We start from the raw sequence: 466,916 nt of genomic DNA on the forward strand, positions 1-466,916 counted from the left end.
TGCCCTCAGGGGAGCCCTGTCACCCCGAGGACGCCACCGACATCAAGCTCCAAGAAAACTAGAAATTCTGCCTAAACACGAACACACGAGGGTCCCGGGGCCCCTCTCACACACCGACACTACGCGGGGACAACGCGAGGGGCAGCGTAGAAAAACTACATTCAGTTTGCGGCCGGGAGCCGACCGGGAGCCACGCGCTGGGGCAGCCGCGGCCTCGAGCCCACAAACTCGGTTACTTGAATGTACTTGTTAACAGTATAAAAAGCCCAAAGTAACTGTATATGCCACTGATATGCCGGGAGACGCCGGGCCCCGGCTGCTGCCGGCCGGGGTGGAGCTCCCGCCCAGCCCTGCCCCGGCCCGCGCCGCTCCCTCGCCTCCCCTCCGGCAGCCCGGCCCCTCCAAAGGCTCGTCCCGAGCTCTGCAAAGGCCTTTGCTGAGCATCCTGCCCGGGGCGAGCCGGCAGCGCCCGCCTGGCCCCGCTCAGCCCCTGCCCAGCCCAGAGCCCCCCAGCGCAGCCAAAGCCAAGACCCCCGGCGCCAGCTCAGGACAGGAACGTGTACATTCAACTTGCATCTCAGTCGGAGCACAACTCCTGTTCTTCCCGGGATTTGCTGCCTCCAGCCCTCAATGGAGCCAGCAGTGCCCGCAGGCCCTTCCCACGCGCGGCCCCCCAGCAGCGTTTAAGGTCTCAGCACTACCCAGCTCATCCCACCTCCCCAGACAGGAAACTAAAGTCATTCCCACCACACACGGCTCCTTCCCAGGCTAGCAATATGTACAGCCGCTTCCTCAAAATAAAGTTAAAAAAGAAATCCTTATTAAAACTGAAGCTGTCCTAGAAACACCACGGCAATCTAGTGTATCTGGATTTAGTTTGTCAGCTAAACACAGGCACAACAAGTGTTAGAGAAGTGGCACAGAAGCACAGGCCGGGGGCTCAGCTGGGCTGGGGTTTGGGCAGGGACAGGCCTGGGCACCGCATGCAGCCACCACGGCCCGGCCAGGGCCGCCCAGCGCTCGGGAAATCAGAAATCGGATAAAAGCAATGCAGGGAGAAGGTGACACCACTGTCCCTTTGCAGCGGGGCAGGGCTTGTTTGCTTTTTGCAATCTCAGAAGATAAAGTGCTATGTTGCCACTTGCCTTCCTCCTGCAGTCCCTGAACTGGGACCCGGCTGCCTCCCTTTGCCCGGGGCACCCCGGGAATCTCATCCCAGGGCACCCAGGGAATCTCATCCTGGGGCATTCCAGGCCACCACAGGCCTGGGGTGCCCCAGGGAAGGCAGCGAGAGTAACATGACATCTCAGCCTCCACCTCCTCTTTGGTTGCCCGCGAACATCTCCAGCTGCTGCCCATTGGCACAAACCCTGCTCCCAGCGCCCCTGCCTGGCCCGTGAGCCCGGAGCTCGGCTCCAGCCCGTGCCAAGACCCTGTGGCTGGTCACAGGCCCAGGAACCAGGCTCCAGGCAGGGAACCAGGCTCCATGCCGGGAACAAGGCTCCAGGCCAGGAACCAGGCTCCAGGCCAGGAACCAGGCTCCAGGCTGGGAACCAGGCTCCAGGCTGGGAACCAGGCTCCAGGCAGGGAACCAGGCTCCAAGAAAGGAACCAGGCTCCAGGCCAGGAACCAGGCTCCAGGCAGGGAACCAGGGTCCAGGCTGGGAACCAGGCTCCAGGCAGGGAACCAGGCTCCAGGCAGGGAACCAGGCTCCAAGAAGGGAACCAGGCTCCAGGCTGGGAACCAGGCTCCAGGCAGGGAACCAGGCTCCAAGAAGGGAACCAGGCTCCAAGAAGGGAACCAGGCTCCAGGCCCAGAACCAGGCTCCAGGGAGGGAACCAGGCCTCAGGCTCACCGTCCGGCTGAGGGGCTCATCCTGCTCCTCTCCTCTCCTTCAAATTTTCCCTCAATTCAAGTGTTAGAAAAATCAACCAGACCAAAGCCAAGGCTGCCAAGCTGAAGCTGGTGTGTAGAATTTAGCAGTAAAGAAAGAAGGAAGCGTCACGGGAGGGCAGTGATATATACCGGGATAGAGGGAATGAACAGGGGCTCTGGGGAATGGGCCCGGCTCCAGCTCCTCCCTCCGAGCGAGGGCCGGGTGGCGGTGGCTGCTCCAGGGAACGCCAGGGACACACAGGGACACACAGGGAGGGCAGGGAGCGACGGCACGGCCGCGCTCCCCGGCTGGGGTCACAGGGATGTGGAAGGGAGCGGAGAGGTGGGGAGGAGCAGGAGGAGGAGAAGGAGGAGGAGGAGGAGGAGGAGGAGGAGGAGGAGGAGGAGGAGGAAGAGGAGGAGGAGGAGGAGGAGGAGGAGGAGGAGGAAGAGGAGGAAGAAGAGGAAGGGAAGCACTGGGAGGTCTCTGGGTATATATAACCGCCCCTTTCAGGTGCAAATCTGCATCACTCGTTTAAATTTGTATTCAGATGAAAAAGCACTTATGAAACTACCAGACGACTTTGATGCAAACTAGTACATTTTAATGCCATTTTATTAGAAATCATGCAAACTTTAATATAAAAAATACAAGTGCAATAAGAATCTTTGTGTGTAAATACAGATTCCGGGTTATCGTGTCATTGTCGGCTTCCCAAAGAAATATTCCCACAAGCACGAGAAGCTGCAGGCTTCCCTCTGTCCCCTCCTGGAGCAGCCCCCCTTAGCACACGCCTGGTTCAGTTCTCTTTGATCCCAGTGTTTGTTACTCTGCTCTCTCTTTTTTTTTTTTTTTTTTGCTTTAAATTAGTTTGACCACCCAAGAACACTTTTCTTTTCTTTTAATTTATTTACATTTCGTTTCTTTAGTGTCATTTGAAACGAGGAACTCCAAGAGTGGTTAAATCTCCTTCCTAGTCAGAGCTGCAACTCCCTGGCACCAACCCCGCCCTGCTGCCCGGCCGAGGGCTCCCGGCCTCATCCCGGGATGAGCGCTCCCTTCCCTTCTCCCTGCTGCCTCCGCGGCCCTGCTCATCCCGACGGTCGGGTTCCCCATCCATCACCCCACTAAAACCACACACACCCCACACACCCCCCACGCACCCACGGACCTGCTGCAGCCTCGGAACTCCCGGCCTGCGCCCTCCTGCCCCGCCACGGCCGCCTCCTGCCTCCCTCAGCCTCGGCCCTGGAAAAACGGGAGAAATCCCAGGGCTCGGCCATGCTGTTAATAAATAAACCACCTTTGCAGAAGGCACCCCGGGGAGGGCTCACGAGCGTCAATTAACACATCTCGAGGTCAACACAGGCTCCACCTGAGCTCTCACAGCTCAAAGTTTGCCCTTTACACATTCCTGTGCCTTTCGTTCCAGACATGGCTTAATCCCATGAACTCGCTCCATCGTTTTAAAATATTAAAAAAAAAACCCCAAACAACAACAAAGAAGTTACAATGGCTGGATATGTCAGTAAGAAGCCAACACGGCAGCAGCGGTTAAATGTCCCTACTCTCCTACGGGTCAGAAAAGAAGGAAAGAGAAAAGGAAACTTAGCACGGGTTCATAACACCATAAATCATCAACACTTCGTCACAAAGAATAAAAGGTTCAAGTCAACAGTTAAAACAGCCTAACGAGTGTGGAGGGGATTTATCAGCATCCCACAGGCGGCAGAAACTGAAGCGGCGAGGAGGGAAGGGGTTCAAAAAAGAGACAGAAAGAAAGATCACAGCTTATCCCTGTTAACTCGGCCTGGCCTCAGCCCGCACCCCGCGGGGCTCTGCTCTGTCCCCGCCGCTGGCACAGCCCGGGAGCCGCGCGGGCCCGGCCCCGACGCGACACCAACACTCGAGAGTCACCCCAGGCCAACGGGACGGGCACGGAGAGGGAGGGGAGCCCCTTTCCAGCCGCCGAGGGACCCCCAGCCCGGGCGGGGCCGGGTCCCCGGGACGCTCCGAGCTCCAGAGAGGCCCAGCCCATGGAACACCGTCCCCTTCCCACCTAAAGCCAGAGCCGCGTTAAGAGAGCCAAGCTGGGGTCCCCGGGGCGCGTGGAGCGGGGCTGGGGGTCACAAGCCTTGCTGGGAGGGCGCGGCCAGGGGCGCCGGCAGCGGTGACGGGGAGGCGACGGAGCCCAGGCTGTCGCTGGCGGAGGTGCTACGCCGGGGGCAGGTGCTGCTGGAAAGGGTGGGGGGTTTGGAGACGACAATTTCTGCTCCGTGGTCTGTTCGAGCCTTGGCCTTCGCACGGAACGTCAGCTTGTGAGACTCAATCTGCAGCGACACAAGGGCAGGGGACAAGGGGACACGGGGAGAGGAGGAGACAAGGGACAGGAGGGGAATGGAAGACGATACCATAATGTCATCATTAGATGCCTGGAAGATAAAAGGCAATTTTCTGAATTAAAAGAAAGGCACCACAAGCCTGCAGACGTCGCTACCAGCGGTGGGGGCTGCGGTGGCAGCGACGCCGCCGTGCCCGGGGCTGCCGGGCTCCCTCCCCCCGGCTCGGGCGGGGCCCGCGGGCACTTACTTGTTTCTTGGATGTGAGTGTCGAGGCTCTGCATTTCCCTTTGGTCGGCGGTGCTGAGGGCGGCCAGGGCCGGCCCCACGCCGTTCTCCCGCAGCGCGGGGGCCGCGGGCACCGGGCCCGGCCCCGCTCCGTTCGCCGGCGGGAGCTGCGCCGGCTCCGCGCCGCCCTCGGCCTACAATGACAATCGTGGGCACGGGTCAATAGCGACGGGGACGGTGGGGAGGGTCGCAGGGACGGGAGGCGATGGGAGCGGGAATCTCCGCTCCTGGGAAAGCAGATCCTGCCCGGCCATGCGGGGTCTCACAGACCCCGGGGCCCTGGAGCTCAGCGCCTGCTCCCTCACACACAGCTGGACAGCCTGGAACACAGTCCAGGGAACGGCACAGGGGCCAGGGAACGGCACAGGGGCCAGGGAATGGCAAGGACAAAGCCCAGTGCTCCGAGGGCACCCAAGGGCTGGCGGGTGGGGTGGGGTCACTGCTGTGACAGTGGATCATGACCTGGGGACACCCAGAGCAGCTGCGGCTGCCCCTGGATCCCTGGCAGCGTCCAAGGCCAGGCTGGACATTGGGGCTTGGAGCAGCCTGGGATAGTGGGAGGTGGAATGGGGTGATTCTCAAGGTCCCTTCCATCCCAACCCACTCCAGCATTCTGTGCTTCTAACACATGGTGGGTCCCAAGCCAGGAAGGCCAGGTTCACACAAGGAGCTCATTTTCCCTTGATGCTGAGCCATGAACCAGGACTGTGACTTCAGAGAATCCCATCCTGGTCTGATCTCACACCAGAGCTGCTCATCCCACCTGGAGTCACTGCCTTTTACTGGCCCTGGCAGAGAGCTGAGCCCTCCTACCCTTGGAGAGGAGTCTGCTGCCCTGGGGGGATCCCACTGGGAGCGACGGATTCGCTTGGAAAGACACTGGGACACCACCAACAGTGCCAGGCAGTGTCACCACAGACACCCGCAGAGAGGGGGGAACACACTCCAAAATCAGACTAAATCTGAACAGGTGAGATTTTGGAACTTGGGTGAAAGCACCAGTCACCAGCAAACAGCACCAGTGTACAGACCAGACACTCCAGTTCACTGGAATTCTGTCAGAGAAAGTTCCAGACTCCTCCCAACCCAGCAGCAGCTTCTCCAGCTCCTTCCAGCTTTCCCTGAGCCATGATTTGCCAGGATGGAGTTTCCAGACAGGGCTGGAGACAGGAGAATCCTGATGCATCCCCAGTGGCCATCCCCTCTCCCCCCGCTTTACCAGGAATCACTGAGCACACGCTCAATCCACTCGGGAACGCCGCTGCCCCTCAGGACTGGCATCACTGATTTCCAGTGCACCCAGGGTTCAACACAACGGCTCCAGCCCAGCTCTGAGCCCTTCCACCACACACAGATCCTCAGACAAACCAAGGCTGGCACAACCAGGGAATCCAAGTGCTTGGAGGCGTTTCTCCTGGGTCTGCCTGTCCTGCTGGCAGCCCCCAGAGGGGTTTTCTCTGCTTCCAGAGCCAACGGCCCATTTCAGAAGCAGCATCTTCTCAGACCTCACATTTGGGAGAGGGACTTTTCCTGAAGGCATGGGGTGACAGGACATGGGGGAATGGCCTTAGGCTGAAGGAGAGCAGGGTTAGATGGGATATTGGGAAGGAATTCCTGGCTGGGAGGGTGGGCAGGCCCTGGCACAGGGTGCCCAGAGCAGCTGTGGCTGCCCCTGGATCCCTGGCGGTGTCCCAGGCCAGGTTGGATGAGGCTTGGAGCAGCCTGGGACAGTGGGAGGTGTCCCTGCCCATGGCAGGGGTGACACTGGATGGGCTTTAAGGTCCCTTCCAGCAACTCCCTAAGCACAATTCCCAGCTCCCTGGGATTGTGCCAGGCCTACATGTTCCTCAGGGAGGGAATGTCCCCTGCCTGAGCACAGATGTCCCATTGCTGCAGCCAGACCTGAATGTGCAGAGCCAAGGCTGGGGACAGTTTGTGTTCCTGCGGGAGAAGGGCTGAGTCACAGCCATGAGAGCTGGGATCTGTTCTCATCCTCACACCAACAGGCCTGAGGGACCGGGCTCGACGGATCCCTTCCAGCTCAGGATATCCCATGATTCTGCAAATGCTCTGCCAGGTGCTCTCTCCCAGCACAGAGCACATGGATCTCACCAGCTTTCACTGGGGGTGAAGGCCACTGCAGCCCCTCTGCTGGGCTCACAGCTTGGAGCAATCCCTGCTCCCACATTCCAAGAGGAAGGATGGAGATGGGCAGTGCCAGCCCTTGGGAACGCCCAGCAGGGTCAGGCACCCCGAGGTGGGTCCCAGCTCTCTCCTTTCCAACCATCCTCATCCCGGGCTCCAGCCTCACTCCCGGGGTGCAGAGCACAGGCCCCAGAAACAAGGAGGCTGGAACAGGCTGTGGTGGAGGAGCTGCACTTCAGGAACAGCAGGAGAAGGACAAGAACTGGATCAAAACCATTCCCTGGCTGTGCCAGACCCCTGCACTCACCTTGATGGCTCCTCCGGCCGGCGAGTGTCCCACGTTGTCCAGAGATCCCACTTTGGCCTGGGCCTTCTCCTTGAAGTTCAGCTTCTGGTTCTCGATTTTGACATCTCCTCCCCCTGCAGGGACAGGGAGCAGGGCTGAGTTTGGGGAGTCCCATCCAGGTGTTCCCTTCCCAGCCCCGCCCCAGAACCGCTGGGGACCCTTTGGAGCAGGGACAGGACAAGTTCCACATTCATTGGCTCAGCCTCTCCCCAGGAAAAGTTTGGTTTCAAACTGGAAGACCAAAGTTGGTGATTTCCAGCTGTGCCAGCAAACAGGGCCCTGGGGAATGCTGCACATGCAGGCAGGCTGGAGAGATCCTCCCTGGATCTGCTCCTGAGGCTGCCTCCTTCCCCAGAGCTGTGAAATCCCACCCCTCACTGGTGCCATTCCAAGGCTGACTCCTACTGTTCCTGTCCCTGTCCTGCCCAGGCCTCTCCAGCTCAGCCATCTGTGCACTCATTGGTGCCAGGACACCTCCTGCTCCTCTGTGTCACTGCCTTCCTGCCCTCCTTATCCCTTCCCGCTGCTGCTCCAGCCCTGGGATCCCCGGGCACCCCTGCCTGCCTGGCCAGCTCCTCCCTGGCACACACCCGACCTGTGGCTCCACAGGCAGGAAAAGCCTGGGGGGAACTGAAGGAACACTGCAGGTTCAGGAGAACGTGGAGGTCAGAAAGAAACCTGCAGAATTTTAGCAAGATTTTCCAGAACGGAATAGATTCGAGAATACTGCAGTTCCCATTAATCACAGAATACAGAATCCTGGAATGGGTTGGGTTGGGTTGGGTTGGAAGGGGCCTTAAAGCCCATCCAGTGCCACCCCTGCCATGGGCAGGGACACCTCCCACTGGCCCAGGCTGCTCCAAGCCCCAGTGTCCAGCCTGGCCTTGGGCACTGCCAGGGATCCAGGGGCAGCCCCAGCTGCTCTGGCAATTCCAGCCCAGCCCCTCCCCACCCTCCCAGCCAGCAATTCCCAATTCCCAATCTCCCATCCAGCCCTGCCCTCTGGCACTGGGAAGCCATTCCCTGTGTCCTGTCCCTCCAGGCCCTTGGAAATAGTCTCTCCCCATCTTTCTTGGCTCCTTGCAGGTCCTGGAAGGCCACAATGAGGTCACCCCAAAACCTTCTCTTCTCCAGGCTGAACAATGCCAACTCTCCCAGCCCTTCCTCCCAGGGGAAATGCTCCATCCCTCTGACCACAGTGGTGCTTCCTTTATTGATAAATCAGACTGTGCACACACCCACAGGTTGGAATCATGGATCTTAAGGATCATTCCCACCCCCCTGCGTGGCCAGGGCCACCTTGCACCGGCTGCAGTCCAGGTTCCAGCAGCCTCTCCAAAGCCCAGCTGAAGTCCTGCTCAGCACAGCTTTGCTTCCCAGTGACATCATTAAACCCTCAGCCCCCTCTGGAAGCCCGGCGTGGCCAACGGCAGAAACCAACGGATTTGGTCCAACAAAACCAGTTAAACCCAGTGGGAGCCGCTGGCAGGGTGGCTGTGCTTTCATCAGGCCGGGACAAGGGCACTGATTGTCACTCCCAGCTCGTTATTGCCGAGCGCTGAGCACGCAGAGGTCGCGGCCGTGGCAGCGCGTTCCCAACGCCGGAGCGCGCTCGGAGCCGCTGGAGCGAGGGCTCCTGCAGCAGGGTGAGCTGCCCGGACCTGGCAGGCTGGGGAGGGCGCAGGCGACTCCCAGAGGGGACAAAGACCAGCCTGTGGTGCTTGTTCCCAGCCCGTGGTGCTTGTTCCCAGCCCTGGGCAGTGAACTCTGTCCCTCGTGCGCGGGCTGTGCCGGCGGCAGCGTTCCCGGGCGGAGAAGTGTCCCCAGACACCACGGGGCCAGCCAAGGGCACTGAACTGACCATCCCTCAGGCCAAGCCAGGGGTCTCCAGCCCCAGGACCTTGGGCTGGGCACAGCTTGGGGAGAAACCTGAGATTCCCAGGAATTCACGCAGAGCAACCGCTGTGTTCTCAGGGGGAGCAGATAATTCCCGCACACTCATCCCAGAAAATTCATCAAAGGGCCAAAGGGTTTTCTGTGAGGCAGGAGCTGCCATGGACTCAAGGCTGAAAGGACCCTTGCATGTGCTCTGAAGAATTGGAGGGAATTTCCTTTATCCTTCCATGTTCCATGAACATCCTTGGATGTTCCGAGTGCCCCACCGCCCTCTGTGAGCATGGATGAAGCTTCCTGCTATGGTCACAGAAGCATCCACGTTTTCCTTCTCAAATGACCAGGAAAAGCAGAAATGAGTCGAAGCTGTAGATTATCTTCACAGGCAAGAGGACATCCCACATCTAATCCCCCTCTCTGCTCATGAAACCCCCAGGAATTGTGGAAGAAGCATTTTTAGGGATTTCCAGAAGCACTGAGGACACCCCCTGAAAGCAACAAACCCCTTAAACTATTTCAGTCACAATCCAGGACTGTGTTAAAGGGACAAAACTTACAGAGAAATGAGGAAATGGTGAAAATTCCTACCTGGCTTATGCTTGATGTTTGCTTTAGATCCACACTTGGAGGACACTTTGGAAAGGTCGACTTTCTTGTTCTGGATCTGCACCTGGAGAGACAAAAAGCAGCAGCTGAGCACAGAGAAACCTCTCCAGACTCTGGAGGCCAAAGCACCACGTTGTGCTTCGTGAGTGCCCCTGCTCTCCCACGTTATTCCTGCTGCTGATTCCCAGGAATCCTTCCTGAGCATTCCTGGCCACTGCCAACGCCGCCAGCAGTGCCGGGGTCACTCAGAGCCGGGGGGGTTAAAGTGAGGGACAGAGCTGAGACCAGAGAGCAGCACAGAGGGACAGAACCGGGAATGGGGTTGAGCTCAGGGCACAGCCATGGGGTACAGAAGCACTGGGCACAGGGACAATAAAAGCCAACCCCGCTGCCACGCTCCCCACACGGCTCCTGCCCAGCCTGGGGACACGGCCATGGCCTGGGGTCACCTCACAGACCTCCTGCTGCAGGGCCAGGGCCGTGCCACAGCTCCAGCCTCTGCTCTCCACCATCATGTCCAGCCTGGAGAAGGCTCCAGGGAGAGCTCAGAGCCCCTTGCAGGGCCTAAATGGGCTCCAGGAGAGCTGCAGAGGGACTGGGGACAAGGCATGGAGGGACAGGAGCCAGGGAATGGCTTCCCAGTGCCAGAGGGCAGCGATGGATGGGAGATTGGGAAGGAATTGTTCCCTGGGAGGGTGGGGACGGACTGGAATGAATTTCCCAGAGCAGCTGTGGCTGCCCCTGGATCCCTGGCAGTGCCCAAGGCCAGGTTGGACATTGGGGCTGGGAGCAGCCTGGGACAGTGGGAGGTGTCCCTGCCCATGGCAGGGGTGGCACTGGATGATCCTTGAGGTCCCTCCACTCAAACCAGTCTGGAATTCTCTGAGGGATCACAGTGCCCAGATGGAATGCACTGCTTCAGGAATCCATCCCTCTTGAAGACCAATGCCAGAGGTGAGAGCAGCCACCAGCTGGGACCAGCAGGCTCAGAAGTTCTGCTCCAGGTCAGTGCACAGAGAAAATCCACAGATTGCCTTTAGAATGTGACAAGAATTCCTCCACCCACCAGCCACTCGAGGAGTTTACTGAGAGTTCCCAGGATCGTTTGCCATAACTCTTCCTTGGGAAGAGTGGATCCTCCTGCTCTGTGTGCACAGGGAGGAGGCCCAGGAGGAGCAGCACAGCACAGCTCAGCCTCCTGCCATGGCCCCATGGCCCCAGCTCAGGGACAGCCTCAAAAGGTCAGTCACAGACCCTGATTTGGTTGTCTCAGGGGCTGAGTCAAGTTACTAAAGCTTTAATCACCAGTCCTTGCTTGCTTGGAGCTGGGATGAGACTGAATTTATTTCACAGAATGCACTTTGAAATCCTGCTGTTTGTCACCAGCTGTGGCTCCTGAGCTGAGATCCCAACTGTCCCACCTGCATGGAAGGGTGTGTTTGTAGGATTTCTAACAGGGGCTGGGTCTGCACCTTGGGATTGCACTGAGAGAGCCAAACACAGACTCTGGTGCCAGAAACAAACTGGAGCTTTGACAGAGGCTCAGGTGGGGAGTGTGAGCCTCAGCTCTTGTTGGCTTTTCTGTCTCTGACCACTTCCCAATCCATCTAAGCAGGCCAAGCCACAGGACAGAGAAACATGGACACTCCAAAGCCCCTTCAGACCTTCACCGACACAGACATCGCCACACTTTGTAAAATCTACCTCTGTACTGCTTTCTTTGAACAGAAAACTTGGTCAAAGGTTGGACTTGATGGTCTTGGAGATCTTCTCCAACCTCAGTGGTTCTGAGAGTGGGAAATACTAAACAAAAATACGACAACAGCTTTTCCCCAGGAAACTGAACTATGTTTGTGCTGAGGTATTTCTGGTGAGTGTAACGTGAGCAGGAACAACTTCTGCTTCTGGGCACAGCTTCTGGGGAATCTGGGCATGGAGAAGAAATTATGTCCTTGTATAGAGGGCAAAATGGGCACCTGAACAGAGACCCAGCCTGGAGCCTCTTGGGGGAGTAGCAGGACAATGCCCTTGGATCCCTGGGAGTGTCCCAGGCCAGGCTGGACAGGGCTTGGAGCAACCTGGGATAGTGGAAGATTTCCTGCCCATGGCAGGGGTGGCACTCAATGATCTGTAAGTCCTACCCAACCCAAACCATTCCATGCCCACCACTTCTACCAGAGCAACCCTAAAGCTCAATCAGAAATTGTTTCTAAACCACAAGTCTTGTCCACAGGATTCCTGAAAGCTTTAACTGAAGGCACAGACCAGAACAGACGTTCCAGACAGACCCACCAGGGAATTCAACACTGGGAATTCTATCAAAAGTGATCATTACAGCCACTTGAACAAGAAAACATCTGGGAAGAGGTCACTAAAGTCACAGTGCCCCAAAGGGAGCAAGAAGATATAAAAATGAATAAAAGAAAATTATTTACTGGGAAGACAGACTGGGCACTCACATCCACACTGCCTGTGCTGGAGGGCTGGGAATGCTTGCCTGGAGCTGCTCTGGGAGCATTTGGAACCTGGAAATGAGCTTTGGGCTCTGAAAATGCAGAATAAAGAGCTGCTCAAGTGGTTGAGCAAGGAGCAAAACTGCAGTGGTGAAAGGAGAGTGTGGGAGAGGAGAAGAGAAGAAAGCAGGGACACAGCTGTCCCTGGCTGGGAATGCCTGGCAGTGAAGAGGGAAGGACAGGATGGTGATCCATGAGCGGAAGGACGCTTCACTGGCGCAGTTCATTAGGCAAGAAAAGATCTCCCACATTTCAATCCCATTTCTGGTAGCCTGAAAAAACAGGACAGGCACCAGTGAGGCTCCTGAAAGGCTGAACAAGATGAAGGTGGCAAAATTGAAGTGGTTAATAAAATGCAGCTCCTTGGAGTGCACAGACAGGGAAATGCCACCAGCTGCTCCAGAAACTGTCACCAGTGTGGCCAAAGGCACTTCTGTCACTGACTCTGGAACAGCCTGGCCCAGGCTGGGGGACAGAACCAGGTGGAACAGCCAGCAGAAACAGAAACAGGGCTCAAAAACACCCTGAGGGCTCAGCACCAGCCTTCCCAGTTCTCCTGTGTGAGCACTTCCATGGGAAACACTCCCATGAACATGGTCTACATGATGGAAACAGCAAGGGAGAACCACAAACCCCAAATCCCAAATCCCCAGGCAGCAGGGGTGTGTGTCCAGCGACTGGGGGAGGCAGCCTGGGCTCAGCAGCACAGGTGTGGCCCCAGCATCTGTCTCTGGCCACTGTGGCAACCACCCTGGAGGGAACCAGTTGTTCAGAACACACATTTGGTTGCCACTTGCAAAGATTTGTGGAAAAATCAGTCATGTAGAGGTTCAGCCAGTTGGACATGGATGTCCCAGGAAAAGTGGCCCCCAGCTGGCTCCACAGCCAGGTCCTGAGCAGGGTTTGTGTCACTGGACCAGGCTCCAGCCAGACACCCATGGCACCTCACCAGATGTGACAGCTGGATGTCACTCCTCGGGAACCCAGGATATGTTAACACCTATGGAAAAAACTTCCTTGGGCTCAAGTCCTTCAGTGTCTCTAAAACCACCCAAACTTTGCCCTCCTGAGCCTGTCCTGTGCCAACAGCCCAGCCCAGGTTGGTCAGGGCAGCACAGATCTGCCCCCGAGGCCCCAGACCATGCTCATGCTCTCCCGAGCTTTAGGATCTGCACAGTTAAGCTGGGTTGCCTGGCAGACACTTTGAGCATCTAACACCCCAAACCAAGCTGCAGACACCACCAGATCACCTTTCTATTTTAATGAGCTCAGCCCTGCTGCCAGAGACACCAGCAGCCTTTACATTTAGAAACTAATCTCAGCTCAAAGATTAAGTCCCAGAGTCTTTGCCTGCTCCAAAGTCCTTTTTGTGAAACAAGAAGTGAAATGAGTGTGGCTGCAGCTGGCCCTGTGAGCCAGGGGAGAGTAACAGGCACTTCCAGGCCTTAATGCATGTGCTCTGGGAAATCCGAGTTCCACAGGAGGTCAGGGAGGGAGGAGGTGCCGAGGAGCTCCAGGCGAGTTCAGTCCCAGGCTCAGCCACGTCCCCACCCCGAGTTTGGCCACGGCCAGCCCAGAGAGCAGGAACAGCCGGGGGCAGCTGTGCACTGTGAAACGAACACACGAATTCAGCCTGGCAGCCCGAGGGAAATGCAATAATCCTCCAGCCTGAGCTGTCTCCAGGAGCCCTGGGGCTCTGCCTCAGCTTCTGCCTCCAGCAGAGCATTCCTGAGGCTGGCACACCCAACACGGCACGAGAGGAGTTAGTAGACAGACAGCTTGCCCAGACCCATACTTACATTCCCACCTCCAGGGACATGCTTAATATTGTCCTTGGAACCACACTTGGACTGAACATGGCTGTAGTTCGCTTTTTTGGAGACTATCTGGACCTGGAACGTCACAGAATGGAAAACAACACAAGGGAAGAGGACTGGTTAGAGTTGTCATACGGCAGGAGGGGGCTCTGGAGCAACAGGGACTGTGTGGAACTCGACCCAGTGCAGGGGGGAAGCCACCGAGGAGGAGAGTGAGAGAGAGAGTGAAGGACAGGAGGCTGCACAGACAGTGTTAGTGCCAGGCTGGGAGCACCGCGGGGAGAACGCTCCCATGGACCCTGCGGAGCCCCGGCGTGGGATGGGACTGCCCGTGGCTGGGGGAAACCTTCCTGGAGCAGGGAGAGCCAGCCCAGAGCCCTGGGACTGCCCGTGGCCCTGGGAAACCTTCCTGGAGCAGGGAGAGCCAGCCCAGAGCCCTGGCACTGCCCGTGGCTGGGGGAAACCTTCCTGGAGCAGGGAGAGCCAGCCCAGAGCCCTGGGACTGCCCGTGGCCCTGGGAAACCTTCCTGGAGCAGGGAGAGCCAGCCCAGAGCCCTGGGACTGCCCGTGGCTGGGGGAAACCTTCCTGGAGCAGGGAGAGCCAGCCCAGAGCCATGGGACTGCCCGTGGCCCTGGGAAACCTTCCTGGAGCAGGGAGAGCCAGCCCAGAGCCATGGGACTGCCCATGGCTGGGGGAAAGCTCCCTGGAGCAGGGAGAGCCAGCCCAGAGCCATGGACTGCCCGTGGCCCTGGGAAACCTTCCTGGAGCAGGGAGAGCCAGCCCAGAGCCCTGGCACTGCCCGTGGCTGGGGGAAACCTTCCTGGAGCAGGGAGAGCCAGCCCAGAGCCATGGGGGTGCCCGTGGCTGTGGGAAACCTTCCTGGAGCAGGGAGAGCCAGCCCAGAGCCCTGGGACTGCCCGTGGCTGGGGGAAACCTTCCTGGAGCAGGGAGAGCCAGCCCAGAGCCCTGGCACTGCCCGTGGCTGGGGGAAAGCTCCCTGGAGCAGGGAGAGCCAGCCCAGAGGGATGGGATGAGACTGTCCATGCCCCAGGAAGTCTCCTGGGAGGTTTCCAGTGACAGCTTCCCCAGAGCAGGGAGAGCCAGCCCTCGGAGCCACCGCTCCCAGCACGCTGTGAGCTGCTCCCTGCCCACACCTGGACTGGCTCCAGCCCTGGATAATGTCCCTCCAAACCCCTGGGCAGTAAAGCTGGGTCTGAGAAACATTTTTCCTGTTGAAGGTGGTGAAACCTTCGGTTGTATGATCTCAGATGAGTCCTGTGTTAATGAAATTGTTTCTCCTTTACACTGACTTGGATTTGAGGGCATGAGAATGTGGTTGGTGGTGGCTTGGCAGTGCTGGGGGTGGGGGTGCTTGGGCTCCATGATCTCAGAGAGCTTCTCCAGCCTCAATGATTCTGTGATTTTTAAATACAACAGGAGTAGCTGAGGTGAGCTTTACTCACAGCAGTAACTGGGTTAGGCACCGGTGCTTACAAAGGTTAGTTACAACACAGGTTTAGTCTGGAGTTTTTTACCACAGCACTAATGGGCCCAAGCTGGATCCTGATTTCTACAAAAGGTGATAAACTTGGAGCACAACAGGGATCACCCAACACTCTCACCTGGGCAGGTTCCCAGAGCTCCTCAGCCAGGTCAGAAGGGCTGGATTCAGGGAACAGCAGCTCTGGGAACATACCCGTGCCATGGAGCGTGGGGTGGTTCACTGACTCGCTCGAGGTACAAATCCTGTTCATTCCTGACCATTCCCACCTGATAACCTCAGAATTACACTGTGGCACTCCCCCCTCACCCCATCTACTGTACTTTGGAGTAGCCCATCCAATGGTGATGGGCTCATGCATGGAGTTACAGAGTTTTGGTACAACTGGGTCGGGAATATTACAGGAAAGATGTGAACTCCTTCATTTCTGCAGTCTTACAAGCAGCAGCTCTGAACTCAACCTCTCTGCCTCGTTACAAACTGGTTCTGTGTCAAGAACTGGGTTTAAGGAAACCTCTGATTCAAAGTGAAGCCTGCATTAACCTGCAAGTGAAACTGGAGGACCCTGCTCTGGAAACCTTTCCAGCAGGTGTGGAGACAGTCGCTCCCTGGAGGAGTTTCCCTGGGAACATCTCAGGGTGCACAGGAGAGGACGGGAAGTGCCTGTGCAAGGAACAGTGCCACTGACAGGAGAGAGCAGGACAGCTGGAGAGGAGGGACAGTGACTCAAAACGGAAACATTTTCCTTCATCTCCCCCAGAGAAAAGTGTGAAAGGAACTCACTTTCCCATTGGGCTGTTTGGGGACCCCCTCTTTTGCTGCGGCTGCTTTAGGAGCCACTTTAGTGCCCGCACTGGGTTCAGACCTGGGCGCGGCGGCGGCTGAGTCTGGCCTTTTCTCTATTTTCCCCTGGATGGAGACAAAGGGATGATTTCAACCAGCAAAAGCAGAAGTGTGGGCAGGAGCACGGGAACACGGATACGCCTGGTGCAGCAGAGGACCCAGGAGAACTCCTTGCATGCTCTAATTCCCAGGCCAAGGATAATCCCATGCCCAGGAAGGGTGACACTGAGGGTGGGAGGGCACAGCCCCGGGTGGAGCAGGCACCCTGGGGGCACAGAGCAAGGGTTCAGTGCTCCATGTCTCAAAAAGCTCCTGGTGCCCTTCCTCGGGATCCAAGGGACCCCAGGACACTGATCCTGCCAAAAAAATCCAACCAAATCCCTGGGGAACCCAGCAGCAGCGCAGGACCAGCTCTTGCACACAGAGGACGTGGTGCAGATCTGGGAGGCAGAGACAGCCAGGGCTGATCTGGGGCTCTGAGAGCTCTGCTGGACACACAGCCCGTGCTCCCAGCTCGGATTCCCACCCACACAACACTGCACTCAGGACTTGAGCTCAACACTTGGTTTGGTTTTTATCTAACAAAAGGCAGGTGCACCCAGACAGTCCAGCTGAGCAGAAAATTGAAGGAAAATTTACAGGTTTCATAAAAATTCAGCATCTACCTGAGAATATCCATTGTTTGGCTAATTTAGATGCAGGGAAGTGCAGCAGAACCTGCATTTTTTGAGGAGGGGCTCAGCATAAATCTTGTATTTCACTAACCTACAGACCAGTGAACAACCCCCCCCCCAAGATTACAACATTCTCAGACTCTAAAAACAGCCCAGTGTAAATAAGACTACAAAAAGGACAAATTGCTTAACAAGGCAATTGTTAGGATTTAATAACTGTGAAAATATTTAGAAAAATTCAGGACAGTGCAATTAAATGCCAGCTAAAGTCCCTTAAGCTGACACAATGAGGGCTGTGCTGTGCTGCTGCACAGCCAGGAGACTGCTGACTCTGAGGATAAATCCATGCTGTATCGATGCTGTCTGGGACACACAACACCCAGCCAGGAGTGCCCTTGACTTTAATGTGCCTGAGAGCAGATTAAGGCTCCCAGCATGGAATGTGCTCCCTTGGCAGCACATTAAAGTTCTGGGCCGGGTTATTCAGCACCACAGAGCTGCAGCAAAGAGAAGTGGAAAGATCTGTGTCCCACTGGGGGGGAATCACAGCCTCTGGCTGTTACTAACACACGAGGCCAGCCCAAGGCCGGGGTTATACAACAGCTGATCATGGTTCTGTGGTTCTGCACAGCCACATTGTTTAAAGCCCAGCAGAGGCTGCAGGTGCATCCCAACACCTTTATCCTTTCCATGGCAGATACTGATGGTGGAAATGCCATTTAAGAGCATTAAGAGGCAGTGAGAGCCCCAGGTTTTATCTCTGTTAATGGTTTTTCAGCACTATCCTCTCCTCGTGGCCACCACAGGTGATCCCAAAAGGCTCATTTCACGTCAGCTTTGGGCCTGACAAGTTGGACAGGGAAAGATGCTGTGGAACTTGCTCCTGAAGCCAGATTTCCCTCATCCTAGTGTACTATTCCACCTTCTGTACCATTCAGCAGACTCAGTTCCCCTACTCAAAGGCAAAGGTTTGGAATACAGCCAGGTTCCGAGCCTCCCACTCCGAGTCTCTGTGCCAGGCCCTACGACAGCAGAGCAGCAGCAGAGCTCTGAATTCCTGCAGGTATCCCAGGGAACAGGGGCTGGCTCTGGGGTGGATCCCGCCTTGTGCAGCAAGCAGGACCCCAGCGAGGAGCTCTGCAGAGCGTGCCCGAGGAGAGCAGTGAGGACAAAGGCACCCAGCCCAGCAGAGCCGCAGCCGAGCGCGGACGCTCGCGGCCGGAGGAGCTCACCTTCCCTCCCCCGGGCTGGTGCTTGATGTTGTCGGTGGAGCCGATCTTGGAGCGCACGTTCTTCAGGTCGGGGGCGGAGGCGCTGCTGGCCGGGCGGGGCGGTTTGGAGGCGCCGCTGGCTTTGCTGGCAGCCTTGGCCGTGGCTTTCTTGGCGTCCGCCGACACCGTGGAGGCCGTGGCGGCTTTGGGCGCGGCAGCTTTGGGCTTGGGCCGGCTGGAGGCCACCCCGGGCACGCTGGGAGCGCTGGAGGCCGTGGTGGAAGGAGTGGTGGCACTGCTCTTGGTGGCATTGCCAGTAGCGCTCTTGGGGCGGCTGGAATCTGCTGCGGGATCGCAGGGAATGTGGGAGGGAAGGGGGAGAACAGGGGTCAGAGCCTGCTACACAAATGTCCTCAGTCACACAATCCCAGTGTGGGCTGGGACCTTAGAGAGCACGGGCAGGGACATCTTCTGCCATCCCAGGGTGCTCCAGCCTGGCCTGGGACACCCCCGTTCCCAGAGATGTACAGGGACCCCCTTAACGACCCCAGCCCCAGACAAAGGGGATTTGACTCTGACTGAGGAAACAGCCTCAGGCTGTGCCAGGGGAGGCTCAGGGTGGATATTGGGAACATTCCTTCCCCAGAAGGGCTGTCTGGCCCTGGCACAGCTGCCCAGGGCAGGGGTGGAGTCCCCATTGCTGGAGGGATTTACCAGCCCTGTGGATGTGGGGAACATGGTCAGGGGTGGCCTTGGCAGTGCTGGGGGCTGGGTGGGCTCGATGGTCCTGCAGGGTTTTCCCACAAAGGATTTCCACAGTGAGATGGGAAGTGAGCAGTTACCTGAGGGAGACTTTGCAGAGGTTTTCTTGGCATCTGCCGGCTTCGCGTCCGTCTTGATCGCTGCCAACACAAACACAGCGGTCAGAACGTCAGGGGAGGATCCCTGCAGGAGTCCAGGCCTGGAATCAGCCCAAGGATTAACTGCTCTGGGTGAGCACCTGGCTGGGGTGCTCCTGCTGGCAGCAAAAGCCCCTCGTACTTTGCAGCCAAAGCACCAATTCACGTCACAGGATCCTCATTCGGTGACACCACACACCTGGGGATGGGCTGCGTTTCGTTTCTTCTCAAATTCAATCTGACAGCACTCGCTGGGAGTGTTTTAATCCTGCCCCACCTTCAGTTCTTAAAAAAACCCCAACCGAGCAAAAAACCACCCCAAAACATTTCCTTTCTTTAAAAAGCACCAAAAGCAACCCCATGTTCGTCCTTGCCCAACCTTGCTCTCATTGCCAGACCAGTCCTACCCTGTGCCAATTTTCTTGCACAGGAGTTATTGCACATATTTCGGCCCCTATTTTAATTGTATAAACCCAAAAATCAATCCCTAAACTGAGCTGCCTTTGGGCAAAGCCCAACGATCATGACCTGATTACACTGCACAGAGGACGTGCTAAACCAGGGATGCAGCCACACTTCTCCAAGCAGGAGATAACCAAACACCAAATTGACCAAGGCAAAAACCACAGACTGAAAAACAGACACAGAACTTTATTTTAAGGAGCTCTTTGCTCATGAAATTGGAGGGATTTTACTCTCAGTGGGGAGCAAGTTTGGGTAAAGTCTGCTTCATTTCAACAGCCAAAGGAAGGCAACATTGAAAAGAAATAATAAATGGAAAAGACCCAAGTTAGAAATTATGAAAACCCTTGTTTTTTAATATTTAATTTCCATTTAGTCTCAGATTTTTAGATAAACTCCAGCAGTTGTCAGGGTCCTTTATGGAATATCAATACCAAAAGGACCAAGGGGAAGAGGCAGATAACTACAGGCCAAGTTAGTCTGGATCATTCCACCCTGACTTTGCTAAAAGCATTCAATTAAACACCCCAGATAAGATTCCAGCTAATGAGGTGAAACTCATTTGGATAATTTAATAAGGCCTAAAGGACAGATACATAATTAATAGCAAACACTTCAAACAAGGGGCTGGCAAGCCAACCTCATTTCATTCCTCGAGACCACAACTTTAATTGGGGAAACTGCATGGACAGAACAGTCTTAGGTTTATGTAAAGGCAAAGGAATCTTATGTTACATTAATATACAGAGAGATGTTATTTCTGTTGCTGTCAGTGGGGAGCCAAATGCTGAACACTTCTGTCTGTGTTAACATGAGATGGTGAAAACCCAGATAAAGCCCCTGGGACGATGGTCTGTACTGACAGACTTTGATCTGTGCCTGATCTGAGGGGCTGAGCGTGGTCTTGTACAAATATTAAAGTAATTTCCACGTGGAGGGGAACAAAAACTAATAAAAAAAAAATTAAAATTTAAAATATTAAAAATCAAAATATCAATCCCTGCATAATCCGTGGCTCTCCTTTAGAGAGAGAGAAATGACTGACATTCAATACCTGAAAAAGTGGAACTATAGAATGTCAAACCCAGCCTTTACACACACACTTCATCTGAGACAATGACTGAAACTTGATGGCAGCTCAAGGCACCGAGTGCCTGACATGAGAAAAGCACCAGCAGCTGTCCTGAAGGAGGATCTTCAGCCCCAGACTTACTCTCTGTCTCAACACTGTGCAATGAGAAACTAAATTAATGGAATCACTGTAGTTGGAAAAGTCCTGCAAGGCCATCCAGTACAACTGTTCCCCACCACTGACCACTCCCCAGGTGCCACATCCACATGGGTGTCACATCCCTCCAGGAACAGGGACTCCTCCACTGCCCTGGGCAGCCCATTCCAGTGCCTGGCCACCCTTTCCATGAAGGAATGTTCCCAATGTCCACCCTGAGCTTGCCCCGGCCCAGCCTGAGGCCGTTCCCTCTCCTCCTGTCCCTGTTCTGGGAGCAGAGCCCAGCCCCACTGGCTGCCCCCTCCTCTGAAGGAGCTGGTCAAAGCTGTGACTCCAAGAGCTCCAGGTCTCCCCACCCACGTCTCACCCAAACCAAACCAAACCAAACCAAACCAAACCAAACCATGAGCATTGGGCTCGTTGTGGTTCCCTTGAGGCCCCAGGGCACCACCCACCCTCTGTCCCACCCCTGCTTTCCCCTCAGCCAGAACAGGACCCCCTTCCTCTTCCCATTCCTGCCTCCTCTGTGCATTTGCAGACCCAGACAGGGCGGCTGTGCCTCCCCATGGAGTCCCTCCAGCTGACCTCATCCTCCCTCACCCACAAGGCTCTGCCTGCACTTGGCAGAGTCCCACCACGTTCCCGGTGCCACAGCCTCTTCCTCTGCACATCCTGCCTCCTGGAACAGCCTCCCTGCAGCTCTGCATCGCTGACTCCGTCTCTTTTCAAATGTCAGCAGCGAACGCTCCTTTGTTTGTGGCTCGGTTTGGGCAGCAGGAACGAACCCAACTCATTAGAACAGATCCCACATTCCAGGGCTCCAGTTTGCCTCCAAGACCACACAAAATGAATTTTACCAGGATGTCCATGGGATCAGACAGGATACACAGCTCTTGGAATGTGCAGCACCTTCTCTACACTTGATGAATTAGATTTTCCCCCAGAGCACAAAGTCTGGGATGTCCATCAAGCCTAACACATCCCAACACAGCTGAAACATTACAATTCCTTTGGGAAAGCGGGGCTATGAATCCATGTTTTGGGATTCAAACCAATCCGTGTCGTTTTACACATTTATTGGCAAATTTTGCCACTGAGGCCCGGTCATTTGAAAAGACTTGAGAAGACTCAACTATGATTTTATCTGATGTTAAATCTCTTGAGCTCCATTAAAATGAGTGAGAACAGTGTTAGTTTATCTAAAACACTGCTCAGGTTTCCTGTTGAACTCATGGGAAGTCCCCTCTTTAGCAGCAGTATTAAAGAGTATTAAAGACTGGGACACAGTTTTTGGATGAAGCTGATGTGATTTCAGCTCCAAATTCTTCCTGCTCTACTAAAAACCCTCTGCTTCTGCTCAACCCTTTTTGGATTTCACACACCAGTTCAGGTGTTCCAAGTCCTCTTCCAAAGATTTGCTTTCCCAAGTTTTATTTAGTGTTTCATCTGTTCCTATGGCAAAATGCAGAGGGAATAGAATCCCTACTCTTAAATCAAGTGTGTCCAGTAACTGAATTAACCCTGGATCACACAGAGCTGATCCAGGTTGGCCCTGAAGGGAATTTGGAAGAGGAAGCCCTGGAGAGAAAAACCTTTGAGCTACTCTCAGAACCCAGACAATGATGGAGTGGCTTTTGAACACTTCATGGGGTGGGGACTCCACCCCTGCCCTGGGCAGCTGTGCCAGGGCTGGACAGCCCTTCTGGGGAAGGAATGTTCCCAATGTCCACCCTGAGCCTCCCCTGGCCCAGCCTGAGGCCGTTCCCTCTCCTCCTGTCCCTGTTCCCTGCGAGCAGAGCCCGACCCCCCCGGCTGCCCCCTCCTGTCAGGGAGTTGTGGGGAGCACCTGGTGCTGCTCAGACAGGACCTTGCTGCTGCTGAAGGACAGATTCCCAAGGGAAAGGAGGGAGCACTCACACGTCGGCCTCTTGGGAGGAGACGCCGCCGTGGTTTTGGCAGCAGCCGCTGCCGTCACCGGCGATGGTGCCGTGGTCCTGGGAGTAGCAGAGGAGCTCCTGGAAGGAGTTTTAGGAGTGGTGGAGGCTGGAGGCTTGGAGAGGGAGGTTCTCTTCTCCGTGGGCTTCGCATCTGCAACCTGGAACGGAGCAGGAAGCGTCAGAACAGCCGGAACGTCACCGGCAAAGCACCGCGCTCCAAGTCAATGGGAAGTGCCAAAAAAGGCTGAAATGAACAGAAATTGCTGAAATTCTTAAACACTTAATTAAGCCTGGCACTGCTGAAAGGCTATAATGCAATTAAAACATAGTGAGGACGTGCAGAAGCGAGTGATGGAGTGGAGGGCAGGACATGGAGCACGGACCCTGCGGAGGAGCAGGTCCCACCCAGGGCTGGCTCAGCTTTGATGTGTGGAGGCCTCTCCAGCTGCGAAGGAGGTTTTGATTTCTGGAGAAAATGGAACCATCAGTCCACCAGCAATGCTCCTGGGAGACATTCCCATCCTCCAGGAGCAGGAATGCTCCCTAAGGTGGAATCTGTTTCAACACTGGGGACATGAAATCGGGTATCCATTGGTCATCCCTCACTTGGAAAACTCTTTCCTGCTGTCCCTGGCAAGGCACTTGCTTGTCAACTGCCTGATCTCTGAAGTATGGAAATACTGAGTTAATGCACGGGGACAAATCTGGTTTTATCAAAAAGGGATTCAGAATGATCCAAAAACTTGAGCCAAACCAAAGTCACCAGCTCAGAGAAAAGCACAGATTTACACCTGGCCTCTCATTTGCCTTCTCTTATTTTTAGTTAGTCCTAAAAGACACTCAAATGCAGTAATTTGAGCTTAATACAGCAGGAATGGTGCTGTTTAGCCATCAGTGAAATAGATTTTGACAATCCCTTTTAAAATTGAATTCTTCTACTCTGTAAGATCACAGGTTAACACAGGGAACATTCAAGGGACACCTCCCGTTCTTCACACATGGGGATTCCCTGCTTATCTGGAACATGCAACACTGCCCATGAATACTCTCTTTAGGGGAATTACGAATCTCCAACATTTTCTAAGTGCTGTCAGTTCTCTCTGTGCAGTTCTGCAGTGACCAGACACCAAAAAATGACCATTGGTGGGAGATATGGAGCGTTCACATGGATTTGTTCTTCTTCAATATTAATATTAAAGGTCTCCAGTCAGGATTCCCATGTTCTTGCCTGGATTTAGGAGCTGTATACAGAAGGAATTGTTCCCTGGGAGGGTGGGCAGGCCCTGGCACAGGGTGCCCAGAGCAGCTGGGGCTGCCCCTGGATCCCTGGCAGTGCCCAAGGCCAGGCTGGGGCTTGGAGCAGCCTGGGACAGTGGGAGGTGTCCCTGCCATGGCAGGGGCTGGAATGGGATGGGCTTTGAGGTCCCTCCCAACCCAAGCCAATCTGGGATCCCTGATTCATCAGGACAATCTCAGCAACACACTCAGGTTTATTCTCCTCTGTGGTGACACAATTCAGTGCCAGGGACCCGATGCCATCCCTGGGTTAATGGAAGCTGCTCCCAAGAGCCCTGCAGCTCCCAGCACACTGAATCCCATTCCTGACCTCACCCCAGCACAGGAATGACGTTCTGCCTCGTGGCTGAGAGCTGGGAATCTCCCTGTGAGTGAGCCCTGGGCGCTCCCCCAGAGCCGGGCGGTTCTTACCTTTGGTTTAGTCTCTTTTGGAGTTAAGGTGGAGGGACGGGTGCTGCTGGTGCCGGGGCGTTTGGCAGCGCTGCCAGGAGCAGGACCTGCAGTTGGGCTCGTGGGCTTTTTGTTTGTGCCCGGGGTGGCCGAGCTCGGCCGCTTGGGGCTGGTGGTGGCCGAGGGCTTGGCTTTCGCTGCTGCCGGCTTTGGAGAGGAGGTGGATGCAGCAGGCTTTAGGGGTGGGCCAAAAAGCAAAATCCAGGATAAAACCAAAGAAATACAACAAAAAATAGCGCATTGTAAACCAAAACATTGAGCTGCAACAACAGAAAAGTGATATTTTAAAGGAAACAAATAATAATAATAATAATAATAATAATAATAATAATAATAATAATAATAATAACAACAACCTTTCTGTTTTCTGAGCGTAACAAAGACCGAAATGCAGCAGCCTCTGGGGCCAGGGGGTTCTGCCATTCAATTCCAAACCAACGGGATTTATTCCAGCAGCGCCGAAAGCAGCAGAAGGAATGGCTGCTAAAGCTGGATTAGTCCTTGGGTGCTCCTGGCATCCAGAGCTACGTGCAATCCACAGGCCGTGGCTTTCCAATTACGGGCACACGGGGATTGCGAGCTCCAAATCCTCATCGGATCAGCTCCCGCGGTCACACGGGCAGGGCCTCGAGGGGAGAGAGCCCCCGGCCCCCCCAGCCCTCCTGGGGACACTCGGGGGGAATCTGCTGCGTGCTGGGAGCTCCTGAAAGCAAAGCTCCCAAGCCAGAGGAGCCAGGCCGGAGCAGGGCTGTGCAGTGCACAGAAATGTGTTGTGAACACAGAGTATCGGTGAGCACGGGCGTTACTACACTCTTACTACACGTTTACTACACGTTTACTACTGCTACACCACCAACACCAACCGGGGAATTCAGTGAAATAAAGTTTCCACACTTTTCTCAAGGGTGCTTCCAGTCCCCCTGGCCACAGCTCCGGAACTGGATGGGTTTGCTCTGGGGAAAGGGCTCACGAGTAGCAGCTCAGAAAACAGAATTTGGGCTGGCACAGCTGGGGAAGCAGAAAAGCTGGCAAATAAAACCCATGGAAGCAGAGATGGCAGACAGGGAACAGCTCCTACCTTGGTCTTCTTCTCCGGGCTGGGAGGGAGCTCCTTGTTGGGAGGAGCTGTGATGTCGTTCCCAGTCACGGCCTCGGCTGCTTTGGGCTCCTCTGGTTTGGCTGGAGGGAAGGAAGGGAGACTTGTGAGTTTAAGCTTTTTTTTTTTAAATATCTATTTTTTAGTTTACTGTTATTCAACACAGCAGCAGCAGGAGACAGAACTGAGACAGCACAGGTTGGTATTAGTGGGAAATCCCCTAAACCCAGAATACCTGCAGGAAGAAAGATTTTCCCTGTAACAGGACAGGTTCATCCAGATGCTGTTAGATTCCAATTTCTCATTTTATCCCAGTGGGAAAAGCCAGACAGCAGATGAAGGTTTAATTTAAATAGTAAATCTTCCCATCTTTCAAGTTGTTAAAATAAATTGTTGGAATGTTAATGGTGAAGTTCTGACCTCTTCCAGGTTTTACACTTATCCTGGAGTGGGGTTCTCTTCCCAACTATCCCTATTGTTACAGCTGTTCCTGCTCAGCCTTTCTTCTGCCCACATCCCCAGCTGGAGCCCAGCATGAGCAGGGAGGATTCCAGCAGCCAGAGGGGGCAACGGGAAAGGTCACACAGGCCACAGGTCCCAGCCCCGGGGCCAACAGCACCAGGACCTGGAGCTGCTGGACAGAGTCCAGAGGAGGCCCCGGAGCTGCTCCAGGGCTGGAGCCCCTCTGCTCTGGAGCCAGGCTGGGACAGCTGGGAATGTTCCCCTGGAGAAGGGAAGGATCCAGGGAGAGCTCAGAGCCCCTTGCAGGGCCTAAAGGGGCTCCAGGAGAGCTGCAGAGGGACTGGGGACAAGGATGGAGGGACAGGACACAGGGAATGGCTTCCCAGTGCCAGAGGGCAGGGCTGGATGGGAGATTGGGAAGGAATTGTTCCCTGGGAGGGTGGGCAGGCCCTGGCACAGGGTGCCCAGAGCAGCTGGGGCTGCCCCTGGATCCCTGGAAGTGCCCAAGGCCAGGTTGGACACTGGGGCTGGGAGCAGCCTGGGACAGTGGGAGGTGTCCCTGCCCATGGCAGGGGTGGGATGGGATGGTCCTTAAAGCCTCTTTCCATCCAAACCATTCCAAGATTCCCACGAGGGCAGGAACACGGAGATCCCATTCTGGCAGTGGGATCACACCGACCCTCGCTGGAGCTGTGTCACAGCACAAAGCTCAGATTCAGTTGCAGGAAGTGCCAGTTCTCCCTGTGATTGTTCATTTTGGTCACTGCCACCGAGCTGTGACACTGGGTGGGGACACTGAACACACACAGGCTCCTCTCCAAAGGGCAGGAGAGCAGCACCACCTACTCACATCCTTTGAAACCCAGAGTCCAAAGCAGTGTCGAGCCACAGCAGCACCAGCACTGCCCTCCAACCCAACAAAATGTTCACTTAATAGCAGCTTTCCCACGTTTTCTCCCCAAATCCCTGAAATCCCACAGCACCCTCAGTGCTGCTCAGCATAATGGGACAAGCCAGGAGCAGCTTTTATCCCTATAAATCACTTCCAACCCCTCCTTCCCCACGGAGCAGCTGCACAACCGCAGGGCCCTGGGCTCCCTTCCGCTGCAATTCCTGTGGCATTCGGATTTCAGGCAGGATCTGGTGCCAGCAGCCCAGCACAAATTCCTGCATCTCCCCTGTCCTCTGGGGATTCAGATCCAGCATTATCCGTGTTGGACGCTGCTTTTCATAACCACGCAACAGATCGTGACAAGGCCAGGGTAACAACTCATGCAGCAAACAGCCTGTTCTCCACATCTTTTGGAAATCACTTTATATTCCCCATCTTCCTGCTTGTCAGACTTGACAGGAGCGTCTCAGAGGATGGTTCAGTCCTGGTACAAACCAGGAAAATCAAATGAACCCATGCCTCCCTCCCACCAGAGAATGGGGTTGTTGTTACTTATGTTCTGACTCCAGGATAAGTTCAGGATCAGCCTTTGTTTCCCTGCACTGGTTTAACCCCTTCCTACCCATCTGGCTTTCCAGTTTTGCAGCACTGGGCTGAGCATCCTGGGCACATAAAAGAGGCTTGTGAAGAAAAACAGCAAAATGTAGAGGTTGAACACCTGTTTTAATGCAAAATTCTTAGGAATTGGTCCTGTTCACCTGGAAAACCTATTTTTGTAGCAGCTGATCTGCACTGGCTCCTCTCTACCTGATTCCTCCCCCGCATCTCAATGAACCTGTATCTTCCCCCTCATTTCACCTGCCAGTTCCATCCACAGCAATGCCAGCAGGAGCAGTTCTTGTCAGCAGTCCCACTCCTGAATAACAACCTCCTGCCCATTCCCTTCCCTCTGCTCCCAGGAATGGCTTCATTTGGAATCCTACCAGTCTCAAATATCCCCGACATCAAGGTGACTTCCCATCTGGTGGAAGCTGCTGTCATTAATTACTTCAGCTAATTCAGCACCAACATTAAACCTCTGGCTGATGAGGGATTGCAGCATCCACAGCATGAATTCCCTACATCAGGGAATGCTCCTCAAATCCCTCAACTTCCAAAGGTTCAGGATTTGAACTCCAACAGCTTCCATGTTTCTGAACCAATGACAACATGAATGTGATGGTATTTCATGTTGCTTAATAGAAGGTGAATAAAAACCAGGACAGGACACAGGGAATGGCTTCCCAGTGCCAGAGGGCAGGGCTGGATGGGAGATTGGGAAGGAACTGTTCCCTGGGAGGGTGGGCAGGCCCTGGCACAGGGTGCCCAGAGCACCTGGGGCTGCCCCTGGATCCCTGGCAGTGCCCAAGGCCAGGCTGGACATTGGGGCTGGAGCAGCCTGGGACAGTGGGAGGTGTCCCTGCCCATGGCAGGGCTGGCACTGGATGATCCTTAAGGTCCCTTCCAACCCAAACCATTCCAGGATTTTATGAATTTAATGAATTTATATAATAACAATAATAATAATAATAATAATAATAGTAATAATGATGATGTCATCATCATCCAGAGGAGCTGAGTAGAGAACTTCCCTACTTGAGGGGCCGTAATTCAGGCTCCACCTCTCACAGCCTCTGACATTCCAGGATACACAACCCTGTACCATCCCCCAGGGATTACAGAAGGATAGGTTTGGGGTTTAATATTCATTTGTCCTGTGCTCCTCAGGACATTTGCTCTCATTCATGGTTTAATTACGAGGGTGTTCTGAGAGCGGAGAACTGGGACCATTTCCTAGTTACAAGGAATATCAGGAAAAGCTGCCAAACCTTAATCAAATTTGTTCATTAGGCTGCAAGAATTATTTAAGAGACTTTTCAGTTTGCTTGCTCCCCCAAGCACAGCAACAACCCCCTGAAAGATATTTCAAAGGCATTTTGTTGGAGCTGTGTCCGGGGCTGCTGTGCCCCGAGCGGCTCCTCCGGCTCCTCGTGCGGCTCATCCGGCCCAGCTGAGTCAGCACCAGAACGGAATCGCTCCCGAGGGAAAGGGGCTTCAAGGACACAGGGGAGGACATTCCCATCTGGCATCTTCCACTGATATCTCCAAGGCATAGCCCTGCCATCAGGAATGTTCTCTCCACTGCTCCTCGTTGCGATGGCAGCGCGCTGCTCAGTGCATCCATCCTCATCCCCTTTCCTCACCATTCCTGACTCACTAAACACCTTTTTAATGGTGAAAACCACACTTTTCGGGATGTCTCAACAATTTCCAAGAGCAACACTGCAAGAAATTATTCCTATCACTGGTGAGACACTGGCACAGGGTGCCCAGAGCAGCTGTGGCTGCCCCTGGATCCCTGGCAGTGTCCAAGGCCAGGCTGGACATTGGGGCTGGAGCAGCCTGGGACAGTGGGAGGTGTCCCTGCCCATGGCAGGGGTGGCACTGGATGGGCTTTAAGGCCCCTCCCAACCCAAACCAGCCTGGAATTCTGTATTTAAGTGCACCAGTGAGAACAAATGACTCCACAATAACCCCCAAACCCACAAACTCCAGGATTTTGTTTGGGGTTTTACAGGCACCAGTGAGGAAGGAGCAAACTCCTTCCTAAGTGGTCTTTGGTCTTCTGTAACAGCAGCACCAAGAGTCTTCCAGGGACGCTCCATGGGCTCAAACTCAGCAGCATTCCCTGGAAAAGCCCCACGCCAGTGTCTGACCCTCTTGCTGCTGGAGCCCCGCGCTGGCCGCGCTCCGTGGCCAGCTCCAAGCGCTTCCCAGGCCACATTCCCAGCCTACACCCAGCTCTCCCAGGCTGCTGTGAGGAGGGAGCTGAGCAGCCCAAGGCCCACACCAGCTGTAGGTGGCACACCCTGGATTTATCCCACGTGGATCCATCCGTGCCGGAGCGCTCGGTGCAGTGTGAGCTTGGCCAACCCAACCCTGAGCTGTAGAACACTCAGCCAGGACCACCCACAGAGCCCAAAGCACCAAATCTACGTTTGGCAAAGCCCCACTGAAGCCAACAAGTTAAAAAGCCCAATTTTAAAATAAATTTGCCACCAGAAACCGGGTACTTGCCATGGCTGGATGAAGGACCCAGCGAACAACAGCATGTGGGTTTTGGATGGAACTGGAGTCGGAGGGAACAAGACTCAGAATAAATCAGCAGTGGTGATTTTTCTGAATAATTAACGAGATCATCTGTGCCAGAACTACACCCAGGAAAGCAAGATTCAGCTCCTGTGCTAAAGGGAACAACAGTCTCCCTGCACATCTGAGACAGGATGGAAATGTAACTCATAGGTTTGCCTTGTTCCAGCAGAGTGAGCCACCAAACCCCACTAATGAGGGATCTGTGCCTCCCGGAGCCAAGCCTGGGTCGGTGACGCACACGGAGCGCGTGGGGCAGCCACGGAGCGGGGACGGCTCCTGCAGGGACCCGGGGTGTTGGCAGCCCCCTGGAATGGGAACTCTGGGGCCTGAGGAGACTCTTAACGTGTTTTATCCTTCAACTCTCACTTCTCTACTCGCTGCCACTCTCCTGGTGGCTCCTACCAGCAGCTGAGGGTACCTTTAGAAGAGATGGAACAACACAGTCCAAGTGGGTGAGGCAATGGCTTTAAGGGTCTTTTTTTCCCCAAAAAGAAGAGAGTAGAACAGCTCCTTTACCAGCTGTGTGAAGGCCAAAGGTGCCCCCAAGGCTCAACACTGAACAGTCTGTGCCTTATTTCCTTAAAACTTCCCTGCTTGGACACTGAGCCTCTCTCCAAAGGCCTCTGCACAGTTCTAACACAGCTCAGCAGAACAACATCCCCAGGAGCCTCTGAGCACATCCTGCAAGTCAGTCCAGGGACTGCTGAGGTTGGGAAAGCCCTCTCAGACCATGGAGTCCAACCATCCCCAGCACTGCCAAGGCCACCCCTGCCCCATGTCCCCACATCCACATCCACAATGGCTTTTAAATCCCTCCAGCAATGGGGACTCCACCCCTGCCCTGGGCAGCTGTGCCAGGGCTGGACAGCCCTTCTGGGGAAGAAGTGGGCATGGCTCCCCAGTGCCAGAGGGCAGGGCTGGATGGGATAGTGGGAAGGAATTCCTGGCTGGGAGGGTGGGCAGGCCCTGGCACAGGGTGCCCAGAGCAGCTGGGGCTGCCCCTGGATCCCTGGCAGTGTCCAAGGCCAGGCTGGACATTGGGGCTGGGAGCAGCCTGGGACAGTGGGAGGTGTCCCTGCCATGGCAGAGGGTTGGAATTGAATGATCCTCCAACCCAAGCCATTCTGGACCCCTGTGACCTCAGCAGCCCAGCTGCAGGGACATCCCTCAGGTGACACAGAACACTGAGCAGTCACAGGCAGGAGGGAGCCCAAAGAGACTCTGAAGTCTCCATGCACAGAGAGTCACACTTGGGAGGGACACACCTGGACGGCCCTGGAACAGCCCCCTCTGCCTCCACGAGGCTTTGGGCCAGGGTTAAACCAGTCCAGCCTAAGTGACTCCTGTCACAGCTGCAGAGAGGGGGTGCCCACCACACCCACCACTCCTCCACTGCTCTCCTGGAGCCAAATCCTGATTATGGGTAACTATAAATAGAATTCCTAACCAGAAGGAGAAAAAACCCATCCCACCCACTCCTCAAAAAAAACATCTCTCTGCCCATGTTGTGAATTCCAGTCTGGAAACCACCTGCCTGTCCAACAGCTCTGCAGCACATGCAGTCATTTCCCACTGGAATAACAGGACAACGCAGGGTGGAAGCGATGAGGGGAGGTCATTTACCCCAATCCCCCCCTCCAATTGCACCAGACTGCTCAGGGTGTATTCAATCTTATTCTGAGCATCTCCAGAGATGGAGATTCCACATCTGGGGGCTTCTCCTACAATATCTGATTACCCTCCTGGTAAAAAAAGGAAAAAGCTAAAATCTCACAGCTCCCAAATTCCTGGCAGAAGCTGTTTTACAGCTTTGCTGCAATCTCTCACAAGTCACCCAGCATGGTTTGCTTTCAGCTGCTGCTGCTATTTTCGTTTGCTGACCCATATTCTTATCCTGGAAAAACAGAACTGTCTCCTCTTGTTCACAACTCCCCTGTCACTGATGACTTTTCAGACAGCAACCACAACCACCTCCCTCTGCATGTTCCTTCTTCCAGGCTAAGGAGTCTCATTTGGCCACTGCTTGTACGAGCTCCTCCACTACGATGTTTTATTTATCACACCTCTCATTCTAGAGAGCCTTTGGAGGACGAGGTGTGGACTGACACACTGTACTCAAAGCCAAGCACATGGAATCACGGAGTCATGGAATCCCAGAATGGTTTGGGATGGAGAGACCTTAAGGATCATCAGCCTCCTGCCATGGGCAGGGGCACCTTCCACTGTCCCAGGCTGCTCCAAGCCCCAGTGTCCAGCCTGGCCTTGGGCACTGCCAGGGATCCAGGGGTACCCTCTGCCAGGGCCTCCCCACCCTCACAGCCAGGAATTTTTTCCACATATCTTAACCTGACCTTTCCCTCTTTCAAACATAAGGATTTACACATTGACAGTTCTTTCTATTTTTGTTCTCTCTCCGAGTTCCTACAACTCCACTTGCTGGAGGAAAGCCACATAAAAGCATCCTTATGCCATCTACACCCTACAAATCCAGTGCACCAGAGTCCCAGCTCGTCTGAGGTGATGCTGAGCTGAATGCAGGAGGGAGCAAACACAAACCTGTGGCCTCCCAGAGCCCTTCAGTTTTGTGTAACAGCTCTCACAAAAGCTGCAACTGTGTGTGAAAAACCCAAACAGGCATGAAATCTGAAAAGCTTTGCTGTTTGTGTTCCCTGAAGAAGTAAAATGAGGAAAAAGCACTTACAGAAGTGTACCCAGGAGGATCTTTTCAAAGTTAAACTGTGTTACTGCACTGTTCTTTTATAAACCACAGGACTCAGAAGCAAAGCCTCAAACACCAACCAGCAGCTTAGGCAAGAGCAAGCATTCCCAGAAACCCATCCTCCATGCCAAAAGGAAGACCCTGGCAGAACAGATCTTGGGAAGTGCTCCTGTTTTCTGGCACCGTGGTAGGCAAAGGAAGGATCTGTAACCCCGCACTGCTTTTTGGGACTGTTGCACCTTGTGTCCCATCCAGAGGGTGCTGGGCACTGCCCAGGCTCCCCAGGGAATGGGCACGGCCCCGAGGCTGCCAGAGCTGCAGGAGCGTTTGGACAGCGCTGCCAGGGGTGCCCAGGGTGGGGTTGTTGGGGGGTCTGGGCAGGGCCAGGGGTTTGATCGATGATCCCTGTGGGTCCCTCCCAGCTCAGGATATTCCATGACTTTATCATTCCTTTCTCCCTCTAAAAAACGAGCATTTCCACGGACACCTGAGCCTGTACCACCTAAATGCTGTCCCCTCCCAGCCGGTCCCTGTGTCACCTGCCTTGCCCCCGGCCGTGGCTCCGCAGGGAGCCGCAGCTGCATCCCAACGTGAACCAGGCCAGGCATCATCCCCAGATCCCCAGCAAGGGATATTTAGCAGGCTAAGCTGAACTAAAACATCATTCAATGAAACAGCTCCATAATTCTCATCGGGATTAGAGTCATCAGCTGAAAATCCATTAAGAAAATAGATTAAGCAATAAGGCAATGACCAGCCTCGCCTTGGCTCTCCCTCTCGAACGTAAACAACCCCTGGAACAAAACCTGCCCATGTGGAACCATGGAGAGGCACCAGCTCCTTCCTCATCCATCAGCACCCTGAAGGAGTGGCTGCATCCCCAAACCCACCCTCAAACAAAGCCTTTTTGTGTAAGGCTCTTATAAAAAAGTGTTTACAAATACAACAAATCTTCATTTGGGCAGAAATACAACCCTGAGCTGCTTCCTCCTCTCCAGAAAAGGCTAAATCAACATCTCCTGCTTGACCCAAATACAGAGGGCTCAGCATTTTATTTGGCACCAAATGCAACTCAATCATCGTGTACATTTTCCCTCATTATCAAGAACTGAGAAGAAACCAGATGTCCTCTTCGCCTGCATTTGTAAACCTAAGGCTCCAGGATTGTTAAGACTCTATTTTTACCCCAGCAAGGGAAATCCTAAATCAGAACTTGTTCTTCTAGAACAACCTAAAGCACTTCCCACGTTTATCCAACAGGGCATGAACTGGAACTAAGCAGCTGCTCCAAGTAACACCTCCCCTGTGCGATCAAAGTGATCCCACCAGAAAACCACAACTGAACTGGAGCTCCTTGGGCAGGATATCCAGTGAGGGGCAGGGAACAAACAGGGCCTGAATTCCTGTTTCAGCCTGGCCCTAAAGCTGAACGTTGGTGAAACCTCAGAGAATCTCCAGGTGGCCACTTGAGCTTGGGCAGTGCTTGGGCCAGGGGACACCCAGGGCATTTAATGGAATTCAGAGATTCCAAGGCTGGTTTGGGTTGGGAGGGGCCTTAAGGACCATCCAGTGCCACCCCTGCCATGGCCACCTCCCACTGTCCCAGGCTGCTCCCAGCCCCAATGTCCAGCCTGGCCTTGGGCACTGCCAGGGATCCAGGGGCAGCCACAGCTGCTCTGGGCACCCTGTGCCAGGGCCTGCCCACCCTCCCAGGGAACAATTCCCAATTCCCAATCTCCCATCCATCCCTGCCCTCTGGCAGTGGGAAGCCATTCCCTGTGTCCTGTACCTCCAGGCCTTTGTCCAAAGTCCCTTTCCAGCTTTTCAGTGTCTGAAGGCATAAAACTGCTGTTCCACACTGTTCAAAATGCAAAATACAGACAGTCCTGCCTCGGAACACTTAAGCACAAAGGTGTCACTAATGAGCCAACGACTCCCAGGTCAGGTTGCTCAGTCTCCCCCAATTCCAAGCAGGCACAGAGCAGCTGCAATCCATTCCTGTCTTTTCTTCCCTACTACAAACACGACTTCCTGTGGTGAGGACCTGTGAGCCCCCAGCACCAGCACTGCACTGCTGGTTCCTTACAGGGAGCTGGGGCTGACATTCCCAACCCCATCACCAACTTTAATCAGTGCAAGCCTGAGGCTGGGGCTCTCACACCCTCACTGCTGTCTTGGATTCTGTTCTCATCTAAACCACAGCGCTCTGCTGGAAAAAAAATCCTTCAGGAGAGCTGGAAGTTATGCTGGACTTTGCTTACGGATTATGAAGAAATCTGAGTTGGAAACCCAGGATGGTTTCCTGATGCAAACACTGAGCTGGTGTTGGGTGTGACAGACCCAGCCTGGAATTCCTGGTGCTTCAGAGCAGAGAACATTCCAGGGAGATGCCAAGGAAGCGAGAGAAGGAGGAAGGTGAAGGCAGCAGTGGTGAAGGACATCACTTATGGCAGTGACACCTCTGGAGGTGACACTGGGCACACACAAATGCCAGCAAATCACACAACACTCAACCATGAACGGGGTCAAACCTGTCCTTGGTGCTGGGAACAACACAACCACTTGTTCAGGGAGATCGGATTCCTGAGGAACTGAGGGAGCTGGGCAGGTCCTGGGACTCAGCTCTGATCAGGACTAATCTGCAGCCAGGATCTCCTGCCTTAAAATACCCAATGTGGGCACGCGAGGGGCTTGACCGGGAGCGCCTTCGGGGCGGTTGTTAAAGGAAATGAAACTAAAATTAAACTAAATGTGCCATCACCAGATGGGGTTTAAGGTCCCTTCCAGTCAAACCATCCTGGGATTCTGTGATCACACCAACACCCACCTGTCTGCAAGGAAGAAAGGGCTTATGTGCAATTCTACGTCGCCTTAAAAGAACGCCGGAGGAGCAGATATTTAGCAAAAAATCCCACAGCCCTGGGTGGGCAGAACCAAGGAAGTCTGCTTTAGGTGGAGATACCATACAAATGACTGGAATCAGGCTGCACAATTGTTTAAAGTATTTTTAGGATGAAAAAAGGTGTAAGTGACAAAATTTGTTACCCCAGATGTGAGCGCCGAGGTCAGTGTGAACAGACAGAACAGGCAGAAAAAAAGAGGGATTAACAAAAAGCAGGAAAAACCTTTCTGTCAGATAAAATGGATCCATTGGCCACTTTGCCTCATGACTGGATGGAGACCTGCAAGGTGAGTGCCAGGATGAGGCAGGGGAGGCTGACAAGGATCTCAGGATACGGGACTGGGCCATGAATGAAAGGCAAAGGATGGATTTAGCATCTGCTCCACCTTCCAGCCAGCACTGCCTGCTCGGGGGAGATATTTTTACTATAACCACCTCTCTGCTGGTTAACAGGGGAGAGGGAAAAGTCCTCAGCACAGAAAGTTTGAAAGCTTTTCAGGGACATCTGAGGAATTCCTGTCTGGTTTCTCTTGCATTCTGAAAATCCTCTAAACTGCACATATAGAAAACATTTAGTTGCATTTACTGCAGAAGAGGATAAATCCAGAGATTAAAAGAGTAAAAATTACAAAGAGTAGAAAATAAGTCAAAATTCTATGATATTCATGCCTGTGAGAGCTCTGCCAGCTCAGTTGTCTCTCTATCAGCTCACCCAGATCCGTGGTTATAAGGATGACAAACAAGCTTTTAAAATAAAGATTGTGAGAGAAATTTTAAACCAAATGCTAAAAAACCCTTGGCAATGTGAATAAACCATCTGCAAAACATAACCCAGCCAGAACACTCGGAGCAGTCCCATCTCAGTGACCTTTCCATCACTGATGCTCAGCCCCTCTGGGGAAAACATGTCAATCCACTTCAGATGAGGTTTTAAATGTTTGTCTGATTTAAAGATCCCACAGAGCTGTGCTTTCAAACAACTGCCCCTTGAGCTGGACAGAATTCACCAGCCAAGCCAAACTGGGCCTCCCAGTTGCCCAGAATATGAACCTTGTTGCTGATTTGTCTTGTTGTAGTTAAATCTCGGTGTCAGGGCAGGCGTCGGCAAATCCCACCACTCAAAAAAAACTGGGACATGGAAAGTGTCAGCAAACCCCTGAAACTCTGTGACATGAAAGGTGTCATCAAACCCCAAAATACCTGGGACAAGAACAGTGTCATCAGCCCCATACCACCACAAAACCCCTATGGCTATGAAAGATGTCAGCAAACCCCCAAAAATCTGTGACAGGAAAGGTGATGGCAAACCCCACCACCCCGAGAACGCCCTGACATGAAAGGTGTGCACAAATACAGTCATTCTGGGTTTTTTCTGTTCCACATCTGCTGCCAACATCTCTTTACTCCTGCCATGTTTCAGTTCCCATGACGACTGATGACCCTCTAATGTTTAGGTACAAAATCGAGCGCAGGTGAACACGGAACATGAGGGTCTGACCTGAGCCCAAGGGAACACCCCCAGGTGTCCTGTCCAACCCTGACTCCAGCCAGGACCTCCCTGTGACCACCACAGGGGAGCTGGTGGCCCCCACCTGCCTGCCAGGAGCTGACAGCTCTGCTCAGGCTCCGAGGAGCCAGGGCTGCACTCCTGACGTGCTGCCACCACTTCAGTCACGGCTGCCCAAGCTCCTCAAAATCTGTCCCTCGAGTCGACCATGAGGAACCAGGGAACACTGAGAGGATGGAAAGGGAAGAATCTCCCCATCCTCAACACCCCTGGATCCCTGGGAGTGTCCCAGGCCAGGCTGGACAGGGCTTGGAGCAACCTGGGATAGGAGAAAGTGTCCCTGCCCATGGCAGGAGGTGGAATGGGATGAGCTTTAAGGTTCCTCCAACCCAGCCCATCCTGGGATTCTGTGGTTCACTGAAAAGCTGAGACACATTGGCAGAGCACAGAGGCGAGTTTATACTGCCCAAACCTTGTTCCACAGCTACTCAAACACGAGACTGGAAACTGAAGAACCTTAGAGAAATAATTAGAGAAAGCAGAACTCTAATTAGGCACAGCAGTGATGAGTGACCGCTGGCTGAAGAAGGGCGATGACCAGAGCCCAGCGCGGGCAGCGAGAGCCACCCGAGTGACCAGGGGGTGTCACTCACACACCACAAACCCAGAGGAGAACAAATCCATGGCTCTGCGAGCACAGCCCCTCAGGGCTGCCCTGCCCCGCTCAGAGGGCTCAGCTCACCCCAAGTGTTTTGGGGCTCTAGCCAAGGAGCTCACCCCCCTGCACACCTGTGTCTTACCCCCACCTCCCATGACAACGTGACAGCTCCCGTTTTACATCAGTCCTCGGAAGGTCTGACAAACCAGCTGGCTACAAAAGGATGCAAAAATTCTCATGCAAATCTTTTGTCTTTATCCCCTGACACATTTTCTCTCCTCTCGTTAATGCGGGTGACAGACAAAGCACAAACACCGTCCTCGCATCCAAAATCTGGGCAAAAAAGCAGGTTTATTGCTGGCTGGGGCTGGCAAGGGGGACACAGAGATGTTGTTCCAGGCAGGAGAACAAAGATTAACTACTCTTCTCACAGATTTTAAATCCAGGAAGAGTGACCTCATACACCACAGCACTATTGAAACAACAAACCCCACAGAATACAACAAGCTGCTATTGACCCTTGGAATGGGAACGGCTCCATTCAAACGGGGGGTTTGGGAAAGAGCTTCCAGAAAATGACGGGGAAATTCCACTTTGAATTTCAGCACCGGGAAGAGCTTAACTCCATAAATCATTCCACCCATCACTCTAGTGCTGCCCCTCGAACAGAAACAGCAAAAGGTGCCAGAAGCTTATGGGAAAAGCACGATCCGCAGATTTTTCTGGCATGGGCTGAAAGGTTTTAACTTTGATATCACCCTGCTCTCACAATACAGCTCGTGATCAGGGGGTACCTCTGCTTGGGGGAGGTGTGGCAGGAGGGTACCCAGGGGGAGACCGGTGCAGACCCCTGTGGATGCCACTGCTCACGAGCAGCATCCCAACAAGCCATTAACAGCTGCCGCTGCACCAGATGCTGTGCAACCAGCCAGGCAATAAATTTTTCCCATTTCCCCTCCATTTTTATGTGTGTAAAAGCCCGTCCTTTGTTCTGACTGCCGAGTACGGCCGGTGCGGGTCTCCCAGGTGCACCCTCCGCCCGCCCTGCGCCTCCGGGCTCTATAAAGTCACTCGGCGCTTCCCGGCTCCTGTCCGCTCACTGCCCAGGGAGGTAAAAATTAGTAACATACCATCACGTGGTAAATCTCCTTGCTTGGGAGACGGAGAGCTCTGCACACTGCTGACCTCGATTTCTTTTCTTTCCAGAGCAGCCGTTTTGCCGGCTTCCAGCTCGGCGCCTTTGCTTTTGGGAGCACCGAGCCCCGCCGCTCCATCGGTGCCGTTCCTCTTGTCCCTCTTGCCCGCCGCCTCCTGCCGCTCTTTGTCCTGGCTGCCCGAGCTCGGGGATCTGCTCCAGCTTGCTGTGGAACGCGCTCGGGCTGCCCAGCTCTTTCTTGAGCGAGTTGCTGCCGTTCCACTCCTCTCGCTTCTTGGCCGCCGGCTCCTCGTGCGGCGGGGCCGGGGGCTGCGCGGCGGCGCCGGGCACGGCCGGGCTCGGCGGGGCTGCGGGGCCGGCCACGGCCGCCTGCTCCTCGGCCACCGTCAGTGACCTCTTCATCGGGGCGCTCGGCTTGCCGGCCGTGGGGCTGCGGCTCTGGGTCAGGCTGCTATTAGGAGAGAGCAGCCCAGTGGCGACGTCTTCTCTAAGCACCGGCTCAGGGTATTTATCGGCCAGGTTAAGGGTTAGGGGCACCGACAAGTGAGAGCACTCTGACATCGCACGCCTCATCGCCTTCCTCTGGTGGGCAGCCCTGGCCAGCAAACTGCCCTCACAGCCCAGCTGCTCTTCCATCTCCTCCTCCATCTCGGGGCTCTCGCTCAGGTCACTGCTTTTGGACTCATCCTGGGCCAGCTCCACGGTGGTGGTCGGAGGGGCTGCTTTGGGTGCGGGAGTGGGGGAAGAGAGCCCGCTCTGCCCGTAGTTGTCATTAACCACCCCGAGGACACAATAGCCGGGGGCTCCATCTTTTTTCACGGCCGCTTCTTTAGACCCCGAATCGTCCGGCAGGATAGGGTGGAAATTGGGGTTCCAGACACTGATTTCCTGCTCCTTCATATATTTGCTGGGATCGCTCTCCGACACAGATAGATGGGGCAGCTTTGGCTCTGCCTGGCATTTGGTCTCCATCCCAGCTTTACCCACGGCTTTCTCTTGGTCGGTGATGGCTTCATTTTTACCCAGACCAGGACTGGGTTTTTCGGCCGCTGCCTGTCCCACGAGAAAATCGGTCACTTTAGGGTTCGCGAAGTTCCCTTCTGCAGAAGGAAAGGTTTCCGAAATCAAGGACCAGCTCTCAAGGTGACCTGCAGCCGCCTGGTATTTCTTGCCCGGCACCTCAATTTCTCTTTTGTCTTTCTGAGCTATTTTTAGCTCTTTGTCTAGTTTTCCCTCAAAGAAGCAGAGCTTGTCCTCATCCGTGAAACCGGCGTTCTTAACGAGCCCGTCCTTAATCGGTCCCCCCGAGTTCACGTTCAAGCCAATCTCATTAAGCTTCCCCTCGGTCCTCTGCCACTCGAATTCGGTTTTGCCGAAGTCTTTCGGGGACTCCATGCGGTGGAAGGCTGCCGGGAAGCTCTCGGGGCTCTTGCCCTTGCCCAGCGGGCTGTACTCGGAGAGCGGGGCTGGCTGCTGGTTGGAGAGGGACATCGCGGCGGCTCGGCTGCCTCGGCGGCTGCAGCGCTCGGCGCGCCGGGCTCGCTGCCGTGACGACACAGCGTGCCCCCGGTATTCGTGACAAACCCCGTCCTCCCCACCCCCTGCGCCGTCGCCTTCACTTACTGCAGCCAGCCACTAGTTCAAAAGAAACCGGCAGGTTGCATCCTTTTGTGGAAAATCCTCAGGAATTCACTTGGGGAGTGCGAACGCCGGGCCCTGGGCTGAGGCTGGCGTGGGTTTAATCAGCTCAGGGGAAGGGTTTTGCTGTGAGCAGCCTTTGGGGGGTCCCGACACATTTGGGGGAATTTCGCCCTCTCCTTTTGCTCTGCCAAGCTCGGCTGTGATCGATGCTTTTATCAGTATCAATTCCTGCTGATGAGCCATTCCAAGAACACGAAGGAACCAAGGTCAGCAATTCCCCCCGCAAACAAAACCAAAACACGGCCCCCCCCAGCCCAGCCCTGAAAGCACACTGCAGAATGAGCTCTTTCAGCACAAGGGCTTTGTTTTCTGTGAATTTTAATATATTCTTCTGGAGTCAACAGTGATCACAAGTCCTGCTGTAATGAGGATTTCACAATTCACAAACCGGATCGCTCCCATAAGCAAGAGGACAAAGATGAAAAGGACGGGATGGGACATGTTTGGAAATGTCCTGGAGTCTCAAATACTGCAAGATCCATTTTAATTATATTTTTTTGAACATGAACATATCTTACAATATTTTTAGCTAATTTTTATCCCATATATCTATGTTTTGAAACAGCTGCCTCTTGGGGTCCACAGAATTCACCAGCCAAGCCAAACCTGTGCCCCAGTTGCCAAAAATATGAACTTCATTGCTTGTTTTCCCGGTTGCAGGTGGGTTTTTTCTGTCACACTTCATTCACACCAGCATTGCACACTTTGTGTTGATCCACCCCAACCCAGCCTCACCCACCTCTGACGTGCCCTACTCAGCCACCTCTGCTCCAAGACCCCCCCAGAGCTTCTCCAACTGGGAGTCCTGATTTGGACACCAATTCCCTGGTTAAACTGGGCTGGAGGTTGCTCAGAGGCTGCATTAGCACCAAACTGCAGATTCAGCTTTTATTCTTAAGTGTCTGGTGCAGCTTAATCCTTGACTGAGGCAGATTTTGCTCTCTGAACCAGGGTCGCAGCACACCGACCATCCCGGATAGCGACACACTCCACCCCGGAGAAAATGTCCTCAGAGCTCATGGAAAAGGCCTCCCCTGCTCGAGCTGAACTGAGAGAAATGTATTTTTATACCCAGAGCCTGCAAGTTCCACAACGCCCCCTGAATTGAACCTGCTGTGAGAAATGCTACAATCCACACATTTATCTGCTTGTATTTAAGCTTGGGATTTAAGGCACTGCTATATTTAAAAACAATGACTAAGGAACTGTAAGTTATATGAATCTTTCCTGACAGCCTCTAATTAACCAGAATAGTTCCACCCACAACCTTCACTTCTCAAAGAGCCTCAACAATTTTTCTCTGCTCTAAAATATTCCGAGGTGTCTTGCTGTGGGAAACGGGCTCTCAGCTCACGGCTCGTGCTCTCCCTCCTCACTGATGTAGGACTAATGTTTGCAAGCACTTGCTCACTCTGAAAGTACTGACTGTGCTCCCCAATCTGGCAGGCCTTGAGTTCCTCTAATCCTGTGTAATTACTGTTATTCCTCCATTGCTCACTCAATCCAAACCAAGATTTTTTTACAGGAAATCTCAATCCATCAGAGATGCCTTAAAGCACTTCCCTCGGAGTGAGGACAGCCCTGTAAAGCTCTCTGAAACCACCTAGGAGCCTTTTATTTGAATTTTTTTTTTAAAAAGCAAACATTTACCATTTCTAACAGAGGAGAAAACCCTCTTTGATTTCGGGGCTGGTACTTCAGAGCCCGGGATCATGGAAGGGATTTGCATCACTGGAAAGAAACGCCTGACTCCATGTCAGTGTACAGCCCCCGCTGCTGCTTTATTAAATAACATCTTCTAAGGCAGGAAATGAACCACAGTCAATACCTGGGATACTCAGAAGCAGGAGAATGCTTAGCTATGAAAAATCTCCAAAGTCATCCAGCATTTAATCTCTCAGGACATTAATGGAGGTAATGCAGAGTTCATACACTGAGAGCTTTCCAACAGCTTCCTCCTGCCCACAGCATGCTGCTCCCAGATCCCTTCCCAGTTCCAGTGCCCTGGCCTCTATCTTCTACCCAGTTCATTTCTTTTCATTTCCATTTATGAATATTCTGAAGCTGTGCCACAGTGGTTGTGCAAGGCCAGCAATGGTCCCTCGCAAGCCATGGCCAGCAGCTCTCCCACCAGAGCTTTGGTCCCTGTTGATCCTTTACATTCTTATAAACCTTCAATTCTCTGAAGAACTAAAAGGCAAACTGGTCAATGAAGATGAGCCAGAAAGGGTGGGAGGATGTTCAGAATACAGACTTGGGCAGACTTTGAGAGGTAACTCAGACAAGGGAGGGTCTCACTGGAGCGGAGCTGGGTTGGAAGGGGGAGTCAGACACTCTCAAAGGAGCCCCAACCACTACTTTCACCCTCAGTTCAACTTGGAGGAAGATTTCACACTCTTCAGGTACCAAATCTGGGGTTTCCCACTCCCTTGGGCTCTCCACCACCTTTCATGTCAGGCAGGAGCAGCAACAGCATTACAAGATCCTGTAATCAGGCCCCAGTCCAGCTTCTGGATGTGGAGCTTTCCCCACTGCCTGAAGCTCCCCACTCCCTCCCAAAGGTGAGAGCAGCCTGGTCATGAGGAGGAAGGGTCTATTTTGCCTGTTCACCTCCTTTCATCCTCATTTCATCCAGTCCTTCCCTGCAGGAAGAGCTGACAGAAATGAGCCAGTCCGGGATGCTGAGCACGCCCAGCACAGGTCTCAGTCCCAGCACCAACCACCTCTGCAGCCATTAGGATCTACTGGGATGCTTTTTTGATCCTTTTCCAAGGGCAGCCATCCCCAAGGGATGCCTGTGCCCTCCCTGGGCTGTTCCAGGTGCAACTGGGCTGCACCAGTCTCCGGAGTGGGTGGAGATCACTACATCCCACGTCAGCTCTGGTACCCAATCTGCAGCCTCCCAGCCTCAGCAGATGAATCAGCCTAGTGCTTCTATTTTTGCTTCACTCCCGAAGCTATTACTTATCCCTGTTAATGCTCTGGGTTTTTTTTTGCTTTAATCTAACACAATCATTTCTGTGCAGCCTCTTGCACTGGTTTCTAAGGCAACATCACTTTCCAGGATGATGAGCTCCTCCATGCCAGCGTTGTTGGTGTGGTCTCTAATTAAGAGTTATTACCAAGAACAGCTATCAGAGCAACCAGAGCCATGAGGACACGCTCTGTGTGTCCAGGAAACTGTGATTTACACAGCCCCTGCCCCGTGTGCTCACACACACACACACACACACACGGGCTGTGCTGCTCAGCCTGTGGAACCAGCCTGACACCCCTGCTCAACTCATGCTTCACTTCTTCCCACAGGCTGCAAGAAGCCAGGCCAAAGGATAAAACTGGAATATTTAGGATTCTGACCATCAGCTTAACATGGCAAAGGTGTGGAGTTGTACAAACCTTAAACACAGCCTCATGTTTTATAGGACGGGTCATTTACAGATCAAATCCTGCTTTAGAATTTACATCAAAAATCAGAGATCAGCCAAAACCAGAAATCAAACACAGAGTGTTTCCAACTTAGTATTTGCTTATTGTGGGGTTATTTGATAGTGGAAACCGAGAAGAGGCAACACAAAGTTCACTGAATGATGGACAAGCCACAGACTGGCAACATCAGCCAAGAAAAGAGGCTTGGAATTCAGATTTCCCCTGCAAGTTAAACAGCACCACCACGGAAATGTGGTCAGCAGTCTCAGCCTGGCAGAATCTGCAGCCAGAAGTGGATTTGTTTCGCTCCCAGCTTTTCTTGAAAATCCGAGTGTCAAGGATATATAAAATAAAGGAAGGAAATCAACCTCAGGAAGCCGTGGCCAAGGACGGTGGGTGCCAGCTCCAAGGGGGAGAGGGGATGGGCACGGCAGCGTCCAGCTGGAGAGGAGCTGGTGGAACGGGGTGGGAAACCAGCTGGGGAAAAACTGGGGCATCTGCACTGGGATACAGCTGGTTTGGGTAATCCTTGAAAGAACACAGAGCTACAGGATGGGACAGGACAAGGAGAGTGGATTTAGATGGGATCTTGGGAAGGAATTCCTGGCTGGGAGGGTGGGCAGGCCCTGGCACAGGGTGCCCAGAGCAGCTGTGGCTGCCCCTGGATCCCTGGCAGTGCCCAAGGCCAGGCTGGACACTGGGGCTGGGAGCAGCCTGGGACAGTGGGAGGTGTCCCTGCCATGGCAGGGCTGGCACTGGATGAGCATTCAGTTCCCTTCCAACCCAAACCACTCAGGGATTCTGTGATCCTGCTGGATCAGAGGCCCCTGAGCACCCAGCACTGCAGAGCTGCACCTCTGGAAAAACACCCTGTAAGCTCAGCTCAGCTCAGCTTTTAGCCAGGGACAGAACCAACACCTCCACAAAACCTTCTGTTCAAGCTGAACCAAACTCACACCAGGGCCAGAGGCAGGGAAAGCAGCTCATGGCCAAGGTCTCCTCACAAATCCATGTAACACTGACAGGAACTGGCTGGTGACACCGTGTGGGGTTCAGTTCCCTCACACACCCCACTGGGATAATTAACAGGTCTTTAATTAATGAGCAAGCTGCAATATGATGACACTGAGCATTTCAAAAGCATTATTAGAGCCCCTCTGTTATTATGAGTTCCTCCACCACGACTGCATCTGTGCTGATGATCTCAGGATGACTGGCTGCACTTGCACATCCTTCATCCTCTGCCCTGATTAACACAACGTTAATCAGCTGATGAACTCTTGTCAGACAAACCCAATTACAGTTTGGGGTCCCACAGGAGAACTACAAACATGATATGAATGAAAGGTTACTGTGCAAATGCTAGACCCACTTAGAATAATGGAAACCAGGCAGGAAAAGAGAATATTTACAGCAAGAGCTTCATTGTGGCTGTAAAAGCAAAGCAAATCCTGTCATTAAACAGGGATGGGCATTTCTTGCTTTTAAATGTATTTGGTTGGCACACAAACTGTTGAGAAATCTGCCCTGCATCCCACAGGGTGACTGTGGCAATGGGCAGCACGACAGCCTGGCACAGGCTGGGGACAGGAGGCAGCCACAGGGATGGGGATGGATGGGAGGGAAAGAGGGATCCAGGCATGAGATGACCACTCCAGCAGGCCCCCCAGCCCCCCATGTGGGGCAGTAATTCAGGAGCAGACTGTCTGCACCACAGGGTGGTTGTGCAATGAGCTCCCTGCCCGCAGCGTCAGGGATCTGAGCTGGCCCTGGGCTGAACAGCTTATGCAAATCAAATTCCGTAAGAGGATACAGCCCCCAAACACCGAAACAAATTAATTTCTTTTTTTTAAATTGACTATTCTTCAAGGACAGATTGAAGACAAAAATATCTTTTGCAAGTGTCCCTTTGAAACAGAGCCTGAGGAGCAGAGGGAAGGGGGACGCCGGCAGCACATTGGAATCCAGCAGCCCAACCCTGGCTGAGTGAAAACCTTCCATCTTTTCCCCCCTCACCCAGCCAAGGCACCCCCTTGGAAGTACAGAATTTAGGACCCTGCTTGTCATCTCTAATTCCCAGTTTGAGTTTTAATTCACGCAAGAGGCAACACAAAGGTTCAGTCACACTGTAAAGGCTGATAATGCCTGTTGTGTTTCTGTTATCAGCTCAGCTGCCTCCTGACATTAAAAGGTATAAAATAATTTTCCAGGAGACTCTGGGGCAGTTCTTCCAATGGCAACAACAACGAGAAGCTGAAATAAACCCGAAGGAGGGATAAGGGATTAAATTCAAATTGCATGATCAGCCTCATAGCCAACGTTCCTTAAGCTGCACAGTCAAAAATAGAAAAAAAATAAAATTACAGAAGTGTGCAAGGCCTAATTTACAGGAGATGGATCCAACTTCCGTCAGAGAGAGGAATCTGCAGCATCACAGTTGCCATGACTCCCGAGGGAGCTGTATCACAACGCTGGGACCTATTTAGCAGCACAGACAGGAGCTGATGTTTTTAGGGAAGCATCCTGTTATCCTGGAACACACAGTGTAGGACATGGGAGCCTGGCTAAAGAGATTTCATCACTGAACTTTAGCAGGAGATCCTCCAAAATGCCTTAATCTGGGAGTAAATCACTGCCTGCCCACCAGGGGAAGGAAACAAGAAAGATGGAGAGGGACTGGGGACAAGGCATGGAGGGACAGGACACGGGGAATGGCTTCCCACTGCCAGAGGGCAGCGATGGATGGGAGATTGGGAAGGAATTGTTCCCTGGGAGGGTGGGCAGGCCCTGGCACAGGGTGCCCAGAGCAGCTGTGGCTGCCCCTGGATCCCTGGCAGTGCCCAAGGCCAGGCTGGACATTGGGGCTGGGAGCAGCCTGGCACAGTGGGAGGTGTCCCTGCCCATGGCAGGGGTGGCACTGGGTCATCCTTAAGGTCCCTCCCAACCCAAGCCATTCCAGGATCCTGTTGGATATCGGGTGTGGGGTATGAGCCTCCCAGTCCTGCCTGACAGTCACGGGTGAGCTGCTGGCCAAGGTGTGGCAACAGCTAAAAATCCAAAACCCCTGAGCATCCAACTGTGACATAACAGGAGCACAAAGAGGCACATGGAGGGGACACACAGTCCATGTGACGTCTGGACTTCTACAGTGATCTCCTGGATCCCTGCAGCTCTGCCCAGGGACGTGCTGCAATCAGCAGCCCTGGAAATGGTCGAAGATTGTGTGGATGTGGCACTGGGGAACGTGGTTCAGTGGTGCCTTGGCAGTGCTGGGGTTAATGGCTGGACTTCTCCAAGCTGAACAATTCCCTCATTCCCTGTCAGTAAACAAGCACATTCACCACAGCCAGGGATCTCAGCACCTTTCCCTTCACCGATTCCTGGGCTCAGCTGGGTGCGACTGATGCGCGAATTCCCTGCTCCGGCCTCTGATCTGCCCCAGGCACTTCCACACCACTTGTGCCAACTGAGGGATTCAGCCAGGCTTTGTGGGTGTTTGCAGCTCGTGGAACAGCTGTTCCATGAAGGGCCAGGCACGGATGGAAAGGGATATAAAAGCCTTGGTCACGGATCTGGATGTCTGGGAAGGGGCTGCCCAGGGAGGTTTGGAGTCCCCAGCCCTGGAGGTGTCCCAGGAAGGCCTGGCCAGGCACTCAGTGCTCTGGGGACAAGGTGGAGATTGGGCACATGACTCCAACCTTAATGATCCTGGGATTCTGGGATGGCAAAGCACCTCAAACTGCTGTGGGAACACGGCACCAAGAGTTCCAAAACAAGTTCAGTCATGGAACCATGGAAGCTCCTGAGCTGGGAGGGACCCACAAGGATCCAAGCCCTGGCCCTGCACAGACACCCCAACAACCCCACCCTGTGCCTGAGAGCACTGTCCAAATGCTCCTGGAGCTCTGGCAGGGTTGGAGCTGTGCCCATTCCCTGGGGAGCCTGGGCAGTGAACAGCACGCTTGGGGGGATCAGAGCTGGTCCTGCTGAGCTCCTCTTAAAAACCCCAACAAACCAACTGTTGAATCTACCACAGTGTTGAAAGGGTGGAAGCAATGGAATGTTATCAAAGCCCTGAGAAAACTCAGGTCAGGACAACTTCCAGGTGTGAAGTATGTGCCAACTTACTCACAGGCTGCAGTGCTACTCTGAGCCAGGACTCCTCCAATCCGTGCACGGTTACCTGTGCAAGATATTCAGGAGGAGCTTTTCTTTCAAAAACTCCTGGCAGACAATGGAAAGGCTTTGAAGAAATGTTGGATTTGTAAAAGATGCTGCCTTCAGCTTTCCCTTTGTTCTGTTGCATCATGCACCAAAGAGCATCACTTCTGCAGGCACAAGTTCATGCAGAGAACACCACTTCCACTAAAATAGAACTACTTCAGGTTATGCAACACTCATTAAAATTACAAAACCTCTCAAAAACCTGAGCAGCATGTTAAGGCACTCTGGAGCTCGGGGTCTGGTGAGTTAGTGGCTGCATCATGCAAACTGGCAGCAAGAAACTCCGCAGAACAGGAACAAACTTTCATGCCTGATGACAAGGCAAAAATGGAGAGCACCTGAGGGCAGGGATAAACTTCCTGGCCCATCTCGGCAGAGTGGGGTTCACAGAGATGTCAGCTCTTTCTGAGGGAGCTTTAGAATGAGCACAAGTACAAGAATATTTGTAATTTCATCTCTAGGCATATTTCAAAATTTCTAAGAACTTGATTCAGTTCTATGGGATGAATTCCAGCTCATTTCCTATGAGCACAGGGACCTTGTTCCCTGGAGGACAGCCAGGGTGGCCCAGCCCTGGATGCTGACCAGCCCATCCAAAGTCTCCACAGAGGAATAACGTCTCAACATTTACATCAGTCCCACCATTGTTTTGTTAGAGCTGCTTTGGAAAAGGTTTTGATTCCAGAAGGAAACACATTTTGTGGAGGAAGTGGCTCCAGGAGGCTTAAGCCAAACCAACTGCAGGAGGAAAAGGGGATGCAGTTGGTGTGAGGTGGGATGAACCCAAACCCTGCAAACAACAGTGCCCCAGAACATTCCCTGCCGCTGGAATCCTCCATCCCTGAGCAGGGTCACGGGGACCACTGTCACAGCACAGGGCAAGGCTCAGGTGACAAGAAGCCAACGCAGCTTCACACCCAAAAGTCACTCCAATACCCCACAATATTTGTACAACTCAATCTGGATGGGTTCAAACCCAGTGCAGAGCTCTGGAACTCGGAGCGAGCTGCCAGCGCTCTGAACTTTGGCAATTAGCACCGTGAGCCAGGCAAGCAGCACCAGCAGCCCCGTCCGAGCAGCACACACCCCTCATGCCACGCTGGGATGACCACTCGGGCTCATGCCAAGGCAGGGACACTCAGCAGCCCGGGATTGCTGCCGGGCTCCCTGGGCACACTCACACACCTCGGTCCGGCCGGGGCCGCGCCGCTGCGGCCGCTCTCGGGCTGCCGGGGGACGGCTCTGGCCGGGGCAGGCCTGGCCGCCAGGGCTGGCACCCCTCGGGCCTTGGTGGGTCTCATGTAGCCCTTGAGCTGCTCTGCTGCCTTCACTCTGTCTTTCTTTGCCTCTTTCACAGCTTTTTGCTCACATTCCTCTTCTGTTTCTTTACTTGGGGCTTGGGATTCCTTTTCTTTAGTTATTTCTTGAGACTCCTTTTCTTTAGCTGTGTCCTGAGATTCCTCTTCTTTACTCGTGTCTTGGGATTCCTTTTCTTTGGCTGTGTCTTGAGATTCCTTTTCTTTAGTTATTTCTTGAGTTCCCTTTTCTTTAGTTGTTTCTTGAGTTTCTCTTTCTTTATTTGTGTCTTGAGAATCCTTTTCTTTGGTTTTGGCTTGAGAATCCTTTTCTTTGGCTGTGCCTTGAGGTTTATCTGCCTCAGACTTTGACACCGGAGCGTCCCTCAGCAGAGCCTCCCCACCATGAGGAGCATCCTTCAGGAGAGCCTCGCCAGCACAAGCAGGGCCCTCCTCTGCAGGCTGAGAGGGATCTTTTTTGTTCTCTTTGGGCCATTTTTGGGTAGTTTGGGCAGCTGTGCCATGTGACCCAGCAGCCTCAGGCTCAGTGCCCCCCTCTTGGGGTGAGCTCTGCTTGCTCCTCGTGCCGCCGCCCGGCTCAGCCTCTCCAGCTTTCCTGTCCATGCCAGCTCCTGGCACAGCCTGGCACACGGCTGCAGGGGCTGGGGAAATGCCCCCTGTGCCCTTCTGTGCACAGGACACGGTGGCCTCTGGTCCCCCCGTCCCTTCAGCAGCTCCAGAGGCTGCTCTGTGTTTTGGATCTGGCACCTCGTGAGGAAGCTCTGGGGGAGCCTTGGCCGTGTTGTGCTTTTTATCGGTGGGTTTTGTTTCTTTATCATCCACCTCTGCCACGGGGGAAAGGTGACTTTTGTCCTTGGACTGACCATCCTGGGAAGCAGCCTCTCTGCTTTTCCCATCTTTCTGTGAGACCTCTTTGCCAGGTTCTTTGTGTCCCAGATTGATGGGCTGCTCACGAGATTTCTGGGTCTGCATCTCCTTAGCACCAGGTCTAGGCTCTTTGCTGCTTTTCTCTGCCACTGCTTCCAGAGGAGGAGGAGGAGGAGGAGGAGGAGGAGGAGGAGGTGGTGGAAGGCCCCCAGTCCCTGCACCACCATCCCTCTGCTTTGGGAGGCTGCAGGGAGCATCACCCACGTCACCAGGGCCACCTGCTGTGGTCTGAGCCATGCATTTGAAGTCATTTCCTTTATTATTCCAAAACCTTTGAGGGCCAATGGGAAAGTTTTTAATATTTCTGTTTTCATCTACAAAATCTGTGTCTTCCAGCCCACATTCCAGCCCAGATCCCACAGGAGGCTGTGCTTCACTCCTGTCTGGTTTCGCCTCTAGAGGAACAGAATGCCTGGAGGCATTTTTAGCCTTTTTACTGCTTCCATCATAACCCCTCTTTTTAGATCTCTCAGTGACTGGGGCCAGGCTGGGATCTGACACTGCTGGATGCTCTGGAATAGGACTTTTATTCCTGCTGCAAGGACTGGCACCTCCTGCCTCAGGTTTGTCCCCGATCTCCAGGCCAGGAGGAGGGAACACCCCTGCTCCTGCTTTATGCTCCAGCAGAAAAAGCTGCTGTGGGTCAGGCTCTCCCTTTTTGTGCTTCTCTTCACCACCCATGTGTGATTTCCCTGGCTCCAGAGGCACAGCAGGAGCCTGTGCCTTGGCAGGATCAGGCAGGTGACCCAGCAGTGCTGCTGGAGTCCTGCAATTCTCTTTGCCCTTCTCAGACTGAGTTTGTTGGACTTGTCCCACTGCAGGGATGTCACCTGGCCCCAGCTCAGGATTGTGCTCAGCCTTTTTGCCCTTCCCATCTCTGCTTTTACTCTTGGGCTTGTCCACCCCCAGTTCCCTGGTGGGACTGTGCATCCCTGCCCTGTGCTCTGGGGGAGGTTGGCATTTATCTGCTTCCTTCCCTTTACTCATGGGCCAAGTTTCTTTAGCACTGCCTATTTCTGGCTCGGAAGTCTCTGTTTTATGGCCTGAAAGATTTGGCTGCTCAGAGAAGCTTCCAGTGCCACTCTGGATTTCGGGCTTCCCCAGCTCCTCTGCCAGACTCTCTCTCTGCAAACCAGACCCCTTCTCCTCATCCAAGCTCATTTCCTTCCTGCTTCCAGCCACCTGCTCCTGGCTGCTTTCCCGCCCAGCACCCAGGACAGCTGCCTGCCCGGAGGGACTTTTCTCAGGCTGTTTCCTTCTCCCATCACTGCTCCTCTTCCTGGGTTTCTCTGCCAGCGCTGTCACATCCGAGCTGAGCCCGGCAGATTCGCCGGCAGCACCTCCGGCCTCTCTGCCCTTCCCAGCCAAATCCCCCTGTTTTGTTGGTCCGATGGTGGCAGCCAGAGCAGGATTTTTGGCTTCCTCTCTGCTCTTCTCCAGCAGCAAAGCTTGGTCTAAAGCTCCCAAATCAGCTATTTCACCTTTCCCAATATTTTCTTTCGGTTTCTCCATTCCCAGCTCAATTGGCCTTTGCGCTTTAGCTGTGTTTTCCTGCAAGCCCCCAGCAGGGCCACAGCCCTCCTCTCTGCCCTTACCACTTCCCTCCTTCACCTTATCAACTACCTCAGGAAAACTCCCTGCATCCATCTTATTCTCAAGGAAAGGCTGCTGGAAAAAGCTTCTTTCCCCTTTTTTGCTCCTTCCATCGCTGCCTCTTTTTTTGGGCTTGTCTGCAGGCCAGGCCTGTGCAGTGCTGGCTGATGGGTGTCCTCTGGCAGCAACACCCTGGCCATTTTCGAGATAAGCTGCCTCTTTTCCAGCCTCATCCGTCCTCCCTCCATCAGTGAATTTGCCTCCATCCTCTGAGAGCATCATCTGCTCCGAGAAGCTTTTAATTCTTTTGCCTTTCCCTTCACTGCGCTTTTTTTTAGGCCTGTCCATCCCGGGTGTAAAGCTGGGATCTTTTCCAGCCTGCTGCTCTGAAGCAGTGAATCCTTTCCCTTTGTTTGGATCTGGGGAATCTGCTGCCATCCCCCTGCCCCCTGCCTCGCCAGGGGTGGGATGCTTGGGAGCATCGGGAACACCCTCGGCCCTTCTGTCCTGCACAGCTGGAACCTCCCCAGCTTTTGGTGGAACTAAGGCTGCAACAGGAGCTCCAGGAGCATCTGTTGGGGTCTTCAGTCCTCCCTCTGACCCTGTTTTAGTTTCTCCAGCTACCTTTGGCTCCACAGGGAGCTTGTCCTCCATGGCTGCAGCCTCCAGTTGAGGCTGTTTGGGGGATTCCTTTTCAAGCCCTTTGCTTTCTTCCCAGTTTTTCTTGGCTGCTGCTTCCAGGGAAGGCTGATGGACAGAGTCACTGGCTGCTTCCCATCCTGGAGATGGGGTTTTAGGCTCCTTATTTTTATGGGAAAGGGGCAATTCCAAAGGTTTGGTCTCTAAGGGAGTTTCTGTTTTGCTCAGATTGACCGTCAGGTCAGCACCTTTTGACTCCTTATCCTCCCTCTTCTCATTTTTATTGGGAAAATCTCTCTCTGTGGGCTTGGTGGGTCCCTTTGCTGTAGCAGATTCCCCCACCTGCTGCGAGGGAACCTCTTTGGTTTTGCCTTTAGATTCCAGCATCCAGCTGCCATCTCTCATTCCCTCTGCCTTCACTTCCTCCCTGCGTTTGGCATCCAACACACCGGATTTTGGGGCCTGCTGTCCTGGGGCTGGCACGGGGAAGGCATTTTGCTCATCCAGGATATGAGTCCCAGTTGTTATTTTAGCATCCTTTGGCACATCCAGAGCTCTGCCTCCTGGGGCCAGCTCCCCGCGAGCTGCGGGCGTTGCGGGGCACACATCGGGGCTCTGCCACTCCAGCCCAAAGGGAGCGCTCCTGGCAGCTCTGGAGGCTGTTCCCTTCTCATCCCAGAACTCCATCCCTCTCGGCAGCTGGTTTCTCCTCTGTTTTGGTTTCTTTTTCTTTTTCTTCACAATGGCACCTTCCAAATCCCAGTTCTCCTGGGAGGGATCTCTGCAGCTCTCCACAGGCTCCGTGGGGACACTGGTGGCCTTTCTGTGTGGAACCCTAAAGCGAGGGGATGTTCCAGCACCACAGCCAAGCTCCACTGTGGAACAGGGATCTGCTTTGGGCTCAGGACTCTTCTGCTGCGGGAGACCTACAGGATGCTCCTCTGGCACATCTGTGAGAGGCACTGGGGCAGGTTTTGCTCTGCCAAACCCGCGGTCCCTGGATTTGGGAGCTTGCCTGACTTGTGCAGTGGGAAGACCTGGAATACAGGAAGCCTGCTCAAACATCAAGGCCACTATTTGCTTGATAAAAGAAATAATAAATGTATCTCTATGTGATGGCAGCCCTCTCAAACAGGCCATGGTTAGATGCGCAGCATTTCCCAGCACTGGCACCACACCAGAGACACCCCAGGAGGGCTGGGGTAGGTATTTACCCCAACACCTGTATAATCTACCCCAAATGCACACATCAGTGCTACAGAAACACAAGTCTGACACAGGCTCTTACCCCACCAAAAAGCACCAGTTCTTGTAAGGACATGCCATTGCTTTTTAAAAATGCATTAAGGATCCATTTTGTCTCAGCAAGACAAGATCAGAGAGAGCCTTTTTATATCTCTAGCTGGCATCCTTCCAGAGTGGGAAAACAGAAGTTTAGTGGGAAGATGGGAAGAGAGATGGGGGCAGGAGAGCCAAGTTTCCCCAGCACCCAGGGTGGAAGCAGTGGGAGGCAGAACCTCTGTCCCAAGGTCACCTGCTGTGTCCCTGGGGATCCCTCAGCTGAGTTTGAGGAGAGGAGCAGCCATTTGTCACTTAGCCCTGGCCCACAAATCCTCCTCCACACCAAGTGTGAGCAGCACCAGCTCCTCTGGAGGCTGGGTCAGTGGAGCAGGAGGAAATCACATCTTCCTTTGGCAATTACACAGCTCGATTGGGAAGGAGAGCCTCACTGGGAATATCCTCGTAAGAATTAACGGTCCTTTTTAATACCAAAATAAAAGGCAGTGCTGATGGCAGAGAGAGGAGGAGCTCTGCAATCCTCCAGCACAGCTGTGAGCCAGTCCCAGGGATAAAGCACTCAGAGCACACGGATTTGGGCTTCTAGTTTGAATATGGAGAGAAAGGAGCCTTGGAGAGGGCAGGGATCCAGGGGAAGGCTGAGCCCAGCACCAGGAACTCTGAGAGCCACACAAAGACATTTCTGCTTGCCCAGGTGGCCCCACAGCCAGGAGCAGAAGGTCAAGAGTTCCCAGAGGAGATTTCCACGAGGAAATGGAGTTTTGTATAATGATTTATGTCCTACCTGTGGGCTCCTGTGCGGTCTTCCCTTCCTGAGGTTCCGCATGTGGGACGTGGTTGTGCTCAGCTTCCTCCTTTTGTGTCTCCCCATCCTCAGCAGGAGCAGATTTTTCTGGAAGGTCTTTATTTTCTAGTGCTCCTTTTGCTTCAGCTGGAACATGAAAGACAGGAACAGAAAGCTTCAGGTCTCAGGAGTACAGGCAGGCTGCAGGCAAACCCCAGCCCTTCGGAAGGGGTTAATTTTGTGTTTAACAGGAATGCAGTTTATGAGACATGGCTGTGTCATCTCCTCACAATCCCATTTCAGCAGCACTGTTATGTTTTGCACATGCCAAGGTGGGGTAGAACACGAAGCAGGGGCTGTTTCAGGGCTTAAGCACAGGGTGAGGGTTTGTTTGGGTTTTTTCCCTCTTTGTAATCAACCCAATTCAGACTATCCCAGCTTCCCACTGGGAATTCAAACCCAGAATGAACTCCATTATCAGCCTGGAGTCACTGGCTAATGCTGATCATCTTGTATTCATCTATACCTTACAATACATTCACACAGACACCAAAACATTCCTCACTCTGCATAATTATACCCAGTTTTAATTTGTAAGGCATAATTACATGGGAGAGCAGCTCTCTCTGTAATTAATTTTATTTAAATTTTAAATAGAAAGGAAAATGATGACAGACATTGGTACAACAACTGTGCATGAGGAAGAAAAGGACAAGTTCTGTGAATGACAGCCCCGTGTCAGCACACACTAAAAACCTGCTTGGGATTCCAATTTGGTGCCTCTCCTCTGCTGAGGGCAGCAGGGCAGTGCCTGTGTGGGGCAGGAGGAGCCCAGCTCTGCTCAGGGCTGCATCTCCCACCTGCTGGCTCCAGGTGGTGGTTGGTTTTCCCAGGAAGGTGCTCGTCCGGGGGGCTGGGGGGAGGTTTCCTGTCCTTCATCTTCTCTGAGTGATCCACACAAACTTCTGGGACTTTGGATTCTGCTTCCACCTTTGCTGTTGCTTCTGCAAATGCAATGTAAAGAGTAAAAATTCCTGGGTTTAAATTTAGATCAGATGAAATAAGATAAAAATCGCTCCCTTACCAGTTTTTATCTTCCGCACGGAACTAAAGGGTTTCCTCATTTTCAAAACCTGATTTTTAGGATCTTTCTACCTTCCTATATTGTCTTGCACTTCCTCCTTCATTCACCCACCTGGGCCTCTCAGTCACTACATTCTAGTGGGGTTTTTTTTGGTTAAAACTTCTCTCTTGAAATTTATCCCCATCATTAACCTAAAGAGTATTAGAAGAAAAAAAATCTCACTCCAACCCCATCCACAGCCAACCCATCCTGCCTCTGCCCGGGACTATTTGCTGCATTTTAGTAATAGAAATATAAAATGGATATAATTTTGGAGAGTAGTTTTCTCTCCGGAGGGATGGAGTCCCTGGAGAAATCCACACGGCACAGCAAACCTCCACATGGAAAACCAAACGCCCTTCCCAGCACTCCAACACCTACAGCCACCCCAAGGAAAGGTCCCAAAATCATCAACTAAGCCTTTCAGTCTCTTCAGAAATTGTTTTCAAGAACCTCTGTTGGCAAACTCCGTGTCCTACAGGATTTGGGAGGTTCCAGTGAGAGCTGAGGGTGGTGGTGACACAAAGCCGAGCACCAGCAGGGATGAGCCAACACATCTCCATGGCTGTCCTTAAACCACTCAGCACTGCTAAGAATGCCCAACGAAAATTTAAAAATCATGAAAAAACTCCAGTTTTATGTTCTGTAAATGAAGAATCCCCGTGAAGCATTTCCTGTGTGTCCTGAGAGCAGAGCTGAGCTCTCCTCAAGGTGCTTCACCCAAAGCCAATCAACGCTGGGCTCCCTGACCTCAGAGGCCTTTTCCAACCTGAATTATCCGTGAGTGGGATTCTGGGATTTGGGCACACTCACCTGCAGGGGACTTGTCTTGCTGAAGGGCAGCCTCGGATGTCAGCAGTTCCTCAGACACAGCAATCCTGGGGGCAGCTGCAGGGACAGGCTGAGCTTCCACTGACACATTCCCGGGATCCACAGCAGGGAGAGGCTTGGCTGGAGCCACAGGAGCAAACTCAGAATCCAGAGCATGGTGATGGTTGACTTCTGGTGCTGGGGCAAACTCTGCATCTGCTGCTGGGCCAAACTCAGAGCCCATAACGTGCTGAGCTTTGTCATCCACTGCTGGAGCAAATCCCAAATCCAAGGTGTGGTGAGGTTCTGCATCTGCTGCTGGGGCAAACCCCAAATCCATGGCATGGTGGGATTCCATATCTGCTGCTGGGGCAAACCCCAAACCCATGGCATGGTTGGATTCCATATCTGCTGCTGGGGCAAACCCCAAACCCATGGCATGGTTGGATTCCACACCTGCTGCTGGAGCAAACCCCAAATCCATGGTCTGGTGGGATTCCATATCTGCTGCTGGAGCAAACCCCAAATCCATGGTCTGGTGGGATTCCATATCTGCTGCTGGAGCAAACCCCAAGTCCATGGCATGGTGGGATTCCATATCTGCTGCTGGAGCAAACCCCAAATCCACCCCGTGGTGGGATCCAGCATCTGCTGCCGGGGCAAAGCCAAGCTCTGTCCCCGGGGCAGACACGTCATTGACACCTTTGGGAGGGCTGGCTTCAGGTGCAGGAGAAAACCCCACATCCGTGGCCTGGAAAGGGTTGGCTGCTGCTGAAGGAGCAACTCCAGCCTCTGGAGCTTGGGGAGGTTTGGTGTCTCCGGCGTGGACAGCCCCGGCCTTTTCTGTGGGAAGGGACGCGGCGTCGGGAGCGGGAACAGAGGCTGCACCTGCCCGGGAACACAGGCACACAAATCAGGGGAAAACGCAACAGAAACACCTGAGCTGCTGCTTTCTGGCTGGGGAGGACACAGGGTTCACTCCCTGTGTCTCCTCTTGTCTCTCAGCACCACTTCCTCCCCGCTGCCAGCAGTGCACTCCCGTTGTTCCAGCCCTTGGGTCACTCCTGGATGCATCCAAGAGCTTTTCCTCCTGCAGCCCCATGTGCCCTGTCTGCATCCCTCACTGCAGCAGGGCTCCCATCTGCTCCCAGCCCACAGCAGCCAAGCATGGATTGTTTCTGTCCAAAACCTCCCTGATGCCACACAGCTGGCAAAGGGCCAGAGCTGCTGGATCTGCTGCCAGGAGCACATTCCAGCAGAACCCAGACAGGAATCACAGCGAGCGGCTTTCACGGAGTCCCAGCATGGTTTGGGTTGGAAGGGACCTTAAAGATGTCCCAGTTCCAGCTGCACTCCCTTGTCAGGGGCAGGGACACCTCCCACTATCCCAGGTTGCTCCAACCTGGCCTGGGACACTTCCAGGGATGGGGCAGCCTCAGCTTCCCTGGGAAATCTGTTTTTCCCTCTACTGCAGGACACAGAAAATGCAGAATCACCTGTGCAAGCGAGCCCAGCAGGTTTTCCATGAGCAGGGAAAGTCCTGACACACTCCAAAGCCACACACTTCACTGTAAACATGGTTTGTGCTGGTGGGGGGCCTTTGGTGCTCGAGCTGGAGCTCTGGCACTCCTGACACAAAAATCCTCCCACAAATCCCAAATTCCCTCTATTCCTTCAAACTGGCCTCGTTCATTTTTCACACGTTATCTCCTAACACTGAGCTGGTAGTTCCAAACCAACATTTGTCACTTCACAGCACAATCAAACCTCTGCTTTTAAGCTCCTATTTGCCTAAAATCCCCTTCAAGGAGGTTTTATTCAGTCAGGTTTTGTTTAATGTTTCGGCTGTCCAGAGGCAAGCTTTTCCAAATTATCAGTGCCAGGAGCACTGGATTTCTCTTCTGCAGCTCCTCATCTCGACAGCCCCAAGCTCTGCCCACCCTGTGTGTCCTGCAGCTCAGTGCCCTGAACATCTCCCATCTATTGCTGATGACCAAAAAATAACATTTCTACTGATTTTTTGAGTCACATCTAAAAATATCCTCCCCAACCAATGGAAAATGTATTAAATCTAAATTAGGGACTTAAACTGAAGTCAGAAAGAAATAGGAAAATGGCAAAGGTCCCTTTTAAAATGGTACTTAAGGATCCATTTAGATAAATATTTTAGTGAACCTAAACCAAAAGGATCCATCATGCACCAGTCCTCATTTGGGTTTGACTTTGTTGTGGGTTTTTTAAGTGATGATTTCATGGTCTTCTCCAAAAGAAAACCTAAAGATTGTGATTTTACACATGAATAAGACTGTACATAAATAGATATTAAAAGCAGTATGGATGGTCCTTGGAGAATTATGGAAATGAGTGGGATAAAGCCTGAGGAAACTGGACAATGACTGGCACTAGGAGTCTGGGTATAAATATGTTAAAAATGTTTTTTTTTTAAATAGAGTCTTTCAAAATGACAGGTTTAAAGGTACTTGTGTATAGATCTGACACTTGGGGCCGTGGGTCAGGGGTGGCCTTGGCACTGCTGGGGAAGGGCCGGACTCAGTGATCTCAGAGGGCTTTTCCAGCCTAAACCCTTCCCTGGCTCTATGCTGTAACCACGTCCTCAGGATTTTCCTGGAGCTAAAACGTGGAGACAGCGAAGATTCATGGAATCAGCTCCTGGACTGGGACACACCCGAGCAGATTTGCTGCTTCTCCCTCAGGCGCCCCACACCTGCAGGCACAGCAGGATCTGCTGACACCTTGCTGTGCTTCCCTCAGGAGAGGCAATTCCGTGTTTCCCCACCACCCTTCAGGCCGCAGGGATTTACCTGGCGCTGCCCCCTTTGGTCCATCGGTGGCTGCAGCCTCTGCTGGCGACGCTGTGGCTGCAGCAGGAGCGTTGGCAGGCGCTGCTGCCGTCGGGCTCTCGGGCAGGCTCGTCCTTATGGCTTCTGCGGCTGCGGGGGGCACTGGAACACAGAGGGCTGGAATGAGCGCCTGGAAAGGCCTGGGCACACGGCTGCTCCCTGGAGCTGCTGGCATGTGGGGGACACTCCCGAGGTGGTGCCTCTGATGCCTGGGTTTTAACTTTTCTATTTGCCTGGTTCTGTAGTGCTTAGAGTGTGACTCTGGGGTTTCTTGTCGCTTGCTAATTTCTGCTCACTTCTGCTGGGCAGACATAACAAAGCCTCTCCGGGCCTGCTCTCCAAGGTCACCCAGACCACCCTAGGCCCAAAAAGTATAAACCCAAAGAGCCTCTAAGGGGGGCCATGGGAGGGGAAATGACATAATTCAACTGAGGCTTTAATTGGAAAAGTAACCCTGCTATGCAAATGAACCAAACCTATAAAGGTGTGAAGGACTCATGACCTGCTGTCCATCTTGGGGTCCATTTCTGGCAGTAGTCTGTGGCTCCCAGGGGGTACCTTTGAAGGCCTTTCAAATAAATACCTATTTTATTCTTTTACTCCTGTCCAGTCTCTGTGTCTAGGAGGCCTCTTAAGGCATCACCTCAGCCACCCTGGGGAGGGAACTCCCCCTTAGCTTCCCCAGCAGCTCAGAGAGAATCGGCTTTTATTGCCCACTCTCAGGAAAGTCATGTGTGCAGCACCCAGGAAAACTCCTGAATCCCGGGAGAAGTGGCAAAGTTGGGGAGTGTTGTTGTGTTACAAACCCTCCCAGTCCCACCCCCAGCTCCAGAAACATTTTCTACCCTGGAGCAGGGTTAAACTGTTCTCAGCTTCTTCATAGAAATAAAGATCCCATGTTTTATAATACACACAAATTCCCAATGGGATAACGTCCCAGTGGAGCTCCAAAGATTTAACTGTGACGAGAATCTAAAGATAATTGTAAAATCCCAGAAAGGTTTGGGTGGGAGGGACCTTAAGGATCACCCAGTGCCACCCCTGCCATGGGCAGGGACACCTCCCACTGTCCCAGGCTGCTCCAAGCCCCAATGTCCAGCCTGGCCTTGGGCACTGCCAGGGATCCAGGGGCAGCCACAGCTGCTCTGGGCACCCTGTGCTACAGGGAGGAATTCCTTCCCAATATCCCATCTAGCCCAACTCTTTTTCAGTTTGAAGCCATTCCCACCCCTCAAAGATTTCCATTCTGAACTGGTGTGAGCAGCAGAAACAGTGCTGTCCTTGCTCAGGTCCCAGTGGCTCTGTCACAGCCTCGTGTCCCTTGAGGAGGCAGACGAGGAGAGGAGCTGGTTCTGCTGCTCAGGAGCTCTCTACCAACACTTCCTGCAGATCAACCCAAAACTGTTTTTACCTGGTGGCTCAACAAAGAAGGAGGTATCTGGTCCCTTCATGTCCTGCTGAGCTCCCATCCAGTATTCTTCAGGTGCTGTGGGAAACAAACACACTGAGTCCAGCCTGACCCCACAGGGCTTTTACTTCCCCACTGGAAGGTCCTGACTCTGCTGGTTTGGGAGTTCATCCCAGGGAACTTTTCAGTTCCCTCTAAGAGGCCCCAGAACATCCTGGTCTTCCACAATTACTGGGAGTGAAAGCTCCCCTCAGACAAGAGTTATACCCTGCACTGACCCCAGGACCCAAAAGTGGAGTTTCTTTCCTCAGTTCTCCTGCGGCAAGTGGCTCTGGGTGGCCCTGCCTGAGCAGGGGGGTTGGGAAAGTTCCCTTCCAACCTCAACCATCCTGTGATCTCCTGATGTAATTCCAGACTTGTCTGGGTTGGAAGGGACCTTAAAGCTCATCTCATGGGCAGGGACATCTTCTGCTACCCCAGGCTGCTCCCAGCCCCTGTCCCGCCTTGGGCACTGCCAGGGATCCAGGGGCAGCCCCAGCTGCTCTGGGCACCCTGTGCCAGGGCCTCACACCAGAACATTCCCCCTGAACCAAGAGCTGTCAATGCCAACAGGAAACTTTCTAATCTTGACTCATTTTATGTATCAACTCCCCACCAAGATTCTTTAGGACTCATAAACTGGGATTTTCCAGCTGCAAACCCTCCAAACCCGGCCAGTAAGAGAAAACATTTGCTTCTCACCTGCTTTTCCTGGCAGGAATTCTGTGCCTGACTCCAGGCCAATGAAGGCTGATGGGTCCAGAGCCTCTGCAGGGGAATACAGGGACCCCAGGAAAGGCTGTTCAGGTCCCATCATGGATCCATGGGGAGCTAAGGAAATAAAAAACCTTTTGTTAATCACCAGCCCTAATGACTCCTCTCCTAAATTTCAAGTCCTACCACACTTGGACTGTTCTGCTCAGCAGCAGCTCAGATAAATCTGCATCAAATGTTAGCTCTGCCTCATAAAGCATTGATTCTGTATTTTACAGAACTTTCTGACAAGGTGTAAGAGAGTAAACACAGGCAAATCATTTCCTTTGGCTTTCTGTTTCTGCTCCCATGAATTCCTGCTGGTAATCCCTGAATAATCCAATATTAATACAATAATCCAAGAGTTCAAATCCTCAAGAGCACTTTGTGGAAACAGTTCCTGAGTATCCGGGTTTTAGCCACGACAACAAGAGCAGGAAAAAAGCCTTGTGAATGTACAACCTCAATTTTCAGTACATGAAAGGCAAGAGAGGAAACTCCCCAGCTGGCAGCTGGAGAGGGGTGTCCAGCAGGAGCTCACCAAGGATGTCCCTGGAAGCATCGGCGTGGCCCGGGAACAGTGGCACGTTCTTCATGTCCGTAGGGAAGGACAAATCCGGCAGGTTCTCCCCTCTGTGGATGCTGAAGGGGTCTGGCAGGGACACAACCAGGCAGTGTCAGCACACAGGGGACGAGAACGTTATTGAAACAAGAGGATGAAGATGCACCAGATCCCAACGCTGCACTTCCGAGGAAAAGCTGCTTTTGGGATCATTTACCAGGAGCAAACACCTTCCCAATGAGAATTTACACCCAAAGTAACACTCAGCTGCTCAGGCTGATTCCTGGGGAAAGGGCATCACGGCTGATCCTGGAGGAACTGTGCCCTCCCCTCCAGGAGGAATCAGCTGCTTCTGCCCTGATGGACACATCCCGGGAACCTGAGTCAGGACAAGGGCCCAGCTCAGCCCAGAGCAGGGAAATGTGTGGGACCTCTGAGCTCTCCCAGCCAGGAACTGCATCCCAGTATGAACCGGGGTGATGGACTGGTGTTTTAACCAAGTTACTGGGAAACTAAAACATTTCCCAGTGTCCCAAGCAGACTGTCCCATCCCTGGCAGTGTCCAAGGCCAGGCTGGATGGGGCTTGGAGCAATCTGGGATAGCAGAAGGTGTCCCTGCCCACGGCAGGGCTGGAATGGGATGAGCTTTAAGGTCCCTTCCACCCCTGCCCTCTGGCACTGGGAAGCCATTCCCTGTGTCCTGTCCCTCCATGCCTTGTCCCCAGTCCCTCTGCAGCTCTCCTGGAGCCCCTTTGGGCCCTGCAAGGGGCTCTGAGCTCTCCCTGTGTCCTTCCCTTCTCCAGGGGAACACCCTATTTCCAGACACTCGGATTTCCTCCAGTTAGACCCAGTTCAGAGGGATTTGATTGAGGGCTGTGGCTCATTTTCATGCCAGATGTGCTCCCTGCAGGGCTGACAGCCCAGCCTGAGGTGCTCCCATGTGTGCTGGGATGTCAAGATCAGGTGAGCTGAGTGAATTCCTTCATAAACCTGTCAGGTTATTTGAGATGCCAAGACAACATCTTGCCTCGGAGCAACGAGCAGAATACTTTGATTTCAAGCTGTTTAGAACAGTATTGCCAGGCCTGAACAACTGCCTTCTTCCCAATTAAAAAATCAACCCCAAAACCAAGGGAAAAAAGAAAAAAAGATCATGACTGAAACAAGTTTAAAACTAAAAGAGATCCTGCTGATGTTCCCTCCTTGCCCAGCAGTTGGATGATAGGGAAAAAATGGGCAACAGATCTCTGGGCAAACCCCATCTCTGCTCCAGAGGGAAAAGGGGATAAGTGGGAGGGCTGGAATTTCCCCTGTTTCTCCCCAAGGAACAAGGATTGTTACAGGGATGGTGGTCAGGAGATCCTTTACACCACTGGCCAGAGAATCCTCTCCTTGGGAGGGAAATCATCCTCCCATTTTCCAAAGAGTGGATGGAAATTATTTAAATATTGAATAAACCCACAGACTCCTCTGAGTCTGATGTTCCCATTTTTCTCCTTTTGACAAGTCCTTAAAGCTGCTCTGTGCCCTCTGATCCCTCTGCTCCATTATGGGAACTCTAAGCAATCTCATTTATATCAACACAGGGAACTCTTTGATCCTGTACTTTATGTGGAGCCTGTACAGGTGTGCAGGACACTCCAAGGACATGAAACCTAAAGAAATGTGGTTTCATGCAGCAAATAAACCAAAAAATTCACATTATTCAGGCCAAAAGAACATTGGGTGATGAGTCAGGTATGTAAATTGTTCCTAATTAATGAATTTGACATCTGGCTCTTGAGCATAATGAAATCAATGTCCCATTCCTGCACCCACATGGCAACAGGAGGAAAACCCAACAAACCTGTGGCTCTTCCAGTTCTTCCCTGAATCATTCCCTACCCTTGTAAAAATGTATCAGTTCTTCACAGAATCTCCTACAGAGATTCAGACAGTAAGAAAATCATGCACTAAGCAGGCCTACAGTACTCAAAAATATATTAAAAAGAGAAATTCCATCCTGTATCTTTCCAGGTTGATTGCCTGGGGTAAGCTGGGCAGGACACACATTTCCCAGGTGCTCCTGGAGCCAGCAAGCAATTTAATTTCAAAGAATGAGGGGAAAAAAGTGAGCAAATTGAGGGGAAGCTGCTGGGTGAAAGTGTATCAGTTTGTGGGGTCGGGTTTCACAAGGTCCAGCTCATTTTCAGGAGCATCAGCAGCTGCAGAGGCTGCGGGGACAGCCTGAGCTGCACTGCAGGGCAGGGTGTGACAGAGGGATGGGCACTGCCCGGAGCCTGGGGACGCTGCAGTCCAGAGGGATGGGTATGGGGAGGTTTGCACTGAAACCCACAGTTCTCACAGCAGCTCAGCTGTGGGAGTCCCTCAAAACTGCTCCTGGCGTAGAATCCCAGAATTATTGGGGTTGGAAAAGACCTCCAAGATCATCAGCTCCATTTTTTGACCAAATACCCCCAAAAGACATCACAAAATGCTGTGTCTGCTTGGGTTTTGGACACTTCCAGGGAGGGGACTCCACCCCTGCCCCTGGGCAGCCCCTTCCAACACTTAACCACTCTTTCAGTGAAGGAATGTTCCCAATATCCAACCTGAGCCTCCCCTGGCCCAGCCTGAGGCCGTTCCCTCTCCTCCTGTCCCTGTTCCCTGCGAGCAGAGCCCGACCCCCCCGGCTGCCCCCTCCTGTCAGGGACTTGTGCAGAGCCACAAGGTCCCCCCTGAGCCTCCTTTGCTCCAGGCTCAGCCCCTTTCCCAGCTCCCTCAGCCACTCCTGGGGCTCCAGCCCCTTCCCAGCTCCGTTCCCTGCCCTGGACACGCTCCAGCCCTCAAGGTCTCTCCTGTCAGGAGGGACCCAAAGCTGCCCCCAGGATTCCAGGGGGTCCCTCAGCAGGGCCAGCACAGGGGACAGTCCCTGCCCTGGGGCTCTGCCCACACTGGGGCTGGCACAGCCCAGGGGCCATCGGCCTCTTGCCCACCTGGGCACAGCTGGGCTCGTGTCCAGCCGCTGGCACAGCACCCCCAGGGCCTTTCCCAGGTTTCCAGCCCCTCTGCCCCAGCCTGGAGCGCTCCATGAGGTGACAGAGTGCTGAGGGCAGGACCTGGCTCTTGGCCTGGCTGACCCTCACCCTGCTGGCCTCAGCCCACGGATCCAGCCTGTCCAGATCCCCCTGTGGAGCCTTCCTGCCCTCCAGCAGATCCACATCCCACATCCCACATCCCACCCAGCTCAGTGCTGGCCATGGCTCACAGAGGGTTCACTGCACACCCCCACCCAGATCCCAAATGAAGCCACTGAGCAGGGCTGGGCCCGGCCCCGAGCCCGGGGAACCCAGGGGTGTCAAAGGCAGGGGAGCAGAAGCCCCCCCAGGGATGGAGCCAAGAATGGATGAGAATGAACTCCAGCCAGGAATCCACGAGGCCCCCCAGCTGCTAAGATCAGGGATGCTCCAGGCCCCTGAGCCATCCTACCAGCCATGTCCATGGGTTTGAAGCACAGGTCCCTCTCCTCTGCTGACCAGGAGTCGTTGCGATCCAGGAACTCTTTGTAGGACATCTCCTCATCCATGATTTCTCCTGGGAATACTGACACGGGAGAAGAAAACCACCCAGTCAAAAGCCAAACATTAAAATATTTTAAATGGATCGCTGCACCATGTGACACTGGGATGTGACATCCCCAGGTAAGAAGGACTGGCAGCCAAATCAGAGACCATAATATTCATTTTTTACTGTGGCTCTTCAAATACAAGCCACAGAATAATGGGGATTTCTGTGTCCTGATGCACACATAAGATCAAGAAAGGACGCACATGGAAGTGCTCCAGTTGTACAAAAGAAACAAAACCGTAAGTCCTGAAGCTTTAAACAGGACAAACTCAGTGGAAAGGCTCAAAAACAATACCCAGACTAATGACTTTTAGCTTTATTTTCATTTTAAGGAGGCCTGAATTTGTCAACTCTTCTGTAGACATTAGAGTTTTAAACTGGCTCCAGTTTCCTCTGGAAAGAAACGCAGAAATATTTACAGTGACTCCTTCTCTCACCCCCAGTACAACATTCTCTGCTCTCCTGCCAATACATCTCTTCATGCTTTCAGTATTTTTACCTTCACTTAGGCTGCAACACCTGCAAGCCTGGAGCTCAGGAGAGGAAATTCATCACAAAATACCCCTGACTACAACCCTTAATTCAGTGCAAAACTGCAGTTAATAAAAACAACCCCAATGGTAAGGCACAGAGGGAGCAGAAGGGAAGAATTCATTAAAAACATGACCCTGCTCTGTAAAAGCAACAGCCTGGAGGTGCCCGGCAGGCTGGGAGCTCACAGCAAGGCGGGCAGAGATCCAACTCCAAAAACTATAATAATAACAATAATAATAATAATAATAATAATAATAATAATAATAAAGTGATTGAGAAAGAATGAGATGAAAAATGGCTTTTGTGGGGTTTGGGGTTTGTTTTACATCATTAAACAAGGAACAGCCACCAGTACAAATCATCAGTGGGTTCAACAATCGCTCAGAGAGTTCGGGTTTAGAAGAGCAGGGGGGGATTCCTTGGAACTTGAAACATGTCCAAGCCTCTGACTAGGGGTGAATTTTAAATATTACTTCTAATTCATCATATCATTAATCATATTAATTTAATTATAATTTAAACAATAAGTGAAATGATAATACATTCCACAATAATATATTGCAAAATTTATATATGTTATAAATATATGTAATATATAAGTATATATATGCTATATATACATTATATAGCATATATACTATCTATATTATCTATACTTTATATTTTATGTTTTCATGCATGTTATATTATCTAATATATATTGCAATATATATTTTATACTGTATCGTTTATATATTTTCATGTGGTTTATATTATATTTTTATACATAATATAATTTTTATATATTTATAAATAGATGTAAGTTATAAATTATATATCATTCTATATATTTTTAATTTATAGACACACTGACATATGAATATGAATATAAATATATATGTATATAAACACATAAATACATATGAATAAAAATGAATATGAGTAATGATTAATATAACAAATCTGAATATTACTTCCAGACAGGCCCTGGAGCTCCAAACGCCGCTGTGGCCCCGGGGTGTGAGCTCAGGGCCGTGTGACACTGTGTGTGTGTGTGACACTGTGTGTGACAGTGTGACACTGTGTGTGTGTGTCACTCTGTGTGTGTGACACTGTGTGTGTGACACTGTGTGTGTGTGACACTGTGTGTGACACTCTTTGTGTGTGTGACACTGTGTGTGTGTGTGTGACGTGTGTGTGTGACATTGTGTGTGTGTGTGACATTGTGTGTGTGACAGTGTGTGTGTGTGTGACGTGTGTGTGTGACACTGTGTGTGTGTGTGACATTGTGTGTGTGTGTGACACTGTGTGTGTATGTGTGTGACACTGTGTGTGTGTGTGTGACGTGTGTGTGTGACACTGTGTGTGTGTGTGTGTGACACTGTGTGTGACAGTGTGTGTGTGTGTGTGACACTGTGTGTGTGTGACACTGTGTGTGTGTGACACTCTTTGTGTGTCACTGTGTGTGACACTGTGTGTGTGTGTGACACTGTGTGTGTGTGTGACGTGTGTGTGACATTGTGTGTGTGTGTGACACTGTGTGTGTGTGACATTGTGTGTGTGTGTGTGTGACACTGTGTGTGACAGTGTGTGTGTGTGTGACAGTGTGTGTGTGTGTGACACTGTGTGTGTGTGACATTGTGTGTGTGTGTGTCACTGTGTGTGTGACACTGTGTGTGTGTGTGACACTGTGTGTGTGTGTGACGTGTGTGTGTGACATTGTGTGTGTGTGACACTGTGTGTGTGTGACACTCTGTGTGTGACACTGTGTGTGTGACACTGTGTGTGTGTGTGACACTGTGTGTGACACTGTGTGTGTGACACTGTGTGTGTGACACTCTGTGTGTGACACTGTGTGTGACACTGTGTGTGTGTGTGACACTGTGTGTGACACTGTGTGTGACACTGTGTGTGTGACACTCTGTGTGTGACACTGTGTGTGACACTGTGTGTGTGACACTGTGTGTGTGACACTCTGTGTGTGTGTCACTCTGTGTGTGTGTGACACTGTGTGTGTGACACTGTGTGTGTGTGTGACACTGTGTGTGTGACACTGTGTGTGTGACACTCTGTGTGTGTGTCACTCTGTGTGTGTGTGACACTGTGTGTGTGACACTGTGTGTGTGTGTGACACTGTGTGTGTGACACTCTGTGTGTGACACTGTGTGTGTCACTCTGTGTGTGTGTGACACTGTGTGTGTGTGACACTCTGTGTGTGACACTGTGTGTGTCACTCTGTGTGTGTGACACTCTGTGTGTGACACTCTGTGTGTGACACTCTTTGTGTGTGTGACACTGTGTGTGTGTGTCACTCTGTGTGTGTGTGACACTCTGTGTGTGACACTGTGTGTGTGTGACACTCTGTGTGTGACACTCTTTGTGTGTGTGACACTGTGTGTGTGTGACACTCTGTGTGTGACACTGTGTGTGTGTGACACTCTGTGTGTGTGTGACACTCTGTGTGTGACACTGTGTGTGTGTGACACTCTGTGTGTGACACTCTTTGTGTGTGTGACACTGTGTGTGTGTGACACTGTGTGTGTGACACTCTGTGTGTGACACTCTTTGTGTGTGTGACACTCTGTGTGTGACCCTCCCTCCGTGTGTCCCCATTCCTGGCCGTTCCCAGAGCTCCCCTCAGCAGGCCCTTCCCAGCTCAGCCCGGGAAAGGCAGGAGCTTTCCGGGGTTTTTCAGGTCCCTGTGAGGGTCCCACGGAGGGAAGGGCCACGTGCTCGGGGCCACAGCGGTGCTGGCACCGCGTCCCCAGTGCCACCCTGGGCAGGAGCGGGCCACGGGCTCTGCCTGCCCCTGTCCCAGCGTCCAGACCTGGGTGTCCCACAGCAAGAACCCACCCAGTTCCACCAGAGCAGCGCTGGGCTCCAGCAGGAGCTCACAGGCGTCCAACAGAGCCTCTAAAGGTGCTGCTCCAAGGAAATCCACACCCAATGCATTTCTCACGCTTACACGCACTCGAAGACAGAGGCTGGGAATCAAAGGCTACTTCCAGTAAACACAAGATCCTCCACTCCTTGGCTCCCACGTAAACACGACCCAGAGCAGGCACTGCAGCCCTGCCCTTGAACACATCGAGCCCCGAGCACGTCTGGAGCTGCTCCCCCTCCTGAGCAGCCCTGCAGCTGCTGCAGCCCCCAAAGCAGCGGGGTTTGGCACGGGGACGCCGCTTTTCTGCCAGTGGCTTTTAGCTTTTATTCTGCTAAATGACTCCGTTTGCCATGGCTGACTTCAGCAGGAGCACACAGAGGTTCCCAGGCCAGGGTTACACCAGCTCTGCCTGCCCTGTGACAAAGGAAGGGGGACACCAACCCCCCATGTGTCCCGTGGAAAATCCAGCCTGGGCAACACTGCCTGAGCATGGAGCAGCTAAAAGGCTGAAAATTAAAGGAGAAAATGTTTTATTAATATTTTATTTGGTAATATAATGTAATTTTGGTAATATTTTATTTAGATTTGCAAAGTGCTTTGGAGATAAAGTGCCACTGCAATGTGTCAAGAGACATTATTATTATTTACCATTACTTGTGGTACAGAACAGCAAGAGATTTAATTAGATTCCATCCTAAATTCCTCTAGACAGGAGCCTGTCATTTGCGTGTCTATAAAACTATCTAAAGCAAAAAAAACCCAGAGGACACTAAAAGTCCTTGACAATGTGAGGAAGAGCCTGGGAGCAGTTAAAAACATTCAAGAACTTCTTCAAAGATGATACTATGATATTATGATATTATGACATTAACTGAGTGCTGGTTGGACCCACACTGAGGCTGATGGAGAGCTTGACCCACTGCTTGAACTCTAAATATTTGAAACACATCTATTTGTTAGCACTAAAAACACCTTGGCATATTGGCATGATTACAGATTTCACAAGAAAGGACATAAAATTAGGGTCAGAAAGGTAAACCAGAAGAACCCCCTCCACTTTGGGGGTTTTTCAGTAGCCAGGTTGTGTTCATGCCTTTAAGTACAGAGGGGAACCCCACCCGGGGCTGGAGAAGGAGGGAGCAGCAGAAGACAAAAGGAATTGTAATGGGAAATATTTCCATGTGACATCAGATGAAACCAAGTTGAGCAAAAACTCTGTTTGCAAGCGCTGAGCTCCAGCAAAGCCCCAGAGCTGGCTGGAAGCTGCATCAGGAGCAGTTGGGAGCTGCCTCTGCCAAATCCTTCGAAATCTAAACCCAAGACTGGAATATTCTTCACACAATATTTTCACAACAGATGCAAATTAAAAACCCAAACCAGCCACTGCTTCCCAGCAGGAATCCCAGTGCAAGGAGGGATCCAGGCAGCTCTGGAGCAGGGAGAGGCTGGAGCAGGGCCAAGCCTGGATCAGCCACCGCTCCCTGGGCCAGCCAGGACCGAGCTACCCCTGCCAGAGCCAGGACAACAAAGATTTCTGGATCCCAGTCACCATCAGCAAAAGCCCCTCTGCTATTCCCAAAGTGTTTTCCAAGTTGTTTGCCATAAAGTGGACACTAATTTGTCATCCCCACCCCATCCCAATACTCAGTTTCCCCTTATCAAGCCAGGAACACAAAATGTGATCTCAGAACAGGGTCCCAAGGACTGGGAAAAGAGGATGCTTCAGTTCCAAACCCAACCTCCCCAAACACATGTTCTGCCTCTGACCTACCAACCAAAGACACAAAAGCAGCAAAAAGGAGAAGCCAAACTCTTCCACGGCCCAATGCTGCCAGTGCCTGCGGATGTGCATCGGCAGCAGATAACGCACTGCACACAAAATGCAAATCTGACAGATCCCACAGACCTGTAAAGCAATTTTAGCAAGTATTAAAGCTGGCTGATAGCTGAAAATCCGGTTACGAGCCCTGATAATATAAACCAGTGTAGGATTAGAGCTTACAAAGTCTTGCTTAAAGGAAAAAAAGACCATTAACAACGTACTTACAACGCAAACTTGCTTCTGAAAGTAAAAATAAGGATCCCATGCAAGTAGCACCTTCCCTGCACTGATCCCAGGGCAGCACGAGGGTGGAACATTTAGCAGGGCTGCTGACGGTGTCGAATTGTTTGTTTGATCATCTCTCTGCAAAGGTCAGCACGGTCACATCAACCAGTTCACAGCTAATCCAGCCAAAAGTGCCCTTCTGGCCACCTCCCCACCGTGGGCGGCCTGCTGGGCTCGGACCTGGGGCAGGACAAGCTCCTGGAGCCGCTGTCACGCAGGACATCCCACGGGGAATGTCCAGGCAGGGCTCTCCGAGGAGAGGATTATGTGCTAAAGCCTTTTCGCTGCAGGAGATGCTAATCTTGGGAGGTCACTGGCCAGGACCTCCAGCTCGGGGTTAAGTATCTTCAAAATTAAGGAGTGAGCAGCCAGGAGAGGGCCCTGCCAGCTCCCAGCAGGGAAAATGGGGAAAGGGAGGCTTGGGAGCTCCATTCCTGCAGGGGATCTCACAGGGAATGTGCCCAGATCACCCCTGGGGTGGGTGCACCTCTCACGGAGGCAGAGTTGGCCTCGCTGGAATCACCACCACAAAGAGCAGAAGCTTTATCAGTCATGCCAGGAAACTCCCATCTGTCTCCAAGGGAATGGAAGTCCCCCACACACACATCCCCCTCTGCAGGGTGGGGTGTCTGCAGCCTTAAAAAGGAGCTTCAGAACCAGAGTCAGGGAATGGGTTGGGTGGGAAGGGACCTTAAGGATCATCCAGTGCCACCCCCTGGATGGGCAGGGACACCTCCCACTGTCCCAGGCTGCTCCCAGCCCCAATGTCCAGCCTGGCCTTGGGCACTGCCAGGGATCCAGGGGCAGCCACAGCTGCTCTGGCAATTCCAGCCCAGCCCCTCCCCACCCTCCCAGCCAGCAATTCCCAATTCCCAATCTCCCATCCAGCCCTGCCCTCTGGCACTGGGAAGCCATTCCCTGGCTCCTGTCCCTCCATCCTTGTCCCCAGTCCCTCTGCAGCTCTCCTGGAGCCCCTTTAGGCCCTGCAAGGGGCTCTGAGCTCTCCCTGGAGCCTTCTCTTCTCCAGACTGGACGCTTTAAGGATTCTACACGAGATTTAGACTTGTTTTGGGAGCTCTTGGTGCCTGTGTGAGGAACTGCCTGTGCTCAGGACAGTCACTACCAGGAGCAATTCTGATTCCCATCCGAGGGGTTCATGGGACCTTTGCCTGCATGTCCCATCTCATTTTCAGGCACACACTCCTTCAATCTGCTGCTCAGTGGTGTTGTACAGGATGAGACCTACCTGGAGCATCAGGTAAAAACCCTGACAGGCAGCCAAGACATTCCAGGGTCTCCTTCCCTTGCTCGGGACATTATTTCCAGACATTATTTAGGGTAAGGGAGGCAAAATCCTCACCTGAAAGGTCGCAGGGTACCTCCCCCAAGATGCTCAGGCTCCCTTTGTGCCTGCTGGCTTTGGAGCAAACAGGGAGTATCTTAAATATATCCCCTCAATATTTTATCATCAGTCTCATCATCTTGTAAAATGAAATATTGTCTAGTTCAGTTCAGAGTGAAGGGTCTGAAAATCCCTGTGAGTGAGTTTTGCAGACAAGCTTCACTAATCCCCAAATCTAAGGGATAAGCACAGACAGGAACTACATGGAAGAAGATGTCACCCAGCCACCCAAAGGGAGGTTGCACATTTTTATCCAAGAGGATAAGAGCTCAAGATTCCAAGAAGTTTTTGCATTTAAAGAGTATCTAAAGCACTAAGCTGGCAGCCCTGACGGAGGACAGTTCACCCAGAGCAGAGCTGTCAAAGCTGGTTACCCCCTCCCTTCCCTCTTGTCAAACTGAAATGCAGCAACTCCGTTTTATTGAAAACTGAAATCTGAGGGGACTGGACACTGGGCAGGTTGGCCAGAGAGGCTGTGGGGTGTCCAGCCCTGGGGATAGCTCCAAACCCAGCTGAGCAGAGCACGAGCAGAGTCTGCTTTCCCTGCTCTGGGCAAAGGTGTCATGCTTAGGATGTCAGAGGTTCCTTCCAGCCTCCTGAGCCTTCACAGGCCCTTCAGATTCAGTTTTGGAGAAGGAGATACCTCAGGGTTTGCAAAGTTTAACTCCCAGGGGCCAGTGCTGAGCCCAAAACTGGCTGAGGTTACACAAAATACTTCAACTTCATAGAATGTCAGAATGGTTTGGGCTGGAAGGGACCTTCAAGATCATTTCATTCCAACCTCCCACTGTCCCAGGCTGCTCCAAGCCCCACTGTCCAGTCTGGCCTTGGGCACTGCCAGGGATCCAGGGGCAGCCACAGCTGCTCTGGGCCTGCCCACCCTCCCAGGGAACAATTCCTTCCCAGTATCCCATCCATCCCTGCCCTCTGGCAGTGGGAAGCCATTCCCCTTGTCCCGGCACTCCAAAGTCCCTGCAATGAGAAGCAAGTTAAATTCCACCACTGAATTGGATGGGAAGAAGAAGATCAGGACTCTATTAAGAGCCCTCAAGAAACTGCAGGGCACTTCAGAGGGTGCTGACAGCTCCAGAAGGGTTTCACTGCTCTCCCTCTGAAATCCCATGCGGTTACATAATCCCGAATGCTAAAAGGGCTCTGTGCGTACGACTGTCAGAACCCGTATCTCCAAACTTCAGAGATGCAAAGTCAGTAACTTGAAAGTTCAACACAAGGTTCATCCTTTCCCTTGTAAAAAAAAAAATGCAGTTGCTACAGTTTCTTGTGCAGCATTTTCCCTTCCTTACTTCTCCTTCCCAGAGGGAATTTTCCGGCAGGCAGCGAGTGCTCTGTCATCAGCTGGGAGGCGGAACCACGGAGGTGCACAGAGCTCCCACCTCCCACCCTCTGCTCTAATTGCTCCATGTTTGCTCTGCTGCTCCTGCTTCCCGCTGGGAATGTCAGCTGCTCCGGAAGTGAGTAATCCTCAGCACAGCTCGGATTTATCCCTCAGCATCCCAGACCATGGGACAGCACAGCTCCCACCTCGCCAGACCCCCATCCAGAACCACCCTCGACAGACCCCTCATCTTTTAATAACAGAGGCACCTGAAGCTCTATTTTTAAACAGAAGACTCACTAAAGACTTATTTCCACAGCACTGGGAGCTGGAGAGGGACTGGGGACAAGGCATGGAGGAACAGGACACGGGGAATGGCTTCCCACTGCCAGAGGGCAGCGATGGATGGGAGATTGGGAAGGAATTGTTCCCTGGAAGGGCAGGGAGGTCCTGGCACAGGGTGCCCAGAGCAGCTGTGGCTGCCCCTGGATCCCTGGCAGTGCCCAAGGCCAGGCTGGACATTGGGGCTGGGAGCAGCCTGGGACAGTGGGAGGTGTCCCTGCTTGGGCTTTTTGCTTGGTTTTTCTCAGCCAAGTGGTACAACTAAGGCAGTTCTCCTGTTTCCTAAAGCCACAAGCCTTCTGCACATCCTTGGCAGGGAATATTTCAATCCACAGCCAGGCAAAACCCCCCAAACCTGTTCAGCAGGCCCAGCGTGAGGTGCAGGTGATACAGGAACATCTGTAGGGATGTCTCCCAGGCAGGGAAACCCCAGAGCAGCAACACCAGGACTGAGCCAGCTGAATCCCTCCCCACTCCCTGGCCTTACATCCCACCTCGGAACTGAGGAGAAGAACCCACAGGAAGGTCTGTGGACACCCTGCCCTGGCTGCCTTGCCTGATACGCATGAAGTCAAAATTAGATCAATTCTGAGGCAAAAGACTCAGAGTGAGGAGTGGGCACACGAGGCCTGTCCAAACCCCATTGTGCTGGCACAGGGGAGAGCCCCAGAGATCCCAAAATCTTGGAATCATCCAGGTTGGAAAAGCCCTCCAAGGCCATGGAGTCCAGGCTGTGCCCCATCCCCACCTTGTCCCCAGCTCAGAGCCCTGAGTGCCACCTCCAGGTGTTCCTTGGACACCTCCAGGGCTGGGAACTCCAAACCTTCCTGGGCAGCCCCTGCCAAGGCCTGAGCTCCCTTTCCACGGGGAAATTCCTGCTGCTGTCCACCCTGAGCCTGCCCTGGCCCAGCCTGAGGCCGTTCCCTCTCCTCCTGTCCCTGTTCCCTGCGAGCAGAGCCCGACCCCCCCGGCTGCCCCCTCCTGTCAGGGACTTGTGCAGAGCCACAAGGTCCCCCCGGAGCCTGCTTTGCTCCAGGCTGAGCTGTGAGCACCAGCTGGAGCCTCTCCTCCTCCCTGTCCAGCCTGGCCACAGCTCCTGAGCACGGAGATCTCACAGCCAGGAACACAAAGGGCTGGGAGTGACGTGACAGAGATCCCAAGAGACAAAACCTTTGTGTAAAATAAGGATCACCTGCACGTCCATGAAATCTCCCACCGAGCTGTGCTGCTTTAATGCCCTACAGAAGGCTCCTGACTCCCACAGCAGCCTGGAAGGAACTCCGAAGAGTTCTGGGGGGAATTACAGCCCCCCCATGCCCAGTGCCACCCCGGAGAGGGACAGTGTGTCCCCCTGTGCTGGCCCACAGTGACAGTGCAGTCTGCAGAGGCAGCTGTGACCCGCGGGGCTGGCAGCCCGCGTTCCGAGCTGGGAACGGCTATGTCCCCTGAAAGGGCTGCTGCCAAATTTAACCAGCTTTATCCTGATTCAGGGAATGCTCCAGTTCAAACGCTGCATTATGAGCTCCTCCGTGGGCCAGAGGCTGCAGCAGATCTCAGCCGCGGCACTCGCTCACGCTGAGGAGTCTGCCTGTGCTCCACTTTAATCCAGGGTCAGGAGAAGTGCAGGACACTGCAGAGCGGCAGCCCTGGAGAAGAGCAGAGGCAGCAGAAAGGAACCAGTGTAAGGGCTCGTTCAGCAAAGGTCACTGCTGAGCTTGGTGCTCAAACCCTTCAAACAGGGATACAGGGAGACAGGAATTGCCACCCTGGAGGGGTTTACAAGGAAGGCAGGTCTGGAAGTTCCTTTCCCCCAGGAAAATGGAAGTAGTCTCTGGAACAGGGACACAGATCTCCCCATAGCCTCTGGAGAGGGGGGAAGGATGAGCAAACATTACCTGACACACACCAGAGTCAGAGAAGGAACGCAAGAGTTTGGAAGGTGGGCAGGACCTGCATGAGCAGGAGCAGCTGTAATGGAGCTGTGAGCTGCAGAACGTGCTCTGGTACCTCCCAGGCGAGCGGTGACTCCCTGGGGATGAGGAGCAGAGGACTGGCACAGGTTGCTCAGACAGGTTGTGGATTCCAATCCCTGGAAGCGTGCAAGGCCAGGCTGGACAGGGCTTGGAGCAACCTGGGATAGTGGAAGGTGTCCCTGCCCATGGCAGGGGTGGAACCAGATGGATTTTAAGGTCCCTCCAACCCAAACCATGCTATGATTCTGTGATTCTACTCTTGCTCAGTAAGAGGCCCAGGAATAGCCTCCAGTTCAGCCAAGATTCTGGGCTGGTACCAGACACAGTTCAGGGAATCCTGAGCTGCAGCCTGGGGTGATGCCAACACCTGCAGAGGGTTCAGGACACCACAAACACAGAAGAGCAGCCAAACCACCATCTGCTGCCAGTCTGCACACAGGACTGGGACTTGCAAAGTGCCTCCTGCTCCCAGGAAATCCAAGAGCCACAGAGTGGATTAAAAAAAAATGCCTGAGGTATAAAAAGTCAGCAAAATTCCCAAATGAAAATATCCCCTACTTCCCACTGCTGATGATCTGCTACCTCCTGTTGAAGAACCCAAACCTTCCCTAAGCTTTATCCTTCTGAGACCCAACCACATGTACCCAAACTACCATAAAAAGTAAATCTGCAGATTTCTCTTCAGCTGAACACAAAGTGCTCCTTTATCTTCAGATCCTAAGGCAGCCCAGGATTTCTCCTCACACCGTGCCCACACCAGACAGACCAGCGCAGCTCTGCTCTCTCCACAGGCTGATATCTGAGCTGTCTTTCCAAGGGTCAGGAACATACCACATGTTCCCCACGTCCCCAGACTGTTTCCCTCATCCTGGCCCTCCCAGGAGCAGCTGGAGCAGCACCAGAGCCCAGCTCCCACAGCCATCACTCCGGCAGGACACGGCCGACGCTCCCCGCGCTGAGCCACGGCTGCTCCGAGCTGCTGCAGCCCCAAATCCTCCCCTGACAACATCCAAGAGCTGAATTCTTTTTTTTTTAATGCAATCAGGGCCAGAGAAGAAAACAGAAATACGTAAAAGCAGCACTTACAGTCTCTGCTGGGGATCACGAGCTCCAAGTGTGCTCCTTTGAGAGTCACTGTTTACAGAACCACGAAGGAGAACAAGGTCCACACACCAGCTCACTTGATCCACTAACAGCACTTCTCAAGAGCTATTTTCTCTGACTGAGGAGGGCACAAAACTCTTGACTCTTCTCAAAACTTATGGCAAATAAAATACATGAAGAAAACCTCCTCACTGCACCATGCTGTAGCTACACCTCGTCCGCTGCCTCCTCAGACTTTTATCACTCCAGCTGCTTCTTTCTGGTTGTGTCATTACTTGTTCTAGCATCTTTTAATGAAATGGGTTACAAATGAATAATGCTTCACTCCCCTAGCCCAGAGTGGTGCCTGCCCTCTCCATCACCTGGGAACACCCATCCCCATCCTGGAGCTCCCCTGGGTCCCAGGTGCTGATCCCTGGCCTGGATGGAGCCTGTGCTCCAGCCCTTATCAAATGATAAACACCAGAACTAAAGCAGGCAAGGGGCCGAACCCTGCAGCCTCTTGTGCACCATCTCCCCCTCCATTTCACAGTTTTCCTCCTTCTTCCAACCTTCTCTTATCTCCAGTAAATGAGAAATCCTTTTCTTTTGGCTCCTGCACTTCGGTGCTTGTAAATCACTGTGCACATAATCTGGGGAGCTCTTAAATCTCTCTGGCTCGAAGTCCTTGCTTCCATTTTTATTAATTTCTTCCTTTTCTTCCAGACTCCTAAAAGCATTGGACACAGCCTCCTTGGAAATGGTCTGTGAATGTCTTTCCTATCCACACAAATCACTTCCCTCCACTAGTTTTGTAGCACTTCACCTTCCCAACAGATTTAACTCCTGCCATCCCTGACTGCCAAGATGAATTTAAATTTATTGCCCTTTTCTCCCTCCTGCTCATATTTATTGCCTAAAAACAGCCAATTCTATCCTATTCCTTGTTTCCCCCCTTTCCTCACCCAGCTGTCCTAAGGGAAACCATGCAGCAGCTCCATGATTAACCCTTCTCTTTAGTTCAGAACATCCCAACTCCTCAGTTCAGCTTGGGAGCCAACACTTGCCCCAAGAGCTGTCAGTGAGGAAGCCCCTCTGAAGGAATTATAAATATGCAAGGAGTGTGGGAGCTCTGGATAACATCCCTGTAATCCTGCCCCACGTTCCGCCACACGGTATCGGCAATTCCAGCCCGGAATCCCAGCATTTGATTGCTGCTTGGATGCAAAATGCTTCATTTCTTTTGACCTGCACATTTTGGCACTTGCACTCTGCTTCACGTGAGAGGAGCCATTCAGAAGTGACAATATTTACTGTCACCCTTGAAACACACAAACACACACACATATATACATCTGTATATACTCATACGTATTTTTTCTCCTCCTTCCTGGATCCCACCTGTGGGTGCACAGCCACAAAGCCCCCCCCACGTGTTTGTTGTGCAGAATGAGATGGTGATAATGGAAATAAGGGCTTAAAATAGCAAATTTCCCTTCAGCACTCGAGTGCTGTTTGTTTGTGGCTGCGATTCCAGCAGCCCATGTTCACACACATCGCCCTGACCTACTTTCAGCTTTCCCAATCCCGTGGCAGAGGCAGCGAGGAGCTCGCAGGAGGAATCAGAAGCAGTCAGGAGAAATCTCTCTGCCACGTTTGTAATAGAGTTTTATGGCCATTAATTCCAGCTAGTGTCAAACTAATGACACAAGGGACATCAAAGCATGAAGGCATTTACATAATACCGGAAGAATCTACAATTCTATTACTGTTTATTCAGGCAGCTTCTGCTTGAGAAGGAGGAAGATGACACGCTGTCTGTGCTCTTTTGAAATCATTCTAATTTACAGCCCTGCAGAGAGGCAGCCAGTTTTCTAGGAATTCTTTAATTCCTCACTAAGGAGTTTCTGATGTTTTGAAATAAACCCTGCCAATTTGATTTTCCTCTGGAAATCTAACAAATAAAGTGCTTTTATTCCTGTGGTCGAGCCCTGAGACACCGAACCCGGCGTCTGAGGGAGCAGCTCACCCCAAAGCAGGGCTGCTCCGGGGGAGCTCCCACCCAGCCACCACGGACACGGGGGACAAGGCAAACAAACCAGGGGCTGTTCCTCAGATCCGTGCTCTGATGTTGAACTGTCTCACCCAGATGGAGCTGACAGAGCGGGGCCGGGGCCGGGAGCTGCGGCAGAGGCACGGCGGTGCCGCGGTTTGACGGTGACGCGAGCGGACGTTTCCAGGGTTCTGGGAGATGTTGCCGGCCTGTGCGGCCCCAGCACTGAACACCCTGCAGGGCACGGCTCAGCCAGCCCAGACGAGTCCCCTGGCTCGGGCTGGGGTTGGGAAAAGCACAGCAGAGCACACCAAGTGCGACCTTCAAAGCCAGCCAGACCCTGCCCTGCACCCCAGGCACGGATGAGAAGGTGCCACCGACAGCGCTGGGAGAGGGTCTGGTCACAGGTCAGCTGTGGGTGACTCCAAAGTACACCAGCAAGGGACAAAAAATCCTCCATCCCCGCCCTCCAGGTCCCTTTGGGGGTATGGTTTCAATTTGGAATTCACCACCAAAGAGATGAGCATTGAGAAGAAAACCCTGGAATAGTTTGGGTGGGAAGGGACCTTAAAGCCCATCCAGTGCCCACCTGCCATGGCAGGGACACCTCCCACTGTCCCAGGCTGCTCCAGCCTGGCCTTGGGCACTGCCAGGGATCCAGGGGCAGCCACAGCTGCTCTGGCAATTCCAGCCCAGCCCCTCCCCACCCTCCCAGCCAGCAATTCCCAATTCCCAATCTCCCATCCAGCCCTGCCCTCTGGCACTGGGAAGCCATTCCCTGGCTCCTGTCCCTCCAGGCCTTGTCCCCAGTCCCTCTGCAGCTCTCCTGGAGCCCCTTCAGGCATTGCTGAACCTGCTCTTGGCTCTGGTTGTCTTCAGTTCACGGAGGTTTAATGCTGAAACCTCCTGACTTTGGCAGGACTGGAGACATTCCCAAGACAGAAAAGCAGCACAAGACTCAGGAGGTAAAAAATGGATGTGACCCCTGTGACCAGCAATTCTAAAATCACCACAAGAAACACAACTGCCAGTTGAAACCACTCAATAGCTCATTTATATTTATATTTATATTTATTTTTTTTTATGTGCTCTTAGCTGGAAGTCTGCCCAGGGAAATCTCATCTTCCTCAACTCTCAGCTACAAAATGGGGCAACTCTAATTTGGATCTTTCCATGGTTATTAGGTTCCCATTCATATTGAATCTGAGATTGTCTCTGGTAGAATACAGAACTGCACTAACTACCTGAAACTTCCAGTGATACACATAAAATTGCAGATTTTCCTTTTTTTTTTTTTTAAGCAGAGTCAGTAATTTTGGTCGGAAAACTGAGACATGGAGGCCCTAAAATCTTGCAAAACTGCCCATGAGTGACATTTTGAAAGAGAAGTTGTTTGCATCACTGGGAAACAGGAGAGTGTTAACGTAGGAGATGGAACACCACAGATTTTCCAGACAAACCATGGAAGGCTTGACGAAGCTGAAAGCAAAGTATTTTTATCTGTAGCCAGGGGAAATGTTAGGGAAAGTGGAGACACAAGGAAATGACACAAAGGTAAATAAAGAGCTGGCTAAGTGACAAGTGGCAAGGCAATGTCAAAAGGGGAATTCTCTTCCTGGAGGAAAATAACCAGTTATTAGAGTGTGAAGATCGGGAAGCCAAAATAACCCTTGCTTAATGTTTTCATTTTTAATCTTAGAAATCAAAAACTTCGGATGAAATTAAGCTAAAAGTTTCTCTTCTCAGAGAAAATATTCTGCCTGCACATCTCAGGACCCAAGGGAGCAGCCCAGCTTCTGTTACCTGCACGTGCTGGAGGTACAGATCAGAGGCTGCTGCCCAGTGATCAGAACCACCCTGGAGTTCGATGATCCCTGGCTTTCCCTTCCAACCCAGGATATTCCCATTGGATGATTTCTCTTGGCAGATTTCATTCCCCAGCCCGGCACCAGGATGGGAGATTTGGAAGCACAAAAAGCTGGGCCCCAATTAAGGCAGAACTTGTGGCATCCTATCAAGAGCCAGACACCTCCATCCCTTCTCCTGTGCCAAATCCCATTAACAGGGAATGTCACAGAGCCATTACAGCCTGACCCACCCCAGCCCTGCTGCTCCCACTGCCCCTGTTGGGTTGGGAAGCAACAATTTTAATGGTTGGCTCAGGAAACCTGAGTTCTCCCCCCCAGCCTTCCCACAAACTCACCATGAGCACCATTAACTCCCAGTCTTCCCCCTGGAGCTGGGAAACAGCCATCTAACACGGCAAGCCTTGATGTGCACAGGTAAAAAGGGACTCCAGAAGAATGAAATGTTCTTTTTCAGTCCTTCAGTCATCTCTGAGGGAACTCCCAACCCTCTGAAAGCCAAGTCACTGCTGAATCCCCAGCAGTTCAGGAAGATCAAGGAAAGACAGTGACTTTGGCCAGAGTGGTTTTTCAGGAAGCCAGACCAACCTGAGGGCATGGAAAATACAACTTCACAGAATCACAGAATATCCTGAGTTGGAAGGGACCCATGGGGGTCATCAAAGGCCAACTCCTGGCCCTGCACAGCTTGAACTTGTCACAGGGAACCACAGGAAATTCTCTTTGAGAAGAGACAGATCAAACCCCTACAGCCCCACAAGTCCCTGACAGGAGGGGACACCTGGGGGGGGTCGGGCTCTGCTCCCAGGGAACAGGGACAGGAGGAGAGGGAACGGCCTCAGGCTGGGCCAGGTGGGACATCAGCAGGAATTTCCCCATGGAAAGGGTGGTCAGGCCTTGGCAGGGGCTGCCCAGGGAGGTTTGGAGTGCCCAGCCCTGGAAGTGTCCAAGGAAGGGCTGGAGGTGGCACTCAGTGCTGGGGACAAGGTGGGCATCGGGCACAGCTGGGATTCAGTAACCTTGGAGCTCTCTTCCAACCTCAACAACTCCACGATTCAGTCAGATGCAGTGTGCTCTCAGTGAAAGGAAGAAGGTTAAACAGCATCATAAGTTACGTGACAGAACAAAATCAAACATCCCTCCCAGATATTTTTTGGGGGGTGGTGAACTGTGTTTTGCTCATGTCCTGCAGTCTCCTGTCACTTCTGTGCCTTGCCAAGTCACTTCTAATTCCAGAGGTGCCTCCAGCATCAGTTGTCCACAGAAACATCCACAGCCCTAAAGTTCCAGAACTGCTCCCAAGGGAGCTGTTAATCCTGCACCACTTAGCAGGCATTGATTAATGCCAAGAGAAACAGGGATCCTGCCTGGTCACCTCCAGGAAGGAGCTTCTTTTGCCTTCCACTGCTGCTAAAATCAAGGGACAGGTTTATGGGAAAAGCCTCATCCTCCAACACAGAAATCGCGATCCCACAGCAGGAACGAGCAGCTGCAGGTGAGGAGGGACCAGCTCTGCCATACTGAGGTGAGCCTCTACCCACCAAATGGAAAAGAGGAGCACTTAGAAAAACCATCCAACAGGGCATTTCCCACCATTTCCAAGGGCAGGGTGAGCCTGGCTTGCAGCGTTATCCCATGGGAGAGGAGACTGTTCCAAAGGGACCAGGCACAGCTCCCTGGGCCGGGAGAGGATGAGATCCTGAGCATCCCTCACACATTATTTCAGAGTCTTATAACTCCAGAAAAAGAGCAAAGCTTTCCTGTTCTGATACTGATTCAGCAGGAATTCAGGAAGGTTTTATGCCACACTTGCCAAAATCTGGAGTGTTTCAGACACACCAACTCCACACAAGGTGTACTCCGTATTTCATGGGTCAGAGCTGGAAATCAGCTGCAGAAATTGCACCAAAATAGCAGCCCAAAGGCGAGATTGCTGCTGAAAATATCTATAATTTGTATTTCAGGGACCTGCTCATGCAGGACTAAGAGAGCTGAATTTGCTCAGACCCTTTCCAGGGAGAGCAGTTCTGTGGGGTTTAACGAGGAGGCACCACAGCCTCGCTCAGCATTTCAGAGTTTCCCTTTGCTCAGCCACTCAAAAGCTGCCCTTGCTCCAAGGTGTAGATTTGCTCTCAGTCCCAACCACCAAAGAGCTCCTGAGCAGCCTCACTGTACCCAATATGTTCCTTAACTATAAAATATTTTCTTTCCAAAACAAGGCCCCAATAATCCACGATTACCCCGGTACCAACCCACCCTGCAATGAGAACGCTCGATAACAACAGCTGGGGTGCAGCTAGAAAAGATAAAATGCACAATATAATCAGCCTTACCCTATTTGCAGTGATGGGACTGAACTGGAAGAAGATTAAAGAGCTCAGGCCTCCGAGGGAGCCACAAGCAGAGCCAGGATTAGGGAAGTTTCCTGTCCCCAGGTTCAGATTTAGCCCGTGTCACACGACCTCTCAAAGCCACTCTGCCATCCCAGCACACGACTCTTCCCGAAGGTTTTGTAAGCAGGATAAACCCCCACTAAATCCGCTCTTACAAGCAGAACCCCAGGTTTAGAAGAGGAATAAAAGGTGGGGAAGGAAAGTTGAAAAGGGAGAGCCCAGCCTGGAGCAGCATTCCAGGCACAACCCCACCTTGCCGAGGGTCCTGCCGCGGAGCGGTTCCGATGGAGCTCCCGCTGGGAATGGGATCCAGCAGCAGCTCCCAAACCCTCCTCCCCACCCCTGCAGATGGGAGATGACTGAACCACTGCAGAGTTCATTCCCTGCTGCTTTGTGCTGTCAGCCCAGGAGCTGATCCCTGGAGCTCGGCCCTCCAAGGCAAATATTTACTCAAGTGATCAGAGTGTCAGAGATTAACTCCTATCGTGAAGCCAAACAATGAACCCCACCTAGCAAAAAGGTGATGATAAAGTGTTTAGGTTAAGCTTAATTTTTTGTGTCTTTTACAGTGCTGCTGTTTATTTTCCTCTGACAAGCCTCTCACTGAAATTCCCTACGTTTAATCTGAAGGATCACTGCAAAGACTCCGCAGAGCTACTGGAATAAGCAAGGGAATAAACATGATGTTGTTTTAAACACTGAAGAAGGGGGGGAAAAAAAGTATCTTTTTAAGCTGCAGTTAAGTTCCAGAGACACAAATTAGAGGCAAATTGGGTAATGCAAGTGCAGGATAACAGCAGGGCTCTGGGTGACGAGCAGGGAAGGTCAGTTAGTCCCGCTTGTCTGCAGCACTCAGACTCTGTCTCTCTTATTCCTGCCTCAAAACCTCCTGAGAACACCCGGAGTTTAAAAAGGCTGCCTCATTATGTGCCCAGAAACACTGCAGTTCTGCAGAAACACAGTTCTGAGAAATGACAGGTTGATTTTGTGTAAAGGCTGACGAGCTCAAAGGCTGGGCACAGAAAAGGGTTCACATTTTCCAGGAGGTCTCAGCCTGCACAGTTCTGCAGCACCTCCCCAAAGCAGGAGGTTTAAGTGCACTAACAACATATTAAATCCAAGGTACAAGCTCCAGAGTTCATGGCTTGAATATTTTAAGTCCCAGCTACTTGTTCAGGAAATTCAAGCCCTGGAGGACCCCATTAATTCACCCAGCTGTCAGATCCTTGCTAGAACAACTCCTGAGCACGCTGCAAAACAGAAAGGGCTTGTATTCCCAGTTTTTAAACCTCACTAAGCCTCCCTGCTAAGCTTTTAATAGACTTCTCAACATATGTATGACTTCATTATAATCCTTTTAATTTCCTATTCAGTGAGCCAAGCCAGGGACATCCCACCTCTGAAGCGAAGTCTGAAACAAAAAAGTGAAAAGCCAAGCAGCAGGTTGGTGGGGAAGCACCATCTGAGAGAGACACAGCACGAAAACAGCATTTTGTATGCAGAAAAGGTCCCTGCTTTTCCCTGTAGCCATCAGAGAAGCTCCCAGTGCACTCCCAGAGCTGGGCAGTTCCAGCTCTCACTGTCCGTCCTGCCAGGCAGCCCTGTGGGACCCACGGTGACACTGGGGCAGCACAGTGCCAGCTTCCTGAAAAACCTGCATCCTACCTCCCAGCTTCTCCATCCCTCATCCCAGAGCTCTGTTTCCCCACACCACAACACCATGAAGATCACAGAACTCCAGGATGGTTTGGATTGGAAAGGATGTTAAGGATCCACCCCTGCCATGGGCAGGGACACCTCCCACTATCCCAGGTGCTCCAAGCCCTGTCCAACCTGGCCATCCAAACTTCCCATTCCATCCTGAGCCTGGCAGGAGCTGCAGGGCAGTCCCGTTGTCCCCAGGGACACGGAGAATTCCCTGCAGCACTTCCAGCGGGGCTGCCACGCTCGCTTTCCTCCAGCAGCGGCTCCTTACACGACAGCCTAAGCTGCTCTGACACAAACAGGACTCGGGCCCAGCAGAAAAGCTCCTTGAGCGTGTCCTTCACCATATGGGAAGGCAGCAGAGCGGTTCATGGCATGGCAGGAGGAACTTTGGGATGGCACTAGTGCTCCCAGCCAGCCAGCCCAGGGCTCAGCTGGTTTACACTGCCTCTCCCTCAGGCAGCAGGAACAAGGAATCAGGAATTCATGGAAAGGTTTGGGTGGGAAGAGACCTGAAGGATCATCCAGTGCCACCCCTGCCATGGGCAGGGACACTTCCCACTGTCCCAGGCTGCTCCAAGCCCCAATGTCCAGCCTGGCCTTGGGCACTGCCAGGGATCCAGGGGCAGCCACAGCTGCTCTGGGCACCCTGTCTGTTACATTCCCAGTGTTTATCAGCACTTCAACACCCGGGAAGTTTCTTTACACTCTTTGAACAGCTCAGGAGCTGAGATTGTGCAGCTGCTGAGCTCCTGAGCTGTAGGAAGCCACAAATTCCTCATCTGAAAGAGCACCAGGACCTGCAGAAAAAAACCCTCATCCCCCACTCACCCTCCAGGAGATGAGGAAGCTCCACATTCCCTGGGAGGGAGAGGGTCTCTGTCCCCCTCCAGGGTCCTCACTGGGGCCAAGGACAGAGACCCCCTGGCTGTCACATCACCTTCCCCATCCACCTTCCCCCAAAAACAACCACCCCAAAGCTCAGGGAGACTCACACCCTGAGTCTGAGTCACGGAGGAACTCAGCAAAGCTGCTGAATTATTCACTTGGCTGCTGTTTTTAGACTGGAGCCACGGGAAACGTGAACTCCCCGGTGAGCACGGCTGGATGCTGCCCCATCTGAGGAGCCTAAAAAGCTCTGCCTGAAGCCCAGGAAGGATAAAAGCCTCTGTAAATAAAAACTTGCACCAAGAGGGAAACACACAGGCAGGTGAAGAGGAAAGCCGGTAGAAAAGCTTTAATTAGAAGAGCACACCTCTAAGTGTCCCATTTACAAACTGCTACACAGAATATACAGATTTTGGGATGGTTTTGTTGGGATTTTTGATGTTTTTCTCCCCCAGATCCTTCTCCCCAGGGCTGCTCTCCATCTGTTCATCCCCAGTCTGTTTGTGCCTGGGATTGTCCCAGCCCAGGTGCAGGACCTTGCCCTTGGCCTTGTTGCACCTCCTGAGGTTGGCACAGTCCCACCTCTCCAGCCTGGCCAGGCCCCTGTGGATGCCCCATCCCTGCCCTCAGGCGTGGGACAGCACCCAGAGCTCGGTGTCACCAGCAAACTGCCCAGGGTGCCCCAGTGCCACTGCCCCTGTCCCTGACAGTGAAGCTGGACAGTGCTGGTCCCACCCCTGACCCTGAGCACCCCACTGGTCACCAGTCTGCGCTCGGACATCCAGCCAGTGACCACGGCTCTGAGTGTGACCATCCAGCCCCCTCCTTATCCACCAAGTGCCCCATCCAGGAAATCCCTGTCTCTCCAGTTTGGAGACGAGGATGTCGTGTGGGACAGAGTCAAACACTTTGCACAACATCCTTGTCCTTGAGGGACAGTTTTTCCAGCCTCTGTCCAGGCAGCAAAGGATTCCAATTCCAGCCATTTCCCCCTTCCAGCGCTGCCACCGGAGCAGCTGATCCAGCACATTCCCTGCAGGAATCAGCCCTGCACAGGCAGCAGGACCCCGGAGATTCTCAGCACAGAACAACTCGGGAGGGGTTAGTTTGAGACGTTTATTAGGGAGATTTATTCCACAGCAGTTACAGCTTCACATCGTACAGAGCATTGGAATTGATAATTCAGCATCAGGAGTGACAACAGACAGGCGTGGAAGCACAGGGATGTTAGAGCACAGTAAAGGCACAGCATCAGCTCCAAGGGCTGGAGGAAAGGGTGGGTAACAGGAAACCTGAGCAGAGCAACACTCCTGGTGGCTCCCTGCTCATGGGACTGCACAGGGACACACACCCCCTGCACCGAGCTCTCAGTGGGACACACGGATGTTTTCCAGGAGGGACAGAAGAACCAACACTCTGCACAGACCCCCCCCCCCATTCCCTACATCCCCCTGGATCCACCCCCAGGACAGGCACCTCCCGCTCCCACCCCGGCACATCCCAGAGCTTGGGGTCAGTCCTGTAGGAACAACCACCTCAGCCCCACAAAAAACCAGCTCCCCCTCTGCCTCCAGCTCACCTTCACACCAGTGCAGCCATGGCACTTCAAATAAACAGGGACACAAACATGGGGTGACAATATGGGCGTGCAATGGGATGAGTGATCCATGTTTGCAGCACCCTGGGGCTGGAGGGGCTGGCCCTGCTCTGCCCGAGGCTCTGCTGAGCCCATCCAGCCCCATCCCACTGACTGCAGCTCCCAGGATGGGCAGCTGTTCCCAAACTCCTCTGCCCACCTCACTTTGGCTACAAGCCCCTCTAGCCTGACTTCAAAGCATTGTTGCATTTCAGTATAAAATAAAATAAAGCATCTGTGGGAGTAGGCAAAGTCTCATATTCAGGTAACCTGAAACCTTCTAGAATTCAATCTGAAAACGCCTCTCGGTCCTATAGTAATTATTCGCTATTTCTAGGGCACAAGAGTTAAGCCCACTTAAGGCAAAAGGTGAGAAAGAACAATTGAGGAGCCAAGCCAAAGAGATGCTGCCCTGCTTCAAAATCACATTTTTAAAAAAATAGCTAGGAAAAGGTCTTGGAAAAGAAAGCCAAGAATGCAAGAATCTCCTTTTATGGCCACAGACATCAAAAACCCAAAGGAAAGCACAACATGAATGATTCACAGGCTGGACTCGATCTCAGAGGTCCTTCCCAGCCTGAATGATGCTGTGCCCTGCACGGGGGCTCGGCCAGGCTGGCACATGGCACTGGGAAGGAAGAGCCCAGTCTGGGGAGCTGGGAGCCTCCAGGAGACGGAGTTTTCCCAGAAACAACCACCATGGACCCGGGATTTGGGAGAAGCCACCAGGGTAACTTGCTGGGAACTGGCACCACAAGGACACCAGCTCCTAACGAGGCCTCGAGCGGGGCACAGAGGGGTAAAACTGGCACCAAACCGGGCGAGAGAAGCGCCAGGTCCTGCTGCACATCAGTGCCCAGGCCATGACTCAGCGCTGGCACCGCCACCCCGCGTGGGGAGCACGCGAGGTCTCGCTTGGGAATAAAGAACAAAGCAAGGCTGGATGGGTCTGCCTGAGGGAGATGCCCAGAGCAGCCCCTCTGGTGGCATTCCAGGTGGGATACGCCTCCCGTGAGTGCTGAGTGCAGCAGGGACCTGCAGTGGGTACCAGCAGGGTACCAGGGCTGGGCAGCTGCCACCTACTCCCCTCACAACAAGGAAATCCCATTTTTATGCAAGTGAAGGTCTCAGTAGGTCTGTTTTGGGCAGTTCAACCTCAGACCGGATTTGGGTTTAACTAAATCCTTTCCATCAGGTGCTACAGGCCAAGTACCCTGAGCTACACAACACAATTCTCCTCACCTAGAACATTCCCTCATCCCTCAAAGCCCAGGCTGAGCCTGTCTCAGGTAAAATACTGCATTGTCTCTCTAATTATTTCCTCCCTTCACGTTTTGTTTTGTCTCTTGATGGAGAAATGAGCACGTTTGTCTTTGGAAAGCTCTGCACCTCTGTGGAGCCAGCGGGAGACCCACCAGACATGCCCCTGCAGCTGTTTTAGGCTAAAACAGGCCTGGTCCTTCTGGTGTTGCTGGAAATTGTCAGGATTATTTCAGTACAGTTTCACAACTCAGTCCTCTTGCTTCCCTCAGTTTTAGCAGGGACAGATTATTTCTCATGGCAGGGAAAGTTCCATCCAAGGCTGTCATTCCCCAAAGGAAGCCAGAGGTGCGAAGTTAAAAAAAGGCAATTTCCTTTCTTACTTCCAAGGTTTTTGGGAAGGAGTATGACAGCAAAGCCACCCTAAGGCTTCGGGTTAGGAATTTTGGAATTTGGGGCTGGCTGTTTTCCTTCACACTCCCAGTTATGGCAAGTGCTTGGACCCCAAAATCCACCCCTCAGACACCAGAGATGATCCACCTGTACCTCAGGAAACCTGCTTTTCCCTAATCTGTTTCTCAAGTCTACAAAGTGCTGAAATTATCTGAACCCACTCATTTGGAAGAAAAGAGCATTATTACAGATCAGAACCTGACGTGAGAGGCTTTCAAAGCAGCAAGGATCAAGGCAGGTACTCTAAAAGGCTGTGGGGAGCATGGGGAGAAGGGGAAGGGAGCTGCAGTCATGGTGGACCCATCCACTATGGAAGCACAACTGGAAATTTCAAACCTTCTCTTACTGAGCACCATGAAAACGGAGAGAAATTAAATTTAAAAGTGATCAAACAGAAAATGGAGCTGTGGTCGTGATTTCAAACCAGTGGCACAGTGCAGTTCAGAACCAGGGTGCACTTTTGTGCTTACACAGAGAGAGGAAGGTTTCAACAAGCACTGCAGAGCACAGGGAGGAGGAGCAGGATGGAGCCACCTTTGGCTTCTTCTACAGCCAAGTCCAAGGAGGTAAAGCAAGAGCTCTGTAAAATGCTGCAGATTTTAGAAGTGTAATGGCAGGTAGAAAAGGACACTGGTCTCGTGTCAGTGGCAGCCCCAGTGTTAGGAGACAGTCTAGGCTTCTAGGAGGAGAAAATAGAAGAGAGGAAAAGAAGTAGGAGAGGGAAAGGGGATGGGGAAGGGGGCAAGAGAGCGCAAGTCATTAGTAAACATCACCATCGAGGCAGCACTGCACAACAAGCAACACTCCATTAGTGCAGCCAGGAGATTTGCCACAAGCCAGGTCACAGACACACACAGGAGCTCTGCTTTAGGAGTGTCTGCAGATCTGTCACCAGTCACCACGTGCAGCCACATGCCACAGAGGGCTGGGCCACGTCACCGTCGGTGACAGGCACAGGGGAGCAGCACCTCAGGATGCAGCTCACAAGCACAATTTGCACTGAAAATGAAGTATTTCTGTGACCCAGTGTTGGGTGACAGAATTCCCAGCAGGCTGGCTGGAGGGAAAGCCCAGCTAGGGCAAGTATGAGCACCAGCAGGGATACTTCCCTAGGGAACTTCTTGCCTGCCAGCAAGAGCATGAACAGCATCTTGGGCAAGAGGCATCCAGAGCAAACCATGTGATCATCCTTGATGGACTTCTTTCCAGAAATTTGGTTGGGTTTCATTTTTAAATACATATATTTCCTTTGAACTCTAGGCAAATATCCTGCAATAAGGAGTTGCAAACTGAAAATTACGCATGTATTTTTGGTTTTAAACCCACTGCTGGTTTGACTAAGCCCTCCCTAACCTTTGCCTCGTGGAGGTGAGCAGTGAGTTGCCTCCCCCAGCATCTCCTCCCAGCAGGGACTGCAAACCACCACTGAATTCCCTGTTCCCTCGCTGGCTCACGGAGCTGCACCGGCCGTGCATCCCCAGGAATGCTGCTCCAGCCTCTCCATTTATCCTTTTAAGGAAGAACAGGATTAGCAGCGAGCCTTCCAGGGGATGTGCCAGCACCCAAAGCCAGAGCTCCCCTCTGCAGCTCTCCAGCTCCCAAAAACAAACCCCACAGGGCCAGGCAGCAGCGGCCACGTCGGGCTCAGCGCTGTCAAGGACTGAGCCCCTCGCAGGAGCTGCTGGGGTCCCCCTGCCCGAAATCCTGGCCTAAACACAGCCCTGCAGCAGTGCTTTGAACACAGCCCTGCCAGAATGACAGTAATCCAGCAGTTGATGGGGGGTTTATCCCCAAGCCGGAGAGGTTTGGGTCGCTGCCATCTGCTGCACTGAGGGTGTCTGGGAGCGGGCACCGCTGCACAGGCTGCCAAGGAGTGCCAGGAGCTCAGGCCTGACTAATCCCGACCTCTGCAGACACACCCCACACGGCTGCAGATAATGCTGCATGTAATAAAACAAGATCAGTCATCACCTTGTTTTATCTGATGAGTGAAGAAAACCATCCAGCAGCACTTCCTGTGCTCCAGCCCGGAGAGATCCACATTTGGATTTGCAAACAGCTGAACTACCCCTTTTCCTTGGAGTCTGCTTCAGAATCACCTTAAACTCAACTCTGCTTTTTAAAGCTCTCTCTGTAGCTTTTAACACTGGTTTTTGTAGCACAGAGCTGGTTTGCTTGAGCATCACCTTCCTCAGACCTTTCTTGGCTGCTCCGTTTCTCTGCACTGGGCTCACATTCCACATCCCTAAGAACCATTTCAGCTTTCAGGCACAGGGAAGGGATCCTGCTGAAAACAAACACCGCAAAACTGGAGGTGGTTTGGAGCCAGGGATCCGGGCTTTAGGCAGCAGCACCTCTTACATGTGGAACCAGGCACTGCTCAAGGCCATCCCCTGGTCCAGGTGCTCCCACAGCTCTGAAACCCCTCCAGTGCCTGATGGAAATTCAGCATTTCTCCCTTCTCTCCCATGGAGAACCAGGGATACTGCAAGAATTCCACAAAGAAGGGGGTAGGGGAAACAGACCATGAAGGAACTGTGTCATATAAATCTTCTGTTACTCTGGCAAACCTAATTAACTTGATGGCCACAGCTCCTCATCCTGACACGCTGCTCTGCCACTTTGATGTCACTTTTAGACAGATTTGAACAAGAGAAAAAAAATCAACTCTACCTCACAAAGAGGGAATGTATTAATAAATTAAAAAGCCCCAGACACATAAAAGTATCTTTGATCAAAGTTGTTAACATTTAGTGTGAAGAGTTAAACCTCCACAAAGCAAGAGTGAAGCAAATAACAAAGATTTTTTTAAACACAAGCAAGAAGTTCAATACAAAAATCCAGATGCCTTTAATTATTCAGACCATAAATCTGACTGTATTTCTATCTCCTTTAGTTATAAGTATTAAAAAAGAGGGAGAAAATATCCTTAGGAAGATTCAGAAGTTTCTTAGTTTATACTAAATTAGAAAAGATGCACAACTTCCTTTTGACCGTATTTCCAACGGCAAATGAAACACAAAGATCAATTTTTCTATTCCCATCCTCACCAAGAACATGAAACTCACTCACTCTCTAAACTAAACTCTAAAATCCTAAAGAGAATTATAGCAAAGAGGTGTTTTAATTCATCCCCATCTCCCAAATGTTCATCATTATTCCCTGAACTGGTTTTTAACTTGGGGCTACACCTACGGATTAGGAGGGATGATAACCCTGGGAGCATCCAGACAACCTTAGCAATGATCTGGAGCTGGAGATCATCACAAGGGAGACCAAATACAGAGTTCTTACCTGTGACAACTGACTCTGGAATACTCCCTCCTCAAGAAAAGAGAGGTCCCACAGCCAAAGTCCTCCCGACAAAAGGGAACAGATGGGCTGGAATTTGGTAGGAACCCCAGTTCCCTGTCAGAAAGCCTCAAGGGGAAGGGAAGCAGCGTTCACCTTCAGCTGGGACTAAGAGAACACCAACCTCAGCACTTCAGCCTGATTGGAAAGGTCAGTTCTTTTCCAGGTTCTGCACAAGTCTGAAACATTGATCCAGTTCCACCACGAGCTTCTGGCAGTCAGAACTATCCTGAGGCTATGGAAAAAGGTTCCAAAGGCTCGATGTCACCTGTGCCACTGCTGGGGCAGGTGTGGGGACATGTCCATGGAAGGGGAGGTTGCGGTGGAAGGACACAGCTGGGTCATGGCAGTGAATAAAAACTGCTCCAAAGGATGGGGGATGTGGGAAAACACCACTGTGGGTCTCAGGGAGCAGGGGAAGTCACAGGACAGGGGACAGTTCACCCGTGGATATTATGGACTCTACAAAGCCATTTTTATCAGCTGCCTTCCCAGCACTGACCATGGATAAAGAACAGGACATCTTCAGAACAAGGTTTTATCCAAAGAAGACATTTAAACTCCGAAAAAAATGAAGCTCTATTCTGTTGCAAATTCTTTGAAAAGCTCATTAAACCCAACCCAAACCCCCTGGGAGGAGTGAGGACTCCAAAGCAGATGCATTTGGCCCCGGTGCAGCTTTGCTGCTCAGGAACAAACAGGGCAGGCAGGCTGTGTTCCCTGGCACGCAGGACGTACCTGTGCGATGGTCCTGCAGTCCGTGGTCTCCGTTCTCCACCACCATCGGCCCAGAAGCTGAAGAATCTGCAAGAAATCAAAGGAAGGGTTAATACTGGATGGAATTAATCTTAATCCAGACCTTAAAAACAATACTGTGAAATCGTAGAATCACTGAGGTTGGAAAAGAGCTCCAAGCTTTGAGCAATTCCCACCTTGTCACCCAAGTGGTGATCCTAAAACTAACAGAAGAATGATCAATTCCAGCCTTGAGAGCACACTCACAGAATCCCAGGATACCTGAGGTTGGGAAAGCCCTCTGGGATTATCAAGTCCACCCTGTGCCCAATCCCCACCTTGTCCCCAGCTCAGAGCACTGAGTGCCACCTCCAGTCATTCCTTGGACACCTCCAGGGATGGGCACTCCAAACCTTCCTGGGCAGCCCCTGCCAAGGCCTGAGCACCCTTTCCAGGAAGGAATTCCTCCTGAAACACAACATATTGCTAAAGCAGGGATCAGGGGAGATTTAGAGGAGGGTGGTCAGGGTGGAAGATCACCAGTTCCAAAAAACAGCACAGAAGATCCTCATCGCTGTGAGGTTTAGTCCTTCTCATTCTGACACTGTCAGCTGAAATTTTAACCAGCACCAGGATTTACACACTGAACTTGGGAAACTTGGCAGCAGTGGACAAGGCAGAACAGAAGCTGCAGGAGGGTCCATTTAGATTAGATAAAAGAAGTTTTTTACAAGGAGGGTGGGCAGGCCCTGGCACAGGGTGCCCAGAGCAGCTGGGGCTGCCCCTGGATCCCTGGCAGTGCCCAAGGCCAGACTGGACATTGGGGCTGGGAGCAGCCTGGGACAGTGGGAGGTGTCCCTGCCCCATGGCAGGGGTGGCACTGGATGATCCTTAAGGTTCCTCCCAACCCAAACCAGTCTGGATTCTGTGACTTTATGACCCCGAGCAGTTCTAGTGAAGCAGAACAAGCAGCACCAGCTCTGACAGCAGCTCCTCCCCGGGCCCTCTGTTCTGCTGACAGTGAGGAAATGCTCATTTTATAAATAATAAAAGTCTCTCCCAAAGAGACACACACTCAGTCACCTGGAGCTCTGCTGGCCCTTCCTCAGCCCCGGCTTTATAACAGAGCCACGTTGCCAGGGTCCTTCAGACACAGCACTTCAGGGCTGAATCCAGCCCTCAGCGAAGCAAAAGGAAAAGTCTTTCCAGCTGCATCAGTGGCTCATCCTGGTATTTTACAAAAATTCCACATGAACTTTGCAGCTTATAGACAAACACACACCTACATCCTCCTGGAGGAGCTGGAGACGCTACAGGGATCCCCGGGCCTGCTCCTCAGCAGTCCCACACACAGCTCCTGCTGCCAGGCTTCACAAGGGCTGGTGTCTGCTGGAACAGGGGAATGGTCCGAAGCAGAAACTGGGGGAGGTCCTGGCAGCCCCTAGATTCTCTGAGCAGGTCAGGCAGGGAGAAATCAGGGTCAGAGTGGTTTATACAACACTAAGTCACAGCTGCCCAAAGGTACACGAGGAGTAACGAGGGGTCTTGCAATGAAATCCCTGAGGAATTCTGTGCAGGAGCTGCACAGGCCCTGCTGAACCCCCCAGATTACCAGTGAGGGAGCTCAGCCCAGCTGCAGGAGCTACGAGTTTTCTCAAGTCCTATAGAATCATGGACTCTCCTGAGTGGGAAGGAACCCACAAGGATCATCCAGGTCCAACTCCTGGCCCTGCAGAGGACAGCCCCAAGATTCCCTCCACGATCACATCCTGCTTTCATTTCTTTCAGAGCTGCTCCTTACACCTTGCACAGGCAATAGAGCTGCTGGGATGTTTCATAGCCTGGTCCTGATGTTCTGGACATCAGGAGGAATTCCTTCCTGGAAAGGGTGCTCAGGCCTTGCCAGGGGCTGCCCAGGGAGGTTTGGAGTGCCCATCCCTGGAGGTGTCCAAGGAAGGCCTGGACATGACACTCAGTGCTCTGAGCTGGGGACAAGGTGGGGATTGGGCACAGCCTGGACTCGATGGGCTGGGAGGGCTTTTCCAGCCTCTGTGACTCTGATGCCACCACCATTATTGATGCATTAAACCAGGACTCGACCACAAAAGTGGCTGAACCTCTCCAAAGGAGCAGAAGGATCAGAAATGCCATGGCTCTCCTTGGGCCCTTCCTGGGAAGGACGGAGAGCAGGTGAAATGGTTCCTGTTGCAGTTTTAGCTTTTTGGGAAGACAAGCTTCCAGAAAAATCAGGTCACATCACACCAATCCCAGTCAGCACGAGTGGTTGTTATTTTTAAGTCTCTGAAGCTCAGTGCCTTTGGAGCAAATCAATCTGAGTTCGGTTTGCTGCAGTCCCAGTGTGGAAGCACCCAGCAACCTGCCCAGGGCCACAGCTGCTCCCCTTATATTCTAAATTGCATAAACCCAAAACCATGTCAAGATGTTGTAACTACCTAATCCTCAGCAGAATCACAAGATAGTATTTGCATCTGGCTCGTGGATCAAAGGATTGTTTTTATATAAACAAATTTAAGGCAGCACTCGCTAAACCGATAATCTGGAGCAAATGGGCAGTGCCAACATAACCCCCTAATCCCAGAGGGACCAGCCAGCGTGCAGGGGACACCACCACGGCCAGCACGTCCCCACCATGGCACCTGCAGCCTGCTCTGGTACAGGGACAGCACACCTGAGGGCAGAGAGGGCTCTGGGCAGCCGGCTGGGGCAGGGGGTGGGGATCAGGAGTCCCTGTGCAGGTTTTATCGCACGCTGGGAATCACACGTTGTCAAACGCTGACATTCAAGAGGAAAACGGGACCAACATTCAAGAGGAAAACGCTGAGGGACAGAGTCTGAACTAGCTGGTGACTCTTAAACAAGGAGCCTTATCTCCTTCAGTTCATTCATTTAAATACTCTGCCTCAAAATCACCTGCAGAGCTGCCCCAGCCCCGGGGCCAACAGCACCAGGACCTGGAGCTGCTGGAGAGAGTCCAGAGGAGGCCCCAGAGCCGCTCCAGGGCTGGAGCCCCTCTGCTCTGGAGCCAGCCTGGGACAGCTGGGAATGTTCCCCTGGAGAAGGGAAGGACACAGGGAGAGCTCCGAGCCCCTTGCAGGGCCTAAAGGGGCTCCAGGAGAGCTGCAGAGGGACTGGGGACAAGGCATGGAGGGACAGGACACAGGGAATGGCTTCCCACTGCCAGAGGGCAGCGATGGATGGGAGACTGGGAATTGGGAATTGCTGGCTGGGAGGGTGGGGAGGGGCTGGGATGCAATTCCCTGAGAAGCTGTGGCTGCTCCTGGATCCCTGGCAGTGCCCAAGGCCAGGCTGGACATTGGGGATTGGAGCAGCCTGGGCCAGTGGGAGGTGTCCCTGCCCATGGCAGGGGTGGCACTGGATGGACTTTAAGGTCCCTTCCAACCCAAACCAGTCTGGGATTCTCTGATGTAACAACTGTGGGGCAGGAATGGGGCTGGACAGACTTTTGAGAGTGAAAAGTTTAATGTCTCATCTGAGACAAAAATGCAAATATCATCATCTGCTGATTTATCTTCGATCCCTCTGAAACTCTGGGGTATGTGGAACATTCTCCCCCTCCATTTCCATATGTGACAGTGTCTAAATTCCCTTTGGCTAAAGCAAACCCTGCTGCAAGAAGGGCATTCATTCCTCGCGTGGGAAGGGAGGGAAAACCAAAAGGAAACGTGGTTCGGGCTCAGGTTTCAGCTCTGGAGCTGCAGGGAGGGAGGGCAGCAGTGTCCAGCAGTGTCCAGCAGTGTCCAGCAGCGTCTGCAGCGCCAGCAGAGCCACCTCGTGGTGACACCTCTGCTCCCAAGGGCCCCAGAGGCGCTGCCGGGACTGATTCAATTAAACCGAGCCCATCCCTCCCGGCTGGGCAGGGTTTGAGTCCTGCAGGCTTTAGTCCCACGGGGATGAGGCCCCACCGAGCCACCACCGCTCACTGCCCGGCCCCGTGGGGAGGGCAATGCAGGGGAATAAAGCCCGGGGCTCACGGACAGCTTAATAAAGGAAACAAAAGAAAATAACAGAATTGTAGTAATGAAAGAGAGAGGCGAATTGTTTAGCCTGGAGCAAAGGAGGCTCAGGGGGGACCTTGTGGCTCCCCACAACTCCCTGACAGGAGGGGGCAGCGGGGGGGGGGGGGTCGGGCTCTGGAACAGGGACAGGAGGAGAGGGAACGGCCTCAGGCTGGGCCACGTTGGATATTGGGAACATTCCTTCCCCAGAAGGGCTGTCCAGCCCTGGCACAGCTGCCCAGGGCAGGGGTGGAGTCCCCATCACTGGAGGGATTTACCAGCCCTGTGGATGTGGGGGACATGGTCAGGGGTGGCCTTGGCAGTGCCGGGGGATGGTTGGACTCGATGGACTCAGAGGCCTTTTCCAACCTCAACAGTTCTGTGATTCTATGAATAAAACCCAAGAGGAACCAGTGATGCCCAGTCCCCTGGGTCCCCAGGCACTGACCAGTGTCCAGCCCGTCCCCCAGCCGTGACTGGCAGCTCCTGGCCCGCTCTCCCCAGTTTATCCTGGGCATGATGTTCTTTGCTGTGGGATATCCCTCTGGCCAGGTGGGCTCAGCTCTCCTGGCCATGCCCTCACCCTCCTGATACCCGAGCTCCCTGGCTGAGCCTGGGAAATCAAAAAGTCCTTGATCCAGAGCAGGCAGGGCTCAGGAACAACCAAACCACCCAGGTGTTACCAACACCACTCTCACACCCAAACACAGCACTGTCCCAGCCACCACAGAGAATATTAACTCCATCCCAGCCCATACCAGGACAATTCCCCCAAAAACCCCTGTATTTAAGGATAACACTCACCAAGGAGCTTGTGAACAGTGTGGGAATGCAAAACACAGGGACTGAGCACGAGGCCACGTCCCATAGGCACAGACCTGCCCTTTGGTCTGTGTCCACAGTTCCTCACCAGTAACCATCACTGCAGAGACAATACTGGTCCTCACTTCCACTAAAGCATTCCCCAGGGGCTCTGCTGCAACTCATCAAACCCCAGCGTTTTCCTTTCCCTTGGAACGTGCTCTCACCCCAAATCCCTTCCTTCACACCTGCCTACCCATCACACGAGCACCTGAACAGAACTGCAGCCTCCAGGACTTTGCCTGGAAGCTCCAGAGTATCCTGAAAGCCTTGGAAATGCTAAGGAAAGCCAGCTGGGAGCAGGCAGCACACCCCAAGCGATCCCTTGGTGTTATGTAAGGACCACAAGGTCATAAGAGGATTATCCCAGAATTTGCCAAATTGCCATGCCCAGCCAGGTGTGAGGAAGAGTAAACCCCCTTTCTCCCTGGTATTTTATAAAGTTAACCATTATTAAAGCTTTATTCTAGGGCAGATTTGTAGGTGACCAAATGACTGCTTATCACATGTCCCTCCTCTTCTCCACCCCTCTGTACTCACCCAGCCCCACGCTGGGGCCCAGCTCAACGTTAAACTCGCCTAATCTGGCTCCTGGGTTTAGGAAAAAAGTGAAAGAAAACCCTGGAGCAGAGCTGGAGCAGCTAAAGCCTGACAGGATGGAGGATTAAACCTCTTCTGACTGGGGAAAGACAGTCTCAGGAGCACAGACCGTGATGTCAGAACACATTTGTGCCTTTTGAGATAAAGAAATGAACAAGTGGAGGCTGAAAAGCCTGAGCTCTCAGGCTGTTCCTCTCCCTCAGGAAAAGCAGGCTGTTTGGAGCCAGGGCCATGGAACTCTTGCTGCTGCTCCCCAAAAACTTGGTGTTGTTACACTCAAACATGGAACTACAACACCAAAACCCCCTTAGGACCCTGTTCATCTCACCCAGGGCTCATTTATTCTGGAGCCTCAATAAACACAGCACATTCAGCTTAACCATCAATTTAAACAGTTACAAATATTAAATAAATCTCCTGAAAGAAACAGGTATCCTCAGCACTTCAGGGAAAAACAGGTAAAAGAAATGCAGACATTCCAGGATCAAATCCTAAGCCTGGTCTGTTAAACTGACCCTGCTTAGGCTTCAGTCCTTCCCTGCTGGCACAAGGTGGGAAAGCTGAACAGCTCCACTCAGGGCAACGTCTCCTTTTCTTCACGCAGGGTCTCGTTTGCATCTTGCCAAAGATTCAGATAATGCTCCTGACTGCTCTCCAGCTCTCCCAAAAAAGGGAAAAACCGATCTCCAAAGCAAGAGTAAGAAACTGCATCCCCCCCTTGCCACGTAGGAGGGAAATGAGTTCTGCTCAAGCAGCCCAGTGAATGGGGTGTGCAGAGGGGGGAGAGGAGGGGGCTGGAAAAGCCAAGAGATCCCAGAATCCCTGAATTACTGAGGCTGGAAAAGCCCTCCCAGCCCATCGAGGCCAAGCTGTGCCCAATCCCCACCTTGTCCCCAGCCCAGAGCACTGAGTGTCACATCCAGGCCTTCCTGGGACACCTCCAGGGATGGGCACTCCAAACCTCCCTGGGCAGCTCCTGCCAATGTTTAACAACCCCTTCCAGGAAGGAATTCCTCCCGAAATTCCACTTCTTCCCCCCCCAGTATTTCTGCCTGAGCTCTGCACACAGGACCCAGCCTTTCTCTCACAGAGTTTTAATTACTGAGCAAACCCAAAAGGCCTCGTTACCCCCACTCCAAGATCCCTGAGTTATGTGAAACAATGGGTTGGGATGGCAATGTCCAGGGATACACAGCTGGAAGGACACACTTAAGGGACTTCAAACCAATATTGAGTCATGATTTTAGCACTGAGAAATCCTGGCACTGAGATGGTTTAGGACCTGCAGCTTCTACAACAAAGGCTTGCTTTAAAATATGGTCAAATCATGTACAAGGTGTTAACAAGTCCTTGTGTTTCCCTGCTTCAGCCACTTCTGCAATGCTAAAATATCAACCACCTATAATGAAATAAATAATACACATCTGAACTGCCCAAAGTTCCAAGTTTTCTAATAATCTCTTTGCCCATTCCCATCCTTCCTGCTCATCTGGTACCATGTAATAACTGTGTCAGCATGGAAAATTCCAAGTTACATTTTCTGTACTACAAGGCACCCGATGCACTTCTAAACAAAGCAAATAAATGCCCTAAACAGACCAGAATTCCCCATGCTGTGGTCCTGCAGGTTCTATTTATTCTCAGGAATCAAATCCCACTTTCCTCAACACTGATGCGCAGCAGGATCAAGGCAAAAAAAGAAAACTTCTTCTGAAGGAAGTCACTGGGTTACCAAAGGTTCTCCTCTTCTACCCAGCACAGATCAAGGCCACAAAATAAATAAAATCATCAAGGCACTTCTGGTCCCAGCTAACAATTCCCACTTGGGCAGGGAGGGAACAGCACACAGGCAAAGGGAGCAATCATTTAAATTGCTCACTGGGAAAGAAACCTGTTGGATGACCCCAAATCTTACTCTGTTCCCTCTCATAGAAGAAAGCATCTGTTTAAAGCTCTCCTTTTCCTAAGGAATTCTTGATTAAGTTCTTAACACAAATAAATTGGTGAGGTTCCACTTCAAGTTGCTGGGGAAGTTCTGGGGTCCCCAGGTCCAGGACAGACATGGAGGGGCTGGAGCGTGTCCAGGGAAGGGAACTGGAAAACTCCTGAGGGAGCTGGAAAGGGGCTCAGGCTGGAGCAAAGGAGGCTCAGGGGGGACCTTGTGGCTCTGCACAAGTCCCTGACAGGAGGGGGCAGCCGGGGGGGGTCGGGCTCTGCTCGCAGGGAACAGGGACAGGAGGAGAGGGAACGGCCTCAGGCTGGGCCAGGGGAGGCTCAGGTTGGATATTGGGAACATTCCTTCCCCAGAAGGGCTGTCTGGCCCTGGCACAGCTGCCCAGGGCAGGGGTGGAGTGCCCATTGCTGGAGGGATTTACCAGCCCTGTGGATGTGGCACCTGGGGACAGGGGTGGGGGAGCTGCTGGATCTGATGATCTCAAAGATCTTTTCCAACCTTAATGATTCCATGATTCTAAACATCAGCTGGGCTGGAAAGTGCTCTTCACCAGCAGGGACAGCAGCATGTTTTGGTACCCATGCACACAACCAGCACATCCAGGCAGCAAGGAACCCAAGTAAGTAAAGCCTTGGGTCAGAAACATGGGATTTAGCTGTCAAACACTTGGGAGTGAAGCTCCAAGGCAGATGATGAAGGTTCCCATCTGCTGACCTCACCAGCAGCAGCTCGTCATCCACCTTTGTTCCTTGGATTTGCCATCCCCCAGAGTGGTGGCTCCTTGCACAGCTGTGCTGGTTTGGGACACTGTTTGTGGAGCATGGCAGCCACAGAATTTGGTCAAAGCCAAAACCACCCAACCCGAAATAATAATGTAAAGCACAGCCTCTCCTGGGGCCCAGCAGGGAGAGGTTATCTCACAGGCTGAAGGACCGAGGGCAAAAAGCAACAAACAGGGCTTGATCTCAACCCTGGCCTTGGAAATAAACGCTTCAGGCTGAGGCAGCAGCAGAGAAGGCCCTGTCTCAGCAGTGCCACAGGGAGCACAGGCGTTCCCTGATGTTTCAGTGCCGGTTTTTGGCCCGGTGCTTGGGACACTTACGCTCCACGGGAATTCCGTCCGCGTGGCCTTTGCCTTTGGGCTCCTGGCTCCCAGGTTTCGCATCGTTGTCATCATCCAGCAGTGGCACATAGTCTGTCTTATCTACTGTCTCTCCAACCACATCATCGAACTTCTCGGCCTCCAGCGTGGCAATGAAGTCCCTTTTCACCTCCTCCTCGATGTCGTGGGGCGGCTCTGTGAGAGCATCGGCCAGGCTGAGGTTGTGGTCCAGGTCAGCCATGCCTGAGCACCTCTGCACCTGCAACCCGCGCCCAGGGAGACAAAGACACGTTTCATCAGAGGTCTCTTCTGTCACTCACTTTGGTGCTGACCACTGCGTGTCCCCCGTGCCTTCACACCACGAGAAACGTTTGTTTAGTGCTCAGTAATTCCCAGATGTTTCTGAACCCCCCCACCAGAACAGAAATAAACCGGGATCATCTAAAGCGGGTTTAGCTCGTGGATGTTACATTTTGTGGGATCTTTTATCAGAACCTTAAATAAAAAATGTGAAAAATGACTCCCAGCACCTGGCCAGGGTAACCATGGTGTGACATTGACTCCTGCCCTGCCCCAGATCTGGAGTTAATTACACCCCTCAGCAGCACAAAGATAAATGACGCAAGAGAATTTAGTGCTGGGCTTGACTCCACCCAGCCTCCCCTATGGAGATTAGGATTTTACATAATCTCTGATGTATACTTCAGTGCTGCTCCTGATCCCTCCCAGAGGGTCCTGCAGCATGGTCATGTCCTCAGCAAACCTTGCTAATCCCAGCAAACCCCCTCCAGCCCTGGGATTTGGGAGGGAAAGTGACGTTTTAATAATGTTTACGTGAAAAAAATATAGCAAAGTGCAGACATAGGCATTACATCCACAGCTACGAACTGGAAGCAGCAGAGAGGTAATCACCAGCTATCCCTCCCTGTGTTCAATTTAATTCCTGGCAGCAAACTGAAAATGCACCTGAACTGACTCATCTCCAGCCTTCAAGCTGGCACAACACACACACAGCACCAAGTCTTTACTCTTTCACGTTTCAGCCTTTTCAAGGAATTCTTGGGAACAAGAGCCAACAAAAACTGCTGGAATGTATAGAAAGTCCTTGTCCCCAGTCCCTCTGCAGCTCTCCTGGAGCCCCTTTAGGCTCTGCAAGGGGCTCTGAGCTCTCCCTGTGCCCTTCCCTTCTCCAGGGGAACATTCCCAGCTCTCCCAGCCTGGCTCCAGAGCAGAGGGGCTCCGGCCTCTCCTTAGGAAAATCGGGAGCTGCTGACACAGAGCTGCAGCCACAGCCCGAGGAACACAAGGGACACTTGTGTGTGCTGGGTCATGAGGGGCAACCCAAGTGGCCACTGTGCAGCAGCCCAGGCTCACTGCCTTCCATGGGGTGGCAGAACACAGATCCTCTTGTTCCCAAAAAACAAAGGCTCCTACTCCTTGAACTCCAGGAAATTCTGTGTCAGCACTACAGGGCCACCACATACCTACAGGCTCCAGCCTCACATTCCTTAGGAACAATGCTATCCCACTGATAGTGGTGTTTCTGTCCTTCCAGGCAATGGTATATTATGGAAACTAATTCAGTTCAAGCTCCTCTTTTTTTATTCTTTGAACAATAAAAGGTCAGGCTTGCAGGCAGACCACACTTCAGGCAGCAACTGCAGCTCTTGTCGGTTCAGATAAAGGCCCTGAATCACCACTTGGAAATCCAGAGGTGAAAAGTTTGGAGCTCTTCACCACCCCCTGCGCAGGGTCACAGTTGAATGAATTATGGTTAGTAAAAAAACCTTTCTATACTTAAGTGAAAGAGTCCTATCAAAAACGTTTCTTTCAGAGTTCCTGACTATTTTAAGACAAAACACCACCCAGATGTGCACACAGCTGGCTGCATTACCCTGTGGGGAGCACCAGCCAGGGAAGGCACTTGCAGAAGTTTTATCCCTGCCCTGGCCAGTCTCCTCCAAGGAACAAACAAATGGGGCTCAGAAAGAGCCAAATTTTCAGCCACACCCTCCTTTGCTTTCAGCTCACAAGTGAACTGATGGCTTTAGGTCAGTGAGTCTCAGTGTGGAGCAACGAACATTTAATCATTTTCTTCTGAAAATGTCATTTAGCATCAGAAGAAAAACAGAATTTAAATTTCCCAACAAGCTGCATCATGAGCACAGAGTGCCTGAGGGGGAAAAGGTCCTTGAGTCCATCGACTCCAACCATCCCCAGCACTGCCGAGGCCACCCCTGCCCCATGTCCCCAAGTGCCACATCCACAGGGCTGGTAAATCCCTCCAGCAATGGGGACTCCACCCCTGCCCTGGGCAGCTGTGCCAGGGCCAGACAGCCCTTCTGGGGAATGAACGTTCCCAATATCCAACCTGAGCCTCCCCTGGCACAGCTGGAAGCTGTTTCCTCTCCTCCTGTCCCTGTTCCCTGGGAGCAGAGCCCGACATGGAGTCGGCTGCACTCTGTGGAACAGCTGCCATAAAATACATGGCATCTGGGGGCTGTGTGGCACTGACAGTGCTGCTACTTCAGGCCTACATAGGAACTAGGACACGGGAGTGATCTACTTTCCGGGGAAAAGTAATAATGAGGTTATGCAGCCTTATCAGCAGGACACCTCCTTGTCCATATTTAGCTAAATAGGGAATGTAGAAACGATGCATAAAAATAAACCAGGGTAACTAAGAAAAGCCATTTCCAATACAGCACTGGTGTCTCAGACACGCAGGAGCACCTGGCACAAACTGCAGGGATCCCTCCTCAGCCCAGGTGGGCTCCAAGCACAGCCACAGCAGCCCTGGGAATTCCTGCCTTTCCATCTCCAGGGTTAGAGCAGCCGAACTGCACCAATTCCCAGATTCCCAGGGCTTGTCTGCTAACCAAAGCAAAAGGAAAATGAGGATATTGCAGGGATTGTGCCCAAGGGTAGAAAGCAAATCCCAGAGCATATTCATGTGGTGAGCAGCTTAGAGAGACAGATCCTTCCTACCCAGTTTCCATTCATATGGAACAGGCTGGCTGGGAAGCATTAAAAAATCCTCAGCAAGATGCACCTTAATCCCCTGCCTCCACAGCTCTGGAAATCAGACATTAACAGAGCACAGGGAAGAGGAATGCTGGCATTAACCTGGGGATGAGAGGGAAAAACTGAGGAGTGACTGAGGCTTCTGAAGGCAGAGGTTTAGAAATGCACTGAAACCCCTTCCTGGAAAGGCTGGGCAGGCACTGGAACTGCCCAGAGAGGTTTGGAGTGCCCATCCCTGGAGGTGTCCAAGGAATGACTGGAGGTGGCACTCAGTGCTCTGGGCTGGGGACAAGGTGGGCATCAGGCACAGCCTGGACTCCATGGGCTGGGAGAGCTTTTCCAGCCTCAGGGATTCTGAATAATTCTTCAGCAGTGGAAGAGCTGCTGAGATCCTCGGGGCTGTTAAATCAGCAGAGGGAGGGGAGCAGCCGTGGGTGACTCCAGGTTTGTATCCTGGAAGAGCCTAGGAGGACAGCCCAGCCCTCCCTGGCAACACCAAGGGAGGAGTCTGCTCTCAGGAAAGGTGTGAAGGAGCACGGAACAGCCCTGCCAGTGCCACAGTGACAGCTGCACTACAGACAAGGAGAAGGGGTTTCCTGTAGCTACACATTCCAGGAAATCTTCAAATTATCCCAAAGCAAATCAATCATATTCCTTTAACTCACACATTATTTTTACACGGGAGGATTGTTTAGATCCCTCCTGTTCCAGGCACAGCTGATCTGTTACACTCAGGGTTTGCCCCATCTGTTCTTCTCCACGCTCAGAATCTCTGTGTACTCAGTGAGTAACCTGTTTGTGGGGATAAATAAAATCCATCTCTCCTCAGCTAATCTGCAAGATTCAGCAGGGTTATTTCAATCCCTCACCACATCACAGACCCCGATCCTGGTGTCTTGTTCCAAAGAGTTCCAACTGTTCACTGGTTTTTAGTCAAGGCTGCCCCATCCCTGGCAGTGTCCCAGAAGGGTTTGGGTGGGAAGGACCTTAAAGCCCGTCCAGTGCCAGCCCTGCCATGGGCAGGGACACCTCCCACTGTCCCAGGCTGCTCCAAGCCCCATCCAACCTGGCCTTGGACACTTCCATGGATCCAGGGGTATCTACAACTTCTCAGGGTGTCAAGAACTTCTCTTCAGCAACTTCCTTGCCCAGGTTTTACTTTAAGTGAGCCCCTGGAACAACTTCCCAGTGCCATCATCCCACTCACCACCCTCTGGAAAGGGAGGCAAATCAAAACCTGCGTGAGCCACAGCCTCCAGCTCCCCATCCAGGGAAGAGTGGAATTTATTTCCTCAACTTTGTGCTTCCATTTTGCAGCCCCCCTGACTGCTCGGTTGTGTTCCTGCCTCCGGGCACGCACAGGCTTGGAATTTCAAGTTATGATCAGTCTGACCCAGATTTTGTGTGTCTTGTCTGAAGGCAGAGAAAGAGGAGAGTGGGCACAGGGATGCTGCCAAAGAAACCTCAAACTTGAAAGCCTGTAAACTGTCCAAACAGAATCATACTCAGTGGGGGACACTGCTGTACTTCCCTGGGATTTCTGGCAGAGGGAATGATGGCTTTTCCCAGAGGAGCACCCCCAGGTACCAGTTCCAGCCCTGCAGTGACAGTGACACAGCATTCCAGCCCGCTCCAGAGCCCTGCCAGGCTCCTGGCAGGAATCCATGGCTCCATCCTGCTCTAAACGGGCTGGACTCGGCCTCTGGCCCAGCAACCTTCCTGCCAGAGAGGGAAGAGAAATCTGCTCCCAAGCAGGAGGAACAGTGAAGTAACACTTCCTCGCTTTTGCTGCTTTAAAGGAGACTCTGATGCCCAAATTTACGAGAAGCACAGCCATTATTTCATCAGATCCACTTGCCCCTTTAAAATTAGCTCCTAACTCCATCCCGAACGAAATGCCTGGCTGGAAGAAACAGGGACAGCTTGGTCATAATTCCCATTTCTCCTGGGTAAGTCAGGTTGCTTTTCTTAGCTGGAGCTGCTGGGAGCACTCGGCCGTGGCTGCTGAGGCGTGAGGAAACAGGAGAGCAGAGATCTGCTAAGTCATCCTCCTTCCCAGAGTCCTGGAATCCATGGAAAGGGTTTCTGCATCCATCCTTCCAGAGGAGAGGACACAGCAACCACTCGAGTCGCTGACGTTCCTTACAATCCATGGCTGGGCACAAAAATCTATGACCCAACTGAATTTTTTGTAATTTTTTTGGCACAGTCTAAACCCATGGGATTCACTTATTGTTTTAGACACAGCAAGAGCTCTGCTGTGCGGCTGTTTCTGGAGCCACAGGAAAATCCCACAAATCACCAGAAGCTTCTTAGAGGCAAAGAGATGGAAGGTGAGAGATCTTTAATAAAATCTCTCCAACACTTATAATCACTCTCAGCTCAAGTGCTGGAAAAAGCAGCCTCAGAATGGGTGTCCTGGATTCCAGAATTCAGGCATCAGTTCCCCAAGGACTCCCTGAAGTGCAGGTGCCACCCCCTCCGGGCAAAGGGAAAGTCTCCGGTTCTTTGGGATGCTCCAGACCTGCCCCATGGCACCATCAAAACAGGGTTAATTAGGAGATTCCAGATATTTCCACAGCAAAATCAAACACCAAATTTCAACTTGGAGGTGCTGCTGAAACCAGAGTGAGCTGGCAGCTTCCTTGGAGCTCCTGGGAGAGCAGACAGGGAGGCAGCACACCAAATATTCCTGATTTCTAGTGCATGTTTGGACTTCCAGCAGATCAGGATTTCAGGGAGAGTCACAGAACCACGTTCTCCTTCAATCCATAAACACAGCAAGAGATTTTCCAGCTGTTATTTACAGGGCTTAAGTGATTGCTGCCTCCTGTGTGAGGGACAAGGGACGAGGCAGGACCAGAGGAGGCAGATTTGGGGACAAAGAGAGCAGGTTTGGGTGCAAGGGGAGCAGGTTTGGGGCATTTGGTGATTTTAAGCTTGGACTCCTGAAACAGACAAAGCACTTGTGGAGCTGTTTCCCTCCTCAGCACAAACTGCCCGAGCCTTGTGGCTCACTTTAATTACTCAGAATAAATTCAGCCAGCCCCAGAGGCTCCAAGCTGCTACACAAAACCAGCCAGAAACGCACAAGTGAAGGGGAAACAGTTGCTACTATTGCCTCCACGAGGGAACGCAAGGACAGCACACCTATTTCCACTCAGGAATCTCAGATTCCCCCTTGCAGGGCCCAAAGGGGCTCCAGGAGAGCTGCAGAGGGACTGGGGACAAGGCATGGAGGGACAGGACACAGGGAATGGCTTCCCACTGCCAGAGGGCAGGGATGGGTGGGAGATTGGGAATTGGGAATTGCTGGCTGGGAGGGTGGGGAGGGGCTGGGCTGGAATTGCCAGAGCAGCTGGGGCTGCCCCTGGATCCCTGGCAGTGCCCAAGGCCAGGCTGGACATTGGGGCTGGGAGCAGCCTGGGCCAGTGGGAGGTGTCCCTGCCCATGGCAGGGGTGGCACTGGATGATCCTTAAGGTTCTTTCCAGCCCAAACCAGGCTGGGATTCCAGGATTCCAACCATGAAATAGCTCTGAAGGCTTCATGCAGATCCAAGTCCCTTCCACAATCCCTTTATGGCCACACAGCAGACAATAAACAGGAAGTTTTAAGTTCTCACTTCAGATGGGTTTGATGAAGTTTCAACATGATCCCAAAGCCGAGGCAGAGCTTCAGCCCCGATTGCTTCCTCCTCTCACTGTCTGCTCCCAGCCACTTCCTCTCCCATCTCCTCCTTCCACGTCTCGGGTCAGGAACAACCTCTCCCTCAGCCTCTGGCTCTGCCTGCTGCTCCCACCTGGCCTTCCAAGAGTGGGGAAACCTGAGGCTCCTCCAGGGAGCGTGCAGGAGATGCTGGGGCTGGGGGGCTGAATTCCCTGCCATGGGAACACCAGATCTGCAATAAACCAGGAGCAACTGGCGGAGCAGGACGGGAATGGCCACAGCGAGGCCGTGGAGATGTGACAGGCAAGGTCACCGGGACAAACCGAGCTCTGGCTGGCCAGGGCCAGTTCTTTTTCACAGGCCATACTTCAGCTTTTCTGAGTTATAACTTTAAAGTTTCAAAGCTGATTGCTTGAAGTGCAGTTTGTCCACTTAATGATGTCTTGTAAGTCTTTCCATAATCCTGGGGTTTATTCAGGATGTCCAAGAGTGTCCATCAATTTGCAGGGCTTCATTCCTTGGGGAATGAGCCATTTCTCTGCTTCAAGCATTATTTTTGCTGTTATTAGTACTGCAAATAAACCCAGCTTGCTGCATCCAAGTCCTTAATGATGATTTCTGCTCCATAATCAGAAACATTTTCGTCAGCTCCATTTCCCTTAGGAAAGCACTGATAAAGCCAACGAGCCGTGCCTTCCCCATCATCAATTATTCAGAAGCCATGTGAATTAGCAGAGCCAGGCAGCAGACAGTCTCCCAGCATTCCTGCCTCGTTGGGAATGTTAAAGAGATCCTCTCAATTTCTGGAGATTTGAGGCAACTTCTATTTTCTTCCTGCCTTGCAGCCACTCATGGCTTGGAGAGCTCACACTTCATGGAATGATAAAGTCTCCAAGGATAACCAGGCAGAAATCCCACAGCAGCCAGAGGCAAGTTGTAAAACAAGCTCCTCTCTCCACGTGTGGAGCTCCTGCTCACTGTCAGCTCAAAAGCCATGACTGAAGGTGGCCTGAAGGCTGCCAGGCCAGCATTTCCCAGCTTTACTACAGCAGTTCCCACCTGCTCTTTTTATATTCACTAACACTAAAATTATCTGTACTTGATTCAACAAAAAAAAGGAACATTTTTTCCTTTAACATACAGGGACTTCAAAGGGAAGTGCAGGACCAGAAGGGCATCCAGGGGAGGCAACAGCAACCAGGATGACTCGAGGCTACTTGAGTTCAGCTGATATGGGGGTGTCAGTCAAAGGTCAGACTCGATGATCTCAGAGGTCTTTTTCCATCTTAAAGATTCTGTGAACCTTCAGAGTGCATCCAAGGAATGTCACACAATCCCTGCACTGCATGAAGGAAAAGCTCCCAACACCCATAAAGCTGCACTGGAGCTGCAAGACTGTGGTAGGAACTATGGCAACCCCAAACCCTGAAGGGACAATGCCCATTTACAGCTGAACAACCCCACAGTGACACGGCTGCTCCAGGGCAGAGGTCCTGCCCCAGGAGGATGTTTTCCAAGGAATTCAGCCTTATGCCAGCGGGGACGGATCGATGCCCCACGCAGCCTCTCAGCTTTGCACCTGCCCCTACAATGAGCTCTTCAGAGAGGAGTTCAAGGCTCTGCACTGCTCACTCCAAATACGACCTGTGCCCCAGCCAGAACACGCTTTACAGGGAGCCTGGTCCTTGAGGGAGCTGGGGCACTCCAGCATTTACCTTGGCTGTAATTCCGCACCGGAATCGATCTCACCACAGGCCTCACCAGAGAGAGGTCTCTGGCGATCCCAGCACAGGCCAAAACCTGCTAGCAGCCAAAGACTCTGCCAACTGCTGCTTCCCATCTTGCTGTCAATGCATCCCACAGAGCATCCCCTTCCAAACACCTGGAGCAGGGCCCCACGCAGCCGGGATTCCGGTGAGGAATCACCTGCACAGGTGGGAACTGCCCTGCACATTCCATCAGGCTGCACTAAACATCTCCCTCTCTCACCGCACAGCTGCCTGGAGAGAACCAATGCCATCATTCCCAGGTACTATGGAAGGTTCCAGATCCCTACACAAAGGGTGCACTGTGGCCAGGGCTGTCACTGGCAGAGGAAAGGGAACAGAGAAATAAATACTGATACTTCAGCACTTCGAGGAATTCCAGTAGCGGGAAACATGAATATAATATGTCCCTTATTAACATCATTTTCAACTCAGTATAAGCAGTTGAAAAATAAAGTCTACACTCTGCACTTATGCAAAGTAAAAGTAATTAGCTGGAGCCAGATCTCCGTCAAAGATCAAGGCAGAAGGAATATCCAAATGCAAGAGAACCAGAGAGAATTCCTGTTTGAGCATGTCTAAATACACACACAAGTGTGCAGGCACCCGGTATCATGGAATGGTATCCCAGGATGGTTTGGGTTGGAGAGACCTTAAGGATCATCCAGTGCCACCCCTGCCATGGGCAGGGACACCTCCCACTGTCCCAGGCTGCTCCAAGCCCCAATGTCCAGCCTGGCCTTGGGCACTGCCAGGGATCCAGGGGCAGCCCCAGCTGCTCTGGGCACCCTGTGCCAGGGCCTGCCCACCCTCCCAGCAGCTCCCAGCCAGGCCTCTGGAACCCAGCATTTCCATGGCACAGATCCCCCTGTTTGATCTCAGTTCAGTCCCGTGTTCAGCTGCACTGAGAACTCTGCAAACTCTCATTTCACACTCTCACCTGCAGGTTTTCCATCGGTTCCCCTCCGCTCAGGGTGAGGATGTCAGCTCTGCAGAACCTTTCCTCAGGGGGTAACACCAGGCACGGGCTCCAGAAGGAGCTGCTGGGAGCTCCAGGCACGAAGCACGAGCCTGTTTGATCAGGGCACTCCACAGCAACTCCTGCTGCTCTCAGGCTTTGGAGAGCCAGGCTCTGCCCATACAACTCGAGACAGAAACTCCAGATACCCAAGAGAGCAACCCTACCGCATTCCTGGGAATTACGCTGCTGCCATTGCTCTGCACTTGTCCAAAAGCCTGAGGGGTGTTTTGCAACTTCCCTGTGGAAGGGAGGGCTGGAGAGGCAGCACCAGAGAGGCAGCACAGCTCCATGACAGGGCCCTGACCCAGCTCCCAAACCCTCCATGCGACACCAGACTGATCATCAGAGCTGCCCAAAGCCACCAAACTGGCAGAGGGAGCTGAAAGCAAAGTTGTACAAACTCCCCTCCTGTCCAAATCCCTGAAAGGACAACAAACGGAAGGAAGCCCACCTGAAGCAGCCCAGAGCATTCAGAGAAGCGCTCCTGGAACCAAAGCAGACTTTGAGTAAGGAGGGATGGTGGAAAGGGGGAGGCTCATGCAGGGAGAGGGCCGGACGCCAGCACAGCCACTACTGGACAAAAACCAGAGCTGGGAGGCTTCAGGAATGTCAGGCTGAGGAGAAGAAGAGTGATACAACTGCAAAGAATCACCCCAGCAGCCCATTTCCAGCCCTGACTCCACTTCAGCTGCACCCATTCCCAAAAAAGATCCATGGCACATACTCGTGTACTCGTGCCTGCAAAGAGCGTTTTACTGCTGGTAATTATGCCTGAGATGAGATAAGAGCACACCAACCTCCTGCACCGATTCCCTCCCTTTGGGCAATTTCAGTGCCATTAAGCACTCAGCAGGACGGGGTAAGACTGTCCAAGTTGGATTGCTCCATCCAGAGCTGTACCCTTTCCAAGCTGATAAAAAGTCACATTAATAAACTTGCCTTAAGTTACAGAGAGAGATGCTCTGCCAGAGCAGCTTCACTGGGAGGACAAGAATAACTTTCCTCTAAGCCCCAGCAGGGATCAGGGACCCTAGAAGGTGGGGATTAATGCTCTTGGCTGGCCTTCAAAACAGCCACATGGAAGATGAGTTCATAGATAATAACTGTGAGGGACTTTCAAGTGTCGAGGTGTGCACAGGCCTACAAGCGCTGAAGTAAGAGACCTAAAAAGGACTCCAAAATCATAAATATTTATCTAAGGAATAAAGAGACTCTGCCCACCTTCTGCCCAAAGTTTTAGCTCCAAAATGGCCTACTCTTTAACAGCTTTGAAAACCCAGCTCCCCAGAGCCCAGCTTGGCTGCTGGCCTCCACTGCCTCGCAGCAGAGGGGATTTCGTGCGCTGCTTCCCCGGAGAGGCAGCACCAAATAAGGAGAGTTTCATCAATCATGGGGAAAGAGTCTCCTCTTTTCTCCTGGCACAGGGAAGGACAAGTGGGGGCAGGGTAGGAAAGGGCTGTTTGCAAAGCACTTTCTCTGGAGGATGCTGGGCTGAGCCCCAGCCCAAGCAGCTGCTCCCGTCAGCTGCTTTCCTTTAATAGCACCCGGCCCAGGGAGGAGCCTGGATCCCACCTCCCTCCCAGAGCAAAGCCACAACACAAGGGCTGCCTGGCTCTGCCCAGAGAGATCCTTCTCCTCCTGGAAGCAAGGGAAGGATGGCACATCACTGACAGAGTGCATCGCCCAACACTTCTCATCTTTACCTCCTCGTTCTTCTTCCTGCAACATCACCTCATTGCCACAGCCTGGAAATCACACAAGTGCACAAAATGGGAGACGTTTCACTACAAAAGTTCACCTCAGTCCCTCAGCCCTCGTGCCAGCTCCCCTAAATTCACCCTGTTCCATGTTTGTCTTATGTACATGTCTCCCAGAACAATGGATTTTGTTCTCACGTGAGAATTTGGGCGTTAATTTCTAAGATGGGATGAAAACTGTGCAGCACAAACACTGGAAGGACAAACCCAGAGATGAGAATGAGTTCAAGTCATGCTGAGAGAAAAAAATGCAGAGGTTTAGTCCAGCCTAATTATAGTTTGAGTACCACTGTGCAGCCCCTCAGTGCCTTCATCAACTTGAAGTTTTGCCTTTATGTATATATAGTAATATATAAATATGTGTATATACACATCTGAGAGCGTAGCAGGGAAGGCAAGGCCAGAGAGGATGAATTCTGAAATTAAGTTGGAGATCAGGCACAGGCTGCACTCAGTCTTGGAGGTCTTTTCCAACCTCAATGATTCCATGACTGTGATGCCCACAGGACAGGCTGGATGCCATCCTCTGCAAGCAAACTGACTCTGAGTGCCCCGAATCAGCACCTTCACCAGTGCACTAAAAAACAAGATAAAATCTGGGCAAGGAACATAAACCATCCCAGGTCACGGGGAACAGCAGCCACAGCCATGAAAAGAGAAGCAGCTCCTCTGGCAGCCAGGACACACCATCTCTGCTTCCAGCCACTCCACTTCCACACAGGCTCCACTCCTTCCCCTGCATGGAATAATTCCAGTTGTGTCTGTGACTGTAGTACAGCAGCTACTTCACTTTTAATTAAAATAAGCCCTTCTCTTGACAACATAATTACAGAGCGCCAGAACCTGCCCATCAGGACACAGGGCTGGAAGCTTCCACGTGAGAAAGTCGAGTGCAGAATCGTTTTCATTCATGACAACTCAGCACCAGCCTGGTGTTCCAGAGGGGTGGCACAGCAAACCTGGCAATGCTTTTCCAAGGGGATTTGTCAAAAGAAAACAATGTTTTAAAGCTTTCAAACACCACTGGAAGGTCAAAAAGCTTTGGAAGAATGAAACAAAGCATTTCTATACCAAGAAATGAGTTTTAGCTATTTGCAAATTCTGCAAGATCTTGGCTACAGTGAGTGAGGGACTTTATGGACTCATCAGGTGCCTCAGAGGATCGTGGCTTTTGCAAACTCCCAGAAATGCCCCCAGAGGAACCTGGAAATGGAACAGACACGTTCCACGTACCACGCACGAGCACCTCCCCACTTGGTCCACAGGGGTTTTCAGGCCAGGAACAAAACTCCCTCTTTTTCTGAGGAGGCCACTTGGGTGCTCAGAAATTCATGGAGAACTGAAGTCCCTAAGCACATTTAGGGTGGGAGCAGAAAACACCCGGAAGGCTCCAAGCTGTGGAGCCTGTTCCTGACTCTGTTAAGAACAGCTTTGGGATATCCCTGTTCCTTAATTAAGGACAGCTCTGGGATATCCCTGTTCCTTACTCTCCTTACCCTGTTAAGAACACCTCTGGGATCACCCCTGTTCCTTACCCGGTTAAGGACAGCTCTGGGATATCCCAGTCTGCCTTTACACACTGGTGTGCCACTGGAACATGCTTAGAAAGGGCCTTTTTGCACCACCTTCAGCAATTCACTGTATGGATTTTGTTCATCCCGGGGCAACTCCACAATAGATGTAACGGAGATTAAACACATTCCACGTTACTAGGAATTACGTCTAAGTAGGGATATTTGTGCCTACACACACGTGAGAAAGGCAAAATCTGAAATCCTTTTAAACCAAGGTAGAAGCCTTTAGCTTTAAAAGTGCTGAGCACACTCGGGCCCCTCTGCAGGCAGGGCTGAGCCTTTTGCCTACAACAGCTCAGGAAAGGATTTGTTGGAAGCTTGGGAAGCAAGAACTGCCTGCCTGTGATCCACGGGAGAGGGGCACTCCTGGTGCTAATGGAACAGCTCCCAAGGACGAGGAGAAAGGTAACTGAGCTTCAGAAGGGGGTGTGAGGCAGGGGAAGGCCCAGTGAGTCACCCCAAAGCTCCCCAGGGCAGAACTCAGGATGCTCTGAGGGACCAGGCAGCAATTCATGGCTCCAGTGTTAGTGCAGAGAGGGACCTTCTCCCTCGGCGAGGGAATTCCTGGGAAGATGAATTAGCTCAGCATCCCTCGGTGCCCGAGCCAGACCAGGGCCCATGAGGCAGCATCACCACACTCCTGCAGCAGTCCAGCACCTCCCGTGCTACCCAGGGGAGGGACATCAAAGATACAGCTACAGAGAAGTGCCTGAAAACAGAGAAATGCCTGTCAATGGCACGTTCAGCAGGATTTCATCTGGAGGGAACTCTGCTGGACCACAGCTTCAGCAGGAACGTTCCCACCTCCTTCAACCGGGGACATATCAGATTCTTGATTGATAAAGCCAGCACGCTCTGAAAGCACTGTGTCATCCTCAGCATGAGGAACGCTGAAGGTCCAGGCCAGACCCTCCTGAGGCCTTGCAGCTTATCCCTTTAGCCAGAGGGATGCCAGCCCAGCCCTTAAGCTGCTGCTGTTATTCCCTCCCAGCACAACCCGTTAATTCTCCCCAGGCAGGGGGACACTCCTGCTCTCCCGTGATGTTTATTCTTAGAGAGGATCCCGGGGATTTTTCTTTAGCTGGTTCAGCCCCACAGCTGGCCCAGGGCCAGAAGAGCATCACTGAACTCCTCAGCAGTGACAAGGGAGCAGCCTGAGTGTGGTGCAGGCACACTGATGGCATTTACCGTGGCAGGTTAGGCAAGAAAGGCCTGGCTAACTGAAGAGAAATAACTCTGCCCTGAAAGTTGTTCCTGCCATGCAAAGTTCATGACAGACTCAGTGCAAAAAGCAGATGACGGGCACAGAGCGAGGCCAAGTGACTGCTCACATCCAACAGCTGAGCCCAATTCCCCCCCAGCGAGGCAGAAGAACAAATTCTACATGGGAGCCCTTCTGTTATCCTGACCTGGTTTTAAGGACAAAATTCCTGCTGGCTGAGAGATCAACCAACATTAGCTCCTAGTGACCAGCTACACCCAGCACAACCACACTTGGACAGCAACTCTCAGGAACAGCTGCAAACTTAAGGCTGGGAGACTCAGGCTGGTGAAGGCTCCAATTCTTTTAGTCTTTCTTCTAGGAAACGTGCTCAAATGTTGCAAGCAGAAGAATGCAGTCTTAGTTCAAGCAGAACGGTGCCTGTGTGGCTTATCTGGTTAAAAAGTGGGATGTGCTGTTAGGCAGGAGCTTGGGAAAACGCCAAGAGGAGCCCCAGCACGAGGCCTTGTGTCAGCTCTTGGTCTCAAGGAGAGACTTGTCTCTCTTTGCTCTCTTTGAAATCTGGTGGGGTGGCAGCAGGGGGAAGAACAGTCCTTTCTGCAATGAATTAAGGCAGCAGAACAGCTTCCCCCTCCCCAAGTGCATGCAGGAAGGCAGGGGGAGGAAGGGAGGAGCTGCTGCAGCCCAACCACCATTGTATTTACATTTCCGTGCTCCTGATAACAAACACATTCAAGGGTGCTGGAAAACAAGCTTAGCTTAGAAAACAAAAGCTGAGATTTCATGAAAGAGCAATAAAAGACATTCCAGGTGTCCCTGCAGTGTTATCAGGCACGGTCTGGTGGTTTCTTTAGAGAATGATTCACTTTCTTATCAAAGGTACGGCTGCAGCATCCAGTGCCACACTGAAGTGCCCTTGGACACAACAATTCCCTTCCAAAAGGGGAAAAAGAGGAGATTAAATAAATAAATAAATGTTCAGCATAGTACTGAAAAAAAAAAAAACCTACCACCTTTTTTGATTTTAATTAAGGGTTCATCCTACATCACTTTAAGAAAATAAAACCTTAAGTGCTAAAGTGACTCAGAATCCTCAAATCCCTGAATGGTTTGGGTTGGAAGGGACCTCAAAGCCCATCCCATTCCACCCCCTGCCATGGGCAGGGACATCTCCCACTGTCCCAGGCTGCTCCAAGCCCTGTCCCATCTGGCCTTGGACACTGCCAGGGATCCAGAGGCAGCCACAGCTGCTCTGGGCACCCTGTGCCAGGGCCTGCCCACCCAATAAAACTGACCCTAAAGATGTGGGTTTGTGGGTGTTTCTTCCCAGTCAGAGACGTTATACAACAAAGAAATTCATCCAGCAGGTAACGTTTTCAGAAGGGTCTTTTCCCCACCTGTACACATGGCACCAACACAAGAACCCAGTGAAGATCCAGGTGCCACAATCATGGTCAGTGTCTGCAGTTTCAGAGGGGTGACCAAACATTCCCCTGTGCTTGGCTGGAGGAGCTCACAATGGAATAAGCAGGAAGAACTCAGGTATTCCTGAGGGACGATCCGAGATAACAGGTTCAGGTTTGTAAAGAGCCCAGGACATTCCTCAGCCAGCTCATCCAACCAGGACCAGCCAGTGCCCAGCTCCCAGCAAGGCCTCCTCCCTCCTGCCTGCTCTCCCAGCTTCCCAGAGGATGTTGGGGAGGAAGCTGCCTTTATTCATCCACGCACTCAATGAGCATGGATTAAATATTCCCGGATAAATTACTCCAGGAAGCACTTTAACTGCTCAGTGCAGCCTGTGGGAAACACCTGGTTGGCTTCCATGTCCTGAAACCATGAACAACAAATGTGGAGTGGTACATGGATCCCTGGGACTCCAGGAGGCAGCTTCCACCGGAACTCCCAGTTTTGGACAATGGAGAAATGCAAGGAGGGAAATCCTAATGGCAAAGTCACCCCCTTACACAAGCTGGGAGGTACAACATGACCTGTCAGAGTTCAAGGGGTGCCTGGAGAACACTCCAGTTATGGGATTTAGTTTTAGGTGGTCCTGTGAGGAGCAGGGAATTGGAGTCGATGATCCCTAAGGGTCCCTTCCAACTGGAGATATTCCATGAAGTCTGAGGTCGAGTCCAGACATCCCAGGAGCCTGGCAGACCTTCAGACCACACTGGTCCAAGCCAAGAGAGGTAGAAAAGAGGAAAATTAAAACCCACTCAAGACTGGCAGGTGCAGAAAGGAAAACAAAGAGCTCTCCCATTCCTCCATCACCTTCCCTGTCTGGCTTCTCCCTGCGGAGGAGGTGACACCTCACCTCCCGTGACCTCTGCAGGTCCACTGAGGCCACGGGCACAAGCACGTGGGGCACTCTGGGCACAGCCCCCCCCCTCCAGCCCACCCAGGGGAGATAAGCCATCTTCCTTGGCTTCTCTTCAAGTGGCTTTGAGACAACGACTTAAGATGGTTTGGCTGGCGGCCACGGCCCGGGACCGACAGCAGGAGCTGGGAACGCCCCAGGGAGCCTGGGCCCAGCCCCTGCAGCAATGGAGCATCTTCCAGTCCCACCCTGAACAGGGACACAGGAGCCTCTTCCAGTCCCACCCTGAACAGGGACACAGGAGCCTCTTCCAGTCCCACCCTGAACAGGGACACAGGAGCATCTTCCAGTCCCACCCTGAACAGGGACACAGGAGCCTCTTCCAGTCCCACCCTGAACAGGGACACAGGAGCCTCTTCCAGTCCCACCCTGAACAGGGACACAGGAGCCTCTTCCAGTCCCACCCTGAACAGGAGCGTCAGCCCCCTGACAATAAAGGACTCTGCACCTACGGCCTTATCTCTGCATCTGCCATCTAAGGACGCTGAGCAAAAAGGCACCTGAGGAACAGTTTTATCCCATAACTAAGTTCTAGGAGACATGTGAGGCTCCTGTCACTTCCAGGAGATCACAGTGGATAGAGCTGGTGATATAAAACAAGGTGTTATGAGCTACATCCATGTGACTCCTCTGCACTCCTCACAGCCAAGGGTCACTGGATGTACCAGCACTGCCAGTAGCAGCTCAGGCCCTTTTTAAAGGAAAAGGCAGATGGATGGATCAAACCCTGAGGAAAACAGCAGACATTCCTCTCAGGACTCAAAGACATAACCAGCATTTGAGAACAATCCCAGACTGCTCTGCAGAAGACACCCAGGTCTCTCAGTCCATACAAATATCAGGAATAAATCGTAATTCCTTCCCCAAACCACATTATGTGAGCACCAGCACCTCGAACATCCCAACTGCAGACCTGATGGCAGCTTCCAGTGGAACTGGAGCTTTATTGTGCCATCCCAAAGGACAGCCAGGATAAAAAAACTGGATGATCCGCTGCTCCCAATTCCTAACAAATCAAATCAGACTTGTTCTTCTTGGCCTAGTTTACCCATTTTAATCTTTTGTAGTCCTCTTACTCTGATAAAAAGAAGATTTGAGCGACCAAGTTAAACAAGATGTGAGCATTTGCAACAGAAAAGGCAAGGAAAGAAGGTCCAGGTGGCCAGAAAGGACAAGCCTTGAGTTCCACACCAGCCCTGTTATCCCAAACAGAACCCCAGGAATATTTGAAACTTTAATAAATACCTGAAAGGCTGGAGCCCCTCTGCTCTGGAGCCAGCCTGGGACAGCTGGGAATGTTCCCCTGGAGAAGGGAAGGACACAGGGAGAGCTCAGAGCCCCTGGCAGGGCCTAAAGGGGCTCCAGGAGAGCTGCAGAGGGACTGGGGACAAGGCCTGGAGGGACAGGACACAGGGAATGGCTTCCCAGTGCCAGAGGGCAGGGATGGATGGGAGATTGGGAATTGGGAATTCCTGGCTGGGAGGGTGGGCAGGCCCTGGCACAGGGTGCCCAGAGCAGCTGGGGCTGCCCCTGGATCCCTGGCAGTGCCCAAGGCCAGGCTGGACATTGGGGCTTGGAGCAGCCTGGGACAGTGGGAGGTGTCCCTGCCCATGGCAGGGGTGGGAATGGGATGATCCTTAGGATCCCTTCCAACCCAGACCTTTCTGATTCTATCTGGAAGGACTCTAACTGGAAGAGTGTAAAAAGAGCAGTGATTTGAAGGTTTAACAGAAGAGAATGGAAAGGTGAGTGCATTCCAGACATGTCTGCTCCACAGAAGTTCCCGGAGGCAGAGCTCCCATTTCAGATCTCTGGATGGTCGCTGCGATTCCCAGCATGGCTGCTTTGGTGTGCACGCAGCTGTAGCCAACCTCTGCTTTTCAATTAGAGATTTAGTGTTGGGTCATTAGAAAATCAGTTCCTACCTCACAAGCAGGTGTTCCCTGGGCAGGTACTTCAGTCCTCACAAACTGCTTATCTGCAAGACACAAAGCAGAAGGAAGCGTGTGATCACAGAGTCCCGGGATGGCAGGGAATTAGGGATGCTGGGACATGAGTGGTGTCACTCAGAATTAACTAAAACTTGGGAGATTTTGCTGCAGTCCCCTTCCAGTGATCCAGGCAGCTTTCCTCAGTGCCCTCAGCAGGAATAAGAGTGGTGCCAGTGACAGGACAAGGAGCAGTGGCCACAAACCAAAACACAGCAAGTTCCAGCTCAGCAGGAGGAAGAGCCTCTTTCCATGGAGGAGGGGCAGAGCCCTGGAACAGCTGCCCAGGGGGGCCTGGAGTCTCCCTCTCCAGAGGGATCCCAAACCCCCTGGACACGTTCCTGTGTCACCTGCTCCAGGTGCCCCTGCCCAGGCAGGGGCTGGACTGGATGGGCTCCAGAGGTCCCCTCACATTCCAACCATCCTGTGATTGCTGTTTCCCATCAACACTTGCTCAAGCCATTTAGGATATTCCATGAAAACTGTGAGTGACTTTTCCCTCGTTACACACCCTAATAGGTTGCCCCAAACACAGCATTAAAGCTGAATTAATCCAGGCTGATCAGGACATCCCTGCCCTAAGTGGCATTTCAGGTGCTCAATGAATGGCTTAAGAGCTCACAGGGCCCCTGTCAGTCCCTGTCACACCTGCCCAGCCACCTGTGACAGCCACATCCGAGTCACGAGCCCACCTTTACCTGCTCCAGCTGTTTTCCCTACGTTTGCCATGATTCCAGTGCAGCTGCTCCCACCAGCTCTACCTGGGAACCATCTCCTGACCTGGGTGTCACATACCAAATTTTTCTACCCAATATTTTACATTCTGTTGATAATGTTTCTTCATTGTGAAGCAGACATAGCTGTTAAAAAAAAAGATTCTATCCCAATAATTACTCCTGACAGCCCCCTTGCAGAAGAGAACATAAACTGAGCCACAGAGTTAAAGTATTTCAATCCACATGGAGAAAGAAATGTCCAGCTTGTTCTCCACCACTGCAAGTCATCCAGCCAATCCCACAGGAAAACACCACCTCAGTACCTGCTCAGCAGTCAGACAGGAACACTAATCCATGTTCCTCTCCGCACAGATGGACATTTCGTGTTCCAGGGAAGTAAAATGCCAGAGCTTTTAGCTGAATGAGGAAACAGCCTGGTGAAAAGTGTCATTTTAGCTTTAGTAAAGCAGTGAAGCACTCAGGAGTGAGAAAAACCTTCCAGAAGAGCCCTGCTCCCTTCAGAAGGGCTGGGACGGGGAGTTACCACACTAATTAAGGAATGGAGGAATATCCTGTGCGGGATTCAGCTGCACGAGGTGCCCAGCGTCAGCTCCTGCTTGTGTGGTAACACTGACTTCCCCACAGAGGAAACTCTGCTAGCACACACCACAAACCCACAGCTCCCTTCTCCACATTGTCACTTGCAGGTGAGCCACCCTGAGAAACTGGGACATCAGGGTCCTTCTCTGCAGCTCCTTCCCACTGAAGAACACCCACATCACTTCCCAAGGCATCACAGCCCAAGGCACAGCCCAACTGGCTGCTCCCTTGAAGTCCATCCCACAGCTCTTGCTGTGATCCACTCTCACACATGACATTCCAATCTCTTTGCACAGAAACCACTAAAACTTTACCTGATTTGTTAAGAAAAACAACCCTCAGCCCTCTCTTTTCAGGCAGAACTGATGAAAATGAGAAGCAGGAGCTCCTCTTTTAGTGCTGCTCCAGTTCAAATGAGGCAGTGCTGGGTCAACCTGGTAACTGTGAGACCAAATCTACCACAGGTTCTTGTTCTGAGCAAACCAACTTTTCCTTTGGTAAAGCTGCACCTCTGGTTGCTCTCTAATAACCCTTGAAGGGCAGAATTCCTGTACTGTGGGGGTTTTAACTGCCCCCATTGTAAAACTGCTGCTCTTTAAGTTAGGGCATGTTCTCACTGGCAAGCAGAAATGTTAAACATCTGTGCTTCTTACACCAAATTGAAAGATTTGCTGAAATAGAAGGTGTGGCTGCAAAGGTTTCTTACATGTGGGGTCTTTAATTAATCTGAGAGACTTCACCCCGTCCCCTCACACAATAAATTGAGGAAGACTCCAACTGTTCCAGAAGCCTTGCGGAACAGCAGGAAAAACCCCATATATCCAGCAAATCCCAACTCGTGACCCATGATTAACTGGGACTGTTCTCCAGTTTGGAGAAATACTTCTGAGACTGATTTTAATGTGTAGAGATACCTGTCCATGCATTGTGACCCCAGTTCCAAGCTCCCAAGTTCCTTCCCTCCCCAACACTGTTTTCCCACAAGTGACATGGAAAAGCAGCACCAAGAGGAAAAGCGGATCTCACACCACTCCCCATCTGATCCTGCCTGCCCTATCAGAGAACAGGCACTGCCTGGCCTGCAGACTGTTCGTGTTTGCTGTCCCTGTAAGATCCAGTTCCACATCCTGCACCAGTAGTTCTTGTTCCTCAGCTCCTCTGCTTCCCAAGCTCGTCATCCTGTTAGTACAGAACATTCCAACGGCTTCTCCAGCTTCAGAGAATCCCCTCCCAGAAGAAGTGAATCCCCTGTACCCCATTACCACACTGACTACTGCCAGGTTACCACCCAGTCTCTCACCTGAGAGTTCACCAAACACACCCCATCTGTCATACTACAGAGTCATACTCCAAGGAGTGCCAAAATCATATCCATATTTCAGGGCAAACATCAACAATTCCCCTCAGGTTTCTGTAATTTTGAAGGTTCTTACTACTTTTAGTAGCACCTACTTACTACTTTTAGTATCACTTTGTCTCTACCAGTTTCCAGTGGCAGCCCTTTGGAGGATGGAGTGAACTCCCAGCTCTGCTTGGTCCTGGAGGAGAGCACAGAGCTCATGCTGGTAAGCCACCCAAAAAGGACCAAAGAGAGGGATTCCCCACATGCACCTCGCAAAATGATCATCACTGGACAGTCTCCAGTTCCAAAGATCCAGGACTTTCTGTGTGAGCAGTGATCGTTCCAGCCCCTGTTCACAATGCCAGAGACAGGGAGCAGAAAAATGCTCTGGATTATCCCTCTTATTCCAGCAAGGTGGAATGCACTTTAGTGGCACAGAGTTTATAACAGGAAGAATGTGCCATTCCCCATATCAGAAGCCCTTATCAGCTCCCTCAAATTCCCTAAACAAGCAGCGTTTTCTGTTTTCCCATCCCAAATTCACGACTGTTTCCTGTGCCCTGCAAGAGAAAGCCCCTCAGCCTTTGAGTTTCCTGTTCTCTCACCCTTCAGACTTGGTTTCCAAAGCTCTGGATAAACAGCTCCCTTTAAATAGCTCCTGTCTCCAACACATACAGGGCATGGAGATCACTCGACAGGAGAAGCCAAGAGGGGCGTTGCCCATCCTGGCTCCAACATTCCACATGCAAAGCAGTCCCAGGGTGTCGATGTAGGCTCCAAAGGCAAAGGCTGGTGAACCCTGAGCTAAATATACACGGTGGCCATGAAGTCCAGACTGGGCAGCTCAGATTTCATCCCTGGCTCTTCCCAGAGGAATAACGCTAACAGCAATACCTACAACAACCTGACAGGGAATCTCAGAACTATGGAATGGTTTGGGGTGGAAAGGACCTTTAAGATCTCATTGCAATCCCTGCCATGGGCAAGGACACCTTCCAGGAGAAGGAAAATTGCCTTTATGGCCACAACCCCCTATGTTGTCTCCTTGCCTGTTCCTGAACTCACGAAGACCCTAAACCAAGAGATTATTCACAAATACATGACGGAGTTTTTTCCTTCATGGACACCACTGCCAAATACTTCAATGAATTTTTGTTCAGTATCAAACTCCTGTTCCCACACTGGTATGAGGCATCTCAGATAAAGCTGACAGTAAATCCTAGGAGAAATGGCTGAGGGAGCTGGGAAAGGGGCTCAGCCTGGAGCAAAGGAGGCTCAGGGGGGACCTTGTGGCTCTGCACAAGTCCCTGACAGGAGGGGGCAGCCGGGGCAGTCGGGCTCTGCTCGAAGGGAACAGGGACAGGAGGAGAGGGAACGGCCTCAGGCTGGGCCAGGGGAGGCTCAGGTTGAACACCAGGAGCAATTTCCCCATGGAAAGGGTGCTCAGACATTGCAACTGCCAGGGAGGTTTGGAGTCCCCATCCCTGGAGGTGTCCAAGGAAGGCCTGGATGTGGCACTCAGTGCTCTGGGCTGGTAGCAAAGTGGGGGTCAGGTACAGGTTGCACTCAATGGCCTTGGAGATCTTTTCCAACCCAATTGATTCTGGGATTTGAAAGAGACTGCTTTTACATTTAATTCCAGGCTTTTGAGTAGAGCTTCTCCCAAGAGAAGTTAAGTTAGACTAATAATTTAAAGAGTCTTCAAAACACAGGATGTAATTCCACTGCACTTGAAGAGTGAATAATTTTCTAGGGAAATATTCATGAACAGCAAGGCAGAGCTCCACAGCAGTCACGCAAGTCCTACTGCTTGGAGAAGGAGATGATCCTCCCCAGTCCCAGGTAGCACAGGGAAGAATGAAGGTCTCCCACTGCAAAGCAAGCAGACACTCTTTGGCAACATCCACATTTCATCCTTATTAGAGGGGACAGACTTTAAAGTAAGAGTCTTCGGCAGCGATTCAGGCTGACAAAGTTAAAACCCAGTGAGGTTCATAAAATCAGACAGGAAATAAGCAGCTGCACAAGCGGGGCTGTTTTTATAGCACCACGGATTTTGGGATGTCAGGAGCAATTTGAAAAAGAGAAACAACATGCAATGACTCTGGGAAGTTGGAGGAGTGACTCATGGGTTGCCATAGTGCCAGTGTCAAGGACCAGCCAAGGACCTTCCCAAAGGGTTCTGGAAGGCTGGGCAGTGCAGCAAGGGCTGCACTCACCTGGGAAGGAAAGCTCCAGAAGCCAGGGCCCTCTGGTTTGTCAGTGCCCAAGAGAGGAACGTGGGAAGGGTGGGAGAGCCCATGTTACACACGAAGTACCACGTGACAGGAGCCTGGAAACACCCAGAGAAGGCTGAGATGAAGGACTTCGACACAAGCGATGCGTAGAAAGATTCAAAGATCTTTCTCAAGTGTCAAAACAAAACAAAATCTTAACATCCAGATTCACACCAAAAAGAAACCCAGCACCAAAACCCAAGGCAGAAATTGCCCTTGGTGAGAATCAGCAAAGCCCGTCCTTGTTCAGCAGAAGCTCAATAAAAAAAGAAAGTGATTTAAGCAAGAGCGAAGTGTCTCTTTTCACAGCTGAAGGACTCTGCTGCTCACAGGACTGAATTAGCTAAAATTAGCTCTCACAGTTGCATTCTCACCAGCACCTCGAGCCTCCCGTGTGGATGAGTAGTTTTGGTGAAAGCAGCTCTAATTTGGATTCAGAGCATGCAAATTTAAGGAAAATAGTGATTTCTGACCAGCTCCTTCCATGAACACTGATGCATAAAAAAAACACTGTCTTTCACATTCAAGTTTAATCCTCTTCTGAAATATTTATTTTTGGAACAATTCAGGGAGCAGAAAGCCTTCAGCCCAGACGAGTTACATCTAAAAATAGAGGGTTTAAGAATTCAGGAATTCTTCCTACTGTTCTGTCTAATCAATACATATCCCACTGTAACTCCTGTCATCTGCTTTACTTGTCAAAGCACATCCCCACGCCCACCCTCTGCCAGCATTACCCAACCTGCATCTTTTGGGATAGTAGAGGCCAGAAACAGCTTTTTTAATGATTTGACATTCATAAAGACTCAGTCGCACACACATTATACAAGGAGCACTAAGAACAGAGTCAAGTCTTGAACTATGAAATCATCATTCAGGGCTGGAGCTCCTCCAGTGCCCGTCCTGCCCTAGCTGGGGGAACATTAATGAACTCTTTGATGGCAACAAGGAGAAGAAGCAGCTTTCATTATCCAAATGTCACTTGTCCACTAATGAGAGGCTGCTAAGCCAAATGATGGCCTTCCTGAGATGCCTTCCTGCATCAGGAAGGAATGGGAAGGAGCTCCTCACCAGGAGCTGCAATGCCACAGTTGAGTTACAGTGACCAGGAGCATTCCCACATATAAAATCCTGCTCTCTACACCAGGGTTGCTACATGCAAATGCATCTAAGAATGGCCCTGGTCCATGGCAGCTCTGGAACAGCACCCACCAGTGTCTGGGAGAGGATTTTTGCCCCAGGTCAAAGGCTGCAAGAGGAAATCTCCTCAAATAAAACATCCCAGCACTACCAGAAGTCACCAAACATCACGTAACTCAGTAGCACGAGGGTAGCTGGAGACACCAGACTGTGAGAAGCTCTTACTTAGGTTTTTGTCATATTCACATCACCTCAGCTTCCTGGGAGCTCCAGCAGTCCAGCTCAGCTGCCCCTACACAAGAGCAAACCACCAGGAACACCTCCCCAGCCCACGACTGGAACAAATAGGGCATTTGCAAGGGCTTATCACTCAGGGCCTTTTTAAAAATCAACATTTCTGCTGGATTATAAAACTCTTCTACAAAGTCTCTCAGCCAAGGTGTAACAGGTTGTCCAACATGTCAAACAAGAAGGATCCTTCTGTTACTCACTGCATGCACACCACACCCAGAGCAGCAGGAGCAGAACACGGCTGCTCCCCCACAGCTCCTCTGGCAAGACTGGAGATGCTTCCAGAAGAGCCCTTTTGTTTTATTCCACTCTCACGCATGCCAAACCCTTGCTGTGCAGATCAAAGGGTCAGTGGAATGGCCAGCAGTGTTATGTACATCCAGAAACATAACATGAAGGAGTGTCCTGCCTGTGCCTAAAGGGGGCTTAGACAAAAGACAGATGGAAGATGATAGAACAAGGGGTGATGGTTTTAAACTCAAAGAGGAGAGATTTATATTGGATATTGAGAAGGAATTCCTGGCTGGGAGGGTGGGCAGGCCCTGGCACAGGGTGCCCAAAGCAGCTGGGGCTGCCCCTGGATCCCTGGCAGTGCCCAAGGCCAGGCTGGACATTGGGGCTTGGAGCAGCCTGGGACAGTGGGAGGTGTCCCTGCCCATGGCAGGGGGATTGGAATGGGATGATCCTTAAGGTCACTTCCAACCCAAACCATTGCAAGATTCTGTAATCAAATATACCCACGCACCCCAGAATGGAGAACTCCCTAATCTCACTGGAACTACAAAACATCTTTCCTCAACTTTGGAAAAGGAAAACCAAGAAGGAAATTGCTGCCCCCAAGAGCGATTTTACCAAGTTACAGCAGATTAAGGAATGTTGTCTGCAGTGTCAGCTCAGGCCCTGCTGTAGGCAAACAGGAGAGAAGCTTGGATTTCCCATCTCCTTGGGACCTTGCAGGCTGCCACAGCAACAGCTTCAAAGCCACACAGCTCCTGGAGAACTCCCAACCATCTCTGACATTTTATTATTGTAAGAAAGCATGAAAAGTCACGAGACTGAAATCGCCTTACATTTTCAAGGTTGATGCCTGCCAGGTTTCATAACTGAAGGGCCCGAGCTGCCCATTAATATCTCTTCACCTACACCAGGTCACAACCTCCCCCTGTATCCCTGTCCTGGAGGAGGGAGGGGATTATCCCATGGGGACGTGTGGGTGGGCAGGGATCTGCAGGTCACAACCCAGGGACAGTTAATGGACCTCACTGAGCACTGAAAAACCCACCTAGCAAGCCCCTAGGATTTCGTGGGAAAGGATCCATGCAGGTGTTCCTGGAGTTGAGCTTTGCTTGGTGCTTGTGAATGGAGCATTTTACAGGGACTCCAACGTGGTGGAACCACTGACCTGTGCTGCTTCACCCCAACCTGCAACCGCCCCAGCCCTGACCTAAAAGTACCTTTACAACAGAGATTCTGGACTTATTTAATTCTTGGCTTTTCAGGTTGGAAACTTATTACGGCAGTAGATTTTGCATGGATGCTTTGGAAGAAAAAAAGGAAAAAAAATACCAAAGTTCAACAGAATATGGGCTAGGAGCATGACCAGGACACTGGGTTAAAAGTTCTGAAAATACATGTTATTTGGTTAATAGATATATCAATATTTCCATGAAAAAGATCATTTACATAGGTTCCTATAAACCCAACTCTCATGCCCAGATGTGCTCTAAACACAGAGCAGTATCTAAGCAGAGCAGTGTGAAAGGTTTGATAAGCTGCGTATTTCAGGGGAAGTATTTCAGATGTGCAGGAACACACGAGGAACGTGATCCAGGCATTACCCACATCTCCAAAACTCAGTCCCACCAAAGGTGAGAAACCCAGTCCACAGCAAAGCCAGCATCTCCTTTGCTCAGTGATGATTTTCATGAGCTGGTTGCTCTTTACAGACAGAATTCCGTGAGCAGTTCCGAGCGAAGGCTCGCCCTGCTTGCTGTTTGTGGGATCTGCTCCCACACACAGAGGCTGCCCTGCAGGGAATTCCACCCTCCTTCACCCATATCCATCCCCTCTGCTCACAGGCTTCCTGGTCGGTGGCAGTGGCTGGTGTTTGCTGCTACGGAAATCAGAGGCTCCCGACAGCAGGAGCGGTGTCAGAACAGCCAGAGGGGAGGGATCAGAACCACCCCACAGCCCTCATCAGCCACAGGTGAGCAAACACATCCCCAGGACAAGGCACACACCCCACCGCTCACAGCCCAGTGGAGAAGGAATCTGCTTTTCCTCCGTGAGCAGAGCTCCTGGATCAAAACCAGCACACAGAAGGGATAATTCCCCTCTCCAAGACTTCTTTAGCCCATACCAAAATACAGAAGCTACAGATTACAAATATCACAGATCCCTTGAAAGGGACTTTGGGTAAGAGCCTGGAACGACAGGACATGGGGGGATGGGTTCAAGGGGCACAGGCTGCCCAGAGAAGCTGTGCCAGGGCCTCCCCACCCTCACAGCCAGGAATTCCTTCCCAACATCTCATCCAAACCTACTCCCTCTCAGTTTGAACCACGTCCCCTTGTCCTGTCATTCCATGCTTTTAGCTGAAGTCCCTCTCCATCTTTTTCATCGGCTTCTAGACTAGAGGGCATCCTCTACCACAGAAGTTAATGACACTCAAAATCAGTGCAGAGACAACATAAGTGTTAGAATCAATTCAAACCAAATCCAGTCAGAATATGAGCATATTCCAGAAGTTTTCAGAGGATTTGTTACTTGAAAGTTTTACATGGAAAAGACCAGATTAGCAAGAATTAAGCAGTATCTGCATCCTGAGACACCAAAACTACTAAAACATTAAACTCCTGATTACACGCTGACTTTGTCAGGACCTCACTGTGATCCCAGCCGGGCAGAAGTCACTCATAGAACATTCCAAATTCTCCTGGCAAATTCAGGAGAAGCCTCAAAACATCATTTGACCTCCCCTGTGAGGGGACAGTGCCCAACACCCAACAGAACTTGCACCTCGGCTTAGGCAGAGCTTTGTTAGGTCAGCTCTGAGTGATCCCCAGCACAACCAACCTCTCTACACCCCAGAATCAAGAATTTGGGCACTACCAGGCTTCAGGAGAACCAAAGAAAACCAACATTCTCCCATTATTTCAGATTTCCAGCTAAAATCGGAGCATCTCCAAGCAGATTTGTTCTGGGAGGTACAAGCAGAAAATGATACCTGTACCTGGGGAAAGGGGAGATGGGAGATAAGGGTCAGAGCAGTGCAGCCAGATAGGGTTAAGGTCATTAACATTTAGTTCTTTGCCTCTTAGCTCACAGATCACATTTCCAAGGCATAAAGAAACTCACCTTACCCAAGCTTTTCAGACTCAGATTGAAAAACAAGGCCACCAGCAAAAAAAAAAAAAGTCCATTTTAAGGGGTAAGTTTCCCTTTGTTAAAGGTGGGTTGGAAAACCAACCAGTCAGAGTAAGGCTCAAAGCCATTTTGTGGATAAATTCTTGGACTGAGCTGGAACACATTCATATTCTGTGTCAAAACTGTGGCTTTTAGGGTTTTTCAAGCAGTGTCACTCCTTAGAAAATTCAAGGCAACCGTGGCTGGCCCTGAAATTACCTGATAAATCCTTCAGATGTTTATTTACAACTGTAGTAGAGTAATTAAGGCTTCTAAAGAAAAAAGTTTCCAAAGCCAACAAAAAATAAGTGGAACAGAAGATGAGCAGACACTTCCCGTTATGCAACTGCCTGGAAAAACAGATTTGTTCAATTCAGCGTGAAAAACTGGGCTGCAGTCTGAGTACCCACCATCAGCTGCTGACAGGTTACAACAAGGTGCAGACAGCTGTGTTAAACGAGAACCCAGGAGCACATTGCTGCAAGATCTGAGACACGATACAGGGAACGGGGTGTTGGACACACACAGGCCCCAAACACTCCCTGCAGAGCACCAGGGGCTGGCACTGCCACCCACCATCCCTCCACCCTGCCCTAAACCTGCAGGGTGCTGCTAAACATTTAATTACAGGTTTTTAAACCTCTCTTTGGTTGCAGTCATGGCAGAGCCAGCCAGAGGTGTGGAGGACATGAGAATCACAGGATCATTAAGATTGGGAAAGATCTCCAAGGCCATGGAGTCCAGGCTGTGCCCAATCCCCACCTTGTCCCCAGCCCAGAGCCCTGAGTGCCACCTCCAGGTGTTCCTTGGACGCCTCCAGGGATGGGCACTCCAAACCTTCCTGGGCAGCCCCTGGCAAGGCCTGCGCACCCTTTCCATGGGGAAATTGCTCCTGATGTCCAACCCAATCCTTCCCTGGCACAGCCTGAGGCCATTCCGCCTTGCCCTGCCCCTTGTTCACTACAACCTCCTCTCAAGTTTTTGTAGAGAGAAGGTCCCCCTTGAGAGTTGAGCACTTTTACTTTGCTGCATTTTTGAAGGTTCAGTCACAGTAAACAAACAATGAGCTGGATAAGAACTACAGGGAACATAAAGAAGGGAGAGACTTGGCATCTTCCAAGATTCCATCCCCACAGACCCTCCTGTTCTGAGAAAGCAGAGGAGCAGCTCTCACGCTGTCTGTGTTATCAGAGCAATGACAGCCTAAGCCAAGGGAGCTGCTGGAAGTGTTTTCTCTGATCCTTGTTCTGTGCTTATCAAGGAAAGCAATTCCTGCTCTGAAAACGCAGCAAGATCAGCAGCAGTTTCCTCATCAAGATTGGAACCAGTACAACATGTGTTACTTCACACCACAACCAAATAAATCAGTGCAGAATGACTGCTTAAAAAGCTCAAATAACACCTTCAGAAATCAAAAGCTGCATTAATAATAAACACTGAATTATGACTGAATGAAAATGCTTCACACATCCATAAAATGAATTTTCAGCACTAAATCCACCTGATTTCTATTTCTCGCAGCATTTGGAATTCAGAAAGTTCTGTGGTTTAATGCACAGGTTCTTACTGCAAAGACCAATTAAAAAATAATTATACAATCCAGCTTTTAATCTGGACTTAAAACTGTTCAGCTCAGACTTATTAAGAAAAAAGAAAAAAAAAAGCAAAGCCCAGCTGTTCATATGTCCATCCACACTTTCACTTGCTCCTGGCCGAGACACAATTGCATTCCTGCTTCTGATCATTCACCCAGATCCAAAGAAAACCGGGAGTGCTGAGGCCGTAGCGTGTGGAGATGTGTGAGACCCCATTGCAGAGCTGCCCCAGCCCCGGGGCCAACAGCACCAGGACCTGGAGCTGCTGGAGAGAGTCCAGAGGAGGCCCCAGAGCTGCTCCAGGGCTGGAGCCCCTCTGCTCTGGAGCCAGCCTGGGACAGCTGGGAATGTTCCCCTGGAGAAGGGAAGGACACAGGGAGAGCTCAGAGCCCCTGGCAGAGCCTAAAGGGGCTCCAGGAGAGCTGCAGAGGGACTGGGGACAAGGCCTGGAGGGACAGGAGCCAGGGAATGGCTTCCCAGTGCCAGAGGGCAGGGCTGGATGGGAGATTGGGAATTGGGAATTCCTGGCTGGGAGGGTGGGCAGGCCCTGGCACAGGGTGCCCAGAGCAGCTGTGGCTGCCCCTGGATCCCTGGCAGTGCCCAAGGCCAGGCTGGACACTGGGGCTGGGAGCAGCCTGGGACAGTGGGAGGTGTCCCTGCCCATGGCAGGGCTGGCACTGGATGATCCTTAAGGTCCCTTCCAGCCAAAACCATTCTGGGATTCCAAGACCCAGCAAAGCCCTTTCACTGCTGCCCTGTCCATGTGCAGCCCTGCACTGACAGGCTCCACTCCCAGTACTGCATTCACTACTCCAGGAATGCACCCAGGAGGTGGGAATGCAGTGACACTGGCCTGTGCACCACATCTGACAGTACTGACGGAACAAAAACTGTGCCAAAGCTCAGGAATTGGGGATTTCTGAGTCACCCTCACCACGATGAATTCAGTCGCTCCTGCTGCATTCATGTGTAGGAGCTGTTACAACTCAAACCCTAATTAACTCTCCCATAGTTTTAAAGACAAATTCCAGGGACAAGGGAGACAAGTCTAAGACATTGCCTCACATGTAATTCCGTTACTTTTACAGTTCTCAGCACTTCTTTAGTTGGCAGAAATCAAACATTTGTATTGGAGTTTCTGCAGACTCCAAACCTTCGGGCCTCCCCTACACACAGATATTGCAATTTAAACTGGAACCAGCATGAGGCTCCAAGTGCCTCCAAGGACAACAAAGCAGCTTATCAGGGTGAGAAACTGAAAGAACAATGCATAATACAACTTCTGGTGTTTAAAGCTGACTTAGAATGAAGCAAACTGTGTTTCTGGCACATCACTGAATTCCCACTCAGCAAGATCCGAGTGTCAACCCCCACAAGCATTGTACAAGTTGAATATTCAGGGTTTGCCCTTACTACAAGTAGTTTTCCCAATCAACTGCTTATTTTAAAGCAACAATTTCATCATTTTAAAACCAGAAACAGGTAGAAAGCACAGAAGGCACATCGATTCACTGTACTATGTTTTAAAAGGAATAACTTTAAATTATGAAGCCAAGGATCACTGTTACATCATTTTTAATTTCAACCTTGCTTGGCTCCGCCCAAGGACCAAAGTGATGCTTCTCAATGAGGATGGGGACCACATTTCTTCATTCTGTAACAACTTTTCATTAGAGAGGTTTAGGTTGGAAGGAACCTTACAGCCCAGCCAGCGCCACCCCTGCCATGGGCAGGGACACCTCCCACTGTCCCAGGCTGCTCCAAGCCCTGTCCAACCTGGCCTTGGGCACTGCCAGGGATCCAGGGGCAGCCCCAGCTGCTCTGGGCACCCTGTGCCAGGGCCTGCCCACCCTCACTGCCACGAATTTTTTCCTAATACCAATTCAAATCTACCCTGCTTCAGTTTAAAGCCATTCCCCCTTGGCCTGGCGCTCCATGCCCTTGGTAGAGTCCCTCTCCAGCCCTCCTGATGTACCTAAAAATCAATGCAATTGCAAGAAAAGTAAGTACAGCAAATCCACAATCCAAATTCTTGCTGACTCCACCTGTGGAAGCAGGAGGGAAAGCTCAGAATGGCCCCACACTCGCAGCTCCCCCCAGCACGAGCCCACAGCCCACGCAGCTCCCTTGGGTTCAGCAAACAGCTCCAGCCCTGCCCAGTGCCCAGCTGGGCACCGGGATGAGCTCATTCCCAGCAGCAAACTCCATCAAAAAGCTTTTTGTTACAAGCTGCTGTACTTCTGTTTGCTTCGTTTTTGGATTAATTAGTAAAGATGTTTTACAGAAAGATTCAGTTTATTATTCAGAAAGTGTTCAGTGCTTCCCCTCTCTTTCTCTTACATTCCTACCTCATTAGATTTGGAATATTTATAAGACATTTTAAAATTTTTAAATTATTAGAATCATGATGGGATGAATTCTAGAGAGCTCAGGGAGAGGCTTCTTCTTTGGGTTTGGTTTTTTTTCCTCTTTGGTGTTTGAAAGAAGAAATACTTGCAAGTTCTACTTTCAGGTCTGTCCATCCCCTCCTAACCAGGCATTCCAGGTTTTGACTTGTGTTTCAGCAACTGCTTCTGTGTTTCATGCAAGTGTCTCGGTTTTGAAAGACAGGTGTCTGCTAAGGAAGGCAGAAGCCCCCCCTTGAAGTGGCAGATATAACCCCTTTTCCCTCCAAGTTATTATATTTTGAAATCAAGGGCCTTTAGGCAAAGATGTGGGAAATAGGAATAACAGTTCTTTACTATATATATATATATGTATATAACCAGTCAAACAAAACAACAACAACTCTGGCAGTAACAGCAATCACAAACCCAGTGCCAGCCTTCTCGGCTGCCGGGCCCTTTCCCCTCGGGTGCAGTTCCGCTCGCAGCCGGCAGGGGCGCTGGCGGCTCCCGGTGAGCAGGGCAGGTGCGATGGTTCCCCCGCGGCTGCAGGGGGCGCTCCGGAGCGAGCTCGGGGAGCACGCGGCACCGGTGCCCCGGGATCCCGGGAAGGGATGAGACAAAGAAGCTTCACAAACCCCTGGGCAGCCGATCCCGGGCTCTCGGGAACAGCAGGCTAGAACGGCAGGCTGGAACGGCAGGCTGGAGCGGCAGGGACGAACGCAAATCCCGGGTGGCAGGCGAGATGTATCCAGATGGGAGAACCCCACGGAGGCCCAGGCAGGCAGGACAAGCAGGGCTACAGTGTAGCGAAAGCTCGAAGCAGCAGCGGAGCAGGGCAGCCACAGCCCGGTCTCCAGCAGGGCAGGGAAAGCGGCTTTTGGGGTCCCGGCGTTGTTTCCAGCAGGAAGAAAGAACGGCCAAAAAGAAAGGAGCAGCAGCTCCTTTCTCTGCAGCTTCTCTCTCCGGACGCTCCGAGCGAACTGACCCCACACCCAGGTGTAGACAAAGGAGTAGCCAGGCCCGCCCCACTCCCCTTTTTGTCTTTCTTAAGTACAGCTATTTGTCCCCTAGCAACATGCATATGGGAGAAAATTCCTTTAACAGGAAAAAAAAACTAAGACTAACCTAAAACCCCAACAGCAAGAAACTTGCTGGAATAAAACAAAAGTCATTCCAGACCGTTTTGGGTTGGAAGGGATCCTAAGGATCATCCCATTCCCACCGCTGCCATGGGCAGGGACACCTCCCACTGTCCCAGGCTGCTCCCAGCCCCAATGTCCAGCCTGGCCTTGGGCACTGCCAGGGATCCAGGGGCAGCCACAGCTGCTCTGGGCACCCTGTGCCAGCCCCTCCCCACCCTCCCAGCCAGGAATTCCTTCCCACTATCCCATCCATCCCTGCCCTGCTCAGTTTAAACGGTGCAGAACTCAGATTTGCCATTGTACAGCACAGAACTGAAACCACAACACAGGGACATCCATTAACAGCCAGGCCTCAGAAATCAAGACAACACAAACCAGGAGCCCTGGAGTGTTCAGGAATCAAAGAACCTCTCGTTATGTCCTGTGAAATGCCTGATCCTGCAGATCTCCACCGAGGCACAGGCTGCCTATTCCCTATACACTTTCCAGAAGTAAGCTCAGACGCCTCAGAGAGTTTCACCCTGTGCTGGGTTTGTTTTTTCCTTCACCCCATCATGTGCTGCCGGAGCTTCCTTGGCCTGTGGAGCCTCAGCCAGACTGAATGAATGAGTCACTTAATTAACCCAGAATTTACACAAAGGACATGTGAGAGCAAAAGCCTGCCTTGAATCTGGCCAACGCGGTGAACATCTTAAAACACAATTTTTCTTTTTTCAAAAATATATAAAAAAATAAATTAGTAGAGTAACAGAATTTAGTAAAAACTTGCTGAGAGAGAACAATCCACAGGCAATTTCCAAATTAAAAACCGTAAGATTTCAGTCAGTTCCATAAAATACAGCCCACATCCCTGTTTAGTAGATGCAAATGCTCCTCCCAACACACAACCCCCTTTTTTGGTATTATGCTTTTGAGAAGTACAATATAAAGCATTTCATCTAGAAATCACAGCTCCTGTACTGTGAGAGATTAACAGAAAAACTCTCACAAGAGGTAAGCAGGGAGAGGAGTGTTTAGTGTCACCTGCAAGCTGCAAGTGTGAAACCTTGTGCTGAGAGGACAAAGGTGACAGTGGCAGCCACAGGTAATCTTTATTTGCCAATATTGAGACTTTGGAGCTGGCTTATTTCCTCGACACCACCAGTGCTAACCTGTGCACAGAGCTCTTGGCTTTGAGGAGGGAAAGGCATTTTCTGCTGCAGAGGAGATGGAGAAACTCAAAAAGCCAAATTACACACCTGGCACTGGGGCACCCTGGGCAGTTTGCTGGTGACACCGAGCTCTGGGTGCTGTCCCACGCCTGAGGGCAGGGATGGGGCATCCACAGGGGCCTGGCCAGGCTGGAGAGGTGGGACTGTGCCAACCTCAGGAGGTTCAACAAGGCCAAGGGCAAGGTCCTGCACCTGGGCTGGGACAATCCCAGGCTGGGGATGAACAGATGGAGAGCAGCCCTGGGGAGGACCGAGGGGTGTAGGGGGATGAGAAGCTGAACATTCCCTGGCCAGACCCCCCATGCCTGGGCTGAGCCCCAGCGTGGGCAGCAGGAAATGGGGGATTCTGCCCCTCGGCCCCACTCAGGTGATTCCCCACCTGCAGAGCTGCCCCAGCCCTGGGGCCAACAGCACCAGGACCTGGAGCTGCTGGACAGAGCCCAGAGGAGGCCCCGGAGCGGCCCCAGGGCTGGAGCCCCTCTGCTCTGGAGCCAGCCTGGGACAGCTGGAAATGTTCCCCTGGAGAGGGGAAGGACACAGGGAGAGCTCAGAGCCCCTTGCAGGGCCTAAAGGGGCTCCAGGAGACGGCAGAGGTGGAACTGGATGATCCTGAAGGTCCCTCCCACCCAACCCAGTGTGGATTCTGTGAACTGAACCCCACAGAGTCCCCAGGACTCTCGGAGGAGCACAAACAAGGAGACACGGGGACACAGCCCACACTTCCCCACCACCCGAGAGTAAAAGCCAAGGAGATGAAAAAAGGACAAAACAGAAACCAAAGCCCATGTACCTGAACCTTTTGCCTGATGTGGTCTCACAGTTCTTACATTCTGATGTTATTTAATATGCTGTAAAGTGGGGAGTGCTATACTGTCCTGCTGACTTTCAAACACATATCAAAATAATTTACTCACCTCACCCTCCTGCTCTGCTGTTCATGCTGAATTATTTGCATTTATTCCTCTGATCCAACTTTATTTTTCTTCCTACCTCTAATCGCACAAAAAAATTTAGGCTTGAATTTAAAGCATTAACAGGATTGCTGAAAGAAAACTACTTTGAAAAGCCTGCTATCAGTCAGCGAGTGCAGCTGGTGGATACCCAGCCTCCCTTTGTAGTTGGAATTCTCTAATAAAGGAACATCTGAGCTTAATCCAGAGCTTCTGTTTCATAAATAATGAGATTCTACAGTCTTTCATTTGAAAACTAAACTAACTTAAGGACAAAATGCAGGTCCCCCAAGGCACTTTGGAAGTGCCCTTGCTTTGAAGCAAGGGTTAAAAATTCAGTACGGAAAAGTATACTACTCAAGGTGATCTCTGTGTTAAACAAGATATTCATCACCAGAGCCCCCCTGTTTCAGTTCTGTCTTTCAGAGAATCAGTTCCCAAACTCTGTTTATATTTTACTCCTCAGTTTGTAAGCTGTGAAGTTTCTTTTAAGTAATACAACTATTTAGAATAAAGCAGGGTGTTACACCTGTACAACCAGGATGCTCTAATGCATTTCAATTTAGATTAACTATTTTCATTACTCCTTGTGCTCCCCCCCCACATTTGCAAAGTTAGTTCAGCACAATGTTTAATTATTCAAATAGAGCTGAAAAAATAACTCCCACTGAAATTTTGATGAGGTGTTAAGGATCTGTAACCGCTGGTCCTGCTTCCCCCCTCCGCAGGCATAAACTGACATCTCTTAATTAAAAAATTAGCAAGAGCAAAGGTACTGAATAGCACAAATACCTACACTAAAAATACACAAAAATAACAAATGCACTTTAATTCCATATGGATTTTAAGAGCAAACTTTGCACTACATAATTTCTTGTTGAGTTCACATTCGACCATTTGATTACATCAGCACCTCAAAATGATCTTGGAAGAAGCGAGGCTTGCCAGGGAATTTCACTGGGGAAACATAACAGGCACAGTCAGCATATCTGGCTGCTGAAAAATTATTCTACAGATAAATTACATACTAGAAAAAAATGGATGTACCCCAGACTAGAAAGAGAACCAGCTTAATTTTGATGAATCGTGGGCATTTTCCAGGTTTCCATAGGCATATCGCAGACCAGGGAAATCAATATTCCGTTTTAAATCCACAGGGACCTCAGACTTGCAGGAGCAGTGTCTGTAGGGAGTGTGGGGTGTGTGCAGCACTGAGTTTGAACTCCAAGGGCAGGAACTACGAAGGCTCAGCGAGTTCAGTGACTCCCTGCCAGAATCCAGCTGGCTTCCCTGGGAGTTTGTATCCCTGCCTCCCAAAAACCCAGGCTGAGGAATAGCAAATTTCCTTAGAAACTTCCTTTTTCCCCTACCAACAGCATAAAAAGCCAATTTCCACTCTGACTCCTGCACAGTCCTTGGTAAGTCTGCAACCCTGGTAAGGGGGGACAGAAAGTGAGGAAGGAAGGAAGGAAGGATTCCAGGAAGGAAGGAAGGAATTCCCTGGTCTGGCATTGCTGGGGACACACAAAGTCACATGCACAAATTCAAAAATAACTTCTACTCATAGCTTCAAATCCAACAGCAAAAACCAGCACAGCTCTTGGAAGGTCAGATTTGGAGACTTCTGGTGCTTGGGAACAACACAGCAGCTTATGGAGGAGAGGAAAAGCAGTTTGGAAAGAGTTAAACCCTCTGAGGGGAATCCTAGACGTGCACTGGACAGCTCTGTCCTCACCATAACCTTCCTTCCACTGCTCTGCCCTGCTCACTCCCTTACTTAATTCCTTAAATGTGTTCCTCTCACTTTCCCAGGAGGACTCGAGTTACCAGTGCCCTCCTGAGTGAATTTTCTATTCTCCTGTCTAACGGTCAGTATTCTCCCAGTGTCACTTCTGGAGTATTTCCTTCTCTCATTATATAACCACGGAGCTTTGCTTTAAAAGGGAATCTCCTTTTATCACAGGAAGTCAAAACCCCAAGGGGAAAAAACATCAAGTCTGTGGTATGTTTAAACAAGACACCATCAGCTGATGCCAGCCAGAGTCAGGATTTCTGGGAGCAGTGTGTTAAATTCTGTGCTCCACTCACCCCTCCAACAGCCCTTTTAAAAGGTCTTTGCAGTAAAAAAAAAGAAACCCACCCTACACTGAATACACTCAGATGGCCTTAAACAGGATCTGGGAAAACAGAAGTAAAGGAGAAAGAACAGCAGCTGAGAGCTTTGGAGAGAGAGCAGAGCAGCAGGAGAAGGGGAGCAGAGGGAAACCTGTGGGACTAACACAGCTCAGGGTAATTAAGGAAAAAATGCAAATGAATGCTGTAGAACTAAAGGCCTTTGTGAATCACAGCCATTCACTCATCCATCACCACCTGAAGGGATCCCAGAGCTGCTGCAGTGCAGGGCAGGGCTCTCACTGCCCACCAGAGCCACACGGAAAACCCTTCCCGCTGCAATCCCAGCTGCAGGCAGAACCAGGGTGCCAGGCTCAGCTCAGACACAAGCACACGAGGATGTGCCCACAGGGAAAGTCTGTCAGCAAGACCAGCAATTACTGCTAATTTGGCACGTTCAAAACCCTCGCTGCAGAAAACTAAGCTTGGAGGTGCAAGGAGTTTCCTTTATGTTCCCCAACGCCTTCAAATTCATGTTAATTCCTTCCAGGAGAGGGAAATGCCACAGGAGCTGCCAGCAAAGGGACACAACACACCAAAATAGTACAGAACACCACGAGTGAAAGAGTTGTTGCAGTTTTAAGAACAAGACAGTGACTGATGCAACAAAAGAATCTTGTAAAGTTGATATGATAAAGGTTTATTCCACACCATTAACACCCAGAGGTCTCAAATAGATGCACAGCTTTTGGGATAAATTTGGGGTTCAGCCACCAGACAATGCCGTGCAGAAGTGCTCCACATTCATATGTGGAGCTGTTAAATCCTCATAAAACCACCATTGCTTTAAAGGGAAAATACAAGCCTAAAAATGCCAGTTTTAGGCAAATTATAGCATCTCTCCTTAAAAGTCAATTCCCCAAGCTGAAAATAGTTTGGACCAAAAGCAAATCAGCTCGAGTCACATCAAACCAGTGCTAATGCAGATATACATCCCTATAAATCCAGTCATTCACCAATTACACCCATGCAAGCTCCTAAGAGGGTCACTTCAGGACAAATATGTAATCCCCAATGTGACACTTGATCCTATTGCCCTACATGCTCTGTCCAAATCCCAAGGCAAAAAAAAAAAAAAAAAAAAAAAAAAGTGCATTTTACCTAAAAAAAAACCTAGTTAAAGAAAATCCAGCCCTTCACAAGATGGAAATATCCTTTAATTCTCGTGTTGTAAATGCTTAAATGGGTTAAAATACAGCCTAAGGAAAAATAGAATGTATGCTTTAAGCATGAAGATATCCTGGAAAAATTAACCCTGCAGATTACAGACATTGTAGTTTCATAGATAAATGCAAATTTGTGATATAAAATATAGCTGGAGCCACCCACAGCATCCTCCAGTCCCCATCATCGTGGTGTCACAGGACCACCTGACACGCACACGTTGTGTGCCAGCCCCACAGCACGTCATCCCAACAGGATTTAGTGCAGGATTCCAGCCTCGGTGACATCCTGGTGGGTGTGTCCTGTCGCTGTGCCGGTGGAGGTGGAACCAACTTCCACTCTGGGAGTCACATCCTGCAAACCTGGGCAGGAGCCGACATTCAACTCACCCAGACCAACTGCAGAGCTGGCCAAACATTCCCAGAATCCAGAGCCCTGGGATGGCTTGGGTGGGAGGGACCTTAAAGCCCATCCAGTGCCACCCCTGCCATGGGCAGGGACACCTCCCACTGTCCCAGGCTGCTCCCAGCCCCAATGTCCAGCCTGGCCTTGGGCACTGCCAGGGATCCAGGGGCAGCCCCAGCTGCTCTGGGCACCCTGTGCCAGGGCCTGCCCACCCTCCCAGGGAACAATTCCCAATTCCCAATCTCCCATCCAGCCCTGCCCTCTGGCACTGGGAAGCCATTCCCTGTGTCCTGGCCCTCCATGCCTTGTCCAAAGTCTCTCTCCAGGTTTCCTGCAGCTCCTTCAGGCCCTGCAAGGCCACACTGAGGTCACCCCAGAGCTTCTCCTCTCCAGGCTGAACATTCCCAGCTCTCCCAGCCTTTCCTCCCAGCAGAGCTGCTCCATCCCTCGGATCCCCCTGGAGCCTCCTCTGGGCTCTCTCCGGCAGCTCCAGCTCCTTCCCGTGCTGGATCCAGGGCTGGGGGCTGCACTCAGAGTTACAATCAAAGCAGCACTTCTGAGGCCGTGCATCCATAATGTCCCGCTGGGAATCCAGCAACAGGCCATCACACAGTATATTTAATTTACTGCTGCTTATTTAAATCACTTAAATCCACAGCTCCTGCTAAGTTAGAAGTTTGAATGATCCAGCCATTAAGCATCCAGAACCGTTTTTTAATTGCTCTGATTTATGACTAAAAACAGAAACGATTCACTCCCACCACAAGAGTCCAAAGGAAGGAAGGGAGGGTGACTCAGTTCTTTGTCTCATTCTTTGCCTCCCCTGTCTGCAGAGCTTAATTCAGAGCCTCTGCAGGAGCTGCTTGGGGATTTTTGTCTTTGCTATCCCAGTTTGGAAGATTCCAATTACCTAATTAACAGCAGTGAAAGTATCCATGGACAGCAGAAAAACTTCTGAGATTCCTTAAAACCACTGCAGATAAGCAAAGGAGCATCTTTTAACAGGGCACTGCACTTAATAAAGCTGCAACAGAAAAATGGCTGCAACTGAGAGGTTAAACACAAAAAACCACAAAGAGGAATACACCTCATCAACAACACCAAAATCCCCCATCCCTGGCAGTGTCCAAGGCCAGGCTGGATGGGGCTTGGAGCAGCCTGGGACAGTGGAAGGTGTCCCTGCCCATGGCAGGGGGTAGCACTTGATGGGCTTTAAGGTCCCTCCCAACAGAAACCATTCTGGGATTCTTGGAAAAAGCAACTTTCCCAATTCAAAAATCGTTGTGTTTGGTGCTAACACCACGTCAGTGCACCAGAAAGAGAAGCTGGGGGCAGAGAGCAATGAGGGTACAGGCAGGAATTAAGCACTTGGAACTGCTACAAGCAGCACCAACAATCACATTTTGAAACAGTTTTTTAAGCTGCTGTTTACAATTGGGTTTTCCCCAGCATTTCCAACATCATATCCAGCACATTTCATATCCAGCATCATTACTGATTTCACATCACTGCTGATTTTCTCCTCAAGTGTGGATCAAGTTGCACTTACCCCTGGGGAATGGCACACGTGAACTTCCCAAGCAGATGTCACTGCCAAGGGCACCTCCCAGGCCACGAGGACCTTCAGTCCAACCCAGGGAAAACCTTTTACCACAGTCGAGCTCTTCCTCTCAGTGTGCCTGAAACCCTGGCAAATCTGAACTAAGAAGAGTCAGGTACTTAAAAATGCCCAGTGCTTTCCAGAGGGGATTACAGGAAAACTATCAGTGAAGCACAACTTTCAGATTTCCGTTTGCATCCTGTTCAGAGCAGCTCCAAGTGCCTAATTCCTGCCCTATCCTCACTGCTGTTTGCACCCAGATTCCCTTTCTGATGAACTGAAATGGTGTTAGCAGCAAACACAGCAACACTGAACTTGGATTTGGGGTCTGGAGCATTTCCCAGATGAGCAGAGACTGCAGGAGCTGGGCCTGGTCAGTCTGCACAAGGGAAGCTCAGAGGGGATCCCATCAATCCACACAAATCTCCCCCAGGGCTGCCAGAGGATGGTCCCAGACTCTGCTCAGTGACAGGACAAGGAGCAGTGGCCACAAACCAAAACACAACAAGTTCCAGCTCAGCAGGAGGAAGAGCCTCTTTCCATGGAGGAGGGGCAGAGCCCTGGAACAGCTGCCCAGGGGGGCCTGGAGTCTCCCTCTCCAGAGGGATCCCAAACCCCCTGGACACGTTCCTGTGTCAGCTGCTCCAGGTGCCCCTGCCCAGGCAGGGGCTGGACTGGGCGATCTCCTTCCAGCTCCAATCATTCTGGGATCCTGGTGTGCCTGGCAGCCTAAGCCTTTCCAATGAAAGTCTGACAAGGATCTTTCACCCCAAGCTCTTACTCATCCCACTGACAGCATTTCTCCATCACATTTTCCCCAACAAAGCCAGTGTGATGAGTGCTTGGCATCCCCTCCTCTAAGCAGTTGTTTCTACTTCCCCTTTAACAGAATCAGCGTAGCTTCTAAAATTAGTTGTAGAAATCCCACCTGAGCACTGACCCATTTCTCACTGCCCCATTTCACTGCACTGAACTTCTGGCACAACAACCTGAGAGAAAAGCATAAAGCAGAGGAGGGCTGGAACCTCAAATGAGTTTTGTTAGAGAAAATAAAGTCACAATATGGAAACAAACGCTCAGGATCAGCTCCTGGAAGGACAAACTGCCGGAGTATCTACAGCAAAGAGCTGACACAGCACAGTCCCTGCAAGAAACAAGTGGGAGGAGGGAAAAATAAGACCAGGTAAAAGCACCTAGATGTTTCCCTGCCCCTTCCAGAGGATTTTAAGCACTTCACAAACATCAGTTAAGTTATGTGAAGGTATTTGCTCCAATCCTCAGTGCGAGAGATGAGGGTTTCCACTCACAAGAATGAATTGAGCTCCAGCACTCCGGGAGTCGCAACTCCAGAGTATGTAAACACACTTTGAAATTGGTCTGATAAATGCTCCCATAGTTCTACTTTGTTTAGAGCAAGTGTCAACACCCTAAATTCAGCTGAAAAACAGCTTTTGGGGATGATGTAGCTCTAATACAATTTTACAAAAGGAACAATGACTCACTCCCAGGCGGGAATGTGTTGGGAGTGTATGACCTAATGCTCAGAGACGTTTGCTTTTCCAAAAGGATCCAGTTTTAATATGTACAGTATCTCCCCAGCCAGTGAAGTTTTTTAAGAAGAGAGGTTTTGCACACAGGAATTTGCACAATTACCTCATTTTTTGCCTTTTTTTCCACTTCTTGTCAAAGTCCAGCCAGCTGATCTGCAGTTCCCCTAACCTCAGTTTGAGCCTTGTCTTTCCCAATCATCCCATCCCTGGACTTGTTCTCCAGCCCATTTAGCCCTGGCTGTTAGAGGCCAGAGGAGCCTTGCTGCCCCAAGGTGCCAGCCAGCACGAGGAGCTCCTCAGCACCCAGGGATGCAGATGTTAAAATTCCAGCGTTATGACACACCAGATACAGAACACGAGCAAGCCCTGAGCACCTGACTGACAAGCAAGACGAGCCTACTCCATGCTCCACTGGATTCCTCACAGTCCTGCTGAGGCTCCTCCAGCTGTGAGGGGCTGATTTTTCAGATGTTCTGTTCAGACAGCAGCTGGGCTGTGAGTTCTGAGGAACTTTGTTACAACACAAAGCCCAGAATCCTGGGATCCATTCACGAGCCCATCCCGTGGCTGGAGCCTGCACCATGCCCGGCCTCGCTGCTGCTCGTACTTGCAAATACCTCGGGTGAAAAGGGGCAAAGTGTAGGTGGAAAATGGGAGTGAGTGACACCGGCTAATCAGGATTTTAATCATGCTAATGGATGTGATTAACTGCATACTTCTCCCAGAAGCCTCCTGCAGCTCCTCGGAGTAGCCTGATAGCCCGCACGGAGCCGGGCACTGCTCATCCCACTTTAATCTGCAGCTACACCGTGTGTGTCACATCACCCACTCAGGGATACACCTGATACTTAACCTTCCTCCCACCCACACAGCCACTCTTCCACCCTGCCAACACACTCATTTTGGGCAGGCTACAGACTCCAGTATGGTGTTTGTCTACGCTAAACTCTCTGTACAAGGAGAGTTACAGCTCCAAGAGGCTGGAAATCCAACCTTGGCAAAGGAAAGCTAATCCAGGGCCTATTGCGTTACACAAACCTCCCTCGATAATGCAACTACAACTATTGTTTTTGTTTGCTAGTTTTGTTCAAATCACAGGGACACTGTGAGCTTTATCTCAATGTTGGTATCTTGCTACTCCCCAGAGGAACTACCAATTCAGCAGCTGCCACTGTCCCCAAGAAAAATTCTAAGAGGCAGGGAGTAAAATAAGGTAAGGATTAAAAAGAACAGTAAGGAGCTGCCTTTTCTAGGAGCGAGAGAAGAAGTCAGCCCCTTCCCTCCCTGTCTCCAGGGGAGAACAGAATAAATAACCCACTGCCCTCCCACCTTCCAGCAGACACTTCCAGGGAGCAGTGTGCACTATGGAGTTGGAATACACCATCACTTACATACACACTGTTTTTACCCAGGGAGTAACCTACACTTCCCATGAACACGGTGTCTCCCGTGTTTTCTACAGCAACAACTGCAAAAAGTTTTGCTCTCCAGCATTCCAAAATATGGGCTCTTATGGCAACATACAAAAATGAGTAACTTACTCAGAGGAGTCCAAGACTGATCTTGTTTGGGACAAATCCTCAGCACTATCCTGATGTAATTTTGAATAGCACTAGAGTATCACACCAATGTCTGTTCATAATCCTTCGGGGTCAGATTTCCCAGTAATTTTAAATAAATTTAATAATTTCTAACATCATATTAAGAAGCCTCCCCAGGAACAACACAGGGCACTAGTGTGAGCCACAAGTATTTCATTCTTCTCATTACCAAGTTAAAATCTGCATAACATCTACAGCAACTGATTTCACTGACCTTTTCTTCCCACGAGAAATTCCCTCCCATGTGCGGAACACTAAGGCATGGAATTGGTTTCTGAGCTGTAGGAGGAGAAATCCCCCCCCAGGATGCAGGGGTCCTACCTGCTCTGCTCAGCCCAGCTTTTCCATCATCTCCCAAGAACCTGCTCCGAAGGACATCCACCCTCTCTTCTGGAGATGAGCTCTGTGGAGATGACGCGGCGCTGGTGGCTCCGACTCAAGGCTCGAGCTCTCTGCCACCCACCCATGTGCTGTAATCACAGACCCCTGGTTTCTCTGATCTACAGCTGACTATAATTTCATTTGCCTTCAAGGAGGAAAAAAAGCAAGCACAGAAATAATCACTTCAATTGCTGTTAAAGCACAAGGAAGCTGTGGACACAGACATTTGACTAAGCAAGAGATTCATCTGTTGCATTTGGGACAGGAAGCACAAACCAGGAGTTCCAGGAAATAACTCTGCCTTTCAGAGCAGTATCAGCTTCTTCAATTTGCCTTTGAAACTCCACAAGTACCTACACAAATTATAATTTTGTTGTCTGCAATCTGACTCGCAACAACATGATGAGTAATACGCCTTGAACTCTTCATTCTCAGCGGAGGAGACTGGAATTTTATCTTCCAATCTATGTCTAGCCTAGCAAAATAAATTATTTGGGGTTTTTCTGGACCAAACCAAGGTATAGTCACACATTATTTCGCTTTCAAGTAACCATCACTTTCATTTGAATTGCAAGTAGCTTGAATTCATCCTGACAGACTTTAAATCCTGTCTGACCAGTGGTTTCCCTTAGTCATAAGTTTGGTGTAGGTCAGAATTTGGAAGTTTGCACATCAAGACACAAATGCAGTCCAAGTACTGAGTTCTCACTGGAGACATTACTGGTTCAGCAAACAGCAGGTGAGTTTAAGCCTGAGGTACACAAGAGCAAGAACATGCTAACAGCAATGGGTGTAAACCAGACCTGAACTCTGCAAGAACTCAGATCTGATTTAATGGCTCAGATCCATTTATTTCTAGGGAAGAGAAGCAACCACTAAAATACTACAGGGGCTGGGACCTCAAATATAATTACAGCTCCATTCGCTGAAATTACAGCTGTGTCAGCCCTTTTACCAGCAGGAATACGTAATTCATTTGTTTCAACTGAGCACTCATCAGACTTCACATAACGAGCTTAAGGCTGGAAATCCAGTCCTGCCCCAGCCTCCACTCAGCCTCACCTTCTGCCCCTCCAAAAACCCAACTGGCTTCTGCTCTCATTGTTGCTCAGGCTGCTGGAGGCGTGGGGGTGTTTAATATCATCACAGAACAGTTTAGGCAGCACTCTGTTATTTAAAACCTTGCCTTAAACTGCCTGGTGTCCCTGGGAGGGAACAAACGAGTGCACTGAACCCAAATACTTCAGAATTAGTACTTCCACCTGTATATGACACTTACCAGCACACCCTGCTCCCAGAGCAACTCCGGGTTGGTTCCAGCAGTGTCTGGGAGCCTGGGGTGTGATTATTCACCCCCTGGCCACTCCAGTGCTCACCCAAACAGGGCTGCACTGATCATTTACCACAGCACTCACAACCTTCAAAGCTCCCCACAGACAAATTAGGCAACTTGTTAAAGCAGATCTCCAGATATCCTGCCAGGGTGAGGTCCTGCAGCTCGCAGAGCGGAGCCGTGGTGTCCCACGGGGCCCGCACTCCCTGGAGCCTGCCTGGGATCAGTGGCCAGCACAGGGACAGTGCCTGCCACAGCCCTGGCTTTGGAGGAACAAGCTGATAAAGTCAGCCAGTAAAGCCCCAGCGAGGATCCGCTGCCATAAGCGTCCTCCAACAGCCTCCCCGTTTGTTCTTTAAGGACAGGAGTGACATAATCCTCTCCTAATATCAGCTGAGGGCTCGGGGGGAACCGGGGGTGACCCACAAACTGTACCCATGGCAACACTGGGCTCTAGCTGAACTCCCCGGGCTGGCATCTTCAAACCACTGACACTTCTTTGTATTATCTGATCTTTCCCTGATGTCATTTCTGCAGAGACACATAGAAACAGATTTAATAATATCCACGGCCTTCAGCTTCAGAGTCAACAATCACAGTCACAAACAGATCAGCTATTCTGCCTTCAAGCTTATTATTTGCCACTAACATGTAATCATTACCAAACAAAACAAAAGACACAGGATATTGCTGCTGTTGCAATAGCAAGTAAGTTAAGCTCTTTTTCAAACTGAAAAAGCTCACCTCTTCTGATGCAAGAAGGCACAAAAGAATAAAAAAATTAAAAACTTTGAAAGAGCCCACAAATCCTCCAAAATGCATCTGGAAGGACAATCAGAAATTCCATCGGTTCTCGCAAAAAAAAAAAAACCAAACAAAAACCCATAAAGTAAATTTAACAGACAGGTCTGTCCAGCCAATATCACCTTTATCATAGTTGTACTGTCAACCTGAATAATTTCGAGTTACAATTTCTCTTTCTCAAATAAAGGAGGGGTTAATCAAGCTCCAACAGCACTTTATAGATACAGTACCAGCAAAACATACCAGATGGGACACCAGGCCCTGGCAGAGGAGAAAAGAAGCTTTAGAGTTGTAAAACTCCAGCGCAGTCCTGTCCCTTCAGTTTACAAAATGAAGCTACAGCAGCATCACACGCAGAGCAGAAAGAGGCCCCAAGCAAGGCTTGTTACTCCACACTGAAACGCTGAGCAGGACTTGGATGGCTATTGTATTATTCAAGAAGCCTTTCGGCTGGAACTGTAAGCTGGGAAGAACATGGCTCATTGAATAGATAATTCCAGCTTTAAAATTAAATAAAAACTTTTTAAAAAACTCTAAAATCAATGAGATAATCTGCTAAATCCATACAGGAATCCGGGGAAGGAAATAAGAGAGGGAGCAACCAAGTAAGAGAGATCAAGAGCCACCTAAAGAAAAGAGAACTAAACATCTAAATTCAGGTTTTGGATGTTCACAGATCAGGCTTTTAACACACCCCTCTAAGACAGGGAGAGCTTACAACACTCATACTACCAGGATACACTTAGAAGCAGCTTTTGGCAGCAGAACAGCATCTGCAGAACCAAAAACTTCACCACCTTGAATTTAGACGTATTAACAGCAACCCTGCATCACGCCGTGGCGAACATTTGCTTAATTCTTGTACCTTATAACGCGGCCGTGCCATGTACGAGAAGTTTGCTCATCCCGAAACCGGGCCCGCTCCGAATTTATGGCTCGGCTGCGTCTGCGATGACTGAGCAGAGGCCTGGAGCCTGGCGCATCCCCGGCTCGCCACACCCAGCGCTCCGAGCCGCGGCTCTGCCCATGCTCATCCCTCACCCCGTGCCCCGCTGCGAGCCCGCAGCCATCCTTATAAAGCCGGGAATACGAGGGATCCAACGGGAGCAGAGCGGGGAAGGACGGGGGGAAAACACGGCACAAAAAGTTTCGAGAAGTCCCAAGGAGAAGTGCGGAACCGCTGAGTCGCCCTTGAGCGAAACCCGCGGTTCCCTGCGCCCGGGGAGCCGGATCCAAAGGGACCCTGCGGGAGCAACGCCGGGAAATCCCGGGGGGCCTCCCAGACCCCCGGACCGACCCCAGCCCCTGCCCCCCGAGCAACAAAGCCGCGCCCCGGCAGCGCCCACTCCCTCCGCCGGCTCCCCCGGGAGATGCTCGGGGATGCTGCGGGCCCTCCCTGCGCGGCTCCCGCGCCCCGCAGCCCCTGCCACCCCCGCCCCGGCCCGCCCCGGCCCCCCGGACACCGGCGAGGCCGGAGCCCCCGCTCGGCCCGGGCCGCCCCTCCGCCGCGTCGGAGGGCGCCGCGCCCGCAGCGCGGTGTCCCCGCGCCCCGTCCCCGGCCGCAGCCCCCTCCCCGCGGCCTTACCGAGCGGCGGGGGCGCGGGGCAGCGCCGGGACGGAGGCGCCTGGCGAGTGTCGCTGTCCCCTGCGGGCCCGGCGGGAGGAGGAGCGGGGAGCGGAGCCGCGCTGGCCGCGCGCCGAGCGCACTACCCTGCTGGCTGCGGGGGGGCGGGGCCAGCGCCGTCCGGCCAATCAGCGCCGCGCCGCGCCCGGCACCGGCCAATCAGCGCGAGCGCGGGCGGCGCGCGGCCGCGCGGGGCGGGGGCGGCGCTGCGGTGAACGGGCAGCGCGGTTGGGTGCGGCGCGGGGCGGGGCACGGGGCGGGGCCAGCGGCGGGGGCGGGGCCGAGGGGCGGTGCTGAGGGCACACGGCTGAGGGGACACGGCTGAGGGGATGAAGGAGATCCCATGCCTTGGGAAGGGTGTGGTGGGGCAGGAAAGGACAGTATTTAAAAGGGGAGAGGAAAGCCTAGGAGCGTGTGCGTGCCTGTATTGCACAGAAGTCGTGGATGTGGAGGAGCTGGAAGGAGTCCTGGGATAAAGCAGTGCCCCGGGACAGATGGAGCTCCCAGCCGCCCCTCCAGGTGGCCGAACAGCAGGGACCACTCGTGCTGCTACTCATAATCCTCCGTGGCCCTTCTGGCCCAGAAATGCAACCCTCTGCGCATGCAGGAGGGCAGGAGGAGAGCAGGAAAACAGGATAAAGGGATGAAGTATACACAGCAGGACGGTGAGGGGTGAAAGGCCATGTTTTTACAGCAGGCACAGCTGCAGAGTCACAGAATCGCAGACTGGCTTGGGTTGGAAGGGACCCTAAGGATCATCCGGTGCCACTCCTGCCCTGGCAGGGACACCTCCCACTGTCCCAGGTGGCTCCAAGCCCCAGTGTCCAGCCTGGCCTTGGGCACTGCCAGGGATCCAGGGGCAGCCCCAGCTGCTCTGGGCACCCTGTGTCAGGGTCTCAGCATCCTCACAGCCAAGAATTTCTTCCTAATAACCATTCTAAATCTACCCTCCTTCAGTTTAAAGCCATTCCCTGTGTCCTGTCTCTCCATCCCTTGTCCAAAGTCCCATTCCAGCTCTCTTGGAGCCCCTTTAGGCACTGGAACTCCCCAACCCCTGAGCATCCCTCTCGTCACTGCTCTGCACTCAGACATCCAGCCAGTGACCACGACTCTGAGTGTGACCATCCAGCCCCCTCCTTATCCACCAAGTGCCCCATCCAGGAGATCCCTGTCTCTCCAGTTTGGAGACGAGGATGTCGTGTGGGACAGAGTCAAACACTTTGCACAAGTCCAGGCGGGTGACACCGGTCACTGTTCCCTCATCCACCATCACTGTAACCTCAATTGCTTCCCTCAGTGAAACCATTCCCCATGGCTGAAACTCCCTGAGACGAGAGCGAGGTGACACTGGATTGGCGCAGTGACAGCAACCACGCAGGAGGAACGTTCAGCCCCATCCTTCATGGATAAACCATTACAGGGTTTACTCTGGGAGTTAACCCGGGCAGGAGGGAGGGACACCATCCCCTGTCTGCTGACAGCAAGGCTCCTGCATGTCCCCCAGGGCTCTGTGTCACCCATCTGCCCAGAGGGAGCTGCAGAGCTACTAAATCATGAAAATATGGGACTCGCTGGCCTGCCAGATAAGAAAATCAAAGCATGGTGACTAAATTAAAACAAAAATAGGTGTGCCTCATGTCTGGGCACTGGAGGGAGGAAACACCCTTGGCATGAGGTGTGGAAGGGGGCACACCCCATCCAGGTGGGGTTAAGCTGCATCTTCTGCCCACCCCTCTCCCAACCTCCCAAGCCTGGATACCTTTCCAGGGCTGGAGTTGGGAGGGGGAAATCCCGTGTCCTGATGAAAGGCAGAGCCATAACAACTGCTTGTACCATGTGCTATTTTTAAGCTCCAAGATAAAATAGCATCCTAATGGCTTTCTTTGGGAGGGTCAGGCGGTGGTTTGAATTTCAGGGCTGTCCCAGCCTACCCTGATCATCAGAGGCTTAATGATCCCTCTCTCTCCTTAGGAAATCCACCTCTCTTCCCCTCTGGAGCCTTTCTGCTGCCTGTCTCTGAGACAGGGGGCACCCTGGTCCTAGAGCAGGACAGTGATTCCTGTGTCTGTGGAACAGACATGTAATATAACAAAAAGCAGGGGGTTACAACACAATAATACAATAAAAAGTAGTGAATTCCATCAGTGCATGTCTGACCACTGGGCTGACCTGCTTTTGGCTTCAAAAAGAGCTTCAGGATCATTTCTTCTAAATTCCGAGTCTGGAATTTGTTCCCCAAAAGAAAAAACCTGAGAGCCCAAAGCCAGGCCTTCCCTGCACAGCAATCACACAGGAGCAAACCTTTGGTGGATTAAGGACATGTGTGCCCAGGCTTCTCCCTGTCACACAGCAGCTCTGACACCTCACCCAAATCCCAGCTAGGCACACCTGAAATCATAGAGCACCTTTAATGCCACAGGTGTGTCCACTGTAAACTATAAATTGCAGCAGGCAACTGTCCACTGTAACCCAAGCGTCCCTATGGAATTGCACAAGGGGCTTCCGACAGCCCCACAGCCATGGTGGGGGGGGGGGAAGGGAGGGAGGGGAGGAGAGGGAGGAGGGAGGAGGAAGGGAGGAAGGAGGAAGGAAGGAAGGAAGGAAGGAAGGAAGGAAGAAGGAAGGAAGGAAGGAAGGAAGGAAGGAAGGAAGGAAGGAAGGAAGGAAGGAAGGAAGGAAGGAAGGAAGGAAGGAAGGAAGGAAGGAAGGAAGGACATTATATAATATGAGCTGCACCTCTATCCTCCACACAGGTGAATTCCTGTAACTCCTCAAAAATCATCAATATAAAGATCATCAATGAAAAAAATCATCAATGAAATCCCAGCTGGGCCTGTTCCTAGGTGAACCACTGATAGATGTGTCCTCTTAGCTGCTCCTGTGCTTTCCAACCTCGCCCAGAAAAACTCATTTCTACTTTATTAATCTACCCAAGCTTAGCATGGCTTTGCAGGGCACTGTTTAATATGAAACTTCCTTAGTTTAGTTTAAAATCTGAAGTCTATTCTCTGCTTCCTGGGAGCAACCTCAGGCCACGCTCCGTTTGTTGCCTCCCCATACACTTCACCTGTGCAAAAATTCAAACCATCTCCTTTACCTTTGTTTGTCCCTCTAAAGAACATAACCTATTTCTCCACTTGCTTTTCCAGACTCCGAGTCCTCTCCATCTCCATGTGGCCTGGAAGGGAGGGCAGCATGATCCAATGTCCTCGGTGCAAGGCAGACAAAATCTGTGAGACGCCACAGGTGTGTCTGTCCTTGTCCCAGCAAAGGGGGGGCATTTTGTTTGGTGGGGTTGGTGGCAGGACAGAAGGTGTTTAGAGAAGGTGTTTAGGCAATGGCTCTGCCCTTTCATCAAGCCAGACAGTGAAAGTGGCTGGGGAAAAGGGAAAGGGCCCGGCTCATCTCCCTAAGGAGTCACTCCTGACCAGCGCCATTAGCCCAGCAGGGCAGGTAGGGCAGCCAGCACTGGGGCTGCTCTCTGCGTGGGCCTGGCCCGTGCTGGGTGAGTCACCTGTGGGCACCGGGAGAGCTGGAAAGGGAAAGCTCAGCCTGGGGAACGCTCGTTTGCCACTGCTTTGATGGGAGCCGGTGCAAATGCAGGGCGCTGGGTGACACAGCCGATCCAGGGCACTGACAGCACAAGTGTTGGAGATAAGCGGTAATGAACCGGGCAGCTTTCCTGCCCGTCTGGCAAGGGTTTGTCATTCCCTTGCTCAAAGCACGGGATGCGATGGCCGAAGGAAGGTGCCCGACAGGGGCAGCGCTGCGGGTCTGTCTGGGCTCCGCGGGGACGCGGCGCTGCGGCGGGGGCTGGGCTGTCACTCCTCGCATCCCTCACTCATTCCGGACGAGCAGCAGAGCCCGTGCAGGGCTCACATCCAAAAATGGGTGCCCAGCAGTGCAGGCAGTAAGTGATGAACCCGAACTCCATCGAGGAGAAGAAGAACTCATGAAGCAGATCTGGAAAGGGTTTGAGCAGAGCAGGGAATTGCCTCCACACTTGGAGCAGCACCCAGCAGACTCTCGTTTTCAGGAAATTTCGGTTCATTCACTTTTGAATGTCTGTAAGCAGCTTGGAGAATCTGAATACTCGTACAAAGCAAACCTCTCATCGCTCCCCTATCATGGATCAGGGATGCAAGAAGGTAACTACTCAGCGAGGCAAGACGCTGCTCTGGAGACAACAAAAGCATTGTGGGTCACTGGCAGACATTTGCCAGCCAGACAGGGCTGTTCTGCTCATCAAAGCTGACTCCAGCACAATGGAAGGCATGGAATTTCGGCCAGGGATCCCTGCCATCCCAGAGACCTGTCAAGGCTCTCTGACTGGTCATGGGATTTGCCTTGCAGCTGGCACACCCCGTGATCTCCTGATCTGGGATCTCTCCGTCAGCTGTAACCTGGTGTGGGGCCATGGAGGAGGAGGAGGAGAAGGAGGAAGAAGAGGAGGAGGAAGCTGGCTGTGGGGCTGCACTAAGGCTGGGGCAGTGAGTTCCATTGCCAAGAGCTCTGTGGTCCCAGAAAACACAGCTCCTGCTGCTGTCCTGCACCACAGGTCCTGCTGTGGGTGACCTGGGACACTTTCCACACAGAGCTTGGGATCTCTCATGTGGGAAGAGGAGAACCTGTCAGGACTCAGTAGCTGATATTTGCATCGTTCTTTCTCCAAGCAGAGCCTTGTCCTGGGAAGCACAGGGCAGCCTGACCTCCTGGGGGGCTTCATCCTGCTCCTCTGGAGAGGGCTTTTAGTATCAGAGATGATCTCTCCTCTAGCCTGGGTCTTCATAAACCGAGCCAAATTATTCTGAGGCAGAAAAATGGAGTCTGTGCTGTAATGACAGAATGAAATGTCCTCAGGAGTTTGCGCGTAGCCTTAAGTTACCTTTTATAAATAGGTTAACAGCTGGAGGGCCCGTGGTTGTTTAAAGGGAAGAGACATACAGGACATGCCCTATATGATGTATTCCATCCTAAGCAATTCTGCCACTCTGCTGATTTATATCTGCAGATTAAAGGATTTGCCTTTCAATCAAATTATTCTCCTCAAACTCCCAAGTGGGGGACAGAGGGGATTGTGACACTCCCCACTCGGTGCAGCTCTCCCTGGTGCAGCCATGGATGTTTTCTTCCTTGCTATGCGAAATGCGCAGCTCCCAAATTCCTCCTGATCACTTTGATGGTGATTTGCTATTTCTGTCCTGCTGCTGGTGCACAGGACACTTGGGGGACAGGAGAGGGTGAGAGGTCTTTGGGCCCTGAGGAGCTCCCAGCCCGAACTAGATGGAGCATGTAACCGGGACTGACAAAAGCTGCCTGATGAGACAGAAGTTGACTGTTCTGGGGGAAAGCCATCTGCAAAGAGCCCTCTCCATCAGGCCTGAGGGTCTGCAAGAAGTTTTGTGCAAGTCATACCCTTCACTGACAAGGAGAGTGTGTCAGGGACCAGGGCCTGGGTTGGTTTCATTTACTGTTCCTTCCTCAGGTGAGCAGGTACAAGATGAAGTGCAGAGAGCAGCAGAGGGGGAAGTTCTGACCACTCACCTGCAGGTTGGGAGGAGAGGCCCGAGGGTGCTGAGATGAAGGACACAGTGTCCAGAGGATTTCCAGGCCTCTGCTGTGAGACCTGCTGTCACTGCTGGGACAAAACGAGGGAGTTGTGAAAGGCAACCAAGGGCCACATCTGGTGTGGGACCTTGTGTCTGGGGACAGCTGTGCCAGGGTGCAGTGCCAGGGGGCTGTGCCAGGCACAGGCAAGGCCAGGCCAAGCAGGGGTGATCTCCTTGCGCTGAGTCTCCTCCTGTGCTGCTTGGAGCTCTGGGACAGGATTTTTCAGAGCACACACTTTCCGTACCACTCCTTAGGACTATTCTGGGCAATCCTGGGACCCAGCAGCCCACTCCCTTTCTGAGCCTTCCTAAGGCAGGGGCAGCATTTTCATGTGACTGCACCTTACAGAGGGTAATGGTCCTGCCTTCTAATTCCTCTGGTTTTGTGTTAGAACAGAAAAAAGAATGGAGGCTTTCTGCTGCATCTTCTCTTGGCCATTCAGAATTTGCTGTGGCTCCATCACATCATTTCTGACCTCTCCTGAGGTGCCTGATCCCTCAGTGTCTCACCACGTGCTCTTCTCTCTTCAGGTGCCCCCCCTGCTTTTGGTGAACTCTCCTGAATCTCCAATGTCTTTGTAGTGTGCTGTGGGAATTGCCTTGGGAAAGACTGTACCATCTCCATACATTTCCTGCATCACTCATCTGTGTTCCAATACTTCCATTACTCTTCATCTTCCCTTAAATCTCTAACACCTTGTTCCTCTTGCCCCCAGCCTGGGCAGAATTCAGGACACCCCATGTACAGTAGTGCCCAAGTTTGGTTTTGGAAATGCCACTTTAGAAACCTGACTCTCATGAAGTTTCCCTGCTCATGGAGATGGCTGAGGGCACTTTGGCTGCCCGAAGAATTCCCAGGGCATTTCCTGCTATTTGCAGTTTGGGCAGCCAGGCCATTTGCATGCACCGTGTGAAGGACATGTGGGCTGGGAAGGACATGCGTGATGCTCGTCCTGAGCTGTGCAGCCGCTGCACACTCAGCAGTTCAGGCATGCAAATAAAGGGTGTGTGGCTTTCATGCAGATGCTGCAGCTTTAAATATGGGCTGCACAGGAAAATTGCATGAAAAACACCTTTTCAGGCTAGAAGCAAGGTCTCTGTGTGGATTAAAGGCAGTGCCACCTTAGCAGCGAGGGCAGAGCTGAGCCCTGCTTGAGTAGAGAATTCCTGGTTTGGCTGGGAAGGGACCTTAAGGATCATCCCATTCCACCCCTGCCGTGGGCAGAGGGGCCCAGCCCTCGGAGCAGCTCTGTGGCCTCCTCTGGATTCGCTTGAGGAACCAGAGCTGGTTCCTGTCCCTGGCAGCCCCTCAGTCCCAGCTGCTCGTGCTGGGCTGGACTGGCAGCTCCCAGGACCAGGTAACAAATCCCACCTGGCTCCGCAGCCCTGGAACGTGAGCCTTCCACACCATTCACACATCCCCTCACCGGGAGGGTTTTCAGGCTGCAACTGAAAAAGTTTCCTGCCTCTGCTCCCAAGCCCTGGCTGCCAGAGCAGAGCAGAGTGAATCAGCTCACCCCTGAGGCTGGGGCAGAGAGGTGAACTCCGAGGAACTGTCTCACATCCAAAGCTGGAGTAGGACAAGAAGGAAGGTAGAGCTGGGATGAGGCTGTGACTACAGAAACTGTCCCGAGGAGCACAGTGAAAATGCAGCACAGGCTCATGGCACAGCTGCAGCAGAGCTGCTCCAGTTAGAGCTGAACCAAAGGGTGGAATTAAAAGTTGCCTGAAAATGCCGAAGGATGAAACTCAATCTGTCATCTGATTTAATCACCATGTTGTTAGAGCCGAGCTTTCTGGAAGAGACAACGTTAACACAGGCTCTAGAAGGCGATTTCTTCCCTTGGGACTCCGCAACAGACCTGGAGACCTGATTGCGAAATCCCATCATCGAAGGCAGGAAAGAAATGCCGATAATGTCCAAAGCCTGTGCTCAAAGGCCACAAACTGCCAGGATTTTTCTACATCTCCTTCTGCTCTTGCTTTAAAAAGACACGAGAGCTGGGGGAAACGACGGCAGCTCTCAGTACTATGGGGGAGAGCTCCCATTTAAATTCTTATTCATCTCCCAAAAATGAGCGACTTTAAGGAAGGGGGTGGAGGGGGGAGTGAATGCGTTGCTTGGAATAGGAATACAACTCGTTCATACAAAGCATGGAAAATAATGATAATCCAAGGAGAAAAAAATCTTGGCAGGCTATGAAATTCGAAAAAAGCAGAAAACTAGAAAGTCTGAGCAGTGGCAGAAGCAAAAAGACTGAGAGACAGCCGCTTTCCAGCCTTTTGAGAGATGAAACAGGCTTTGGGGAGAGCAGGCAGGTCTTAGGGCCCAGCAAAGGAGGCTGTTGGCAACTGATCTTAGGTATTATCTTGGCATTTTCATTTTTGCAGCCAAGAGGATTTATCACGGAAAACAGCAGGGCAGCAGACAGACAGGAATTAAGGAAAATTTAGGCCCCTACCTCTGTGAATTGATTATAATTGGAAGCATCCAGCAGCCAAGGATCCAGGCAACCAAACAGCCCAATTCAGCTATTTTCAAGTTTTCGGTAAACTGAATGAATCCCTAATAGCAGCACTCAGCTGTGGAGTGGTATCTGCATTAAAAACTGCTTTAAAGGGGAAGAAAACAAACTCTGAAGGAATCAAAGCCCCCCTTGTCCAAACTATTGCCAAATTATTCGATTTGAAGAAGGTTTGTGGCAGCTGGGAAAATGAAGGGCACGAAATGCCATGCAAAGTAAGTGATAAGGAAATAAGTGCCGAAGACATCTATAAATAGAGGTGTTCAGTGCCAGCATCAGTCATTGAACAGGGAATTGTGCAGGCAGAGCAAGCTTGGGAAAAGGCTCCTGGAGAAGGAGTGGGGAAGATGACAGGAGAGTCGTGAAGATCAGAGCTCTGTGGCAATTAACTCATGTCAGGCAGAGATGAAGGCGTTGGTGACAGACAAGCAAACCCTCAGGACATCAAGATACCACGTGAAAGTGGGGGAGATGGTGGCTGGGGAGCCTGAATGACTCGAGGATTCTTTCCCAAATTAAAACCAATCCCCAGAGGTCATTACACATCATAGTGAAACACTCGGTATGGTCTCTGCTCAAGAGCAAATCCTCTGGTCCTCAGCTGGCCCAGGTTCTGGGCTTGCTCAAGAACAGGGAGCTACAGGCTCTCTGAGGGTCCATGGGGTGGATTGAACCTGAATTGAGTAACAGGAGAACCTGTAGAGGCAATAGGGAATTTGGGAAGCTGTGGGGTCATTTAGTGCCCAGACAGATGGGAGAAGGTGTTTAAGGTGTCTCAGCACATCCCTGAAGGTGACCTTCAGGCCATTCCTTCCAAGAGGAGTTGCAGGGAATTGAGCGAGCAGGGAGCTATATTTCTCCCTCTTTGCTTCCAGAGATGTTCACAGGAAGAGGAGTATCCACGGTCCATGGAAGAGCTGCTGGATTTCTCCTCCCCATGGGAGGAGCCTTTGCTGTGTGCAGCTCTCCCAGGCCCATGTCATCATTAGTGAATCACTGATAAAAGGTTTCAGCTAAAATCCGAGCTGAAAACCCTGCAGACTGTGCTTGTGGCTTCTATAAACCCCAACTGAACCTGGATGAGGCCAGGGCAGCGTCCAGATCCCACTAGGAGAGCACTTGGAAACCTTCACTGATTGATTTCAGGCAGCAGAGAACCTTTTAATCTCTCATTGCAGAGGGAGTTTTGGAAAGGGAATCTGACTGAAGTCGTGTCCCATGTGGACATCGCTCCCATTTTTTGTTAATGGATGACTTCATTCAGAGTTGGCCTCAGAGCAGTTTTCAAAGTCAGTGAATTAATTCTCCTCCCTCTGAGAACAGGCTCCTGTGGCTGTTGTCTCCTCTCCTCGGCCACAGAGTCTTTGGAAGAGAGAATTAGGGATAATCAGTTTGTCACAAGTGTCAGGAACGCACTGCACAGAGCTTTACATGCTGACAGAGTAGTGCTGGTTGTAACCAGCCCAAGCATTTCCCTAAAATTAGTCTCTAAATAAATCCACTCCTTTGGGAAAGCATCTGCTTTGGAAATAAATTATTCCAGATCTGAACATTAGCAGCATTTTTGCTAAACTCGAGCTGTCACCCTACCAGAGCATGATTAAACATTAGTCTGCAACAAATTCCTCAGGAAACCTGAGAAGTCAAATGTGAAACCGCTGAGAAGAACCAAATGACTTCAATGTCAAATTGCTGCTTCAGCAAATGGAAGCAGATTTGGGGCACTGGGGGAAGATGCAATTTCTGGGTTGAGCAGATGAGCCACAGCCATAATGAGTGTTTTGCCAAGCCTATATCTGGTTTCAAAACCTTCCCACAGTCATCCCAAATAAGCACTGGTGAGAGAGAGTTATTAAAGGGGATGGAATGAGAACAGCCTGAGCATTAATGAATGAGTGTGGGTTTGCAACAGAGCTTGTTAAATCAGGGGAACTGCGCAAAGGTTCTCAAATGGGGACAGGGCTCTTGCAAAAGCGGGATGGGGAAAGCAGCTGGAAGGAGCTTGTGCTTGGTGGGTCCCACCAGGGCTTGAGAATCTGAGCTCTGCAGCCTCACAGCACTGCTGCTCCCAGCCTCTCCTCCCCAGAATGGTTTGGACCTTAAGGATCATCCAGTGCCACCCCTGCCATGGGCAGGGACACCTCCCACTGTCCCAGGCTGCTCCCAGCCCCAGTGTCTAGCCTGGCCTTGGGCACTGCCAGGGATCCAGGGGCAGCCCCAGCTGCTCTGGGCACCCTGTGCCAGGGCCTGCCCACCCTCCCAGGGAACAATTCCCAATTCCCAATCTCCCATCCATCCCTGCCCTCTGACACTGGGAAGCCATTCCCTGTGTCCAGTCCCTCCAGGCCTTGTCCCCAGTCCCTCTCCAGCTCTCCTGGAGCCCCTTTAGGCCCTGCCAGGGGCTCTGAGCTCTCCCTGTGTCCTTCCCTTCTCCAGGGGAACATTCCCAGCTGTCCCAGCCTGGCTCCAGAGCAGAGGGGCTCCAGCCCTGGAGCAGCTCTGGGGCCTCCTCTGGACTCTCTCCAGCAGCTCCAGGTCCTGGTGCTGTTGGCCCCGGGGCTGGGGCAGCTCTGCAGGTGGGGTCTCACCTGAGTGGGGCCGAGGGGCAGAATCCCCTCCCTCAGGATCAGCCACGGAGCACACGGAGCACCGGGATTCTCCTCCCTGCTGCTCCGTGTGGCCCTCAAGGCAGAGCTGTGTCCATCCCCACGGGTGTGAGCTCTGTGTCCCTCTGTGGGTCCCTCTGTGTGTCCCTGTGGCACCTCCAGGGCTCCCACCCAGCCGATTCCTGCAGTGACACTGGATTCCTGCCCTGCCTTCAGCAGCCACAGTGGGACAGCCCTGACTTCTCCAGAGGAGCTGCACAGAGACAGGAGAGGAGATGAAAAGACATTGAAGCAGAGGGAAAGGGGCCTGTTTGGAGAACTGCTGGGCAGGCTCTTCCAGGAACTCTGGGATGTGACCAAAGCCATGGGCTCAAGGGAAAGGGGACAGAAGGGCAGCAGTGCCCCTGATTTCCCTCTTCACTGCAAAAAGCCGTGAGTGTAATTGCGGCTGCACTGCCCTGTGTTAATTAAAGCCCAGACTCGCTGCCTCCCCAAACACACTCAGGTATTTTAGCAGAGGTGACTCTTTTTTATCTTTTGGCTGGGCCAGAGGAGCGTTCCTTGCTCTTCCTCACCAGCTCTAAACCTTCACCATGAAGTAGGAGAGTGATAAAACAAAAAACAAACACTGAAAGAAACTTCTCTTACTTGTTTAGAAACTGAAATTCCAGCACTAACACCCCCAGGTCTTCCATGGAGCACCGGAGCTGACAGGAACGGCTGGAGCTGGGGAGATCCCAGGAATCGGGACCACAGGAGTCCCTGCAGCTTCCCAGTCCTCTCCTTTCACTGCAGGCATGGTGCCTTGCAGGCAAAAGATATAATTTTTTCCTTTGATGATGGTTCTGTTGACAAGGCCCTGCACCAAACTCTCCATGTGCTGCCACCGAGTCGGGCCTTGGTCTGGGAGAAGAGAACCAACAACAGAATTTGGCAGCATGATGAAAGTAAGGAGTAAGGATTGTGTCCAAAGTTTCTCTAGGATTAGATTAAAAGATAGGTTGGAAGAAATCTTGGAGGGTTTGTGATGAAAGAGAAATTCTGTGTCTGCATGGTAAACACACCCCATTATTAAAGCACATTAGGATGTGATTTGTAACCAAATATTACAAATATGGCTATTTATTACCAAATTATCCCGTGGTAATCCCTCAGGGCTTCCCAGCCAGGACACTCCGGCACGGAGAGCAGGGAGATAATCTGTCCTCTGGCAGCTGACAACAGACAGGCTGTGTTTAGAGAGGAAAATCAGGCCCAAACTGCAAGAATAGCCCAAGAAAAGGAATGGCTGTTCTTAGGGAGGGTTGGAGCATCCACGACCGACTGCTCAACTGCAAAAAAGGCACGGATGGGGGGCTTGGCTGTTTTGCTGCTATTAATTTATCACTGAAAATGCACCGAGAAAACAATCAGCATATTTTCAAACACTGATGTTCATTTAAAAAAAAACCCCACATTTTCTTTCCTGCCAGGCCGGCGGAGGAAATGGAATCAAACAGCCGAGATGGCACCGTGATGTTGTGCAGAGCTTCACCACAGCCCCCGGGGGGAGCTGCTTCAGCTGAGCCTCGCAGCGGTTCCGTCTGGTTCTAATCTTTACAGGCCATTAATTCTGCAGCAGTTAAAGCTGCTAAACAAAGAGACAGCATAAAATAGCCATTTTGTGCGTATACATCTCTATAACCACGTGCAGGAGGGATGGCTGCTATTGTTTCCTCATGGAGTCCCAGAACGGTGAAGGGATCTCAAAACTCATCTCCTCCCACCCCCTGCCGTGGGTGTGAAAATGAGTAGGTGATGTTGCTCCCTGTCACCTCTGGGTGCCTGTGGCAGGTCCTGTGTGCCAAGGGAGGTGTGGGGCTGGAGGAACACTGGGGGGGGAAAGGAAGGGATTCAGGATGCTGCCAAACCCCACACTTCTAAAAAGACCAGGGCTTTCATCCCTGCACCACCTGTCCCCACCGTGAGCATCCCTCAGTCAGGAGCTGGACTCGATGGTCCTTGTGGGTCCCTTCCAACTCAGGATATTCCATGATTTACCTGTGGGAGAAACACTCAGGGTTTACCAAAAAGCACCTTCTGCCCAGTTTGCCCATGCTGGCAGATAAACCCCACAAAGGATCACGTACCAGTGCTGAAATAATCCCACTGGTACAAATCTTGGCTGCTGTTATTTGAATATTGAATTTCTTCTCGCAGGAAGTCTGATGAAACAGGGAAGTGCCTCAGGGCACTGATTGTGGTGGGGTGAGAAGATAGGAAATCCTCGTGTCTCCTGGGCTCCTTGAAGTGTTGCAGACTGAACGTCCCTGCACACGCAGCTGGGCCGTGAAGTGCTGAACTGTTTTGTTCTTTTCTGCTGGAACAGCTTCTCCTCCTGGGCTGATCAAAATGTTGTCTTGGACTGGCTGCTCCCAGCATCCCAACCCCGTGACTCCACTGAAACCCAGCCCCAGGAAAGCTGGGCTGCCCTGGGATCTGCTGCAGAAGCAGCTCCGGATGGGCCTGGTCTGCTGGAGAGAGGAACAACGCTCACCACAGCACAGATCCGTGGGGAATTATGGCAAAGCCCCGCTCTGCTTGGCAATAACCGAGTTATTTATGAGTGGGTGGGTGTCTACATACTTTTGTCAATAGCAACATCATCCCACAGAAAGAAAAGACTGTTCTGGCTGTCCTGTGGTGAGGGAGGAGAAAGGGCCTGGCAGGGATCTCTTCATCACTTCCAGGAGGAAGAAAAAGCATCCGAGCCCCAGTTTTGCCATCAGTGCTCAGCAAGGCAGGGAAGCTCCTCCTTGGTTCCAGCCCAAAGCGGGGTGGGAGAGGAAGCTGCTTCAAGGGCTGTTAACAAAACGTTTCGTGTTTTCCTCGGGCTCTCCTGTTGCATCCCCTGGCAGCAGGAGGGTGTGAATGTGTGCAGCAGCCGCTGCTTCCTGCCCGGCCCGTTCCCCCCGGAGAGGAGCAGCCCTGGGACAGCGCCCAGGCTCGGCTCCAGCCCCGGCCCTGACAAACGGGACTCGTGCAGCCAGCCCGGGAGAAACGGGGCGGCACAGGAGCGCCTGGCTCCGGCTCCTGCCTCATGCGTGGGAAATGGCCAGGCTGCTGCAAATTCCCTGCTGTGCTCAGCCGAGCTCGGGGCAGCTCCGCGGCCGCGCCGCTCCCGCTGGAGCAGGGGCAGAGCTGCCGGGAGATGCTCTGCGGAGCAGTGAGGGGTGAGCGTGTGAGTGAGGGTGTGAGCGTGTGAGGGTGTGATGGGTGACTGTGTAAGGGTATGAGGGTGAGTGTGTGATGGGTGAGTGTGATGGTGTGAGGGTGTGAGGGGTGAGTGTGTGAGGGGGTGAGTGTGTGAGCGGTGAGGGGTGAGTGTGTGAGGGTGTGAGGGTGTGAGGGGTGAGGGTGTGAGGGCTGAGTGTGTGATGGTGTGAGGGGTGAGTGTGTGAGAGGTGAGTGTGTGATGGTGTGAGGGGTGAGTGTGTGAGAGGTGAGTGTGTGAGAGGGTGTGAGGGGTGCGTGACACTCACCAGACAGGGTGACCACGGCTCCGTGACTCGCCTGAACCCCGCAGTGCTCCCAGACTGCCACACAGAGGTACGCGGGGCCTGTGATCCAGAGGGATCCGGAGCTGCCAAGTGGCCTCAGCCCATCGGGGCCGGAGCAGTCCTGCAGGGAAAGGGGCTGTGAATGCCCACCCTGTCCCTCGGCCCCCTCTCCCTCCCACGGGCGGGATGGATCACACAACGGGCAGCCCTGAGCATCCCGCAGCTCCCACCCGGGATCCCAGGAGCATGGGACGCTTTGGGCTGGCCCGGCTGGCACAGACAGGATGGGGACGGGGGATACAGCCCTCGGTGACGTGTGGCTGCTCCCCGGCACAGCCCGGGGCCAGCAGCTCTGCCGGCATCCAGCAAAACCCACGCGGGAATTCCCGGAGCGTTTTCCTGTGAGGAGGCCCTGCTGGATGATTCCCTTCAGCAGCCCGGAGCCAAAGCCGGCTCCTCCCTCGGCCCGTCCCAGGCCTGCTGTCCCTGTGCGGGGGCATGGGACGTGCCCGGCTGCCGGGGCCTTCCCGGTGCCGAGAGCGGCATTGCCGAGTTGTTTTCCACGGGCTCCAGCTGCTGTTTGGCAGTGCCCAGGGACACTGCGAGCAGCCTCGCTCCTCCCGAGCCCCGGCCACAACAATCGTGCCTTTGTCTGCGGGCTCCCGACGTCTTTATTCCCACTGTCAGCTCTCCAGGCAGGAGACGGTCTCCTAGGCCACGGACACACGTTCGCTGTGCAAACAGCTGCTGCTGTTCCAGGGAATATCCCGCTTCCCTGTCTCCTTGCTGAGCGTAGCTGAGAGCGGTCCCTCCTCGCCTCCCAGCCCCACGGCAGGGCTGGCTGGCACGGCACGGGAGCTGGGTTGAAATGATGGCTCAGATCTCGCCTGATGTGAATTTGGGGTGAAATCCCCTGGGAACAGGCCCTGGCTGCAGAGTGAGGGCTGTGCTGAGGAGCAGGGAGTGCAGAGAGCCCTGGCACCACAAACCCCCGGCCGCTGGATCACAGCTCCTGACAAAAACCACGCCGTGAACAACTCCACCGGTCCCACCAGCACCACAGCCAGCCCAAGGGTCAGCTGGGAGCAGCTGGGAATGGGAATAAACACCCTCAGCGGGATCCAAAGACATCTGTGCACAGCTGCAGCGTGGGGGTGTGTGTGCGCACGTACCCCAGAGCACAGCCAGGCTGGCAGCTCGCTCTGCTGCCCAGGGACGACTCTGGCAGTGCCAGGCGGTGCCCTGAGGGATGGCTCTGCCCCAGTGAGCTCTGGGGGGAGCTCTGCCTCCCTGGCCGAGGGAGGAGCAGGTCCTGCTGCTTCCCAGAGGGACATGCTGGAGGTGAGGAGAGCAGCTCTCCTATGGAGAGAGGTGGGCAGAGCTGGGGTGTCCGGCCTGGAGAAGGCCATTCCCCCTTATCCTGTCACTCCAGGCCCTGGTCCAAAATCCCTCCCCATCTTTCTTGTAGCTCCTTCAGGCACTGGAAGGTCACGATTAAGTCGCTCCAAAGCTTCTCTTTTCCAGGCTGAACAATCCCAATTCTCGCGGCCTTTCCTTGCAGCAGAGCTGCTCCATCCCTCTGATCACCTTGGTGGCCTCCTCTGGGCTCGCTCCAACACATGGATGCTCAAACGTCTCACCCAATTCCAACCACACTGGATGGAGGGGAGAGGAGCAGCCGAGGGGCTGCGGATTGCTGGGGCTGGTGGGGATGTGACCGGTTGTTCCCAGTGCAGAGTTGTGGCACCACTCCCGCTCCTGCTCCCACAGGATCAAACTCATTCCCTCCACACACAAAACACCGGCTCTCCACCCAGGAGAGCCCCAAACACAGCCCCAAATTCACCTGTGCTCGCTCTGCCAGGGCAGACCCCACATTTCCTGGGACTGTGGTGATGCTGGGAGAGTTCCCATGAGCACAGCATTCGCCCGTGGACCTCGGCACTCGCCAAACTGGTTCAGTAGCTGCTTCCCAAAGCAGGGCTCTGCTCCTCAGCCTTCGGGCCAAGGGCTGCAGTGGGTGGTGGCAGTCAGGAACCTGCGTGGGCCCAGCTGTGCCTCTGGGACTGCCCAGCCCCAGGAGGAGGAGGATGGTGGGAGGAGGAAGCAGGGCTGAGCCAGGGCTGAACCAGAAACAAACCCCAGCAGTGCTGGCACCTGCTAATTGCGGCGTTGGCAGTGTCACCCACCCAGGACTGTGGCTGCCTGGGGCTGTTCCCAGGGCACAGCCCAAAACCCGGCACCTCCTCTGCCCTCTCCCAGGGCACGAGACCCTCAGGACAGGCCAGGGCACGGCCACTTCCTGGCACAGGGAACCTGTGCCCAAAAAGGGGCTGCAGCTCCTTGGGGAGCCTCCACTGATCCTTGCTGAGTGTCACAGAGCCCTGACACCACGTGGGTCACCTCATGGGGCAGCTGCCAGGTGACCCCGGGTGCCAGCCACGCTTCCTGACCCACCGCCAGCTCCGGGGTTCCCTTGTGGGGTTTCCTGAGCTGCCTGGGGCAGGAATCCTGGTGAGGAGGTCACAGGGACGAGCACCACAGAGCTGGGGTTGTGCCTTCCCGTGGCACCTGACAGGGGTTGCCTGTGGGGTGTTTGCACCCACTCATCTCCTCCCCACAGAGCAGCCACTATCTCCTTCCCCGCCCTGCTTAATTCCTCCAGTGGGGACTCCCAGGATCCAGCCACAGACCCCCTCCACCACCAAGCACCTCCCACCAGGGTCCCACCTTCCCGTGCCGCCAAAGGCGATGGCAGAAGCCACCCCATGTGGACAACCCCAGAGTGGAGTGGGACCTCCAGCACAGTTCCATCCTGGCTCCATCAGGAGCTCCTCCCCTGGGCCCCTCTCCCCGGCTCAGCCTCCCCCGTTCCCTGCCCTCCCCGGGCCCCTGAGCCACCATCGGGGCCGTTCCTGTCGCGTGGCCCCGTGGTGGCAGAGCCGTGGCTGTGTCTGGCACAGGGATGTGCCACAGGCTGGGGGACTTCCCACACAGAGAGAAAGAGAAAGAAGGAAAGGGCACTTGGCCACGTTCCTCTTGGCCCCCTTCCACTTTCTGCTTTTGATGTTGTTCTCCCTTTTTACAGCTCCTTGCTTGAGCCTTGAGCCCCAGCAAGCAGGGAGAATTCATCCAACAGCAACAGCCAGGGCTGTGTCTGCAGCAGGGGAGAGCAGCACACACAGCCCTGGGCCAGCACTGCCCGGCTGGGGCTGTGCCCCCAGAGCAGACAAACCCCAAAGACAGACCCTCCCTGGCTGGATATCTCAGTGACATCCCTTCTCCAAGGGTGCCTGAGGACCTTCAAACACCCCTGAGAATGGCGCCGTGGCAGGAGGTGAAGCTGAGGGGCAAAGCCTGCATGGGACATGGAGGGGCCTCCAGGCTTGCCTCCCCCTACACCCACTGCACTTTGCCCCCCCAAGGGAAGTATTTTGGGTGAGGAAAACCCTGTCAGTGCAGCCCCTGCCCGGGGACCAGTGCTGGCAGTGCGGGGTTGGTGGCAGTGACAGACCCGATGGCACCGCTGGATCTGGAGGCAGGGGCTGAACAGGGCCTGGTCCCCTCAGGAAGGAGAACAGGGCGCCGTGGGGGGAACCCATCATTCCTTAACGCTGAGCAGACGCTCTGTGCCACCCCCAGAACCCCTGTGCCACTGCCTTCGAGCAGTTGGATCCCTCAGCCCAGAGCAGCCTCCAGAGGCAGCAGCTCCTGCCCCGGCCCCTTGGAGCATGGAGGGACCCCGAGGCTCAGCACAGGCCTCCCCACGGGCACTGGACAGGGCCACGCTGGAGCCGCTGCCAGGCCCGGGGCTGGCACCCCGCCCGGAGCCTCCTGCAGCGCGCCTGGAGCTTGGCTCGACAGCAGGAGATTAGCTTCCTTTCCAGCTTTGCCTGGATTTGGTGACCTCTAACAAGGACCTTCCGCCCTGCCTGGCAGCCTCTGCTCCTTGCTCCCGGCAGGGCCTTCCCGAGGATCCCTGGGGAGCTGGTGGGGAGCTGGGACCGTCCCCTCGCCCTCCCCGGCTCCCGTGCAGTGGCAGGGTGCTGCTGTGCCCAAAGGGAGCTCAGGGCTTTGGGCGAGGGATCAGCCGTGGCACAGCAGGATCACCCCACACAGGAGACGGATTATGGGGCACTGGGTTGTGATGGAGCCCCAGGAATGTCTTTATGGGAGCGGTCACCACCCAGCCCCAGTCCCACAGAAACCCAGCTGGCAGCCTGGCCCAATCTGGTACCAACATCTCCAGGAATTTTGGGGCACTGCTGCCCATGCAGCAGCTCTCCAGGGCCCAGCTTAGTCACGCTTGGCACTAAAAGCCACTGCCAGGACAAGAAGCCAATGATTTTCTTAACAAAGGAGCTTCTGCCCAGCAAAGCCACGTGAGTCCCCTTCAGAAAACATTGACTCACCAAGGTACAGCCAAGATTTCATCCGAGGGGATTCCTTGTGTGTCTTCTCCCTGCCAAACCCCTCAGCTTTGGGCAGAGGGGGCTCTCCCAGCCACAGCCACACACCTCCAGCGGCACCGCTTGCAAACCTGCAGGAGCTTGGTTTGTTGGGGAGTTTTAGTGAATTTTACCTGAGGATTTGAACCTCTGCCTCAGCCCAAAGCAGCAGCACTCAGGCCCTGCAGCGATCCTGCTTTGCCCTTTCCTGGTTCTCACTCTGTGCTCCTGCCTCCAGCTGGGATAATCCCTCCTGGCCCAGCAGAGCCTCAGGTGGGGCAGCTTCACTGGACAAATAACTGCAGAAAATTCCAAGTTTGGGATTCACAGGGGCTGGGTGTGTGCAGGAAAGGAGCCAGGATGGGGGAACAGGCTGCAAGAGGCCTGGGAAGAGCTGCTGCACAAAGAAAACAGAGGAGGCAGAAAGGCAAAGACAGAAGGTTTGTTTGAAAAGCTGCAAAAGGATTTAAAATCAGGGAATTGCCTGGTTATGGCTAAAATCACCTTTTCCCTCTTCCTAAGGCAGCCTGAACGCCACTGAGGCAGCACCGGAGGGATGTCCAACACTCACTGCTGGTTCCCAAGGGGATCCAGGAGCTGTTGGCACAGCAGGGAAGGTGGCCCTTTGCAGCTGGCCTTTATTAGGCCCAAGGACAGAGCATGAGAGTCCTTTAGGCCACAAAGGTGACACAGTATGGGAGGAAACACCGAGCTCTGCGGCGTCCAGGAGCTGTGGGGCGAGGCTGATGAAGGTTTAAGCTGCTTTCAACATCAGTTTTAAGGGTGACAGATGGAGGGAAGGGGGGAAAGAAACCCCACCCGGCTCTCTGCTCGAGCCTCCTGTGGCTTTGGAGTCGCACTGTTGTATTTCCAGGGAAGCTTTTAAATCTGACCCCATTGTCGGCCACCTGCTCCTCACATCCTCCACACAACAGCCCTCGCAGGTGCCCCCCTGGGAACAACTCCAGCACAGAGCAGGATCCTCAGCCAAAAGCCAGCTGTGACTGCCCACAGCATTGATGGAGTGATGGGAACACAGCACTGACACTCAGGTGGCTGCACGATCATGGAATCCCAGAATGGTTTGGGTTCAAGGAACCTTAAAGCTCATCCCTGCCGTGGGGGCAGGGACACCTCCCACTGTCCCAGGCTGCTCCAAGCCCTGCCCAGCCTGGCCTTGGGCACTTGCAGGGATCCAGGGGCAGCCTGCTCTGGAAGTTTATCCTGGAAGCAACGAGCAAAGCCAGAACATGAAAAGCAGCAAGCACCAGACTGGGGTTCTTCTGCCACCAGTGACAGCGAGCAGCTCATCCATGTCCTGCTGCAAGGAGAGGTGGAGCCCAGAGCTTGGATTGTTAGGACTTTATTCCCTTTGCCCAGAGCACTCTAAGTTTTGAGATGATAAGGGTTTGGACCCTGTTTAGACCCCTCTCCCTCCCCAGGACTCCCAACACCCAGAACCAGGTGGGCTGTGACAGGGGGTCTCATTTGCACCCCTCGGGGGTTACAGACGTTCCCAGTGCCTGGGCAGGGCTCCTCCCTGGCACTGCTGGGACACAGCCACCCCGCCCCCCACACCCAGCTCCCCCAGCACCTGGGAGCTTGGGACCACGAGCAGATTTAGGGGAAGTGCAGCTGTAAACCAGGCATTGCTGCAATGGTTTTGCTCCAGCTGCGTGACCTTGGGAAGGAGGGTCGTGACCCAGGCCAGTCTCCATCTGCTTTTTCTGGACACAGAGGAGGAGTTAAAACATTTCCATGGAGCAACCACTGGATCACAGAGTGGGACTGAGAGATCCTGCCCGGCCCTTGTGGTGCTGAGCTGGTGCTTTAGCCCTTGGGCTGAATCCAAGGGCAGTTTGGGTCACTCAGGACACTGCCCATGACTTTCCCCAACTCTCTGGCACGTGGCCTCCTCCCACCCCACGTCCCCTTCCCAAGGCAATGGGGGAAATTTGTAACCATCACTTCTGATTTAACATTTCATCATCTCCCCCCCTTCAAGGGGTTCAGCTTTGAGGGAAAACAGCAGATTCCAATTTTTTTTAAACAACAAAGAATTCCAAGTTTAATCCTCTTGGGAGCAAAAGGATTAACAACAGGTTTTAAGAAATAGGTTTCAAAAAAAATCAAGTTAAAACTCCACATAAGGCACCTCCATTTCAGTATTTTTTGACATGGATACAACAGAGTGAGCCAGGAACTCCCCAGGCACCATGAGCTTCCCAGGAGCACCAGTTACACCTGGAAGTTGGTGTGTGAGGAAGATGGATTTAAGAGTTGGGACTGAAGTGACCCCAAAACCAGCAGCAAAGCAGTTTGGGGGCTTGGACTGCAGAACTTCCTCAGCTGGGGGGTCCAACACTGCCGCGGAAGTTCCGCTTCCCTCACGGATCAATTCCACTTCCTGCCTTTCCCGGCAGCCAGAGAAGTGGCCAAAGCCACCCCCAGAGCAGCAGTGTGGGAGCAGCTTCCCAGAAGCCCTCACAGCCAGGCTCTGCTCTGGGAATGTTCCAGGATAAGGAGGCCTCGGAGGCAGCAGCGACACTGCTGAGCATCCTGGGGTCACCCAACTGCTGAACCCCTCAGCTCCCAAAAACTCTGCCTCCATTGAAACACCAACTCCTCCAGAACCAACAAAAAGAGACTATGAAATAAACCAGCCTGGAGTAAGTAAACGAGGTGAACATCGTGTTTATGAACAATAAGCAGTTTCCCTTTAGATGGGCTCCCAAGGCTTCCCGCAGCGCTCAGCCAGGTGGGAATCTTGAGCCATCACGGGATATTTCCCATTTTCCTTCCCTACGATGCTACATAGAACCAAAACTGCAGCTGAGAAAAATAATGACCCCCAACACCCCCCCAGCAGGTCACCCTGGAGCAGAAACAAGGTTTAAGTACAATCCAGATGATCCAACCGCAGCGGTATTGGCTTCACTTGACTGTATTTAAATAAAATTAAGCATTTAAAAATCAACAGGCACTAACATTCCCTGGCAGTGCTGACACCACCGAGTGCAGCCCCACGAGGCTGTCCCCACCCTCCCTGGGCGCTTTGGGGGTGTCCCACAACACAAGAAGCCACAACATTTTCATGAAGCAACGTAACCAAAAGAATCCCAAGGGGCAGCTCCCAGCGGCGTCCAGCTCACGGGGCCAAGGTCCAGGTGATCCCAGGGGGGGAAACGGCCCAGGGGAGCGGGAGCACAGGAACACATGGCTCTCCCACCACAGCCCCCAGGCTGGGCAGTCCTTGTGGGTCCCTGCAGCCCTCAGAGCTTCTTGAGCCGACTGTACATCTCCCTCTTGCTCTTCTCCCCAGCCCAGGTCCGGCTCTTGGTGCGGAACCTCTTCAGGTCCTCCTTGAAGTCCTTGTGGTGCATCGGGCGGTAGCTCTGGGGCTCGCAGAAGCTCTGTGGGAAGAGGAGCTGGGGTCACCTCAGTGTCACCAGGGTGGTGATGCCACCGCCAGCAGCCCCTGGAACAAACAGGGACAGACCCTGCTCCACGGGGGAGCTCCGTGGCAGACACACAAAGCCCGGGGATGTTCAGGTTACAGCCAGCAAAACAAGGGCTTTGTGTACAGGGCTCTCATCCCAAATTTCCTGGCAGGCAACGCACAGGCTGGGTTGGTTCAGAGTTCAGCTTGGAATGGAAGAGACTGGAAGGATGTTCCAGCTCAGCTGGTCGGAGCAGGGTGCTGATCACGCCAAGGTCGTGGATTCCATCCACGCTGGGAGCAGTGATCACTGCGGGTCCCCTCCAGCTCCCAGCATTCCATGATCCCTGTGCCTCGGGACAGGTCCTGGCTCGCAGGGAGCCGCCGTTGGCTGTCCCGTGCTGCCACCTTGAGGCCTCGGTCCCCCCTCCTCAGGGCAACCCAAAGCCCGGCTGTCCCTCAGCCCAGGGGAGCCCGCAGATCGCAGGAGGACCAGAACCCCGGGCAGCACTGGCTGCTGGGAGAGCCAACATCCCACAGGGAGGGAGCTGACAGCCCCACCCAGCTGGCCATGGACAGGCCAAGTATCTCCCATCTCCCTGAAAAGGAAGGCAGTCTAAGGGATAACTGCAAGTGTGGGGGCCTGAGGCCTGTTCGTGTCAGAGCAGCAGGACAGATCCCAGGAGCGCTAGGACCACGGAAATGCTGCAGGAGCAGGAGCCAAGTGACAGGAGAAATCCCACCCCTGAAGTGCTGGGGAGAGCTGGAGGTGGGTTTTAGTTTCCTTGTCTCAATTAAAGGCTGCAATCTCCAAGCTCAGGTTTTCAAATTTTGCTGGGTCAGGACTGTACAAGACCTCAGGTTTCCATTTATTACTGTCAAGCCTTGTCCTCTCCCCTGCTCCAAGCAGCCTGAAATCCCTTCTGTGACTGACAGTTTGATCTAAAGGGGCAGAAACCACTTCTCTTTTACTCTTGAGACAAGTGGAAAAGCCCTTCAGCTATGGCAGGAAGACAGCTCCGAGACAAGAAACAAGCTGAGCTGCTCTGGGAACAGCCCACAGAGAGAGAGGAGGAAAAGCCCCCCAGCCAAACCACTCTGCCCCAAAGAGAAGTTTGAATAGGAAGAAATTAATATTATTTATCTATTGTTTCACACTCCTTTTGAGTGTGAAAAGGACCACAGAAAGGTTTGGGTTGGAAAGGGACCTGAAAGATCTTGTTCCACCCCCTGCCATGCGCAGGGACACCTTCCACTATCCCAGGGTACTCCAAGCCCCATCCCCACCTGACCTTGGACTCTTCCAGGGATGGAGAATCCACGTTACTCACCTGGCACCTCGAGAAGAAATCCTTGTAGCCCCCCTTGAGCACATAGAGCTCTGGGTAGTGCAGGTTGGGGTACTCATTGCTCAGCCTGTCCTGCTCCCTCACAAACCGGCACCTGCAGCGGGGAAAATCCCATCTTAAATCCCACATTCAACCAGTAACTCCCAAACCTGCTCCCCAAAGCCCCCATCCCTCGATGGAGGAGCTGGAGCTGCCTGTCAGGGGGAGGCTGAGGAGCCCCACAGCCACAGTTCACAGGCTTCTCCTTTCCCCTTAGAACATTCCAGTGCTCCAGCCCAGGCCCAGCACAGCCACTCACACCCCAGGCTGTGCCAAACCCTGCCAGAGGTGACAACCACCAGAGCAACTGGAGCCAGCCCGGCCACTCAGCTGCAGGGCTGCGGGAATGCCGGATCCAGGGACAGGAACTCACATGCGAGGGCCCCGCTCCGAGGAGAACTCGCAGTGGAACACCACGATGACGCGCTTGTTCTCCGACGGCTGGATCGGCTTCTTCAGCAGGAAATTTTCCACCTCCTCTTCCATGTGGAGGTTTATGGCACCCTGGAAGGGCAGAGTCAGAGCAGTGAGTGGAAGGGAACAGCCACAAACTCATCCCACTTCCCTAGGAGCCAATTCCTCATCTGGTCTTGCTGGAGGAGCTCTGGAACCCTCTCCCAACATGGCTCCAAACCCCACCAGGACACCACGGACAGTCTGGAACGGGCTCTGGGTGACCTGGACCTCCTGCAGTTCAGCACCTGGAGGTTGTGGCTGCCTGGATCTCCCTCCCCCCATCCCCTGTATTTGGGAGGGTCTTTGCTCAGGCAGCAACATTCAGGATCAGTCACAGAATCCTGGAATGATTCAGGAAGGGACCGAAGACCATCCAGTGCCACCCCTGCCAGACCTCCCACTGTCCCAGAATGCTCCAATCCCCATCCAGCCTGGCCTTGGGCACTGCCAGGGATCCAGGGGCAGCCACAGCTGCTCTGGCAATTCCAGCCCAGCCCCTCCCCACCCTCCCAGCCAGCAATTCCCAATTCCCAATCTCCCATCCAGCCCTGCCCTCTGACACTGGGAAGCCATTCCCTGGCTCCTGTCCCTCCATCCTTGTCCCCAGTCCCTCTGCAGCTCTCCTGGAGCCCCTCTAGGCCCTGGAAGGAATAACATATCCACAGGGCCTTGGATAGATATCAGCCCCACTGGGTGCCAAGTGACCCCAGGCTGCAGCTTCAGAGCCCCCTGCACTGCCCTTGTGGGGCCAACATACCTTGATGTGTCCCCCCTCGTACTCATAGGGGTATCTACAGTCAATTATCACACACTGCTTGATGAAGCTCTCGAACTTCCCAGTCAGCACAGACACCATCTGAAAAAAAAAAAAAAAAAAAAAAAAAAAAAAAAAAAAAACACAAAAACCAGAGTTCAATTGTTTCAAGCCATTTTTATGCTGTTCCCCAATCCCCAGTAAAGAATTTTTCTGGCTCTCCTTGGAGCACTCACCATTTCTGAGTCGATGTATTTTAAATCTTGATGTTTCCCATCGACAGTGTCAAATAAGTAAGTCTGGAAGAGACAGGATTGAGAAAATTCCAGCTGAGAGTCACGTGGGTGACAGCACAGCATCCAGCAGTTCACCCTCTAACAGATATTCTGCTGACCAGAACCTCTGCAGAAGTTAAAACACCTAAAAAGTCTAAAATCAGGCGTAGAATTTAATTTTTGGCTCCTACACTCGAGAGATTTTATAGGGCTTTAACCACAAATGGATTACTTTGTGTCTAGCCTGGAACATCCCCTTCTCACCAACAGCCTCCCCTGGTTGGTTGAGGTCAGGGAATTGTTAAAGTTGGAAAAGACCTCCAAGACCAAGTCCAAAGAAGCAAGGCAGGTTTAGGAGGGAACAGAAAAGCCTCTGTAAATGGCAGTGTTTTTCTGGGCTGGTTTGAGACATCCCCACCAAGAGAGGCCCTTGAAACACTTCATTCAGCACTTGGCCATGGAATCTCTGGAATTACCTTGGAGAAGTCCCCGATAAGGTCTCTCTGGTCACTGTCCAAAATGCTCTCGATCTCTGCTGTGGAGGGCTGGATCCTCACCAGCTTCAGACTCTGCAGGACACAGGTCAGAGATCCATGAGCACCAAGGGCAGACACATCCCATTCCCTGCTTCCCACAGCTGACAGCTCAGTGTACTCCCAAGCCCCAAAATGGCTCCTCAGCTTCCAGCAGGTTCAGGATTGTGCAACTGCTGCCCTGCCCCAACCAACAATCCACCTGGAAAAGCTCCCACCAACCTTCACAAACCAGACCCCAACACTGCACCTCCCCTCATCAATTCCCTGTCACAATCTGGATGCTGAGCCACCAACCGTGGAGTCCTCGGAAGTTCCGGGCAGGCTTTTCCTCTTCTTGCTTTTCCCGGGAGAATTCTCCTCCTGGGATCTCTCCATCCTTTTCTGGGTGGTTCTTCCTGCAATGCTTGACATGGATGAAGAGCCAAACAAGCAGCAGCGCTTGGCCTACGAGGGAGGAGTTGAGTTGTCCAGCAAAGATTTACAAAAGAAAATAAACACAACTCAGGCTTTCAGATTATTCCAAACTTGGCCTCATTTAAGGCACCACCACTGCACAGCAACAGGGGGCTGTTAATCTGAATTATCCAGGCTTTACACTTCCAGTAACACTTGTTACTGGGGGAGCTTGGAGCACCATAAGCAAGATAAAGAGGCAGCAAAGTGCTCTACACCAATTAGCAGCCAATTTATCAGCAGATTAAGGAGCTTTCTGCTGGAGTCTGAACTCCTTTCCCAGCCTGTTATCAGAGGATCAGGTTACAGCATTCCAGGTGAGTCTGGGCAGAGTGAATTCCAGATATATCAGGATTCTGATAAGGCAATTCAAGATCTTCTCACATTTATGAAGTGCAAGAAGAAATTTTATGCCTATAAACACCAATTGTTCCACACTGACCAAGCCTCCCAGGTGAGCTGCCCCAGAGATAAGGGAATTCTGCACGGGGTTCTGCCAGGGCTTGTTTTGTTGTTCTCAGGGATGCAGGAGACAGTGGGATCACTTGTCCCAGCTGCCAGGACAGTCCCTGTCCCTGTGTGGGGACACTCACCCGACTGTCCGCTCTCCTCATGACCAGCGGCGCCGTCCAGAGACTGGACACGTCTGAGGGCATCTCCTCGTCATTCTGGGAAGAGAAGGAAGCTCATTCTCATCCATCTCACCACAGGAGACACTGCAAGTACAGCTCCTGCGTGGCTCAGGCAAACATTCGAGCTGCATTCAGCTGTCAGAGCAGTTTCAGGGATTTAACTCCATTATCAGTCCAATTCTTAAGGAAATAACGGAACTGAGCCGAGCCATGTTGGAGAAGGTGAGTTTACCAGCTCATTGATTGATTAACAAAGATGAGTCTCCAGGGTTTTAAACATTTCAAATTCACTTGGAAACAGTCATGTATTTAAGTGGCTCAAAGCAATCACCACCTCTGACTCTTTCAGCGAGTTTCTAAAGAAAAATGCCAACTGCTCAAATAATTCCCTCAGTTCTCAAACCAAAAATAATTCACTTGTTCACAGCCCAAATAAATCCCACTGGCTGCACCAGGGAAGAGCAAGATATAGACACCCCAGTGAGTGGAAAAAGATGAGAACTAATCTCCTTGTGGGAGCTGTCCCTGCCCATGGCAGGGGGTTGGAACTGGATGAGCTTTAAGGTCCCTTCCAACCCAGACCACTCTGGGATTCTGTGATTCCCAAAAACTCAGCTTGCTGCAGTTTGAGCACCCTGACTGCAGCCAGAGCACACCAGACACATCAGGCAGAGCTGATTTGGGGCTCTCCATCCTATGCCCTCTGCACATACCTTCAAGTCCTGGTCATCCAGCAGCTCCAGGAACCCATCGTCATCCTCGCTCTCCGAGGAGGGCAGGGAGTGCTGCTGCAGGAAGGCTGCCCTGTAGTTTTCCTGTTCCCCTGAGGCTGTTTCACCCATGGGCAGCTGAGAGAAGACAAAGGGAGTTGTTATAACAACAACAACCCCTCTGTTCCCTGCAGGATGCTGTAGCCCCACGGCTCTCTGCACTACAGGAACACCGTGCTTATTCCCAACCCTGAGCTGCAGGTGCTGAGCACAGCACAGGCAGGAGGCAGCAGCATGAAGGATCCCTGCTGGATCCAGGGAGCAGAGACAAGACCTGCCCCCCCCCAGCTCTGTTTCTATACAATGATTTTTCAGTTTTTCTAAACAGCAGGGTACAAATAAGGTAGATTTTCTCCCTGGTTGTCACATCTGGACACAAAATCCAGCTGCATTTACACAGGTGGGTTCACTGTTCCAAATGCATCTGCCTGAATATTAAGTATCAGTTTTACTGATCGTTTCAATCCCACATCAACGTCCACTCCCTTCAGTAGCTGAGCACAACCTCAGCTCTGTGCTGACTCATCTTTCCCAAAACAATGTTTCAAATTTCTCATTGGCTCAATGCCACCTCATGAGCCAAAGGTGAGAACCATTTTCTTATCTGCAGATAAGTTTTTCTGTTTGGCACCTGAGCAACAGTACCACCTCAGAACCCTGATGAAGTTTTTTTGATCCCAGAGAATTAGGTGAGAATTAGTTGAAAAGAACCAAGTACCTGAGCTGGAGATGAATTCTGTCTTGCTGCAGGAACACCCCTTCCATCACGGAAGCAACGAGAAGCTGGTTTGGTTGGCTTCTTAAACTCAAATGATTCCTGAAATAAAAAGCACAAAAATTGTATTTTTACCAAAATTACAAACTGTGTTAAGTTGCTTGGATCCTTTTATCTTTTTCATGGTTTTTAAGCTGCCTGACATTTTGGATTTAAGCTCCCTCCTGCCAACAGGAATAGTCTGAAGGTGAATGCTTTCAAATTAAAGATGTTACAGGAGTGTTTCATTTAACATAATCCAGCATTTATGCTCTTGGCATCACCTACAGGCTTCAGGGCTTTTCTGTTTCTGTCACTCAACTTCTCTGCAGACTAAATCATATTTGGAGGCAGCCAAGGCTGTGTCCTGACACCTCATCCCCCACGGGATTCCCAGCAGCCAGGGCAGGCCCAGAACACAGATTCCATGAGGAACCAGGGCTCCCCATGGCAGCAGTGGGAAGAGAGGGGGTGATCTCCCCTAGCACCTTCTGGAGGCAGCTCTTGCAGCTGCCTGGAGCAAGCAGAGGGAATACACTGTCCTTTGCCACAGCCAAAAAGGAATCAGGGTCAGTGGCACGAAGGCAGAACTGGGCAAAGTCTTCCCAATTTTTATGAACCTCCCAACAGCTTGCAGCCACTCTCAGAGCTGCAAGTTCCCTCCAGAAAAACTGACTGAAAGGTGGTTGTGCCTGAAGTGCAGCCTGGCAGGGAGTGACTGAAGCCTTTCCCACCACATTCCCTGTGCAGGATGTGCTAATCCAGCTGTCCCTCCCCTCCCACGGGATCATCACAGGCAGCAGGAAACAACACTTACATTTTCCTTATTTTCATCCTGTTCCAAAGGCTGGAAAGCATCAGGGTCCAGAGAGTCAGAGTGGTTTCTCTTCAGAGCAGGGCTGGAGCCCAGCAGGCTTTGCTACAACACAGGAGGGACAGTTCAGGACTGTGCATCAGTCCTTGCACAAGCTAAGCACTAAAGGGGTTAATAAAGACTGGAAAGTCTCTGACTACAAATTTGTGCACACCCTGTGCAGGAATCCTCTGCTGGCATCTTGGTACAGGGACCAAAATGCTTCAGGGCACCAGTGATGGAGCCACATCACGGAAATTTCACACTAAATTAAGTGAGATTTGGAATTTACAAGCTGCAATTTTGACATGAAGTACCCCAGCAGCTGCTCTTGAAGCCAGAAAATTAACAAGTATTCAACTAAATGTATTCAACTAAACCCATGCTAAATCCTTTAACTAACGTATAAAACATCAATACCACTCTCACTTACTGGCAGGGAATGGATTCTTCTGAAAGGTATCCGAAGGCTACAACGAGAAACAAACAAAACTTACTTCAACATTTTGCTTTAAAAGGCAGTGACATGAACAGGAATCACCTCCCAACTCCATCATCTAAAACAGACACTGAGGAAGAATTTAAAAAAGAATTATACTTACTTCAGCCTGCTGGATTTGATTGCTTTCTCAAACCTAAAAGCAAAAATCAAAGGTTGGACTTGGAAGATCTTAGGGGTCTTTCCCAAATTAAATGATTCTGTGGTTCTTAAGGCACAGACAAGCATAAATTGTTAAAAAACGCAATTTAGATAGACCTCAGTGCAGCCCCAGACTGCAGGAAGGTGCCAGCGCCATGTGGTTGGCACACCACCCTCGCTCAGAGCCAGCACTTCAGTGCCCTGGGCACGGCAGGGCCAATCCCAGCATTCCAGCTGTGGAGCACATGGAGAGCTGCAGCAGGGAAGCTGCACATGTGCCAGCACAGGAAAACCCTCACCAGGCCTCATCAGCCCAGGTCTGGTAATGATGCCACAAGCCAGGTTTAACACAGGGTTACTCACGTGTCCTCCATGGTGTTGTGTGAGGTCGTGGGGCCGGGAGAATCCAAAGCCAAACCTGCAGAGGAGACACAGATTTCCCACTGATTCGTATCCAGGGATTATCAGACACTGCAGCAGATTTCCACAGAAACTCCCGTGGAAAGTCCCATCTGCAGCCTCACCTCGCTGTAGAATAAATAAGAGTCACAGACACTCCCCACTGTGGGGTTTGGCTGTGGATCATCAAGTGCCAGGGCTTGGGGAAAAACAGGGATCATTAAGAACACCCCCCAAGCCCTGCCTGAGCTGTCACATGGAACAGAGTGCTGGCACTCAGCATGGAGTACTCTGTTTATCCTCTCACACACCCCTTAATAAACTATTTAGTCCTTTAGGGCTTTTTTTTTTTTAAGGCATGGTTTTAGTTACACCTCTTCCTACAAAAAGATTTTTGGGCTCATTCCAAAAAAATAAGCGGTCAAAAGGCCCTTCTGGATGTGCTGAAATTAACAGGAAGTGCTTCAGAAGCACAGACCAAGCAAAGCTTTACAGCCCCACAGCATTTCAGCACAGACACATCCAAAGTCACTCCAACAGATCCCTGAGGAGCCACAGAACGTGAGGATTTAGCAAGGCTGGTTGCTCTGTGGTTTGTGAGCTGTACTTGTGTTTTAGCACTTCATAAAGTTCTTTTTTTAGGCTGAAAGTGCCCTCAAAATGGGGCATAAATTCAGGTGGAAACAGTGATTTCCCTGAGCTGGAGCAATGAAGCACCAGGGGCAATCTACAAGTCATGGAGTGAGAGCTTATTTCATTTTCACTGATAAAACATCTCGTGTGAAAACCAGAAAATCAGAGAACTGAGGGGTTTCAGATCATCAGCCAGCTCTGGGTAACAGGAAAACACAGCACAAAGCCACTCACTGGCACAGTCTGGGTTTAAAGAGAGAAAACCCAGCGAGGACTCTCCCTCCTCACCCTCCAAAGGACAGGAGCTCCAGGAGATCCCATCGGTGAGGGATAAAACACCATCTCCCTGTTTTCCACAGCAGCATCCACAAAGCACCCCAGACCAGGGAATGGGGGCAGCCCAGCTCCCCAGGGATCCCTGGGTTATCCCCAGCAGCCTGATTCACCTCCAGCTGTCCCTGCTGCCTGCCATGCCCAGAGCAGGACACCCCAGAACTGCTCCCACCAACAGCAGCCCAGAGCACAAACCACAACAGGGAAAAAGGGGAAAAGGCTCTATTGGAGTCCCCCAAGGAGCAGAACCAGTTTTCACTCCCTACTGCTCACAGTCTCCAGGACAAATGAAGCATAAAAAACCACCAAGCCACCCACAGCCCAAACCATGAGCTGCAGTGGGATTTTCCAACTGCCTCCCTCCTTCCAAGAGCACGGGAATGAGAGGGGGCTGCAGGGACCTCAGGCAGGGATAGTTCTCTCTCCAAACCCTGGGAGCTGCCTGCAGTGGGAGCCATGTAAAAGTGCATTGCGTTGCAGTTCTTAGTCATTATTTATTAGCTGAGGAAGCCCTACCTGAGTCTGTGGACTCCGAAGATGCTGATCTGTGTAATCCATTCTTGGTTCCCACATCTTGCTCCAGGTTTTCAAGCTGCCTGGAAAAGGAATTTGGGATTTGCTTTAAAAGCAAGAAATACCACACTGCAGGTAGGTACAGCACAGGTGATCATCACCTGGATTTCCATCAGAGCCCAGTTATCCTCCTTGGAACTGCAACCCTCTCTTGGGCAGCCACTCCCCCCGTTCAGGTTTTGCATAGAAAAAACTGCCAATTTCTAACTCAAACACATTTTGATAAATAGTTGCCTCCCAACTTCTGTTTTATCTGCTAAACCTCAGCACTGAGAGAGAAGAAAATCATATTTAGCCTCACATATATAAGGGAAAGCTACTTGAGTGAGGTTCCAGCACGTGCTAATTAAGAAAAAACGTAGCCAGGGCTAGGAAATCAAAGGGCTGAATAATTTACATGGGGAGGACTGCCAGTGGTTTGCAGGAATCCCAGGAATCTGAAGGAGGGAAGGATCATAAAGCAGGTGATTGCAGAAATGAGAATGACAGAAAATCAACAAACAAAAGCCAGGAGGGTCATCGAGACCTGAGTGGGCCAGGACAAAACAGGAGCCACACACGGGAGAAACTGTGGGAATAATGGGATTAGAGGAGTTAGGAGACCAGGAAAATGGAGCAGCTGCGGCTGAGGTTATGGGAACAGGAGAGCAGCTGCAGGGCCCAGAGACTGCAGCACATGGGAGACAGAAAAGAGAGGATGAGGGTGCAGGAACAGGGCTGGGATGGAACAAGGCAGGCAGGAAGGACACAAAGGTATTTGTGGGAGAGAGGGAAGCCCAGGGAAGGGCTCAGGAGGGAGGTGGATGCCCAGAACAAAACCAGGGCAGGGGGAAGCTGTCCCAGAGCATGGATCCATGTGGGATGGGGCAGGAGGAGAGAGCTCTGCAGGGGGGAGGCATCAGGAAAGCGGTGGGGGACCCTAAGGGAGTCATGGATGTTTGCAAGGTGGGGGGTACAAAACTCCTCGAGGCCTCGTGGGCGGGGGTGGGGAGAAACAGCTCCGGGAGGCCTCGTTTTTTGGGGGAAGGGCTGGGAGAAGAGGCACTGCGGGCCTCGGGTTTAGGTGTGGGGAGGGTGCCTGGAAGGAGAGAAAGCAGGGTGAGCCCTCAGTGCCTCATTCCTGGCGGGAGAAGGGGACGAAGAGACCCCCAAGGCCTCCACTGGGGGATGGGGGGCAAGGAAAAGGAGGGATCCACGAGGCCTCCCTGTTTTTTGGAGGGTGAGGGTAGGTGAGCACCCCGAGGCCTTGTTTCTGGAAGGAGGGGGGGACAGGGAAGGGAGCGAGCTCCTGAGACCTTGGGCGGCGAGGAGGGGGGTAGAGACATTTAGGTCTGGGAAAGGGGGGTGGGGGTTAAAAGATATCCCTGGGGCTTTGGGGCTTGGGAGGGGGGATAAAGACATCCCAGGGGTTTGGGGTTTGTGGGTTTTTTGGTGGGGGTGGGAATGCCACAAGGCTTCACTGAGCGGGAGGAAATTATGGGGGTGGATGGAACGGAAGGAAAACGACTCCGGGAGGCCTTGGGGTTTTTCATAAAAGGGGGAACCTCCCTAGGCCTCGCTTCGGGTCTGGGAGGGGGAAGCAAACGTCTTGGAGAGGAGGCAGAACGCCCTGGAGAGGGGACGAAATGCCCGGGAGAGCTTGTATGAGGGCGGAGGAGAGGAGGAAGAGGCTCCCTTAGCACGGGAGGAAACAGCGGGGGATAAGCCCTCCAAACCTCGCTTTTTTTGGGGAGGAGGGGTCACGACAGAGGCAAGAAAAAGGGGGGGTGCCCGGGCCCAGCGCTCGCAGGGCCCCGCGCCCCGACTCACCCGCGCCCCAGCTGCTCCATGGTGAGGCGGAGATCGGAGACAGGCGAGAGCTCATCCTGGAAGAGCGCCTTAACCACGGCGGGCGAGGCGGGGGCCGCCGGCGAGAGAAGCAGGAGGCGGCGGCGGTGGTGGGAAGCGCTCGGGCGGGATCCATCGGAGTGGAAATGGGAATTGGAAGCTCAGCCGTCCCGTGCCGTCTGTGCCGCCAGCGCGGCCGCCGCAGCGTTTTGAGCCCAGCCGGTAGCCGTCGCCCGCTCCGAAGCTGGCGCCAAACCGCGGCTCAGCCAATCAGCGCGCGGCGTCCCGCGGGGGGGCGGGTTGTTTTTTTTCAAACCTCCCCTCCCACCGCGCGCGCCCCGGCCAGTAGGAACGGCGGCGCGGCGGCGAGGCCCCGCCCACCGCGGCCCCTTGGCCTCGCTCCGGACCAATAGGAAAGCGAGGAAATCGGGGTGGGGGGGATGCGCGCCAGCGCGGGGGACTACATTTCCCAGTGTTCCTAGTAGGCGCACCGCGTTATCGCTGTGTGCGTTGCATGCTGGGAAATGTAGTTCCCGCCTCACGGCGGCGCCGCTTTGCCGCCATGTTTCTGGCGGTCTCCCTTTAGCCTGGGCGTGAGGGGAAAATGGGGAAGATGAAGGAAGAAAGGCACAAACTCAGCAGATAACACGGCCTCGCTGAGCCAAACCCTTCCCACATCCTTTCTCCTCAAAGAGCCCTTCTCACATCATTTATCATCAAATGAGCTCTCTATGAGAACAAAAGCCACTTTGTGAGGCTTTTGGTGAGCAGCTAGGGAAATAAGGCTGTGCACATCCCTGCGACATCAGGATGGGGTTCATTGAGCAGGAGAAGGGAGACTTGACTGTCCCCCACTTGTACTCCACATAGACTCTTTAGGACACGCAGTTTCTCCTCAGCTCAGGATTTGCAGATCCGTGCTCTCCAGTCCCTGGCAGATCCTTTGCCGGGTCTCTCCACTGGATCCAGAGGCTGCTGTCTCCAGCTGATCGTTTTGGATCCAGGGGATCTCCAGGACCAAACGACACACGCCCCATGTCCCTCTGCCCAGGCCCTGCCACCCACCAGTCACACAATGCTCCCGGTTCCCGGATTAGACAGTGTGGTGTTTGCTCCTTCCCTGACCACCCCAGATCTCAGCGATCCCCATCACACCCCCAGCTCCTGCTGCTCTTCCAGGTGCACCCTCACTCCCACTCTCCCTGAACATTTGCCTTTTTACATGCTTTTTGAGCAGTTACCACCAGTATTATTAGCTCGTGCTCCACCCTGACTTCCTGTGTGCGGGGTGGCTGCATCCTCCAGCACAGCACAGATGCCAACAAGCCACGCAGAGCTGCCAAAGGCTGGCATGGACAATCAGAGCCTCTTCCCTCCTCCCTCCCCATTATCCCATGGCCTCAGTGCCCACAGGGAGGTAGGACACTTGTCACCTTGCGATCTGGCCAAGATACTGGCACACAGGCACCCCCAGGCAGGACAGCACTTCTTTAATGCTCTAAAGGACTTAGTGAGAGGAGATGCAGCAAAGTGCACAGCGGATCCAGCCCAGGCAGAGCTGCAGTGAGCTTGCAGCGTGATGCCGTGTCTCTCCCACATCTCTTCCCTGCTCAGCTAGCCAAGGGCACAGGCAGGGGCCTGGGAGCCATCTGACCCTATCAGTCACACAGCTGGATGTGGGTTTCTCGTGACCAGAGCCAAAAATATGGGAAGACTTTCTCAGTGAAGGTGGCCTCAAACTGCAAAATCTGCGTCATGCTCTCTGCGTTGTAGAAGGTCACTCGGCCCGCTTCATAGTCCAGGTGGACCCTGATTCTGTGGAGCTCTTCCCTCACTTCCAGCAGGACAGGAGGCATGCGGAGTGCTCTGTACTGGTCGTCCCAGTCCAGCCGCAGAGCCCAGATCTTCCCCATGGCCAGGCTGAGCGACTCCTTCCTCTGCACGGACTCCAGGGCCACCCCTACGGCCCAGCTGTTCCCTTTCCCGACCTCCAGCTCCCAGTAATGCCTCCCAGACGTGAACCCCCGGGAGCCCAGGACACTGGGGCTGCCTGTGAATCTCTTGGAGGTATCAGGGAGGTTTTGTTTCCCACCTCCGAGCCGGATGGTTTTGTAATCCTCCGAAAGGGTCAGGTGAGGACTCGCCGTCTCCGGGTCCAGCATCACTGTCTCTAATGAATGACAGAAACACCAGTCTGTGCCCACTGAGAAGAGAACCAGCATCTCATCCCCTGCACAACGGGGCTGGGACATGTCCTGGGAGCACAGCGGGCACTCCTGCAGCCCCCTCAGGTGGCACAGGACACAGGACCCTTATGGTCCCCCACACTGGGACCAAAGGGTGAAAAGATGCTCCCTGAAGCAGGACTGTGCCAGCCAGCGTCCCCACATGCAGGGGACAGACACGACGGGCTTTGCTAAATCTGCTTCCAGATCTGCTGGGTATCGCTGGCTGTGGGGAGCAGCATATCCCCGTGGGTGTGAGGAGGCACTGCTGCAAGGCAGGAGTGGTGCCAGGCCAGTCCCTGCTCATGTGACAAGTGCTCATCCAAGGGAAAACCAGCTCGGAACCCTGCTCTGCCGAGCAACCGGGCAGCCTGTGCCACAGCAGGAGCTGCCCGTCCATGTGGGATGTTCTGCTGCCATCCCGTGGCCATCCCACAAGGCCGCACAGGTGTCACTGTGCAGTGTCACCACCCCAGACCCTCTGCTAAACCCACTCCTCCAGGGACTGCAGGGGAGAAACTGAGGCACGACTGTCCTGTGCTCAAAAACATCCCAAAAACTGAGAGCGCGGAGAGCAGCCTCAGCACAAGTGGTGCCAGCCAGACCTCAGCCCAGCGATGTTGCATCATGTGGGCCCCAAGAACCTGCAAAAGCACTTCTGATCATGCCTAAATGCCAGCTAAAAACATGTACAGCACCTCTGCTTAACTGGGCACAGCCTGACATGGCCTCGTGCTGTCCTGGCCCTCGGCAGGTGTCGCAGGACAGCGTCCCTGGTGCTGTCTGGCACGGGACAGACGTGGATTTTTATAGCAGGCCTAGTCAAAACAACAGGACTCAGGGCTAGACAGATGCCGGGCTTAGATGTGGTGTGAGCCTATCTCTGCACCAAGGACATGAGGAAACTCATCCTGGAAAGGTTTTCCCCCTCTCTTGTGCCCATCAGCTCCAGAAACTCACCCTTTTCACTGTCTATCTGCTTCTGCAGGTTCACTGGAAGAAGGAAAGGAAGATGCATGAGTGTCTCTCCTGCTCCCCATCAAGACAGCAAGCCAGATGTGGAGCCCCAGGCTCCAGCAAAGCCCATCTCAGGGATGGTTCCCATCTGGAGCAGGCATTTTGCTCTCGAGCCCCAGGCAGAGGCAGCAGGCACTGAGGATTTCCCAAGCCCAGGGGAAGCACAGCGTGGATCCAGCAGAGCTTTACCTTTGAATTTGGCCACCATGTCCACGATCAGCTGGCTCATCTCAGACAGGCTCTCAACGCTCCTCTGCAGCTCCGGGGAAACCGGCTCTGGGATCGGGGCCTTGGCTGCCTCGCAGCTGAGGGGAAAAACAGTAAGAGGAGCTCTGAGCCCAGCCATCAGCCAGGGCCAGGAGGGAAACAGGGAAATCCCTGCAGCCACAGAACCCAGGGGAGCACTATCCCAGCTATCAGCATAGGAAGCCCATCTTTAAGAGGGGTGCAATGGCCTCTGGTTCCTGCTAACATCACATGAGATCCCAAATACTCAGCAGGGCAAAGCACCTCCCTCCCGGCTCCTGCAGCACTGCCAAACCTCTGCCCAAAAGAGCTGCGCAGGAGGAGAGTGACACCAAGCCTGTTTCATACCTGCTCAGGATTTTGCCAACATCCTGGAAGAGAGAAAACACAGGTGAGCTCTGGCACTGCTGAGAAGGACAGCGGTGCCCGGGGCAGGGAGCTACGGTGGCTGCCCAGCTGTGGTGAAGCAGGTTAAGGGGGCTGGGGGTCACCCCACACCTCACCCCAACCCTCCCTTCCCTCAGGGCCCTGACCCACAGCAGGCACACTGCAGTGTCACAGCCTGGCCCCGGGCTGCACCGGGATGTGAGGGTGCCAGGTGGGTGCTCCCAGCCTCGCCAGGGGTCACAGCGCCCAGTGGGTGATGCAGCCTCACCATGAGGAACTCGACCACCGGCTGGTCCCGTTTCTCCTCGATCTGCGCAATCACCGTGTCCAGCAGCGAGTCCCTCTCTGAAACCCTGGAGCTGTATTCATGGCTCTTCTCAAGAAGCTCCTGGGACATCCGCTCGAGCTGGGCCAGGAAGATCTTCTCCTGCTCCTTCAGGAACTGCTGCAGCTCCTCAAAGGTGTCGCGCACACGCTGCGCCTCTGAGACCACCGTCATCTGCAAGGCACCGCACGGAGGCCCTGAGCCCACCCAGCCTCCGGCTGCCTCCGCAGGGACACGGCTGCTGCAGAGAGGCGACAAGGATCACACAGAAGGGGACCAGAGGTTTTGTACAGGAAAAGCGGGAAGAATGGAGAGATGGGTGGCAAGTCTGGATGTTGATGGGCCCAAGGAGGCCATGTGGGATGGACAGAGAGAGAGAGAGAGAGAAAAGAACGTTGTCATGCAATAGGAGATAAATATATAGGGGGAGAGGGGAAGATGGGACATGCCTGGGGAGCCGGGTGGGTGACCAGTGTGGGGCATGAAGAGGAACACTCACCAGCAGGTCATCAGTTTTCTGGTCTCCTTTGGGCTTCAATTTTTCCTTCTGTTTTTGTAGAAAAAGCAGGTTGCTCTGGAGTGTCTCCTGGGGCAGGGATTAAAAAAGGCATTTTTGGTAATTTTGGAGTGACATTTGCAGGAGGGAGATGACTTCACCGAACAGCCTGTGTGGGGACAATCCCAGTCTGGGGAGTCACTGGGGGTGACCCCTGAGTACCTGGGAGTGGGTTTTGAGCTCAGAGACAGCACCCATCTCTCCAAACTCACTTCAGTCAGGCTGGGGAGATCCCCATCCACAGCTCTTGTGGCCAGAAATATTTCTGGAATAACTTCCTGTGGAAACCCTGGAGTCTGTGGTTTGGGGTTTGTTTTTTTTTTTTTTTAATTAGAAAAACCAACTTTTGGCATTGGAAGTGGGATTTCTGGGAATAGGTTAGCAGTGACAGTAGCAGTGACTCAGACATGCTCCATACATTTGCTGGAGTATTAAAAAACTCCTCATGCTCCGAGTCATCTCCTGCGTTGCAGTGAGCCAGGACCCCAGCCCACACAGTGGGGGTGAAACCCTGGCTGCGGACATCTAGAGCACAAGGGACCATATGGGGACACAGAGGGGTGAGCAGTGAGAGGGACCTGGGCTCCTGGGTGGGCTGGGGCCAGGCGATGGGAGAACCAGCAGCTCCAGCAGGGTCCGATACAGGACCCCAGCCCACAGACACATGGGCATCCCAAACTGGTACCCACACAGGGACCCCAGCCAGCAGCCAGGTGAGGGCCCAAATCCGTGGCTGGACAGGGACCCACCCTAACCTGTGTGTGGAGGGGAACCAGACAGGTGCCCTGAATGAACCCCAGAGCGTGCTCAGAGGAGACCCACCCATGCATGGAGGGGACCCAGATCCACACGTAGAGGCGTCCCGAACTCACACCCAGAGCAGACCCCATGTCATACATGAAATCCCTAATTAGTTTGGTCTTTGCATGTTAAGTGTTTTAATTAGTTAATTTTGGGTTAAACAATTTTTAATTGAGTGTTAATGTTCACCCATCAGTCCAGGTACAAATATCAAGTTCTGCTATTAGTGTTTTCACTTGTTCAAAGCAGTTTTTCTGCACCAGGTCCAGTTAAAATCCCCCAGTTAGAAGTGTTCCAGTTAAAAATCCCTTTCCAGCTTTAAACCACTTGTACACTGTAAGAGTTGTTTTTCTCATGTTCTCTGTATACCTTTACAAATGTTTTAAGATGTGTTAGATGTATTTTAATATTTATTTTAAGGGTTTCTACTTTGCTCCTTAGTCTCAGAACCAGCTCCAAACCCCAGTTTCTAACAGCCAACAGCTAATTTGAGACCTTTAGCTGTTGGTCTGTAAGTAAGCTCCGTGGCAACCTGAATCTTAATGAGGGCATGTTACCACTCTTACTCCAGCTGCTACTACCCCAACCCTGACAACGACGAGCTATTGGTAGACAGAGATAATCTGTCAAAGGGAAGCACCAATCACTTAGGACCAAAGGGGTGTGCCATGGGCGGTCTGTGGGCGGACTGGGGCGGAGCAAAGGTACTATAAAATACTGAGTCAGCCTCAGAGCAGGTGCAGAACACTGCAGATTTCAGCTGTGGTGGACGTCAGTGCTGGGCACTTAAGCCTTACTCCTATTTAGGAGCCTTTAATAATTTTTCTTTGACTTTTGGGTTAGCTAAAAGTCAGCCCAGCACTGCAAGTTTTCCACCAGAGGTCCAGTGCTGTTTAAGCCCAAACATCTCTAATCCCTGCGTTCCTGGGCATACCTCTTGAGCCACTAGGATCCCAAATTTTTATATTTTTCTGATTTTTGTAATTTTTCAATTTTTCTGTTTTAATAAATTATTTTAATTTTTCTAAGAGTTGTCTCGTTCCTCACAACTCCAGACTGTCCTTGAAGGGACCCCAGCTGTGTGCCCGGACAGGACACTAACCTGTGCCCAGAGGGACGGACCCCTGCCTGTCCCTGGAAGGGACCTAAACCCACGCACCGAGGGGCCCCAGCCCACGCGTGGAGGGGATCCCACCCTGAGCCCGGAGGAGACGCTAATCTGTGCCCCTCGGCCACCCCACCCCGGCCAGCGAAGGCACCCAGCCCTCCCCAGCCCCTCCCCAGCCCCTGTCGCGGCGCCGCCCCGTACCCGGAGCTCCCGTGCGGCCTCGTCGGCGGGGCGGACACGGTGCTGGCGGTGCCCGGGCCCGTCCCGGCAGAGCGCGCAGAGCGGGGCGGCGCAGGGCTCGCAGAACAGCGCCAGGAGCTCGCCGTGCTCGGGGCACAGCGGCCGCGCCGCCACCTCCTCCAGGGCCCGGGCCAGCCCCGCCATGGCGCCCAGCGAGCGGTTGGGGCGCAGCGAGCCCGGCTCCACCGCGGCGCGGCACTGCGGGCAGGCGGCGCGGCGCGGCGGGTCCCCCAGCACGCCCTCCAGGCACTGCCCGCAGAAGCTGTGCCCGCACGCCGTCAGCACGGGCTGCGCGAACAGATCCAGGCACAACGGGCAGGTGGCCTCGGCCGCCAGCTGCTTGCCCAGACCCAGCACCTCTCGAGCCATGGCCGCGACGGACGCGATGGGGCGGGCCGGGGCGGGGCGCGCCGGGAACGGGCGGGGCTGCGGGGCCGGGAATGGGCTGAGGGTGTGACTGTCTGTGTCTGTCAGTGTCTGTGTCTGTATGTCTGTGTGTATGTGGTGTATATACATGCAGGTGTGAATGGTTTTGTACACGTGCCTGCATGTGGGAGCACATTTGTGCGTGTCTGTACATTTATGTGTATGCCTGCATGTGTGTGTGTGTGCATTATATGGGGATCTGTGTGTGTGTGTCTCCATACGTGTATGTGGTTGTTGGTTATGTCTCTGTGTGTTGCTATCTGTATACAGGGGTGTGTGCCTCCGTGTACATTGCGTGTCCCTGTGTGTGCATCCGTGTCACAACACACGTGTGTGTGTGTGCCTCTGTGTGTGCATCCATGTCATTACACACGCGTTTGTGTGTGTGTATGCGTGGGAGCGTCCCTGTCTCTCCCTGTGTATGTTCCTGTGCCTGGATCTCACAATACACACATGCGTGTCCTTGTCCAAGTGTGTGTGTGCAAGCCGGGGAGGAACGAGCAGGAAAACACCGGGGGGCACACGGGCACGGGGCCCGCTGCGTGCGCTGCGTGTGCCCGTGCCTGCACACGCGTGGCCGTGGGCAGCCCACGCGAGCGGGGATGGAGCAGCGGCCGCAGAAGGGGAGGGCTGGGGTGAGTGCGAGTGCGAGCCTTCATCTCAGCCTTCCCCCGGGGCGCCGCCGGCACGCTCCGGCACGGTGCTGCCAGCGCCCGCGGATGCTCGGGATGCTTAAATTAATTTAATCATTAATAACCTGGAACGCGTCCGGGAGCTTCTCCCTGGCTCGGCCGTGGCGGCGGGTCGGAGCTGCCGAGCGGGAATCCCTTCCCGAGGCCTCTCGCTCGCCGGAGCCGCTTCCCGGCCACCCGGGCCGGGTTAATGCAGTTTTAAGGGATTGTGTCAGGGCGGCAGCTGCGCCGTGCGGGAGCCGAGGGTAATCCTGTGCTGCCTCCCTGCGCTGCCGGCCCCGGCCTGCTCGCCTGATACCAGCCCAGTCCCCGGGCTGCTCCGGGGCAGGAGGGCTCCAGCCTCCATCCCCGCCCCCCATGGCTGCCGGTGCCTCTCCCAGTGTCTCCTTCCCCAGCTCCACAACACCCGGCGAGCAGCAGCGGTGCTTAAGGAAGCAGCGCCCCTCGAGCTGCCTCGCGCTTCTCCGCCTGCTGCGGGTCCACATTGTCCCTTCTGTGCTGCTGTGGCTCAGCCCCGCAGGGTGCTGGGTGCCCAAAATCAAGGCCCCATATTCAGTCGCTGGTTCTGCTCCTCCTCCACCCTCATGGGCTGCCAGCTGGGGCCCAAGGAGTGTTTTGAGGGGCACCATCCACCCCCTGACACAATAAAGCAGTTGAACAAATCCCTCTCCAGGCAGTTACTGCCCTGCAATGGCCGTGCCCTGCCGTGCGTCCCTGCCACCCCACTGCCCGCTTCCCTGCCCCGGTGGGTCCCAGAGCCTGGTCTGTGACAGGTCATGACAGTGCTTCCAGCCTCCTGCCCGCTGTCCCTGCAGCACCCCTGGGTGACAGCCTGATGCCCCCATTCATCTGGAGCCTCTGTGGTGCTGCCTGAGGTACACTGCCCATCTCACATCCCAGTGGGGACAATGGTGGCTCCTGCTCATCCCCTGTTCCTGGAGCTGCTTTCTGGGCACATCTGTGTCCAGGTCCTCCAGCACCCCAGGCCAGGGAAGGCTGGGTGAGTGTCACTGCCCCAAACTGCAGGGACAGCAGCTGTCGAGTCAGTGGGCCCCACCATGGGACAATGCTGGTTTTCAGTGTGGCTGCCAATCCTGCACTCAGGGCCACGATGGCCGTGTTGTCCCACTGGCACGGGAGCTGTCTCTGCAGACGGATTGGTGACATTTGAGCCGCTGAAGGTCACCAGGATGTTGTTAAATCCTGACAGTGTCCGGTGACCGAGGCTGTTACATCCGAGTGTGGCGGGTGAGCAGCAGCACGAGGGGCAGGAGTTGCTGTGTGGGGCCCAGTGACACAGAGCAGAGCAGAGGCACTGCCAGCTTGGCCACACCAAGGTCCTGGCACTGCAGAGGGGCAGCCAGGCTAGTACAGGCGCCTCAGCTTTTTTTTGCCAATAAAAAGCTGAATTCATCCATTTTTAGGAAGAAAAAAGGATGGTGCCAGGTCCGTGTTGCTGCCAGTGTGACGAACATGAGCTGCTGAGAACCAGAATCAGTTCTGCTTTTCATTTCCCTCTTCCCCATAATTGCATTTAGTCCTGGTGAGGGAGATGCAGGGAGGCTGCTGAGGGACACAGGGCTGCAGCCAGGCGCTCCTGTCCTGCCCCCACACCTCCCTCCCAGGACATCAGCCCCGCCACAGAACTTTTCATGGAATCCCAGAATGGTTTGGGTGGGAAGGGACCTCAAAGCTCACCTTGTTCCATCCCCTAGGAAGGGCAGGAACACCTTCTACTAGACCAGGTCGCTCAAAGCCTCGTCCAGCCTGGCCAACGTCCAGGGATGGAAGTGGCAGCTCCTGTCAGGCTGCAGGCCCTGAGCTGAAACACCAAACTGCTTCCAGGGAGTTGTAGGCACCACCCCAGCAGTGGGAAGGCAGGAACCTTGGCAAGAGCCTGCCCTGGCAGCCCCAAAATGCTCCTACCCACAGTGGTGACCAGCTGGTGGCTCTCAGCAGCTGCACATGGCTGTGCTGCTCTCTGGCACTTTCTAGCATGGAAAAGGCTGTAAATTCCAACTTAGGAGGGGTTCATACACCAGGAAAGTCCTGGATGAGGACTTTGGTTCTGCAAAGGCATTAACAGGTCCTGACAACTTCTCCCATCATCGCTCCGTTTATTGATGCCACTGTCCAACGTGAGATCTGACAGCACCGGGAAGGAGCCCGGCGTCCTCCGGGGAGCTGATGCCACCACCCCAGCCCCAGCCCAGCTCTTCGCATGGATCTCACCCAGCCACAGCCCAGCCTCAGGAGCTGCAGCCAGGACAAGCTGGGATCCCCAGGAACCGAGCTGGTACAAACAGGAGCTCAAACAACCAGCAAGGAGATGGATCGTGTCCCACCCACCCTGGCAGCAGGTGCCCAGGAGCAGGGAGGTCTTTCCTTGCAGCCAGCCTGGAGCTGCTCCTCCCCTGGGCAGGAATCCTGCAGCTCCTGCATTGAGGAACGTGGTCGATGCCACCGGCAGCAGCTCAAGGACAGCAGAGCAGTTAAACACAAGGTCTCACTCTCAGTCTGTGGTGACCCCACAGCACCCCGATGCCCTCGGTGGTGGCAGGGCCAGGCCCCTGGTGGGAGGATCGAGTGCTAGGAATGGGTGTTTGGAGGAGCCTTGCGGAGGGGTCCTACCAGAAAAAGGGTCTTTTACTGCAACTAGAGTTTTATTCTATTGTATAATTCAGGAGTGCATCACAGCCCCGCGAGCCAGGCAGGCACCTATCAGCGCTTCCAATCTAGACACACGCACAACTTCCTCATCAGCTGCATCTGTTAATTACTCACCTCCCCCCGGCCGGAGCTCCTCCTGTCGCATCCAGCCCAGACGAGGCAGCGCCTCCGCAGAGCTCCTGGACAAAAAGTGACTGTGCCAGAATCAGCCTACAGAGAGCAGTTAACAAAAAAAAACCAAAACAAAACAAAAACAAAAAAAAAAAACAACCAAAAAAACCCACCAAAAATAGAATCTTGCCCACCCTAAGGTTGCTTATCAAATAAAAAGTTCCTCCACATTTATTAAAAAAAACCAAACAGTAGATTTAAAAAGCAGTTACGAGTCCTACTCTGGCAAAACACCCTGTGTACAGGTTTCTTTTGTTGGTGGTTTGTTTGCTTGTTGGTGAGGATTCCCCCTAAATCAGCTGCTTCTGTTAATTTTATATATATATAATCTTTTTTAATTTTGCCGCGCGTTGCTTGTTTTAATTCATTAATTTATTTCCAATCAGCCGAGTCTCCACCAGACCAGCGGCGCTACCACACAAAGCTTCCTTGATGTCCATGCCCTGAGCCGGGGTGGGGGGAGATGGATGGAGGGAGGGTGGGAGAGATGAGTGGAGGAGAAGGAGGACGAGGAGGAAGGAAGGGATGGAGGGAGGGAGGGAGAGGAGGGAGAGGAAGCCTGGGCAGCCCCTCACTCTCCCATGTGCGTCCTCAGGTGGTACTTGAGCGACTGCTTGTAGCGGAAGCACTTGGTGCACTCGGTGCAGGGGTAGGGCCGCTCGCCGGTGTGCGCCCGCTGGTGCTCCAGGAGGTGATGCTTCTGCGTGAAGTTCTTGCCGCACTCGGTGCAGTGGTAGGGCCGCTCGCCCGTGTGGATGCGCTGGTGCTCCAGGAGGTGGTGCTTGCGGATGAAGCCCTTCCCGCAGACGGCGCAGGCGTGCGGGCGCTCCCGCGTGTGGATGCGGTAATGGTTGGTGAGCTTGGACTTCTCGCTGAAGGTCTTCTCGCACTGGCTGCACTGGTAGGGCCGCTCGCCGGTGTGAGTCCGCTGGTGCCGCAGCAGGTGGGAGGGCCGGGTGAAGTTCTTGCCACACTGGGGGCACAGGAAGGCCATCTCGTTCTTGCCGGCGTGGATCCTCTGGTGCATGAGGAGGCTGATCTGCAGGCGGAAGCTCCGCCGGCACTCGCCGCAGGTGAAGGGCCGCTCCCCGACGTGGGTGATCTGGTGTTTGCTGAGGCTCGACTTGTGGCTGAAGCTGCTCTCGCACTCGGAGCACTTGTAGGGCTTCCCCGGGGGCGGGGGCCGCGACGGGGGCTTGAGGCCGTGCTCGGGGCGCCGCGGGACCCCCACGCCGCGGCGCGTGTGGCTGCGCTGGTGCAGCAGGAACTGCTGCTTGTTGCGGAAGCTGAGGTCGCACTCGTGGCACTCGTAGGGCCCTTCCTTGAGGTGGTTGCGCTGGTGGATCATGAAGTTGATCTTCAGCATGAAGCTCTTCCCGCACTCGGGGCAGATGTAGGGTCTCTCCCGCGTCCGGTTCCGCTGCTGGCCGCTGGCCGGCTTCATGTCCCCGGAGTCCCTCTCGCAGGCCGACGGCTTCCTCACGCGGGCGGCCAGGCCGCGGGGCTGCGCCTTGGAGCTGCACTGCGCCTCACAGCCCAGCCCGGCCTCGTGGCTGGGGAACGCCGGCGGCTCGCTCCGGCCCGAGAACATGGCACACGGCTCCAGCGTGTCCGGGTCATCCTCCTCCTCCTCCTCCTCCTCCTCTGTCTTGATCACGATCCCATCCTCTGTGGGGGAAAACCGAACAGTGTCAAGGTTATTGGGTGGGACGGGGTGGCTTCTTACACCCCTGGGTGCTACAGAAACACCTGCACGGGCTCCTGCAGCTGTTTGCGCCTGCCCCACCACCCGGACACGAGCTGGCTGCAGCCGGAGCCCGGAGCGCTGGGATGGGCCACATGCCCCCTGAACACGGAGCTCAGACAAACCACCCCTGGTCAGGCTCCCCCGGAGGGTCTGCTCTGACCAATTGCCAATAGGTTTGGCAGCTTCATGGTGCTGCAGGATGTGGGGGATAACAGTGTCATGGGCTCGCCAGGGCGCGGGTGGCCAAGAGATTTCAGAGCAGCTCCATCTGCTGCTGTTTCACTGGGCTACAACAGCACTCCCCACACGGCACCACTCGACACAAACACAGCACTGGGCTGCTGGCTCTGCTCTGGGGACAGCACAGCCAGCCTGGGACTGTCCCCTTCCCTCAGCCTTGCCATGAGGGGAGAGACCCACCTCCTTCCCAGAGCACCCAGCAGTGGGATGGAATGGCAGTGGGATGGATGGCAGCAGGCCAGGTTCGCCTTCGTGTCACCAAGGCAGGAAGTGAGCCAGGGATTTTGTTTGGTGAGAGCAGCCATCCCAGGGACACACAGCAGGACATGCACAGCCAGCACAGCCCAAGGAAAGGCCCACAGGGCATCCCTCATGTCACCCCACACTGGACTTCCAGCCAGGCCTAAATAGTCTCCTGGGAAGAGCAGCTACACTTTCCCAAGAAAGGGAAACCGACGGGAGTGGATGTGTCAAAGCTGTGGCGGCCCTCTTCCCTCTGAGGGAGGGGAAAACCCAGGTCCTTCTCCCTGCCCCCCTCTATGGACCTGGGGGCTCAATCCCCCATCCCGGCCAGCACTGCCGTAGCTCCTGCCCAGCCCCACCAGCTGGGCCCCACGCCCTGCCAGAGGCAGCGGCTCTCGGACAAGGATCGGCTCCAGCCCCACTGGTGGCTTGGCTGCTTTCCCTCACAAAGCCGTGAGCAGACCACAGGACCCACAAGACGGAGCTGAGGCCCTCAAGAGCCCAACCCTGTGCGTCTTGGTTTGTGTTACACCACAAAGCCGTCAGGAGGAGGGAACCCACCATTCCCAACCTCTCATCTCCCTGCTCTCCCATCCCCACCCTCGCAGCACATCTGCAGGACTTGGCCTGCATCTGCCACTCCACTGGCAGAATTCTACACATGAAACACTCGGTGCCATCACTGCATCTCTCCACTAAATCACCTCATCCTTCCCCTTCCCTCCTGGCAGCTCACACACCACAGAGCTCCAGCCGTTCTTCCCTGTCCTGCGGAGCTGCCCCGAGCAACTCCCACACTTGGCAACCTGCAGGACCTCCCACATTCCTCCAGCAGAGTCCGGTGTGCAACCATCCACTCCTCCACACCTCACACCAACGTCCTGCCCTCTGCCACAGTGGGATTTTGGGAGCAGGGCTCACTGGGGCTCTCACAGAACACTGCCTGAGGCACATCTTCCCTTGGTCTCGGTGGGTAACACACGGAGGGCTGGGCCAGTGCTCACTCCGCTCCGGAGTGGAACAGGAGCCCTCAAAAACCACATTTTGTGCCCAGCAGGGACATGGTGCCTCCTCCTCCAAGCCCAAGGCCTGGCCAGAGCCACTCTTGGAAGCTGCTGCACCCAGAAACTTTCCTTCTGGTGCTGGTTTCTGGGGGGGATTTAACTCCTCCTGCCCATCCAACCCTTTGCCCACATTTTCCTAACCCACCACAGCTCCCCGGGCCTCCCATGTCCAGAGTGTCTCACCGGTGCAGCTCCCGTGGTGGACGATGACCCTCTGGATCTCGTTGAAGTCGGCTCCATACTCGGACGAGTCCCCCAGGCTGGTTCCCGGGAGGTCCCTCGGCGGGGACACGGAGCCGTAGGGGCTCTCGCAGGCCGCCTCCTCGTCTGGGCTCTGGAAGCTCCCCTCGGACTGCCCCGACATCCCGTGCAGCTCGGGGTTCTCGGGGCTGTCTTCAGGAAGGAGCTCCTCCGTTTTGATCACAACCCTTATTCCAGCTGCAGCAACGAGAGATTCCCGCCTGCCATCACTCCCAGGATGAAGGAACTGCTCCCAGCAATCCCCGCCGGCTCTGGCTGCTGATCCCACAGAGGGGTTTCATCTCCTCGGCCTCTTCTGCTCTCCCTACAGCCCCTGCCCTTCACCCATCCCTGCCACGCTCCCAGCTCCAGCCCAGGACCATCCGCAGGCACAGGGAACTCGCTCCACCCAGCCTGGGGCCTTGGTGGCACAGCTCAGCAGCCCTCAGCCACCCCACATTCCCCAGCTGCAGCTCCATGTGGGCCCGTGATCTTCCTCTTCCTATTGGCCTTAACTTAATTTCAAGATCCTTGTGATGGAGAGCACAGGTAGGGTGTTGGAGTGACCCCACATCCACAGCCTGGGATCAGGGATGACCAGTGGAGATGACAGCATCTCTTCCAGGCCATCTCCTTATCTCCTTATCAGCCCCCTCATGTGACAGCAGGAGTTGCTCTGGCACTTGGGGCCACTGGTGCCTCATTCCCAGCCCAGCCTTGCCCCTCAGCACAGGATGGGACCCCGCTTCCCTGCCCAGGAGGATGCTCCAGGCACCATCCATGCAAAGAGAGGGTGGAGAGGATTTTCTGGATGGATGGGCTCTCCCAATGGGACCCAATTCTCCTTCCTTGCTCCCTGAGGACCTGGTCTGGTTGCAGATGCTTCCCTTGCTGGGAAGGGCTCCCAGTGCCCAACTCTCTAGGCTCTGCTTGCCCTGGTTTCTATGTTGAGCTGTACCTGGACACCAAACCTCCCATCAGCCAAATTTATCCCATTCCTAGGCAAGGCTTCTCCTGATAAACCCCATCAGCCACAGCCCCAGCAACACCTGCTTCAGCCTTGGGATGAGCAGCTCCTGGGAACACAACCCAGGGCTGCCCTGGTGCCAAGGCGCCTCCTCACCTGCAGTGGCATCAGTAATGATCTCACTCTCCTCCAGGTCCTGCTCATTCCTGCCCCGCGATTCCTCCCCTTGCTCGATCTGAGACAAAACACCAGGTTTGGAAATTGCATAGTCTGTTGAGAGACAGAGGGGTGGAGAGAGGGGTTACTGCGCTGGGAATTGAATACTGGCTTCCAGCTCTTCCCAGCGCCGGGGAACACGTGAGGACACTCAGGAACATCCACGGGTGCTGCTGGCAGAGGGAATTCAGGGAGACAGGAGCTGAGGTGCCACACACAGAGGAACTACCTAAGAGAAGAAACCAAATCCCTTTCGTTTTTTTCTGGTGGGGTTTTAGAACTTCTTAAGACAAATCGTGCCCACTGCAAAGCCAGAAGCATTTCACCAGCTCCCAGCAGAGCTGGGATTCCTCCTGAACCTCCATAGGAAATGCCCCAAAGCATGGATGACATCAGACAATTCTTCCCTTTGCAAAATCCTCTAAAGGGGTGCATGGGCTGATACCCACTGCAGGCCCCAGGGAAGCCCTTCCACCAGCCATGGGGAAGGAGCTGGTTTTTGACTGCATAACTGTTGCTGGAAGAGGTCTGGGAGGTCTCCAGCCCACCTGCCCACAGGGCACCCCCCACGCAGCCAGAACACCACCACAGCATGAGCTGGAATGAACCCAGACTAAAAACATCCTCCTGTGTTTTTAAGTCTTTAAAATGGGACATTTGGGCCTCGCCCAAGGGGATCTCCAAGGAGAAGCCAGAAGCAGTCCCCCGTCCCTCGGCAGAGCGAGGACACCCCATATTTACCCAGGGAGATCAGAGACTCGTAGTTCCCCTTCATCACATTCTTGTACAGCTCCTTCTGCCACTCCTCCAGCTTCTCCCATTCCTTGTCATTGAAATAGACGGACACGTCATCAAAGGTCACCGGCACCTGCAATTCCAACAGCGGGTTCAGGCAGGAGCCTGGGCACGGCCAAGCTGCAGCTCCTTCAAGGCCATCAACAAGCTGCTTTTTACACTTAAAACAACTCCTGGGCAGGTATTTCTATGGGAATAAAGGACTCAACCAAACCAAAGGGATGGTTCCTAGCCATGAATCCAGACTGGGATTTCCCCAAAGGACCCCGAGCTCCTGCTCTCTGCAGGGTGATCAGGCTTGGGGGACGGTAAGGGAGAGAAAACCCAGGAGCTGGGCTGGACTCATCCCTATTGATGAGCTGACGTAACCCCCGGATTCAATTACCCCAGAACTCCAGGGAAAACTCTACCCAGGCCCACAGGGCTCCCCATTATCCCTGGTTACTCTGTGCCCACTGGCTGCAGCTCCCTAGCTCGTTAGCCAAGGAGTAATTCCCAAGGATAAATTCAGGATGTGCAAACAGTGCTGTGTTGGAGTGGAGCTCTTCAGAGGAGAACACAGCACTCCGGTTCTGCCCCCCAACCACGCTGATGGGGTGTCAGGGTCTGAACCCCCCTTTTCCTGACCCTCTCTGCTCTCTCCGGAGTCATTCCCATGTCCTACACGGTCTCATTTGCACACGTTCTTTTAGCGGGAAGGTTGTGAAATTCAAGTAGGAGCTGAATATTGAAGGTGGGCTCTTTCTGGAGCTCAACTAAACCCAGGGAGCTCATCTGCCTTCCTGAATCCCAAAGCTTCCCCCTTCCCTGCAGCAGCAGCTCCCACTTGCTCCTTCCCCGGCCTGGGAGACTCTGCAGCACCAAGGTGGTCAAAACAAAAGAACCACAAAACCTGCAGGGTTTTTTCAAATGGTGTCAAAAAGAAATGAACAAAAAAAGAGTCAGTGGTCCCAGGGCTTTGCAGCGCAGTGGAGCAGAACTGAAACCTCTGGCCTGAGTACCAGGATGTCCTCCCAGGCCGGTGTCCCACCGTGTTTCAGTCCCAGGCAGGGATGAGCTGGGAAGCTGCGATGGGCAGCTGCAATGGTGAGAGACTCCCCTGTGCTGGGGCTGTCCCCGCTCACCCACCCCGGTCCTGTCCTGCCCTCCGGGAGCATTTTGGGTGCAGTGCCCGGCTCCCAGACCCCAGGACACCATTACCTTGGGGACTTCCCCCTTCCTGCCCGGGGGCAGCCGCAGGATCCAGAAGTTCCTGTTCTTCAGGAGGTTCTCCATGTTCTCCAGGCGCCGCTGGAGCAGCCCGTACTCCTGGATGAGGGTGCCCAGCGCTGCACACTTGCTCTCCAGCTGGTTCCCCAGCTCCGCCGCTGTCTTCTCACAGTCGATCAGCTTCTTCTCCGCCATCCCCGTCCGACCCTCCAGGTCGAGCAGGCGGGTGGAGTGGGAATCCACCTTCCGCTCCACCGCCTGTACGGCCGCCACCACGGTCAGGGACAGCTCTGCCGTCTGCGTCTCCCGCTCCGAGGTGCGCTCGGGGCCGGCCGCTGGCCGGAGGGGCGAGGGGCAGCGCGGCGGCCGCACCGGCTCCGGCGCCTGCGGACACAAGGGCGCGGGGTCAGGGCGGGCGTCCCCCCGGGGGATGGGACCCTGCCGGGGCGATACGGATCCCCCCCGGCGTGACAGGGGCCCCCCGGGGCGATGGGGACGCCCCCGGGGCCATGCAGACCCCGCGGGGGGCCGCTGCAGGGCCCAGCGCTCCCCGGGGCGGCGGGGACGTCCCCGTGTCCCCGCTAAGCCGCTTACACCGGCCCCGTGCCGGTCCCACGGGACGGGCAGGACCCGCGGCGGCGGGGGCGGGGGGAGGTGACAGCGCGGGGCCGGGAGGTGACACGGTGGGGGCGGGGGGGGGCGCGCGGTGACACGGGCCGGCCGAGCCCCGTTGCCATGGGCACGGCGAGGGGACACCCGGGGGGCGGCGGGCGCCCCGTCGCCATGGGGACCGGGCGGTGACACGGGGGTGGGGGGCGGCGGCGGGTCCGTCCCAAGGGGCCGCAGGGCCCGGCGGCGGGGCGGGGGGGGGGCGGGGGGGCGCGGCGGCCGGGCAGGCCCGGCCCCGACGGCAGCGCGGGCGCCGCCGGCCGCGGAGGCCCGGGCGGGCTCGGCGCGGCCCCGCCGCCCCCCCGGGGCCGCCCGTCCCGTCCCCGCCCGTCCCCCCGGGGAGGCGGCCGCGGCCCCGCGCGCTGACAGCGCCCGCCGCCCGCCGCCACCCCCCCGCCCGCCGCGGCCCCGACGGCGCGGCCCGGGAGCCCCGACGTGCGGCCCGCGAGCCGCGGGCGGGCGGTGCGCGCCGGGCCCGGCCCCGCGGCGGGCGGGCGCCCTTTACCTGAGCGGGGGCCCCCTCGGCCATGGCCCTTTGTTCCGTGCCCGGGGCCCCGGGGGCTGCGGCCGGGAGGATCCAGCGCCCGCTCGCTGCTTCACCTCCGCCCGCCGCCGGGCATCGGGCTGGGCGCGGGGCGGCGCGGCGGGGCGGGGGCGCGGCGCGGCGGGGGCGGGGCGGGGGCGGCGCGGGCCTGGCGGGCGGAGGCGGCGGGGCGGGGGCGGCGGCGGCTCCGACACCGAGCGTGGCTCCGGGTCCGGGTCCGGGTCCGGCGCTCCGGCCGCGCCGCTGCCCCGCCGCGCCGCCAGGGGGCGCTGCAGCCGCCGGACCGCGCGCGGGCCGGGGCGGAGCGGGGCGGCGCGCGCCGCACAGCGCCCCCTGGCGGGCCGACGGCATCAGCGCCCCGCCCCGTCGGGGCCCCCCCACGGCACCGCCCGCAGCGGGGACAGGGGGGGACTGCGGGGACCGGGGGGCACTGCGGGGACAGGGGGGGGACTGCGGGGACCGGGGGGCACTGCGGGGACAGGGGGGCACTGCGGGGACCGGGGGAACCGAGAGACCGGGGAACTGACGGGGCTGGGGGCATTGGGGGCACGGGGGAGCTGGGCGGGCGGGGGTACTGGTGGCACTCGGGGCATTGCCGGAGGCACGGGGCTTGCGGCGGGGAAAGAGGGGGGGCTGGGGGGGGACCGAGGGGTCACTGGGGAGGCCCCGGGGCCGCCTTCCCCGGCTCCGCCCGTCGGGTCCCTCCCGCCCATCCCCACGGGCTCGGAAATGGCGGCCGGAGGCGGCGGCGCCGTGGAAACAGAGCGAGCCCCCCCCGCCCACGGCCTCCCCGCCGGACCCGACCCCAGCATCCCAACCCATCCCGTCCCGTCCCATCCCTTTCCGTCCCCTCCCGCTGCCCCCTCCTGTCTCACATCATCCATTCCTATTCTTTCCCACCTCCTCCCAGTCCATCCTGTCATGTCCTTTCCAGTCTTGTCCTGCTCCACTCTGTCTCTCCCACCACGCCCTGTCCCATCCATGCCCTCCTGTCCCACCCCATCCATGCTGTCTCTTCATGCCCCAGCCCATCCCACTCCATCCACACCGTCTGATCCCATCCGATCCCATCCTCTCCCATCCCATTCCGTGCTGTGTGTCCAGTCTTGTCCCATGCAGTCCCACCCTCTCCATCCCACATCTTGTCCCATCACATCCCATTCTGTCCATGTCTCATCCAGTTCCATCCCATCTCATTCCATTCATCCTGCCCCACTGTATCCTACTGTATCCCATCTGCCCTGTGCCATCCCATCCTGTTCCATCCCATCCCTCCCGGTTCTAGCTCATCCATCTGGTCCCACCCCATTCCATTCCATCCCCATCTCATCTCCCCAGTCCCATCCCTGCCTGCTCTGGCACAGCCCCGCCACACTTTGGGGGGGAAGTCACCGAACACAGGGAAGGGCAGGAAACCCTTTAGTTTATGGGAAAAGGGAGAGGACAAGTGGGATGGGTCACCCCGGCTTGGGAGGTACAGGGGTGTGACAGCAGGTGGGGACCCCCAGTTAGGGACATCCTGTCCAGGCCCCTCTGGGGCTGTCCCAGGGATCCACAGCCTCTGTCCAGGGCTGACCCATTGGCAGGGGACACCAGGAGCAGCTCTGGGATGGAGGGGGTCCCTCCCTGGGGTTTGTACATCCCAGTGCAGCTGGGGACACTGGGCTGCAGGGCAGCTCCTGGCACAGGGAGTGCCTGACCCTGGCTGTGGGAGGCCCCACGCTGTCCCTACGGAGATGGGTGTGATCACCAGGTGTATTTATTCCCAGGAGTGGACTGAGCAGGATGGGGACACAGCCGTGTCCATGGAGTCCGTGCGCCTGTGCCCTGGGCTCCAGCCACGTGTGTGCACACAGAGCACACGTGTGACCAGAGCAGGACACTCGCGTGGCCTCACCGTGCGCTCAGGGCCGTGCTCGGCCTCACCATTGGCATCACCTGCCCTTCCCAGCCTGGACCCCACAGGATGCTCCTTCCCTGAGCTCTTTTCCCTCCCCCTCCTCCTCCCCACCATCTCCGTGCCCGCATGGGGCAGCCCCATCCCACAGGGTGGGCATTCACCCGGGGTCACTCAGAGCATGGGGGGATTCCCCTGGGGTCACTCAGAGTGTGGGGGGATTCACACTGGGGTCACTCAGAGCATGGGGGGATTCCCCTGGGGTCACTCAAGAGTGTGGGGGGATTCACACTGGGGTCACTCACTCAAGAGTGTGGGGGGATTCACCCGGGGTCACTCAGAGTGTGGGGGGATTCACCCAGGGTCACTTGCTCTGTCTCCCCAGGCACCCGGCATGGATTGGGATGGCTGAGGGGCTCCGGCACTCCCCGGTCTCTGGGCTCCAAGTGCCACATGCCCACAGTGGTTCTGACCTATGAGCTGCCCTCTCCACCTCCCACACCAGGTCCCAAGCTGGAACAACCCCTGAGCCTTGCTGAAGGTCTCTGGTGGGGAGACGGAACTGTCTCCGTGTCCTGGGCTCTGGCAGGGAAGAGCATGGGGAATGCTGGGCTGAGGGGGAGCCTGGAAGGGAAGTGCCCCCAGTGTGTGGCACCAGCTGGGCACCCTTTGAGGTCCCTTCCAGCCCAGGCCGTTCCATGATTCCATGGTCCCAGCTCCATGGCCACAGCCACCAGCGTTTCTCCCTCTCCCTCATCCTGGGCATGGGATGCCCCGGCTCCATCCCACCCCAGATCCAGGGACTCCTCAGCCATCCACAGCCCTGTTAGTCTGTGGCACAGGCTGACTCCCAGAGCACAAACCCAAAATCTGCTTCCAGCCGTAGGAGCAAAGTCAAAAACACAAATCCCAAGTGCCAGATGCAGCATCCCAGAGCAGCCTCGTTTGCCAGGCCTGGCTCTCCAGATGCTCAGCTTGGCTTGTGCTGTTCACCTGTTCCACAATTACTTGGAAAAGCTCCCGAGTAACAGCCAGGAGCAGGATGAGGGAGCTGCAGGTACCAGTACACGGAATTCAGAATGGAAACACTGTATTGACAGACTTTACAAAAGTTGTTACAAAACACGGTCACGAACCAGCAGCTGACGATACAGAGCAAAGAGACACCACGTACAGCCACCTCAGAACAACACCAACAGCTCCAGAAGTCATCCAATATTTACACAAACAGCTGGAAAACTCTGGGCGGTTATCGCATACATGGAAGTGTTTTAGAGCAACTGTGAAATATAGTGTCACACCTTTCCTTGTAGTATTATCATCATAATAATTAATAATAATAATAATAATTAATAATAATAGACTACTTCTAGGTTAACTAAAAACCAAATAGCTCTTTACAGGGGTTAGGAGAAGCTGCTTTCACTCGTCTGACTTACCTGAGTGAGACCAAACCCAGTTAAAAAATAATAATAAAATCACCTTCATTGCCAGGAGTCCGTGAGTCGGCCCAGCAGCGCCGTTCCCTCACGCCAGAGGGGAACCACAGCCCGGCTGGTGCCAGTGACACCCTTCAGAAGAACGGAGACGTGTCCTCCTCGTGCGAGTGAGCCCAGCACGCCTCCAAACGCTGCCCTTCCCGACTCCTCCTGCTCCAATGTCCTCAGCCCCTTCTCCTGCACCTGCTTCATCTCACCCCGCTCTTTGCCACGCTCTCCTCTCCGCTTTTCCGCCTTCCACAAATCCCGCGTCGTGCCCTGACCACCTCTCTGCCTCGCTTCTCTTCCCTTCATCCCAGTCCTGGCCTCGCAGCCTTTCGGGACACGGCAACGCAGCGGGAGCGGGCGGCCGGCTGGGAATGGCACCTTCCTTCCCTCCCTCCCTCCTCGCGCTTCCAGCCTTGCAGTGAAACGAGTGGAAAAAAGAAAGCGAAAGCTTGTCACTCCTGAATATGCACAAAGATAGGTGGGGGAACACCTGCTATATACGGACCCCAGAGAATCGCTCGGGATTATTCTCTACGGGCAGAATCCAACCCTGCGTAGGGAACAGCGAGCACGGGGCCTGCGCCGCGGTGGAAGTGCCACGGAACCCCGCGGGGTCCCAGACCTGCCTGGGCCGGCCGAGCAGAGTCTTTAAGAGGAATTCCTTGGATGCTTCACCAAAGCGGGCTTCGTAGCATGACCACATGGATTAGCTGCGATACAAGTCACCTGCCATCATGCTGCACGTCCACCTGCCAGACCGTCACGGTCACCGCGAGCCCTCCTGCCCCGGCCCCACCATGGCTACTGCTTAGTCTCTTTTTTCATGCAGAAATGGTCGGTTTGGGTGCCCGCCGAGCCCAGGTTGTGCTGGGAATCCTCCCCAGGCCGCGGGTTGCGGGAGTGGATTTTCTGGTGGCAATTCAGGGACTCCTTGTAGCGGAAGTGCTTCCCGCAGACAGGGCACTGGTAGGGGGTCTCCCCGGTGTGCACCCGCCAGTGCTTGAGCAGGTGGTCCCGCCGGATGAAGCTCTTCCCGCACTCGGTGCACTGGTAGGGCCTCTCCCCGGTGTGGATGCGCTGGTGGCGGATGGCTTTGGAGAGGTCTCGGAAGTCCTTCCCGCAGTAGGTGCACGTCAGCGGCCCGTCGCCCTTCCCCGTGTGCAGCTTCTGGTGCAGGATCAGACTCACTTCCAGGCTGAAGCTCTCCTTGCACTGGGAGCAGGTGTAAGGCCTCTCCACCATGTTGTTCACCTGGTGCCTGACGAAGCCGTACTTGAATCCCGAGCTCTTCTCTCCGTCGGGGCGCTTGGACGCTTTGGAGCGGGAGGGGCCCTGGCCCTTCGCTTTGGATTTCTGCCGGAAGCCCTCGCTGTGCTCCAGGGACGTGCAGGCCTCCTCGCTGGCGTGCGCCTTCTGGTGGGTGGCGAAGAGCTGCTTGTCCAGGAAGCTCTCCCCGCACTCGCAGCAGATGTAGGGCCCCTTGTCCGCCGCCGCCTCCTCGGGATCCTTCCTGGCCAAGTCTCTCCCGCGGCGCACGGAGCGCCTCAGCCCGTTGCCCGTCGCCGTTCGCTGCGGCGGGGCTGACCCGCTCTGGCTCTTGCTGCTCGACTGCATCTCCTCCTCTGGGCTGGAGAAAACTTCTTCCCACTTTCCTGTCAACGACCTGGAAAGCTCCAGGCTCTCAGAGCCTTCCTCGTCGCACGGCTGTTCGTCTGGCAGAGCAGAGACACTCGTGTCATTTGGGGAGGAAGAACTGGGTTGTTATTTACATCACAATTCCCTCGGGACACGGGTGGTCTCTGCTGCGCGCACCCAGCTCAGAGCCTGGCACTGACGGGGCTGCGAGTCCAGCTGGGAGCACCTACTGTGTCCTGGGATACAGGCGAGGCCAGAGGGGTTTGACTTGGAATCTCAGAATCACTGAGGTTGAAAAAGGCCTCGGAGAGCGAGCCCCAGCACTGCCAAGGCCACCACTGACCATGTCCCCAAGTGCCACGTCCACAGGGCTGTTAAATCCCTCCAGGGATGGGGACTCCACCACTGCCCTGGGCAGTTCCAATGCGTAACAGCCCCTTTTGGGGAAGAAATTGTCACTATTTCCAGCCTGAACCTGCCCTGGCACAACTTGAGGCCTTTTCATCTCCTCCTGTCCCTGTTCCCTGGGAGCAGAGCCAGACCCCTCCTGGCTGCCCCCTCCTGTCAGGGACTTGTGCAGAGCCACAAGGTCCCCCCTGAGCCTCCTTTGCTCCAGCCTGAGCCCCCCCAACTCCCTCAGCCACTTCTGGTGCTCCAGACCCTTCCCAGCTCCGTTCCCTTCTCTGGACACACTCCAGCAACTTCCTGCCTTCAATTATATTGCAATATAATATTATATATATAATCTAGCTATAGATAGGTAGCCAGAGGAAAAAAGTGGGTCCCTCAGCAGGAGGTGAAGCAGGACAGGTCTTTAAGAATGTGTGGTTTAGGATAAAAGCAAAAAGAAACCAGAGAAAAAGGGAATAAAACTTCTTTTCCTCATGGGCTTGTACAGTGCCTGAGGCTGAAGGATCTGCAATGGTATAAACCGTGACTCAAAGCCAACTATCTGAAATTCTGGCAAAGCACCATCCAGAAGAGCTGAGCTGCTCCTGGGAATGAGGCTGGGAAGCCAAAAGCACATCCAGGCAAGGGACAGTTCCCAAAGCAGCTCAGTGCACTCACATGTACCAGGGACCTCCACGCCCTCCTCTTCCTCAGAGCCTTCGTGGCTTTCAGCCAGAGTCTCTTCATATTTACCCCACGAGCTGTCATCGGGCCCAGGGAAGAAAAACTCTGTGCAAGACAAAAGAGCAGGAGTTACACTCCAACCTTCCAGCTGCTTTAGAGGATTCCAGGAGAGATGGATGAATCAGGTGGGAGACAAGCAGGAGAGCGAAGCCCCCCCTGTACCTGAGCACAGAGCTGACAGAACTGAACAGCCTGCCCCACATCTGCCTCCACCTCCCCGCCGAGTCCCAGGAATCCTGTGGCTCACCAGTGCTGGGGTCCGTGGGGGTCTCCCCTCCCTCCGAGTCCTCCTGATCCTCAGCGTTGGGATCCTCTCCCTGCTCGATCCGTGTCAGCAGCTCAGGCTTGGAAATGGCAGCGTCTGCATGTAAAAAGAGGAGGAGGATGTTTCCCCTGCCCTGGTGAGAGAGCGACTCTCCAGCCTTCGCCCACCAACCTTCCTTCACTGGGAAACGAACGAGAGAGGCTTAGGAAGCTGCTCTCACCCATCTGCCGCGCTCACCTTGTGTGGGCCCTGGATGCAGGAGCACACTCTGCTCAGGTGAGGAGCACCTCCCAGCCTGCAGCGTGAGGAGGACAGTAAGAAAAGGCATCTGCGCTTACCTGCAGGCTCTCCTGTCTTCTCCTCTCCGCTAAGGTCCGCGGATCCATTACAATGGGGACTTCAGCTCGGGGGCAGCACCAGAGCTGCCAGCACTGCCCTCCCCGTGCGGTTCCCTCCAGCCAGGACCGCTCCGTCCTGCACGTCCGAGTCACGGGCTGCTCGCGGATTTTGGTGGGGGAAAGGGGACAATCACCATCTCTCCTCGGGCGGAGAGCGGAAAACTTCACTTCCAGACACGTGGGAGGCCCTGGGGGTTAAATTCCACCTCTGCTCCGGTGGATCCGTTTGCCTTACACAGGAGCCAAACCCCTAAACCTCGTTTCTCAAGGGAAACCTTGGGATGAAGCACAGATACATTTCTCTAAGCTCCAGGCTCAGATCCCCAGATCCCCTCCAGCAGGACTGCTGCATTCCCATGCCTCAGGAGCAGGACACGGGATCGGTTTGGAAACAGGAGAATGGGGGCTGTGGTTACCCTTCACCTTTTGCCCTGGCACACAGGGACTGCAGGAAACCTCTGTTCAAAGAAATAAAGGGGGGAAAAAAAAGCAGAAAAGGCCTGGACTGGGCAGAGCTGGATGGCGGGGAGGTGGATGAGCCTGCACTCGGCACAGGGGAGTGTCTGGCTACCAGGGACGGCATCTGTGCTCCCACCCACTGTCCAGCCAAGGCAAGGTCACTTCTGGAACATGTTGTGAAGGCAGCGTGTTCCCCAGAGGGAATTCCCATGGCCAGGACTGGCAGGAGCGAGCGGAGCGCGTTCCTTTGGCTGGGAATGCATTGCCCTGAGCTGCTGAGGGGAAAGCAGGAGGCAGAGCTCGCCCTCACCCGCTGCTTCTCCCCATCTCTGCCCCAGCAGATCCTGCAGCACCTCGAGCAGGACTCGCTCCCCAGGGTTGGACAGAGCGCCCAGGCAAATGTCACTTCTCCCTCATGGAAGGCCCCATGGAAAGGGCTGGAAGGAACCTCAGAGGCAGGGCACAGGGCACCCTCTGCTGCCCTAAGCAGCCAGCGGGCTGATGCACCCAGCGCAGTGGATCGGTGGACCTTGGCGCGACAAAGGAACTTCCCTCTTCCCCAGCTTTGCTTGGATTGAGGGTCCTCTCACTTCCCCTCCTCCTCCTCACAATCCCAGCGCTCGCCGGGCCGCAGGGACCATCGGGGATCCACTGTCCCTGCGGTGACACTCATGACATCCTTCCACCCTGCACGTGGCTGTGAGGGCTGAACTCACTGCCAGGGCTGTGTAACGCCTTCCCAGAGCACACCACCCCCTCCCTGATCCCGCAGCACACCGGGCTGCTTCTATCCATCCACCAGTTCCCGGGAAAACTCCGTGCCAGGAGGCTGAGGGCAAACCCTGGCCCGTCGTTACCCATGGAGATGACGGCCTCGTAGTTGCCTTTCATGATGTGCCTGTAGAGCTCCTTCTGCCACTCGTTGAGGCTCTTCCACTCCTCCTCAGAGAAGTTAAACGAGGCGTCATTGAAGGCCACGGGGACCTGCAAGGAGCAGCACCACGGCGTTTGTTTCTCGTTTAAGGAAGTACCTGGGGATGTTTTCTCATTCAATTTTCTCGCTCAAACGCCCCAAGCGTCGTGCAGGACAGTCCCAGGCAGGAACATCTGCTCCTTCCCGTGTGCCTCAGCCCTCAAGAGACGTGACAGGGATTTCCCCTGTCCCCTCCCCCTGCTCAGCCTCCTCCTGTCACAGGCGCTGCCCCGTGCACAGCGCCTGGCACAGACTCCTTTTCACCTCCTTTTTGACAGTTTTGCTGCTCATCACCTCTGAACAGGCACTTGGCATGTTCCCAAGCCCTCCCAGTTACAGGGGGCTGAGCCACACAATTCCAGGTGATCCAAACACAGGAATTTGTTACATCCCTCCCAGATCACACGTGCACAAGCGGTGCATAATTAACACAGCGGGACCTGTGCTGGTGCTTCTGGGTGCTGAAGGGAAGACAGTGCTGTGGGGGAGCCATGAACTGCTCTCAGCACTGCAGCTGCCTCAAAACGGGGCTGTGAGTGCAGGGATGGGGCTGTGAGTGCACAGGATATGGGGCTGTGAGTGCAGGGATGGGGCTATCAGTGCAGGGATGGGGCTGTGAGTGCAGGGATGGGGCTGTGAGTGCAGGGATGGGGCTGTGAGTGCAGGGATGGGGCTGTCAGTGCACAAGAGATGGGGGTGTCAGTGCACAGGATATGGGGCTGTGAGTGCAGGGATGGGGCTATCAGTGCAGGGATGGGGCTGTGAGTGCAGGGATGGGGCTGTGAGTGCAGGGATGGGGCTGTCAGTGCAGGGATGGGGCTGTGAGTGCAGGGATGGGGCTGTGAGTGCAGGGATGGGGGCTGTCAGTGCAGGGATGGGGCTGTGAGTGCAGGGTGGGGCTGTCAGTGCACAAGAGATGGGGGTGTCAGTGCACAAGAGATGGGGGAGTGAGTGCAGGGATGGGGCTATCAGTGCAGGGATGGGGCTGTGAGTGCAGGGATGGGGCTGTCAGTGCAGGGATGGGGCTGTCAGTGCAGGGATGGGGCTGTCAGTGCAGGGATGGGGCTGTCAGTGCAGGGTGGGGCTGTCAGTGCACAAGAGATGGGGGTGTCAGTGCACAAGAGATGGGGGAGTGAGTGCAGGGATGGGGCTATCAGTGCAGGGATGGGGCTATCAGTGCAGGGATGGGGCTGTGAGTGCAGGGATGGGGCTGTGAGTGCAGGATGGGGCTGTGAGTGCAGGGATGGGGCTGTCAGTGCAGGGATGGGGCTGTCAGTGCAGGGATGGGGCTGTCAGTGCAGGGATGGGGCTGTCAGTGCACAGGATATGGGGCTGTCAGTGCAGGATATGGGGCTGTGAGCCCAGCATATGTGCAGAACAGCCCTGTTTTGCAGCGGGGAGCAGCGAACCGTTACCTTGGGGACTTCCCCTTTCGCCCCCGGGGGCAGCCGCAGGATCCAGAAGTTCCTGTTCTTCAGGAGGTTCTCCATGTTCTCCAGGCGCTTCTGCAGCTGTCCGTACTCCTGGATGAGGGTGCCCAGCGCCGTCCACTTGCTCTCCAGCTGGTTCCCGAACTCCACCGCCGTCTTCTCGCAGCCGATCAGCTTAGTCTCCGCCATCCTCATCCTGCCCTCCAGGTTCATCAGCTGGGCGGCCTGGGTGTCCACCTTCCTGTCCACGGCCTGGATCTCGGTGACCAGCGTGAGCGAGATCTCGGCGGCCGGCAGCTCGGCCTCGCCGCCGGGGCCCTGCTCGGGGGCGGGCAGCGGCTGCTCCAGGCCCAGCTCCTGGGGCTCCATCATGCTCTCCAGCTCCTGCGGGGGGAACGCGCCGGGCGCACGGCGGTGAGAGCGGGAACGCGCCCGCAGCCCGTGGGGGGGTGGGGGGGGGCGGGACGCGGGGCCGGGCCGGGCCGGGGGGCGGCGGCCGGCGGGGCGGCGGGAGGCGGCGGCGGGGCTTACCTGAGCGGGGGCCCAGTCGGCCATGGCGCGGGGGGCGGCGCGGGCGGTGCGGGGCGGCGGCGCGGGCGGGCGGCGGCGGGGCCGGGCGGCGGCGGCGGCTCAGCAGCGGCGGGGCGGAGCGGCCATGCCGAGGGCGCGGGGCGCGCTGGGAGCGGCGGCGGCGGCGCCCGGCGCCACAGCGACCCCCGCCGGCGGGCGGACCGCGCGCCCATTGGGCGGCGGCGCGGCCAATCGGGGGGCGGAGCGCCGAGGGGGCGGGGCCCGGCGTCACGCGCGTTCCCGCCGCCGGTAGCGGGGCCGCGCGGGGCGGCGGCGGCGGCGGCGCCGGGCGGGACCGAGCGGGCGGGAGGGGACGGAGACAGGTGTGGCAAGGCCACCGCGGCCCACCGGGGCTCGGCGGCCCCGCCACCGGCCCCACGGGCACCGCTGACGCCGCGTCCCGCCGCCCGGCCGCGCGCCGTCATCCCGGTGCGGCATCGCTCAATCACCGCCATCCCTCGCGCTGGTGAGGCCTCGGCGGGAGCAGCACCGGCAGCAGCTGCCGCCGCGTTTCCCGAGGACCGGGACGGTGCCGGTGCCATGAAGGAGGATCGCCAGCATCCCGTCGATTTGGGTGAGGCACCGGGGGCCGTCGCGGCACCGGTCCTGGCGTTGCGGTCGTGGCCTGGCCATGAGCGAGGCCGGCACTCACCGGGTTGGTGCCGGGAGCGGAAGGTCACGGGATGGCTCTGGGGTCACCACGGGACCACACCGGCTGCCTGTCCCCATCACCACGGGCAGCCAACACTGGCCTGTTGTGACCGATGTCATCACTGGTGGCATCTCCAGTGGCATCACCAGTGGCATCACTGGCTGTCCCTCCTCTTGTCTCTGTGACAGGTTACGCCATCACCAAACCCGACATCCTGGCCGAGGTGGAGCGAGGGGACGAGGGGGTGGCGGCGGCAGCGGGGCGTTACGGGGAGCACCAGAGCCCCCGGCCACACGCGGCGCCCGCCGGCCCTCCCAGGGTGAGCGGGACACGGGGACGGGCGGGATCGTGGCCAGGTGGGACCAGGAGGCAGGGCTCGGGCAGTGGGCCGGATCCTGCCGAGCCGGGGCCTTGGTCCCGCGGGATTCCCGTGAGGGGTCCGCTCCCCAACGCGCTCCTGGTCTCCGCAGGGGACTGGCAGGGGAAGGAGGTGAAGAGCGAGGACGGGGTGTCCCCACCGCCCCACTCCCCCCCCGTCCCGCCACACCGGCCCCGCCGACTTCCTCGTCCCGCTGCGGGAACGGGGCTGCAGCTACTGCGGCGTCCTCGAGCCGGAGCCGAATCCCGGTGCCGGTAACGGGGGGTTCATCGCCGCACCCCCCGCCTTCGAGAAGCCGCCGCTGCCGGCCCGGGGAGCCGCCGCTGGATTGTGCCGAGTGCGGCCGAGGCGTCGGGCAGAAGCCGGACCTGGTGCGGCACCGGCTGGGCCGTGGCACGGAGCTCGGCTACGCCTGCGGCCGCTGCGGGAGAGGCCTCGCCGAGCCGGCGGGGCTGGGGGCCACGGGCAGCCCCCACCGCCCGGCCCCCTGCACCGGGCGCTCCTCGGGCTCGGCGGAGGGAGCGACGGCAGCGCCGCGCAAGGAGCGGAAGGAGCTGTCGCTGACCGAGAAGGTTGCGGGTGCTGGAGATGTTGGAGGGCCCCAAGGTGTCGCAGAGCGAGCTGGCCAAGCGCTTCGGGGTGTCGCAGCCCCAGATCTGCCGCATCATCAAGAACAAGGAGCGCATCCTGAGCGAGTGGCACCGCAGCGGCGACCCCGAGCGGAAGCGCAAGCGGGAGGGGAAGGACGCGGCGCTGGAGGCCGCGCTGCTGCGCTGGGTGGAGGGGGCCCGCGCCGCCGACCTGCCCGTGAGCGCCCGCTGCTGCAGCTCAGGGCCAGGCACCTGGCCGGGGCGCTGGCCCGGCCCGACCCCGAGCCCTGCGGCGGCTGGCTGGCTCGCCTGGGCGCTCGCCACGGCCTCGCCGGCAAGAAGCCGCCGGCGGAGAAAGGGGACGCGGAGCAGCCCACGGCGGAGCACTGGGCCGGCGCGGTGCTGCCCGGGCCTCCTCCGCAGCTACGCGCCCGCCGAGAATCTTCGCTGCGGGGAGACCGCTGTGCTGCTCCCGGCCGGCGGCCCGGCAAGGGCGAGAGCAGCGGCGAGCGGCTGACGCTGCTGCTCTGCGCCAACGCCAGCGGCTCGGAGAAGGTGCCGCTGCGGGCGGTGGGGGACAGCCCCGGCCACGCTGCCTGCGGGGCGTCAACCTGGAGCAGATGCCGTGGAGCTACCCGCGCCGGGCAGCCTGGCCGGCCTGACCGCCCCGCTGTTCGCCGAGTGGCTGCGGGAGTTCAACGAGGGGATGCGGCGGCAGGGCAAGAGCGTCCTCCTTCTGCTGGCCAAGCACGAGGCGCACCCCTACCTCCAGCTGTCCAACGTCAGGATGGTCTTCGTCCCGCCGGCCACGCCCTGGCCCAGCCCCTGGACCGCGGCATCGCCAGCGACCTCAAGGGCCACTACCGGGCGCCGGCTGCTGCGGTGGGCTGCCGGCGGAGCGCGGCGCGGAGCAGCCCAGCCTGCTGGATGTGCTGCACATGCTGGCACAAGCCTGGGGCGACGTTCACCCGGGGCTCATCGCCAGCTGCTTCCGCGCGCCGGCCTCACCCCCGATGCCAGCGCCGAGGCCGTGTCCCTCACTTCGGCACCCGGCCTGCTCAGCCGGGAGCAGCTGGAGCGCGACGGGGACCCGGCTGGGGGCGGATGGGGACGAGGGGATGCGGAGGGCGAGGACGCGGGCGAGCTGGCGGCCGTGCCGCCCTGCCCCTCGGAGCGGGAGGTCTGGAGGAGCCTGGCCACGCTGCGGCGGTACCTGGAGTGCCAGGCCACCTCGCCGGACCTCTTCCAGGCCTTCTACGGAGCTGGAAGACGCGGTGCACATGGTGTCAGCCGGCGCGGGGCGAGCCCTCCTCGGGGACACCCTTCCAAGCAGTGACCGGGCGGCTGGTGTGTGCCCGGACCCCGCTCGTGCCCGTGAGAGGGACCGGTGCTCCCTGGGGCCGCACCGGACCGGCCTGGCCACTGTCCCCTGCAGTTGTGCCGTGGGGTTGCTGTGGTCTGTATGGCCCCATGGGATCACGCGTGTGTGGGGGCTGAGGAGCCGCCCACGCTTCTGCGGTGTCACCCGTGGGGCAACTGGCAGTGCTGGGACACAAACCTGCTGCCAGAACCTTCTCCCAGAGGGTGGCTGCTGCAGCCAGCAGGAAACGGTGTGGAGCTGCTGCCGGTGGGGATTTGCCCTGGGTGGGGTAGTTGTGACTGCCGTGGGGGGATGTGGGTGGTGCTGGGGTGTCCCCGTGCCAGGGACAGCAGCTTCTTCCCGTGGGGGAACCAGGTGGCACTGGCTGCTGTCACCAAGTGCTGCTCGGAGAATTGTTACAGGCATTAAAAAGTTGGTATTCAGCAAAGGGAAGCACGGGTGGTTTTATTCTACTGTCGCATCTGCTGTGAGTGGTGGGGCAGAGCTCCCCAGGGTTGCCGGGAGCAGTGGGGCCACCCCAAACTTCCCCCTTCCCCTCCCTCTCCTTGTCCTGGGCACACCATGGCCCCCACAGCCACCCCGAGCTGTGCCATCCCCACCCGGGTACCAGGCCCAGGGCAGTGAGGATCTGGCTGACCGCCCTGTGGGGACTGTGCCAGCCTTGGTGGCACCCACGGGCACCCTGGGGTCCCCTGCACAGCCCCCCTGTACACTGTGCACCTTGTCCCCCACACTGGGGTTCCTGGGGTGGGACGGAGTACAGGGATGACCCTCTGCATGTCCACAGTCACAGGCAGCTGCAGGCCACCAGGCCACCAGGCAGGGACAGAGGCCCAGGGGGTACAGGGATGGAGTCCACAGGGGAATCCCCACACGGATAAATGGTCACGGGTGAGCATGAGGTACCCAGGGGAGAGGGGGTGCAGTTACAGGGAATGCAGTTATGGGGTGCAGCAGGGGGGACCCCCACAGGGATGCACAGCCATGGGTGGGAAAGGGGGGGATGCGGGGACTCGATGCATGGGGGGAGCCCCACGGGAAATACGCCGTCACGGGGGTACATGGGGTGCGTGGGGGTGGGACCCCCATGGGGTGCATCATCAGGGGGTGCAGGGATGGGGGCACGGGGGGATCCCCGCGGGGACACAGCCCACGGGGGTACCCGCGGCCCCTCGGGAGTGAGGTACAGGGACGCATCACCCCGGGGGGACCCCCACGGGGATACATCCGCAGTGGGTACCCACCGTCCCCTCGGGGTGGAATGCAGGGATGTCCCCTCCCGGTGGGCTGTCCCGTCCCGGTGGGCTGTCCCGTCCCGGTGGGCTGTCCCGTACCGGTAGGATGTCCCCTCCCGGTGTCCCCTCCCGGTGGGATGTCCCCTCCCGGTGTCCCCTCCCGGTGTCCCCTCCGGGTGTCCCCTCCCGGTGGGATGTCCCGTCCCGGTGGGCTGTCCCTCCCGGTGTCCCCTCCCGGTGTCCCCTCCCGCGGGGCTGTCCCGTGTCGGTAGGATGTCCCGTACCGGTGGGATGTCCCCTCCCGGTGTCCCCTCCCGGTAGGATGTCCCGTCCCAGTGGGATGTCCCCTCCCGGTGTCCCCCTCCCGGTGTCCCTCCGGGTGTCCCCTCCGGTGGGATGTCCCGTCCCGGTGGGATGTCCCGTCCCGGTGGGATGTCCCCTCCCGGTGTCCCCTCCGGTGTCCCCTCCCGCGGGGCTGTCCCGTGCGGGTCCCGCCCCCGCCCGTGCGCGGCGGTGCCGCCAGGGGGGCCCGCGGGCGGCGGTGTCGCGCAGGGCCCGCGCCGGCGCTCGGAGGAAATGAAGGCGAGTTCCGCCGAGGCGGGAGCCATTACCCGCCGCCGGACCTGAGCCCCCCCTCCCGCCGCCGCCGGGGCCCCGCTCCGCGCCCCCGCGCCCCGCACGCCCGTCCCGGCACAGGTAAGCGCCGCCCCGGGGCCGGGGGGGGGCCGGCGGGGCGGGGGGAGCCGCGGGGGCCGCGGCCGGTGTCTGCCCCGCGCACCCCCCCGCAGGGGATCCCGAATGGGGGGCGGTTCGCGGGGCAGGCCCCGGCCCGGCCGCTTTGTCCCCGGTCAGAGAAGCGCGAACAAAGCCAAGGGGGGGCAGCGCGCAGCCCCCCGGGCCCCGCAGCGGGCGCCCGAGGCCGCGGGTGTGGGCGCTGCCGGGGGGCCCAGAGGATGGGGAGGGGGCTCGGGGCACGGTAGGGGCGTCAGGGGCACCTCGGGGCTGCGGGGTCTGCACGAGGCTGGTGCGGTGCTCCTGCGGGTTGGTGGGGGTTGAGGGCACCATGGGAGGTTGGGGTGGGCACCGTGGTCTTTGCTGTGGTCTCGTGGTCCTTGTGGGAGCTTGAGGTGTGCACACCTGGTCCAGGTGTGCACCATGGCCGAGGGCTTCATCATGGCCTTGGAGCGCTTGCTATGGTCAAGGATTTTGATGTGGTCCCAAGTTCCTCACGAGGAGCTTGGGGTCTTTGCCATGGCCACGGTGTTTACCCTGGCCGAGGTCTTTGCCATGGCCCCAGGGTGCTCACCGGGAGCTTCAGGCCGAGGTCTTTGCTGTGTCCACAAGGTCCTCGCTGGGAGCTTGGGGTGTTCACCATAGTCGAGGTCTCTTCTATGGCCCTGAGGTCCTCACTGGGCTCTTCAGGTGTTCATCATGGCCAAGGCCTTTGCCAAGGTCTTCATTATGGCCTTGCAGCACTTGCCATGGCCCTGGTCATTGCCCTGGTGCCCGAGTGCTCCCTGGGAGCTTGAGCTGCTTACCATGGCCAAGACCTTCCGTGATGCCTTTGCCGTGGCCTTGGGGCTCTCGCTGTGGCCATGGGTTTCACCATGACCCCAAGGTTCTCCGTGGGAACTTGAGGTGCTCACTGGGCTCTTGATGTTCTTACCATGGCCAAGACCCTTGCCAAGGCCTGCTTCTTGCCTGAGGTCTTCGTCATGGCCTTGAGGTGCTCACCATGACCAAGGCCCCTAGACCTGTCCTTCAGGTCTTGGTCAGTGCTGTGATCCCGAGGTCCTGGCTGGGAACCTGAGGTGCTCACCATGCCCAAGACTTTCCCCATCGTGGCCGGCATTGCCATGAGACCCTCGCTGTGGCCTTGAGGTGCCCCCATCACCCTCAGCGTGCCCCAAGGTGCTCCTCGGCACCCTCTGGGGCAGCGCTGTGGCCCCCACAGCAGGTGCTGTGCCCGAGGCGCTCACCACAACCCCTCACCGTGGTCCTGACGCGCAGCACGGCCACGTCCCTGTCCGCGGCCCCCGTGGCAGCTGGCTGGGGGCTCCCGGGTGCCTCTGGCTGCAGAGAGCCAGGGGGCCCTCGCCGTCCCCCCGCGCTGCCACCACCCGCCGCTGCCCTTTCCTTTTCTCCCCTCCCAGGTGCTCTCGAGCCGGGCGAGGCGATGCGGTGCGCCCGTGCCGCGTGCTGTGCCGAAGCGGCTCTTTAGATCCTCCCTGGCCCAAGCCTCCCCTGCCATGGATGCCTCCGGGGCTCTTGCTTCGGCTCCCTCCTCCGCGGCTCCCTCGGGCTCCCGCAGCCCCATGTTCCCCCCAGGAGCTGACAGAGAGGAGTGGGGACCGAGGTTCAATTGTGCCCCTTCCACCTCTGCCGCAGCCTCGCAGGCGATGCCAGCGTCTGGCCGGAAGAGGAAGGCCAACTTCTCCAATGACGAGACCGAGACGCTGGTCTGGAATGTGGTCCGGCATTTCAGCGCCCTGTACGGGTCCGAGGCCCTGCGGGCTCACCCCGTGCGGCGGAAGCAGCTCTGGACCCAAATCCAAAGCCGCGTCAACTTCCTGGGCTACACCGAGCGCTCCATCGACGACCTCAAGCACAAGTGGCGCGACCTGCGGCTGGACGTCAAGAAGAAAATCACCTCCAAGAAGCACCTGCCCATGAACCGCGCCGGGGGGCCGCTCCACAAGCCGCGCCTCACGCCCCTGGAGAAGATGGTGGCTTCCACCTTCCTGCAGGCCAGCCACGACTCGGAGCCCGAGATCATCCTGGACCCAGGTCAGTGGTGGCGGTTCTGCGGGCAGAGGATGGTTGGAGCGTTGGTGGCCCCGCTGCGCTCCCCGAGGGACGTCCGGCCACGCTGGCGTTCTGAGCCGGCTGCTCTGGATTGTGGAAAGAGACTTCGGGGTTTGTGTTGGGATTATAGCATCCGCCAGAGCCACGGTCCTGTGGTACCCAAGTACCAGCCACCGGGGTAGGGAACTTTGTGTGCTGGGATTAGAAATCCTCTGTGGAAATAACCTGGGATCAGTGTATCGTAGAAATCCCAGAGTGGTTTGACTTGGAAGGGACCTTAAAGCTCATCCCGTTCCACCCTGTGCCATGGGCAGGGACACCTTCTGCTATCCCAGGCTGCTCCAAGCCCTGTCCAGCCTGGCTTGGACACTGCCAGGGATCCAGGGACAGCCACAGCTTCTCTGGGAAAGCTGCCAAATCAACAGGATTGGTAGGAACACCTCAAGCTTTGTAGGAGCGCGTCTTTTTTGTTCTTCTTTCTTCTTTTCTTTAATTTGATGCTGTTTGATGGCGGAGTTGCCCTCTGGTTTTGCTGGCGGCATCGTGGGGCTCAGTCCATGTGGCCCAGACTCGGGTGTCTCTGATCCAGGTGCCGGTCGTGTCCCAAACAGAGGGCTCTAGGCTGAAGAAAGAAATCCTGTGTAATGGCATGAAGCTGTGGCAGGAAAGGGTCAGGCTGGAGATCAGGGAAAGGCTCTTCCCCAGAGGGTGCTGGGCACTGCCCAGGCTCCCCAGGGAATGGGCACGGCCCCGAGGCTGCCAGAGCTCCAGGAGCGTTTGGACAGCGCTTCCAGGGGTGCCCAGGGTGGGGTTGTTGGGGGGTCTGGGCAGGGCCAGGGGTTTGATCAATGATCCCTGTGGGTCCCTCCCAGCTCAGGCTATTCCCTGATCCCATGGTTCTCTGGCACCATGGGCGGTGTCAACCCCCTGGGGGTTCGGGATGGTGCTGGGGCAGGTGAGGCTGCCTCGGGATGGCCTTGCGGGAGCGTCTGTACCTCGGGGCCACCGTGTCCCCATCAGCTGAGGCCACATCCTCTGTGTCCCGCAGATCTGTTCTTCCCCGGCGCGTCCAAGCAGCCCTTCATGCACCTGCAGCCCGGCGTGAGCCACCCCAGCATCTACATCGACACCAACGGGCAGCCCTCGGCCCTGCCCGACGTGGAGGGCTCGGCCGCGCCGCGCCTGCCGGGACAGAGCCCCGACCCCGCCGGCGTCTGCGAGTACGGCCGAGGAGAGGGGCAGGGCGGCTCCGGTACGGCGGGAACGGGCACAGGCTGCGGCTGCCGGGAGCGGGGTGGGACAGAGATCGGCTGGGTCAGGATGGAAATCCACTGAGAGTGGGGTTTGAGTGGAGATCCGCTGGGTCAGGATGCATATCTGCTGGGAAGTGTGGGATCTGGCTGGAGATCCTCTGCAGCAGGGTTTGGATGGAGACCTGCTGGGAGCGGGGTTTGGTTGAAAATCCACCGGCAGTGGGGTTCTGCTGGAAGTGGAGTCAGGATGGAGATCCACTGGGTCAGGATGGAGATCTCCTTGGTCAGGATGGAGATCCACTGGGATCCATGTGCCAGGGAGGGCCCAGGGCAGTGCTGTGGCTCACCAGAGGTTTCTGTTCTCTCCCAGCCGAGTCGGGACCGGAGCTGCGCACTCCAGACGTGTCGGCCATCTCCCCATCCCTGCGAAACGAGTCCCTGGTCTCCTACGCCTCCATGTCAGAGGAGGAGGAACGGGAAGGCCGGGAGGTGGAGAGGGGCCACGGCGGGGCTGCGGGGATGCAGCGGGGCCCGAGGCCCCCATGTCAGCGGAGGAGGACATGAAACTGTCCCGCCAGGCCATGCTGATCCGCCGGTGCAGCTCCCAGGGCTCCGTCACCTCGCTGCCCGAGGACTCCCTCAACCCCGCGGACGCTCACTCGGACTGGGGGCACGAGGGCGTGTCCGACCTGCCCGCCCTGGGCCGCGGGCTCGACTCGGCGCATCCCGAGGAGCAGGCGGGGGGCCCGGGCCCGGAGATGGGCGCCTTGCCCAGGGTACTGATGGGGCCCACCTGGGAGAAGGCCCCGGCGGAGGAGGAGCCCCGGCCCGCTCCCCGCTGCAACGGCGCCCTGACCGAGGAATCGCTGCCCTCCTCCGCCTCCCCGCCGGGAGACGCCCCGGCCGCCCCGGCCCCGCCCGCGGGCTGGGCTGCTCCCGCCTGCGCGAGGACCGCCGCGAGAGCTGGAGGACTAGCATCCATCACCTGCTCGACCTGGAGGAGCAGTGGGACCAGCTGTACCACCAGGAGCTGGCCATGTGGCAGGAGGAACGGGCCACCCAGCGCGAGGAGCGGGCGCGCGACCGGGAGCTGCAGTTCCGCCTGCTCGGCGTCCTCACGGACATCCGCGACGAGCTGCGCTACCTGCGCCAGGAGCGCGCCGCCGCCCGCCAGAGCCCGGCCCCGCCGCCCCCCGAGCCCCGCCGCGACCCCAGCCCGCTCCTCGAGCAGCCCAAAGCCGAGCCCAGCTTCCCCGAGCCGCCGGCCGGAGCGCCGCCTGGGCAGACACCGCCGTGCCCAGCCGGAGCCCCTTCGGCAACCGCGGCCGGGGCCGGCGCCGCGGGCGGGCCGCGCGGCTCCGCTTCCCGACACAGACGCCTCTTCCTCACCAACAGCTAGGGACGGGCGGGAGCCGCCCCGCCAAGGACACGAGTGCCCGCGGCCGCCCCGGGGGACGGTGTGCGGTGACGCGGGCGGCACCCGGATCCCCGCGGGAAGCGACGGGGGACGCGGGCGGCCGGCGCTGCCCCGGCTGCCGCGGGCTCGCAGCGCTCCGGGCAGGTGCCCGCCCGTCCCCCGCGCGTGGGAGGCGCGGGAGGGCCCCGAGGTGACGCCGCTGTGCCCGCGGGGGACACGTGTGACAGCGCGGCGTGACGGCGCTAGTCCAGTAGGATTTACTACCTGTCGGGGGGTGGGAGTTAGGAACACTTAGTCGCTGACGTGCGAACATTTTATGCAAATCATTTAATGACCTAATTTGCATATAACCATAAAACTTCTGTTAAAAAAAAAAAAACGCCTCCAAAAAAACCCAGAAATGATGGTTTTGTGTGTGACCTCTCTGTGGGGGTGGGAGCTGGGCCAGGGGGGTCGTTTGACCCATGGCTCTGCAGCCCTGAATGGGGACAAGGCCATGGGACAAACGAGCTTCACCCCATTCCTGTGGGGCAGCCCAGCACCCTGGGATCGGGGCTGGGGAACGGGAGCTGTGCAGTCCAGGCTTGGAACCGGCAGTTCTGTGGATCTGGAGAGGGGTGACAGCGTGTACAGCCTGCGGGGAGCGTGCAGGGTCCCCAGGCAGTGTCCCCAGGGAGGCCAGAGGGTCCCCAGGAATGTGCAGGGCCCAGGCAGCCTGACAGGTTCCAAGAGTGTGTAGTGTCCTGAGGGAGTGTCCAAGGTCTCCAGCAGTGCCCAGTGTCCCCAGGGAGCGTAGAGGGTCCCTGGCATCATGCAAGGCCCCTTGGGCTGTGTGCAGGATTCCCAGGAAGTGTCCAAGGTCCCCAGCAGCATTTGGGGTCCCCAGGCAAGGTGCAGTGTCCCCAGCAGTGTGCAGGGTCCCTGGCATCATGCAAGGCCCCTGGACACTGTGTAGGGTCCCCAGGGAATGCCCAAAGTCCCCAGGGAATGTCTGAGGTCCCCAGAACATGTTTAGTGTCCCCACAGCATGTGCAGTGTCCCCAGGGTACCCCAGCACTGCACCCCCTGTGTCCCCCCTCCATCTCCAGCCCACATCAGGGTGACAGCACCGCTGAACCCTCTGTGCTGTGTCCGCTCTTCCAGCCCCCAGGGCCCCTTGACTGCCATGTCCTGCTCGGTGGCAGCTCCTTCACCCCACGTGGGGTGGGGCAGGAGGGTGCAGCCCCCAGGGAGGGGACAGTGGGGCAGCAGGAGCTGTGGCATTTGCAGCGTCACCCAGCTCTGGTTGTGGCCTCCCAGGAGGATGGTGACACCCAGCTTGGGGCCCCCGGGGTGCCTGAGGAAGGGCTCTGGATTCACACGGCTGTGGAGAGAAAATTGGGTGAAAGAACTCCTATCCCCAAATCAGGGGTAGGAGGGACCTGGGCATGGGGCAAGGACAGGGGGCAGGAAGGATGCAGAGATGGGTCGGTGGCATGGGCAGGAACGAGGGTCTCCACACAGCCCCAGCAGCATGAGGCCACCACAGCTGGTGACACAGGGACCTCCTGAGCCCCCACACCCCCAGATCCACAGTGCTGCCATTCCCACTACCCCGTGTCCCACCACGACATTCCCCCTTCCCCCATCCTGCTGCCGCTGCCTTCCCGCGGCGCAGGACCCCGGGGACGGGGCAGGAGTGCGGCCACAGACCAGGGGGGAGCCGCGGCGGGGGTGCTGAAGGCTCTGCAGCCCAGCACGACTTTATTCCATATCGCTTCGTCCATACAAAACTACACCCCAAGCACTGTACAGCGGGACGGCGCGGGGGGGGCAGTAAAAATAAGCAGCGGGGGCGAGGGGAGAGAGCGGCAGGCGGGGGTGGCGCGGGGGGACACGGCGGGGGGCTGCCCCCCACCCCGTGCGGCGACACTGTCCGTGGGGGGAGCGCTGGGGGCGAAAGTGTCCGTCCGTGGCGGGGGACCTGGGGGCTCGTGTCCCCCCGGGGCTCCCGCGTGCCCCCCGCCCCGGCCGGGCACCAAGATTTGGTCGGAAGCTGCGTGGCCGGTGGCTGTCCCCGTCCCGGGGGGTGCCAGTCCGCGGCGGGGCGGCCCCTAGTCCCCGGGGGGCAGGATCCCGGGCGGCGGCAGCGGCGGCGGCCCCGCCTCGGCGCCGTGGAACCCGCTGGTGATCCTTGAGCGATTCCTTGTAGCGGAAGCTGCGGCCGCAGGCGGGGCACTGGTACGGGCGCTCCCCGGTGTGGATGCGCTGGTGCTTGAGCAGGTTCTGCTTGCGGATGAAGCTCTTGCCGCACTGGGCGCAGGCGAAGGGGCGCTCCCCGGTGTGCAGCCGCTGGTGGTTCTGCAGGTGTTCCTTGCGGCTGTAGCACTTCCCGGCACTCGGAGCACTTGTAGGGCCGCTCGCCGCGGTGGATCATCTGGTGCCGCACCAGCCCCGAGTGGCAATTGAAGCTCTTGCCGCACTCGGCGCACGGGTAGGGCCGCTCGGCCGCGTGGCTGCGCTGGTGGATCCGCAGGCTCTTCTTGCCGCTGAAGCTCTTGCCGCACTCGGCGCAGCCGTGCGGCCGCTCCTCGGCGGGGGCCCGGCGGCGCCGCGGGGACGCCCCGGCATCGGCCCCGGGCCCGGCTCGGGGCCCGGAGCTTTGCCCAGTCTGTGCTGCGCCGGCAGAGCCACCGCCGCGGGCACCGCCGCCTTGTCCCTCGGGGGTCCCGAAGCCCGTGCCGGGGAAGAGCAGCTCCCCGGAGCTGCCCGGCAAACCCACCTCCTCGGGGGGCTCGGCGTGGGGGGCACCGCTCCTCCGTCTTCACCAGCAGCCCCTCGCTGGCTGCAGGGGACAGAGAGACTGGTCAGTGCCTACCGGGACACTGGGGCTGTCCCCAAGTCACAACTCGTCCTGGCTGGGTGCTCCCCCCACCCCAGCCCCATGGTGGGGATCGCTCACCAGGACCAGGACCCGGGGGCAGCATCTCCCTCTCGGGCAGCTCCCAGGGCTCCCGGACACAGGGCTCCTCCTCCTGCTTGATCCACGACAAGAAGTCGTGCGCAGTGATCAGGGGCGGTCCGCGCCTGCAGGGAGGGACAGGGATGGGGACAGGGACTCAGCCACGCGGGGCCACATCCTGCTCCGGGAGGCAGGGGAGGGAATGGCTCCGGTGGGTGCAGGCCCAGCCCCGGGCTCACCTGCACAGGGGTCTGGTGGCATCCCCCGCTCCTCCGGGAACTGCTGCTCCCCCACAAAGGCCACCTCCTGCTTGATCCGGGACAGGATGTCGGAGGTGGAGATCAGCGACTCTGTTCACAAGGAGAGACTTGGCCAGGCCAGGAAGGAACCACACGGTGCGACCCACGGCCACCACACCCCGCGGTGTGTGACCCCTGGACTCTGGCCACAGGGGACAGCCCCATCCCACAGCAGTTATGGACATCCAACACCCCCAGGGACATGTGAGGACAGGTAACCATAGGACAGCCCTTGGGCATGGGGGACCCTGAGGTGGCCCATGTGAATGGGTGACGGCGAGACAGCCATGGGGATGGGTGACTGTAGGACAGCCCATTGGAATGGGTGACCCTGAGACAGCCCTTGGGGACAGGCACAACCCTTGGGAACAGATGGCTGTGGCACAGCCCATTGGGGACAGGTGGCAATGGGGCTGGGTGACTGTGACACAGCCCATGGGCTCTGACACAACGTGGTGGCAGCAGGGGACACGTGGATCTCCCAGGGATGGATATCCACGTCACAACAGTCACGGATTTTCTGGGGCCACTCACGGCAGTTCCCAGTCCCAGCTGGAGAACTGGGCCCGGTGGGGATGGGACTGTTGGGGAAGGAGGAGGGGCATCCCTGAGGGAACACGAGGTGGGGGCAGTGGGGATGGGTCCTCCCGCGGTGCCTCACCTGCGCAGGCATCCGGCGGCAGCTCCCTCTGCTCCAGCTCCCGCTGCTCGGGGACACAGGGTCCATCCCCGCGCTCACTGCGGGGCTGCGCCTCGCTCCTGGAGAGGGCCCCATCTGCAGGGGACACAGGCTGATGTCACCAGGGCCAGTCACCCAGGCCTGGGGGGACACACTGGGGACACACCAGGCTGCCAGGCCCTGGTATCCCTCCTGGCAGAGAACGCGCCTAAATCCCACGGCAGCTCCATGCTGGAGGTCCCTGTAGTGTGGACACTCAGTTCCTGGGTTCTGGGGGACAAGGACCCTCTCCAGCCCCCTGGGCAGCACCGTGGCAGCACTGGCATGGCACGGCGTGTCACCCTGTCCCCACGAGCCATGGAGCGTTCCCTCTGGAATGGTGGTCCCAGGACACAGCGAGTGCCACCACCAACCACTGGCAGGGGGACCAGGGCACCCTCTGGGGAGATGCAGCCATCGCTGCCTCCTGCCAGGAAATGGGAAAAGGGACATTTACCCAGGGATAGCAAAGCCTCATAGTTCTCCTTCACCAAGTTGTTGTACAGCTCCTTCTGCCACTCCTCCAGGTTCTTCCACTCCTCCGCTGAGAAGTAGACGGCGATGTCAACAAATGTCACTGGCACCTGTGGGGACAAGACCCCCCGGCTCAGTGGTGCCCACTCCTCAGGGAAACTGAGGGTCCCCCCACTGTCCTGGCAGCCCCCTGGGACCCTCTACCTTGGGGACCTCGCCCCGGGGGCCAGGGGGCAGCCGCAGCACCCAGAAGTTCCTGTTCTTCAGGAGGTTCTCCACGTTCTCCAGGCGCCGCTGGAGCAGCCCGTACTCCTGGATGAGGGTGCCCAGCACGGCCCACTTGCTCTCCATCTGGTTCCCAAATTCCATGGCCGTCTTCTCGCAGTCCAGGAGCTTCTTCTCGGCCGTGCCGGAGCGGCCCTCCAGGCTGAGCAGGCGGGTGGCCAGCAGGTCAATCTTCCTCTCCATGGCCTGCACCGTGGCCACCACGGTCCAGAGCGAGGCCTCGGCAGAGTGCAGCTGCGCCTCCCGCACGTGCGCCCGCTCCGGCAGCAGCGGCGGCTGCAGCGGCATCAGGTGAGGGGCTTCCATGTTCCACTCCTGCACCTGGGCCACGGGGAGGGCACGAGTGGGAGGAGGCCCACGGTGACCCCCTGGAGCCTCTGTTCCCCAGTTCCAGGGCTTTTGGCCACCAGCAGCCCCAGAACTGCAGGGGACCCCTGAGTTTGATGCCCATCAGTCTGAGGGGACAGTGATTGACAGTCCACGGTGGCTGTGGGGGCAGTGCCCATCACTGTCCCCATGGAACACCAGCCTCAGCAGGTCACCATGGTGACCCCCTCCCAACTTGTCACCCCAATCCCTTGGGAGCCATTCCTGGGCCTGCCCAGGCTGGAATCCACTCAGGAGGAGGATGGGTTTGGGTGGGCAGGGAGCAGCCAGGGCAACTGTGGACCAGGGGTGTCCAGGGACACCTTGGGGACGGACAGGGACATGCCAGGACAGAGGTGCCTGGGGCATCCCCGAGCTGAAGCCGGCTCAGAGCATCCCGGGGCACCCCGGGGCATCCCGGGGGCACGGGGATATCCCGGGGCAGAGGTGCCTGGGGACACGCTGGGAACACACGGCCATCCCGGGTCAGCGGGACCCGGGGCATCCCGGGAGCGCTGGGGCCATGGCGGGTCGGGTCCCTGGGGACATCCCGGGGCATCCCGAGGGCACGTGGACATCCCGGGTCAGCGGTGCCCGGCACATCCCGGGGACTCACGGACATCCCGGGGCAGGGGTGCTCAGCCACATCCCGGGGCACCGGGGCCACCGCGGCTCTGGTCTCCGGAGGTGGCGGGGGCCCCGCGGGCTGGGAGTGCCGGAGGGTCCCGGCCGGGGCCGCGGGCCGGGCCGGGCGGCGGCGGGAGCGGGAGCGGGAGCGGGGCGGGCGGGGCGGCTCCGCCTGCGGCCGGTGCTCGGTGCCGGTGCTCGGTGCCGGTGCTCGGTGCCGGTGCCCGGTGCCGGTGCCCCGGGCCGCGCTTACCTGGGCGGGCGCCCACTCGGCCATGGCCCCGCGGAGCTGGGCCGGGCCCCGGCGGCCGGGGCTGGGGCTGGGGCCGGGCGGCGGCGGCGGCGAGCGCGGAGCGGGGCCGGGCCGGGAGCGGGGCCGGGGCCGGGAGCGGGGCCGGGGCCGCTGTCGGTGCCTGCGCACGGGCCGGGCCCCGCCGCCCCGCCGAGCAGCCACGGGCAGCCGGGGAATCGCATCCGCCTCCTCCGGGCTGGGCGGCAGCGGGCGGGGAGCGGCGGGAGCGCGGAGCACTGCCGCCTACCGGCACCGGCAGCGGCTCCGCCACCGGCGCGGCCCCGGTGCCGCCACCGCCTGCCGGGAGCGGCCCCGCCACCGGCACCGGCACCCACACCGGCTCTGCCACCGGCACCGGCACTGCCACGGTCCGCTGGCACCGGCAGTGGCTCCACCACGGCCGCGGGTACCGGCAGTGGCACCCTCAGTGGCACCGGTGCACCGGCACCGGCACTGCCACGTCCACCCCTAGCACCGAGACCCCGGCAGCAGCCGCGGCACTGGCACCACCATGGGAATTGGTATCGGCTCGGTGCCCAGCACCGGTCTCTGCAGCGACATCAGCACCGATGGTGGCACGAGCATAAGTGACATTGGCACTGGCGCTGGCACCAGCGCGGGCATCAGTGCTGGCACGGGCACCGGTGTCAGCACCGGCATTGGCATCAGCACCGGCACCAGCACCGGCACCGAGGCCCGGCACCCGCATCACCCCCAGTGCTGGCACCGGCGCTGGGGTCACCACCAGCCCCGCTATCACCACCAAGCCCTGGCTCCAGGATCAGCACCAGCTCCGAGCCCTGGGGGTGCCCAGAGCCCAAAGCCCCCGGGGTACCCCGCACCACGTCCGTGCCACAGCCAGGGCCGCAGCTCTGCTGTGCTGGGACACCCCTTCCCCCCGGGGCACGCCTGCTGGCACCGAGGGCCATGAGCCGTGGGGGCGAGGACATGACCACCTACACCAGGACCCCCGTCCTGGCCAGAAGACCCTCGTGGGGGAACATTCTGGGTTTGGCACCAGCCCGTGTGCTCATCCCAACCCTGGAACCCTTCACTCTAACAGTGCCAGGGGCTGGGGCTCGTGCCAGGGGGAATGTTCTGGTCCCACTTTCCTGGGATTATCCCCGGAAAAACTCCTCCGGTGCCTCGGAGCTCCAGGATCCAATGGATGGACCACGGCGGGGGCTCCCCTGGGCTGGACACGGACTGGGATGACCCCAGCCCCGGGGGAAGGGAGGGCAGTGGGACAAGAAGGGTTAACGGGCTGAGCAGCATCACGGGAGCCCGAGCAGCCATTTCCCTCCAGGATGTCATCGCTCCCTGGCCCCTGCAGCCCAGCTGGGACACGCAAGCCCCCCAGGCCCTGCCCCATGGCCGAGCCTTTTTCATGGAGACATTTTCTCCAATATCCAATCTAAATCTGAGTCCATTTCCAATTTTCCCACCCCTGTTCCCTGGGAGCAGAGCCCGGCTGCCCCCTCCTGTCAGGGAGTTGTGCAGAGCCACAAGGTCCCCCCGGAGCCTCCTTTGCTCCAGGCTGAGCCCCTTTCCCAGCTCCCTCAGCCACTGAGGTCTCATCTCAGCCATGGATTCACCCACTGCCAGCTCAGACAGGGTTTGCTTGGTTTATTCCCAACGTTTTCCCAACATCTCTTACCATGCACGTGGTATTTCCCTGGGAATGTCAGGTCCTCCTGGGAGAAGCTTTGATCCCCCAGGACAGCACCTGCTGAGGATCCTGCTCTTTGTGGCAGTGGGAGTTAAAGCTGGGTCTGGCACAGCAGCTCTGCCCCTCAGGAGTGAGGGGTGCCGGGGCCTGGAGCATCCCATGGGATCCAGCGGTCAGGAGACAGAGGAACCATCCTCTCTGTGGGAATGGAGTTGCATCCCAGTCCAGGAGGACACATTCCCTCCTGCTGGGGCTCTCCAAGGGCTGGGAGCAGTGCAGGATGTCCAGGCTGTGAAACCACATCCCACATTGGAGCATCCCAACCTGGAGAGGCACTGGGGACAGGGCATGGAGGGACAGGACACAGGGAATGGCTTCCCACTGCCAGAGGGCACGGATGGGTGGGATATTGGGAAGGAATTCCTGACTGTGAAGGTGGGAATGGGCTGGGATAGAATTCCCAGAGCAGCTGTGGCTGCCCCTGGATCCCTGGCAGTGCCCAAGGCCAGGCTGGACATTGGGGCTGGGAGCAGCCTGGGACAGTGGGAGGTGTCCCTGCCCATGGCAGGGGGTTTGGAATGGGATGATCCTTAACATCCCTTCCAATCCAAGCCAGCCTGGGATTCCATGAGGAATAAAAGCAAAGCCAACCCCAGGACTTCACTTATGAGAAGGAAACAATGAGAAGCCCATGGCAAAAGGTTTTTGGGACATTATTCCTGTACTTGGGATGGGCAGGATGCTTTAGGGCCAAGTGTATTTTCCCAATCCTGCTCAGAGCTCCTGGAACTCCAGCACAGCACCAGCTGGTTCTCTCCTGCTCCTCAGGGGCTGCTGCACCCGGAGACTTCCTTCCAGCTGGAGCCTGTGACTGAGGACACCCCTCCAACTGGAGGCAACACATTTTCCCTCTTGGCACTCAACTGGAATAATCAAAAATGCTGAAAACCACCAGCACGTGGGGAGAAAACACAAAATCTGCATGTGCTGCCTCCACAGGCCCTCCCTCCTCTCCTCTCACCTTCTCCCCGCTGCATTTCCACTCCCCAGAGGAACATCACCGGCACACTGCACACACAGGAAGAATAGATCCATGGGTTTTTTTCCCCAGAATTTCAGACACCAAAGCAGCATCTCGCCCCACAGGAAATAGATGGGGGTCAGTACAGAAATAGAACCCAAAAATAGAGTTTGTTCTGCAGGTACAGTCATGGGAGAGCAGCTGAAGGGGGGAAATAAAGCCCGGAATCGGTTGCGTCAAACATCAATTACCAGGGGACAATCCCATTCCCAATTCTCCACTTTTCATCCCTGAAAACTTCCTGGGTTTCTCTGTGCTACTCTGGATGTTCTCCAGCATGTTGGTGCTGTTGGTGCACCAGGTTTTTTTAATGCCCCTTCTTGGTACAGCCAACGCTGCTCTATCCAACTCCTGGATGCTGGATGGAGCATGGTAAGAATGACAGGAATTATCCAGCCACTAATTAAAATCAGCTCCTAATCAACGACCATTAGCCCAGCACCAAATCCAATCAGGACTTGACTCAGTTTAGGACAACTGCCTTATCCCAAAGCTTCCCTCTAATCCACACAGGACCATAAACCCCCACCTCTGCACAGAGCAGGGATTTTGACAGCTGGAAAGATCTACCCCGGGAAGGCTTTTGGCACGCGGATGATGTGGAAATGCGTCCTGAGGTGGCTGTTGAGGGTGGGCTTCGCCAGGAACCTGCGGCCGCACTCGGCGCAGGCGTGGGGCCGCTGCCCGCTGTGGGTGCGCTGGTGCCGCAGCAGGTACGCGTGGCGGGCAAAGCTCTTCCCGCACTGCGTGCAGATGAACCACGGCACCGCCGCCTCCTCGGGCCGGCCCTGGTGGCACAGCAGGAACCGCCGGAACTCGTCCAGCTCCCGCCCCGCCAGGACGCTGTTACCGCTCCTCATTGCCACGGGCTTTGCCGGCTTTGCCGCTGGGTCGTGGCCGCTCCCCGACGCTTCCCCCTGCTCCGAGCTGTGGCAGTGCGGGGCTTGGGATGCTCCCAAGGGTGATCCGTGCAGCTGGGTGCCTCCTGCATCCTGCAGGTGGGAGCTGAGCGTGGCACCATCGTGGCCTGGAACAAGGAGATTCCAAACGTGTCCTGTGTCTGATGTAACAGAACACAAACCTCCAAAGAACAATTCCGGATTCACTGCATCCGGACAGAACCCCCAAGTTTTCTGGGTAAAAAAAAAGCAGGGATGAGCTGGGATCCCCCCTCCCTCCAATCCTACCAAGCTCAAGATGCTGCCAGTGAATTCCCACACACCTGTGCTGGGGCTGGCAGGAATTTTCCTTCCCACCAAATCCTGCGGCTCCTTGACCTGCACCACTCCTCCTGCCGGGACGTGGCTTTTGGGAACAGCATGGTCTGAACAAGGAACAGAAGGAACATGGGAATGATGGTTGTTAATATTTCCCTCTGATGGTTTTCCAGCAAATCCCTGCATCACCCACTCTCTAAAGAGCATCTCTGTTATTCCAGGAAAAGATCCAACGAGGAGAGAACAGCAAACGCAGCTGCCCCGGTGTCTAAAAGGATGGCTGGGAGGCAGGTGAACTGGATTTGTGTCCCAACTTTTACAAAATATTCCAGAAATTACACCCAGAAGATTGAAAATTAAATGCTGGAAAGTGGAAGGTCTGGGATTTGAGCCTTAACCCCAAATTCAGCCGCCTGGTGCTGGGTTTTATGGCTCAGTCCTGTCTTTTCCCCAGCTAATTCCCCTTGTGCAATGCCCCCAGTTTCAGCAGTAGGTTCTTCTAGGAACCAATGCAAGGAATTACCTGAATGCTGAGGAGCCAGGGAGGGCTCACAGATTCAGATTTAAAATATCAGTAACTACAAGCAAACTATAGTTGGGCATTTAAAGCTAATTAATGAGATCCCTTCCTTTTCTGGGCATCACTCGAGTAATTCAACTATTTCTGCATCAAAATAGTTCAATTCTCTTCATTGAACCCTGAAGCCAAACATACATCAGGGTCTGGGGATGAGGAAAACACAACTTCACTGTAATTAATGAGGGTACAGGATTAATGATCCCGTGTGCCACTGCAGCTCCTGGATCCCAACCTTTTCCACTCCTTGTTCCTTGTTTCTGTTGGCAGGTGCATTCCCTGGGATCCTAAACTCTCCTACAACCTCTTAAAGGAAAATTGTGGAGCTTCTTGTCCCTCACAAAGATTCACAAGCACTTAAAGATGAATTGTCTAAAAATCCAGGGATTTGAGGAGAGACAAGAGCCAGGCCAGACCCAGCACGTGTCCCTTTGGAGAGGGAACACTGACCTCTTCCCAGTGTGATCAAAGATCCGTATTTCTCCTTTAGAAGTTGCTTATAAAACTCATTCTGCCAATCCTCCAGTCGTGGCCACTGAGGAAACATCCCAGGGGCCTAAAAATCAAAATGTGCCACAGTCAGGGGAGCTGTGAATCCCTGAAAACCCTCTTATCCCAACAGTTTAAACACGTGGCACCTCCCAGCTGCTCCCAGCGATGTCTGTGCTATGTGTAAGCAGCATATTAATGAAGGATTTTACATAAGAACCTTCTACTGTTAATCCAGAAGGAGAGAAAAGGCTCTGAAATGATGTGACTCAGCCAGAACAATGATTTGTTCCAACAGCTGGGTCAGAAATTAGTCATAAAAAAAGATATCCATGGTCAGCATCCATGCCCAGCCCCCCCAGGGAATGTAGCTCTTCCTTCAATGAGAAAGAAAATAATTCAGTGTTTTAAATAAAACCTGGGGCAGTGCCATGATCTGTCAAGCTGGCTGGAAAAGCTCCTCCCTCGTAATGAAAGCTTATTATTAGGGAATAACAATATTATTATTATTAATCAAACCCTCGAAGGGATATTTTTCCAAGCTGCTTCCAAGGCTTTACAGGCAAATCTCCCTTTAATCTCATTTATTCCCACTCTCCAACCCCTCAATTACCCTCCAGCGCTTGGGATTCCAGATCCGTTTTCGGGTTTTGTTCCTCCCCACGCCGCAGAAACCCTGGGGGGTGCCCACGAGCCAGCTCCCATCTTCCCCCAGGATGAATTTGTTGGGAACAGCTTCCTTCAGCAGGCGCCGGCTCTTGTGGCTTTTCAAAGGATCCGTCTCGAAGGAGCTCTCCTCGAAATGCTCCGAGCACAGGCGCTGGTATTTGGAGGGGGTCTCCATGTCCCGGCCCATGTTTTGGATCCACTGCCTCAAGAGGGGTTCGTTTTGTAGGGGGAATCCATAAAAAGTGACGGAGCTGTTCTTGTAGGCTCCGTTCGTGCCGTTCTGGCAGTTCAGGGCCGCACAATAAACCATTGTCAAGCACCAGGAGCGGGGGAAAAACCCCAAAAACCACACTGGGAGGAACGTTTAGGGAGTTCCTAATCAACCTCAGTCCCAAACGGGCCTAAACTTCTCCGAAAAACCCCATGGTTTTGAGGTTTTGGCGAAGAGGAAGAGCTGAGGTGACCGAGTGAAACGCGGGGCTGAACTTCCCACAGGTTTTTCCCAGCTGCTCCAATTCCCCGATCTGAAAAGGAAAAAAAAGCTTTAAAATCAGTGTAATGGCCCCTGAATATGCAGATTTACGTTTCATTTACCCCTGCTGTGCACACACAGACACGAGCTTCGTTCATTTGTGTATCCATGAGGGATCCTGAGCTCCAAAGGTTATCCAGCACACAGCAAATAATCCGCAAAAAATGGAAGTTTGGGGTGTGCCAAGGGCTCCTCCATCATACCAGAGGAGAGTCTCAGGGGTGTTAGCTGTCAGTCAGTGAGGAGATCTTTGGAACAGGGAATAAACCATCCAGGGATCCTGCTGCATCCTGCTCCGAAGAGGAGGAAGATCCCAAGGTTTGTAGATGTCCGTGGTCAAAAATGAACAAGGATCAGAGGGTCCAAAGAAAGCTCACAGAGCTTAATTAGTAAATTAAGCATTCAGCAGGGAAATTGGTATTTTTGCCCTTATCTTCTGGTAGTAAGGGAAATAAAAGGATAAAAGAAAAGAGGGAAGAGAGAGGGAGATCAGATGGGAGAGGGAAGGAGATCACCAATCCTGACTCCAGCACTGATCCAGTCCTGAGGGCACCTTTTCACAGGTCAGTTCTCCCCACCCTGGAATCAGGTTTCTCCCTTTTCATGTAAATGAGTGAGGACGAACAGTCCCTTCTCCCAGATCTTTCTGGAAAGGGGCTTTGGGCGTCTTCATCCACCTCTCCTGGATCAGTGCTTGGTTGACACTCCGTGCCCACTTCCCGACCCCATTCCCACGATGATTTTTCCCATTGCCCTTATCTCCGTGGAGCAGAACAGGGAAGAGGCCCCAGGAAGGTGCTGCCTCACCTGTGTGCCTCCCTTCTCCAACCACAGCCCGTTCTAACGTGCTTGTTACGGGAGTTTGGGACACAGCAGCACATCAGCTCCTTGGGGCCAGGTGTCCACAGGGCCCCAGCACAGGAAGGGCAGGGACATGTTGAAGGGAGTCCAGAAGAGGCCATGGGGCTGCTCCAAGGGCTGGAGCCCCTCTGCTTTGGAGCCAGGCTGGGAGAGAAGGGAAGGTTCCAGGAAGAGCTCAGAGCCCTTCCAGGGCCTAAAGGGGCTCCAGGAGAGCTGGAGAGGGACTGGGGACAAGGCATGGAGGGACAGGACACAGGGAATGGCTTTAAACTGAAACAGAGATGGGATATTGGGAAGGAATTGCTGGCTGGGAGGGTGGGCAGGCCCTGGCACAGGGTGCCCAGAGCAGCTGGGGCTGCCCCTGGATCCCTGGCAGTGCCCAAGGCCAGGTTGGACATTGGGGCTTGGAGCAGCCTGGCATAGTGGGAGGTGCCCCTGCCCATGGCAGGGGGTGACACTGGATGATCCTTAAGGTCCCTTTCAACACAAACCATTCCAGCCCAGCGCCGCTTTCACCCCCTGCACATGCCGGGGGTGTCTGTGCCTCTCTCCCCGTCCCACAGCTACGGGGGAAGTGGGTACCGGCTCTCCCCTCACTGTGCTGCGGGGCCGGGGCCCTTGGGAAGGCGCCGCAGGGCTGCAGCGGGGCCGGGCACGGCTCTGCGCCCCGGGAAGCCACGCGGGACCCCCGGCGTTCACCGCCACGCTGCGCCGCCATCTTCCTCCCCCTCGGCCGCGCCAAGCCGCAGCAGCCAATCAGAGGCGGTGCCGGGCAGCAGCAGCCAATCGAGAGCCAGCCCTAACCATTCCCCCCACGCTATTGGCCCGCCGCCCCCGGCTCCGCCCACCCCCCCGGCGCGCGGCGGGCTCCACGAGGAGGGGGCGGGCAAGAGCGCTCATCCCCATTGGTCAGCGCTCAGGGAAAGCAGGGCGCTGATTGGACGAGGAGGGAAGGGAGGAGGGGATTGGGAGCGGCGTCCTCTCGTTGTCCTGGCAACGGCGGCGGGGCCGGAACCGCGGGAACCTGCACCGAGCACCGGCCGCGGGACGGGGAAAGAGCCCTTGGAATCCTCACCGAGCACCGGCCGCGGGACGGGGAAAGAGCCCCGGGAATCCTCACCGAGCACCGGCCGCGGGACGGGGAAAGAGCCCCGGGAATCCTCACCGAGCACCGGCCGCGGGACGGAGATCCGAGCTCCCTCACCGAGCACCGGCCGCGGAACGGAGCCCTGGCATCCCCTCACCGAGCGCCGGCCGCGGGATGGGGCCGAAGCCCAGAGATCTTTCACCGACCACCGGCAGCAGGACGGGGCTGTAGCCCTGGGGACTCCTCACCGAACACCAGCCGCAGGACGGGACCGGAGCCCCTGGACCCCTCTCCGAGCACTGGTGGGACGGGGCATTCGCCGTCTCGGAGTGCGGGCCCGGGCCCGGGGAGCGGAGGGAACCTCCCCCGCCTGGAGCGCAGGCGGACCCCGGGACCGGCCCCCGCCGCTCCCCTCCTCCGCGCCCGTTTCCTCCCAACGCAAAGATGCCTTGAAATCTTGGATTTGGGGGAGGCAGCCGCTGAGTTCCTCCTCTGGCTTCAGCCTCGCTCCTCCCCTCCCGCTGCAGAACGACCCGTGGCATTTGATAGTTTTAATTAAAACCCCTGAAATTTCCAGCCAACGAATCAAACATCCTGACAAAACTTAAGCAGAAACACGCAGGCGAAAAAAGGCCCTTTAAGGAAGTTTCCTTTAAGGAAAAGTGAAGGAGCTCTGACCCCGAACAGGCTCTTCCCTGACTCAGACACCTCTGTTTCTCTATTTTTTTTTTTGCCCACGACGCCCCCAACAAGGTGACAGGTGCCAAATCCAGACTCTTATTAGTAAAAGGAGTAAATTGTGTCCTTACAAGGCCACACGTCCGACTCAGCCCCGTGAGAGTCCCTGAACACGAGCGAAAGGTCTCGGAAGGAGGATGTTTAACGAGCAGCTGCCCTGTCCCGCTCCACAGGGGAGCGAAGTTCCTCAGGCACGGAGATGCCCGGGGTCCAAACGTCAGAGGGTCCCAAAAGAGCTACGAAGTTTGATTGGTAAATTACAGACTTGACATGGAAATTGGGGTGAGTTAGCCCCTTCTGTTCTATTAGTAAATTAAAAAGAAAGGAGGGAAGAGGGAGAGGTCAGGAAACATCACCAGTCCTGGCTCCAGCGCCGATCCGGGTCTGCAGGATGTGCAGGGTCCCGAGGATGCTGTGCGGGCACCTTCTTATGGGTAAATTTTCCCCGCCCCGGGATCAGGTTTCCCACTTCCCATGCAAATGAGGGAGTGTGCGCAATCCTGCTCCCGGACCTTTCTGGAATTGGGTCGGAGGGCTTTGAAGGGTTGTGGTGCTCTTGATCCCTCTCTGCTCATCTCCGTGCTCCTTCCCCGCTGGCCTCGTCCTGTGTTTGTTGTGTCTCCGCGTCCCGAGGGGGAGTTGGCCTCCGGAGCAGCGCTGCCCTATCTGCCGCGCTCCCTCTCCAGTCGCATCCTGTTCCATCCTGCTCCTTATCAGCGTTTGGGACACAGCAGCGCCTTAACTCCTTGGAGCCCTGGCTGCTACAATCGCACAAATTAGAAAACCCGTTGTGTCCCTGAAGAACGGGATGGAAACTTGGGGTGATCCCGAGAAGCGGGGAAAAGTCTTTCCTTATCTCCTCCAACACCTCTGAATCTCCTGGACCTCTGGGGGTGGAGCGGGAAATGGCTCATAAAAAACGATCCCGTTTGATCCGACCCAGGGGGTTGATTTGCAAGAGCACCCTGGGCACTGCGGAGGGAAACAATCAGGAGCCCGAGGCCAGGGGCCGGCAAGTGCCCGAGCTTTCCATAACAAAGGGCGCAGCGAGGGACACTCAGGGACACAGCAGGAGCCGATCATCCCAGATTTTCAGTTTAGACTGTGAGGGGAGAAAAGCCCGGGGAGGAGGGTGGAATTGCTTTGTTTGGGATCTCTCTCTGGAAGCACCACCTTGAGCTGTTATGCTGTTGCTGTATGGAGATTAAATTATTGTGCCCGAGGCTCTGCTATGGGAAATCTGGGATGCGGTCTGTGAGGAAACCTGTGTGAGTGTGGGATCAAACAGGGACCCACCGGCTCACGGGCGCCGGTCCCAGCTCAGGTGATGCTCAGCTGTGACTCCTGGATGGGCACACGGGGAAATTTCCTTAACAGCCAGACATCCAGCAAGTGGAATCTTATCCATGCAGCCAAAATAACAGCCTGGACATTCACATTCCAGCTGGTTCTTGCCAACAATTAATACAATTTTTAATAGACACGGGAGCACAATATGCAGTTTTAACATAGCAGGACGCTCATGTAGGACCCAGAGGGCAAAGAGTTAAAATCCCTGGAGCAATGCTCCTGTGTCAAACTGCTCAGGTTAATTTATGGCTCCTGGGTGAGAACCAGGAATCTGCCAACCTTAACCCCAAAAGAATTCCAGAGGCTACGGTGCACTGACTCCATGCAGTGCCTGCACTCCTTGATTTAAAAATTATTAAAGTACCACAATGGCAAATTCCTGCTGCGGCAGGAAAGGGAATTTCTGGAGTTCCAGATGAGTTGGCCCAAATAAAAGCTGTGGGTCCCAACACCGTGTGGGCAGTGCCCTGGGGTGTGGCATCCCGGGCACCAAGGAGTTAATGTGCTGCTGTGTCCCAAACCTGCTAACAAGGGACAAACTGGAACAAAGGGTGTGCCTGCCGAGGGGGACCCTCTGATATTTTCAGCCCCTCTGATTTTTCCAATTTTGGGGCTTTTCTTCCTGTAAGTCTCTCTGCAGCTGCTCAGTTTTCACTGACAGCTCTTTTCCTCCCTTCTATTTCCTCTCTACCACGCTTTTTCCTATCTAAATTCTCCAATAACTCTTTCCCTGCATTCTGCTGAAGCCAATAGAGTCCCAAGCTGATTATTTTTCAGGCCGAGGTTTATCACTTTGGATTCTGTAGAAGGCCAGGAGATAAGGGTGTGTGTGTCTCAGCCACAGCTGTGGAGCCAGCTAAGGACTGCTGTGTGAGACACGGAACGGGAAAGGACAGGATGTGGCTGGAGAAGGGAGCACACGGAGCTGGGGCAGCTCTTTTTTGGGACAAACGCCCTCATTCTGGCTCCTGGAGATAAGCACAACGTGGAACAGCACAGGACATGGAGTGTCCAACACAGGTTGATCAGTTTGGGGGGGATCAAAACCACCAAAGACCCCCTGACCCGTTTCTAGGAGGATCCAGAGGGATGGACTGTGTCTGCTCACTTGCTTGCATCAAAAGTAAAAAAAGTGGCCCCAGGGTGTGGAAAACTTGGCTATAAAAGGGTGATACAGCGTTCACAGGGGCACCTCTGGGATCCTGGACACTGTGTCAGCTGGATCGATGCCAGAGCCAGGACTGGTGATCTCCTCCCCTTCGCCTCTCTGACCTCCCTCTCTCTCTTCCCTCTTTTCTTTTACTCTGCTATTTCTCTTAATACCAGAAGATAAGGGCAAAAATACCAATTCCCACACTGAGTGTGGAATTTTCTAATAGAACTTTGTGAGCTTTTTTGGACCCCTCTGACACCTGTCACTCCGTTTTGCCCACGGGCATCTACAAACCTTGGGAGCTTCTTTCGTCTTGGGAGCGGGACACAAGGAGTCTGGAGGAGCAGAGCTGCCCTACCTCCACATGGCCCCATCTCCCTCCAGCAGATCCTGTTATCAGTGTTTGGGACACAGCAGCTCGTTAACTCCATGTTTCCCAGGTTTTCTGCAGCATCTCCATGTTCCACTTTCACGGGGTTTGGAAAATTGAACAAAAACAGAAGACCGTTAACAATGTGGGAAAATAAATGCAACACAACTTTAAGGCTATGCAAAATTGAAACCATATTCCAGGCTCCCCGGCCATTTTACAACTCCCAGTAAGGATCTCACCCTCCAGGAATTCTCCCTTGGGGCTCAGCAGCAAGGAGCCCCAGGATTTAACAGTGGGAATGAGCTGCCTCCCAGGCTCTGCAGCCTTCTTTCTGTTTGCCACTGAAGAAAGAGGCTTCCTCATACAGCCACGGGGGCAACACTTCCTTTCCCAAAGTATTTCACCCAAGTGGGTGTTTCCTGACACCGTTTCACTCATTTAGTGGACAATTAACACCTTTAACTCACTTGTTCCCAGCCCAGTCCAAGAACTCCGGACTCCCGGGATAACATTTCAGATAATTTCTCTCTATTCAGACAATTCTTCTTTGTAACAAACATCACAAACTGTTCCATGTCAACGCAGTTTCTCTCCCACATGGATCCACAGCCAGCAGTATCTCCAACACCTCCCCAAATCCACAGGCACTGGTGAATGGGAAAACAACCCCCAGCCACCTCCCTTTTCCTGGGAGGGGCTCGGGATGGCTGTTCCACAGCCTTCTCCTGCCCTCAGGGTCTGGCACAGAGCTGCCCTGGCCCAGCGAGGGGACCCCGAGGGGGCCGTGGGTGATGTCCTATATGGAATGCATCACGGAGCCCCTGATGTTCCCGCAGGGCCAGCTGACCAGCGGCACGTGTGTGTCCTGCATGTGACCTTCCTGATGCTTCAGCAGGCTCCTCTTGAGCACAAACCTTTTGCTGCAGAGAGGACACTGGAAAAGCCTCTCTCCCGTGTGCCGGCGCTGGTGGTTCAGGAGGTAATCCTTCCTCCTGTAGGTTTTGTCACACTTGGAGCACTTGTAGGGCCTCTCTCCCGTGTGACTTGTCTGGTGCCTAACGAGCCAGGAGTGGCAAACAAAGTTTTTCCCACAGTCGCTGCAAATGTAGGACTTGCCCCGGCCCTGGCTCTGCTGCTGGGCAGGGCTGCCCCGGGCCGGGGGTGGATCCCAGCAGGGGCTGGCTCCCGATGTGTCCGTGGGGAAGCTCTCCCTCGTTTTCAGCAGCTTCCTCTGCGCCCAGGCTGTCCTGGTCACGGGGCCTGCCTGTGCCCGGGGGAGTCTCTCCACACTCGGAGCGGGGCCCCGGCCCCTCGCAGGAGGCAGGAGCAGCTCCAGGGCCCCTTCCTTTCTCTCCCGGGTGTGGGTGCAGCAGAGGGAACACCCTCTGACACGTGGGGCCTGGAAACATCTCCCCTTCTCCCTGCGGTGCCTGAGGCTGGCCCTGCTGTGGGGAGTTTCTCTCACACTTGTACACACAGGGCTGCTTTTCAAGGCTCCTTTCCTGAGCACTAAAGAACTCGTACTGAGCATCCCCTCCAAGGCCGTTCCCATTCGCGGTGGTGGTTGTTTCCATCATTTCTGAATTCCACTGACTGTCCCATGGCACTCCATGGCTGGGATCTTTGGGAAACCCCTCTCCTGGCCTTCCTGGTATCTCTAAGTCACAGGTCTTGTTCTCAAAGCAGTCTGCTGGATGGTCCCTCTTCAAATTTTCATCTGAAACAGAGAGATTTCAGAGATTTTTAATTCAGGAGTCCCCTTAGGTATGTCCCTCCCAGCCTACAGCCACATCATTAATACTGACGGGGGGAACAAGTACCAGCGTCCACTGAAACAATATCTCCAGGGAAACAGGACTTTTTTAAACTGCATTTTAAAATATCTGTTCAGTGCCCCCCACCCCCTGGGAGAAGAACCTTTTCCTGATATCCAACCTAAACCTCCCCTCCTAAGCCTATCAGAAGCACTCTCTGCTCCCAGGAACTAGAGTTGTCTAATGAGCATCTGTTTTTTAATGAACAGCCTTGGAAACTTATTTTTCTTGCCTGAAACACCCAAGTAGAATAATATTTTTGTTATTGAACTTTCAAAGAAAGTCACTGACTTGAACTGCAGCCAGGACGGAAAATCACTGTGATTAAAGCCCACTCTCTTGTGACTCTGTAAACTGCGGTCCAAAGTGAGACCCACTGAGCTCCTGATTCCCAAAAAACAAAGGAATGTGTGTGTCCCAAACACTGATAACTGGATGGCCATGGAGCCAACCAAGGACTGTTGATTAACGTGACATGAGAAAGAACAAGATCTGGCTGGAGAAGGGGGGGCCATGTGGAGATAGGGCAGCAATTTCTGGGACAAACATCCTTGTTGTAGCTCCTGAAGACAAGCACAACACAGCACAAAGGCAGGAATGAGGGTAAGAAGTGGGAATGGATTATAGGGGGGGGATCAAAAGCCCAAAGCCTCCAAGCCATTTCCAGAAAGGCCTGGAAGAACTGACTGCATGTGAAGTGAGGAACTTGTCTTCAGGGCAGGGAATCCTGTCCATAAAAAGGACTGAGGGTGCCCTCCATCCCCTCATCCACATCGTTGATAAAGACATTAAACAGAATGGCCCCAGTACTGAGCCCTTGGGACACCACCGGTCACTGGCCGCCAGCTGGTGTCACTCCCTTGCCCAGCACTCTGTGGGCCCAGCCCTCAGCCAAGTTTTTATCCAGGTAAAAGCAGCACAGACTCAATCCATGCAGCTTGAGCACACCTCTGGGCTTGCCTCAACACAAGCCCAAGCCAGCGCCTCTGACAGCTTTTGGCTGGCTCAAGGGGGAAGGAGTCTCTTCAGCTGACAGAACCCAAAAGTTTTGTCACCAAATATTAACCAGCAGACTGAGGTTTGTCCCAGTTCTCTCATGGTTTACATCATAAGGTTGTGACATTTCATACAGTATTAAAAAATACTCTAAACTACATTTACTGTCCCTGAAATCCCAGCTAAAATCCATTACTGACCTGTACTTGGAACTGTAGAGATTTCCTCTTTCTCCAGGTCCTGTTGTGCAGGGGAGGGTGGCTCCTCCTCTTGTTTAATCCACGATGAAATATCCGTTGCATAAGTCTGAAATCCTGTTTATTGGGGAGAATTTACACAGCTGAGAAACACCGGGGGAAGGCACAAAGCACAGATAATTTGGGAATGCACAATGGCACCAAAGCATCAGGGAAGACACAACATGAAGAGCCATTAAGGGGTAATTCCTGCAGTGGAGTTTTTGGCAGATCCTCACCTGTGTCAGGATCTCTTGGAAGGTCCTCGCCCTCTGTGCCTGGCAGCTCCCTGGCATCCACCTCGCTGCCTTTCCTGGTCTGACTGGATGCCTCAGGATTGTAAAATCCTCGCTCTACTAAGGGAGAAAATCCAGGAGAAGTGGATCATACCTGCCTAAGCTCAGGATTTCACAAGGCCGAAAACCTGCTCTGGTTTGGGCTTTGTTTGGAGGTTGTATCCCCAAGCCCAGCTCCCCATAGCCCAGTTTCTTAAGGAAACCTGTTGGAAAGGTCTAAAAATCCCAGCTGGCTGCAAAGACAGTAAGCCAAGTTCCGGTGGAGCCAACAGGCAGCATTGCTACCCTTTGTAGAGTGAGGAAAATCTGCAAAGCAGAGCAGCTGATTTGTAAAACAAAGAGGTTCCAAGTGAGAGGGCAAAGAACAGGGCCCAGGGCTCTGCAGCCTTTCAGAGGAGTCTGTGTGCTCATCCTTGCCCAGGAAAACCCCAGAAGGGAAGGGAGGAGGGAAAGGGCAACCTGAAGGGATTTAGGGGAGGATGAAACATCTCCTAATCCACACTTGGACAAAAACCAGCCATGCATCTGAAAGCTCCAAAATGTCCTTGAGAAGGGAAAGGGCAACACCAGCCCTCGCCTGTCGGGGCTGCTGGCAAGTCTGCTCAAAACTTCTAACAGATTTGGAATACATGAGCAGAGGTGGGGAAAAAACCCCCCACACAACCTGGAATTTAATCCCTCATCTTAGATTTCCCTCCGAGGTATGCAGTTACTCACCTGGGCAGGGCTCTCCAGGAGCTTCTGCAGCCTCCTCCTCCTCCCGACCTGCAGTGCACAACTCTTGCTTAATTGGGATTGTGCTGTCTTCTGTTAACAGGAACCAGTGTTATTTTACTACCATACAAAATTAATTCCAATTGTCAACCCAGCCCAGGCAGATCTGCTCTGTTCTAGCTCACATTCCAGTGAAAACCTCACTCCAGTTCTAGTTCCTGCTGACCAAGGCCTCTTGAACAGACCTGAAATGTTGGTTACAAAACCCTTAGCAGATGTTTGAGCCTGAGAAACACACAACATTTTCATGCAAGTGAAAACACGTTCTCCATGGCCCCAGGAGAGGCCAGAGCCACTTGAATTCTTGTCCTTGAGTTTCGTTTCTCTCTTGGCACCGCTGCAGTTCTGTTGTTTCCTTTTCAATCCCTCTCAGTCACACACTTCTCACCAATCAGTGAAACACTCGTGAGAAGAGAGTTCTTAGAGAGTAAGTCATGAAACTTATTGAAAAAAGAAAACAAAAGTCTGTGGAATAAATAAAGAAAAGCAGATGGGCCTGTGCCCTGCACCTTTACAGTGCAGACCTGGCCAAGGGGACTGATGGATTCCCCAGGAGAGGGAAAAGAAGAGTGTGATGGAGCATCCTGGAAAGGCTGGTGGGGATGGAATGCCTGACAGCTGCATTTGGAAGACCACACTCAGCACAGCAAGCGCCTTGGAGAGAGGCTGGTCACAGAATCGTGGAATTGCCATGGAAAGCCCCTTAAGGTCATTGAGTCCAACCATCCCCAGCCCTGCCAAGGCCACCCCTGCCCCATGTCCCCAAGTGCCACATCCACAGGGCTTTTAAATCCCTCCAGCAATGGGGACTCCACCCCTGCCCTGGGCAGCTGTGCCAGGGCCAGACAGCCCTTCTGGGGAAGGAATGTTCCCAATATCCAACCTGAGCCTCCCCTGGCCCAGCCTGAGGCCGTTCCCTCTCCTCCTGTCCCTGTTCCCTGTGAGCAGAGCCCGACCCCCCCGGCTGCCCCCTCCTGTCAGGGACTTGTGCAGAGCCACAAGGTCCCCCCGGAGCCTCCTTTGCTCCAGACTAAAACACCACCCACACCCCAGATGTCCCCAAAACCTGGCAGAGGCAAAAACCAGGTGTCCCCAAAACCAAGCCTCAACGCCACTCACCAGTGCCGGTCTCTGCAGGATTCCCTTTCCTGTCGCGGTCCTCACAGCTCTGGGCACTCGGCTGGTTCCCACCCTCTGCCGGGGCCTGGGCGTTGTGTCCAGCAGTGTCCGGCCCTGTGGGGAGCAGAGGGTGAGGGGCAGCTGGGGGAGCACCGTGGGGCTCCCTCACCGCCCGCCCTTACCACGTCCCAGCTGCATGTGCACCCGCACCTTGACCTGCATCGCTCCACGAGGGAACAGGATCCCACTCAGAGCTGTGAGGGAACAGAATCCCCCTCAGAGCTGTGAGGGAATGGGTTCCACCCAGAGCTGTGAGGGAACAGGATCCTCTCAGAGCCGTGAGGGAACAGGATCCTCTCAGAGCCGTGAGGGAACAGGATCCCCCTCAGAGCTGTGAGGGATCGGGGTCCACCCAGAGCCGTGAGGGAACAGGATCCCCCTCAGAGCCATGAGGGAACAGGATCCTCTCAGAGCCATGAGGGCCAATTCCCTCAGAGCAGTGAGGGAATGGGTTCCACCCAGAGCTGTGAGGGAACAGGATCCTCTCAGAGCCGTGAGGGAATGGGTTCCACCCAGAGCTGTGATGGAACAGGATCCCCCTCAGAGCCATGAGGGAATGGGTTCCACACAGAGCCGTGAGGGATCAGGGATCCTCTCAGAGCCGTGAGGGGTCAGAGGCTCACTTAGAACTGTGAGGAATCAGGGTCCCATCTGAGCTGTGAGGGGCTTGGGGATCCTCTCAGAGCCAAGAGGGAACAGGGTCCCCTCAAAGTAGTGAAGGATCAGGGATCCTCTCAGAATTGTGAGGGACTGGAGTACCCTCAGAGCCATGAGAGATCAAGGATCCTCTCGAAGCCATAAGGCACTTGTGGATTCTTTCAGAGCTGTGAGGGATTGTGGTCCCTATCCATTTAGACTGGATATTGGGAAAATTCCTTCCTGGAAAGGGCCTCCCAGCTGTGGCACAGCTGCCCAGGGCACTGGTGGAGTCCCCATTGCTGGAGGGATTTAAAAGCCATGTGGATGTGGCACTTGAGGACATGGGACAGTGGTGGCCTTGGCAGTGCTGGGAAATGGTTGGACTTGATACTCAGAAGCCTCTTCCAACTTCAGCAATTCCATGATTCTGTGATTGCAGAGCATCAGCCTGCCTGTGCACAGGAACAACCTCTACTCTTCCTCTCAGTCCTGGAAAAGCAGCACCTTTCTGTGTCACTTCACATTTTGTCTTGAATTCAGGGTTCTATTTTTGCAATTCAAACAACACAAATCCCAAAATAGCTCTGAGATTTGTTACAAATACATGTATTTTTCTCTGAAATTCAGGAGAGCTGGTCTGGAACAGAAAAACCATGACTGACTGTAAAATACTGTGTCATCTCTGGTATCAAAGGCAGCTTCAAAAAGTGATGAAACACGGAGCATGTAAAATACAGAAACAGGCAAGAAAGGGCACCTCAGGTTGTCTGTAGAATAATCCAGGAGCGCTGCTGAGATGATCCCAAATAGAACTCAGGATATTCTGGTCACAAGGGAATCACAAATGTCCCTGCACTGCTTTACAGGGCCACAACTTTGCCTTTTTATCCCAGAATACATCCTGCTCTTATAGAATCCCAGAAAGATTTGGGTGGGAAGGGACCTTAAAGCCCATCCATTGCCACCCCCTGCCATGGGCAGGGACACCTTCTACTATCCCAGGTTGCTCCAAGCCCTGTCCAGCTTTTCTTTGGACACTGCCAGGGATCCAGGGGCAGCCATAGCTGCTCTGGGCACCCTGTGCCAGGGCCTCCCCACCCTCTCAGCCAGGAACTCCTTCCCAATATCCCACCTAACCCAGCCCTCTGCCAGCAGGAAGCCTTTGCCTCAAGATTATCCTGCAATTTAGGGCACTTAGAACATAAAAAAACCCCAAAAAAACAAATCTAAAATGAACCAAGTTCTAACTGGACCAAAAAACCCGGAGTTTTGTTTTCCTTCTTCCTGTACTAAAGCAGCGAATCGGCCAAAATGTTAGGGAGAGTTCTAAACTCATTTATTCCTGATCTGACCAAGCAGATTGTGACTGGAAGTCGGTTTCCATATCCAACAATTAAATCCATGAGGAGATGAAATGCAGCAGGAACCCCAACAGTTCCACTGTGAGATGCTGCCACGACACCATCAAGTCAAAAGGATCTCTCCACGAAATTTTGATGCAAAATGAACTGTTGATTTCATGGACTTCCTCAGGAGGGAATAACTCCATTCAAATCATGCAATGGTCCACAGAACCCATGGATTCTTGGATAAGAGCAGGCTAAAAATGCTCTTCACAAGTGAGTATTTTGACTGAAAACCCAAATTTTACGCTGAACCAGTAAGGATAAGCTTTTCTGTGGGAAGCCCATTTCTGTGTGACCTAAATAATAATAAGGTCATTATTGTTCAGCTGTTTTGATTTGTTCATTCTGTTTATTTTCAAATTCCCTCCTCTTCACCCTCTGTATTTGGATCTAAATCTCTCTATAACTTGCAATATTCTACTACTCTTGTGACAGCACTGATGAGGACTCTGGAGGGCAACAACCCCCCTGAACTCATGTTCCAGAACAAACAGCTGCTGTCAAAACACAAGTGAAACGCACCAAGAAATAAAAACCCCCAGAAAACAAACCAGAAACTAAACATTTTTTCTCTTCCTGGACTCAACCCATCACGACCACAACACTGAAAATGTTTTGCTGGCAGAAGGATCGACATGATCTGGGCAAGAATTGTATTGTGAGCTTATTTACACCCTATTTTTAGACATTTTTACACTTCAGGCCTGTGTGGATTTCAGATACACACATGGAGAACCATTCTCCTGCTCAGGTTCCACCACAGTACTGAAAAAAAATTAAAAACAATTGAACCTCCTGGGTTTTTTTTTATTTTAGGTTGACTTCTGTTTCTCCATCCATAAGGTACAATACTAGAAACTGCCATTTACAGCAGGTAAAATGGTTTGAAAAATAAAAAAGACTGAAAAAAGCATTTAGAGTTTCACAGGCATAATGTCATTTTTATTAAAAATCAAGTCTTTACTGCTGCAAATTTAATCAGCATTTTTCAAATAGATAGAAACAAGTTCCCTGCCCTGAAGCCTCAAAGAATAAGTTAAAAAAGTTATAAGAGCAGTTTAACCAGAATCCATAGAAACCCACTGGTTTAAGTTTATCCACTTAATGGACAAACCCAAAGTGCTCGCCAGGACACTGAGCAGGAAGGGAAGGAGGTCCTTGTGGAGGACACAAGACAGGACCCACAAAGGAGTGGAGCCCTCTGGACTCACACACACGACAGAAATCCTTCCCTGGGAGGGTGGGCAGGCCCTGGCACAGGGTGCCCAGAGCAGCTGGGGCTGCCCCTGGATCCCTGGCAGTGCCCAAGGCCAGGCTGGACATTGGGGCTTGGAGCAGCCTGGGACAGTGGGAGGTGTCCCTGCCCATGGCAGGGGGTGGAACGGGATGATCCTTAAGGTCACTTCCAACTCAAACCATTCCAACATTCTGTGACAGCCGAGTTTGCCCTGCTTGGCTGAGGCTCCTTCCTGGATTCCTTCAGCTCCTGCTGTGCTCACCAGGCACAGCCCTGTGCTGTGTCCCCCTCTCTGCCATCCCCTTCCCGGGCCACATTCCTTCTTTCCCAATATCGAAGCTCTCCACCTCCCCACTCTGGACAGTGTCCCCGACTGCCACGTTCCAGAACTTCACCCAGCTCCCCAGATACTCAGGCATAACATCATCAATGGAGAAGGCCTTGAGAATTGTTCTCAGCTTAATGATTCCTCGTATTCCGAGGGATTCATTTCAAGTATGCCAGTCTCCTCACCTACAGCGCCTCATCTTCCCAGCGCTCTAACCTTCCCAACAATTAAACTGTCCCGAGGCTTCCTGCCCACTTCCCACCTCAGCATGGCTCCTGCTCTCTCCCCACTGCCCCACCTGCCTCCACTCAGCCCCCACATCTCAGCACACACTGTCCCACAGCAGCAATGTCAGGGATTCCCACATCTCCAGCAGCACAGGATGCTGTGGAATCACTTGGAACTCACCCACACCAAGCTCCGAAAACTCCATGCCCTCCATAGTTCCCTGCTCCTTTGCATAGGGCTCTTCCTCCTCTTCCTGCTTCACGGTGACCGCAGAGCTCGGCTCTGGAATGCTGCAGTCTGCTGAGGAAAAGTGGAAACTCCTTTACTGGGAAAGAGGAAACTCCTTTACTGGTTATTGCAGCACCACTGGACTCCTCCCTTGCTGCCCCAGGAAGTTGGTGCCCACCCACCCACTGTCTTGCCACACACAACCTCTCCAGCACCTCCCATTCCTGCTTCTGGGAGCTCTGCTCTGTCCTGTAGGGAAGTGGTTCCCCCTGAACCCCCCAGTTCCAGAGGGTCCTCCACACCCTCGAGCCCAGGCCCTTCCACAACACTCACCATGGCCAGGTTCAGCCAGCCCTGCTCTTCCCTCCTGGTTTTCCTGCGCTTCTCTGCTGTCCCAGCTGCTCACATCGAGTTCAAACAGCAGAGCCTCTGCCAATGACAGAAATCATGGAATCAGATCACAGAATGCCAGGAGGGTTGGAAAGGACCTTCAGGATAATCCAGCTTCACCCTCTGCCATGGTGAGGGACACCTTCTGCTATCCCAGGCTGCTCCCAGCCCCAATGTCCAGCCTGGCCTTGGACACTGCCAGGGATCCAGGGGCAGCCACAGGGCAACCTGTGCCAGGGCATCCCCACCCTCACAGCCACGAATTTCTTCCTGACTTGTAATACTAAAAATCAAACCTGTTACATTTTTTCTCACCCTCTGTTACTCCCCCTGAACCTGGCTCCTTTTGAGATCCAAGAAGTTCCCTCTGAGCAAACCAGGACCATCACCATCACCTGTCTGGTGACAGCACCACTCAACCCTCACCCCCAGGATTACACCTTTAATTCATCCCTTGCCTGCACCTGGTTCTGCTGGGATCTCTCCAGGAGCTGGCTCCTCTTCACTGCAGGGTGCTTCTCCTCCTTGGAGCCGGGACAGGAGGGCAGGTTCGGAGATGACATCGTCTGACAAGGAACAGGGATAGGAATGTTTCCCTGCTGCATCCACAGGGAGGAACACACCCAGCTGTGCTCCCCAAACCAGCTCCATCAGCTCCAACACATGGTTGGACAGCACGCAGAGTCCTCAAACACCGGCCTCGGCCTCACCGTGTTCCCACAAATCTGCTTCCCAAGTATGGGAAAGATTCCCCAACCAGAGCCAGTCTGGAAGTGCTGATAACCGACCCAACAGCAACACTCACCCAGCAGGACCAGGGCTTCTCTCTTCCCTGTCAGCACCTTTCCATACAGCTCCCTCTGCCACTCTTCCAGGTTCTCCCACTCCTGAGTGGAAAAGCCAGTGGCATTGTTTTCCAACGCCACAGCTGGGGCCTGCAATCCCAAAAGTGACACACTCAGCACCGCTCCTGGAACACAGAGAATCCTCCTCCCTATTTATCCCTGCTACCAGGCATCAGGGAAAGAAAATTCCTGCCTTGGGGCATCCTCTGGACACTGAGAGTAACAGTCTGGATCTTTGCTAAACTTTGGGAGATGAATTGTGAATTCCACAATATTCTCCCTGTGTGGAGCCTGATCCCATTGGGGAGCTCAGACTGGGGAAAAACCTCCTGTTGGTAAAAGCGTGTCAACCCCTCCTTTTGTAGGGAAAACCAGCTGAATATAACAACACACAGGAGAAGTCACTTCCTGCTTCGTGCCTTCGCACGACAGGCGACAGAAGAAATCTTAGCAGAGTTTGTGAAATGATTTCCATGGCGGAAAGCTGCCGGAAGAGGTGAGGAGCAGTGGAGCCTCTGCGCTGTCCATGTTTCCCCCAGACCCCTTAAAGACCCATCCGTTACCTTGGGGACCTCCACCCCTGGGGGCAGCCGCAGGATCCAGAGATTCCTGTTCTTCAGCAGGTTCTCCATGTTCTCCAGGCGCCGCTGGAGCCGCCCGTACTCCTGGACGAGGGTGCCCAGCGCCGCGCACTTGCTCTCCAGCTGGTTCCCGAACTCCCCGACCATCTTCTCGCAGTCCAGGTGCTTCTTCTCGCTGTTCCCGGCGCGGTGCTCCAGGCTGAAGAGGCGGGACGCGTGTGCGGCCACGCTGCGCTCCAGCGCCTGCACGGCCGCCACCACCGTCCACAGCGAGATGGTGCTGCCGCCCGCCAGCTCCATCCCCGCACCGGGAGAGACGGAGCGCAGGGAGAGGCTGCGGCTCCGGGCTGAGGAAGGGCGACAGCGGGGCAGGAGAGCCCCGCTTCGGCCGCCGCACACCGGGACGGGCTCGGTCCTTCCCGTCCCTCCCGCCCCGGAGCTGGAGCTCTCCGCTCGGACCGGCCCCTGCCCGCCGCCGCTCCGCCGCCGCTCCTGCCCTCCCCTCGCCGCCGCCTTTCCTTGCCGCCAAGAAGCGCCGCTTCCTCTTCCTCCTCCGCTTCCGCCGCCGCCACAGCGGCCCCCGCCGGCCGGCAAGCCCCCGCAGTGATTGACAGCTGTCAGTCACCGGGAAAGGGGCTGATCGGAGTGCCAGGAATCCCCCCGGGGTTCCACCGCAGCGGCTCTTCCCCGTGAGTCACAGAATCCCAGAACGGGTCAGGCTGGAAGGGACCACAGTGGGCACCTGGTGCCACCTCCCTGCTCCAGCAGGGCCATCCCAGAGCTCAGGGCACGGGATTGCATCCTGACAGCTCTGGAATATCCCCGTGAGGAGACCCCACAGCCCCTCTGGTCTCTGCTCAGGGCTGGGCCCTGCCCAGGGCAGCAGTTCTGCCTCCTGTGCAGGTGGAACTCCCTGCGATCAGGCCCTGCCCGTGGCTCTGGTGCCGCTGCTGGGCCCCGGAGCAGAGCCCGGGCCCTGCCCTGAGCCCTCCCTGCAGCCAGGGACACCCAGGGCTGAGGGCCCCTCTCAGCTGGGGCTCCTCTCGGGGCTGAGCAGCCCCGGCTCCCTCAGCCTGTGCTGGGCACGGAGCTGCTCCAGGCCCTTCCTCAGCTGCGCAGCCTCCGCCGGCCCCGCTCCAGGAGCTCCCTGGCCCTGCTGTGCTGAGGATCCAGAGCTGGACACAGCACTCCAGAGGTGCCTCCAGGGCTGGGCAGAGGGGCAGGATCCCTCCCTGGCCTGCTGGGAATGCCCTTCCCAATGCACCCCAGGATCCCATTGGCCTCTTGTCCCCAGGACACTCTACTGGCTCAGGGACAGCTGTTTGTCCACCAGGACCCCTCGTTCCTTCCCCACGGAGCTGCTCCAGCAGGCTACCCCAGCCTGTGCAGGTACCTGGGGCTGTTCCTCCCCAGGTCCAACACCTGTGCTTGCCCTTGTTGAATTCCAGAAGCTTCCTCCTTGCCCATCTGTCCCTCTGAAGGGCCACACAGCCCTCGGGGGGATCGGCCGCTCCTCCCAGCTTTGAGTCCTCAGCAAACCTGCTGGGGAGGCACCAACCCCCTCACCCAAGCCAGTGGTGAACCAGCCAAACAATACCGAGCCCAGCAGATCCCAGTCCTCCAACCACACCCCGGGCCACTGACCCCGACCCTCCGGGAGCTGCCACTCAGCCAGTTCCCAACCCATCCCACCGTCCATCCATCCAACCCACCCCTCCGGGAGCTCGGTGCCGCCCCTCCCAACCCATCCCACCGTCCATCCATCCAACCCACCCCTCCGGGAGCTCGGTGCCGCCCCTCCCAACCCATCCCACCGTCCATCCACCCTCCCCACCCCTCCGGGAGCTCGGTGCCGCCCCTCCCAACCCATCCCACCGTCCATCCACCCTCCCCACCCCTCCGGGAGCTCGGTGCCGCCCCTCTGGCAGCGTGTCCTGTGCGGGCCCGGCCCGGCCGCAGCCGCGCGGGGCCATGGCGGAGCTGCGGGCGCGCCTCGCGGCGCTGGAGCGGCGGATGGAGCGGGCGGAGGCGGCGCTGCGGGACCGGCCCCTCGCGGCCCTGCGGCTCCACGGGGTGAGCGCCGCGATGGGGGAACCGGGGAGACCCCGGAGGGGGCGAGGGGGGGTCGATTGTGGGGCTGAGGATGGGACTGAGGGCGCTTGGGGGGGTGATGGGGGGCGAGGAGGGCCGGGAGTGGGATGGGGGAGTCACTTATGGGGCCCTTGTGGGGCTGGAGGTTGGGAGTGAGACTGGGGGCGGGCACTTAGGGGCTGGTGGGAGGTTGAGGGGTAGCTTGGGGGCCGCTTATGGGGCTGTTGCAATGGGAATTTGTGGCTGGGAGGGAGCCTGGGGATCGCCCGTGGGGCTCTTGAGGGGCTGGGAGAGGTTTGGGGGGGGTTCCTGAGGGGGCTGCAGTGTGTTTCAGGAGACGGGATGGGAATCCAGTGGATTCCCGGCTGGCCGGGAGCTGTTCGGGTGGCTCCTCAGGGGGCAGCAGTGGGTTTCAGGAAACTGTGGGGATGAATCCACTGGGCTCCTGGGGATCTGGGAGCTGTTTGAGGGAGCTGCGCTGGGTTTCGGGAGACTGGGGATGAATCCAGTGGGCTACTGGGAGCGGGTTGGTTTAGGAGGCTGGGAATAAGCAAAGGGGACTCCGTATGGGACTTTTGGGGCTATTGAAGGGCTGTGGGTGTCTGAGGGTCTGGGAGCTGCCCTGTCCCACATGCCAGCCGGTGCTGCAGGTCCCGGTGCTGTTCGAGGATGTGGCAGTGCGGTTCAGCCGGCAGGAGTGGGCGAGCCTGGACGAGGGACAGAGGGAGCTGTACCGGAGCGTCATGGAAGGCAACTACGAGATGCTGGTGTCCCTGTGTAGGCTGCGTTTGCGCCGGTTTGGCAGCCCCAGGGAGCTCTCTTGGGGTCACTTCTCTGCCTCTTTGCCTTTCACTGGAACCTCCAGCTCTCAAATAATCCTCTCCTTTCCCTGTCCCCTCCAGCAGCGGTTGGAGTGTGGCAGGGACACGCAGGACAGGGTAGTAAGTGCCTGTTGTCTTTTCCTCGGGGAGAACAGGTACACTGTTGGTGTTGTCATCTCCCTGGGTTGTCACCTCCAAAATTCCCTGGCTGGGACACCCCTTTCCATGAGAATTTTCCCTAAAATCCAGCCTGAACCTCCCCTTGAAGCTGTTTCCTCTTGTCCTGTTCCCTGGGAGCAGATCCTGATTCCTCCCTGGCTGCAGCCTCTTGTCAGGGAGTTGTGCAGAGCCACAAGGTCCCCCCTGAGCCTCCTTTGCTCCAGACTGAGCCCCCCCAGCTCCTGGTGCTCTGTTCCCCAGATCTGTTCACTTCCCTGGACATGCTCCAGCCCCTCAATGTCTTCCTTGTTGTGAGGGGCCCAGAACTGCCCCCAGGATTCGAGGTGGTCCCTCAGCACTGCCCTCATGCTCCTGGGCGAACATTCAGTCAGGAGCCTCACAACTCCTGTCTTTCAGGGTGTTTTCCTATCTGCAAGGTGAATTTTCTGGGAGAATGGGGAAATCTTTAGCAGGGGTGGAGCAAAGATGGATTTTCTTGCAGCTGTTCCCAGGGGATTGTCAGAGGCTGCTTTCCATATTCCCCTGTCAGCTCTGCCTGCTGTTTCCTGTCTGTATCCATAACTCCCGTCGTGGCCTCGGTTGGAGATGAAGTGTCCTGGGCTGGGACTGGCTCTGTTGCCTGGCTGTGGGTGCAGAGTCCCTGTCCCATCATGTCCCTGATGCCTGTCTTGCTCTTGCCCAGACTGTGCCCTGTCCAAGCCTGAACTGTTATTACAACTGGAAAGAGAGGAGCTGAGCACGCCGCCGGAATCGGAGCCAGAGGCAGCAGAGGTGTCCCCAGAGCTGGCTGTAGGTGGGTGACACTGGGTTTCTTTTGTGCCAGGAGCTTCTGGCTGCTCACTGGGACAGTGGCCTCAGTCCCAGGGACTGAAAATCCCAGAATCCCAGAATGGTTTGGGTTGGGAGGAATCTTAAAGCTCATCTCTTTCCAAGCCCCTGCCATGGGCAGGTACACCTTCCACTGTGCAGGTTGCTCCAAGCCCTGTCCAACCTGGGACACTTCCAGGGATTGGGAAGTGTCCACTGTGAGGGAATACCTGATGGGGTGTGTGGATAGCCTGGAAGCCCCTGCCCCAGCAGCTGCTGGGTGTGAGGGATCCTGACACCCTGTGGAATGAGATCTGCACTGGCTCCTTGGAGCTCTCTCCTGGCTGCTGGTGAGTCCAAATGTCCTTGTCCTCCACAGAGCTGGCCCGACAGAACTGCACCAGCAATGAGGCGCTGCTGGAGACAGAGACATTGGAGAGGGGCTGCAGGGAGCTGGAGGAAAGTGGGAATGTGGCAGAGGACAGTGGGAATGTGGTAGAGGAAAGCAAGAACCTGGTGGAGAAAAGCAGGAGCCCAGTGGAGATGAGTGGGAACCTGGCAGAGGAAAGCTGGGATCTGATAGTGAAAAGTGAGAACCCGGTGGAGGAAAGCAGGAATCTGGCAAAGGAAAACGGGAGCCCAGCAGAGGAAAGTGGGAACCTGGCAAAGGAAAGCGGAAACCTGGCAGAGGAAAGCAAGAACCTGGTGGAGGAAGGCAGGAGCCCAGTGGTCCCGGAGAACTGCAGCACACGTGAGTGCCTGGCAAATGCTGCTGCTGCTGCTGTGAGGGGTCCTGGATCCCTGCCCGGCTGTTCCTCACCCACCTCCATTGCTGCTCTTGCCCTCACAGCACCCGTCCCTCTGGAAGCTGCTGCTGTCCCGGCGGATCTCGGCCAGCCGACCCCGTCCCTTCCCTGCCCGCTTTCCGTGCACTGCCAGGAACCAGTGGGTCAGAACTGTTCTCCCCCTGCAGCAGGTACTGGGGCAGAACCTTTATCACTTCTCGGCGGGGCTGGCAGCTTTGGGGGGGTCTGTTGGGCCTCTCTCCAGGCCCAGGGCTTCCAGGAAAGAGCAGCAAATCCTGTTGCCAGCATTGAAACCGTTTGAGATAAGGCCCGGCATGGCGTTGGCTCACCTGCCCAGACAAGCCCCAGGGTGGTTGTCAAGTCCCCTGTCCTACCTGGGTGATGTTTGCCACCTCACACTGCTCTTGGGGTGTCTACAGGGAGTAGTTGTGGCTATTTGTGGCTTTTACACAGTCCAGGAACTGAGCTGGAAGAGGAGAGCGAGGCTAGGATTTGTGCTGCTGGGAACAGGGTGGGAAGCAAGGGAGGGTGGGAGCAAAGCCCTTTGCTGTTCATGCCTCAAAACCATGTGGAAAAGTGATGTTTGGATTCTAAAAAATTCCCAGTAGATGCTGAGGCGGGGATCCCAATGGAGGTGCCGCAGGAGGAGATTGCTGCAGAGAAGCCATCAATGCCCAAAACACCCGCTAAGGGTCCAGAAGAGAACAAAGGTCTGGAAGAGGAGGCTGTGAAAGATTCAGGGAATACTGGCCAAGATCTGGTGGCCGACATTCCCAAAGAACCAGGAAAGGAGGTGACACCAGATGTCTGCAGAATGATGGAACAGGCAGATCCCAGCCCAGGGGAGCTGGAGAAGGAGTCCTGCGTGGGCCGGTCAGCGGCCTGCCAGCGAAATGCCACCCGGCGGCAATATTACTCCTGCCCCATCTGCAGGAAAACCTTCCTGCTGAAGATCAACCTCCTGATCCACCAGCGTGGCCACACCAACTGGGTGCCCTACGTCTGCGTCCACTGCAACCGCAAGTTCATGTCCAAGAAGAAAATCAGGCGGCACCTCCGTGCCTGGGCAGCCAACGGGACGTGCGTGCCCTCGGAGCTGGAGGTGTGTCCCAGCCAGGTGCCGTGCCCGGCATCCCATCCCCAGACCTGGGCAGCCAACGGGACGTGCCAGGCCTCAAAGCCAGAGGAGTGTCCCAGTAGGACACCGTGCCCAACATCCCAGCCCCAAACCTGGGCAGATAACAGCACCTGTCAGCCCTCGGATGCGAAGGCATGTCCCAGCCAGGGGCCATGCCCGGCATCCCAATGCCCAACATCCCAGCCCCAAACCTGGGCAGCCAATGGCACCTGCCAGCCCTCGGACGCGAAGAATGTGTCCCAGGCAGGGGCCACTTCCAACGTCCCAGCCCCAAACCTGGGCACCCAGTGGCACCTGCCAGCCCTCGGATGTGAAGGCACATCCCAGCCAGGGGCCACTTCCAATATCCCAGCCCCAAACCTGGGCAGTCAATGGCACCTGCCAGCCCTTGGATGTGAAGGCACATCCCAGCCAGGGGCCATGCCCAACATCCCAGCCCCAAACCTGGGCAACCAATGGCACCTGCCAGCCCTTGGATGCGAAGGCACATCCCAGCCAGGGGCCACTTCCAACGTCCCAGCCCCAAACCTGGGCAGCCAATGGCACCTGCCAGCCCTTGGATGCGAAGGCACATCCCAGCCAGGGGCCACTTCCAATGTCCCAGCCCCAAACCTGGGCAGCCAATGGCACCTGCCAGCCCTCGGATGCAAAGGCACATCCCAGCCAGGGGCCATGCCCAACATCCCAGCCCCAAACCTGGGTAACCAATGGCACCTGCCAGCCCTCGGATGTGAAGGCACATCCCAGCCAGAGGCCACGTCCAACATCCCAGCCCCAAAACTGGGAACCCAGTGGGACCTGCCAGCCCTTGGATGCAAAGATGTGTCCCAGGCAGGGGCCACGTCCAATGTCCCAGCCCCAAACCTGGGCACCCAGTGGGACCTGCCAGCCCTCAGATGTGAAGGCACATCCCAGCCAGGGGCCATGCCCAACATCCCAGCCCCAAACCTGGGCAGCCAACGGGACCTGCCAGCCCTCGGATGCAAAGGCACATCCCAGCCAGGGGCCATGCCCAACATCCCAGCCCCAAACATGGGCAGCCAACGGGACCTGCCAGCCTTCAGATGCAAAGGCACGTCCCGGCCAGGGGTCGTGCCCAACATCCCAGCCCCAAACCTGGGCAACCAACGGGACCTGCCAGCCCTCGGATGCAAAGGCACATCCCGGCCAGGGGCCATGCCCAACATCCCAGCCCCAAACATGGGCAACCAACGGGACCTGCCAGCCTTCAGATGTGAAAGCACATCCCAGCCAGGGGCCACATCCAATGTCCCAGCCCCAAACCTGGGCACCCAGTGGCACCTGCCAGCCCTCGGATGCGAAGGCATGTCCCAGCCAGGGGCCATGCCCGGCATCCCAGTGCCCAACATCCCAGCCCCAAACCTGGGCAGCCAATGGCACCTGCCAGCCCTCGGATGCGAAGGCACATCCCAGCCAGAGGCCACTTCCAACGTCCCAGCCCCAAACCTGGGCACCCAGTGGAACCTGCCAGCCCTTGGATGCGAAGGCACATCCCAGCCAGGGGTCACGTCCAACATCCCGGCCCCAAACCTGGGCACCCAATGGGACCTGCCAGCCCTCGAAGCCAGACGAGTGTCCCAGCCAGGGGTCACGTCCAACATCCCGGCCCCAAACCTGGGCACCCAATGGGACCTGCCAGCCCTCGAAGCCAGACGAGTGTCCCAGCCAGGGGCCATGCCCAACATCCCAGCCCCAAACCTGGGCACCCAGTGGGACCTGCCAGCCCTCGAAGCCAGACGAGTGTCCCAGCCAGCCCCTGTGCCCGTCCTCCCAGCCGCAAGCCCCGAGCAGGGACTGCAGCGCAGTGTGGCAGGAGCCCGGCCCCGCCAGGTGCTCGCTGGCACCTGGGAAAATGATGTACACGTGCAACGAGTGCATGGAAAACTTCTCCAGCCAGGGCTTCCTGACGGTGCACCAGCGCCGGCACTCCGTCCACCACCTCATCCTGTGTCCCTGCTGCAACCGCAGCTTCACCTGGGTCTCGGACTTTGTCCGGCAGCACTGGGCGCACATGGGCGTCCGGCCCCACCAGTGTGGCATCTGCCAGAAGACCTTCAAGAGGTTCTCCCACCTCAAGGCGCACCAGAGGATCCATGGGCGGCAGGAGCGGCCCTTCACCTGTGCCAACCGCGTGCCCATCACGGAGGCACCTGCAGCAGGAGACGGGGTGGGAAGCCAGGATGTGACCCCCCAGGGATGAGGCGCTGCTGTCAGACCTTGAGGTGTCCTCCTGGGAATGGGAGGCCACTGTTGGACCTCAGGGTGTACTCCCAGTGATGGGAAGATGCTGCTGAAATTTGAGGTGACCTCCCAGAGACTTGAGGTGACCTCCCAGGATGCTGCTGATGGACTTTGAGGTGACCTCCCGGACACAGGGTGCTGCTGATGGACTTTGAGTTGACCTCCTTAGGACAGGAGGCTGCTGTCTGATCTTGAGGTGAAGAATGGGATGGTGCTGATGGGATTTAAGGTGTCCTCTCAGGAATGGGATGCTGCTGATGAACTTTGAGGTGTCCTCTCAGGAATGGGATATACTGATGAACTTCAAGGTATCCTCCCAGGAATACGATGCTGCTGTTGAACCTCGAGGTGACCTCCCAGGAATGGGATGCTGCTACTGGACCTTGAAGTGACTCCCAGGGATGTGATGATGCTGCTGGACCTTGAAGTGACCTCATGGGGACTAGAGGCCCCTGTCAGACCTTCTCCCCTCTCTCCCTCTCCAGATGAAGGATGGAGCATGGGCAACATTTTCTGGCTCCCCTGCCCTGGTGTGGGGACAGGGGCACCTGCCTGGCCCAAGCGAGGGGGGCTCCTCATTCCCAAGCCCTGGTGGGGTGGGTGGGATGCTGGGAGTGGGTCCCTTTTCTGGAGAGTGCCAATAGATGCTGTAGAAACCATGATGCTGAGTGTGGATTCCTTGAGGGGGCTCCGGGAGGGTCCTGCCGGGTCTGGCTGGGTGGGTGGCACCAGGAATGGGATCCATGGGGTGGAGTGATGGAAGAGTGAGAACTGAACACTGGGTGGGGGGTGTCACCTGCTGCTGGGGGCTGCAGTCCCAGTCTGAGATGGGGATGGGGTGGGATGGGATTTGGGGTCCAGATGGGCCTCTGGGAATGGTGTTGGGGGTCGCTGAGCACGGAGGATTTGGGGGCTGGAGATGTGATCCCCATTGCAGGGGTGGGGATGGATGGGAACGGGACAAGGATGGAATAGGGATGGGGTGGGATGTGACAGAATGGGATGGGGATGGAGATAGGATGGGACAGGACTGATAGAGCCTGGCTCTTCGCTGTGGGATCTGGCAACAGGACAAGAGGAACAGGCAGGAACTGCTGCCCAGAAGTTCCACCTGGACAGGAGGAAGAACTTCTTCCCTGTGCAGTGACTGAGCACTGGAACAGGTTGTCCAGAGAGGGTGTGGAGCCTCCCTCACTGGAGTTATCCCTCACTGGAGTTATCCCAGAATGGTCTGGACACAATCCTGTGCCCTGTGCTCTGGGACAGCCCTGACTGAGCAGGGAAGTGAGACCAGATGAGGCACTGTGGTCCCTTCCAACCTGACCCATTCTGGGATGGGGTGGGGATGGGGCTGTCAATGGGATGGGATGGGATGGGATGGGATGGGATGGGATGGGATGGAATAGGATGGGATGGGGCTGTGGATGGGATGGGGCTGTGGATGGGATGGAATAGGATGGGATGGGATGGAATAGGATGGGATGGGCTGTGGATGGGATGGGGCTGTGGATGGGATGGAATAGGATGGGATGGGCTGTGGATGAGATGGGATGGAATAGGATGGGATGGAATAGGATGGGATGGGCTGTGGATGGGATGGAATAGGATGGGATGGGATGGAATAGGATGGGATGGGCTGTGGATGGGATGGAATAGGATGGGATGGGATGGAATAGGATGGGATGGGCTGTGGATGGGATGGAATAGGATGGGATGGGATGGAATAGGATGGGATGGGCTGTGGATGGGATGGAATAGGATGGGATGGGCTGCGGATGGGGCCGGGCCGGGCCGGGGTCTCGGCGCGGCGGCCGCGGGAGGGGCGGCGCGGGCGGCGCTGGGCCGGCAGGGGGCGCTGCGGCGCGCGGCGGTGAGGGCGGCCATGGCCCGGTGGGGCCGCGCACAGGTAGCGGCGGGACCGCCCCGGCACCGCCACCCCCGGCGGGACCCCGGGCCCGGCCGCACCTCACCGCCCTCTTCCCCCCGCAGCAGGACCCCGAGTGGGCGCCCGAGGCCTGGCAGAGCGCGGGCCCCGATCCCGGCGCGGGCCCCGGCGGGGCGGCCCCGGCGGCGCTGTCGCTGCGGGCGGTGGCGGCGGCGGAGAGGCGGCTGGAGCGGCTGGAGCGGCGCGTGGCGGGGCTGGAGCGCGCGGTGCGGGCCGGCGGGGCCCGGCTGGCCGCGCTCCTGAGGGACAACTCCCGCCGCCTCCGCCGCATCCAGCGCCAGCTCCGCCGCTGCCGCTGCGGGGGGAACCGCACCGGCACCGGCGCCGCCCGGGAGCGGACACAGGTAACCGTGACGGGGCTGGGGCCCCGGGAACCGGGACGGGCCCGCATGGTGACGGGGACGGGCCCCAGGGACTGGGATGGGACCCGGGGAGTGGGAACCGGCCCCAGGGAATGAGGAACGGGACGGGCCCTGGGGAATGGGGATCGGGCTGAGCCCACGGTGACAGGGACAAGCTCTGGGGAACAGGGATGGGGATGAGCCCATGATGACAGGGGTGGGCCCAGGGTAATGAGGATGAGTCCCATCTCACAGGGATGTGGCCAGGGTGGCAGGAATAGGGCGCAGGTAATGGGGACAAGCCCCAGCTGGTGGGGACAAGCCCCAGATAACAGGGACGTGCCAGCGGTGACAAACGGGGACAAGCCCCAGCTAATGGGAATGTGCCAAAGATGAACAGGGATCTGTCCCATCTCACAGGGTTGTGCCCAGGGTGGCAGGGACAAGCCGTAGGTGGCAGAGATGTGCCCAAAGCAATGAGAAAGTGCCCCAGGTGATCATGTGGCCAATGGGATGTGTGTTGGCTCTCGGAAGCTGCACGGAGCCAGATGGACACAGCTCCTCTGGTGCTTGTCCCTGTCTCCAGGGAAGAGGGGGAGCAGAACACCCGCCCCGAGTGTTTCAGCCATGTTGGGCCCTAGTGGGGTGATGTGGGGTGGTGCCACCTGTCCCACTCCCACCTGAGGGGTCACTGCTCACCTGGCTGGTGGGATGGATCATGAGAATCTGCCTCTGGTCTGGGGAGAAACAGCTGAGCCTCCCTGGGATGTCTGGGAATGTCCCTCGTGACGTGGCTCTTCGTAGGAGCTTCGGACCCCCAGGGATCTCCTGGGGCTCAGGGAGGGGCTCAGTGGGGACCCCCACGTGGAGCCTCCTTTACTTCCAGGTGCCGGCAGCAGGCGAGGGTGAGGCGGGCGCTCTGCCGGAGCAGGAGCTGGGGAGCGTGGACAGCCGGGAGCTCCGTGGGATTGCTGGGAAGGGGAATTACGAGGCCATGGTCCCTCTCAGTGAGGATCACTCAGACCATGTCAGAGGCATCGTCATCCCTGGGCTGACCCAGCTTCCGAGCCCTTCCCACATGGAATGTGGGGGGATTCCAGGTGACATGTCCTGCAGCCAGTGTTCCTGCACCGTTTTTTCCTGGGATATGGGCTGTGGATGGATCACCCTGCAGGGATTTGCTGCAGAAAGTCCTACATTTTAGCACTCACTAATTTTGGGCTGAAATTTTAGAGCTTGAGTGTCCAACAGGCACTTCCTGTGATAAGCAAAACCATGTGCCTGGTTTGGCTGCCAGTGGCCTGTGTGATCGGATGTCCTGGAATTCCAGGACTCCCCTTTGGCTGGTCCCCACTGTCAGCAGTTTATCCCATTGCTCCCTCCTTCCCAGGACCTGAGGATGCTGGTTCCAAACCTGCACTGCTGCCACCAGCTGAGGACAGGGAGGATCCAGGGACCCCCGGGCTGCCAGAGAAGGGAGCGGTACCAGGACAGCTCGGTGACAGTGAGTGACAGTGAGGGGAGCTGAGCATGGGCACTGACAACCTGCCTGGACTGAGCGGGGTTCATAAGGATGGAAAATGGGAAAACCTGGGGCAAGGCTCAGTGAGGGTGGCTCTGGGGCTTGGTACCTGTGGGTGGATGCTCCCTCCTGCTGCGGGGAGGTTTTGCTTAGATCCTTTTCCCTGGATTCACCCACTTAAACTCTGCCATTCTTGATGGGGTCTTCCCAGGATGGAGGACTCTGCAGCTCAGTTTTGCCTTCACATTCCCTGTGGTTCAGTTTTTTTGTGAGGATTGTACTGTCAGTCCTTAGTGTCCATTGAGTCCAGGGGTGGAGTCCCCATTGCTGGAGGGATTTAACAGCCCTGTGGATGTGGCACTTGGGGACATGGGGCAGTGGTGGCCTTGGCAGTGCTTGCTTGATGATCGGACTTGATCTTGGAGGGCTTTCCAAACCTCAGTAATTCAGTGATTCCATGACATCCCTGAGGTCCAACAAGCTGCCCGGACAACCCCCCTTCACCTCATCTCCTCCTGGGAAATCCTTCCTGCTCCCTTGCGTTCTTTGCCAGTTCCTCTCACCTCTCACCTCTGTCCTGCTCCCACTCTGGAGCTGCAGGCATGGGAGGACTTCCCTTCCTGGGAATGAACTGCTGTCTCTCCACAGGTGAGATGATCGTGATCAAGATGGAAGAGCAGCAGGCGCAGGAGGACGGAGCTGAGCTCTTGGCACTGCCGATGGCGCCCACGGTGAGGCTGGACGAGGAGCTTCCCCTCAGCCAGGAGCAGCCGGTTTCCTGGGAGAGCCATGGCGTGGCCGGGCCGAAGGCGGCTGGAGAGGGCTTGGGGGAATTCTGCCTGGGGGAATTCAAGCCAGTGATGGTGCCGGTAGAGGCTCACCCTGCCCCAGGCCTGCCCTTCCCCACGGAGCACGCGCTGGGCGTGGGCACGGAGCAGCCGTTCGCCCTTGCCCAGGGAATGCCGCTGGGAGAAGACCCCGCGGCCGAGGTGGCCTCTCTGCAGCCCGGCTGGGAGCAGCAGAGCCCCCAGGATGATCCCCGGGCGCTGCCGTCGGGCTGGAAGAGCGTCCGGCTGACGCGGAACCTCCTGGCGCGGCAGCAGAGCCGGGCGAGGAAGAGCAACGGCTCCTTCATCTGCACGTCCTGCGGGAAGAGCCTGGCCCACCACGCTGCGCTGCTGCGGCACCAGCGCCTGCACACGGGTGAGCGGCCCTTCCAGTGCCCCGCCTGCGGGAAGAGCTTCAACGAGAAGTCCAACCTCAATAAGCACTACCGGATCCACACCGGGGAGCGGCCGTACCGCTGCCCCGCCTGCGGCAAGGGCTTCGTGCAGAAGCACCACCTGCAGAAGCACCAAGCGCATCCACGGGCCGCAGCTCCGCAGCGCCTGGCCGGGCCGGCCGGCGCGGGCCAGTGCCGCCGGGGAGCGGCTCTAACCGCTGCATTGAGTGCGCCGAGAGCTTCCCCCAGAAAGCGTCGCTGGAGGAGCACCAGCGCCGGCACACCCAGCAGCGGCCCTTCCAGTGCCACAGCTGCACCAAGAGCTTCCGGCACCGGCAGTCGCTGAACCACCACCAGAAGGTGCACGCCGTGGCCGCCTCTCCGGCCGGCAGCTTGCCAGGACACGAGCCGGAGCTGGAGCCCTGCAAGGCTCTGAGCCAGGATAATCGGTAGCCAGAGGGCTGGAGAAGGGAAGGGACAGTGGTTCTTCAGCGGTGGGACATGCTGGGCAGCTGGGACTTGCGGCACCACCGGGAGTTTGTCCGCGATGCCGTGGGACTTGTGGCACCACCTGGGTCTCAGGATGAGGAGCAGGAGGAGGAGGAAGGAGGCTGCTGTGCTGTTCCGGCAAGGAAGGGCCCAGGGTGGATGGGACCGGCCACGAGGCAGCAGAGGAGGGTCAGCAGCCGGAGCCGAGCTGGGCGGTGCCGCTGCCCCGTGGATTCAGCAGAGGAGTGGCTGTGTTGGATCCCATGGAATGGTGGAACTCGGGTTGTTTGAACACCACCACCGTGCAGGGAGGTGGCCTGGGGGCAGTTGGTGGCCCTGAGAAGGCTGTGGGGGCTGGGTGGCAGGAGCAGCCGGGAAGAGAATCAGATAAAAGACTGAGCTGCTGTGGTCTCCTGTTGTGCTCCAGGGTGGGCGAGGGGCAGCCTGGGGGGTGACATCCCTGGCTCAACAAGGATGGGGCCATCAAGGGAGGAGTGCAGAGCTGCTTGCTGGGAATGTGTGATGGGAATGTGGAGCAGTCCCACAGGAATTCCCCATGGGATTTGCTGTAGGATCTGGGCTCCACGGGACTCCCTGGCAGTGCTGAGGGACACGTCCCACCCCTGGTGGCCAGGGCCACTCCATCCCCGGTCCTTCCCTGCTCCCCTTGGCCGCTCGTCCTTCCCAGCTGGGGTTCCACAACTCTCCCAGTGGGGGGCTTTGGAGCTGCTGGCAGTGACTGCCAAAACCCTCCCAGTGAGAGCTGTCGTGGCTGATCCCAGTTCTGCGCCCACAGGCGCCAGCGCAGCCCCCAAAGCAGCCAGACATAGAGACAAATACTTTATTGATTCCACAGCCTGAGAAAGGGATTGGGAATGTCGTAGGAAATGCTGGTCCCGCTCACAGCAGATTTAGAAATGCCTGGTTGGGGCCCTTCTGCTGGCCTGGGGGGATTCACCTACCAGCAACACCGGCACACCAGCTCAGCCATGCCCCTGGGATAAACCGGGGAGCACTGGGATCTCTGCCTGGGCAGGGATAACAGGGATAACCAGCCACTGGCTCACTGCCAGATCCATGGCCACCATGGGACCATAAGGCATCAACCACCCCTGTGTCCTGCTGGGGACACAGAGTGACCCATCTGCCACTGTCACCCCTCCCAGCTCCTGCTGCAGTCCAGGAATGCTCCACAATGCAATCCCAGGGGCAGGAATTGTGAGACACTGGCCCAGGGGAACAGTGGGATGTCATGTGTATCTCTGTGGAGCAGCTTAGATACTGCTGCCTGTCCCGTGGAGCAGGAGGTAGCTGAGGATCACACCTGGATGTGGCACATCCCTCAGCTCCCAAAGCTTCCCCAGCAGCACCATCACACCTTGGGAGTGACTGGAATGAAAGATGGGAAAAGCCTGCCAGTTCCCAGTGCTCACTGCTTGGAGAGGGCCAGAGACTTCAAGATATCAAATAATTACATCAAACAACTCAAAGAAAACAAAAAAAACCTGCAAAACTAACTAAACTCAGGAGTCCCAACAGCTGCTCCATTGGGCCCGCATGGTGATGGCTCCAGGTGGGATGTGCTCCCTGTGCACAGCCAGTGTGTGGAATGTGTGTGGGGCTCTGGCCAAGGACACTGCTCCAGGGGACACCGGAGCAGCGCCAGGCCTGGCTTCCACGGGCTGCCTCCGGGCAGATCCCCCTCTCCCTGACTGAGGTAGCTGCAGAACTGTTTTCCCGTAGGATTCATTATGGTGGGATTTTGGGCAAAAGGGGATGAGCTGTGGTTGGGAGAGTGGGAGTTTCCTCCAGAGCTGAGGGGCTGCTCCATGCAAGCGGATCCACAAGGATCAGGGGTGCTGCTGCAGCATGGGGCTGGCTGACCCGTCAAGTATTCCTAAAATGACTCTGCACCCATGCAGGATGGTCCCGAGGGTGCCTGTGGCCTTCCTGATGGACCTGCCGGGATCCCTGGAATACGCCAGCACAGAATATTGGGGTTTGGTTTGTCCTCCGGATCCTCCAGTGTAAAGCTCCAGTGTTCCCGACCTGCTGGAGGGGGTGTTGGCTGATCTCCTCCCCAGGGTGGGGGGTGACAAGCGTGGCCAGGATGCGGTGGGGTCTCAGAGATGTCATGCTCTCTTCATCCGGTGTCTTTGTCAGGAAGCTTGGTCCATGGAGCAAAGGGCTGCTTGGGAATGCTGCCAGCTCCATTCCCTTCTGCCTGTCCTCTTCAGTTGTGTTCCCAAACACAAGGGGGCAGTTCCAACATCAAGGAACGTGAAAGCTCTGCTCCTGTTTGACCAGGATTCACCTGGTCATCTCCCAGGAGTCAGCCTGGGAAAATTCCAAGCATCAGCCAACAGAAACAAGTCAGTGGAATGGTGAATCATTTTGGATCACTGGAGGCTTCCACAGTTTGCTCTCTGTTGCGGTTTCCAAGCTTCCCATTCTTTCTACAACCCAGGAAGCTCCTAAAACGTAGCAGATTCCCAATCCCGGTGTCCCAGCAGGTGCAAACCCAACAAACTCACAGCTTCTCTCCAGGGACATGCACAGTTCAGATCTGTCCCGTGGTCATTTCTCCATCATCCCTGAAGCCACTGCCCTCGATCCCAGCTGGACCACAGGCTGCACGGCTTTCCCGATGCAGTCAGGGAGCGGGGAGCCTTTGTCCGGCAGCCCCAGTGGTGTCGCTCCCAGCAGGAGCACGTTGGGTGGGCTCGCTTTTGCAGCCTCAGGGCTCCTGCTCCCTTGGGAAAGGCTCCTCTCGGCCTCAGGAGCCCTGTGCTGCGGGGATGCCGGGATAGCAGCGGGGGCCTGGGCATTCGCCTCCTGCTGGAGCGCGGCCAGAGCCGCTCGTGGATCTTCTCGTGGCGCAGGAGGTGATTCCGGCGGGTGAAGCACTTGTTGCAGGAGCTGCAGCAGTAGGGCCGGTCCCGCGTGTGGGTCTGAAGGTGCCGCTGCAGCGACATGGAGCAGGACAGGAACTTCTTGCAGTGGGGGCACTTCAGCCTGGAATTCGGCGGCCGTGCGATCCCGGAGCCGGACAGGCCCTCTCTGTCCGGCTCCTCCTTGGGCTGGCCCAGCCAGGCTCCCCGGCGTGGCCGCTGCTGCCCAGCCTGTGGGCACCGCCGCACAGGTCCCTGCGCGGGCGGACGCGCAGCTCGGGGTGGACGTTGCCCAGACCTTGGCCCCGAAGGCTCTGTCCTTGACGTGGATGTCGCGGTGAAGGTCCAGGTGCCGTTTGCTGCTGAAGCCGATCTCGCACACGGGGCACTCATAGGGCCCCTCCTTGGCATGGCTGCGCTGGTGGATGATGAGGTTGATCTTGAGGCGGAAGCGCTTCCCGCACTCCGTGCAGGGATGGGACCATTCCCGCACGTACCCGCGCCGGCAGTTGCCCATCAGGAGGTTGCTGGCCTCGCACCGGTTCGGCTTCTTCTTGCTCTTGGCTTTCACCAGCTCGTTTTTGGGGTACTTTTGGATCTCTGAGCCAGGAGAGGGTGTGGATTCCTCTGCCAGCAGCTCAGGCTCCTCTTCCTTCACCTTGACGTCCTCGGAAGAAGCCCCTTCGCACGGCATTTCATCTTCCATGGATGAGGTTTCCTCTGAAAGAGAGAGACACCGTGTTTGTGCCAGCACCGGTGTGACACAGGATCAGGGCCCCTCCCTGTGCTGGCACTGCTGGGGCACCTCCAGTCCTGGAGGCAGCTCTGGGCTTCTCATGACAAGAAGGACATTGAGAGGCTGGAGCATGTCCAGGGCAGGGAACGGAGCTGGGAAGGGTCTGTAGCCCCAGGAGCGGCTGAGGGAGCTGGAAAGGGGCTCAGGCTGGAGCAAAGGAGGCTCAGGGGGGACCTTGTGGCTCTGCACAAGTCCTGACAGGAGGGGGCAGCCGGGGGGGTCGGGCTCTGCTCGAAGGGAACAGGGACAGGGAGGAGAGGGAACGGCCTCAGGCTGGGCCAGGGGAGGCTCAGGTTGGATATTGGGAACATTCCTTCTCCAGAAGGGCTGTCTGGCCCTGGCACAGCTGCCCAGGGCAGGGATGGAGTGCCCATCTTCCAGGCTGAGCCTTCCGTGGTGCCATCAGGACCAGTGGCACAAGGGACCCACCTCTTAACCCACAGGATGTTTCAGGAAAAGATAAAAGGAACCCATGAAACTTCCTTTTCCCTCCCTATTTCAAGCCCATCAGGTCTGGAAGCTGCTTCCCACCCACCAGGCTGTGTGTCCCTGGCACAGGGTGACTCACCAGTGTCAGGCTCTGCTGGGTCCTCCTCCATCTCCGGGTCCTCTGCCATCTCCGGGTCCTCCTCTGTCCCTGTCTCCGGCCGATGGTCCCCCAGGGACATCACGTTCATCACCAGGATGGGGAATTCTGTTTGCAGGGAACAGGGATTTGAAAGACCCATGGAGAGCTCCCAGGTCCCTGCTCCGACATTAAGAACTCCCAGGGGTTGCTGGGAGTGTGGGGAAGAGCCAGAGAAAGCTGTGGCTCAAGAGCCAGGATGTGAATCGGTTATCAGGAAAATTCCTCCTGGAAAGGGTTGTCCCTGGCACAGGCACTGGTGGAGTCCCTGTTTGTGCAGGGATTTAAAAGCTGTGTGGATGTGGCAGCTGGGGACATGGGGCCTTGGCAGTGCTGGGGGACAGTTGCACCCGATGACCTCAGAGGACTTTTCCAACCCCACCAATTCTATGGAAAGGTGTCAGGAGGAACTGGAGTGAAGCCACACATGGACCAAAAGCAGAGGGAGGTCTGGGAGGAAGGACACCAAGGTACCATGTGCCATTGCCTCACGGAGCAGCCTCACCCCACCATCTCCACAGGCTGCATTCCTGTGTCCAGGGCCCCAACCCCCTTCCATGGTCCTGTGACAGCATCCCAAGGCTCCCGCTCCTCCCTGGCAATGCCTCTCCAAGCACCATGCCCTCTGCCATGGACACTGCCAGAGCCCCAGAGAGCTGGGGAAGAGGAAGCACATCCTCCCTGGCACCCTTGGAACTCACCTGGGCCAGCTTCCATGGGCACGGGATCCTCTCCCGAAGCCTCTTCCTTCTGCTCCATCTTTTCTGGTGTCTGTGGGGGCTTCTCATTGTTGGTGACACTTGTCTGGGGCGGGTTCTGACTGTCCCCAGTCTGTGTCTGAGGGGGTGTCTGGCTGTCCCCAGAGTGTGTCTGTGGGGACTTCGGGCTGTTCCCACTCCGTGTCCGTGGGGACTTCGGGCTGTTCCCACTCCGTGTCCTTGGGGACTTTGGGCTGTCCCCATTCCGTGTCCTTGGGGACTTTGGGCTGTTCCCACTCCGCGTCCTTGGGGACTTTGGGCTGTCCCCATTCTGTATCTGTGGGGTTTTCTGGCTGTTCCCACTCCGTGTCCATGGGGACTTTGGCCTGTCCCCAGTCTGTGTCTGTGGGGGTTCCTGGCTGTCCCCAGCCTGTATCTGTGGGGTTTTCTGGCTGTCCCCATTCTGTGTCCATGAGGGCTCTGGACCCTTTTTGTTGCTAGGCTCTTCATCCCTCTTGATGCAAGACCGGCCATTGGGCTTGGACATGGCACCGTCTGCTCCTGGGGAAGAGAACAGGGGCTTTATTAGGATTTGGCTGCACCTTTATCCTGCCAGATTCCCAAAGTGACCCTTGTCCCCTCCCCCAGCCCTGGCAGAGACACAAACACCTCATCCCTGCTCCAACCCCCACAGCAGAGCCGCTTCCTTGGCCCCGTGGCAGGATCCACACAGGAGAGAAGCTCCAGCTAACAGAACATGAATCCCACAGGAGATGTCCCTCTGTGTCCCTTTTCCTATCTTCCAATCCAACCCCCAAACTTCCACCGGGGCTCCAGGTGAGATTTCCCACAGGGCAGCACCTGCCCAGCTTCTCCTGGGATGCCTTTAACCCTCCAGACTCCTCAATCCTGCAGGACAGAGCCCTCGACCACGGCTCTTCCCACATCTCTGCTGCTCCTAGCTCTGTCTGTCCCTTTCCAGCACCTCCCATCTTCCTGCCCAGCCCTCCCACTCAAAATCCATGCCCCAAGGCTCCCCAGACTCCTCTGTTCCCCCAGGGCAAGCAGAGCAGCTCCAGCCTCCCCCTCCCACCTCACCTCCTAGTTCCTCACTTCCCAGCATGTTTCCTGTCCCTCCACAGCAGGCAGGAATGTCTCTGGAAGCTCTAGTCTTACAGGAGGCCTTTCCCACCACTCCAGACCCTCCTGCAGGTTTTGCCTGCTTTTCTCCATGGGATTCATCCGACCAAGCACAACCATTCCTCTTGGAATGAAGACTCACAGTGCTCCGGGGTGCTTTAGTCCATGGAGTGAGCACTTCCTTCCCAACAAAGGGGAGATCTCCAGGAACAGCCACCTCCTCCTGGCACCCACCTGGGGCAGCTTCCATGGGGGTTTCATCTCCTGAAGCCTCATCCATCTCTTCTGGTGCCTGGGGGTGCTTCTGACCATCCCCATTCTCTGTCCATGGGGACTCCTGACCGTCTTTGTCACTGAGCTCTTCATCCCTCTCGATCTGGGACAGGATGTCGGGCTTGGACAGGGCATAGTCTGATCATGGGGCAGAGAATGGGGGTTGTTAGGATTTGGCTGTGCCTTTACCCTGGCACATTCCAAGAGTGACCCTTGTCCCCTCTCCCAGCCCTGGCAGAGACACAAACACCTCATCCCTACTCCAAACACCTCCTTGACCCCGAGGCAGGTTCCACCCCCAAGCACGGATGCAGCCCAGGTAGAGAAGATCTTAACCAGCAGAACATGAACTAAAATCCCAAGTGAGGGAAAAGCTTTGGCTGGAATATTTCCCTCTAGTGGAAGTCAGGGACACCTTCCACTATCCCTGGTTGCTCCAAGCCCTGTCCAACCTGGCCTTGGACACTTCCAGGGATGTGGGCAACCTGTGCCAGGGCCTCACCATCCTCACAGCCTTCCAAACCCAGGCTATTCCACAATTCCATGAGCTACAGCCCCCCAAGCCTTACCCAGGGACACCAAGGTCTCATAGTTGCCCCTCATCACGGCCCGGTACAGATCCTTCTGCCAGCGCTCCAGCCTCTCCCACTCCAGCTCGTTGAAATACACCGAGATATCATCGAAGGTGAGCGGCACCTGGAATCACAGGGAATTCCCCTGGAACCACGTGTGGCTCAGGACACATCCAGCCCCACTATGGGGACACGCAGGAGCTCGGCCCCCAATCCTTCCACAGTCCCGCAGGATCCCTGGGAAGCGTCCGCCACTACCTTGGGGATCTCCCCCCGGGAGTCGGGGGGCAGGCGCAGGATCCAGAAGTTCCTGTTCTTGAGGAGGTTCTCCAGGTTGAGCAGGCGCTGCTGGAGCTGCCCATAGCCCTGCACGAGGGTGCCCAGGGTGGCCAGGCCACTGCCCAGCTCCCCGACCAGGTTCTCGCAGGCCAGGAGCCGCCGCTCCGCGCGCTCCGTGCGGCTCTGCAGCTCCTGCAGCTCCGCCGGGGCCATGCCCGGCACCGCCTTCTGCCGGAGGCTGCCCGACACCTGCGGGGGATTCAGGGTTAGGAGCCTGGCCACGGCCCTGGCCCAAGGGTGCCCAGGGAATGGGGACCCCCCCAGTAGCCCCAGTTCCGCAGGGATCTGCCAGAGCCTGGCTGCCACCCCCTCGTTCTCCTGTCCCCATCTTCCCAAGGACCAAAGGAGGCCCCCCAGGACCAGCACCTTTGGGGGGTTCCCCAGTTCCACCTCTCCCAGGACCAGCGTCCCTGGGAGATCCCTTCATCCCTATGAACTGGCATCCCTGGGGCATCCCCCCATCCTCCTGAACTGCCACCCCTCAGAGTCGCACCTCCCTCCCCAAGCCCTCATCCTCAGGACCCTGAGGGCCCTCTGGGCCCCCAGTCCCACCTCCTCTGTGGGACCCCCGCCCCCGTCTGAACCAGGAGCCCTGGGGAGCCCGCCTGTCCTCCTGAGCTGTCACCCCTCAGGGTCCCCCCCTATTCCCAGGATCCAGAGGGACCCCCCTGACTGCCAGAACCAGCACCCCTGGGGGTTCCCCCAGCCCCATCTCCCGTGGGGGACCCCTCAATCCCCCAGAACCAGCTCTCCCGGAGACCCCCGAGCTCCCCCTCAAGAACCCCCCCACGCCACCTCCCTCCCCCCATCCCCAGGACCCTGAGGGACCTCCCTGATCCCCCATCCCACTTCCCCTGTGGGACCCCCGCACGCCCCTGACCCAGCACCGCCGCGGCCCGCCCCGTCCCGTGTCCCGTCGCGCGTCCCGGCCCGTGCCCCGCGCCCCGGCCGGGCCCTGACCTGCGCGGGCCCCCGGCGGGACATGGCCGCGGCCGCCACCGCCGCCTCAGGCCCCGCGCCCGCGCCGCCACCGGGCCCGCAGGGGGCGCCGTCCGCCAGAGCGGCACCGCGCGGGAAGCGGCGCCCCCTGGCGGGCGGGAGGAGCAGGAGCCGGGCAGGCGGGGGCGGGGCCCGTGATGGGGCGGGGCCCGTGATGGGGCGGGGCCCGGGGGAGGCGGGGCCCGGGGGGAGGCGGGGCCCCGGGGGAGGCGGGGCCCCGGGGGAGGCGGGGCCCGGAGGGAGGCGGGGCCCCGGGGGAGGCGGGGTCAGGTGCTAGGGGTCACCACGGCCCGACCCCCGGCCGCCCCCCGGGCCCTGAACTGGGAGCCCCGCGGGACCCCGAGGACCAGCCCCACCTCCCCTGGGACCAGCATTCCTGGGGATCCCTCATTCCCCTGAACTGGGAGCCCTGCGGGACCCCAGGACCGGCATCGCTGGGGGGTCCTCCAGCCCCACCTCCCCTGGGACCAGCGCTCTGGGGGACCTCCCACACCCCTGAACGGACATTCCTGAGGGACCCGCAGGGTCAGCACCCCCGGGGGGTCCCCCAGCCCCACCGTCCCTGGGACCAGCATCCCTGGGATCCCCCCGCAATCCCCCTGTGCGGACACCGCACGGGGCTGGCTCAGAGCCCCTCAGAGCCCCGGTGTCCCCACACTCCCACCCAGCCCAGCCCAGGGTGTCTCTGTCGGGGCTCACGCACCCTGCGTGTCCCTCCAAATGCATCCTCTCCCTCCGGTGTGCCGGCTTTATTGGGGGGCTTGGCAAAGCGGGGGCAACTGCCCCAGAAACATTTTGGGGGGTGGGAAGGGCGGGGGGCTCAGCTCAGAGCAGAGAGCGGGCGGCTGAGCTCTCTCCTGGCGTGGGGCTGCTCCCAGTGTCCAGCATCATTCCCAGGCGGCTCCGGCATCGCTCCCGCCGCGCTCTCGGCGCTCGGTGGCTCCTGGAACGCCCCGCGGGGGCTGCCGGGGGTCCCCGCGGGGTCCTGCCGGGGCTCCGTTGTCACCTGTCACAGCAGCAGGGTGCGCCCGGGGAGTGCCGCGGCCCGCGCCGGCTCCGGGCTCTCCCTCCTGGTTCTGCCCTGCGGGAGTGAGCGCGGCGTCACACGGAGCCCCGGGAGAGGGAGATGCCACCCCCATCCCCATCCCATCCCCATCCCGGGGGCACACTCCGGTACCTCCAGACCCTTCCTGCTCCGTGCCCGCCTGCCCGGCTGAGCCGCATCCTCCTCACGGGAATTCCAGGGCATCGACTGCGACTCCTGCGGGACAGACGCGGGTGTGGGAGCCGCCATCCCCCGCATTCCCACATCCCGCATTCCCGCATCCCGGCGGCGCGGGCTCACCTCGCTCAGGACGGAGAAGCAGCCGGAGCAGGGTCTGTGCGGCCGCCGGCGGCCCTGCGGAGGGAAGGGGTGGATCGGGATCTGCCGGAGCCCGGGGCTGGGAATGCGGGCAGGACAGGGAGCTGCCCATGGAGCGGGAGTTGAGGGGAAGCCCCCGTCCCGCCGCGTCCTCCCCGCTCCCCCCTCGCCATCCCCGTGGGATCCTCTCCGGTTGCGCAATGCCGCGAGGGGCCGGGAATGCCGAGCCCATCCTCAGCAGGACGGGGACGCTGGAGAAGCTGCTCCCGTTCCGGGATTCGTTCCGGGCGCTCGGGCAGGGTGCGGGTCCGGGGGGCCGTGCCGGGCTGGGTCATTCCCCCTCCCGCGCTGCTCCCGGCATTCCCGGCCCTGTTATTCCCAGCTTTACCCCTCTCCCTGCACTACCGACCTCTCTCCCGCGTGCCACCATCCTGGAGCCGCCGTGGTCAGCTCGGGCTCCGGCCACGGCCACAGCGGCCACGGCCACAGCGCAGAGCAGCCACAGCCTCATGGTGTCACTGCCCCACCTGGACCTTGGCCCCTGATGTCACCACGGTGACCCCGAAAGGTCAGTCGGAGCCGGGGCTGCCGGACACAGGGAGAGGAAAGGGCCGGTTCTGGATAAGGGCTGGAGGAAACATCTCCCAAAACCGTGTCCGGGGGGTCCTGCTCTCCCTGCACCCCTCTGGTGGAGTCCTGGAATCCTGGAATGGCCCGGGCTGGGAGGGAATTGAGGGATGATCCAGTCTTTTACCAACAGCAATTCCACATCCTGCTGCTGCTCCAACAAACCCCACAATTCCGGATTCTGGGATTGCTATGAAACCAAACCACGCTCACTGTACCCATTTAGTGATCAGTGATTACTCCTGGCCACTCCTGCGGGTTCCTAGGATACGATGGAATTGGATTCATTCCGATTTTCTGGCTTTCAGTGGCGCAGATGTGAAGGGTCTGGGCAGGACAGAGGAATTCCATAGGGAATTCCAGCGGATAGATGGAGACTGCTTGCACGAAGTTGGTGGGAAGGGAATTAAGGAGAAGCTGCACACGGGAGAGGCAGAATCGCCGGGAACTTTATCCGAGAGAAGCGGGAAATCCAGAGGAGGCTCAGCCAGGAGCCAGCGCGGAGGGATGCGGGGGCAGCGGGAGGTACGGGCTCAGGCCTCAGGGAAGAGCATGGGGAAACCCGGAGTCTGGGTGGGATCTGAGATCATTTCTGGTGTAAAACCTGACAATTCTCCTGCTCAGTTTGGGATTTCAGGAGAACCGGTGACTCTGGAGGCCTAGCGGGATGAGAGCGGCCTAGATGCAGGCGGGCTCTGCTGCCGGGGAACAGGGACGGGACAGGAGGAAACGGCCTCAGGGGAGGGCCCGGTGGGACAGCGGGAAAACCCCTGCAGGAAGAGACTGTCCCGCCGTGCCCCAGCTGCCCAGGGCCGCGCTGCCGCCCCGTTCCCGGCGGGATTTGAACGCCCCGGATCCGGGAATCACGTGCGGGGTCACCGGGGCGCTTCCGGGGCCCGCGGGGCGCCACTTCCGGCTCGGCCATGGCGGCGCTTCCGGCGTGGGCGGGGCCTGTACCGGAAGCGCGTGCGGGAGAGGCCGCGGAGCCGCCGGGCCCCCCCGGAACCTCCCGGGCCCCCCCCGAGCCCCGCGGGGCCCCCCGGCCGCCATGGCGGGGCAGGCGCAGGTAGGAGCCGGGCGCTGGCCGGGGGAGCCCCGGGCTGCCCTCGCCGCCGCCCGGGCCCTCGATGTCCGGCCCCCCCCGAGCCCCCCCGGATCCGAGGGGGTCCCGCAGCGCCCCCTCCGATGCTGCTGGCGGGGCTTGGCCTCAAATGGCCAGGGACCCCCCAACCCCATCATCCCCCCATCACCCCTTCAGCCCCACCCCAAAAACCCAAATACCCCCCAAATCACCCCCACATCACACCCCCGATCCCACCCCATCACCCCCTCCATTGCCCCCTCCACTGCCCAAAACTCCCATGAAATTCCCCCCGAAGACCCCCATCCCTAACACCACCCGTCACTCCCCACCCCGTCACTCCCCACCCCGTCACCCCCCCAAAATCCCCATCACCCCCCAAAACCCCCATCCCATTCCCCCAATCCCCCCCACCCCAAAACCCCTATCACCCTCCACATTTCTCCCCCACATCCCTCCCCTCCCCGCTGGGATCGATCCTGGGGGATTTCCTGGGATGTGCCCTGGGGGGTCACAGGGGGCTGCCTGGAAACTCCCCCCTGTCCAGGTCCAGGTAACCTGGGGGGGTCCTGGACTATCCCAGTGCCGTGGGGATCACGGAGTGCTCCCAGTAGGATCGGTAAAACACATCCCGAGGTGCCGGATTCCAGTGGTTGGCGCTGAATTCCAGCCTCTCCTTCTCCCAGATCCGCAATTCCCCCCAGAGTGGGGAACGCACCTTCCTGGGATGGTGCCATCCACGGCCTCGTGTCCTGGGAGCTCCCCTGGCATGGGAAAGGCTTCTCCTGTGGGAGGGTGTGATCCCCGAGGAGGGTGTGATCCCTGGGGAAGCTGTGATCCCTGGGGAAAGTGTGATCCCTGAGGGAGGTGTGATCCCTGAGGGAGGTGTGATCCCTGAGGGAAGGTGTGATCCCTGGGGAAGGTGTGATCCCTGGGGAAAGGTGTGATCCCTGAGAGAAGGTGTGATCCCTGGGGAAGGTGTGATCCCTGAGGAAGGTGTGATCCCTGATCCCGTGGCAGGAGCCGGTGACCTTCGAGGACGTGACGGTGTTCCTGAGCCGGGCGGAGTGGGACGCGCTCCCGGCGGGGCAGCGGGAGCTGTACCGGGATGTTGTGTCGGACACCTACGAGCTCCTGACCTCCCTGGGTAATCCTGGGAATCGCCCTGGGCAGGGGTTCCCTCGGGTCCCACCCCAGCGGGGCAGTGCGGCTTCCAGAACTCTGAATCCCAGAATCCCAGAGTTGTTGAGGTTGGAAAAGGCCTTGGAGATGCCCAAATCCAACCGTTCCCCAGCACAGCCAAGGCCACCACTCGTCCATGTCTCCAAGTGCCACATCCACGCGGCTTTCCAATCCCTCCAGGGTTGGACAACCCTTTCCATGAGGAGTTTTCCCTAACAGGGGCTGATCAGGGTGTTTAGTGCTGGAAAATGCAGGATTTGGGTTTGGGTTTGAGCACCCCTGGAAATGATTCCCTAAGATCAGGGAGCACGGTGGGATGTTCCACCCCTGGGAGCTGCTCCCGGGATGAGCAGGAGACATTCCCTCGCTGGGAACGCCCGTCAGCGGAGCTGGGAGCTGACTCCCACACTTCCATCAGGGCTCTGCCTTCATCCTCGGGAGTAAATCCCTCTCTGGCAGCAGCTCTGGTTTCTCCCTCGCTTTTCCCACATCCCAGAGGTGTTTCCGTGCGCGGTGAGGCACAGCCAGGGTGGGCCAGTCCTTGGTTTTCCTGTGATGAGGGACAGCACAAGGCTTTCTGTCCCATCCCCAGGTTATCCAGGCCCCAAACCTGACATCCTGCACCGGCTGGAGCGCGGGGAAGAGCCGTGGGTCTGCCCATCTCCAGGTGAGCAGCAACATCCCGACCCTGAGGGATGGAATTCACGTCCAGGATGGGCTCAGGGCTCCCTCCTCCATCCCCATGGCCAAGGAGCAGCTGGGATTCCTGGTGGGGACGAGGACAGGGCTCTTCCTTCATTCCCGTGGCCATGGAGAGTCAGGATTCCCAGCCTGGCCGGTGACATGCGCTGTTTTCCTGCAGGACACGCCGGGAGCTGGCTGGAGGAGCCGTCCTCTGGCTGGTGGCCCAGAGCCAGTGGGTGCCAGGAGCCGGAGGAGGGGCCAGAGCCTTCGTCTCCAGGTGAATCCTCCTCCCTCCTGCTCCAGCCCCATCCCTGAGGAGCTCCAGCCCCATCCCTGGGGCACCTCCAGGGCCTCTCCCACTGCTGGGCTCTCCTGACATCTGGCAGAGGTTGGGATGTGGAGCCCGGGTGGTCCCGGACCGGGAAGAAGGGATGTTCCTCTTCCTGCTCCAGCCAGGAAGAATCCAACCCCTTCCCACCCCTCTCCCAGCAGGATGGAGCACGTCGTGCTGTCTCCAGGCCAGGAGGCTCCTGAAGAAGTTTGGCTGTCACAAGGGAAGGAGCGAATTCCCGTCGGAAGCGGACAGTGGAGTGGGGAGCCAAGTCTGGCCATGGCTCGTGAAGGAGGAAGAGGAGGAGAAACCTGAACTGGTGGAAAACCTGCCCCCGAGCGAGACGTTCCTCCTTCATTCCGTGACGAAGCAGCGGAGCGTGTGTCCTTGGGGACGGCTGTGGGATCGCTCTGGGGAGAGGAATCACGGCCACGCCCAAAACCACGGCCACACCTCGGGAGAGGCGACGCTTCTCCCGGGAAACCGGGAGCTGCAGGTGGAGGAGCTGCGAGCGGCCGTGGCGAAGGACCACAGCTACTGCCTGTGGTGCGAGCCGGGAACGCCCTGCGCTCCCAGGCCGTGCTCGCCGTGGGAACACGACTACTTCCAGGGGCCCCGGGCCAGGAGGATCTGCAGACCCCGCAGGCGTGGGGCCGCGCGCTGCCGGGTGGCGCGGCCGCGCTCCCACTTCCGCAGGGTGCTCCGGAAAGCCAGGGAGATCCTGCGGCGCTACCGGCCCTACAGGAGGTCGGGGTTGCCTTGGGCAGGCTGCTCTGGCTGCCACGCTGCTGCGCAGGGGGCAAACCCCGGGGCTTCTCTTCCGACGGATGCGGCTGCGCCGCGCGGCCTCCAGAGCGCCGGGAACGCCAAGGGGGTGACGTCGGACGCACGACGCGCCCCAAAGTGGATTTTGGGAACTGGGGCTTCACCCCCCGCCCCAATCCCGGCTGCAGGGGTGAGGAAGGGAGCGAAGCCTCTGGAGGATCCTGGAACCCGCTGGAAAATTAATGGACGTGTGGAATCCCAGGGGGGGTCGCTGCAGGCCGTGATCCGGGACGCGCTGAGGGCTGTCAGGTCCATGTTGAACTCCATGTGCCAGAAGTTTGAGCTCCAGGGGTTCTCCCAAGTGAAGAGCATCTGGCCCATCGTCATCGAGATCGACAACTTGGGGGAGATTGGAAAGCCCTGACTCCCGGCGGGAATCCTGGGATTGGATTCCCTGAGGCACAGCGCCCAATCCCCCACAGCCCTGGGGGCTTCAGGAGGAGAACCGTGGCAGAGACGGATTGGGGGGGTTAAAACTTCCCCAGCCCTGAACTGGGATTGATTGAGAACCTTTGGAGAAAAGCAGTGGGAAAGGGGAGAATCAGTGTGGCTCGAAGGAGGAAAGAAGGAAAAGTTAAGCAAGGGATCCTGAAATCCTGGACTCCGGGAACGGGATGGGCTGGAAAAGATCTTAAAAACCGACCAGGGATTGGGCTGTGCTCCCCAGGGATCAAGGAACAAACGGCCTCAGGCTGTGCCAGGGGTGGGTGTTGGGGTGGGTGGAGGGGTGGGTGGAGGGAAGGACAAAGGAAGGCTCCGTTCCAGTCGTGTGGAAGCGTTTTCTTGGGAAGTCCAGCCTGCCTTGAATTCCCAGCAGCTCCGTGAGCCTCTGGAATTGGGTCATTAGAAGGAAAAGGTGATTTCTGGGATGTTCTCCAGTGCCCTTCCAGGGGGCAGGTGCTGTTATGGGGACAGAAGGAAGCTCCAGTGAATTAAAGCAAACGGAACCGTGGATTCCTTAATTCTCCCACTTTCCGTGTACATGGGGGCAGCAGGTGGAAAATCTGGGATGCTTGGATTAGGGATGCTCCCACCATGGCTGGTGCTGGTTCTGGCAGGGGGATGTTCCTGGCAGCTGCGGGGGGTTGACTTTGGGGCTTTCAGCATTCTTCTTCCAGCCTCCCAAATAATTTTGAGGGAGCTGGAGGGGCTCATCCTGGAGAAAAGGAGGCTCAGGAGGCACCTTCTGGCTCTTGGGAATTCCTTGGAAGAAGGTCGGAGCCAGGAGGGCTCGGGCTCTGCTCCCAGGTGACAGGACAAGAGGAAACGGCCTCAAGGGGAGGCTCAGGGTGGATATTGGGAAAATTCCTCCTGGAAAGGGCTGTCCAGCCCTGGCACAGCTGCCCAGGGCAGGGGTGGAGGCCCCATCGCTGGAGGGATTTAACAGCCCTGTGCATGTGGCTCTTGGGGACATGGTCAGGGGTGGCCTTGGACTCGGGGATCTCTGAGGGCTTTGCCGACCTCAACAATTCCATCATTCCGCAATTCCTGTAAGGACGGTCGCGCCTTGTCGGTGCCAGCGGACAGTGAAACGGGACTTTAAAGCCAATAAAACCGGCGAAATATCTCAGAAGCCGCTTTGTCCTGGCTCCAGGTGAGGTTTCAGGGCCTGGGGGGTCCCGTCTCCTCCCCCCATTCCCCAGCTCCCCCCCCCCCCCGCGGCCCCCCCGCCCGCACCGGCCGTGGAAGCGGCGGCACCGGCGCCCAATAGCAGCGGGAGCTTCAGGTCACGTGCCGCGCTCCGCCAATCACAGCGGCGCCGCGCGGCCCGGATGCTGTGCGGCCTCCCAACATGGCGCCGCCCTGTAAGCGCGGGGAGCGCGCCACTTCCGGGTCGAGGCGCGAGGCGACGTTGGGGGCGTGGCCTGGCGCGGAAGCGCGCGCGTTTACAGGCGTGGTCACGCCCCCTCGGCGCGGTTGCCATGGGAACCGGGGCGGGGCCGTTGCCGTGGAAACCAGGGACGCACCGGGGCCTGGAGCGGGAAACCGGGACACGGAGGGACCGGCAGGGACACGGAGCCGCTGGAGAGAGCCCAGAGGAGGCCCCGGAGCGGCCCCAGGGCTGGAGCCCCTCTGCTCTGGAGCCAGGCTGGGACAGCTGGGAATGTTCCCCTGGAGAAGGGAAGGACACAGGGAGAGCTCCGAGCCCCTTGCAGGGCCCAAAGGGGCTCCAGGAGAGCTGCAGAGGGACTGGGGACAAGGCCTGGAGGGACAGGAGCCAGGGAATGGCTTCCCAGTGCCAGAGGGCAGGGCTGGATGGGAGATTGGGAATTGGGAATTGCTGGCTGGGAGGGTGGGGAGGGGCTGGAATGGAATTGCCAGAGCAGCTGGGGCTGCCCCTGGATCCCTGGAAGTGCCCAAGGCCAGGCTGGAGCAGCCTGGGACAGTGGGAGGTGTCCCTGCCCATGGCAGGGGTGGGAATGGGACGGGATTGATGCTCCATTCCAACCCAAAGCATTCCAGGACGATTCCGTGATGGACCAGACATGCCCTCCCTTCTGTATCCCTGAATCCCTGACCTGCTGGGTTGGAAGGACCTTAAAGCCCATCCAGTCCCTCCCCCTGCCTCAGACTGGGAACCTTGCCCTGCCCAGGTTGGATCAGGGTCTTGGTGTGGGAACGGCTCCAAGACAAACCTGAGGGTGTTCCGGAATGAGGAGCATGATCCTGGGAAGGGCAAATAAAGCCCAAGTCAGATTTATGAGCAGGGCAGAACAGATTTATGAACCCCGGCTCAGGGTTCAGGGTTTGGCTTGGGGGGGGATTTACTCCCCTTCCTGTCAGAGGTGGGAGATGCCTGGGGAGTCACAAATTCCTGAGGAAAACTCACTGGATTTTCCCTTTTTTAGTCCCAAAATGGCCTCCAAGGATTTTGTGGCTGTCTGGAGCCTGCTCGGGGCTGGCACAGGCACCTAAAAATGAAATTTAAATCTCTTACCTCGATTTTGAACCTGTTTCTCTTACTGCTAAATCCTAGGTGGGATATATGGGGGAAACAGGAATAACTGAGGAGTTTGGAAGGAGCTGGGAGGAATTTGGAGGGAATTCAGAAGGAAGTGAAGAATTTGGAGGGAATCTGGGAAGGAACGGGGACAAATTCAGAAGGAATTGGGAAAGACTTGGAGGGAAGCAGAGACAACTGGAAGAGGTTTCTTCTGATGGACGAGACCAGGGAAAACGGGCTCTGGGAGATGCTTTGTGTCCACTGAGGTTGTCCAGAGAGACCAATCAGTCCCTGGGGAGGTGTTGGAATCCCCCTCCCTGGAGGTTCTTGGTGTGAGCCTGGATGTGGTGCAGGATAATCCCACCCGAGGTCCCTTTTCCATGGAAGGTTGGACCTGGAACGTTCCGGGGTCAGGCGGGGTTGTGCTGCGGTGCTGTGACCGACACCGTCCCTCCCCGGGGACTTCCCGGTGCCACCCCCTGCTGTCTTTGTCCCCATGTGATTTACGAGGGTGTTTTCCATGGCCTCCACTGATCCCAGCTCCGAACCCTCTGCGTGGCTCCAGGGGGGGCTTGAGCCGAGGGTCATCCTCCGGGCAGGATCCTGGGTGTCCTCCTGGAGCTTCCTGCTCTCCTGGGGAAGAGTGGCCACTCCCACGTTGGTGTTTGGTGAAACCCACCCTGTTTGCAGAGAGGGACAGGCCATAAATCAGCCCTGGGCTGGAAAACCCCATCCGTCTCCAGAGAATCAAGGAATTGTTGAGGGGAAAAGTCCTCACAGTCCATCGAGTCCAACCATCCCCCAGCACTGCCAAGGCCACCCCTGCCCCATGTCCCCAAGTGCCACATCCACAGGGCTGTTAAATCCCTCCAGCAATGGGCACTCCACCCCTGCCCTGGACAGCTGTGCCAGGGCCAGACAGCCCTTCTGGGGAAGGAATGTTCCCAATATCCACCCTGAGCCTCCCCTGGCCTGACACAGCCTGATACCACTTCCTCTTCTGTCTGTGTTCCCTGGGAGCAGAGCCCGACCCTCACCTGGCTCGGACCTTTCATCCCACCACGCCCTGGACCATCCACGGCCATGTCTGTCCCCTCTGTCACCCCCGTCCTCGCTGTCACCCCCTGGTAACACATTCCCTGCCCTGGCGACCCCCATGGCACGGGACCCCAAACCCTGTGACCTTCTGCTGACCAAAAGTGACCAAGACACCCATCCCCACTGACCCGGGGACCAGAGCGGGCTGGGCTGGGCTGGGCTCTGGGCCCGATTCATCCCACCTGGAATGTCCCGGTGTCCCAGCCCCCTGGAACGCCCATGGCAGCTCCCATAAAAGCGCTCCTGGCCCGGTGGGAAGCAGGATCCAGGATCCAGGAGCCAGGATGGGGCCGTGCCGGGCGCTGCCACTGCCACTGCCGCTGCTGCTCGTGGGGCTGGCCGGAGCCTCCACGCTGTGGCCACAGGGATCCACGCCGGGATGGGACGGATTCACGCTGTCCTCGCTGGGACCCCGGGCCCTGAGCTACAAGGACGTGGTGGCGGCGGCCGTGGAGCTGCTCAACGCCAGGGCCGTCAGTCCCCACGTCCTGCGGCTCCGGGAGGCTCAGCCCCGGCCCGGGTGGGTGAGTGCTGAGCTCTCCCTTTCCAGGAGAAGCTCCAGGACTGGGCAGTGCTGGATCCAACCGTTCTGCCCCGTTTTGGGTCTGACCCCCACGGGATTGAGCGCAGCCGAGTCTGCGCTGAGCCTGACCCGCTCCAGGCTGGACGTGGCCCCTCCTGGGGCTGGCTCCGGCCCGTTGCGGGGCTGGGCACTGGGGGCGGTGGGGCCCTGATGGGTTCTGTCCCCTTTCCCAGCCCTCGGACCTGCAGAGCCGGCAGGAGCTGAGCTTCACCCTGGAGGAAACCACGTGCCGGACACCGGGAATGGACACCGGCAACTGCAAGAGCCGCTGGCTCGGGGTGAGGCTTCGTCCTGTGGCAACTGGGGATTATCCGGTGGGGAAACTGAGGCACGGGGGGGTTGGGCTCTCCCGTGTCCCCTCTGTGTCCCCACAGGCGGTGACCTGGTGCCACGGCTTTGTTTTCCTGGAGGAGCAGAAGCCCACGGTGGAGCTCTCCTGCGAGAACGCTCCGGCCGCGGTACGAGGGGGCCGGAATGGCTCCGTGTCCCCCCGGCTGCCGGGGGTGCCCCCGGTCCCTCCTCATCCTCCCAAAGTCTGACACCGCTCCTTGTTTTCCCAGTTCGGCCGGACCTGGAAGTCCAACATCAAGGATTTCTTTGGCAAGGTCAAGCAGCGCTTCCGGGGCTTCTTCCAGTGCGGTCGGATTTGGATCCGGGACAGGCTCAACCTCAAGGCACCCAAACCCTGAGGGGACCCTGCTGTGTCCCCTCCCTGTGTCCCCTCCCTGTGCCCCCCACCCGGCTGCTTCACTGCCAATAAACGTCCCTGCATCGCTCCCGGTGTCACCCTGAGTGTCCCTGCGCCCCTACGGGGACCCCCGAGCGCCCCCAAAATCCCCCCTGTGCCCAGCCTGGGAGCTCTGAGAGCTGGGGACACCCTGCGGGTCACGAAGTGGGGGTGTCACGAGTGAGCAGCACTCAGTGGGGCAGATCTGGGGTCCCCCCAACCCTTCAAGGCCGTGGAGAGGCGAAGGGACCCCCCTGCAGGTGCCGCCACCTCGGGGACCCCCCGAGAGCCCCTCCCCAAATCCAGCCGCTTCCCGGCCCTGCTGTGCCGCCTCCTGCCATTGTCACCACAAGGGGGACATGGCGGTGGGATGGGGACGGCGCTGATGGCAGAGGGTCCCGGGGTTGGGGGGAGTGTGATCTGCCCCCCTAAAATGGGCACGACACCGTCCTGGCCCCATGGGCACCACTGGCTCCCGCCGTCTCACCGGCCTCCTGCAGGGACTTGGACGGCCGGGATTGTCCCTCCGTGTCCCCAGGACACCTTGGGGGTCCCCTGGAGTCTGTGGGGCCCCCACAGAGGTGTTTGTGGGGTACAGACCCACAGGAATATGGGGGGACAGGAGGGTCACCCCCAGGGGGCCGCAGCCATGACCCTGCTCTGGCCACTTTTGGGGCACAGGGGTCCCTGAGCCCCACAACTCTGCACCCCCCATGTCCCTGTCCCAAACTGGGTCCATCGTGGGGGTCCCCTCGGGACCTGAAACTCCCCCAGCCCCACCCTTGCAGCTCCCCGGGGGGCTCATGGTGTCCCCTGTGTCCCCCCTCCATCTCCCTTTGCCATCACTGCTGGTTTGGGGGGGACAAGGTGCAGGGAGGACAGTGACACCGTGGGGACAGTGACAATGACACTGTGGGGACAGTGACACCGTGGGGACAATGACACCGTGGGGACAGTGACAATGACACTGTGGGGACAGTGACACCGTGGGGACAGTGACAATGACACTGTGGGGACAGTGACACCGTGGGGACAATGACACCGTGGGGACAGTGACACCGTGGGGACAGTGACAGTGACACTGTGGGGACAATGACAATGACACCGTGGGGACAGTGACAATGACACTGTGGGGACAGTGACACTGTGGGGACAGTGACACCGTGGGGACAGTGACAGTGACACTGTGGGGACAGTGACACTGTGGGGACAGTGACACCGTGGGGACAGTGACAATGACACTGTGGGGACAGTGACACCGTGGGGACAGTGACACTGTGGGGACAGTGACAATGACACTGTGGGGACAGTGACACTGTGGGGACGATGGTGGCTGGGATGTGAGCGGCCCCTTTTATGGGTGGGGCCCTGCGGGCTCCCCAGAGCAAACCCATCCCTGTACCCAGTCTGACCCCACATCCCTGAACCCACATCCCCTTGGGGACAACGTGGGGGCGCAGCCCTGTGTGCCAGCCGTGCCTCAGTTCCCCCCTGTGCCAGCCGTGCCTCAGTTTCCCCCTGCGCCAGCCGTGCCTCAGTTTCCCCGTGTGCCAGCCGTGCCTCAGTTCCCCCCTGTGCCAGCCGTGCCTCAGTTCCCCCCTGTGCCAGCCGTGCCTCAGTTTCCCCGTGTGCCAGCCGTGCCTCAGTTTCCCCGTGTGCCAGCCGTGCCTCAGTTCCCCCTGTGCCAGCCGTGCCTCAGTTTCCCTGCGTGCCAGAGACAGGAAGAGCCCGGTGCCCACACGGCCATTCCCGATGGCCCTTTTATTGCTCAGCCCAAGCCCACGGAGCCCTTCAGGTGCACGTTGAACTTGACCCTGGGCCGGAAGTGCCGGATCTTGCCCAGGAAGCGCCCGAAGCGGCCGCGCTGGATCAGAACCGGCTGCCGGAGGGATGGGGGTCAGGGGGTCAGGGGGTGCGGGACCCCCCCTTCCTTGGGAGCACACCGGGACCCCACCCAGGACCCCATAGCAGGGACCCCACCCCCAGGATCCCACCCAGGACCCCATAGCAGGGACCCCACCCCCAGAATCCCACCCAGGACCCCACACCAGAGCCCCCACTCGTGTCCCCGCACCAAGGACCCCACACCTGGGACATTTGGGACCCTAAATCCAGAATCCAACACTTGGGACCCCACCCATGTCCCCACACCCAGGCCCCACGCAGGATCCAACATCTGGGACCCCACACCCAGCACCTGCCGGGTCACTGCACCCAGGACTCCCCCGGGGCCCTGCACCCCACACCCAGGACGCAGGGCCCCGCCCCATGGACTCTGCACCCAAATTCCCCACCCAGGACCCCACACCTGCGACACCCCACCCAGACCTGCGAGCTCCCCAGGACCCCCCACCCTCCATCGCGGGGGACGGAGCCATCGGGGTGTCCCTTTTAGGGGATGCGGGGCAGGGGGAGGGACCCTCCCACCTCACCCCACCCACGGGTGCCCCCCGGGCCCCCCCCACTCACGTCGGAGGAGGCGTCGAAGCAGCGCAGGTCGATCTCGGGGGAGCTCTGCAGGAGCTGCACCGACCCCGAGCATTCCTTGATGACCTGCGGGGACACGGGGACACGCGGTGTCACCCCGGGGATGGCACCGGGCCCCCGTGTCCCCCTTCCTCCCGCTCCTCCTCCTCCTCCTGCTCCTCACCCCGTTCTCCTTGAAGTCGCAGTCGTCGGGGTTGACGCGGGCGCTGGCGGCACAGTCCGTCTCCATCATGCTGAAGTTGAGTCCCTGCAACGAGCTCAGCTCCACGCCCTGGGGACACGCGTGGGCAGCGGGGTCACGAGCGGGAGGGGACAGGAGCAGAGGGGTCACGAGTGGGGGGTGTCCGGTGGGGGTGTCACTGGTAGGGGGTCACCACTGGGGCGGCAATCGCTGGCGTGGGCTCAGCGCTGAGCGCTCACGGGGTGGGGACCCCGTGCGGGGTGTGAAGGGAGTGTCAGAAATGGGGGGGTCACGAGTGGGGTGACACTGCCCGGGCGGGGCGTAGGGCTGGGCACTGTGCACCCCGAGTGGGGCACCACGAGTGGGGGGGACAGGAACAGCGGGTCACGAGTGAGTGGAGTGGGTCACTCGCGGGGGGGACTCACTGGGGGGGGGCTCAGGGGTTGGACTTGAGCAGCCCAAATCAGGAGTCATGAGTGGGGGATCACGAATAGGGGGTCCCGAGTGGGGGGCACTCACCGGAGCGGACTCAGGGTCGGGTTGGGCAGCCCAGGTCAGGCACCACGAGTAGGGGATCACAAATAGGGCATCCCGAGTGGGGTGGGGGTGTCACCCGTGGGGGGGTCCCGAGTGGGGGGCACTCACCGGGGCGGGCTCGGGCTCTGCGCTGAGCAGCCTGAAGGCGTTCTGCACCTCGGGGCGCTGGTTGTAGGAATCCACGGCCTGGGCCAGCACCTGCGTGTAGGCGAGGGGCGCCGGGGCGGGGAGGGCGCAGGCCCCCCCAGCACCGCCAGCACCAGCACCCACGAGCTCGGCATCGCTGTCCCCACGGCCACCCCCGGGCTCCTTTTATCCCGCACGGGAGGTCGGGGACCCGCCCCGGGGCTCGGCTCCCCCCTTTGGGAAAGGCCCGGCCCCATCCCGCAGAGCGGCCGTTGTTTGGGGGGGACACGCGGGGCGGGGGGGGCCCAGTGTGTCCCCGTGGATGGGCGGTGGCATCTGACCCCCTCGGGGTCCCCACCCTTGGGAGCCCCTTGGCTGGGCACGGGGGGATTTGGGGCGCAGGCCCCCTCGGGGGGGCACAGGGGACACGTTGCCCGTGTCAGGTTGGTGCCCGCGGGGTTGCACAACCCCAAACTTGCCCCATCGCTGTTGCCCAAGGCCGAGGGTGCCCCCCGGGTCCCCCAAACTGTCACCCCCATACACGCACACGTCCGAAATCTCTTTATTCCAGCTCCGTTGGGGACAGGGCGCGGCCGGACGGTCCCCGCAGGGACGCGTTGGGAGGGGGCCGGGGCCGCGGGGAGGAGGAGGAGGATGAGGAGGAGGATGAGGAGGAGGATGAGGAGGAGGATGAGGAGGATGAATGACCTGGGTTGGTGCCAGGGGAGCGGGGCTGGGCGCTGCCATCGGGCTGCTGCGGGGAGAAATAAAGTGGGTTTTCACTCCAGAGCCAACAGACCCCCCAAAGTGAGGGGGACACGCGTCCCACCCCCGGCACGGGCTCCCGGCGCCCTCACCGGCTCCCGGCCGCACTCCACCATCGAGAGCGGCACGTCGGGCAGGAAGGTGAACACGGACACCTGGGCCGAGCAGCGCTGCACCTGGGGACAGAGCGGCCTCAGCACCCCGGGGACCCCCCGCGGCCCCCGGTTCGGAGGTCCCGCCCCACGCTCACCCTGCCCGGGCGGCCCCGGCAGCCGCGGGGTCCGGGGGGGGCCGGGGGCAGGGCGGCTGCCGGGCCGTGAAGTTGATGCTGAAGTGGGTCCCCCAGTCGAAGCTCTGCCGGGAGAAAAGCTCCGTGGGGACCCGCACGGGACGGGTGCCGGAGCCGGGAGCACGCCCCGCACCCGCACCCCTTTTCCTACCGTCCTGGCGACTCCCAGCAGCCGCAGCAGCCGCAGCTCCTGCCCGTGCGTCTCCAGCACGGAGCGCGCCAGCTCGCGGGGCGCGGGCACGGCCGCGGGCACGGCCGCGGGCACGGCCGCGGGCACGGCCGGGGGCACGGCCGGGGGCACGGCCGGGGGCACGGCGGCACCCGCCGCCAGCAGCACGGCCCCGAGCACCAGCGCCATGCGGGCGGCACGGCCGGGAATGAGCCCGGGATCGGCCCCGGGCTCGGGCTCGGCCCGGCTCCAGGATAAACAGCGGCCCCCGTGCCGCGGGAAGGGATCGGGTTGCCGATGTTTTCCTTGGCCCGGTGCCGCGGGGGGAAGCGCGCCTGGACCTGCAGGAGATGCGGCGATGCTGGAGCTCGGCAGGGCCGATCCCCCATCCGTGGCCCCTTCCCTGTGCCTGCTCCCAGTTTCTTGGCACGCTGGTCCCACCGAGATCCTGCTCCTCCCGAGCCGGGAGCGACAGCATCCTCCTGGTTCCCACAGAGAAAAGAAGCAGGAGCCCTCTGCCCTCTCCCAATTTCTTTATGCTATTTTTGGTTTTTAAGATCCCTCTCACCCTGCTCAGATTCATCCAAACACCCCATGCCCAGGTGTTCCTTGGATTCAGGAACACAGGGTTTGGCGAGGATTGCACTGTGTGGATCCCGCTCTCCCAGTTTGCCTTCCCTGGGTGAGCGAGTCTCGTTTCCCCAAAATTCAGTCTTTTCCTGTCGCCTTTGGAGCCAGGAGCTCCCCTTTCTCTTTACTTCATTCACAATGGAAAAGCAGAGATCCCTGGGGAAGGAGTCCCAGGAAGCACATCTGGGAGATACCTGAGTCTCCCGGGATCACCGTGCCTGGGAGCAGCGCTCTGGAAGCCCAGGGGCCATCGACAGCCCCGGTGTCAGGGAGCTGCTGCTCTTCCAAGGGTATTTGATCCAATATTCCCATTCTTATGGACACAAGCCCCAGGTGGGAGATGGTGGGAGGGAGAAGGGATAATGGAAGACCAGGAGAGCAGCTCATCAGAGCCTCCTCTGCCCATGGAGATGGTCAGGATGGGTCTTGGAGAAAAGATGCCACAAGCAACAACTTCATTCTGATCCAAGTATTCCTGTTTTTTCTTTTTGTTCTTTTTTCAAGTCTGAGCAGCACAGAAAAGTCCAAAGGATTCCCATTCCTGGGAAGCCAGCAGTGGATAGGTGTGGAAGAAATGGATATGTGCTGATAGATCACATTTATAGCCAGATATGCTCATTATAGACCCTAAAATATACACAGTACCCCAGTATAGACATCCACATGTACAGCCAGAGTCAATCCCAGGGATGCTGGGGAGCAGGAATGGACACGGGGAGCGGGGCTGGGGGGCACATCCCGCTCCTCCCAGCTCCCAGCCCCTCGGAACGCCGGGATGGGGCCGGACCCAGGGGGAGATCCCCATTCCCCAGCAGCTGGGATCAGGTCACATTCCTGCTGCCTGGCCCTGCCTGCCCGGAGGAGGTATGGCTGTGCCCAGGATGGCACGGGAAGAGCCGGGCACGGAGAGCTCCGGGGGGATGGCGGATCACGGATCATGCAGGAGGAGGGCTGAAGGGCTGACACAGGGAAGGTGCTGCCAGGCAGCTCTTTGGCTCTGCCAGCATTCCAAAGTTTCCTGGCACAAAACCCACGGCAAAGACCTTTCCCAGCAGAGCACGACAAACTCATGACGTGTTTTCCTTGCTTCTCCTAAAATATCCTGGCCTTTCTGCTACAGCTGCCTCTTAGCCTTGGAAAATACCTTGATATTTAATTTAAAGGACATCCTGATAATCTACTTCCCATTTTGAAACCCTCAGGCTGTTGCCTGGAGTCGTTTCCATCCATCCTTCTCCAGAGCTTGCCCAAACGATCCTGGTTTAACCGACCTTTTCTTCTTCCTGGTTTCTCCATCCTGTGGCTCTTGTGGAGAAGTTTTCCACATCAAGCTGAGAAAAACACGAGAAACTGGGGGGGGGAGGTCTTGTGTAAGAAGCTCCTGGAAGCAACAGCGCTGTGTTTGTCCCATTTGGAGACCCCCTCTGTGTGACCAGGACCCCCCAAATTGCTGCTGACACCCCTGGAGGGGCTCAGGTGGTTTTGCTGCTCCAGAAGATGCCGATGGATTTTCCAAGTCCTTGAAGTGGCTGTTTTTATGTCACAATGAAGCCTGTCCCCCTCCCTCAGCCCACAACGGTGCTTCCCAAAGGCGCAACCGCAGGAAAACCGACGAGGGATGGATGGATGGATGGATGGATCTGCTCGGCCACGGCTCCGGGGGAGGCCGAGGGGTCTTTGCTCGCACATAAACTCACCATATTTGACCTTTCAGGACCTTCAGCCCAAAAAGTTACAGGTGGGGGATTACTCTGTCAAGTTCCTTTGCGTTTGGATCGAGCACCTGGAAATCGTGGCACGCTCGCTGACGACGAGATGCCCCCAAAATCCCCCGCGTCAGATGGTGAGGAGCGGCACGCAGCCCACGCCCACCCCGCCCTCGTGGCACACCATGGGCGCCATGAACGTCCAGCGGTTGGTCTCGGGGTCGTACATCTCCACGGAGCTGAGGTTGGACTGGCCGTCGTAGCCGCCCACGGCGTAGAGGCGGCCGCAGTTGGCCACGAGGGACACGCGGCTGCGGCGGGTGTTCATGGGCACGATCAGGTACCACTGGTCGGCCATGGAGCTGTAGACCTCGGCGGCGCTCAGGAAGCCGGAGCCGTCGTAGCCGCCGCACACGAACATGCGGCTGCCCAGCGCGGCCGCGCCGTGCCGGCACCGCTTGTTCAGCATGGGCGACACCGCGTGCCAGCTGGACGTGTGAGGGTTGTAGTATTCCACCTGGGATGGAGCACAGCGGGAGTTAGGGACGCTGCCTTGGGAATCAGCCTGTGACAGTCTCCCGCTGTGGCACCTCCAAACTGGGGGTAGTTTTGGGGTGCTCGTGACAAGGCAGTGAGGGGCTTCCCAGGGAAGGGAACGGGGCTGGGGAAGGGTTTGGAGCGCCAGGAGCAGCTGGGGGAGCTGAGAGGGCTGAACTGCCTTCAGTTAAAAGTTCAGCTGCTATGGGATTGTGCCTGAAGGGTTTGGGTTAGAAGAGACCTTAAAGCTCATCCAGTGCCACCCCTGCCATGGGCAGGGACACCTCCCACTGTCCCAGGCTGCTCCCAGCCCCAGTGTCCAGCCTGGCCTTGGACACTGCCAGGGATCCAGGGGCAGCCCCAGCTGCTCTGGGCACCCTGTGCCAGGGCCTGCCCACCCTCCCAGCCAGCAATTCCCAATTCCCAATCTCCCATCCATCCCTGCCCTCTGGCACTGGGAAGCCATTCCCTGTGTCCTGTCCCTCCAGGCCTTGTCCCCAGTCCCTCTGCAGCTCTCCTGGAGCCCCTTTAGGCCCTGCAAGAGGCTCGGAGCTCTCCCTGTGTCCTTCCCTTCTCTCCCAGCCTGGCTCCATATCCGAGGGGCTCCAGCCCTCAGAACATCTCCACGACCCCAAGCAGGTAGAGTCACTTCTGTTCCACCTCAGGTTTTTCTGTCATGGGTGGAAGTGACACAATTCGGTGGCGCAAGCACTTGGGGCCATTTGGGTGCACAGGGAAAGGACACGGAGCTTTCCAGCCCCAGCCTGAGGTGCAGTGGATGAGCCCCAGCCCAGGGCCTTACACTGTTGAAGATCTGGAGCCCGTCGTGCCCTCCGGACACGTAGATCCGGCCCTCGAACACGGTGACTCCGGCAGCGCTGCGGTTGGAGCTCATGGGGGTCACTGCTGTCCACCTGGGAGGGAGAGGGGAGAGATCAGCAAGACTCCCACAGATTATTCCGTGGTTTTCTAGTGCTGGATTCCACCAACTCTCCTTTCCCCACTCCTTATTCAAACCATTCTCACAGCCCAGATGCCCAGCGGTGCCAGGGCACGGAACACCGGAGGAGAAGCTCCTGGGAAAGCTCTGGGACATGAAGGGCTCTTACTTGTTTGTTTCTGGAGAGTAGGACTCCACGGAGTTGAGGGACGAGTTTCCATCGTATCCACCGCACACGTAGATCTGCCCATCCAGCACCACCGTTCCCATGGCGCTGCAAGGAACAGCAGGGCCCCGTGAGATGGCTGGGGGTGCTGTCACCCTGTCCCCAACACTGTGACCCTGCACACTCTGCCTGTGTCATCCCACCAAACCGCCTTTGCCCTGGATTCACCTGCACACTGCTCAGTCCCACCCGAACTCTGAGCTCACAAAGCGGAAAGGTGCTCACGGCAGGAGCACCTTGAATCCCAGCTTTGGATTTGGGCCCATCACGACAAAAAAAAAAAGACACTGAGGGGCTGGAGTGTGTCCAGAGAAGGGAATGGAGCTGGGGAAGGGGCTGGAGCACCAGGAGCGGCTAAGGGAGCTCCAGAGGTACCTGGTGAGGGGCACATACATCTTCCACCCTTGTCCTGGGCAGCTGTGCCAGGGCTGGGCAGCCCTTTCCAGGAGGAGTTTTCCCTATATCCAACCTGACCCTTCCCTGGCACAGCTTGAGACCATTTCCTCTTCTCCTGTCCTTGTTCCCTGGCAGCAGAGGCCAACCCCCCCTCGGCTGCACCAGAAACTAACCACGGAAATCCCAGCTGCTTCCACACTGCCCCACTCCTCCTTTCCCATTTCCCCCCCCGATCCTGCTGGGCACCCACTCCCCCACTCTTCCTCCAACCTCCTTTTTCCCTGCTTTTCCAGAGCTCTCTTCCCTGTGAGCTGCACGTACCTCCTCTTGCTGTTCATGCTTTCCACTTTGGACCAGGAGTCGGTGTCTGGGTTGTAAACCTCCACGGTGCTGAGCCTCAGCTGGCCGTCGTAGCCGCCGATGGCGTAGAGCAGCCCGTTGACCACGGCCACGCCGACGCGGCTCCGCGCCGTGGCCATGGGCTGGCACTTCTCCCAGCGGTTGGCAATGGGATCAAACACCTCCACCACGTTCAGAGAGTCGCCTGCATAGAAATTTGCTACTCAAATTAAAAGAGGGAGACCTGATGAAGCCCTGGGATAGGGAGCGGGGTGGAGGGGTAATGGGGTGCTGCTGTGATCCTAAAGATGGGGTTGGCATGGGGAACCATGTTTAGGAAAACATCTGGGAAAAACATTACATCTGCTAGGGTGGGATGGCATCTAAAGGGACCTGGACAAGCTCAAGGAGTGGGAAGCTCATGAGGTTCAACAAGGCCAAGTGCAAAGTGCTGCACCTGGGTTGGGGCAAGAAATTCTGCCCTGTGAGGGTGGGGAGGCCCTGGCACAGGGTGCCCAGAGCAGCTGTGGCTGCCCCTGGATCCCTGGCAGTGTCCAAGGCCAGGCTGGATGGGGCTTGGAGCAGCCTGGGAGAGTGGGAGGTGTTCCTGCCCATGGCAGGGGTGGGATGAGATGATCCTTAAGGTCCCTTCCAACCCAGCCCATTCTGGGATTCTCTGTCCTATCCTGGGGTCTCACATCCCATTCCAGCCTACCTGCTCCCCCAGAGACATTTCCCAGCCAGATATCCCTGCTCTCCCACAGAGCTCCTGCTCTGAACAATTCCCATTGTTCCCACACTCAGAACCATCAGGGAACATTTCCAAGAGCTCTCCCGTGCTCTGCACCAGGAGCCCCGACAAGTTCCCTCTGTGGAAGTGGCACCTCCACTGTCCTCCGAGGGGCAGCAGAGACCTGCAAGTCCCATCTGTGCTGTCGCTGCTTCCGGGGAACGCAGCTCCTCCACAGAAGGTTTGTCCTTGACCATTTTCTGTTCCCTTTTTACAGCACGGTGAGGCTCATGGCACCACGGTATTGTGATCCCACAACGTTGTGGAGATCCCTGCAAGTCCTGCTTGGGGCTCCAGGCAAGGACACCATCCTCAAAGTCTTAAACATCCTGAATAAGCCTCACCTCGGCAGGATTTAGATGGAAGACGTTAAACTATGGGCACAACCACCCCGAGGGTTTCACTGGAAGGGTCGAAGTGCTGCATGGAGGAGGAGAAACTGCTCCACGCTTCCACAGGGGGGAATTCCAGCATCCCACCCAGCCCCTGGTGGTCTTTCCACTGCAAGGTACCTGCTGAGTTGAGTCCCCCCACGGCGTAAATCAGCCCCGCGATGGACGTGCAGCACCGCGGCCGCGTCTTGAACGCCGGGAGGTGCGGCCGGCGCTCTGGCATGAGGTGATAATCCTTGGCTTCGTCAACCAGATCCCTGGAATCCAATCAGGGAATCATTCAAGAGGACATCTGACTGTCTGGAGCCTGAGATTGAAGGATTTAGCTTTCCCACCCTGCTGCCTCCATGTCCCAGCCTCACCTGCACTTGTGGCAGCACCGGACCAGGTCATCCTGCTGCACGCGGTCCGTGAGGAACTGCGGCCGGCACAGGGGGAGCCGGATTTTGGACAGGAGCTCGGGCAGGAAGGGCTCCCTCTGGTCTCGGTCGTACCGGATCCAGGCCAAGGCAGCTTCAAACACCTGCCACGAGACAGGAGTGGGAAGTTGGGAGTTTTGGGGTTGTGCAAGTGGATGGGAAAGAAACGACATCAAATCTTGGAATGGTTTGGGTTGGAAGGAACCTCAAGGATCATCCAGTGCCACCCCTGCCATGGGCAGGGACACCTCCCACTGTCCCAGGCTGCTCCCAGCCCCAATGTCCAGCCTGGCCTTGGGCACTGCCAGGGATCCAGGGGCAGCCCCAGCTGCTCTGGCAATTCCAGCCCAGCCTCTCCCCACCCTCCCAGCCAGCAATTCCCAATTCCCAGTCTCCCATCCATCCCTGCCCTCTGGCACTGGGAAGCCATTCCCTGGCTCCTGTCCCTCCAGGCCTTGTCCCCAGTCCCTCTGCAGCTCTCCTGGAGCCCCTTTGGGCCCTGCCAGGGGCTCGGAGCTCTCCCTGGAGCCTTCTCCAGGGGAACACCCCCAGCTGTCCCAGCCTCTCCAAGAGGCTCCAAGAAGGAAAGAGGGAAAAAGGGAAAGAAACTCCATGCAGTTTCTTTCCCTGCCTCCAAGAATCCCGATCTGTGGTCCCGTGGGATGGGACATCCAGCAGAACTGTTTGCAGGGAGATGAGGGAGCTGCAAGGAGGATTTTGGCAGAGGAGGTGGCACAGAACACAAAACTGTGTTTTTTTAGTGACAGAAATCTGCAAACTGGGAAAGAAGACAGGGAGTGGTGCTGCTCCATGAGAAACCAGGAGACAGGTTTGATCACAGGGATCCATCCGTTCTCTCTGGATAACCACGCTGGAGATGCCTGGAGCTGAGCTGGTCTCTCCAGGCTCCATCCCACACACTGGAAGGGACAGACCTCTCCGAAGCACCACTGGATGACTCCAGCTACAAAAGGATCCCAGTGCCCTGGTCCCAGTTTGGTTTTGGGACACGCATTCCTGGGTTCACAGGACTCCCTGTTAAAGTTACTGCAACCTGTCATCCACCAGAACAAAATCATCAGCTCTTTCTTGTATAGTGGCATCCGGAGTCTCTCCCAACACAATTCCCAAACTTTCCAGTGCAAAAATGCTTCTCCAACAGCACCACAGGGATTAAAAACCCCAAACCAACTTTTTTTCCACTCTACAGGGTGCCACTGGAATTTCTGAAGAGTGGGGCTGGCAGGTGCCAGGGCACGAGGAAACGTCCCCAGGATGGACTCTTTGGGTCCTACCTGCTCTGGGAAAAACAGTGAGAAATTCCTGGTATGATAGAGGAACGTGGCTGGAATGTGAGGCAGGTTCCCCTCCCTCCCTAAGCCTGATTAGCAAAGCACATTTTTACCCTACAAGGAGGAGCTGGAGGTCTGCTCTGCCTTTGTCACCTCCTCTGGAGGCTCCTCAGGAAGAGCAGGATGGATTTCCAGGTTCGAGGACCGGCTCTGTTTTCCCTGCTCACCTCTTGCCCCCCAAAACCCCCTGACAGGAGAGTGCAGCCAGGTGGGATTCCAGCTCTTCTCGCAGGGAACAAGGGACAGGAGGAGAGGAAACAACCTCACGTTGTGCCAGGGGAGGTTTAGGCAGGAATTTGGAAAGATTCCTTCCCCAGAAGGGCTGTCCAGCCCTGGCACAGCTGCCCAGGGCAGGGGTGGAGTCCCCATTGCTGGAGGGATTTACCAGCCCTGTCCATGTGGCACGTGGGGACATGGGGCAGTGGTGGCCTTGGCAGTGCTGGGTTGGACTCGATGGAGTCTGAAGGCTTTTCCGACCTCAATGATTCTGTGATCCTAAAAAAGCCCTGCTTTTCTTTTTTCCTAGGAACAAGTCAGTCTGGAGTAGGCCCAAGGAACCATCACAACTCTGTCCAGCACCTCTGAATGTCCCCCCTGTGCCAGGACATCTCAGCTTCCCTCAGCCCAGCAATAGGATCATTCCCATTCCCACTCCCAAGCAACACAAAACCCCTCGAGGTCAAAGTTTCCTCAAAGTTTCCTCAAAGTTTCCTACACCAGGCACCCACCTGCTCTTCGGACTTCACGTTGAGCTCATCCCTGGAAACGAGCTCCAGCACGTCCTCAAAGGGCAGGGCCAGGAACTCCTCGGACATGGAGACCTCCACGAAGTGCTGGTGGATGAAGCTGTTGGCAGCGTCGTAGAGCACCGTGCACATCATGGTCTCGGCAAACTGCCGGACACCCAGGCAGTTCTTGGGATGGAGCCTGGGAAAAGGGGAAGAGGAGAGCAACAGGAATGTCAGGTTAATGGAAGAGCAGCTGTGGCTGCCCCTGGATCCCTGGCAGTGCCCAAGGCCAGGCTGGACATTGGGGCCGGGAGCAGCCTGGGACAGTGGGAGGTGTCCCTGCCCATGGCACGGGTGGGAATGGGATGGGCTTTAAGGTCCCTTCCAACCCAAACTATTCCAGGATTCTGGGAAGCACAGAAGCCTTGCAGGACATGCAGTGTAGTGAAAGCTGTGTCCTCACCAGTGGTGGCAGATTCCAGCTCACCCATGAGCTGATCTGCACAGAGAGCTCCAGGTGAATCCACAGCACAGCCAGAGGATGGAAAACACAAATGTCCCCTTGTCCCTGCCAAGGAGCCATTGGATAGATCCAGGTGGCTCTGGGAGCATCCACAGCTGCTCTGGCAATTCCAGCCCAGCCCCTCCCCACCCTCCCAGCCAGCAATTCCCAATTCCCAATCTCCCATCCAGCCCTGCCCTCTGGCACTGGGAAGCCATTCCCTGGGTCCTGTCCCTCCAGGCCTTGGCCCCAGTCCCTCTGCAGCTCTCCTGGAGCCCCTTTAGGCCCTGCAAGGGGCTCGGAGCTCTCCCTGTGTCCTTCCCTTCTCCAGGGGAACATTCCCAGCTGTCCCAGGCTGGCTCCAGAGCAGAGGGGCTCCAGCCCTGGAGCAGCTCTGGGGCATCCTCTGGACTCTCTCCAGCAGCTCCAGGTCCGGGAGCTGTTGGGTGGGGAACTGTCACATGAGGGTGACTCTGAGGGCTCACACAGGGCTTGGTTACAACACAGCTGCCTAAAAATATCCCAATTCTCAATTCCACTTCAGAAGAAGAGCTCAGTGTCCATGTCCCAGCTCCCAGGGTGGCCAGAATCCACAAATTTTTAGTTATTAACCAAACTGGCAGCTGTGCACTCAAATCCAGGACTTCACTTAGGACACCTGGCTGCCCCTGGTGGATTTGGGAGGATTTTGGTAGCCAATCCCTGTACTTGGTGGGTGTGTTTGACATCATACCACTGAGCACCCTGAGCAGCTGCAGAGAAGCCAGGCTGGGAAAACTGAACACGTCAGGCTCCCTGGCACGGGCTGAGAATCCATGTGGTACGTGGACAAGGAGTATCCCAGCTTTCCATTTCCAGACCCTGCTGCTGGAACAGCCTCGCAGCCAAACACCAGCAAGGAAATTGAAAAACCTGGGACCAATTTAAGGCTCTGCCACAGTTTCCTGTCCAGCTCCTGGGCTGAGGCGCGGTGTTCCTCCCCTTTAGCACACACAGCAGCAGGAAGGGCAACTGTGGATACAAAAATGCTGCTAGCGAGGATTTTCTTGCTGTTTTCTAAGTCCATGAGAGACTTTTCTCTCTCACAGAGATAGTGGCAGAGTTCTGTAAACAACCAAGCCACCTGCAACCTTGAAAAGTCTTGTTTATGGCACAGTAGGAAAATATTTTGACAATGGATGTTTTAGGATTTTGGCCAATCACCCCCAAGGGGAGGCTGATCCTTTGTCCAATTAGACTATGAAGAGAAAAGTCTATAAAAGAGTTTGTAAAATAATTAAATCAATCAATCTTGCTGCACAATTTCTGCCTGCTGGATCTTCTCTCCTTCTCCCTACGGCTGTGGGACATGGTGATACACCCTAGGGCATTTTATTGGGCAGTTCCTGCCAGGATGGGTTCTCAAAAAGGGAGATGGTCCCTCAGTTTTGCTCTGGGTGTTAATTCCCATGGCTGGCCAAGGGCTTTTATTGTGTCCCAGTGAAGGAGTGGTAAGTTATTCTGAAGGGAATGAGAATGGTAGGATAAGGGGGAACGGCTTCCCACTGCCAGAGGGCAGGGATGGATGGGATATTGGGAATTGGGAATTGCTGGCTGGGAGGGTGGGGAGGGGCTGGGATGGAATTCCCAAAGAAGCTGTGGCTGCCCCTGGATCCCTGGCAGTGCCCAAGGCCAGGCTGGACATTGGGGCTTGGAGCAGCCTGGGACAGTGGATTGGGATGGGCTTTAAGGTCCCTCCCAACTCATTTTGTGATTCCATAACTCCACAGATGCCAAGTTTTGGGATGCACACTCCTCCTCCTCCTGCTAGAAGGACACATCCTGCTCCTCCCAAGCCGGACACAGGTGCCTGACCCTCGCTGCTGCTGGGGAGCAGCTGGAATGCCCCTGGAATCCCCCCAGGATCCCCCCAGGCGCATTCACCTCTCCCTGAGGAAGGTACAACAGGCGTCCTTGATGTTCTGCAGCTGAAGGAAGCTCGCCCCCATGAGCAGGGACTGCACATTCTGCTGGTCTATGGCCAGGTGACCGTTGTAGGCGAAGTTGATCAGAGCCTCCAGAGCACTAAAAACAGGGAGAAAGGGCAGAAACCCCACTGAATTCCAGCTGGGATAGGCCTGTGCCAGCAGCAGAACGCTCTGTGGGATCGTTCCCGCGGAGAGCAGCCTCTGAACCGCGCACACACCGCGCCAAGGCCCGCAGAGGCCTCGTGCTCCCTCGGGCTCTCCCTAGGGATGTCACCTGGGATCCATGCCCTGCATGACGATCTCCTCCTGCTTGCACTCCATCATGTCGTTGGTGAACATGGCGTGGAAGTACGGGATGGAGGCTGCCAGCACGATCCGGTGCGCGCTGAATTTATGGTCCCCGACCTAAAGCAGGGGCAAAAGGGAAGGAGAAGGGATCAGCACCACCCACGGCTCCAGGTGATTCCCTGCAGCACAGCTCCACCAGCATCCAAGGATTCAAGTCAGGTCTTTGCTCTGATTCCTTCTCTCAGAGCTTTTTTCCCTAATTTCCATGTCAACCTGGCTCATCCCAGTCCATGCCCACCCCAGCTTGTGCAGAACTGCCCTTTTTTCCTCTCTTAAGCCAAAATTTCCCGTTGGAGCTTTGTTTTATGGCCAAAGCAGCTGGCACAGCAGGGCCCTTCGCTCCAGGTTATCCAAGGAGTCCTTCTCTTCTCCTCTGCAAAACCCTCCCCCCACTTTCATCTCCAGACATGCTGTTTGGATTCAGGACTTCCATGATTCCCAACAGTGCCTCCCCTCTCCCTCCAGGCCTGGAGTGCTCAGAGCCAGCAAACACAAACTTGCAGAGGGTTTAGAAAGCAAAATTCCTGCCAGATGGAAAAAAAGGAGGAACTTTTGAAGAGCCTTGTCTCTGTCCTGGGCCTGAATCCCTGTCCATGCTGTCCTCTGTGCTTGGATAATGCTGCACAAATCCTGCTCTCCTGGATTTTGCAGCATTCCTAATTCCCAGAGCAAAATCAGGAAGCGAAATGGTCGTGACTATGACACCCTTCACATACATATTTATTTGCATGTGACTTTACAGGGATGAAGGTCTGTATGGATCCCTTCTCCTGACCCAAAACCACCTGGAAAACATCCCAGAGGCTCCAAGACTCGAGGTATCAGCAAAATCTTTGCCAGCCTCCTCCTGTGCACACAGCAGCATGGGGAATCTCTGGGAAAAGGAATCGGGACTGCAGGCCCAGGCTCTGTGAGGGGATGGAGCTCGAGGCCACATCCCTGGCCCTGGAGAGGGAGGAATGTTGGCTGAGCAGGTTCCCACCCCGACTTCACACAGAGAGCACAAACTCCAGCCTGGCCAGAGCTTTGAACAGCTTTAAAAATACAAAAAACACAGCAAATTTCACGAGGAAAGGCCAAACAGGGAAGTGATTCCAGAACCTGAGAGCCCACAGACCCTTCCCAGACCCCTGGGATTTTCATTCCCTCCCTCCCTGCCAGGTGAGCACACCTGGACTCTCGGTGGGTCTGAGGTGCTGCTCAGGACAGGGGAATCCCTGAGGACACTCAGCTGCTGGAGCTCTTGCTTTGGGAATTCCCAGTGGGAATGGCTGACACACGAGCAGCCACAGCCTGGTTGACCACGGTGACAAATTTGCTGCTTGGCCCATCCACATTCCAGCCCAGAGGCTCACGAACACCCGACCTGCTCGGCAACACCTCAGCAACTCGGGCAGTTCCCAGTCCATCCCTTCCCCATGGGTGAAGCCATCCCATCATCAGCTGCTCCTGGCCCAACCCACTGATTTCCCAGCAATGAATCCCATTATTGACACACCTTCATGCTGCTGCAAAACCCCTTCCTGAGTGCCTCAAACATCCCAAAACATAGAAAAACTCCATTTTTGCTTTTGCTGTTTCTGAAAGGTGAAAGAACAAGGCCTCCTCTTATCTCTAAAATTCCCTAAGGAATTCACTCCAACTGCAACAATCCATTTGGTTTGTTTGGATGAGTGCTCCCGTTCAGGCTGAGTGTGCAAGAAAAGCAACATTTTACTTGACTTTCATTTCCCCCCAAGCCCAAGTTGCCAAAAATCACAACTCCCCAAATCTCATTTCAGCTCTTTAATAAATAAAGAGTGGTGCTAAAATTGAACAGGCACCTCTTAAAGTGAAACACCTGCTTCAAATGCATACAGCGACCTTCTATTTATAACCAAAATTATCTTTATAACTAAAGATAACAGGAATTTCAACACCAAGGTTATACTTACTCAAAACCTGAGCCTGTAGTGTGACCCAAGGAGGAGAAAAAGGCCCTTATTTCACAAAATAACTGTAAATTACAGAGCCCAGGTGGCAGCTCTGGGCCCCTTGTGACAAGAGTGACATTGAGGGGCTGGAGCATGTCCAGGGAAGGGAACTGGAAAACTCCTGAGGGAGCTGGGAAAGGGGCTGAGCCTGGAGCAAAGGAGGCTCAGGGGGGACCTTGTGGCTCTGCACAAGTCCCTGACAGGAGGGGGCAGCCGGGGGGGGTCGGGCTCTGCTCGCAGGGAACAGGGACAGGATGAGAGGGAACGGCCTCAGGCTGGGCCAGGGCAGGCTCGGGTTGGATATTGGGAACATTCCTCCTGGAAAGGGGGGTCAGGCATTGAAGGGACAGCCCAGGGCACTGGTGGCTCCCCATCCCTGGAGGGATTTACCAGCCCTGTGGATGTGGCACCCGGGGACGTGGGGCAGGCGTGGCCTCGGCAGTGCTGGGGGATGGTTGGACTCCATGATCCAAGAGGCCTTTTCCAACCGAAACCATTCCATGATTCCATACCCTCAGCTCCAGTACAAGAGATTCCAGCCCTGTCCAAGGGCTGAGAGGTCCCGCCAAGCTCCAGTTCCAGGGATGCATCTCGGTGACCTCACCCCTGAGGAGCTGCCACCAAACAGCCTCATTATCTCCAACAGCCCTGGTCCTTGCAAGGGCAAACATCCCCAGGCATCCTGCAAGATTCCTGCCGGGATAATGACAGCTGGGATGAAATCACCACCGGGATGGAATCCCTTGGGTCTGGGCAGTGCTGCCCTTCCAGGTGGTCCTGGATTGGGAATGGTCCCTGTGAGCAGCGAGATCCACGGAGCTGCACCAGCAAAGAGCCCGGGAAGTATTTCCTGGTGCTGGACAAGACACAACCTGTGATTCCTCATGTCTGAAACTTGGAATGGCAGAGAACCCTCGGGGAGATGGAGAAATTGGGATGTCTGCTCTCAAACGATCATCGTGTTCATTCCATCAGCACTTGATGGCGAGTCCCCAAGGACTGCAGTTCTTGCTGCAGGCAAAGGACAAGTTTTTCTCCTGGGATATGGAAAAGCTTTCCAAGGATGGGCCCGCAGCACGTGTCCATTCAGCTCATCCTCGTGTCTTCTTTCCCAAAGTGCTCCCCACCTGCAGAGCCAAAGGCTCTCCCTTTCCATGACTGCACTAAGGCGCCTTCCTGATGGAGTCACTCTGGAGTCACCTAAGGAGAGAGCGGCAAAGAGCTCGTCCTCTTCCTGATACCATTCCAGCATGTTCTGTTTTACACTTTATCACTTCAGGTCCTTTGCTTTGAAGGTGAAAGATTCAGTTTTGCAGAAAAAAGGAACTTTGCAAGCATCCCTCCTGACCCTGGGAATCCCAGAATTCCCTTCTGACGTGTCTCTGAGCGGGTAACAAAGGAATCTGCTCCCGGACACCCCCACAGCCACAAACATGAACAGATTCCAGGGCACAAGGAGCCTTTCTCCGGAGGAAAATGCTGTAGGTGGGGGAAAGGCATTCCTTGCGTTCCTGACGTCACTACCCCGCCGAGCTGAGAACTCGCTGAGTTTTGAAGGTCTCAAAAAAAACCCCAAATCCATCTTTTCTGAGGGCACGGTGGCACTGAGGGCACGGAGAGGCCAGAGCAGAAGCAGAGCTGGTGTCCAATCCATTGCAGCCCTGTTTTGCCAGGAAAAGGTAATAATGGGATGCACCTGGATCAGGACAATGCCAAGCACAAATCCAGGCTGGACAATGAGAGGAGCACTGCAGGGAAGGATTTGGTGGATGAGGAGCTCCACATTCCCTGGCCAGAACTCGCCGTGCCCTGGGGGCTGATCCCCCAGTGTGGGCAGCAGGAAAGAGGGAATTCTGAATGGCTTCCCACTGCCAGAGGGCAGGGCTGGATGGGAGATTGGGAAGGAATTTCCTGCTGGGAGGGTGGGGAGGGGCTGGGCTGGAATTCCCAGAGCAGCTGTGGCTGCCCCTGGATCCCTGGCAGTGCCCAAGGCCAGGCTGGACACTGGGGCTGGGAGCAGCCTGGGATGGTGAGAGGTGTCCCTGACCATGGCAGGGGGTGGGATGGGATTCAAGGTCCCTTCCAACCCAAACCATTCCAGCATTCCATGAGAATGGTGACCAATTCCTCTGAAGCAGAGGAACATCCCCTTGGATGTACAACAAAGCCACATCCCCAGGGAATTCCCTGCCAGCTCAGAGGAGCCCAACTGCTTTGCTGAATTCCTGTCCCTCCACTTCCCACGGGGACAGGGAGCATCCCAAGGGGATCAGCTCCAGCCCTGCCCTCCTTAAGGCTCCTGAAGGGACAGCAAAAAGACATTTTATGTTGTCCTAGAACTAAAAATCCTCGTGTTTTGTGTAAGGGAAGAGCTGAGGGCAGCCGAGAGCTCGGGGGAATCACCTCCAGTGAGAATCCCAAATAACTCCTGTCTGTTGTGTGACAAGGTTGGAATCACATCCTCATCCTGCAGCTCTCCTGTCATGGATCAGCTGCTTTTCCAGTCTCCCAGCTCCTCCAGTAAAACAGATATTCCCTCTCCTTCTGTCTGGGGGTGACTTTATGATGTTGATCCCATATTGCTGCCCTATGCCCAGCAATTAATTTTGTGCCTTTAAACTGAGCCTGAGAGGGGGGAGAGGAAAAAAAACCCAGCAAAACTTTCAAAGCAGTTTGCAGTTTGTTTTCAAGGACACAGACACAGACTGCTCTGCGTTCGAGAGAGAGGAGCGGGACGAAGCCCTGCCTGCTTTCCAGCTTTCGGCTTTCTTTTCCTCCGGAGGGAGACAGAGAGTTGAACCTTTGTTTTCCTGGGACTTTTGTTTCTTTCCCTTTTCTCTCTGCTGGACGGTTTCAACATCAGAATGCATCAGGAGGAATTTCCACCGAGGCCTTGGCCCTGGAGGGGGGCCCAGCGCCCCATCCCAGCTCCATGGAGGGGGAGAGAGAGATCTACGGGAGGACTCTGAACTTTTCCCAGGTTTCTCTCAGCAGAGCGAGAGGTTTCATTATTTGGCATCATTATCCTTTTCCTGTGTGTGTGTTAAATAAATAGTTTTTATCTCTTTCACTTTCCTTCGAGGAGAAGTTATTTTTTCCCGAACCTGGTGGGGGAGGGGTGGTTGTAATCTGCCTTCTCTCAGAGGATATATTTCCAAATTTGGCCAAACCGGCACACCTTCCAAGGCTGTTTTCCTGGAGGATCTCCCAAACATGCTCCAACACCTGCAGCACAGCCAGGCACTGAGTTCTCAAGGATCCTGCTGGAATCGGGCAGGCAGCCCGAGCTGTCTGGAATTCCACTTGTCCAGAGGCTCCTCCACCTCTGCATCAGCTCTCAGGGGTGCAACTGCTCCAGTTTGGAGGGTCTGGAGTTCACAGTCTGCTCTGGAAAATCTGGGATCAGGATGGGAGAGAAGCCAGCAGGACTGTGACCTGTCAGTGCCATTGGGATTGAACACGGAGCAAACACTGTACCCTCTCCACAGCTGGGAATTATTTCAGCTTGCCAGACCTGGATCATATTTTAGGAGACTTTTCTAATTCGTCTTGGAGTCAGTCATGGAAAAATGGCATTGGAGCGGTTCAGATCCCGAGGAGGAGCAGCTGCAGCAGCAAGAGGAGCTCACGTCAACTCTGAGGATTTGGGAAGGCACAAACCTTCCCTCTCCCGACAGCTTGGCCAAGGATTTCTGGAGGTGCCAGCCTGGCACTTGGATCATTCTCCTCCAGCTCCAGTGGGAGCCAGCAGGAGCTCTGGAGAGATTTACTCCCTCTAAATTTGTAATGAAGAAATAGGATGGATATGTTTTCCCTGTTTTACAGAGTGGTGCATTCCTCAGCTTGCAGCAGCCTCCGATGTGTCCCCGGAGAGCGCTCGGACCTTGGCCTGGAGCACAGGCAGCACATCCCAGAAAACAAAGCTGCCCGGGCAGCTTTCATCCTGGAAGGATGAAACAATTCCAAAAACAATGCTCAGGAAGGACACAAGCACTGAGGAGCCTCTTTTGTGCTGGTAAGAAGCAGCTCAGGATCTGCAGCTCAGGGAATAACAGCCCCAAATGCCAGCACCTGTCAGCGAGCCGGAATTCTCGGGGCTTTTGCAGGGTTTAGTTGTGAGCTTTAAAGGGAGAAAGACTGGAAACCCACCAAAAATCAGGGGGAAGGGTTCTGAGAGGGGGATTCTGCCCCTCTGCCCCTTGGCTTGTCCGTATCTGGAGTTCAAAGCCTCAGTCCCCCCCAAATTAAAGGAAAAAAAGGCTCAGAAGCTTCATTTCTGCTCTCTCCATGATTATTCCAGGCTTGGTGTTTCCCTGCCCTTGTCAGAACCTCTGTCAGCTTTTCCATCATCACCAACACTGGATGAGGAGGAAAACACAGCTTCACCCTCCACAGCGTGGCTGGGCTCAGGTTAAATTGGGGAAAAGGCTTGGGTTGGTTATTTTATAACCAGACTCGGCCACACCGACGCCCAGCCCGGTGATTCGCAGAGAAGAAAGCAGAAGTTTGGCCTTGCTAAGCAAAAATCCTACTTTTTTCCAAAGGAAAAAAGACTAACCACAGGCTGAGGTGTGTCTCCTCCCTCCCCTCCTCCCTCCAGTCCATCCATGTGTGTTCCTAGCAAATGAATCTTTAATTAAACATTTCGGAGAGCCTCCAAAGGGAGCTGAGATGGAACATCAGGAGCAGCCCTGACCTGCAGCTGTTAAAGAGACAGGGAGAGAAAAGGCTTTTCCCGATCCATAGGCTCCATCCGTGCAGGAAAGGAGCTTCAGGCTCTCCAGGACACATCCTGAGCTGCTGGAAAGAGGTGCAGCTCCCAGGAAACCTCATTTTCACATGGACAACCATGAGCAGCAGCGACAGATTTCCCCGAGCCCAGCTGGGATGATCAGAGATCCAAAGGGAGCCAGGCAAATCCGCACTTCTGGCTTTGAATCCATCCAGCCCGGCTGCTGAGGCAGTGCTGATTCCCGCAGGAAGGAGGTTTCTGGGAAAGGAGAACCCATCCTGCCCCTCCTGGCTCCTGAGGGAATGCTTGCCTCCCTTTCTGAGGGGAATAATTAAAACAAACAAACCGGAGTAGTGACAATTCCTTAATAATTCCAGGGCTGTTTGTGCAGCAAACAGGGCTGAGGGCTGGGAGAATCCCAGTGATCCCAGCTGAGAGTGGGAATGGGACCACTGCTGCTCCTGCTTCATCCATGAGCTGGAGCACTGGGCACATCCAGATCCAACTTCTGGGACAAAGGGGTGTGTGGAAGCCTTTTGTTTTAGAGATGGGGCTCACAAAAAGGAGCAGGAGTGGAAAAAAGGGGAATAAATTCACTGCGGTGGTGTGAGAGCATCAGGATCCACCTCGGGGCTCCTTCAGGATGGGCTTGGAATGTTTCTCAGAGCTTTTATCAGAGAATCCTGGAATGGTCTGGGTTGGAAGGGATCTTAGGGATCATCTCATTCCAACTCCATTCCATGGGCAGGGACACCTCCCACTGTCCCAGGCTGCTCCAGCCTGGCCTTGGGCACTGCCAGGGATCCAGGGGCAGCCCCAGCTGCTCTGGCAATTCCAGCCCAGCCCCTCCCCACCCTCCCAGCCAGCAATTCCCAATTCCCAATCTCCCATCCAGCCCTGCCCTCTGGCACTGGGAAGCCATTCCCTGGCTCCTGTCCCTCCAGGCCTTGTCCCCAGTCCCTCTGCAGCTCTCCTGGAGCCCCTTTAGGCTCTGCAAGGGGCTCGGAGCTCTCCCTGTGTCCTTCCCTTCTCCAGGGGAGCATTCCCAGCTCTCCCAGGCTGGCTCCAGAGCAGAGGGGCTCCAGCCCTGGGAGCAGCTCCGTGATCTTTACTTTCCTCCCTTAATTTTGGGTAAGAATCATTCAAACTCTGTCCCTGCTGGAAACCCACCCTGGATTTACAGAACATGTTCCCGAGCCAGGTCACAGCAGAGACATTTTGTGCTGGCTGAGTTCGGGATTCCTGAGCGATCCAAAGCCACCCCCAACTTCGAGCTAAGAAAAACCCCTGCTTAAAGCACCAGCAGCTGGAGCAGCCAGCCTGCTCTGGGAATGGGAGGGAAGCCTTGGCTGCCCTGATTCCATCACCACGGAGCACTGGGAAAAGGGATGTCCAGGGCCAGAAGCAGCACAAGGTGGGAGATTTTCACAGGATGACCCGAGACAACAAGAGGAATCAAACGAATGAAATGCTTGGAATTCCAAGCTGTGGGTGTAGGAGGGAAAGCTGGAATGTTTGAAACAACATGGACGGAGGACTGACAGAGACAGAGGACTGACAACGTGTCAGGCGCTGCTGGCATCTCTCTTTGGGATTTTGGGGAAGGAATTCTTCCCTGTGAGGGTGGGGAGGCCCTGGGATGGATTTTCCAGAGCAGCTGTGGCTGCCCCTGGATCCCTGGCAGTGCCCAAGGCCAGGCTGGACATTGGGGCTGGGAGCAGCCTGGGACAGTGGGAGGTGTCCCTGCCCACGGCAGGGGTGGCACTGGATGATCCTCGAGGTTCCTTCCATCCCAAACCATTCTGTGGTGTTTGTGAGCTTTCCTAGCACCTTTTAAACCTCTGTAGGGACAAAGAGGATTTAAACAGCTCTTTGCCACAGAAAATCCACAGAAATGGATCATTATTCAAAGGAATTTTAGAAACAATGGTGAGGAATTTATCCAAGATAAGACTGGGATCATAGACCTCCTCCTATTGACTCCCAGAAACAAGGGACTGCCAGGACCTGGTACTCTTCTCCTGCCACACCAATACCCAGTTTAATCCTAAAACCACGGCGCTCTCCATCCCAAACTGGCTTTGCCACGGAATTCCCTCAGGCTGATACCTTGGGTTTGAACTTTTATATTTTTCAAATCCTGTACTGCCTGGTGTGTAACTCTGGAGTTTCACGTGGCCCTTTAGCCGCTGTTCCCCCACACTGGTCAGACATAACAAACCCTCTCTGCGTCTGCACTTCAAGGACACCTTGCTGTCCCCAAGCCCCAAAATACCTAAACCAAAAGCCTTTGAGAGGAGGAGCAAACTCGGGGTAATGACATCATTGACCAAAGTTATAATTGCAGAATTAACCCTGAAATACAAATGGGTCAAACTTATAAAAGTGTGAAGAACCCGTGAGCCAGGGTCCATCTTGGGTGGAGGCTTTGGGCTGCCTGGGGGCACCTTGGAAGGCCCTTCCAATAAATACCTGCTTTTATTCTCCTCTTCCTGCCTGGCCTCTGTTTTCAGCCACTTCGAGGCACCCAGGCTCCAGCCCAGACGGTCACAAACATCACCCTACAGCAGGAGCAAGCGCTTCCAAGGAGGATCACAACCCTCAGCCCCTCTTCCCGGGGGGAACAGCCGCTCCACAGGGATGAAGCCGTCCCCGTATCCATGGAATGCTCCCTGTCCCACATCCCGTCTCCCTGACGGGCACAGCCCTCTCCGGCTGCTTCCCCTGGAAGGTTTCAGGGTGAGTAGGCTGGGAACACCTTCCCGTTTAATTAAACTGCAGAGTTAATTCTGCAATGACTCAGAGCTGCGTGTGGCTCCCACCCCACCAGCTCCTCCGAGTCTGGAATCCTGAGGGATTCCAGCAGCTCCTGCCTGGCACAGGGCACTCTCCGAGCCCTCCCAGCCATTCCCTGCAGAGCCAGGGACACAGTCCTGAGGGTTTACCACACTCACGGATGTTAAAAAGTGGATATTCCCATAAGGGAATGGTTTCCTAGAGAAAGGAGTCTTCTCCCGTGGGTTGGAGCAGAGCTTGGTCCATAAACCTGGACCCACAGGCCCTCGCAGACCCCCTGGCACCCCACTAAGGGGGTCTGGGGGAGTCTCGGTGCTGTCCCTCTGCTCTGCCAAAGCCATGGGAAGGGGGGGACCTCAGCTCCCGCTCCTCCTTCCCTCTGGAAAAGAGACTGGGCTGTCCCTCAGCCCCCTCCCTCAGGGGCCTGGGGCTTCCTCAAGTCCCCCCTCCACAAGCTGAGGTCCCTCAGCCCCCCCAGGAATGGGGGGGTCCCCCCTGCTCCTCTTCGGGGCTCGATCTCCCTCGGCTCCCCTTTCTGAGGCTGGGGACCCTCATCTTCCCCCAAGGGCTGCGGGGGTCCCCCAGCCCCCCTCAGGGACCAGGGGGTCGCGCAGCTCCCTCCTAAGGGGACTGGGGGAAGTCCCCTCAGCGTCCTCCCTCAGCCCCCACCCCAGAGACCGTGACCTCCTCAGGGGTCGAGGTCCCCCCTCAGTGTCCCTTCAAGGACCGGGGTCCCCGCTCAGGAGCCGGGGGTCCCTCACTCCCCGCCCGGGGCTGAGGTCTCTCAGCCGCCTCTCAGCCCCCTGAGGGGTCGGGGTCCCTCATCCCCCATCAGCGACTGGGGTGCCCCTCACTCCTCCTGAGGGGTCGAGGTCTCTCAGGTCCCCCTCAGACCCTTCAGGGCTCGGGTGGTCCCTACGCCCCCCCCCGCCCCCGGGGGCCGGGCCGCACCTTGAGCGTCACATCGCAGAGCTTTCCCTGCCGCCGGATCTCGCCCATCACTCCATACCCGCGGCTGGGCAGGTCTCCCACCGAGAAATGCACCAGATCCTCGGGATCCAGCTCCGGGTCCGCCGCCGCCGCCGCTTCCAGCATCGTCCCGGCCACTCCCGTGCCGCTGCCGTCCCGCTTCGCCCCCGCCGCGCGCTGGCCCCGCCCGGCCGCCGTATGCGGAGCCACTTCCGGGCTCTCCCGGAAGTTGCCGTTGCCATGGGAGAACCCGGAAGTGGACGCTGCCATGGCGACCCCGGACGCCACGCCGAGCCCAGCTGTAGAGGGGTCGCAGGTGGGACAGGGACCGGGGGGTGCCCGGGGGGGTGCCCGAGGGGTCGCCCTCCCCTCCTCAAGGGGTGATCGGAGGTCGTATCCCCGCACAGGCGGCATCAACCCTCCAGGCATCACCCCCCTTCCCTGGGGCATCACCCCCCCACACACCTCGGGAGGTGCCTGGGAAAGTCACAGGGTGGTTTGGGTTGGAAGGGACCTTAAGGATCATTCCATTCCCACCCCGTGTCTCCGGGTGCCCTTCTCACGTGCAGTCGGCTCTGTTTCTCACTGGCAGGAGGAAGATGAGCAGGAGGGGCTGGAAGAGAGTCAAAGCTCCGCATCCAAAGCAGAGACCGAACGAAGGGTAATTCCAGCCGGGCCCAGCCAGTGTCCTGGAATGGTCTGGGTTGGAAGGGACCTTAAAGTTCATCCCATCCCACCCCCTGCCGTGGGCAGGGACATTTCCCGCTGTCCCAGGCTGCTCCAAGCCCCGGCCAAGCTCCCTTGGGCACTGCCAGGGATGCAGGGGCAGCCCCAGCTGCTCTGGGCACCCTGTTCCTTCCCATCTCCTCGTGTTAATAACCCCTCCCAGGAATAGTTTCTTTTGTCCTCACGTGTCCAAAGCCCCCCACAGGACCTTGCTGCAGCAAGGGAAATGCCACTCGCTCGGAATTGGTTCTCTCCCTGACTCATAGCGGAGTTTTCCCCCCAAATTTCCCCTTCTTCCTTTCCCTGCTGCGTGTCTTGCTTTGAAGAAGTCATTCACAGCTGCTCCAACACTTGGTTCTGGGTTTTTTTGGACAGAGTTCTGTGACCTCTGTGAACTCCCAAGACCAGGAACAGGAACAGGAGCAGGAGCAAGACCAAGACCAAGAGCAGGAGCAAGAGCAGGAGAAGGAGCAGGCTGAGGATGAGGAAAGCATCATTTCCTCACGGCTCTCTGACACGGAGCCCAAGGGTGATGGCCCCAGGTATCACCCAAACGTTCCCCTGGTTTAAATCCAACAAGTCCTGCCTCAGCTCAAACCTCCACGTTTCATTTTAGAGCAGTCCCAGCAGGTGAAGTGTGAGAGGTCACTAAAATCCTGAATGTAGCAGAAATCCCCAAGATTTTGTCCCAAACTAGAAGTTGTCACTACACAATTATTGAGCTCGGGCTGTCTGGAGGAAGTGACTGAGGGAAAACATGGGATCTACGCATTCCAGGGGCTTAAAAATCCTCAGTGCACGTGGCTGTAGCAGCTGGATGGGCCCTGTGCCCTCCTGGTGTGGGTTTTACCCGGCAGATCCTCCAGCCTGTGGATATTTCCTGCAGGAAATTGCCAATCAGCTGTTTGTTGGGAATTGAAATGACTTTAAAAAAGGCTCTGTGTGACCAAAGAAAATCCCTCTCCTACTCCTGCAAACATTTTGCTTTCCAAGGCTAAGAGGAAGAAACCCTGTGTGTATCCAACACTCCTGGGCCTGGTACACACGAGGAAATCAGGAAATCAGGATCAGTTTGACCCTCCTCTTCCCACATCCTCCGTTTTCCAAGCAGGACAAGGCTGGAAGGAATTTTCAGCAACCCCTTGCCCGCAGCTGCTTTCAGTGGGGAATAAAAACTGCAGCTGCATAATGGCCAACACTTGATTTTTAAATTTGACTCCTCTGCCTCACCTTTAGCTGGCAAATACTATAAATTTCAGTTTAGGCAATGCAAGATTCTCCTTTTCCTCTCCTCAGAGCACCGAAGCGAGTCCAGGCGTTCGTGCGGGTCAAGCCAACAGCTCATTTTGCCCAAGATATGATCAAGCTCGGGTCAGACAACAAGGTAGAGTAAAAGAAGTTGGAAGTGGGAAAGATTTGGAGTTTGAGTCCAGCTTTTCCCATGGGAAAACAGGATTTTTCCATCCCTTGAGGCCATGGATAACAGTTTGGGGGGTGCTGCTTCACCCGTTCCTGCTTGGCAGTGGTTTTGTCACGGCGAGGGTGAGCATGGAAAATGCACTTCCCGTGGTACAGTCACCAGGAAAACCCTCAACAGGACTGGGACTGGCTGATCCAGGAGGAATTCCCAGTGATAACCACAGTTTGGCACAGTCTGTTTCTATCCCCTCTTATGCAAATCCCTCCCTCTGCCTTCTCTTGCTTAATTAAGAATTTCCCTGAGGCACAGAATCACAGGAAGTTAAACAGATGAGCTTAACCACATTTCCTTTTTATTGGTGATATTTATCACCAGAAATCCGAGAGCATTACCAGATATTTTTAGGACATCTAGAACTACCCAAGGCAGTAAAATAACCCTGTTATTTGTGCTCCCTCTTCTGCTTAACCCCAGGTCCTCGACTGCTGAAAATCCTCAGGGCTGCTGAGTTGATCTTCCTCTCTTTTTGGCTTGCAGAGCATCAATATCTACATCCGAAGGAGTCCCAGGGGAGGAGCTGTGAACAACTCTCACACTGACTGGTCCTTCAAGCTGGATGGGCTCCTCCACAACACTTCCCAGAAAATGGTTTATGAGACCGTGGCCAAGGACTTGGTGGCCAAAGCTTTGCAGGGCTATAATGGTGATTTATTGCAATTTTGATTATTTTGATCATAAAAAGAGACTGGGTTTGAGGAGAGATCCATTTGTTCTGTTGGAGGCTCCCTCCCCAGTTTATTCTTTTGCTTTTGAATTTTTTTTTTAGGCACCATCATGTGCTATGGGCAGACTGGGGCTGGCAAAACCTACACCATGACTGGAGTGACCTCTGACTACAGACGCCGAGGGATCATCCCCAGAGCTATCCATCAGGTATCCAACAGGATCTGGGTGGGAAAAGAGGTGGGAGAAGCACCAAGGAACACTCTGGGATCAGCTCTTGCTGATATCCAAGTGTTTTAACACAGTGAGTATGTTTTATGTGGGTTTTTCCCCTCATTTTACCCGAGGGATGATGGTTAAAGAGTGAAGGAGTTTTATTGGCATTCTCAGAGGTTGTTCCTCTTTAGTTGCTGTTTAAGTTCTTGCTGCTCCCCAGATGTCACCGAGCCTTCGAAAGACGTGTTTTCCAAAGTGTCCTTTCGTGAAATCAGGTTAAAACTGATCATAAAATCGTTAAAAATACACCTCTAAGGCACAGAGACACTGGCACAGAGCAGCTGGGGCTGCCCCTGGATCCCTGGCAGTGCCCAAGGCCAGGCTGGACATTGGGGCTGGGAGCAGCCTGGGACAGTGGGAGGTGTCCCTGCCCATGGCAGGGGTGGCACTGGATGGGCTTTAAGGTCCCTTCCAACCCAAACCATTCCAGAATTCCATGATTCTGTAGGATCATTGAATCCAAATCCAAGCTGAGCCCTCAGGGGCCACAGCTCAGATTTAGCCCCACACAGCCCCAGCTGCACTTGGAGCTGTTCAGAACTATCTCTGTATAAATATCTATATTGCATAATTTCATATCTTGTATACATCTTAGTGTGTTTATTTCCATTTTATATCTATTTATACTTTATTTATATTTTTACCTGTTTCTATTTTATATCTATTTTTATCTTGCACCTATTTATATCACACCATTTATATCTCATATCAACATCTACATAAATATCTCCTCTGAAAAGCCACAAATACCTACAAATTCTGCCTGTGAACGGACACAAACCCTTTGTCTTTGTGCAGATCTTCAAAGCAGCTGCAGAATTCCTCAATGTCATGGTCACTGTCCGAATTTCCTACCTGGAGATCTACAACGAGGCCTTGTTCGACCTCCTGGCGCCGGGGCTGGCCCGAGGGTGCAGGGACACCCAGCTGGTGGTCAGGGATGGCCCCCAGGGGGTTTATGTCAAGGGGCTCTCCATCCACCCCGTCAGCCATGAGGAAGAGGCCCTGCACCTCCTTTTTGAGGCAAGAGAAGCCAAATATTCCATTGGATCCCACAGTTGTGGGTGTTGGCTGAGGGAGGAGGTGGAAAAGCAGGAGCGGGTGGCCAAGATGGTGGAAGGAGGTTCAACCACCCCTCTTGAGTGTGGGTAGAACGGCTGGGAACTCTTGATCTTGCAAGGAAAATGTCCCTGGCTCAGGGATTCTGGAAGATGCTCCAAGAAAAGATGATTTGGGATGGTCCTGGCACTGCTGGAATTCCCAGCAGGGCTGTTCAGGGTGAGAGATTTGTGAGGGGTCTTTGATTACTTAGATCAGCATCTGTCTTTTCCTCATGGCTGTTTCAGTTCTTGAGGAAATCAGGGATAAATAATTGGATCTGGATGCAGGAATTTTCAGCCAGGGCCATCTGGTGTCCTTAAAGTCTTTCTCTGGCCTTTTTAATGACACAGTGCTGTCCTGGGCTCTGGAATGTGCAGGGACTGCCTTTTTCTTTTTAAAGAGTAGAAGGAATGTGGTGATGGCTGGGAAAGCTGGGAACGTCCAGCCTGGAGAAGAGAAGAATCCAGGGAGAGCTCAGAGCCCCTTGCAGGGCCTAAAGGGGCTGCAGGAGAGCTGCAGAGGGACTGGGGCCAAGGCCTGGAGGGACAGGACACAGGGAATGGCTTCCCAGTGCCAGAGGGCAGGGCTGGATGGGAGATTGGGAATTGGGAATTGCTGGCTGGGAGGGTGGGGAGGGGCTGGGCTGGAATTGCCAGAGCAGCTGGGGCTGCCCCTGGATCCCTGGCAGTGCCCAAGGCCAGGCTGGACATTGGGGCTGGGAGCAGCCTGGGACAGTGGGAGGTGTCCCTGCCCATCCAGGGGGTGGGATGAGATGATCCTTAAGATCCCTTCCAAAATCCCTTTGTGTTCCTGTCAGAGGTTCAGATCCGTGGCCATTTGAAGCTTGGGGAGCTCTTTGCTTTTCCAGTCATCAGGAAATGGGAAGAGCCACAGAGATGTTGCCTGGCTTATCCTCAAAAAGCCACAGTTCCATGAGCTGAGCCTGGAATTTTCTCTCCATTGGCAGGGTGAGACCAACAGAGTGATAGGAGAGCACACCCTGAATAAGAATTCCTCCAGATCCCACTGCATCTTCACTTTGTACATTGAGGTGAGAGCTCCAGCCTTGTTCCTGGGCACTGAAATGGCTTCCTAGGGGTTCAAGAGGACCTTTGCAGTTCTGGTTTTTCCTGTGTTTCAGTTTTGTCTGCTCCTAAGCGCAGGTTCTCTTCTTCTCTCCCTCAGTGTCGTTCCAGAGATTACACAAATCCCAAATGCCTTAAATCTAAAATCACCTTAATTGACCTGGCGGGATCCGAGAGACTGAGCAAGACTGGGGTGAGTGATGGGAGCTGCTCAGGTCCCTTTGGAGCCCACACTGTGGAAAAACAGGGAAGGGAACGGAGCTGGGGAGGGGCTGGAGGATTCCTGAGGGAGCTGGGAATGCTCAGCCTGGAGCAAAGGAGGCTCAGGGGGGACCTTGTGGCTCTGCACAAGTCCCTGACAGGAGGGGGCAGCCGGGGGGGTCGGGCTCTGCTCCCAGGGAACAGGGACAGGAGGAGAGGCAACGGCCTCAGGCTGGGCCAGGGGAGGCTCAGGGTGGATATTGGGAACATTCCTTCCCCAGAAGGGCTGTCTGGCCCTGGCACAGCTGCCCGGGACTGTGGTGGAGTGCCCATTGCTGGAGGGATTTAACAGCCCTGTGGATGTGGCACCTGGGGACATGGTCAGTGCTGGGGGATGGTTGGACTCGATCTAAGAGGCCTTTTCCAACCTCAGCAATTCCCTGATTCCATGCCATTCCGTGTTGATCAGAACCAAAATGGCATCAAGCCTGTGACAAACACACAATTTACCCTTTGGGAAGGAAATGCAAATCCTTGTAGACTTGTAATGGAAAACCATGGTTTAGGAAAACTCCTTTCCAAACTGAGGAAAGCTGCAGATGATGAATTTTTTGGGCCTGAATTAACTCCTGACCCTCGGAGTCAGCGCTTTCCCCCTCGACAGGGAATATCCTCTCTCCCGCTGTTTCCCCATTATGGAATCTTTTCCTGTTGGTCTCCGTTGCAGTCGGAAGGGCAGCTCCGGGTCGAAGCCTCCTACATCAACAAATCCCTGTCGTTCCTGGAGCAGCTCGTCATCGCCCTGGCCGACCCCAAGCGGGAGCACATTCCCTTCCGCCAGAGCAAACTCACCCACGTCCTCAAGGACTCGCTGGGTAAGAGCTGGCAGTTCCAGCAGCTCCTGGCAAACTGGGGTTTCAGGCAGCAGATCAAGTCCTAAGGCTGTAATTCATCGTGGAACCCTGGAATGGTTTGGGTTGGAAGGGACCTTGAAGCTCATCCAGTGCCACCCCTTGAGGGACACCTCCCACTGTCCCCGGGTACTCCAAGTGTCCAGCCTGGCCTTGGGCACTGCCAAGGATCCAGGGGCAGCCACAGCTGCTCTGGGCATCCTGAAAAGCAGAACCTTTGGAAACACCTGGAACTCAGAGTTTTCATTCCCATCTTCCTCCTGCATCGTCATTCCATGAGACACAAATTTCCCCTTTATTTTTAAGTCACTCTCTGCCTCTTTTTCTGTGCCCTTTAGAGGGACAGTTACACTCTGTGCTTCTTCAAACTGAAAGTAGCCTTGGGTGGGATACTGGGAAGGAATTCCAGGCTGGGAGGGTGGGCAGGCCCTGGCACAGGGTGCCCAGAGCAGCTGTGGCTGCCCCTGGATCCCTGGCAGTGCCCAAGGCCAGGTTGGACACTTGGAGTACCCTGGGACAGTGGGAGGTGTCCCTGCCCATGGCAGGGGTGCCACTGGATGATCCCTGAAGCCCCTTCCACCCCAACCCATTCTGTGATTCCTCTCCTCTGATTTAATCAGCACATCATATCAGGCACTGCAGAAAAGGAAACAACAACAAAAAAATCACCCCAAATTGTGTTATTTGCTTTATTTTTGTTATCATTTCTTCCCAGGGGGAAACTGCAACACTGTGCTGGTGACGAACATCTATGGGGAAGCATCTCACGTGGAAGAGACTGTGAGTTGAGGGGATTCCTGCAGAATCCAAGCCTTGCTCCTGCTTGGTTTTAAGGAACAGTCTCTGGAGGCTTTGGCAGGGAAACATCCCAAACTTTGGAGAGCTCCTCTTATCCCAAAGGCTCAAAACCAGACTCCTGTCACATGAGAGCCTGCAGCACAGCAGGCAGGAGCTGCTCAGATTTAAGCTCACTGGAGAGTTGTTGTTGTTATTATTATTATTATTATTATTATTATTATTATTATTATTATTATTTAATGTGTTTCCATGGGACATCACATCACGGACTCACTGGAATTGCCCCAGTTCCCAGCAGAGCTGAGCTGGCTCCTTGCTGGAGCAGGGATCAGGAGGAACCTCCCAGGAGGTTGTTTTTTAACCTGTGAAATGATAAAATAGGTGAAAATCCCCCTGTGGGAGCTGGATCCGTAGCAAACAGGAGGGAATCACCTGGAGCAGTTCATACATTTTAGATTTCTGTGCTCCTGGATCTGATGGAATTAAGTAGAAAATATTAGGAAAATGGTATCTCTGCTCAAATCTCTCTGATTTCCTTTAAACCCGTTGTTTTCCAGCTGTCTTCCCTTCGCTTTGCCACCAGGATGAACTGGGTGACAGCAGAGCCTGTCCCCAACGAGCCCTTTTACAAGGAGGTACGGACAGCAGGGGCTGGAGGAAGGGGGATTATCCCAGATTCGTTCATATTTAGGATAACACCCGTAAAAAGCAGAGGAAAATCGGGTAGTTTCATAAACAACCCTTCCTCAGCCAAGCTGACACTGCTGGTTTTAGGTGGGTGATGAAAGGGATCAATATTAATCCCTTTTTCTGGGGAGTGAATTACAATTCCCTGTTCTGAGGCACAGCCTCACATCTTCCCTGACACCTGGGAATTCTTTCTCCTGCATATCCCAACTTTTTCTGATGGGATTCAGCTCTCAACGGAGAGATTTTATTATGAATTATTCCTCTGATATGCAGGGAAATCATCTCCAGTCCTCCTGCAGCTTTATCCCCGTTGCTGCTGGTAACAGAACAGCTTCTCCACAATTAGAAAACTTGGTTAATCAAGGAGATCATTTAAAAGAAAAGGCCCACAGGATTTTAGATGCCCTGAGTGCACTTTCAGAGTGAAAAACAAACTGGAGGAGCTGGAATTGGAAGGGAACTTTTGTGCTTTGGTGCTCCAGAGGTCACTTCAAAGCAGCTCAGTGTCCACTTCTCCCCGAATCCCAAGATTTTTTTATATTCACTTTTCTGAAAACACATTTGAAATAGTGAATCCTTGGAGATATTCCATGGATATGGAGAAATTCAGTCAAATACAGCACAGGGAAGTCTCTCCTTTGTCCCAGTTCATGTTAGAGCTGCTGAGTTGAGGGCAGAGGTGAGCCCTGCACAATGCTTGGCTTCCAGGATAATATCCCAGAGCCCAGAACTCGCTGGTCCCTGCGGGTCCAGGTCAGGAAATCATCACTTCATAAAGCAGGTGGCCCTTCTTTGGTGGCTTGGGCAGACTGTGCAGGCAGGACCCAGCAGAAACCATCCTGTTGGGGGCTAATCAAAGGCAAAATGATTTCCAGACCCACAAATTCCCTGCTGCAGGCCCTGAGGGAGCTGGGATCCAGCTGGGATATTGTCCAGCAGCCAATTTTGTGCTGTTTTTAGCAGGGTTTTTTTTTCCCCCGATATAATTCAGTCATTTGCTCACCCTTTTTTCCCTGTTAGGTGTCAGTGAAGGCTTTGGAGGAGGAGATCCAACTCCTGAAGCAGGAGCTAAACATGCAGAACTTCATTGTAAGGAGCACTGAATTCAGTGTCCAGGGGGGTTGTGTCCTTCCTTCTGCTTCCAGCACCATCCTTTGGGGCTTAGGGAAACCTCCCAAGATCCCACACAGAGGGATTGTGTTGGAATCTCAATCCACTGGAGATGGTTTCTTTCCAGGCTCCTGATGCCTTTCTGTTGGTTGGTTGCTCCCAAATCCCATCTCCTGGCAAGTCAGGTGATGAGAATCCCAAGCAGAACTGGGCACAGCAATGCCAGGTGTCTGCCAGACCAGTGGAATCCCAGAATTCTGGAATGGTTTGGGTTGGAAGGGACCTTAAAGCCCATCCCATTCCACCCCTGCCATGGGCAGGGACACCTCCCACTGTCCCAGGCTACTCCAAACCAAATCCAGCCTGGCCTTGGGCACTGCCAGGGGTCCAGGAGCAGCCACAGCTGCTCTGGGCATCCTGTGCCACCCTCACAGCCAAGAATTCCTTCCTTAAATCCAGCCTGAATCTCCCCTCTGGTAGTTTAAGACCATCACTCCTTGTCCCACCACGGCAGGACCTGCTCAGAGCTTTGTCCCCACTGTTCTCCCAGGCCCCTCAGCTGTTTGTAACTCCCTGATTCTCACTTTTCCATCTTTTTTTTTAAGGCAAATCATTCCTTCATAAGTTACAAGCCCCTGACTGCAGCCCAGAGAGAAGAAATCAGATCTCAAGTGCAGAAATACCTCAGAGGAGTCATTAAGGAAATCGATGTAAGTGGTGAAAAAAGGACTGAAATCCTGATTCCACCCCATTTTCCTCCAAGAGAGGAGCAGTGAAAACATCCTTGGAAGAGGCTGTTTTCCACCCCAAACCCACCACAGAACTGTGATTTAATTCCTTTTTGCATGTTAAGTGTGTTGCATGTTTTCATTCCATTTTTGCTGGTTTGGAAGCTCCAGGAGACTTTCCCTCAGTCTTAAAAACCCTTTAAATTGATTTATTTGGAACTCCTTTAGAGAATTAATACCGAAATTGATGGCTTTGTACCTCTCTTCCTCAGATAGTGAATGTCAGGCAGATCCAGGAGGTGTTTAGACAGTTCAAAGTGATTGTAAGGTAAGTTCATAGAATTCCAGACTGGTTTGGGTTGGGAAGTCCCATTCCATGGGATCCCATCCCATGGGCAGGGACACCTCCCACTATCCCAGGGTGCTCCGAGCCCTGTCCAACCTGGATTAAAGGTTCAAACGAGGTGATGGCACTGAGCAGAGTTGGTTTGGCTTGATGTGTCCATCAAAAGCTTCTGGGAAGCCTTGAAATAACCATCAAAAAACTTTAATATCCAAGATCCCTAAAGGAATGTCATGGAAAAGGAGAGGAAGAGAGCGGACAACAGGATGGGTGTTGAGGGATAAAACCACAGGGAAAAGGTGTTTTTCTTTGGGAATCTGACCTTGGCAGGGATCCCAGGTGTGTCTGTGTGGGACAGGATTCCTGAAGGGCTGGTTTTTCCTCAGCCAACAGGAGGAAGAAGTGGAGTTCAGGCTCCGCAGCAAGTACGGGCTGGGACACGGAGACTTCGCTGCTGACTCTGAGGCCAAGGCTGAGTGGAGGGCTGCTCTGCACACTGAGGAGGCTCAGGACAAGCAGGAGGACATGGTAATTCTGGGGCTTGACCTGGCCCAGAATCCACCTTAGAACCGGCTCCTTTGCTGCCAAAATGGGAATTGCCTCCAATGCAGCTTTTCCCTGCTGAAATCAAACTCAGAAACCTCATTGGGGTGAGTTTGCCAAAAAAAAAAGTGTCCAGAGCAGAGATGCAGCATTATAAAAGGAATTCCTGTCAGCAGAGGGATTAATTGGGCCCTTTATCTGCACAGAATAATTTATTAAATGGGAATTAGAATCCCAGAATGATCTGGGTTGGAAAGGATGTTAAAGATCATCCCGTTCCATCGGGTGGGACACCTCCCACTATCCCAGGGTGCTCCAAACCAAATCCAACCTGGCTTGGACACTTCCAGGGATCCAGGAGCAGCCCCAGCTTCTCTGGGCACCCTGTGCCAGGGCCTCCCCTCCCTCCCAGCTAGGAATTCCTTCCCAAAATCCCATTTAAACAGGCCCCCTTTCAGTTTAAAGCCACCTACAATGCCATCTACAAAGTGACCTGTCCAGCACTGGCGTGGGGAAGGTGAGGTCCTGCCTCTGCTGAGATCCCTGTGTTAATCCTTATAATTTCTGGAGCCAAGTGTAGAAATCACACATAATCCATAAATCCTGCCCTGGGCTCTCACAGAGTTTTTAATTCCCAGATGAGGCCCTAGCAGGGGAGGGAGGAGCTGCTGGGCGAGGCCTGCACAGTTTCCATGGTGCAGACACATGGGTTGTTCCTCTCTGCTTCCAGGGAAGGGGAGATGAAGGGGATGAGGATTTGGAGCCGGAAGAGGATGAAGAGGCTCTTGAGGGAAGTCCTCCTGTATCCCCCGTTCCTGATGGGAAGAAGGAAGCCAAGAAGGACGATGAGCAGCTCATGTGAGTTAAGCAGTCAGAAAGTTCTCCTTTACCTCCGATAATCACAGAATCGTGGAATTGTCAGGATTGGAAAAGCCCTCCAAGGTCATTGAGTCCAACCATCCCCAGCACTGCCAAGGCCACCCCTGCCCCATGTCCCCAGGTGCCACATCCACAATGGCTTTTAAATCCCTCCAGCAATGGGGACTCCACCCCTGCCCTGGGCAGCTGTGCCAGGGCCAGACAGCCCTTCTGGGGAAGGAATGTTCCCAATATCCACCCTGAGCCTCCCCTGGCCCAGCCTGAGGCCGTTCCCTCTCCTCCTGTCCCTGTTCCCTGGCACCTGCTGTCACCCCCAGGGCCTTTCCCAGCTGCTGTCCCCAATCCTCATGGTGCCCCAAGTGCAGGACCCAGCAGTTCCCAGAGCCCAGCTCTGGTCAGGCAGGAATGTGCAGCCCACGGAGGAAGGAATGGAGGGAGCTGGGAGAGCAGCAGAGAAGGAGAAGAGATTTGGGGAGGGAGGGGGGAACAATCAGTCTTGAGCAGAGCAAGAGCCTTCAGTTTACACAAATAAATCCCTGCTTGGCTCCTCCCTGACATTTCCCTGAAGTCCTCGTGCCAGGGAGCAGAGGAAGCACCAAGGCTGTGGTGGCCACGTGAGCCCTGGGCTCTGCTGGGCTCTTCTGCTTTTAGGGAGGCACCAGGAGATCTGGCCAACTCTCCTCTCACACTATTCCTTAGGAAGAAATTCCCTGTGAGGGTGGGCAGGCCCTGGCACAGGGTGCCCAGAGCAGCTGGGGCTGCCCCTGGATCCCTGGCAGTGCCCAAGGCCAGGCTGGATTTGGTTTGGAGCAGCCTGGGACAGTGGGAGGTGTCCCTGCCCATGGCAGGGGGTGGGGTGGGCTTTAAGGTCCCTTCCAACTGAAACCATTCCAGGATTCCATGATGATTCTATTCCCTGCAGTTGAGGCTGGAGGGGTTTGTGGAGGGAAAGGAGCAGGGAACCAGGCTTGGTGTAGATGTGGGGTTGGATCAAATCCTTGGAGATTTCTTTTGGAGAGGGTTATCCTTTGTCCAGGTGTGCCCAGAGCTGGACAGGGTGGGACTGTTGTCCTTGAGATCCTTCTCAAGAGAGCTCATCCGGCCTGGCCTGTATTCCATAGGATGCAGGGCAGTTCCTCCACTCTAAGAATGAAGGACTTTGTGGGAACAAGGCTGATTTTATTCCTTGTCACTGGGTATTTCCCTGGAAACTCTGGTAGCAGCTACCTCAGATCACCAGTTTTGAAATCAGCAAAGCCAAACCCGCTGCATGTTTTGCTTCCAGTTCCTCTGGTGAGGAAATGAACAAATCTGGCTCACCTTTTCCCCCTTTTTCAGGAAGGAAATAGGTGGGAGCCCTCCTCCTGAGCCAGGCCAGGATGAATCCTCACCTTTAGAAAGTCCCACCAAGGATGTGGATGAGGAAGAGGAAGGAAGTGTGCAGGACAGTGATGAAGAGGTCCCAATCTCATCTTCAGGGGAGGATTCCCAGAAGCCTGGGTAGGTTTTCCCTGTGAGGGACTAAATCCCCTTTTCCAGAGGGTGTTTTACACTGGAACGATTGGATTGTGTTCCCTGAGTGCACCTACAAGGGAAGGGGGAGAGCTCTGGAGATCTTCAGGGAATACAGGACAGGAGTGGTGCTGGGAACACCCTGAGCTCCAGATGATGGTGGTGAGGGTCACCTCTGTGCTTCGAGCTCTGCCCAGCCAGTTGTTGTTGAATTCTTTTGAATTTTAATTAATTTAATTTCTTTAATTTCATTTTATTTAATTAATTTAATATTTTAATCTCTGAAAATTTCAGCATCCCTTTGGTGAGTGGGAAAATTGCAGGGAGTCCTCACATCCAGCCAGAAATCCCCACAGGCATGGAAATGGGTCAACAGAATCATGGAATTCCAGGCTGGCTTGGGTTGGAAGGGAATTTAGGGATCATCCCATTCCCACCCCTGCCATGGCAGGGACACCTCCCACTGTCCCAGGCTGCTCCCAGCCCCAGTGTCCAGCCTGGCCTTGGGCACTGCCAGGGATCCAGGGGCAGCCACAGCTGCTCTGGGAATTCCAGCCCAGCCCCTCCCCACCCTCCCAGCCAGCAATTCCCAATTCCCAATCTCCCATCCAGCCCTGCCCTCTGGCACTGGGAAGCCATTCCCTGTGTCCTGTCCCTCCAGGCCTTGTCCCCAGTCCCTCTGCAGCTCTCCTGGAGCCCCTTTGGGCCCTGCCAGGGGCTCGGAGCTCTCCCTGTGTCCTTCCCCTCTCCAGGGGAACATTCCCAGCTCTCCCAGCCTGGCTCCAGAGCAGAGGGGCTCCAGCCCTGGAGCAGCTCTGGGGCCTCCTCTGGGCTCTCTCCAGCAGCTCCAGGTCCTGGTGCTGTTGGCCCCGGGGCTGGGGCAGCTGTGCAGGTGGGGAATCACCTGAGTGGGGCCGAGGGGCAGAATCCCCCATTTCCTGCTGCCCACGCTGGGGCTCAGCCCAGGATGTGGTTTGTGGATTCCAGCAGAGCAGCGAAGCTGTCACAGGAGAATTCTCTCCTGGAGCTCCCCAGCCAGGTTCCGTTCCCTCCACGCGGGATTTGTGTCCCTCTGGCACTGCCGGGGCTGCCAGGACAGGCTGCTGCAGCTGCAGGGGGCACATCCCAGAGCACTCCAGCAGCTCGGAGCTGGCTCTGGGAGCTGGAGCTGTGGCACTTTGCCCAGGGGCTGTTGTTTACAGCCCTGTGCCAGTGCTTTGGCACGGGAACAGCGTCACACAGCCCTGGAGGAGCTGGAAAATGCCCTTAAGAGGTTACTCAGGGAAGGCAGGAGTTGGAATCTGGCTTTGCCCAGGCCAGAGTGAGGAATGTGGAGCCTTTGGTTGGAATGAGATGAGCTTTAAGGTCCCCTCCAACCCACATCATTCCATGGTTTTCTGTTCCTCCCTGCTGCTCCCAAATCCATCCTGCTCTCCAGGAATATCAGCAGCACCCAGCGGCATCTGTGGGCTGTGACATTCTCCCTTGCTTTGCTGGGAGTGCTTCCCACTGGAATAACACCAGCTGTTCACGGGGGCATCAAAGCCCCTTCATGGAAAAGTCGGGAATGGCACTTGGGATTCAGACTTGGAAAACAGGCAGGACTTCCAAGGCATGGCAGCAGTGCTGTGGGGCCGGCCAAGGCCCGGAGCTGTGGGGTTTGGCTGGTGGAAGGGACGGATCCGTGCTGGGAATCCAGCACGGGAAGAGCACAGGCATTTGTTTAACAATGGGGAGGAACAATATCCATTCTTTCTGTGAAAATTCAATCCATGAAAGGCCGGCTTTCCAGGGAATACTCAGCTCTGAGGCATCTCCTGAGGAATATGGTGTCCGTGTGAAGGACTTTGTTCTGGGAGCAGCCTGGGGGACAGTGGGTGTTGGGGTTGGCAGGGGAACGGTGCCAGGGAGCAGCCAGGACAGAGGGACCCCAAAGGAACCCAGGGAAATCCCATCCAACCTCAGCTGTGGCCATTCCCAAGGACTGGGGAGGCCACAGCTCAAATCCTGTGTCCAGCTCTGGACCCGTCGTGACAAGAGGAACACTGAGGGGCTGGAGCATGTCCAGAGCAGGGAATGGAGCTGGGAAGGGGCTGGAGAATTCCTGAGGGAGCTGGGAAAGGGGCTCAGCCTGGAGCAAAGGAGGCTCAGGGGGGACCTTGTGGCTCTGCACAAGTCCCTGACAGGAGGGGGCAGCCGGGGGGGGTCGGGCTCTGCTCGCAGGGAACAGGGACAGGAGGAGAGGGAACGGCCTCAGGCTGGGCCAGGGGAGGCTCAGGTTGGATATTGGGAACGTTCATTCCCCAGAAGGGCTGTCTGGCCCTGGCACAGCTGCCCAGGGCAGGGGTGGAATGCCCATTGCTGGAGGGATTTACCAGCCCTGTGGATGTGGCACTTGGGGACGTGGGGCAGGGGTGGCCTCGGCAGTGCTGGGGGATGGTTGGACTCTATGATCATGGAGGGATTTTCCAAGCTGAGCCATTCCATGATTCCATGCTGTGGCGCAGGACAGAGTGACCTCCTGTGTCTGTGCCTGCTTTCAGGTCCCCTTCATCCAAGGAAGAGGCGTTTGAGCTGTTTAAGAAGGAGGCTGGAAGGGAGATCCACCAGATCTTCAGGGAGAACAACAGAATCCTCATCTCCAGGAAGAAGAGAAGCTGTTCCGTGGCCAACAGGATCAACCACAACAAGCAGCAGATGGAGGGAATCACGGAGGCTCTGGAGGCTTGGAAGCGGAAGCAGAGTCAGGAGGGTGAGGAGGCAGCGTGGGACAGAGGGATGGAGCTCTGGGCTTCAGGGAATTTTGGGTGGTCATACATTCCAGGATGGTTTGGGTGGGAAGGGATCTTAAGGATCATCCCATTCCACCCCTGGATGTGCAGGGACACCTCCCACTGGCCCAGGCCGCTCCAAACCAAATCCAACCTGGCCTTGGACACTTCCAGGCATCCAGGGGCAGCCATGGCTGCTCTGGAAAATCCAATCCAACCCCTCCCCACCTTCACAGCCAGGAATTCCTTCCCAATATCCCATCTAAACAACCCCAGGGATTTTGCCCCTGGAAGCCACGTCAGACCCTCCATCAGGGTGTCACATCTGCAGAGCCCTGTCCCTGCTCTCTGCCCTCACCAGAACCTTCCCTTCCTTTCCTTCCCCTCCAGGAGAATTCATGGATGAGGAAGGAAAGATGATCATCAAGGAGAAGGAGCTTTCCCTCATCCTGAAGCTGAAGGAGCTGAAGGAGGCGCACAGGGCTGGCTTTGCCGAGCTGCAGGACCTGAAGGCAGAGATCCAGTACTGCCAGCAGCTCGTGGATAAGTGCAGGAAAAGGCTCATCTCAGGTAGGAGCACCAGGGCTCAGCAGCCCCCAGGTTATCTGGGATAAATCCAGGCTGGAGCACTCACAGACCCTGGAATCCCGGAATGGTTTGGGCTGGAAGGGACCTGAAAATCCATCCAGTTCCAATCCCCTCCCACTGTCCCAGGCTGCTCCCAGCCCCAGTGTCCAGCCTGGCCTTGGGCACTGCCAGGGATCCAGGGGCAGCCACAGCTGCTCTGGCAATTCCAGCCCAGCCCCTCCCCACCCTCCCAGCCAGCAATTCCCAATTCCCAATCTCCCATCCAGCCCTGCCCTCTGGCACTGGGAAGCCATTCCCTGTTCCTCCATCCCTTGCCAAAGTTCCCATCCTCTGTTGTCCTTTTTCCTGTTGCCTTCCAGGCTGGATTTTATCCATGCTCAGGTGGGGTTTTCTGACCTAACCCTGAACTGCTGCAGATCCTGTCTCCCAGACAATGTCCCTCTGCTCCCTGGGCACACCACGACGTGGGGGAAAGAGCCTCCCACAAGGAATTTTCCAACAGTGCTCCCACTGCTGGCCCTGGATCTCATCCCTGATTTTATTTAATAGAGGTGGTGGTTAAGGAATTGCCGTGGGACAGGGCTTGGGCTCTGGATTCCCAGTATCTCCTCTGTCCCTGTGTGATTTCCAGGTTCCAGTGTTGCAGCCTTGTCAGGAAAAAGAGCTTGGCCACAGCTCTGCTGGGGAAATCCCTGCAAATTCCTGGTGGGCTCCACCTTGGAATCTGTGGATTCAAACTACCCCTGCTGTATCCCTGGATTTGCCTCTCTGATGGAAGCCAGTCCATGTCTGAATTCCAGAGCCCCAAACATTTGGATGCTGTGCACATGGCAACGTTTGCCAGGGGACAGCTTGGATCCATCAGAGCATCCCACGCTGGAAGAAACGCACGGATCATCCCAGGGATAAACAGGGCCCGATCCCAGCTCTGCCACCGCTTCCCGTTGGATCCGGGTTTGGCATTTTTGGGTGCTCCAGATGTTTGCTGTTTGTTCAGACATCCAGGACTCACCCGGATCGGGAGGGGAGTGCCTGGGAAATGCCCGGGATTGATAAGGATGTAATTCCCACCCGCTGCGTGTTCTCACTGGCTATTATGGGATGGCAGGCGGCTGTGCTTGAGTGCGTGGGATTGAAATCCGAGTCGCAGGCGTGCTGCTCGTTCCAAAGGGATTCCAGGGGCTGCAGGAGCGGTGCCTTCTCATGGCCAGGGCACTGTCCCCGGAGCTGGCCACCACCTCCCGGCCACCTCAGCACAGCCATCAGCCTCCTTAAATTAACTTTTCCAATTGTTTAAACTCAAAATCCTGGAGTTCTGAGCTGTCTGAGGGTTTAAGAGCACTGAGATCCCACCTGATCCATAGGGAGAACCAGCCCACGATCTCTTCTGGGTCATTAATTACAGCCATTAATTGCCTCTCTTTGCTTTGCAGAGTTTGAGATCTGGTACAAGGAATCCTTCCTTATCCCTGAACATGTGAGGGAAGCTCTGAAGCCTGGTGGGAACACCAGAGCAGGAATGATTCCCATAAACAGAGTCACGTGCCTGGTGAGTTATCCCGGAGTTCTGCCGGTTCTCCTTGGGAGCCACGTGGGGGGTGGTGAGGGAGCCCGTGGAAGGAGGAGGAGGAGGAGGAAAAGGAGAAGGAGGAGGAGGAGGAGATGGAGCTCTGTGAGGCACAGAGGGAATATCTGGAGCCACATCCTGCTGCCACATTCCCTGCACTGTTCAGAGGCTAAATCAGGACAGTGACTGAGGCACCTGGGCGTCTGTGGAATATCAGGAACGGGGCAAAGTGCCCGGGGCTGCAGGGATGGTTGGGAGCCTGATTCCCAGCCTGTGGGATCCGAGGTTTGCAGCCAAACCCTCGTGGCACTGGTCGGTACCAGTCCTGTGGTAGGAGCCACCACTGTAGGGGCCAGGGGCTTTTGTCATCCTGAAAAAACACATTTCGGTTCAAATCCCCATTTCCCGCAATTCTTGCATCCAAAAAAAGTGTGGCCAGAAGGAAAGGGAGGAATTCTGCCCCTCTGAGGTGATTCCCCACCTGCAGAGCTGCCCCAGCCCCGGGGCCAACAGCACCAGGACCTGGAGCTGCTGGAGAGAGCCCAGAGGAGGCCCCGGAGCTGCTCCAGGGCTGGAGCCCCTCTGCTCTGGAGCCAGGTTGGGAATATTCATTTTCCCTGTGGGAAAATCCCAACCCTTGCAGGTTTTTGTCCAAAGCTGCTCCTCCAAGGTGTGGGAAGGGGAACCTCTCACTTCCCAGGCTTTTCCTGGCTGAATCGGTGTTCGGTGCAGCAAACGGGATCGTTATCCCAGGTCTCCGGTGTGTGCCTTGCACATGGAGTGGGGAATGCTTTTCCTGGCAGGACGAAGATGAGCAGGACAGGTTTGAGCAGATGCAGGAGATGGTGCTGCCAGAGAGCCCGGGCTCCGAGCCCTTCTACAGGGCCAGGATGAAGACGGAACAAAAGGTAACCCCAGCTGGGCCAGGGAGAATCCCACAATGGATTGGGATGAAAGGGACCTTAAGGATCATCCAGTGCCATCCCTGGATGGGCAGGGACACCTCCCACTGTCCCAGGCTGCTCCAAGCCCCAGTGTCCAGCCTGGCCAGAACAAATTCCACCAGAGAGAGCTGGGAATGTTCCCCTGGAGAAGGGAAGGACACAGGGAGAGCTCCGAGCCCCTGGCAGGGCCTAAAGGGGCTCCAGGAGAGCTGCAGAGGGACTGGGGACAAGGCCTGGAGGGACAGGACACAGGGAATGGCTTCCCAGTGCCAGAGGGCAGGGCTGGATGGGAGATTGGGAATTGGGAATTGCTGGCTGGGAGGGTGGGGAGGGGCTGGGCTGGAATTGCCAGAGCAGCTGGGGCTGCCCCTGGATCCCTGGCAGTGCCCAAGGCCAGGCTGGACATTGGGGCTGGGAGCAGCCTGGGACAGTGGGAGGTGTCCCTGCCCATCCAGGGGGTAGACTGGGATAATCCTTAAGGTCCTTTCCAACTGAAATCATTCTGGGATTCCATGGAAACACCTCAAAAGCAGCTTTTCAGTGCTCCAGAGAATCTCCCAGGGGTTCTTGACCCTCCTTGGAGCCTGCTGGGATCTGCTATTGGCAGAGCAATGCTGCTGTGATGGGGATTTTCCCAGCTTTTCCCAGCACCACTTGGAAAGGCCAGGAAGGTGGTTGGGTTTATTTTTCAGGAAAAAAGCTTTTCCAGGTGAGAGCTGTGCTGAGGTCAGTGATCCCTTTGTGTTCCTTGTTCCCAGCACACCTTCAACAGGACCATGGCGGCCCTCCAGAAAATGAGCAGGAAACCCAGCCTGGTCACGGCTGCTGGGAAGAAGAAAGCCCTGTCCTTCCTGCCCATCACATAGCCTGGATCCCAGCATTCCCTAAGGAATGCCACCTCAGGAAGTGCCTCCTGCTTGTGTCCACCCTGGATTTATAAGAATAAACAGCAGGAAAAGCGAACCACGCAACCTTTGGGCAGGCAGGGAGTCCCTGGGCATCGATCCCGCTGTTTGGACAGGACACGGGCCAGGCAGCTCCAACAGCACCACTTGTTTTCCTGAGCCTCTGGAAAAGGCAGGGTCATGGCAGAGAGGTTGCTGTGGACAACCCAGGCTGCTCCTGATTCCCTCTTTCCTGGTGCTGGAGCCGCAGGATTCCTGGGCTTGTTCCCTCTGGAGCAACCAAGTCATGGCTTGGCCTGTTGGATCTGCCTGGAGAAGGGAACGGAACAAAGATTCATTTCTGGGTAATCATGGAATGGTTTTGGTTGGAAAAACCCTCCAAGATTGAGTCCAACCATTCCCCCAGCACTGCCAAGGCCACCCCTGACCATGTCCCCAAGAGCCACATCCACAATGGCTTTTAAATCCCTCCAGCAATGGGGACTCCACCCCTGCCCTGGGCAGCTGTGCCAGGGCTGGACAGCCCTTTCCCGGAGGAATTTTCCCAATATCCAACCTGAGCCTCCCCTTGAGGCCGTTTCCTCTTGTCCTGTCACCTGGGAGCAGAGCCCGAGCCCTCCTGGCTCCGACCTTCTTCCAAGGAATTCCCAAGAGCCAGAAGGTGCTTCCTGAGCCTCCTTTTCTCCAGGATGAGCCCCTCCAGCTCCCTCAAAATTATTTGGGAGGCTGGAAGAAGAATGCTGAAAGCCCCAAAGTCAACCCCCCGCAGCTGCCAGGAACATCCCCCTGCCAGAACCAGCACCAGCCATGGTGGGAGCATCCCTAATCCAAGCATCCCAGATTTTCCACCTGCTGCCCCCATGTAAACGGAAAGTGGGAGAATTAAGGAATCCACGGTTCCGTTTGCTTTAATTCACTGGAGCTTCCTTCTGTCCCCATAACAGCACCTGCCCCCTGGAAGGGCACTGGAGAACATCCCAGAAATCACCTTTTCCTTCTAATGACCCATTTCCAGAGGCTCACGGAGCTGCTGGGAATTCAAGACAGGCTGGACTTCCCAAGAAAACGCTTCCACAGGACTGGAACGGAGCCTTCCTTTGTCCTTCCCTCCACCCACCCCTCCTCTGCTTCCCACCCCATCCCTGTGGGTCCCTCCTGCCCACACCCGAATCTGGGAAAATCCCAGAAATCTCAATATTGGAAGCTGTAAATGTGGTGCCAGTGTCTGGGAGTGCCGGTGATGCCAGTGGTGATGCCAGGGGTGTTGACACTGGGCTGTGGGCGACCCCGGGGTGCTGGTGCTCCAGGGCATGGGAGATGCAGGGAAGCAGCTGACCCCAGGATGGTGTGCCATGGGTGATCCAGGGGTGCTGGTGATCCCAAGTGTGACACCAGTGAGATCCTGGTGTGGTCCCGGGGAGATCTCAGTGATCCTGGGGGTGATCCCAGTGTGATGCTGAGGAGATCCCGGTAAGATCCTGCCTGTCCCGTGAGTGATCCAGGTGTAGCCCTGGTGATCCTGGCAGTCCTGCAGCTCATCCAGGTGTGGCCCCAGTGATCTCCTATCGGATCCTGGCGAGATCCTCAGGATCCCAGGGGTGATCCCAAGGAGATCCTGTGTCCAGTCCTAGTGCGGCCCCAGGGGAATCCCACTGAGATCCCGGGAACAGTGTGGCTGAACCTAGTGCGGCCCTGGTGATCCTGGGGAGATTTCAGTGATCCCGTAGCTGATCCTGGTGATCCTGGGAGTGACCCAGGCGTGATCCTGAGGAGATCCTGGTGGTGCAGTGGCTGACCTGAAGCAGATCCCGGCAGTCCCAGTGTGCCCCGTTGACCCCCTCCCGGATCCCGGTGGGATCCCAGTGACACCCAGGCTGATTCTGGCGTGCCCCCGGCGATCCCTGGAATGATCCCAATATGGTCCCAAGAAAATCCCGGTGGTGCTGCGGCTGATCCCGGTGGGATCCCGGTGGCACCGCGGCCGATCCTGGCGTGGTGCCGGTGCCCGCTGTGGCCTCGGCGATCCCGGGGGCGATCCCGCTGTGCGCCGAGAAAAATCCCGGCGGGGCCGCGGCTGATCGCGGCGACGTCCCGGGCCCGATGCCGGCGCGTCCCGGGGCTCGGCGGCCGCTCCCGGAGGGATCCCGGTGCTGCGCGGTGCCGCGGGAGGAGGAGCCGGCGGCCGGGGCGGATCGCGGCGGGGCCGGGCCGGGCTGGGCGCGGGTGGCGGGGGGGCCCCGCCGGACCATGTGAGGAGCCCCGACGGGGCGACCGGGGCCTCCCCGGCCAGGGGGCACTTGCGGAGCCCCGCGCCCGCCCACCCACCATGGGGGATTTCTACGACCCGGAGCACCCCACGCCGGAGTAAGCGCGGGCCCTCCGCGGCCTCGGGCCCGCCGGCACCGCGCGACCGCCGGCAGCCGGGCCGCTGCCCCTTCCCCTTCCCGTTCCCCTTCCCATTCCCGTTCCTTTGCCCCTTCCCTTTCCCTGTCCCGCCGCCCTTCCCCTTCCCTCCGTCCTCCCGCCGGCTCGGGGTAGGCCGCGCATCCCCGGCCTTGCGTGATGGCCGCGGCCGGGGCGGGCGCGGGGAGGGCGGGCAGGGAGCGCGGGCAGGGCGGAGAGCAGGCGGCGGGAGCGGCGGGAGCGGCCGCGCCGGGGGTGGCGGGTCGGCTCGGGGGCCGTGTCCCCCCTGTCCCTGCCCGTGTCCCTTTCCCTGTCCCTGTCCCGTCCCTGCCCGGGGGTGCGCGGGGGGAGCCGGGCGGAGCGTGCGGACGTGTCCCGGCCTCCCCGCGGGGCCATTTTCAGTACCTTCTTTATTATTATTATTATTAATGTTATTTTGTCTAGTTACCGAACCCCGTCTTGCTTTTACCCCTGGAATTCTCTCCCCCCGGGCGGCCCCTGCCCTGACCCCATTTTCTGCCAGGAGGAAGGAGCCAGGGAAGGGGGAGCAGCCTAATGGCCGGGAACTCTGGTTCTCCTCTGGATGGGGAATTTCACCAACCCACCCCCCTCATTCCACCAGGGCCTCCGGCTTTATCGCCTCTCTGAGAAGTCACTCCGTCCCTGCTGGGTTTCTCCCCCCCCCACCCCTTTCCCGCTGCTTCTCAACGCTATTTTTACAATTTTAGACTTTCTTGGTGAAGGATTATGGGGCTCCATAAACTTTGCCGGCTCTGGGGTGGAAGGAGCAGACATCTGGCATGGAGCACCCCTCGAGCGACGGCCAGATTGGAGGCAAAGCTAAAAATGGTGGTTTTTTTGAGCAGGGACAACAGAGCAAACCTTTTTTGAGCGAGTTCTGTCTGTGCCCACCTGGAGCAGCTGAGGAACAGCTTCCCCTTGTTGCAGCTGAAACGGTGCCGGTGGCTGAGCCGTCTAAAATTAGTGGGGAATGGAGGATTTCATTTGGAACCCAGGTTGTGTTTTGCCAGACGTGGCTCCCGGGATGGGAGAGCCTGGAGTAAATCCTGGTTTACTTCAGCTTAACCCTGGTGGGACGGTCCCTTCCCAAGAGCCCCTCTGGGTCCAAACCACTCTCCTGTTCATCCCAAAACTTTTAGGCTAATTTAGGTGTTTTGCCTCTGTAGTTTGGAGCGTGTGGAGGGATCCTGGTGCCCGGGGTTGGGCTGGCACTTGGAATTTGGTGGCCAAAAGTGTCCGGGTTGTCCCACGTCACCGTTTGTTGTCTAAAAGTGTCCAGTGGCGCCAACCCGGGCTGCTGAAAGGAGCCGGAGCGGCTCCTCTAACGACTTTTTAATGGAATCATGGATTAATTGGCCTGATTTTGGGGTTTCCTTGGGGCGTGTTGGGACTCAGAAAGTTTTCAGGAGGTGTCCTGGTGTTTTTAGGGTTGTTGTTCCCCCGTCCCCACCCGGAATCCCGGCGTTCCCTCTGTGCCCCAGTTGCGTTCGTTAACGGCGTGCCTTAATTTGGATGTGCTTTTCCCAGCACGGAACTTCTACCTGGAGAGAAGGATTGTCTGGGAAAATTGGCTGAAGGTTGTTCGAAGTGTCTGAGGATCTGCTGGCTGTTTGGGATGACGGGAATTCAAACCAAGCCGTGCTGGCTGTGGGGTATTGGTGGATTCCCCCGCTCCGTACCTGCCGCAGGGGGGGATGAGCAGGGATGCGCGGGCTTCTCTTTTGGGATGAGTTGCTTTTGTAGCTGGGAGCGTTGGGATTGTGCTGCTTGGAGAGGGCTGATCAGAGGCTGGTAAATCATCAAGCTCAGCCTTACTTTTCCTGGGAATTATTCACAGGATGGTTTGGGTGGGAAGGGGCCTTAAGATTATCCCATTCCACCCCTGCCATGGGCAGGGATCCCCTTCCACCATCCCAGGTTGCTCCAAGCCCCGGCCAGCCTGGCCTTGGACACTTCCAGGGATGCTGCTGAGCTGGAGCTCCGTGCTGGCCGGAGAAGGTGGATGCTGAGCCGGGAGCTGAACGACGACTCGTCCATGCCGATGGCTTTTACTGGAATTTCCCTGTGGGAAAGAACCTCTGGCTCGCTTTTACCTCATTGGTCGCTCTCTGTGTCCGCTCGTCAGCCAGAGCTCGGATTCCTGGGAACTTCGGTATCCAGCAGAACCAGGTCTCCTTGACTCTTTGGATGCTTAAATTTGGGCCAACCCAATTCCCTGAGCTCGGAGCTGCCACCACATTCCACATGGAGCCTCTCCACGGAGCTGCCCGGCGCCGGCCTGGACCTGCTTAGAATCCCAGACTGGTTTGGGTTGGAAGGGACCTCAAAGCCCATCCAGTGCCACTCCTGCCCTGGCAGGGACACCTCCCACTGTCCCAGGCTGCTCCCAGCCCCAATGTCCAGCCTGGCCTTGGGCACTGCCAGGGATCCAGGGGCAGCCACGGTTTCTCCAGACAAGCTGTTCCTGATGGATATTGATGGGTGTTTGTATCCTGCCATGAGCAGGAGCCACTTCATCTCTTGGTGCTGTTGTTTCCTGGGAGAAGATTCCACAATCGTCCCCATCCCGAGGGTGCAGGAACCTCTTGGACCGGTGACACCTCCGTGGTGGGACGGAGTCGAGGCTCCAAGGATTTATTTCCCTCGTGTCCTTCTGTGCTAATGGAAGCTGCATTTATCCGTCTGCTTCTGGAGATGTCCCCACCGGGAATTCAGCTCCATTTGGGGGCAGGATGCTTTTCCAGCCATCCCGGTGATGCCAGTGGGGCTTGGCGTGTCCGAGGGTGGGTGGGAGGGTTGGGATTTAGGATCAGAGCGTGGAACATTCCGTTGGTTTTGTTAACGTGACCCGACAGGGATTCAGCCAGTCTGGAACTCCAGGTTCTGGCTGTGGCTGTTCCCCAGGATTTTTTTGGACGTTCATTGGAGCTGCAGAGTCTCCCAGGCTGTTCCCTGGCAGTGTCACTTTGGGACTTGCTGGTTTTTTCTGGGAATCTGGATTCTATTTTCTGCCCTTCCCTGGGCACAAGCTCCTGGCAGATGTGCTGTGGTTAAACACCCAAATTTACACCCTGGAGCCTGTTCCAATCCACCTGGGAGATGCTGAGGGGAGAGCAAGGCTGAGTTTTCCACCTGCATTTCCCTTGGAATGCTCCTCCCCTTTATTAAGGCGATTAATGGTGGTCCCACGGGCTGTGGGATGGAGAGAGGAGAGGGAGGAACTTGGCTCTCACTGCCTGAGTGTATCCATGGGGTTTCCAGCTCCGTGTTTCAGCTTTAATGTGTCTGGAAAGTTGGATTATTTAGGGAAAATTCACTTTTATGTGTTTGGCTTTGGGAGCCGGAATGGGGAATTTGGGATCCTGGCCTGGGGCATTTCCAGGAATTGGGCAGCTGGAGCTCCTCGGGGCAGCCTGTTCCCAGATGGGCTGATGGAATTTCAGATAGGATTTGTTTGGATATATAGAAGGGAAGATTTATAAACACCTATTTTTAATGGGCATTTTTCCTTCCAGGATTTTAGGACTCCTCAAGGAAAAGTCTTGAGGAAGCCCAAGTGTGGCTCTGGGTGATGGATGTTGGTAGAACAGGTTATTTTCCTTTTCCTTGGTTTTTTTTCCTGACTTTTCCTATTTTTTTGGGGGTAAACATCCCTAAAAATGCTCCATCCCTGCAGCTGCACCTCTCCTGTGAGCTTCAGCTTTTTGGGACCCACCCCAGAGGCTGCAATCCCTGGGAATGATGTGGAGCTGGACCTAAAATTCAGGAGAAAATGAGCCAGGAGTCAAAACTTGATCCCAAAATATTGATGTGAGGAGGAGGCGTCAGGCTGGATCAGGAAGGAGCTGGAGCTCCAATTCCCGGTGGATTCCGTCTGTGTCGCTCCAAGATTTTACAGCTTCCCCAGCATCTTTGTAGTTCCAGTATTTCCTTCCTGTTGGAAGAGCACCAGCGGAAGTTTTCCAGCTGGAAATCCAAAGTGTGTCATTCCCAGGCAGCAGAAAATCCTTGTACATTTTGTAATTATAATTCCCAGCTTTTTGCAGCGTAGAAATCCAACAGGGAAAACTCGGGAGCCTGGTGCTTGGTGTTCACCTGCACAACCCATTCCCAGTTTGGAATTCTCTGGCAAATTTGGGGTGTAAAGGAGCATGGAAGGGATTTATTCTCTTCTGTGGATTGAGGAGCAATTCCCAAGGTGTCCCTGCTCCCACTGGGCAAAATCCCAGGACATTAAACTTCAGCTATAATTAGGTAAGAAATCAGTCCTTGGAGAATTTACGTTTCTTTATATTTATTTTTATTTATTGTTATTTATTTAGATTTATTTATATCAAAGGAGTGACTCTGAGCCCGGCCAGGGCCTTGCAACGTTTTACTTTCTGTTTTTTGGGATGCAGGTTGCAGTTGCTGCCCTTTGGAATGCGGTTTTAGGATCACCTCGTGATTGGGAAGTGCCTTGTTTTTAAATCTGGGATGAGTTTGGACTAAGAATGGGCTATCTGGGGCTTTGCTGTGGTGAATTTTGGGAATATTTGGTGGCACACGTGTGTGAATTAGGAGGTGGTGACACTAAAATTCCAAGGTTTTGCCTCAGTGTGAATCTTGGGATGGAGGGGGCAGGATGGCTTCTATTTTTGGGGACGTTGGGAATGGGTGCCACGTATCCAGCTGTGTCCCAGCAGGACAAGAGCCCTGGAGCAGAGAGAATTCCTTGTTTTCCAGGCATTTTGGGAGACAAAGGTGCCGTGCAGTGCCTGGGGGGGGTGATGTCATTCAGGCTCCTTAAGCTCCCGCTTGGAATTTGCTGCCCCATTCAAGGAAAATCCCCCGGGATGGCGATACCTGATAGGTCAGGGAGGGGATGGAGGGCTGGAAATCCCTGGTTTTCCCGGGAAGGCAGCGGGGTGGGAGAAGCGCTGGATCCTGGGGGCCATTCCCAAATCCTCCCCCTCCGAGGGAGGGGCGTTGCTTTGCTGCTCCGAGGAGATTTTCCCCCGATTTTTAGCACAAGTCCCAAATTCTTCGCTGAGCTCAGGTGGAGCCTCAGCACCTCTGCGTGTCCAGGTGCTGGGAATGAATCCTCATCCCTGGGAATGAATCCCTGTGCCGGTCCCTGGTAGCAACAATTGTAAGTAAACTGGGATTTTTCTGATTATTATTTTCATTGTTTTAAAATCCCTCAAGTTTCCAGGTTCCAGGACTTCCTCCTGAAATCCTTTTCCTGCTCAAATCTATTTTAACTTAAATCGAGGAATTTACAAAGAGCAACTTAAAAAAAGCAACTTAAACAGAGGAGCTTCCTCTGGGCACAGATAATTTTGGGTTTTGAGCAAAATGATAAAAATTGTTTGTTTTTTTTTTCCCCCATTATTCCCACTAATTCCAACATTTTCAGTCCTGGAAGTGGCTTTGTGCTGGCAGGGGAAATGTTTCAGTGGTGGAACTGAGCCTGAGCTTTAAGCCTGGCCTAACCTTGTTGTGATTTGAATTAGGAATTGTTAATGAGGGGGGAAAATCCGGAGCGAAATGATGCCCTTGGCTGCTCTGATCCCAGGAATGCTCCAAAGTGTCCACGGAATTTTGGATTTACTGTGGGTTTGGGGGTTCAGTGCAGTTCCCACCCATCCATCCCTCCCGTGGTGTTCCACAGGGACAGATCCATGGGAAACCCTCCTGGAGCTGCTAAACTGCCTTGGTGTGGTGGATGCAGCCTCACCCTTCCCTCTGCATCCTGGATGGGCTCAGGGATGTGCCCCAAGATTTTGGGATTGAAGTGCATCAGGTTGGGAAAATGCAGTTGCAGTTCCCTTTTCCCGGTGAGGTTTTTCCTTGGAAGGCTCCTCGTGGCAGAGGAGGGGTTTGAGGCAGGCTTTACCCGCATCCCATGGCCATGGGATTGGTGGGAGGAAGGTGCTGACTCTGGAAGCTGCTCCTGGAATCTCCTTCCCTGCTTCCAGAGGCTCAGGGGGACGTTTTCCAAGAGCTGTGCTTTGAATTCCAGTAGGATCTGTGCCTCTACTTTGGGTCCCATTCTGCTTCCCCCCCCATCCTCACCCTCACCCTTCCATCCTCATCCTCTCCCTCCCTGTGCCAGGTGAATCCCTTTCCTGGCTTCCCTGGGAGCAGCTTTGCTTTTCCTGATCCCTGGCAGGATTTCAAATGGAATTTCTTCCTTAGGTGTGCCCTGAGCAGAAATGGAAAAGCAGGATTTGGGGGGAGTTTGGGAATTCTCAGGCAGCTGGGGGAAGGAGCACAGAAAGTGGATATTTTTTTCTTAACTGGATCTTTTTCCTGGAGCAGATCTTGACTTCTCTAAAATGCTGGAATTATAACACAGAAATTACGGAATAATGAAGAAATGAAGTCACTCAGCCCCTTCTCATTTTTATAAATGAAAGGATAAATCCTGGTTTTCAGTATGTTCAGCTCCTTCTTTCCCTGGAATATCCAGTCCTCCCTGTTCTTTCCTATTCCAGCACAGGAGAAATGCTGTCACTTCTCTTGCTCCAAACTTCCAGCTCCAAACCCTCGGTGGAAATGTCCAAGCCGGGAAATGGGGATTTTGGGAAGCGGGAGAGCTGGATTTGGGGATGTGCTGCAGGTACAGGTACCTTGACCTCATTTTCCAGGCAGCTTGGCTTGGATTCCACCTCCTGGTTAAATCAGGTTTTTTTCCAGGGATTTTCCCTCCTCACGTGAGTGCTTTTGCCTTTCCACTCTCCATGGATTGCCTGTTCCCTTCCCAGCTCTTTTCCTGCTTGTCCATTCTCCACTGGCAGTGTGGTGTTTTTGGGAGCAGGGACACGTTGGAATGCTAAATCCCAGTGCTCTGCACAAAAGGCTTCCCAGCAATTCCAATATTCCATCCATATTCCATTAAATGCAAGGACAGCTGCTCTTCTGTCCTTGCTTTTTATCCCACATGAGGGATTCATAAACAGAGGAGCAACGACACTTCAGCAAATCCTTCTGTTTGGAGGGTGGGAATGGAGGGGAAATTCGGGATAGATGTGTGGAAGGGATTCCTGGCTGTGGGGAGGGTGAGGCACTGGAGCAGTTTTCCCACAGGAACTGGCTGTGCCATCCCTGGCAGTGTCCAAGGCCGGGCTGGACGGGGCTGGGGGCAGCCTGGGATAGGGGAAGGTGCTCATGGCAGGGGCTGGAATGGGATGAGCTTTAAGGTCCTTTCCGTGCTGGAATTCTGGGATTCTGTGAATGAGAGCAGCAGAGAGGGAATTTCCTCCCCAGCATCCAGGGAATTGCATCCCCAGCACCAGAAGCCCATGGATGCAGCTCTGCATCAGCATCTGGGACAAATCTGCCTGGATAATTCCTTTTGGGCTCCAGGATCCTGTTGGAATTCCAAATTTCCACCTGAGGGCTTGGTTTGTTTTGCTGCTTCCCGGTTTCCTTAGCCCTGCTGTGGATGAGGGTGATGATCCATGGAGCCCCAGCTGCATCCAGGATACTTGTGGCTAAACAAAACAGGTTAAATCCCAATTTCCTGAGCTGGAAGTTGGGATTTAAGCGCTGAGCTTTTGCATTTGCTTCCCTTTCTTTGGACAGCAAGGTGGCTTTCAGATGGATCCCTGTGGAATTCCTGAGCTGAATTCCTGCTGGGAATGGGCCTTTTCAGCTCCCAGGGCTCTTAGGCTGCTGATGTTCAGATAAGAAAAGCTCCAGGCTTCCAGATCTTCCTCTTTTAAAGGGAAGAAAATAAAAAACCCCCAGGATTTAGGGGAGATGAGGCTCCTGAAGTTTTGTCTTTTAGACTTCAGAAGCCTGAGGGCATTTTTTAGCTCCTTTTGCATAAGGAAAACCGAAAACTGGGATAAAATTCCAATTATTGTGTGGGTTGCACTTAAGAAAGAGAAAAATCTCCTTCAGCTCAAGCTCTTGAAGCACCAAGAAATGCTGGAGCTGCCGATCCCCGGAATTAAAATCCAATTTTATTTTTTATCAGCATTCTCATGACGAAATTGGGATGTTTCCATGAGGAGAGGAGCTGATAAAGTTTAAATGTAAAGAATTTTGGTCAAAATGCGGCTCCATATAAGGAATTTTGGTAGAAATGTGGCCCCTATATAAAGAATTTTTATATAAATGTTGTTCTTCAGCCTTACAAAAGCTTTTCCTGGAGTTTAATTGGAGTTTAATTTTTGTTTTTTAACAAAATTAACACACCAAGCTGCTGGAAACGGATCAAAGGTGGTGAAGTTTCCTGGTGCTGGGGTTACTTTTTTTGTTATTTGGTTGATTTTGTGGATTTTTAGGTTCTTTTTTGCATGTATTCACCACTTCTCAGGGTGTTCAGTTTTATTTTGAGCCTTATTTTGGACTTTACCAACTCTTCTCTCCTGGTTTTCCTGGAAAGGAGCCACAAAGTGCAGGAATTCCACGGTAATTTTCATCCTGCTTTTATTTCTGGTGCCTGCAGGCACCAAGGTGCAGCTGAGGGAATTGCTCCAAACCTGTGGAGCTGGAAGAGCTCTGGAAAACCCCTGGGTTGTGTCTTGGGATGGATCCTGAGCTTGGAACAGGGGGATTTTATGTAACTTCATCCCAGCGTGGGAGGAATTTGGCACAAGGTTCCTGAGGGAACGGCAGCGCGTTCCCTAAGTTTGGAATTCTATTTCTGGGGATTTTTTGGGGGGGAGAAGGAAGAGGCTGGGAAGGAAAATGGGATCCATAACCTTACTTTTAGGAAAGTCAACACATTCTAATGCATGGAATCCCAGAATCCCAAATGGTTTGGGTTGGAATGGGATCATCCAGTGCCACCCAGGGACACCTTCCACTATCCCAGGTTTCTCCAAGCCCCGTCCTTGGACACTGCCAGGGATGGGGATCATCCGTTCCCTCTCTTTTTCCTGCAGGATTTTTCTGGGAGTTGAAGGATCTCGACTCTCTTTTCTCCCTGACATTAATTATTCCCGTTATTAATGATAAACACGGAATTTAATTACCTCTCTCCCCATGCACAGCTGATTAAAGGTGGATTTTTGTGTATAAAGTGAGTTATTTTTGCTTTTGAACCCTCAGCTTCCACCTGGTGGTTGTAATTCCCTGCTGCAGCTGCCTGGGGAGGTCTGGAAAATCTTCCTGGAATCACTGAGCTTGGGAAAGGCCCTTCAGTCATCAAATCCAGGGGTTTTGTTGAGAGTTGACTCCACCAACCCCCAAACCCCAACCCCCAAACCGCGCGATGCTTCCTGAAAGTCCCAAACTCCTCTTTTGGTGGCCCTAAAATTGAAAGCTCCTTTCAGGCCTTGATTCCAATCTAAGTGCTGCTCTTGGAGAGCTCCTGAATCTGTGGGATTTGGAATTCCTGGCCTGCTTGACCCCATTAAATCCCGTCTGTGCCCTCGTGTGCTCCGCAGGCCGGAACTCCCGGCTCGGGTTTCCTTGATGGAATCAAACGCCGTTCGTGCTGCTCTGGGAATAATTTATAGTCTTTTAATAAGCTGCATCAATTGGATGGGAGCCTTTGGAGAGGCAGGAGAATATTCCTGTGGGGATAGTTCTCCCCAGCACTTCCTTTTGCTCCCACTTCCCAGTCTGTGATGGTTTCAATGGGGACATGGGTGGTTCTTGTGCTGTCACCGCGTCCGGGTTGCTCCAAAATGGAAAATTTTGGCTTTTTCATCCAGAATTGGGATATTTCTCATTGAGCTGATGCTTGAGGGGGAATCTGGGAACCTTTTCTGTGGGAAATCTTTGCCTGTGTCACCACAGCGGTGCTGAATTATGGTTTAAAAGCTGATAAAAAGGAGGAAAATTCCAGCTCTGAAGGGGATTTTGGGATCTCTGGCAGATCCATGACAGAGAGATGGGTGAACTTTTGATGTCTTGGCTGAGGTGTGTTGGGAGGGCCGAGAAATTCCCTGACACTCTCCAAGGAACTGAGCAAAGCAAGGAGAGGGAGTTGTGTCCTTGTTCCTTCCTTGAGGAGAAACAACTTTGCTGTGGGATCGGAGCGGAGAACTTGGGAAGAATGAAAAGTGGGGCTTTCCCGTTGGCTCAGCATGGAGAATGGTCCTAATGAGTTCATGATTAAGCTGCCAGAATAGTGATTAATTATGCAAATAGCCAGGGCAGAGGCACAGCAGTCAGACCTTCATTAATATCTTTAATTTCTGTCAGTGAGAGGCCAAAACTTTCAGTTATTCAGGAAAACATTCAAATGGAAAGAACCCCAAATCCGCCTTCTTCCATCCCCTTCCTGAGGGTTTTATTCCTGCAGCCTGTTGGAATAACTGGAGACAGCACCAAGCCAGCAGTTCTCTCCAAAAAGGTTTGCTCTGTCCCAATCCATGTGGGATTTTCCAGGGAATTTTGGAGCCTCCCAGCTGTGCCGTGCTCCCCTCCAGAGCCGGGTTTGCCTCCGGGTGCCATCGGTGTTTCCCTCCCTCCGTGTCCCAGGTCCATCCCATTCCACACCCAGATGTCCAGTGGGACATTTCTTGTTCCTGCCTGGTGTTCACACCTTCTCTCCTGTTCTTTTTTCCATGTTTCCCTGGCTGGATTGCAATAGAGAAGAAGAAAATGAGGTGAGTGGAAGCGATTGCAGCGTTTCTGGAAGTCCTGTGAGCCCGGCTGGCTTGGTTTGACGGAGACATTCCATGAATCCAGAGCAACTGAGGGGCTGGATTAAGGAAAGGGGTGCTTTTCTGGGATTCCTCTGGTTAGATTTGGGGAGGAGGGGCAACAATTCTCATTAAATTTGGGGAGGAGGGGCAATATTCTCATTAAATTGGGGAAGGAAGGGCAATAATAATTCTTACTAAATTTGGGAAAGAGGGGCAACAATTCTCATTAAATTGGGGAAGGAAGGGCAATAATACTTGCTAAATTTGGGGAGGAAGGGCAATACTCGTTAAATTTGGGAAGGAGGGGCAATAATTCTCATTAAATTGGGGAAGGAGGGGCAATAATTCTCATTAAATTGGGGAAGGAAGGGCAATAATAATTCTTGCTAAATTTGGGGAGGAAGGGCAATAATTCTTCTTAAATTTGGGGAGGAAGGGCAATAATTCTCATTAAATTTGGGGAGGAAGGGCAATAATTCTTGTTAAATTTGGGGAGGAAGGGCAATAATTCTCATTGAATTTGGGGAGGAAGGGCAATAATTCTCATTAAATTTGGGGAGGAAGGGCAATAATTCTCATTAAATTTGGGGAGGAAGGGCAATAATTCTTATTAAATTTGGGGAGGAAGGGCAATAATTCCAGTGCCACTTGTGCCATAAGCGCACGGGATGCGATGGCACAGCTCGGTGTGGGTTGGTGTGGATTATTTAAGGACTTAATTTGTAAAAATAATGAGTTTTGCTGCCTGTGACTCAATGAATTTATTGGGAAAAGAGAAAACTTGCAGGCCTGGGATAGATTTTAATATCCTGCCTTCGGAATGAGGGCTGTTAATCATTTTGGATGCGCTGGTTTTTCCATTTTGGGGAATGTTCCCTGTCTGTAAAACGTGAAAGGAAGGATAATTCCTCTTCTCCTGGAGAGCTTTTCCAGTCATTCCCACCTATTACATTTCCCAAGTTACCTGTGGAGTGTGAAATTCTGGAAGCTGTGTTTTGTTCAAATTGCTGTTATTTAAGGAAAAAATCCCTGGAAGGGTGAGCACATGAGGGGGAAATAGCCTGGAATGTGGCAGCTCTTTTTTGCCCACAGATCCCATATTTGGGAAAAGGTGGATCTATCCAAACCCCCTTCTTCCCATTATTTCAAAGCTGTTGTGCTTGAAATTAGGAGGATTTTAATCAAACCATTGGCACGGTTTTGGCACATAAAATGATGGCACCAAAGCTGGAGTGAGAAGGAAAACTCCGAAATGCGGATTCCCTGAGTTTCCTGTATTTTAAAATTGATATTTATTCATTTATCATTTATAATTGATATGATTAAAGAATCCAGCCTCTGATAAGAATTTGGGTTTAGATTTGTGGAGATCCTTCAGGGTAAGGTTGGAGAGGAACCTGCTCGCTTCTGTTGTCCCAGGTTGGAGTAAAAAAAGTGTGGGAATTTCTGGTTGTAGGGATAATCACTGATCCAGGAATCCCCCAAAATGCTGTTCCCTCACTCTTCAGGAGGCTGGACCTGGTATCCTACAGGAGGGTGGTCTCAGTAGTGTTCATTTTGTCCTTCATTCTTCCCTGAGTTAATTGGTATAAATTTGTGGGTTAATCCCAGGATCACTTCTGATGTGTGGATTCTCTGGAAAACAGGGGTAGCATTTGCAGCAGGACTTTGTGGGGGTGGTTGTGAGCAGTGGTGAGAGGAGCCCGTTTTGGAGCTGGAGATGCCCTTTCTTTTGGGTGCCTTTTTAGCCATGAAACTCCTTTGAAATCACCCCTGAAATGTCCCCTCATAAAAACCACCGATTTCAAGGAAATGCTTTTGGGTTTTGCTCCCAGTTTTCCCACAGCGAAGGGAATTTGCTGCTGCAGCTCCAGAGTGGTGCTGGGTTGGGTCACCAGATCGAGCCACGAACAGACCATTGAAAGGTTTTCACAATGAACCCCTTGATGTGTTGAAAACGAGGATTTTTTGGGATACATGATGTCCCAGGGTGCAAAAAGCCAGGATTTCCAATGCACCAATGTCTCATTTAATCATTTACTGGGGTGCCTTGAGCCTGGGCAGCTGCATGGTGTTTTACATGAGTTAAAGGATAACAAAATCCTTAATAATTCACAGGGGGCTGCAGGAAAATGCTGCTCCTGCCAAAAATGTGCTCATGGCACAGCTATGGGAGCAAAATCTGCCTCTGGACAATTTGGATACGACTCTTTCCACTGGAATTAGGCTTAACACACAAAATGGGATTACACCAATTCCCAGAGCAGCTGTGGCTGCCCCTGGATCCCTGGAAGTGTCCAAGGCCAGGCTGGATTTGGTTTGGAGCAGCCTGGGATAGCGGAAGGTGTCCTTGTTCCTGGCTGGGGGTGGAATGGGATGATCCTGAGGGTTCCTTCCCCCCAAACCATTCCAGAATTCCATGATTCTGATGCAGTTTGGATTTTGGACGTAGGGACTGTTGAGAGCAAAGCCCTTTTCCCGCTTTATCTTCTCCAGAATTTTATTCCTGGGGCACAGATGAGCTCTAAGATTCAAAATAGAGGGAGAAATGCCCAAATGGGTGAATATAGGGCGCTCTGTGCTCTGAGAACTCCTGGGTTTGGGCTCGGAAGGTGCTGAGTGAGCTCCTGGGCAGGAGGCAGCCGGAACCTCCTGGTGGGAAGGACGTGGAGCAGGGAACAGTTGGTTGATCCAGAGGTGACGGAGTCATCACACACCAATGGGTCCTGATGGGAATTCTTGGGGAGTTGTTAATTAATGCTGGTCTAGGCCTGAGCCTGGGAACTTGCAGGAGTTAGTAATGACTGGGAGAGGGCTGTTGGAGGGAGGTGGGAGAGCACGGGTTTAAATTCCTGCTGGAATTGTTGTTGGTCTGATTTGTGCTGGAACCAAATCACAGAATCCCAGACTGCTTTAGGTGGGAAGGAACCTTCAGGATTATCCCATTCCATTCCATTCCATTCCATTCCATTCCATTCCATTCCATTCCATTCCATTCCATTCTGCTGTGGCCATGGACACCCTCCCACTGTCCCAGCCTGCTCCAAGCCCCAATGTCCAACCTGGCCTTGGGCACTGCCAGGGATCCAGGGGCAGCCCCAGCTGCTCTGGCAATTCCAGCCCAGCCCCTCCCCACCCTCCCAGCCAGCAATTCCCAATTCCCAATCTCCCATCCAGCCCTGCCCTCTGGCACTGGGAAGCCATTCCCTGTGTCCTGTCCCTCCAGGCCTTGTCCCCAGTCCCTCTGCAGCTCTCCTGGAGCCCCTTTAGGCCCTGCAAGGGGCTCTGAGCTCTCCCTGTGTCCTTCCCTTCTCCAGTACTGGAAGGCTGCATCCAGGTGGAGTCACATGGAAACGAATGTACTTAAAGCTTAAAACTCAGGATATTTTGTAGTCTGGGACGGCAGAAGCAGCATAAGAAAAGCAGAGTTCTGTCATCAATTAACTTCATAAACTGAACTCTCTTTTTTTTAAAAAATAAGGATTAAGTGATCAAAGGACTTTGAGCTTGGTCATTAATAAGTCAGATAAAAAGCCTCAGCCCAAACCTCAGAGGAGGTTTTGTTCCAAGCTGGAGAAGTCTGAGGAATTGATTTTTTTCAGGACAGAGCCGGGCACCAAAGGCAGACCCAGGGTATGCATTTCTCTTTTATCATTGTGAAAAATTCACCAGGTGAAAGAAAATGCTGCAGAACTGAGTTCAAACCCCCAAAAAATCCAATTCCTCCAACTGCATCTTCTTTTTCGTCCGCAGGGCAAACCCGAAACGGTGCCGAGAGCCGGTTTTATCAAAGGCCCCGTGTTCAAAGGCGTCGCCTCGAGCCGCTTTCTGCCCAAAGGCACCAAAACCAAGGTTAACCTTGAGGAGCAGGGAAGACAAAAAGTGTCTTTCAGCTTTAGTTTAACCAAGAAAACTTTACCCAATCGATTCCTGGCTGCTCTGGGAAACGAGAAACAAAATGAAACTCCCACCCCTCCAGCAGTTCCCCTCCCGACTGATTTTAACCCCAAAAATAAACTGGACTTGGGGGACGCCGCTGGTTCAGCCGAGGAGTCTTCGCCCCCGAAACCGAAGGTAGAATTGGGGAAGATTCATTTCAAAAAACATTTACTGAACGTCACGGCAAAACCACCCCCGGCTCCGCCGGCGCCGCTCCCGGCACCGGTAACGGAACCAGTAGCCTTGGCCGTGGATTTCCCCCCACGCCGCCGCCTCCCCGCCCCCGCCGCCACCGCCGGCGTCACTGATGCCGGTCCCTGGAGCCACGGCCCCGCCGCCGCCGCCGGTGGTGCCGATGTCGGCGCTGCTGCTGTCGCCGCCTGGAGAAGCCGAAGCCCCCGCGCCGAGGGAGCCGAGCCACGCGCTGCCCAGGGAGGCCTTGGAGCCTGATGCCAAGCAGGATCCGGCATCGCGCGGCTCCGAGGAACGCGTGGCTCAAACCGCGCCTGAGCAGACGGAGAGAACCCCGCCGAAGGAAGATTCCCATATTGGGAAGGAGGATGAGGTTTCCGACGGCTCGAAGGGTGCTCCTGCTTGCTCCCGGAGGCAGGGGGCCAAGAGGAAGTTCTCCCAGTCGGACGGCGCGCCGCAGGGCTCCGAGTCTGATGAGGATTCCGTGAGGACCTCCTCCAGCCAACGGTCGCATGAGCAGAAGATATCCAGCACGGAAAAGGAGAGAGATCCCAGACGGAGCTCCGCGTCCCTCCGGGGTGACGACCTGGGCAAGTCCTCGTCGCGCTCCAAGTCGGACAGGGATGAGAAGTACTCGAGCTATTCCAAATCGGAGAGAGACTCGCGGTACTCGTCCTCCCGCTCCCGCTCGGACAGAGAGAGGAGGCGAAGCCGGTCTCATTCCCGTTCCCGCTCTGATCGCAGCTCCCGAACCAGCTCCTCTTACTCGAGGTCGGAGCGCTCGCATTACTACGACTCCGACCGCCGGTACCACCGGAGCTCCCCGTACAGGGAACGGTCGCGATATTCCCGGTCGTACGCGGACAGCCGGGCGCGAGAGAGCTCGGACTCGGAGGAGGAGTACAGGAGGACACATTCCAGGTCCAGCGACTCCCGGCGTACGTCCTCCCATTCCTCCTCCTCCTACAGAGACTCGAGATCCTCTTACTCCAAGTCAGACAGGGACAGCAAAGTGGAGTCGTCTCACGCTGACGTGGACAGGAGAGGGAGGTCGTCTTCGAAAGCGGATCGAGATTCCAGAAGGACTTCTGAAAGTGAAGTATCCAAAAGGTGCTCTCCCCTCGATGAACTGGGCTATCGGAAGGGGACATCCCATTCCAAGCCCGACAGTAATGTGAATTCCTCCCGCTATAAATCCAAGGCCCCCGCACCAAAGCCTGATAAATTTAAGAGTTCTTTCTGTTGTACAGAATCGATCGAAGAAATCAAGTCCAGGTGTAATTCTCTAGATTTAGAGACCTCTTGTGTAAAGAACAGTGAGATCAGGGTGTCCAGCGTGAAAAAGTTGGAACGGGAAAAGACACTTTCTCCGTTAAATCAGTTCAGCGATTCTCCTGCTTTGCCGAAGGCTGACGAGTCCAAGGTGGGTTTGGCGAACTCAAAATCCGAGGAACTTGCAGCAAACGAATGCCACGGCAGTGCTAAGGAGCAAGAAACATTCTTAAAGGCAAAGCACGATTCCTTAAGAACGTGTTTCCCCACGGAATCGAGTGTGAACGGCTCCCCGGAGGGTCAGCATGAGGGTCTGGCAACTTCCAGTGCCTCCAAAGCAGAGGACGTCGCCGCGTTCTCTGACCACGGCCCGGGTTGGTCGGAAGCGTCGCCTGCCGTGAAGACGAGCCCGTCATATCCGTTGCCATCCAATGGGTTTGAGAGCAGGGATGTGTCCCAAGAGCAAGAGCCGGATGATTCCCGGGTCCAGTCCAGCGAGTGCAACAGCCTGTTCCAGGAAACGGAGGCTGCGGAGCCGCAGCAGCCGGAGGAAGCCGCCCCTCTCCCTGTCGTGAATGTAGATCCCACTAAAACTGTCCTTAAGAAGGTGGATGAGGAGGTGACTCTGTGTGACAAAACCAAAGAACCTGTTTTTTGCTACATTTCCGATGATGCCACCCCTGATTTGTACCACTCGGAAGTGGAAATCGAAGCGGAACCTGCGGATTTGAAAGTGACATCTGAGACTTTCCTGGATGTGCAGGTGGAGCCGCAGACGGTGACGTGCGATTACGAGAGCACGGAGGATTCCCATTCCAAGTCTGCTGGGGAGGATGAGCATGGCCATGCTTCCCATAAAATCAGTCTGGCAGTGGAATGCTCGGGCAGGGATTCCTCCCAGGATGGCGGTTCCCAGAGGCTCCAGTCGGATCATCCTGTGCTGGAGGAAAGTGTCTCTTCCAAGTGGGATGTGCCCCCTCCGGGTGTGTGCCAGGAGCCGCTCCCGCGTTTGGAAGCCGAAGAGATGCTGGAGTTGGATGCTCAGCACGTTGATCTTGGCTCAGCAAAAGGCAAGTCATCGTTCCAGAATGAACATTCCTACTATTCGGAAGTGCCGCTGGAGCATCGCGGCAGAGAGGTCGTGGAAGCAAGTGCTGTTTCCACCGAGGGAGCTGAGCTGGAGGAGCTGAGGGTTCCGTGTCCTGGCGTATCGGCCGAGAGGGATGAGGGAAGCGAGCCCTTGGTGGCCTCGGCTTTTCCAGATGCCTTGTATCCCTCCTCCGATGTCATCGTCACTGCAGAGGACACCGAGACACTGACCCAAGCCCCAACGTGCGACAGCAGCGGCAACGCCGCGGAATTCATTCCTGCCAGCCACGATGATTATTCTGACACGGGGGACAGCGACAGTGAGGGGGGCAGCGAGGACAGCGACACGGAGGACTCAGATTCCGATGATGGGACGCCACGGAAGCGGCTCCAGTCTGTTGTGGTGGTTCCCAAGAACTCCACCATAGCCACGGAGGAGAACAGCCCGGGCTCCTCCCGGAGCAGCCGGCGCTTCTCTGACCACTGGGATGATGAGCGGCCCGAGCCCAGCAGGCCCTACTATGAGGAGAGGTCAGAAAATATGGGCAGTAAAGGTGGTGCTCAGGTGGAGAGCAGGTGTTCTCCCAGAGGGATGGAGAAGAGTCCAGCAACTTCCACGGAGCTGAGCAGGAGGGAGCCGGAGGAGCTGCGGGCGGATCCGTGCCAGGCCCAGAGCGACGGCGTGGACAGCACGAGCCAGACGGACCTGACGGCCGATTCCCATGGCAAAGCCGGCGCGGAGGAGAGGATGGTGCTGACGGATGTGATGGACGTGGGAAGGCCCATGGTTCGGCCAGAAGAGCAGCCCTTCTGTGTCCCGGAGAGTTTGGAGAGCACCGACGCATCCCGGCACCAGATGAGCTCTTCCAAGCCTGACAGTCGGCAAGGGCAGGGCGGGCTGAACCAGTCTGGCCTCGGGGACTACTCCAGGCTGGATGGTTTCCGTGCTCCGGAGGAAATGGGTGCGGTGGGCTGGGACTTTTCCCAGCAGGAGAAGCCAAGCAGCACCTACCAGCAGCCAGACAGCAGCTTCGGGATGTACTCGGGCTACGTTTACCAGCCGGGCTCGGGAGCTTATCCCAGCTCCCAGAGCTACTGGCAAGGCAACGGTTACTGGGACACGAGGGCAGCCAGCAGACCCTCCGTGGTTAACTACGAACGCATCCAAGGGCAGGTGCCCGATTCCCTCACAGAAGACCACGAGGAGTATGAAGAGGATGAACGTTGGGATGAGGACTGCAAGCCTCGCTTTCCCAGCCCCTCTGGAAAATCCCAGCTGCCCGGGCAGAAGGAAAAGGGCTCGGTGCAGGCGCACGAGATCAGCAGCAATTCCACCAAGGAGCCGGTGCCGGGTGGGGAGAAGAAGGAGGAGGTGAAAGCTTTGGACAAAAACGACGCGAAAGAACGAGGCCCACCGAAGAAAAGGCGCCCGGAGCTGGAGAGCGACTCGGAGAGCGACGGGGATGCCGGGGAGAAGAGAAAGGGGAAGCTGGAGGGGGAGCAGGCAGAGCCGGCGCCGCAGGATTCCTCCATGGTGGGCAGGCTGTGTATCATGGATGACTTCAGGGACCCCCAGCGCTGGAAGGAGTTTGCCAAGCAGGGGAAGATGCCCTGTTACTTCGACCTCATCGAGGAGAACGTCTACTTGACAGAGAGGTAACTGCTGCTTCATCCTTGTTTTAATTCCTGGAGCAAGTTTGGGATTTAACTTCCATTTGCTTCCAGGATGGTTGGGTTTTTATGGCCAAATTGGCATCCTTTGGAGGGAGGGGAGGGGATGTTGCATTCCCAACATCTGGCAAAGCCACCCCGGGGTCTCTTCTCCTGAAGAGAATCCCCCAGTTGGGCCCAGACAGTCCCAAGTGCTGAGAAGAGATGGAAGATGGAAGGATCTGAGGGAAAGGTTGATTTATTTATACCCTTTTTTATAGCTTTACCAGATCCTGCCTGTTCAATATCCCGAATGCCAGGTCATTCCCTCTCCGTAGGTACAGGGAATTCTCTCTGGGTGTGGAAAAGGTTTTGGACAAACAAGGCGCTTTTCTAAAGCTTTTGGTTACTTCCATGTCTTTCTTTATTGTCTCAGAGGAGCTGTTTTGGATCTAATGCCCATAATTCAAAATACTACTTTTTTTTTTCTCGTGGATTTTTTTGCCTTGTTGGGATCCACGCTCCAGAGCATTCCTGAAATCCTTTATGGAAGCTAAAATGTGAATCAGTGGATGCCTTTTGTATAAGTCTGATTTTCTCCTCTTTTTCATCCTCTCACTTGACAGCAAGGCTGAAGTAACCACACCCTCCACTTTGCCTATTAAAATATGGATGTCCAAATAAACATGGGCAGGGAGGAGAAAGGAAAACCAGCTAAACATTCTGGGAATTCTCTAGGAAATCACCTTTTGTCATCACAAAGTCATCACCGAGCCGAGTGTCCTTGGTTATCCCTGTGCCTCCCGGTGGTTATCCCAGGGCTATCAATCCCTATGTCCAGAAATCAATTTTCCAATTTTTCCAATAACCGCTGATAAGGTTCGAGGAGGAATTTCTCCTGCTGGCTGCTCTCTCACCTGTATTTCCATGACTTGGCTTCCCCAGAAAGAAGAACAAATCCCACCGGGATATCAAGCGGATGCTGTGTGAGTGTCCCCCTCTGTCCAAGGAGGAGCGGGCGCAGGGGGAGGTGGCCTGTGGAGAGGATTGTCTCAATCGCCTGCTCATGATCGAGTGGTGAGTGGGGTTCCGTGGGCTGGCCTGGAGATGCCTTGGGAATGCCTCAGATAAGCCAGGAGTTCCTGGGAGGTGGCAGCGAAGTGTCCGTGCTGGCCTGGAGTGACCTTCGGAGCTGCCACCAGGAGCTGTGGCTGCCCCATCCCTGGAAGGGTTCAGGGGTTGGGTGGGGCTTGCAGCACCCTGGGATAGTGGGAGGTGTCCCTGCCCATGGCAGGGCGGTGGAACGAGATGATGCTTAAGGTCCCTTCCAACCCAAACCATTCTGTGATTCCATGATGTAAATCCTTGGATGATCTGCAGGAGGTCAGCCCTCACAATCTCCTGGGTCTCCTCTCCCACCTTTGGCTGGTGTCTCCTTGCCCCTCCTGGAAGGGGTTTGCTGCTCCATGGAGCTGGAGGCAGGGACAGGGTGCTTGGTGGGATTCCTCCCCGGCATGTGGAAGGATTGGAATTACCTGGCAGAATCTCAATTTTTGCTATTCTCTCATAGCCCAAACCTAGGGCAGGGAATATCTTGAAGGAATAACTCCCAAAACAAGGGGAGAAGAGCCCAGTTCTCCCCATTGGGATGCCCTGATACAGAAATACAGCGGGATCAGCATTCCAAGTGTTTTTATCTTCCCAGGAAGAAATGATCTGCATTTGCATGGTGACAGTCACGTGGTTGTGCTTTTTATAGCAAACCACATTGGAAGGTTTCACACGGGATTGATGATGATTATTTGGGATTTATTTCCCATCTGAGCTCTTTCTGTTGGCGCCGTTTCCCTGCTGGGAATTGATTTTCTCCCTTCACTTCCCTTCCCTCAGCTCTTCCCGGTGTCCAAACGGCGACTACTGCTCCAACCGGCGCTTCCAGAAGAAGCAGCACGCCGATGTGGAGGTGATCCTGACCGAGAAGAAGGGCTGGGGGCTCAGAGCTGCCAAGGACCTGCCATCGTAAGCCTTCCCTCTTCCCACGGCCTTTTCCCGCTCTTTTGCTCCCTCATGAAGGGAGAAGGGCCTGGGGGCTCTTGATGTTCCTGACAGGAGATGGGCCGAGGTTCTTCCAGCTTGTCCTTGTCCCTGCTGGGTGTCCCTCTCTGCCATCTGCCCGTCCATTGTGTGATCTCCCACTCTCCAGGCTTTCCCAACAGCCTTTCCATGGTTTATTCTTGGGATGAATCTGCCTCCCCTTTCTCTGTCCCTACTGCACTCTGGTTGTGTCCATTCTTCTCTTCCCACCTCTGCAAAACTTCTGTGCTTCCTGAGTCCTCCTCCTCCTCCTCCTCCTCCTCCTCCCCTTTGGACAACAAGAAGATCCCGAGGGGATCTTTCCTCCTGCTTTTAACTCAGGATTGTCATTCCCAGCGCTGCTTGGGGTGAGGCCGGGAGAGGAGAGAGGATGTTGAGATCTTGTGGGGCCTGAGCAGGATGGGGAGACCAAGATGAGGTTTACTGGGAGAAGGGACCATGTTGGAATGTGTCCAGGGCAGGGAATGGAGCTGGGAAGGGGCTGGAGAATTCCTGAGGGAGCTGGGAAAGGGGCTCAGGCTGGAGCAAAGGAGGCTCCGGGGGGACCTTGTGGCTCTGCACAAGTCCCTGACAGGAGGGGGCTGCCGGGGGGGATTTGGGATCTTCTCCCAGGGAACAGGGACAGGAGGAGAGGGAACGGCCTCAGGCTGTGTCAGGGGAGGCTCAGGTTGGATATTGGGAAAATTCCTCCTGGAAAGGGCTGCTCAGCCCTGGCACAGGGTGCCCAGAGCAGCTGTGGCTGCCCCTGGATCCCTGGCAGTGCCCAAGGCCAGGCTGGACACTGGGGCTTGGAGCAGCCTGGGACAGTGGGAGCTGTCCCTGCCCATGGAATGGGGTTGGAATGGGATGATCTCAAAGCTCCCTTCCAACCCAAGCCAGCCTGGAATTCCATTAATATATGGGATATACAGGATATATAGGATATACAGGATATATAGGATATACAGGATATATAGAATATATAGGATATGCAGGATATATAGGATATATAGGATATATAGAATATACAGGATATATAGGATATACAGGATATATCGAATAGATAGGATATATAGGATATATGGAATATACAGGATATACAGGATATATAGGATATAGAGGATATATAGAATATATGGAATATACAGAATATACAGGATATATGGAATATACAGGATATATAGGATATATAGGATAAACCCTGCTCAAATGGGAGCTTCATCCTTCTGTCACCTTCCCATGTGACAGCACAAAATCCCAAATCAATCAGAATTCCCAGAGGTTAAGGCATTTAATTATTGCTGCACCACCGGGATGGCCAGGCTGGGAGTTGTGTTCAGAGAATCCCCCTGAACAGGGATTATTCTGTGTTTCTTGGTGGTTCTTTGTTAAGAAAGTTGATGTTTTTTTCCCCCTTGCAGCAACACTTTTGTCTTGGAATACTGTGGGGAAGTGCTGGATCACAAGGAATTCAAGGCTCGGGTGAAGGAATATGCCCGGAACAAGAACATCCACTATTATTTCATGGCCCTGAAGAACGATGAGGTGAGCAGTGGGATTGCTGGGATTGGCTCTGGGAAAGGCTGGATTTAGGTGTGTGCAGCCCCAGCTCCTTGGGAATCCACGGAGCAACGTCCTGAATCCATCAGGAATGTTTTCCTGAGGAAAGGAAACCTCAAGCCTCGGGATTTTTAAAACTCATTGCTGAGTTCCAACAATATTTGTGGCACCTTAAATGTATCCCAGTGTCCCTTAGGGAGGGGAAAGTGTCCTTCCAAAGGAAAAGATGGCTCATCCCTTCCATGAGCAAACATCGTCCCTGGGAGAAAAGTTGTGTTTGGGAAGATGCTCCAGGCCAAACTCGCCCTCCCTGGGTGCCCAAATACACCAAAAATCCACATTTCCTTTCCTGTTAAACTCCATGAAGTTGGGATATTTTTAGCTGGCTAAGTCCCTCCGTGCAGGATTGCCTCTGGAATATTTATATATCGGATTTCCTTAATTAATTATGGCTGCTTCAGCTCCGTGGGATGTGGAGCTGTTCCCTCTGCCTGAGAACAAGGGGGATAAATAGAAATTCCATCTCAGACTCTCCTTGTCTCTCCTGTCAGGACTTTCTGGGTCTGCGGAGCTTGAGAGAAAAGGAGCTAAAAATACTCAAGAGTGGTTTTTCCTGCTTTTTTTTTTCTTCTCAAAATAAGGATTTTGGGGATTGTTGTGTGATTTGAAGTGTCACAAAGGAGCATTTCCAGTTATAAAAGGAGTTTTTATTTCTGGAAGTGATCCAGACTTTTCCCTCGGAGTATGAGGTGTGTGGGAGAAAAACTCACTGTCCCAGCCCCTCATGGTCTCACCAGAAACAAAGTCCAGGATCCACATCCAGCTGGAGAACTTTGGGAAATGAAGGGCCGTGTACCTAAGAGCTCTTTTTTGGGGGGAACTTGATGTGCCAACAACCCCCAATCTCCAGAATAAGGATGGGGAATATCAAATGAAGAGCGGGAAAAGAGCTGATTCCTCCATGAGTTGTGTTTGTAGCTGCTTCCCATTCCGAGGAATGAGCCTTTTCCCTTGGATTTCTGGTTCCTTTCCAGATCATCGATGCCACCCAGAAAGGAAACTGCTCCCGTTTCATGAACCACAGCTGTGAGCCCAACTGTGAGACCCAAAAGGTAAAGTGCTGGATCAAATCCAGCGGCTCCTCCCTCTGGAGAGCTCAGAGTGAAGCGTTTTCCTTCTTCCTTTTGGCAATTTTTGTTGCTGTCGTTATCAGCGACACAAAACCAACTGGATTTAAACCAGGCAGTGCGCCCTGTTTTAAACTCCCCTGTGCTGCTTTTCCAAGGATTAATGCGGTTCAGGGAAAGCAAAGCTGGAGTCAGGCTTGGAATAACTCCTGGCATCTCTTTTCCATAGTGGACTGTGAATGGGCAGCTCCGGGTTGGATTTTTCACCACCAAACTGGTCCCGTCGGGCTCGGAGCTGACGTTCGATTACCAGTTCCAGAGATACGGGTACGTCCCATTTCCTGGCACGGGAATTCCGTGCTCACCTCGTCTTTCCCGGTGTCACTTGGGTCCCACGCCATCCCTTTCCCAGATAATTCCCTTCCCTGCTTCTTCCTGTCTCATTATTGATTAGCCAGGATCCAGGCTTTGCAGTATTCCCCAGGAATTCCTGTTCTTCCCTTCCCGCTCCTGTTTTATGGCTTTGCAAGTCCTTGAGGAGCTGTAAAACCCCCTCGAGAACACATCCCGTCTTCCTGGCCTAATCCAGGGGTGCAGGGAAAGCTCCAGCCTGGAATTTGGATCCCTTTGCTAAAGCTGAGCCTAATATTCCTCTGTTACTGTGTGCTGAAGTATAACTTAAGGAGCATCCCTTCCTTTTCCTTCTGGATCCTGCTCCAGGCCCTTCCTGTAGGCAGGAAGATCAGGACTGAGTTTTTAGTTGCATTTTAAAATCATTCCTCCTTCCTGAAAATTCCTGGAATTGAGCTTCCCTGGTTTTTACCACTGCAGAGCCACGTTCCTCCAGTGGATCCCACATGTTTAAGATAAAACCCTGCCATTTTCCCAAGAAATTGTGGAATGGGGCTTGAAATGGATGGTGTGTCTAGTGGGAAATACAGAGGCTTGGGAGAAATATTCCTTGGGAATTGTATCTATTACGTTTATTCTATTTATTCTATTTATTATATTTCTAATGTGTTATATTTATTACATTTATTACATTTATTAAATTTATTGCATTTATTTATTACATTTATTCTATTTATTATGTTTATTACATTTATTATATTCACTATATTTAATATATTTATTACATTTATTATATTTATTTATTATATTTATTACATTTATTATATGTATTGTATTTATTACATTTATTACATTTATTGTATTTATTACATTTATAACATTTGTTATATTTATTGGATTTATTATCCACGGCTGTGCATACAGAACAAATTTTCCATGTGGATTTTGCTGCTTCCATGAATCCTGAGCTCATTCTTTATCCCGTTTTGAGCTTTACAATTCAATATATGAGCCATAATATATCTATAAAAGAACTATATTATAAAAATAAATCATAAATAAATATCTAAAAAATGAATATATAAAAAGCTATGAACTGCAAGCTTTTCCTAATGGATGTATAATCCTGAGGATAAATTCCTTAGGAAAATTAGGCTATCGGTGCCAATGTGGGATAAGAAGTTTTCAGCCCCACCAGCTCCACCTTTTCCTCTCTGGTTCCTGGTTCTGGACCTGCAGAGAGCCTGGAAGTGAGGCAGGCTTGGCTTGGCAGCTGCCACAGCTGGGGCTCACGGGAGCTGTGTCAGGAGCAAAGCCTTTATTTGCATTTTCAGTGGCTTTTCCATGCAGAGCCATTCCCAGCCTGGCTTCTGGAGCTGGACGAGTCCTGTGGCTGGGGTTGAGCTGGGGTTGAACCTCTCTTTGTGTCCCCCCACAGCAAAGAGGCCCAGAAATGTTTCTGTGGCTCCTCCAACTGCCGGGGCTACCTGGGCGGGGAGAACAGGGTCAGCATCCGCGCGGCCGGCGGCAAGATGAAGAAGGAGCGCTCCCGGAAAAAGGACTCGGTGAGTTCGGCTCTCCCGGAATCCCTGAGGTGGGAAAAGCCCTCTGAGATCGAGTCCAGCCATTCCCCAGCGCTGCCAAGACCACCCACGTCCCCAAGTGCCACGTCCGCTCGGCTTCAATCCCTCTGGGAATGGGGATTCCACCACCAGCAGCCCTTGCCATAAAGAAATTCCCCCCATATCCGACCTGACCCTCCCCTGGGACAGCTTGAGGCTGTTCCCTTGGAGCAGATGACTCCTGATGACCTCAGGGTTCAGTCTTTCCCATGGATGTGTCGTTAAATGTTGGATTGATCATCTTGGAGGTCTTTTCCAACTTCAATGATTTTATTTCACAAGGCCCCTCAAGATCTGTGTTTTCTTGGACCTTCAGTTAAATCCGTATTTCCTTTCTCCTGGTTATTTAAAGTCCCACCAGAGGGGGACTTTCCCAGGTCCAGTATCTGCTCATTCGTAACTAAACCCTGCCATAAATTCCACATGGATTAAAAAATTTGGGTTGTTTTCCACGATTTTTAAACATCCATGAAAGATGAACAATATTGGCTCCACCATTTAGGGCATCACCTGAAATTGGGCAGCTCCGAGGGCAGAGTTTGGCCATCTCCAGGTTGGGAGGTGGAATTTGAGTCTCTAAATTGTTTTGGCTTAGAGGCAACACTTGGAATTGCAGGGATGGGTTCACACTGTGTGGAAAAGGTGCAGAGAATCCAGAGCAAAAGGATTTTTTCTGGGTGAAATCTTCTGCAAGAACCTGCACAGGCTCTTCTTTAATTCCTACAAATTGTAATTGTTCCATCCTTGAAGATACAAACCTCTATTCCTGTGGAGAAGGTTTATTCCTAATTCTTTTGGGAAGTTTGAAAATGCCAGTTTTCATTTTTATTTGCTGTATCAGGGAGTGAGGAAGCCAAGAAATAATTGATGCATCATTTAGAGGGTGTGTTAGAACACTGATTAGTCACAAAATGATGATGAGGGATATTCCAGTGTCCATGTGGAGAGGGAGCCTCTGGTTGTAAGGATTATAAATCTGTTACAATTTATAATCCATGAATCTATTACAGATTTATAAAGGAATTCTACAATTCAGAATATAAAGAATAAGTTTTACTTGCAATCAAAGATCATTTCTTAGTTTGTTTTCCTACCAGAGACGATCAACTGGGAGGCTTTTGGTGCGACCACCTGGAATTTCCACCTGTCCGGAGCTAAAATGTGACATTCCTTAGGGAAAGCGGAGGTTGGAGTCAGGGAATTCCGTGGCCTGGGGCTGAGGTTGTTTTCCTTTGGCTGTGCAGGTGGATGGGGAGCTGGAGGCGCTGCTGGAGAACGGGGAGGGCCTCTCCGATAAAAACCAGGTGCTGAGCTTGTCCCGGCTCATGGTCCGGATCGAGACCCTGGAGCAGAAACTCACCTGCCTCAAGCTCATCCAGGTGAGGAGCAGCCCTGGGACCGGGAGGGATCCTCAGAGGAAGAGGGGAGTGTGGGAGGCAGGTCTTGCCCTTGTTCCAGCATCCCGAGCTCAGCTGAGTGGCTCCAGGATCCATTGCCCTTAAATTTTGTTCCCCAGTACGAGCTGTGTAATGGTTATCCTGGTCCTGCTGCTGAATCCCTGCTCCAATCCCAGCACTTCCAGCCACTTGAATCAGTTGGACGTGCTCAGGTGCCGAGTTCTGGCTCTGCCGTGGGTTTCACCATAATCCCAGTGGAGCAGTTTTCCATGGTTTTGCCCGGAAGTCTCTGACTATTCCCACATTTGGCTCTCCAGAACACTCACTCCCAGTCCTGCCTGAAGTCCTTCCTGGAGTGTCACGGCCTGTCCCTGCTCTGGATCTGGATGACGGAGCTGGGCGATGGCAGAGGAAGCACCGCCAACAACCTGAAGCTGCAGCTGGAGGTCAGTAATTCCCTGGGGTTGGGAGCTCCCACGGAATCCTCGAGGTGGGAAAAGCCCTCTAAGATCAAGTGCAACCATTCCTGATCACTGCCGAGGCTGCCACTAGCCCAAGTGCCACATGCACAGGGCTGTTGGATCCCTCCAGGAACGGGGAGTCCGGACTTTCCCCTTTTTGGGGAACAGGGTTTTGGCAGCTTTACTGAATGTTCGGGATCACGAGGATTTTCTTTTCCTTCTGGTTTTTTTTTTAAATACAAATCCATGCCAAGTGTTCATGGAAAACAAACTCAGGTGCCTCAGAACTACAGGCCTGAAACTTCTGCCCTCAGGCACATCCTTAATGAACGGAAGGAATTTGCTCCTGTGGTTTTCCTTGAATTCCTGAGGTAGATTCCATGAGCGAGACTTAAAGGTTGTTGCTGTTGCTGCTTATTCCATGCTGAAGCACAGGGAATTGGAGATCCTCACGGTCTGAAATGGAACTGGAATGTTTTGGTTTTCCATAAGCAGTTGGGGATTGGATGCCCAAAGACATCTGGAAGTTCAAGGTCATTGAGTCCAAGCTGTGCCCGATGCCCACCTTGTCCCCAGCCCAGAGCACCAAGTGCCACCTCCAGGCCTTCCTGGGACCCCTCCAGGGTGGGGACCCCAACACTTCCCTGAGTGGCCCATTCCAATGTGTAACAACCCTTTCCATGGAGAAATTCTTCCCGAAATCCCTCACCCATGACCTGTGACCATCATTAGATAGATTAGATCAGATACTTAAATTTTAGATGGGATATTAGGAAGGAGTTCTTGGCTGTGAGGGTGGTGAGCCCCTGGCACAGGTTGTCCAGAGAGGTTGTGGACTTCCCATCCTTGGAAGTGTCCAAGGCCAGGCTGGACAGGGCTTGGAGCAACGTGGGATAGTGGGAGGTGTCCCTGCCCATGGCAGGAGGTGGAATGGACGACCCTTAAGATCCCTTCCCACCCAAACCTTGATACCACCTTGATATTCCAGACTGAATTCTTCCTGACAAAAGGGAATTATTCCAGGTTGGACACAGCTTTAAATCCTGATGGCTCTGACAATGCCCTGCTTGTCCTTGCCCTTAGATCATGAAGACCCTGGAGCTGCTGCCCATCCCTACCAAGAACATGCTGGAGGAGAGCAAGGTGCTGCCCATCATCCAGCGCTGGGCTCAGACCAAGACGGCGGTGCCGCAGCTCAGCGAGGGCGACGGATATTCCAGCGAGAACACGTCCCGGGCCCACACCCCGCTCAACACCCCGGAGCTCTCGGCCAAGCAGAGCGTGGAAGGTGACACAGACACCCCCAAGAAGTTGGTGTTCCGGAGGCTGAAGATCATCAGCGAGAACAGCATGGACAGCGCCATCTCGGATACCACCAGCGAGCTGGAAGGAAAGGAGGGCAAGGAGGACCTGGACCAGCTGGAGGCAGCCCCGATGGAGGTGACAGAGGAGCAGCAGCAGCAGCAGCAGCAGCAGCAGGACATCAGAACTGCTGTGGAGGCGCCGGTGGAGAGCAGCAAATCCCAGCCTGCTGAGCTGGAGGCCGAGCCTGAGGCAGAGGTCAAGGAGAGCAACGGAGCGAAGCTGGAAGAGCCCATGGCCATGGAAACGCCGTCGCAGGATGAGGAGGAAGGAGTTTCTGATGTGGAGAGCGAGAGGAGCCAGGAGCAGACAGATAAAATCGTGGATGTGAGCGACTTGGCCACCAGGCTGCTCGACAGCTGGAAGGAGCTCAAGGTAAGAGGCAGCTCCGTGCAGCTCCAGCACCTGGAGCTAAGGAAAGCATGGATTTGGTGGTGGTGTGGTGCAAATGGGGCTGGTTTGATGTCTTTTGGTCAATATTTGGTGACTAAAATGGTCTTTTCTACACAAAAAGTGCTTTCTATATAAATCCTCTGGTGCAAACTGCCCTGGGTGTGACCTGAGTCCGGGTGGCACACGCTGAGATCAGCAGCTGGTTGGGTTTGGGCACACAAGGACACCTCGGTCATCCTGTTGTTTTTTAGGCTGTCCAGGAAAAGGGCAGCTCTGAGGGATTGAGATTCCCTTCTCAACCCATCAGGAAAGGAGGCCAGAGATGCCATGAGCATTTTGGGTGGAATTCCCTGCTCCTGAATTCCATCCCTGGAAGTGTTCAGGGCTGTTCCTAAATGCCTCATCCCTGGCAGTGTCCAAGGCCAGGTTGGACAGGGCTTGGAGCACCCTGGGGTAGTGGAAGGTGTCCCTGCCCATGGGCAGGGGGTGCAGCTGGATGATCTCAAAGGTCCCTACCAGCCCAAGCATTCTGGGATTCTCTGAATTCAGTTATCCCAACATCCTCAGCTTTTCCTGTCCTTTCAACATCTGCTTTTCATCTGCACCGTGTGGAGCCTCCAGAGAAGGGTCTGTTGGCCACAAAGGTTCTCTCAAAGGCCATGTTGGATCAACCCCTGGGTGTTTGTAGATGGAAATGCCCAGATTTGGGTGTTATTTGGGACTTCAGTGGTTTCACTCCCACCAAGGTCTTCTGGAGCAGAAAACCTCTTCAAGAGAAGGGATTGGTGGCCCCCTCTGTCCTGTGGAATTGTGTCCCTGTCCCATAGGTGGCCAGTGGAATCTTCAGCCAACAGCTCCTTTCTGATGGGATGTAGGGTGACATTCCAGTAATGGTTTTAAACTAAAAGAGGAAAGATTTAGATCAGTGGTGAAGAAGGAGTTAATTCCTGCTGTGAGGCTGGGCAGGCCCTGGCACAGGATGCCCAGAGCAGCTGGGGCTGCCCCTGGATCCCTGGCAGTGCCCAAGGCCAGGCTGGACATTGGGGCTGGAGCAGCCTGGGACGGTGGGAGGTGTCCCTGCCCATGGCAGGGGTGGCACTGGGTGGGCTTTAAGGTCCTTCCAACCCAAACCATTCCATGGTTCTGTGGATCTTGCTCTCTACTCAGCGCTTCAGTCATTCCTGGGTTTCTTTAGCTCGTTGGAAGCTCCTCACCGAGCTGCTGCTTCTGTAGGATTGTGCTCCATGTATTATTTCATATTCCTTATATTCAAGGGCAGGAGGGGTGGGAGCCTCTTTAAGAAGTCCAAACCCAGTGATTCCTGGGGATCCAGCAGGAATTGAAGGTGCTGCTGCAATTCCAGCTTCCTGTGGGCTTGGTGGCTCTTCTGCCCTTCTCTCAATCAACCACCAGCCCAGCTTTAATTACTGGAAGTAGTTTTAAGCAAATTCATGTTTTCTGATGCATCACAGAGCTAAGGAGTTTATTTACCCATTGGCTTTGATAATGAGTAATGATTGAAGGAGGTTAATTAAAATAACGGGTGTTAATTGTGCTGCGGCACCAGCGCAGGTGGAGGAGACCTCACCTTAAGCTTTGCTTGTGCCATTCTGTAGCTACAAACATCAGGATTTAGAAATGCAGAGATTCCCAGGAGAATTCAGGGACATTTTGCCTCAGTCTGAATTTTTCAGGAGGATCAGACACTCCCGGGAAATTCACAGTTTTGGGCACAATCATTTGTGCCACAAATCTTGGAGGGGGAAGAAGGGAGGTGACTGAAATCCATTTCTGCAGAGAGGCTGGGTTGTGGTTTGGTGTTTTCCTCCCCTTTGTTCCGAGTGGATCTGATCCTTTACCAGCTTTGAATTTGCAGACTCTTGGTGTGCTTTTCCTCTTGAAGCGACACCGTCAGGTTGGATTTGTGGTTAAAGAGGAAAAAGTCCTTTTCCGTCATTGCCAAGAGAATTGTTAAGGTTGGAAAAGACCTCCCAAGATCAAGTCCAACCTGTTTTAAACTGAAAGTTAAGGCAGGCCTTAGTCCCGCTCTGCTTTGGAGACTTGTTTTGGGTATCCAGACGGAGTTTTTCCTTTGGAACCGCTGTGTTCCCTTCCACGTGCATGGGACAGCACAGAGAAAATGATAAAATATTGGTAAAACGTGTGAAATTTCACAAAACTCCCCCAAAACATTGGTCTGAGACCAGATTTGATCTGACGGTGTCGTTTTATCCCCAAGATTTGTGTTTTCTTTGGAGCTTGGAGAAGCTCAGCTTGGGAATCTACAGAATTTTGTTGAAGTTGTGGTTGGACCATGGAGTCCTGCCACAGTCCCGTATTTTAGAGGTGGATTCTCATCCTCTCCGTGTATTTATTAATGAGGTTGTGGTCTGCTTGTAGGGATGGGGTTGGATCTCACGAGCTTGGAGTGTAATCCCAGCAAATCCATCCCAAAAAAGCCGGATCGTGACACGGGGCTGTGACAGCTCGTTTCTCTCTAAAACAATTGTAGGGAAGCTGGGAGCTGGGAATTTATCCTGTGCTGGACTTTTTCATGGCTCGGGGAGTTAACTGCCTCTGTCCACCTCTCACCTCATGAGGTGCCACCAAAGCCCGCCCCGGATGTCTAAAAGACAAATCCAAGCTGGAAGGGGGATGGCTCAATCACCCCCAGGTGCCTTTCCCGGCACATCCGAGCTTTGGAAAAGCCGGGTTTTTGGGGCGGTGGAACACCTGGCCTTGGCTGGGGGGCGGGAGGGTCGGAAACGTCGTGACTTAAGCGCTGTCCTCTCCAGCCTTGCTGATGACCCCCTTGTAATTTCCACCGTTTCCATCCAGCTTCTCCGGGCAGCCAGAGCTGACCAAGGGGCTCCTTTTCTCCAACTCCGTGCGGAAGAAGGGAGAGGACATAGCGTGAAGAGCCGGGAAGATGGTTGGGAAGCTGGATGATGCATGAGCAGTGTGATAGGTGAAAGGAGGACAGAGGTGGTTAACTCGGGGATGCCGACGTTATTTTGGTGCGTCCATTGCCGGCAATGGACGTCGCTCCGGGGAAATCCCAGCTCCTGGCCTGAAAGGATTAAGTGAGCTTAATTTTTTTCTCTACCTCTACACACAGGACTTTTAAGTCCTTCCAGGGCTCCAACACTCCGACTCCGTGAGGAGTGCTGGCCACGGCCACACCCCTGGCACAACACCACACACACTCCCATTCCCAGCGGGATGAGTTTTCAGCCCGGGCTCGTGGGCGCCGTTCCCGCTGTCCGAGGAAGCGCCGCATGGCTTCTCCCGGGCTGAAAACTCCCTCCCAGTGCCAAAGGCTGCCTGCTGGGCACCCGGCAGGGGCACAGGTGCTGGTTCCACGTGGTTCCTCCGGGTGGATTGCGCTCAGGTAAGGCTCCGTGGGCTGATCCGTGTGGAGAGGCCCGTGCTGGAGGTGACACGTGGTGCGATGGCCAACAGACCTCTCGGAAGCACCGGAACACGCCGTAGGGCCAAGCTTGGGAAGCTCTTCCCAACGTCTACTTGATGGCTGAGGTTGAGTAGCTGAGCTGAGGGACAGGAGAGGACATTTTGGTGCCACTCTGCCTCAGGTGGGACCGAGTTTTGGGAATCTTCCTCCACCCCAGAGGAGGCCCTCACCTTCTGGGAAAGGGCAGTTGGGAGTTGTGGCTCTGAGGGTCCACAGGCCCTTTCCTTGTGAGTTGGAGAGGGTATTGGTTTTAGGAAAAGTCTTTTGGAAGAGCCAGCCTTGTGTTTAAACGGTTTCAGTTGGACACTTCTGACCTTCCAGGCATTTGCAGTGACTTGGAGCTCAAGGCTGAGCCCTCACCCTGACTTAGGCCAAAGTGGCCTTTTTTTTTTTGCTCCCATCTGGGAGCTTAATAATCATGGAATCAGGGAATTGATAGGGTTGGAAAAACCCTCCGAGACCATTGAGCCCAACTCTTCCCCCAGCACTGCCAAGGCCACCCCTGACCCTGTCCCCAAGTGCCACATCCACAGGGCTGTTAAATCCCTCCAGCAATGGGCACTCCACCCCTGCCCTGGGAAGCTGTGCCAGGGCTGGACAGCCCTTTCCAGGAGGAATATTCCCAATATCCAACCTGAGCCTGCCCTGGAGGCCACTTCACCCTGAATGGGACATCTTGGGTGACCAAGGCCAAAGGCGCTTCCATCTTCCCCTGGGGTGATCTTTCCGAGTCTGCTCTGATTTATCCTGGTAACGCCCGGTGAAGCTGCTCTTGTCTGTCCCTTTCCCAGTGAAGCCTTCCTGGAGTGCCTGGCTCTGGCTCTGGCTCTGGCTCTGGCTCGTGCATCCCATGTTTTAATGGGGAATTTTATAATTTGTTATAACTTAGAGAAAGGAATAGTTTGAGAAAACAATAGGATTGGGGAGCGGCCAGGCCGGGGTTTGCTGTGGGATTTTCTGGCCTTCCAGCAGGGATTTCGTGGTGTTGGTCCTTCCTCTTGCTCTGCCCCATCCCTTGGGATCACGCTGGAGCTGCAGAGGGAAGAGAGGAGAGGAGGGAGGAAGGGAAGGAAGAGCATCCAGCCGCGTAGGGGATGGATTTGGTTGAGTTGTGTTCCTTCAACAATTCAGCAGAAGTTCATAGAGTTGTAGGATAAACTCCTGGAATCCTTAAGGTTGGAAAAGACCTCTAAGATCATCAAATCCAACCGTTAATTCAGGAGTGATTGGCAGCTGAGGGACGGATTCAGGGAGGAGGTTCCATCAAGGCACAATCTTCCTTTCCCACTGCTGCGTCTTTCGAGTCCTGACTCGATCCTGCAGCTCTCTTCCCTTTCCCAAGCCAAGGCTGGCTTGTGCCTGAGGCTGGACAGCCTAAATCCCATTTTTCCCCCCTCTTTTGTGTCGAACAGACTCGTGTCACTTTTCCTTCTGCGTTTAATTTTCCGTGCAATCCCTTCAAAGCTGTGCTGGAAGCTCGGGAGCCATTTGGAGCCCGTTAGCGGCGGTCGCGTTGATTGAGGAATTCTGCAGCTCCGAGCCAGCAGCTTCCGTTTCCCAAAATAAAATCGACGTTTCTTGGGACTTTCCCCAGCCTGGTCTGACCACCATCTGCTTCTCATGGAGCAATTTGGACAAGTCCTTCCGTTTGTTCCTGGTTCAAAGCCTTTGCTGTCTCCATCTTCCCACGTGGATGCTGGAGGCTCCACCGCGTAGAGCTGGAGTTGCTCTCCAGCAGGACGGAGCTCACTCCCTGCTCATAATGACCTTGGATTTTGGGCTTCCTGGACTTTTTAGGGCTGGCCAGTTGGTTGGGATGGATCCTGGAACGGGCTCCCCCAGTGCCCTGGTGAACCTCAAGCGAGGTGTGGCAGGAGCGGCAGTGCCGGGGGTGCTGAGTCCCCTTACTCCAGGTGCTCCATATCCTCCTTCTCTTCCCACCGAGCCTTTTCCCAGTAATTTCCCATTCCCCATCCTGCTCTTTAATGGGACAGATCCTTTTTAGGAGCTGGGGAGTTGGTGTGGTTTAGCTCTTCCCAACACTCGTGTTGTCCTTCCCCTCTGGGCAGCTCATCCACGATCCCGTTCCTCGGTGGCTCCTCATTCCCTCTGGGAGCAGCCCTGGGGCAGATTTGGGGGGATTTTTTTGGATGTGCTGCTCTGAAAATGAACATTTTTAGGAGTTTAATGTGGGAAAGAAAGAAATGAAATTGGGAAACCCATTGCTGGGAGGTGATTTTGGGGCTTCAGGACCTGCGCCTGTGGTCACTTCCATCCCACACGAGGTGGTGAGAGGCAAGATCATCCCTGCCATCCACAACCATGGAATTCTGTGGGAAAATAAAATCAAATCCATAAATTATGGCTGGATGGGGCTTGGAGCATCCTGGGCTGGCGGGAGGTTCCCTGACCGTGGTGGGGATTGGAATTGGATGAGCTTCAAGGTCCCTTCCAGCCCAAACCTTTCCATGATTCCATGATATGGGACATGGCAGAGATGACATCATTCATAAATACATAAATCCTATATAATTATGGGCTCCTCCTGCATCCCTCCCCACCCCAAACATGGAGCTGCTGCTTTGTTTCTTTACTTTTAATCTGAAAACCCCTGGATTTGGAGTCTTTTAACCCATAGCAAACACACAAACAGATAAAAACAACTAAAAAATGTCATTTTAATGGAATTTTAATGCCTCTCTTTTTTGTAGATCCTTCAAACTGCACGTGCTGTGTCCAAGCTCTATGGAAAAGCAAAAATATCTTTAAAAACCTAAAAAACTTGGCCCAAATCCCCTTTTTTTTTTTAACCAGCAGCAGCACTTTTGAAGTGGTTTTGCCTCGTGGACAAACCACAACGGGGTTTCTTCTCCTTTCCTTTTATTCACTAAAGGAAATTCTCGTTTTTAGCCCATCCAGGCCTGGGGGTGGACACGTTGCTAATGAGCCCCCTGAGCCACCCTTTAATTAATTCCCAAACAGCTTTAAAAACTCGAGGAATTAAAAAAAAAAAAAAGATACTCTTTAAAATCTGAGAGTCAAATCAAGGTAAACTCCACATTTCTGAGCTCGTGGGAGCTTTAAATTCCCACCTGGAGCAGCCTTCTCCCCTCAGGAACAGTTGAATCCGTCTTTTTTCCCACTCTGTCTCATCCAGGGCCTAAATGAAAGGAGATTTTCGGGAAGATGCCCTGGGAAAGCTGGAATGTCAGCTCAGCTCCTGACAGCAATTTCTTTGTGTGGAACTGAGCATCTCCTTCATGATTCCGTGGGGTTTGTTTTGGGAGGCAGCTGCAGCTCCATCAGGGATGCCCCATCAGGCGCAAAGCAGCTGGAAACAACTGGGAATTCTTGGGAATGCTGTATTCCTTCAGGAAGGGAACAGAGCTAGGGCTTGATAGAAGCTGGAATGAAACAAAAAGGAGCTTTTTATTCCAAGCTTTCAGGGCTTGGACAGTCAGGAATGTAAATGTAAAACCTCTGTAGGATCATGAGCGTCGCTGAGATGAAATGGGATTTACACTGAGAGTGCCAGAAGATTCCAATTAAAAATACAGCAGAGCATGGGAAGGTGCTAATCAACCTCATTCCTAATTGTGGGGGTGCACAGTTGCTTCCAATGACGTGGGAAGAGTTGGTGCTGCACACTCCAGTGGGGTTTAGCAGGGCTGTTCTGCTAAAGCTGGGCTTTAGGGAAGTTCTGATCCTCATTCCCAGCTCTTCTTCCCTTCCTTCCCACGGTGCCATCTCCACCAGACCTTTGGGATCATCCCATCCCACCCCTGGATGGGCAGGGACACCTCCCACCATCCCAGGCTGCTCCCAGCCCCAATGTCCAGCCTGGCCTTGGGCACTGCCAGGGATCCAGGGGCAGCCCCAGCTGCTCTGGCAATTCCAGCCCAGCCCCTCCCCACCCTCCCAGCCAGCAATTCCCAATTCCCAATCTCCCATCCATCCCTGCCCTCTGGCACTGGGAAGCCATTCCCTGTGTCCTGTCCCTCCAGGCCTTGTCCCCAGTCCCTCTGCAGCTCTCCTGGAGCCCCTTTAGGCCCTGCAAGGGGCTCGGAGCTCTCCCTGTGTCCTTCCCTTCTCCAGGGGAACATTCCCAGCTCTCCCAGCCTGGCTCCAGAGGGGCTCCAGCCCTGGAGCAGCTCCGGGGCCTTCTCTGGACTCTCTCCTGTGCTGAGGGAGGAGCTGGATGAGCAGAGGGTTTGGACTTTGCTGCCATTGAAGGAGTGCTGGACGCTGGGGTCTGATCTCAGCAGCTTCAGCAGGTCCTTGGTCGAAGGGGTTGCTCGAAGCTGGGCCTTGGCCTCCTGCTCATTGCCCTTGGGATGCTCCAACATCAAACACCAGACCATGGGAACATCATGGAAACGTGAACCCTGTCCCCAGTGAGGCTCTTGGGAGCTGGGAGAAGCCCAGGGATGGTCCATGAGCAGATGTTGGCCACCAGAGCCAGGAGCACAGACCCATGGAATGTCTGCAGTGGGAATCACCAAGCCCAACTCCCTGCTCCTAGCAGGACAATCTGAAACTGCCCTGGAGACCAGGACAGGGACAGCAGGAGGTGCTGGTGGGACACTCTTACCTCCCCACAGAATGTGTAGCACCCTACAGCTCTGCCCAGAGCTCTTGGCCCAAAATTCCACCTAAATCCATCAAAAATCAGACCCTGAGCAGAGGAGATAAGTGGAGAGCACCACAAAACCCCCAGAACTTTCCCTCAAGAGACCCTTTTTTGGGGGTTCCCTATCAAGGATTTACACGGTTCTCGGCTCTTTGGGGTGGTTTTGGGAGCAGCTGGAATTCTGACCGTGCCCGTGCCTTTTCCACAGGAGGTGTATCGCATCCCGAAGAAGAGCCAAGCGGAAAAGGAGAGCAGTGGTAAGTCCTCACCTTTTCCATGTTCTCCTCTTCTCCCATGGAAATGCTTCATTTTCCCAGCTGGGAATGCCGAGGGATGCTCTGCCTGTGCAGCTCCTGGGATAGGGAGGATAACCTGAGCGGTGGGTGGTGGGAGACGGAGCCCTGAGGGTGGCATGGGGCAACCTAGAATTAAAATCATGGAATTGGTGAGCTTGGAAAAACCCTGCAAAATTGAGTCCAACTGTCCCCCAGCGCCGCCAAGGCCACCGCTGAGCCACATCCCCAAGTGTCACATCCACGTGGCTTTTAAATCCCTCCAGCAATGGGGACTCCACCCCTGGACAGCCCTTTCCAAGAGGAATATTCCCAAATCCAACCTGAGCCTTCCCTGGTGCAACTCGAGGCTGTTTCCTCTTGTTCTAAGAGAGGGATACTCTAAATACTCCGAATGATAAAAATTTCCCCCCTCTTCCCTGTTTTCCCAACAGCTGACCGTGGGAGAGAGACAGCCGGGCTCCGGGATCAGACCCCTACTCCCAAGAACCCCATCCTGAGCCGGGAGCGGGATCCGGAGCGGCAGAGCCAGAGCAAGGAGAGGAAGAGACGCAGAGATTCCCTGTCCCCGCCGTCCTCGGGCTACGAGCGGGGGACAAAGAGGCCAGAGGACAGGCAAGTGCTGGCAGGGATCCACCATATTCCAGGGATCTGCTGTAATCCTGGGTAAAATCTGCAGGAAAAACGGTCCTGGAGATCTTTGAAATCGCCCAGGGCTGGGGAAGGGAGTTTTCTCCTGGAGCAATCCTGGTGGTGAGATCTGTTCCCGGGAGCTGGGCGGTTCTGTGGTGTTGGTGGCTTCTTCTCTGGGATGAGCTGCATCTCCATCTTCAGGCGTGTTTTGGGAATGAGGTGGGAAATGAGGAAAGCTGTGCCAGCTCCTGCACAGAAATTAGGGATCGTGGAATGGTTTGGGTTGGAAGGACCTTAAAGCCCATCCAGTGCCATGGGGACACCTTCCACTGTCCCAGGGTGCTCCAAACCCCAGTGTCCAGCCTGGCCTGGGGCACTGCCAGGGCTGGGGAATCCAGGAATTCCAGGATGCAGCCCTCCTAATGCAAAGGGCTCCCTGGGTCCTTCAAAACCCATTCCCTTCTCCTCCTCCTCCTCTTCCTGGTGTGCTGGGAATTATTCTGAACTTGGAGCAATCCCTGCCTGAACAGGAGGGAGCAGTGCCCAAACCAGGACTTCTAACTCCAAAACTTCCTTGTCTGAGTAATTATTCCCTGCATATTCCTTCAAGGACAACAATCCAGGGAGCTGTGATCCCAGCAGGCCGGTGCCGTGTCTCCTGCCTTTCCTTGGGAACGGTGGCATCACTGCCAGGGCAGAGAATGCGACTCCTAATAAAGAGAAGGAAAATATTCCATGTCTTGGAGCTCAGAGTGGCTGGAGATCGTGTTAAAGGCAGGAAAAATACCAGGGAATTTCCTTTCAAGAATTCCGTTCTCTGTTGTCCCTCTCAAAGCCGCTCCGTAATTAGGGAACAATTGGTGCCGAGTCAGCCAGACGAGGAAACCTCGCGTTGAGCTGAGCCGGGAAAGTTGGAAACATCTGGAGAAAAAATACAGATGTAAATCTATCCCCCTGGAACGAGGCTGGAAACATCCCCAGGAAGTAAATCCTGGATTTTCAGGGTTGTTCTAAACAGAACAAGCGGTTCTTTTGGGTGAGGAGTTGCTGCTCTGACTCTTCCTCCTGTGCCGTGTCCGTGAAGGAGCAACATCCTTCTCTGGGAATGTTCTCCCCACTCTGAGCATCCCCCGTTGTTATCCCAAGGATTTAATAAGGAAAATAACCGAATGGATGGAGAAGGGAACGCTAAACCCTCGGTTTCCTTCTCCCCACTCCCTCCACGCCGGCTGCTTCTCCTCCAAACTCTGCAGGCAGTGCCAGGAAAGACTTTAATTAGGGAAACCAAACTCCTCACGGCAATGAGGTTCCCATTAACGGATCCTGCAGCTCCTCTGGGAATGCCAGGAAACAGCTCCAGCGGATCTGTTGGTAGCAATGTGCTTTTGATATGTAAATGGATCCCAGGGCCACGGAATATGTGGAGAATATCCTGGATGCTTTGTAGAATCCATTATGTTCAGGCTGCAAAGCATTTTTCCTTGTGATCCCTGTTTTACCACACTCGTAACGTCTGGAAATATCCACCTTTGATCTGAAATTTTCCTTGGTTGGGCTTTGATCAAAGTCCTTAGGCTTTTTCTTTTTTTTTCCCCCTCCTTCTTTAATTCCCTGGAAAAATCCCTCCAGCTGCTCTGTGTTTTGGGATGAAAACTCTTAAGGAATTAAAGCCCCATACACACCATTATTTTTTGAAGCTGAAGTTGTGGTCTGGGAAGGAGCAGAATTCCCAACAGGAATGTGCTGTTTGTGACTCCCTTGTTCTTTGCCATGTCTGCAGCTCCCGTGTCGGGGTTCCGGACTGGAAAGATGGAATTCTCATTCCAGCTCTGGAATTTGAGGGGGAAGGTGCCGTGGTGTGAGTTGCTCCTGTTTGGGAGCCTCTTCCAAATTCCTTGTTGGTCCTGCTTTAGGAGAACACGGCAGAGTGTTTCCAGCATTTTGGGATACCCTGCTGGTTGTGACCTTTCCTTGGGTTCTCTGGGAGATGTTCCCTCGCTCTCCAGGTATCCCGGAGCAGCTCCTCCAACTTCTCTGGCACCTTTGCATCTCCATCAGCACCAGGCTGATGTTGGCCAATCCATCGGGATTGCTGACCCCCTGCCCTGGCTCCCTGTGGGGGAGCAGGACCAGCGGGGTGTTGGTGTTTCTCTTGAGTTGCTCAAACAGCTGGAAAAAAGGGAATGCTTTTAGGAATCGCCACTGTTGTTGGGCATTCCAGGTTTCCCACCCTCCCTTTTGCTGCTGGAGCCCTGGGCCGGCAGCTTCCTGAGGCCTCACAGCCCTTTCCCTGTTCCCTCTCTCCCAGGTATGACACGCCAGCATCTTCCAAGAAGAAGGTCCGGCCCAAGGACCGCAACAAGCTGTCCACGGAGGAGCGCCGGAAGCTCTTCGAGCAGGAGGTGGCCCAACGGGAAGCCCAGAAACAGCAACAGCAGCTCCAAAACCTGGGAATGACGTCCCCGCTTCCCTACGACTCCATGGGCTACGGAACGCCCCACCACAGCTTCATCGGATACCCGCCGGGGTACCCCATGCAGGCCTACGTGGACCCCAGCAACCCCAACGCCGGCAAGGTGCTGCTGCCCACGCCCACCATGGACTCCATGTGCTCTCCGGCGGGATACGAGCATTCCCAGACTTTGGTGGGGCACACGGTGGAGCCCGCCCTGAGCACGCCGCAGCCGGTGCCCGTTGTCCAGCACGTGGCCACCACCATGGAGGTGACCACCCCGCAGTACGTGGCCCAGAGCGACACCGTGGTGCACCAGGAGGCCAACGTGGCCGTGCTGCCGGTGGCCGCCGCCGGCGCGGTGCAGAGCCAGAGCTACGGGGTGTGGGATTCCAGCCAGCAGCCCGTGGCTGTCCAGCAGCCCTATTCCCCGGCCCAGTCCCAACCGGCCATCTACTACCAGGGCCAGACCTGCCAGACCGTCTACGGAGTGACCTCTCCCTACTCGCAGACCACCCCACCCATCGTCCAGGTAATTCCAGCTGGGAACACCAGGGGAGCCAGCTGGGAATTGAGTTATTCACTGTTGCTTCTCTTGTTGGAGCATCTTCTTAGCTCTTCTCAGGGAACTTCCTGCCCAGGAGTAGGAGAAAAGCACATTCCAGGGCATTTCCCATCTACAAACGGCATGAATTAGAGAATCATGGAATCTGGGAATGTGTTGGGTTGGAAGAACCTTAAAGAACATCCCAATCCACCTCCTGCCGTGGGCAGGGACACCTTCCACTGGCCCAGGGTGCTCCAAGCCCCAATGTCCAACCTGGCCTTGGGCATTCCAAGGGATGGGGGATATAGAACACTTCCAGGGATGGGGGATAGAACACTTCCAGGGATGGGGGATATAGAACACTTCCAGGGATGGGGGATATAGAACACTTCCAGGGATTGGGGATAGAACACTTCCAGGGATGGGGGATATAGAACACTTCCAGGGATGGGGGATATAGAACACTTCCAGGGATGGGGGATATAGAACACTTCCAGGGATGGGGGATATAGAACACTTCCAGGGATGATGATTCCATAGTCCTTGGGGCAAATCAGGAACTTGCAGCTTGCAGGAATGTTTCAGAACCTCTTTAGAGAAGTTGTGTTGGTTTCTTGACTGTTGAAGGGAGGTTTGTGGGCAGGAGCTGAGTAAACGAGTAAAACGTGGATGCGGGAGCTCAGCTTCCACTGGCTTTTGGAAGTGGGAGTCTGGAGCTACCAGAATTAATCACATTCCAAAAATCTAAGGATAATATTGGGAAGGAATTGCTGGCTGGGAGGGTGGGGAGGGGCTGGGCTGGAATTGCCAGAGCAGCTGTGGCTGCCCCTGGATCCCTGGCAGTGCCCAAGGCCAGGCTGGACATTGGGGCTTGGAGCAGCCTGGGACCTGGTGGAAGCTGCTCTCCTCTAGCAAAGGTTTTTTTGGGAAAACCAGCTGAGTGTGATTCCCTGTTCCAGAGCTATGCCCAGCCAGGTCTGCAGTACATCCAGGGCCAGCAGATCTACACGGCTCATCCGCAGGGAGTCATCGTGCAGCCCCCCACGGCCGTCACCACCATCGTGGCAGCCGGACAGCCCCAGCCCATCCAGCAGGTGAGGACTGCTGGATCCAAAGGGATGGGGAGGGTTTTCCCATGGGATAAAGAGCTCTCAGGGCACCTCATGACTTTTTTCTTCATCCCTTCCGTGCTGTTTCCAGCCTGAGCTGGTGGTCACCAATAACCTCCTGGATCTGCCTCCGCCGTCCCCTCCCAAACCCAAAACCATCGTCCTCCCTCCCAACTGGAAAACGGCCCGGGACCCTGAGGGAAAGATCTACTACTACCACGTGGTCACCAGGTGAGTGTGGGCATCGCTGACCCCTGTCCCCAGGTGCCGCGGCCACAGGGCTTTGAGATCCCTCTGGGATGGGCACTCCAGCACTGTCCAGGGACAGCTGTTTCCATGAAGGAATTTTCCCAACCTGAACGTCCCCTGGCACAACTTGAGGCCGTTCCCTCTTGTCCTGTCGTTTGTTTCTTGGGAGAAGAGCCCAACTCCCACCTCCACAGCAAGGAACGCGATTTTCCCAATGTTTTCCCCACACCTTTCCCATTAGTTTTGGGAAGAACCAGGTTTTGGATCAATCCCTATGGAATTACCTGGAATTATAACGAATTTTAAGCTTCTAAAAAGGATTTTTTTTTACATTTCCAACACCGTGGGAGGTGTGGATGGGGATCCACCTCTGAAGGGATAAGCCAGGAATATTTTCTCCCATATCCATTTCCTGCTGTCAGTTCTTGTTCCTGGCACACATTTCTCTGCATCCGGTAATCTTTTCCATCTCCCTTTGGATTCCTCTCTGCTTCCTGGCACACCAACAGCAGGGCAGGAGACCTTCAAACACCTGGAACTGAAACCAGTCGAGCAGGAACTGGTGAACTGTGCTGGTTGGAAGTCTCGGGATGAGATGAGGAGGCCCAGCTGGGGTCTCTGCTGGGACATTCCCACCTTTCCATCCTGGGAATTTCATCCCGGTGATGAACATCCCTTGATCCCACAGCGTCACCATGGTGGAAAATGGTGCAAATTCCCTTTTTCCTGTTCTTCCTGCTTGGTTTTAACCTTCTCCAACTTAGAAATCGTCAAACTCAGCATCAGGAGCAAGACGAGGCCGCGAATTCCGCGTGTCAGGAATTCTGATGGCTGATGGACTCCGGATGTGCCAGCTGATGGGATAATCCATGAGCAGGTCCCGGTTTCTTTAAGGGTCTGTCTCCCTTCCTCCAGACAAACCCAGTGGGATCCTCCAACCTGGGACAGCCCCGGGGACGACGCCAGCCTGGAGCACGAGGCCGAGATGGACCTCGGGACCCCCACGTACGACGAGAACCCCATGAAGGTGAGGGAGGCAAATCCTTGGGAAGGACCATGGGATGGGAGGTCAGTGTGGATTCGGGGCGTGGCAGGGGGACAGAAGTGACCCCGGATCCTCTGGAGTGGCTCTGTTGGGGCTCGGCCGTTGCGGCCACAGCTCGAGTGGACACCGGACTTCCCTGAAGTTCTGCCCTGCATTCCAACCTCGTGTGTGGAGCTGGCCAAAAAAATGGGAATGAGGGGGAATAACACTGAGAAGGACAAACTGAGGGTGTAGCTTAGGAGCCTTTCCTGTATCTTTCTGATTCCTTAAAAAGCTGGAGAAGATCCATGGAAAGAAAGGAATCAATCCTCCCACTGCTCCGGTGCTCCCGCATTCCCGGGAGTGACTTTCCTGGAGGCGGAAGCAGCAGCACCCTGGAACCCTGCAGCACCCAGGAACATCCCACACGGCTGCTGTTGCCTTTCCATGTGCTGCCAGGATCCCAAGGGTTAATCCCATTCCCGGAACGCCTCCGAGTGCTCCAGCCAGGATTCCTGGCGAGTTCACTCCGCCAAAATTACGGACAAATATTTATCTCCCTGGAAAGAAATTAATTGGAAAATGAGCTCAGAGCTGGCACTCCCTGCACAGCCAGGAGCTGTTGCTTCCACAGGGGAATCCAGGGAAGCCTTTTCAAGGATTCTTACCCCTGGATCCGTGTCACCTTTATCCCATGGCATTCCCTGGAGATTCCGGGATCTCAGGATTGCAAATATTGTTGAAGGATGTTGGGATTGATGAAGAAAATGTTAATTTGAGGCTCTGAAGGGAGATTTGGAGCTGGAATAGCTGGGAGTTGCATCCCTGTGGAGGGATGAGCTGAAGTTCAGTGGTGCAGAGCAGCTTGGAGGTATCTGGGAGCATCCCTGGGATGGGAAGGAGGTGCTGAGGAGAAGGTTGGGCTCTTCCGAGTGAGGGAATAGAGCTGTGCTGGTGCTTTCCAGCTTGGGAATTGTTTTCCTATGGAATTTTGAGGGTCTCCGTGCTGCCTGCACAGCAGAGGGAGCAGCAAGGAATGATGCTCCCATGAATGTGGGGGTTTATCCCATAAACTGGGATGAGGAGGAGCTGAGGGCCGAGGTGACCATCCAAGGGCTTCACCTCGGGCCGGACATGAACTCCCTGCTCCTTCCAGGTTTTGCTGCTCGCTCCAAACCCCAAATCCCTGAATTTCCCTGAATCCATGAATCCCTCATTCCGAGATGAGCCGTGGCTCTGGCTGAACTCAGGGTGAGATGGTTCCAACTCACTCCAGAGCTTCAATTCCTTTTCTTCTGGGCCAGGATGGCCGGAAGGTCGGGATTTTCCTGGCACTGAATTCCCATGGTCACGGCTCCCGCCTCCGACGCTTCCACCCTGAAATTACAACCACATTCCTTGGATTTTTCACCCTGCTCCCCACCCCACACCTTTCCCAAGTGGATTAAACCCACCCAGGAGGGATTAAACCCACCGGCACCGCGGCTCCGGCGTCCGACAGCTGCGGCTGCTATTCCCGGTGTTCCTGGGCCGTGGGGGAGGATTTTGATGGAAAGGCACAAGAGGAGTGGGAAGCCAGGGTCGCCATTCCCTTTAAAACACCCTTGGAATCCTGTTTTTCCCCTTGGAAAACGGCTTTCTGGAGGGAGTGGCTCAGCAGGAAGGCTGGCAGGGACGCTGGGCTGGATGCCGAAGGTTTTGCATCCTTTTAAATGGAAAAAGCTTGGAATTGGGATGGGTTTGTCTGTGCCCGTTGGTTCTCCATGGAAAAGTCAGTGTCAACAGAGCAGATCCCAGCTGCTGGAGAAGAGAATCCCAGTCAGGCTCCTCCAGCTTTTCCCAAACATTTGGCTTCCTGATCCCATCCCAGGCTGGTTTTCCCACTGTTTTTGTGGCTTCTCCATTCCCGTCTCCTCCAGAGGCTGAAAAACAGCGACAGCACCATTTGGGGGCATTTTTCTGTGTTAGTTTTCCTGGCAGGCTTTGGATTATGGGATTACACTTCGGGGAGGTGAGGGAGGAAGGCCTTGATAAAGAGGTTTTGATATTAAAAGAAATTTAAAATGCAATTTTAGCCTAAAATTAGGGAAAATTCTCCGAGGAGGAATTGGCACTTTGGCACGAGGAGGAGCTTGGAAATGGAGCTTTTATTTCTCCTCCTCATTTTCCCTGCCAATTTTAGACACCGATTTTTCCCCTCATCCCACACGGAGAGGGATTGGATGGGGAAGGGTTTGGGGTGGAGAAGGGTTTAGGAATGGAGAAGGATTTGGGAATGGAAAAGGGTTTGGGAATGGAGAAGGATTCGGTGGTGGAGAAAGGATTGCTGATGGAGAAGGGATTCGTCATGGAGAAGGGTTTGGGAGTGGAGGAAGGATTGGTGGAGAAGGATTTCAGGATGGAGAAGGGTTTGGGGATGGAGAAAGAATTTGGGGGTGGATAATGGGTTGGTGATGGAGAAGGATTTTTGGGGTTGGACAAGGATTTCATGATGGAGAAGGGATTGGTGATGGAGAAGAGTTGGGGGATGGAGAAAGGGTTGGTGGAGAAAGATTTGGGGATGGAGAAGGATTTGGGGGTGGAGCAGGGTTTGCTGTAGAAGGCTTTGGGAATGATGAAGGGTTTGGGAAGGGTTTGGGAATGACGAGGGGTTTGGGAAGAACAAAGGGTTTGGGAAGGGTTTGGCAATGATGAGGGGTTTGGGAAGAATGAAGGGTTTGGGAATGATGAGGGGTTTGGGAATGACAAAGGGTTTGGGAAGGGTTTGGGAAGAACAAAGGGTTTGGGAAGGGTTTGGGAATGGTTTGGGAATGACAAAAGTTTGGGAAGAACGAAGGGTTTGGGAATGATGAGGGGTTTGGGAAGGGTTTGGGAATGATGAGGGGTTTGGGAATGACGAGGGGTTTGGGAAGGGTTTGGGAATGATGAGGGTTTGCCCATGGAGCACTGCAGGCGTTGGTGCCGGAGCCATCCGGAGCCATCTGCTCCCCATTCCCGGCCTTTTGAAGTGGCAGCCGAGCCTGGGGCCGGAGCAGGAGCTTTGATGTCCCTGCTCCGGCCAAGCCTCGGCCATAAAACCTCCCTGGCGCGGCTGATTTACGCCCTGTCCCTCTGCTCCCACGGCTCTGCAGCTCTGCCCTCCAGCCTCCAGGCACGTTTTTAGGGATTGAAAGGGATGGGATGGCTCCTGCTTTTTTCAGTGTTCAACACTTGAAAAAAAGTGGGATTTTTTTAATTAAAAGAAATATTGGGACATCATCAAAGAGCAGAAGGAGAAGGGAAACCTCCCCCGGCTTTCCAAACCTTTAACGAATCCTTTTGCTCTTCCCGTCCTTACAATCCAAGTCGGGATGAGCTGGATCCCAGACCTCTCCCAGAAAATGGTGCTGGTTGCAGGGATTGCCGCTTTTCCCTCCCCTAGGCTCCAAGGAGATGGCAGAGCTTGGGATGGGAGCGTGTGGGAGGTGGGTGTGGGTCCAGCAGGAAGGGATGTGCTCCGGGATGCAGCCAGAGCGGATTCCACTCCGCTAGTGAATCAGGGATCAGTACTCAGGGAAGCAGCCAGAAATTCCTAGAAAATTCCCTTCATCTTGACTGTAGCTAAAGTTAGTCCGTGTGAACGCTTGTGGGGGGCCCCAGCCCTCCCAGGGAATTCCTGAAGGAAAATCCACCACCACAGGCCTTGCTCCCGCTGTGGACCAGCCTGGCTGCCCCAGGACCTGCTCCTGCTCTTTTTCCAGCTTTTTTTCCAAAGCAAACAAGAGCAAGGAGTGGTCCCTGTGCCTCCCAGCCCAGGAGTGTGACCGGGGTGTGCTGGGAATTGTGCCAGGATTGGGCTGGGAAGTGTGTTGGGACCAGGCTGGGGAATGCCAGGAGCCAGGCTGGGAAATGCTGGGCCTGGACTGGGATTAGACTGGGAATTGTGCCTGGATTGGGGCGAGGAGCGTGCCAGCGTCGGGATGGGGAGCTCACTGGGATTGGGCTGGGAAATGCCTGCTTTGGGGTGTGGAGCGTTCCGGGACTGGGCTGGGAAGCCCAGCAGGAATGAGCTGGGAAGTGTGCCTGGATCGGGCTGGGAAGTTCACTGGGATGAACTGGGAAGCTCACCTGGACTGCCAGGATTGAACTGGGGAGTGCACCGGGACTGGGCCGGGAAGTTTGGTGGGATCAGGGTGGGAAGAGCAGCAGGACTGGGTGGGAAAGCTCATGGGACCGGGCTGGGAAATGCCGGGTTTGGGGTTGGGAGTGTGCTGGAATTTGTCTGGGAAGTGCACCTGGATCAGTGCTGGCCTTGGGCTGGGAAGTTCTCTGGGACAGAGCTGGGAAAGGTGTTGGGAATGGGTTGGGGCGTGCACTGGGATTGGGCCTGGAAGCTCAGCAGCACTGGGCTGGGAAGCCCATCGGGATCAGGCTGGGAAGACTGGATTGGACTGGGGAGTGTGCTGGCATGGGGCTGGGAAGCTCCCTGGGAATGGGCTGGAAGCTCCCTGGGAATGGGCTGGAAGCGTGTGCTGCCCGCCTGGCTGTGGGACTGTCCCCAAGGGGGAACAGGGAAGCGTTGCCATCCCGGTGTTCCCTTCTCCAGTCTTCCAAGAAGCCCAAGACAGCAGAAGCCGACACGTCCAGCGAGCTGGCCAAGAAGAGCAAGGAGGTGTTCAGGAAAGAGGTGAGTGATCCCTGTGCCAGCCCAGGGATGGGGTGGGATGGGGTGGGATGCTGGGAGCGGGGAGCCGGATCCAGCGCTGTGTCCCGCAGATGTCCCAGTTCATCGTGCAGTGCCTGAATCCCTACCGGAAACCCGACTGCAAGGTGGGCCGGATCACCACCACCGAGGACTTCAAGCACCTGGCACGCAAGGTGGGAATGGGGGAATGGAGGAGTGGGGGCTGCAGGGACACGGGGATGTGGGAATGTGGGGACATGGAGGGTACGGGGACATGGGAACACGGGGACACAGGGATATGGGAATGCGGGAACTTGGGGACATGGAGGGTACGGGAACATGGGAACAGGGACACAGGGATATGGGAATGCGGGAACGTGGGGACATGGAGGGTACGGGAACATGGGAACAGGGACACAGGGATATGGGAATGCGGGAACGTGGGGACATGGAGGGTACGGTGATGTGGGGGCAGTGGGACATGGGGACACGGGAACACGGGGATGCTGAAACATGAGGGCATGGGGACACAGGGACATGGGGGTTTGGGAATTGGGGACATGAGGACATGGAAATGTGGAGACATGGGGACACAGGGACATGGGGACACAGGGACATGGGGGCTACAGGGACAGGGGGCATGGGGATATGGGGACACGGGGTACAGGGATATGGGATGTGGGGTATGGGGACACAAGACTGGCCCCAGGAAGGGGGATCGTGTCATTCCAAGTGCTTCCAGCTGCCTCGAGGAAGAGGGAAGGGGAGGAGAAATGGTGGGGGGATAACAGGGAAGAGTGGGGAATAACGGGAGATATTTGGGGAGTAACAGTAAAACAGTGTGGGGAATAATGTGGGATGTCTGGGGGATTTTCAGGTGATACTTGGAGAGGAATAGCAAAATGGTTTGGGGAATATTTGGGGAATAATAGTAAATAATTGTGGAATAATGGAGAAATTATAGGGAGGAATAATAGGAAATATTTAGGGAATATTTGGGGAATGCTATCAAATATTTAAGGAATATTTGGGGGATAATAGCAAATTCATTGGGGAAATAATAGGAAATGCTTGAGGGTAACAGGGAACATTAAGAATATTTGGGGGAATAATGGGGAATATTTGAAGAATGGGGAAATAACAGGAAAATATCTTAGGGAGTATTTGGGAAATGAAAGCAAATATTGGGGGGAACAATTTCAAATGTTAGGGAATATTTGGGAAATAACAGCAAATTGATTGGGGGAATAATAGGAAATATTAGTAGAGTATTTGGGAAGTAATAGAAAAAGAGTTTAGGGAATCATAGGCAATATTTGGGGAATGGCTGGGGAATGTTTAGGGAGTAATGGGAAAATAGCTTGGGAATGTTGGGAAAATAATACATATTGAAGGAACACTACCAAATATTTAGGGAATATTTGAGAAATATTTGGGGAATAACAGGAAAGATTTGGGCAATAATAGGAGAGAAGCTCAGGGAATATTGGGAAATAATCGAATAATTGGGGAATACCAGGAAAATAGCTTGGGGAAAGTTTGGAAAATAATGGCAGATATTGGGGGAACACCAAATATTTGGGGAATATTTGGGGGATATTTGGGGAATATTTGAGGGGTATTTGGGGGATATTTGAGGGATATTTGGGGGATATTTGAGGAATATTTCAGGGATATTTGGGGAATATTTGAGGGGTATTTGGGGAAATTTGGGGAATATTTGGGGGATATTTGGGGGATATTTGAGGGATATTTGGGGAAATTTGAGGAATATTTGGGGGATATTTGAGGAATATTTGAGGAGTAATACGACAGTAGCTCAGGGAACATTTGGAAATCAGCAGAAATATTTGGGAAGTAGCAGCACAGTGGCTTGGGGAGTGCCCAGGCCTCGGCTCGCTGGGAATTCCGGGCCTGACTCCGGCATTCCCGCGGCATTCCCGCGGCATTCCCGGCCTCTCCGCAGCTGACCCACGGAGTGATGAACAAGGAGCTCAAGTACTGCAAGAACCCCGAGGACCTGGAGTGCAACGAGAACGTCAAACACAAAACCAAGGAATACATCAAGAAGTACATGCAGAAATTCGGGATCCTCTACAAGCCCAAAGAGGACACGGAGCTGGAATAGCCCCTGGAATGACCCCCCGGCCCTCGGGAGCCCCGAGTCCCACCGGGATTCGCCCTTCCGAGCCACCAACCTGTGAATTGATGATGATGATGATGATAAATTTTTGTTTTTTTAAGGAAAACAAACTCCGTTCCCGCCGCCGCGGACGAGCCGGGCTTTCCCAAGCCTGCTTTTCCCGATCCAGGCTTTGCTGAGCCCGGCTCTCCTCCCAAGCTCTGTATTATATTTTAACGTATATGTGAATATATTGATAATAATTTGCTTTTTTCCCGTTGCTTTCAGCCCCAAACGTGCCGATCCCACGGGAACGTTTGGCAGGAGACTTTGGGGGTTATTCCCAAGGTTTTTTTTGTTTTTTTGGGTTTTTTTTTTGGGGTTGTTTCCTTGGTTTTCCTTTTGGTTCCGCGAGGTTTTCCTCCCGTTTTCCCTGTAAATACTGCGGATTTCTGGCCATGTTGATAAGATTGATTTTACTGCTTCGAGCATTTTACTTTATCCAATTTTTACGGAACTTTTTATGTAAAAAAAAAAAAGGAGCAAAAAAAGAGAAAAAAATAAAAAATCAAAAGAAAAACAAAACAAAACAACCAAAAGACCCCGAACCCCAAAACCGATGCCGGGCGGGGCCACAGAGGGGACGTGGCTTGGGATGTCCCCTCTCCCTTGGGGACCTCCTGTCACCCTCAGCATTCCCGGGAATCCAGACCCCTGGGAAGGGGAAGGGAGGTTTGGGGCGACACGGGAGCATTTTGGGGTTAAAAATGGCTCTTTCTGTGCCCGGTGCCACCTGCCTTGGGCACTTTGGGGTGTCTCCTCCTCCTCCTGGGGCCACCCACGCCTGGAGTCTGTCTGGGACACCCCGGGACACATCCCAGTGACAAACGTGGGGACACACAGGGATGGCCAGAATCCCAGGGACACACGGACACCTGAGGGGACAGCTCCTGGGGACACACGGACACCTGGGGACACCCACTCCGGACACCCGAGGGGACACATCCCAGGGATGCAGGGACACCCAAGGACACATCGTGGGGACACTTGGGGTGCATCCCAGGGACACACAGACACCCGAGGACACAAATCCTGGTGACACACGGACACCTGAGGGGACTCGTGGACAGCTGGGGACACTTGGGACACCTGAGGGGACACATTCCATGGACACCTGGGGACACTCGGGATGCCCAGGGGACACATCCTGGGGACAAACAGGCACCTGGTGACACTGGGGACACCCGAGGGGACACACCCCGGGAACACGCACGGACACACGGACACCCAAGGACACAAACCCTGGTGGCACCCAGTGACACGTTTAATACCCCCACCAAAGGTCCCTGTCCCGCCCCCCAGAATCCCTAAAAAAGTACAAAACCCACGTAAAAAACCCCAGGAATCCATCGGGAAGCGGGAACCCCCCCGGGAGCAGCCACCGGCGCGGCCCCGGTGTCCCGGGGGGGTCACACGGCGGAGGTGATGTCCCCCGGGGCCGCCCCGGGGCCGCGCCGCTCGCTGCCGGGTGTCCCCAGCTCCAGGAGCCGCTCCAGCTCTCCCGGCTCTTCCTGGCGCCGCGGGGACCCCGGGAGCGGGGAGGGACCCTCCGGGGGGGCTGCGGGGAGGGACGGGATCAGCATCCCGGAATTCCACACCGGGACAGAGGGACCGAGGGAGGGATGGGGGCGATTCCCGAGCCCCACCGGGAGGAGTAGGGGACCCCCGACCCCATCCAGGTGCTCCCTAATCCCATTTGGGGGCTTCCCAACCCCATCCAGGTGCTCCCTGATCCCATCCTATCCCATCCACCCCAAAATTCTCAGGTGCCCCCAAACCCTCACCCTCCCCAGGGCTGGGTGTCCCCAAACCCTCGGATGTCCCCAAACCCGCGGATGTCCCCAATTCCCCCCAGGGCTGGGTGTCCCCAAACCCTCGGATGTCCCCAAACCCGCGGATGTCCCCAACCCCCCCAGGGCTGCGTGTCCCCAAACCCGCGGATGTCCCCAAACCCGCGGATGTCCCCAAACCCGCGGATGTCCCCAAATCCCCCCGGGGCTGGGTGTCCCCAAACCCTCGGATGTCCCCAAATCCCCCCGGGGCTGGGTGTCCCCAAACCCTCGGATGTCCCCAGACCCCCCCAGGCCTGGGTGTCCCCAAACCCTCGGATGTCCCCAGACCCCCCAGGCCTGGGTGTCCCCACCCCCCCCGATCCCGGGGCGCTCACGGGGGGGCTCCAGGCCGGGGCTGTCCGGGCAGACGCCGCTGTCCCCCGCAGCTTCTCCCCGTCCGCCGCCACCCCCGCGTCCCCCGCGTCCCTCGCCTTGTCCAGCTGCCGCTTCTTCCTGCAGGTGTCCCAGCTGGGGGGACACGGGGGGGGGGTCACCGGGGGTCCCCAAATCCCCGCGTGTCCCCCCCCGGGACCCCCCACTCACCACTTGAAGGCCACGTAGGCCACGAGCCCCACGACGAGCGCGGCCAGGAGGGCGCAGTACAGGGGGATGATGTCCCCGGGGGGCGGCTCGGGGGGGGCTCCCGACACCGGCGGGGTCACTCGGGGGTCCCCCGACACCGGCGGGGTCCCCTCAGGGAGCGGCGCCGTGGCCTCGTCTGTGGGATCCCCAAAAAAGGGGAAGGGAATGCGGACGTTCCCGGCCGTGCCTCAGTTTCCCCTTGGAGAGGGGAGGGGGGCGGGGCAGGGGGTGTGACCCTCGGTTTTGGGGACACCTCCCGCCGTCACCTCCCCCGAGGGACACGGGGGGAAACTGCGGCACAAGGAGGGGGAATGAGGGGAAAAAAGGGGGAAACTGAGGCACAGAAGGGGGAATGGGGTAAAACGAGGGAAACTGAGATAAAAAAGGGGAAACTGAGGCACAAGGGGGGGTGAGATAAACAAGGGAAAGTGAGGCGTGAGGGGAAACCGAGGGAGAAAAAGAGGGAATGAGGGGAAAAAAGGGGGAAACTGAGGCAGGACAAGAGGAACTTACGGAACGATGTGGGGAAAATGAAGCAGGACAGGGGAAACTGAGGCACAAACGGGGAAACTGAGGCACCACAAGGGAAACTTGAGCCATAATATAGGGAAATTAAGGAACGACGAGGTTTGGAAAGTAAGGAACGAGAGGAAACCGGGGCAGGACATGGAGAGACTGAGGAGCAACGTGGGGAAACTGAGGCACAAAAGGGAAACTGAGGCACACCAAGGGAAAACCGAGGCACAAAAGGGAAACTGAGGCACAAAAGGGGGCCCGCGGCCCAGCCCCCTCAGTCCCCCCGCCGGGGTCCCGGTGCCACTCACGGGTGCACGGCGGGCAGGGCGGGCACGGCTCCTCCGGCTCCTCCTCCGCGGGGCTCCGCGCTGCGGGTTTGGGGCATTTTGGGGTTTTGGGGTTGTTTTTGGGTGTCTCTGGGTGCGGGGTGTTTTTGGGGTACTCACTGCGGGCGCAGGGCGGGCAGCGGCTGTCGCAGGGCTCGGGGACACCGGGGGGACACGGGGGGCACCCCCCGCCCCGCCCCGGCACCTGCGGGCACAGGGGGGAGGGGCTGCCTCAGTTTCCCCTTAATTCGCTCCAGGGCCCCGCGAATTCCCGCTGGGATCCCCCCAAAAGCATGGAAAAGGGGGATTAGAGAGGGAAAAGAGTGGGAGGAGGGATTGAGGAGCAGCAAAAATAAATAATGATGAGAAAGGGAAATAAATAGAAGTGGGGAATCAAACGGAAAGAGTAAAAAGGAAAGGGAATAAATAGTAAATAAAAAAGAGATAAAAGGCATTGAAACGGACGGGAATGAAAATAAACGAAGTGAAGGGAAAGCAAAGGAAAGGATGAAGTAAATTAAAATGAAAGGAAGGAAAATGACTTGAAATAAAGGAAAGTAAAGTAAAATAAAGGAAAATAAAGGAAAATAAGTAAAATAGGATAAGAGGAAATAAAGGAATGAAGATGCGATAGAATTAAAAAGGAAAATAAAAAAATAAAATTCAAAAAAGAAAGAAATAAAAGAGGAAAACAAAAATAAGAGAAGAGAAAATGTACTAAAAAGGGACGATAAAAAATTTTTAAAAAGGAAAAGAAAAAGAAAATAACCGACGGAAATAAAAGAGAATAAAGAGGAAAAAAATGGAGGAAAACGGAATAAAATGAAAGAAAAGGAACTGAACCGAAATGGCCCAAACTGAACCGAATCAAACCCCAAAAACTTCAACAAAAGCCACGGAGCGAAGTGACCCGGAGCGCCCCGGGGGCAGCGGGAGACCCGGCCCGTCCCATCCCGGCCCGGCCCGTTCCCAGTCCCGCTCCCGGTCCCGGTCCCATCCCGGCCCGGCCCTTTCCCAGTCCCGCTCCCGGTCCCGGTCCCATCCCGGCCCGGCCCGTTCCCAGTCCCGCTCCCGGTCCCGGTCCCATCCCGGCCCGGCCCGTTCCCAGTCCCGCTCCCGGTCCCGTCCCGCACCGGGCTCAGCAGCAGCAGCAGCAGCGGCACCGGGAGCGGCCGCATCGCCGGCACCGGCCCGGGACCCCCGCACCGGGCCGGGCCGAACCGAGCCGAGCGGGGCCGAGCCGCTCCGAACCGCTTCGGCTCCGCCCGGTTCGATCCCGTCCGGCACCGCTCGGCTTCGGTTCGGCTCCGTTCGGCTCCGCTGGGTCCCGGTTCGGTCCCGCTGGGTCCGGTTCGGTCCCGTCGGGTCCCGCTCGGCTCCGTTCGGCTCCGCTGGGTCTCGTTTCGGCCCCGCTCGGCCCCGCTCGGCTCCGTTCGGCCCCGCCGGGTCCCGGTTCGGCCGCGCTCGGCTCCTCTCGGCCGCCCCGTCGCGCCTGGGCCGGGCCGGGCTGGGCGTGGCTCCCCCGGGCAGGGCCGGGCGGGGCGCGCTCTCATTGGCTGCGCGCGACTGGGGGCGTGGCCAGGAATGGAGCTCCGCCCCTCGCAGCTCTTTGGGTGCCGGGTTCGAATCCCGCCCGGGGCGCTCCCACCGGGACGGGCCCAACTTGGAGCGGACTGGTGCGAACTGGGATCGAGGGCACCGAAGAGGCGGTGCCACCCCCTCCGCCTCCCCACGGCCCTTCCCCGAGGGAATAACTGCCTGGAAGCAGGAGAAACAGCTTTATTGAGCCCCGGTGTGGGTGCAGCACCTGGGGTGGGCGCAGGGCGTGGGAGCGAGTGCGGGGTCTTGGAGTGGGCGCGGGACCCGGACAGGGCCACGGGACCCCAGCGGGGGTGCACAGGCTCGGAGTGGGCTCGGAGGGGCGAGGGTGCGGGGTCTCCTGGGTGCAAGATCTCGCTGTGGGTGCGGGGTCTCGGTGCAGGGTCTGGGTGCGGGTGCATCCCCCCGAATCTCCTCTCTCTCCCCTCTACCAGCCGCGCACGGGGCGCCAGAGCTCCACCACCTTCCCGGCAGCGTGCACGAAGTACACGGGGTGCATGGCAGCCGTGGCACAGGCCTGCGACAGAGGGACACCGAGCCGTGGCACAGGGCTGAGAGAGGGACACTGAGCCGTGGCACAGGGCTGTGACAGAGGGGACACTGAGCCGTGGCACAGGGCTGAGAGAGGGACACCGAGCCGTGGCACAGGACTGTGACACAGGGACACCGAGCCGTGGCACAGGGCTGAGAGAGGGACACTGAGCCGTGGCACAGGGCTGTGACAGAGGGGACACCGAGCCGTGGCACAGGGCTGAGAGAGGGACACTGAGCCGTGGCACAGGGCTGTGACACAGGGACACCGAGCCGTGGCACAGGGCTGTGACACAGGGACACCGAGCCGTGGCACAGGGCTGTGACAGAGGGGACACCGAGCCGTGGCACAGGGCTGTGACAGAGGGGACACCGAGCCGTGGCACAGGGCTGTGACACAAGGGACACCGAGCCGTGGCACAGGGCTGTGACACAGGGACACCGAGCCGTGGCACAGGGCTGAGAGAGGGACACCGAGCCGTGGCACAGGGCTGTGACACAGGGACACCGAGCCGTGGCACAGGGCTGTGACACAAGGGACACCGAGCCGTGGCACAGGGCTGTGACAGAGGGACACCGAGCCGTGGCACAGGGCTGTGACAGAGGGGACACCGAGCCGTGGCACAGGGCTGTGACAGAGGGACACCGAGCCGTGGCACAGGGCTGTGACACAAGGGACACCGAGCCGTGGCACAGGGCTGTGACACAGGGACACCGAGCTGTGGCACAGGGCTGTGACACGGGGGACACCAAGCCGTGGCACAGGGCTGTGACACAAGGGACACCGAGCCGTGGCACAGGGCTGTGACAGAGGGACACCGAGCCGTGGCACAGGGCTGTGACACAAGGGACACCGAGCCGTGGCACAGGGCTGTGACAGAGGGGACACCGAGCCGTGGCACAGGCCTGCGACAGAGGGACACCGAGCCGTGGCACAGGGCTGTGACACAGGGACACCGAGCCGTGGCACAGGGCTGTGACAGAGGGGACACCGAGCCGTGGCACAGGGCTGTGACACAGGGACACCGAGCCGTGGCACAGGGCTGTGACACGGGGGACACCGAGCCGTGGCACAGGGCTGTGACAAAGGGGACACCGAGCTGTGGCACAGGGCTGTGACACAGGGACACCGAGCCGTGGGCACAGGGCTGCCACACAAGGGACACGCGGGGCTGACACTCACATGGTACGGGATGAGCGCCAAGGTGCTTCCCACCGGGAACTGCTCGAAATCCAGCTCGCCATCCACAGCCTCCACCTGCCCGTGCTCCTGGGTGAGCCCCACCAGCCTGCGGGGACACGGGGCACACGCGTCACCCCCGTCCCCCCCGCTCCCGCCACCCTCCCCGGCGCTGTCACCTGAGCCGGGGGTGGCCCTCGATGGCCGCACAGCCCGGGGGTCCCCGGTCGCGGCCGTGCAGGCTCAGGGCGGCCCAGCCGCAGTCCACGAGCAGCTGCCCGCGGTGGGGGTAGTGGCCGATGACCCTGGTGAGGACACGGATGGCCACCTCCTCCGGCCGGCACGAGCCCAGCTGGGTCTGCTGCAGGTCTGCGGGGGACACGGGCTCAGCCTGGGGGGGTCCCACCCATCCTCGGGGGGTCCCACCCGGCCGGGGAGAGCCCGTCCCGCTCACCGTAGAAGAGGTAATTGCCCGGGTGCACCTCGGTGAGCTGCGACATCTCCGGCACCGGGTGGCTGCAGGACGGGGTGGAGCCGATGGTGGCCTGGGGACACGGGATGCCCGCCTGCCGCAGCCTGGGGACACACGGGGAGCACCCTCGGGGTGATCGGGGCGGGGGACGTCACCCCCAGGTGACCAGAGGTGGGTCTGTCACCCCTGGGCACCCCCGGGAACAACACCAGAGGTGGGTGCTGCACCTTTGGGTGCCCCAGATGTGCCAGGGAGCCCCCCCCACACACTCAAGGGAGCCATCCAGTTGTGGTGGAGCCTCTCTCGGTGTGCCAGGGAGAACTCAAGGTGTGCTGGGGACACATCCAGATGTGCCCAGGAGCCAGCCAGATGTGCCAGGGAGCCCCCTCAAAGGCTCAGGGCCGGTGTGGGTCCCTCCAGATCCCCCCAGATGTGGCAGAGCGCTCTCCAGATGTGCCCAAGCATCCCCAGATGTGCCCGAGATCCACCCATATGAGCTGGAGATCCCCCCCAGATGTGTTGAACCGCGCCCAGATGTTCCAGAGACACCCCCCCCCCCCAAATTGTGTCAGAGCACCCCATTTATGCCTGGGCCCCCCTCCCAGATGTCCCAGAGCACCCCCCAGATGTGCTTGGGACCCCTCCCAGATGTTTCAGGACGCCCAGATGTGCTCGGAACCAGCCCCCAGATGCGCCTGGGAGCCCCCGAATTTTGGGGCGGGGATCTGGGATTTCCCCGGTGCCACCACGCGCTGGGCTGGGCCGGACACCCCCAGGACGTGTCCCCAGGTGGGCACATCCCTGTCCCTGGCGGGGTGGGGGGGTGGAGGTCCCTCCCCCTTTTCCCAGCAGGAGCCATCCGGCCGCAATTCCCTGCAGGATGCGAGCCCCCGCCGGGATGAAAGGGTGGCGGGGAGGAGGGAGGGGACCCTGCCCCGGGTCACAACTCGCCACCGCCGCCACATCAAAGGCGAGCGGCGCCGCCGCCGCCCCCCGGCGCCCCCCGGGGGGGCTTTGAGGGCCCCTTTATGGGGGCGATTCACATTTACAGCCGACAGCCGCACTTCGGGATGTGCGGACAGCGGCCGCCTTGACCCTTCCTGTCCCCACGTCCCCGGGGTGCCCACACCCTCGGAATCCGCACATCCCCGGAATCCCCACATCCCCGGAATCCGCACATCCCCGGAGTCCCCACATCCCCGGAATCCGCACATCCCCGGAATCCCCACATCCCCGGAATCCCCACATCCCCGGAATCCGCACATCCCCGGAATCCCCACACCCTCGGAATCCGCACATCCCCGGAATCCCCACATCCCCGGAATCCGCACATCCCCGGAATCCCCACATCCCCGGAATCCCCACATCCCCGCGGCCCCGCGCACCCCGGGCACTCACGCGGTGACGAATTCCAGCACGGCGGCGGTGGTGGCCCTGGCGATGGCCTGGATGGCCGCGATGTCGCGACAGCCGTAGGTGTTCCCGCAGTGGGCGTAGACCCCCACCAGTGTCACCAGCTCCGGGGACCCCTCGGCGATGGCGCGCGCCAGGGCCAGGGCCTCGGGATCCGTGGGACGAATCCCGGCTGCCCGAGGGGATCACGAGCGTGGGAGGGGGGTTTGGGATCCCCCGCGTTGGGGGAGGGGAGGGGGATGGGTGAGGGGACACGGGGACGCCATGGAGCATCCTGGCGGTGGGAATGGGGCTGGGGAGGGAAGGGAAGGGGGTTAAAGGTCCCCCTTTGCAGGCGTGGCCGGGAAAAATGGCTTTGGGGTGGCTTGGATTCTCCATCCTGCTTGGGATGGTGGATCTGGGGGCTTGGAGGGACACGGGACACCATTCCCCAAGGAACATCCCTGAAGAATGACTTTCGGGGGCACTTCAATGCCCCATCCTGGTTGGGATTCTGGATCCGGAGGGGCACACAGAGCATCCCACCCCACGGCCCATCCTGGGTGAAACCCCCTCGGGACAGGACACGCTGCGCCCTGCCTGCACCCCGGCTGGGATTTGGGGGTCACCTACCCCGGCCATTCCCGCAGTCCAGCTTGAGCCAGACGAGCCAGCGCTTCCCGCCGGGAAGGGGGTTCTGGAGCAGCATTTCCAGCCCCTGGGGGCTGTCCAGGAGCAGCTGGAATGCCTGGAGGCGCTGGGCCAGCGCCGAGCACTCGGCCAGGCGCCAGGCGGGCACCGGGAACGCGTACAGGATGTCATCGAAGCCCCCGGCCGCGAAGAACCGCGCCTCGGCCAGCGTGGACACCACGATGCCCCGGCGGGTCCCGCCCGTGGCCAGCTCCGCCCCTTCCCTGGGAATCAGGGACTCAGGGATGAGGAGGAGGAGGAGGATGAGGAGGATGAGGAGGATGAGGGGCGATGTGGGAATGTGCTGGGGGGGAGGTGGGGGATGCTGAGGGGGTGCTGGGAGGGGTTCCGGGAAGGTGCTGGGTGCTAAGGGAGAGTTGGGGGGTACTGGGAGGATGGGGGGGATACTGGGGGATACTGGGGGATACTGGGGGGAAGGTGGGGCTGGTGAGGAAGTGCTGGGAGGGATCCCGGGAAGATGCTGGAGGGATCCTGGGGGAGAAGCTGGGTGCAAGGGAGTGGATGGAGGATGCCGAGAGGATGGTGGGGGGATACTGGGGGATACTGGGAGGAAGGTGGGGACGATGAGGGGGAGGGTGAGGAGGAGCTGGAAGGGATCCTGGGAAGGTGCTGGAGGGACGTTGGGTGCTAAGGGAGAGCTGGGGGTACTGGGAGGACAGGGGGGGGATACTGGGGGGAAGGTTGGGGGATACTGGGAGGATGAGGGGGTGCTGGGAGGGAAACTGGGAAAATGCTGGAGGGATCCTGGGGGAGAACTTGGGTGCTAAGGGAGAAGATGGGGGATACTGGGAGGATGGTGGGGGGATACTGGGAAGGATGGGGAGATACTGGGGGGAAGGTGGAGGTGATGGAAGGGATCCTGGGAAGGTGCTGGGTGCTAAGGGAGAGGATGGGGGGTACTGGGAGGATTCTGTGGGAATAATGGAGGGATACTGGGGAGGGAGGTGGGGGATGCTGGGGGGGGATATGGGGAATGCTGGGAGGGAGACTGGGAGGATGCTTGAGAAACTGGGGAATGCTGGGGAGGAAGCTGGGGGATGCTGGGGGGATGACGCAGAGGGGCCGATGGGGAGGGTGGGGGATGCTGCAGAAGGATTTTGGGGTGAGGATGGGGGAGGTGCCGGGGGAAAGCTGGGGGAAGGTTGAGGGGTGCTGAGGTGACGCTGAGAGGGATGCAGGGAAGAGGTTGGAGGGATGAGGGGTGATTCTGGGGGGACACCGGGTGGCTACTGGGGATACTGGGGGATACTGGGGGGTTCTGGGGTCACACTCACAGGGTTTTGTGTGTTTTGACGTGGGGGCGCAGGCGCAGCCCCAGGGCCCGGCAGCGTTCCCGCATCCGCTCCGCGTTCCCGCGCAGCGTGGCCTGGTCCAGGGTCAGCGCCGGGGTGGGCAACTGCTCCAGGGGGGCTCCCAGCCACGAGCTGGGAATGTGGGGAGGGGGCGGGAGAGGGGGGAACCTGCTGGGAAACCCCCCTGCACCCTCAAAAACCCCCTGTGCCCACCTCACATCCACCCAACAGCACCCTACAGCACCCTACAGCACCCTAAAGCACCCTACAGCACCCTACACCCACCCTACACCCCCCCAGGAGGGGGTTGGGGGCTCCTGGGGGGCTGAGCTCCCCCAGGGACCCGGCACTGGGGGGGTTTCGGTGCTGGGGCAGCCCCGGGGTGTCCCCCCCTCCTTGGGCACAATCCAAGGGTTCCTTGGAGTCAGGCGGATGCTGGGATTGGGATATGGGAGAGTGGGAAACTGAGCAGTGGGACACCTGGGGCGCCGAGGATGGGGACACTGGAAGCAGGGACTGGGATCTATGGAACAGGGACACTTCTGACTGGGAAAGCTGGGACTGGCAAAGCTGGGACTGGGAAAGCTGGGACGGGGCCACCTGGCCCGGGGACAGGGACACCAGTCCAAGCTCCAGTGGGACGGGAACAGCCTCCAGCAGCGTGGCCTCGTGTCCCCGCCACCCCCGGTGTCACCTGTCCGTGCGTCCCCTCCCCACCTGTCCGTGCGTCCGTCCGTGGCTCCGTCCATGGCTCCGGCCGGCGCCGCGGCTGCTCCGGGCTCGCCGCGGTGGCTCCGGTGGCCCCGCGGGTGCCCTGTGCCCCACGTGACGCCGTGGCACGGCCGCCAGAGCGGGGACAAGGGTCACTGCCAGCCGAGGGGCCTCGCCGGGGTGGCAGGGCCAGCGCAGGACACGCTCCGGCGCCGCGGCCAGGACGCGCTGCCAGCTCCGGGGACAGCGCGCTCCGGGACACGGAGGGGACGCCGAGAGCGGGATGGGGGCTGCCGAGACCCCCCGTGCTCGTGACACGGGACAGGGGCTGCTGGGGACCCACTGGCCCCGCCTGCGACATGGGGGGGACACAGCTGCTGCTGCTGAGACCCCCTAAACTCGTGACACACGTGGGGAGAGCTGCTGAGACCCCCTAAACTCGTGACACACGTGGGGAGAGCTGCTGAGACCCCCCAAACTCGTGACACACACGGGGAGTGATGCTGAGACCCCCCAAACTCGTGACACACACGGGGAGAGCTGCTGAGACCCCCCAAACTCGTGACACACGTGGGGAGAGCTGCTGAGACCCCCCAAACTCGTGACAGGTGGGTACAGGGCTGCTGAGAACTCCCACACTCATGACACGAGTGTGTCTGCAGCTACTGAGACCCCCCAAACTCGTGGCACGTGGCCAACAGGGCTGCTGAGACCTGCCACACTCGTGACACGCCGCTACAGGGCCACCGACAGCCCCACCCTCGTCACCCCTGAGCTCTGGGCTGCCGAGAACCCCCGCACTCGTGACACGAGTGTCCCCACGCTCCCCTGCCCGGGACCCCCCCCGCAGGACACCCGAGTGGGGGGACACCGGGGGACACACACAGGAGGGGCTGTGTCCCCGTCTCGGGGCAGCCACGGGCCTCACACGTTGATTTCCCACAGATATATTATTATTATTATATTATTAATTAATTATTATTATTATTAATAGCAACTCTTTTTCTGTAAAAGCTCTAAAAACGGATAGAAATAAAAAATACGGGGGGGGACGGGGGGCACCCACACGCTGCCGGCTCCTGGCCAGCGGGCGCGGCGGGGGGGCTGTGCCACCCCCCTTCCCAGCGAGGGGCCCCCGCCTCCTTCCGCCCCCATCCCGCCGTGGGAACGGGGGACGCGGCTCCCGAAAATCCGGGGGGGGGGCTGGACATCCCAGCGGGGCTGGATAAGGCCACGGATGTCGGGCGGGACGAGGCTCTGCGGGCCCCCCTCGGCGCCCGGGGTGCCCCTGTCCGTGTGGGGGGCACGGGGGGCGTGGGGGGTGGGTGCCAGCCTAGGCCCTGCCCTCGGAGGGGTTGTATTCCGTCTCTCCGGCCGACACCTGGGAGATGCGCCGCGTGGAACGCCACAGCCGCCGGTGGAACTGGCCCGGCCGCACCTGGGGACAGCCCCAAATCCTTTATCCATCCCTTCTCCCACCCCCTCCTCCATCCTCCTTATCCCCATCCCACTCCAAGATCCTCATCCCCTTCTCCATCCCCATCCCATTCCAGTTCCTCATCCCCTTCTCCATCCCAATCTTCCTTCCATTTTCTCATCCCATTCTTCCTCCTTGTTCCTTCCCAGACACTCATCTGCTCCTCCATCCCACCCTCTTCTCCTTCCTCATTTCCATCCTTATCTTCTTCCAGATCCTCATCCCTTTTCTCCATCCCAATCCCCTTCCCAAAACCCTTGATCCAACCCCATCTTCATCCCCTTCTCTATCCCCATCTCCTTTCAGACCCTCGCCACCTTCTCCATCTCCACCCCCATCCCTATCCCACATCCCCTTCCCCACCCCAGTGCCCTCACCTCTGGAGAGGACACACCGCTGTCCCCACCCTGGCGATGTCCCCACCCAGGGGACACCGAGCCACGTCCCCGCTCCCACCCTGACCCAGCTGGGGTCCCGCTCACCTCCGCGGGCTGCCCGGCGCCCACCACGATGAGTTTTCCATCCTCCAGCCCCACCAGGATGTGGCTCTTCTCCTTGGTGACGGACACGCTGTGCACGGGCACCCGCATGGGCACGGGGGGCACGGCCGCCCTGAGGCTGGGGACACGAGCCATGGCATGGGACACCATGGCACAGGACACCATGGCACGGGACATGAGCCATGGCACGGCACACCATGGCACGGGACACGAGCCATGGCACACCATGGCACGGCACACCCTGAGGGCGCAATGGGGACAGGACAGGGCGTGGCCAGCGCTCACCTCTGGAGCTCGCGGATCTCCAGGCCGCACTCCGAGGTCCCCAGCACCACGAAGTCCTCGGTCAGGCACATGGCTGTCACCTCCCGGTCCAGCGGGACGGAGGACAGGAGCTTCCCGTTCACCGAGTACAGGTGCAGCGCAAACCTGTCCTGCAAGGAGCACAGGGGGAGCGTCGTGGTGGTGGTGGTGGCCGGGGGGGACACGGGGCCACCTGGACGTACCTTGGAGCAGGAGCGTTGTCCCACGGCGGTTTGGGCCACCACCTGCCCCTCGGGCCCCACGGCCAGGTGGGCCAGCATGGCAGGGGGACAACTCTCGCCGGGCGGCCGCAGGGAGCGGATGAAGAGACCCCGGCGCACGGTGTGGGTGATGATGGTGCCGTCCTGGGGGAGGAGGGAGGGGACACAGGGTGACGATGGTGGTGGCACTGCCCATCCCACGCCCACCCCACGGCCCCACCAGCTCACCTTGGAGCCGGACACGGCCATGTCCAGCTCGGTGCTGATGGCACCACACGTCACCTCGGCGTCGTGGCCGTACAGCACCTGGACAGGTTTGGGAGCCAAGCCGCTGGAAAAGCCACCCTGGTGTTGGGGACATGGGGACATCAGTGACCTGCTGGCAGTGCCCACGGCGAGCTCCCCCTGCTCCTCGAGCCCTTACCTGCTGTAGGACCTGCCACACCATGCAGGTGGTGTCCCGCGAGCCGGAAATGAGGTAGATGCCGCAGAGGTCGAGCGACAGGCAGGTGACAACATCTGTGACACCCAGAGGGACACCATGAGGTGCCGGTCCCCTCCCACCAAGCTCGGGCACCCTCCGACCTCCACGGGCTGGCAGCGTGATGTGCTTTAGAATGTGGAACTGCTGCCGACCCCACTCCAAGGTGTGTTCTGGGGTGTGGATGCTGCTGCTCCTCACCCCACTCCAGCTCTGAGGTGGAACCTGGAGCGTCCCCAGGAGACGGAGGCACTGGGAGCTGCCCCTCACCTGTCACCTGCCTCTCCCCACAGCTCTACAACCCCATCAGGGCATCATCAGACCATCATCATCATCATCATCCTGGGAGGAGGACGTACCTATGTGCCGGGTGATGTGCCCCACGACCTTGCCCTTGGCCAGCGAGGTGACACGGAGGCTGTTGTCCCAATGTCCCCCGCTGAAGAGCAGCTTCCCGTCGGGGGACACGGCCAGCGTGCGCGAGCTGAGGTCGGCCCCGGGGGCGAAGGGGCCCTGCAGGAAGCGCTGGGTCCTGGCGGGACGTGGGATGATGGTGGATTGGTGGCACCTCCAGGGACCATCCCTGGGGACCCTGTGCCCCAGTGACTCACTTGGCATTGGTGACAGTGGGGTCTTTGGTGAAGCTGAAGTAGTTGGAGATGTTCTTGTCGTAGGGCAACCAGTTATGGGTCCCCAACAAGCCGTTGGCACTCACGGTGACCTGGGCAGAGAGGCGAGGGGAGGTGACACCGCTCCCACTGCCGGGGTCCTCCCTGGTTTGGTCCTGGACCCCCTTGGAGCAGCAAAACGGCCCCGTGCCTCAGTTTCCCCACACTCACCAGGATGTCGGGGGATCCCTGAGTGATGAAGGAATGCGCCTGGTTCTTGGGGACCACAGCCTGCACCAAGGCCACCCCATCGCTGATGCCCTGTGGGGACACAGCAGCTGCTGGGCACCCTCCTGGCCACCCCACCCCTCCCAGTCCTGCCCACGGCCCCCCGGGGGTGTCCTCACCTCCACAAAGAAGGACTTGAGCTGGTCCAGGTTCTCGAAGACGTTGGGCGAGCGGGTGTCGAGGCGGGCCAGCCTGTGGGCAGCGCTCTCTGCCGACAGCCGGGCGGGGTGGGGCTCCTGGGGGGGCAGGGGACCCATCAGAAAGGGGGGGACGACCCCCCAAAAGGGGCTGGTTTTGGGGGTGGGGGTCTGAGCTACCTTGAGCAGCTGGCAGGGCGTCTGCCCGAAGTTGCTGATGATGCCCTCCAGAGCCTTGCGCTGCGTCTCGTCGGCGATGGCGTCCAGGTCCACGGCCCCTGGGCACGGGGATGGTCACGGTCACGGGGGGACACAGCCCTGGCAGGTGTCCCCCTCCCTTCGCCCCACAGCTCACCCTCGTAGGTGCAGTAGTAGAAGACGTTGAGGGCCTCCACGGCGGCCGGGCCGCGCTGTTTGTACCCGAAGATGAGGTCGATCCACTCGTGGAGGTGGGCGGAGACGTATTCCGACTCCTGTCCCAGGATGGGGCGTCAGCGCGGGGTGGGAACGGCCCCTGTGCCCCCGGAGCGCCCGCAGGGGAAGGGGCTGCCCCATCTCACCAGGGCTTTGCGGTGCTGCTGGATGAAGTCCTCGCGGGAGCGCGCCCACCGCGGCAGCACCACGTCCCCGACCTTCTCGTTGGAGAGCTGGAGGCAGCCCAGGTCAAAGCCTGCGGGCAGGATGGGAAGGATGCAGGAATGAAGGACACAGACCCCCCCCTGCTCCCCACGGTGGTGACAATGGTGTCCCTTACCGTTCTGGTTCTCCAGGAACTCCGGGAAGTAGAAGAACTCCGGGATGAGCTCCTTGACATCCACCGGGTTCTCCATGCGGGCTTGCCACGCCGCCGGCACCGAGTGGAACTGCCGGTCCGAGCAGTCAAACCTGGGGGGGGCACAGGACACCTGGCTGGAGCCTGGCCGTCCCCACGATGTCCCCTCTGCAGGAGCCACCCGCCGGGTGCCCACCTGCCGCTCTGCAGCTGGATGTGGAGCGTGGTGAAGGGCTCGGTGCGGATCAGGTAATGCATGACCCCGGCGGCGTTGGAGTAGTGAGTGCCATAGTGGAACTTGTCCACCGTGCCCGTGGGGTCCTCGAAGCTCTCGTACCTGTGGGCCAGGCGGGATGGGGTCCGCCAGGAGCCAGCCAGGTGCTCCCCGCGTCCCCCGCCCTTCGTTTGTGGGGTACTCACTTCTCCTTGACGTCGCGGGCGTGCCGCTCATTGGCCACCCCGATGGGCTTGGACAGGTCCCGGAACACGGCTGGGTTGGTGAGGTCCAGGGTCTCCGAGACGTAATCCCGCAGGATCCAGGGGAACTGGGTGGGGGCGGGAGGCGGGTGAGGTGGGGGGGGGTCACGGGGTCCCCGTGGGGACAGTGGGGGACACAGGGGCTCACCACGGGGTACTGGGACAGGTCGTTGTAGGTGCGCCCCGCGATGGTGTTCAGCTGCATGAGGTACTCGAAGTTGGAGATCTCCCGCAGGACCCATTTCTGGAGCGAAGGGAGAGGGAGGAGATGGGCTTGGGGTGGGGAGGAGACAGGGCAGACACCCCCCACCACATGGCAGTGCCCATCCCAGGGCCATCACTGGTCCCAGAGCAGCTCTGGTCCTACAGCTGTTCCCAGTCCCATGGCCATATCCATCCCGTGGCCATCCCCGGTTCCACAGTTGTCCCCAGTCCCGTGGCCATCACTGGTCCCACAGTTGTCCCTAGAGCTGTGGCCATGTCCATCCCATGGCCATCCCTGGTTCTACAATCACCTCTGGTCCAATGGCCATCCCTATCCCATAGCCACCCCCTGTTCCATGGCCATCCCACGCCTCATGGCTGTCCTTAATCTCATGATTGTCCTCACCCCACAGCCATCCCCAGCCCATGGGCACTCCCGGATCCAGAGCCATCCCTGATCCCCTGGCCATCTCCAGCCCATGGTCCCATGGGCACTCCCGGATCCAGAGCCATCCCTGATCCCCTGGCCATCTCCAGCCCATGGTCCCATGGGCACTCCTGGATCCAGAGCCATCCCTGATCCCCTGGCCATCTCCAGCCCATGGGCCCGTGGGCATCCCCATCCCACGCTGTGACCCTCCCCTTTTCCATCTGAGAAAGGGACACATGGAACAGGCACGGGCGTGGTGGGGCCGGTACCTGTGTGAGCCCTGAGGCTTTGAGCAGCTCCTGGGGGGCGGCTGCCGAAATAGGTCTGGTTGGGGGGCCGCAGGCCAAGGATGCTGGAATACACCTTGTTCCTCACCTGGCGGGGACAGGAGGATGTGGAGCAGCCGGAGCTCGGGCAGAGCCCTGGCCTGGGAGGGCTCTGGGAGGGGATGAGGGGGCCATGAGGAGGTCCACACCTTCTTTCTGAAGTTGAGGAAGTAGTTGGCCTGGTCGATGAAGAAGAGCTCGAGGGCGGAGCGGCGCAGGTTGTAGCGGCGCAGGTGGACCTCGCGCAGGTGGACAAGGGGCGCTTGAAGTCGTAGCCGATCCCTGCCGAGGCCCCCCCAGGTGTCACCATCTCGCCATTCCTGAGGCAGGGATGGGGCGGGGGTTCCTCACCCCCCTCAAGGAGCACCCGCTGTTACCTCCCTCCGTCTCCTCCTTCTCGCTGCTGCCGTCGTAGAAATAAACGTGCTGGGTTGTCACCTCCAGGCGCCCGGGGACCACGGCCACCGTCGTGATGAGCTCGCAGTCCTCCGACACCACCAGCTTCTCCCGCTGGTTCTGCTCCTTGGGCTCAGCCCTGGGTGGCACAGCGGGGTGAGGACATCCTGGTGACACCCCAGTCCGGGTGAGCCAGCGCGGTGGCAGGGGTGGGGACACTCACTGGTTGTCCAGCACGGGGAGGTCCTCTTCGGCCAGCTGGTCATCCTCCAGCTCGCTCACCTTGGCCTCCTTGGCCATGGCGAGCGGGAGGGACTCAGCGGGGTTCTGGAGGTGGTCAGCTCCTGAAATGAGGATGGGGTCAGCAGGACCCCAGAGCTCCCCCAGAACCTGGGAACAAGTCCTGCAAAGGGCCCCAATTTAACCCTGTCCGTGACATCTCCCGGCCCAACCCCACCGGTGACATCCCCAGTGCCACCGCCTCACCCAGGTTGTCCCGCAGGGCGCTGGCCTCCAAGTGTTGGTCGAAATTGAGGTTGGGCACCAGCTTCAGCCTCATCCGGGAGTAGGTCTCGGCGCTCGACAGCTTCCAGCGGACCTCGGGTGGGTTCCTGGGGGACAGCCGGGCGTGAGGCACCCCGGGACCTCTGGCTGTGCCACCCATCCCTGGGGACGAGGTGGGGACTCACCGGTCGGCCCAGGCGGAGCGGGGCGAGGTGAGCAGGCGGCACAGGGACCGCCACTGCTTGAGCACGGTGCCGTGGTGGTTGTTGGCCTGCTTGAGGACGTTGGCGTGCCGGGCGTTCTCCGCCTTGCAGCGCTTCGCCGCCGGCTCCAGCACCAGCTCCTGCCGAGGGGGCACCAGAGTGAAGTGACAGCAGGGCTGGGGCTTGGGGACATCCGCAGGGCGACGTCCTCAGGGCAAGGAGAACATCCCCAGGATGATGTGGTTGGGATGAGGAGCACATCCTTGGGATGATATCCCCAGGATGAGGAGCACATCCCAGGGATAATGCGCCTGGAATGAGGAGCACATCCCCAGGACAGTGTTCCCAGGATGACATCCCTGGGATGAAGAGCACATCCCCAGGATTAATGTCCCCAAGGTGAGGAGCATGTCCCCGGGACAAGGAGCATGTCCCTAGGATGACATCCCCAGGATAAGGAGCACATTCCCTGGATGACATCCTTGGGGTGAGGAACATGTCCTCAGGCTGAGGAGAACCCAGAGTGACATCCTTGGGGTGAGGAACATTCCCCAGGATAAGGAGCACATTCCCTGGATGACATCCTTGGGGTGAGGAACATGTCCCCAGGATAAAGAGCACATCCCTGGATGATACCCCGGGGGTGAGGAACATGTCCCCAGGATAAAGAGCACATTCCCTGGATGATACCCCGGGGGTGAGGAACATGTCCCCAGGATAAAGAGCACATCCCTGGATGATACCCCGGGGGTGAGGAACATGTCCCCAGGCTGATACCCCAGGGGCGAGGAACACGTCCCCAGGACGAGGAGCACCCAGACTGATGTGCAGAGACACACCAGGGGTGAGGAGCGTGTCCCAGGCTGAGGAGCACACCCCAGGGTGACATGCCAGGGGTGAGGAGCAGGCAGTACCTGGAACAACTTGTGGCTGGCCGCCTTCTCCTGCTCCCGGCGCTGGGAGCTGCTCATCATGGCATCGTAACAGGCGTTCCAGAAACTGGACATGAGGTCATGGCTCCTGGCGAACGTGTCCATCTCAAACTGGGCCATGGTGGGCTGCACCTGGATGAGCAGAGAGGCATTTCCAGGGCTTGGTACCCACCGCCCATCATCCAGGTATTCCCCCCGGGAGTCATCCCACGGCACCCACGTGCTTCTCGATGAAGCCCCTCCACTCCGGGGTGGTGCAGAAGAGCTGGAAGTCCTCGTAGAAGGTGGGGCTGCCGTTGGTGGGGGGCAGCGAGGGCAGGAACTGCTGCAGCTGCAGGGTCTCGTAGCACTGATCCATGAGCGTCCGGATGATGGGCACCAGCCAGGAGAAGGCCTCTGACCTGGAATGCAGGGAGCGCCGCAGGGGCGTCTCCAGCTTCCCCAGGAGGTAACAGGCCTCGTCCCTCCGCGGGGCCGACGTGGTCTGCAGGAGGCTGTGCAGCTTCACGTAGGCCAGCGAGTGCAGCTGCGGGACAGGGGACGTCAGGCGGGGCCAGCGCGGGGCCAGCGCGGGGCCCGGGGAGGGGTGACCCACCTGGGGGTCCTGCAGCAGGATGTACCCGACGAGCACCCGCAGCCCCGTCTGCGCCATCTCCTTGAGGTCCGAGGTGCCGCTGGCCAGGTGGTGCCACACGCCCAGCTTGTCCAGCAGGCTGCTGACCCCCTCGTAGATCTGGGGGGACACCGTGAGACCCCACCCAGGCAGGAATCCCAGCCCTGCCCAGCCACCGGCTCCGTCCCCGTCACCCAGCCCTCCTCGGATTAGGGTTTGGGTTTAGGATTGGGGTAGAACCCAAAACTAGTCTGGGCTTGGCATGAGGTTGGGGCTCAGGAATTATGGTCAGGGTCAGGATTAGGGCTGGGGTGTAGGATTGGAGGTAGGGTTGAGCTTTAGGACAAAGGTGTAGCGGGTTTAGGATTAGGATGTAGGAAGTACAGTGATGTTACAGGCTGTGAGTTAGGGTTTAGGTTTACACTAAGAGTTAGGGTTAAGATTAGGATTAATGGTTGGGCTTTATGACAAAGATGTGGAGTTAAGGTTTAGGATCTTGATTTAGGAGGTACAGTTTAAATTCAGAGTTTATGAGTTAATTTTAGGGTTTAGGCTCAGGGCGTCGAGTATAAAGGGTTGCTTTTATGGCAATGGTTTAAGGTTAATGTTAAAGTTTAGGACTAGGGGCTAGGATTAAGGTTTAAGGGTTAGGATTGGGATTTGATTTAAGATTATTAATAAGGCAGAGATCATTTCCTAAAATTAGGATTAGTCTTTGATTTAAATCTAGGATTAAGGCCGAGCTTATTTCCCAAGGTTAGGATTAGGCTTTGATTTCAGTTTAGGAATAAATCTGAGCTTATTTCCCAAGGTTATGTTCAAGCTCTGCAGGTAGGGCTGGGTTTAGGGCCAGGGCTGACATCAGGGATCAGCAGAGCTGGGGTTTGGGATCAGGAGTCCCCGCTCATTCCCATCCACCTTCTCGCTCCACAGGGCCTGGTTGTTGTGTCCCTCGGAGAACAGGAAATCCTGGAGCAGCCGCAGCAGCTTGAGGGCGTTGTGGGTGAGCCCGGGCAGCGCGGCTGGGCCCGACTCCTTCAGGTCGGTCAGCGCCGACTCCAGCATCATCTCCAGCAGGCTGCGGGACAGCAGCGGCTCCGGAGGGTGCCCTTCCCTCGGGATCCAGCCCCGGGACGCGGGCGGGCCTCACCTGCGCTTGATCTCGTCCGGGGGCCGCACCAGCTCGCAGGCCGTGCCCAGCTTGGTGAGCACGGAGAAGACCTGGCCGCGCTCCCTCCAGGCCGCGTCGTCCCAGCCCTCGACCCCGCGCCACGTCACCGAGAAGATGATGTTGGTCAGGAGGTTGCACAGCTCCTCCTCGGGGGTTTGCTGCCAATGGAGGGCGAGGTGAGAGGTGCCCCGAGTGCCCTGGCGTGGTGGGGACGAGGGTTTGGGGCTCACCTGGGGGTTGCTGGTGTTGGAGACGTTGTCGCTGGGCAGCACGTCCTGGTAGCTGCTCTCATCCAGGATGTTGGACAGGCTGGAGCTCTTGCGCGCTCGCATTCCCGGAAGGGCTTGAAGCTCTCCAGGGGCGAGGGGGTGCCGGGGCCGCTGGCCGGGGTCTGGGTGCCGCTCTCGGCCGTGGCCATGGAAGCTGGTGCTGGCCAGGTCCAGCCCCAGGTCGAAGGAGAGGTGGAGAGGGGGACAGCGGGTGGTAGACGCCATCGAAGGGGGGGCCGTCCCCGGGGTTGGAGGACGAGCGGCTGGCCCGGTCCGAGAGTCGAAGGACTTGAAGTTGTAGTTGTGGAAGGACTTGGTGCGGCCCGCTCGGGGAGATGGAGTGGTCGGAGAAGCCCTCGGAGAGCTCCTGGTCCGAGGCCTCGTATCCCAGCGGGAGGAAGACATCGAGCTCCTGGAGCTCGGCGGGCGAAGGGCTCATCCCGTCCTTGCTGGAGGGCTCGGAGAGGCGCAGCAGCTCCGGGCAGCCCGCGGTGCTCAGGCTGTGCTGGCGGCACTCGTAGGACTCCTTCACATAGAGCTTGGTGAGCGTGTCCTGCCAGCCAGCCAACCTGGCCAGCTGCTTCACCAGGTCCTGCTGCGCGTAGATCAGGTGGAAGAGCTGCAGGAGGAGAAGGAGAAGGAGGAAGGAGGAAGGAGGAAGGAGGAAGGACGCTGCTGCCCCAGCTCCCGATGGATGGACCCATCCCAGGAGCAGGAGCACCCCAGATCCTCCAAAACCATCATGGGGTGCTGGGGCTCCACCATTTCCATGCTGGCAGATCCATGTCACCACCATCCCCATGGCCACCACTTTTGGGCGTGGCTGGGTGTCCAAGGAGCTCAGCCCTGGGGTGACACCTCCGTCGCTTCCCGCTGTGCCCCGGCCCCGCTCACCTTGCGGCAGATGTCGAGCCGGATGCTCAGCTCAGCCTGGTGGGACAGGTACACCACGGCCACCAGGTCCTTGTAGCTGGGAGGGTCTGCGGACAAGGAGAGACAGCACAGTGGTGGGACACTTCCTGCTGTCCCTAAAAGCCACCAAAGACCCAGCCCAGCTGAGCCTCGTGGGAAGCCACCAGTGACGACCCCATAGCACGTGGCTGGGATGGGTGGCCTGGGGTCTTTGGCACACGGTACCTGCCCCCAGGACCTGCTCCGAGAGGCAGCGGAAGAGCAGCATGGAGCCGGGAATGTCACTGAGGTGGGAGATGAGCCCGTGGTACCCGATGTCCTTCAGCTTCAGGCGGCTCTTGCTGCGCTCGGGGACCTTCTCGTACTTCAGCATCTTGTAGAGGACCTGGTGGGATGGTGAGAAGAGGCCACCTGCCTGTGATGTCTCCTCTGGGACAACAGGAGGTGGGCGCTGGGGTCCTGCCTTACCTTGAAGACCCTTTCCCGCACTTCATCCGAGAACTTCTTCTGCACCAGCAGGGAGAAGAGCAGCTCCACATGGCCCGGCTCGAAGAGGAAGGTGAAGAGCTGCTCCTGGGCTGGGGAGCCCTTCAGCAGGCTGTGGATCACCTCCAGCGCCCCACAGACCTGCAGGACACGGGGCTGGTTGTCCACTGCCCTCCGAGCATCCCACCGGGACCTCAGTGGCTTCTCCCCAGCCCATGGCTCGCTGAGGGGTTTGGGGACCACAGGGTGGCTGGTGGCACACCTGCTGCTCGTCCTGTGCCCCAGCCAGGTAGTTCAGCAAGCTCTGCATCTCCTCCCCAGAGAAGCTCCTGCAGAAGAAATCCTTCACCAGGCTGAAGAGGGAGGTCTGCACCGTCTTGATGTCGTCGGTGGCCGTGGTCTTCTCCCTGGAGGTGCTGATGGACAGACACGCATGGGGACGTGTCCCTTGTCACCCATCGCCAGCATCATCCCAAATCCCAACGCAGAACCTGAGGAGCTCCAGGGAGCCTGGTGGGGACAGCCAGGGATCTTCTGCCCCACTGGGAAATGTCCACCCCGTGCATTTGGGTCACCTTGCTGCAGAAGCCACCGCGCTCTTGGTGGCTGCTGGGGGAGGATTTTGGAGCTGGGCACAGGCTCAGGGATGGGACATGGAAGGTGCTGCACCCACCACAGCGCTCCCACACTGGAAGGAGGGATATTATCCCAGAAAAACGGTGTCTATCCAAACCACAGCTCCCAGGGGGGTGAAGCCCAACCAATGCCACCCCGACAGCATTCCAGGATTCCAGCCCTGCGTGGCAGCTCACCCGTAGTAGGTCCGGATGGAGTCCAGGATGAACTGCACCCCGTACTTCTTGCGGATGCGCTGCTTGTGGTCCTTGACCACGCTGGCCAGGTACTGGATGTGACCTGCAGGGAGAAGGTGTGAGGATCCCTCGGAGGCCGGGTGGGATGGACATTCCCGGACATTCCCAGTTCCCACCTAAGCGCACGGCGAAGTCGCTGTTGCTCCAGATGCGGAAGTCGAAGAGGAGGTGCTGGTAGAGGAGGTGCAGCAGGAGCCCGCTGCCCTCGGAAGCCACCTGCTCCATGAGGATCTGCGAGGCCACCAAGGTGCTCATGTCCAGCAGCGTGCCGGGGACCTGCCACGAGCGACAGGGGACACTTCCAGCCCCTTGGGAAAGGCAAGGACTGTGGGATGGGGATCTTGTGGGGAGCCTCCCACACCTTGTGCAGCAGCGCTCCGATGATGGCCGGCCCGTGGCACTGCACCAGGCTCTCCTGGTTCACGGCGTGGTTCCGCAGGAAGTTCTTCAGCAGCAGCAGGAAGGCGGCCACGCTGTTCCTCTCCAGCCTGCTCTCTGCAGGGCACCGCGACCTGTGAGCCCCGGGCCCACCAAACCCTTTCCTGGAGATCCCACCCACTTGTCTCTCCAAACTTTTCACCCCCTTCTCCTGTTTCCTCCAGGCTGAAGGAGACGGAAGCCTCTGCTGCTTTGAGCTCGGAATTGAGCAGCTGGATATCGGGAGACAGCACGTTCCACCCACGCCAAAGGTTCCTGGAGCCACCCTCACTTTCCCAGAACTGCTTGTGACTAACTGGGTCATAACAGCATCCCAAGTGGTTCCTCCATCACCCCGTAACTCCTGGAGCCACAGGCCAAACCTCTCCTGCCCGTGGTGGACACCTGTCAGGTCCAGGAGCACCTCCATGGTCACCTCCGGCCACCTGAGCAGGACAGCCCCTGCTCCATGTCCCCTGAACTCCTCACCTGAGGACTTTCCCAGAGGGATGAGCATGCCCTGGGCGTTCCTGGAGGACGTCAGCTCCGGCCCCACCAGGTCGTTGGTCTCCTGCTCATCCTCGGGCTCCTCCGTCTTGGACACCACTTGCTCGAGCAGGGGCAGGAGCACCCCCATCCCACCCACGCAGTTGACCACGTCCTGGGGGAGGGAGGGGACAGGCTTTGCTGGCTGGTGGCAGCAGGGTACAGGAGGAGGTCCACAGCACTTGGGGTCCCCAGATGTCACCTGCTCCCCTGCACCACCCTTGGTGCCCACCCTGGACACTGAGGACCTATGGGACAGATGGGTCGTGGTGGACCCAGTACCACGGGCAGAGTCTTTGCAGGGCCCAGGGGATCTGTGGGGGCCCTGCCCTGGGATCGTGCCCCAGGAGGGACCCCTCTGCCTCCAGGCCATGGGGTGGACGGGTCACCTTGTGCCCAGCCCACCTTGATGTCCCAGTTGACCACTTTGTGCCCTGTCAGCCTCCCGTCCAAGCCATGGCTGGGAGAGAGGTCCAGGCAGATGTTGTTCCTGCAGGCCTGGAAGAGAACATCACGGGAGCATCCCAATGGTCCTGGATGTGTCCCTGGTGGCCCAGGGCCCACCAGCGCTGTCCTTGTCCCCAGGGGGGTGGCTCTCCTCACCTGGGGGGTGTAGTACAGCAAGAGTTTGCTGCTGAGCTCCACCAAGTCACCTTCCAGTGTGAACGGGGATGTGACGTTTGGTCCTGGGGGAGAGGACTGGGGTGAGCTGGGACACGGCGAAGAAGACCCCGGTTACCCCCAGCACCCCGGGGACATCCTCCACGCCCCACCCTGATATACCTGCACAGAAGAGAGCCTTGACCTGGGCTTGCTGCAGAGCCTCCCAGAAGATGGCCACAGAGCCCAGGTGACCCTCTAGAGAGGTGGGGCTGCCCCACTCTGTGTCCTGGCTTCCGGCTGCCGTGGTGGCCACCACCCCCTCGGTGGGCAGCTGCGTGGGGGTCAAGAGTGGGGCCGAGGGTGGCGGGGACAGACTGGGAGCGTCCCAGCACGGGGTGTGGGGGAAAGACCAGCTCCGGCCCATGGGACGCTGGTGGGTGACCGGCAGTGGTGGTGGCCGTCGTGGTGGTCCGGTGGCCCGCGGAGCCGATGCAGCAGGAGGTGAAGGACTGGGAGGGAGAAGGGATCACGCTCAGCCCGGCTGAGGCCATGGGGAGGGGTCTGGGTGGGCGCTGGGAGGACCCCCCACCTCGTGGAGGGATGGGAAGCGGAGCTGTGCCGTTTTCCGCAGGTGTCCGTCGGCGTAGATGCTGACGATGTTCTGGCCGAAGGGCCGGCGGCCGGCGACGTGGACGATGTCAACGCAGTGCTGGAGGGACAGAGAGGGACATTATGGCATCACGGTGCCCCTGATGGGGACAGGGGTGGGGATGGGGATGATCCTCACCCACGCGGAGTCGTTGAAGGCAAACTCGGGCAGTGCCACCGTCATGTAGTCCTTCTTGGTGCACACGGCCACCACCAGCACGCTGCCCGCGGTGAAGAACGCCTCAAAGCCCGTCCCGCCCGCCGTGAAGAAGCTGGTGGAGAAAACCACAGAGAAAATCACGGTGGGGATGGTGGTGCTGCCCCTCCTCAGCTCACCCCCTCCAGCGGGCATCACCTGTAGAGCTGCCTCCTCTTCGGCCTCGCCGGCTGCTCCGGCTCCTCCTCGCTCAGGCACAGCCAGGCGTGGAAGGCGAAGGCGCCGCCGGGCCACTTCTGGATGGTGGGCACCATGATCCCGGCCATGCCGGGGCTCAGGTCGAAGCTCTGCAGCGCCCGTGGGGGCCCCTCGCCCCTGGCCATGCCGGACAGCGCCCGGATGACCGGAGCCACGTAGGGATGCGGCCCCCGGCCCCGCTCGCGCGCAGCAGCCGCAGGAGCTGCCGCAGCTCCCCGGGCCGGATGGAGAGGCTGCCCAAGGAGCGCAGCAGCTCCAGCAGGTTTTGGGAGCAGGCACTGGGAAGCGCCGGCTCGGTGGCCAGGGCGCCCAGCAGAGAGCCCACCATGCCCGCCTTGACGCAGGTGAGGCGGCTGGGCAGGGAGGCCTCGCAGAGGCGCCGCAGCCACGCCGACAGGAACACCTGGAGATCCCGGCATTCCAGCGCCGGCAGCCAGGCCAGCAGGATCAGCAGGGGCTGCTCGTTGCGGATGGGACGCACCGGGAAGGAAGCTGTGGTCACCCTCCACCGCCTGCAGGGACACAAGAGGGGGTCGGTGCAGCTCCAGTGCTGTGGAGGGGGATGGATCCATCCCAGGCCACCCCGGGCTGGCAGCAGAGACCTTGTGTAGACCCTTGTGCATCCAGAATCTTGGACTCTCCCGTGCACCCAGAATTTGGAGACCTCAGACATCAAGGGTCTTGGAGACCCTCATGGATTAAAGATCTTGGAGACCCTCGTGCATCAAGTCTGTCAGAGATCCTTAAGCATCAATGCTTTTGGAGATCCTGTGCATGAGGAATCCTGGAGACTCCATGCATCTCCAAGGATCTTGGAGACCCTCATGGATTAAGGATCTCGGAGACTCCTGTGCATGAATAGTTTTGGAGACCTCCATGAATCAAGGATCTTGGAGACCCTCATGCACCAAGCATTCTGAAGATTCTTGTGCATCCAGAATCTTGGAGATCCCTGCGCATTAAGTGTCTTGGAGGCCTCCATGAATCGAGGATCTCAGAGACCCTCATGCATGAAGCCCCTTGGAGACCCTCCTGTGTTCAGAAGTACCAGAGTGAGCAGTTCCACATCCAAAAGGGCTCAAAACTCCCAAACCCAAGCACAACTCCAAGTGAAAGATGGCCCCAGGACCCCTCAGGAGGAAGCTGCTGAGAAACCAGCAGAGTGGAGAGCACGAGTGGGCTTGGAATCTGAGCCGAGATCCACAGGAAGCGCCAGTGCTGAGGGCTTTGCCCGGAGGCAGGAAAAGCGGGAATGCTCACCATGTTGAGGAGCTCCTGGAGCAGGCGCTGGGTGGGCTGGCCCTGGCTCCTCAGCACCTCGTAGAGGTGGGTGTAGCCGATGCGCTCCTTGAACACCTCCTGGAAGCACAGGGACAGTGGGATCCCAGCCGAGCCCCACCACGGGCTGAGCACCTCAACCCGCATGAAAATACCCAAATCCCTCTGTTTTGGGGTGTCCTCCCCAAAGGGAGGTCCCCCTGCCCACCTTGGCCGAGGGCGAGTTGCTCATGATGGCCGTGAGCACCCCGAGGGCGTGGACAGCGATGGCATCGGAGCTGCCGGCGGTGACCTACGGGGACACGGGAATGGGGGAGCTGCTGGGATATGGGAAGGAGGGGACATGGCCCACCATGGATGGTGGTTGGGTTCTGGGGTACCTGCTGGAGTCCATCCCTGTTCCATGTGGGAACCTTGTCCCGGGCTTCTCCTGCCTCCCGTGAGCTGCCGAGGTAGAGCTGTGGGACACGGGGTGGGCATGGGACACGGGGAAGGGGTTCTGGAGGGTCCCCACCCCACGGATGTGTCCCAGGATTGTTCAGAGCCGGGAATGGTGAGGATGGAGATGGAGGTGACCAAAGTGTCACCAAGAGGGACACGGCACCCTGTCCCAGGATCATTTCGAGCTGGGAAGGGTGAGGATGGAGATGAAGGTGCCCAACCTTGGTGTCACCAAATGCCATCCTGTCCCAGGGTCATTTAATGAGGAAAAAGTGACGGAGGAAGGGAGGGAGGGAGGATGAGGATGGAGATGTAGGCAGCCAACCCTGGTGCCACCCTGTCCCAGGATCGTTCAGAGCCAGGAATGGTGAGGATGGAGATGAAGGTGCCCAACCCTGGTGCTACTTTGTCCCAGGATCATTTAGTACCAGGAATGGTGGGGATGGGATGAGGATGGGATGAGGATGGAGATGAGGAAGGAGATGAGGATGGAGATGAGGATGGAGATGAGGATGGGGATGGGGATGGGGATGGGGATGGGGATGGAGATATGGAGATGGAGATATGGAGATGGAGATATGGAGATGGAGATATGGAGATGGAGATATGGAGATGGAGATATGGAGATGGAGATATGGAGATGGAGATATGGAGATGGAGATATGGAGATGGGGACGGGGATGGAGACGGAGATGGGGACGGAGATGGGGACGGGGATGGGGACGGGGATGGGGACGGGGATGGGGACGGGGATGGGGACGGGGATGGGGACGGGGATGGGGATGGAGACGGGGATGGAGACGGGGATGGAGACGGGGATGGGGATGGGGATGGAGATGGAGACGGGGATGGAGACGGGGATGGAGACGGGGATGGAGACGGGGACGGAGACGGGGACGGAGACGGGGATAGGGATAAGGAGGAAGATGAGGATGGGGATGGGACGAGGATGGGGACACCGAGGTGCCATCCCATACCTTGCTGTTCTGGAGCAGGCGGATGATGTGCTCGAAGCAGTTGTTGCTGAGGAACACGGCCTGGAGCACCGGCCGGTCCTGGCAGCTCAGCATGGCCGGGATGGCGTCTACGGACACAGACGGCTGCTCAGCCCCTTCCCATTCCCACCCTCCCAAACCCCACCCCCGTTCCCAACCTACCCAACATGAGCACCCGCAGCGTGATGAGGCCGCCGGCCGCCTCGGGCGCCAGCGATGCCGTGGGGAGGTCGGAGTTGAGCACCCTGAAGTATCCGTCCAGGAGGCTCCGCAGGGACACGGGGCCGGCGCCGGGGCTGGAGCCGTGCAGGACGTGGACCGCGGCCACCATGGAGCGCAGCGTGGCCTCCAGCAGCGGCGGGGGACGGGGGGGCCCCGCTGCCGCCCCGCTGGAGAACCCCCAGGAGCACTTCCAGCGCCGCCGGCGTGATGGCCTGGAGCGCGTTGGGCTGCGGGATGCGGGAACGGGCAGGAATTCCGAGACGAGCCCTTTGTTGATCCCGTTATTTATTGACCCCGAGGCCTCCAGCGGTGCAGATTTTACCCCCGGGGTGTGAATTGATTTAAAGCCAATTTTAGAGTTATTGATCAAAGTGACTTTTAATTGCGGCGGAAATGAAAACCGATTTTGGCTCCAAATTATGAATGCAAGGATTTTCCAGCTTCCAGCCCAGAGCTGAACTGGAGGTGAAGCAGCAGCTTCAGCTTAAAAGCTTCCCTTAACTTAATTATTTAATTAATTTTAATAATTAAATTTAATAGTTCAATTTAATACTTTAATTCAATAATTAAGTGTAATTTTGAAATTTAATTATTTAAATATTTAGGGGTTTTTTACTATTTTATTTGTTTTAGTTTATTTTAAAATTTTATTACTTTATTTAATTATTTAAGTATTTCACTTTATTATTTTGTTTTAGCTTATTCTTCAATTTTATGACATAATTATTTAATTTTTTAGCTTTATTTTATTATTTTATTTGTTTTAGCTTATTCTTTAATTTTATGACATAATTATTTAATTTTTTAGTTTTATTTTATTGTTTTATTTGTTTCATTTCATTAATTCTTAATTTAATTAATTTAATAATTTAAATAATTGTGTTGAAATGTTTTTGTTTATTATTTTATTTGTTTTATTTTAATATTTATTTTAATTATTTAACCTAATTCTTTAATTTAATGACATAATTTAATGTTTCTGAGCTGATCCCACCCAATTTAGGGCTGGAATGTTAAACAGGATTTTCAAAAGCTTTGGAAAATTTGGTGGTTTAATTCCAGCCTTGGAATAAATCAAACTTTGGGGTTTATCCCTGGAATGAGGAGCTCAGCTCCTCCCCATCTGCTCCCCAAGGGTACCTTGGATCCGGAGAGGATGGCTCCAAAAAGATGGATAATCCGGAGCTGGATTGTTTCCGGGAGCTGCTTCCCAGCTTGGAAACTCTCTGTGAGGATGAGGAGGGAAAGATTTCATTTGAGGAGCAAACAGCAAAAAAAAAAAAAAAAAAAAAAAAAAAAAAAAAAAAGGAAAAAGGCCCTTTTCCAGCTAAAATGGGGAAAAAAAATCCTTTTTCTACCCAAAAATTAGGGAAAATCCCTTTCCCACACAAATCCATCCCACGGGGGTGCTGGTGATGGAGCAGATGAGGATGCTCCAAGTTTTCCAGCTCTGGCTGTGCCAGGAGAGGGGTTTTGTCCCCAAAAAAGGGAAAAAATTAGTGCCCAAAACTCGGCTTCAGTTGGGGATTTACAGGGGCGGAGTTTTAGGGGATTTTTGCAACGGTGCTGCCTCTAAAAGGGGATTTTTGGGGCTTCCCGGGGAAAAAAATCCCCTTTGTGCTGATTTTTGTGGGTTCCCCAGGTGGTGCTGGGCTTCATTCCTGCTTTGGGATCCCGGTCCTGTTCCCAGGACATGAGAACAGGTACAGGATCCTAAATTTCAGGGGCAGGTGCAGGATAACCTGGAACAGGTATAGGATCCTATATTTGCCCTGGAATCCTATAATAATCCTGAGATAGGCGTGGGATAACCTGGAGCAGGTGTGCGATCCTGTATTTGTGGGATAGGCATGGGATAACCTGGAGCAGGTGTGGGATCCTGTATTTGTGGGATAGGCATGGGATAACCTGGAGCAGGTGTGGGATCCTGTATTTGTGGGATAGGCATGGGATAACCTGGAGCAGGTGTGGGATCCTTTCAGGTCCTTGGATCAATATCTACCCCCGAATACGACGTCCCTCCATGAATCCTATAAATATTCCCTGACTCCAGCCCGCCCCAGCACCCTCCCCCTATCCCTGGACACTCTCCACATTTACGGATCCCACACCGACCTTTCCCTTCTTTCCCAGATCCCGCTTTTACCTTGGAAAAAGGCCCCAAACTCGGGGGGCAGCGGGGCGGGGGCGAACTTGTATTTGCTCTTCTCCTTGGCGCTGACGGATTCCCTGGAAAGACAGGGATGAGGCGGGGGGGAATCCGGGATGGGGGAGGAATTTTGGGATGCGGCGGTGGGGGGGGTCCCTCACCCGCTCAGCTGCCGGCGCCAGGTCTGGTAGGGGTCGAGGAAGCACTCGCAGAGGTGCAGGGCGTGGAGCATCCCGTTTTCCAGCTGTGTCCGGTTTTCCAGCTGTGCCCGGCTCTCCGGCTGTGTCCCATTATCCAGCTGTGCCCCATTATCCAGCTGTGCCCCATTCTCCTGGCTCTCCGGCTGTGCCCCATTTTCCGGCCGTGTCCCCTTCTCCAGCTGTGCCCCATTTTCCAGCTGTGCCCCATTCTCCCGGCTCTCCCGCTGTGCTCCACGTTCCCGCTGTGCCCGGCTCCGCTCGTCCCCCGGGATGCTCCGCAGCTGCCGGGAAAGCCGAGCTTTAATCCCTGACACGCTCCAAAAAAATGGGATGCGTTTCTTTGGGGAGGAAACTCCGCTTTGGGGGGAGGATGGGATCGGCAATGAATCAATCAACCAATCAGAGCCCAGTGCAGCACACGCTGGGATTCACTGACCAATCAGCAGCCAGAGGTGCACAACCTGTAGAGCTGCCCACCAATCAGAACCCGGAGCTGCACTGACCAATCAGCACCTGGCACAGCAAAACCTGCAGAGCTCTTGGCCAATCAGCACCAGGACTCACAGACCAATCAAATTGCAGAGCAACACAATCCAGAGAGCTCTCAACCAATCAACATCAAGAGTCGCACAACACATGGACTCATGGACCAATCAGCATCCAGAATCACACAACCTATAGAGCTGCTGGCCAATCAAATTCCAGAGCAGCACAACCTGTAGAGCTCCCGACCAATCAGCAGCCAGAGCCACACAACCCATGGGCTCACAGACCAATCAGATCCCAGAGCAGCACAACCTATGGATTGCCTGACCAATCAGCATCCAGAGTCACACAGCCTATAGAGATGCTGGCCAATCAGAACTCAGCCACACAACCTATGGACTCACTCACTGACCAATCAAATCCCAGCACAGCACAACCTGCAGAGCTCTCGACCAATCAGAGCCCAGATTCACACAACCTACAGACTCAGTGACCAATCAGCACCGAGCCCCTCGCCAGCCAATCAAGCCCTGCCCATTCTTGCTCCCATTCCCATTCCTGTTCCCATTCCCATTGTCATTCCCATTCCTGCTACCATTTCCGCTCCCGTCCCCATTCCCATTCCCGTTCCCACTCCTGTTCCCACTCCCATTCCTGTTCCATTCCCGTTCCCGTTCCCATTCTCACTCCCGCTCCCATTCTCACTCCCGTTCCCATTCCCACTCCCGTTCCCACTCCCACTCCCATTCCCACTCCCGTTCCCACTCCCGTTCCCGTTCTTGTTCCCATTCCTGTTCCTGTTCCCATTCCCATTCCCGTTCTTGTTCCCATTCCCGTTCCTGTTCCCATTCCCGCTCCCACTCCCGTTCCCATTCCCGCCCCCATTCCCATTCCTGTTCCCACTCCCGCTCCCATTCCCACTCCCACTCCCATTCCTGTTCCCATTCCTGTTCCCATTCCCGTTCCCATTCCCACTCCCATTCCTATTCCTGTTCCCATTCCTGTTCTCGTTCCCATTCCCACTCCCGCTCCCATTCCCATTCCCGCTCCCATTCCCATTCCCGCTCCCATTCCCGCTCCCACCTGGCTCCCGCAGAGCCGCAGCAGCCTCAGCACGTGCGGGAGGCAGCCGGGGCTCCGGTCGGGCTGGATGTTCTCCAGGTTCCTGGAAGGGAAAACATCGGGAATTCCTCCAGCACAGAGAGGGGCAGGAAATTTGGGAAGGGCAAGGAGGAAATCTGGGGGGAGTAAAGAGCTTGGGGCAGGAACGACGCTATTAAAAAGGATTATTTTATTTTATTTTAAATCGTTTTTGTTATATTACATTGCGTTGTTAATTCTTATCATCAATAATAATTATGATTTATTTTTAGAAAGTATTATTAAATAAGAATAAATTATTATAAAATTAATATTTATTAATAATATTTTTTGAGATGTGATGTGTTTGGGGGGAATGATGGAATATTGGGGGAATTATGGTTTTCTATTAATGTGTTTTTATTATGTTAATCATTATATTTAATAGGTTAATTATTGTAACTATTATTGTCATAATTAAGAATTATTTTCTAATTATTATTTTTAGATCTAATTATTATTTTTGGTGGGACACTACACTGGGGGGAATGATGGAATTTTGGGGGGCAATAATGATTTTCTATTATTATATTTTTATTATATTACATTATAACAATATTAATAATATTGATCATAATGATTATTGATAAAAATTATTTTCTAATTATTATTTTTATAGATCTGTTGCACTTTTGGGGGGACACTACACTGGGGGGGAACGATGGAATTTTGGAGGGAAATAATGGCTTTCCATTATTATATTTTTATTATATTAATTTATTATTTTAATTACTATTACTATTATTATTATTATTATTAATGATTTTCTAATTGTTATTTTTAGAGCTGTGATGCACTTTTGGGGGGACACTACACCGGAGGGGATGATGGAATTTTGGGGGGCAATAATGTTATTTTTTCCATTATTGCATTTTTTTAAAAATAAATTTTTCCCATGAAAAAATCATTAAAATCAATACAACTATTTTTCATTATTATTAATATTATTATTACCACCACTATTACTTCTCGTTTTTAAAGAGGGGGGGCACTTCTGAGGGGCTGCTGTGATCTGGGGGGGGCACACTCCATTTTTGGGGGCAAACCCTGGGGTCTGAGGGGTCACACCTGACTTTTGGGGTGACTCGATGCCTTTTGGGGGCTGCCGAGCTCTGGGCTGGGGGGGATGACGCAGTTTTGGGGGGGATCCCGGATTTCATGGGGTGGGAGGGCGGGGGGTGATGCCCCTCAGGGAGGAATTCTGTGGGGTTTTTTTGGGGTGGGGGGCACCACTCCCTGATGGTTTGGGACTGGGACAAACTGGGAGCAGCACGGTGCCACTTTGGAGAGACGGGGTGGGGAGGAGGGGGTGACACGGGACCCCCAACACTTGGGAATTCTGGACCGGGAGCAGGTGGGTACGGACGGATTTTGGGGTCACCCACCTGCAGATGATGATGAAGAACTTGAGGAGCAGCAGGGCCTGGCCCAGCCCCGTCCCCCTGTCCCCGTCCCGTGTCCCCAGGGCCGTGCTCTGTCCCAGCCTCTGGCTCAGCACCTGCAGCACCTCCCGCGGCAGCGCCGGGATCTCCGAGCCCGGATCCTCCGGCCTGGGCGGGATCGGGGTGCAGGATGTGACCCCCTCCCTGCCCCCGGGCCCCCCCAAACCCCGCCCGCGTCACCGGATGGTTCCGACCACGGAGAGCGGATGAGGCGCCGCAACCCCCGCGCGCCGCAGCCCCCGGGCCTGGGGCCCCATGGGGTCACTCGGGGGGGTTTGGGGACACCCGGGGATTTCGGGAGTCACTCAGGGGTGTTGGGGTCATCCAGGGGAGCTGGGGGTCACTCGAGGGGGTCATTTAGGGGTGTTGGGGGTCACTCAGGGTGGTCAGTCAGGGGTGTTGGAGGTCACTCAGGGGTGATGGAGGTCACCCTGGGGGGGGTCATCCAGGGGGGCCACCCAGGGGTGTTGGGGGGTCATTTAGAGGTGCTAGGGGTCACCCAGAGGGGTCACTAAGGGGTGTTTAGGGTCAGCCAGGACTGTTGGGGGGTCACTCAGTGGGGTCATCCAGGGGCACTGGGGTCACCCAGCGTGGTCACTAAAGGGTGTTGGGGTCACTCAGGGGAGTTGGGGGTCGCTTGGGGGGGTTATTCCAGGGCGTTGGGGTCACTCAGGGGAGTTGGGGGTCACTCATGGGGGGTCACTCCAGGGTGTTGGGGTCACTCAGGGAGTTGGGGGTCACTCGGGGGGGTCATTCCAAGGTGTTGGGGTCACTCAGGGGAGTTGGGGGGTCACTCGGGGGGGTCATTCCAGGGTGTTGGGTCACTCAGGGGAGTTGGGGGGTCACTCGGGGGGGGTCACCCCGGGGTTTTGGGGTCCCACCTGCGGGGCTGCAGTGAGGGCAGGGCGATGACCCTCTCGAAGCTGGTGACGAAGGCCTCCAGCCACTGCTGCAGGTAGGACAGGTCCTTCTGCAAGGGAGGGCGGGGCTGAGGCCAGCGGCCAATCACAGCCCTCGGTGGTGCCCGCTCTCAGGGATCAGCCAATCACGGCCAGAGAAACCAGCCCCGCCCACTCAGGTGTGAGACACACCCCTGGGAGCCACTGACCAATCAGAGCCCAGAACCCCACGACCTGTGGGAACTTGCTGGCCAATCAGAGCCCAGCACAGCACTACCTGTGCTCTCGCTGACCAATGAGCAGCCAGAGCCACGCGACTTGTGGAGGTGCTGAGCCAATCAGAGCCCAACCTGTGGAACTCCCTGGCCAATCAGCTTGCAGAGCACCTGTCCCTGCAGCCAATCAGGGCAGAGCGGGGCCTGCCCGGCCCAGCTGCGGTTGTGCAATGGGGACAGAGGGGGGACAGAGGGGGGACAGAGGGGGGACAGAGGGGGGACAGAGGGGGGACAGAGGGATGGGGCGGACAGAGGGAACCAAGGGATGGGACGGACAGAGGGGATAGAGGGGGGACAAAGGGGGGACAGGGGGACAAAGGGGAGAGAGGGGAGAGAGGGACAGAGGGGGACAGAGGGACAGGGGGGACAAAGGGACAGGGGGGACAGGGGGGACTCACCCCGGCCGGGCACCCCCACCCAGTGCCCCGGGGGCACCCACAGCCCCGGGCACCCCAAGGTGGCTCCTTCAGGAGCCCCATGTCCCTGAGCACCCCCATGGGGTCACCCAAGTCATGGGCACCACACGTGGCACCCTGGGGTCACTCAGAGTCCTGAGCACCCCGACAGGGCGCTTTGGGGTGCCCCACGTCCCTCAGCACCCCAGTGCTGCACCCTGGGGTCACCCTCGGCCCTGAGCACCCCAAGAGGGCACCTTGGGGTCACCCAAGGCCCTGAGCACTTACCCCAGTGTGGCCCCTTCAGGTGACCCGTGGCCCTGAGTGCCCAGTGCAACATTTTGGGGTCACCCACAGCCCTGAGCACCCCAGGGGGCACCCTGGGGTCACCCGCAGCCCTGGGCGCCCCAAGAGGGCACCTTTAGGGTCACCCGCGTCCCTGAGCACCCAGTGCTGCCCCTTGGGGTCACGCACAGCCCTGGGCACTACAATGCATCAGTTTGGGGTCACCCACGTCCCTGAGCACCCCAGTGTGGCACCTTTAGGGTCACCCAGGTCCCCGAGCCCCCAGCGCAGCACCCCGGGGTGTCCCCCCTCGGCAGGGACTGTCCCCCTCTGGAGCCAGCCCCATTCCCACAGGGACCATCCCCCTTTTCCGGCATCTCGGGGCTCCGATGGCTCCCCCAGGCACCGCCACAACGCGGGGGGGGACCCCAAAATCCGCCTCCCCCGCCTTTTCCGCTCCTCCCAACCTCCCGCATCCCTCGGGACGAGCCGGGGGTGTCCCCGTGTCCCCAAGGCCGGTACCTGTCCCTGGGGGTGGCCGTGGCCATCCATGGCCCCGCAGCTGTGGCAGCGGCGCCGGCGCAGCGGGGCCGGAACGGGGGACGGGCCCGGGGTTTGGGGGGCCCCCCCCTTTTTGTCACCGCTGTCGCTTGTGCAAAGACACCAAAAAAGCCCCAGAGCTCAGGAAATGCCAAGTCACCCGCGGCCCCAACGGCGCTTCCTGCCCCGGCTGCCGGCTCCGTTTGGGGACACCGGCTCCGTTTGGGGACACCGGCCCCGCTTCGGGACACCGGCTCTGTTTGGGAGCACCGGCCCCGCTTCGGGACACCGGCTCTGTTTGGGGACAGCGCGCTGCCACCGGCGCCCCCTCCACCACTGCGCCCACCCGGCAGCTCCGGGATGTCCCCAGGCTGGCTGGCGGTGGTGGCAGCACGAGCAGCTGGGTTGGTTCACGCCGGTATTCCCGGAAAATACAACCCCAAATCCTGCCCACTCCCTGCCGTGGGAGCTGCTGGGTGTGGAGCTTGCCCGTTCTCAGCATCCCGGAATTCCCACGGCGCCCACCCGGAGCTGCATCCCGGAATTCCTGGAGCGGGTGTCCCGAAATTCCCGGGGCACTCACCCGGAGTTGGGGTCCGAAATTCCCGGTGTGCCCACCCGGAACCGGTGTCCCGAAATTCCCAGGGCGCTCACCCGAAGTTGGGGTCCGAAATTCCCGGTGTGCCCACCTGGAACCGGTGTCCCGAAATTCCGGGGGTACCCCTCCGGAGCTGCACCACGATATTCCCGAGACACCCACCCGGAGCTGCATCCCGAAATTCCGGGGGCACCCGCCCGGAGCTGGGGTGCGAAAATCCCGGAGCACCCACCCGGAACCGGCGTCCCGAAATTCCCGGTGCGCCCACCTGGAGCTGCATCCCGAAAATCCCGGCGCACCCAGGCGGAGCGGGTGTCCCGAACTTCCCGGAGCCGCCGTGCCCCCCCCGGTGGCGGTGCCACCCCCCGGTGCTGTCGCAGCCGGTTCCCGGCTGGCAGAGCCTGTTCGGCGGCTTCTGGGCTCGGCCGGCGCGGGGCCGCCTGGGAGCGCCGGGAACGCCGAGCCGGGAACGCCGAGCCGGGAACGCCGAGCCGGGAACGCCGAGCCGGGAACGCCGCCCCTCCGCCCGGAGCCCCCCAGAAGGTGACAATGACAGTGACAAAGCCGCCGCGTTGTCACCTCCCTGCACGGAGGGACCCCGGGGGTCACGCTCCCGCCAGCGCCGCGACAGCGGAGATAACGCGGAGATAACGCGGAGATAACGCGGCCATTCCCGGGCCACCGGCCGGGGGAACAGCGACAGCGACGCTGCCATCGAGGGGACACTGCCATCGAGGGGACACTGCCATCACCATGTGCCCCCAGCCTTGTCCTCGCCGGGGCCTTGGGGACATGGCTGTGGCAGAGGCCACAGGTGACCTGGCGGGGAGGTGACACCGGGGTCTGGCCGTGTCCCTGGTGCCTCGGAGGTGGCACGGCCACCCTGTTGGAGTGGCACGGTGAGCAGGACACCCTGGCAAGTGGCACCTGTCCCCACACAACCGTGGGTGACACCTGTCCCCCTGCGACAGCGTGACAGGACCCTGCAGGGCCATCATGCCCTGGTGGCACCGCACGTGTCCCCATGGACGCTCGACAGCGTGGCACTTGTCCCCTGCCACCACACACAGCTGATGGATGGCACCTGTCCCCACAGACCCCTTGACCAAGTGGCGGCTGTCCCCATGTGACCATGGGCACCTGGCAGAGTGGCACCTGTCCCCACACTGCCACGGACACCTCGGGGCTGTGGCACCCGTCCCCACATGGCCATGGTCACCACAAGGCTGTGGCACCTGTCCCCAGAGGACCACGGACACCTCAGTGGTGTGGCACCTGTCCCTGTACAACCATGGTCACCTCAGTGGTGTGGCACCTGTCCCCAGAGGGCCACGGACACCTGGCACAGCGGCATCTGTCCCCATGGGACCACGGGCACCTCAGTGTAGTGGCATGTGTCCCCACAGAGCCACAGCCACCCCGATGCAGTGGCACCTGTCCCCACGCCACCCCCCCGATGTCCCAGCACGTGGCCCTGGCCAAGCCCCCAGGCTGTGTCCCCCCAAAGTGGGGTGACGCCGTTTTTGGGGTGCAGAGGTGACAGGCGGCATCGCGAGGCCACACAAGGTGACAGACCCCACGGATGTCCCCAACCCTCCCGGCGTCCCCCGCCACCTCCCTGGGACACAGCGAGGTTTTGGGGTGAGAATTCCAGCCCAAAATCCATCGGGTCATCCCCACCCGCTGGGGCAGCGCCGGGGGTGACACGGGCCGGGGGGGTGACACTCGGGTGCCACCTCCCTCCGGGATCCGCCCCCCCCAGCCTGGGGTAATCAAGGACAAAACGAAGCACGAGGGACTTTTGGGGTGACGTGGGGGGTCCCCACGCAGGGACCCCTCCTGGGGACATCCCCCCGGAGCCGGCAGAGCGAGCCGGGGGTCCCCAAAACCACGACCCCCCCCCCCCCCGTCAGAAGCCGCTGTCCCCACCCTGTCGCCGTTCCAATGTCACCGCGCACCTGTCGCCGGGCGGTGGCGCCGGGAGGGACACGCGGACCCCCCAAAACCCTCCCGGGGGGGCTTAAGGGACCCCCAACCCCCGCAGAGGGGGGTGTGGGAGGAGTGAGGGGACCCCAAATTCCCTCCGGGAAAGGGGGAGCGGGATGGGCGGGGGGGGTCCCGGCGGGATGCGGTGTCGCCGCCGGGGGGGGGGGTCACGGATGGCGACGGGGGCGAGGCGGGCTTGGGGACAGCCCGGAGGTGACAGCGGCGCGCGGGGGGGACGCGCTGGCAATGGGGGGGGGCACGGGGGTGTCGCGGACACACCGGGGGGTTTGGGGACACCCGCGGGATGTGACAGCGGGGTGCGGGCGGGGGGGGCACACAGGGAAGGGGGGATGCGACAATGGGGGACGGGAGGGGATGGGGACACCGCCGGGGGGCGGGAATTGGGGGGCGCGGGCGGGGGCGCAGAGCGGGGCGCTACCAACGGGGGCGGGGGGGGGGTGTGCAGAGCGGGGGCGCTACCAACGGGGGCGGGGGGGGGGGGGTGCCGGGGGTGCCCCTGCCCCCAATGCCCGCCCGGGGGGAGGGTCCCGGTGCCCGGCTCACCTTGGCGAAGTAGAGCATCCAGAGCTCGCACAGGCGCTCCCGGGAAGCCATGCCCGGGGCCGGCCCGGCTGGGAACGAGCGGCGGCTCCGCCTCCCCCCCCCCCCGAGCCTCCCCCCCATCCCAGCTCTGGAACCTCCCCCAGGTGTGGGGGGGCGGGGACTCCCCTCCACCTGCTGGGGGGTGGGAAGCACCCATTCCCCACCTGCTTTTCCTTCCTATTCCCGTGTTCCCATCGCCGTGAAAGGGAGGTAAAAGGGGCTGAGGAAGGCAAAGCGCCCCCTCCCCTCCCCCCCCAAATAATTAACACTAATTAGCTCAGCTGAGCCTTGCACTCCTCTGGAGACGCCCCGAACGAACCAAACGCGAATATTTCGGCCTATTTTCCCTTTTAAGCTCCTTTTAAACCGTTTTAAAACCCTGAATGGATAATTTCTTACGTGCCGCTCCCCAAAACCCCCCCCGAATCGATTGCTCGCATCGAGACGCTCGGCGCTCGGCGCGCCTGGCCTGCCGCGCATGCGCGGCGCGCGCTGTACGGCAGGCGGGACGCAGAGGGTGAAGAAGATGGCGGCGCCCGGCGGCGGCCTGGAGGCCGCGGAGGAGGCCGAGGGCTTGGTTTTGGGGCGGCTGGAGGAGGAGGCGCTGAAGCGGCGGGAGCGGCTGAAGGCCCTGAGGCAGAGAACGCTCCAGGTCGGGCCGGCGGTGGCGCCGGGAGGGCGGGGGAAGCGCTCGGAGGGGGCCCGCAGTGGGGCCGAGGCTGCGGAAGGGCCCGCAGGGGCTGGAGGGGGCCTGAGGGGAGGCCTGGGGGTGCTGGGGGAGAGCCAGAGGAGCCCGGGGGATTTGGGATACGGTGGGACGGGATTTAAGGGTTTGGGGGGTCCCAGAGGATCTGGAATGGGGCTGGGGGTGTCAGGGGATCCCACGTGGATCCTCAGATATTTGGGATGTGGTGGGACGGGATTTAAGGGTTTGGGGGGTCCCAGAGGGTCTGGAATGGGGGTGTGGGGGTGTTGGGGGGGAGTCAGGACATTCCACATGGATCCTGAGTTATTTGGGATATGGTGGGACGGGATTTAAGGATTTGGGGGGTCCCAGAGCGTCTGGAATGGGGGTTTTGGGGGAGAGTCAGGGGATCCCGAGTTATTTGGGATATGGGATGCAGTGGGTCTGGAATGGGGCTGGGGGTGTCCGAGGGATGATCCCAAATATTTTGGGCTTCAGGAGGAAAAAAGTAGGAAAACACTGGATGGGCTTTTCCTGTGGATAAAGCCCGGGGAAGCAGGGAATGGGAGAAGCCTGGCTGGAGATCCTCCTTCTTCCCGAGGAGCCGAGGCCTTTTCCCACGGCTTATTTTTAGCCATGGATTTGGGAGCAGAGGAGTTCTCTTGGATGCTGCTGGATCCCTTTGATCCAGCTCTTGGAATAACCCGGTGTGCGAAGGAGGGGAAGCATTCCATGGGCGAGGTGCCGCTGGATGAGCTGGGATGGCAGGGAAAGGGGCCTGGGTGGGATTGGGAGCAGCGAGGTTTCACAGGATCCCGGGAAAATCTGGAATGGACCTTTGGATCCACTTCCCTTTCCCTGCCACTTTTAGGGTTTCAGGGAATTTTTTTTCCCTTTCCCGTTCCTACAATGGCAGCGTTGGGAACTGATGGAGCAGCTGGGAAAATGTGGAACGAGCCTTCCTGGGTTTCTGTGGGATCTGTGTCCGGCCTGAGCAGCAGAACTTGGGAAGGAAGGGCGGGAAGTGGCAAGGGGACCTGGCAGGGTGGGAAAGGGGATCCGTGGGAATGTGTGACGCCAGCGGGAATGACTGGATGGGAAGGGAGAGAGGCTTGGGACCAGAAATCAGGGAATCCTGGGATGTTTGGCTGGGAAGAGACCTTAAGGATCATTCCATGGGCAGGGACACTTCCCGCTATCCCAGGCTGCTCCAGCCCGGCCTTGGGCACTGCCAGGGATCCAGGGGCAGCCCCAGCTGCTCTGGCAATTCCAGCCCAGCCCCTCCCCACCCTCCCAGCCCAGAATTCCTTCCCAAGGTCCCACCCCAATCTCCCATTTTCCAGTGGGAAGCCATTCCCTGGCTCCTGTCCCTCCATCCTTGGCCCCAGTCCCTCTGCAGCTCTCCTGGAGCCCCTTTGGGCCCTGAAAAAGCTCCAAGGTCTCCCTGGATCCACCTCTTTTCCAGGTGAATTCCTCAGCATTCCCATGACATCCACGGGAAGCTCTTCCCTGGCCTCACCCTCTCCACGTGTTCCTGAACTGCCAGGGCAGCCTCTGGAATATTTGGGATGCTGCCCAGGGCAGGGCTGGAATCCCCATTCCCGGAGGGATTGGAATCCCTGTGGATGCAGCCCCTGGGGACACGGATCAGGGCTGGCCTGGGAAGGGCCGGGAGTGGTCGGGCTCCATCTCTGAGGCTTTTCCAACCTCGATAATTCCAGGATTCCATGCCTCAGCCCCTCTTTCCCCATCACCAGTGGAGGCAAAATCTTGGAAAAGCCAACCATTCCAATGACTTTGCCTTCTTTTCCTTGGCTACGACCTCCCTGTTTCCTGCCAGGATTTTCCCAGGGAAGGGTTAATTCCTACAAAAATCCGGCAGAAAATTGCTGGGATTGGATTCTCCCGCTGCTCCGGCGTCTCCCCTGCCATTCCCATCTCCATGGCGATGGCCACGGGGATTTTCCATCATTTCCCCTTTTCTCCCTCTCCATAAAAAAGGGATTAAAGGCTCTTCCGCATCCCGAACCCCATCCCGGGCTCCTTTCATCTCCTGGAATTCCAGCTGCTCCCTGCTCCGGCTGGATTTGCCAGAGCTTTGGGATGGGATGCATGGAAATGAGGAGTGACACGGAGCCTGCCCTGGAGATGGGGTAGGGATGCTGGGCCGGCATTCCCCCCGAGAATTCTCTGCCGCTTCTCCGGCTTATTTCATGGAATACTTTGCTGGGAAAGACCTTCGGGGTCATCCCATTCCATGGGCAGGGAATTGCAAGCAGCTCTTTGGTTTTTAATGGAGAATTCCTGGTTTGCCAAGGATGGAAAGCTGAGGGATTGGGTTTTTCCAATTGGGTGGATCCAGCGTCATTCCAGAGGGGTGAAGGAGCTCCAAGCTCCTGGAAAAGAGCTTGGATACAGAGGGGGACTTTCCCCACCCTGCTGGAAGATTCCGGGAGAGCTCCGCCATTCCCAGCCCTCCGGGCAGAAATTTGGGAATTCTGTCATGACGTGGATTGAAATTCCTGCTTTATTAAACCTTGGAAAATCCCGGATTTCTTTCGGGAAGGGACCTTAAAATTCATCCAATCCCATGGGCAGGGAGCATGGAACATTCCAGGCCTGGAATCCAGAGGAAAGCAAACCTAAGGCTGGAATTCCAGCAGGAATCCTAGTTTTTAAAGGGAATAAATGCTGGGAATTCCAGGAGGAGCCATCCCGAGCCGGTTTAAATTCCAGCAGGTTTTTGCGGAGCACCTCGAGGTCCTTGGGAAGCTTTTCCTGCTTTTGATTCCCTTTCTGAGCCCTTTTTTTTGGAGCTGGGAAAGGCTTTTCCCGACTTTTCTCCTTTATTCCCGGCTGGTTCCGTTCCCTCTCACAGCTTATCCCTTTGTTTTCCAGCCTTAGCTCCAGAAATCCAGGGAATGCAAATGATCCCGAGCCTCCGATCTCCGGGAGAGCGGGAACGTTTCAAGGGCAGTGGATTTTCATTGGAAAAAACCCCCTTGGAAGTCCAGGACTTCCTAAAAATTAGGGAGAAGCTGAAAGAAGGGAAACATTCCGGAAATATCCCAATTTTCCCTATTTCTTGCATCCTTTCTTAAGGAATTCTGCTTTTCCTGGAGTTTTCCTGCCATTCCTTTGTGTCCTGGAGGGAATTTCAGGTTATTCCCACTGGAAACACCGGGAATGTTCACAGAGGAACTTGGATTGTGGGAAAATCCCATTTTTTTGGGATTCTCTCGGGGTTGGAAGCACCAAAACCAGGGAAAACGGGAATTTCTTCCTTCTGCTCCCTCCGGTTCCGGATCAGATTTTTCCCTTAAGGAAAATTCTCCAAAAATATTGAGGTGGAAAGAAAGAAACGGGAAAGGAGAAGAAATCAGAATAAGGGAGATTCCTGCTTGGAAATTCCATGGAAAAGTGGGAAGCTGCTCCAGGAGCCTCCTCTGTCTGCAGCACTGGGATTCCCGAGGGAATCCGGCAGAGGTTGTGCTGTGGGAACGCTTTTTGTGGGAATACATTCCGGGATTCTCCGGAGAATTGAAGCGAGAGGCTGGGAATTCAGGAATTCCTGCTTTGGGATTGCCACTTTTCCTTCCTTTTCCCGTGTGAAGTGGGGGATGGGGGCCTTTTCCCATAATTGAAGGAAAAAACTCCTCGCTGGGACAATATTTGGGAATTCCCATTGGGCACGTCCCAGATTTCCAGCTTTTCCCCTTTTCCTTTTGCCCTTGCTGTGAAATCCTGGGATTCGATGGCTCCAAGTTCCACTCTGAGGGGATTCCCAGGAAAATTCCATGGGACTTCCTCTGCTGTTCGGATGTGTGGGGATACCGATGATATTCCCAAAGATCCCTCAGCAAAATCCAGGTGGGATCGCTGGGTGGGAATTCCAGGCTCAGATTCCTTCTTCCATCCCAAAAATTCCTAATCCAAGAACTCCACAGCTCCTTCTCCTGCTGTTTTATCCTCAAATCCATGAAAAGCCGGAGCCTTTCCATGTTTTGGTGGGAGGGAAAGGTCTCCCATTGCTCCTTCTCTCATCCCAGCTCCGGAGCATTCCCTGTGTTGTGCCTCGAGCCGGAAAAATTCCTTTGGCTGCATCCCAAGCTTTTGTTCCTGGCTGGATTCGCTCCAGAGCCACATCCCTGCTCCTCCACACCTTCCCGGCCGGAGCGGGAGGAAGGGCCGGCACTGCTCCTTTTCCTGCTTTTCCGCCGTTTTCCTGCTTTCCCAAAGGCCCGGACAATCCCTGATCCCACACTTAGGGTTGCTGGGGCCTCGCTTTTCCCATTTCTTTTCTTGCTGGGATTTGTTTTGCCGGAGCAAAGCTCCTCGTGATCCCGAAATCCGAGTGCCAAAGGCTTGGGCAAATTGTTGCTGTGGAAACGGAGCCCAGGGAAGTTTTTCCAGCTGGGATAAAACTCCCGGAGGGCTCCGGAGGATCCGTTGCTATCCCGGCTTTTTTAGGGAAGTCTGAAAGGATCCCAGGGCTGGAGCACAGGGAATGTGCTTCCACAAGGTTGGTTCACCTTGGGCAATGTTCCCAGAGGCTCTTCCCAACAATTCCAGCCTGGGAATGTTGGTTTGGAGATAAGAGGGATTTGCAGGAGTGGGATGGCTCAGGGGGGATCCCACGGATCCAGGGATGGGATCCTCAGGGCAGGAAGGGCTTGGAGCTGCTGGAGCAAAGCCAGAGGAGTCCATGGAGCTGCTCCAGGGCTGGAGCGAGGCTGGGAGAGCTGGGAATGTTCCCCTGGAGAAGGGAAGGACACAGGGAGAGCTCCGAGCCCCTTGCAGGGCCTAAAGGGGCTCCAGGAGAGCTGCAGAGGGACTGGGGACAAGGATGGAGGGACAGGACACAGGGAATGGCTTCCCAGTGCCAGAGGGCAGGGATGGGTGGGAGATTGGGAATTGGGAATTGCTGGCTGGGAGGGTGGGGAGGGGCTGGGCTGGAATTGCCAGAGCAGCTGGGGCTGCCCCTGGATCCCTGGCAGTGCCCAAGGCCAGGCTGGACATTGGGGCTGGGAGCAGCCTGGCACAGTGGGAGGTGTCCCTGCCCGTGGAATGGGATGATCCTTAGGATCCCTTCCAATCCAAGCCTTTTGTGCCCCTGGGTTTAGGAAATGTTGGGAATTCAGCTCTGGGAATGCAGGAATGCCACAACCTCCTTCCTGCCACCCGTGCCGTGCTCCATGGGAGTGCAAGTCGGGATCAGTGGAGCTGAGCAGTGTTTGCTGTGTTCAGCCCTGCTGCTCTTCCTGGGAAATCCAGAGCCGGGCCTGCGCGCTTTCCCGCCTTTCCGTCGCTTTCCCGCCTTTCCGTCGCTTTCCCCGCCTTTCCGTCGCTTTCCCCGCCTTTCCGTCGCTTTCCCGCCTTTCCGTCGCTTTCCCGCCTTTTTTCTTCCCACCTTGTTTTTTCCCTCCTTTTGATTTTGCCTTTTTTTCCCCCCCCTTTTTCTTTCCCTTCCTTTTTTTCCCCACCTTTCCTTCCCGCCCCTTTCTATCCCCGCCCTTTCTCTTCCCTCCCTTTTTTCTTTCCCACTCTTTTTCCTTCCCACCCTTTCCCCCCACAGCTTCCCTGGAAAACCTTTGCCTTGATTTTCTAGGAATATCCCCAAGCCTTCAAAAACCATTGGATTTAATAGGAAAGAAGTCGGAATTGGGAATTTTGGCCAAGCTCGTGGTAGGATTGGAATATCCCAATATTCCAGCCCCCAGGGAAAAGCAGGAATTCCCAGGAGTGGGAACAGCTGCGGCTCCTTGGGAATATTTTTGTTCAGTATTTCCTTATCTTTGAACCCCTCTGGATAAAATTCCAGCAGGAATGAGAGGAAAGGACTCGGAGTGCGGGAAGGGACTTCCCACAACCTGAAATTCCATGGATTTGAGGGTGGCTAAACATTACCCAGCTTGGAGCTCCACCAGAAAATTCCAGAGGGCTCTTCCCGGTTTTTATTGAATTTATGGAGCGTTTGTTGAGCAGGGAATTCCTGGGAGTATCCCAAGGTTTTAATGGACTTCAGAGGAAAACCAGGGAATGAAACCGCAATGAGATGGGGATTTTAGGGGTGATTGTTGTCGGTTTTCCCTTTAAAAAATCCGGGAATATTTTCCTTGCACTTGGAGCAGGAGCTGGACCTGAACAATTCCAGCCCCTGGCTCCCTTCCCTGTTTGCTGGGAATGTAATTTTTAACCTGGATTGTGGAACAGAGTTGGGAAGTTTGGTTGGAAAAGGGATCCAGGGAATGAGTCAGCAGTTGGGAAACATTCCCAGGCCTGGAAGAGCTCCTGGATAATATCGGGATCCAGGAGTTGGTGTTGGGAGAGGGACTTTGGCTAAGGGATGGGACACAGGGAATGGATCCCAGTGCCAGGGGGCAGGGATGGATGGGATATCGGGAAGGAATTCCTGGCTGCAATGGAATTCCCAGGGAATTCTGTGGCTGCCTCATCCCTGGAAGTGTCCACGGCCAGGTTGGAGCTGCCTGGGATAATGGGAAGTGTCCCTGCCCATGGAATGGGATCAGCCTGAGGGTCCCTTCCCATCCGAGCCTTTTGTGCCTTTAGGAAAAGTTGGGAATTCAGCTCTGGGAACGGAGAAGGCCCAAATCCCCTTATTCCCAATCATTTTCCATGGAAATAAAAGTCGGGATAAGTGGAGCTGAGCAGAGCTTGCTGTGTCCATCCCTGCTGAATTTCCCGGGAAATCTGGTGCTGCTCCTGCTTTTATTCGGAAGTTGGGAAGTTCATTTCCTTCCAGGATTCCAGAATTCCATGGCTGCTCATTCCCAGCTCCTCATGGGCACCATTCCATCCCTTTTCCTGCCTGGATAACGAGGAGAAGCGGGAATTCCCCTGCTTTTCCCGGGATCTGCTGCTGCCAGCGGAGCCTCTTTCCCTATTCTGGAGAAACTGGATTGATTTTGCTCCAGCTTTTTCCTGGAGCTGGAATGAAATCCTTTGTTGTGCTCATCCCTGTGGCATTCCGTGTTTTCCATCCCGGATGAGAAACGAGGGAAAGAAGAAATCCTGCTGGGCGAATTCCCACTTCTGTCGTGGGGATCGGCGCTCGTTCCCATTCTCATCCTTCTCTTCCTCTAATTCCCTTCTCCCAAGAATATCCCAATCCCAGAGGGTCTGGGAGCTGTTTGCTCTCCCGCTTTTCCAGGGAAGCCCCAATCTCACGGATTATCCCGTTTTTTTTTTTTTTTTTGTTTGCAGAACCAGGAGAGTGGAGAACCCGAATCCAAAATTCCCAGAGAAGATGAGGAGGAGGAGCCTGTCAAGCACAAGTAATTCCTTCCTGATTCCCACTTTTCCCTCGGGAATGTCTTGTCCAGGAGCATTTTCCTTTGGCTCTGTGTAATTTCATAGGGATTTTCCATAGGAATTTGGGGCGAATCATTTGGGATGAGGGATGGCTGGATTCGTCCCGCAGGATTTTTCCAGCCTTAAAAATTCCGTGGATAAAGTGGCGGAAAAGCCTGAGGCTGAGTGAGCGCTTCCAGGGGCAGCAGGAATGTTGGGAGCTTCCCGGAATTCCCGGCCGTTCCTGCATGGATGGAGTGGGGATTGGTATTTTTCCATGGATTCCCGTGGCTGTTTTCCCTGGAAAACGGGAGCACAATCCCAGCTGAGGCTCCTGGCAGATCCAGCTGATTCCAGAGGTGTTTTCCTCCTGGGAAAATCCCATCAGGGCTTTTTTTGGGGATCATGGGGTAACATTTTGGGTGGAAAAGGTGGAATGGGACCTTTTCCCATGGTTTTATCCCTAAAAACCTTTTCCACGGGAAAAAGAACCAGGAACCAGTGGAAAATCCTCGCTGTTTTTTGGGAATGACTCCTTGGAAAAAGCCCATCCCTGGTGGAGAAGAACCCACAGGGATTTGGGGCTAGAAGCACCAAATTCCTTGGGAGAGGGAACTTTCCGTGGTTGGAATTTGTGCCGGAAAAGGCTCCGGAGATGAAACCGGAGCTCGGGATCTCGGGAAGCTCCTGAATAATGAATGGATCAGGAGCTCTCAGATTCCAGAGGCGACGGAATCTGGGTTGGTTTTCCCACCCCTGCGGATCCAGGCACGGCTGCTCCCAGCTGGAGTGAGGAATTCATCCTCCAAATCCCCAAAAAATCCTGCTTTGGGACTGATGTTATCCTGGGAATTGCTGCTGGGATTGCCTGGAGGGATCCGAGGGCCTTCGTGGCATTCCCGGTGTTCCACTCCCGCTGTTCAGCAGCACTGGGAAATGGGTTTTTCCATGGATTTTCGTTCATCCAGTGGCAGATCCGGCCAAAATCCCTCCCCTGCCTCGGGATGATTTCCTGGAAAATCCAAGGAAGTTGCAGGTGGAGAGGAAAGTGTGGAGTGGGAAATCCCATTCCGGCTTCATCCTCAAATTCATGGAATCCTTTGGGAAGCAGCTTTTTGGGGGGAAAACTTTGCTTCCCGATGGATTTTCCTCTTTGTCCACCTTTCCCACCACAGCCTGTTTGGTCGGAATCCAGAGGGAATTTCCCAAGGCAAATTCCAGCAGAATCTGCTCCGTGGGAAGGTTTGAATCCCAAATTTGGCCCGGATGATGCCCAACTTTTGATTTCCTTTTGCTTTTCTTGTGGAATGTCTGGTTTTTTTCCCGTGGGAATTGGATCTGGAAGAGCCCATCCCTCGATTTCCTCCTGGATTTGGATTTTTCAGGAATCTCCCTATGGAAAAGGGAAACTGGGATTATCTGCTGGGATTCCACCTGGATTTGGGAAATGAATGATCCTGGTGCCCAGAATCTCCTTTCCCTCCAAACCACTTCCAGCTAAACGGGCGCTGGGCTGGATTTTCCAGGTGGAATGAATCCTGTGGGATAGGGAATGCAGTGCTTCAGGGAACAATCCTCTGGTTTGTGGAGCAAAATCCTGGGATTTTCACTGCTGGCTGCTTCCGGGTGTGGAATTCCTGAATGGATTGGCTTGGAAGCTTCCTGTGATCCTGAGGATTCTCTGCAGGCTCCGTATTCCCAGCTGCTTCCAAGTTCTGCCCCCTCAGGAATGGCCGGAGAGGGAAAACTCCGGGAGGAAGGAGCTGGAGGTCCCTGCCGAGGCACCGGCAGTTTTCCAGGGATTCTTTCCTGCTTTTCCCTCTGCTTATTGATGGATTGGGGGAATTCCCTCTCAGCCACTCGGGACATGGGGAAATCCCGTCAAATTCCATCCCTGGCAGTGTCCAAGGCCAGGCTGGATCTTGGAGCAGCCTGGGATAGTGGGAGGTGTCCCTGCCCATGGAATGGGATGATCCTGAAGTCCCTTCCAAACAATCCATTCTGGAATTCTGGGATTCTCCAGCCCCTTCTCCGTGTGTTCCCTCTGCTCATTTTTCCAGCTTGGGAATCCCCAGGAGATTCCAACCCCACCTGCTCCGTGGCATCCCAGTGCTGCCAGGAAAGCTGGAGCAGGGAAAAGTTCCCTGGTGGAAGGCATTCCATGGAATCCTGGAATGGTTTGGGCGGGGAAGGACCTTCAGGATGATCCCGTTCCGTGGGCAGGGACAGCTCCCGCTATCCCAGGCTGCTCCAATTCCCATCCAACCTTGCCTCAGGCACTTCCAGGGATGGAGATTCCCAACTTTTCTGTTCCACGGGCTGCAGGAAGGACAGATCCCCTCGGCTCTGGCTTTCCCAGCATTTTTCCCTCCCTGCTCCCACATTTTTTGGCCACTTCCTGCTTTGTTCCCACTCCACTCCAACCTCCCCATCCCATTTTTCCTTCCTCATTTTCCTGCAAATTCCCAGGGCAGGAACAAAGCCCTGCGAGCCCTGCTCCTCTCCCAGGAATTCCAGCTCTGATCCCTGATCCACGCTCTGGGAATTCTCTCTGGAACTGTGGAGAACTTGGATTATTTGGATTTCTGTGTGGAGCAGGAAGCGGAGCCGCTGCTCCGCCTTTCCCAGGAAAAGGGTGTGGGAGGATTTTGGCCTTTCCGCCTCATTCCCATGGGGAAAAACACTGAATTTGGGAATCAGGGACCTGCTGGAGCCTGGAATTCCCATCCCGCAGTGCTGAGCCTTGGAACTGGGCTCCTTGTGCCAACAAAGGTGGGAAAAGGGAAACTGAAAATCCAAGGAAAAGCTTGGAGAGGGATGGGATAAAAATAATCCTCGATTTTCCAACTTCGGGAAAAGCAAATCCCCACCGAGCTCTGCCGTTGGACATGGAGTTATCCTTGGAAGTTACAGCTCCCTGGACTGGGGGAGGAGCGGGCCTTGGGAAACCCGATCTCCCTCAGGAATTCCTGCCTCTGGAATGTCGCCTGGCAGGTCCGGAGCGCTTTTGTTTGTTAATCCCTGCCTCAAAATCCCTCCGGGAATCTGCTCCAGAGGGGGCTGGGCTTGCTAGGAGCATCCAGGACGTGATGCCCTTCATCCCGGAGCGTGGAAATCTCGGGGAAGGGGTTTAGGACAAGGAAAAGAATGGGAAAAACTCCCTGAGGATTTTCCCGCCCTTTTTTTCCCGCCCTTTTTTCCCGCCCTTTTTGTGAGGCGGCCGGAGCTGAGCTCGGGACATGGGGAGGGTTTGATTGACGCTTCCCGGGATCTGTTCCCGCTTGGACACGGACATGGAGCATCCCCAGGCTTCTCTTCCCATCGGGAATGTGCTCAGGCCGCGGCAGGAGCAGGAGGAGGGGTGGGAATGGGAATGGGCAAGCCTGGGAGCTGCCACACTTTGCTCCAAGCTGGAAAAGGGAAATCAGGGATTGAGGTGGCTGAATCCACTTGGAAGCTGAATCCCCCTGGGATCTGGCCACCGGGATCCAGACTGGGAAAATTCCCGAGCTGGCTCCATCCTGAAGGTTCTTATCCATGTTTTTGGGCTTTCCTCCCCCTCTGGAGCTGGAGGACGCTGTGGATTTTCCCTCTGCATGGAGCTGATCCATCCCTAGAGAAGGATCCATGGAGCTTCCTGTGATCCCAAGCCTGGCTGGACCCTCCTGGGGAGGCTGGGGATGATCCTGGATTTTCCCGCTCCTCATTCCTGGGATGGGGATGAGCTCCAGTGGTGAAATCCTGCTCCTTCCACCCCTTGGCTCCACGTTTTTCCAGGAGCCATTCCTGGGAATTCATCCACCTCATGGCGTTCTGGGCATGGATTTTTTAGGTGCTCAGACCTCCAGCTGCCCTTCCTGAGGGAGAATTTCTGGGAATGTGAGCAGGGCTGGAGCATCTTTCTGGTCCCAATCCTTGTGCCGGCTCCGTGATGAAATTGTGGATCTGATCCCAGGAATTCCAGCAGCTATCCCGGCTATTATCCCGTGGCCATCCAGGTGCTCCCAAGGTGCCTCCAGGGCTCCCTTTGGTTGAACCTCAGGGGTGGAAGATGGGATTGGATCCATCCCAACCAGGAGGAGCCACAGAAGAACACGGATGGGGTTTGTCCTTGTTCCAGTGTTGGTATTCCTGGCATGGTCGGGGTGGGAATGCTTTGGAATATCCAGCTCCAGCAGGATCCTACGCTCCACATGGAATGTGGGCTCTGTCCCAGTTTTATTCATGGATGTTGAAGATCCCAGTGTCCACCTGGAAAGGCTCAGGTGCCTGGGAAAACCCTGTGGGAAGCGACGGCCTCTCTCCTGATGGATTTGGGATCTTCTCCGGCTCTCCTGGATGTGTCTCCCAGTCCTTGCTCCAGCAAGGAGCACATCCTGGAAAACCAACCAGCCCAGCCAGTTTGGGGGCTCCTGGTGTGGGGAGAGGTGGGGATTTTTGGGGATTCCTTCCTTCTGGAGCCGCTCCAGGAACAGGATGGGCTCGGGAGCAGCTTTTCCAGGGAAGAGCTTTTCCTCAGGGCGGATTCTCCTGGATCTCTGCTTTGGTGCCTTGCGTGAGGAATCCGGGAATGACGGTGGCACCTTGTCCTGGGATCTTCAGCACCTGCTGGAGTGAATCCAGAGGATCCCACGGAGCTACTCCCAGGGCTGGAGCCCCTCTGCTCTGGAGCCAGGCTGGGACAGCTGGGAATGTTCCCCTGGAGAAGGGAAGGACACAGGGAGAGCTCTGAGCCCCTTGCAGGGCCTAAAGGGGCTCCAGGAGAGCTGGAGAGGGACTGGGGACAAGGCCTGGAGGGACAGGACACAGGGAATGGCTTCCCAGTGCCGGAGGGCAGGGCTGGATGGGAGATTGGGAATTGGGAATTGCTGGCTGGGAGGGTGGGGAGGGGCTGGGCTGGAATTGCCAGAGCAGCTGGGGCTGCCCCTGGATCCCTGGCAGTGCCCAAGGCCAGGCTGGACATTGGGGCTGGAGCAGCCTGGCACAGTGGGAGCTGTCCCTGCCCACGATCCTGATCCCAAGGGTCGCTTCCATTCTCTAATTCCATGATTTACCTCAGCGAGGTCCTGGAACACGTCCCACTGTTCCCACCACTCCCATGGAGTGGGTTGGATCTTGGCCAGGAGATTCCCGTGCTGGAGCGGGAATGGGATGGAGTGGGAACGGTTGGATTTTCCACCTGTGCTCCGGTGACTTCCAAGGTTGGATTTTTGGTGCTTGCCATAAAAACCTGGACCTTTGCTTCCCAAGCTTCTCCTCCTCAGCTTCTCTTGGAGCGTTTATCCCGGTTAATTCCATCCTTGGTGCTTGATGAGCTTCACCTCCTTCATTATCCCTGTGGGCTGAGCTGATCCATGGATCCCGCTGCCTCTGGAGTGTCCTGGAGGCAGCTGGAGGTGCGATGAGCTCCTGCGAGCTGGATTTTCCAGGATTGTGGCTTTGGGAATTCCTCTGGAGGCTTGCAGGGTTTCGCTCCAGTGAGGAATCACTCGTGGGAGTGAGAGTGTCCCATTGAAACCCAAATTATTTGGGAATATCATGGAATTGTGGCTCAATCCCGACTCCTGAGCTCTCCTGGAGGAGATGAAAACACGGAAAAACTTCCGGGTGATGTTTGGGTTCCTCATTCCCTCAGCTCCACCATCCACTTATTCCAGAACCTGGATGTGCTCCCTGATTTTAGCACTTCCAGAATGCTTGGATAACCACCTCATATCCTAAATAATCCTTTCTTCCCTGTCTTTCCCTAAAGAATTTTTTCCATGATTTTGGATCTCCTCTGGGGTTTCCATGCGGAGTATCCCAGTTTTTAGCCCCAAAAGGTCGGTGCCGGGTGGGCGTTGGGTTCTTCTCCCAGGGAACAGGGATGGGATGGGAGGGAACGGCCTCGAGCTGTGCCGGGGGAGGTTCAGGTTGGATATTGGGAATATTCCCCATGGAATGGGGAGCGGGAGTCCCCATTCCTGGTGGGATTTGAAAGCCGTGGAAGTGGATCCGTGGTGGCCTTGGCTGGATCTCAGTGGTTGGATTTGAAGATCTCGGAGGCTTTTCCAACCTCAGCGATTCCATGGTTCCATGATTTCAGCTGCCTCTGGCTCCTGATTCCAACATGCCCCTTTTTCCCAAGTGCCCACTGGGGCATCCCAGGCTTTTCTCACTCTTCCCGCTTTTCCCAGGGAGATTAAGCTGCGGAATTACGATCCCGAGGATGAGGAGCTGAAGAAGAGGAAGCTGCCCCCGGGCAAACCGGCCTCAGGTGGGAGCAGCGGGAATGTGGGAATGTGGGAAGGGAAAGGAGGCCTTGGGAAGCTCCGGGCTCTTCCTGAGGTGGGAGATCCACTGAGATGAGGTGTCCATGGAGCCTGGAGGGCTTGGAATATCTGATCCTGTCACCCTCACACCCAGCATTGCACGAGAGCGCTGGGAGCACTCCCAGGCCCAAATCCAAGGATTCATCCTCGGAGGAGCCTCCCTGGAGGATCCTTCCGGAAATTCCGGCTGTTTTGTTGGATTTATCTTGAAGGAAATCTTAGGCCGGATTTGAGGGCGTTGGGGCTGGAATTTCCTCACCTGGAACTTTCATAATCTCCTGGGGAGGAAGTGAAAGAGTTCCCTTGATCCTTGAGATTTGGAGTTCTCCTGGAATAAATCCCTTGAAAAATGCCCTGAATAAAAAGGGAGGGCTGGGAATGGCTGGGAATTCCAGCACTGCCCTTTCCTTGTGGTTTTGTAGGAGTTTAAAACTTCCACATGACAGGAAAGACATGGAAAGGCTGGAGCGTGTCCAGGGAAAGGAAAGGAGCTGGGAAGGGGCTGGAGAATTCCCAAGGGAGCTGGGAATGTTATCCTGGAGAAAAGGAGGCTCCAGGGGGATCTTCTGGCTCTGCACAACTCCCTGACAGGAGGGGAATCGGGATCTGCTCCAGGGAACAGGGACGGGATGAGAGGGAATGACCAGCTTGGATATTGGGAGAATTCCAGTTGTCCAGCGGTGGTGGAATCCCTATTCCTGGTGGGATTGAAATCCCTGTGGAGGTGGCACCTGGGGACACGGTCAGTGCTGGCCTTGGCAGTGCTGGGAATGTTTGGGTTCTGTGATCCAAAAGGCTTTTCCGACCCAAATGGTTCTGTGATTCCATGAAATCCGGGTGCTGGAGTGGGATGTGCTCCCTGGTGCCGCAGCCCTTCCGTGGGTGGCTTTTTCCAGGAATGTTTTCCCATTATCCCTGATACCTCCAGACCTTTCTGCAGGCGTGGGCTGGAGCTTGAGCCCTCCAAATGTCCCAGGCCTGGACATGAGTCAGGAAGAGCCAAATTCCAGACCTCTGGAGCAGCCGATTCCTGCAAATGTAGGGAAAAGAGACCTTATCCCAACCAGATTCCAGCTGCCGCTGCTGCTTGTGGGATTTCCATCATTCCCAGATAATTTTGAGGAGTCTGCAGAAGGGTTTGGATACCGAAGGGATTTACTTACGTGTGGGCGCCATGTTTTTAGGGAAAGCTGTGGGAATGGGGTTTTGGGGAAGCTTTTGGGAGCCGAGCCTGGAGCGCTGATGGAATTCCCTGTATCTGATGGAATTCCCTGTATCCCGATCCTGTTTCCCCATCTAGTGGAGGACACGGTGAAGGAGCAGCTGGAGGCTGCCAAGCCGGAGCCCATCATCGACGAGGTGGTAGGTAAACGTGGAGCTGGAATTCCAGAGCTGGGAATCCAGAGCTGGAAATCCGGAGTCGCTCCGTGCCGTGTCCAGGCTGGAATGTTGCCTTCGGCTCTCACTGGATGTCTCCTCTCCTTCCCTAGGATCTGGCAAACTTGGCTCCCAGGAAACCCGACTGGTGAGTGCCTGTGGAATGCTGCTCCCGGGAAAAGGCTGTTGGAATCAGCGGGGGGTTGTGTGCCGGAAATATCCAGGAAAACCCGAGCTGAGGGTTAAAAATGGCAGGAAAATCTCGTGGAATGTTGGAATCTTTAAGGTCCTTTGCAACCCCAAGCATTCCATGATTCCATGGAGTTGGAAAGCCAGCCTGGCTGTGGAAGTGGACCCAATTCCGTTTGCCTGCTGATTCCTTTGGGATTCATTGCCGAGGGATGGGGTTGGTTTTGGAGCCGCTGGCACTTGGGAAAGAGAAGGAATTTCCCCTGGGAAAGGCAGGCCCTGCCTGGCTGTGGAATCATCCTGACCTTGTCGCTCTCCTTCCCAGGGATTTGAAGCGGGATGTGTCCAAGAAGCTGGAAAAGCTGGAGAAGAGGACCCAGAGAGCCATTGCGGAGCTGATCCGTGCGTTCCGGAGCCGCGGGAATGGGGTGGTTTATTCCAGAGGGATTCCATGATCCTTGCTGGGAGCTCGTTGGGCCAGGGAGGGATTGGTGGGGCTTGATCCCTTCCCAAAAGGATCTGGGAAGCTGTTGATCCCAAGGAGCTTCCCAAAGAACCTCTGGGGGCGCTTGGATGGTGCTGAGGGAAGGGTTTCGGGGTCCTTCACTGGGTCGCTCCCAATCCAAGCCGTCCATCCCATCTCCATGGTGTTTTTCCCGGCAGGAGAGCGCTTAAAAGGGCAGGAGGAGGAGCTGGCGTCGGCTGTGGGATCAGCGAAGCAGGAGGGAAGCGACTCCGACTGAGGAGAATCCGTCGGGAATGGGCTCCGGATCCGCCTCACGCCGACCCCGTGTCCCCAGGTAGAACTCCCTGTTTGGGACTGCTCATCCCTTTTCCCGAATTCCCTGAATTCCGCCATGCCTGGAGGAGAATTCCGCCGTGCCTGGCTGCTGAGGAGCTTCCATGGAAAACTTTCTGGGATCACAGGGGGTTGATGGGAGCAGGACAGACCCCCCCCCCCCCCCCCCCCCCATTGGCTGGAACTTCACAGCCAGGACTCGGAGCAAGGAAAAATGGGAAAACTCCAGGCTGGGGCTGGAAAGGCCAATCCAGACTTGCTGGGAAAGGAGGGAGATGCCAACAGCCCTTGGAAAAGCAGGACCATTTCCCAGGGATTGGTGCTCCTGTTCCTGTGCAGAGACTCCTATTTGGGAATATCCGTGGCCAGCCCTGGAATTCCTGTGGGAGGGGCTGTGGGGCTCGGGAATTGTTGGCTGCTCTCTGCATCCAGCTGAGTTAAAGGTGGGATTTGCTTTGCTTCTGGAATTTCCCGACCCTCCAGCAGCTCCTCCTCTGGGGAGGGCTTATTGTTAATGGATCTTTTCCTAATAAAACAATTCCATGTGGAAAAAGGGAAAAAGTTGCCACTTGTCCTGCAGGAGTGGGAGGAGGAGCAATGGGATTGAGTCCATGGAAGTTGGAGGAGGAGCAGTGGGATTGAATCCATGGAAGTTGGAGGAGGAGCAGTGGGATTGAGTCCATGGAAGTTGGAGGAGGAGCAGTGGGATTGAGTCCATGGAAGTTGGAGGAGGAGCAGTGGGATTGAGTCCATGGAAGTTGGAGGAGGAGCAGTGGGATTGAGTCCATGGAGTTTAGAGGAGCAATGGGATTGAGTCCATGGAAGTTGGAGGAGGAGCAGTGGGATTGAATCCGTGGAAGTTGGAGGAGGAGCAGTGGGATTGAGTCCATGGAAGTTGGAGGAGGAGCAGTGGGATTGAATCCATGGAAGTTGGAGGAGCAGTGGGATTGAGTCCATGGAAGTTGGAGGAGGAGCAGTGGGATTGAGTCCATGGAAGTTGGAGGAGCAGTGGGATTGAATCCGTGGAAGTTGGAGGAGCAGTGGGATTGAGTCCATGGAAGTTGGAGGAGCAGTGGGATTGAGTCCATGGAAGTTGGAGGAGGAGCAGTGGGATTGAGTCCATGGAAGTTGGAGGAGCAGTGGGATTGAATCCGTGGAAGTTGGAGGAGGAGCAGTGGGATTGAGTCCATGGAAGTTGGAGGTGGCCACAGCTGGTCAAGCACAGTTCCTGGGATGGGCTGATCCCGGTTATTGTGGGATGATCCCAGCCCTGTGCCTCTGGAAAAGGTGTGCAGGTGGGATCTGCCAAGCTGATCCTGCCTTTTCCCTGGAAAACTTCATTGTGGCTCTGGGAGCTCTTGCAGGATGGTGCCCAAATCCCGAGGGAAAACATCCGGTGCCAACCTAAGATTCCAGCTGGGATAAAAAGAGCTGTTCCTGGTAATTCCCACATCCTCTGCTTTTTTCCTGGTGGATCATTCCCGGGGTGATGGATTCTTGTCCCTGTGCCAGGACCTGCTGCTTCCCACTGCTCTGCGGTCCTCCATGAGGATTTTCCACCTGCCGGAGCCCCATTCCTGCTTCCAGCGGATGGCTGGGAGCAAAAAGCAGCTGGAAAAGTCCCTGATTCCTCCGCCATTCCCAGCTTCCTCCCTTCTCCTCCTGGAGTTTGCAGCCGTTCCTGCTCCGTCCTCTCCCCTTGGAGGGGCCATTCCCGGGTGTGTGGGGACAACAAGGACACGGAAATTCCATGGAGCAGCGGGAGGGCTGCACCCACCTGGGCCAGGCTCGGTGTTGGGATGTGCTGGTGGATTCCTTCTAGATTCCCTCTGGATTCTCCAGTGGGAAAGCGCCTGGCCTGGGAGCCCAACTGTTTCCCTGCAGGGCGTTTTTGGGCATTTTTGGTGGTTTTCCAGATTTTTCTCTGGATGGGAGACATCCAAGTGCCCCTCACCCTTGTCCTAGGGCAAAAGATTTCTGGAAAACCAGTGGGAAGGTGCCATGAGGGAATGCTGTGGCTGCCCCTGGATCCCTGGCAGTGCCCAAGGCCAGGCTGGACACTGGGGCTGGGAGCAGCCTGGGACAGTGGGAGGTGTCCCTGCCCATGGAATGGGATGGATGGGATGATCCTTAATTAGTTCCCTTGTTACCTAAACCAGTCCCTGATTCCATGGAGCCACGGAATCTCTGGAATGCCCTGTAGATGTCAGCAGATCTCCATGCACAGAACGGCTGCGTGCAGCAGTTCCCAACAGCCGGATTCCCGATAAAGCCAGGCTCTGCATCCCTGGCTGAGATTCCCATCCCTCCCTCCCTCCATCCCTCCTCTCATCCCTCCCTCCATCCCTCCTCCCATCCCTCCCTCCATCCATCCCTCCTCCCATCCCTCCATCCATCCCTCCTCCCATCCCTCCATCCATCCATCCATCCCTCTTCCCATCCCTCCCTCCCTCCCTCCCTCCCTCCCTCCATCCCTCCCTCCATCCCTCCCTCCCTCCCTCCCTCCATCCCTCCATCCCTCCTCCCATCCCTCCCTCCCTCCATCCATCCCTCCCATTCCTCCCATCCCTCCCTCCCATCCCTCCCTCCCGCCATCCCTCCCTCCATCCATCCATCCATCCATCCATCCATCCATCCATCCATCCCTCCCTCCCTTCCTTCCCTGGCTGAACCCGGACCGATGGTGGGAAGCAGAAGAGTTTTCCCTCGTTGACTTTCAAGGGAAAAAATTCCCTTTTTCCGGTTCCAGGCACAGCTTTTCCCAGTTCCTGAAGGAATAATTTTCACTTTCAGCTCTCCCGGAAAATCTGACTTGGAAATGAAAATTCCCAATGTTTTGTTTTAGGTCAAAGCTAAAATAAAACATCCCGAATTTTCCCTTTCCCATGTGTTTTCCACTTTTAATCCAGGCTGAAATTAAGCCAGGATCAGCCCCAGAGCCCTGGAGAGATGCGGGATCCCGGCGTGGGAATGGGATCCCGGCGTGGGAATGGGATCCCGGCGTGGGAATGGGATCCCGGCGTGGGAATGGGATTCTGGAATGGGACTGGGCTGCCTGCACAGGACAGGGATCGTGGTATGGGACTGGCATCATGGAGTGGGACTGGGATTTCAGTGTGGCACAGAGATCCCAGCATGAGACGGATCCCGGTGTGGAACAGGGATTCTGGCAGGGATCCTGGCATGGGAATGGGATCCCTGTGTGGGACTGGGATCTTGGCATGGGGCAGCAATCCCAGCAGGGAACTGGGATCCGGGCATGGGACTGTGGTGCTGGCACAGGACAGGGATCCTGGAATGGGACAGGGATCCTGGAATGGGACAGGGATCCTGGTGTGGTGCTGGGGTTCTGATGAGGGACAGGGATCCCTGCATGGAAAATCAGGGATCCCTGCATCCATAGGAAAATCAGTTTTCCTTTGGCTGATTTGGGGCCCGATGTCGCCGCCTTTTATCGGGAAAATGTGGAAAACACTGACACCAAACTGACACCAGCGTCAAATCCATCCCTCAGGATCCTCCCGGCCATTCCCTCTGGATTATCCTCCGCCCACATTCTGGCCTTTTAAAAATTAGGATGTTTCTTTCTCCCCTCCTTGGAAATGCCACCTCCCGCCTCTTTTCATTGGATTCCCTCCTGTGCTCCCCACGCTCTGGCCTTGGAAGTTCTCTGACATCCCTCTGTTTGTCCCATAAAAACCAGGCCGTGGGATGCATTTGGCCGGGATAAAAGGCACCGGGGTGGGCTGGAATGTGGAGGAACCTCTGAGGGCTCCGTGACACGAAGCAGGAGCGGCCCTGGAGCGCTGGAGCGGTTGGGATTCTCCAACCTGCTGGGATGAGGGAGAGGAGGTTTCATCCCAAGCCCTCGGCCCTCCAGGCCGTGGTTTTGGAGTGGTCACACCCCTGGCCAAGGTCTGGCTTTCAAGTGTCCGTCTGCTGCAGGAACATGAAAAGAATTCCCAGTTTTTGACAGCTGCTGAAATTCCTTTTGTGGTGTTCCCGGCCAGACTCTGCCCAAGCCGCCTGTTCCAGCTCCCTGGGGGGATTCGGGATCATTGTTGCCTCTGGAAACAAATCCCTCTGCTGCTTGCCTGACTCTACAGGTCCCAGGCTTCCAAAGCAGGTTCCTGGGAATTTTTCCTTTGAGATGTTTGAGCACAGCTGTAGGGAATGGTTTTGTTCCTTAAACACTTGGGATGCTTGGAAAATTCTGCGTGGTTTCCAAGGGTTCTCTGAGGTGCCCTGGGATGGTTGATGGATGGAATTTGGGAACTCTGGGAGACCTGTAGCGATGGCAGGTGGAGAGTGGAGGGGCCCACGGGATGTTCCCTATGGCACAGGATACTCGGATGTGGGAATTGGGAGTCCACACATCGGAAACGGCCTCTGAGGGAGTGGGGATGGGCAGCTCTTGGAATTCTTTGGTACCTTCCGAAGGGATGAGACCCCCTCTGCAGAGCTGCCCCCAGCCCCGGGGCCTGGCCAGTGGAATCCAATGAACTTCCAGACAGGAAATTATCGCAGGACTTTGCCATCCTTTTGTTCTCCTGCCCCATTTGTTGTTCAGCTCTTCCAACCAACCTTGCAGCAATTGCCTTGGGAAGTTTTCCCATGCCTGTGCCAGGAGGAATGGAACATTTGGAGCATGGTGGTGCAGCCTCTGCTGGACACGGCTCATGGGATTTGCTCCAGCACCTGCTCCGAATTCCCAGGAACAGCAACGAGCCCTGGGCAGGGAAGAACACATTCCTGCTGGGACAGAGGCTGTTGGATTCCTGGATGCAGAGCTGCTTCCCGGTGCCCGTCCCACTTCCAGCTGCTTTTCTGCCTCTGGTCCCTCCATGGAAGTTCAGAGAAAGTCCTTGCCTGGAGCTGGGACAATCGGAGCAGGTTCCACTCATCCTCTCCTCTGCTCCATGTCCATCATTAATGGATGGTGAGTGTGGAACTTGTGTCCCTTTCACCATTCCAAGGTCATGAAATCATGGAATGCTTTGGTTGGAAGCGACCTTAAAGCTCATCCCATCCCACCCCTGGATGGGCAGGGACACCTCCCACTGTCCCAGGCTGCTCCCAGCCCCAATGTCCAGCCTGGCCTTGGGCACTGCCAGGGATCCAGGGGCAGCCCCAGCTGCTCTGGCAATTCCAGCCCAGCCCCTCCCCACCCTCCCAGCCAGCAATTCCCAATTCCCAATCTCCCATCCATCCCTGCCCTCTGGCACTGGGAAGCCATTCCCTGTGTCCTGTCCCTCCAGGCCTTGTCCCCAGTCCCTCTGCAGCTCTCCTGGAGCCCCTTTAGGCCCTGCAAGGGGCTTGGAGCTCTCCCTGTGTCCTTCCCTTCTCCAGGGGAACATTCCCAGCTCTCCCAGCCTGGCTCCAGAGCAGAGGGGCTCCAGCCCTGGAGCAGCTCCGGGGCCTCCTCTGGGCTCTCTCCAGCAGCTCCAGGTCCTGGTGCTGTTGGCCCCGGGGCTGGGGCAGCTCTGCAGGTGGGGAATCACCTCAGAGGGGCTGAGGGGCAGAATCCCACCCCTGGATACCCTTTTCCAGCAGAAAGTTCCAACTTTACTCCAGAACCCCAACCTGTTTCCTTGGCCCAGCGAGGCCGTTCCTAAAGTGCTTTTGCCATTTGGTTCTGAACAGTTCTTCCTTTAAAAATCCCTGTCAAAACAAGAAAACCGGGAGCTGCTTCCAGCTCTGTGGGATTTTTTCCCCCTCCCATTAAGATATTTGAAATAAAACCACCCTGGGAGTTCCCATAAAACTCCTGCTGAATTTATGATGCGATTGTTAGAGAGCAGAAAATGTCCAATAAAAAGGAATTTTCAACAGGAGCCCAACCTCCCACAGCCCTTCCCGAGCTCCATCTGCGGTAGATGGAGCTGGAAGGAATAAAACATCTTGGAGGAGTTTGGAGATTGTAAATGCAACTAAAAATAGCAAATCTGTGCCTTTATTTAGGATTTTTCCCTCCGGGGAATCTGAAGGATTGAGGAAAAGTGGAAGTCGGATGAGCTCGTCCCACCCAGGTAGCACCAGGAAAGGTTTGCCGTGGTTTTTCCCGGGAGCGTTTCCTTTCCAGCTGCCTGGCTGCGGGATTTTGACCTATTGTTCCCAAAAATAATGACATGAAGAGAAAAAAGAGAGAAGCACTCAGCGTTCCTCTGTATTTAATGGAGAATTATGGATGTTTGGGAAGCTGAGGGTGGTTCTTGCCCTGGGAATACTCGGCAGAGTCATCCTGGCTTGACGTTTTCCATAATGCTCCCTCGGGGCACTGGAGCTACTGGGATTGTGTCCTTCAGAAAGCTGAGGAACTGCTCAAGTGCGGAATTTCTTCAGGACCTGTCCGTGTCTCCTCATGGAACAAAACTTGGGAGTGCCAAAGCACTCCAGCAGTCGTAGATGTAAGGAGAAGGCTCTTCCCATGCCTGTCAACACTCGGAGTCAGGAAGGAGAAAAGCTTCCCAGTTGGTCTCCGTTGGAGCTGGGGTCGGATCGTGCCAGAGAAAAGGACAGCCTGGAAAGTTTATTAATGGAAATGCCTGGAAGTCTTGGAGAGGCCTGAAATAGCAGGAAAAGCTTCTCTTCCCATGTTCTCCCAGCTGGAAAATCGGGACAGGTATTTGGGCAGCGGGGTTGTGTTACAAGAAGCTGGAAGGTTCTTCTGAAGGTCCTACTGGGAGGTAACTCCACTCCTCAGTCCCCTGAGGATTCCGCTCTCCTTTATCCCTGTGCTGCCTAAAACTTGTGGAAATCAGGAGGCGTTTGGGAGATGAAGGATCTTTGAGTTTGGATGATGGAGGAGAGGTTTGGCTGATGAAGGACCTTTGAGTTTGGATGATGGAGGAGAGGTTTGGCTGATGAAGGACCTTTGAGTTTGGATGATGGAGGACGTTTGATTTCGGCTGAAGGAGAACCTTCAAATTCGGCAGGAAGTCATGTTCGAACATTCCCACCTCGCAGTGATCCAATGGGGATGATTTTATTGCCTCCAGTGAGGATGGAAATCCCTCTTCATTCCCTGGGAATTTTAACCTTCTCGATGCTTCTTCAATCCCTGCTGGAATTCTGGAGATGGAGATTCCACCCAGGCATCTCCCTGCAAAGGGATAAAGAGGAAGAGCGAGAGCCTTTGGAAATCCAGGGAAAAACCTTCTGCTGCCTGTAGTGAGTTTGATCCAGATCCGTGTGGATCCCGTTTCCAAGCAGAGTGCGGAGTGGGATGGGAGGTAAATGAACATCACTGCAAATTCAAGTGCATCTTAGTCAATATGGAATGATGGAATTCCTGGGCTTTTCCTCCCAATCAGCCGGGGCGAGCACTGAGGAAAGCTGCGGTTCCTGGGGAGCTGACAGGAATTTCCTGCTGTGATTGTTCATGAGATCATGGAATCACGGAATTCCAGACTGGTTTGGGTCGGACGGGGCTTGGAGCAGCCTGGGATAGCCCATGGCAGGGGTGGAACAGGATGATCCCGAAGGTCTTTCCCATCCCAAACCATTCCTTGATCCTATTCTACGATCATTTCACTTCCCAAAACACCTCATCCCTTCTCCCACGGGATTCAATCCATCCTGGGGGGTCACCTTTCCCAACACACCTCCCTATGGAAGAATAAATTCCCTCCAGTTCATACATGACAACACCAAGGCCTTGCTGACTTGTCCTTGCCTTTCCCGCTCTTTCATCCCACAGCATTCCAGAGCCCAGGAGCCCTGGCTTTTAGGTGCCTGTTCCCGTTAAAACTTCTCGAAAAGAGCTGTGGATAATGACTAAAGCAATTCCCAAATCCTCCCAAAGACGCGCTCCCGTCTCCGACCAGGAAGAGCCAGCCAATATCAGGATGCAGATTTATGCAAAGTGCCTCGCTCTGCCCTGGAAAGCTTTCCATTCTTGACTCTGCTCCAAGCAAAATCCCATTAGGTCCTGAAAATTAATTTCAGGCACGTTTCCCCAGTTGTTTACAATTCCCCTCTCCGCTAATTCCAGCCACATGCCGGGCCCCTCCTGCTGCTCTCCCTGATTTATTCCAGCCTCGTTCCTGCCTCCCCGCAGTCACGTTGTGCGTGTTGGGAAAGCTGAGGATTGCAGGGCGGCCTGCGCTGGGCTGGACAGAAGCTTCATCCCTGGCTTCCCTGTGGAGCTGCAAAGCAGCGTGGGGTGAGGGGCCGGGATGTGCTCGGATTTTGCTGAAGTTTCTCCTTCATCCAATGAGAGGATGAGAGTTGGGAATGGCCTGGAGCGAGTCCTGGGTGCAATGGAATTCCAAGGCAGAGTGTCCTTTTCCGTGCCCCAATCATCATAAAGTCATGGAATGGTTTGGGTTGGAAGGGACCTTCAGGATCATCGTGTTCCATGGTCCTCTGCTACTCCAGCCCAACCAATCCCAAATTTTTTTGTGCACCATCAAGCCCAAAACTTCCCAAAATTTTCACTGGGAGAGGAGGGAACTCCTTTTCATCCCAAAGGCTGCTGGGGAGGTCCTGGTCGAGGACAAGGTCCTGCTGTTCCTGGAGATGCCGAGTGCTACCGGGGGAAATCCAGCTGGATCTCCTGGCTCCTGCTCTGGTGTCCCTCCCCCACCTCTTAAAAGGCTTTTAGGAATGGTGGCTGTTCCATGATTTGCTTTTTCGGCTGGAATAGCAGGGGTAGGATGTCCTCAGGCTGTTCCCAGACTTTAGGAGAGCCCTCTCCAATATTCTGGGTATCTTTCCACAAGGAAACCTCTTTTTCCACTCCTGGTTTCCTTCCTTCCTTCCTTCCTGCTCCTGGTTGGAGCATCTTCCCACCATCTTCACTCTTCCCATCTTCTCCAGGATCCTCTCCTTACCTCTGTCGGCTCTTCCTGCTCCACACCTCCCAAAATCCAGGGCATCCCGGATTTCCTGCTCTCCCTGGCCCATGTCCACGCACAGGGAAGTGCCCCAAGGCTTGAGGAAGTTGGGATGACTCAAGACCCAAGATCCTTGGATGGTGCTCGGAAGCCAAGTGGGGAATAATTTTGGAATAATTTCGGTGGAATAATTTCGGTGGAAAGGGAATTTTTAGGTCCCTAATCCATCCCCGGGTATCTTTGGACATCCCAGATGGTTCCAGAGGCTTCTCTCCCGATGTCTCCATGGTGGCCCCTCATTATCCTGCTGGTCTGCTCCGTCCCAGCCACCGCTCCACCAACTCCATGGATAATCAATTTGTTTAATTAACTCATTAGCAGGTGCAGGAATTTCAGGAGCTCCGGATCAAGGGTTTTATTGGGAATTAACACTTCGGTGGAGGGCAAAAGGCTGCGTTTCCCTGCTCCCGTGGTTGCAATCCTGGGAAATTCTGATCCCTGCTCCAGACCAGGGGCTGTTGGGGATGGAACCATCACAGGGGGATTTTCCCTGTTCTCCTGGGGCTTTGATGGGATATTGGGAAGGAATTCCTGCCTGTGAGGGTGGGAGGGGCTGGGCTGGAATTGCCAGAGCAGCTGTGGCTGCCCCTGGATCCCTGGCAGTGCCCAAGGCCAGGCTGGAGCAGCCTGGGACAGTGGGAGGTGTCCCTGCCCATGGATGGAATGGGATGATCCTTAAGATCCTTTCCCAGCCATTCCAGGATTTTATGATTCCATGTCTAACCAACATTTTATGGGGACCGGAAGGGAATGATGGAAGGAAAAGTTCACCAAATCCTGGTTCATCCTCAGCCAAAATGAGGAAAAAGCTCAGGAAAGCCTGGATTTGATCCCTTCTTGCTCCTAAGCCTTGTCAGGTCTCTCCTGCTCCGTAAGAGCAGGAAAAAGGTCAGGAAAAGGAGGAATCCCATGTCCCGAATAAAACAAACTTGTCCTTGAAGGTTGACCTGGCCATGGGAAGGTCTGATCCCGCATCCCGGTGTCCAACCACGCTGCTTTCCCAGCTTTCCTGGAGATTGGCCTGCAGGGGAAAAGCAGCTTCCTTGGAATATTTCCTGTGAGTGGATGAATTTATCCAACGATCTGCAGAGGGCTCTCTCCTCATGCCGACGGAGAAACCCTGGATTCGATCCCAGGAATTCAGGAGGATGAAATAACCGAGGCTGAGGCCACCATCAGCAGCTGGGCTTTTATGATCCCGGGATAATAAAATTTCAGGCATTAATACGGAGTGAAACACAAGCCCCAGCTCTTGGAGTGAGCTCCGAAAGCAGCCAGGGAGGAGGTGCCAGAACTCCAACATTATTGAGGAGCTGCTTGGGAAAAGGGAAGGTCGGAGCCCGATCTTGTTGGAATCCAGGGATGAGGGAATTGAAGTGCTGTGGGTTGGCTTTGAGGGAAAAAATTCCTGGCTATAGAAAGGTGGGATTTATTGGGAGAATTGATTTGAGGAGGAAAATTAATTTCTTTGGGAAAAGCTGCTCCACGCAATCCTGGGATTCCATAAATCCACCAGTGAAACCAGTCACCAGTCTGTGGTGGACTGGGATGGAGGGAAATGCCTCTGGTTGGATTCCCTTCCCTATGGAATGAGGTTTTTTTCCCTCTCTGATGGTTCCCCCTGCGAGTGGGAACACAAAAGGGAAAGGAAAAGAGGAAATAAATGGTGTAAGTGAGGAAAACCATGTTGGATTTTGGGAATATTTCAGTGGTTTTCCATAGAATTCCAAAATCCCAGAAAAGTTTGGTTGGAAAGGACCTTCAGGATCATCCCATTCCACTCCCTGCCATGGGCAGGGACACCTTCCACTGTCCCAGGCTGCTCCAAGCCCCGTCCAAGGTTTTTAGGAACGGCCCCTGGCCTTCTGCAGGGAATCTGCAGGATTAAGGAAGCTTGTCCTGCCCCGTGGCTCCATCCCAGGGAAAGGCAATCTTGGGGATGTCTTTATGGAATTTCATTTCAGCGATGGGTTGTGGAACTTGTTGATGTCCAGAGGGAGGGCAAACTTTGGGGCAATTTCCCTGGATTTTTAATGGGACACCAGACAAGCGGTGCCCTGGAAAAGGGAAGGCTTTGGGATGAGCCAATTGCTTCTTCCAGTGCCTGAAGGAGCGACAAGAAACACGGAGAGGTACTGGGGACAAGGGATGGGACAACAGGGAATGGCTTCCCAGTGCCAGAGGGCAGGGATGGGTGGGAGATTGGGAATTGGGAATTGCTGGCTGGGAGGGTGGGGAGGGGCTGGGCTGGAATTGCCAGAGCAGCTGGGGCTGCCCCTGGATCCCTGGCAGTGCCCAAGGCCAGGCTGGACATTGGGGCTGGGAGCAGCCTGGGACAGTGGGAGGTGTCCCTGCCCATCCAGGGATGGGAATGGGATGATCCTTGAGGTTCCTTCCAACCCAAACCTTTGTGGGATTCCATGAGCAGTTATCCAACACCAATCCATTGTTTCCTATGGGGATCCATGAGTGTGATCCATTGGTTTTCCCGTGCTTTGGAGGATGCGGAGCCGGAGTGGGCAGCGGTGCCAGGGTCGCTCTTTAACACCGTTTTGGGTGAGGGATGCTCCTTTTAGCATTTCTTTCCCTCAAATACCCCATGGATGCGGGAAGGGAGTGGATAATATTCCAAACAGGACAAGGAGATCCATCTGTGCCACAGGGACCCAAATCCCAGCTGGAACAGGATGGAAAAAACTCCTGGTGCTTTTAGAACCTTTTGGAGCATTGAGACAGAATCGTGTGGGATGAAGAGCAGTGGGGGCCGACACTGGGGTTTTCCCGCTCTATTCCCTGCACTTGGGAATTATATTCAGATCCCAGTTTGGGATAAGTGGGAAAAACCCCTGCAAATCCCGCTGCAGGTAAAAACCTGTGGACACCATCCTGGGAAATGTTCTCCAGGCAGCCGGATGTTGTGGGTTTGGGAACCCAGGTCAATCCACTGAGGAAAAAAGGGAAAACCAGGGAAAGTCTCCGTATCTTGTTGCAGCAGAAAGTCTGGGGAAAGGCAGCAGGACTGAAACGGAGCTTTTATTTGGGAAGAAAAGTACGGGATTCACTTTTCCCACCTGGGAAAAGGGAGTGAGTTGACCTCTTCCAAGGCCAGACTGAAAATCAGTGTGGCTTTAAAAAATCCCCAAGAGAGCAGCAATATCCAGCCTCGGTGAAAGGGAAAACTGGGATTAGTCACAGCCAGGCCCTGATAATTCCATGCCCCAGGGCTTTGGGAGTTTTTCCAGAGTGATTAAACAGAGCTTAGGCCAAATTAGTCCTGGGTCAAGGAGAAGGTGCTCGCAGGGAGTGACAAACTTGCCATGCAAGTCCATGTCTGGAAAGAGCTTCCAGAGGAGCTGGGAATTGCTGAATTCTGCCTGGAGTGCTCCAGCACTTGTTAAACACATTCCCAGCCCACCTGGAAAGGGATCGTGCCGTTCCCTCGGTCCTGCCCCGGTGCCCAGGAATGTGGAGCGATGGAAACACCGAGGGAAGGGGGAAACGGCGCTGGGCGAGCCCTCGGGCAGCGGGAGCAGTGACCTGAGTCCCGGGCTCTTGTCCCTGCTTGTGGGACATTTGTGGGACATTCCCGTCCCCTGTTAACCAGCTCCTGGAAACTCCCCTTCGGGAATACCAGGAACTGCCTGACCCCTCTTGGACGGAACCCAGGGAAGCGAATCCATAAAATCCACGCCCCCAGCAAGGTCCTGATGTCACTTGGAGCTGATGCCCTGGGAATTTTCGAAGGGCAAAGTTGGGGGAGCTCCCGGTTTGTGACTTTTCTGAGGTAATCCCAAGGAAAAGGAATGAGGGGTGGATGTGCTTGGTCAGGGAAACCAACTCCACGAGGTCTGGCGGAAGTGTCACCTCAGGCAGATTTTGGTGTCGGTAACGTGGATGTTCCAGAGAAATCCGTTATCCCTCTCCATACAATCCGTGGGGAGAAATGAACGTTCTGGGGATGTTTTGCATCAGCCCAACTTCGGTGTTTGCTGTGGGAAGAGAGGAATCTCTCCCTCAGTTCAGGAATTCCTCACTTAATTCCATCAAAGATCCTGGAGGAAAGGAGGCTCCGGGGGGACCTTCTGGGACAGGAGGGGGCAGCCGCGGGGGGGGGGGGTCGGGCTCTGCTCGCAGGGAACAGGGACAGGAGGAGAGGGAACGGCCTCAGGCTGGGCCAGGGGAGGCTCAGCTTGGACAGCAGCAGGAATTTCCCCATGGAAAGGGAGGTCAGGCCTTGGAACTGCCCAGGGGGGTTTGGAGTCCCCATCCCTGGAGGGATTTATCATCCATATGGATGCGGCACTTGGGGACACGGTTTAAAGCTTGGACTTGATGATTTTAGAGGTCCTGCCCAGCCTAAACCAATCCATGATTCCATAAAAAAGCAGGGGAAGTGCTCGGAAGCCACCTGGGTTCCAGGAATGGAAAATACAAAGTTCAGGGATTTCAGCATTTCCTGCACATCCAAGCCATGGGACGCACCAGGTTTTCCAAAGGGTCACCAGACGTGTCCATGAGGATGGATCCCATGGATGGGTGGCTGCGGAAAGGTCTGGGGAGGATAGGGAATGCTCAGGAAAAAAGCAGGAATGAACAGGAGAATCACAAATCTCTGCTTTTTCAAAGCTTTTCTTCCTGCCAGCTGTGTGTGAATTTTATTTGAGGAAGAGACAGGATCTCCAAATCCCAATTTATTTTTGTTTTTCTATTTGGCCGAAGTAAAACACTCTCCCTATTTGTGGAAACTGCTGGATTGTGCTCCCATTTTTTATTTGGATAAGGAAACCAAACCCCTCCAGAAGCTCTTTCTTTGCACTCAATTCAGTGTCAGCACAGCATGACACAACTGGAATGAGTTGTTTGGATTGAAATCCCAGAATCCCAGAATGGTTTGCCTTGGATCATCTCATTCCAACCCCCTGCCATGGGCAGGGACACCTTCCACCAGAATAAAAGGCTCAGGGAGCCTTATCCATGCTGGAATTATCCAAAAGCAGGGAAGCATTTAAGGAAAGAGGCATGGTTTCCATGGCAACCATTCATCCCTGCTCCCACCATTCCTGTTCCCACTCCTGTTTTCTTTCATCCAGCCAAGGACAGCTTCCTTTACCTGCAGTGACTCAGCCCTTCCCTGTTCCGGTCTGTCACCTCGGGAAAGCCAAAGAAAAGAGAGGCTTCTCCTTTTCCTTTCGGGATTTGTCCCCGGGAACTGGGAATTTGGAAACAGAGTAGGTTTAGGTTGGAGATCGGGAAAAATTCTTCCTTGTGACGGTGGGGAGGGACTGGGATGGGATTCCCAGAGCAGCTGTGGCTGCCCCTGGATCCCTGGCAGTGCCCAAGGCCAGGCTGGACATTGGGGCTTGGAGCAGCCTGGGACAGTGGGAGCAGTCCCTGCCCATGGCAGGGGGTGGGAATGGGATGATCCTTCACGTCCTTCCCAGCCTCAGTCTGTCACTGGCTGGAAAATTAAGGATGCACTGTCAGATCCTTGGTTTTCCTCACGTCCCAGAGGTGCTGTGGGTAGGATTTGGGAAGCTCTGACTGTGTCCATGTTGAATCCAAGCTGGGAATCTTCTGGGATAGCTGGGGCAGATTTTCCAGAAGCGTTTGCTCTTCTGCTGTGTCCTTGCCTCAGAACTCCCCGTCCCGCTGGGGCTTTTCCCCCTGGCAGCACTGACCCGACTTCCATCTCCTGACAGAGTCCAAGGCCCTTTCCCCTGGGATTTCAGGCAATTCTGGGATCAGCAGCTCTAAATGGGAGGATATTTAGGGGGAAGATAATTTCAGCTTTGCTGTCCTACCCCCATCTGGAGTTTGGCTTCGCAGTGGGGTTTGGAGGCGACTCCGGCGGGGAATAAAGAAGACCTTGAGAGAAGACAGTGGCGTGATTATGCCTCAGCGAAATCCAGTTTTAATTCCCTCAAAGTAGAGGTCCTAATTTGCAAATTGCTGCTCTGGGATAGCGATCCTATGTCCCACGTGGAGTTCAAATATAAACAAGTCCCTGGGGATCAGGTGAGAGCTTATTAAAGGCAGCAAACCACAAATGTCTCTTTTCTTGCATTCATCATTTGGGCTGAATTTGGGTTTGGTTTGGCCTAAAAGCTTTTGCCTTTCCAAAAAAAGAGGCTCCCACAGTGGCTGAGTTGAGCTCTTTATTTTTGTATTTTTTCCCCCCCCTCTGCCTGGAAGGATCCTCGCCTTGTGTTTGGGTGGTCAAATATAGTTTGTGCACCTTGGAAGCGCCCAGGGGTTGTTATTCTTTGGTTTGTCTTTCATAATAGCCCAAATCTCCCCCAGCGCTGCATTCGTGGGCCGTCTGGAATTTAATTGTGGGGTCCACGCGGAACATTCTTCCTGGAAAAATGATGAGGAGGTGGAGTAGTAAAGATGGTTAACCAGAAAAGCAAACAAAAGCAGCCCGAGACGTTTATTAGGATTTAAAATAGAGTTTTGTGGGACACTCTGTGTGAGTGTTCCTGGGAGGGGATGAGGGGCCTTCAGAGCTGGGGTTTGGGAAGGGAGGAACATCCAGGTGGGGGGAAAAAGGCCAAGCTGCAGCCTGTAATTTTCAAAAATGAGAAAATTTGGAGCAGGAGCCTTGGGATATGAGGTCAACTGCCCGTCTGCCAAGGAGATGGAGTGGCTGAGTTAAGCTCAGCTCAGCATTTTCACGCAGCTTTTATCTAGGAAGGAAATTTCTGAAGGAATTGAGATGAAGCTGTTAATCAAACTTGTTCTGCTTCCCTTGCCACAGCAATAATACAGTCATTAATAAATCTCTTATTTATTATTAATTAGCTCTTATTTATTTCCTCATAGAAACTCCTGGCAAGCTGATGAATGCTAAAATCTGTGGATGGAAAAATAGGCTGGGAAAGGGCATTTTCCTACCAACCAAAAAAATTCAGCCAAAATGAAATTTTGCCTTGAAAAGCAACAATGTTAGAAAATTCCTGCTGGGTAAAAGCTTTGATAAGATTTTGGGTGGAGGTGGCTTTTTTCCAGAACCGAATTTCCAGGATGTTTTGACTCCATTGGCTGTGCAAGAAGCGATGAAAATCAAGAAGCTCTGCCCTGGGGTTTTATTCCACCTGTGCCTTCTGTAGAGGTGATAAGAGGTGATTGTGGAGCTGATAAGAGATGATTTATCTGCTCTGGTGCAGGGCTGGAGGAGAAAAAGGGGTTGATGAAGTGGGAGAAGCAGCAGGGCCAGCAGGGAGCTGAGATGGAGGTGGGAGAAGGAATGGGACAAAATGGCCGCTCATCCTGAGGGGAATGATCCAGTCGGCCAGGGACAAGGGAACTTCTGTGCATTCAGGGGCATTTAGGGGAGGCAGGTCTCTTTCCTGATGCCGTAAGAGTCAGACAGAACACCCCCCTCTCCTCGAGGAAGTTATTCAAGGTCCCCAAATGGAGCCGCGTTTTCTGGAGCCCCAGATTCCCGATTTCTGACTGGGGGGAGGTGGCACCCGGGGCAGGGATTTGGGGTCGCTCTGCTCGATGAGCATGGAATGGTTTGGAAGGGACCTTAAAGTCCATCCCCTTCACCCTCCTTCCACTATCCCAGGGTGCTCCAAGCCCCAATGTCCAACCTGGCTTTGGGCATTTCCAGGGATCCAGGGGCAGCCACAGCTTCTCTGGGAATTCCATTCCAGGGCCTCCCCCCGTTTTTCACATTTTGCAGCTTTGTTTCCTTTGATCTCCCTTACATCTCCTTTGGCACAGGCAATTCCCAAGGATCTCTTTGGATTGCTGCTGCCTGTCCCTGCTCCTTCACCTCTTCTGGCCCCTTTCCACAAATCCTCTGTCCTCAGGGATTTTTTTGGCACTTCCCGCTTGAGTGAAATCCATGAAATTCATTCATGCCTGTGCTCAGTTCTCTGCCAGATCACGGATGAGGATGTTAACTCCCACTGATCCATGTGGATATCCCACTAAACTGCTTCCCTGCCATGCCATGGAATATTAGGGATGATTCATTACCCTCGGCTCTTTATTTGCAGCATTTTTGGGCCGTGCAGCTGCTTGGAGAGAGGCTGATTTTAATTTCTGTGGCGAGAACAAGTTCACGAGGCATTGCTTGGTACAGATCAGAGATTTTACATTTGCTGGAATCATTTAAATCCAGTTACTCCCTCATAAAAAAGGACGGAGTCCGTGTGGATCTGAATTTAATCTGTTTAAGCTCATGTAAAGTTAATCAAAATTAACTCAAAACAGCGGCTCAGCCCCGCTTCTTGTTGCAAAGAATGGGAAATTGAGACTGAAATTAACACGGAATCCTGGCATTGTTGAGGTTGGAAAAGGCCTTTAGGATCATCAAGTCCGAGCATTAATCCAGCACTGCCAAGGCCACCACTGAACCACGTCCCCAAGTGCCACATCCACAGGGATTTAAATCCCTCAGGAATGGGCTCCACCCCTGGACAACCTTTTTAGTGAAGATATTTTTCCTTCTACCCAATTTAAGCTCATCCTGGCACAAATTTCCTCTTTCCTTTTCCCTGGGAGGAGGGGGTGGCGCTGCTCAGCTCACAGAGATCTCAGGATATTCTTCCCAGATCTGAAAAATAAGCCCAGCTCAAGGAGCCTCAGGAGCCAGGCCAGGGATCTGTGTGGAAATGCAGGAATCCCATCCCGTGATTGAGCAGTGGCCCTGCACCTGTCTGAGACAAACTAATCCATACCCCCCTTTTGAAGCTCTTCCCAAGGAATTAAATCCTGCTTTTCCAAAGGGGATTAAATTAAATCCAAGTGAGCTTTTGTGAGTGGAGAGAATGGAAAAGAGAGGTGAGCAAAGACATGGAAGAAGCCACGGTTTGTGAGGGAAAGGGACAACAGGAACAGTTTCTAATCCAGTTAAACTATCCAGATTCCTCTGTTTTTAAAGGAAAACCATTTCCTGATACGTATCCACGCTTTCCCCTCTCCTTCAGCTGCCTCCACACAGTGTCAGGGACAGAATTTAATTGGGCACCCTCTGGTATTGTCAAGCTGAGCTCAATTACTTCCTAGGCTCAGTGAAAACTGCAAAATCCCTGGAGTTATCCTGAAGGGGGGACCTGGAAAAATTCCAGAGAGGAGCTGTTTGTAAAAGCTTGGAATGACAGGACAAGGGGGAATGGCTTCAGCCTGGAGGAGAGTAGGGTTAGATGGGATATTGGGAAGGAATCCTTCCCTGGGAGAGCCGAGGGACTGGATTGGATTTCCTGGAAAAACTGGGGCTGCCCCTGGATCCCTGGAAGAGTCCAAGGCCAGGCTGGAGAGGGCTTGGAGCAGCCTGGAATAGGGGAAGGTGTCCCTGCTGCTTCCCAAAGCCGGCAGGGATGGGATGATCAGCTGGAAGTTGTCCCTCATCCTTCATTTCATCGCATCCTTTGCCAGCTGAACTTCAAGGGGAGAGACTTTAGCACGGAGCTGAAATCAGAGCCAGGAAGTTGGGAATAAAAAGCTTCGTTTTGTGATCCCAGGCCAGTGGAAAAGACATCTGTGAATTTAGGGATGAAGCAGATTCCTGCTGGAAGCCATTTACAAGGAATGTGTTCCTGATGTCTCTCTTTACACCACTCAAAGCAGAGTCGCTGCTGATGTCACTCTGCACCCAGGCCATCCCTGTTATCCCAATCCTAAAGTTAATCCAGGCTCTCAGCAGGAGTGATTCCCAAATTTCATTAGAGCAGAAGGTCCGAAACCTCCAGACAATTCCTTTGGAGGGCTGGGAGTGGATGTAGACTCAATAAACATCTGGATTTGGAATCAAAGGACATTTTTAGCTGGATTTCTCCTCAAAAAAAGTGGGATTTGGGGGAAGAAGGCTCCATCTGCCAGCAGCCAAGAGGGGATTTACAAGGCAGATGGGGATGCTTAAAACAAAGAATGAAAAATGGTGGAAGTTCGATTTTCCTCTCTGTCAGTGTGAAAACATCACCAGCCCTCCCCTATCTCCATCTCCAGATGAACGAGTGCTCCACCCTCATTAAAACCTTCTGCACTAATTAAACACCATTTCTTAGGAGTGGGGAAAGCTTTGGAAGAGACAAAAATCTCATCTTTCTAAAATAATTCAGGATAGAAAAACTGGAATGGATCGAGAAGTTCTCCCTGCTGTCCCCCCTGAAATGAGTTTCTGGCTTTCATTAAAAAAAAAAAAAGGATTTAAAATGCAGGGGGAAAAAAATAAAATAGGTTAAAAAAAAAAAATCTCTGGCTTTGAGTGGCTAAGGGTTTCTATTTTCAGTTCATAGCCAATGGATTTTGGGAACTGAAATCCAAAATCACCCCTGGCTTTGAACAAAACCACCCAAAATGAAAGCAGCAAACCACTCGAGAAGTCTGTCTCTCAAAATGTACCTTTTTCTCCTCAAAAGTGGTTTAGGAGAAAACGTTTCATTTTACAACCACAAAATGCTGAGTTCCAAAAAAGCCCCAGCAAAGCCTTCATTCCCGGCTCGTGGATTTTGCTCCCAGGAGAGCACCGGGCCGTGTGGGAGTGCAGAGCTCTGCTCAGGACTGGGGCTGAACACTGGATTTTGGTGGTTTGTAAATCCAGGCTGTGGCTCCTCAGGAGGGGATCAGGGAATCTGAAGCCTTGTGGAATTTAATAATCCAAGGGAATTGTCTAAAAACTCCTTCTTGGCCCAAATATCTGGGAGTTATCACAGAAATCTCTGTGATGGTGCTGAGAGGGCCCTGTTGCCTTCCTTGCAGGTGCCTAAAATTCAGCTAAAACCCCCTTTCAGCAGGGTTTGGGAAACTCCAGGTGTTGGAACCCATTCCTGTGTCCAACAGGGAATCATCCTGGTGTATCCCATCCCAAATCCTGAGTGTGGTGGGAGCCCTTCAGCTTTTCCCGTTCATCAGAGGGATTAATGCTGGAGCTGGAGTGGGAGAACGAACAGATTTTCCCGATTTAAAACGAAGACCCGCTAAAAAACCCCAAAGTAGAAAATTCTCTGTGCCTTCCCCACTTCCTCTCCACGAGGTTGTTCCGCATCCCCATCCCTGAGGACCCAGACCTTGGAAAATCCTGTGATTTTGGAACCTTTTAGTGGCTGCTCTTCCTTCAGAAGACCCCAAACTGAGTCTGATCCGGTCAGAACTCACAGTTTGAGCTCATCCATCCTTCAGGCTCCAAAATGAAGGAAGAGATTTTAGGAATTACAGCAGTGCTTTGGTTTGCGGTAGGAGGGCGCTGAATCCGTCATTTGTTGGCCGTTGGATCTTTCTGTGGGATGCCTTGGAGTTCCCAATCCTTGGGGAGGGAATCCAAAGGGTGGCTCCTCTGCCTCCATCCAACCTGTATTCCCAAAGAATTCCATGGCAACGAGAGGTTTCCTGTCTTAAGTAGGGAATTCTAAAGGGAAATCTGGTTGCTGCCTTCAACCACCTAAATCCCAGCTGAAAGCAGCAGAATTCCCTTTAGAAATGGAGTATTCCCTTTAAAAATGGAGATTTCCCTTTAAAAATGGAGAATTCCCTTTAGAAATGGAAAATTCCCTTTAAAAATGGAAAATTCCCTTTAGAAATGGAAAATTCCCTTTAAAAATGGCAAATTTCAGCTGAAAGCAGCAAAATTCCATTGAAAAATGGAGGATTCCCTTTAGAAATGGAAAATTCCCTTTAGAAATGGAGAATTCCCTTTAGAAATGGCAAATTCCCTTTAAAAATGGCAAATTTCAGCTGAAAGCAGCAGAATTCCCTTTAAAAATAGAGAATCCCCTTTAAAAATGGAGAATTCCCTTTAAAATTGGAAAATTTCAGCTGAAAGCAGCGAAATCCCCTCTAAAAATGGAGAAATCCCTTTAAAAATTGAGAATTCCCTTTTAAAATGGAGAATTCCCTTTTAAAATGGCAAATTTCAGCTGAAAGCAGCAAAATTCCTTCTAAAAATGGAGAATTCCCTTTAAAAATGGAGAATTCCCTTTAAAAATTCCAACATGGAAAGCTCCAAAATGCTTTTCTTTCCCTCAGCCCATGGAAATGCTCCAGCTGGATTTAAATTCCTTCCATCCATAGAATCATGGAATGGGTTGGGTCGGAAGGGACCTTTAGGATCATGAAATTCCAACCTCCCTCTCTCCTAGGCTTCCCCTAAGGAACGCTTATTCTGGATATTGTAACTTCTTCCTGCTTTTGGGTCCTCCGGCTCCAATCTCCGGACTGGAAAAGGAAACCGGGATTTGCTGATAATGTTTGGAAAGAACTGCGGATCCATCCCCTCTCCTAGAATCCCTTTTCCCCCTCCTTTTCCCTCCTTCTCCCACCAAATTCCCGTCCCTCTCCACTCCACGGCCTCCAATTTGCTGACGGTGCCTGATTTGTTTTTGCTTTGCTGTCTGAATTTCACCTCTGGCTGCCAAGCACAAACTGCACGAAGAAATAAATCCCAGATTTTGCCTTTCTCCCAGCGGGAAGCTCCATAAAGATTCCCTCATTAGCAACCTCGGAGCTGCCAGAGATGCTCTGGAACGGCTCCTTCCCCCTCAGAGCTTTAGGGAAAGCTGAATCAGGGGCTCAAATAATTCACACCAATGAAAATACCTTGTTTTCCTGATTATTCCTCAGCAGGAAGAGATTCCGGGTGTGCCAATCCCTGATAATCGCTCCCAGGGCTGCAATTCCTGGGCATTGAAATGCAAAGCACCGCAAGGATCAGCGGATTCATCAAACAACACCGGCACTACTTCAGGAATTTGTTGGTTTTGTTGGTTTTGTTGGTTTTGTTGGTTACACAAGGAAAGGACAAATCGGCCTCAAACTGCTCCCGTGGTGGGATTTGGTTGGAAATTTGGGCTTGGAACAGCCCGGGATAGCAGAAGGTGTCCCTGCCCATGGCAGGGGGTGGCACTGGACGAGCTTTGGGGTCCCTTCGCACCCATTCCAGGATTTGTTTTGTTCCCATCAGGTTTAATGAAGTCACTCCGCAGTCTCCAGACCGGTGAAACTGAGTGGAATAACAGCAGGGGGTGGAATTTTGGAATTCTGTGGAAGCTGGAAAAGGAAGCTCCGTGACGGTGTCAATCCATTCTGCTCCCCTCAGGTGAGGCCCCACCTGCAGAGCTGCCCCAGCCCTGGATCCAGCACGGGAAGGAGCTGGAGCTGCTGGAGAGAGCCCAGAGGAGGCTCCAGGGGGATCCGAGGGATGGAGCAGCTCTGCTGGGAGGAAAGGCTGGGAGAGCTGGGAATGTTCAGCCTGGAGAGGAGAAGCTCTGGGGTGACCTCAGTGTGGCCTTGCAGGGCCTGAAGGAGCTGCAGGAAACCTGGAGAGAGACTTTGGACAAGGCATGGAGGGCCAGGAGCCAGGGAATGGCTTCCCAGTGCCAGAGGGCAGCGATGGATGGGAGATTGGGAATTGGGAATTGCTGGCTGGGAGGGTGGGGAGGGGCTGGGCTGGAATTGCCAGAGCAGCTGGGGCTGCCCCTGGATCCCTGGCAGTGCCCAAGGCCAGGCTGGACATTGGGGCTGGGAGCAGCCTGGGACAGTGGGAGGTGTCCCTGCCCATGGAATGGGGTTGGAATGGGATTTAAGGTCTCTCCCAACCCAAACCACTTTGGAATTCCATGATTTTTCAAGTCTCCCAAGAACTGGTCCATGTCCACAAGAGACTTTCGGGCCATCCTGCATCCCAGGTTATCCTGAATCCCAAGCAGAAAAAGATTGGAGTCAAATGTAACAACAGTGAATATTTGGCCCTTCCTCCCTTCCCCCCCGCCGCGCCTCATTTGAAATCTGATTATTTTCTTTAATCGTTTTCTTTAATTAAGCTGCTTTTAATTAACGCTCAAATGCTTCTGGCAGCTTTAGATCCTTCCCTGGCCTTTCCAAGCACCCCCAAATTAAAGAATGCTTCCCCTGTACTTAATCCATTAAAAAACAGGAATACAGACCGGAGGGTTTGGATTCCCTATTTTTTTTTAAAGCTGAGACATTCCTCGTTTTATTATTTCCCCACATTTTTAAAGCGCTGCAGAAAGGGCTCCCATTTGCAGGTCCCAAATTCTGGCTTCGAGTCCAGCTTGTAAAATATTCCTGGAGTTTTCAGGCATAGCAGTACAGTAGAGTTATTTATAGGGATTTTTCCCCCTCCTCCTTCTCTCTTAGGAAAAAAAAAATTAAAAATAAAGGAAAAAGGAAAGGGGAGAAAAAGGAATTTTTTTTGTGCAAAAAGAGTTTTGCCAACGGAGCTGCACCAAGGAGATCTGGCAGCTCCTTCATGGATGGTTTTCCTTCAAAATCAGCACAATTCCTCTGCTTTCCACCACGTGTGGATCCATCCGAAAGGAACGCTCCGTAAAAACATATGGATTTCATTCATGTGGCTACGAGAGTTTTGTTTGGCTTGGCAGCTTCCAGCCGAAAATGGACGTGTTGGAATTTCGCCAGGGCCTTCCAGAAGTGCTCCAGATGGATCAGGGCGGAAGGGCTGCAGGTTGTCCTCCATGACCTTCCCTTGCTCCTGGTTGGTCTGGGGATAAAGCCAAGCCTACAGGCTGAGCCTAAAAGCTGCATTTGCCAGAAATTCTTGGGATTTGCCAGGAATGACTCAACCTGTGCCACACATCCATGGGAAGGGAAGGGATGGGAAGGGATGGGAGTCGCTCACCGGTGGGACGTGGGTTGTCCACCAGGATCTGGTGTGGTGGGACAAGAGGGGGTGACTTCAGGATGGCGCAGTGGTGACAGCCTTTCCCGCCTCATTCCCGCCTCATCCAGGGATTTGTGCTCCCTGTGCCAGCTGGGCACCGGCCAATCCTGGATTGGAGCTCCTCGTGCTACTGGTGAAGCTCAGGAGCTGGCAGTGCTTGGATTTTCCCAAATTTCAGTGCCTCTGTCCAGGAATTTCATCATTGCCGGAGTTCGATGGGTTTATCCCGATGTGTACATAATGTGTTCCCACAGTGCCCTTCCCTGCAAGTTTAGGAATTAGGGAATAGGTTTGGGATGTGCTCCTACCCATGGAATGAAGGAATTCTTGAGGTTGGAAATACATCCAAGGTCCTCGAGTCCAAGCGCTGCCCAATCCCACCAGAGCACTGAGTGCCGCTTCCAGGAATTCCTTGGACACCTCCAGGGATGGGAACTCCAAACCTCCCTGGGCAGCCCCTTCCGATGCCTGACCACCCTTTCCATGGAGAAATTTAGGAATTAGGCGATAGATTTTGGGATGTGGTCCTAGCTGGACGTGGCACCCTATCCTGACCTTTTCCAGGTGCTCTCCTTTGCCTGAGGGGGTTTCACAGCTCCAGGAGCCCCATCACCTCCTCTCCCTGAAGATTCCCACCCATCATTTTCCTGCGTCTACAAGGAAAGAGTGGAGGAGCAGGAAAATATCCACGGAATTGGGATTCTCAGTGGGAATATTCTCCTTCCCAGACTCCTCGCCCTTGGGCTGCTGCTGCTGTTGATTTGCCGAACAGTTAAAGAACATCTGGAGAGTAGGAATTTGTCTCAGGGACGGTTAATCCGTGCCTGGCTTTTCTTGGCGGTTTGTGGTTTTTTGGGAATGCTCCAGGAAGTTTATTTGGATGCGCTTAACCCCGTTTAATCTATGACATGATCCCAACGATCCAAATAATTCCCTAATCCTGCGTGAGGAAGAGTGGAGCTGAGAGATCAGTGTTAACTGGATACAAAGAGATCAAATCCAGGCAGGTTCAATGTGGCCAAAATTTAATTAACTTAAATTCAATTTAATTTCAGTAAGTAATTAAGGGAGACAAGATGCAAATTTTAACAAATATTCTCATCCATGTTTGTTTAGTCCCCCAAATGTTTGAATTTAGTGTTGTCCTTTGAGGGCTGTATTGGAATCAGCCCTCATCCTGCTGTTTTCCTGGACAAAAAATTCCAAAAAATCCCATTATTTCCCTGTTCATTGGAGTCTCCCTGCCTCTCTTCCAAATTTTTTTTTTTTGATTAATGCTTGTCTTGGGAAGGTGCAAATGTGGAGAAAGGCAGATATTGATCTCTTGATTAATTTTGATGTGTTATTTATTCACTGATTTATTTGCACAGGACATGGATCCGTGGGAATGAAAGCTAGGGATGGGGAATTGGGAATCCCTGTTCTCCTCCATGGATAGTTTGGTTTATGGAATTCAACTGGCCTTGAAGGCCAGGTAAATCTCCATTCCTCAGGACAAAACCTTTCCTTGAGGGAGGAAAGGAGTCCAAGGAGTCTCCAAATAAAGGAATGGGGAAAGGGAAGTGCTTTTCTCCAAGCCGGGCTCTGCACTGAGCTGCAGGATTAAACATCCTTGAAATTCAAGGATTTCAAGGATCATCCCCTAAATGATGAAATATCGGAAATCAGCCATTCCGAGAGAACTCCATAAACCAGAGGGGTCTTCCTCTGTCCCTTGTGATTCCAAGCTGCCATTCCTGAACTACTTTGGGATGCGCATAAAAATCATAATTAATAAAGAAACAATCCCAGACCCTGGCTAATTGGGTGGAATATGGGATTTGCTGGTTTTCTGGGATACGGCTGTTTTCCCACCTTCCTGGAGGGTCAGGGAATAAATTCTGTTAAATAATTTCCCTCTTTTTCCAGCCTTTCTTGGCATCTCATCTTCCCAGCAAGTGCCTCTTGGGTGCTCCCGTGGAACTTCTTCCACGAATCCTGGGAACTGGAGTTTGCAGTTTGGGAGACAATTTGTGACCCGGTGCTCAGGCCAGACTGGATAATCCCAAAGGAATATGTTCCTGGAGAAGGGTGCTGAGGTCAGGAAACTCCTGGAGGAATCTGGAGACCATTATTCCAAAGCCCTGGAGCTGCAGCCCAGGCGCCAGGGGATGTTCTGGATGAGGGAAGAGTTCCATGCTCCATCAGAGCTCTAGGAAACCTCATCATTCCTCACTCAGAGCTGGAAGGAATCCATCCAAACAGAACAGGATTATCCGTTACCAGTCCTATTCCCATGTTTTCATCCTAGACTCATGGAATTGGTAAAGTGGGAAAAGATTTCTGGGATCATCCAATCCAACTTTTCCCCAGCACCACCATG

General features: G+C 55.5%; 22 protein-coding genes across 42 annotated transcripts; 9 read left to right on the forward strand and 13 right to left on the reverse strand.

Moving 5' to 3' along the window:
* Positions 1 to 2,458: 2,458 nt before the first annotated feature.
* Positions 2,459 to 150,693, reverse strand: MAP4 (microtubule associated protein 4). Of its 12 annotated transcripts, none has more exons than XM_039549101.1 (23): positions 150,559 to 150,675; positions 120,846 to 120,898; positions 102,513 to 102,771; positions 93,962 to 94,027; positions 65,843 to 65,956; positions 62,354 to 62,464; positions 61,762 to 61,890; positions 61,024 to 61,098; positions 59,574 to 59,714; positions 56,755 to 57,639; positions 55,679 to 55,822; positions 54,819 to 54,965; positions 25,404 to 25,504; positions 24,287 to 24,499; positions 22,560 to 22,737; positions 18,896 to 18,955; positions 18,075 to 18,397; positions 16,109 to 16,234; positions 13,806 to 13,898; positions 9,476 to 9,557; positions 6,956 to 7,068; positions 4,466 to 4,637; positions 4,118 to 4,206 (listed from the first exon to the last, which is right to left on the reverse strand). In XM_039549101.1, the coding sequence occupies exons 3-23, from the start codon at positions 102,751 to 102,753 to the stop codon at positions 4,202 to 4,204; spliced, it is 3,519 nt and encodes a 1,172-aa protein (XP_039405035.1). In that variant the 5' UTR covers positions 102,754 to 102,771; positions 120,846 to 120,898; positions 150,559 to 150,675; the 3' UTR covers positions 4,118 to 4,201. The 12 variants fall into 12 exon arrangements, with proteins under 12 accessions (XP_039405033.1, XP_039405031.1, XP_039405037.1 ...); XM_039549100.1 differs by lacking the exon at positions 4,118 to 4,206 and adding an exon at positions 4,213 to 4,308 and having other exon boundaries at positions 150,559 to 150,676; XM_039549099.1 differs by lacking the exon at positions 4,466 to 4,637 and having other exon boundaries at positions 2,459 to 4,206; positions 18,075 to 18,394.
* Positions 150,694 to 171,994: 21,301 nt separating this feature from the next.
* CDC25A (cell division cycle 25A) lies at positions 171,995 to 184,278 on the reverse strand. Its single transcript, XM_039549674.1, has 16 exons — positions 184,022 to 184,278; positions 182,156 to 182,235; positions 180,638 to 180,692; positions 180,237 to 180,269; positions 180,068 to 180,104; positions 179,599 to 179,700; positions 178,746 to 178,844; positions 177,971 to 178,105; positions 177,219 to 177,293; positions 176,467 to 176,616; positions 176,113 to 176,205; positions 175,598 to 175,660; positions 175,365 to 175,463; positions 174,525 to 174,655; positions 174,095 to 174,206; positions 171,995 to 172,737 (listed from the first exon to the last, which is right to left on the reverse strand). The coding sequence occupies exons 1-16, from the start codon at positions 184,039 to 184,041 to the stop codon at positions 172,597 to 172,599; spliced, it is 1,425 nt and encodes a 474-aa protein (XP_039405608.1). The 5' UTR covers positions 184,042 to 184,278; the 3' UTR covers positions 171,995 to 172,596.
* A 1,232-nt stretch (positions 184,279 to 185,510) lies between these two features.
* Positions 185,511 to 191,333, reverse strand: LOC104686375 (E3 ubiquitin-protein ligase TRIM7). Its single transcript, XM_039549675.1, has 7 exons — positions 190,906 to 191,333; positions 188,739 to 188,825; positions 188,183 to 188,413; positions 187,876 to 187,898; positions 187,471 to 187,586; positions 187,225 to 187,257; positions 185,511 to 186,209 (listed from the first exon to the last, which is right to left on the reverse strand). The coding sequence occupies exons 1-7, from the start codon at positions 191,311 to 191,313 to the stop codon at positions 185,698 to 185,700; spliced, it is 1,410 nt and encodes a 469-aa protein (XP_039405609.1). The 5' UTR covers positions 191,314 to 191,333; the 3' UTR covers positions 185,511 to 185,697.
* Positions 191,334 to 195,044: 3,711 nt separating this feature from the next.
* On the reverse strand, positions 195,045 to 225,722 carry LOC104686477. Its single transcript, XM_039549318.1, is given in 23 exon segments — positions 195,045 to 196,571; positions 198,381 to 198,635; positions 199,561 to 199,674; positions 200,362 to 200,488; positions 201,616 to 202,008; positions 202,799 to 202,940; positions 203,163 to 203,267; positions 207,024 to 207,933; positions 208,925 to 209,035; positions 209,238 to 209,351; positions 210,970 to 211,096; positions 212,501 to 212,961; positions 213,318 to 213,710; positions 214,682 to 214,917; positions 214,959 to 215,302; positions 215,715 to 215,960; positions 219,315 to 219,395; positions 219,580 to 219,829; positions 222,040 to 223,061; positions 224,073 to 224,160; positions 224,548 to 225,167; positions 225,169 to 225,598; positions 225,712 to 225,722. Coding segments are annotated over 23 exon segments (7,677 nt in total). The 3' UTR covers positions 195,045 to 195,474.
* LOC120409670 lies at positions 217,888 to 222,115 on the forward strand. The gene is made up of 4 exons (XM_039548787.1): positions 217,888 to 218,018; positions 219,476 to 220,109; positions 221,176 to 221,379; positions 221,751 to 222,115. Exons 2-4 carry the CDS (start codon positions 219,572 to 219,574, stop codon positions 221,942 to 221,944), a joined length of 936 nt encoding a protein of 311 aa, XP_039404721.1. The 5' UTR covers positions 217,888 to 218,018; positions 219,476 to 219,571; the 3' UTR covers positions 221,945 to 222,115.
* LOC120409710 (zinc finger protein 282-like) lies at positions 225,503 to 229,508 on the reverse strand. Its single transcript, XM_039549319.1, is given in 10 exon segments — positions 225,503 to 225,621; positions 225,739 to 225,863; positions 225,978 to 226,088; positions 226,699 to 226,812; positions 227,213 to 227,339; positions 227,434 to 227,835; positions 228,761 to 228,862; positions 228,865 to 229,002; positions 229,005 to 229,222; positions 229,343 to 229,508. Coding segments are annotated over 9 exon segments (1,395 nt in total). The 3' UTR covers positions 225,503 to 225,621; positions 225,739 to 225,846.
* A 2,041-nt stretch (positions 229,509 to 231,549) lies between these two features.
* On the reverse strand, positions 231,550 to 239,070 carry ZNF589 (zinc finger protein 589). The gene is made up of 5 exons (XM_019283153.3): positions 238,076 to 239,070; positions 234,446 to 235,025; positions 233,794 to 233,899; positions 232,772 to 232,873; positions 231,550 to 232,576 (listed from the first exon to the last, which is right to left on the reverse strand). Exons 2-5 carry the CDS (start codon positions 234,809 to 234,811, stop codon positions 232,116 to 232,118), a joined length of 1,035 nt encoding a protein of 344 aa, XP_019138698.2. The 5' UTR covers positions 234,812 to 235,025; positions 238,076 to 239,070; the 3' UTR covers positions 231,550 to 232,115.
* LOC120409711 (basic salivary proline-rich protein 2-like) lies at positions 236,420 to 237,589 on the forward strand. Its single transcript, XM_039549321.1, has one exon. The coding sequence runs from the start codon at positions 236,420 to 236,422 to the stop codon at positions 237,587 to 237,589; it is 1,170 nt and encodes a 389-aa protein (XP_039405255.1).
* Positions 239,071 to 240,729: 1,659 nt separating the features above from the next.
* On the reverse strand, positions 240,730 to 252,391 carry LOC109143992 (zinc finger protein 212-like). Its single transcript, XM_039548786.1, is given in 11 exon segments — positions 240,730 to 241,805; positions 241,807 to 242,312; positions 243,606 to 243,719; positions 243,881 to 243,994; positions 244,655 to 244,744; positions 245,831 to 245,944; positions 249,909 to 250,028; positions 250,290 to 250,385; positions 250,811 to 250,912; positions 251,152 to 251,281; positions 251,755 to 252,391. Coding segments are annotated over 11 exon segments (2,118 nt in total). The 5' UTR covers positions 252,073 to 252,391; the 3' UTR covers positions 240,730 to 241,391.
* A 1,238-nt stretch (positions 252,392 to 253,629) lies between these two features.
* Positions 253,630 to 260,537, forward strand: LOC104686484 (zinc finger protein 39). 8 transcript variants are annotated; one of them, XM_039548782.1, is made up of 7 exons: positions 253,630 to 253,845; positions 254,514 to 254,640; positions 255,547 to 255,657; positions 256,051 to 256,422; positions 256,522 to 256,647; positions 257,083 to 258,044; positions 258,984 to 260,537. In XM_039548782.1, exons 1-7 carry the CDS (start codon positions 253,744 to 253,746, stop codon positions 259,911 to 259,913), a joined length of 2,730 nt encoding a protein of 909 aa, XP_039404716.1. In that variant the 5' UTR covers positions 253,630 to 253,743; the 3' UTR covers positions 259,914 to 260,537. The 8 variants fall into 8 exon arrangements, with proteins under 8 accessions (XP_039404716.1, XP_039404718.1, XP_039404717.1 ...); XM_039548784.1 differs by having other exon boundaries at positions 253,631 to 253,845; positions 257,083 to 258,114; positions 259,222 to 260,537; XM_039548783.1 differs by having other exon boundaries at positions 253,631 to 253,845; positions 257,083 to 257,960.
* Positions 260,538 to 261,759: 1,222 nt separating this feature from the next.
* On the forward strand, positions 261,760 to 265,800 carry LOC120409712 (myeloid zinc finger 1-like). Its single transcript, XM_039549324.1, is given in 7 exon segments — positions 261,760 to 261,783; positions 261,867 to 262,166; positions 263,050 to 263,263; positions 263,554 to 263,667; positions 264,334 to 265,043; positions 265,045 to 265,119; positions 265,121 to 265,800. Coding segments are annotated over 7 exon segments (1,677 nt in total). The 3' UTR covers positions 265,361 to 265,800.
* A 423-nt stretch (positions 265,801 to 266,223) lies between these two features.
* On the reverse strand, positions 266,224 to 273,748 carry LOC104686487 (zinc finger protein 777-like). The gene is given in 9 exon segments (XM_039548785.1): positions 266,224 to 268,520; positions 268,523 to 268,579; positions 268,582 to 269,007; positions 269,652 to 269,777; positions 270,410 to 270,967; positions 271,781 to 271,957; positions 272,389 to 272,515; positions 272,650 to 272,919; positions 273,691 to 273,748. Coding segments are annotated over 9 exon segments (2,301 nt in total). The 5' UTR covers positions 273,715 to 273,748; the 3' UTR covers positions 266,224 to 267,984.
* A 1,822-nt stretch (positions 273,749 to 275,570) lies between these two features.
* Positions 275,571 to 280,779, forward strand: LOC104686488. Of its 2 annotated transcripts, XM_039549876.1 has the most exons (7): positions 275,571 to 275,660; positions 276,028 to 276,244; positions 276,344 to 276,785; positions 277,821 to 277,947; positions 278,575 to 278,649; positions 278,845 to 278,943; positions 279,156 to 280,779. In XM_039549876.1, the coding sequence occupies exons 3-7, from the start codon at positions 276,402 to 276,404 to the stop codon at positions 280,184 to 280,186; spliced, it is 1,716 nt and encodes a 571-aa protein (XP_039405810.1). In that variant the 5' UTR covers positions 275,571 to 275,660; positions 276,028 to 276,244; positions 276,344 to 276,401; the 3' UTR covers positions 280,187 to 280,779. The 2 variants fall into 2 exon arrangements, with proteins under 2 accessions (XP_039405810.1, XP_039405811.1); XM_039549877.1 differs by lacking the exon at positions 275,571 to 275,660 and having other exon boundaries at positions 275,723 to 276,244; positions 279,159 to 280,779.
* Positions 280,780 to 282,212: 1,433 nt separating this feature from the next.
* Positions 282,213 to 285,222, forward strand: LOC120409757 (cathelicidin-B1-like). The gene is made up of 4 exons (XM_039549878.1): positions 282,213 to 284,388; positions 284,621 to 284,725; positions 284,822 to 284,905; positions 285,008 to 285,222. Exons 1-4 carry the CDS (start codon positions 284,149 to 284,151, stop codon positions 285,134 to 285,136), a joined length of 558 nt encoding a protein of 185 aa, XP_039405812.1. The 5' UTR covers positions 282,213 to 284,148; the 3' UTR covers positions 285,137 to 285,222.
* A 1,720-nt stretch (positions 285,223 to 286,942) lies between these two features.
* On the reverse strand, positions 286,943 to 289,821 carry LOC120409827 (cathelicidin antimicrobial peptide). The gene is given in 8 exon segments (XM_039550210.1): positions 286,943 to 287,053; positions 287,644 to 287,727; positions 287,825 to 287,932; positions 288,488 to 288,618; positions 288,621 to 289,259; positions 289,363 to 289,446; positions 289,521 to 289,624; positions 289,711 to 289,821. Coding segments are annotated over 5 exon segments (858 nt in total). The 5' UTR covers positions 289,045 to 289,259; positions 289,363 to 289,446; positions 289,521 to 289,624; positions 289,711 to 289,821.
* Positions 289,822 to 292,194: 2,373 nt separating this feature from the next.
* KLHL18 (kelch like family member 18) lies at positions 292,195 to 311,500 on the reverse strand. Its single transcript, XM_039549334.1, has 10 exons — positions 311,453 to 311,500; positions 300,927 to 301,057; positions 300,609 to 300,749; positions 298,184 to 298,382; positions 296,047 to 296,207; positions 295,805 to 295,941; positions 294,485 to 294,707; positions 293,711 to 293,815; positions 293,404 to 293,515; positions 292,195 to 292,581 (listed from the first exon to the last, which is right to left on the reverse strand). The coding sequence occupies exons 1-10, from the start codon at positions 311,498 to 311,500 to the stop codon at positions 292,195 to 292,197; spliced, it is 1,644 nt and encodes a 547-aa protein (XP_039405268.1).
* Positions 311,501 to 311,539: 39 nt separating this feature from the next.
* Positions 311,540 to 331,349, forward strand: KIF9 (kinesin family member 9). Its single transcript, XM_039549449.1, is given in 24 exon segments — positions 311,540 to 311,713; positions 311,715 to 311,786; positions 312,063 to 312,131; positions 312,572 to 312,738; positions 313,493 to 313,580; positions 314,154 to 314,319; positions 314,443 to 314,549; positions 315,414 to 315,638; positions 316,684 to 316,767; positions 316,902 to 316,994; positions 317,730 to 317,877; positions 318,629 to 318,693; positions 319,269 to 319,346; positions 320,422 to 320,490; positions 321,117 to 321,221; positions 321,512 to 321,567; positions 321,969 to 322,110; positions 322,856 to 322,983; positions 324,343 to 324,504; positions 327,060 to 327,268; positions 327,678 to 327,857; positions 329,309 to 329,424; positions 330,246 to 330,350; positions 331,145 to 331,349. Coding segments are annotated over 24 exon segments (2,916 nt in total). The 3' UTR covers positions 331,253 to 331,349.
* Positions 331,350 to 333,490: 2,141 nt separating this feature from the next.
* Positions 333,491 to 384,254, forward strand: SETD2 (SET domain containing 2, histone lysine methyltransferase). Its single transcript, XM_039548326.1, is given in 22 exon segments — positions 333,491 to 333,655; positions 344,253 to 344,268; positions 348,061 to 348,510; positions 348,512 to 352,455; positions 353,395 to 353,526; positions 354,340 to 354,468; positions 355,944 to 356,067; positions 357,117 to 357,194; positions 357,439 to 357,536; positions 358,999 to 359,125; positions 360,427 to 360,561; positions 360,897 to 361,025; positions 362,124 to 362,777; positions 371,106 to 371,154; positions 371,625 to 371,805; positions 374,132 to 374,807; positions 375,782 to 375,916; positions 376,023 to 376,162; positions 377,096 to 377,207; positions 381,790 to 381,870; positions 381,960 to 382,061; positions 383,834 to 384,254. Coding segments are annotated over 22 exon segments (7,692 nt in total). The 5' UTR covers positions 333,491 to 333,617; the 3' UTR covers positions 383,996 to 384,254.
* Positions 384,255 to 385,290: 1,036 nt separating this feature from the next.
* Positions 385,291 to 389,322, reverse strand: LOC120409650 (basic proline-rich protein-like). Of its 2 annotated transcripts, XM_039548331.1 has the most exons (6): positions 388,439 to 389,322; positions 387,426 to 387,510; positions 387,288 to 387,347; positions 386,425 to 386,599; positions 386,217 to 386,349; positions 385,291 to 385,607 (listed from the first exon to the last, which is right to left on the reverse strand). In XM_039548331.1, the coding sequence occupies exons 1-6, from the start codon at positions 389,303 to 389,305 to the stop codon at positions 385,314 to 385,316; spliced, it is 1,614 nt and encodes a 537-aa protein (XP_039404265.1). In that variant the 5' UTR covers positions 389,306 to 389,322; the 3' UTR covers positions 385,291 to 385,313. The 2 variants fall into 2 exon arrangements, with proteins under 2 accessions (XP_039404265.1, XP_039404264.1); XM_039548330.1 differs by having other exon boundaries at positions 387,288 to 387,510.
* Positions 389,307 to 395,309, reverse strand: LOC120409651 (D-threo-3-hydroxyaspartate dehydratase-like). Its single transcript, XM_039548352.1, has 8 exons — positions 395,200 to 395,309; positions 394,465 to 394,614; positions 393,113 to 393,393; positions 392,486 to 392,672; positions 391,070 to 391,191; positions 390,795 to 390,984; positions 390,619 to 390,724; positions 389,307 to 389,421 (listed from the first exon to the last, which is right to left on the reverse strand). Exons 1-8 carry the CDS (start codon positions 395,229 to 395,231, stop codon positions 389,332 to 389,334), a joined length of 1,158 nt encoding a protein of 385 aa, XP_039404286.1. The 5' UTR covers positions 395,232 to 395,309; the 3' UTR covers positions 389,307 to 389,331.
* Positions 395,310 to 396,172: 863 nt separating this feature from the next.
* Positions 396,173 to 424,383, reverse strand: NBEAL2 (neurobeachin like 2). The gene is given in 63 exon segments (XM_039548354.1): positions 396,173 to 396,631; positions 397,153 to 397,288; positions 397,456 to 397,604; positions 397,677 to 397,838; positions 397,923 to 398,039; positions 398,119 to 398,213; positions 398,535 to 398,707; positions 398,787 to 398,896; positions 399,015 to 399,104; positions 399,191 to 399,307; positions 399,389 to 399,486; positions 399,564 to 399,681; positions 399,769 to 399,878; positions 399,963 to 400,093; positions 400,177 to 400,317; positions 400,401 to 400,525; positions 400,606 to 400,701; positions 401,361 to 401,397; positions 401,399 to 401,547; positions 401,549 to 401,667; positions 401,670 to 401,699; positions 401,795 to 401,952; positions 402,037 to 402,157; positions 402,300 to 402,424; positions 402,503 to 402,660; positions 403,435 to 403,584; positions 403,673 to 403,978; positions 404,048 to 404,185; positions 404,984 to 405,143; positions 405,216 to 405,394; positions 405,467 to 405,576; positions 405,579 to 405,635; positions 405,638 to 406,124; positions 406,400 to 406,485; positions 406,643 to 406,802; positions 406,886 to 407,044; positions 407,166 to 407,319; positions 407,716 to 407,818; positions 407,892 to 408,051; positions 408,137 to 408,270; positions 408,682 to 408,853; positions 409,144 to 409,236; positions 409,342 to 409,424; positions 409,522 to 409,694; positions 409,696 to 409,850; positions 409,931 to 410,050; positions 410,129 to 410,261; positions 410,345 to 410,597; positions 410,600 to 410,879; positions 410,881 to 410,916; positions 411,665 to 411,763; positions 411,891 to 411,974; positions 412,063 to 412,140; positions 413,101 to 413,207; positions 413,281 to 413,506; positions 413,508 to 413,567; positions 414,481 to 414,566; positions 415,487 to 415,569; positions 415,651 to 415,970; positions 417,259 to 417,340; positions 418,701 to 418,865; positions 419,639 to 419,727; positions 424,300 to 424,383. Coding segments are annotated over 63 exon segments (8,541 nt in total). The 5' UTR covers positions 424,351 to 424,383; the 3' UTR covers positions 396,173 to 396,526.
* A 418-nt stretch (positions 424,384 to 424,801) lies between these two features.
* CCDC12 (coiled-coil domain containing 12) lies at positions 424,802 to 441,571 on the forward strand. The gene is made up of 7 exons (XM_039548353.1): positions 424,802 to 424,990; positions 432,248 to 432,318; positions 438,511 to 438,590; positions 439,946 to 440,007; positions 440,136 to 440,170; positions 440,537 to 440,613; positions 440,875 to 441,571. Exons 1-7 carry the CDS (start codon positions 424,817 to 424,819, stop codon positions 440,952 to 440,954), a joined length of 579 nt encoding a protein of 192 aa, XP_039404287.1. The 5' UTR covers positions 424,802 to 424,816; the 3' UTR covers positions 440,955 to 441,571.
* The last annotated feature ends 25,345 nt before the right edge of the window (positions 441,572 to 466,916 follow it).

Source organism: Corvus cornix, chromosome 2, assembly GCF_000738735.6.
Source record: "Corvus cornix cornix isolate S_Up_H32 chromosome 2, ASM73873v5, whole genome shotgun sequence".
In the NCBI taxonomy this organism is placed as follows: domain Eukaryota; kingdom Metazoa; phylum Chordata; class Aves; order Passeriformes; family Corvidae; genus Corvus; species Corvus cornix.

Coding starts and splice junctions, on each gene's coding strand:
- MAP4 (XM_039549094.1), bottom strand. CDS start 102,753: ATGGCTGACCTGGACCACAACCTCAGCCTGGCCGATGCTCTCACAGAG. Junction 55,823..56,754: donor GCAAGACAAGTCCCCTGCAG/GTGAGTGTGCCC, acceptor TTGCATTTGCAG/AAGCAACAGCAAAGGTGGAA. Junction 25,505..49,445: donor GCGGCCCCGGCCGGACCGAG/GTGTGTGAGTGT, acceptor CCTTCCCTCCAG/CCAAACCAGAGGAGCCCAAA.
- CDC25A (XM_039549674.1), bottom strand. CDS start 184,041: ATGGAGCAGCTGGGGCGCGG. Junction 177,294..177,970: donor TGGATGACCAGGACTTGAAG/GTATGTGCAGAG, acceptor TTCTCTTCCCAG/AATGACGAGGAGATGCCCTC. Junction 176,617..177,218: donor TGAGGAGAGCGGACAGTCGG/GTGAGTGTCCCC, acceptor CCTCCCTCGTAG/GCCAAGCGCTGCTGCTTGTT.
- LOC104686375 (XM_039549675.1), bottom strand. CDS start 191,313: ATGGCTCGAGAGGTGCTGGGTCTGGGCAAGCAGCTGGCGGCCGAGGCC. Junction 188,414..188,738: donor AGAAAACTGATGACCTGCTG/GTGAGTGTTCCT, acceptor GGTGCCTTGCAG/ATGACGGTGGTCTCAGAGGC. Junction 187,587..187,875: donor GTTGGCAAAATCCTGAGCAG/GTATGAAACAGG, acceptor TTTTCCCCTCAG/CTGCGAGGCAGCCAAGGCCC.
- LOC120409670 (XM_039548787.1), top strand. CDS start 219,572: ATGGATGCCTCCGGGGCTCTTGCTTCGGCTCCCTCCTCCGCGGCTCCC. Junction 220,110..221,175: donor CGAGATCATCCTGGACCCAG/GTCAGTGGTGGC, acceptor TGTGTCCCGCAG/ATCTGTTCTTCCCCGGCGCG. Junction 221,380..221,750: donor AGAGGGGCAGGGCGGCTCCG/GTACGGCGGGAA, acceptor GTTCTCTCCCAG/CCGAGTCGGGACCGGAGCTG.
- ZNF589 (XM_019283153.3), bottom strand. CDS start 234,811: ATGGTTTATTGTGCGGCCCTGAACTGCCAGAACGGCACGAACGGAGCC. Junction 232,874..233,793: donor TTTGATCACACTGGGAAGAG/GTCAGTGTTCCC, acceptor TTCCTTGTTCAG/ACCATGCTGTTCCCAAAAGC. Junction 232,577..232,771: donor TCCTGCCAGCCCCAGCACAG/GTGTGTGGGAAT, acceptor TCCTTGTTCCAG/GCCACGATGGTGCCACGCTC.
- LOC120409711 (XM_039549321.1), top strand. CDS start 236,420: ATGCCGGGGGTGTCTGTGCCTCTCTCCCCGTCCCACAGCTACGGGGGA.
- LOC104686484 (XM_039548777.1), top strand. CDS start 253,744: ATGGCGGAGCTGCGGGCGCGCCTCGCGGCGCTGGAGCGGCGGATGGAG. Junction 256,423..256,521: donor CCCGGAGAACTGCAGCACAC/GTGAGTGCCTGG, acceptor TTGCCCTCACAG/CACCCGTCCCTCTGGAAGCT. Junction 256,648..257,082: donor CTGTTCTCCCCCTGCAGCAG/GTACTGGGGCAG, acceptor AAAAATTCCCAG/TAGATGCTGAGGCGGGGATC.
- LOC104686488 (XM_039549876.1), top strand. CDS start 276,402: ATGCAGGCGGGCTCTGCTGCCGGGGAACAGGGACGGGACAGGAGGAAA. Junction 277,948..278,574: donor CGAGCTCCTGACCTCCCTGG/GTAATCCTGGGA, acceptor TCCCATCCCCAG/GTTATCCAGGCCCCAAACCT. Junction 278,650..278,844: donor GTGGGTCTGCCCATCTCCAG/GTGAGCAGCAAC, acceptor GTTTTCCTGCAG/GACACGCCGGGAGCTGGCTG.
- LOC120409757 (XM_039549878.1), top strand. CDS start 284,149: ATGGGGCCGTGCCGGGCGCTGCCACTGCCACTGCCGCTGCTGCTCGTG. Junction 284,726..284,821: donor GCAAGAGCCGCTGGCTCGGG/GTGAGGCTTCGT, acceptor GTGTCCCCACAG/GCGGTGACCTGGTGCCACGG. Junction 284,906..285,007: donor GCGAGAACGCTCCGGCCGCG/GTACGAGGGGGC, acceptor TTGTTTTCCCAG/TTCGGCCGGACCTGGAAGTC.
- KLHL18 (XM_039549334.1), bottom strand. CDS start 311,500: ATGGGCGAGATCCGGCGGCAGGGAAAGCTCTGCGATGTGACGCTCAAG. Junction 298,383..300,608: donor TGTACCTTCCTCAGGGAGAG/GTGAATGCGCCT, acceptor CCCTTTTCCCAG/GCTCCATCCCAAGAACTGCC. Junction 293,816..294,484: donor AGCATGAACAGCAAGAGGAG/GTACGTGCAGCT, acceptor TGTTCCTTGCAG/CGCCATGGGAACGGTGGTGC.
- LOC120409650 (XM_039548330.1), bottom strand. CDS start 389,305: ATGCACCCGCACCCAGACCCTGCACCGAGACCCCGCACCCACAGCGAG. Junction 386,600..387,287: donor GCCCTGCCCGCCGTGCACCC/GTGAGTGGCACC, acceptor GGGATCCCACAG/ACGAGGCCACGGCGCCGCTC. Junction 386,350..386,424: donor GCCTACGTGGCCTTCAAGTG/GTGAGTGGGGGG, acceptor GTGTCCCCCCAG/CTGGGACACCTGCAGGAAGA.
- LOC120409651 (XM_039548352.1), bottom strand. CDS start 395,231: ATGGACGGAGCCACGGACGGACGCACGGACAG. Junction 394,615..395,199: donor ACGGACGGACGCACGGACAG/GTGGGGAGGGGA, acceptor CCACATTCCCAG/CTCGTGGCTGGGAGCCCCCC. Junction 390,725..390,794: donor GAGGGCCACCCCCGGCTCAG/GTGACAGCGCCG, acceptor GTGTCCCCGCAG/GCTGGTGGGGCTCACCCAGG.
- CCDC12 (XM_039548353.1), top strand. CDS start 424,817: ATGCGCGGCGCGCGCTGTACGGCAGGCGGGACGCAGAGGGTGAAGAAG. Junction 432,319..438,510: donor GAGGAGCCTGTCAAGCACAA/GTAATTCCTTCC, acceptor CGCTTTTCCCAG/GGAGATTAAGCTGCGGAATT. Junction 440,614..440,874: donor AGCCATTGCGGAGCTGATCC/GTGCGTTCCGGA, acceptor TTTTCCCGGCAG/GAGAGCGCTTAAAAGGGCAG.